Source organism: Nipponia nippon, unplaced genomic scaffold (assembly GCF_047370975.1).
Source record: "Nipponia nippon isolate SJK-2023a ecotype South Korea unplaced genomic scaffold, ASM4737097v1 scaffold_1, whole genome shotgun sequence".
NCBI lineage: Eukaryota > Metazoa > Chordata > Aves > Pelecaniformes > Threskiornithidae > Nipponia > Nipponia nippon.
Genome location: NW_028262290.1, coordinates 109,529,741 through 110,019,759, shown reverse-complemented (window position 1 = coordinate 110,019,759; position 490,019 = coordinate 109,529,741). Strand labels below are relative to the sequence as shown.

Here is a 490,019-nt window from a genome sequence, read left to right as displayed (position 1 = left end):
CGTACCATAGTTCTTCCATCAATGAAATAGCCAGAAGTATGGGGAATGTTTGACAGGCCAGGCACCAACTGTTAGTCTTGTTCCTGCTGGAGGAGCTGCCAGCTATCATTTTCCATGGACTGCCTGGTGCTCTGCTTTCCTGGACTCCATCCATGAGGCAATTCTTGCTGCAATGCCTGAATATAGACATTTGCATTATAATTTGGCCACGGTGGACTTCCCTGTGCTGCTTACCCCACTGCCAAAATATGCATAGCTTTGGCATGTCTTGTGATTTCCCAACCTAATCACTTATTTTCCCCATTTGAATTTTAAGAAAACATTAACTGTTGGACACCTTTCTTAAAAGAAGATCTTATATTTTATACAGCCCAATTTTCTTAGTAGCCTCCTCCTATTTTCTGCGTATGGCCTTGGGGCTAATTTCACCTTTGGTAAACTATTGATCTAAGCAGTGTACATAGGGATAAGCATGGTTCCGTATTTCCAGCCAACCTACTGCTGGGCTCTGCATTAGCCCCTCCGGATTTTGCAGTAAATGAATTCATGCAGGGCCGAAGTTAAGCAGTATTCTCAGGTTTCCTCCATTTTAAGTTTGAAATCCTGGACTGGCACAATTCCTGCTCTCTTCCTCAGTCATTTTCCATTAAAGCAAAATACTGAGCCAAAGCTCAAGAACTGGTGAACAACTTGGTGCAAATTACTTTCAGCATACAGTCCCCAAGATAGTCAATAAACATGGAGGACTCTCTGTACCTTGTTGACTTCTTTCCAGTTTGTATTTTCCTTTAAAGAAAAGGACATTGTGCTTTTGTGAAATTCAGCTCCTACAAAAGAATGCTTTGTGTCTGCACAGCTCCAGCGGCAGCAATACATAACCCTAATAACAATGAAGAGCTTGTGCAGAGGAGGATCCTCCATTTGCTCACTCAGAGATACGTGTATCCAATTTTTTCTATTTCTGATCAGCTGGAAAGATAGTAGCAGTGTATAGAAGTAGAGGTCTGATGCATCACTCATTATGCTGAGACTAGTATGGCTTTATGTCTTATTTTAGCTACAGAGGAAGTCCTGAGGCGATGGGGGATTATCAGAAAAGCAGTAGTATGGAAATGTGTATGGAGGAGGAAAGGGAATGAACAGCTGGAGAGTACTCAGTGCTGGTACTCTATAGGGAAAGCAGAGATCTCATCATAAGTGCTGAGATCTCGTCTTGTAAGCACCTTGTTCTCATAGGGTCATGCAAAGCGAACACGGATTGTTAGTTGTGGACCACCACCAGTTGTGGATTTTATATCGCATAATAACCAGCATGGTTTTGATTCGCTTGCCACGTAGTGTATCTGGCTGCAATACCTTTCAATTAATTTATGCACTGGTTTTCTCAAAGCCAGCAGAAAGCCACATTTTGTATTTAATTAGTTTTTTAATATTATATCAGTGTATGAGAAGTGCTTTAATTAGCCCACCACTTTCCTTGAGGGGTAAGGTTTTTTCTACTACTTATTCACACATATTCCATATATTCTTCTAAGTAGGGGAAAATTGTCTTAAAATATTAAGTACTGTTATTCACTAAACAAGTTCTCTAACAGAGAAATTAATTACTTCATTGCCTTGTTCAGAAGTTCTTTTCAAGTGGATGACCTTGTCACAAGTTAATAACCAGAAATGTGGATCAATATGGGAAGCATATATACAAATTTAGGAGCTGAAAGAAAGCTTCAATAAGGATAGTTAATTATATCGTTAAAAAGTGCCATTTTACTTTCTTTCTGCCTTTTCATGTATAATCCCAAATCCGTTCTCCCTCTTGCTTTCCACATTCCTTTGTCTCTGTGAAGCTATCAGCTTTGTTTCACTATTCCCGCATCTCTGACCCATCTGTTAGATGTTGCTTCTTCCCATATTTTCTTCTAAAGATTTCTCTTTTTCATCTTTAGCTGTTGTATGAAACCCTTATCTTTACCCCCACTGAAGTTCGAGATACCTTATGTTCTTCCCTAGCTCTTGAAAACAAACCTTTCTTTGTTCTTCTGAGGTCTCGTCTTGAAGTGTGTTTGGGACCTGACATTTCCATTCAGCATATAAAAAGACACTTTACTGGGGAAGCCACAAAGACACCCAAAAGCTTTGTTTGGGAAAGGTGATGGGAAGTGTGGAGGATGAAGGAAAAACACAAAGGCAGAGAGGGAGGAAAGAAGGGAAATCCTGTGTGTTTGGAGATGTGAGATTAGGCTCGGATGGAGAATCGCTCCAGGACTCGCTCTCCCAGATGTTGCATGTGCCCAACCCTAGCTGCATTCCTAGAGCACGCCGTCTCACATGCTCAGTTGTGGGTTTTTCCACTCTTCTACTTAATAATTTAACTAGGAAGATTGAGCAACTACCGACTGAATTATTGAAGGTGTAATTAAACTGGCAAGAGTTGAGGGAAGCATGTGAGCATTTTCTTAGCAAAAAAAAAAATCTGTTTCAGGATGAAATGAAATGTCACAGCTAAATTCAGTTGCTACTTCGAACCTGCTCCCACTACGTCCGTCAAATAGCTGATGCACCAGCGCAGTAGTTGTGAATATGGGTAGTGAGTCTTCAGCAAAACCACCCAGCTGTTTGGAAGGTGACCGACTTCTGACACTACAGGGAAAAAAAAAGCTCTCATCTTCCACTTCTTTATCTTCTATAGCAGCAGTGGTGAGCTCCTGTTTCAAGGAAAGGTCATGCCCCTACATACAGCTCTGGGTAAATATTGAGCTATTGTATGCAAAAATTTAGCAGCCTCTGTACTGCAAAGATTAATTTAGACAATGAAACTGTTTCCTGGTTGCCTGGAGTTCCTCTAAGGTAGAGATAGGGAGCTCACAATTTTGTCCAACGTGTAGCAGAATTCTTCAGGGTTGTGGCTTTAGTTGCGACAAAGATATAATTCAGCTCAGTAAGATTAGGCCTGATAATGAAGCAAAGGTTATTTTAGGTGGACTTCCTTTTTGAAAGACTTTGGCTAATCTTGACTGTCTTGCTGTAGCCTAAGAAGGCATAATCCAGCTGTGGAAATCAGGTTTGACAGGATTTTATTTAGTCTAGTAAATGCTTGATTTAATTCTGGGATTTAATCATTCCACAGCTGAGAGCTATGTTGTGACGAAGTTGTGATGGGTGTCTCTTATCGTTCAAGTTATTCCAGCTCCTATGGGACAAAACTTTAAACTAAAAAATGCATCTTTTCCTGCTTTGCCTCCTCATATTTGAGTTTATGACTATAGTTAACAGGAGATGTCATTTCCCAGGGAATTACTTTTTTTTCCCCCCTGCATCATATTTTGTTGCTTATCTGGTTTTGGTTGGATCTTTTTGGTTTTGCCATCTTTTTTCCTCTAGAGAGGAAGAAAGATTGTATGAACAAGGTACTGTTGGTATAACCTTCCCTTCACAAACACTGGGTCAGAGAAGCAGAACAAGGACCATCCGTTCTGCCTCCACTTGCTCCAGTACAGAAGTAGGCTTCTCTCTGCCAGTGTGATTGAAGCAGAATTCAAGTAGCATTTGATCCAGTATCATAGTGTGGCTGATCCAAGTCACAGTCTAGCTCCTAGTTTTATTTAATAGCCAAAGAAACCCATGGGGAAACCTGTATTCATGGGAGGAAGGCAGAAGTGAAAAGATGCAGAGAAGTTGAGACAACTTAATGAAACAAAATACTTTGGAATTTAAAAAAAAGGCAGCCTAAGCACATTAAAATAAACAGGAATGTATCTTCATAGGCATAGGCTGCTTTGAAAATTTCACTTATACTCTCCAGTTGTCTATTTCGTTTTTTTGTTTGTTCTGACTTACCTTTTTTGAACAGTTTAGGACAGCTGAGCATCCAACAGATTATTTATGTCCAGTCCAGATCCTCTTGGGAAAGTGGTGAAGTTAATTTGTTGAACAATTATCCCATGGCCTGAGATATGCCAGTAATACAGTTTGACAATGAAAAAAACAAGTGTTGCCAGAGACAGTTAAAAGGCAGGTGAAATATGGTTTATCTTGTGATTGTGTGAGTTGGTAAGGAACAGGACAGGTGACATAAGGAGAAGCTGTGCTTCCCCCCCGCCCCACCCAAGGTATATAAAGACAAACCTCATATTGTCTATGCTAGCAAGGGTTCTGGGAACTTCTTTAAACAGAGAATAAAGTGGAAAAATTAAACTTATATGAGATTCCTTAGGTCATTTCTGACCAATTGGCAGAGCTAAAATTGCCTCTGCAGAGGAAATCTGACCCACAAAAGTCTGGAAAGCAAATATTCTCAGTGCTTCAGGCAATTATACAGGTTTCCCAAATAAATATATGATTTCCTCAACTCTCTGTCTTCCTAAAGTCTCCTTCCCTGCTTCTTTTGTGATGAGCTTATGGTCTTTACCTCTCCAGCTTGAGATAAAACAGAGGCAAGCTGCATTTACACAGGGCACTGTACTTTCTTATATTTCAGCTCATTACTGTACTACTGACCTTCCCCTCAAAACTGGACTAGACTAAACTTCTTCAGAAAAATCATGTATGAGTCCGTACTGAGCCAGCTGCCAAATATATTGCAGGCCACAAAGGCTGCCAGACTCGTGAGGAGAGCAAGCACTGGGAATAAGAAAACTCGTGTTGAATCATGAAGAATGGGTAAGCCAAAAAAGGATGCTGAACAAAACGGGGAGAATGAACACAGAGGAGCTGAAGGCAGATACCGATAGAGACCCAAGTCACTCTCCACTGAGCCGAACTCACATCCAGCAGCCTTACTGGTGTTTGATGGGAAGGTTCCCTTCTACTGTCATTGAGGCTGGGATGCAGGCACCTCAAGCATCGTTGCCGAACTGCGCACTGGCAGATGTTGCAGGAGACCTGCAGCATTTTGAGGGAGACATTTACAAGAAACAGCAGCTCCCACTGAGAGACAAACTTGGCAGAAGGGAGAGGTGCTGTTCTCCACACAGGTACCTCACACCAGGAGCATGTCTCCCACTGAGTTTTTATCAGCATGCTAATTTGCGAAAGAAAGATATGGTCTGGCACACCAGCTTTGCAAGTTGCTGAACCCTTGATGAAACTGTTCCCAGCTGTAATGAGAAAAGCTTCAGAACTTTTTCCTTTTATCCAGGTTGCAACAATCCCATAATCGCAGCTCCAGATCACATTGTGCCTCTTCTGATCTCTTGTGCTGTGCCTCTGAGATAGAGAAGTCTGTCTGTCGCAAAGTCTGTCAGCAGGCCTCCAGGTGCTTTCTCTTCATGCAGACACTTATGCAGACACTTGCTAGGTTTTCAGCTTTGCTTATCCTTAGTCTCTTAGCCCAGTTGTCCTTTGGGTAGAAAAAGCTAATAATAACCGTGTGTGATTTTTTAGGTTATACTGCTTGATGCCAGCTGTTGTCTCCATCTCTCCCAGTGTCTCCTCAGTGCTGCTTTTGCATTCTGCAGACCATGGAGTGAGTAAGATGTGGTGTGGATGACCACCTCAGATGCAAGAGAAGTCCCTTGACTAGCCCCTACAGGCTTGAGAGAGGTCTGTGCTAGTGACCTGTTAGAAAACAAACAAGAAAACATGTTTAGATAAGTGGGTACTTCTAACCTGAAGCTACAAACTAATGTCTGAGAGTTTGAGGATACTCTCTCCCTCCCCCAGGGGAAAAAAAGAAACAGAAACAGATCCCACAGCTAAAGTGGCTTTCACATCTACTAGAAACCAGTTGCTAAGGACAAAGATAATAACGTTCACTTTAAAATTATTCTCTCCTTGAATGAGGAAAGAAAGCAGACTCTTTTCATTTGACTTCACATACACAGGGTGGTCTTTCTGCTGTGTCCATTTTGTTGGAGCTTCCAAAAATATTCATTTAAACCCAAACTTTATTTTCCTAGAGGAAATAATCCAAAAGAAAACATATGACTCTTCTCCCTCTCCCTCTCCTCTCACTCTGCTCAATGAAGATGTATGATGAGTGAGAATATAGAACATATCCCTTCATCTCTGCTCCCCGCATTCTTGCAGTAATATTTTCGACTCTTAGGTCTCCACTGAGGTTTCGTTCTATGTTTTAAAAATGGAAAAAAGGAAAACCAAAATGTAGCTTCCAGCCAGCCCTCTTTCAATACAGCAAGGTAGATCTGTTCTCTCTTATCCAGATTCAGTGAACTTTTCCCACAGGTGCCAGCATCATGAAAACTCAGAAATGCAAAATCAAAACAACTGAACCAGTTACTTGTACAGCTTGCATGAAAAATTGACCTTCTTTTGAAGAAGGATGAAGGGCTTGTGAGGGAGAAGCTGGGGGACAAAAAAAGAAAAAGACATCTTTGCTCTTAGGAAATTTTGTTATCAGATTTTCAGATGTGCAAAGACATGGAAATAATGTGGTCGTCTGAATCTCTGGTTTAATAATTTATTGTGCTGTGTTTTGTGTTGGGAAAGCAAAAATTTTTCTAGGAGGAAAAACAGAATGATATGTGCATATCTGCTAATTATGAGATCCCTATGAGGTCTTCTGTACTGCTGTTTCCCATGTATCCCAGGGAAGTATACAGTGGTGGTGTAGGCTTGTCCCTCATGGTCTCGGTAAGAGTCCGCAACTTGGGTTTGAGGCAGTGCTTCGAGGGGTGAGAAGCAAGTTCATCTTCAAGGCCACGCAGGCAGTAGCCTCTGCGCTGAGGCAGCCAACAGAAGCACTAGTTAGTGTAATTTGGGTTATAACAGCAGATCTGCTTGGAAATAAATGGAGATCACTGCTTCTTTGCAGCTTACACCCCTTCAAGTGATTGACTTGTTGCTGAAGTGGCTGGATGCATTCATGGTAACTTCCAAGGGAGGCGAACAGATCGATGGCAGCATGTGTGCTACTGCAATGGAGGGAAATCCCGTTCTGAACTCGGGAAGCTGTGGGTGTCCATCAAGAGGAGTGCCTTGTGTTTGTTTATAGAACTGCCAAAGCATTAAGATTTATCCAAGAATTGACCTGCTTATCAAGAATGCTGCACAGGAAGGGGGCCAGGTTAAGCCAAAATGAAATCCCAGATTTGAGTTCCTACAGAATTTCTACAACTGCTCAAAAATTGGGTGTGGCAGTCTAGATGGGAAATCCACAGTGCTTAGCTTTTTTCCAAAGGGATTCTTATACTTAAAACACCCCAAATTAATTAACTATATGTACATCTATTAAAGTTTTGAAGATGAAGCGTTTCCTTGTGTTGAGGCTAAACAGAATGGGTTCCCAGGACATCTATAATTTCAGATTCCTGTAATAGCATTATTTGAAATAAAAGCGCAGATTCCAGAGACCCAGAAGCATTTGCTGTGGCCTGAAAACAGTGTTGTAAAAGGGTGTAAGCAGCAGGGCATTATTAAGTGTGGCTCTCCTAAAAAGGTCTGAATTGACACGTGTTACCTGCTTCTGGATTTGCACATTTTTGCAGTGTGCTCCTGATTTTTGTCTTGGTCCTGCATTTTTTTTAAAGGATTGGCCTAGAACGGCAGAGCAGTCAACCCAAGCAGTTAGTCTGTAGTCAGCTGGGAGAGACAGGGGGAGCTGTCGACATAGGGCTTCACATTTGGGGTTGTTCAGCCTGCAGAAGAGAGGGCTCTGGGGACACCTTATTAGGGCCTTTCAATACATAAAGGAGGCTTATAAGAAAGACGGAGAGAGACTTTTTACCAAGGCCTGTAGTGACAGGACGAGGGGCAATGATTTTAAACTGAAAGAGGGTAGATTTAGATTGGACATAAGGAAGAAATTTTTTACAGTGAGGGTGGTGAGACACTGTAACAGGTTGCCCAGACAAGTTGTGGATGCCCCATCACTGGAAGTGTTCAAGGCTAGGTTGGATGGGGCTTTCAGCAACCTGACCTAATGAAAGATGTCCCTGCCTACAGCAGGGGGTTTGGACTAGGTGGTCTTTAAAGGTGCCTTCCAACCCAAACCATTCTGTGGTTCTGAGATTTTGCTCCCTCTCCCGTGGGGACCTGGGGGTGTTTTCCTGTGCAGGTGAATAACAGAACTTGTGAAAATGTACGTGCTTACTGGAACTACTAGGAGTCATTTAGTCATCTTTGGAAGGCCCTGTTCTCTGATCCCCAGGCGTGATTTTGCACAAGCTCCCTGATGCTAAAGGAAATGTAAATTTCGTGGGTTGCAGCTGCCTAAGGACTCCTCCAGCTGAGGGGAATCCTCATGTAGTATATGTTACAGCAGCTGTAGCGACTCCTGTGCCAGCGTTGTGCCAGGTTGCTGGATGGCATATGTTCCAAATAGCCTGAAAAAACTCAGAAAAAAATGAGCAGTGAGATTGGGAGAGACACTGTTAAACTCTCTACACTTGGTGTGGGGATCTAGGGCTGTGCTGTGTACCTGAACAGTCCTGGCTTTCATGTGATGCTCCCTGGGAGTCCCCAGCCTTCAGCTCTCTAGCAGTGCAGGTGAGGGGACCACCGGCACAAAAGCTGGCTTTTCTGGAGGAGGTTACAACTCCTGCAGCACCCGACAGAGGACAAATGCTCCCAGCTCCTAGCTGGAGCTTGGGACCACCCTGCCGAGCAGCGGCCAGGCCCACGGGGACTGCGTCAGCATCAGGCACTCGTTTCCACAGTGCACAAAGCAAATAGAAATTATCGCTGTTTGGAAAACTGTCCTGCAGAAAACAATTTACCCAGTCATTCTTAACATCACAATCTCGGAAGCCAGTCTTTGCTGGAATGAAGAGAGAGGCATTCATTTAATAAATTATGAGGAGCAGCCTGACTCAATGCACAGCTTCTTAACAGTACTTGGCAGTGCTACTGCTTGTGATGATATCCTTAATGCATTTGCTACTGAATAAGTAATAGATTTTCCCGATGCGATTGCACATTCTGCTCAACTCATTTTTCTTGAATATTCAGGCGTTCGCTTTCAGATAGTAGCGTTATTTTCTTGAAATGACCAATCTTGTAGCCTATATTTCTTTTTGGTTTCTATTAATTACCATGGTGTTATTTGGTTGCAAAAGGAAATTTTAGTCCCTGATCTCAAGAAGCATTTGCGCAATGTTAAGCGCAAGCAAAGTCACATTGATCCTTACACATATTTGTATATGTTCAAGGGCTATGCTGGATCCTTGCACATTAGGCTCGCTAATTTAAGAGGGACCTTTTTTTATTCTTGGAATTGTTTTTTTATGTGGAGCCAGTTCTGCTTGACTGTGTATTATAGAGGAAATTTCAGTCCTTGCACAAATTAGGACTGCAGCATATGTTTTCTTTTGTTCGCTGTAAACAACTAGCTCCACTTGAGCATAAGTCAGGAGCTTGCTCTCTGAGTAAGGTTCACCCCAGTAGCTGGCCAGAGGAGGAATCAGCGTTGCATCTTCTCCTTGTAGCCAACAGGTTGTTAGCTAGTGCATTCACCTATATAGGAGACCTCAGTTCAAAACCTTCCTCTGTCTAAAAAACTTGACCTGTATCTCCCAAAGCCCAAGACACTGCACTAATTCCTGGAGCCTTCCAGGTGAACATCCTAAGTCACTGAGCAGAAGGAAGTGGTGGTGTCTTCTGCACGCTTCCTTGGCAGCGCAGGGGGATCAGTGCATGGAGAGCGCACCCCCTGGTTTGAGCCTGGCAGACGAAATCGGCAGATTCGTAGTATTTTGTGGCTCATGACGAGGCCTAGATATGCACTAGATACCTAGAGGCTCAGTGGGCTTTCGGACAGTGGTGCAAACACTTGAGCAGTAGTGTTACGTGAAGACATCTGAACCATTGCTGAATACATTAACTCGGTCTTGGAAGCAGCCTAGACATGTTACTGTGGCATTTCACTCTGTTTCTTTTTGGTCTTCTGGAGAAGCATCATATATTGGCCTGGGAGTCCTCACACTTTGCTGTGCATCTTCCATTTCCAAGCTTACCTTACTTACAGATAGCTATTATAAATAGCATATGGCATTACTATAGCATACCATTACGTGCCTACAGGGTGTCACTTGAGGGGTGACTTTGTGAATGTCAGTGACATCTCAGCAGTGCATCTAAGCATCCAAAGCCCCTTGGAAAGCCAGTTTTCCTGCTTCTGAACACCTTTCATTCATTCTTTCAATATGCAGGAGAGCTCTTCAAATGAGAAATACAGTTATTTGCACTGTACAAGCAAGAAGTTTAGTGATTGCCAAAGCAGCTTTAAGAATCAGGGAAGTTTTGGTCCCTTGTGTAAAACCGCAGACAAAACAACTCCCTTTGATTCTGTGCTCTTGTATTGCTCTTTTATGTTGGAGCTGACTGATGCCTACAAGGAAATGCATTCAGCTAACTTGGGCTCTAAGAGCTAGCAAGGGAGATGCTCACATTCTGTATAAATGTGCATCCCGTTTGCCTGCTGATGAATTATTTAAATCTCTGCTATTTATGGAAGCTGTCAGCATACTTTGTTCTGCTGCTTTGTCAGGAGAAGCAAAGGAATCTGAGTGAAGTGAGCCACTAAGAGTTAAAATTCATTATTAATAGTCGCACTACGCTCAGTTGCATTTTGCTCAGTATTTGGCAGTCCTCAGAGATGTTACCTGTTACTATAAATAAAACACATGCTGTCAGGATAACTGTTCTTCTTCATTTGTCTGGCAAAATGAGCCATTTTTTATTTTACTTTTAAAATCTGTATTATTAAGGCTTGTGTGTGTATTTGGGCTCTCAGCACAGACAGCTTTTACACTAGTCTCATGTTGCCCTTCCTCCATGTGGTATTTGTACTCAGAGATGGATTTCACATAGTAATGCTGAAAGCTCCCACGCACCATAGAGAAATGCGGACTGGGCTGCTACTGAGCTGGCCGGCAGACCTGGTGCTGCTCAGAAGCTAGTGAGCAAAGGAGGGTTAGGAAATGGTTGGTGCGTTATTTTGGTGACTCCAGATCCCCTGTGCCCTGGGTCACAACCTCTGTCCGAGTCCTGAAGCCACCATCTGCAATACAGGTTGGCTCAGGGTCGACATGGAGCCTTACCGTTCAAGCACTCTTGCTGCCATGCAGTCACACAACCATGCAGAGGAACAGATCTGGCTAAAAAACATCCAGGGGAGGGGAAAAAAAAAAACCAAAAAGAGATTTCTAAGTGAGCAGGCATTACTGCCAGCACAAGAGTGTGTGCAGGAAAACATGGTAGGGGAGAGGATGAAACTACTTTTTTTGGTGGTGGCAGGCTGCATTAAGCCAGTTTAAAGTGGTTATGGAACTGACCCACTGAGAGACAATATAGTTGTCTTTTACGTTGTCCCCGTGTAGCTTAAATGTGGTCCTGTACATAAAAGTATGCTTAAATGTTTGCCTTTTTATTAATAAAAGCATATATGCCATTAAAAAACAGCATCAATAATTCATCTGGAAATACTTCACAGAGAGAACGACTATCTCTATATATAGATATCGATACCTGTATCCCCATATATATGAATTAATGTGTACAGTAATCATCAAGCAGTCTTGGCAAAGGATTAGAAAGTGTTTTGCAAAGACTAATCAATTAGTTTCTGGGAGTATTCAGTATCTCAGTTTTACAGAGAGGTCAACTGAGCATGCGTAGAGGATGTTTAAGAGTCTCACCCAAAGACAACTGAGTCAAAGAAAATTCTTCCACTAACTTCCCTGGGCTTGCCTGAGGCCGAATAATAAGTCAATAGCAGAGCAAAGGACTGACTGAATTGTCCAGATTTCCTATTTCTATTTTCTAGTCCCTAGGCACCTCCCTTCTGTGTGTGCCATTTGCAGAATGATGCTGTTACAGTGACTATTACTTCTGATGAAGGTCATCTTAGCTTCTTAAAATAAGCTCCTTTTTTTTTTTCAAAAGGCACATAGCAATAATAACTTTTCCCTGGGATGAAATTCAGTCTGAGGACAGTTACAACAACCTTAAATTAGCATAGCCATTTCTTCCTAAGTTAAAGAATGCCAAAAAAGCACTTTTGTGGTTTTGCATTATGTGCTTAGCACTTCTCTCAAATAACATAAAGTGGCTTTGAAAATGTAATTGATAGCATGAACTCAGCTTTTCTAGTATTGAAATAATATAGTCTGTAAGTGAATCAAGGAGGAATATTTCCTGCTGGGAAAACACCCCCCACACGCAGCGAAGGACCGCAGCGTAGCACTCCCCGGGCAGCATTAAGCAACTGCTGCAGCACATTGCAACAGCCTCTGTTAAAACTTTCAGTCCTAGTTGTGGTATTTGCCGGGTTGGGAAGGGTATTCGTGAGCAGCTCTCAGCCCACCAGTGTACAGAAGATACTGGCTTCCACGCTTGCATTTGAAGATGGTGAGCACAGGCGTTCGGATTGCAGTGTGTGACCACGGGACAGAGCTATCACAGCGGTGTTCAGGCTCATTGTGTGTAACACTTACATACCTTAGTATACCATGCTGTGCAATTGCATGTGAACTCACCTGAGCAACAGTGCGAGTATCTCTGCAGTTTGAGAAACATTTTTTACTGTCAGTTCTTACATAGACGGTATCTTACCTCTTTTATGGGACCTCCACTCTTAGCCTAGGAAAGAGAATTTGCATACAAATTAAATAAATAACTTAAAACCAAAGAGCAGAACAATGTAAATGGGAGGTTTCACTCACTCATGCACACCAAGCTATTGCTCTGCGATGGTGAGACAAGGAACTGGAAGACCAAACTGTTCAGCGTTTTTCCTGACTCTGCCAGTGACAATTTTTGTGACCTTTAGGGACCCCCTATTATTTCCAAACCTGTGTGTCTGAAGTTAGGTCCGACGGGAGCTGAGTCAGGGCTTACTGATATGAAAGAAACAGTTCCCATGTGTTTCAGCGGGTGCTGGAGCAGATCCTGGGTGAGTAGTCAGATTTTTTTATCATTATTTCTGAAGTGCAAGCTGAAGACAGAAAGCAGGACACTAATTTTCAGGCCTACCTGCAGATGCAGGCACTTAACTTCCATTAGCTAAATCCAAGAAAAAAATCTTTGAGGTTTTATATACCTTTTAGTAAAATAGAGAGAAAAATTATCAAAAGTACTGGGGGAGATGTGGAATTTAATCATGTGAATCCAGAATGCCACTTGCTCATATGTTTGATCTCATGGAAACTGGTATTGTCTCGTATCTTCAGGGGACTTGCTTCTGATTTATTCTGTCAGAATATAAAGAGCAGAATCATCAGAGTATATGAAAGGTCCTAATTTGGGGGTTTGGCTTACTCAGTGTGAATAAGGGGGCAGAATGTGACATCCGGTAATTGATAACTTAATTTGCACTATACCATTTCTCAGTGCTATGGCAGTTTTAAAATGCGTATACCTTATATTCATAGCTACCCTCAACTGCAGGTTTTAATGTAACAAGAATGACCCTCACAGCTGCTTTTGTAAAGCAGTTGAGAGTCTCTGAAATGGAAATATTGGGCAAGTTTTTTGTAACAGTGACAGGAAATAATTGGTGCCAAAGAGATGCTTCTGGGTTTCTTACTGTTGTTTTGCATATCCAGTGCAGAGTGGTCACCTCACATTTGGGCCAGATTTGCAAGCAAGCTGAATATATGGAGAAATTAAATAAAGATGTAGGCTTCATCCTCCCACCTGTCAGGAAAGCCTGGGGATGCAGTTACAGTAATGAATGAGAATGATGAAACTTGTAATAATAAAGCGATGGCAGTGGGGGAAAAAACAGAACGGAGCACGTGACAGACCCGTAACAAAATAAGCTCATCGTTTAGGAGAAGCGAACGAATGTATTTGGAATGGAGGATGGTGTGGTAAGTGGAAAGAGGGAGCGGGGCAGGGAGGGTGAAGGGGGACCCATACTCTGGTCTCCCATAGTGGTATCCTCCCGCTTCTCCTTCCCTCCTTGTCACTGAGTCGCCTGGATAGAGAGAAGTGAAAATGAAGCTGTCCAGCCCTTTTCACACACAGAATCCACTTTTTTTGTGCAGCGCTCAGGATAATAGGTGTTGAAGAGTCTGTTAACCGCAGAGATTTGTGCACCCAATTACTTCGGCACTGCACTAAGTGTTTGCCCACAGTGTCAGTGCCCCCCGACCTGCTTTCTAATTAAAACTCACACTCTTTGTCGGCGCACGCTTTTGTGAGCCTCTTCCCCCTTCTCCTCCCCAAATTCTCTTTCATTCGTGTAAAACGAGCTCAGGAAGCACAGTGACACCAAGCACATTAAGTACTGACATGCTGTAGCTCTCCAGGGAGCACAGATGGGGGCTTCAGCTGCAGCAGGTGCCGAGAAGACAGATCCCAACTCAGCCAGAGAATTATTGTGCATCATCTGTATGGGCCTATTGTTTAGATGCATCCAGCTCGGTCACACGCTACGCGGGGCAGCGGTGATGCCGAGGGGGGCTAATTCAATCACTGCTTTTAATTTAGGAAATGAAAAGGATGCTCTCCCATCACTCCCTTCCCAGAATGCAGCACATGCAGATTTCACGACAGACTTCACAATCAGGCTGTGTTTGCAAGAGTGGGGGCAGAAGAGGGGGACGAGCTGATTATTATGCCTACAAATATATTTTCTGTCCTCTTTCTAAGAGAGCTCTGTTCATTTTGTTGTGGCTAAAGAAAAGGGTCAGGCACTAAGGTTAAAATTACTGCTCCACAAGCTGTAATCCAAGCTGCGGTTTTGGCTGTGTTAATGAAACGCTGCATTGCATGCAGTGCTGGCCAGCCATCGTGCACTAGGCACAGCGAACAGCAGAGATGGGATTTTTCAGCTGTAACTGACAGAGTTCCTTGGACAAATTGTGAAAACAGTCTGCAGCATGTGTGTCCTGCTGTCCTCAGGGCATCTAGGGATGTCACAGTTATGCTCCTGGCCCTAAGCAAATGGGCCTGGTTTAAACCAGGGGGTCTCCAATCTCCTCTTGTACAAATTGGCAAATTTATAAGTAAAATAAGAACAGAAGAATCAACTCATCCGTCTGCATCTCTGGAGATGCATGTGAACTCTGTGCTTTTGAAAATCCTCACAACAGCAGTGTTTTCAGTCCGCTCAGTGGCCAAACGCTGAGCGGACAATAGAAAACATGCCTTCTAGACCAAGATTCAGGTTCCAGGACTCTTACTGGTACAGACTGGAAAAGAAAGCCGAATAGATTATATTGCCTCATTGTGACCCTTTTCGTGTGAGACGAGGGAAAGAGGGTTAAAAAATTTGAAGCTTGAGAGAGAAGGTGGTGCTGCCAGCATGGGGGGAAAAAAGAGGGGTATCAGGGCAGATGAGTGGCATTCCTGCTAGGACAGGGAATCATAGGGTGTCCAGGAGGAAACAACAGAAGGGGGCAAAAATCAGGTGAAAATGAAGATAGAAGAAGTCAGTATAGAGGTTCAGTTTCAGAGACAGTAATATTAACATTGGTATGCGTTCAGCGCATACTAATTATATACTTTATTATATACTTTATATTCTTTACTTATATTTTATACTATGTACTTTATTAGTTACTTTAAGTAGTTACATTTATTAAAAGCTGCAGGAGAAAATAATATCATTAAAGAACATTATATTTTTTTTCCATAAACTACATTACTGTGAACCTGCTGTTCGTGAATGTCTGCCTTCACTTTTCATTCAGGAACCTTAATGATCAAAGTGATAATTAAAAAAGATGCAACACAAATCTTGCTGCATGAGGGGTGAACGCTGGAAGAGCAGAGACACTAGTAAACCAGTGCTTCTGAAAAAATGCCTTTAACTCAGCTGGCCCATACTCTAATAGGACATGGGGATATACTTAGCTTGTATGGCAGGGCTGTCCCAGAGAAGAGAGAAGTGTAAACTCCCTGAGCATTAGGCTATTCTATATAGTTTTTAGAATAGTGTTTTAGAGAGTTTACTTAATCTCGTGACTCTTTTTTAACCATGGGCTGCTATTCTTTTATGGGTTCATGGCATCGAAGTAATAGCACTTGGCCCATGTTAAGATGATGTTAAGATGTTAAGCCTTCCACTTCCCACTGGCACTGCCCTAATTATAGCTGTTAAAGCATTTGGGGAAGAAAGGGGAGAGGAAGGAAAGGGGAAGAAATTAAGTGATTTAGCTGAATTTATGCCATGAGCACTTGTGGCCCTGTAGTTCTCTCCTCAGCACTGGAGGAAGGAGGTGTGTTAGCCTGGGGTAGGGAGGAGGTCCCCTGCTTCTCTGCTGCCCAGCCCATCCCTTCTTCTGCCAGGACACAGACCTCCTTGGTTGCATGACCTGTTTGAACAGCAGGAGCCAAAAGAAGCTGTCCTAATGTTGTGTTCATTTTCAGGATCACACTAACACTAGCCAAGAGCCACGGTCCTGGCCTGTGCCCAGCACAGCCAAAGCAATTACACAGTTCCCCTCCTTTCTGCAGCAGCAAAGCTAACGCAACTGTTCCCTTTCTGACACAGAAGTAATGCTCTTCCCCACCGACCCCTTTGGAATGGAGATGGGATTTGGACATTTCCTTGGATGCCAGAAATGGGCCATCTACACAAGCCAGCATAAAATTTGCACACACGTGGCTGCCAGCAGGGATATTTTGCATCTGTTGGGTGAGGTGTGGCTGCAGGGGTGCCGATGCTGTGTTTCTTCTGGTGACGTTCCCTTTATTTACAGACATTAATGCTGTGAAGGCCTGGCATCCGTGACTGAGCTCACATACTTGGGTACATCCTTCTCTACCACAGGATTCATGGTCTGTTCACAGAAAGTGTGCCTGCAGCTTGCTGGCTGCGAGAAGGACTTCTGCTCCTAGAAGGAGGAGACCTTGGTCCCACTGCTTTTTTAAGCAAAGTGATCTAGCGTATTACTTCCAGCACTACTACTTTCCTAATTGCCTCCTGCAGCTGCCTTGATCACAATACAGCGTGACTTATGTCTTTCCAGTTTAAATACAGTATTTAAATGTTCTCCCATTTAAACATGGTATCTCCCTAAATAGCCAAGTTATGGAAGTTTCAAAATCTTATTCTAATCCAGAAGTGTAATTCCCGATATGTGTTTGCACTGGTCACCTCTATAAATTTCCCTCTGCAGCTGAAGCATCACTGTCATTAATATTCTGTATCGTCATGTTACCTGATCCTGGCTGGAGCAGGTATAAATCAATGTTAATAAATCTGTGTCCCGTGGAATACTCTTAAAAGATTTGGCAGAAAGTAATTCACTGATTTTTAAGCCTGCTGTCTCAGTCTGCTTAAGTTCACTGCAGAGGGTCATTCTTTCCACTAGAAAATTTTTAGGAGGCATTGAATCAAAATAGTTGGTAACCAGTGTCCTTAATAACTGAGTGGATGGTACAAAACCTGGAGACTGTTTTACACTGATGTGTCCTAGAGTTGCTAACATTGTGGGTCTGCAATGTGAGTAGACAGAGAGTGGGTCAGAGATTTTTCAAAAAGTCATACCTGGATAAGATCTTCTAAAGAAGAATTGCAGGCATGGAAAACTGATTCACTCCCTTCCTTGCTGTACCACAACTCATGCACTAATTATAATGCAAGAAGAACTAAGCTATATGCGAAACATTTCAGGAATCGGGTGGTCTTTGCAGAGGATTTTTTCTACATCACTAACTGGAATTGGTCTCACCATAGTAGCAACCAGATTTGAGTAAGACTCTGTGAAATTCAAGGTCAGCCAAAAAAATTAAAAATTAAAAAAATCATTGGTGATTTAAGATAATTGGTTGATGAGCTTACTGGGCTACTGCCAATTGCAAAGTCATGGAGATTTTGTGGAAGGATCTGAAAATTATAAAAAAGGAGTAGCATTCTTTGATTTTTTCTAAAGTAGAGAAAATTTTCCTCTTAATGATTACCTCCTGTCTTTGGTCCCCTATGGACCAAAGGGCGAGGAGGATGTAACAACTATTACTGGACATATATATTTTTATTTTGAACAGACTAGGTATGTGGGTAAACTGTATGCACTTGTCTTGGAAGTCCTAAATATTTTCTCAAGGGTGGAATGGAACAATGTTATGTGCCGTGAAACTTAGTTTGTTTTACAGTTTTTATGTAGAAATAAATGACAACTACTCGGTGGAGGAAGGTGATCAGTGGGATTAAACCCCCGTACTTTTTCAGGAATAACTCATGCTCTGGTCAATCCCATATAGATAAAGGAATGAAGATGTTTTGACCATGATGAAAAGCAGAGAGCATTGAGAGTAAGAAAGAGAGACAAAAGCAAACATCTTCTGTGTTGTTACCCTTGCTGACATGTTATTCAGCAGCATGGAAGGTTGTAATGCAGAGGGGTTGGTTCAAGTAGCCCATTTAGCTATGCGTAACAAAAATACAGTATTTGTCCCTAAAATAAATGTACTATTGTATAACACTGCAGTACCGCAAAATATTTGGGGTTTGGGTAGCGGTTGTCAATAATATCCCTCTTGAAAACCTTATACCTGATGACTGTAGCACAGGAATAAAAGAGCTAATGCATGGTCTTGTTCATGGGTCTGGCAAACTGTCACTTTGACCTGCTTGTACATATTTATAACCAAAACCTCTGAACAGTTTAAGAAAATCCTAACAAAATATTTGTAATGAGAAGTGTATGTTTCACCGGAGACTATATATTGTTATGGTATGAATTACTCAGGCGCTTGTCCAGGAGGAGGTAAAGCTCAATTAAGAAATTTTTATGGGGTTGAGAGTGACTGTCTGGTAGACCTTTTCTTACAGAGTAAAACCGACGGAAGCAAAGCCTTGCGCCCAGCTGGGGAGCTTGTGTCATCTCTCCTAGCTGGTGACTGGAGTTCATCATGACCTGACTTTAGAAAGGACCTAAGAAGATCCAAGGTTGCGATCACGTTTGATGGGGCAGGGGAGGAGAGAGGGAGATACTTTTTTTTCTTTGCATTAACATGCTGAAGCGCTGCTTTTAAAAATAACTGAAAGGCAAAAATAAATTTGGAGACCGGTCAATAAATAATCCAGTGCTTTTATTGCTGAAAAATAGCTTGTCTACAAGGGAGACAATTCAGGTCAATACTAATGAAGCTATTGAAAGGCAAGAGTTCATAAAGGAGGCATCAGGATAATCTTATTAAATGACTTTGGCTATCTTGTACAGCATCCCTCCTCAGGACTTGAATTCCTGGTTATGAATGGCATCAGGAGGATTTGAAAGGATTGAATTTTCTTACTTCAGATTAGTTTGAGATATTTATGAAGGATTTAGGCAAACTCCTCGTTCTTTTAGCGCAATGTTGCTAATGAGAGGCAAGTACCAAAAACAGAGCTAGTGTTTTCTGATCGTCAGAGAGATTTCTAAGACATTGTGCCTCTGCAAGGCACGCATTCGTGTACAGCGCGCATCCTTCCAAGAATACCTCATTGCAGGCCAGGTATATTTTACACTTGCTTGGGAAGACACAGAGATCAGCTTCATTGGCCCGTATTGAAAAGCAAGCAATTCTGTCAGCCATGGAGCTCCTCATGCAGCCCAAATTCCTGTGGATTTCAGTCCTTTGCCTTCCTCTGCAAGTTCTCTCTTTCCTCTCCTCCCATTCCAGTAATGCCACCCCGTCCCCTGTGCCCCACCAGGAGCCAGGGGACATCTGCACGCTGTGTTGCCCCTGTGCCCCGCGCTCGCTTCCCTGTGAGTGAAGGACAGACACATTCTGCACTTTTTCTTCAGCAGGTCACTGATTTTGATTTTTCAGCTTTATCTTGATGCTGATCCTTTTTCATATTTTTTTTTTTTTAAGAATTTAATTACCCTGGAAATACATATTCCTCTGGGCCAACGGTTCAGAGGCTGTTAATGAGGGATGGATACTGACAGCACAACTTGGGCGCCTGCCGGCTGTTGACTGTCACCTAGAAGATAATCTTTGTCTGATGGGGATGTGGAAAGTGTTAAATTTGGCAGAGCATTGTAACACATGGTGCCGAGAATCACAGGGATGGACCTCTGAGCCCACCTGCTTCTTTGTGCGGATTGGAGCAGAATCGTATTTATTCTACGTGAGCCCTTGTAGACAAATAAATCAGTAGCCTCTTCTATTTTAGCTTCCTGGAAGTGTTTGGCTGGGGAGCAGCATCTTCTTCAAGTTGAGAAATTGCCCAAAGATATCTGGGAATTGTGCTATTGAGCTCTGTTTTCTGAAAACTTGAAATATTATTCCTTTTTCTATCTATGCTAGTCAGGGAGTGTGGGGTTTTGTTTTAATTTATTCTGTCCTTAAAACATTAGTACCCTCAAGCTTCTATCTGATGCATTTTGTTGAAGTATGTCTTTAATAAAACCTCAAATGCTCTGAAGGGAACAAACAGTGACAGGAAGGTCGTATTATGTAAAGTTGTTCAAAGAGAGTACAAAATAGCGTCAAAAATTCATACTATGAATGGACTTGGGACAAAATACGCTACTAGTTAGGTGGTCTCGGGGTTTATAATGTGATGATATAGTGTCTAAAGGTAACATAAGATTTTTGCTTTTTTTCCCATGAAAATATCAGAGCTTTTAGAGATGAAGAAATCAAAGGCACTTGAAACCAAGCTATAGTAAAATACACTGCACTCCTGGCAGAAATCATCATATGTCAACCATATGACTTCAGATTGTGTGCATGACCACACATTTTGTTTTTTAAAACTGAGTTGTCTGGCTCGCTCTTTCAGTAATCGCCATAACTTGAAGGGGAATTCTTTTGCACTGCAAAAATTATGGACTCGCTATATAGTGGATTAGCTGGGGTGAAACTATTGTATATAAATGTAACATTAAAGGGTCCTCATTCTCAGAGATGGAGGAACAATAGTTTTAATGGGCTGGGCTTGTCGTTGCAATAAATCGTTTGATCAGACTTCAGCAAAACTTTGCGCTGTGGCTCAAATGAAGGAGTTCGCAGAAACAGTTTCAAGAATAATCACATTTCTCCACCATCAGATCAAGAGCATTCAGCTGACCTCGTGCCATCACGTATGAATGAACCATTTGTCTGTTTAAGAAGTAACATTTAAAAAGGTTTTGTGGAGTGAGAAGTGTAGTTACAGAACAGTTAATATGGGGTGGGAAAAGTGATTCAGTGACTTCTTCAATGAAAGTTTTGTGGTTGGATGTGCTGTTGAAGTGCGGGGTGGAAAAACTTCTTAAAAAGGCAAAGCAAACAAATATAAGTGGCGTGTGGAATCTCTAAGCGGGCATATTGGGCATATCATGCCTGAAAGTGGTGCTGGAAGATGGAAAAAGTGAGCTACAATTCATGATGCAATAAATCTTTATGGTGATCAGTGCTTAGAAGGGGCTGGCACTGTGGCCCCATTGCCACTCCTTTACCTTAAAATGAGCAGTATGGCAAGAAAAATGGGTGCATTCCTAAAAGTTTTTATTACTGTAGCACCTAGAAATCAAGAGGTGGGATTTTTCATATTTAGCTCCCAACATATAATCTAAGACGGTCCTTGCCTCTAATAATTTACCATGTGAACATAAACCAGAAAATGGTTGGTAGACCTTGAAAATGGAGGAACATAGCTGCGGAGTCTTAATGTGCTTTCAAAGCATTATCTTTTAGGGTCACAATAAACCTGCTGATAATGTAGCAAAACAAAACCCAAACCATAATCTGTGAGGATGCTGCAGGCATTTTGGCCAGCTGCAGCGAACCTGACTTCTGGAGCAGGGAAGTGAGATTTGTCCGGAGGTGGCACATCCTTCACCATCCCTGAAAATCCATCCAAACTCAGTTAAATTATGAGCAACAGAAACCTAGTGACTTGTTTGAGTCCTAATCTCACATTCTTGTTACCATTAGCCCCAGTCTCAGTGCAGTTTCTGGTCCAACCTCCTTCCCCTCCCTCCACCAAGCAACTGCAGCCACATGGATCTGCTGCGCTTTGTAGCCTAAGCCTGTATAGCCCTATACAGTCTAGTTTTCCCTGCTGCTTTGAACCGTGGTTTGTCTTTCCTGGCCGTCACTTCACTCCTTATTTTAGTGCACTCCTCCACTTCCCACCTGAGCTGGTTTGTTAACCGCATTTGGACCAGATGGCTCCCTCCTCCCAGCTCCTGGGACGCCGGCCACCCGCTCCCGAGAGAGGCGGCGTGCCTGGGCTCTGCTCCACCGCTTGCCTCCGCACTGATGTGGGCTTACGGGAAAGACCAGTTCTGCCCTGGTAATCCTCCGGGAGGATGGCACGCAGGCAGCTTAGCTGTACGCTGGGGCACTGCATGCTCAGTCAGGAGTGTAATTTTTAGCAATCTGAATGTCTTAAATGTTATTTTCTTTATGTCTGAAACCTGGCCAGGTTCTCTTCTTTGCCTGACTCAGAAGCCATCTCTGCCAAACTTCAATTTTCTCTTTCAAAATAGCAAGTCACCTTAGCATTTCAAAGAAAAAAAAATCTCTAATGTCTAAACCAGTATTTTTTCTAGTATTTTATTTAGAAACAGTTGAACCATTTTGACTGATTTTTTTTTTTTTTATTAAAGATAATCAGCCTGAGGCAAACATTCAGCAGAGGCAGTATTACTGCAAATGGATAACATTTGGCAAAGCCAGAAGCAACTGTGTCCTATAATGCAAAGTGTCAGTCAACCTTACTTGGCAACGCTAGAAGCTTTTTTTATGAAAGAACAAGCCTGAAGAAACATAAATTTCCATGTCATACAGTTCAGGATTTTAGGGGATTGTACAAAGAAAAAGAGATGAACATTATGCCAGTTGAACTGAAAAAAAGAAATTAAAAGCTGCAAAACCATGATGCTTTATATCTGCTTTCTTCTTATTTTATAAGGGCAGCTTGAAATTTCAAAGCTATCCTGCCTGTGACTTTTTAAAAGCTTTTTATTTCCGGAGGCAATTTGGCTACTGAAACTGAGTACGAGGTGCTGTGAGTGCTCATGACTTTCAAGAAAAGAAAAAGTTGTCAAGTTTCAGGTTTTAATTAGATAAATTACTTTGTTCCCTCTGCTTAGACACTTGTATGACCGTCCACATGTTTGGTTAGCAGGTTAATAACACTTCCAGTGTTCGCAGCACGATCCTTAACGGTGCGTAGTGGGGTTTGTTATTTCATTCCTTCCTCCCTTCATTTTATATAAAGCCTTGCAAGAGGAGCAGGCAATTGGCACCTCATAAGTTTCAATTTATTAAAAATTTTTTCAAAACACAGCTGTGTTTAAGCCTACCTTCCTAGCCCCAACTGAGAGAATTCATCCTGCCCCTGCCTGAAATACTCTTCTCACCTGAATCATCCTCTGACTTGTGACCCTCAGTAATTAAAATGATGGAGGCTTTCATAGAATAGACAGGCGAGAGTCTGATAATCTAATTAAAGGGGATGCATTTTAGTAGATCGGTTTTATGCACAGCTGCTGAACTCATTGCAAAGTCATTGTTTGCTTCAATAGAGCCTCCCCCCGTCCCCCATTTGCTATTATAGAGGCCGTTGCCCTTCTACCTGAAGCAAAGGACTTCCACCAACTTGGGCTGTCTCCTTTATTTATAACTGCTTTTAGAGAAATGACTGGGTCCTTGGCATGCAAATCAACGCTCCTGACCAGCTCTCCTAAATTTTGTTGTTGTGGCCATAAAACTACAGTCTGTGTGTCACAGCCCTGACCTGCTGCATGATTTTCACAGCACTGGGGACTCTGACTTGTCTGATTTTTCGCTCCTCCCACAGCTGTACCAGTTGGGCTAATAAAACGTGTGATTTCCTTCTTCAAATCCCACCTCTTTTCTATCTTAGACCATCAGTTTTGCCATGATGGATGCCATGACAACATCTGTGTTACTACTGCTGCCTTCCCCTGTGCCACAGCTTGGTCACACAGCATCAAAACACAACTGATGTGTAGAACAAGGTCTACAGGCATCTTGGCTGATCATAGTCCCAGAGAATCATAAATGGCTTTTCATCTTCATATGCTCCTCCCAAATAGCAGTTCATTCTGGTTCAGCACTGGCAGTTGAAATCACAGATGGTGTTTTTAAACCACCTGTTTAAATACAGCTCTGGCAAGCTTCCCCCTTTTCCTGGAAGCCACGTCATTTATGTTCAGTGTGGTGGCAAGTTCCCTCTCCCCATCCCTAGTCACGTAAGCTCAGGCCTGCCAGCGCTGCTCTCCTGGCTCCATCTCCCTGGGACTTTAGGTCCAATGTGGGCAAAAATCCCTGTCCCCTTCCCCAAACAGTGAGACAGAGAAGTGGCATCCTTCTTGTACAGGTGTGGTTTGAGAGAGAGAGCGCATAGCTGGCTTCTCCAAGTACAAGCAGAAAATCCGTGGGCCAAGAATTGTATTAGCCCAAGTCCCAGGCCAGTGGCATATTTACAAAGTTGAACGTCCTACCTTTCTGTGAATCTGCAATGATTTCCCTTTAGATAAATGCAGCACCAGTACTGATATTTTACAACGTTAGGTCTGCCTTCACTCTAATCTGCATCTTTATTTTAAAGCCTGACACGATTGGCTTAAACTGGGCCTGATGCACATTTTCCTCCTCCTCTGCCAGCTGGTATTTCTGGGCACCTGGTTTCATGGTAATTCTCAGTTTAAACCATGACAAAGACGCTCTAAAATTAGCATCTTTTTTAGGACATAATCCAGCAATCATTTGCTACCAGGTGTACTGCTTAATACCTTGACAAGTCTCATTTCAGGAAAAAAACCACCACCTGCAAATGTCTCATAGTTCCATTTTTTTCTGTTGACTCAAAGTGGCACTCAACTTTGTGTGCACAGTCACTAATAAGAGACAATGTTTTCTTTATAAAACACCTGAAATATGGTATTGCTTTATTTCTGGTTGGAAGGTGGGCTGCTGAGGACTACCGTCAGCTCTCATTTGTTATATCGTAAAACTGGTGAAATGGAGCATAGTTTTGCAAATGCACTTGTAACAAAGATAACTTGTATGGTATATTCATAAGGGAAGAGTCAGAGCATCGCTGTATGTAGATATGTATTCATGCCCGGTCCATTCCTTCAAGCCCTTTACATCATGCAAAATGAAAGACTATGTTGCCAAAATAACCCACTGTAAATACAGAGTGTGTGATAGCAGCTAGTTTGGAGAAGCGCATCTGGCCTTTCTGTCTCTTTCTCACCAGTTTTACTGTACGTGGATTGCAAGTGGTCAGGAACTAGAGCCTCTCCTTGTACCTGCAATGCTTTTTATGTAAAATCTGCTCTTATCCATCATAGTCTGCACATCACTTTTCTGTTCGTAAATTCTGTATTGGCAGCTTCCCTGCTAGTGAGAATTCATGTTTATACACTAAAGTAGCGCCAGTGGTTAAACGCATGGATGTTGAAATATAATGTATACTGCGAAAATGAGCTGGATTTGGGTAGTGGGACTGAGCTGGCTGTAACTCAAGAGCATATATGGTACAACATGTGTCTGCTTAGTGTCAACCCCATCCAGGCGCAGTTAAGGAAACCACTTGGCCAGTGTATGCAATTCCAAAGCATAAAGCCAGACTCCTTCTCTCCTTTTGCCAGACAAAACCTGTGAGTCACTGTCTGGTAAAGACCAGCAGGGTTTACTAGCAGACGCTCAAGCCCCTAGGGCCTCAGACTGGCATCTGGAGCTGCCCCAGGGGAACAAACCAACTATCCCAACCTCCCTCAAAAGCTCCAGTGACCTGTGCCAGGGCAGACTGTATATTCAGGTCATAAGGATGCAGCTTGGTAACTCTGCAGCTCATGGTCTTAACAGCTTCTGTAGCTACCTACAGAAAAATGGTTTTATCTCAGAGCTTTTCTCTCAGAGGCAAATTTTTTTTCATCAGCTTCTGTTAGGCCTTTTTTTTTTCAGTTCCAGTTGTTCTTTGCACAGAAATTAAATAGTCAAAGCAGTTGTATATATTTAACAGTAATCCCAAGTGAAAGAAATTCTTTGCTTTTCATCACTGTGCAGAAAATGGATGTGGGGACTCTTCCACGTTCCTTATCTCAACCTTGTCCCCTCACCCATGCATTTTTCTTGCATTTTTCAAGAATCTGCTTTTCTGATTTCTCCATAAATTTGGCCCTTGACGCTGCATCAAAATCTGTGTGGGCAGACCCTGCCCATGCAAGAAGTCCCTTTAAAATCAACAAGGCTGGATGTGAAAACATGAGCACATCTGTGCAGACCAACAAGCAAGGTGGGGACCTTCCTTACTTTTATATCTAACAGCTGGTGGGCAAGATTTCCTGTAATCAGTTGCATCTGCTTGTGTTACATCTGCTCAAGACAATTTATTTTTATAAGAAACGGTACGGTAGTCTCCTTATCACGACAAGGCAGGTGGGCTTAGTCTGTTCGTGCCAAGGTATGTTTTGTATGGAGAAGTCAATGGAATGGTGAAGGATAAGGATACATGCTTTAAGTTTCTGCCAGGTTATTGGGTTTGCTGTTAGGTATTGTACAAGCTTGTGTGTTCCTAACTGAGTGTGGTGACACAGAGAGAAGAGACCTAGGCATTGCCACAGCACATAGCCAAGACAATTTAGCAGAGAAGGAAGAGACGTATTTAGAGAAATAGGGAAAGGACAGAGCAATGAAATGGCTTGCCTAGTATCATGCAGAAAGCTTTTGTAGCAGGAACTGAAAGCAAATCTCCTGTGACACAGTTTAAAACCTTTTGAAGACCAGCTCATTTCTAAGTAAAATGAAGGTAAATTATATTTTCTTTTAATAGTCTGTAATACCTTACATTTATGACTGTATTAAAACACTCACAAAATTACGAATCATGAAAGGAGAGGCAGAAGGGGATAAACATCTTCAAATTTCTCTCTTAAAAGTACCTGAATCTACAAAATTTAAATTTTGACTTAATGAACTTTAAACATGGTAATAGAATATAAAACTTGGTCTTTGAGGCTACCATTTTGAATGGAGCTCATGATGCCATGAGTTAAAAAATTTTAATGTCTGACCAGTCCAGGAGGAATTGAGGACCACCTTCTCATTTCCAGTGGTGAATTTCTCCTTCTCCAAAATGTGCACTGCAAGATCTTGTATGTAGCAGCCTTGTAGGACAGGAATTGGAGGGGAATGAAGACAATTATTATGGATAGCCTAGTAGATTCATGTTTGCGAGACATGATTGGTCATGCTGTACTTGATATGGGGAATAATTCCTGGTCTCCAGGAATGTCAATATATTGCTTTTTATGGGTATTCTGATCGTTCCCAGGAGACAGAGATGGAAAAGAACTTGGCATTTCGATTAAAAAATAATCTGCAATATGAAAATCCTTGGCATACCTATTGAGATAATGCCAGGCTTTCATGCTGCAGTGACCTGCCAATAATCCTCGTTCATCTGATCCTGCTCAAGCTGCAGCCTCACACCCTTCCTCAGTGCATGGGACCAACTGAGATGCTGAGGAGATGTTCACACCCTGTTCATCGCCATTGCTTGCTGTGATGTATGAGCTGCTTCACGCTGACGGAGGGAGTGCGAGGACACTGCTGAATGAGCTTGTCTTTACTTTTATCACTCAGGCCCTGTGGGGTCTATGTCTTTCTCAGAAGAGTGAAGGCTAAGAGCACAGGCCGTGAACTTGTAGGTGGCAGCTCAGAAACACACAGACGCTTTGTAGGTACGTGTGCCTCGGTGTTATTGCTGATGGCTGAAAACAAGCTCACTCCAGCTTAATGGGAGAGGAAGACAGAAGAAATCCCTCTCTGCTTTTGCATAGAAGAATGGCAATGTGCCCGCTGATGGTATTTATACAGAAACCACCTTCCAGATTCAGGAGATCAGGGCATGGAGCACAGACCCTTCCTTCACACCTCCCTTTCTGGCTATTTTCCTGATAACCGCTACCTCAGCATAAAGGCAAATACAAATACATAGCAAGTACATGTGAATTGATGGAAGTCCCCTTCAAAGTGTATCGGTCACAGAGTAAAATGCCGTGCTAGGAATTTTGTTCCTACCCTGGAAAACTGTTGTGTTGCTTAAGAGGGTGAAAGAGGGAATGTGAGACTGTTACAGGGTCTCTTATTGAAGGAAGTGGCTGATACCCTACACTTTGGAATTTATTGATTTTATATGTGCCTGTGTCATTTTGTACTATTTTTAATAACGAATGAGAACCTAGTTATCATATTACCATATACCATTACTGATGACATGAGCTCCAGTATTAAATACATATCTTCATATATGGGCACACTCATTCTTGTTTTACTGGTGAACACTGTTGTTCTCACAGTCAGTTGCCATGGCATTGCATGCCTATATTAATAATGTATGTTAATAGGTTGAGGAATGTAACTGCACATGCTCACAGTTGCAAATAGAACATTTATACATTGGTCTTTAATTACAAACAATAATTTACTGTTTCCTGGCCTTTTGTCAGAGAACTTAAAAACCTTTGTTCTTTTTAGGAAGCATTTTAGGTAGGGCCCAATAAGCACAAAAAAATACATTGAGGATTGCAGTGGCACCTTGGGATAGGAAGATGCGGGTGTGGTTATGGTTTAGTGGGGTAAGAGATGAAGGCAGGATCTAGGTGAAGTGATTTGCTTGGAATTGCATAGCAAATTTTATTTTTGGGGTTAAAATAGAAAACAAATGTCTTTCATCCAGGCTAAAAATTGCAAGTCCATCTTTTTTTCTGAATTGAGTATGCTACCAATTTATCCACAAGCTAGGATGTTTCTGTCTTTAGCTGAAACAGACAGCCCTATAGAAAATGGAAAATGAGTCTTCACTGTTTCACTTGAAGACTGAAGAGAAACAGGTTCACTTGATAAGCATAAATTCACTTCTGTGACTGATTCCTAAAGTCGTGTGCTACATATTTCTTTCATCTTGAAAAGCAAAGGGTAAACCGGCAAGTGTTTGTCCTGCAAATAATCTGACTGAATTCAAGATGAATTGTTTGGTCCAAAAGAACCTGCTGGACCACAAAGCATCCAGAAAAGTCTTATCAGTATATTTGATGTTTAAATCCCGAGGCTTGTTTATGTTTTAACACTTACAGGCGCAGTGTCAGTACAGCCTTGAAAAGTTCAAAGAAATGACATGAAATTTTTTAAGTGTTAGGCAAATATTTACTGGTCATCAGATATCTTTAGCCAGCTTGAGAAGTCAGATGCTTTTAGGACAATCTCATGCAAGCTATTTTAGGATTTCTGCATTGAAGTCCAGCTCTAGATCTAGTCATGTTTAATTTGAAAGCATTAAAAATACTAATTTTATTTTATTTTGCTATGAGGTATAAGCAGCAAGACTCAGTTTTGGATCCAAGGTTCTCCACAGCTTTATCCTAACACCCCTGATGGATAGTTTTTGTGACATTTTCCATCCCACAGGGAAAAACTTTGCCCTTTTCTAGCTTCCTTCACTCCCAAAAAACCTACCTGGGAGAAGTTCCGATAGGACAGTGGTGATAAAGAATGTGCTCAACATGTCTTGGAAGGTACTTTTCACCTTGCAGGATTGTGTTCATGATAAACAAACAGCAGTCTTGGTTTAAAGAAGCAGTAAAGTCAGCAGCTTGTACCGTCTCTGCTCCATTGATTTTCTCCCCTGATACTGGCCCACAGAACCACCCCTACCTCTACCCCTGTATCTATTAAACAGCTTTTTCTAACTGATTATAGCCTGAACTTAGCACATAATTTGATGGGTCCTGCAGCTGCTCTAGGTTGTAAGCTCACGAATTTGCCGGCCCATCGCTAATTTTTATGAAATATCAAGGAAATAAAAGTAGTTATCAAAAAAGAGAAGACCAGGAAAATTCTTCCTCCCCCTTTCCTATTAGAGCAGAAGACTGTTTTGTCTTGGCGTGGCTCACAGCATCAGAGGGTTATATTTCTGACAGCTTACTCAGCAAATGAACAGCAAATGAACATAAGCTGTCAGTGAAATAACCACCTGGTTTGTTGTTCAGAGGTAACGTGTTGAGAGTTAACGTCTACTGCTTGGGCATCTGTCACGGAGGACATGAAGCTCCGCAGGGATGGCACCGCCTTACTGTTTTGCAGTAAATAAAGAGGATGTTCCTGTGCTTCTCATTCTCTTCTCCTCTGCACCCATCCTGCAACTCAGCTTCCACACTGAAGGAAAAGTGACTGCAGTGAAGAGCAGAGAAGGAGAGTGGAGGTCTGGAAAGTGTCACTTTGCAGACTACTTTTTCTCTAGTCCCAGGAACTATTTCACAGTCCAGCTGAATTAGCTTTATGTGATATATAAATTTTTGCTTATGGAAGGAAAGATGTGCTTTTTTTGTGTCTTCTTCAAGCCTTTGTCATAAACATGATGATGCATGGATAGAAATTGTGTTCATAAGCCCTGTGTACAATCAGGTCTTCAAACATTACCCTCTCCATTCTTGTAGTGGCTCCTGCTAGTGCTGGCTGCCTACAAAATGTGCGTAAAGCCATTTCTCAGCTATTCAGGAATGCTGTCAGCAAATGATAACATTGCTTATGGGACAGCAAAAATAAAAGTTACAATGCCTGACCAAAAGCTGCCATCTCAGAGAGGAAAATTGCAGTGCAATTTCTCAAGCAGATGGATGATAATCTTGGGTGGTTTTGTGTTTAAAAAAAAGAGTTATTTAATTCATCAAAGACATTGTTCCTGATGACAGATGTAAGGATGACAGTGGACGTCATGTTTAAATTCTGTTCCCACTCCTTCTAATACTGCAATTTCTGAATAGAAAAGTGAAACCAAACCTGCAGCAGTAATAGTAGCTACTTTTTTCAACTGGGAAATGTTGCTTAAACTTCAGGCAGTTTATGAAAGAGAAAAACATAATTTTAAATACCTAAGACATTTCTGAGAGTAAATTCCTTTAAAATCTTTTCTATTGGAAGTGTCCAGTATGTATAGCATAGTGCTCTGGCAAGAGAGGTAAAGAGGTAATGTGAAGATTGTATCAGTTTAGATGGGACATACTCTATTTAATTGGAACGTGATGTAGAACTTGGAAGAATGAAAACAAATTAAGAAAAGATAATGGAGATTGAGATTCTGTAAGATTTCTTAATCCTGAAGTAGCTTTTGAAAGAGAGTAAAGAAACCCTGGTGTCGGAGCATATGCACTATTAAAAAACTCAGTATTGCCAGAATTGGGAAAGAGATGACCAGTTAAGAGAGACTTCTGTGATTATTTGTTAAGGAAATGAACTGTCAGATCGTCTTCATGGCAGGAGTACACTGCCTGAGAGCTAGGAGAGCAGGAGCATATTAACTTTCTCTCTTTTCAGTCTATGACTTCTTGACTGTTTTCATTCTATGTCTCTTCGTGTTATGAACATCAATTTCCACCGCTTGGGTAGGATCATCTGAGAAGCATGCTTATGGGTGATGTGGCAAAACAGCTTTGTGCTCTCCGTGTGTAAGATCTGCTTCCGGCACTTTTCTGCTTGGCTGCTCTCAACAGATGCAAAAGTGGCATTTTTTTTTGCCTTTGAACTTCTAATGCACTAGGCATGAGTAAAAGAAATACTCCAAATACCTAGCAGGTCTTTGTGTGCCTTGGCTTAGCTGCTGATAGCCACGCCAATGTGTGTATTTCTGAAGTGTTAGTAATAATTTTAGGTAGTGGCTTTGCCAGAGAAGACCCCAGTGACCAGGAGAGCAAACAAAGTCAGAAGCTTGGGTGGGACTTCTTGTAAGGAAGGAGTATTTCCTTCTCCGCAAGGGTAAGTGTTTGGGCTGGGGGGGGGGCAAGGGTAACATGATATTTTGTCTGTTGCTTGGTGGTGTGTTTGACCACAAATTGTAAATTACAGGGTTTGGGCTGTAGTCTGTAGTCTGCTTGGAGACTACATGTCCTCAACAGGGCAGGCATTTTGCAACCTGTGGTGAAAAGGAAGTATTCAGCAGTGTTTGCTGGGACTGAGAAGGAAAACAGGCTGACCCAGGCAAAAAGGATGAAAACTCCAAGAAGCCCAAGAGCAAATGAGAGCTGTGGGGGAATGGAAGGATTTGTTCTTTTTCTTGTGCCTACCTTCAAAGACATGGGAAACCCAGGGGGGGACGATAATCACTCCTAAAATAGCACTGAATAAGCCCAGAGCGCTGCAGGGACAACAGAAATGGCTGGGAGCTGGGGCTGTAGGTGTTTCATTGCTGTTGAAGGGTACTATCTGTGGATGAATCCTCAGCTGGAACAGGAGATGTGAAAGCTTAGAAGGGAGGCCTCGTGGGTTCACACTGATACCTGGAGGAGAGGGTGAGCTGCCTATGCAAGCCAAAACTTGTAAATGCCTGTTAGATAACACAGCAAAGAGACTGATCCACGGAAACAAGGACTGAAAGAAATAGGCAAAGGGAGAGAAAGGTTGATGGGTGAAAATGAGAGATGTGGAGCAGGCTTTCTCCAGGGTAAAGCCTAAAGCCAAACTTAAAGTTTTCAAGTAAGGAGGTATGATGTATGTGTGTATGTATTATATCCTGGGAACTGCATTGCCCCTGAGCTTCTCTCTTCCCCTGCTGCAGGAAAATTGCTGCTGGGATAGAGATTAATAGCAACAGTTCCTCAGACTTGTGCTATATATAGCAGAGCTCAAAAATGTCTCCTTCTTACACCTCTGCCGGCCAGCCAGACACCATTTCTACTGAAACAGTGACAATACAGAGGTGGATTAACACAGTAAGGGGCTAAGATACTATGGCCTTTTATGAGTACCCCAGTCTGTACCTGCTTTGTGTCACATCACTCCTCTCCCCACTGCATCCCTTGCTACCAGGCCCACAGCGTGCTGGGGTGCCCACAGAGCCCGATGCGGGGCTAGGAGTCAGGTCTGCTGCTGGTGGAGACTTCTTGCAACCATCTTGCCAAACATGTTTACCGTGAGGTCCCTCCCAGTCTGAATGGTCTGAAAGGCAGATATATCCTATGGTCAGAAAAGGGGAGTGGATAGCCAGGGAACCCATTTTGCCAAAGACCCTCAGTTAGTCAAGGTAGTAAAGATGAGGGCTAGCTAGGAAGACAGGCAGAAGGACCTCAAAATACTGTCCAGCTCAGCAACGAAAGGCAGAGGAAATTCAGAGAAAAGGAAAGTAAAGCAATCCTAACTGTGTGCATTAAAAAAGGGTTCTAGATTTTTATTATTCAGGATATTAGTGTGATTTCACTAGACAGGTGTATCAAAATGGCAGTTCAGTGTTCAGTAGTGACTAAACCAGCAAAATCCAAATGTTTTGGAGTTATTAAAAAGGCTTGGAGAACAAAACATCAGGTAATAATTATGCCTTGTATAAATTTGTAATATCTCTGTCTCCAGAATATCATGTGAAGTTCTGCTTGCTTTCCTTCCTCCACCTCAGGAGGATACAGAGTTGGAGAGGGCTCAGAGAACAGTGAGAAGGATAATCACACAGTTTCCATAGAAAGAATGATTAGGTAGACTAGGAGTCTTTAGGTATTAGAAGAGATGTCTGTGGGAGAGGACAACAAAGATCCATACTATAAAAAAAGCAAGAGAGACACAGAGAAAGCAAATTAGGACTGACTGTAGGCGAGGCCCTGAAAGCACTGAGAAGTGTTAATGGCCCAGATGAGCCCCACCTGAGCTTTCCACAAACCCTCTGCCCATTGGCCCAGGAGCCCTATTTAAGCTCAGGGGTGAGGCTTTGTTTGCCTCTGTTTTGAGGATGGTGTTTTGGGATGGGTTTTGGTCCTGTGCTGCAGGTAGCTTGTCTCCAGTTCTGCCTTTGGTCCTCTATGCTGGACAGACCTTGGACCTACGTGGTAGTCCTGTTTCCTGCTGCTCCTGGATGCTGGACCTGGCTCACCATTTTGGCTTGTCTTTGCTGTTGATGGACCCTGTCACCAGCCTGGCCTTGCTCACTGTGGTTGTCCTCAGCTCCAGGCTCATCTTCCTTTGTGGGTCAGCCTGGTTCTTGCTGCTCACTGTACTTGGGGAGTTGGGTGAGTAGTTTGGAGATGTGTTACTGCATACTTCTGCTGCTTGGGTTCATCCATGGCTGTGTACACCTGTGTACTGTTAGTCAAGATGCTGGCTGAGATGAATGTTTGGTGTAGGCATCTTGGCAACTATTTGTTCAAGTAGTCTTGCATTTTGGAGTTTTCTGAACTTTACTTCAAGTCTATATTTAAGGAAATAAATAGCATACATTTCAATTTCTGTGTTTTGGTGCAGTGCTTCTATCAGCTTCTTTGAGAATGTGGCTTATTCCTTGTTTATGTAAGAAGAGATCTTTTGAAGTCTTGCTTAACTTCTGACTTTGGTCTGTTTTTTCAAGCAGACAGTTTTTCAGGGTGTTCATCTCCTCTCCACTTAGTTTTTCCCTTAATATTTAAGAAACATCTGACCAATGTAACCAAACTTAGCAGACAAGTAATTTCAGAGACAAGTTCCTATGAGCTATTTGTGACTTACCAAACCTAGCCAAGTGGCAGACCAGATGAAATAGGATTTGAATGTGTACTAAGTGGGGTAGAACTGGACAAATCAACTGTTGGCTTCTGGTCCCCCTTTGGTCTGCTTCTAAGCATGTGGAAATGCTGGTTTGTGTAACTTCACTAGAGTTGCTTAGATGCTTGTTAATAGAAGTGTCTCTTCTGTTACTAGACTAGAGTAAACATAGGTGGAAGTACCTTAATAACAACAAGGTACCAAGCTCTAATGCTTAATGTGAAGCACTTAGCTAACAGTGGATATCTGCTAATTGGTTTTATGCATTTTAACTTCTTGCTGTTATGCTTCCTAGATGTCTCAGTCAAATTTTATCTTTGTGCCTTTTAATTGAAACTTTGTGCAGAAATAGATATTTTATATCCTCCTTGAGAAAGGAGGCGGGGAGGAAGGTGTTTATCAACTTAAGCACTCTCTTTCAATGTAACAAAATAGTACAAATGCTCCTTTTCTTTGTTCCAGATGTCAGACATCTCTTGTAAGAAGTAAAGACTTTATTGGCTGGGATAATGAAATGTAATGTCCCTTCATGTGAACAGTTGGTACACCAGGGTGGGTGTTGCATACTAGGAGGCCTGGATCCCCCAAGCTACTAGCTAGTACCAACAGGTAGGTAGAAGAGCTATGATAATGATAGCTTGCTTCAGGCTCATTAGGAGAAAAATGGCTTTGTTTTCAGAACTGTGATAATCTACACAAGCATCTCAGTTGGCTTTTATAATCTCTATATTTTGTGCTCTAAGCTGCTTTGGATATTGAGCATCTATTTAGGAGCTTTCTAATCTATTCTGAGTGATTGCTTTCCCTTCTTTGAACCTACAGAGTGCATTTTAAAGCAGAAGAGTGAAAATGTGATGTGTGGTTTTTTAACTCCCCAATTTAACCCAAATGAAGTAAAAAGTTTGCCTTATCAAAAGGATGCAGAGTTAGACATTCCCAGAAGAGTGTGTGTTTTCTTGTTCTTGGGGTTTTAGAACTTGAATCCTTGAGGGAGGGAGCACTACAGTCAAGTTTCTTTCCCAAGAGACCAAATGCTGCCTTATCTTCTGTATTTTTCTTAAGATTTTAAAGCACCAGCTGCTGTCTTCATTTTTTGCCACTTGAGCTAATGATAAGTAGTTTAAAGCAATGAATCATTCATGCTGTTTTTCAGAAAGCCTATAGTTATTTCATGAATTTCTGGATTTATTAATTTCATAGTTGCTTCTCCTGCTACAAGTACTAATTTAAAAGAACTACAATTAAATTGGGATGTAGGGCCAGCCTGCTTTCCTCAGAGTTCAGTTGAGAAACCTGTCATCCTTAAGAACAAACTTGGGTAATGACTATTGTAAAAGATAATTTAGTGCAAAGTTTTTTCAACAGGGTAATCCAGTGAAAGGAAATTTAAATAAAAATTAAATCACTCTAAAAGAATCAAGCTTGTGTACTTGCAAGAAATGACTGCCATTTCAAAACAGCTTCCACTTTAATATGTCGGAAGCAGGCAACAGTGCCTCCTGCATTGATGTCTGTTTCTGAAGAGAATACAAAACACTAAGTGTCTCTAGATCTTTTCTCAAAGATCAAGCACCACTCAGACTATAGTAAACTCCATAATTTGCTGAATACAGAAATGGACTGTGAAAGCTTTTAAGAATCTGGTCTGATGCCCCTGAGACATGTGGGAACTCTGCTAGAGACCTCACTACAGGCAGGCTTGGCCTACAAGAAGTGTTTTCCTGTCTTACATAACCTTATTTTGTAATCTTCTACAAGTGATTTAGCATCTATCCCTTTCCTGCAAGGAGGCAATTGAGCTCCTCGTTCACAAGTGTCTTGTAAAAGCTGAACTTTGTCCAGGAGTTACAAGTATTCCTGAAATCTCAGATGGAAGATATATGAAAAGTGCAGTGAAAGATGCTTATTAACTTGAAATGCTCTAAGGGGGCAGGCTCTGCTCATTGAGTTTAAGTAGGCATTTACTGGGTTTTGTCCAGAGCTGTTCACTGTTGCTCAGTACTTCCTATGGCTGTATGTTCCCATGTTTCTATGGGTGTACGTTAGGGAAGAGCGTGGATTTCAAATTGAATCTCATTTTACTCATGAGCACACTGAGGCACGGAGAGACATAAGTGAGTTGCCTGAGGTCATGCAGAAAGTCTGATGGCAATGAACAGTTCAGATCTCAGTCTTCTGTCCTAAGATGCATAGCTTGTTCTTTCTCCATGGAAACAGGGCACTTATCGCTGAGGAACAGGAGCAAGTCAGGCACTTTTCCCTGCCCCTATTTCCCTTTTTTCTTAAGAGTAGTAAAAGTGGATTGTGGGGTTGCATTTTATTTTTTCTTCTCTGTAACATAACATTTTTGTGGTCTAATCCTGCAAATGCTTACTGACATGAGCAGGCCACAATCAAATCACTTAACTGCTCTGTCTAGAAATAGGGAGGTTTGTCTTTGGCTGACTTCTCTAGCTGATTAGTCTGAAATTGTGACTGTAAGTGTAGGCTTCACTCTTCTCTTAGCATGCCAGGGACACTCTGGATCTGAAAACAAGAGGTGGTGACATCTAGGTTGCACAGCAGGGATGACTTGGACAAGTAACTGACTTCAGTGTAAGGGGTATGATCATACAGTGCAGATGATCATTAAGAGCATCTAGCCCTGGAGTGGAATTGAGGTCAGATTTTGTATTGGCTAGTGTCAGTACCATGGTGCTGCTGCTGCAGGACTTCCCTAGATCTCAGCGCAGCTTTCTGTAACCCCACTGCCCTCCCTGTTTCATTGAAGTGGTTCCTGCTTCTCTTCAGCAGGCTCTTGTACTGTCAAGTGGAAAAGAGCTCCAGGGAGTCTGGTGTGGTTACTGCATCCAGAGGGGCTGTGCAGGATGGGCCTCCAGCTTCTGAAACTGCTCCTATTGAACTAGACAAGACACTGCTAGCAACTAGGCAGTTGATGTGCCACTGGCTGTTTGGTGGTACAAGGTATGTTTCTCCCCCTCTATTTTCATTCAGGTCAAACAAGTTTTGTTACCAGTTGTGGGCTTCCTCAGCAGATGGGGTGCTGTATTGATTAGGCTTGGATAGATATGTGCTATTTCCATAACTTTAGTTTTTATTCTTGTGTTCATGTGCATTATCTGTGTCATTCTGTATTAGGGAAGTTCTTGGGTGAGAGTTATGTCTTTAGACACTAGTTTGCTGTGAAATGATCTTTGGTTTTGCTATGGGTTCTGTTGTCTATTTTGGTAATATCTGGGTTTTGTACACTTTATGGTGGATAAATACAAAAGTAGAGACTCTGGCTGTACTGTAGTGTTAAATTTCTTCACTGATGTTTTCTGTTACTCTGGATAGTTCAAATTATTTTGCTAGTTTCTAGGAAAGAACAGTTTTAACTTTCTTTGTAGCTCCAAGCCCTGTTCTTGCTGTTGTATTTCTGTTGCTAGGCCTTTGATGTATTCTGCTGGGTTTGCTGTGGCCATTAAATGTACTGTTGCTTTGCTTCTCTGCACTACCTTCTGCTGACAGCAGGGGCAGCAGAATGGATGTGTCTGTTTCATTCCTCCAGTTCTGTCTGGCATCCTAATGGGTGTGCTAGATCTGCCAACGCAGTCAGACCTATCAACCTATGGTTGAGAGGTATCCTACTGAACAGGGTATTTTTTCTGTTGATTTCTGTCATACCTACTGTGGAGAGAGTAGAGGATCAGTTTTCTGTTCTTTTGCACTCAGCATCTATCCCTTCCCCCTCAAACCACTTGAGGCTTTCCCAGCAAATGGTGCTACAATGTAGGTTTATGCATTATAGTATTGCTGCAGAATTACCTCATTAGTGTTTTTAATTAAAGAAACAAAGAACCTATTTGGATGTGTCTAATACTTAATGCTTGTTAAAAATACAACTGATCTAGGTAGAGATTGGTATATGAGATGGAGTACTGCTCTGTTTTTCCCTGACATGTATCTAGCCAACATGAATGGCTGTAGGCCCAAGTATTCTGATAACACCAAATCTCATAGACCAGGAGACAGTGGATCCTCTGAGTGCATCCCAGTGAAGCATTTCTCAATGCTACATATAAGCAATATATCTGACCCAGGTTATACAAGAAAAGAAGAACAAAAGTGTATCTTGTACTTAAAGTCAGTGTCCTGCAGCTCATGTTTAAAGGTTTTTCACATCAGGCATGCTTTCACCCCTGAACTGTTATGACTGCTACAATGTTAGTTCTCCATCCTAAAATAGGCTTTAAGTCTTAACACAACAAAAGCAGCTTATTACTTTCTGAATCATGTTAAAACCCACATTCCAAACAAAGATTTGTACTCCACTGCCACCAGTCTGGAGCTGGAGTATAATTTTCTATGGCTTTCTTTTTCCAGTCAAGTATCAAGTTAGGTGTTTCATTCACCTTCAGTAAATGGTTTGTTTACTGTCTGGCCAGATGATACCTATCCCAATGGATGTCTTTGTTTTATCTTTAAGTCAACAAGCTCTTGCACAAGCATTAAAAGTATCATCTAAATGAGTCATAGGAAGCCCTAGAGGGATGAGCAGGAGGGAAGGCTTTGTGTTCATAGAATCATAGAATACCAGGTTGGAAGGGACCTTGAGGATCATCTGGCCCAACCTTTTAAAGTGGGATCTGGGGGGGTCAACCATAGGGACAAGCCACTGCTTCTCTGCTCAGCTCAGGCTTGATTTCCAATAAGAGTAGCCTGAGGCGGGGTCTTGGAGCAAATACCACTTGGCAAATCTATGTAAGCACTCTGGCAGTAAAGTGACAGAATTTTCTGGCACAAAACTCCTGCATGGTACTGGTAGCTAATATAACATGGTTTATCATTTCTCTCTGGGTACCTGTCTCTAAATACAGTAACTAGTTTTTTTTAAGCTTTGCACTGCAGTAAAATGTCTTTATTTTCACTTCAGTGTCTTTGTGTTAAAGATGATTTCTGGGTGCCTGGCAAACTAGAGGGATTTCTTTCCACAGGACAATGATCCTAAACAGGGTCACTGTTCTGCCCCATGCTGGCCAGGACTTCAGTACAAGTTTAGAGCTCCCCAAAACTTTGAAGACTAACTTAGAAGGACCAAGGGGAGAGCTGATGAAGCAGAGTGTTAGCATGGGAGAGGTCTTCTAATCAAGAACATAATCAGCACATCTGTACCATACAACAGGGGAGGGGAGAGCCTGACTCAGGATCTCCTTGAGCTTGTAACTCTCAAGCAGTGTTAATTTGAGTTCTCTTAAAGGAGCATTGCATTTCTACCTGCAAGGCAGAGAATAGATGCATTTTATTTGAAGTTAGAGATCTTTTAGCCACAAAGATGACAATTTTAGAGTGACAGTACAATTGGAAAATTATATTGTAACTTAGATTACAATTTGTTGGCTCTTAAGATGCATTTAGAATATAATTATTGAGGGGGATTGCATGATTTCTTGGCTTTAACAGAATGACACTAAGCAGACAACCTCTACCTTATTGTGAAATCTAGGAAAGCGATGGTGAACAAGGGCAGGGAGAAGAGAACTTGATTATTTTAAAAATGTGCATGTTTCAAAATCCACACTTTGCCGCAACTCCTATGATTGCTAAGATGCCAGCTTCAGAGACATATGAACATGGTTAGCTTTATACCTGGGAGAGCTGATAATAGCAACAGTTTAAAAATTGAGTCAAAGAGGGCATTAGGAAAGCAGGCACAACAGGATAAAATAGGGTGGGGGAGATCCCTAGCATCAATCTTTTCAATACTTGGGTGGATAAAGGCTAAATATACTCAGGTTTTTGGAAACCTAAAACTGTCCTGTTAACTTGCAGCAACTTCTGTTTTGACTTAGTGAGAAAAACCTGCTAGTTCTTGGCTGTCACCCCACATAGGTCTGGCTTTCTTTATTTCTAATGACTGAATATTCTGAAGCAGCAGATTTGGTCTTCTGCTCCACTTATCAGCTAAGATGTACTTGGCCAAGATGAAAGAAAATTGGCAGAAGTATGTTTGTGGAGGAGGGACTTCAAAATTAATAAATGAAAAGATCTCAAAGAATAATTCAACATGTTTTAAGCTTTGGGAAGGGAAGAGGCTTCCCTCTTGAGTGGTATGATCAGAAATGTGCAGATACTTACGGATGCAATGTAATTTGAATGTAGTGTTATTTGGAAGTGCTGGCGGAGACCCTGTGACCCCAAAGGATCACCTGAAGAGGTCACCCCTCTATGGACATCATTGAGCCCTGTTGGATACCTTCTCTTCTGTTTTGACAGCTCCTTAAGACCTTCAAAAAAAAACTTATATTGTGATACCTGTGTATTATAGTAGTCTGGTAATTCCTATGAAAGCAATTGGATTACTTCAGTTTGAAACCATTCTCAGTTTTCTGATTTAAGAATATTAATTTACTTGGAAGAATAAAATACTGCTTCCCAGGAAGTGAGGTGCATGGATACTTATTTTATATAAGTGAAAGGCATGCAGATGCTTTAACACTGTATTACTCTTTCTCTAAATACTTACATAAATAAGAGGTGCGAGTCTCTGCCCAAGCAGAGCTCAATAGTAAAAACCAGCTCTGACTCAGATTCCTCTATCTCATTCCAGATTCAGGGCTTTTAAAATTTGTTTTCCTTAATGAAGCAATTGTATCAGCAGCCAGAGGTACCATTTCAGACCAGATGTGCTAAATCCTGTGCAGTAGCTTGTGGAGCAGTAATTTATCAGAGCTGAACTTATTGGGATAATTCATGTACAAAACTTGAAGTTGGGGCTTTATTTCTCAGCTGTATTAAGCAGTGTGTGGACTGGTTTCAGTGGAGCTGCTTCAGGCTAAGCTCATTTTTGTTTGTTATTCTTGCTTGCTTGGGCGGCCTCTGCAGCTGTAGTGAGGACTAATTCTGCCAGTGAAGTTGTTGCATCAATACCTCAAAGGCATGGGGATGGGAGAGAGCATCCAGTGTTGGTATAGAGGGGATCCCATGGTGTCCCCCTCAAAATCCAGGGACATCCATTGTGGGTAATATAAGGGCAGAAAATCTCAGTTGCTGCTTGCAGGGAAGCATCTGGAAGTGGACTGAGTGCTTTTAGAGTAGGCTGCAAAATGCTCCTGCTGCCCTTCTTTCCAGCAAGGGTCCAGATTAGGAAATCCCAGGAGTAGCCCTGGGGCTAGGTAGGAAAGGGAGATGGCAACTGGGTAGGAAAGAGCCTAGTGTTTGTTCTTTACTAAATGTTTCTGTGAGGAACTTGGTAATCTTTGGGGGAAGGAAAGCTGTGCTTTTTTTCTGATGAAACACAAGTGTAATGTCTAGAGTTGAGAAGGAAGGGGAACACTTCCAGGAAATCTAATTAAACACCAAAAAGGCTCACCAGCAGTAGTTTCTCTGTCTTCCTTTCAGATAGTACTTTGATAATCATGCTTCAATTTCACTGCTAAATTAAGCATTTGTGAAAACTGAGTCAGCCCCAGAAATCATGAGAGTTTAAAAATACACATACTTTCCCCCTTTTTGTTTGACTTTGGTTTTCAGACCATAAATCATGTTCATCTGGTTTGTCCTGCCTTCTCCCTTGCAAATAAGGGGAAAAAAAAAATTCCTCTAAATAAAACTAGAAAGCTGGTATTTTCAGAACAAGAGCTGCAGCTTTAAGAAAAACTGCAAATATTCAAGACTGTAAAATGCAAGAGCTGGGAACACAGATATCAACTGTCCACCTAAGCTCATCTACTGCTTCAAGTCTAGAATGGGAAAGCTGTCCAGGTGTGTCAGCATGGGTGCAAACTGGATGGTTGAGGGCAGGACTAGTCTTTCCTAGACTTCTGTGCCTGTGAAATTCCACGGAAATGTAAAAATCTCAGATCCGAGACAAAGTGTTGGGCTGAAAGAAGGCAGTATATTTTTTCAGCTACCTTTGAAATATGATATGTAGGAGTTGCACTTGGTAGGCTTTTTAAATAGATCTTAAATCTACTTAAAGGCAAGCTGCAAGGCGGTTTAGAAGCTATTTTTAAAACAAGCTTTTTTCTTAGCATCTCATGAGCTGTTTGCCATCTAGTCACATATGCTTCTGGGGCACGGGAGAGGCTTTCTGAGGCTGTGGGCGCTCTCCACGCATCTACCTCTGCTGGGCCATGGGAAACACTATGTTGTTTGGATGGAAAGTTAAGCTTTAAGAAGGGAGATCTCAAATGCCTTTGGGGCTTCATGTACCCGAACACCTCTGCTCCTTTTCTTTTAGTTGTTCATTCAGATACTTCTGAAGTTTATACTGTGTTCCAAGGGCCTGGCTTTTGTTCTTAAAGACTTCTGGCCATCATTTATGCCTGTTATACTTGCAGTTAAGAACTACTTTAAAATTCTTGTGCATAGGTAATTTAATTATCCAAATTTTCAGAATTAAATTAATAATCTCAAATGTTGACAGTATTTGTGAATATTTCAAAAAGAAACACTTTGATCTTTTATTTAAAGAGAAAAATAGTGGGGATTGTTGCCTGTGATCCCTTTTGATATCTGGCTAAACTTTCTGGACTTCTTTTGAATCGAAATGTGCACTTCTGATTTCTAAAATGCAGCAAGCTACACAAATGTATTCCTTTTTCTCCCACTTAAATTTTTCCTGCTGTCAACCTGGCCTCGTGCTGCTAAATACGGGTGCAGTCTGCACATTTGTTCTACATCCGCTGTTATGACAACTGGAAGGCTTTGGTCATTATTTTATAAGGTCTTTTTCAGTCTATTTGATGAAGCCTAATATGGTCTTTCACTGAAGAAATAAAACCCAGGGGATAGAACCTTGATCTTTAATTCATATCTTTTTAAAAGGGAAGAGGAACATCTTTCCTCCTCTTGAACACAAAAGCCTTTGCTAGTCTGGTAGGCTGGGTGGTGAGTTAAAGTGGCAGACTGAGGTTTACTGCCTGTGTGACGTGGGCAGATTGCCACCTCCTGTTTGCATGTTGGGCTCAAAGATGAACAGTAGGCGGTTGTGCATCTTTGACTTACAGCCTGATAATTATGCACAATATTGTTTTCCTCTGGCCAGGGATTAAGGGCTAGGCTCAAGAATGCTCCTGGCTGGAAAGGAACATGTGTTAGATGGGCAAAGAGGCGATTTTTCTGAAGCTTCTTATCAGCCTTGCTATTCTGATGGCAAAAACAAGTATATTCCATGTGTTAGCAGAATATGTACAGTGCGCAAAACTCAAGGAAGAAAGGCTTGAGAAGACTGCATAACAAGCAGGAGTAAGGTGGAACAGTTCCCTAGGGCTTCCAACAAGATCTTGTCACATTCTTTTTGTCCACCTTGGGCAAGCGGCATGCATTGTAAGAGGGGTAGTCCCAAAATACTGGAGTGTATTTTAAAGCCCTGCAATGGGACCTGGCCTGTCTGGCATGGGGAAGGTTGTGCTGCAAGGAGGAGCTCATGACTGCCACCATGGTGAGCTGGGAGCTACTGAAAATCAATATGTACTGGTCTGGAGGTACCCAATAGGAAGTGTTAAGTGTAGGGCTGAGCTCTGAATCCTGCAGCTTGGATGCCTTCTCACCCTAATTGGTTGGCATCCCCTGGGTGGATCACAGCTACAACTCTCCTTTCTCTAAAAGCTGTTTCCCCCCTGCCCCCCCCCCACACACATTTATGAAAGGTAGGGAGAGGTGCTTGTAGGAGGGAGATCCAAATGAGAAATCATGACTAATCTCTTGGATATGACACCCACCAGCAGGAAGCTTGGGTTCCTGTCCCTGCTCCTAGAGCTTTTTTTGCACTAAAATATTAATCAACTAAAGCACAATCCTGGCTGAGGCTATGACACAGGTCTTCCCCTCAAGCTCAGTGCTCTCACCGGCTCTTTGGCCCAGTGATTCTGTACTCTTCGCTGCACAGCAATGCAGCTCCCTTAGGAGAAACACGAAGCACCTCCTTGTCCCCTCCTGCCCAGTACTGCTAAGTTGAAGCTTGGGGCAAGGTGGCTGGAAGTGCTGTCAGCCAAAAATAAAAAGCCAAAAGGGCCCGGATCTCCTCTTTCCAGGGTGAATGCTGTAGCTATCTGGGTATTTTACAAACAGCAGCAGCCTCTCTGCTGCTGAAACGCATTTGATGCTTTCCTTATGAGTCCCCAGATCCTTTTGATGGATGCTAGGCACTTTTGGGGTGAATCTTTCGGGACTGATGATTTTTGGGTTTGGCTGCTAAACTTCTGTGGTGTGCCTTGTTTGCGTTGGGTCCTAAATGTTTTCTATTGCTAGGAAGCATCACAGTTCACATTACCTAAAATCCAATCCTATCACTGTAGAGTTTTTGTTGTTTCCTATTACCACAGGTAAAGCAGCATCAAAGCCAAGGCATATAAATATAACTCTGCACTGAACTGAGTAATGTGAGTCATAGCCAAGCAAGTTGTACTGAGGTCTGGCTTTAAAATAGATATCTATTGTGGGTGTGCATTTAAAAAAAAAACCTTTTTTGAGGTTTCACTAGACTTCTAGATCAGTTTTAACTGAAACATGTAAATAAGGCAGTAGTAAAAGAAAGTTCAAATCTGAGGTAGTCCTAGGAGGCACCAGAAGGAATTTGCTGATAAAGAAATTGTAGCAGTGCTGGGCCATCTTTTCCCCTTCTTGCTGAGCTGTGTTTGGGTTTACAGCCCCATGGTTTGCCTGAGTTGTCAAGACCTCTTGCTGACCTGTTGGCTTTATCTACCCTGACTTGAATTATTTAAATTATTGATGTATGAATTAAAAAGAAAATACCCTAATCTAAAAAATCTTGCCAAACTGGTTGATAATACTTGGTAATATCCTCTCTGGAGTGGTTACTGGTAATGTGTCTTGCCAGTGTTCATAAAGAGGTTGCATGCCACAAATTGCCCACATTTGAATGTTTAAAATCTTGTGTTATTTGGGTAAGATTAAATGAAAGTCAAGTGTTATAAAGGTACTGGTGGGACAGGGGGCTTACATCTCCTGGAGGACAAATCCCTGGGGCTTCTGGGTTGTATTTGCCATTATAAAGAAGAATATTTTGTGATAAGGAAGTAGTTAGATGACTTCCTAGGTTACTCCAATTTGGATAAAGGTATGAGAACTGCAATAAATAAGCTACAATCACTTTAAATGTGTAAATATTTATTTATTTCAGGAAAAAGTTTTAGCATATGTTTTTACTTTATGAAAGATAACAGTGCCAATACCAGTTTCTCAGGCCCTCAAAGTTATTTCCCATGTTAAGGGGAAGACTGGGTTTTACTTGCTTTGTAGTGCTTTGCATCTATAGGTTCCTGTTCAATAGCAAGAGTTCATGTTCTCTTTAAGTGAAAAAGAGGTTTCCTACTACCTCATGACTCCAAGAAGCAAACTTATGGAAGGGCTGAAACTCTTAAGTCTTGTGAGAAATGTAGGCACTGGGAATGGGGTAGTAACTATGTAAAAACAGCAAACCACCACCTTACCCTGAAACTTGTATTAAAATCTCTGGGACTTGGTAACAAAGCCTCTCCTCCCGCTGGGGTTTGCTGTTGCCTTGCAGGCATGAGCTCTTGCTGCAGCCTTTAATTCTAGGAGGTCATTAATACATGCCCTTCTGCCCCAGAGCTGCCTGCTCTCATGAAACCTGTGACAAATATAATGTCCTCAAGGGCATTATAGTACTATTCTCAAACTTGCTCAAAATTGGCCAAAACTACTTATTTTTCAGTTGCTGGTTTGTTTTGGGTTTACTTTTCTAATCGCTGATTCAAAACTAGAAAAGTAGATAAGGCTTTCTGACAAAAACTAGCATGCTCTTTTTAACTGGAGACAATCACATGGTTTTAAATCATTTATGTTAAGAGCTACACTTGGGAAATCTCTGTAGAGGGCTCTTGCAATAGCTGAGACTGTCTGCAAGAGAAATTAATGGTGCTCAGAACCAGCAGCCCTTGTATGTTCTAGTGTATTATGGCTGGACTCCTAATGCTCAGATGACCTCAATAAGTTTACTGTAAACTGAACTCCATTTTCTTTTCATGTATTTCAGTTATCCATGCTCTTAAATAAAGCAGATGGTATTTCTGAACATTTGATAAATGTACTGATTTCCAATAATAGAATCCTTACAATAATCCTGCTTTCAGGTTTAGGTCCAATAGAAAGCTTAGAGCTATTATAAGCTGGTATACTCTTTTCCCTGAACACTGAATGACCTTAGGACTTCACGTATGCCCAAGGCTAAAGGGAACTTCATGCTGAAACATCCTAAGCGTGTTCAAGTGCTTCAGTATAATTTACACAGTAAATCTAGTAAAATGTGAAGAATATATAGTTGTTCAAGTTTTGTTACGTTTTGAAGGAGTCTTGCTAAACTGTAAGACTTGGATTAAAACAAATTGACAACTTAATCATTTTCTTTAGTAGCACTCTTATGAAGATTGTTCTCCTGTGGTTAATCTGGTTGCTTTTTGAAGGCTGCAGAGTTGTCCTCAAGAGAACTGTAAAATGCAATTTAGTTCTTACACTGGAGTGATATAGTGAATATGTATTAATTTCTACCTATTGCTTAAAATGACACTTTTAAAAATGTGTAAATTTAGTCTTAAAATGAGGAAAATAAAGATCTTTTGCTTTCTACAGTAAAAAAGGTGAAGCTTGGCCATGTAGTTCAGCAAAGCTGACAGAAGCAGGCGCTGGCTTTGGCAGTCCCTAAACTGGAAGTTGGTGGAAATGGAGAGAGTATCCTGGGAAGGTATGCTTATGTGCCTGCCAGGGTCTCTTACTCCTTGCTAGAATCAGTTATGAGTCATCAGGGTGGTCATTGGATTAAATGACCCTGATCTAACCTGAGAGAGCAGGCACTGACCGGGGGACCTGGCTGAACAAACTGATGCAGCAGCCTGGGAAGTAATGAAGGCCTAAGAGCTGGTGGTGTGCAGGGTATGAGGAAAGTTCAATCAGCTGAATGCAAGCTCCAGATGCATTCCAGATGCTGTTAAAGAGCTTCTACAGCTCTGCTTGAAAAACAAGAGTAAAAGCAAGGACTCTTCTGTGAGGATAGAGTAGCTGTTATGCTGGCAAGGGTGGTTCTGCCATTTAAGTATGTCAAAATATAGGATGACCTTCCAAGAGATGCTGAGAAACTGGGAGATGAGATGAGCCATCAGAATGATGGAAGGGCTAGAAAGTAAGATTTATAGTGAGAGTCCTGGAGCTTAGTGCCTTTAGCTTAGCAAAGGTTAACAGGAACCAAAACTGGAATTAGAGGACTCGTAAGTCTAGCAAGCAAGACCATAGGAAATGTCAACAGCAACAGTAAAAGTTGCATGTATTCTGATTCTGAATACTGCTGATGTCAGCCTGTTGTGAATTCTCTGGGCATTTTTATGTAAAGAATGAAGGCTTGTCTGAAAGATTAAATTCTAATTTGAACATGAAGTAATTCAGTGAAGTCCCATGGCCTGTGTTATGCAGGAGGTCAGATGAGATAATTAAGAAAACTGATGCTACAGTATATGTAGAGGCACAGCTCTGCACATGTGGACTTTGACCATGTGAATATTCCTCACTTATTTCCCTGGCAGGTAGATTGAGGTTTTTTTGAAGCTACCTTCAGTACGACTGCATGAAAGATGGGCAAGGAACTGGTACTACTCGGAACAACTGAAAGCAGTCTGAGAGGCTATTAGTTTTTCTGCTTCTCTGGTGTTTGGCTTATCCATGCCGCACAGTGTCAGCAACTCAACTTGTAGTGGAGGCTGGACCTCCTACTGAACCCCTTTCTCTTAGGGCTCCTCCTATGCTCTGAGGGGACACCAAGGTAGAGTCAGTAGTTTGAAGATAAACAGGCTGGGGCTCATGGTCAGGCGTAAAAATACTGATGCTTGACAGTATTTGACTTATTAGGATAGGGAAGGCAATAGGAGAGGAGGAAGAAATCCCTATAGTGTAAGTATTGCAAGAAAAATAAGCTCCCAATAACTACTACTCAGGTATTACCCTGGAGACTTCTGTGGAAGTGTCAGAAGTGGTTAAAAATCAAATCAACTGTTGAGAATCGGTAGGAAAGGAGCTGTGAGCAAACCCAGCAAACATCATGCCATTAGATACTGTGGTATGCCTGCAGGCTGTGTGCAGATCTGCAGATCTCATCACTCCTCTGAGGAGCCAGTTGTTGGGAAAGGTATGGGCAAGGAACTTAAGGATTGCTATGGAATTGTTTCCATTAAAGGGAGGTACAAATTGAGATTCTTCAGTTTTCTCTCACAAGCTGAAGAAAGGATGTGGTACAAATTTAGTCATGGATGGGTTGGAGAGAGTCAGCAGTGAATGTCTACTCCTATCTACTCATCAGGCTCTTCTGATGGAGAGTGGCTTTAAAAAGAAGTACTTTTCTGAGGAAGGCATAGTGAAGTGGCAGAATTCATTGGTAGAGGATGCTGCAGAGGCCAGAAGTAGAGAAAGGCTAAAGAAAAGTGAGAACAAGATTAGCTGCAGATGTTGGGCATAATGGTGTCAACACATTTTTTTTAGCTCCAGAAGTCCTTGGACTCCTTACTGCATTGGTGGGGCACATTTGGAAAAAGGATTACTATGTATTTGACATGTTTCTTTTAATTTTTCCTGAAGTGAGAGTCTTAAGAGGCAAGTGATGGGGAGGAGCAGCTCTCTATACTGCTCTTGCTAAGTCCTAGTGAAAAGAAATCTGCTGTTGGGAGAAGCAGAAAGTGGGGGAAGGTAGCACAATGTAGTGAAGGGAAGGGAGCTGGGAGGCTGGGGAGGTAACAGGATTATCAGGGCACAGAGGGAACAGTGGAAGATAATACCTTCCTCTGAGGTCTAAAGGGAGGTATCTGTGGCCCTGCCTGAGCATCTGCCACTGCTGGAAAAACAGGATACAGGTGGAATTTGTTTGACCCAGTGTGGTTGTCCTCAGGATCTTAACAGCACAAATGTGCTCCCAGCATGCCTGGGTGATGTCAGTCATGTAGGCTAGCTTCTGCCAGTGGAAGAAGGTGCAGTGGACCACTCTTCTAGACAGGCAGTATGAACTATTTCAGGAAAAGGGTGAGATCCAAAACCCTCATGTTTAAATGGGATATATATTTCTTTTAAATACTACTTCTGCCAATAAAAAACATTTTCTAAACAACTGATTTTTCAGACAGACTTTTAAATGCAATTAATTGTTCTTTGAAAATGGATTTTGATCTGCATTCGCTGATACTGTATATGCTGATCACGTATCCACAGTCTGCATGCAAACTGAAATCGCCTTCTATTTAAATCTAAATCTATTTAAATCAAAAAGTAAAAGGACAGATCCTTGACTAATATTGATCATTAATTCCATTAATGAAGCAGTTGCAGAACTGGCCCAACATGCACAGAACATCATGGTAGTTTTCGAAGTGTGAATTGTCTGGATTTCTTGCCTTACTGAATTTCTCCTGCTTTTGAAATGTTTTATTCTCCTTTGGTATTGGCAGCTCCCTGTCTCTTGCCCACATGGCTGGGTCAGCCTAGTCACTCCCCATCTTTGCTATTCTCCAGACCAGTTCTTCTGTATATTGGCACTATTTTTCTGATGCTGAGAACAAAGGAAGTTTTTCTCATGAAAGGAAAATGCACCTGGGAGGGTAGAGAAATAAATCTGAAGGTTTTTTTTTCTAAGGAGCAGCTTAAATTCTGATTATACTCTGTTTATGTTGTGGAAAAAGCAGCTGTCTCTGTTCTCACTCAAAAAGGGGACTTCTTTTTCTAGTGGCAATGCTGCTTGGCCTGGTGACTAAGTCCCACTATATCCTCAGAAAGGACAAGATTTCCTGCACAACTGAGTTCTGAACCAGCCTACCCCATCAATTAGTTCCCCCTCATGACAGCAAATGTCAGACTAAATCTTTTCTGTTCACATGAAATGGTTTCTGGAGCTTTTATGCCAGAAGTTAATTGTGTAAGTGTCCATGTAAACCCTTGCTTTTTATTAATCAACCTCTTGTACCTAAAAGCTGAACTAGAGTTCTTGAGCTACAAAAAAAGAACGCACTTGGAAGCCCACAGCTACTATCATTGCTGTGAAAGCCACAAAAAGGTCACTGGTTTGCATAGCCATACTGCTCTTCCAGGAAGCAATGCTTTTGGGGCTGCATATTTTTAGACATGACCAAAAACAAAACCTTGTGCTACAGAAGAAAACAAGAGTGTAGTAATGGGTGACAAAATGGTAGTCAAACTAATGTGGTGCTTTAACCTTGCATTTGTGTGCTTATTAAACACAACACTTATCGGCTGCTCCATGTTTTTAATCAGTAGTGAGATCTAGGTGTATGAATCTGTCCCAGGTTAATTAAATGCTTTGTTAAAATTCACTGGGCTGGTCCTTAGCTGCTACAAACCTGCCACAGGTAATATAGGATACTGCTAGGCTAATGGAGGTAAGAATCTAATCTAATTGTCTAAACCTCACTTTTCCACCCAAGCTATGTATGTGATGCCAAGGAAGGAACTGTCTAATCCCACCTTTCTATGCAGCTAAATAAGTGGAATGATCTTTTTATTACCAGTAGTATGCTTGCAGGGAGATCTGCAAGACTTATTACAGACAATGAAGTAGTATTGCAAAGCTGTCAGTAATATATACAAGTAAAGCTGGATGATAAGAATGAAAGTTGTCTAAAGAAGGAAATCACATGATGTATCCATCAGCAAGTGATTACGATGGTTCCTTCAGATGACTTCTGTTTCCAGAAGTGTCTGGTTTAGTGCTTCTGTATTTTGTATTCAGTGTTGAATGTTTTCCTGTTTGGCTAAAAGGGATCATTCAAAGTGCCTCACATGGGGCATTCAAAATCACTAATGATAATTGAAAAGCTGGGTCCTGGTTTAATGTACAATGATCTGAGGATTAGGGGTTAAAAACCCAAACAAACAAACACCACAAAACTTTGTAAATTAAGTTACAATGGCAACACATTGCTATTCAGCTAGCTAGTGCCATTCAAAAAAAATGCAATGCCAATTCTATCGAATAAAATCAAGATGTGATGCCACATCCATCAAGAAGCTGGAGCAGGGTTTCTACAGGAATAGTCCAAAAGGTTAGAGCACCACACACCGCTTCCTAGTGCCAGTTCAAGAGGACACCTGCCTGGTGTGTAAATATAGACATATCCAGGGGAGGGGTAACATCTATGTTAGTGATTGCACTTCTTACTCATACAGTTGGAGGTCTTCAGAGACAGTTTCTAAAATAACTGTCTTTCCAAAGAGGGACAGGAACCATCCTTTATTTCTGACAGGTAGCTAGGACTGCAGAGGCACAGGTTGCATCTTACCGCTCTGAAAACAGTGTATCCTGGAGCTAATGGTGTGGCTCAAAGGTGTGATGAGAATTTGTGACTTGTTACAGCAGCTCTTGTCCAAATAGATTACTTGTGGCTCTTTTGTGTTGGTACACCTTCTGTAGGCAGTGAATAGGCAAAATTCACTTGAACTGCTGTAGGGAGCAATAGACCTTATAGTGTTAAGGCTGCATCCAGATTTATTCACGCATGAACTGGAGCAGAACTCCACCTCCAGAGCTTTGAAAGCTGTTACTCATTCAGGTCTCTATCAATTCTTCACATAAAGCAGTGGTATGGAGCCCCTAATCCCATCCCCATTTCCAAGAAGGTTGCATATGTTTTGTTTTATCATGATCCAGAGGGAGCCTTTCCAAGGTTTCGTTCCCACACTCCTCAGTCTGGAGGAGGGCTTGTGCAGAAGCCTGGTGTCTAATGTGTCACCGCTGGGGATGAGCTGTGGCATTTCATGAAAAGGTTCTGCAACTGTCAAAGACCTGAAGCTTTCAGGCTTTCTGCACTCTGTGGTGGTAGAAGCTCTCTGTGCTTCTAGATATCACTGATTGAAATAACCTAGGTCCCTTTTCACCCCAGGCTTTTGTTTGCACCAGTTCATTTTGAGATCATATGGGCAAATGGATTTAAGGTTGTCACATTCTCAAGTCACTTCTGATGATGGAATAAATAGATCAAATATGAAATGCTAGGACTGCAGAAATATTTGGCCTCTCAGGAATCCTTCCCTTATAAGACTTTGAGAAGAGAGTGTCTGGCTCACCAATAGCATTTTATTTTTAACTCAGTACCTATAGTAGCTGCTACATATAACCTAGCTACCTTGTGTCTACATGTGCTGTATCCTGGAATTGTTCATTACCTTCGTACGCATCCCGTGAGTTATGCTGACATGAATTATTTTTAACCAAAAATGTTTTTAGCCTTTTGAAACATACTTCAGGATTCCCAGAAGGATGGAGAGAGACTTAAGTACTGTTGCTGTAATACTTTCAGTGCATCCTGATACATGAGTGGGTTTTGTGGACTATGAAAGTATTTGAAGAAAGTACCATAAGCATACTAGACGCTATTGCCCAAATCTGTAATGGACTCAGCTTGAGGTATAGGCAAATTGTACCTGCTGCATTTATATCAGCCAGTGATGTGACTGAGTATCCTTAACAACCTTGTGCCCCAAATATTGGATTCTTATGTCTGAATGACATCTGTGCTTAAACTAGATTGCACTGTAGGACAATCCATTTGCTTAGCCCTCTGGAGGCAGGCTGGGATCTGCTCTACCTGTGGTCTGAACCATCCGAACATATCAAACTGATGCAAAGGCTCTTTGCAGTGCCTTGGCAGAGCCTGTGGTGTTCTGGCTTGGAGCTGCGGTGGAACAAGGACAGGTCTGGGCAGCCCTGCTCCTCTGCTGAGCACCCTGCCAGACCTGAGGAAGGGTCAGTCTGAGCAGGAGAGTCCAAATCTGTGTTCCCTTTTCCACACATACTCCACATGCTGTGGGCTTTCAAAGCAGCTGCTGACATCCTCAGCTGTTTAGCTTGCATATGGAGTACTGTATGTGGGGGCCTTCTCTATTACTGTCTCCAAATGCTCTAAAGCCGAACATGTGATAGAGTGTACTTCCAAGTATACTAGTCTGCCTTTTAAAGGGGAAGGACAAGAGAAAAGCAAATTCTGGGTTTGTTTCCTGAAGAGTTAAGATAAAAGCTGAGGAAGCTGAGATTAAGTCTTTAGAAATGTCAGGGAGGGAGATTGTGGAAAATAGCTTAAAAATACAGCTTGAAATTTTTTCTAGCTGATAATCGCAGAAGCTACTGGAGGTTTTAAAATTGGCTGTCTGTATAGTTTTCTGACAAATGAGTGGAGTGGTTGCAGTATAGGTCATGACAAATGTATCACAAAGTAGTCTTATGAGCCATTAATGTGACATGTCAGTATTATGACTGGTGGAAGAAAATTGCATTTTCATCAAATGAAGCAACAGAAGGGATGAAAATACCTTGTTATGCCTTGGATAATCTAGTGAGACAATAAACTAACAAATGTCAATGGGAGTCTGCGATACACATCCTTTTGCTGGCAGAGTTAAAGAATTGTAATTACAAACTGATTCCCATGAACAGTAGTTAGGACATCTTAAAAATTCCTAAAGAGGCTTCCCTATTAATTATAACCTGAAAAACAAATGCAAACCTGAAATAGTTTTTCCAATGTGTTATCCATTCCTATGGTGTTTTCAAGTCCCAGCTGCTGTAGCAGTGCTGTTCTTCAGTGCATCTATACTGGGCTAAATCTCACTCACCTTAGTCACATCTTCAGTACCACTGATGTCCATGAAGGATTTGCCTCTAAACTGGTATAGGATTTGGTTTGACTTCAACAATTTTATGATCTCTTGCAATACTACATTGTAAGCTAGAATTAAACAACAAATCTCCAAATTTTGAGAGACAGAAAGAACATGCTGAAGGAAAAAAAGGAAGAAATGTCTGGCTTTTGTATGTCTTGGAAAAATAGGCAATATTTTCAAAACTTCTCACCTGTCTGATTTAAAATGCTATGAGGAGAATGAAATACCTCTCAGGAGAATTAGAACTTCTAGGCTCTTGTTCCAACTTCTCTGCCAACTTTCTGCATGACCTTGGCTACAGTGTGTGCCTCAGCACAGTCACTTACCGGAAGGATACTTAAACTGTCTAAGATGCTAACCAAACTTCACATTACCATTGTTTGCACTCGCTTCACAGCTGTCCATTATCTTAAGGCTCTGTGGGCTGGCTAGCATGCTATTCTCAATTTCTGTTCCAGCATATCCAGCTGGAATGAACTTGTACAAACTGGTATCTGTGTATAAAAATGCTCACTTATTCTGCCCTGAATAGCTACTGAAATATTAAAATCCTGACATTACTTTTTTGGGGCATTTAGTTTATGATAGCGTGTATCAAAGCAACAATAGGGAAGTTTTGGACCTAGAGGACATCTGGGCCATGAATTTTGAGAGGAAAGGGCTAAAGACTTAGACCTTCCTGACACTCTCCTCCTAAGTGGCTAGAAAATCTACCTTTGCATCTGCACAGGGCAGGTAGTGTTGTGACAAAGTTTTACTTGGTTTGAAGGATGGCAGAAAGTGATGCTGGAGAGAGACTGCTTCCTGTAGTCAGACTTGTGTGGTATGCAGAGCTCAAGTCACCTGCCTACATGTTATTCTAATGCCATTCTGGCAGGAAAACACAGGTTCTTGGTGTGATTGACTGTTGTCTTAAAGTCCAGCCTAACCCCTAATTGATTAGCTGACAGGATGATAACAGCAGGTGTTCCTGAGCATCTTTATTCTTCCTTATCCCCAACCCTCATCCTGAAATGTCAGTCTAATGACCAAGAGATAGGAGTATTAAATTCTACAATTGTGTTAGTAGGTTGTTTCCCCATTTACTGGTTCCTATCAAGACCTACTTATCCATATTTATTGGAAGCTGACAAATTGTGACACAGATTTTTGCTTGAATCCCTCTAAGAGGGGTATCTCCTACTTAAGGGATATGTTCAAGAAAACTGTGTAAGGACATGATTTTTTTCTCTTTGTTTTTCCTTGTAATACTCCTGTTGCTCTTCCTTTTCTTTTTTCCTGAATCAGGGACACCTGCGGAGATAACATACTTCAAGTGATCTAACACCTTAAGGAGGGAAAGTTTGAAGCTTTCATTATTCCATGTTGACAAAGATGGAATTGTAGAACAGACCTCTGCAGAGAAGATGTTTTGAAGTAGTGAAGGAAAGAAAATGCAGTTGCAGAAGTGGACCAGAGGTGGTGCAAATGCAAAGCTAATGGGGAAAGGGATTGGAGGGCTTTTCCATGTGAGGGTGTTCACCTTGAGACATTGTAAAGAGGGGATTCTTGCAAAGTTTGCACTTTAAGAAAACCAATAACTTTAAGTATTTTCAGGCAAGCCCACTGCATTGCTTTTTGCTTGTAGAAATCCTTTGGAAGTTCTTAGATTCAAGGGTTTACTTCTGGCATATTTATACTTATCTGTGACACAAATGTAAGTATGAAGGAAATTGGGGCAGGTACATAATTTCAACTGCCTTAATGAGGAGCTGTTAATGGTGACACTCACAGCTCCACTGTTCTGCCACACACTTTAATCTTACCTGTGCACCTGAAATACTCTAATGGATTTTAAAGCATAACTAGCTTTCTGGGAATATACTGTTCCTGTCCCACTGGACATCAGATTGACCAGAGAGCTGGGTGTTGTGTATCTGGACATGCCTCTAAGTACCACAGGATCAGAAAATATAAGTAGAGTGTACTGCACCTGGGATTCACTGTGACCTGTAGTTATATGGGCTCTGCTTTCTGTTGCATATGTGCAGCTGAGTACGATTTGTTTGAAAGTTGCTCGTTACAGAATGCAAGGCCATTTAAAATGTGTTTACACCTGAGTATGGACTTCTCTGTATTGGGTTCCTGGACTGGTTTTAGCTTCTGCTAAAACAGAAGATCAAGATCTTAGCTTCTGCTTTTGGTTCTCCCTTTCACTTGCAGGCAGTATTTGAAAGGATGATACCTTTCAGTGCTAATAGACTATTTCCATTTTCCACCTGAGTTTCCAAACTTTTTTGGCATTCCAGATCTCTTCTAATCTCTTTTTCATGTGATATTTTTCTCTATGCTACAACTATGAAATGTCCACTTGGGACAATCAGAATGTGTATGCTGTTTACAGGGAATGGATCTGCAGAGGGAATGCTCAGGAGGGAAATAGAGTAGATGCAGGACTACATCAAAGCTGTTATTTTGCTCAAATTGAGTGTCAGCAGCATTCATTCAGTATTTCATGACAAACTCATTTAAACCACTAAGATACTAGAGGAAATTCTGAAGTGCATGCAGTGGTGTGTATCACTGCTGAGTCAGAAGGCTCAATGACTGTAACATCCGCTAGGTATTTCACAGTGTACTTTTATCTTTTGACAGATTGCTTCTTGACCCTACATAAGGTTGCTATAAAAGTGTGCTGGCTTTCCAGGCAGTGAATAGGGTCACTTGAACACTTTCTCATGCAGCCTGAGCAGTGGCTGTTGTTGCTCTGTAGCTATGACTTCCAAAGTCTTTTCCCAAGACTATGAACACTGTATTCCTTTCTAAATAACCTTTCCTTGCTGAGGTAAACTGATTGGTTCTTGAGTGAGTCAGTAATAACAAGGATTGCTTAAAATTATGTTCTTGTTTAGCAAAGGGTTGCTCTGAACTTTGGAGAATAATGTCGTATTCTCTTTATAACACATCTATTTCCTCAGCTATCCTACTGTCACTGACTTTGCACGATAGCCATATCTCAAGGACAGTTCTTTTTACAAAGGGCAACTGCTAACTTGGTTCAATTTGAGTTTTCTAGAACAGTTCAAGTGCAAGAATTGCATGTATATGAAAGTAGAAAATAGCAGTGGCATCCTCTACTGTGATCTGGAATTTGTCAGTAAACGAAATGTCAAGACAGAATTCAAGCCTATTGAAACAGACTGAAATGTGAGCTGTAGCCATGATGCTAGACAATTAAGGAAATAATATAGAGGATCAATAATCAGGAAAAGATCCATAATCAATAAAATGTCAGTGTTGTATCTTTTACTTTAACAGCATATATTTAGATGTAGTGCTTCTGGGCTGGCTATTTGCCTATACTTAAGTCTTTTTCAAATAACAATTAAGCCATTAAACAATAAGCTTATCCCAAACTTAGATATTTTCTTTAGGACCAAAGAAACTTTTCAAATTGTTTAAATACAAAGAAATACTTCCAACTTCCCTACTTTATTAGCACATCTCTTCATAATGGGTTAAGAGTTATGAAACAAGTGTGTTGAAGTAATCAGGTGGCATAATCCAAAATGCACATCATAACCCAAAACAAGACTATTGTTGAGTCATGAAAAAGTTAGCCTTGTAAAAGCTGGTCTTGAATCTGAAGCTTGTTCGCTTCCATATCTTTATTTTGTGATATACTTTAAGAAAACATTTTGAGAAAGGCTTAAAAAAAAAAGTACTTCAGAGAAAACACTTGCAAATATCTCCTGTGGATTAATCATAAAATAGGACACTTCCTGATTAGGAAAGTATTATGAGACATAGCAGATTGGGTAGTAATGACAACAATGGATTACACAGGATGGCTCTGTTTAGGAAGAACATGTACATAAAATAATTCCGGTATGGTAACCAGCACTGCAAGCATTTTAGATATCTGTAGATGTATTCCGTAATATCCTAGCCTAAGAAAAGATTTTAATCAACACAGGCAAACTGAAAAGTAAGTTGCTACGTGGACAAGTTAGGTTTCTGTTCAGAATGTGATGCATTGAAATGAGCAGGATTTTATTGACAGGGTTTTCTTCTTCTCTCACCCCTCGTTGTCTCCTAGAAATAGCTTGGCTACTGTGCCCTGTTCCGCTAATGTTTTGTGATGTGTCCCAGACATCGCCATAATCCAAATGATTCCTGGCAGTTGGGGGTCTATTGAATCTTTGCTGTAAAGCTTTCCATGTTAGAAATTCTATAGGATCCTGTCTCTGAGACAGGAATTTGGCAGTGGAAAGAAAGGCAAGAATCTGATGCATTTTTTTAGCAATGCTCTTTAGAAACACTTTCATCTATACAATTCTAGAATATCAGGAAAGCATCCTTGGGTGGGTCCTTGGATATCTTTGTATGTTCTCCATGAAACATTAGAATGTCCAAAGGAAGAAGGAAACTATGGCAACACCCATGTTCATGCAAGAGGGATGCACATACTTGCAGAGACTGGATTGAAGGGAATAAGCACACCTATGTATGGACTTCAGCATTTTTATATGAACATAAAGGATCTATGAAATTGCATCACTGGGTTATGAAGTGCAATGGTCTGCACTGTGTGTGGCGTTTACCCTGTTTGCTCTAGTTTTTGCCTGTCTGCTCCTGACAATAGTCAGAAAGCAATACCTGGCTAGCTGGCCTTTGGTCTGACCTCTCTGGTTGTGTTTTCCATATGGATGATAATCACAAATAGCCACTGAGCAGAAGTATCAACATCATCATGACTAACAAAAAAAACAAACCCACAAAAATCCCCAAAGTTCAAAGGGAATAAATGCTCTGCCACTGATATGTTGCTTTAGCAGTTGTGCTTCTGAAGGACTCCTATCTGGTCATCTGGTAATGTGGTAATCCAACAGAAGAAAGTAAAATTCCACTGTTTAACTTGCCTGGCTTAGTGAGGTTGTGTTAGTTGTTCACTCTGGAAACTTTCAGAATCAAGATCTCTACATCAGTGGTGCTCCTGCTCGTATCCAGGTTTGAGTTTTTTTGAGATTTGTAGGTCTGTATCAATTGAAAGAGCTCAAATACTACAATAAAAAAAATAGGGATTGGATAGCTCAGTCACTACCCTTCACTTCTCACTGAAGAGTTTATATGTACTCGTCCTCTAAAACAGCTGGGCGTATCTGGGATAACTCCAATAAATCAAAAGGGTTTAAGCTAGTGAAATCGGAACTACCCAGTTAATTGATAAGGGATCTGCCACTGGAGAACTGAGAAAGTCAGTAATGCTTATTTTCCAATTACAGTTCTGCAGTTTGTGCCTGTCATTTGTTTTCTTAGATACTTGGGGATATTATGAGAGGTCATGAAGCAATCTCTTTTCCTGTGGTATAAATTTTTACTTTAAGAATACCAGAAACTAAAAATCTTCAGTATGTAATAATCTGTTCATTTTCAGACCCTGAAAGGCAAGGTCTGCTCCCCCAAACTAATTACACTGTTTACCTTGTTAATACCCTTGGAAAATGTTAATTTTCTGTACTGTTGTGCAATTCAGTCTGTCCTGTCTGTCCAAGCACTTCCATGATCCTTGCTGTTCATAACACGCATCTGCCCTGACATTCTTGCAATCCTTTGTTTTATTGCTTAGTGACATTTCCGTGGGTAAAGCTATGTTTTTTTTTTATTTTTGCACATAAGGAATGGACACAGCAGGTAGATTGAAGTATTTACCCAAGGCTACATGGGAAGTCTGACGGAGCCAGTGTCTGGAGTTGCAGCATGGTCACCAGACATCTGTTGTCATCTGCTTGTGGTATTTTCTAATGTATTCCAATAATGGGTGAAACAATCATTTTTCCTATGGGACCAAAATACAGTGCTGTAGAAAGAGAATAATTCTATTACTGATGCTGGGTACTGGCTAAAATCATTATGGCCTTCTTTTGCAAGAATCCTTTCCCTTTATGTATTCCTGATTATATTTAGTTTGCTTGCTTTGACCTATATTGGGTGTCATAAGTCATATTATTTTGGGTAAAAGCTGAAAATTATCAGAAACACTTTGATCAAATGAGAAATTTGAGAGAAGAATAATTGGATGTGTGGTATATTTTGTATAAAGCATCAGATTTATACGGTTATTGACTGTGAAGTTTAACTCAATTTTCCTTCCACAGCATGGAACCTGGTACTGCAGAGGTTATTTTAAAAGAATACAATTTTAAACTGCATAAGAGTACAGTAAAACTAAAAATAACACCATACTATTTAAAGTAGCTATAGAAAAAAATAACTCCTGTCCTAAGGCTCTTGCACTCTTACCCAGAAGTGCCTGAACATCAGGCAGGGCATCTCAGCTAGCTTTAGGAGTAAAAGGGATGTTGCATTATGAATTTTATTTTTGGTAGTGTGTTATTTTTGGTAGGAGTCACTTTCCAAGAGAAACGTTGCAGCTTTCTGTAGGTCAGTCAGACTTAGGATTTGATCAGCTTGGCAAAAAAAAAAAAGCCTGCCAGTGGGATACAATTTGCCAGGAAAAGCTGTGTTCCTGTTAGCTGCCCCAGGCTTCCCGGGAGCAGCAACCTGCACTGGCAGCAAGGAATGCGAGTTCGTAAACTGAGGAAAACTTGTGTGGAAGAGTAGTGCTCTAGGCCAATGGATTGCAGCTGAAAAATTGCTGTAGGATTAAATTCTTGCCATACTAAACCACAGCTGAGAACACGTGTGCCATCCTGGAGAGTTTTGATATGGGCCAAAGATGAATGAGTCCTGAAGTCTACAAGGAACTCTCATCTACATAGATGTTGTCCAGACAGCTCTGGCTAACTGGTGGAAACTGTATTTGCTCTCTCTTCTTTAAATGCTTTGATTACATACACAACATTATCTATGCCCAGATGTGTACAAGCTCTATGGAAAATCATTGGATTACAGTGAAGCCAGACATCCTCCTTTCAGCTGCTTCCTTATCCCGGCTCTGAAGCATGAAGCCTGGGACATATTCATCACAAGGAAATTAATTTTTTTAGACTTTTAAAAAAGCATTAAAAAAACATTAAGAAATGTTAGTTACATTATAGCTTATCTCAAATATTAAAACTGAAACCAGCAATAGTTTTATTCTTGGCTGGGAAGCGCAAGAACACTAGAACGGGTGCTTGGGTAGGAATTAAGAGTCTATTCCTCTGTGTGTATCTCAAACAAGGTAATGTTGAACTTCTATTATGAAGAAGTATCAGTATCATTAGGGACAGATTCTGGTCTCGGTAATGAATTATTCTAGATATAAAGCAGTGTGATATATCTGAATTTGCCCCTACAGGGATAATGCTTATTTCAACTGCAGGTTAAAATACTTTTAAGACTGGGAGATAGCAAAGGCAGAAGAACACTTCAATGAATGTACTCAAGCTCTGGGTGTTTAGTGACTCCTACAACATTCTTCCTGCTCATGTGTCAGTTGTCCTCTAATATCACTTCTGGATCAAGTCTCCTTTTCCCACCAGATGCCATTTTTACCTTGGATTTAGACCCTGCTTCTGGCACTTACTCTTGTCCCTTCTGTAAAAAATCTCTTATGTTGGCAGGAAAATGCAAGTACTCTATCATTAGTCTTACAGAAAGAATCACTGCAATGCAATTTCCCTGTTGCACAAGAGTGAAGTGTGATGGGGGAGATGGGACTGCAGCGTAGACCATCCCTTCCCTTGATGCCACAAAAGGAAGAGGAAATCCAGGGACAGGAGAACCTGGGAACAGCCTCATTACAACTACACAGTTATAATGTCTGGTGACTCTTCACAGGTGTTTCGGTAGTTTGTAGAGACACTGGTACACCACTCATACTGACTTACAGGGCTCAGAAATCGATCCTAGATGCTTGCCCTGTACGCATGGCTTCCAGGGGACTTCAGCTGCTGCTGTCTGTATGTTTTGTCCATAATTCTGTCCCTGCTTCTGTTTCAAACTGTGTATAGTTTAGTTTTAGAATGTAACATGTGCAACTCCTACTTAATAGAACAGTGTGTAGTCAGTCACATCTGCTAACAGTGTCAAAACAGTCTTATTGCTTTTTACTCCTGTTAGCTTTGCAGAGACAATACAGCTGAATTGCAAGGCTGCTGCATTATTAACAGCTCATTTGCTGAGTTCCCCATAGAGAACAGTCTCTGCTAGTACTGTGCAAACCAGATGTGCAGCCTCGCTGACTCCCTGATGCTGGGCTCGATGTAGAGCTGCTAGGCAAGGAGCAGCTTCTCTTAAACTTTACCTTGGATGTGAACTGGAGTTGTGAATGCAGACTTCCTCAGTGCTGTGCTTCAGAGAACAGATAGGATTAAAGGTGCCCAGCATAAATACAGAAGGAAATCCCAGGTGTAACTCAACTGCACAGAACTGCTGAGGCCAAAATTTTGCTGCTACTTCACAGCAACAGTATTCGTGAGAAGGCAGGATTTGTACTGCATTTGTGTACATGCAGTAGACCTGATGTTTCTCTTGTATTGATGTATTTTTCAGTGGTACATAACACATGCGTGTTTGTTTATGTATGGATATAACTTTGCTATGTTTTTAGTCATTACCTTTTACTGAGACAGCTAATATCTAATGGTAATGTCTTAAAAAGACAAACTGCTGAAAGCAAAGGAATTAGTTGTACTTCTCACTGAGCATAAAAGCATTGCTTGTAATTTTTTAGGCTGACCTTTAAATTTAAAACTCCTGAAATGTTTGCTGGGCTAATGAACATCCCTGGTGTAATTCATACAACTTACAAGAAAAGGGAGCTATGCTCAAAAACCTTAGGGACTTCTCTGCAGCAAGAATTCCTTATATATGTATGTGTTGGTTGTAACTAGAGATCAGAAATTGTGTGAGCATTTAAAGGCAGGAAAAGGTGCTCTGTAAACCTAGTAGATGCCAAAGAACTGCAAGCTGGTATATCAAACTTTTGTAAACCTGGCCCTCAGTCTTCCTACCTGAGAGCTGTTATAGCCATTTCACTTGTTGTTCAAAGGCGGAGGTAGGCAAATTATGTATATGGAGTAGTAGTTTCTTAGCATCCAGCAGGTACAGTGATATGGTGGCATAATTTAAAGTTTGCCCACATGATTTCAGGTGTCAGTCTGGGGCTGGGGACTAAAAGGAATTGCTATGTCTGCAGAGACCTTGGAGCTGCAATGCTGATAGAAAAGAGCAGTAGCTACAACCAAAGCTTTCATGATTAGCTAGAAGAGCTGGCAGAGCAAGGGCAAGAGCAAGATGTGCGAGAGCAGAGCTGGAGGAGCAGGCAGGGCTCAAACAGGGATGCAGGGTTTAACCAGGAGGGCAGGTAGCACTTGTGGCCAGGAGGAGCAGCTAATGCTGCAGGGCCAGCAACAGCTTGGATAAAGCCTTGTTATCCTGCTGTTCAGGTGACAAAGTCCTGGGACCTGCTGACTGCAAACTGAAAAGGGAGTGATAGTGCAGAAAATGGAGAAACAGCCAGATGGCTACACTAGGGTGCTAGGGAGGAAGGTTGTAAACAATTATAATGCAACTTTGGGAGAGGTATTGTATCTCACTGCTTTTGTCTTCCTGTTGTCCTTCTCTCCCATTCAGTAAAGTAACAATTTATTAAGAAAACTGCTATGTTTTTAGGTGTGGAAAAATTAGGCATTTGAGCACCAGACAGCTTAGTTTAATCTTGCTAGCCTTGGGGTGGGGATTCAAGGTAGTGTTTTATTATTGGTCACTGAAGTTTAAACCTGGCATGGTTGATATCAGTCAAAGGCTGTCAGAAATGTTGCAGAGGTCTGTGTATAAACTCAAGATGTCTGTCCTGAGTGATTAAGACATTTCATGGCAGGTTCTTTTGGCTGCAATTGGAAGGGATATGCTATTTAAGTGGATATCCACTTCGTTTTTCTTTTATTAGTAGGATAGATTGACAGATGAGGGAAGACAGTGGCAACTGAACCCATGCCAGACTTATCTCCACAGTATTTGCATGGGGAGGTGGATGTGATGTTGCAGAACTACTGAGGGTGGCTGTGAATCTGTGCTTACTATAGCTGTATTCATATTATTGTGATTACATGTTTGTAAAAACAAAGGCATTCACCCCACACAAAATGGAGTGTGCATGGTGTTGCTTGTTTGGACTCTTGAGAAGCATTGCCTAAAAAAAAAAAACCCTAAAAATCTCGGAACAAAACAACAGATAGTTATGAAGCACTGTGACAATGAAACAACAAGAGCAGAAAAAAAATTTAGAAGAGACATATGGCTTAACATGCTGGCCCATTTTTGGTTGATCTTTTTCCAATCCTGCTCTCTCAACATAACCTCTCTCTCAGTCCCTCCCTATTCCATAAACCCATCTGCCTTCATCTGTTAATTCAGCCCTCTGTTACTATTGAATTGTTTATCAGCCAAATGAGTGTGGATGATGAGCTCCTCTATTCCCTCCAACCTAGTTAAAACAGGCCTGCTACTCAGTGGTGGGCCAGTGTTGAGGAAAATGTAAATTACTTATGATTTGTCTGGAAACCTTTGAGAGGGAGGCCAGAACAACTGAGCATTTGGCATCTTCAAAAAAAAAAAATTTCCAAGGCCTGGATACAGGCAGCAACAATCTCATCTCCACCACCCTACTGAGTATGCAGTGATTTTTGGCTTAGTATGCTTTCATAAGGTAAGAGGGATACCCCTGCTTGGCTTGGGCTTGATCATCTTCCAGTTCAGTCTGGGAGAGAACTTGTGAGAAGTCTGAACTGATCCAACATGCCTAATTGCCCCATAAAGTTGAGCCAGGGAGGTTTAAGTTGGGTATTAAGAAATGTTTCTTCATAAAAAGGGTAGTCAGGCACTGGAACAGGCTGCTCAGGGAAGTGGTTGAGTCCCCCATCCCTGGAGGTATTTAAAAGCTGGGTAGATGAGGTACTTAGGGACATGGTTTAGTGGTGGACTTGGCAGTGACAGGTTAATGGTTGGACTTGATGATCTTAAAGATCTTTTCCACTCTCAATGATTCTGTGATTTTATAAACGGGAAATCTCAATTTTTTTCCCCTCTTGCTGTCCAAGTGATTTTTATCTCTCTCCAATGTACCAGTGGGAGGTGTTGGTCTGACTCCAGCTAGTAGAAAATTAACCCAGCAAAATAGTGGGTACCAAAGGACCAGGTGAAAGCCTTGGCAGGAAGGGATGGGACCCACCAGATCAGGAATTGGGTGCAGAGTAAAATCAGAAGCATCCCCTTTCAGTAGGGATTCATTCATCCCTTTTGAATACCCACTCTCATCAAGAGAAGAAAAACCTCTCTGGCTCTGTTCTAGCAACATGTTAAAGCATGTGTCCAAGCATATGAATAGTTGTCTGGTCAGTCACATAGCAGTGCTGCCTGTGTGAAAGAAACTTGGTCAGTCTTTATCAGAATTATTCTTGTTGGGGGAGTACCTTCAAAACCTCCTCCTGTAACTAGAGATATTCTTACTTTGCCCCTTCAGAGGAGGTCTCCAGTTGAGATCAAAACTAAATGTATGTCAGTTAAGCCAAATTAGTCTGGTGCTGTGACTCTCCAGGGGTCTCCTGTTCTCTCCTGGCTTCATTGTTGCAGTTATGCTGTAGACCCCTGACTGTTTTCCATGGACAATGAGATAATTATCCTGCTATTTTAGCATGGATTCCTAAGAAAATAAGACTTGTGTAATTATTTAGGGTGACTGACTATATGCAATCTATGTAGTCTTTAAACTGGCTGAGACCTCTCATGCCTATTAGATGAGAGAGGCTCAAATATACCAAGTTCTTATGTTATAGCCAGGTAAAGAAGAGACCCTGATAATGTGTATTCCCACCCCCGCTTTCCTGGTGTGGGAGAAAAAGCTGTGACATGAACTCACTGTTCACTGGACATATCAAAGGAGCTCCAGGGACACTCATCTAAATCATTTCATTGCTGACAAAACAACTTGTTGGGATATGGGCTCAGGCTTTGCGTCATTGAACATGCTTTATGGATTGTTTTTTTTTCTTTAAGTGGAGCCTTGGTTGTAAAAACAGTTGGTCTCTTAGTAGGATTATCATAGGCTTTATGCAGGAAAAAATATGCAGTATGCTTGCCCATGTAGAATAATGTTTCATAATCACTGTGTATATCTCTTCTGCCAGGGATGCTGATATTTAACCTCCTTCTGTTTTGAAGCTGGTTAGCATTTGCTCCAGAAAGGGAATCAAGGTAAAGGAAAATGAACTTAACAGGGACAAATGTCAAACCAGTATATATCTGTGTAAAACAATTAGTGAAACTGTGAAAATTGGGCTATGCAAATGATTGCAGCTGAAGGGCTGGAATTCTTTTGATCAAGTTGGGTAAATGCTCCAGTAATTCAGTACCTGTGTGAAGAAACTCCTCAGTACACACACCCAGGATGAAATGGGGATGGAGTTTGGGTTGTTGCATAGCATGCTGCCTGATCCTGCAAGGAAGAGAGTTGGTAGCTGTAGCAGAGGAGTTGCAGCCCTGCTAGGGCAGAGATCGCTCTGGGACCTGTCCCATGTCATTCCCCAGCCATTATAATCCTTGGTCATCTCTTCCAGGAGGGTGTCTGTCATGGCCTCCCCAAATGCTCAGATCTGGGCTACCAGGAAGGAAGGATATAGTGCCTAAGAGCTGCTTAAAGAAAGCACTCTAAGAGCCTGAAGTCCTAGCACCTACATTAGACAACACCTACTGCTATGTATAAGCATAGCATTCAGCTGAGATATGAGCAATCCCATCTGTGTAAGGCAAAATATAGTAAAAGACATTAGACAGCATAAGCCAAGTGCCTTTTTAAAGACAGTCTGTGTGTGTCAAAGTCAGTAACGGAGTTGAGTCCCAACAAAGGGAACAATCCAAAATGAGAAGCTATGTGAGCCAGGTATCAGAATATCACTGGGATATAAATGAGTCTAGCATCTAGAAAGGCTGTCCTATATCATCTGAGTGGCAGTCTCTTTACTGGGCAAAAATTGTGTTATTGGTAAAATTTAGTGACTGTGTTGCAGGAAAGAGAAGTACTTATGTGACATCTAGCTCAGTGGGAGATGAATCGGCATAAAAACTTAGGATATGCCCAAATGTACATCTGAACTGTTAAATGGCCCTCACGATGCAGTGTCTTCTCCCAGTTCTGCCAAGGTGGTGGACTTTTATTTATCAGTCATCCAGTCTTTACTTACACAATGGCCACCCAGGGCCAGTGGCAGGATAATGGCTGTGCTCCTATGTTTGACAGATTAAAAGGGCAATATAAAGCTTAAGCAGCTTGAAGTTACCCACAGGTTTTATACAGCTTTAAGGCAGGAGCATGCTTAGTAAAGGATTTAGAGGCTGACCATTTCTTCTTTCAGAAAAGCTCTTTTGGGAGAAGTTTGGTTTGTTTGTACCTGGCCCCCTAAAAATGCAAGATATGAGTAAACCCTGTGAGAGCCTTACTCAGTCCTTCCATCATCACCCAGATCACTCAAGAGTCTTGCAGAGAAGGACATCAGTGGTGTGTTTTTTTTAATTGGCTGTAACACAATGACCACCATATTTGTCTGTTTTTCCAGATGAAGGTGTACCTGATGTCTGCTAAAAATAACTAAAATGCTCCGGTTTATCACTTATTTGATAAAAGCATTTTAAGTAACCACAAAGTGTTCAGACTATTATGCTATGCTAAGTAGAAGTTCCTCTGATACATATCAGTCATGAATGAGCCACCAGAATGGCAGATTTTGGAAATGCAAAGGAATCTGTCCTGTGCCAACTCAAGAGTGTAGGTCTATGTCCCTTAAATATTTGGTAGGGAAAGATATAGTTGCCTCATCTTGCTTTTTCCATCCTTTCCAAGCCGAATGTTTCTTGCTCCATTTCCCGATTTTGCAGGACTGTTCTCTGGCTGCCAAAATTCTGCAAAATTCCCTGCAAAACAGACATGCATCTTGGTCACTGGCTGCCCAAATCATCTTCACCTTATGCTGCCTGTAGACCTGTCCTGAGGCATGAGTATGCCTTAGCTTATTGCTGAAAAGATACCAGAAGCTGTTGACAGGCCTGTGGGACAGCAAAACTTGCTGTTTTGCCTAGTCTGTGGGAGGTTGGGGAGTGTATAATAGGTAGGCATATAAAATTCAGAGGTTTGTTTATAATACAGATAAGCATCTGAACTGCTAAAGTTTAGTCTAATTTTAAAGCTCCTTATGCATTATGCAACTCTCCTCCTTTTCAGTAAAATGCAAAGTTACAATGGAAACCACTTCATTTCCAATGTGTATGATTTCCTTCTTTTGAGGAACAGGAAGGCAAAATGTCCTCTTCAAAGCCTGGTTCATTTTCTGAATCACTTGCCACATTCATCTTCTGTTCAATATTTGAATGTATATCTACAGGAGGTGTGTATGTAGTTTGGCTCTTGATCTTAGTTTTGATCTCCTTGGTTTTACTCAAATTCCAAGAGGGGACAATTTTCAACTTCCTTATCCTGTAGGAGATTCAGGATGTTCTTTTCAATCTGAAAGAAAAGCAGGGGCGGCAGCTAGTGAAGAGGAAAGTACTTGCCCAGCCCTCCGTAAAAGGGGTGGTTCTTTCCAGGTCCACAGAGCATGGCAAGGCCTTGTGCTTCAAGTCTCATGGTGCTAAAATGTGCTGATGGTGGTTTTGGCTCCTCCTTGCACAGCCATGTTCTTAAGCTGTCTCTACAACTTGGAATCAAGCTTGGAGTTTGAGTTGCTGGATTTAGACTGGTTTTTAGAGCATAGGCATTTGTTTTTCCTGTTTTAGCTAGCTTTAATGTCTTTGATAGAATGAATATATGAATCCACCTTTGAAGATGAGATGCATGTCTGAGATTAAAACATGGTGTAGAATCACACCAGTAACCCATGTGAGCAGGAGGAGTTGGGGAAAAGCTCAGAGGGGGAAATGAATGAAGAGTGAGGAGGCTTGGGTCAGTCCTCTGCTCTCTTCCAGCAACTTGCTGTGTGACCTTTGGGCAAACTACTTCACCTTTCTGTGCCTCTGACTCCCTCCCTCATCTTTGTTTTATTCCTTGTTTAGACTTTCCAAGTGCAAGAGCAAAAGCACATGCCTACCATGGGCAGTTTCAGTGTAAGTATTGATACACAGCTTTAAAACAAGGAGGCAAATACCTGGCTGGAGGCCTTCTGTAGGTATTTGTTAGCATGAGCTACTGCAGTCCATGATCAGTGGATGGCTTCACTGGATGAGAAGAGATGGTGTGCTTGCCCAAACATCAACTGAATTTCCCAAACACCTACAGAGGAGTGTATTTGCACTCAGATGTGTCCTGAGATGCATACTCATTTTGCTTGTGTGGCCTTCATGACCTGGTGTGTCTTTTGGTCTGCTTTGCTCCTGGGGAAGAGCTGGTGTGGCTTTGCGATGGGCCCCACCTTTCTTCCCACTCTGACTGCATGGGGAACAAGCCCACTCACTGGTCTTGTGCCGGTAATTCTGATTGTAGATGTATTTCTTCTTTCACTAATGCAATAAAATACCAAGCCATTCTCCTTCCCAAATTCAATTTGATTTTTCTTCTGAGGTTTCTGCTGATACTAGGTTCTAATTTCTCCTGTTTCACTTTAAGAAAGGAAATGAGTTGGTCAAGTGGAAATTAGAGGCCACAATGTCTCCAAAAATATTTCGGAGTGTGTTGATTAGGAAATCAGAAGAAAAATATTTCTTGCACTGATACCAAGCACAGTAAATCTTTGGTTCCAAAGGAACTTGTATGGGTGGAGAATGCAAAGATGCTTTTAGAAACACACTTAGCTTCAATTGTGAATGTTGCTGGTTATATGTTTTGTTTTTTATCAACAGATCTTTGCTTCAGGATACAACTTAAAATCTAGAAGACTCTTGAAAAACTGATGTATTTAGGAGGGGAAAAAATCCACTCCAACAGGATGGTTTAAAAAAATTATTCTCTAAAAACACCTATCTAGATAAATGAGGTGAGTGGGCTAGCAGGCCTCTACAGGCTTGTTCTTTTTCCTCCTCCAGCTGATGTGAAGAGCTGGTCTTCAGCCCTTTTGACAGGCGGGTGCAGAGACAGCGTGTTCCTGGTGGAAGCTGCTGCTCCCTGGTCTATTTTTGGTGAGCAGATTTGCCTAGGGATAGGACAAATGCAAGATGTGTGGGAGAAGTGAGTGTATAGCACCTCTGCCCAGATCCTTAACTGCATTTTAAAGCTTGCTTTCTTCCCAGCTGTGGTACTGTGGCTATCTTTGTCCAGGGGTGCACTTCATAAAGCCCTCTCCAGGAGAAGAGATGGGGTGGAGAGGTGGGAGATAAGGGTGTTGAAGGGGTGTGTTCCCCGGGGGAGGAGGTACAGCTGCTAGAGCAGCAGTGCTCCCCAAGCTGTGGTCTCAGTGTGTGGGGAAAAGGCATTAACGATCCCCCCAGAGACTGGCACTGGTGGAGAGGGCTGCAGGCCGGAGTGAAGGGGCAAGAAGGGAAACAGGTTAATTTTTCTGCCTCCCTGCTCATGGGCAGCAGGGCAGCTCCCCCTGTGTGGGGTGCGCTGGGGCACCTGCCAGGAGCGGGGCTGTGTACGGCCGTGTCCCAGCGCCATCGGCTGAGGGGAGCCGGGGTGCTGGGGGGAGGGGGGTTGAGGGGAGGGGGCGGGCGACCCCCGCTCGGGCAGCGTCGCCCCTCGGCCCACGCCCGCCCGGCGGGAGCGCGGTGAGGGTGGCGCGGCGGCTGAGGGGCCGGGGGAAGCCGGTGGGGGCACGGCCTGCTCCGGGGGGGCTGCCGGGCCCACCGCGGCCGGCGGTCACCACCTCGTCCCCAGGCGGCCTGGGACGCCGCCGTGCCGTGCCGGGCGGGAGGCGGGGGCCGGGCGTGAGGCGGCGCGCTGAGGGGCGGGCCGGGCCGGGCGGCGCTGCCGGGCGCCCGCCGCGGCGTGTGGGTGGCTCTAGGCGGCCGGTACCCAGCGACAGGCGGCGGGGTGGGAGGAGGCTGGCGGGGCGGAGGAGGAGGGAGCGCGGCGGCGTTGCGGGCGTATCAGCCGGTGCTGGACTATGGTGCGGCTCGGCGGGGGCTGACGCGCCGGCACCCCGTCCGCTCGCCCTCCCTCCCTCCCTGTCGGCTGACAGGCGGTGAGCCCTCAGCCGCACGTGTGGGATGTGAGACCTGCTCTCGCCGGGGGAGCATGAGCTGTGCCCAGGCCGGCATTGTCCAGGTACGCGGGGCTGGGGCTGGTGCCGCCCGGCCCTGGGTGTGAGGGCGGGGGGGGACGGGGACACGCACCCACACACACACACACACGGTGTTGCCTCCCGGCGGAGAAGTGCGAGGCGGGATGGGGCTGTCAGCAGCCTCGCCGCCGGGAAAGGCCCTTCCCGGGGCCGGCAGCCCCCGCCCGCCCGCCCGCCCGGCCGGCGAGATGCGGTGGTGGTGGTGGCGGCGGGTCGTGGGTGTGCGCTGTCATCCGCGCCCGGCTGCGCGGGTGCCCGCCTTTGTGCTTCGGAGCCGGCCGCTCTCTGCGGGAGTGGGACCCCCCTCCCTGTCCGTGGGCGCTTCGGCGGGTGGGGGTGGCCGGCGGGGGGTTGGTCTCCGTGGAGCATATGGGCCCTGGTGGGATACGGGCTTAGCCGTCGGCCTGTCGGCTGAATTTTACTAGCAAACAAATAGCGTGGAATTATGATGAGCGACGTGCCGGCAGGGATTGACATCATTTGGGGATGTGGATGTGCGCAGGCGGTGATGAAGAGTCCCGCGCTGAATTTTTCAGTGGTTACATCCCTTCCCTGTAAAAGAAGCCCCCAGATTTGGTTCTTGGCTCCTTGACAATGCAGCAAAATCTAAAGCACAAACTGCCTTTTTTTCTCCCCGCTCTGTTGCTGTAAGCCAATTTTGTGATTTCGTATTTGGTTATTATCTCGTGTTATTATGTAACTACATTTTTTCGTTGGCAATTAAATAACTTACTGTAAGTACGTTAAGAACGTTGCCCCAGCCTGTAGCATTGTCAAATGCTGATTTTCTCATTTCGCAGCCTGCATAGATAATGGGTTTGTACTGACACCCAGGCACATACAATTCATTTTGCTGTCTCTTGCATCGTTTCCCCGTGTGTTTCTCCGTAGTTGCAGAAGAAATTACTTGGCCTGGGTTTAGATTTTTGCATCCTGCTGTTTGGAGCTGCAGTAGTGCTTTTTTTTTTTTATGCTGCACTCAGCAGAAGTGCGTAGTGAGACTGTACAACAGTCAGTCAGGCTGTGCTTCTGTCCGGATATTTACCAGCAGCACGGTCTCGTTTTGTGGGGCACCTAGCCCTGCCTGAACGCAGCAGCAGTTAGGGGCAGGGTGCTGCTGTGCCAGTGGTGCCACATAGCAGGTGGTCAGCTGCGCCTTTCTGATTAGCGCTCATATGAGGATTGCAGTTATTACAGTAATTCATTTCAGCTTGGGGATTCATTTTGAAAATTTGGATTTTCCACTAAGAAGGGATTATCATTTCTCTGTGTAATACGTGTGTTTTATGAAGAAGTGGAGTACGGTATGTATCCTGGCTGCTCTCTCTCCTTCTGTCTGTCTCTGAAACGCACACCCATTTGGACAAGACAGGTGCAATGTTGATTTTCATGCTGGAACCAGAATTAGATGTAAAAAGCAGCGCACGCTTAGTCAACACACAACACTCATCCTGCCGATGCGGTCTCACTCTAGTAAGGGGGCGGGGGGAAGAGTATCTGTCCTTACGGAGGAAACGCTGGGTCTGTTTAGTTGTTGGTTTTGGGAGGGTGAGCAGGGAGTTAGCTCAGAACAAAGAGTGGTTGGTCAGATGGCCAGTGCTTGTGAGGAGTGAGCGGTCTCCAAGTCGGTGACGCTAATGTGTTGCTGACTTAATGTGACCTGAGCTTTGGACTCCTAACCTTTTTTTGTATCAATTGGTTCTTTCTCATCAGCTTACTCATTTGAAACCAAAGCAGGCCAGCGTGCGAACTAATGCACTCAGTGACTTTATCGGGATCTATCAATATCTGAATGTGGTGGTGATTTATTTGAAAGCAAACTGCGTACACGTGCTCAGAACATCCCAAAGAACTGATTCAAAATTCACGTGCTTAGTATTTTAAATGCATTCTAATAAACAATGTGGTATTTATTGTATTCCAATAAATAACTGCCTAAGACTTGTTACTAAAGCGCATCTTTCTGTGGCTTTGTTTCACGTACCTGGCACGCGATCTAGCATTCTTTGTGATCGTGAGATAATCCCTGTGAAGCTTCGTGGAGTTTAGCACGTGCTATGTCTAACACTAAGTAACGTTCATTCAAGGTAGTTCTAAATCCTTCTCCTTGCCTCCTTTTGAATAGTCTTCTTGCAAACAATGCAATTACTTGAATAAATAGTGCGAGCTGAGTTTTGTTTATTAGCTGCTCTTCAAAACACTGCAAAAGATGTGGTTGTCGCATAGTGGGGGGGGGGGTTCAAGTGGGGAGAGTGATGGTGTTGAATAGTTGGTGTCGGGGCAAGAGCTGTGCTAACAAAGAGGTTGGGTTGCCTATTTTTTTTTTTTTTTGAAGCTGTTGGAAATCCATCTTGTGGGTGCAGGTATCCTGGCTGCCCCTGTGGTTTCAACTCTGAAAGCTACTTTTTAAAAAAAAATCCTGCAGGACAAACCTCCCCATTCTCCCACCAGTTAGGCACATTGCAAAGTTCAAACAGAAGCGTTTTTAGTAATTAAAAAAACCCCAATTATTCTGAAGTGTCTTAATTTGTGATGGTGGACTTTGCTGGACAACGTAACTTGTATTCACGATGACTTTCCTTTCGTTCTTAAGTGTCTCCCTGGTGCGAGGTCTCACCTACTGAGTTTCCTCCAGACTTAGGGGTACCTGCAAGGTTTGGCTCAGCATGCACAGATTTGTGGGCCCCTATAGACAGGGAGGAGAGCTCGAGCCTTATATAAGTGCTGTGGCTTGCTCTCCCTCCTGTTCTGTAGAGGGGATGCTTGCCAGCCTGAGCCAAAATATGGCTTTATGAATACCAGCCAAAACAGTTTCATTGGGTATCCAAATACACATGTAGCTTCCATGAGTGGATCATACTTGCAGCTGTCGCAGCTTTCCAGTGTGTATAACTAGGAACCATCGGTGCACTGGGAGCCACTGGCACCTCGAATGCTCCCCAGCCTCCAGTGGCACCTGCGCTGCCAGGAATGCTGCTGTAGTGTTGGCTGATTCCCTCGGATGGGCTTGTGGGAATAGCTGGAGGATGGTCCTGCTCCTGCCAGTTTGTGTGTCTGCCTATTAGCATGAAACGGAATTGCAATGCCCCCTTTTCTTCAGGATGTCTGTTGTTTGTTTACGCTCAGCGGCTTTCTTGGTTTTGGCAATAAGGAGATGAGTCAGTTTTGCTTCTGTTTAAGGCTTTTTTTACCCGTTCCTCTTGTAGGATTTCATGTGCTGTTGTGATTCTGCAATGGCTGAGTGGTGAACACTTGCAGGGGCTGGTTTAATTTCTTAGACATACGTTTCTATTGGCCTTAGGTATCATGACCATTAATTCTAATAAAGTCTATAACAGGCTAGATATTATATACTTATGCATTTGTCCTAAAACACAGTGATATTTTGGTTTATAATGATAATCTCAAGAGGGTGTGGGGCATGCAATACAGGAAAAATAAAAGCACAGCCAGTAGCAAAGGGCAGGCTGAGATGCCACCTATTCCAGTCGATGTTTTCCAGCTGAGATTTGAGGCCAGCAAGATCTTTAGAGTTAATTAAGAAGAAATGGTAAGGTTCTTTGATGTAGGGAGCCCAGGGTCATTTTCATTACAGTTAATGAATGGTGGCTAGGTAGCTGTATAATGGGCTTGTGAGTTAGTCTCGGAATTTTTGATCAGCTGTGCCATGGCTAGGGTATCCTGTCGTCAGTTCTGTAGTAGGAGGTTTCGGTTCTTCAGGCAGGGCTCCTCAGGAGGTGCTGGGACTGTCCCTTGACACGATGGTGTCCTCATCTTGGATGTTTGTGGGTTCACCAGAATATGGACTGGTAAGACTGGTCCAAGCTACAGGCAAAATAAGCTGTTGTCGTGGGCAGCAGACTGCTGGGGGCAAGAGGCTGGCTGCGGCCCCATAGCCTGCTTTTGCTTTGGAAAGGAGGAGGAGTTGGGTTGAAGCAGGGCAGCAGCTGAGCCTGAAGCAGGGTTCCCCTGCTGCAGTACCTGTTGCAGCTCCTGTTCGTCCTCTCCCTCCAGTGGCAACAGTGACAGAAACCAGCTCCTCAGGACTGAGCTCCAGCTCTCCACTTTGTCATCTCACTCTCCTTTTCCGTGAGTTAGGAGCAGCCTAAGCTTGATCCCAGCCTCTCATCCTTTTGTCCAGAACGTTGCCTACATTGCAGATAAACCTTGAGATGGCTGTGGGGGAGTGATGTGGCAAGCTGTTCCTTTTAGACCTTAAAAAAAGGGGAAACCCTGGTGCTCTTGTTTGAAATATGGAAGTAGATGACCAGCACCGTGCTCCCCAGGGAATCGCTGTGCTCCATTGTATTGTGAAGTTCTTTGAGGACGCAGCAGCAGCAGCGCAGGCAGCGTTCCCTTGCGGCAGAGCAGAAGGTCTGTGGGAGAGAGCGTGTGCACCGCAGTCGGGAAGGCTATTATGGAGACCTTCGCTGAGGTTTCATTTTATGCATTTAGCAAAACAGGCTTGCTCCTTCACACTTTCCAGATATTTTTATATTTCTCTGCAGATGCTTGTAGAACACCAACATTTGTTTGGTTTGAAGCCTGAATTAAAATTCCCAACCAATGTCTACAGGCAAAAGGGGAAAAAAAAAAAAAGCAAATGTTTGTCCCAGAATTAAAATCCATTTAAATTTGAGAGTTGTTAACCCATGAAATAGTGATGCAGTATAGAATGTCTCTTGGACTGAATCACTTGTGTTTAAAATGGAACATGCTCTAAAAATAAATGGGTAATTGCTTCAATGTAGTCAATATGGAATTTAAAGATGACTGACAGTGATTTGTCATCCATCTCCATAGCAGGAGTCATCTGGGAAGTCTGTGATGTTAAAGGCATTTGTTTCGATTAGCACCTTTTAAAGTAGTTTTGTTAATGAGCTCTTGAACACCAGGACTGAAATCTGTCATGTGGTGTAATTAATTTTTCCATACCATAGGAAAATGTGTGCCATGTGCACCTTCAATTACCAAATCAGGTTTCTCAGGTCCTGAAATGTGTGGTTCAGCAGGCCTATTGTTTCAGAGAAAGGAGGAGCATGTTGTTCTTCTGGTGCCAACAAAGTGCTTTCACATGTCTCCGTGTAAAATTTAGGATGGCATCCTGCGAGCTTGGGAAGATCTGGTGGTGTGCTGCCCACTGTATACTTTTTGCAGAGGGGAAGACTGATGGGTACCCCTCCCAAACATGTATAAGCAGAAGAGGTAGAGCAGGAAACTGTCTGCTTTTTCCAAGGGGGAGAGGAGAGTGAGAGAGGGGGGAATGCTTGATGAGATGGTTAAACAAGTTGTTCTTTGTGCTGGTGAAATGTCCGAGTGCTGGTTGTATGGAGCAGACAGGTCAAGGAGCTGTTCTCTGGATCTTAAGTGTTGCTGTGACTCCTTCCTCCCTGAAACAAACAACCCTGCCAAAGTCTGTCTCTTTGGCAGAATGTATGTTGTACAGACTTTGCTAAGCTAGGTAAGAAGCAATGAAGTTGGGGATAATCCAGCTTTGCTTGTGAGCTGGATGCCTGTTGTAAGGTGCTTCCTGAACCATCTGAACTGTGGTCCTTCCAGCTGGACACAGCAAATGTGTGTGGGGCTACCTGCCGGGGCATCTGTGGGTACGCTTGCAAGTGCTTGACAAACTAATGGGATGGATGGGATCATCTGATGTCCCAAGCTGGTCCTTGGGCAGCTAGATGCTTTCCTTTGAAATCTGGGCCCTGTCAAGACCGATACTGTTGTTAAAGTAGGAGATATTGTCTTGTGCCTACATCTTAATGCAGCCTCAGGAAAATTTAAACTTATTCACATTCTAATGCAGAACATCCATCAAGTGTTGGGTTTTGTCAAGTGTCTTTAATGACGTGTTTGCAAAAAAGCTATGGGAGAGGCCTTAGGATTTTTTAATATTAAAATATATACACTTTTTGTGTGCATCTGCATGGTTGCCTGAAGAAGACAAAGACAACGGATTTACTCTTTGAAGCAGCATCTTGATTTAAATAGCAAGGTTTAGTTGCTACACGCTTAATGTGAAAGGTGGGGAAAGTGGATGAAATGTTTAATCTTGGAGTCAGAACACACGTTTCCAAGATGATGCTGTTCAAGATTCATGGAAGGCCCATTAGCCATTAAGTTGTCTGCTGCCTTGGTTACAGGCTCATGGAAGCTATGTAGAGATTTGGAGTGAGATCTTTTCATGAACTTTTAAGTTGCTTAATTTGACTGCACCATGCTCTCAAATGGTAGTCAATGTGAGGTCAATACCATGATTCAGAAACACTACATACGTACCCTGAGTCATAGTAGAGACCTGATGCAGAGAGAAAGTATTATTAAGTCAAACTCTTTGATCTAAAAAATGAACAATGCTCCTCCTAAAGTTATTGGGAACTTTACTTGATTTTACTTGATGAAGGGCAGTGCTGTCTGGCCTTTTGTGATTTTTTTTTTTAAAATTTTTTTTAATAGAGCTGAGTATCATAGGGAAGCTGGCTGTTTGCCGTGCCGGCATGAAGCGCTGACATTTTTCTCATTGCTCTAGCAGCAGGCTAAAGCAGAAACAACCATAGGAGTTACTACCCAGACCAGGTATTAAAGGCTAATGAGCTGAACTATATTTTTCTCCTCCTCTTCTTCTTAGGCTAGAAAAGGATTCCAACATAGAAGCACCTGGTCCTGTGGTAGAACTCCTTTCCAAGACCCATTGCTCTGGTGGCTTACAAGATTTACCTTCTTTTTTGGTTTTCACTTAATGTTCCTTAAGGATTTTGCTTTATGTGTGAAAGGAAATTACCCATTTTTTTTATATCAGCATAGCTCCCATTAAAGAATAAGGTTTTCCACCTGACTAAAGGCAGAATTTCTTATGTTGGTCAAGAAACTGCATGCTGGTGTAGAACCATTTAAAATTTGACTTTGTGTATTATTCCTTCATGCTCCTCAGAACTGTCACACTCAAAGCATCCTCTTTACAGATTTTCAAAGGCTCTCCCTGTCTGCACATCAGTGTGCATTCACTTTGATAGTCTCCTTTTCCCCCTTCAACCTTCCCAGTCCCCAAGAACTGGGTGACTGCAAAGTACTGTTGTTCTTTCCAATGCACTTTGCTACACAGATAGCTGTTCCTAGGCCATGCAATCTTATGTTTCAGACAATTAAAACATGAGTTAATAACTCAGACTGGTTTTCTGTACCCAATAGCGTGATGTAGGCTAAAACATTAGTGTCTGTATTTGAGCAATTAGGGCATTTCTAATTAAAAACATATATCACCTAATTGTAAGTGTCTGACTTCTTAAATATCTGTGTCTTTTGCACTCAACTGTGTATAAAGCAGGAGCAGCTGCAGAGAGGGCACCTATCCTAAAGTGTTTAGGGCAGTTTACAAACCTGGTGTTAGAAAGATTTTACTGTTGCTGGGGAGAGAATAAAAAAGTTTGGGACATGGGAGAAAAATAAGTAATCATAGTGCAGGAAATTCAGCAGAATTGTGGCCAAGGTGTGATAAAATGTTCTGAGTACTTCTGTGCATTCAACTTGCCAACTGTGCTGCTGAGGTTTGGCTAGAGGTGGATCCTAGAGGAGGGTGGAAGCAGGCAGTGCCTTCTAGAAATCTGAACTAAAGATCAGCTGCTCGATTTGCTTGTTGGAGCCACATGGTAACTTCTCGGTGCCAGCTGTATTGTCTTGTCCAGCTTGGAAGATCATCACAAGCCCAGGGAAGTTACTGCAGAACTTCTAGGAAGGGGCAGACTGCCCTTGTGGCCCCCTCTCCTTTCTCTGTGTGTCTGCCTGGACCTGCCTGCAAAGGTGGCTTTTTGAAGCTTGGAATAGGGGTAGTGGCCCAGAAGTTGCTTGATTTACAGATAAAAGGATGGATGGAGGGCTGTGAGGAAGAGGTGGTATGTTTAAATCTCTACTTGGAGTGGGAACAGAAATGTTTCTGGCAGAGCCTCTGGTTTTGTAAAGCATCTTGATTGCCTAGTTCATATCAGAATGACTTTCTAATGGTTATCAAGTGTGGATTTTGTGCATGTGCATATGAATTATTTGTTGGTAAAATACGATTCTGAGGTTTGGAATCCAAGTTAATTATATGCCTGTTTTGACCCATTTTTTCCGAACCTAATTCTGCCAGCTCTGTGTGCACACATGATGTTACTTGTGTAGGGAGTCTCACTGGCTTTAGGAAGACGACGCACCTTAGGAAAGCTGGTACGTAAGTGGTGGTAGCAGGCTCGAGGTTTGCATGAGATGGGCTGTCAGGCTGCCTCAGCAAGGGGAAGACATGGAATGGGATGTCTGAGGAGGAATCTACTGATTTAACACTCTATCATCTAGTAGCTCAGGAAGGGTCATTGTGAAGAATGTGTTTGGCTGACTTGTGACCTCCTTGTAATAGCTCTGAGAGATGGACAGGAGATCAATGTACTTGATGGCCTTCTAATAACTCACTGGAAACCCCCGTTCGTCTCCTTTAGCTACCTGGACTAAAAGAGATACAAATGCAGTATTGCTAATCCAAATAATCCCTGTGGGACCATGAGAAGGGACACCCACATGCTGAAATGAAAAGTGATGAGGGCCTTAAGCAAATGAAGATCTAAGCTGCTAAGCCTACATGGCATGCTGTGAGCTTGCTAGCTTATATCCAGGATGCTATAGCCATGTTTTGTGCAGCACTGCACCAAAAAGAGAGGTGTAACAGATTAGCTTGTTGGCTGCATGCGACTGGTTTATGTGCAGGCAGCAATAGGGTTCCTGCTCTGTGCTCCCCAGGGCTTTTATTTCCAGTGTAACGCAGGCAAAAGCAGCTTGCTGCGTCTCTGCCCCCTCGGTGCGCTTGTGCCCTGGGTTAGGTGCAAAGCTGGTTAACAGTGCCTGAAGGGAGGCAGGTCCTCAGAAGCAGCTGCTCCAAAACTGGTGTATTGGGTAGGGCCTGTTGCTCAGGGAGGAGCTGCCCTCTCCAGGAAGGGGTGGTGTTTGTTCTCTTGCACCTGATTTAGATCAGACCTAGATCTGTGACTTTCCAGGAATGTGCCCTAACAGGCAGGGAGCTCTTCTAAGTGTGTGAGTATGGGACATAACTTTGGCCAGATTGGGTGTAAATCATATTCTGCATAGAAGACTTGAAGATTCATTGAGCTGGGGAGCAAGAGGGTGTATAACTCTGATTTAATGGGTAGAAGGGTTGTTTCTGGGTTCCTTTGCCAAGGGCTGGTTCACGTGTTTTATATGTGGAGTAGCAAGTGGGATGTCAAGACTGGTGTTTCTGGGATGCACAGGGGCAGGACGCTAGGACCTTGAGTCCTGTTACGTTGAAAGCAGGGCTCAGTGGCAGTGAGTACCGTTTTCAACTTTAATGCCTAAACTCTGCATAAGTCATATTCTTTTGATGTGGCCCAAAATACCCATGTTCAGTCTTAGTCTTCTGAACTGTTTTTATTCATGCCTCAGTGATGTGTCTAGTGGGAATCTGCATGTTCATTTGGCTTGTTTTATGCAGTAGTTTTCTGAGTTGAATCCTGGTAGCTAAGGGTGATTATGAAAGCTTTCAGATACAAATTCCCATGTAATAAGCTACAAATATAATTCAGTCAGAGCTTTGATAAGCAACAGATTGTGGTAACCAGTTCTTCAAGCCTCAGAGGACCTAGGATCACAGCTCAAAGTTGTTGAGCTCACCTCTAAGTTCATGAGTGAGAAGGTGTATGTGAGAGCTTACTGAAAAAAGCTTTCCAGCTGTACCACTCAGCCAAAACCATTGCTTTTCCATAACCACTTCCCTTGATCCTGTGTTCATGGTCTCTGATAGGTGGTAGCCATAGATGTCTCAGCTGGACTTCATGCAAATCGAGGATTCCTCATCTGAGGAACAGTTAACATCACAGTTCATGATAAATGACTCAAAGTTAGCTCTTCTCAGACTGTTTAGGGGTTCTCCCCCCCTCAGGTTTTTAAAGCAAGCAGGGGGTAAAAAACTTCCTGTGCTTAAGTCAGCAGACAAATTCTGCATCTGCTGGAGGTAGGTCTTCTGTCTAATGAAGAACCATTTTTAGATAATTGTTGGGGGCGGGGGGGAATCCCTTTTTAGGCCAGAGAGAGTTGGTGTTGAGCAGTCTTGTCTTAGAGACCACTAACCGAGTGTGGTGTTCCTCCTGTTGCTGTGGGCACTTCGTGTCCCTGCGGTGCTGTCCTGCTGGGCTTGGCTTCGCAGTCCAGCTTCAGGTGTGGTTCAGGAGCTTGGACCAGCCCTTGGCAGCCCTGCTGAACGCTGAGTCATAGGGAGGAGCTGGAGACACTAGTATTACTCAGATCTGTGCTGCACTGGTGGATTATTTGCTGAAAACTAGAGACCCCCCTGCAAATCACATGCACTACTTCAGTTGTTGATTGAGATTGTTTGGTGGTATAATTACAACGTTCGTTTTCAAATAGCTGGCTGCTTGAGTCAAGAGCTGAATTTGTTGCCATGTGAGCCACCCTGAGGCTACTGAGCCTCTTTAAAAAACAAACAAAAAAATCCATATATTTTTTCTCCTTGCATATAGTTTTGGGGAATGCATGTCGCTTATGTGCAGCCATTGAATCACCCTCGTTTTGATGGCTCTCTTCCTTGGAGTCTCTTACTCCCAGCGAAGACAGGTGACCTGGCAGGAGCAAATCCAATGCACTGCAAGCATGCAGCATAATTATCTTCTCGAAGTAGCTCTGGTGCATGCATGTGTGGGAGGAGGGGAGGCATATTAAGTAGAGGAGCTGCATGAAAGTTTGCCGGTGGAATGGTTTTCTGTCAAAAAAATGCTGTTTTAAACAGAATCAAAATGTTCCTCATGAGAATGTGTTTGTACTGTAGCTGGCAGCTGTTCAGAGGACCCGGAGCCCTGCAGCCTTGTTTAATGATCAGATCCAGTTGGGAGAGATCAGAGATGGAGGGGTGGCAAGGTGGTGGTTGTTGTTATGCTTCAGCTTTAAGGAAAACTTCAAAAAGCTTCAATTTCCCACAGTGTAGAAAATGAGACTTGATCTACTCTGCTTCATACAGCTGTTTCTAAAAAGTATCTACTGTCTCCAGCGCACGTCATTATCGTGTTGTACTATTGTATTTACTTCGTGGAAGCCTGGGGTCGATCTTACTGCTACGCTGAGTTCATTTAAATCACTGATCTTGCACTAGGGATGCATTTGGCCTGTGGGGTCTTAAAATAACTGTGGAAAGGTTCACCACATATTTATGTGGGACAGAGACCACACAGACTTCTCAGCTTGCAGTTTGGTAACACTCTTGCACTGGAAAACAAAAGTATGTCAGTGAGGCCCCCCCCCCCCCCCGCTTGCTATTTGACTTTAAAAGATCACCTTGAACGGGGTTCTGGCTCCCTTTTTTGATTTAATTTTTCCAGTTTACATATTAATGTTATTTTAGCAAGGTTCTTCCCCCCCACCCCCCCACCCCCAGCACTGCTGGAAGCAATTTTTTCCCCTCTTATCACTAACTCTACTTCCTTCCACCTCATAAACACCTTTTTTTTTTTTTTTTTTTTTTTATAGCTGTTGGAGGCTAAAATGCCTGTTCTCTCAGTAGCAAGCCTGTAAGGTGTTTGGGCTTCCAATCTAAGCTGGTGCAAACCAAGCGTAGTGCTACTGTTCAGGCCCTTTTGGTTTCGGTTGCGTTGGGACCTTATTTTTGGTTGCAAAAAGGCCTGTGCTTTGACACAGCTGGGCTCTCTTACTTAGGGTACAGCAAAGGCAAACTCTCCGCAGCAGAAAAATGTTACTGTTAAAAAGTGGCCTTCAAGGAAAGAAATGTCCCATTTTTGGCTTCGCTTTTCCTGTGGCAGTCAAACCAGGTGCCAGTGTAATGGACAGAAAAATGATGGCTTCAGTTAAAGTCTTACCATTTCATGAGCTTTTTTGTTCTCCCCTTTTGTGGTGATTTGTCTTGTTCCTGCAAAGACCTTTTTTTCACCCTTTGCCCTGTGGGTTGCTCTGGTGCATTGAAGACCATCCTCCAGTTGCTTAGTCTGTTGAAATGTGAATGTGGAAAATACATTTTTCTTCGCGTGAACACTCAACAGTGCATTTATTCAACGGAGTGGTTCCTTGTTCAGAGCATGCTGCACAGCAATAACATAGCAGCTTTGTCATCTCTTAAGTAAGATGAAGAAAGAGAAGGTTAATGGATTTTTTTTTTTTATTATACTATTTCTCATCCTGTTTAGTTCACCAATTTCTTGTGCTTATTTGCTAGCACTTGCCTTGCATCACGTGTGTACAGATACCCTTCGGTCTTTCCCTGGCCCTGCACCCCTTCTGCTGGATGATGGGCTGGAGGGGGTCCCTGCTGTGTCACTGGTTCCCTGGCTCTAGGTATCCACATAACCAGAGGCAGAACTAGTCTTGAAGTGCTCTGTCATCGGGGTAAAACTTGGAGGTGTCAAACTTCTTGTCTGCCCATGGACGAAGCGAAACAGGAATAGCGTGGAACTTTATCATTGTGCTTAATGTTTTTATAGGCTGAATGTAGATAGCCAAGTGTTATATATGAAAAACAATTATATTTTGAAAAGTTCTTTACCTTTTCCTTTAAGGTATGCTGCTGTCCATAGATGAAAATGGGAATCTTTCAGAGATCCTTGTCATGCTTTGCCAGGAATGCTTAGCCACTTTCATTTTGTGGGCCCTAAGTCTTAAGACCTTAAATGCTCTTCTAGCAGGGAAGTGAACCCCCTCATAGAAATGTCATGTGATATCTGCTGTTCAGTTATCTGTAACCTGCATTCTTCAGGCCTCACAGCTTAAAAGTGTTTTTTTTTTTTCTTATAGTTAAAGGGAATTTCCTGTATTTCAGACTGTGCCCATTGCTTCTGGTCCTGTCACTGGCCACTGCTGAGAAGAGCCTTGCTCAGTCTGCCTCACTCCATCGCACCAGCTATTTATGCACATTGATAAGATTCCCCCTGAGCCTTTTCTTCTCTAGGCTAAATAATCCCAGTTCATCCTTCTGCTTTTCTAGCCGCACTTTCCCATATGTTAGTCGTTTCCTTGGGTCAGGACGTGCATTTGTGTGGCTGCATGGAGGGCTGTGTCAGGGAAGTGACCGGAGTTAGAAGTAACCTGTTATTTTATGCCATCTGGTTTTAACCCAGATGAGGTCCACTTGACTATTCCCTGAAGGCTTATGGTAATGCAAGCAAGCACCCAGCAAAGGCTGGGAATGAGGAGTGGGAGGAAAGACAAGGTGTTTCTCCTTGTGGAAGTGTCAGTTCATGCTGGCTTAAAGTGTTTGTGACAGCAGTCACCTGTGTGGACTGTGAACAGATCTGAAGACCTAAGGGTAAAAATCTTTGGTCTAGGCTTACCAAGAAATCAAGGCAACAGAGATGGTGTTTTGGCAGGGATTCTTGTCTGCCATGAGAAAAATAATTTTTTCTATATTTCTTTACCTGTACCCCATCTACTTTCTGCTCAGGAACTTTCTTAACTGATTGCGTTTCTGTGGATTTAGTACTCTTCACTAGAGACCTGCTCCATGAAACCTTCCCTGCTTTCCTTGGAACCTATCTACACTTTTATTGTAATTTGAAAATGAATTTCACAGCTCAACTGTCCATCAATCTATTGTGTTAAGAACCACCTCCTTTAGTCTGTTGGAAGCCTGACTCCTAGTGCCTTTTCTCGATGTCCCTGCCTTGTAGTGGAAAAGAAAGTGAGCAGTCCTCTGTTTTCTCTTCCACTTGCAAGTCTGTGAACCTCTGCCATATCTTCCCTCAGTTGTCTTTTATCCTTCCCTGAATCTTCTCTTAATTTTCACCCCTGCCTTCATCTTTGGTACCTCCAATACCCTTCCTCTCCTAATTTGTTACCATTATACTATGCACTCCTGTTTTTCAGGTACTCCTCTTGAATTAACTCCTAAACTAATTCTTACTTCTAACTCCAACGCCTAATGTGCAATTTTGCATCTCTAGTTCTAGCTCTGCACATCCTGTGTGGTTCTGTTTCGCTGTTACCTTACCTGGATCCAGTGCAGTTTCTTGTATGTGAACTCTTTCGCCCTTTCCTCTTTTTTTTTTTCCTCCTGCCACCCATATTTAGGTCTTAGACTTAGTCTCGGTTTTAGTGTTTGACTTTACTGGATCAAATTCAGCTCTGTTCTCATGTTGGTAATTTTTTTATCCTTTTCTATTGTAGTCTTTACTTTGTCTTGCTTCTGCAAGTTCAAATTTTGCTGTGAATGCCTTTTTCTCCTCTGTTCTATTTTATTTGAATCCCAGGTCAATTTTTTGTCTATCTCATTTTTGTCTTCATGGATCTGCTGAATACTGCTGACTCTTAAATACATGTTCTTATGCATTCTGTCCCTTCTTTTGCTAGATAATTAACATGGCTGAAGTACTTTGTTTCTGCCATTGGTATAGGCAACTCTCTTCATGCTACTTTCTTTACTCATTGAGCCAGTGGTAAGAGACTGCCTGAGTAGTTTTACTTTCTTCCTTCAGATCCTTCCCAAATATTTACTACTACTAAATGGCTATTGCAATAATATCTGTGAACTGCTGTTATGTATTTATCTTGTCTGTATAAGGTTATCAGGTTTTTACTTACAGACACTGACTGGATGATTTGCAGCTCCGTGATATACCTTGCATTTCACAAAATTGTGTCTGATGTTAGACATTTGCGAGGCAATTGTTTCTGACATTTTTTACTTTGCCTTATTAGTAGGCGATATGATATTTAAGTCTTCCAAAATGCAGAAGACCTCAATGAATTTGGCTTGGGATTTGCATGTACAAGTTGCTTATTGGGATTGTTATGGCTGTTAGAGGCTGCTGAGGGGTCCTGTCCTTTTTGGTGGATGTTTGGAGGATATTTCTCCCCCTGTTGTATTATATATATATATCACCTTACTTTAGCTGTTTCGAATCGAGCTCTCTTGTGCCAGTGGAATAACTAGGCTCTCTGTAGCAGGGAGAGGGGCTTGGGGTGAACCAAATTCTGTATTTTAAGGTAAGCTGGCTCTCAAGAGAGCCCTGATGCTAACTTAAGCAAAACAACTAGAGCTGGATGATGTAAATCTCGCCTTATATCTACTACAGGGTTGTCTCTGGCAATAGAGGACTGGAATTACTGGTCAATATTCCTGTGGTGGTTCATATTAGCATTTTCTTGAAGTGTATGTTGCTAACATCATTGACATCTGTCTTCCTGTAGAGTTTAGTTTTGCTTTAACAGAGGGACTGTGTATCATTATGTTCAGTGGAAGGTGTCATAAGCAGTAATGGTTGATTCATAATCACCAGCACATAACTATGTAAAGCAATGCCCTTTTTGGAAAGTACAAAGGGTAATTGCATATCCAGCCAATATTTCTATCCATAAGTACTGAAAAATCAGGAGTTGGACTCCCTGCCAATGTAGGAATTTTCAAGGCTTCTGGTTCGGAGACTTTCTCTTATGGGACTGGGGTGCTTATGGGGTTCATGATTTGAAAACTTTCAGTACATGCTGCTTGGAGACTTATTTCTTGAAAGGATAGCTGAGACTTTCCTTGACCCTGTGACTGCAGGTACTACATTAGGAAAAGCATTGCTTTCATTAAACTTACAAAAGTGCTGCTCCCACTGGAAGGCAGTTAGATTTGTGGGTCTTTCTCCCCTTTTTGCAAACAAACTCTGCTCTGTAAAGTTTGAGATAGCAAGAAACAACTTTTTATTGATTTCTTTTTTAACTTGGCTGTGTTTCACTTTTTCCTTTAGTCTCCTAAGCCTTGTTATATGGCCTTTTATATGTTGTTTATTTAACAAACATGAATGTTATTCATGTAGAAAAATCCTCTCATCTTCTCTGAGGGTTAATCAAAGGAGAAACTTTCTAACCCATGAAAGCAGGGTGAGACTGTCCCTATTCTGAAATATTAAATGAAAGAATCAAAGGGAAATAGTTCCCTGTGATGACACCTCAGGGAAGATTTAATTAAGAAAATGAAATTGCATTAAGAGTGACCATTGTGGACTGCCAAAAAGCCAGTAGATGAGGGAGAAATTTGTTAGCAGCGTCTGCCCGTCAGTAAGAGCTTGTGCAGTGTACCAAGCCTGTGAGATACGATGCTCAACAGAGTGGCTTAAAGTGATGTTTAATTACCTGATTGATTAAGGTCATCTTTTTAAATTCAGTACTGTAGGGAGCACATCTAGTCTGTGAAATGGCTTGCAAGTTCTGGGGAATCAGGACTGGTCACTGCATGTGGCTGCCCGTGGGTCTCTGCTTGTGCCTTGCTTAGACTTCATACTGATAGTCGCCTGCAGTTCAGAGATACCAACTGTTTCCAACCTTCACTGGCTAAAAAGGAGCTGCTGTCTGGTGCATGGCATCACTTGAAGAGTACTATTCAACAGCCATGCAAACCTCATGTGAAGTTGTACCTGGGGCAGAGTGGGTAAGTTCACTAAGATTTCAGCAGGTTTGTGTTGCTTTAAATCGATGGGGTTAATTTTTTGTGCATGTTGGCCAGAAGCAGTTTTGCACTGACTGAACCCCGGAGGTGCAAGGGTACTTAACTGCTTGGCAGGAGATCAGCTGAGGAGTGGGGACCTGTGTGTGATGGCAGCTATTAAGAAAGAAGCAAAGGCCGTTTCTCTTAAACGGGCTCTTGTTGCCCCAGGTCTACTGGAGGCATGAAAGGAAGCAGCTCACCTTCCTTCAGTGTGACTGTGTGCAGAGCCGAGTGCTGTGCATCCAGGGTCTGCTCTTGCCTCAACAGGTGAGGATAGCTTCCTGATTTGCAACTGAAGGTTGAACTGGGAAACTCTGTGGAAAGAGCATATGAACTGAGGAGGAGGGGATGTAGGGAACCTAGCACTTGCCCTTTGCTCCCCTAGGCAATGCTTTTGAAATACGTTTGACTCATGGGGCCTTGAACAAACCATGGAATGACATTTAACAGCTAATGGCTGCAAGGATGGGTGCGATGTCTGTAATAACACTTAGGTCAGCAGTCGTCCCTGAGCTAGGCCGAGCAGTTTCTCTTGCGCCCCACGCACTGTCTGGATCCCCAGAGGTCTCTCTCAGCCTGCTCTCTGGCAATTACGCAGGCATTCCCTCCCTCTCGCCATTAGCGTAATGGCTAGCAAGAACATCACTTATCCCTTTGCTCTTGAGTGACTACTGCTTCCATAATCTCTTTTGCATTAAACTAATGGATGACTTGTGTATGCAATTTTTCTCCCCCCCTCCTCTCTTCACCATGTGAGGAGGGTACCTGTCATTGCTTTTGTCCCATTTGTCTTTTACTGCAGATGAAAACAGAAGGAGAATTTGACAAGAAATTAGAGCAACTGTCATATCTTGTTGTGTCCCACAATCTTCTGCAAATCTTACTAAAAGTTGCAAATAATAGAAAATGCCAGCTGACAAAAGAAAAACACCCCCACATTCAATTACTTTGTTGCCATGTGTAATTCCTCAATTGCAGGAAAGCAGATTCTCATCACAAGCAGTCATTTTACCTGGCTTTTTATTTATCTTTCAGTTAGAAGTGATATTTAAAGTAGCTACTTGATAAAATGGAGTAGTGACCGTTTCCAAGCTATCCCTTGTGAAAGAGGAAGAAAAATTTTGCTTACAGATACAGTACCTCTCCCACTCTCTTACTGCAAAGTAACAGTGATTTTACAGACCTTCTTCATCTTCTCTGGGTTTAAAACATCATTCCAAGAAATAAGCATTTCTTTATTCCCCCCCCCCCCCCCCCCCGCCCCGCCTTGGTCAATCCTATTGTGCCCTTCTGCATGCCATCTTTTCTTGAAATGTGCCTGTAGATGAGTCCTTACCAGTCCTGTTCTTGGGGAATAAGTTTTATAGAGTGCAAATGACTGCTTGCTATGTCTGTTCTGGGAGGGCATAGAAATACAGAGCTGGAAGTGACCTGTAGAGGTAGGAGCAATACCTGCAGTGCTTGCCAGGAGCTTGTGTGGCTGTTCAGGATGGAGAGTTCACAGACTCCTGTCAAAGCATGTGCTTGTGCTGCTCTCTTTATAGTTAGGAAGTCTTTTGTAATGTCTAAGCTGACTCTTGCTGCGGTGTAATCAGTCCCATCCACTGTGGACACATGAGAAAATATTCTTTCTTCTTTGCAGTAGCATCTTAAACTCTAAACAGTGTCACTTGCACTGTTCTTCTCGTTCCATCCCCCGTCTTTTTTGTCCACATTTTTGCTAACCAGTCCCAATTATATATATACCTCTGTGGGTTGTGCTTTCCTGAGTTTTGCTCTTTCCTGTGGCTCTTCGCTGGACTTACTCCAGTTGGCTCGTCTTTTTCTTCAAATGCAGCACCCGGGTGAGGATGTAGTACTGCAGCTGAAGCTTTGCTGGTGCTCGGCAGAGTAGAAGGATAACTCCGTGTGTTATGCGGGCCGCAGTCCTGTTCATCGGTTCCAGCCTGCTTGTTTGTCTGGTGCTCAATAGCTTCACTCTGTTGACTCATGTTCAGGTGGTTGTCCCTCCTTACCAATGGATCCTCTCTGAGGACTCTTACCTGGCTAGAAGTTCTCTTTACTGCATTTATTCAGTTATTTCTGCCTGTGTGGACAGCTTTGTGTTTCTTTCCTGTTTTTTCTGATTTCTCCAGTTTGTCACAGCAATATTGAATTTGAATCCTGTCCTTCACATTTCTGCTCTTCCTTGGTTCCATTTGGTGTACAGATTTAAGTCGACTCTTTCCTGTCATCCAGTTAAAGATGGAGCAGGACTAGCCCACAGAATTCATCCAGGTACATGCTGTATGCTTGTGTAGAACCAGTGTTAACTGCTGGATGCAGCTCTCCAAGTTTTCCATCCAGCCTGAATTAATTTCACCTAGATCATGTTTCCCAAACTTTAAGAGAATGTTGTATGAGACTAAATCAAGAACCTTATTTAAATTTAAGGTATAAAGGATTTGTGCTTTTTCCTGAGCCACAAAAACTGTTACTTAGCTGCAGAAGGAAATTAAATTCGTTTGAGGTGATTTGTTCTTGATGAATCTGTTTCTTGTTACTTCCCGTCCCCAATCTCTTGATGTTCTTTTTGGATTTGGCCCACTCAAAGAGCTCTTGGAATCTCTCATCAGAGAAAATGCCTGCCAGAGGGATTATAGTCAGGTTTATTCTTTGTCTAGACTTTGCAGTCTGGGGCAGGCTCTGGGTTTACCTCCGTGTTCTGGAGAAGTATTTGGTAAATCTTGAGCCCTCCTGAAGTCTAAATAGTAAGATTGTACAAATTCAATGTCAAGGAAATAAAAAAAATCGGTTGTTTTTTTTGTCTCCCTGTGGACTATTGCAAGATCTGGAAAGTTAATAAACTGGCCAGGTGCATAGCATGTCAGCTGGTCCTATGATCTGTGCAGCAGTTGCCAGCTAGAAAAAGAGTATTTGGAACTATTACCTGGAATAGTTTCTGTATTATTTAGATTGCACTGAAGTGTAATCACAAAGAAGAAACACTGCCACTGCAGATAAGCAGAATCTTTTTTCCCCCCTGATATGTCATGCATTTGTAGCTAAATAAATGAGATAGGAGGAAAGTGGGATCCAATATATAGCATAAACTTTATTTTATTCATGATATGGTTAAAATGAAACTATTGTAGTTTTATGATCTGCTTTTTCCCCTACTGTGTGTGTGGGAAAAAAATCCTTATGGATGAGAAGTCTCAAAGTGTTTTCTAGATACCTATTTATAGTGAAAAAGTAGATGTGTGAAAAAAGAAACAGAATTAAAGTTGTAGCATCTCAGTGAACCAGGTGGTCTTAGTATGGGTGTTTTGCCAGGGCTTCAGCCTGTCCCCATCAAGGTAGATGTTAGATCCCAGCTGTTTTCAGAGAGCAGGAGCACTGGAGGATATGAATCCATTTCTAAGGTGTTTTTTTTAAAGACTCTTTTTGTGAGCTGAATCTGTGAATCCTAAAATTTATTCTCATCTAAAAGATACTTTATTTACTAGATATTATTCCATCTAAAATACACTGGAAGTTAATTTATTCCTGTGTAGTTATGGAAACTATTGGTCCTCCTCACTTTGCACAGTGCAGCTTAGCTGCTTTATTCAGTTTGTTTCTTGCTGGAACTCTGAAAGTAGTGTTACATGCCTCCCGACTTATCAGATGTAAGGCAGGTTTTCTGCCTGCACGTTAACACTAAGTATAGAAGTGTTGATTATATATCTAGTTTTGTGAAAAGCACGTTGGAATACCCTCTGTATACAAGAAGACATGTAGACCTCTTAAGATTTCAGAGGAGGGTCTCTGCAGGCTATGTGGAGTTATAGCTGGATGGGTTTCAGGTGCTTGACTATCTGTACTGTTTTTCTCTGACAAAGCCTTTGGACTGATGGATCTGCAAAGTTTTCCCTGCTGTAAATTTTTTGTTAAGAGTTTAGCTCTTCATTTTTTTTTTTTCTGAAGTCTATCAACTTGAGGAAGATGACATGTTTCTTCATATTTTTAGTGTTTGTTTCCACTTCTTTCATGGAAAATTAACTGGTTGAATTTTAAATCTCTAGTCTTAGTTTTCACTCAAATGCATCTATAAAATACAAAAATCGTTGTGGTTGTGAGTTTTATAAAAGGCTGCAAATTGTCAGTGCTGGGTACAGAGCCATCAAGTGTGGAGAACTGATGTGATTAGGAGATGTAATGTATCTTGCATAAAACATAATAGATATTTTATTTGACAAGCTTTAGCATTAATTCAGGAAGGGATTGCTCTTCATGATGGGTCTTTAAACATTCATTTATATGTTTCCTCATTCAGAGGTTTTATTATCAGTGATTCAAGTTGTTTCATGAACCAACGAACTTTTGTCCCTGGTCTCACAAAGATTTAGACATATCTTTAATTTTGAAGCAAGAAGACTATACACACTGATTAGAGAGAGACTGCTTAAAATTAATTTGAATGGGTAAAGCAGAGTTTGTGTCTATCAGGTTTTGCTCAGGGAGCCTAAATGCTTAGGATTTGGCTACAGGGAGGATTTAAGGTACCTCATACGTCTTTTAATTTAGCGGTGGCTTTTAGTTATAGCTTCTTTAAAGAATGCAGGAAAAATAAATATTGGAGTTTTAAAGTGCAGGGAAATGAATGCAAGTTTTCTGTATCCATGATTCACTTCAAAAAGATGTCTACGTGATTTTTTTTTAGTTATTTCCTTTAGAATAAACTTCAGTTCCTTAGTCTCTTTAATCAAGGTCTTAATCTGACCATATATGTATGTCATGGGTCACTGTTTGATTCCTTTATCTTATTAAACCACATGCATTTTATGCAGCTTTTACAGTTAATAGTTTTTTCCTTCCTGCTGTGCTTTTTGAAATTATTTGACTTGGGAAAATGGTTGAGCAAGGCTTTTTGGTACCTAGATAAATCTAAGATTCATTTTTAGACTGTCACATGCGTTGTTCAACACTTTGAAGCCCTTAATTACACTGGTTCTGAGAACATTGTTAAAAGAAGTGACATCTCAGAAAGCATTGTGTGAATTGTTAGTAAATGCTGATGGCTTAAGAGTGACCTCAATTTTTGTCATGTCTCTTGTTAGATTTGCTAACATTTCAAAACATTTGGTTTTTCAAGGAAGAATTTCTCCCTGGCCTTCTCTTCTTTCTTGAGTCTGCGGTGAAGATGTGAGGCTGGATCTGACGTGATCTCCATGGCAGCATACATTAGTTTCCATGGCAACTTATTTCACAAACAACCCTACAACTTTACTACAGTGTCAAACAAAAGGAGAAGCCCGACTGTTGGAGCAGGCTCTGATCAAGGCTAAAATTAAAAAGAGGGGGAAGGGAGGAAACATGGAAAGAGGTTGGATGAGATAATGACTTCTTGCAATTTGTCCTTTTAAAGCTTTTGCTCCAGGGTAAGCACACCATTTAAGAGGAAAAAAAAAAAAAAAAACCACAACTAAATTGTCCAGCCCATAATTACTGTGCTACCTAGCTGCATTCCTGCACATGAGTAGGTAAGTGATGTGCTGTCACAGGTCTTTTGTCCCAAGATACTTCTTTAGCCTGATTTCAGAAGGAAATGAGGCTTACGGAGTAACAATCCTCTGTTCTGGTTGTCTCTTTGTCTCTCTCCTGTCGTACCTACCCCCCAGCTTTTGACCCCATTGAGCAGATTACTTGAATTTGACAGCAGGGCCAAAGTTGAGGAGGTAATTAAGTTCCTCTAGGTATTGTGAGAAGTTGGGTTCTGGCTCCCTGTTCAGTCCCTGGAAGGAAGCTGTGGGCACTGAGAATTGGAGAATTACAGGCATCTAAGCTAGATGGGTATAATAAGCAATGTATAAAGCCTAGTTCCTTTGGTCTGAATTCAGGAAAATGTTTAAGCACGTGCTTAGTGTCTCTTTCTCATGAGATCCTTTTCTAAACTGCAAAGTAAGGGGACTACAAGAGGTTGATGCTCTCGGAAACAATTAAGGTTACTTCTCTTTGAAGATAATGGTACTGGGAAGGCATGAGGGGAAAGGACTGCAAGGTATGAAGGGGCTTACAGTTATAGACTGGGTATAATCCATACTTCAGGTCTGTACAATGCAAAGACTGCAGGCAGTAGGCTTGTTGCATTGTGCTTGTGTTGCATGTTGGCTGGTCAGGAAGCTAAAATGCAGTTGTGTTCCTGTCTGTCTGCCTGCCCATGTAGTTGTATCTGGCAACCAAGTGTGAAAATACAAGGTGGAGTTGGGGGACAGAGGACTTGTAATGAGAGGGTTTTGGGAGCATGGGCAAGGATAAATTGGTGTATTCAATGGTCTCCTCTGTTATTTGGGCTGTGCACATCTCCCTTGTCTCTGAAAGATGCAGTTTCACGTGCATGGGAAAGATTGCGCGATTGCATTTATGTCACTGGAAAGGTGGTGGTGTTTTGGTAGAGTCTGTTTTTCAGCTGCATTGGAGATGGTTTTAAAAAAAAAAAAAGGAAAGAATGTGAAAGTAGCATAAAGATTTATAACGACTCTGCTTTAGAAGTGCAAGGCTACCATGTTACTCTTGTCACTTCAGAGTGATTCCCACCAAACTTAGTATGGCATACTATCTTGCATGTGAGCTTTTATGGGAAGATGGGAGGGTTTTTATCTTCTAGTTTTCTTTTTTATTTAAAAATATTAGGCTCTGGTATGGAGGTGACTGTACAGGGTTAAATGCAGGAGGGAACTCATAAGTGTCGAAGATATCTTTTGATTAAAAGAAATACAGATAACCCACACTAGTATTGCCGTAGGAGATGGTGTGGCAAATGGAAGGCAGTGTTAGGGTGGGGAGCTGCCAGGGGTAGAGGCAGGTTCTGGAGACATGGCTCGAGGCTGGGAGCATTGCCCTGCTCAGGGAATGAGATCCAGCTCCAGTGGGTCCCAGAGGGCTGAGTCTTTTCATACATTACTGTTCAGAGGTGACTTACCCCCTGCAGACCTCTGCTTAACATACAAAATATTAAAGTGGCAAGATACTCTTTCAGAAGGAAAGGAAAACCGTTGTCTTGCAGAATTGTTTTGTTCTTCTGACTCTTGGAAATGATCCCAGCGGAAATGGTCTGTTGAACAGAGTTAAATGAAATGGTCAGAGGTACATAGTCATGATTTATTGCCTACCTTTCCATTTTACCTGATTACTGTTGTTTTCAAAAGCGACTAGTGATTTTTTTTTAAGGATCTTGGTTTCCCTAAATCTCCTCAGAAGCTAATTCTTAGGGGGCCTCTATGTTCTGAAAATTAAGTCCTTTGAAGTTTCTGGTGAAACAAAGATGCATGCAAACACTACCCATATTAAAAGGCTTGCCTATAGCAGTGTTAACTGTATAACCAGCCTATGCTATGCTTCTGTTTTCAATTTAAAAAAAAAAGTAATACTGGTGATCTACTACAAAGCTTCCAAAATACCAACATTGAAATTTTCCTGTAGCTGAGGTGCCATCTCAAAACACTTAAGAGGGCTGATGTGGAAATTCAGGCATTCTTATTTAAGAAATTATTTAACACCCTTTGGTGGTTATGTTGTGCCCTGCCTAGGCATCACAGGGGGCTTAGTCTGACAACCTGTAGAACCCATCTTTGGTTGATTCCTGCCTAGCTTTCGGCCTCCTTCCTGCCCTTAAGACTTCCCAAACCCAGTCAGTGGCTCTCAAGCTTGAATTAGATGAGCAGTGGTGGGTCAAACTCATCAGTGGTTCTCCAGCTTGAATTAAGTGTGCAGTAGTGGGTTAAATCTATCCATCCTCCTAAAGAGTCTTAGTTGGTTTCCTGTCCCAATCAAGAGCAGCTTCTCCAGCTATAGTCTTCCATGTTTTTAAGCTTGTATTTAAAGACCTGTGATCCAGGCAGGCTTTAGCAATGCAGGGTAAACTAGACTCGCAGCTGTGTTTTTTTTATGTCTGACCAAGACAGGATTGATGTGGGTGGTTTTACCAGGACTGATTTCAATATGTATTCCCAATACCTTTCTGTGAACTGTGGTAATGTCTTGCTTTCTTCTTCTGCTTTGCCTCAGAGTGTTAAAATTGCAATGTGGGCTCACTGCTGAAGAGCTACCAACATATCCATCTGAATGAAAACTGTGAATCTGTTCCATGGGTTGTAAAAATAAACTTGTTTCATTGAGGTTTCATGTATCGAGAGATTTGCGAGTGTAAAAATGCAATATAAAGGAAATGGATTTTGAATAATTCCTTAATCTGGTTTTCAGTGGTCAGGATGTTCAGCTGCATTTTCTGTCGTCTCCCTAATCGCTTTCATATTAAAGATTAATTGCATATCATAGAGAATCCTTGATTAAGCCAATGAAAAGTGAAAACATAGATCTGTTCATTAGAAGCAGCATGAGGAATAATAATGAGCAACTGCCAGGCTTCCTTGTCTACCTTACAATAGACGCATAAAGGGCATGTATTTCTGTGATGCTCTGCTTACTGTTATTAAACAAAAAAATCATTTACAGTTACTCAGAAGCTTCCTTATTAACAGAACACAATAAATTACTCTGCTCCATACACCTCCTGTGGTGCAAGTTTAACAGGGAAAGGAGTTAACATTTTACAAGTGTGTTTTGCCTCTGACTCCAGTAGAATCCAACAAGGTGATTTATGAAGGTGTTTTTATTTTAGACTTTGTCATTTTGACTAGGACTTTCTCTTTTGCTACGTGCCTCTTTGCAGTGGTTTTTGCCTTGAGTTCTGGGGTACCGCATGTGACACATGTACCACATCTGTAAACCTGCAGAATTTGCTTCCCATTGCACAAGTAGACAAGTGTGTGTGTGTGTGTGTGTGATTTTTACCCCCAGAGTAGGCTGCTGCTCTTGAGCTGTCACTGCCGGCCTCTAGAAAAGGAATGTCAAAGGGATAGGATGTAGCAAGGGCAATGTCTGGAAATATGTTGACAGCATGGACTATAGATGCCAAAATTAAAATAGAGTCACTTTATAATACAAAGTGAAGCAGTTAAAGAATGAGATTTGTTTGTGAGGGGAAAATGGTTGTTAAAGGCACACCTTTGTTTCTAATATGTGCTAGTACTGCAGCTGCTAAATTCTTATTCAGCAGCAACATGTGACTGCTATTTGGAGAGAATGATTTCTTTGCACTAGTATACTGAATGAGTTTGTCCTGAACCTGTGAGCAAGGGTCATGAGGTTGTAATCATACTTAGTGTTGCTCATAGTCTGTAGCAGTGATTCTGAGACCTCTTGGAAATGGATCATTGTCAAGTCTCAATTTCTCATGGACTGTCTTCTAGTCCTCTCAAATTTTTAAGAGAAAACCCCATTCGACTGAGTGAATTAAAGGCAGTCTCATCCACCCCATGACAGTCATTGGAGAAATGTAGTTTGGGAATCACCAGCAGTGTCATCTTTGTCTTGAATGAACTACAAAATAAAAAGCCTCTGGGTTGGCTTTCCTGTTCCAATGGATTTTTTTTTTCCTGCCTAAGGCTTAGAGATTCAACAAGTGGAACAGAAATGTCTGATGCTGAAAAGGCAGCTGAATTACTCCTCCTTCAAAGACCTAGACAATCAAGTCACTGCAGAATGGGAGGTCGCTGTCCTGACACTCATCTGACCTTGTTCTGGGCACCTTCTCAAGTATGGGCCTTAGACTCCATTGTTTTGCATATGTTGTAGGGGTGATAACTAGATGTGTGTCAGAATATATGAAGGTGGTCAGGTACTAAGAAAACTTCCCAGAGTTGGAGTCCTTTACTTACCCAATAGGTAGGCAGCAAAGCTGAATTGTTGGTTGAGAAGATAAATTCTCCTCAGGGAGTAATTAGCAACTGACAAGGTGACTGGTTCCAGACCTCTTGAAACAGAAGGTGGTTTCATGATTAGAGAAAGATGTGGTCATTGGTGATGAGTCAATACAGCTTTTTCCATTGATTGTCAAATAGTGATTAGGAATAGCTGGTTATTGAGTAATCCATGTTTGCATACCTTCTTTTGCTATCATTGAACTTTATAGATCACTTTTTAACAGTCTTATTTTTCTGCTTCTCCTTCCTGCTTTTTTTTGAACTAACACGAGTAGTACACCGAAGGGAATAGCTAACCTATTTATCTTGCATTTCTCATGAAGTCTCTAGGCAGCATACTCTAATCGCTTTCATCTTCCAAAATGTCTGCACTATATATTCAAAAAGATTAAGGGAAGAAACTTCAGGCTTGGTAAAAACTTAAACACGGATGTTGGCAATAATAAACCTTCCAATTTAATTTCTCTCTACTGAAAAATTTGAACCAAATTGAATTGCGTGGATGGCTGGTCAAGTTGTCACAGGTCTAGTTCATGTGTGCGTATATAATTGAACTGTGTGGGTTTACATTTCAATTTTTTTGATGGAGACCAAAGGGGGTCCCTTGAATTTCAAAGGTTACTTCCTTTTTTATTCACAAACAGTGGTAGGTCCCAAAACACATTGGATTTACTTTATCTGCTTTCTAAAGTTTTCCAAAATAGATGCTGTGATTGTCACGTCACAATTTTTTTTTTGCCGATATACCCCTAAAGGCATTGTTGTTTTTAATGAATGATGAGATCTCTGAATAGTGATATTGTATAGAGAAGGTTTTTAAAGTATGGAAAAAAATCAGTGTCAAGAGTGAGATGAGAGAAGAATGTAGTTTAAGTGACAGCAAAGGAGTTCAGTTGGTGATGAAAGTTGCATACACTGTATAGTCACAGCAGGGACTGGTTTGTGAAGACAGAGTTAGGTTTTCTCTAGCTTCTCCAGGTACTGTTGTCGGTGTGATCATAGCGGTGTAGCTGGTGCTGCAAAAGTCACTGGTGAAACAGCATGTGCTCAGGTGGCGAACCTGTTCAAAGTCCTGTCTACCACAGCAGATACAGGACTGGAGAGGTAGAGTGGTGAAAAGTGTGTGCTTCACTCTTGTAGCTGGGGGTGGTGGTGTGTTTGGTTCCTGCCCCCTGTCCACCCTGTGGGTTTTTGAGTGGTTTTTTGCGCTAGCTTAACTAAAATGATGAAGAAAACCCTCAACTAGCTAAATCCCTGCAACATACTGTGAACTCTGGTACACCAGTCTAAAAAGTTAATGCTGCAGTAGCTTGCTTGGGTGTCGTAGGGATTTGAGTTGTTCAAACCCCATTTACATCAGTGTGAGAAGAACTGCCTAAGTATGGCTGCCGTGTGTATTCCATACTGGTTTCATCTGAGGAGCTCAAGGAATATGTTAAATTTATCTTCTCACTTTAGGAGTCTTTCCATTTTACTGCAGAAAAGAAAGGAGGCTTTAATGGGTGGAGAGGCAAATCTGGTTGTCTTCTGGTCCAGAAAATTTAGACCACTCTTTCACTGATAACACATAGTCCTGTGAAAGGTTGAATTTTGTACAGCTCTTCAGGTGAGAAGGGGTGAATAGGCTAGGCAAAGGGTGGGAAAGGACTGGATAGCCCTTCTTAATGTGGATTTTCTGCTATCTTAGGAAAGAGAACAAAAATCATCTGAATGGTAGAGACTGCTCCAGCAGCTTTACCTTGCTGTAGCTTTGTGCAAGAATCACACTGCTGCTCATGCTCTTAGACTACTGGGTTGGTTGCCACTCATGCACTTGTCTTTTCTCTGTTTCCCTGGGTAAGGCACTGGGCAGGTTCTGAGGCAGAGTTTTTGATCATGAGCTCAGATTAGCCACAGGAAAACTAGGAAGAGCGAAGTTGTATTCTGATTTCTTGTCCTGTGCAGGAAGCCTGGGGCCACTGCTCCTGTCCTCCTCAAATGAACTCTGGACTCTCCCCCCCCCCCCCCATTCTTCATGGAAAACATGTTTAAGATTAACCACTGAAACTGGATTTATTACTGTTTGTACAGCTCAAACCCATATTCTGTTGTCTTTGACTTGCTCCTGATGTTCTGCTAGAGCGAGGCATTTTTGGGACATCTACTGTGTTTTTACCTTTCTCCTTGACTGAGCTCCTTTCACTTGGACTAGCCCAGAACGTAGAGCTCGTTTTGTTCAGGCTATCCACATCATTGTGCCATGCAGGAGCAGGCAGAAAGGAAAATTTTTATTGATTCTACCTTTTAGTGTTTGACAGCAATTTTTATTTTTAGCCACAAGAATGAACAATGGGAGCTTTTCTTTGTGGCTAAAAACATCCTAAAGAGTTTTCACTGGCATGTATTGGGACGTGGCCAGAGCAAGAGGATAATCCTTTCTGCAGGGCACCAGACATGACTATCTTAGATAGCAATAGATATGTATAGATATATATATAGAGAGAGATAAAAATCTTGCAAGTGAAAAAAGAATGACATTAAGGTCAAGGGAAGACATCTGGGGAAAAAAGGTTTGTAATGGCTAAAAGACCTCATACAGATTCCTGTTCTATCCACTCACAAAACATGCAAGAGACCATTTAAAAATTAAATATAGATGAGAGAGAACAAAGGTAGGGAAGTAAAATAAGGGAAGACATTAGTAAGGCTGCATAGATTATCTGTATGCAACCATTAATTAAGAACAGAGATCTGGAATTTTCATTTGAGTTTATTTTTCAGAAAAATTAGTATCTATAACATTCCTTAAGAAGATTTCAGTATTGGGGGTAAATACTATGATTTCTGACCTGCACAATTAGAACAAAATAGTTTAGTTTACTTTATCTGGATCAAAACATTTTGACCTCAGTATTGAGCTGAGTCTGTTCTCTTGTGTATGTCTCCTAAGCATATTGCTTATGGGACAGAAAATAGAAACTTTTACATTTAAGGAAGTCAACAAATCCAGATATTTGCATTTGATAGTTTTAAAAGAGCTTATTAAGGTGGTCTGCAGGCCACTAATGTCAGTTTTAATATTTATCAGAACCCTGGAGAGGTTCAGGAGAACTAGAAAGAGGAACTGTTTTGTAAGTATTTAAGAAGGGTAAATGGTACAACCCAGCTACTAGTTTGTCTGTTACCTGTTATTTAAGCCAAGCAGAGATGATGGAATACCTGGGATGTCATTAATTCAACTGTAAGAAAGGGTAGCATAAGGAAAGCTAGCCCATGTGGGTGTTGACTTGTAGGGGAAAAAAAAAAGTCATGTAAAACCGGCCTTTTTTCTTTATGACATTTTAAGCCTGGTTAAGAAATGTTATACAACTGATTTAATACACCAAGACTACTATAAGGCATTTCTCCTGCTGCTGTACAGCATTTTGGTTGAGATACTAGGTTGATACAGAATCAATGTGATGTTAAATAGATAAAAAACATATAACTGAGGTCTCCAAATGTAATGGTAAATAGGAAAAACCATTGCTGACTTAGAGAAGGCTACCACTCCTTTCTGTGCTGCGTCCTCTTGTGCCCACAGGTCAGGAAGGTTTTTGAAAGTGAAATCTGGAGAAGAGCCACAAGCAGGAGCAATGAACTGGAGATACTGGGCCCCTTTAATCTGTTGATATGTTTATCTTATCAAAGAGAACTTAAGTGGTGGATTGATCGTAGTCTTAAATGCATACAGAGGAAGTAGAAATTTGAAATCTAAAGCAAAGGTATAAAACCTGAGGACTGAGATTGTAACAGGTATTTTTAATTTATGCTGTAATTAACAATTTAAATAATTCCTCAAGGTTTGCATGGATTTTGCCACATCTGAAATCTTAGTCCTTTTTGTATATTTTTCTAAAATGTACACTCAGGGAGGCATACAGAAATTAATTTAAAAAAAAAAAAAACCCGTCATCCCTTTTGGTGAGAGAAGCTAACCCTGTTCCCGTCAGCGAGCCCTGGGTTCTTGGCTGAACTGCCTCCCACTAGACCGGCCGTTCTCCCTGTACGTGGAGTGCAGTGAGATGTAACACGGCTGGGAAGATCAGCCCTTTGGGAGAATAAGGTCAGGAGATGCTACTGGGAGGCTCTGCAGCATTGTATGTGGCCTCGGGGCTAGTTTAGACCCAATTCAATTTAATGTCAAATGAGTTTAAATTAAGACTTCTCTATTTAGTCCAAGATGCTAACGCATTTAGCTGGGGAGTAGTGAAATATTTAATATCTGAAACTAGTGCTTTCTCAATGCTTTATTCTTTTGAAAATGCTGATATTTTGAATTTTTGCCCTAATTAGAGATGAAAGCAAATGTCAAAACTGGGATCTTCTGAGGAGTGGTAGTTCTGTGTTTTATTCATTTTTACAGAAAAGCTCACCTTAACAGCTAGAATCACTCCCTTATAACCCTCATCAAGACAGTTGAGCTTCTACCTGTCTTTAAACACTAGACTTCAGTTGGGCTACTTAAAATTAAGCATATACTTAAGCACAGTGCTGAATTGGACTTGATTTCAGAAAATGAGCTGCTGCCTTATTTGTGTGCATGCAAGTCTTCTGAGGGAGCGGCTGAGGGAAATGGGGTTATTTAACCTGGAGAAAAGGAGGTGCAGGAGAGACCTTATCGCTCTCTACAACTACCTGAAAGGAGGTTGTAGTGAGGTGGGTGTCAGTCTCTTTTCCCAAGTAACAAGTGATAGGATGAGAGGAAATGGCCTCAAGTTGTGCCAGGGGAGGTTGAGATTGGTTATTAGGAAAAATTTATTTGCTGAAAGGGTAGTCAGGCACTGGAACAGGCTGCCCAGGGAAGTGGTTGAGTCTCCATCCCTGGAGGTATTTAAAAGACGGATAGCCGTGGTGCTTGAGGACACGGTTTAGTGGTGGACTTGGCAGTGTTAGGTTTATGGTTGGACTCGATGATCTTAAGGGTCTTTTGCAACCTAAATGATTTTCCGATTCTATGTGCGAGAAGGCTGAGAGGACAGGTGAGGCAGCGGCATGTTGAGAAGAGCACAGCATATGTAGGACAGGAAAGTCCCAGTGAGTATGAGATAACACTGAAGGCATTGGAATTGTTCACCACTGAAGATAAAAGGGCACAAAGCAGGTGAGTAGCTCAGGAGGCTGGGACAGTCCTTCTGCATCTCTTTTGCTGTGTAAGGTTGAGAGAGTCCTGGCTGTTCCTGGGGGGAACAAGGGAGATGCTGTGTTTGTGCTGTCCAGGGCTGATGCTAGGGGCGCAGCCGAAGATGTCCGTGTCTCTGCGGGCTGGGCTGCATGGCTGAGGTCCCACTAGGGTGTTGTCCTAAACCTGTAGCATATGTGAGCTGGGCACCAAATGGGAGGTATAATGCATCAGGCTCAGTGGGTTAAAAAGGCACTGGTTAGTGCCAGTGAATTGGTGATAGCTTACATAATACTTCTTCATGGGAACTTTAATATTTAATGTTTGCTATAGCATAAATGGAGCTTGCAGGCAACTGTACATTTGCTGCATGAATTTTTAAGGGAGGGGGAAGTTTAGGAGGCAGGAATGTCACAGAAGCTTCCTAATTGGCACATACCCCAGTAGAAACCAAAATGTGAAAATTAAGTGACTGCCCTAATTATCAGAGGCTCCTAGGAATACATTGTGCTGGGAGATACTCTTTTTTTTTCATTTCATGCACTGCTTTAAAAATAAGCATTGTGCAGAGCGTAACAAGGCTTTTAATTAAAAGGCTGTGCCCACACACAACTTTTCATTGTGGCGCTAGCTGGTGAAGGGAGCTGTGAGGGGTGAAAACATTGCTTTGTGTCCACAAAAGATGGAGCTAATAATCCGCTGATAACCAGTGGCTCTTAAATGGCTTTGCAACAGTGATGTGAGGTCTGATTCTGCCCGGCAGCAGTGTGTGTGGTAGGTTTCTTCTAAGGATGAATACCTCTGTGTGCTTCTGGCCAGGGATCGCCTTTGTCCTCCTGCTCCCTTGCAGTTATGCAGCAAAAGACGCGCACCTTCCTTTGTCCTGAGTGCCAGCCTGCCCTGAACTCTGGCAACTCTATCCCCAGCCTGTACCAGAAGGTAAAAGTTGTAACTGCTTAAGCCAGCAAGGCTTGTAAGACGACTGAGAAGTTGTGGTGATGGACAAGCATGGCAGTATATTATGCAGATGGGCAGTGTCACAGCACAATGAATAGTATGCAGAAGGGTACACTGAGGAGTATATGAATTCTGCTTTTAGTAACCAAAGTTCCTCTTGACTTGCAAAATATATTTAGAGGCAAGGATGTACCATGTATTAAGGCAGAGTACATAACTTGAATAAATGGGCAACTGTTTTATTGGCACTGTCATATAAAAATCTGATTGCAATGCCCTGTTTTCTAACCTACCTGCTGTTCCTTCTATGTTTTTCTTTTACCCCCAACTTCTCTCTACCCACATGACCGACATCTGAAATATCTTTGCTTTCCTGTATCTTCTCTACAGCTCTCCAATGCAGCACTTGGCTGGTGGGGTCCACTACCTCAAATCTGATAGAAACAGAGCTTCATAGGCTGTATTTTTTTAGGTAACTTCTTAAAGATTTCTTAAACATCCCTTCCGCTTGTTCCCCAGTGATTGTCCCAATTAATGGAGCATGATATTAATATGCCAATGAATTGTATTTTCCTGAATGCAGTATTTTTATTTGGGCAAAAATAATAGATGTTCTCATGGTCCTGTCAGAATGCAGAACAGATGTCTGTCTATGTGTGCATGTGTTTGAGAGAGGAAAACTGCAGAAGTGGAGTTCTGCAGAGTTTGAGTCTCCAGTACAAAGAATGCTTTTCAGAGTAGGGTTTTTTGAATGACTGGCTTAACAGTACTGTCACCAAGGTCAGAAGTTTTATACATCGACTTCTCTGGGAGGAGATTTTGGTAAAATGTAGAGTGCTTTTTGAAAAACATTGTGTTTTAATGGCACAACAAATACATATTTGTATATGTATTCATATAATGTATGTATGCATGATAGCTGTATACTAGAGCTGTTGAAAAACAAGAATTTTGTGGTCCTATTTACAGGCAAAGAGATGCTTGGCTATGTAAGCAAAATTAATACGTTTTCAATTTATTTCTTAACTTGCCAAAAAAATGCTTCAAGGACTTAAAGTTGGGAAGAACTAGCAAGTTGGTCTTGCTTTCATGAGTCCCACCTACTTTAGTTCAAGGTTAGAGCAATCAAAACCCCTCTGTTATGGTAAGAGGTTTGAGCAGGTTTAGTAACAGCTATTGTGGTCAGCGTGGTGTGTAGTAATGAAGTTCCTTGTGAAAACGTGAGAGCAGCTGTATTGGATCAGAAAGAAAGGTCCCTCTTGTGCAGTTCCTGTCTCATGAGCCAGTAACATATGTTTAGTTAATGAAAGGTAGAAATGTCACAGGCTTTGTCGTGGTCCTTTGCCAGTACTCTCCCAACTTGCAGTACTCTGTGGCTCAGGAACTTCAAGTCTGTATTATCTAACGATTCTTAAAGGATTTTTATTAATTTATTAAAATATAGTTGCATTTTTCCACTTTATCCCTCTTAACTCTTTTTCCCCTTCTCACCACCAAATTTCTGATAAAAATGAAGTTTCCATCCTGAGGCATATCTACTCTGAAACTGCAGTTTCTGCCTGGAGAGATGTGATGGTGTGATATTGCTATTGCATGCTCTAATTAAAACAGCTATCACTTGCTGTTTTTGAAAAAAGGTGATTTCAATTAGTTTGGGATATTTCTTTGGAAGAAAGAAAACAGTAACAGAAAACTTAATATTTTCACCTGAGTCGCCCAAATCTTTATAGATGGTATGGACAAAACCATACTAAGTAATCAAGGATACAGCAATCTCCTTAATCTGCTTTCAGTATGCTCTAATTGAGTAAGTCATCAACCTGAAACACCTTGCCCTGAGCATGAGTCTCAGACTCTGAAAGTGTGAATGTCACGTAGAGAGTCTGGTAACTCATAACACTGTGGGCAATACCTCTATGTAATTTGTTCTTTCAGTTTTGCGGCAATCTGACACAGAGCTCTTTCCACCCAAATTTGTGCTTGTGCCTCGTGGTTTTGAATGTGATAACTCTCGGCGTGCCTAGATTACTTTTCCCTCTCCTCCCCAAGAGAATCTATTGAGCTGATATGAAGGTAGGAAAAAATGTATCTCGGGAAGAGGCTGGCAAAGATCCATGAGATAGCTGTGTAAATGTATGACTGCTACCTGGAGGCAAAGAAGAAAGCCGCATTCAGCCTCTAAGGCATAACAAATATAGCTATTAGACACTCATATACCTCTCCTGGTTATCACTAGAAAGTATCTGATTGTGTTGGGATTGAAATTTTATCCACTGACTTTTAGATTCAGGAAAGATTGTTCCATCAATGATATTTGTTAAACCATAATCTGGGTGTCCAATTACTTCTGAAGCCAAGCGCTTAGAGAAGTTTTGTTCTTCAGAGCAAAATAAACACTGTAAAATACTATTTGTAATAGTGCCTGGACTAAGCACCCAGGTTTTGTGCACCTGACATTAATATCATAATACTCTGTTCTTCTGTTGTCCCTATGCCACAAATTTCTCTTCCTTGAGGTCTTTTGTTAAATCTGAATTTCTGCCCTTCTCCCCCTGAAAACAATGTGACACCTATGGGGAGGTGAATCCTGCAGTCTGCAATTCAGGCAGCTATCTTCTATGAAGCAGGGAGGAAGATTTGCCTAATGCATGTGCAAGCTGTGTTGGGACCCATGCTGCTGGTTTGGTGTACCTTAAGCCCAGCTGTCAAACGGTAATAGCCAGAAATGTGGGCTGTCGTCATGTATTGTGACCTGGGATACACTCTCTTAATGAGCTGAAGGGCTGGAAATTGGGCATATGAGTTCATGTAGCAGCCTTGTCGTCATCTTGAGAGGTCTGCCTGGCTTTTCAGATGTGTTTTAAAGGATAGAGCAAAGCTTCCTCTATTAGAAGAATAACCTTTCCCCTTGCAGTGGGGAGTGAAGGATTTCATATGTTGGAAGTCGAAAGGACATTTGGGTTTCCTGCATTCCAACAGTAAAAGGGAGGCTGTGAAGCACTGTGGGACATGACCAAGTTTTTCCTGATAAAGAAACTCTACCTGAGATCCCTTGTTCACAAAGATCAGTGTTATTTGCACAGCATCAAAATTGAGTTAGTCCACTGCAGTGAGACAAGAGCAGACTGTAATATAAGGGTTTTTTCCTCTACAAGTCCTAGAAATAACACTGGCTGTGATAGAGACTGCCAATGTTTAGAAGTACTGTATTTCAGATCTGTGTTCACTGCATTGCCCAGGCTTTTAGTTTTCCCGTAATTATTACCCACACAACATTTGGCAACCAAACTGCTCATTTAAATGCTTATTCTGTGTATTTTAAAGGTTCTGTTTTCTTTTTAACAAATATTTTCTTTTAAAATACCAAATAAAAACATGCAGTGATGCTTAAAATAGATTTAAAGAAACAGCAGGCAAGAGAAGTCTGTCCTGGAGGTGGTTCAAGATATAAGTTGGAGATCTTTCCAGTCTTTTCTCTGCACTGGGAGACGTGAAGTTTGCAGATGTTGTCTGGCCTGATCTAGCTGCCTTTTTTTTTTCTGCTAATATGAAAGTCAGGCACCTGGGAGATGAGGGTTAAAAGAAGTGAAACAACGACCCAAAGCAAAAAGGGTAAAAAATTGCACTGTAAAGCTTTTAGAATGATCTAGAGATTGCAATGTGGTACTGGATGCCTTAAGAGGAAATTTGAGTCAGTACCACAAGACAAATGACAGATTCATTTTCTCAAGAATCAGGTATTATCAAATTAATTTAAGGTTGTGCAATCAAAGCCTTATACTTGCTTTTCTGACTGCTCACATGTATATGCCATGTGACAAAGGCACTGCATTCAGGTTCTGTTAGTGAATCTTGAATGTTAGTAAATGTTTGTTATTACTGAGATGACAAAAATAACGAGTCATACAATAGATACGAATACATCAAACATCTTGTAAACAATCAGGAAGAGCCAGTCATTGTAGTCCTAAGTGAGAAATCATGAGTAGCAGATGTTAGTATGTGAAGCCCGAGTCTCAGCTTGGGTACATAAATGTGCTCGGTATATGAAATTTCAGTGTCAAATGGAAGTGTGTTGTTAAGCTTCAAGAAAACTGTTGGCTGTTTGGGCTCACCTATCCACTGTATGTCTTTCAGTGCCACTTAGGCCTTACTGAGGCCTGTGTGGGATATTGCAAACCTAGTCAGAGTTGGGATCGTGACCTCACGTTTACCCAGTCCGGCTGGGTGTATAGCTATTGCAAAGATTTACCTGAAAAAGAGCTGCCTTATCCTGTTGCACTTATGTTTTGTGAATTAAATTCTCTTCTGGGTGAAAAAGAAAGTAATGTGGTTGTGTCAGTGGAGATGGGCATAATTCCTGGTATGAATCCATCAGAGAGCTTTTAACATGGGTTATTCTTTCATGTGCAGCCTTCCCTCTAACTGAGGAGCAACTATTTGTCTATAATCTGTTCAAGTATGGTTTCATGTATGTTTTCATTTGTGGTGTTCATGTTTATGGCAGATTTGAGGCATTCTGATGTGTCAGATGGGTTTATAACAATAAAGATTTGTGCCTTTTTGCAAAGACAGTGGTTCAGAGCTGCTTCAGGGCTCCACTCAAGATGAATATTTGCCTTTGATCTGCATGCATGACATCTGTTGACGTTAGTGCATGTCTGATGCAAAGACTGAGGGTAGACATATGAATGTGCCAAATGTTCGTAATTGGCCTGTCCAGACAATTGATTTTTTTAAAGCATGGCAAACGAACTGAATAATAAAATAGTAGAATTAAACAGGAAAGAAAAAAAAAACAGTTCCGATTATGCCAAAAGTAAAGTTTTTCCATTTTCTTTAAAACCCATTTTTTCACTCAGTCCAAAATAAAATATACAGCACCATTTTCATCAGCTGGTTGGAAAACAAAGGAAGGAAATTCCTGTATTCAGAAAATCACCAATGGTCATGCCCCCTTTTTTTCTTGGAGTTTATTGCTTTGTGTTGTCACCTAGGATGTGGAAAACTAGTATTCACTTCCCATATTTCCTGAGGAGGTCATTTAAACTTGCATGTCACACTAGTGACTTTAGCCACAAAGCTGGAAAGCTAGTCTAAAGTTGGGAAGCCTTCACAATCCCTTCTGTTTAAATTTTATATAAATAATTAAATTTTCATTGGAGCAGAAACCAAGAGTGAGCATCTTGCTTGACCTTACTGGTGATGTTGAGAGCCAGATTAATTATCTTGCTTTTTCTTTCTGTTGATATTTGTTTTACCTATAGTGGGACAGCTTCATCTAGAGTGGCTGAGAGGGACTCACTGTTAACTGACCTGTAGTATGAGGCGTAGATGTTGGTGGTTGAATATCCACTTGAGCAGAGGAGAGAGTTGAACTCAATCCTGATAACTGAGTGCCAGACCTAGAGAGCTATTGGGCAAACCGAAGACCCCTACCACCGGCAGTTTTGTGAGACAGGGTTTCCTCTTCCATTCCAGTAGAGTGCTGCTGGAATGACGTGGGTCAGATTCATGTAGTGCTGGGGGATGTACTTTTTGGACGTGTTCTTCAGAGAAGTCACTGTATGAGTCAAAGCCAACCATCCTTGCACTTCTAAGCAAACCTATCTGTTGCTTTAGTAATGTGCTAGTGTTTTTGCAGCAGAAAGGACGTTAATTGCTACTTGGATCTCCTACAGTGTTGCATTTAATGACAAGACAGGTTGAGCCAGCAGGCATAGGAGCTGTTAAGAGGACATACAAGTTACAGTAGAACTGTTTTGGTTGTTGGAAAGGAACTAAAGCAGAGGTCTTCCCAAAATGTAATATGTGAAGTTTTAAAACTAATAGGGGTGCTATGTGATCGTGCAGTTTGACCTTCTATTTAAGTTACAGCTTCTTCAGTGCTTACTCTAGGCTGTTCTTTATCAAGCCTGGTTATTTGTTGTGAACTGGGTTGGTTCATTTTCTAAACATGTTGATTGTTTCTGTCATAACTGCAATTTAAAAGTTGTAGTGTTTTGGAGGTTTGAGAGGAAAACTGAATGGTCAAACAAGAAAAATCAGTGAATGATTTCTTACCCAGCCAGCGTACTCTATCAAAGGCCTTCCTTTACTGGTAGAGATGTCATTTTATAATTGTTCTGCTATATTCTTCTGTCTTGGTGAGGTGTATTAAGGGAGAAATTAAATGAATTAAATATGTACTGAAGGCCTCTGTTTTTGTTCAAAGGGATGCTTTATCATGGGCTAATGTCTTTTTTTGAATGTTAGGAAGAGAAGTGTATGTGATTCCCCAGATCACACATCAGCATTTTTGTCACGGAGATCTCTAAGTGGTGGGTCTGCTTGTTATATCAGTTGGCCAAATCACCAGCAAGTGTAGTTTGGAATAACTGCATTCATTTCAGCAGTTCTTTATTAGTCTGTGCCACCTGAGGATTTGGCTTATTTTCTGAATATACCAGTCTTAAGAGCAGCTATTTATAGCATATCCTGTAACACAGCATATGAGATGAGACCTGCCTTAGGCCAGGTGAGTTGACAGGATTTTGACCAACTGGGAAGTGTCAGTTTTGCTACAAAAATAATCTGTGTTTGTAAAACGTGAGTGGTGTGAGAATTGCCAGAAACTACAGCCAAATTCCTGACTAGTCACAGTTAACGTAAAAGTAGTAATTTTTAAGAAATGTGAACCTACTGCTCTAACAGATCCCATTCAAATGCAGATTTTCCAGCTGTGCAGAACATCTACCTTTTTGTCAGGTTGAAGGTGTGGTACAGCTAAAGCAGAGCAGGGCTGCACACTTGTGTCCTTTTTCTGTCAGTCAGCAGCTGGGCTGCAGAATGCAGTGGTCTAGGGCACCAGAGACCCCATAATTTGCTATGGGGTGGGCTTGAGTAAAGAGAAAGGTTTAAGGATTTCTTATCGGGGAAGGGATGGATTTGGCAGTGGGGCTGTTCCATGTCCTCCCAGTGAGCTAGAGTGTTTTACACTATTAGGAAAGAGTCGTGGCTCTCTCACGCCTTGAAGTGGATTTCTTAAGGTATTCAAGGAGGGTCACTTAATGGGTAGGAGAGCTGGCTGGAAGGGAAGGAAAGGGTGCATGTCCAAGAAAAGTCTCCTGCAGTGCTACTGAGGCTGGTCACGCTCTGAGCCACAAGTGTCTTTGGCTGTGCTTCAGGAACCGAAGGGATTTATAGTCTAAACTTGCTCAGCTGAGGGCTGGGGTCTTTCTGCTGAAATATTAGGGTGATGAAGTGGCTGATCAACATCCTCATGCAGATAAGGATTAGGAGAGTACCACGTGAGAGCTGCTGCCACAGACGAAGGTGCCTTTGGAGAGGACAGCACTTCGTGGTGTTGTGAAGGGATAAAAACGTTCCCTCCCTTACTGCAGCAAGAGAAGAAAACAACCAGGTAATCAACACTTTTAGGCTAGTGGATGGTTTCTAACTTAGAGCTGGTGCATTGTACAGCTCCGTCAGTAATGAGGAGGTTATGTGGTACAAACAGCTGTCTCCACGCAGAACGCTATAGTTTTGTGGGTTTTTTAAACAAGCTGCTCCATGTCCCACCGGCAGACAATGAGACATTTAGGCAAATCGGTCCTGTGTGAAACAAGACAAAGCAGCCAAGGATATACTCCATAAGCGGTTACCAAAACGTCGCTGTTCTTAATTACATTGTCTTTCTACTTCTAATTATTATTTGCTCAGTGAAAACTTTCTCCTGTGGTTTTGTGTCCGTGCTGGTGTGCTACCCCAGTTTGATACGCCTTTGTGGTTAGGAGCGTACCTGTGTCTGGTGGCTGAATGTGATGTTTGAATATTGTAATCATCTTAGCTATTCAGGCTCAAAATGGAGTTAGATATCTGCGTTTGCTCGGGCTTATAGCATTTGTGCTTATGCGGTTTTGTTAAGATACGCTTTGTGTTTGACATGGGGCAATATGAAAATGTCTAGGCAATTCTTAGCCTGTTGCTTAATATCAGCTTCTCTCTGGTGGGCCAGCAGCCTGCGGAGTCTCACAATTTTAATATTGAATGAATAGTGAAGATAGAATCTAAACATTATCTTGTGAGGCTTCTCTGCTTTAGATACAGCATTCTCGTGGATGGCTCATAAGGGTGAGAGCTTGAATGTTCTCGGTGTTTGAGAGTTTTGAACTAGATCTGATTTGTTTAAGCTTGTATCTGTCTAAAGCTTGCTTTTTTCCTTTCTCTTGTCTATGTCCATATGTATATGTGCATGTATCTATGTATAGCACACATACATAAAAGAAAATTAGGTGTGGCTGAATGTACTGAAGACAGTTATTTGAGGGAATTCCTTCATAAAAGCGTTGTTCCCATATTTGCAAGCTGTAACTGGTACTCTACAATTCATGGTTTTATTATAAAGAAAATGCTGCTTTGGCAGCATTACCTATATGTTTTTCTTAAGGCAAGTTATTTAAAGGTACAAATATGAGCTGTCTAGGCTTACTCATTTTAAGCTGAAAGTCAAATCAATGATGAAAATGACCCCATAGATTCTTATCCATCTCAAAGCCAGACTAAGATGTTACCCTTGGCATATTTTATAGTGCTTTGTCCAGCTTGAAAGAGCTGAAGTGTTGGGTGTTCTGGTGTAGGGTTTATTTTCCATCTGAAGTACTAGCTCTCCCATGTGAATTTTATTGGAGGCCTGTCCAAAGACCATGGATCAAGTCTTCACTCCCATTGCTTTCAAGGGACTTTAGATCAGTCTCCCTAAGACTTTTGAGTTGAACACTGAAGCATGTTAGCCCGTAGCATCTGAGTCGCTCCACTGATATAAAGCTCTGATCTTCACGAGGGTGCAGGGATTTAGGATTTCTGAGAAACTCGCCATCGATGTGAGTGAGCCTGCCATCAAGGCTAGATTCGCATCAAGCATCAGCACCCCAAGACTCAGAGCACCTCTCCATTACAGACACCTGCAGAGTGGAGGAATGTACTTTACTGCCCCTCAGCTGGATTCGTAATAAGGATGTTAAATAAAACTGAATACCCCTCTTTTTGGTATCCCTGTGGACGCTTTCACAACTGTGTCCACATGGCAGTGGCTGCTTTAGAATCATCCTGAATGGTTTGTTCTTTTCTAATCAGCTTTGTAGAGTTCTTGGTTTTGTGTGTTTTGTTTTTTTTTTTTTTTTTTTTTTGTTCAGTCCCTGTGTTTTCTCCTTGCTACACTTCTTTTCTGTGGGAACTTTGTAATTCCTTGCAAAGTGGGGTCATGCTTGTGGCATCTTCCCTGCAATATGCAGGATGCACAGCTTCAATTAATGAAGGCAATTTGTCCTTTTCAAAAATATCCTAGCATGCAAAGTCGTGGGAAGGGCATAGGAGAACATCAGAAAAATTTTTTTTCTTACAGTGCACTATTAACATAGTGTAAGGTGATGATCAAAACATCTGTTGTGTGAGGTACAAGAGCAGAAAGCAGAGGTATTTTCCATTCATCTTACAAATTTTCTTTGTGTCATTTCTTGAAGACTGGCCTTGAGGATTACTTTGGGGGCATTTGGAGATGAATGAAGGCAGAATGGCAAAATGAGCCGTGATGGCCAACTCAGCCAGCCACAGTCACCTGGAAACTAGAATCTACTGAAACGATTTAGTCCAGTTGACTTGCTGCTGTCGTTATTTTCTTGGGGGATTGGTTAACCCTCCAGCAATCCTCAGTATTTCTGCAAAAGAAAGTTGGGGGGAAATCCGTTGTGATCTCTTATTGAGGGATCCTGCAGTCTCATTTGTGAAGCTCTGACTTTTGGGGTTTACTCCCAAGTAAATCTTTTTCACTGTGCAGAGCTCCAATGTGGTTTGGCTTGGCGGGGGTGTGTGTGTATGTGTATTTTTTAGAGAGGTAGTAAATCAAACTTTTACAAGGGCTTACCCAAATGTGATGAGGCTTGTTCCAGATCAGGATTGATTATTCCAGTCCCAACAGCTGAGATCTTACTTTACATATATTTTTAAATCTGGACTCGGGTTTTGTTTCCCAAACTTTTCAGGCAAAGTTGCAGTGTGTCTCCACAGAATCCCACCATTGATAAAGTAATGGGCTTTGGTTTTGTTTGTTTGTTTTTGGTTTTTTTTTTTAATTGTATGTCTCCCTTAAAACTTGTTTATTTTATTACCAATGATCTCGAGATTTCTTCTTCAAGGTATATGGTTCTTAGGATACTGACTGCTCCTGTAACTGTCAATATCCCACCCTTTCTCTCCCCTGAGTGGAAGGAAGAAGTAGAGAATGAAATCTGAATGGGAGAAGCTTTATATCGTTGTTTTCTTTGAGGATCCAAAAGGTGCTACGTGGCCTCAGATTTTTAGCAAAGACCTTTATTCTTTCTCATATTCTGCCCTTGTGCTGGGGAGAATGCCCCCTGCCAAAGCAAAAGCACCACAAAGCCACCTCTTATCCTCCTCCATGTTTCTCCTTGCCATGTAGCATACTCAAAAATAAGCAGCAATTAGTCTGTAGTAGCCATGGTTTGTCTCACTGTCAGTGTGTACTTTGTGGTCCCTCCGTTCTCCTTTGTTCGTTTCTATGGGTCTACTTTTTGTTTGTCAGAGGCTTGCTGGGACTGGAACCGGTCTCTTGTTCTGCATTTACACAGTGCGTTGGGACACATGTCCTGTTTTAAGGCTAGACTTGCACAAGGGTAGCCAGCTGGTGCTCCCCGAGATGTATGTGGCCAGGAACAGCCTGAGGCTGTGGCCTGGCTCAGACTGCTGAGTGTCCCCAGCTCTATTCTCTAATGAAGTTCTGGGACCTCTGCATAATTACTGCTTGCTCCCATCCCTGCCCTGCTCCAGAGCTGAGCCAGTCTCAGAGGTGCCTCTTGGCTCTTTCAGGTGTTAGGAGTTTTAGTTCTCAGTCATGTGAAGACCATGGTGGGTGGCTCATAAGATCAGTCTTGAATGGCAGCTGTACTAGCAATAAATGGTGCATGAGTAGTTGAAATAAATTGGCCTGTAGTATGTCTGAAGGTAAACCCGAGCTGCTATGCAGAACCAGGGCCTTAGAGCTAAGTTCAGCAAAGACTAATTAAACTTGCTGAGCTTGCAAACTAAAACAGTTAAACCTGGTTAATTGAAACAGACTATCTGGAATTGAGTTGCCCATATCCAAGCTCACAATAACAGACTGTTTGGCTGCTGCCCTAAGCATGGAGGCTTCTGTGCTCAGTAGTTTGGTGTGAGCTTGAAATGCCAATTTCTGCTTATGTCCCTGTTCAGAACTGCCTTGTGCAGAACGCTCAAGTGCCTGTATCTTAAAGATCAAGAAACCACATGTTTGTCTGCCAGGGTGCTTTGAAGGGGCCTGATTATGGGTGAGGTTAGGCCCTTTGCTTTCCTGCCTCTTGTGTTTTGGTGGTTTTTTTTGTGTGGCTTTTTTTTTTTTTTAAATCTAGTCTCCTATTTCCTCAGAGAAATTTCTAACCATAAGACTAGAAATAGGTTTGGGTAAGAAAACTCCCTTGGACAAGAGGAATCCCTCTCAGTGAATGGGAGCAACTGTGAAGCCCAAGATCATGGTACTGGAGGAGAGAGACCACGATGAGCCTGCTTCTTACTTGGGGTCAGAGGGAATAATCCAGGGGTTTCTTCCTGGGAGAAGAAACTGAACCTGTAAGGGATGGTTTGTAAGTGCTTGAGATCTAGATCTCAAACTTATTTGCCTGGTTTAAGCAAGGATCTAGTTAAAACCATTTCCACTGTTTCAGTGTAACAAGACACTTTTGATGTCTTTACCCTTTAACTTCTTTACCTCATCCTTTAATGCTGATTGTGCTCAAACCATGAGCTTTTGTAATTTTACTCCAGCTGTGTCAGTTCTTTGCAGCCTTCGCTGTTCTTCACGGAAAAAAATGTGTTCTTGGAGAGCTGCTAGTGTTTTGGGGTGTGTTGTTTTGGTTTTTTTTGACAGATCACAGTGAGATTTAATTTCCTTAGAAGCCAAGAAATAAATTTGAAAATAAAAATTATTTCATCTAAAGAGGTCAGCTAAACAGCTTAATCTAGTTTTACTGAAGTGATGTAGATAGCTTACTGCCTTGGACAGCTCATTTGAGAGCCATACATGTAATAGTTCAAGCCAGCTTCAGGTCAGGTTTTCTCCATTTCTGATGAGGCTTTGGAGGTCCAGACTGGATTGAATAGGGAAACTGGATAATGCATGTAGGTGCAAAACTATTTAAGTTACCTGTAAGTGGGTGAACTTGGTTTGGAAGCAGTTTGTCAATGTTGGTGCCAGTAGTGATTTTGTAGTTAGTGAATTTGATATCCACACTTGGTTGCTTAGACGTAAATATCTCTGTCTTGCTACACTGTGCTTTTTACAGAGGCAGTGGATGTTCTGAAACTTTAAAAAGCTTAAAAATCTCTTCCAATTTTTAGGTCCCTCTGTCATTTTTACTTGTCTGTGTAAGTGAAACTTCATTTTACTCTTCATAGGGTGCTTTGAATATCAGACTTAGAGTTGCTGAAGCTGCAGTCCACAGAGCAGAACTATGGAAAGCAGCTGGATGCAGAATGGTAGCAGGGGCAGGATCTTGCTGTTAAAAGAAACACTTGTGTGAACTACCTCAGTGTTCTGAAAACATGTATGGAGGTTGTGTGAATGGTATGGAAGGTGCTTCTGGAGACCCCGGCAGAGATCAGAATCACTCTGTATTTTGTGCACGTTGCGCAAAATAAAGCACAACCCTTGCTGTGACAGTTCACTGTCTAAACGTGTGAGATGCCAGACAAGTGGTGGGATCACAGAAACACTGTGATTATCCTAGTTTTGCAGCACAGACACTAAACTGACTGTGCGGGATGCTCTTCGGCAGAGCGAAAGCTGAACTGGCTGCTTTTGAGTCCCTGTCAGTACTATAATCTCCAGCCCTTCACCCTTCCTCTCTTTGCCATGAGAACAAACCAGCTAGCCCAAAAGCCAGTGGATTCTACTGGGAGCTGTAGGCAGAATTTGCAGTAGTGAACTTTGGCAATCGGGAGTCATCCGGGTTTCCTGGTGGAGCAAAAGATCTATTCAATGTCGAGAAAAGGTCCAATTGACTGGATACTGAGTGGTACTTGTTACCATGTGCAGCCAGGTCTTCTGCAGCAATTTGAATTCAAGTTTTACCTGCATGCATGCACAACAGTACAGAAGTCTGCCTCAAGGCCACTGTGCTAGTGGCTAAAATTTTCAGCTCTTGCAGAAGGGAATTAAACCTTAAAATCTCTTGAGAAACAACTACATATGGTAAATTATGCAAGCTAGCATGCTGCCACCTTGAACAGGTTTGAGGCTGAGAGAATGCTATGGAGATAATGCTTGTAGTTTTCTTATGGAAAAGATACCCAGTCAGATGACCTAAATGGGAAAACAAGAAAGATGAATTTTACATGACACTGGAGACACTGCACGATTGAAAAACAGCGATGTCTGCTTCTCTTAATGCTGAGGGAATACACTTTTCTGTGATTCCCCAGCGTGGTCTCTAAAATAGAAGGGGTACCAGTTTTCTTCAGGTTATTGTTCCAGTGTCATACAGCAAGCAGTACTTTCTTACTTTCATTTAAAGTGTGAGGCTAATGGCACTGTGGTACTATAGAATATTCCTCCTCTGTAATTTGTGATCCTGTAATAATTGTCTCCGTCTTTTTTTTTCCTTGGAGTGTTTTATTTTTTGTGAACTTCAGAACTTCCAGAAACCTCCACAGAAAGCAGTCATTCCCCCCCTGCCCCGCTGTGTAACAGTCCTCAAAGGAGGCGAAGTGATTGTACTGGCGGCTGTGGTGGCAGAGATGATAAGCACCTCCAGCTCAATAATTCTACAACTCTTACCTGTGAGGTAAGAGGAACTGATGTGCAGCATCTTTAGAAATAGTAATTTACAATTAAGAGATCATCACAGTTCAAATGGCTAGTCTTCACTGCTTTTCCTTGGAGGATCTTAACCAGTGCTCAATGTTGGCATGGGGCTTGGCGTAGACCTATCTACTTCCTTCTCAGCTCAGTGTAAGGTGTGAATTTTAGAGAAAAGACGGCAGAGGCAGTAAATCTTGCCACTCTGTCTCAGCAGTTTTCTGTCATGTCCAAGCTATACCTTCTGAGTGGAGGTCCAAGTTGGTGAGGAGGTAGGAGAAGGGGAGGTGTGACTGCTGTTATCGTGCCTGTTCCTTGGATCCCTTAAAGTTGCTTTCAAAATAACTTTTTCAATGAAGAAAGCGAGAAGGGGTATGTTTATAACAAGGGGCAGAGCATGTTTTATCTATTCTTCTGGAGGCTCCTTAGAGTTGAGAACGGGTGTGGGCAAATGCTGGTACAGTGTGAGGCTTAGGTTCTAGTCATCTTTTCTCACCAGCCAGCTGATCTGGCTGGCCATGGCAGGCAGAGCACGCGATCCTCTCTGGGATGGTGGGAGACGGCACAGGGGTTCCTGTTCCCCGTGTGCCAGGAGCTGCTGCGTTTCTTAGGCGTGTTTATCCAAGATCACGCTGGAGTTACGGTTCTCGCAGCACAGACGTAGCTTGGATGGTGACAAGCTGTGTGCGTGGGGGGGGAAGAAAAACAACAAGGATGGCTACAGGAGGAGAAAAAAAGCTCCATTCTCTCATATCACTTACAAAATAATTGCCTGGATCTCAACATGACTTGCTTTCAAATCCAGACTTAAAATAAAACCTGGGTTTGTCTTTTTCTATTGCTGTTTCTGCCGCCTCCATGATTTGTAGGAGGCACTTAAAAAAGGCTTGCATTAGTGTTCTCATATTACTTTTTTGCCCCCTGTTGTGACAATTCCTCAAAATAATGACTTGTCTGTGATGTTCAGAGTGACTTCTTTTGGTAAGGTTTGCACAAAAATGCTTTATTGTTGTGGAAGGTGAGTTCAGTGTCTAAAGTAATACGATCAGGGAAGTTCTCTCTAGTTCAGAGACTGAATTAAATTTTACCTAGCCTTAGGCTGTCTTCTTTCAGATCTGTCCTTTAGGGCTCAATTACCAATTAAATAATTCCTTTACTCCCAGTATCTGGACCAGGAGAGGAATTGTGCCAGGTACTACCATCTCTTCCAAGCAAAAAAAAAAAAAATAGTGTGGGCAAAATCATTGGTCAGGTTGGCAGGTGCTGTGAGGAGAAAAGAAAAAGAAAAGCTGAACCCAAGCCTCTGTGCTGCCTTTTGACGTGAAGCGCAATAGAAATTGGGCAGTGTCAAAAGGCATGCAGTGTCTTTCTAGGCCCTAACTTGTTGGTTTGCTTGTTTTATTTTTGAGGGCTTTAAATCAACCCTGAAGAAATGTAGCCCCTTGCCTTTGAGTGACCCCGTGAAGCTGAATCTTGGCTGTGTGCCTGGGGCCAGAGCAAAGCTAAAGGTGCTTGATGCTACACGCTGAAACTCTAGGCTTCAGTGAATTTGTAAGGATGCCAGATTAATAACTTTACTGGGGATGGTTTCTTAATCGGCACTTACTGATTTACTGTGAGATACTGAGGGCTGTTTCTTGGGCAGTTTCCTGGGGCTGCTTTTTAATCTAACCTGCATTGTTGGGTTGGAGTCGGCTTGCAAAGAGTCCGATTTCTGTTTTCCTCCAATGCTATTGTGGTAGCAACAAAGATGAGGGTGTAACAAAAGCAAATTGGAAGGTTTGATCACTTCTGGTTATTTATATCTTTTTAACTTGGGGGTCCTGTTGCTTCAGGGTTGCTTTGCGGATCTTTGAGAAATTTGTAAAATCACCAGCTTGTATTTTCACTTTTGGGCTGCTACTCCTTTCTGTGGAGACATGCAAATCACTGCCTTATGCTTTAAAGGAAAGGATAGCAATGAAACTAATCTAAGTGTTTTATATATGTGAGAAAGTAATTTTGTGGTGTCTGCAAGCTGTAATTTTAAGAAAAAGGAAAGCTCAGTGTTTGTAACCACTGACATTTAAATTGGTGGTAGCCTAATTTTTGTCATCAGCTTTAAATACATGGTGGACTTGGGCCAAATTCATTTATACAGCTTTATTAACCTCAGAGTAGTTACCAGGAGACACCCTGGCCTACTTCTTTTCTTTTTGATGATGATATCTTAATTTTTAACTTGTCTGTTTTGTTGTTTGTAAAGGAGATAAATATTCAATTTGTGTTATTCTGTGGAAAAAGGAAGTTTTCAGGAACCTCTGTAGCCTCTATCTCAGGAAACAGGTATTTGGAAATCCTGGTTTCATTTTACATGGGATGATTGGTTTCTTTCCCTTTGCAAACAGTGGCTCTTAGGCCACCACTCGTTTAGTCAAAGGCAATTTAAGAGACAAGCATTTGAGCCAGGAGCTTTGAGAAGGAGCTGCCAACCCCAAGTGCATTCTCCAGATCTGCTGGAGAAGCAAAAAAGATCTGGCACCCAAAACAGAGAAACAAAAACCCCTAGTGTGAGAATTCAGCATGCAATTAAATAAAACCAGCCCCAGATCAATACCGTGTGCAAGAAGGGGAGGCTTCATGTGAAAGTCAAGTGCCTTTGTGTTGGTGCACAGCAGCAGAGATGTTGGCCTGCCAGCTGCTGATGATCAGAAGGCTGCCTTCAGTCCTGAAGAGTCCCTACGAAAGCTGCGCCTTTTCCACGTGCTTTGTGCTCAATTCATACAAAAGCTGCTAGGTGGGCTACGTTATTTATATGGCTTCTCTGTATCCCTATGGCTCTTCATAAGTAGACAGAATGAAGACAGCTCATTGCAGGGCATGTTTGCTCTGGCTCATGTGGTGTTAGCCATTGCTACCTGAATTGTAGTAACTTGGAGGGTAGGCCACGGGCTGTGACACGTGATGTTTCTTGTAAGATCCGTTTAACCTCAAGAAGAAGCAACCATTGAGATTTTATCAAAAAAATACGGTATTTCCTCAATCCCAAGTGACCGATTAGTAGCTATCAAGGAACTTGTAGATGACTTTCCCAGGAGAGTGTGTTGACTTACTGGATTTCACTATGACAAAATCAGGATATTTCCATATCTGAGCTGGAGTCTACCTATAGTAAGTAATTTTTCAGAGTATTTTAATTAGCTGTAATTCATAATAGCTTGTAACATATAAGGATCTGTCATGGCTTCAGTTAGCCAGTTGTGAAATAGAGTTGATTCTCATGGGAAATATTGGGAGCTAGAATCCACTCTGTTTTTTGGCACAGCAAGAGCAAGCCGGGGGTGAGATGTGAAGTGGTAACTGTGTGATGGCATAATTAAAGCTATACATCAGTGGTGGTTGACTGCTAAGTGATCAGAAGAGATTTTGGAGTAAGCATGGGAAACAAAACCATTTTTTTATCATTATTGGTTTATAGCACTTAAGAGTAAATGACCTTTTCAAAATAAGATGAGTAAATGTCTTCAAAACACTTTGTGGTTTCTTTGATTCCAAATATAAAAATACTTAGGGGATAACAAGAATTTCCATGACTTGCATAACCAGATGATTTTTTTTTTCAAGGAGATTGTTTTTTGTCACACTTTATCACATTATCTTTTGAGTATGTGTTCGGTTTTGACAGGCTTTCTGCTACTATCTTCAGAGGTCAGAGCTCTTTTAATTCAGAGGGTAGAAATATTTCAAAAGATACAAAAGATGGCCTTAAAGCAAAGGCAGTGGATCGATGCTTAAGTGACAGGGGATCTATTTCTGAGTGCTTGCAGAATGTCAGATTAACATGGTGTGCAAAGGGACACGATGCTTCACCATTTACAAAGTAAGGATAATTCGTATTTCTGTTTTCTGTCTTTTTAAATTAAGCATTTTTGAGCAGTTATTTTCTCTTCACCTGTGTTTTTGTAACTGCTGCTGCAATGGGGTCCTTGATCCTATCCATTGCTTCTGGTACTGCTACAGTATCCTGCTTTTGAATTAAGGAGCCCAAGATCTTCACAGTCTGATTAAATCTGATGGGAAGCTTTTCCAGTTTTCTCCAGACACTTTTCATTCTTAAACCTGGTTCATATATGGACACACATTTCTTCTTAAAATACAACTACTGATGGGGAAAAGGCAAAAACTGCATAATGAGGAAATTTGGATACTTTTTGCCAAAAGGACTCTTTTTGATCTCTGTATGCCAAATGAGTCTCTTAAAATTTCACTGCTTATAGCTATTAATAATAAATTAATGAGTAATTGTAACTGTTACTAAGAAAAAACATGGAGTTTTAGCCTTTGGAAAATGTAGTGCTCATTTTACTTTCTGCTAGAGTGGAACATGTATAAATGTGAAGGGTCTGATATTCCCTACTTCATTGCATCACTGGTAACCCAATGTAATTGCTTTGATTGCAAATCTACAGGTAAAGTAAAAATAGTGTGACAAAGTGGATAAAATGGCCAGTAAATGTCAATGTATTTGTCGCTTCTGTAGCATGTTTACTGCAGAAGAAAGAATTGAAGGAACTGACTGTGTGAACTATAATTATTTTATTAAAACTTGCTACTGTAAGAATATTTTGAAACCTTTTCTGAGACACAGTGAAACCACTTTTTTTTTTCTGAAGGAGCTTTTTTAGTTTGGAAAGGAGAAGGCACTTGAGGTGGTAAAGTGTATGTTTTGTCGTATGTGAAATTCCACTAAGGTTTGCTTGAGTGATAAACTGTTAAAATTGTTTCTTCCCATATTTTTCATACCCATTGCCCCTTCCTACAAATATTTTAGGAAGTAAATGACTTTGCACTCAGGCATGCTCTAAGTTATTCACCTGTACAGATGTTTGCAGGACCCAGACTAATATTTATTTCCAGGCTGAGTGCATTTGAGAAGTCTCAGTGGGATGCAATCTTTTACAACTGAGTTGTCAATCTCTGAGAATCCAGAAAATCCAAGAGTGAAAGGGAGGAGAATTACCTTAGGCCCAGGTATATTAGAAATAACCATCACCTAAACCTGTATCCTTCAAGAGCATCTTCTTGGCTGCACTTTCTTCCAGTGTGGGTGCTGGCCTGTCTCTCCTGAAGAAAAGTCCTCAGCTGGGCTTCTCACAGGTTTTGTTACTCTTATACAGTGTGTTTTCAGTTGAAGTTGTGGTTGATGGTTAGATGAGAAATGCTATGCTGTCCTTTTTGCTGTTCGCAAGACAGGAATTGGTTAGGGAAAGGGCGTTTCTATGAAGGACAAACGTCCTAAGGCTCCCTGCCTGCCCTGTTCAGCCTCTTCTGGATGTGCTCGTGTTCTTCATCTGCCTGGCTTTCAGGTGCGCCTATGCTGTGAGCTGGAAGGGGGGCAGTCAAGGCCGCTCCGTGTGAGCTGGTGCGTGGTTCCACAGCGTGCGAGCCAATGCACAAATCTCTTCCTCTGCAAGCTCCCCGCTTGCATCTTGGTCTCTTTTAGCTCTGATTCTTTATTGCCTATCCCGAGTGCTTAAAAACATGAGTCAAGAACCAGAAGCGAAGAAATTGTCTTATGGAAAAAATGAGGTTTGTGGGAAGGAAAAACCTCTTATTTGTCTTGTGACTTTTAGGCTTTTAGGGTTGACCTTTTCCAGATTCTCAGAAAAATTAAAGCTAGAAACTCACAATATAGAAAGGAAAGGTTTTTAGTTGTTCATACAGCTCTGGGGTGTTTTTTTGAAGGATACCAAATATTGCAAAAGCTTTACAAATGAAATATTTCTAAAAGCTTTACAAAAATACTTACAAATTAAATCTTAGTAACTAACTCCGCTATTTACCCCCTCACCCCAAAACTCCTTGAACACTCCAAAATAGATAACTGAATTTTTTGGCCAAATATTTGCAATAGTCTTGCTCACAACTCAAAGGTTTTTTCCTTTGTTGCCTCTGTATAAGACCTAAAGAGCATATTTCCACTAGACTGAAAAACACCATGTTTGCTGGAGAAACTGCCGGACATAACGTATCAATCAATGCAACGTGAAACGCTCAGAAGTGTTCTGTGGTGGAAAAACGCATCCTTTCATTTGATGAACAGTACCTAATCTTTTAAGTTACCAGAAATACAATCTCATTTTAATAAGCTATTCTCATGGTATGCAGTGCTTTTTAATTTAAAAAAAATCTGTAGAGACATAATGTATAAATTATGCTGACAAATGAAGGTACATATATACATGCATATATATGTGTGTGTGTACATGTGTTTTATTTATATATAAAAATAAATCAAGTCATGCAATGTGATAATATATGTTCAAATTGCAAAATGAATTACTGCTGGATTCTGTTGCCTTAAAAAGGCTGAAATGCAGAATGAATCTTCCAGCACAGATTTGCCCAAATCCCCACAAGTAGAAAACTTGTAACAGGTAATATTGATTGTATTCTTAAATGTCAGCTTGATTACAAACACATGTATAATTGCTTTGACTAGCTTTGATAGTGTTATTCATACAGTTAAGAATATGCCATAATTTGCTGAATTGAAATTGCTGTATCTTTGATTTTGGTAAGGCAATTTCCACCTCTGTTAATTGAATATAAAGGGTGTGAGCGCATTTCTAAGTGTCTTCTGATCACAGTGAACAGTAACGAAGGACAGCAAAAGAGGCAGGGGAAATTCCAGATTATATTTTGCTGCTTGTATTCAGAATCAGTAGCTCTGGGAAGCCTATTTGTTTGAGAGGTTATTTTCAAAAACATTTCCCATACATGTCTATTGTCATGTACAAGGCCTGTTTCTACCTGAGTTTTAGTCCAGAACAAATTTACTTGACTTGAACGAATGGCAGTCTTTGGATTCTACTTTAACATCTGGAGTATGTGAGTTAGAAAATTAACTTTACAAGCACTTTTTAGGGAAGCAAGTGCTCAGACTAGTAAAAGTGAGTTATTAAAAAACAAACCTCACCTTCCGAAGTATAGAATTCTCTTAAAAATCTCTTGTAACTTAAAAAATACCCCCTGTTCCTTTTTAAATAAAGGTGACAAAAAGGGAAAATCAGTGTGGCAGCAGTGTATGGAAGAAAATCAGTCTGTCTCTTCTCATAGGTCCTGTTTCCAGGGTATTCCTGTGCCAATTGTGTGCCTGATGATGATTTTGCATGATTGCTATATGATCTTGTTACAAAATGCAATGTTCCAGGCAGCTGATCAATCAGTTTAATCGATGTTTATTAATTTATTTTGGAAAGGACACAAACAACTTTATAGTAAGAATTACCTAGAGAGAAGTAATTCTACTTTGCTTGTTCATAAGCACAATTTGCCTAACCTCCTTTTCTTGATTTCCTTAATACGAGCTAGATCTTTCTTAGATTATGATTCGTAGGCCACTTGTGATTCACTGGCTTCACTTGTTTGCTATTTCACTTCAAAACTGAGAAGCCAAGTATTGGTTCCTGAGAGGGGTTTTGGTTTTTGTGCATATAAGCATGAAACTCAGATACACCTGATAGAAAAGATGTTACTTAATAGTATTCACATCTTGATGATTATTTTCAATGGATGACTAGGCTTATATGCCAGAATCTAGAATGTGTATTAATAAAAATTAAATTGTATGGGGGGAAATTAACTGGGGGATTTGGGAGAGGAAAAAAAAACAGCATTCAGCTGAAGAATGATAGGGTTATACTGAAGGTGTTTTTTTAGTTATAGAAACAGCAATGAATTCCTCAGTTATTTCTTTTATGTGGCTAGAGAATATACTACTGTGATTTATGGCTTTTTTAACAGCAGTCTTCATGCTAAATCTGATCACTGGAATTCTGCTAGGGAATTACTTTGGTATCTAAATTAGCGTGTGTAAATTATGCATGCATGAGCACAAGAAATAATTGTGTTCATAACAGCCAATTGTACGCTCAGACAAATGTTTGCATGCATAGTCACCCATTTGGAATTGGGCCCAAACTAAATTAGAGTTAATACCATGGGCTAGTTCCAGGATTTAGCTCTCAAGTCTATTTATAATGATGTAATATACGTTAAAAATATCCACCTGCAGAATGCAGGCTGCATTCTGCAGAGGCCGTTGTAGCTGCGAACCTGTGTAGCCACAGCAATCGTGTACCATCAGGCAAACATGCACATTGGAGATAAGGGGCTGGTACATCAGGTAGAACTGTCATCGACGCAAATTTGGTGCAGGTGTAATGTGAAGAAACAGGCTAGGCTGTCTAAGAGGCAATCGACAGGACTGCCCCGAGCACCTCTTCTTTTTCAAGCTCCTCTATTCCATGCTGCTTGAGCAACGGCTGTGCAAATGAGGAGATGGACTATTTCCAGGAGACAGCCACTCCAACTCTAACCCCCTGAGATGATAGCATGCACTTCAAGAGTGATAATAGCTGCCAGACATTGTGGGCCCCAGGGGATGGGACCTTGACGTGCTGCCTGACATTCAACAAGCGTCCCTGATGTCTTGTGTTAAGTCGAATGGCCAGGCTTGAAGTACAGTGCTGGGGGGAGAGGGGGCAAAAAACTGTCTCCTGATTTAAAATGGATATTGCATTATTTTCATGCTTAGGGTCTTCTGCAGCTTGGTGCCTCAGACTGTCTGGTGGACAAGGATTTAAACAGTTTTTCATCTCTCCATGCTTTTTTCATCTCCCCATCCCTCTGTGCTCTCTCTCTGCACAGAGGCTGCTACAGGAGCTAGGCTCATGAGAGAACCCAGTGTAGTGCTGTCGGCCATCCCCTATTCCCACGAATGTTATCTATCCCTTAACGGATCCACATCGATTGGCTGTCGGATCCACATCGATTGGCTGTGCTCTTAGAGGGTTATGTACTGCGTCCTCATACGTGGTGAGGCCAGGCTGCGACTAATACAGCACCCAGTGTCGTCTCCTGTCACAGGCCGCAGGAACAATCTGCAGCATCCTCTGTCTTGCCCCGCTGTTTGTGGGCAGACAATGACGTGGTCTCTAGAGATGGACCTCGTCTAAGTTTTAACAAATCTGGTGATTAGGCTCAGACAAGCCTACATGAGACAGTGGTGTAAATTCATCTTCTGTTACTGGAAGACAGTTCCAACCGTGACTTCAGATCCAACCATATGCAATTTCGGAGTTTTTTTAATGTCAGAAGAGGAAAGAGCACTCTTACTGTACCAAATAATCTTTTCAGGACAGCTAAGGAGTATCAAAAGAATAGAAGAATACACCAAAACAAGGAAATGATTGTGTAATGAGTTGTATTAAGAAAGTGAGGACTGACTCCTTGTTTTTAATCAAAGAAATGAGAATTGTGAATCTGTTTTTTATTTTATCATGCACTAATTAATGTTTTTTTTAGGGTCAGATGACTCTGGTGTGAAATCTTGGCATCAGATGGAATACTGATGCTTTCATCTTAGCCACTAGTGTAACCCAAAAATGAGTATACTAGAGAGTTTTTTAATCAGATTGTTTAAATAAGGTGGTTGTTCATATATTGTCTTCAATTACGAATAAGCTAAACAAAGTATTGTATACCTATGGCATCCAGTAAAAATATTGTAATAGTAGTATGTTGTTTAAACTATAGATATAGTCAAATCTACGTGATGAGACCGATATCAGATGATGGCTTGTTTGTTGCCTGCCATTGCTGTTTTGTGTTTTGGTGGTGGTGGGTTTTTGGTTTGGTTGGGGTTTTTTGGGTTTTTGTTGGGTAGTGGAGGAATCTCATTTTCAAGGTAATAGAACAATACTATAAATGAGTAGGATGTTTAACAGGGCTATTAAACTTGTGTTTTTGAAATCATGTCCATACAACTGAGGTGAATGATTGGAAGCATAGTCTGAGACAAGCCGAGAGAGAAGGTACTGCACCAGAAAAATGAGTCTTTGGAGCCTTTGTAAGCACCAAGGGTAGAGAACAGGGGCGTGAGCAGGGAGAGAAGTTGTACACGTAAGTGCACGTGCCTTTTAGGATCAAACTAGGTAGAGAACCAATGACAGAAAATACCAATATAATGATACAAGGGAGAATTCTTTAGGACAGCAATCACTGGACACTGGAAACACGCATGCAAAACTACTTTCAAGTTCAACACTTAATCTTCCTTTGTTCTTAAGGGGAACTTTTTTATCTGGCCAGCATTGTTTAGGAGCTAGTAAGAATTTCTTCTCCTCCTTACTGGTTACAGAATTCTCCTCTCTGAAAAGATGCATATTTTTTTTTCCTGCTTTGCATGAGTTTTTTTAGATTGCTCCAAGACTGTCATCCATGAAGAAACAGAAACGGATACTCCTGAAATCCTCAGCTCAGCTGCAGTCAGTTCAGGGACCTTGGTGAACTCTGAGAACCTGTAGTCCACAGGAGTCATATGAAATATAAGTTTATAAGAAAATTTTACTGGCTTCCTCATGGCACTGCAGTTGTTTTATAGCTAGAAGTGATCTTAAGCAGGTCCAGGGAGAGCAGAAGAGGAAATCAGTCAGTTCCTCCGGGGGCGGGGGGGGGGGGGGGGAATAACTTAATTTCATTACATATTTGCTTACCTTTTTGGGTAAGACTATCCTTTAAATTCTCAAGGTTACAGAAATGATGAAATGCAGTCAAGTAAATAACTGTTGTTTTGGAAAAGATTATAGTCAGAAGTTATTTTGACTTAGCCCCTTGTTCTTAGTCCAGTATAGGAAATAACAGTATGGAAGGCAGGGATAGAAATGTTCTCTTATTTATATCTTTAGCTCTTTTTCTGAGAAAGTTTTAGTCACTTAATTTCAATTCTTAAAAGAAAAAAAAGTCAACTACTGTCACACTTATGGAAGTAAGACCTTGCCTTGGTTTTCTTTTTAAATTAATTTAATCTACTGACCCTTTTTATAGGGTAAAATTAATGGGGCAGCAAGGTGTAATTAATGGGGCCAATGATTCACCCTAGAAGTTAATAGCAAATTATAATCAACTTCAGCAGTACAGGAATTTCACCCTATTATTTCCTAGGTCTTATTAAAAATAAAAGGACATAATCAATTGCAAGGAACTGTTTTTCATCCAGGTCATGTATTGAAGATGGTCTGAGATACTTCAAGAGAAGATGGAACATTGCTGGTCTGACCCTGTTTGGATGGGAATTATCTGTAGCCCATTTTTAACAATGTGTTTCATCATCTTCTTTCCATTCAGGAGATGGTGTGTGGCAAATAGTGGGAAGTTAGCGGTCTAGGTATGACATACTGGGCTGTTGTCCCTGTGGGCAGGTTTCTATGAAGATAAGCTGTCTTTTTTCTTCTAGTGAATGTGTCCTGCTCTTCTCAACGTGTCCTTCTCAAGTCTGTCTGCTTCAGAAATAGCACTTGCCTTCTTCAGTGGCCTTTTATAAAGCCTAGTGTTGTCTTTTATCTGGCTGATTGATTATCCTATTTATCACTTCTACTGAGTATAAAAATCTCTTTTCCTTATAGCCAGCTTGAAATGCTGTAAAAGTGGACTGCTGGATAAATAATTAGTGATTACTAGTAACCAGTAATCACTGTGGCTTTACACTTTATCTGTGTAGAAAAATTTCAGCTTACCTAAGTATTTAGCTTGCTTGTAACTTCAGAGATGGCACTGGTTATCTACTTTTTGGGTTCCCAAGAGCATGCCTGTTGAGACTTGATGCTCTTCAAGAGGTTTTATTTAGAGCCAGTTGGAGCCAACCAGTTAGCAGAAATAATGCTTCTAGTTTGGAAATTTTTTTTTTTCAAGGAGGAAAAAAGATTTTCAATCTCTTCCTTTTTATATCTTCTATTAACAATTTGGTCTGTGAATATTGCTTTGAAGAAGTGAATAGTGCAATTCTAAATATGAGTCGCTGAGATGCTGTTGTGTTAACCTTTGCCTGTGGGTTTATGGGAAAGCAAGTAAGTCTAGCGTATCACAGCCTGGCCCAGAGTTTTCAAAATCCTTTTATATAGGGGATCCACCTCTCAAACATCTCTTTACTGTAACTTCCATGTTTAGTAAACTATCCAAACAAACCATTTAATACGGTAATAAATTCATGACTTTGGCATAGCCAGTGCCAGTTTGTTGTTTTATATTGTGTTGTTATTATCTGTAGTGAAAAGAGGATGAAAGTGGGGTGCAGGGTAATTCCATTGAAATAATAAGGATGCTGAGCTTCATCTGCTGCCTGCATAGCAGTTAGGAGGGTTAGTGTTGTAGCAGTGTAGCTTTAAGATTTCTGGTGGTGGTTTAGAAACAGGAGTAAAAAGGTCTGGTAGTTATCATGTACAGTAGAAGCTTGTTATCACTGGTCTTGCTGCTTGCTTTTTCCCCCCCCTCTTTTTTTTTTTGCCAATTAAATGTAAGCTGTAGTTTGTAGATACTGATCATTGCACTGAGCAATTGGGGGAAGATGCTGCTGGTGCTGTTAATAGATAGCTGGATGTTTCTGTGTCACAATTCATCAGATAAGTTGAGGAGATTGCCAGCTCCAGAGAGGTCCAGCAGCAATTTGTTATACCTGAAGCATGCTGCTTTGCAGACACAGGCTTTAGTGGTTTGTTGCAGTCAGAGGGGAGTAATGGCATTTAGGCAGTGCTAAATAAAGTTTTCTGTCTTGTACCTTTTCCCACTGTAGGTCTAATAGCTTTAACTTCCTGCTTGAATACAAAATACCATAATAGTTTACTGCATCACTGTTGTGTGCTATTTGTTCAAGTCTGCTCTATTCCCTCATCTCTTTCTGCTGTAGCAAAAGGATGCTTCTAGATAGACCCTGAAATTGCATTTGTGAGTACAGGGTTATAGAGGCAGGATAAGGGATGCAAATGCTGACTCTTCACTCGTGCCTGGTTCTTTGGGAGATGTCTGGCTTCCTTGTGCTTCATGTTTATAGCTCCTTCAGTGTTAAACTTCATTTGGTAAGATTAACTCATCTGCAGATGTTAGTATTCCACTGATCCTTTAGGACAGCAGTTCAGATCCAACTTCATTTCACAAGTGGCTGATGGACTGTGTTAAACTGTTTTTCTACTTAAGTGAGTGTACTGCCAAGTATCCGCATCACTAGGAAAATCATGATTGTCAGGGAGAGACTGAAGACTTGAAGCCAGTCCCTTCAACCAGTTGTTAATTATAGTATATTGGAGCCAGTGGAGCGATGAGAAATTACTCCATCTGAAGATGTGGTGTACACAGTTCCACCTTGTCAAGCAAAATGTTTTCTACTCGGGCCAGTGCTGAGTCCCAGTGGCAGAGCTCTAGGAGGAGTTTGGCAGCTGCTGTTCCTGCAACTGGCCCACAATGTGCAGAAGTCTTTTGTACCCAGTGGTTGATCTACTGATGCCTGTCACCAGCATGAAATTTGCTTCATAAGAAAAAGTGGAACAAGTAGTCAAAAATATCTATTGATCACTTGCTCTGGAAAATGTCACTGCTAACTAAAACATTAGGTAGAAACAGACATATGCATTGTTTCACCGCTTAAGGTGGTAACTAATGTTGATGATGCAGAAATAGAGACCTTTCCTATTGGTGCAGTAATACCAACTTGCTTTAGTTTTCATTGTGTACTGTCAGTAGCTGTAGTGTTATATAAACAGCCAAGGAGCTGGTGAACAGCCTGCCAAAATCCAGAGGAGGAAGGAGAGGTTGCTAAGAAGCCTAGTTTCCCAGAGGCTCGTCAAAGCCAGAAGAATTTTGTGCTCTTTCAGAACTTGATCCCTCCGTTGAGGATAAGAAATGATGCTGGAAATAAATTGATTGGTTGAGATGGGCTCTGCAGGAGAAGAGGCTTTCTGGAGCTCTCCAGCTTGTTGTTGTCCAGTGTTCATTCCCTGGGGCCTCAGTTATTGTAATATCCTTTGTAGGAATGGACGTGCTTCACTTTGTGTCTATCCACAGTGCTGCTGGAAGCATCTTCTACCTACAGAGTGTGTTCCTCCCTCTGACCATGTTTTCTCCCCCCCACCCGCCTTTGTTGGCTTATGTTTCTGCAGAATATGTCAAAGATCAGCTGTTCCTCTTCAGAGGAAGGCATGACCTGTGGACACCCTTCCTGCCACCTTTCCTTCCACACCAGGAGTTGAGCACCGCTGTCGGTCAGTCTTTGCTGCCAACATCCCTGAACGCTTGTTCCCCCTTTTCAGTTAATCTTCACTGGCTCTTCCTTGCTGTCCTTCCTGCTTGTCAGGCAAAGGAAACACTATATCATCCTGTTTCAGTCTCTCTTTTTAAAACTCCTCCTTTCTGCAGTGCCTATAGAAAATTTGATGAACAGTTGGGGTCTGTTGGTCCTGAGACCACAGCTTACTACAGTAGTGTGAATATTGTCTCCTTTTCTCTTCAGTCTGTGTTCATCTCAAGGTCTTAGCGGGAGTGTGCTTGAGTATCTCACCTTGTTGGAGGCAGAAATCACAGGTTTTGTTCCATGCTCATATATCTCCTTGCTTTATGGAGGGTCTTGGTTCAGGACCCAGGTTCTGAATGTCATCTTGATGTATCGGCATTTAATCACAGAATGGTTTGGGTTGGAAGGGACCTTTAAAGATCATCTAGTCCAACCCCCAGCTAATATAGTTTATAATACGATAGCACTTATAACATCAGCAGTTTGTTAATATTGCTACCTGATGCCTTCCAAGGCTGGGCTGCAAATTGAGAACAATGGGGTAGATTTGCAGATCAGCAAATGGAAGATCCCACCTGAAAATGGCATGAAGATGTTGCTATCTTCTTGATTTGCTTTTCATGTAAAACAATTAGAGGTTTTGTTTTATATTAATATGTACAGATTTTGTGCCTTTACTTGAAAAAGCTAGGGTGCTTTCCATAGCAGATGTAACACTCATTTTGAGGCAGATTTCAAAGCAACTGAGGCTTGTCTCTGTGCAACTAAAATCCTCAATTAACATATTAATTCCTTTTCCTAATGATATTACATTCTTATTCTTTTTCTTTTCGTCTACTGAAGGGAAAAGAAAATGCCTAATTTGTATACTGGTTTGTGAGATATTTAGCTAATTTACACATGAGAATTTGTTAAGACTTGTCTTGCAGTCACAAAACTGAGCATTTTTTTTTCTAAGGGATTTTATATATTTCCTACTATAGCTTGGTGTGTTAAAATAGTGGCTTTAGCTAGCAGGTGTAACTAGTAAAATTGGAAAACTTTTTATTGAAAATGAGTTTTTTACATGTTTTCATTTGTTGAGCTGGAAGGAACAAACATAGCATAAATGTGCTACCTTTCTTCCTCTGATCTTCATAAAAACTGAAAAACCTTTGAAACATCAATCTGCAGAGGTTAACGAAGTCATTCTGCCCTCTTCAATGTCATTCTGATCCCTTCAATGCAAAGGCAATGTTTAAACCATGCAGCAGGCAACATAATTTAACAGCATATCGGGGCTGATGCTTGCAGGGGAGAAGGAAGAAGGGAGCGACGGAGAAACAGGAAAGCATATCTGCTTTTCTGTTATTGTTAACAAATTGTTTATTGTTGGCAGAAAAGCATATCTTTTCTGTTAGCATGGCTGGGTGCGGTAGTCTGTCTTAGTCTGAAGTGCTGGCTCAATATTTGGGCAGTTGTCCATCCTCTGTGCTACAAGATCAGCCCCTACGCAAGCGGCATCAAGCCTTCAGGGAGCTGCGCGCGTATTCGCTGGCGGCTCTAGAAACAAACTGGTGACTGAGTGAAATAATTTTTCAGCCTTGGATGGATTTTCTCTTGCAAAGTCTGAGTTGTTATTAAACAGCACTGCACATCATGACTGGAAATCTGTTGGGCTAATTACTATACAAACTACCCCAAGGCACTGAACAGTTCATGGGCTAAGAGCAAGGAATACAGAAAGCGTGGGCGGCAGCAGGAGGCAAGGACACCGTAGAAATGTAATCATGTACAAGTAGATGTGTGCATGTGTACGTAGGTATGTGAAACAGGTATTGATTTAAGCTGTTTGCGTGCCAGCTTTACCATGATCAGGGTTTTATTACCTAAACATTTACTGCAAAAAGTGTTTTTGAATAGGGATATATGAAGCAAGATGGCAGGTACCAGCAGGATACGAGTCTTAGGATTGCTTCAGGCAGGACATGGCATGCATAAAGATGATGTTAATGTACTTGTATGATAAGCAGAAAAATCCAGAAGGTACTCAGATGCTACTTAAGAGGCAGGATGGGGAGTCAAGCATCGGCTGCAAAGACTAGCAACGGCTTCTGTACGGAGAGGGGCAAACCAGAAGGAATTGAAAAGTGGAGGAGGAGAAGGGGAGCTGGAATAATAGCAGAAATGAAGGAGATAAGAAACCTGAAGGGAGAAGTGTTGAGGCATAGTGGGGCTTGTCAGAGCTGGATAGCAAACAAGAAATCTTAATGTTAAATGATGGGTGATGAAAAAGAAGGTTTTAGAAGAGGTGAGAGCGCTAAAAACAGAAATCAGGAGAGAGAGGAAACATCAATCGAATCAACTTGAATTCCCCCATGTTTTCAGAAGGAGAAACAGGTTAGGAAAGCTCCACTGCTGAGGGGACTCTCCTTACTTTTTACTTTTCTCCTGACTCATGCTAATCTTGTTCAGAGAATTCAGAAGAAACTACTTATCGTCTGTGGATGTAGGGCTAATTTTTTTGAAAACATCTGTTGTTCTCAGCCAGAAAATGAATGGGTACTTGGGCTGTGAGTAGTCTTGACACAAAACAGCACAGCTCCTCTATTCTTTTAATCTATTCCTCTCACTACTTTATCGTATAGGCTTAAAACATGATACAACTAATTTTTCTGGCCCTTGAGATGATGTGTTTGTGTATGCGTTAACTGAAAATAAGTGCTTCTCAGACTTTTATTGCAATAGCAACTGGCAGACCCAGTCATGGACTGAGAAGAGGAGGGCAAATGCTGTACAAGTGCCACATGAAAACTAAACAAAAGTGCCGGGATATGTGCAATCTAAATGTAAAGACAGGAGTTCATAGGTGAGCAGAGACAGACAACAAAGAAATCCAGAAAAGTGTTCATCAGAGCGATGATAGTCTATCTGATCACAGGCTCTCCAATTTACCTGAAGTGCACTTCAACTGCAATTACATTTCTGAAGCGCTTCATTTAACATAAATGTACCCCTGAGTAAATCTAATCATATGTAAGATAGCGCTTTTCCCAGCTATTGCTATGAAAGTTTGAACACATACAGGTTCACGTGCCACTTGTCCTGGAGCCGGGGTGTAACTACACCGCAGGTGGCCAGAGCCCTGGCCACAGCGCGGCGTTGGAGCTGCCCTGCCCTGTGGGGTGTTTGTGGCCAGAGGGGGTGATGGCAGCTGGGGCTTCCGTCAGGCTTGCTGTAAACCCTGAGCAGCGTTCGTTCTGGATTAAATGTGCGAAGGCATCACGACACATGCTATCTCTGTGCAAAAAACCTCTTTCTGTGACTCAGTTTAGATTTTTGTATGATGTGTGAGCCAGGCAGTTTACATATATCAATTTACTCTTGCTTCCCATTCGCAGAGTGACTTGAGGTCTGTAATGCTGAGATGCTCTGAGGAAGGGGGGGGATGAATTTACTGCAACACATCAGGGTTGTGTTGTCTGCTGCAGCCAAGCTCAGCGCAGCAGAAGGCAGAGGAGTGCATGTCCAGGACCTCTTCCTCGCTCCAGAGCTTTGCTTTGGTCATGCAGTGTCCCTGGTCTGCATAACCTGGTGGTACGGTCTGGGTGGCTTTGAAGGTAGGAGTGGGGCTGCAGGTTTTTCACATTGCCTATGGAGAACGGAACTTTTGTTTTATTGAAAAGCGTCTTCGTGGGCCAGGTTGTGAACATCCTGGCAAGGATCAGGGAAGCACCGTGTGTACCTTGTGTGAGGTTGCCATACTGTTGCTTTTGGTACTGAAGCATGAGCAGCATCAGGTAACATTCTGTGGTTTTGTCTCCTCTTGTCAGGAAAACAGAACTCCTGGACTATGTCAAGGAAAATGCTACCATATATTAATTTTTGTCTTGAGCGAAGCTATTAGTTCTAAAACCAGCTTCTGTGTGGCTGGAGAAAATTCATGGTGACTGTGGTTGTGAAAAATGGTTTTACAGTCCTGGTTATTTGGAAGTATTTTTGTCGTGTGCTCTCTTAATGGACAGCTGAGAAAAGTGTGTGTGTGTATGGATTAACTTCTCTGAGATTTGTCTCCAAAGATTATGTGGCTTTTTGCCCAACTTTGGGATCACGCTGCTTTATTTCTAATGTAAATATGCTTTTTAAATAAAAGCAAAGGGCCACCAGACTGTGGAGAGTTGGTAGATTTGGGACTAAAATGGATTATGTCCATGAGATTTAGGGCCTTCTGAAAGGTAGAAGGAGATGAGAAAGCAATGTGTACTGTTATTTTTGTCTAATTTCATGGCTATTATGTGGTTTTGAAAGTCTTTTAATCTCAGAGGAGTATGATCAAATGGCATTGTTTTGTTTTGTAAATCTTAGCTGAACATTTCCAAACAGTAGAACTTCTTCCTAAATCCACTACCTTGCCCTTCGCTTTTGTTTCTCATATTTATTTTTGCGCTCTTGTTGAATTGGCAATTGTAGTAGTGGTTTCAATCGTGTTATAAGACTTTTGTTCTGCCTTCTCTGCTGTCTCTGAGTACACAGCAGAAACTGATGATGGGAAGGAATGGTAGGGTGGGATGGCAGTCTCCAGAGGCGCGCGATGTGAGGAGATGGAGGTATCGGACTGTCTTGTTGCTGAGCTGTTTTCCCTGCTAGGGCAGTGCAGAAGCTGTGAAGTGTTGGCGTGCCCAGGTCACAGAAGAGGAGGGAGAATGAGCTGAAATACAGATGTAAATGTTGCTGTTGCGGCTGAATTGTGGTGTAATTTTTTTTAAATTAAAGTTTTATTATTGCATGTTTGGAGAGCCTTCTGTCCTCGCTCATCAGTTCTCCCAGATTCAGATGGACATTTTTCTGTTTCATTGCTTCTCTCTGTATAGTTTTGTAATGTGTGGGTTTTTGACATACTGGTGGAGGCTGATTAGGTTTGTTCACTGCGTTTTGTGGTCTTATGTTGGATACCCAGTCAGTTCGAGTATGGTACGTTGAAATTAATTTCCTTTGCTTCTGGCCCCCTTGAGTATCCAAGTACCCAATAAATTGATGGGAAGCAGAAATGCTGATCGGCTGCGACCCCATCTAAGCTCACTCAATGTGAGGATTTTACAATGAAGCTGAAGATCCACTGATGGTGTCTCTTATATCCAGGCCTCTTGTTTTCTTCCCATTTCCGAGTTAAATGAATATGATGCTTAATCTTATACAGCCTGAAAAGTTTATTGTAGTTAACACCATTCTTATTTTTTTAACCAAATGTATTTCAGTGTTGAAGTATATGACAACATCCAGGTCTGCTGGAGCATAATGTAGTACATTGTTAACTTGGGTAAGATATATACTCAGTGCCAAACAGTGAAGCAACTCAAGTAAATGTTGGCAAAGACAAACAGGTTTTTGTGGAAAAAAACAATGTTTTAAAAATGTCACTTATGTTGGTTATGGGATACATGCTGAGTTAACCTCATTGAACTTTTCCCCAGGAATTGATGCGCTTACAATTGGCGGGTCATTATGCTGCTCCACCTGTGTAGTGTTAAGGTCAGTGTGTTTTTCTGATTATAAAAACCATCCATACCATTCCATTATAAATTCACTACCATTCATATAATGGAATGTGCCAAAGCTCGGAGCTCGTTGCAGCTGCCCCCGGTCCATGTTTAAGATCAAACAAAGCGGTTCAGGTAATTTGAGCACCTTTTTAACAACGTGTCCAACCAAGCTTCATTTGAAGTGATCTTTTGTTTCTGTCTTGTTTTCTTTTTTTGTAACCTGCTAAGCATCCATCTAATGTCAGTGTTGGTTTTGTTTTGTGTGGTCTGCCCAAGAATTCTTATTGAATCGAGACACGGTAATTATAAGATGATAGCAAGGAGGTCCTGGGAGCAGCAGGCAACTGTAACCTGGCAGTTGCACACATCCATGTGGAGGCAAAGCACAGAATGCATCAACCGCTCACCTTCACAAGGCATTTTCCGAAACCTGCAGCTTCTAATCGTGAACTAATTCTGAGCCATCGCGACACACAAATCAGCCATCACGGTAGACACTAATGTGTGAGATGCAGGAATGTCTGACTGGCACTAACCACTTACTAGGGGGTACCTGTGAGATGATGTGCATGCATAACACACTGCTGCTGTATGCATCTTCCCGCACAGCTTAGTCTTCTGAATTGTCATGCGTTATCAAAGAGAGCCAGAATGTGCATTAAAGCTTATCTAGTGTTATTTCTGTCACTGAAATGTTGTTATGGTTGGGGCTTTTGTTTGTGTGTTTGCTTCTACATTTTTCTTTGTTACTAATCATCCAAATAACTTTGATTCTGTGAAGAATAAAAATTCAGTGATCAGCCATGTATGTAATAGGTCATGTTCTTACAGTTTCATGAGGATGTATCCTTTCTGTGTTAAGTTTTGCACTTTGTAGTAGCCAGTGAGCGCCTCAGGCGCTGGCAGTTTTGCTGGGGGGTCTTTTGAGCCTCTGTGCAAATTAAGTAGTGCTGTAATTGCTGAGGAAATACATGCAGCCTCTTGATGATGACAACTGAGAATTTGTGTGACCGTGTCCAACAGCACTCCTCCTTTCACCTCTCTGTAGCTGCAACTCAGTGGTATTCTATACTAAATGCAGTGTGAAACTTTTCCAGATGTATGTGCCTATATATGGTGCATACACTCCCTCAAAATGTGGTGAAGAGTCACAGGAAGACTCTTTGGTGAAAAGTAATCCTTGAATGTTCTGGGTTATGGAAACTGTTCACCACCTGACATTTCACATGATAATAATTTGAATTTTGCAGCTATTGCATCAGGTAAGTGCACCCTCAGAGGTACTTGGCAGTTTCTTTTATTACTCTGGAAAAAAAAATATTTCAATTAGGCCACAGTCCAAAAACTAAATGAAATATCCCCCTGAAAAGATGATGCGGGTCATTGTAGGATTGCATGTTTTTCCTCAAGTGAAGAGTCTCAGAAGGAAGGGCATATGTAATAGCAGAAGAGATATCAAAAGGATTGAGAAGCGGGCTTTTCTAGTAAAGCAGAATGCATAATACATTTTGCAGCATTTTCAAGTTCATCTGTGGTGATGAATGTTCCCAAGTTTTAAAGAAGTGCATCTCTCACTGCTCCTTAAGTGTCTTAATGAATTTGGGCTCTTGCATAACAACACACAGGAGATCCTGGAGGTTGTATTAAGTACCTCCCACCAAGAATCCTGCTAGAAATAGGTAGTTGACACAACAGCAGGAAGAAAGTAAATTAACTACCTGCTGCAGCATATTCAACTGGCTGTGATGCTTTGTCTCCTCAGGGGAGTCCTCCCTTTAAGATAAGTTTGGTCCTTGGTCTACATGTATTCAGATGTACCAAAGTGATGCAAATCATAAGTACTTGTTGCAAAGTGCTGTCTATTAGATGTATCGCCTACTTTTTATTGACAAAATTCGTTAACTGAAAATGCAGTTTTGGCTCTGTTTCTACCATTCTCCTCTATATATGGAGGAAAAAAACCAAAACACTTTTTAAATTGAAGAAAGTAATTCCTCAGTCCCCTGCCCCACCTCGCCTCTCCTCATTGCCTATGGAAAACATATTGAACCAAGTTTATAACAATATTTCCAGCTGTTACTGGACACTTTTTTCTCCTTTATTGTCATTATTAGGGAAAAAAAAATTGTTTCCCCCTCAGTCTCAGCATGGACTATTTCAGGAAAAGCAAACCAGATGCATGATTTAGTCTGTCAGTGAACAGTATGTACCTGCAAGGGCATTTACTTGACCTTGCAGATAAGCCTTTTGAGTTGCATATAGGCATTTGAGATAAGTGTCAGTATTTGTTAGCAGTATGAAGACTTGCTGGGCACAGGGAGTGCAGGACCCTTCCAAATCCTTGGGTGGGCCTCAGCACTATTCACAGCCCTGTGTTTAAGTACCTAATTTAGTTTCTTAAATTAGTTTCCCTACATACACCCTGTATAGTCAGCAGAGTAAAGTCATGCTGCTAGTGGTATTTCAGGGCACCCTTTTCTCTCCTATAACTGTATAACCAATATAGAGAAATTAGCCTCATTCAAGTGCCCAAATCTCAATGTGGGCTGTAAAAGACTGGAATGAAAAGGTAGAAATGCAGGAAAAAAAAAGTTATGGCACAACTGAAATAAGGTCTCAGGAGGGAGTTAGTGCCCTAGTATGTGGTGGGTCCTGCAGACTTTGCTTTTAAAAGGTCTTCTCTAGATGTGACAACTTCGTGTTAACCTTTTGCTTTGTTATATGTGGTCTTTCTGTGGCCACTATAGCATATGTGCTTTTTGTAGTTGCTGTGTGTCTTAATGTAAACACACAGCATATGTTTTATTAAAAAAAAAAGCCTTTACTTAGAGTTTAGCACATGCAGAATTCATCATTTTAATCACACAAGTTACTTATGGAAAAAAGATTTATTGGTGTTTCTGTGCCAAACATTGTTAATGTAGAGTTGTCACCTGTGGTTTATTTAGGACTCAACATACAGAAACCTTTGAAACGTTCTCCTGCAGTGTAGTTCTTGAGCAAAAATAACCAACAAAAAACTCTGTTATAGGAATTATTTTTTATAAAACAGCACACATAGGTAGAACCTGTACTGAAAGCTATTTCCCAGCCAAAAGCCTTCCCACATATCCAAAATAAAGCATTTTGCAACCCCTTTATTTTATACTGTACCTTATGCGCTTGCATTGCCTTTCTTTTTGCTAATGATAACTGAAAAGATGTAAAGTGTGTTTTGAACTTTGCAATTCTTCTCATGTGTTCATCTGCTAGGCAGAAGAGCTAACAGATCCACCAAAATCCATTTGGGTGCAGAAGGGGTGGTAGCTAGCTAACCTGCAAGCATGAACACCCCCCCAACACACAGGCTTGTCCTGTAGACCCTCAGCTTAGGCGCTGGTATTCCCGGCAGAGGCAGCAGATGGGAGGCAGTGGTAGGAGGAGATGTGGTGCTGCAAACCAGAGCCCTTGCTCTCCTAATGTCTTTTTAATTAGAGTCATATAAATATTGGCTGGGATGATAGTTTTATCTTAACAGAGAAATTAAGAAATAGATTAATTTCTGGCACAATTCCCTCTTCCTGTTTACGTCAGTCCCTATTTCCAGCACCAGTTTAATTGAAGGAACAATTCTCATATTTACTTATTATCTGCCAGCCTTGTAAGGGAATAAACTATACATTTGGGAAAGCATGAGGGGGCTTGAGCGTACCAGCAGAAACAAAGACATGCATTAAAAACCACACAACTGAATAACGCTATCATTCAAGTTATTAGGAACAGAGCCCTTGCAAGGAAATTTGGTGATAAGTTTGCAATTCTTCCTATTATATCACAGAAGTGGAAGGCTGTGAAGATGATGCTTTCTATCTAACCTTGAGTATTTAAGAATTTAAAAGAACCCTAAATGACCCAGTGGGACAGGATCTGCTTCAAAGTCTGTTGAAGTCAATGGGAGTCTTTCCACTGCATCCAAGATGTGCGAGATCAGGTGTAGGCTGAATTCACTTCAGAGGAACTAAAAGTTTTACATGGATCCATACCCACATGCTCAAGCCGTTGTCCGTACTGGAGGATGATACATTGATGACATCAGAAACAACATAAGCACTGTATGCCTTTGGAGTTTTGATGCCACTTTGAAATCTCTTGTTGCTGCACTGGTTGTTGTCAGCTAGAAACTGATGGGCCTTTAAAAATTATGAGATAAAAGGCTTTATAATTTTTTTTGGTAAAACACAAATATGCTTTTAACTTTCAGAATTTCCAGACTGGGCACCTACGCTGCTTCCATAGCATTTTGCAGCTTTGCCCTTTCATGACATACAGAAATACTTTGAACATAAGCCAGCAGTGTGCCCGGGTGGCGAAGAGGGCCAATGGCATCCTGGCTTGCATCAGGAATAGTGTGGCCAGCAGGACTAGGGAGGTGATAGTGCCCTTGTACTGGGCACTGGTGAGGCTGCACCTCGAGTACTGTGTTCAGTTTTGGGCCCCTCACTACAAGAAGGACACTGAGGTGCTGGAGCGTGTCCAGAGAAGGGCAACGAAGTTGGTGAAGGGTCTAGAGCACAAGTCTTGGGAGGAGCGGCTGAGGGAGCTGGGGCTGTTTAGCCTGGAGAAGAGGAGGCTGAGGGGAGACCTTCTTGCTCTCTACAACTTCCTGAAAGGAGGCTGTAGTGAGGTAGGAGTTGGTCCCTTCTCCCAAGTAACAAGGGATAGGACAAGAGGAAGTGGCTTCAAGTTGTGCCAGGGGAGGTTGAGATTGGATATTAGGAAAAATTTCTTCACTGAGAGGTATTGGAACAGACTGCCCAGGGAAGTGGTGCAATCACAGTCCCTGCAAGCGTTCAAAAAACGTGTGGATGTGATGCTTAGGGACGTGGTTTAGAGGTGGACCAGACAGTTACGTTAACAGGTTGGACTTGATGATCTCAAAGGTCCCTTCCAACCTTAACAATTCTGTGATTCTATGGTTTGGTTTTGACATGTACAAATGTTTTGATTTTGCTGGGAAGTTTAAGTCTGTTCTCAAAATGTGGCCCATCTCTTTAAAGCCAACAGACACTGGCTGAAAAAAAAAAATTTGTGAAATTCTATATGATAAAAGACTAAAATCAATGAATGTTTAATTTCATTAATATTAAACTATTTACAGAGCTAGTTGCATAATGAAAAAAATTATTCTACATTATGCTGGGAAAACTCTGTCAAATAGGTTATCTCTGAGTCTTATGTGAATATATACTTTAATTGCATTGGGAATTTAAAAATGAAAAATGTAAATGAGATTTTTTTTTTTGTCCTTTGCAATTTAAATTAGTCCATTCTTCATCACACTAAGTTTTCACCTCCACGAATTTCTTTGCTTCTTGAAGAAAAATTATACACTTGATGCCTCCTTTAACATGGGAGAAAAAATTCATACCAGATTTACTAGTAAGCTGGAAACCTGTCACAAAATCTATACAGAAAATATAAATGTATTTTGTTTCATTTGTAACTAAAATTTTCCACCAGGATGAGAACACACTGGGCTCTGTATGACAAAATATTCATTAGGAAGAATGAAGCTGGAGAGGGAATAGTGGTGTGTTATATATTAGATCAGATCCTGTTCCCACTGAAGTTGCTTTGATTAGATTTCTGTTATGTTTTTGTAGCAGCTTTTGAAATTCCATAACACCTATTTCTGCAGACCTGTACACATGAGGAAATTCCCTTGTGTGAGTAATCAAGTAAATTGGTGAGGCTGTGTGTAATTTTTTTTATAGCTTATCTTCCAGGGCTGATCAGACTTCTTTGATTGCACTTTCTGTCTATCTGTCACTCCCTTCCCTAATTACTTTTGAAGCCGTTGGCTAATTTCAAGTGAAATGGAGAGATGTAGTTGTCTTTGAGATAATTAAGTTTCTACAGGCCTCGGGGGCTGGGGAGAGGAGGGAGACCCAAGTTGGGGCTGGGGGAAAGGCAGGTAGAGCCTGTCCGTCACCCGCTCCAGCAGCTGGGACAGTGCTGGGATTGTCTGTTCCTTTGCTTTGGGTGTTTTTTTTGTAGAGGAACAGAGGGGAAAAAACTCGGACTTTAGGAGAGGTTTGGTGGTGATGAAGGGTAGAGCTCTGCAGGAAAACAGCTTCATTAATTCCAGTGCTAACAGGGCTGTGTGATTTGTTTCCAGGAATGCTTTCTGAATCAGACCTGAATGTCTTCAATACAAACATTTGGCTTCTAGTTAAAGGTTAGGAAAACACAGTAATCAAGTTAATTTATCACTAATATTGAGAGAAAAATTACCAGAAGCATTAGTATGTGGCCATTAAGCTAATGTGTTACAAGGGATAAATTTGTCAAATTAGTGTCTTTTCTGTTTGCAGGTCTCACACACAAATGAATTCTTGTGGTGCTTCAGAACCCCTAATGGAAATACCTGTTCAAAAGTCAAGTTTTAACCTCATTGCCATTCTAGTTTTACTGCCTTAAGGTTAAGCTGAATAGCGTTTTATTCAGCTAATAATACCATCAATGTAGAAGTAGTATCCATGGACCAAAGTGTGCTTTGTTGATTTGTGCACCAAATTGGACAGTAGGTAGTTCTCATTGTCCGTAGTAGAACAGAACCGAGTCCTGTGCCAAGATGTCCAAGCGGGGTATGGCTGCTCGCGTGGCCACGGCCTTACTGCGTGATGATGTGTGTCTTAGTCTTTTTTCCAGAACTCAGGGTTAATGCCTGCAGAACCGAATAGTTTCCAAACTTGCCTACTTAAGTAGGCTTCTATAAATACTAATTAATTAAACTGTAGGCTTTCATTGCAATGCCCTAGAACCTAGTCCTTGATGGATTTAGGATACTTCCTTGACAGAGGTGTTGTTACCAGAAAAATAGGTTAAAACATTTCTCCTTTGGGCCTTACTTTAAGTGCAGTGTTAAAAACTGTAATTACTTCTTTTCTGTGAGGATTCAATGGCAGCAAAAAAGCATTGGGTTAAGTCTAACTAACAGCCCTCATTAAAATTAAATTAAACTATGGCTTGAACCTTCATTCAGAACTATCCTTGTGTTTTTGTCTGTGGGTGAGTGAAATAAGTTTTCCAGTCACCTTTACAGATGTTCTTCCTCTTTGAAAACTCTCATGAGACCTTTTGAACTGGAGTAAAAGAGAGAAAAGTAAATTGGAACCTCATGCAGTAATGTGAGCAGATGGACATGCCTGTACATATGATTGTGTGATACAACACAGTAATATCCAATTATTGTATTAGAGGTGTACTAGCAGTGAAATAAGTATGGGTGAAGTTCAGAAATCATACTGTCACAACAGGGCTTGCTCATCTCTATGTGCAGGTCCGGTTTCTCTGGGTAATGGTAGTCAGTGGGGCTTGTCTGTCTTCTATGTTTCTGTTTGGTTGGAGGAGCCTTGAACCAGTTTGCTCTTCATCTACTTGATCTAGTTCTCCTCCAGTTGTTCTGGGCAGTTTCTGCTTTGAAAATCTGCTTTATGCCCATACTTGTTTTCCAGGGGGGAAACTATTGGGCTACCTTTCATCTAACCTTGGCTAGCAGTTCCCCAGAAAACCTTTGACATGTAGCTCACAGTTGTCTCACAGTGATCCAGAGGAAAACAGTCCCTGAACACAGCTTCTGTTCTGTAGGTTTATTTTTGTGTCCTCAATAAAGCTACCACATGTTCTCCTATGTAAAATTGGAATCTTGTTCCTCAACTAGAGACTGTAATACCAGAATTACTCATTTCCTCTTGGGATAGCTTGCCCGGTTTCTTTGCTTTCTCATGAATACAATTATAGTAGCAATTTATTATGATTTATACAATCAAAACATAAACAACTCTTAATAAAGATGAAACAGTAAGTAGCAATCTGGTTTGGAGATACGTATCAGAGGCTAGTTTTACCTGCTCAGGAACAGAGAAATTGCACCCTTTAAGCTATGCCTTGTGGGTTCTGTCAGTGGTATTAAGTTTATAATGGCATCGGGATTATTTTCAAGAATAAGATATCGGATCTGAGGCATTACTAAGCGTAAATCAGTTTTCCTTTACTGTTTTTCAGTGCAAAAGAAGAACTCTTGATCCTCAAAACCTTTGTTACAATAGATTTTTCTTAAAAAAAAAAAAAACCAACAAACTTTAGATACTTATATTTAAAAAAATTTAATTAGAAAAAATATGGGGATGTTGTCATGATCTCCCCAAGAGTGTACAGACATAAGTAGTCAGTCTGTGGCGAACAAGCATGCTCAAATGTGGCAGTTGAACTCTTAATACTTGCAAGCAGTTTTCATCCTGCTCTCCAGTGACATCAGACAAAAAAGCGTGCAGTAGTGTGGTGCTCAGGGACATGGTTTAGTGGTGGACTTGGCAGTGCCAGGTTAACGGTTGGACTTGATGATCTTAAAGGTCTTTTCCAACCTAAATGATTCTATAAATATGCTTCAGTGTCTGATGTTCCAGTTTAAATCCATGAGGGGTTTCTTTCATTTTGGAAATGCGTAGGACTCTATTATAATTGCATAGTAAAAAAATTCAGATATTATGGTCTAAAAATATGACTATATTTTAAATTAATCCTAACCCATCAAATGACAGATTTGTTTCTAGGTTTTGAGATCTCATTCTAAGAGTAGTTGCTGTGATCTGTGTCCCAAAATGCAACTTGCTGCTTTACATGGCTGTCTAATGTGTTTTCCAACAGAACAGGTTGTAGCGTGGATGAAAACGTTTGAAGTGTTTTGGTTCAAATATGACCTCTTGATTTTCCAGGTCTGGATTAGTTTTTGTTAACTGCAGCTGTTGACATCTATATGGGTTTTCCCTTGCTTTGCAAAGTCACTTTGTTCCACATTGAAGTCGGGGAGAGTTTTGCCTTTGATTTTATTGGAAGTAGGATCAAGCACACTCAACTGGATGGCATTTCTGTATTTGTCTGGAGGTAATATGATTAATAACAGGAACTCGGTAGCCAATTAATTCTAAAATGTCAGGGAATATTCTAGGCCTTGTTGAAAGGTAGAAGATGGAGATGAGGGCATGCTCCAAAGCTGGTGCCTGGTTGAGAGACTGGTTTATTGCAATGGTTTGTTGTTTGTAGATCAGAGGAGTGGTTGATGTAGGCATTAATACTTGACAGCCTGCTAATAATGCTTATCTGCCTCAGCCCTGCTTCACTGCCTGAGGAGGTTAAGATACTGACACTTGAGATGGCTTTTCTCTTAAAGGAATATGGATGGGGGTAAGAAGCATGACAGAGCATAGGGGCAATGAATGGAATAGGAGATTTAAAATGTTCTCTTTGCTGTGGAGTGGGAGTCAGCCACCATGGGCAGCTGGAAGGAACCATGAGTGGAAAGAGCCTCCGTCCATCCCTCCTGGGTTTTGTGTGTTTATTGTCCCCACATGTTAATCCAGGGCCTGTCCTGTGGCTGGTACAGCAAGCGATGCCTTGTGTCTTATCCCTTCCTAACCTACGAGTGAGGGGAGGGTGGTAATATTGATGGGTGAGGAAGAGGAGGTATGCCCTGAGAATAAAAAGGGATGGGGAGGAGAGGAAGAAGCATGGTCACCTGGGAATATGGCATGTGGGCTGTGGTGTGAGGGACGTGGCAGAGAGGAACTGACAGCCTGGAATAGAGCGGGGCAAGAGGGAAACCGTACGTGGCTCTTGCAGGGAATGGCGCTCGTGATGTCAATAGAAATTGTACAAGTCATAGCAACGATGAATGTCTCGTGGTGTGTGTTTATAAATCCATTTGTACTGCACACAGGAGTGTCCAGGCAGAGGGAAGTGTGGGTGGTGGGAATACCGTATGGGTAGATCTGAGCTCTGCAGGATAAATGATTTGATAGATACGCACGTGAACCTTTCATTTGCAAAGACTCATACTCGTGTCTGAAGGGAGATTAATATTAAAAACTTCACTTTTGATATCTGTGCTTGGTTGCTTTCTGTTGCCTTTTTCTTGTGTGTGTGTTTTATACATAATAAGCTATGCCTGATACCCATATACATTAGACAGATCTTTTCTTCTATTTGGTAACAATATACACTTACAGACATCACACAAGCTTTGTTTTTTTAGCAAAACAGTTGGTGTGGTGGAAGGTATAATACATTCTTAATGGTAAAGAATGGTGGGATTTTTATAACTCTCACATATCATAAGAAATTAAGAGCTTTTTCTGCAAAAAGTTTTCAGAGGAGTCTTTGGACTCTGGGGAAGAGATATGGGAAATGTGGGACTGCTGCTGAGCAGAGAAATGCCTATACCTGACAGTTCTGGGAAACATATGTTACTGGATATCTTTCTGCAACTCATATTTACTCTACATCATTTTGTTAGTAGTCTCTTTAAATTTGCAAGATATCTTCACAGCTTTTCCTGTAAGCTGCTGCTATGTTTTATGCTTTTGAAAAGATCTGTACATAAAGTATATACAATATACTAAGCATTTTCTTTTATTTTCTCTGCTTTGACTTTCTCTAGATGTACCATCTAGTTTGCAATTTTATAGTTGCCTAGAAAATCAGCCTATTCTTAAATAATCAGGTAGTAGTTTAGTGGGGTTTTTTAATGTCTTATGTTTCTATTTCACATGGCTGAATGTACTTACAATACACATTTTCTGCCACCCTCAGGAGTGTTTTGTCCACTTATCTTTCTATAATATAAAACTTTATAGCTTGAGAAGTTCATACACAGGTCTGGCTCCTTCCTATCTAACCTAACATGCCTAACCTAGGATCTCAACAGTCATTGACTCCTGAAAAAGGTGATGAAGAGAGGTGGAGCTGAATCCTTTCTGGGAAAGCCTTACCTCGGTCTCAGTCTTTTTCAGGAGGAGCTTGTCTCTTCCCTCTGAGTACATGGGGAGTCTTGGGAACCTGCATTCCTAAATTAGGTGATTTAAGTCTTCAAAGCTTGAGTTGGATGAATCTGGGCCCCTGTTAGTGCTATTAAAGACATTGATGCTTTGCATGGATGAAGTACTTGAAGAACCGAAGTCACTGGTTATAAAAATCCATCAGGTGAGAGATGTCTATGTGCTGTGCAGAACCTGAAACAGAGCATCCAACACGGTCAGGGCTTCTCAGTAGAAGTACCAGTAGATCGCTTCACAGAAGAGCTGCTGTGTTTTTTAGCCTGCAGAGGGTGAAGAGCATCCCTGTTCTTCTCTCCAGCCTCTTAAAACCCCTTCGGAGTAAGTAGTGCTCCTGGGAGACCAGCAGAGTCCAGCTGTGCAGTGGACCTGATGAATGCAGCGATGGTTCTTAAATAGACAGGTGTGGGGCACACAGGCATTTTGGGACAACTCTCTGCTGAGTGTGATGCTTCTCTACTTTAAATACTGGATTAAATCAGTACCAGTGCCTGGTACAGAATGCTTGCTTTTCTTCTTGTAGTGATTGTTAATAAATGTTGTCCTTGGGTTTGAAAAGATGAGGAATGGAGATTTTTAGCCTTTGGCACCACAGTCACTAGGACTGTGTATCTGTGAAGCTGGTGTGGTCCACGCTGGCCTTTATGGCCATGAGGATGCTTGTTAAGAGAGGGTGTGTTGTCCTACCAGTGAATGCTTTGTCTTGCACCTGTTGAGAGGTAGGCACTGTCTTGCCTCTGTCTCGTACTGCAGCAGCGCTTCTCTGCCTGCTTCTGATGCTTAAAACCAACCAAGTCAAAAATATAGATTTCCTGTTATGTGCATCGTAAAGCACCAGCAAAGGCGAGTGTTGTGGACTTCGGAGTATTTGATAGTAGCATATGAGCAGATCCTAAGGTTATTTCTTTAATCTTGTAGTATGGAAAGAGCGGAGTGAAGCTGTGCAGTGTTATCTTGATATAAGATGTTACCATGTTGACCCTTTTATTATTTCCTTGTAGTTATCTTTTTGAGATTTTTATATTCAGGTCACATTGCATGTTTACCTGTTCTTGTGTACCTGAATACGTCCTTTAAAAATATGGGCAATGTGTTTAGTTCTTTTTTTTCTGTAATGGGCAAGTCTGATGGCTGTTTCTCATCCCTTGCTGTGCCAAACTGCTGAGACAAGACTGTTTTTCTGCTACTGTTTTAAGAGAAATTAAGAAATAAATTTTGTCCTTGGCTGCATTCTGTTGTAGAAACTTCCCAGAGCTTTATGTAGTGAACTGAGTGAATTATTGCTGTGTCAATACAAATGTGTTGACTGTAAGACTGTTAATTGCTCTTAGTTAGATATAGGTAGCCTACAGTATAGAAGCCTGGAGTGATCTCATCTAAAACTGGTAAAATGTAATTTTTTTCAGAAACTTGTTTGGTTTATATACTTACAGGAGTACAAATCATAATTCTTGGAATCGTTTAATTGGAAATGTGATGTATGTATCTTTCAGCATGCTCTCTTGGGTTTATTAGACAGCACTCTTTTTTTTTTACTTCTTCCAGAAAGAGAAGAAAAGCATTGTTAATTTTCTTCCTTTCTTTTTCTGAACTCCAAGAATTTCCCTCCAATCATTGCCCCTGTATTCTAGCTTCCATCTGCTTGTGCCTAGGAGATTAAGTGTTCTCAGGAAATGTGGACTGCTCTTAATCGTACTTTTTCTTTGTAGATGCGAAGAGTACCCCTGGTTACTGCACTGCCAGCTTTTGCTGCCTTATGACTGATAGGCCTGCATTGGGAATCAATCCCACCCACCGGCACCAAACCTTGCTGGGTTGACCTTGAGGCCAACTCTTTCATTTTGATTCTACTTTGTGCAATGATTTGCACAGCACCGAAGCGAAGTTAAATGTAAGAGGATACATTAACATAGCAGTACCACTAGACTGGAAGCGCACAAAGGTCGGGAAATGGAAAAATGAACTACCTAATAACATCCATTTGCCCTATTGCTGATGTATAATGGCTTTGATTTCCAATTAGTGTTTATTATGGGCATAAATATATATAGTGCGCCATAGATGTGCAATATTGAGACAAATGCACTTAAAGTTCTTTAATGTTGTTATAGCATGCATCCCGCTGAAACATTTACCAGCCTTCCTTTTAGTCTTCCCAAGAGCAGCAGTATAATCTATGTGCTCTTGCAGGGAAAAGGGTGTCAGTAGACCATGGCAGCCTGCGACTCCCTTGTGCTATTAAGTGATTCCTTCGGAGCTTGAGAAACCATTTCTGTGCCTTTCAAATAAAGGGCCCAGTCCTACAAAGTTCTCCGTGCTTTCCAAGTCCTTTGGCTTCATAGCATTCTCCAACCCTGGGCTTGATGACTTTCCTGTTGGGTTTTATGTTTTCAGCAAGTCAGATGCTGAACCATTTGGAGAAGATTTTGTACAGCTCCTTGTGGTATAAGGCCTTGTTTACTGGATTTGGCTGTACTATAAGCTATCTTTTAAAAATCCTTTTTGTGCTAAGAGTTATACTAACAATTCTTCCAAAATTCAAATGTCCAAAGGGATTTTTCTCACATGATAAATAGCTGTGATAGGTGGGAGAAGGTTGATGGGGGGCAGTTATGATAGCTGAAACTGTAACCTTGATTATAGCTTGCTTTTGAACTGTATTTCTTCTTACCTTTGTAATTGCCTTGCATTTTGTATAGTCAATGGTACTGTGCCCGCAGTGATGGAAAATGCAAATGTTCTCTTGGTTGACGATTTGCTGCAGAGGTACCGTGTGCTGGGTTAAGAGGGCTGTCCCTAGGCAAAAAGGAGGAAATCTCTGTACTTTATTTACCTTTTCCTGGCTCAGAGTTTGACAGAGGGAGAGTGTACCTTCCCTGAAAGCTGCTGAGTGGTGGTGGCAGCTAAGGGCCCCTCTGGGCTATGGGTGGGGGGAGCAGATGGGGAAAAGATCGAGAGCAGCAGGCCTGCAGTAGGAGTGGAGATGAGAAGGTCGCTGGGGAGAACAGGCAGCAGACCCTGCCACAAGTCTTGAGGGCTATGAAAAGCAGGAGAGTTTGCTCTGAGGGACTTCATGTTGCTGGGTTGAGAGCAAGGCTGGAGGGGAAAGTTCTGCTCTGTAAGGAGCAGCAGCGAGATTCATTCTCGTATCTTTTTGCTTTTGCCCAGCTTTTTTACTCTTCCACCACACAGAGCTGAATTTCCTGTCTTTCAGAACTTACCTGATTCTAATTTATGCTTTAATAAAACAGTTTTACATACTGAAAGCCCTTTTGGTAGGCTCACCTTCAAGTCAAAGGTCTGCCTCAAAGGTTTGGCTTGCAGAGTCCCACCACATCACCTTAGATGACTGTCGGCACTGTTGCTTTCCTGCTTGTCTTTCTGACTCAGCCTTGGGATTTTGCTCTGGATGTTCACACCTGGGCTGTGACTCAGTTTTAAAAATCTTTTTATGTTGTCTCTCATCCAGACAATTAAACGTTTCATATAGGCCATTACTACCTTATATTTCTGTTAGAACAGTATCCTTGTTCATACACATGTTCTTACCTTCCTGAAAGCTGGTCAGAAGACTTCTGCTGTCATAACTTACCATTTTTGCCAGGCTACCCTAATTTTGTTTTTAATCTGTCTTGGCTCCTCCTTGTCTTTTACAAAACACATCAGCCTTGCAAATGAAGGCTAAGAGCTTATCAGGAGAACCTTCATCTCTGGTGGAGCAACCAAGAGACAGACTCCACATCTGATTTGCCTATGATATCAGACTTGACTACTGGCTTATTAAATTTTCAGATGGATAAATGTGCTGTGTCCCAAGCTTCCTGTCCTACAAAACTATCTCACTGTCTTAGTACTTGCCTTTGAAATTCTGTTTATGATGATGCTTGCAGACATCTGAATGACTACATATGTCTTACTTTGAGCCCGCTGTTATGCTGGCTAATATTGTCATTTTGTTCCCTTTACTTTCTTCATCTGCCAATGCTCCAGTGGAGGGCTGTATTTCAATAATATAGTATTTTTGGTATGGGCAGTAAAAGTCTGTTGTACCACCATCCTGACCTGCACAAATACATCTTTTCTGACAAAGCAGCAATGGGAGGTAACTGGTGTTAGTCCAAATATCCAGCTCTTAATTGTCTGAACAGAGAATTGAGCAGGATCCTTGCAGATGCTTAGCTAAGATCTATCTCTGTATTGCTAAAGCATCATGTAGCTTTCTGGCATGATTTAAAATAATCCCAAATTAAAAAAATAAAAAAAAAATCCCCAATATTAAGCCCTACAGCTCTCCAGGGGAAGCTGCTGCATGGCAGCTCTGAATCCTTTTGTGAACTTCAGCTAGCAATAATGGTGTGAAGCTTTCCAGCCAGAGGATTCTTCTTCCCTCGGAGAGGGAGGTGGTACAGTTTTCTCAGGAGGTGAAAGAAAAAGCAGTAGTGACAACAGCTCTCTGCTGTCTCAGTGCCAAACAGCAATTGGGCAAAGAGAGAGAGATGAGTGTGAAAGGGAGAGAACATGGGAAGAAAATCTGTGAAATTTTTTTTTTCTTGGTGTTTACTGATTACAGGTTTTCTATGTGTACATTTTTGGGATCAGTTTTCTTTACAATCAGATCTCATCTGTCATTTTCTTTTGGCTGCTCCTTCCTACTTCCCTTTGTTTTAGGGACTGCAGTTGCATTTACATGGGGGAGGGGAAATGCCCTAAATTAATTTTTGACATTTATTTGCATTAGAATTAACTAAGTGACATAAATAAGGGGCAAGTTCTGCCCACAGATAATCCTCCAAAAATGTCATTTTGAGTAGGACTTTTACGTGGTAGGAAAGCAAAGCCTGGGGTGTCATTTAATTCAGAGAGTCCCTGGGTGAAAACACCCCTGGAAAGACTGACTGTAGAAGCAGCCATGGAGTGACTGTTTTGAGCCAGGAACGAAGAGGGATTTGTTTCTGTTGACAACCAAGCTTGACCTGTTGTGCTGTTGGGTCAACATTTGGCCATTCATTGTTCTTGTTACACTGTAATATTAGAAATGAGAGTATAGCTTAATGTGTATAATGTACACACCTCTGCAAGGGGATAGAGAGAATAAATATGAATTTCAAGTCACTAAAGATTTTTTTTTTTAATATACTAGGTGTCTATGATGTATCAGATTGCTTCCACAAGACATCAAGAGAAGGTCTTTGCAATTTTTTTCAGCTGTCTCACTATGGCTGGGACTTTGTCACCAGGGCTTGGGGGCTGGGTGCATGCTTTAGACAGTTGCATGGGAAACATGCAAAGCTGGTAATAAAATGTGGAGTAACTATTTTTCCTAACCTCTTTTTTACTTATTCATACAGCCATGCTTGTATTTTGATGTCATTATTTAATCCAGATAATTATGTGTGAGTATTGTCCTGTTTGTTTAAGATTTTTTTTCAGGTTGGGGATTTTCTTTTTTGCAGATTAATGTATTTGTGTAGAATCAATGCTGGACATACAAGAGACAGATTTCTGGAGAATGTGACCTTCTCGCTTGCTTTCAGGTTATGCCATTTGTTCCACTGGCATCAACATACAGGAAAATGGGAACTTACAGAACGTAGTCATGAATTTACCATTTTCATTAAAACTGCTTAAAGTCATGCTGAAGCTGAAAAAATTAAATGTTTACATCTAATTTAATTTGACAGTATGCAGTTAATTAATACTCTACATCCATTAACATTCAAAAAAGAAAGTATCTGTAGAACTACTACTCCCTGGAGTAATTTGTCACCAGAAATAAAATGTCTGCTTTTGAACTGAAGTAGCTTTTGAGTAGCATGCTGCGAGCGAAGGAGCCCACGTTAATGATACAGACTAATCCAGAAGAGTGGACTTGAAGTTCCTCACGTTGGTATCTCAGCATTATAAAACCAATAGTAGTTGTCTCGGGTACTGTTGTGACAGCAGATGACTTCTTTGCTAAAGTGACAGAAACTCGCGTCAATTCTCAGCTTAGAAAGTGTTCACAGCATGTGAGACCCTGTTTTTTATTTAAAAAAAAAAAGGCATTTTCTCTTTATAGGGAATATTGGTCTTTATACTATGAAGTGAACTCTCTTTTCAAACAGTGAATAAATGTAACTTGTTAGAGAAGAAGTAGCAAAGACATGATTAGATGCATAGCAAATGCAACACTATGTACTTCGTTCCCCCATGTGCTTCCTTCCTCCTTCTATTCCTGCATCTCTAGTGTAGCCTTTTGCGTTATTAGCTTCAATCTTGCCAGCACTTACTAGAAGGTGTGGCATTCCTGCTGGAGCTATTTTTGCTTATAAACCCTGTTTAATGCAGTAAGTGAGGATTTGGGTCAACGGATTATAAGCATTGTAGGGCAGCGTCTGCAAAGTGACAGTGTATTCTAGGGGTACAATAGGTGTACAAACATGCCAGTTGAATTTTTTGTTCTCTGTACAGTTTTTGTGCAACAGAATCCTAAGACACTATAATAGGTCTCTTAATTATGGCACAAAGATTGGTATTAATAAACAAAGTTTTTTTTCGGGACTTGCTGTTCTGTGCTACCCTAGCCTTAATAAAGCCAGGGTTAAATAACTGCTTGGCTGGACAAAGGAGCTATGATTTTTTTCTTCCGCTTAATTTGCTTGAGTTCAGAAGGATGATCTGACTTCTGATCATGTGAAAAGCATTTCGTAGCTTACTGGAAAGCTGTCTGGTTTTGTATCTAACGGACTTGACAGCATGGTTGGCAAGAGACTGATAATGGAAGGCTAATGAATAATGAAAAGCTGAGTGATTGAAATAGCAGAGCTGCAGGGAGAGAAGCGGGAAAGCTGGGAAGGAAAATGGAGGAAACAAACAGCACAGAAGTAAGGAATAACCAGTATTTTGATCAGTATCAAAGGATGTCTTCACATCAAAATTTAACCCAGTCATAACTTAAGCATTCTTCATCTGCCAACTCACAAGAGCTCTTAACTCATGCACTGTGACGCATTTTGTACAAGTCACTCAGCTTGCCTTGAGGAAGGAGGGTAGGTTGGAATTAAATATTTTTCTCAACTGCTAGGATGATGACTACTCTGCAGTAACCTCAATTCCCATTAATTGTCTGGTGCATTTGCAAATTCCTACCAGAGCGGGTGTGCATAGTATCTCAGTCTACTGCAAAAAAACAGGCAGAGCAATAGCATCGGGAGCTATCAGCTGTACTGAGAGACACTGCAACACTTAGTTTGTATTTACACTTCAGTAAAGACATCTCTATTTTGGTAACAGGGATAACTCCATCTTCATGGCTTTCACTCCTCAGATCTCCAGCAGGGAGGGAAGAGCTCTTACTGCTAACCAGTCTCTTCAGATGGGATGCGGTCTCTGGGGCGACTGCACTTTAAGAAAGATTCCTCTGCAAATGTAACAAGAATTACTGGGGAGAAGACTTAACTCTGGGTGTCAAAAGCAGGAAGACTCTCCTGATGTTAAAAGAGAATGGCTCTCTAGCAGTTTGATAGTCATGATGTTTGTGTCTGGATGCATGCATTAATGTGGAGGAAGCCGGCTACTATCCATTTTTTCACACATTGCCAGTTGTGGCTGAGCTTGGTGGCACAAGGCTTGCTCTTACACTTGTTTTCATGGTAAGAATTGTTGAATTAGCACTATGTTTCTTGCTACGCCTTTTCATGCCTCTTTTTTGCAATGCCAAATGGAAAAAGATCTGCTACTTTCTTATTCCGATGTACTACTTTTCCTTAGCTTTGACATCACTGAAAAATGAATAATACTGTAAATACTATGCTTTCTTTTTTTCTTCGCAGAATCTGTACCAAAACAGGTTCCTGGGCCTGGCAGCCATGGCGTCTCCATCTAGGAACTCACAAAATCGCCGCCGGTGCAAAGAGCCTCTCAGATACAGCTATAACCCTGACCAGTTCCATAACATGGACATCAGGAACAATTCCCATGAGACAGTGACCATTCCTAGGTCTACCAGTGACACGGACCTTGTCACTTCAGACAGCCGGTCTACCCTGATGGTCAGCAGCTCCTACTACTCCATCGGGCATTCACAGGACCTAGTGATATACTGGGATATAAAGGAGGAAGTGGATGCTGGGGACTGGATCGGCATGTATCTCATAGGTAAGTCCTCCTTACCCTTTCACAGGTTTCTTGCTGCTTTTTTTAGTTGTAAGCATTAGGGTAATATGGGCTAATGCTAATAATGAGCTGATACAGCTCCATTGAGTGTAGTCTTTTAAGTGGGTTTATGTATTATAAGATTTTTTTTTTTCTGCTCCTGAATTGCTGGTTGCAATCCTGGCGCTCACTTTTTCTTCAGCAGAGATATGAAAAGGCTTTCTGTTGATGGTTTCTTGAAATTTCAAGATATTTTCATTTGGATTTTGGAAAAATTTTCAGGGTTTCCTCTTGTGACTCTTTTGAGTAATCTGTCACAGATGAGAGGTTTTACAAGTCAAGAATATGAATCATTTAAAAATCTTGTGAAACAGAGTGCCTTTTCTGTATAGCCAAAGGATGTTTTGATAGGAGCAGTAATTATAGACTGAGGCAGTCAGGAGTTGTCCCAGAAAGTTTTTCCTTTTTTTTTTGTTGTTGTTGTTGTATTGGAAGCTGTATTCAGCTATGTACATTAGCACATTTATGGGATCTCAATCTAGTAAATCCAGCCCCACCTAAGAGTAAAAGAAATGGTTTCAATCCATTTTACCTGATTGTTTCACTTCAGTATAAAATTAGCATTTTTTTTAACCTGGCTTGGTTCCTGTGGAAATAGTCCTGCTGCCTAGACTGAAGTCTGTGTTAACTCTTTGCCCTCTGGTAAGTTTTGAACATGGTGGATCAGTTTCAGACACATTCATCTACGGTCTTAAAAATGTGACGTTCTTAAATATTTCCTGAAAACCAGTGATTTGGTAAAGACACGCAAATGGGTGCCTCCACAAAGGGAAATGTTGGTAAAACATGGCCCTTATCTGTTTGGATAAGTGTACTTAGTGATAAGTAGGTATTTCAGTTCCAATAGCACTGTTTTCATCTTGCCCAGATAGCCGGTCAAAACCAGGTAAAGCGTATGATGTTGTAAGCTGTGCTTTTGGACCAATCATAGGAGGCATCGTAGAGAGCTACGGTGCTACTTAAGTGCTTTAGTGGATAAAACCAGAAGGCTTGGCATCACGTGCTGAGTATGTTGGGAACGCAGATGTTGGCAACACAGGGGATATGAGAAGGTACCGGAGCATGTAGAGGAAACCTGGTGGCACAGCGATAGGCATTGGAAAATAAGTTCAGGGTATTGGAGAGACTGGGAGAAGGGGAACATGAGGGTGGCTATTTAGGACATGGAGGGAAAGGAGTGGGGTTACAGTAAGCCAGACTGCAGTACTTGTTCCTGTGAGTAACCTCATAAAATACCCTGCTTTGAAAATAAAAGTAGGCCTCTGAAATTTAAAATCTTCTAGGAAAAAACAGAGACTGGATTTAAAACAGATGCTCTGAAAGCAGTCTGGTTTGTTGGCCTTAACAGAATTACCTGTGTTTACAGTTAAGCTTGCAGTTGAGTGTTTTACTGGAACAGATGAGAAGACACAGCAGCCCCCAGTACTAGGCACTAAGAAATACTCTAAGCCTATTCTGCAGTAGCACAGGCAACTCATGAAGGACTGCATTGCTTCAGTAAAAAGAGGCAAAGTGTATTTTCTGGTGGTCAGGGGTCAACAGAAAGTGCATAGAGCTGTTTCACATTGAATGAACTTGTTCGTCTGGGTTTCATAGCTCAGATGGGGTATCAAGGACTGTGAAGACACATTCTAATTTTTTTTTTTGATAGGTAACCTGAATACATAGAGGTTTAACTGGGCAAAAGAAAAATCCACGTTGCTACGCCTGCTTAATTTACCCTATCAAACAGGATGCTGCTCCAGACACCCCAGTAAATTAGAAGTGCAAATTGTGAAGTGTATCCTTGCTGCTGCTGGCTGAATGCCTGGTGTTAATGGCAATAGTCAATGGCTCATTCCAAGGAACACCGCTGCCAAATGAAAAATGGAGAGTGTGTCCAGTCCCCAAGAAACTAACAGTTGACCCTTGGTGTCTTTGAAGGTGTCTTGTCTCCAGCCTCTCAGGTTCCCAATCTAAATAACTAAGGAAATAGCAGGCAGCAGCACCCCTCATTCCTTTTTTCTCTTCCCTTCCCTTCCCAAAACCTAACATAAGGTGAGCTTTGGTGGTTTGGTTCCCTTAGAGAAAGAACATGGCAGACCGTGAAGATCACTTGTGTTTTGGTGTTAGTTTGATATGGAAAACACTTCCAATCTAGGAAGGTAACTGGTACTATGGCTACATCCACGTGAACAAAGTAGGGGGGACCGGTAGCAATGGGTCTGTAGAAGCAAACATCTGCTGAATGCATTTCGGGGGCTTGGCTTTAGAACAGTCTCAGTCTGGCAGACTGAATGCCCTTGAGTTGCTGTAGTGCATCTTTCAGTTTAGCTTCATCAGGACAGAACTGAGTTTGTGTGCCCGAACATCACCACACAGTCCGGTGGTGACAAAGTGGGGACAATTGGAAGGGTCATTACAAAACATGCTTCTGACCTGAAATAAAATGCTGATGCATCCTGTATTCAATGTTTGTGATCAATCCGTAGGGGTGGGAAATCCAGACATCACTAATGGCTTAGATTTGTGTGTGTGTTTGCACAGATTTTATGAGCCTGCGCTCCTGTTTACAGAGGGAATGTTCCTGGCCTTGTGGGTATGACCTTCACAATGTAAACTGATATATGATTATGTTTTGAATTAGCAGCCAGACTGGAACAGGAGAACTAAAACTATGGGCTTTTCCCAGTCTGCTTAATAGAGGATTAGTGTTGAAGCCTATTATTACCGCTTGCATGGCAACGCTGTCAACTATTGCATTGCTGCTGGTCGTTCTAGTGTTTGTCTCAAAGCCAGCTTGTGGATACAGCTCAGTCCTTTTTGTGATGGTTTGGGTTGGTGAAATTTGAGCTGGAAAGTTTGAATGTAGCAGTATTTAATATTGTGGTGAGTCACGAGAACAATGAGAAATTATTTGTATCCTTGGGGTATCAGGCAGTGTGGTGTGGATTTTCTTTAAAACTCAGTGTTGGGAGCATTAGAGTTGGTATTTGTTATTTGTCTTGTGGGAGCTCCTGAGTATCCCAGGAAGGGACTATACAAAAGCAGAACAGAAGACAGTTCTCCCCTTAGAGGAGTTTAATCATTACCATTGTAGTATTCTAGGCAGTCTCTCCAAATAATTTTATACGAGAGTTGGTTTTGAAATGCATAAAACTTAGTCTGTTCTCACCACCACTGCTGTCACTAAAATTTTGATGATATCCAATAAACTGCAGGCTTCAGAACAAAGATGTTCCAAGTCTGGGGAAATATAGATGATATAAAAGACTTCCAAAAGAGCAAAAATCGTGTAGCTCATGTTTTCATACCATAGGGCATTTTGAGATGTTACTCAAAGGTTAAAGTAGCCTGAAAGAAGAGTTAAGGGAGTCCTCCCTGTATGGAAATCTTTTGGCTGCTTCCTCCTCATGTGAAGGAGCCGCAGCTCTTTTTATCACAAGCTATCTGGTTTTCTCCTCTTCAATCCATGTGCACAATCCTAAGGGTGGCCGACTGGGAAACAGTCTTTGTAGAAGAAAGTAAAAGTTGGATTTAGAATTGGTTATTAGAGTTAACTTTTTTGCTTGTGGTCTCAGGAAATGGACTAGGCAGCCAGTTAATCTCTTATAAAACAGTGTAAAAAATGGTGGTCATGTGTCTCACGGCAAGAAATACTATTGAGTATATTCACCCTGTAGCTGCATGGAAACATCCATACACACCTATGATTTTCATAAAGGGCCATAGAAAACCTCCTTAGTTGAAGGGAGAATAGTAAATGTTGACTCTGTTAAAATATAGACATTGTTATTTCAGTATATTTTAAGATTAGCCATGGTAAGATGACAAAAAATATGGGAATTGGAAGAACAAGCCTTTCTGGGTGTCTAAGACACATTGTGCCTTCAGGAGTAGGAATTACATTTCATTTCTGCTAAGCTTGAACTCTAGAGATGTTTTAACTTCCCCTTGTATATACTGTATATCAACTCTGAGCTATGTAGAGACCTCTAAATTCTGTACCAACTCACCTGAGATGTTGCATTTGCCTTCTTCCCTCGAGAGAGCTATAGTATTATGAACATCAGCAGTCTTTCAGAAACATATGCACAATCAAAAATACATGTAAACACTCATAAAAAGTTCTCCAAGAAATTAAAACGTTACACAGCTCTGTTGCTATTTAAAAATCTCTGGAATTTGAGTTTTCTTTGCAGAAAAGCTATGTGTAAAGAAAATGCATGGGGGGGTGGGGGGGGTGGGGATGACCAAAACAAAGTTATCAATAATGAAGATAGCATGTTTGTATATTTTTTTTCAAAACCTCTCATTTAGTGGCTACTGTGAGACAGATGGAATATTTGCAGTTATTTATCTCAAAGCTTTCTTTCTCTGTTATCTCATTTACTATTACTGTTTGCTACAGTATGAAGCCTCTTAGATAAATTAATATGGACTGCTGGCAGCTGCCTGTAGATAAAGAGCTATCTTATAATTACTGCAGTAGCTTAGCTACTACTAGATTTCACTTCTGTCATCATCTCCATATCTAGCATAGCTAATGAGAAATGTTTAAACAAGACTTTTGAAAGAATCATGTGCTCCAGTGTCTATGCACAGTCATGTTGGGAATTTATCAGGGCTGACTGATATATATTTATACTTTTCTTACCCATATGCAGTAGGCTTTTTTCTTTCAGTATTTCCTTATGACAAAGCAAAACATTATGAAAGGCTATTTATTACAAGTTTCTTCATACACAAATCTTGTAGGGTCCAATTTCTTGTTCATATTTGGCTTTTGACAGAGTAGTTCCTCTCAAATTTGTTTAAGTAGGAATGTCTTGACCTAATTAGTGACTGAAGTTTAGCTTTAAAACAGCATGTTTTCCTCCTCTGTTTTAGCCTTTGATGTTATTTCTTTCCCAAAAAGGCAATTCACCATAATCTGACAAATCTAATTTTTAAAGCTGTTGGTTAATAGACATTTAAACATTTGTTTAAACACCTTCCAGGTTGATTTTAGGCTTAGAGGGCCTTGTGTTGCTGTATTGCCCACCGAGGAAAGTGGAAAGATCTACATTTTTCCTGCCATCAGACTTGGATCAGAACTTGTTTGTACAGTTACTTAACCAAACATCTAATGCATACAAGCAGAAGGCATCAGACGTTACCAGCAGAGATGGAAAATGTTAGAAACAGTAATGTGCATATAAGGCTAGGAGTTGCAGGTCCCTGTGTTACAGGTCTAATCCCCAATTCAGGCTCTCTCTGCACGTTTGGATGGTTGCTCCACCTCTCTGCTTCAGATATAGCCATTTGTAAAACAAAACTCTTCACAATATGCCCACTTACAGTGAATTTTGTTGGCGTTTGGATTTGTTGTGTCCTGGGGTTACCCATCTTCCCAGTCCTTTTATGGCCTTTGAAATAGAACCTCGCTCTGGTCTTAGGGCTTCTCCTCAGTAGGTCATCTTGTAGTTGGGTCTCTTGCCAGGCTGGGGATGGTGGCTGTGGCTGGCTGTGATCACCTCAGCAAGTTAAGTTTTGTTCGACACCTGCAATTCTGCTCTCACCATAAAATGTCAATAGGGGTGCCCGGTGGCCAGACAGCTTTCACTAAGCACAGCGCTATTTATTTCAGGACCAAAAAGTGTCAGAGGAGCAAACCTGTCATAAAATAAAAACAATAGAAAGCCTGTACAAATGCTGAACAGAGTTGGTATTCGGTATTGTAGGCCTTGGCAGATAGATTAGTGCAGCGATATCAGTTCTTTGTTGCAACCTGGCTTGCCTTCACCTGGTTGCTCTTGGATCCAGTGAGAGTGACTTCTCTTTATCGGGCTGAGTCACTTTTGCCTTTCCCAATTCTGTATCTGGTAGACCACTTCAGCCAGACAAAACCAGGATTTGCCATTTCCAGACCCACAGAGTGTGACATGAACACAGTTATTTTTTGCCTCTGTTTCACCCCTTTACAAGTAGATGCAGTCATCACTTAAATGCAAGAGTCTCCAAATATTCCCAACACGTATGGCTTCTGACCCGTTCTCCCTTTCAGTGCTTCCAAGGTTCACCTCTCTGGTGTTAACGTTGTTAGTAGCAATGCACCAAAAAGCTTCTGTAGAGGGGTTAGTGCAGTGGTGGTGTGCTTTATGGTCTTTTAGGGAAGTCGTGATAAAGAAGCCTGTAGGTTGCCAGTTCTTGTCCTTCAATATTTTTAATATATGGTAGAGGTGTTTATTGTGTGCCAAAAGGTTCCCATTTTCATTTAGTATTTCTCCATAAAATAACAGCTATGGTATTATGAACCTCTTTCCAGGTGAACATGTGGAAAAGTTTTTTCCATTTCAACTGTCATCCTGAATATGAGGAGAGGGAAGTAATGCAGACAAGGGGGTACAGCAGCCTCATGCCTTCTCAGTGATTTCCAGGGTCCTTGTGCCTGTGGATGAACCTGCCTCTGTGCTGTGCGAGGAGGGCCCATATCGCTATAGAGCCCAGACTGATAACAAAGCCAGTAATGATCACCCACTAAAGCATTTCTGAAGAAATCAGTCAGTGGGGGATATTGGTGCACCAAAAGCCAAGTTTTGGCTTCAGTCCTGCAAAAGAAGCATAGTCCACGCAGCACGTTCAGGCCGTTGACTGGGTAGAATCAATCATGGCACAAACAGCGGACAGCACAAACACAAAATTCTTGGCAGGATAAGGCTTAAAGCAGAGAGATTTGTTCTGTAGAGGCTGTCAAGCTAGCCATGTGGATTTTGAAGGTTCAGCATATGTTTTTCTTCTCTTAGTTTTCTAAACCAACCTAAATCATTCCCACTCCTTGGTCTTTTTAACACTTAAACACTCTGTTCATAGCATTTGAATATTCCCATACTGCCCTTCAGAACTACTGTAATGACTGTGTATGCATTTAGCTTTTGTAATCTTTCTCATCCGTTGATCTCTCCAGCCCTAAAGACTTTTTTCTTCGCTGAAGATCTTCCACTTCGTAATAAGCTTATAATTGAATACAATTTTCCAGATAAAATCACTCCAGATTCTCAAGAGATTCTTTGCACCGTGGTGCTTCAGTGCACACATCTGAGTTGTGGTTGGGTTTTGTTTTTTGTTGCTGTATCAGATCACAAACACCTGTCTAATTTACTGACTGCTGTTACGTCTTTCAACATTGCTATAAGCCCATTTTTCAAATACCGCAAATTATTTCCCCCCATTTAATGAACATTATTAACCTGGACAAGTGTCGTCCTTCTTCACATTTCAGATCTTCCTATGTCCCTTTATATCTTGTCTTTTTACTGTCTTAGGCCTGCAGCATCTCTTATTTTAATATCTTCTAGCAAATTTCATGGGTGCACTGTTTTCTCCTAATCCTCATTTTCCAAATTGCACTGTGATCAATGGGGACGCTTCCACCGAGTGCGAGAACTTTGGTACAGTTGTTATATTAAAAAGAAGCGAACAAAACTCGTCCATGTTGTATGTTACCATACATTGCATATCTTCAGTTTTTCAGTATGTACTGAGGCAGTCATGATCATCTTTGGATTCCTCCCTCCCATCTTCAGTTCTGTGTGCAAGCTGGATATCGTTAATTGTGGAGAAGCTTCTGCAATGCATAGCTGAAGTATAGCTGTTGCTGTACTAAACCCCAGGTGTGGGCCATCTGCTGCAGTGGTGAGAATAAATCTGGAAGTGCAGGAGCTTTAAAGCAGAAGGCTGTAGCTGGGACAGGCATAGCTGAAGTAGCAATGAGAGCTGTGTGGATACGATCATGCTTTTAAGTGTATGCAGAACCAAGTGACACCAATATTACTAGATAGATGCCCATCCCACTGCAACCTATCATCTGGTGCGTGTGGTTTTTTAGCCCCCACAAGCTGTTACTGCTGAGCCGCAGCTTAGCTCTTCACTGTCCTCATTCTGTCCACTTTTTCAGCAAAAGATTTGTGGTTACTGGTGAGAAATAGATAAGTGATGGGTTGTGCTGCAGCACAGATCCCAAACACCTCAAGGATACCATAGAACAATAGGGCCCATTGCCATCAGCTCGGCTTTTAGCCAGAGGCTCCACTGTTGCAGGGAAGGAGAGGGAAGTCCCTCAAGTGACAGAGCTCAGACTCTCAGTGTGGTTAGCTCGAGTGCAATGAGGGCAGGACAGTGAGGAAGGACTGGATCCACAGTTCATCCAGAGCCTTCTGAAAACCCACAGGCATATCAGCCCCAAGATTTAATAGGGTCTCTGTAATTGGCAGTCTTGTTTTCTTTTTTTTTTTTAATTGATATTGATGTGATGAAGGATCAAGAATGATATCTCCCAGCAGTAATTTGGAGGCTGCTGAAGTGATAAAGGATAATGTCATATATGGCTCTGAAAGTAAGGTAGATGTTCAAAGGTAAAAGTGTTTTGCTGAAAGTTGGAGCTCCTTGATTTTGGGAGTGGATGACCAGTGTCCTTTGGGTTTTATGTGTATTTGTTTCTGCTTTCAGATTATGTGGTTCAGCTTTTGAACCTACCATGCCTGCCTCTCCGTGTGCCTGGAGCAGTTTTCCTTAGGACAGTGTCTTCTATCCTCAATGATCAAGAATTGTTGCAGCTTTGCTAACTCTATCCCTGTTTTATTACGGTTTATGTTTCTTTATTTTCCTACTTGCCTTCGGTCTTTCTCTTGCCATGTGTTCCTCTCACTGCTATTCTCCACTCGTTGTTCACATTTTTTCCTCCCGATTTACTTTTCTTTAACTGGGTAGGGGGTTAATTTTTGTGGGATTAAAATGGAACCATTCATGTACTTTAAACAAAGCACATGCATAGCTCAGATCAAGGACTGAGCTTTTAGCACCAATGAACGATTAGGCCCTTGTTTTCTAGAACTCTTTGCCCTAAGAAGCTATAGAAGGAGGGATGCTAACTGTAAATTGCAGTATATTCATTGTCTGCAGCAGAAATTGGTAAATGAATTAACAGTGAAGTTTCGATCCACGTTAGGGCTGGATCTGTAGCTGCTGAAGTCAGTGGAAATGTTCCTATCGACTCCTATAATGATAGCCATTATTTGTGATTTTTTTTTTTTTTACTGTGGTATCTTTGCAAATAAGAAATCAGTAGCTGCGTTTTCTGCATACATTTCTCATTAATAGTGCCTCTCCTGCAGAATGATGACCACTTGTATTGTACAAGTCTTTGGACGCACGGTTTCCCAGGGCTAGGTTTTGCAATGCTAAAGGGTTGCAAAAGGAAATGCTGGCATGGCCTGATACAACTCACTATGAGCTGCGCTTGTGAATTGTAGAGTCTCTTGTCGTCATTTTGTGTTCTTCTTCAGGTGATAAACTCGGTGGTAAGAGAAGAAACATCAGAAATAAGAAGTTTATCTGTGGCTTACACTTGTATTATCTTTGAAAAATAATTTTATTGATATTCTATGTTTCACAGTGTCCCTTTCCTGCAGCTTTCAGTGCAAATTGTAAAACAGATCAAACGGAGCTTGGCCTCTTCATACAGAAAAGTATTTTTAAAAGCATTTTCCTAACTATCTTCATAAGACATTATAGTGCAAACATACATATTGGCCAAAAGCACTTTTAAATTTCAAGCTAAAGAAAATTTGTTCAGGTAAAGACTGTAAGTCTTTCTGTAATTTCAGGAGTACAGCATTTCTTACTCATAAGGGATCAAGACGTGAAGTGTAGCTTCTATTTTTATGCTGTAATTGCATTAAGTTTGTAGAAAGCAAGTGTTGTGATATGTAGTGCTAAATTAAATTAGTGATAGATAAGAGATGGGAATAGTGTACCAAGTTCAGGCACCTGTCTGACACTGTGTTCCTGTCATGTTAATTATTTGCTGCTTTGAAGGTAGCCCAGGTTGTTCTAAATTTTGTGGTTGTTATTCTTGGAGAATGTGGAAAGATAGGCTGATCATATATATATATCAGTAAAATACTGTTTGAGAAAGGGGAGTAGGTTTTTATTTAAGGGTCACTCAGCTATTCGTAATTTGAACTCCATCAGTCCTTCAGAGGAAGATGTATTGACTATCAGGCAAGCTTTCAAATACTGGGGTCCTGTCTGTTTAGTGTAGGCTGCTGACAGCACTTGAAGCCCCCATTACGTTTTTTATAGATCTTTTCGAGGGGTGGCCTTTATCAACATTTTCCCTAATTCCTCTGAGGAACAGCATGCTTTTTGTCAATTGGTTACTGTCTTTCATCTGAAAGATAGCTTTCTTTGCTGGCCTTCGTTCTTTATCTCTCTCTATATATAGTGCTTGTGAAGTATATCGGGATCGCTCAGTGTGGAAGTGACAGTGCAGATTATTTTTAGCAGTAAAAGGCTGTGCTTGGAGGTCTCTGGTTCAGTGAGGACAAGCAGTCCGTCAGGGTTGCTGCTGGTTCTGAAAGCACTTGCTAACGCTTGCCTCTAGAGTGCCTTGGTCCCTCTGGCTGCTGCTCAGGCCCCGGCTGCCTGGCGCCTGGTCATGCATCACCTTCTCTGTTCCCTCTAGGGACCGTGCAAGATACGGGGGGGTCTGACTGCTGCTGCTTCTGTCCCAGCACAGCTTTGCAGGTCCACAGCTGCTTTCCCTCCCACCAGCAAGAGGCAGCCAGCACCTCTGCATGCCCCAGAGCAGGGTAGGCAGAGAGCAATGTCTGCTGTGGCTCCCTGTCTTGGATGCCCTTGCTGTCCCTGTCTCCAGCTCCAGGACCAGCTGATGATGTTCAAAGGGCAGCATATCCTGAATAATCCCTCATTTGACACTTTCCTTAATTAGTTAGCTGTTCACTATCTGGGGAAATGAAGCTGCAGATCTGAGAGGGATCACAGTGTTTGCTTTTTGGCCAAGCGGGGCCAAACCCAGGCTATGCAGTGGATTCCCAGCTAAGCAGAGAGCTAGTTTAAAGGTTAATCTCATTTCAAAAATGGAGGGAGGGAGATGCATTACAATGCTTCATTGGAAAAATGTTAAAAGCCATTAGCCACTGGCTGAAATATATGAAAGAGAAGAGCATTAACTCTGCTCTTCATTTTGTGTGGAGGTGAAACAAAGTATTTCACCATTTACCTTTGGGAATTAAGATGCAACATGCTTTTAAGGTCAGTTCCTTTGTTATAGGGATTCTCAGTAGAAGTATGAAATAAAATTTGTTTTCCTTTGCGCATACTGTCTAATGTACTATATAGTCTATTCATTTATATATGGCATGAATGTTAATAAATATACATACACACATATGCACATATATTATGCACTAAACAGCTGTGTATTTCACATGTGCAATTTTCTTTGTCAGTGTGCCAACATACATAATGTCCGTGTTCAGGGAATAGCATGCCTGGAATAGCATCACCTGCCAAATAAAACAGGTTGATCAGGCATATTTGTACATTCCAACCTCCTGACCAGTTTCAACTACTGCTATTTTTAAGTTGCTAGGGGATATTTCTTTCTTATCTTTCACCTTCCAAAAATACAAACCTTCAAAAACTGAAAGATTTCCCTTTTGGACCTGCATTTATTTTTCTAGAGCTAAAATTTGTCTGGCTTAAAAATCACAACTAATGTAAATTTCTACTGGACTAAAAATAAGTTTTATTTCTTTGGAAAGAAGGAAGTACATAGCTTTTCAAAAGAGACGGACAGGGCTTATATCTGGCTGTGAAAAGGATCTACATACTGGATTTCTAAATCGTGACATTTGTAAATGTTTCATTTACAAAAATGTTTTTATACTTTAAGGCTGTGTTGTTCCTACTTGGGGTGACCTGCATATTGCAGAGCTCCATAAACTCATATGAAAATACCCTTTCTACTGCCTGAGCCTGTATTTCATCAGCGGCTGCTGTCCATAAGCTCTGTGTGCATGACTAGCTCCGTGTGTGTGTATCCCTTCCCTGATGTGCTTTGCGACCTGACCTTTTGCTCTGGACACTTCTTCCCATGCACCCCTGTCTCTTGCCTCTGTGGCAGGAGGCAGTGTGCAGATGCTATGGGTGGGAGCAGCTTGTTCCAGCTTTCCCATGGCCTCACCTGTCAGCTGTAACTATAGACTGGCTTGCTTATCCCTTCCCTTCAGGGGTCTTCTACCTTGGATGTGCAGATGGAGAGTGGTCCTTCTTCTCAGCCTGGTGTTCCAGGCTTCCTGCCTGTTTCCAACAAAAAGCAGGAAAGGGCTTTCTGCAGTCATCCCCACTGGCTCAGGTCACAATAGGGATGTGATTTGGTTTGGGTATGGGCATATGCCGACATCTCTGTCAAATTAGAGAGATTGTGTGACGCAGAGTTCATGCTGCCTTTGTGCCAGCTGTGGGAAGCAGGCAACAGCTGACGCAGTGGAAGTGCCAGCTGGCCCCCACAGATATAACGTATGAACACAGCGTTTTAAATCTCATTCTGGGATCTCTTGTGCCACTAAACTCTGGCCTAAAATGTCTGCAATTTCTTAAGAAAGGTCATCCAGCCTAGCTCAGCTAAGCCTCCTTAAGCAAGGATGGTAATTTATAAACAATATATCTTGAGGAACAGTAATTACCCGTACATCTTAATAACATGGCAGGCGTTGGAACTTCTCCAGCAGCTTACAGAGACTAAATATGACAAATAAACATCATGAGTGATGAAGCCAGAGAGCAGCATGGCTGAGCTGAGGGGTGCTCTCTGTGCCCCATCAGGATGAGGGGCTGGGCAGGGTTCCCAGGCTCCATCTCAGTGCAATGTTTCAGTATATACTCACCTTTAAGTATAAAGTGTTTTCCCTGCCAGAACAAAAGGGACAGATCATAGGTTTAAATCTTCTTGCATGTATCTAAGTGTTCCTACTTCCACAGAATGATGTGCGGAATTCTCGATAATCTGTATCCAGGATGGTCCTTTACTGAAGGTAGTCATTAGTAAGCCAAAGCTCCGAGAGCAACGGTGTATACTTATCTGCTCTTTTTTCATATCTAATTTGTCATTTAAAAGAAGACACAACCAGCTATGAAGTACAGAGGAAGAACAGAAATCATATCAGAGGGTTTTAATGTTGAAGGGTTACTGCAGAGATGTACTATGTGAATGTGTCGAAAGATTTCCACTTTAATACAGAGCAGAAAACACAGCTAGTGAAATAATTACTGACAATTAGCAAGTGTCGTGGTTTAACCCCAGCCAGCAACTAAGCACCACACAGCCGCTTGCTCACTCCCCCCCGGTGGGATGGGGGAGAGAATCAGAAGAGTAAAGGTGAGAAAACTCATGGGTTGAGATAAAGACAGTTTAATGGGTAAATCAAAAGCCGCGCGCGCAAGCAAAGCAAATCAAGGAATTCATGCACTGCTTCCTATGGGCAGGCAGGTGTTCAGCCATCCTCAGGAAAGCAGGGCTTCATCATGCGTAACGGTTACTTGGGAAGACAAACGCCATCACGCCCAATGTCCCCCCCTTCCTCCTTCTTCCCCCAGCTTATATACTGAGCATGACGTCATATGGTATGGAATAGCCCTTTGGCTGGTCTGGGTCAGCTGTCCTAGCTATGCTCCCTCCCAGCTTCTTATGCACCTGGCAGAGCACAAGAAGCTGAAAAGCCCTTGACGAGTGTAAACTCTGCTCAGCAAAAACTAAAACATCAGTGTGTTATCAACATTATTCTCATCCTAAATCCAAAACACAGCGCTCTACCAGCTACTAAGAAGAAAACTAACTCTATCCCAGCTGAAACCAGGACAGCAAGTCAGCAAAGGGAAAATGTATTGTAGATAGCACTGCTGTTTATAATTATCCATTGCAATCATTAATGAGCTCTTTAAATGGATTTCTGTTGTAAATCCCTCAAGGGAGTGGCACCAAAGAGTTCAGTGTTGGTAGCCCACTTACCTTCCTCCTTTGAGAGCACAACTGTGTAAAACCAATGGAACAACATTGGCATCTGCTTGCTGCTTTATTCTTTCAGTGAAAGTGTAGTTTCCTTCGATTTAGAAGTCTACTTTGTTTAACGTTCGTGTGTATATATTTTAATAATATGTTAGTCTTTGAGTTTCTTGGCTTTGTCCATTGGGCTCTCTTCTGCTCTGCAGTTGGTCACACCATCAGTCCATCCTCAGGCATAGTGTCCCTTGTTGCATGGCGTCACCTTTGTTTTCTCGTTGACCTACGTGATAACGAAGTGAGTGTTTCAGTGTTTACAACTGATGTATTTTAATCTCGGATTGAGTGGTTCACGTTTTTCCTCAGCTTTTAGGGTGACTAATAATTAATGTAATTGTCTTCAGAACTGAGTCTCAGCACCCACTCAGGATTGTTTCCATAGCAAGGTTGAGTTGGTTAAAGTGCATTTGTACAAATCTCTATTAAAAAAATTGTTGTCATTGCTGGGAGAAAAAAATCTAAGAGGTTGCTGGCTGGTCTCCACAGGTAGAGATTGCGGCCTTTTGATTTGGCAGGCCACAAATGTGAAATCTATTTCATCCCCCTGAAGCCAGGGCAATGAGGCCATGACCAGGCCCATCCTGGGTCACTGCTTCAGCTGCTTGAGTTTGCAGCCATTTCGGGCTTCTGCAGGCCACTGCCTGTGAGCCCCGCTCCTCTCTGACAGGCTGTAAATGTCTACATGCGTCTATTTTAATTTTGCTGAGCTGTTTGTATTTAGTGATGAGCAAAACCGTAAGTGCTGGCCTGGTATGGTGGCAATAGGTGCATTTTTGTTTGCTTGAAAGCCAGGCGTAAGCTAGTATGTTGGCAAGCGTGGCCCTGAGGCTGCAGCACAGTCTTGCTGGCTGGTTTTTAAGCTGTTGGATAAAAGAGGGTCAAGAACCAGGCCCTTGCCTGGGGGCCGGGATGTATTTGCTCACATCTACACCTCACAGGGCTTGCAGATCGGTCTGGAAAAGAGCTTGCTGAAGCAGTCTGAAATGAAACTTGGAAGCAGGCTAAAAATTTGTGTGGACAACCAGAAGGCCACTCCTCAGGCTCACTACCCGCCTGCCTTTTATTTGCGCGTAGCCCTGTGCGTGCAAGGCGGTTGCTTCCTCAGCCTTGGCTTTCAGCAACTTTTTAGAGGTTATTTATTTTTATAGATTACTCCTTTACCTCTCTGGAGATCAGCTTGGTAGTCTGATAGCTGCTAGGTGTCTCAACGCTGTGAAGGGACAGTGGGTTTTTTTTTTGTCAGTCATTTAGTTTTGGAGGCTGAGAGCTGTGAAGGCACCTGCTGAGTGGGATTCTTCAAAAATAAATATCCTTTGCTGTACGCTGCAAGAAATAACCATATCCGTTGTGATATGAGTGAGTGTAGTATAGATGCCTACACATAACTATTTTCTGTGGGTTTTTTTAAGGGAAGAGTTCGTGCGAAGGGGGGGATTATTTTTTGCTACCATTCTCTCTGACAGATAGATAATTATGTTTAATTAGATAGGGGGTTCATCCATGCTAAGTTAGGTGTTTTCATGTTTGATGATTTTGTAGGGGTGTATTTTTTAAAATTACATTTCAGGAAAAGCTGTGATTTTTAAGAAGGGCTGCACTTTTAAAAAAAAATGAGTGAAAAAGCTAATTTCTCAACATGTGGTATTAAGCTGTCTAGCAGCTCTAGTATGTTCTGTAAAGCTGAAGGCATATTTTTAGCCTGACTCTGCCATGCATGTTGTTGTAACAGGTGCTTGATGAGACTGTTTTCTTTGTTTATAGATGAGGTCTTGTCTGAAAACTTTTTGGACTACAAGAACCGTGGTGTCAATGGCTCTCACCGTGGTCAGATTATCTGGAAGATTGATGCCAGCTCTTACTTTGTGGAGCGTAAGTATTTTTCTAATCCTGCTGTGGTATAGTTCAGTGACTGCAGAAAGATAATTGAACTGCTTAAGTTGTTCTTATGTTGGTTTTATGCCCAATATGTCCTTTAGGAAAGGCCAAAAATGTTACCAAAATATTTGACTGTATTGAGAGGAACTGAAACATTTTATGGAATAAAAAACAACAGTTTCTGCAAGCAAATAAATTCTGTTAACATTGGCTTTTTTACATATTTTTATACAGTTATAAATAGGTGATTTAATCCATTTTCTGTTATTTGGACTGTATCATTAGTAATGAGCTGCATTAACTTTAATGTGATATTAAGGAAAAGAGGAACTCGGGGGCATAATCTCACTCCAGGAAGATTCACACTGACTTTTAATTGGAAAACTTCATGGTGCATCTGGCTTCCACCAGATTCAAGTGGATTCAGAATTAAAAAGGGTTGAGTTCTGATCATTATCTAGACTGATAAAAGTGTAACAATATGTAGTTGCAGCAAGGTACACTTGTTCTTTGTTATATTTGTATATAACTCAGGGTATCTGATGCAATACAGCGTAACTCTTTTCCACCCTCTTAGCAATCAAAATACAGAAACACTGAATTTGCTTCTGCAAACTGCTGTGTACCTTGTACAGCAAGTTAACATTTCCAGGCTTGGCTATCCCACATCCCTGACCAAAGTGAACCTGACCATTCAAGTCCTTGGTCTTTTCAGAGTTACCGTGTGCTAGTGAGAATAGAATTCATGGTCGTCTTTGGAGAACAGAAACTGGACTGAGATCTATAGCAAAACATCTGTGGTGAAAGAGCTACATGTATCCTTAAGAAGAAGTTAAGTGTGAAGAAACCTAGCATGCAACAATTTCAGTTTTTCAATTGTACTGAATGTTTCCAATGATCTACCTTAGTCTGCTGGGCAAAATTCAGAAATGTCGTAAAATCATATATAAATTGCGTGACAGGTATATCTGTTTAAGACTGAGAGCAATCAAGAGAATCTTTGATATAACCTAAATTCTAAAGGATTTGGAAAGGATATGAGTTATACTTGATTAGGTTAATCTGTGACTCTGACCTTAAGTATCTGATATCAGCAAGGATCCTATATGCAGGCATTTTACAGATACTCAGTCCTAGGAACAGGTTATCTCTTTGCAGTATAAAGCATTGCTGATGGTCTGTAATTCCTAGTGCTAAGTTAAATTGAGAATGTTGTTCTAAAGAATTAAGGGAGCTGCTGAAATGTCTACAGGATGTACAGGATGCTTATATCCTACCTTTTGAAGAATACGTTTATGGGAAGTTGTTTAATATATAAGAACATTGGTTTTAGTTGTCCTGGTTTTGGGGCAGAAATACATGATGGGATCTAACCTTTAAAGCAGACTAATTTGCAGCTCCTTCTTTGAGCTGTTGTTACTAATCTGTGAGATGGATCACGCTTTGTTTTAGCTGTTAAAGTGTGGGGAGGAGGGATAAAATCCCAGAACTAGGTTTTGAAAAGGCCTTAGTACCTCGGTTTATTGAAGAAGGGTGGAAGTGGCACTGGGCTGCTGGTAGCTTTCTTGCCTAATCCACAACAGAAAAGAAAGAGGCAATGTGAGAAATGCTTAGGAGAAAGCCTCTTCAGGTGGGCCTCATCTCATTAAGGGCTCAACTGCACAATGAATTCTGTCAGCTTAATAAGTTGCTCCCATTAGCTGAGACACATAGCTGTTGTTAATTGATTGCATATACATTCTTCACTTGCAGTACTGTAAGAAAACGCAACTTAGCATAACCATCCTTCAGTGATGCTTAAAACTAAGTTATACCACACTGTAGTTGGGCAGCCCATGCTTGATGAGTTGCTGCTCTTGGTAATTTGTTATGCTGCCATCATTATGTTGTGAATCTCAGCCCTGAGATTATGTACCGGTGCACTCAGCGAGGACAAATCATTGCCCTGTCCAGAACTAAAATAGGAGAAAATGAAATAGGCAGTAGTAAATAACAGCACATGTGGATACTCTTAGAGCCACTTGACTATTGAAGTGGGAAGTTAAAGCAGTGAAAAATGTTGATGTATGTGAATTTTATATATCTAAAGGCATATTTGAGGGTTCCTGCTCATTGTTGAGACTTACATGTGAAAGTACACAGCTTTGCAGTTGATTAAATGTTACGTTAAAAACTGCAGTGTCTGAAAACCTCGTGTATTCTCTTTCCAAAGAGAACAGTGTAAACCACATGTCTTCAGACTTTTATTTTTTGGACAGAGATCGTATTTTCCTTTTATGTTGCATAGAACACAACATTTGCAGGAATCAGAAAGGTACTGGTCATCAAAATCAAACTCGCCTAAGAAATCTATTTTCTTTTTCTTGCCATTCACTACAGAACTGAGAGAACCTGGAGGACAGGGCAAGGGTATGTTCAGTGGTAACGTGGGATAAGAATTGCCATGTTGGTCCAAAGTTGACCTGAGCCGGTGTCCTGTCTCCAAAAATGGCCAATAGTGTAGACTTGAGGAGAGTATAAAGGTAAGCAAGTGTTAGTGAGTCTTCTAGCTGGAGTATTCTTAGCTTCTGTTAATCTGTAGCTCAGGCACTTCCTGAGATAGGTAGTCTTTTTATTTAGTGGTTGTCAAGGCATATAGTAGGTCGCTAAGATGTGGTAATTTATTTTTTTTATTTTGTTTTTCTATGCATTATGTTATACTTCCCTTAACTTACTATTGATTGGAGTCTTGCTGCTTATAGCATTAATTTTCCATAAAACAGAGTAGCTCACTTGCAAAGGCAGCCCTTAATTTCTGCTTTTGCTTTTCCTGTAAATTAACTGTACCTTGGTATCCATTCACCACATGACTCGATATTGGCAATTTATCAACCACACAGTGCTTCAGAAAACGTTATGGTATATACTGCAGTGTTTGGCCCATCATAGCTGGCAGGAGCCACGATAAAGGGGAAATCACAGTATGGCCAAATAAAGAATCAGCCTTACATAGCGAATTTAAAGTTCCCAAGAGCTTAAGGCACCCCATGCAGGCTGGTTTGGTTCCTGTTCTTGAAATGTATAGAGGTTTAACATGTTTGGTGGTGCTATTGTGTGATGTAAAATAGGCTTATTATTGGGGGACTGTGGGGATCATCCTGTCCAACCTCAGAAGTCAAAGTTCTTCTTTTGCCAACAGTTAAACTTTAGGATTCCTCACAGAGTGTTTTTGTACCATGTTTAAGGAAATTGCCCTTATGCTGTGACCAGCCAGCCACTTGGCATAAAGAGCTTAAAAAGACATTTTTGAACTTTTTTTTTTATTAGAGAGCTGCATGAGGGAGCTTGAAAAATCAAAGGTATTAAAGACTGGCTGATTTGCAACAGTAAAATTCCTATTAATATGAAAAAAGAAGTGTTAGGAATGAGGTCAAGTAAATAGTGTTATTACTCATTTTCTGTATTTTGAATCTGGAGGCATATATAATGTGTTTGGGAGTATTTTGTTCAAAAGCTTTAATGTTCCCCAAGTAGTTATCCTTTCTTTCCTGCATTTTTGAAAATTAACAAGCAAATGAAATATGACACTCTAATCTATGTAACCTGTAGTCACTACACATAAAACCACTATTTAGGTACTTAACAGAATACTGACATCTAATCACTGTAAATGGTAATTTGCATGCAATGGTCTGGGACCTGGAATAGAAGTGAGTTAGTTTCTTTGTGGTGGCAAATTATCGCAACAGAAATTTTCTGTCGGACACAGTTGTAATGATAATTACTGGCAAAACCCATCACCTTGGAGGACCACACCAGGCAGAAATTGTGCACATGCTGCCACTATGGGCAGAAGAAACTAGCAATATTGTGAGAGATTTGTAGAAGTGCATCAGGAGTGAAGAACACAAAGGAAAGCATAGTAAGAAATTGAAACAATTTTTTTGTGTTAATTGTACTTCTTGTACTTTTATAAAACTGAAATTCTGCAATTTCAGATGCTTCTCTATTGTTTAAGCTGTACTTTCTTAGTATTCTCAGTGAATTGCCCAGTCTGAGTCATTAAGGGTTACTTTTTCAGGTATGTTTACAATCTCACTAGGTTAAGAAAATGCTTTTTGTGTGGTAGGTCAATGACAATGCAAAATAGTTTTCTCTTTTTGGAACACGCTTCTATGTTTTGGGGGTATTTGGGCAAAATAACATGTTGCTTTTGAACTTGCCGATAGCCTGGTTTAAGACCATCTAGAGAGCTCTATCACTTTTCAAAACAAAGATAATTTCTTAACATGTACCCATACAGCATTTTCAGATACCACAGATGTTTAAAGTTTGTTTGCTTTAGTGATCTATTTTTTCACCTTGAAAAGGACTAATATCTTTCCTAGGGAGGCATATGCCTTTCTGCTTTGCATATCACAAACTTGCAACATAATGTTGCCAGACAGATATGTAATTGGTGTGAGCCGGGGAGGGAATTGCTTCCAAATTAGAGCGTGAATGCCTGCAGAACAGAACTCGTCTCCTATTAATACCCAGCAAACAAAAAGCCTTAACAGCTGCAGAGGCAGTGTTGCACTATGGCCAGTTTCCTGCATTTCTGCAGAAGTCTAGCAATTTGGGTTTTTATGACAGCCAGTGATAAACAGTAACCATCCACTGTAACCATGACACGATTGGGGTTTGGGGAGAGGAAGGAGGAGGGAAGAGATGCTACGTGCCACTAGGGATGTATACTTTGTTTTAAGGCTTGGAGGGCACTGCAGTGAAAGAATCAGCCTATAATGGGTTTTCCAGGAAAGTAAACATGCTCTGCTTCACTGCAATTTCTGGCGTGCTTTTTTGGCTTATACAGCAATGCAAAGAGAGAGTGTGCAAGAGAGAATTTCACTGAGGTGTGATGCAGTGTCGTCCTGTAAGCACAGTATCAAACTAGAATATCCTTAAAATTATAAGAAAAGTTTTGACACTCTGCAGAATTGCACTGAAGATAGCCAAATACTTGGGACCCCTGTTAATCTACTGGCCTTTCTGTAGATTGTTTTACTACCTGGCAACTAAGAAAACCATTTCCAAGTGTAACCAGTCATCTGTGTGGCACTTTTATGTGGAAGCTTATGCAGCTGTTGTTTGTTTAAATTTCTTGCTGTTGTTGCTGCATTTTTTTTTTAATAACAAAGATGGATGATAGGCCTTGTAGAAGGCAGAAATTAGTTACTTATTCCTACTGACTAGCAGGGAAATAACAGTAAAAAAGGCATGCAACTAAAGTGAAAGGTCCTGGAACATCTGCAGGTAGAAAGCATATGTTCTAGGTCATGGGCAATATGTGCCATATATGTGTGCATTTATGGGATATGTACAGAAATGTCCCCAAAACTGACAAACAATCAGTCTTTTCATCTGGGGCTCTCTCTAGAAAATATACTCTTTTGCATTGCTTTAGGAAGCTGGTATAAAAGCCACTTACAAAGTGTGAATAATTGAAGGATGTTGTAGCCTCAAATGTTTCCAAATAAATAAGATGCAGTCATATCAACAAAAGCTTTAATGAAGCTGGAGTATATGCAAAGTTTTCCTTTTTCTGGACAGGCTGTTGACAAGTCCAGGCCACTAAAATAATTTCCTGTCTCCATTTTCTCAAATCATATGCACTTCACTTTATGAAAGAGTGCATGAGGGGAGAAAATAGAGATAAGGCTCTTGAAGTCCATCCTGTTACACCTTTGAGCAAATTAGAATATGCTGCATGACTTTAACCTTCAGGAGTCCACGGGTGGTAAAAACTGGAGCAACATGGAAACATCTTCAACAGTGTGAAGACTATTTAGCAAAATGGTTAAAGGCGTCAGAGAAAAAACAAATATGAAGCAGTGAGAGAGACTTGTGCCCCAAAAGGTGCATCTATTGCTTGTCTCTCTCCCAAGGAAGACATACCATAGTTTTGAGGTTCTTTCTTTTCATCTCCTTGCACATGTGGTAGTCTTATTGATGCTTTTTGGTTATCTTCCACCCTACACACAATTTTTAAATTCCTCCTCCTTTTCCTCAGCCTGGTACCCTTACAGTAGTTTAATATTCATATTTGGGCCAGGCTTGGCTTTGGGAAGAGGAGCACAGTCGGAGCCTGGATGAAGGCATTTCCCAGTTCAGGGCTGTTGAGGTTCCTCAGGAACCCTTTGCTTTGAATCTATTGATCAGCCCTTTAATCTTTGCTGTTGTTGCATTTCCTGTTAATTTATCTCTTATAAAGTCTTTCTGTGCCAGGATTGTAGGCAGCAACCTATCATAAATGGAAGCATAGGTCAATCCACACAAGGCATTAGACAGCTATTTCTCAGCTTCCTGCATGGTTGTGTTGTGGTAGCTTAACTGACTTGTCTGTGAATCAAATTTTTTTCTGTCTTTCTCTCCCTTTCCACAACTTGTTTTGACACTTGGACATATTTTGTTTGTACTGTGGAGATCAGGGCTGTTTATTTGTTCCCACACAGGGAAGAAGATGCTTGTGTTGTAGCATGCGTGCTTGGTGACACCATGCTGGGACAGCCTGGCTGGTCCCCACACTACTTGCTCTCTGCTTTTCATGGCAGTGCTTAAAGAAATTGCAAAATCTCTGCACAAAGCCGAGATTGAAGGGAGAGCTCTGGTAGGTTGGTAATAAGTGTTTTAGAAAGCACTTTCAAGGTGAGCTGCAAAGCTTTAAATGAGAAATAATGCCTGATCTTGGGCATGCTGAAGTCAGAGCAAGTCTTTTTTCAGTAAGCTGTAGTTCTCAGTCACAGAGACCACAGCTTACATGGTCTCTTGTCTCAGCTACTTAACCCTAAACAAGCACAGACATTGTATCAATGCATCAGAGACTGGCCATCATCTAATTCCCAAGGCAATGGTCAAGAAGTTGTGGTAACATTTAACTGAAGGTTTAGTGCTAATTACACTGAGCCTTGGGGCATTTGGGACCTGGTTTGGACACCTGGTTTGGTTCTTGTTTGTTAACTTCCAAATTTTTATTAGTTGCTTTTTTTTATTACAGTAGTGTCTAGTATCTCCCGTGAAGAGTAGATCGTCTTTTGTGTGCACTAAGATAGCTTCTGTCCTAAAGAGCTACAGCCAGATTTTTGAAGGTATAAGTTCAATGTGAATGTTTGAAAGCTAGGCTTCAAAGCTGAGATAGGGAAGATAGATTGAAAGGTGGAAACAGCAGCACAGAGTGAAGAAGTGACTTGTCAATGCATGGGTACAACTGCAGATAAGACTTCTCTGCTTAGTGTCTCATCTTGTAATTTTAGGCCATCTCTAGTCTGTCTGCAGTCTGAACTGTTGGGAATTACTTAAAAGTTGTACTCTGAAAATAAATGTGCCCTGCTGCATGGTATGTTCCTCTTCCTTTTGTTCTTCAAGGAACAGAGTTTCTGAAAGCTCTTCTACCGGAAAGAGGGGAGGGGTTTGTGTAGGGCTGTTATGGCTTTATCAAAGCTAGAATGAGCCTCAGAAAGGGTGGTAGTGAAGGAACCAGAATTTTTCTTCTCTTTTCATGTTCCATTTTTGATTTTTAAGCCAGCTGTGGGCATGCTGGATCTGCTGTTGTTTTCTTTCCCAGATGTTGTCAGGTTGAGGGAAAGCAGTAACTTCCCTTGCAGTCCAGCAGCCCAACTCTTGCCTGGCCAATCTTCAACCTAGGAAAGACAAAGATTTGTGGAGGCATCTTACTAGCTGAACATACGACTGATGCAACTGGTTTCAGCCCTGTTATTCCCCTGCAGCTAGGCTTGTCTTGCGTATGGAGGCAGAAGGGCACTGTTCTGCCAGTGCTGCTGGGTGTCCCCATGTTCTGGACACACAGACTCATAGGGTCAACCCCCAGTGCTGCCTGGTGCCCTGTGTCCAAGAGTGGCAGAAGAGTGCAGCCTGGTGAGGATGGCTGGCCCCAAGGTCAGGTGCAAGCTAGTGCCAAGTGGTACCTGAGGCAACAGATGTGCCTCCCGTTGTGAGATGCCATGCCATGTGATTTTTGTCTTGGTAAGAAGATGCTTGACAACAAGGGGAAAAAAAAAAATCACAGCCCTTTCCTCTTCTCATCTCCTTCATTTATCGTATTGTTTTCTTCATCCCCATTATTTTTTCTTGCACACATCTGCTCAGTCCCTAATTTGACTAACTCTCCTAACTTGGAGATTTGGGAGGACACAGCAAATCATGACTTTTTTGGGGGACACTGATCTTCTTTCAGGCTTGTTTGATCTTAAGGTAAGGGGAAAGTTGACAAAGAGTTCACTCTTTCCAAGCAGAAGCTCATTGCTTAGCACCCTTTACAAGAAATGGGTAAGGACTGGCAAGCAGCTAGTAGTGCTGCCACTGCCAGGAGATTGAAGAGAGTCTATGTGGTCTTTACAGCAATTCCTGCTTGAATCTGTCAGGAGCTGGGAATGCATGGCTTTCCATGCTCCAGAATTAAAATTTGTGGGCAGGTATAATTTCTGATCTGGTCTGCACCACTTCCTCTACTCCAGATCCCACTGAAGATATCAGGTCTACATCCTTCAGCGCTTCTGGAGTCACTTGTTGATCATACAGTTGTTTCCTGGGATAGAGTAATTTAAGTAGAAGCCATCAGACTACTCTGTACCTGGCAACATGCCATGGGGAATGGTACATCTTCACTTTGGATCTGGAGAAGTCTAACTGTAGGTGCCAAAGTTTGAAAATATGGGTTCATGTACATGTTTATTTTGCTCTTCCAGTAATGTTGGCAGTATCCTCAGACACATTGTACTTGCTTTAGATTCAGAACTCTTGTGCATGTAATGTGTTTTCTGCTTTAGCTTTGGTATCACTCAGGATACCATAGTGCGTATCATGCGCTTGAGGAAATGACGAGAGATTCCTGAAATCTAGTAGGTGGCTAGTAGCTGTATTTTTCTCATGTAACCTAGCATTTGATAAATGCGTGAGCAGATGCCTATTGTTTTGCTGCTTTGAACTTTGGATGTTAGTATTCTGCACAAAGGGTGCTGAAGTCACATAATTTATTTTAATGGATCAGTATAACTTAGATAATGTTGTTTTGTGATTGATATTGACAGTAAGAGATTACAATGTCATCTTGACTCACAAATCAGTCTTTGCCACCGTTAAACGCTTCTGGAAAGTTTGTTTTGGATGATGCAGTCTAGGGATTTGGTGGAATTGCTCTAGAAGATAGATCCCCTCTCTTTGCTCCATTGCACAGGGGCCCCAGTGCTGTCCCCTTAGATATTTCCATGGGACGTATTTCTGAAGCTGCTGCAAGCCAAGTTAGTCGCCGCTGAATTCAGTAAGAATTGCTTGCATGCGGCTCCTGAGTGCCATCATGTCCAGCACTTTTCATGTACAACCATATACAGAGGGCCCAGGTGCAGACTTCGACCCAAGTGGTTTTATCTTTGTAGAAAAACAGAAGACAAATGTGGTGGAAATGGGAAGCAGCTGTGATTGGAAGGGTATCAGCACATGCATCAAAAGGTCATATTTACTCCAAAAAAGTGGTAAGGTACTGAGCCTTTTTTCAGTTATTTTCTTTTTAAATAAAAGAAAAAAAGTACTGTGTTCAGGTTTTTATAATTAAGGATTTAAGTTCAATTCATGGGTGCAAAATTATTCAGGAGATAAGGAGGCTGTCTTGGTGTCAGATCTCAGCACCATCAAACTTGAACATTTCTGATGATGGAGGGGATAGGTTCCCCAAGGACATGGGTCTCTGAGCAAAGGCTAAGTTGCATCAAGGGCTTGCCTTGAGAGAGCAAACTCAGCAGGCGGTTTATTGACCAAGCCTGTTACTAGTTTAAAGGTCCTAAAGAATAGATCCGTGTCAATAATTTACCATTTCTAATTTTGAAGAATTTTATGGATTTTTTTTTTTGTAATCCTGTTAAAGCATACTGTCAAAGTAATGAATCAAAATGGAACTTGGAGCGTATGTATTAATGTTTTTCTTAGTTTATGGAGGCAGTGAGTTTGCTTCACATCTAAAAGAAACGCTTTTGATACCTCTCTGCAGTAGTGAAGCAACTGAAGGGCTGCTCTTAGACGCCCAACGTGGCACAGGAAAATCTCAGTATAAAGGGGGATAAATCCCTTCACGTAATACAGACATTTGGTTGTAACCCTGCTATGTCATTGTGTGGTTTTGGCCAGCCACTCCATGTCTCGTGCCTTGTAGTGTTTATGGCAACGTTTATCTGACTCATACGATAGTATTTGGACAATTTTATTAGAAAAACTTATTTGACCTTCCAATGAGGAAGGCAGAATTATACCTGTGGTGTAGTGCTGTAGTAACTCATGCTGCTTCTGAAGAAGTGCACATATGATGCAGGAAGCCTTCTGATAGCTGGCTTTTCTTGCTAACTAGCTAGAAAATCTAGCCCTGTCATCTTACTCCTGGTCCAGGGTTTCCTGCCCTACAGGACTGCCAGATGTCAAGAATACCACTTATATCCAGAATAGACTTGTTCAGAGAGCAGGAGGTCAGCAGGGATGAATTACTGTCTCCCTGCAGGGTTCAAACACTTTTGCCCAGCAGAACCATCTTTCTGTAAGGTCTTTTGATATTGGTAGTAGGATCTTGAGAGCCTCAGATGAATAGCATTTTATACTTCCAAGCTATTCTCCAACCCTTTCAATACTTCGGATGTTCACTTTACCCCATTAATAGCAGGTATAATTTCCTCCCATGTCTCAGTGCTAATAGCTTTCTGTAAATAGTAAAACAAAAACACACCCTCCAAAAAAAAAAACCAACACCCCCCCCCCCCCCCCCAAAAAAAAAACCAAAAACAAACCCAACACCCAACCTGGAAATAGATATTTTTGCTGTAATTGTTTATTAATTACATTTCCATAATGATGCTTCTTTCTGTCCTTCCCCTTTCATTAAATTATCTATGCTAATTTTATTATGGATTCTCTCTTTAAAAGTTGTCCTTTCTATGGATTTTTTTTTTCCAAGACTCCTTTACCAAAAGCAGCTGCTACAGTGAGACCTCTAAGAGCGGACAGCAGTGTTTATTCCAGACCTTTCCTTTTCCTTGCTAGTAAGAGCGTGTGTGCCTGGCCAGGTACTTGTTCACTTCTGAAGTGGTAGGAAGCAGAGATGTGGGGAGGCGATGTGTTTGCTTACCTGGGGTGTGCTACAGATCTGATTGCTTCTCACTCTGGGGCTGTTTTAAGGCAGCTTTCCATGATTAGACTGTGTACTGATAATCTCACTTCCTCTTAGTGGCCCCTTCAGACTATAAGAAAGATATGAATACAGTCATTCAATAACCTTGGGTTGTCTGGTGAAACTGCTGGCTCAAGGCAGGTCCAAGTTAGAGCAGGTTGCTCTAGACCCTGTCTAGTCAAGTTCTGACTGTCTTCAAGGGGGGAGTTCCTTCTGGGCAACCTGTTCCAGTGTTTGACTACTCTCACTGTGATTTTTGTTTTCTTACACCTAATCAGAAAATAATAATGATGATGATGTAACCTAAATGTAAATGCATCTCAGGCCTCAAACATAAAAGGGGAACAAGTCTTATTTCATTTTCAAAGACGATCTTTCTCTACATTTTGATTATGAAGTGCGTTGCTGCGATGTTGCAAGCATGAGGAGGTGTAGCTGGGGTTAGAAATAAGATGGGCAATGCATGTGCATCAGAATTTAAACTGTGGTGGTTGTAACTTGCCAGCAGTGTTCCCCCAGACGGGCTTCTGAGTGGCAGAAGTACAAAACCAGCCAAGCAGAGAGTGCACACCCAAGGGGGAAAAAGCACTCGGAATAAATGTGTTATCTTTTTGCAGTAGAGGAGCACCAAGGAGCTTTCCCAAGCAGCTCATGGGTAAGGGCTCTTGGCTTCCAAGGGTCTCTCTGAGCTCAGCAGGCAGATCCTGCGAAGGGAAGAAGCTTTTGGTACAGGCCACATCTTGTGGACACCTCTCTCTTCTGCTTCTGGCTTCAAAAATCAGTCTATGCACAGAAAAGTTTAACGCTGCCATTGTCTAGCACAGGCATTACAGGCATACAGACTGCAGTTCTGCTTCTCCTTTTCTACTCCATTAAAATAAGCTTACAGTTGGAACACATCAAGGTCTATCAGGGACCTTGTAGGGGCTTCAGAGTCTCGGTTTGTCTTCCTACTAACTTGCTGTTTATCCAGGCTGCTGAACAGCACTTCCTGAGGGTAAAATTGCTTGATAACCTGGTACCTCAGGGTTACTCCAGAGATACCTAGGAACCTGTACAAACTGATGTGTGATTAACCTCCCTGGATTGTCAGTCAACACTTGAATAGAAGATTTACCACACCAAAAAGCGGTATGCCTACAGTGTATTAGATTAGTTTGTCTGCTTAATTGCTAGACAAGATTTAAGGATGAAAGAATATGTTCCTTTGAAACGGAATACAAATGCATTATTAAGATTTTGCTTTACAACAAGGAATTCTCCTTAGTTTCTCAGGTATTGTAGCTAACGTTTATTTCTGACTTCTGAACCTCTACAAGAGGTGCGTTTTTACTGTGCCTGTTGATCAAGGTGTTTGCCTGAGGTAGTACGAGCCAGCCCTACTCACTTACAAAACACTAATTACTTTTTTTTTGTTTGTCACTGTGGCATCTTGTGGTTGTGGGGAGAGATGGAACTATTTCCTTCCCTATGCTTGCCTAGGATTTCTTGATTTACATAAGCGATGTTCTGTAATTAGCATGCTTCTGGATTCAGGCTTTCAAATGTTTTCCTGTTTACAGGACGATATGGTAAGCTTTATGAGCTGCCTGTGAGGAATATTAAATCTACATAGCTAATAGATTCACCATTTTCCTTTCCCTTTGTGAACTGCACGAAGTCTATGCATGGCATGTCACAAAAATGAGAAATTAATTTTGGTACCAGTATACTTCGGTTTTATTCTTTCTTTTCTTTTTTTCCCTGACTCCTCCTTACATTTTGGAGAACTCATCACGTGCCTTTTTTGTACTAAGGTGAAAATGTAAAAGAAAAGGCATATAGTGACATTTTGGATTTTAGGGGCTCAGTTCAGAGACAGCCACAGCAAAGTCTTCTGTGGTGTTTAAGATGATGGGTATGAGCTAATTTGTGTTATGTTGCAACTGGAACAGGCTTAAGGCGGCCATAAATTAAATGGGAGAAGGCGCTTGCTCTTGCAGAGCAGCTCTGTGGACAGCAGAATCTGAACTTCTCCAGAACTCAGAGATTGAAATCCTGCCCCTGCTGCAGTCAAGAGAACTAGCTGTCAATTTAAGCAGGGTAAGGATTTCACCCAAGAGTGTCAGAATTTACTGTTTTAAAATTATTAACTCTCTCCCTGGTATATATTCATAGAAAAGCATGAAAATTTGATATAATTCCCTTTTTCTCTTTGCACTTTTACAAGAAGAAAAAAGTGTCTAAATAAATTGCTTGTGGGGTGCAATTTTCTATGGTGGTTTAAGGCCAGTACATGGGTGTTTTGTGACTGAGCTGTGAAACCGTGAAAACTGGGTTAATAATGAATCCCCCAACACAGCCTTAACAGTAGCACTGCTAGCAGGCACCTCTGTAATTACTGCTTCTCTGTGAAGTGTGCTGAGCTTCTATGATGAATTAAAAATCTCATATTGTGCTTTCTTCTGTTAGAAAATTACTCAGCGGAAACCTTTTAAATACCTATAATATGTGCAAAGATAAAGTTTCTGCCTCTGAACTAGCCCGTTTAGGTTTGTGGAGTTTGGAAAATAGAATCTGGTTTTGCTTTGGCAGATCTATTTCTTTTTCTAAATTTCATAAATTTGTTGCATTTGAGATGCAGTGAAGTACTAAGTAATACTTCTGTGACATGCATAAATGATTTAGCTGACCTATGCATGTAATGTGCTGTGGAATATAAATCCAGTTTGTAGTGTGTTTAGCAGATTTTTTTCTTTACCTGGCTATTTTCAAACAGAAAGATTGCAGGAGCTTTAGAAATATTTTTGAGAAAGGCAGCAGGACTCAGTGACATGTAGATGTGAAAGGAACAGGTTACAGCTGAGGAGACTATGTTTTTTTGGAAGGAAAATGAGAAGAGGTAAGTGTGGTCTCTGTCCACTGAAACCAGTGGGAGTTTTTCTGTTGGCTTTAATGAAATGAATCAGACTTTTGACAGCTAGTGTGGAAAAGGCACGTAGTCTAGATGTTGGAAAAATATTTAAAAGGATAAATTAAACACAAAATCTGTAAGCAGTTTGTTGTTCCATGGATTAAAAGTTACTTAGTCCTTCAAAACACTTTCATTTTAGAAGCCACAGCTTGTCAAGGCTGACATAAAGATTCCTGCATGCTGGCAGCTGACTCAAAGTATTATCTGCCAGCCCTCTCTGAGGTCATGACAGTCACTTAATGGTAGGTATATTCTCCAAGACAGCAGGGAGGTGGAAAAATGAACCATCAAAACTATAAAACAACAATACTGGAAATACATTTACCTCTGTTGGAGTCTTAGTGCGGCACTCAGCAGTTGGATGTCCGTGACAGCATTATACAGGTGGGCAATGTACGTGCACATATGCTTTTTTGACAGACCAAATTGACATGGTAAAAATGCACATCTTATGCTGGCCTTTTGCTAGGAGGTAAATTTGTGTATCGTCAGAGCCTATTTGAGACTTCAGATCTGGAATATACCTGTGCTAGTAAAGGATCTCTAGTTGAAAAACAAGACACTAGATATTTTGTGTGCATGAACTAAGATCCATTAGTTTGTGAGGCGATGTCAATTCACAGTGGGTGAGAGTGCAAGTATTTGGTTTTCAGACTAGAAATTCCCAGAGGTAGCAGAGGAAAAAAAAAAACTACAAACCAATCTATTGCAAACCCATCCTGGAATCATTCTCTCTCTTGTTAGAAATGAAAAACTCAAACCAGTAGAACAGCTTGTTCCTCTCCTCTTGGTCTCAGAACTTCACTTATGGCCTCTGTTTGATGCCCTTTTGTTTTCAGCTCCCAACACTGCCAAAAAAGACATGTTTACTGGTGATAGTTATAAGACAGATACTTGCAAAAAAACCCCCCCACATTTACAGTATTTTTTTATGGGTTCTTTTCTGACCTGGTGAATGAACTGAAACATGTTACCTGAAAATACTTTTGTATGACCTTCTTGGCATTGTGAGTTGTGTTTTAAAACATGTAAGCTACACAATTGTGAAGATTGGATGGGGGGTGGCCCAGATGTGTGTTTGAGAATTTCAATAAATGGGATTGGTTTCAGGAGGCTATTACAGCTTCTGTAAGAAGGAGACGATTCCCCTGATGTTGGTGAAACCCCACCAGAAGATGTAAAGGAACTGTTTGGTTAATGCATCTGCAGTACATTATGTAGAACGGGCAGACAGAGTTTGTGTAGCAGTGTGCCTGTTAGTGTTGTCATCGTGTTAGTTATATGTGACTGCATCCCAAAAGAGCTCTCCTTCCATAGTAGATGGCCCTTTCCCTCCGTGTGTTGGCTATAGGCTCCTGCAGCCAGCCAGTTAGACCAGTAGCTTTCAGTCTCACTTTCCATTCCGTCTGTCTTCCTTTGAGATTGCTGGGCAAGGTGCCAAATAACCAGTGCTTGTCTGAATGCCATGCTCTCTTGGTGGGAATGACAGTGTTACAGCCCAGGTTTTAAAGTACAAACCTGTCTGTGATTTAAGGGAAAACAGGTGTAGGGTAGATCTGAACAAAGAAATACTTTAAAAGAAATTTGGAATGTACTTTTCAATTTCAGTGTGACCTGACTGATTGCAGCTTAAGTAATAAGTAGAGCTAAATCCTGTGATGACCTGCTCAATCCAATCCCTTCAGGTCAGCAGAGAAGCTTGCATGTAGTGCCTTACCTCTACAGAGGGAGATTGAGCAGCTGCACTGTATACCTGCTGAGAATTTAACTGTGACTGAGCTGCTGTGCTCCCAGATGCTAATACACTTTGGGCCCCTACTGAATGTTGTCATGAGCATTGCTTTGCAAAAGAGAACATTTTTCTCCGGTGACTGAAGAACAGCCCGTTATTATGAAAACTGTCTTATGGAAGGTCTAGCAAACGTTCATATTCCTCTTTCCTTTGGGTTGGGTTGCCAAAAGTGTAATTTTCTTCATCTTATAGAGGAGGAATTTAAGTCAGGAAAGAGTGAAACTACTACAGTAAGTCAGTGGCAGAGGTTTGAACAGAACCCGGGTTTCCTGACATCGAAGAATTTCATCTGAATGCTCAGCGTGTTTCTGCCAGAGATGGCAAAGCGGCGGCCCATGTTCTGTGGGACGCTTGAAGTCTTCAGCCTTTACCCCAGGTGCAGGAAGCTGGCATCTGTGATCCAGACCGCAAGGAAGGGACACAGTGTTTTCCTTTTTCAATATTGCCACGTATAGGGTAGTTAGTAAGAGGTTGAGAATCTCTTGCTTGGGGCTATAGGAGGCATGAATGTGAGTGCCAAGATTAGGATTAAATGTTATATTTTTAGGTATATAACTGGCAAATTAGGGGAAAAAAAACATATATAATATACACTTAAGTATAAATTAGCAATAGTACATGTTACAAACGTCCAGGTGATTCAAAGGGAATTTACTCCAGAATCATCTTTTTCCACTACTACTCCCTTTTTTCAGATGCCCTTTGCCTCTGGTTTTGATTTTGTCTAGGTTCTTTGCAAGCTTATTTCTGAAAGTGTTTTAAACATACTCTAGGTTATCTGCTGTCTGGACTGTATAGTTATCCCACTGTATGTCACCACATAACAGCTGTTAGATCTTGCTCAGGCTATTGATGATTTCTATTAGGGTTTCCTTTTCACAGTGCAGCAAATCCTATGGGAGTTAAGCGTGCTGTAGTTGGAGACCTTAGCCTTTACTATAAAAAAAAAAAAATTAAAATAATAATGTTTCCTGTCTGTCACCTGTGTGTGTGACTGCAGTAATTTCAGCTTGGATGAGCTTGAGCAAGCCGGGAGTTACTGCTGTCGGGATGGCAGCTCTGAAGGCTTGCAAATGTCAGCCCCAGCCAACGAAGCGAACATCTGTAGCTTGCACCATGGGTCCCAGCAGTGAAATTCAAAGCCAGAGAGAATGCACCAGCCACCTGGCAGACACCTTCAGGTGGTGGGCACTCTGGCATCTGTATACGGTTTTATAATCAATAGGAACTAACAATGATTTGAAGACCATTTTTTACAATCTCCCAATGTACATCTTGATATATTTTGTGAGAGAATAAACCTTCCTTACTCTGCAGTATCTTGTCCAGGCTGCCTGTGATTCTTTGTCCTCTTACTTGTTTAAATGTAGTATTTCTGTTCCTTGTTATTCCAGGATATGTTACAAGATAGTAATTTTTCACCTGCACAAATGGCGATTCATAGTAGTTTTTTTCCCCACAGTCCTATATTTTTATTGCACTCAAAAACAAATACTTATCCTCTCACCATTAGATTCACTGGTCTTTTTACAGTCAGGACATTTTATCTTGCCTTACAACTTAATGTAACCCATTTGTAGCCCCTTCTTTTTAGTGGTATCAAGTAAGTTACCTTTGGAATTGCTGGGTTTTAAAATGTAATGTTTCATTTTGTGATTACAGCAATTTTCTTCCCTAATTATTAGATTGCAAATAAATGGTGAAGAGAAGTTGGTAAAAAAAAAGTCACAGAGGGAACTCTAAGGTGAGAAGTAATAACAGGTATAACACCTCTTTCTTAGCAGCTTTTTGATCTTTTCCTTCTTGATAGCTTGTGCTTTGTCCTATAAATTCCCAGGCACCGTAGCAATGGCACCTAATCAAAATGCCCTTGTGAACAGGAGTTTTCTGAATGGTTGAGCAGCCACCTATAGGCCATCTCAAGCCAAAATGTAAGAAATCCTTCACTGTAGAGTGGCTCAACCAAATGCTGCAGCAAAGTTACCTGCTTTCTACTTCTACAGTTGAAATTGTGAAGTGAATCACAAAAGTCCAATAGGATGCTTCCTGTAGAAGATGACTTTGTGGGCAAGCTTCAGAAGAGCAGCAGTGTTTGATGGGTTGTCCTCGTCTTTGTAAAAGAGAACAGAGAGGCTCAGTGCTGTGTTCCAACATCCCATACAGTTGTGAATCCAACTACAGTCAAAAGCAGAACTCCAGTTCATGGTTCCTGCTAAAAATGTGATTTTTCTAATGAGTAGGTTTTTCCTTCTTACTGATGTTCAGAAAGCATCGTACAGAGTTACAGATCTAAATCTGATTAACTCCAGCCTTAATTCTCATTCTGGTGTAAATCTTTCTCACTTGATTCTGATCCTGAGCCCTCCAGCAGCTTCTTTCTCTCCCTTTGTGATCTTGGACACAATTCGACATCATCTCTCTAGGCAGAACTGCCTGTGAATTGCTTTCCTGAAAAGGAGTTTCATATGCTGAGTCTTGTTAGGACTAAGCTTATTGCTTATATATAGCCTGCTACTGTGCACAGTCCATATACTATAAGCAGCAACAGACAAGTGTTGGTGTTATTAACACCATGGAAATATATGAAAACATACCTAAAGCACAGTCACAGTTCCTAAAAAAGGAGTTAGATGTGCTGCTTTCCCTTTACTGTCAGACAGAGACCTGAGCAGTTCTGAGGAAGGAAAGGTCCATGCCATGTGTGAAAGGAGGTGCAGAGGCACTGCTGTGGGAGTCTCTCTCCCTGGAGCCAGCTGCTGTTCCTCCTCCCTTTTTTTTGTCCCTCGAAGTGGAGTTGGTGGCAAATATGCACAGCACCATGTAAAGCAGTGGTGATTTTGAAACTTGCAGCGCATGGGCGCACACACTATGAGCTGGTATTGGAATAGAAACCATGATAATGAGGCTGATCAGAGTGCATGAAGCTGGGATGCCAAGGGCTTTTGTTTTTGCGATGCATCATATGTTGGTAATCACCATCTGAGATCCTCTGATCTGCAGAGATTGCATGGTTGCAGCAAAAGAGGAGACCTAAAAAAGGGGGAGTGTGTCCCTGTGCATCCCAGCTAACCTGGGCTTTGAGTTGATTTTCCTTTTACCAGTCCTCACTTGAAAAAGTAAACACACTCCCATCCCCGTTGAGCTTAGAAGTGGTACATGGGAGATGAACTCTGGCAGCATTGTTTTAAAAGAATAAGGTCAAGTTTTTGTCTATTATACCCAGATGCAGCACTGTGTTTGCAAAGGCATCACACTGACGGGGTTTCACCAACCAGCGGCGTGGCTCCCAAGTCTCTGCGAGAACCAAAGGACATGAGCGCGCTTTCTCTGCCTGTGGTTTTTCAGCAGATGGAAGGAAGACAGGTCCTGCTGTTGTAAAGTGAAGTATTTGTAAGACTAAAAGGAGGGGAGAGGAAAAAAAAAACATACCTCGTCAGCATAGCTGGCATGGAGGTTTTATTCAAGGCTTCTGGTTCTGACTGTGCGAACCCAATTAGTTATAAATGCTTTGGATGTGTAAACAAAAAACAGCTCTGTGTTGTGAAGACACAGAAGTCTCTTTTCCTCTTTAATTAATGCTTACAAGACCTACCCAGGTAAGTCTTTGGTGTGCTAAGACCTCAAAGAACGCTGTTTTTCAGAACAACTGAACTTTGGGGGATTTTGGTCATTGGGTAATTACAGTGCAAGGCTGTTCATCTCACACTTGTATTTAATAATGTAACAAGTATTTAGTGGTAGAATTACATATTGTTTGCTGCTGTTCATTTCCTTTCCACAAAGAAGGAAAAAAGTAATGTGGAAAGGACTAAAATGTTTGCAAGATGGTAATGAGAATCCAGGAACCGGTGTGCCAAAGATCTCGTTCTCTGCTGTGCCATTATCATGCTGGGACTGTCTCTTGCCTTCAGTAGAGTTACGGTGCCAAAACACAGGTGCAACTGTCCTCATTGTCTTCTCATGCTGTATAGACCTGTTAGGTGCCTTGCAAATAAGACTAAATAATCCTGAGGTGAAAGGAGAGATGGATGCCTTGCCTTGGGTTGCTCCCTTGTACATTTTCCTTGCCTTTAATGCCGCTGCCTGGAATACTGGCCTTCATTTTGGTCTTCTAGATTTTGCAAATGATTCTCTTGCAAAATTGTCTCCAAATAGTTCTGCACTGTGATAGAGTCAGGAAAGCAAAGAGTTTGAATTGTCATACTTGCCGTTGCGTTCTTGGTGTATGTAACCTATTACTAGTTGCTTAAAAGAGTACCACAACATCTCTTCTTACTCTTCTCTGTGAGCTCCTACTTCAATCTAAAGTAGCGTTTTGCTGTCGTCTTTTACTTGTATTAGGGTGTTCGTACTATGACAGCAATGAACAGTCTTTGTTGTATGATAACACGATGCGTAATTCTCTTAATCACTCAAAAGTAGGTTTTAAATTTCATGATTAGAAATAGCAGCAACAAACAATAATGTGCTTAGTGTAGTGGGTAACTGAAATAATTTGAGCACTAGGAAGCTGCTTCTACAAGCGTTTTGAATTTTTGTTCAGCCATCCTCTCAAATTGACCATTTCTTGCTTTGTTGTCATGGAAATATTAGGCTAAAAATATCTTTAGATATGCAGTAGAGACAAGGAATGTGTGCATACTGATTCTGAAGCGTGATAAATGTATTAAGAAAAGCAGCCCTTATGGTATTGTGAGTAATAGTGCTAAGCTCTTGGTCTCTCTTTTATATCCTAGTGCAAAGGATTTCTTCTTGGTAATATTCAAGTCTTGTTGCCCAAGGACTTAATTGCAAGACTCTTTTTGTATACTGCATGGCACATGCTTGACTGACTGTAATAGCTCCCAAACACAGTGAACACTGAGTTTTAATATTGCATGGTTTGGCTGCTAAACACAAAGAAACTGTTGTAAAGCATTCTTATAGTGACTGAAGAAAGCTTAGCACTTGAAAACGTGCATAGGCAGGGCTTCTGATTGGGAGAGTTTGCAGAGTAACAAGAGAAAGGATGTAACCTGTAAGAAGATCTGGGGGAATGGTGAGGTCTGTGATGGCTGGTTTTGGCACTAGCATCTTCAAAGGTAACTTTCCTGGAGTAAAAAATAAAAGACTGACTCAAGGGAATATTCTGTTTCTAATGTGAAATTCAGTTACACTTATCAGACATGTGATAAAAGATGGGCTCAAGAAGTGCTGTAGCAGGTGTCTTGAATTATAACCTGCTACTAATGTAAAAGAAAACGTGAATCCTCCCTTATTTCAGTACTAGGTTGGGTTTGGAGTTGCAAGGTGTCCCTTTTCATGCTGTCTTCTCCCTTCACAAAGCAGACACCAGGTAAAGTTATGGCTTACACCTTCCTGAATACTAATTATTCATAAGACTGATGATGTTTTCTGCTTCTGTAAATCTAAAGCAATGCTTGGTCCATCCACATTTTGAGATCAAAGGGAATAAAAACAGGTTGCGATGTAGAGGGATGTGTTTGAGGCACTTGGCTTCTGAAGTTCAAGCGTTATCTTTTGCTCAAGGCTGTGCCTGAAGGCATAATCCAATCATGTGTATTTAATTAAGACTTTAAACTACTCTTACCCTGATAAAAGCAAGGAGCTGATGGTTCACAAGCATCTGCTCTAGGAGACAATTAACTTGAGACAGACATAATACCTGGAAGCCTAAAGGATATATTGTGACAGAGGCAGTTGAGAAGAGCTTGCTTCATGTGGGACAACCCAGTGGCTGTACATCACAGTAAAGAGAGGAGAGGGGTCCCCAACTCTGCCCATCCCTCCTCTTTTGTGGAGCCATGAGCTATTGTGTAGTTTTGAGTTTATACCTTTCTGTGCCGTCTCTGAGTCACCTTCACAGTGCCTCTGCTGACACTCAACAAAGCTCGGGGATGTCAGTGTTTCTGTATATTTATTTTCTATATGTTGTGTTGTTTTAATATATATTGGTGTAACTGAGAACACAGGCACGATATCTCCAGTTCAAATTCTTTTCCTGAATACTGTCAGTGACTCCAGTGTAGCTAAGGGGACGCTAATACAGTGAAACAGCTGGCTTTCTGCATGTGAGGCAAGGCTCATTTCCCGTGTACTGGAAGCGTAGAGATTTTTTTGTCTACTATTCAATTTTGATAAAGAACTGCCGAGTCCATTGTAAGCAAGATGATGAGCAGTTTTAAAACAGAAGTGTTATTTTAAAACTTAGTCTGATATAATTGTTGCATTTCGGAAGTTATTTTAGATCATCTCCCTCATATATAGATGAAGCATGTGTTTGATTTTGCCTGCAATGTTGTTTTTCATGCAGTGTGCATGAGTGCTTAGGATCAGAGAGCAAACTTTAGGCATGGTTTCCAGTTATTATGGACTCAACTGTCACACAGTTAAAAATGCTTTGATGATTGCAAGTTTTTCTCAAATTGCTCACTTGCTAATGCTCATGGTGAAAAACTCATCGTTAAGCTGATTTACATAAAAACATTATATGCCTGTAGGCTCTGGAATTTCATTAAAGTCTCAATCTTAGTGCAGCCCTTATAATTTGCTGTTTGCAATGACTAAAATGTCTCTCTCGAACAGCTTTTCCTTTTCCTGATGAAAGACAGGTAAGTTGTTACAACCCTCCCCATTCTCAGCTCTCATTCACTCAGGTTGGTGCCTATCAGTCCTTTCTTTACAACAGTCCATAAAGGCAGAGCAGATAGATACCACTGTTGGGTTTGACTGTAAGTAAATAGATAAAATTCTTGCCTGTTCTGGGCTGGATCCCGCTGTCTTTATGAATATGGAGCAAATAGTTCTGTTGGTTTCAATAGGATGAGAGATGACTCAGTGTCAGGAATGGTAAGGCTGAGTCTTCCCCCCCCCCCCCATCTCACATTACTGAAGATAATTTTAGGAGGAAATGATTATTTTCAAGGATGTGAGCTGTCTTAAGCAAACCAAATTTCAGTTCCATTACTCATGTTATACAATAAAACTTAAGAACTGGGTAATAGTCCGAGAATATGCCTCAGTGCAAACTGTAGGTTCGGTTCCTAGCTACATAAAGGCTAAAACACATTTTTATTAAAGACATTTAGCATATTTAGCTACTGGCTGGGCAGTGGCATCCTTCCACTGACCTCTCCTGTGGTGGGTATCTGTGGAAGCTTTCCCTTGCTCTACTCTGCCTCGACTCTAGTTATTAATCTAAGATAGATTGATAGTAAGTGCCAGATGTACTGGCCACTTTGGTACGGGCCCTTGTCCGTGATGCACTGGACTTTCACAAGGGCCACTGGATGACTGTAGATTTTAATGCGTTCCAACCCCTCCCTGTCTGGACAGAATTTGAACCAGTAGACTGGCAATAAATCTCATCAACCTCCTTGTGGTTGTCGAATTGGGAGCTTAGAATCATACAATCATTAAGGTTGGAAAAGACCCCTGAGGTCGAGTTCAACCATTAACCTAACTGCCAGGACCACCTCTAAACCATGTCCCTAAGCACCACTTGCACATGTTTTGTGAACGCTTGCAGGGACTGTGATTGTACCACTTCCCTGGGCAGTCTGTTCCAATACCTAACCACTCAGTGAAGAAATTTTTCCTAATATCTAATCTAAATCTCCCCTGGTACAACTTGAGGCCATTGCCTCTCATCCTGTTGCTTGCTACCTGGGAGAAGAGACCAACCCCCACCTCGCTACAACCTCCTTTCAGGTAGTTGTAGAGAGCAATTAGGTCTCCCCTCAGCCTCCTCTTCTCCAGGCTAAACAACCCCAGCTCCCTCAGCCGCTCCTCCCAAGACTTGTGCTCCAGACCCTTCACCAGCTTTGTTGCCCTTCTTTGGACACCCTCCAGCACCTCGATGCCCTTCTTGTAGTGAGGGGCCCAAAACTGAACACAGTATTTGAGGTGCGGCCTCACCAGTGCCCAGTACAGGGGCACTATCACCTCCCTGGTCCTGCTGGCCACACTATTCCTGATACAAGCCAGGATGCCATTGGCCTTCTTGGCCACCTGGGCACACACTGGCTCATGTTCAGCTGGCTGTCAACCAGCACCCCCAGGTCCTTTTCTGCCAGGCAGCTCTCCAGCCACTCCTCTCCCAGCCTGTAGTGTTGCATGGGGTTGTTGTGACCCAAGTGCAGGACCTGGCACTTAACCTTGCTTGAATACAAGTCCCCCAGTATGTGCATTGCGTGCCCACTGTGAAGGCAGCTGGCAGTGCTCATCTGTCCTAGCAAGACTGAAACAGTGCTCTGCTACCTGCTCTCCCAGAATTCTTCTCTACTCAAGCCTATGACCACCACAAATCATAGGTTTTTCTTCATCTTACCTGGTTTTGTCCTGGCTTCTGTTTCCCTACCGTGTGCTCCTAATCCCCCCAGCTGCCTTCATCTCTTCCTTCAACAGGGGCAAATTGGCAGTGGATGCATATTCTCCTCTTCCATGCTACTTGGCACACCGGGTAGATACCCAGGGATGCAGTCGTCCTGCTCTCAGAAGAGGCACCCAGATGTGGCACAGCCAGGAAGAGCTTAGATCTGTGTTGCAGAAAAAGTCTTAGTGCCAGTCTGGAACATGCTCAGCACAGATAGGATTTCTTGGGTATTTAGGTGTTAAAATGAGAGATGTCTCAAATGAGCATATCAAACTGAAATTTTTGGGGAGACTTATAACTTAGCTGAATTTTAATGTACTTTTACAGGAACAGCAAAAGGTATATGCTTAGTATAGTGACTTCTGCTCCATATTAACACGGGGGGTAAAAGGAAGGGTCTTCAGAAATCTTTAATGGGTAAAACCCCATGGTTTTCCCTTACCCTCACAGCTACAAATTTCTGGATGAAATTTTCTTGCTGTGCATCTCTGTAGATCTGAGGCGGACATCCAGCATGCAAAATTTTATTCCAAATGTATGTATCTTTGAAAATGTACAAGCAACTGAAAACAAGGTTTATAATGAAAAATGACAAACAACTTCAGTAATCAGCAATGCTAGGTGTCCTGTCTGTATGGAGAAATATATACAAGTGCTGGAAATGAATGTATGTACAGATATGTTGTGTGGAAGCACATCCATTCCAACTGCTAGCATTGTTTAGTAATGAGTCTTGCCAATAGGACAGTTTTTATGAGGGTAGCACATAAGCAACAGCCTATTGAAATTAGATCTATGTTCTTTCTGAATAGCAGTTTACAGTGCCGCTTTGTTGTATCTCTCCTGTAATAGAAACTCCTGGATACCATTGTTTTCATAAGGCAAAAATGGTGTGATTTTTGTCTGTCTTTTGCTCAGGAGTCTACACCTGAAAAATTTCTGAATAATGATAATTAATCACAGTGCAATCATGGGTAAGCAGATGCATGTCACTTCATATGAACAGCATAGTAATAGAGGTGGATTATACAAAGCTAGACCCAAAATCAATGTAGTATGGAGCATGCAACACAGCTCAAAGAATTGAAGCTGGGACAGAGTAGACTGGCCCACTGACTATGAGGATTTGTTACTACCCATTAGTTATTAGTGTACTAATTTACTGTATTACTCTTCTGGTGGTTGGGGGCAGGTAGCTGCTGAATCAAATTATCAAGCAAAGGAAATACAAGTGATAGTCAATAGTAGAGAGTATCCGCAGATCACAAATAACAACAGAGCAAAGAATCAATGATATAATAAATGATAATAATCAGCTCTCCTGTTACAAGAGCTAGTTCCAGCCCTGAATGTGCAACCCTTGTGAAGCAATAGCAGTCTGTGACAACACCATCTGAAGATGAAATAAAACTGCTAAGATCCATTTAATCTGTTCTTCAAATACTAGAACTACAAATACTGAAATACATTAATTATTGTTGCAGAATTAAGGTTATTTGAATGTTCTAATTATGTATTTCTGCATCTTGACAAGTTTGGATTTTGGGCTTAAATTTAATCTTGATTAGAAGTTTTCTGGGTGTTGTAGTGCTCAGTTTTGAGCTATTACAGTTTCCTTGCAAAGGTTTGTTCCTGAAATTGTTGATATGTACTCGTCAGCCTTAATTCTGTCTCCAGGTACTTTTTTCTTTTTTGCCTGAAAGCATTATAATGAGATTTTAAAATCTCATATCTCATAGTTTCTCAAAAGAAGTCTTTTAACAGCCTGTTCACATGTGTTTGTGTCTGTTTTAGAGCAGGGCAGGGAAAAAGTCATCAGAAAACTGGAAGAAATTCTGCAACTGGGATTAAAGAAACACATCTGTTGAGGCCTCGTTTGGTTTTAAACTGTTAGTAGTCTAAAAACTGAGGTGCTTTACGGAAAACTGTGGGTGGTTGTGATACTAAACAAATACTGTGAGCAGATGCAGTTTACAGCTTATGGAAATACACAGCCCATAGGTGTCTGAGTAGCAGACCTGCTTGACAGCTGTAGTGTCACTGTTGCGTATTGGACAGGCAAGGCAGGTCCTGGAGCAGGCAGTTTTTCTGATACAGCACAAGAAATGAGCTGTTGTTTGCATGGAGCAGCAGCAGGCATACATGATGAAAATAAATGGTGCCATGTATCAATGCTGTAAGTAGAAATTAGATCTGTCAGACTTACCTTTTGTCTTTGTGTCTTAATTCTTTGCTGTCAGGGCAGGTATGGTATTGGGGAAACTACCTAAATTTGTCTAAAAACTGTTGATGCTTAGGGAAAGGCTCACCCAGGAGCACTGGGTTTCAACTCTTCAGGTTGCACGGTTTACCTGCTCCCTATGCCTTCCAGCAGTATTCAAAAGCAGGCGCTGGAGGCAGTGGCAGGTGGAGAAGCGTGGTCAGGCACGAGAGGTGGACAGGACATATGCTTGCACACCAGGTTTCACAGGTAGCTGCTGATACAGCTCATATATTGTGTTCCATGCTTCGTGAAGCCCTAAGTGAGAGGGCACTTTTTTCTCTTTCTTCTTCAGCTTTGACTTTCTTACTCTCTCCCTCTCTGTCCTTCCTTGCCTTGTTTCTGTTTCCCTGCTTAGTTCTCATTTAGACAGTCCTAGTCTTTCTCGTCTCTGCGCAGTGATTCTCTTCTAATCTCAGTCCTCTCCTTCCCTCAACTTCCACATTGGTGCCGTTGCTTACTCCATTCCAGTACTGCAACACCTCATATAAACTGCCTTTAATCTCGCTCTGTTTTGGTTTCCCATTGTAATTCCTTGTCCTATTTTTTTCATATGCTTCTCCCAGTTTCCCCGTTGTATTCAATCAGTTCTCCCCTCCATTGATGTCTTATCTCCACTTTGACACCTGTCTCTGCTTCCAGAGATCACTGTGGCTACTTTAATTCAAGATGGTCCTGTAGCGATCTGATTTTATAGCACAGTATCATATGTTTGTTCATCCCACTTTTGGGTCCTCTCTAGGGAAGACTTTAAGACTCGTAACTTAATTGCTTTGCTCTCTGATTTGGTTCACTTGGTTCCCACCCACTTACCAAAGACAGCTACCTTTTCATTACTGGTTTTTGACACTTCTCATTTTTTATGCACGTTTGCCCAAAAGAGCAACAACAACTCCTTTAGTAATAGATTGAACTGGTCACAAATGACTCTGTTTTTAAGACCGGCATTCCTGCCCTGAGAGGTTGTTTAGTGCTGAGAAATGCTTAGTTAATGCCTAGTCACCTCAGCTATTTAATTGAAACAAAATGTGTCATGGGAGTAAATCACAACCAGGTAGTGGAAGTGCCTCAGGTGTATCACACACTCCTATCAAACACCAACGGATGCTTTCTGCCTCCCCCAAAGAATATCATTTAGTCTTTCCTTGAAGTACCCATTAGGATGGCTGGGTTGGTTTTTTTCTTTTAGTTTAACAAGGGAAACTGCTTAATCCTGGCAGTGCTGCTTTTTATATTTGAGAGAATGGATCCACCTTTTAGTGAAAGCTAAGCCTCTGAGACCAGACTAGCCTTAGTAAGTGAGGAGCAGAGGATTATAAGAGCATGTGAACTTTTGAGAAGAGATTTAGGGCAATTTTGACAACTCTGAAGGAATGACGAAGATGAGTAGGAATGGAAGTATTTTAAAGGGAAAGGGTATCAAATAAACCAACAGGAGCAATAACACTGACAGGAAAAAGAATGGGTGGATGATGGAAACTAGGACACCTCTTAGAGGCTTTCAACCTTCAATACCTCCAGCTGCAATTCATCAGCAGACCCTACTAGATTTTATCTCCTCTCACTTCAGTTTAGTAAGGAGGTAGGGTGTTTTCAAGGTCTGGGTGATTGCGGAGGCAATATAGAATACTGCCAAGAAGAGTAATGTTCAGCTAGTAAATTCATTTTCCAGTTAATTTGCAAAACTGATGTGGTAACTGAGATAACTCAGGGCTTTGATAGAGAAGTAATTTTCTGTGGACTGAATTTTTTTTTCTTGTGAGAGGGCTGAAGCTCCGTGGCAGAGTTGTTCTCTGGCAAAACTCAAACTTCTCAGAGTTTTCCTCTGAATGAGGAGTGGTCTCTGTGGTGTCCGGGGATGGGCTACATCCCCCCTCCTCTGCCTTCCCTGTGAGCATCCCTCCTATGTGGCCCACAGAGGTACTTGTGGGCTGTGGTGCAAGGAGCAAAACAGAATTGCCTCTCCTGTTGCCTGGCTCCGATTACCCTGCCTTGGGGCAGGGCAGCTGTATTTTCTGCACCTGTGATGGTTCCAGCAGTGGGTCTGAGCATACAACTGGGAACTGTCTTATTTATCACAATGCAGTGGAAGGCTGTAACGCAGCCATGGTATAATGGAGAGACCAAGCCTGGTATAAAGGGAATACAGTGCTGTTTTGTTCTTGATCCGTGAAAATTGCTGAGTAGTTTGGTAATTGTCATGGGCCTGAGTATTTCTGAGCATCTTTAGATCTCTCATCTCTTGGAAGATTTACCAGTCTAACTGCCATTTATACTAATTGGAAGGAGAATTTAACCTCATTACTTCCTGACTTTAACATCATAACTTCATTACCTGATCCAGTGAGCTGCTACTCATAATTACTGAGATGAAAATAACAATGGCATGTATTTATAACTGGGGATTAACTGGACAACACCTGCTCCTGACCTGTGCACTGTGCCATGTAGCTAGGGCAGCAGGACAGAGTTAAATGGTGGTCTTTATTCCACAGCAAGCTAATCTACAAGACTACAATGCAAACAGGCCTTATAACTACATATTATGTACAAATGCCAGCTGGATAATATTCAGGTTAATTGATATAACTGCCTTGCCTATACTTACAGTGCTTTCTGTTCCTCTGCAGAGGCAGTGGTACCAAGCCAGAGAATGTCTGCATCTGTTTTGGAAATGTCTCAGAGGTGATTCAGGAATACAAGAACAATCTTCAGATGGATTAAATTGTTAGGACTCTGAAGTGAAAAACATGGCACCAACAATGTTATTTGGAAATAATGGCTCCCAGCCAAAAAAAAAGCCCAACTCTAGGGTCTAAGTCTACTTGTTAAAGTTCTATCTATCCATTGAAAATATTAAGAAAATGCCTATTGTCAATCTGAAGAAGATCTGGGAAAAGGGGGGAGTGGGGAATCAAGAAAAAAGAAAATGTTGTTCCCCTGATGTTTCTAGAGCAATTTCTCAAGTTGTGAAGGCCCCCATAAGACTTTCTGCTATCAGATCTGCTCTCTGAATGAAACCTTCGACATTCATTAGTCACTGCCTCAAATACTGCATGATCAATGGCTCCACCTCTGCCACTGTTTTGAATGGGGTGTGACACCTCCAGCGCTCTGGGTTGCCTTCTTGCCGGTTTGCATCTGTATGGGGGCAGTTGGATTGAAAATTAAATTAGAAATAGTAGTTGTGTGAAACTGAGAGGAATCTTCAATACCCGCATGGTTCTTTCCAAATACATATTAAATCTTAGTAATCCTTTGTCCTTGAAAGCAATACTAATATCCAGAATACCTATACAAGGATATATTCTTTTCTCCTTCTGTTCTCTCTGTCTAATGCTTTTAGTTTAATTAAATAAATTCTTTTAAACCATCGTTTCCCAATGTACGTGGTAACTGATTTCCTACTTGTCAACCTACAGCAAGATTTCCTGCTGTGAGGTCTGAATGTTGTCATATAGGCTAGTACCTGAAGTTATATTTTTATTAACTACATGAGTTAATAAAAATAATAAAAAAAAAATTCTCTTTATTCTAGCTCTCAATGTTCCATGCAAACTGCAGCTAAAAATCTCCAGGGGAGAGGAAAATTAAGATTTGAATAACTGGCGAGAACTGCATCTTTTAGCTATTGTGATATCCTCAGCTTTTGCTGTCTTCTCAGTGAGCAAATGAGTTGGCTGCTGAGCTGTTAAAAGTCCTGTAGAGAAAATTACAATGTGAAAATTCAATCTGGACTTGCGGTTTTTCAGTCCCACAGGCTCATCCAGCTTTTTTGCTGCCAAAAGAAAACAACTGCTGCTCCCAGGTGCAACAACAGGGTTGCTTGCTCAGCTGCACTGACACCTCAAGTAATTCTCTTGAATTTTCAGAAGTTTGTTTGGGGCGTAGTTGTGAATTAAACCCCAGAGTGGGCAACAAAGCCCCTCATGGAGGTGCTGAAGGACTCTGTAGCCTGCTCCACTTCTTGTGGAGTGTTGTGAAGTAAAAGGGACATATAGACGTGTCTGCGCATATAGTGGGAGAGGTGTGTATTTTCACTGTGTGAGCAGAAATGTACACCTGGTTGCTTGATGAAGAAAGAGCTATGGGGATGGAAAATACGGTGGCAGATTAACTGCGCTGGCACTGTGCTTCTCATTGATGGACTGCGTGTCCCTGGTGCCTCCTCAGGGAAGAGTGTAGAGAAGCCACCTGGAAATGAGAAACACTCAAACTACTTAGGAACATAAGTTCTTTGGTTTTCATTTGAAAGTTGGGAAGGCTTTACACAATGGAGAAGCTAGCAGGAAAGTATCTTTCCTTCTTGCAGCAGGCAAGAAGGTGGCTCGTAAGAGGATCATTGAACAAGAAGCTGACTTCATTTTTTCTATGCCTTGCTACAGTTATTGAAATGGGTTTCCCTCACTTAATGTATTTATCTAAATATCAATGCATGTGGCAAAAAGCAGCGCTGTGAATCTAAAATCATGGTCTTGCTTGTGTTCCTCACCTAATGCAAATCTTTGGAAGTCAGTTTGGAAATACACTAACAGGGGGTCTTGTGGTACTATGCTGTATCTGAAATGTGTTTTAATATAGTAACTGTCAGAGCAGTTAATCCGTATAGCTATGTCCTTGCCCTGACCAAGGCCAGAACAAATTGGTTCAGTGAAACCTATCAGTGAGCAACTATGCAATCTTGTTGTCCTAAGGAAGTTTCTCACTTTCTCTGCACACTAGTGTTTGGTAAGTCTGAACACAGAGGGTTTCTCTCTGTCCCTACTTTTTTTCTTCCTAATGTAGCTAAAGGATGCTGATCAGGTACTCTAAGGTCTGTCTGGCATAACTGCTGCTCGGAAGAAGTTGAGGTTTTAAGTTTTAAGTCGCAGGAACCGAACTCTAAATTTCACTCTGACAAAGGAGAAGATCGGAGGCAGGAGGTATCCTGTCGTGCCAACCAACCTGGGACAAACCACTTGCAATTTAACTGCTTGCCAGTCTTGTGCCTGCGAGCTGCAACTGATCGTGCAGCTTCTCCCTGGCTGTTCTTCTAATCTAAAATAATTGTTTTTTTTTTTTTTTAGCTGAAACAAAGATCTGCTTCAAGTACTACCATGGAGTGAGCGGGGCGTTACGAGCCACAACTCCAAGTGTCACAGTGAAAAACAACGCTGCTCCCGTAAGTTATGCTGGCCTTTTATTTTTTTAACATGTTTGTTCCCTGCTGTCACTGTGCTATGCTTTGCTTTACCTGCTGGCTTTATATACTTTTATATGAAAACTGAACACAATATTTGCTCTTCAGTGCACTGTGGTACGGAGAGAAATGGGTAGTCTTTCAGTTAGGATGTGGGTTTGTATGCCAAGGGAATGTAGATTCAGCTTTCCATCTGTAACAACTTCTCTGATCTGGGGCAAATCCCATGTCCTAGCTGTATGCCATTCTGTAAAGTTATCTTCTCTCTACTGGGTGTTGCAAGACTTCAGTGATACCTCTAGAGGGTTTGAGATTCTTGGGCTGTAAATACAATAAATGTCCAGAAAAGGAATAAGATTTTTCCTATTTTAAGGTGCTTTTTTCAAAATCAAGGCATGAGCTTTTTCATGGCAGTGTCTCTGGGTTCCAGGAACAGCTACACTGTGACATGCTCCTATCAGTGCTAAGAAGCGGGCATTCAGGTCCCAATCCATTAAAGTACTGAGGATTGTTTTTGACAGATTGAGGCTTCATTGACAGCAATTTTGATTTGTTAGAGCGTAGCAAGCTCTGTGGCTCAAATGGCTCTAAGAAGCTATATAGCTTGCGTGATTTTGGAAAATTTAGTCACCCTGAGAGTGAAATATTTTTTAGAAGACTGCGGGGAGACTTGCTGACCTCCAGAGCTTGTCTGGCCTTGCTGACAGTTTCATTGCCTGCCAGGCTCATCTTGGCAGAGGTCTGCATGAGCTGAGGAGCTTTAGTCCAACCAGCATTAGAAAAAGACTGGCTCAGATGGTGTTTAATCTTGGAAGATGGTTTCAGGAAAGGTCTGTCTTACCTGTGGGTGTATGTAAGCTTCAGTGTATATCACTGAAGCTTAAATTTTGAAAGTTTGGGGTTTGGTTTTTTGGTTTTGTTTTGGGTTTTTTTTGTTTGTTTGTTGGTTTGGTGGTGGTTTTTTGGTTTTGTTTTTTTCCCTGCCAGTCCCAGGTTGATACTTCTAAAAACACTCAAAAGTCTCACATGTTGTGTGTTGATTGTGTCTGGTTGCACCGAGGCCAGGAAAGATTCCCCCCCCCCCCCCAATGCATGTAGAGACTTCTGGTGATTTTTCTTTGCCTTGTTTTGATGCACCCAACAGCTGCAAACTGGATGCTGGGAAAGGGATTCATGTCTTGATAGGCCTTTCTCACATGCTGATGGTGAAGCAATTTGCCAGTTTGGAAGCCTTGGAGAGTTTCCTTCAGCTGTCTTCAGAGGAACATTATGATGTGGCCTTGGATATCTTCATTTTGTGGGATGCTGAAAAGTTCTTTTTAGCCTGTAGTGAGTGGTGTCTTGTTGACTTAGGGCTTGCTGTTCATTTCCTGATTGTCATCAACTTGGGGGGCAATCTGTGCTATTGATTTAGTCCCAGTCTGCTCTGAAAGGTAAGCCAGCCAACCAAGGCAATAAATACCAGCAGGCTGACATATTAGAAGAATTTTTTTTTCACAATTCACATCTATGTCTTAGACCTGAGTTTGAATCAATTAAGCAAATTTTTCAGGTCTGGTGTGGAAGGGTTACTTTATCAAGTATCAACATTGTTTTAAGTGCGTAGAAGAATGTATGAGAACCCGTGCGTTAGTAATATGCAAATATGTAATCTCTCCAAGTTCTTCAGTTGAGGCCTTTATAGATACACATGAGGAAATAAAGTGCCTTAAGCAGCCATTCACTTTCAGCTGAGCAGGACTCATGTTTAAAAGAAAGCCATCTTTGTGCAGTACTTGTGGTCTTCATAGAGATCAGATGAGAAAAAGGAAACGCCTATTATGACCTTCAGCCAAGTATACTGTATGTGGCTGAAAAATAAAATATGATAAAAAGTGGTATCAGATAACAGCTTTCAGTTTGAGGGCCAAGCTGGTGTCCTTGGAAATAGTATTCTCTTCACGTCATCTGATTTTTTTCCTGCCTTTTCTGGGTTACAGAATAGTCTGTGTTGTTTTGCCAGTCTCTTTTGCAGACCAGAGAGGCCAGCAGTGTTGTAGGTGCAGCATTGGTCTCTCTGTTGTCGTCTTTTCACTGTTTGCTGCATGACATAAGTATTTGGTGTATTGTAAGGCAAATATTAAGCAGTGAAGACAACAAAAGGAAAGGCGTAGCAACAAAGGTTATGCAATATAAACCTGGATGGACCCCCTTGTATGAGTGCAAGAGGAAAAATATGGAAAGGATTTGAAAACTCCTTTAGAGTTTAGAGAAAAATAACAGGCTGGTTTTTGCCTGTATAATCAGCTAAGTATGATCCTCCAAACCCCAGTCCCAGCTGAAACCATCAGATGGGTTTCTCCATCTGCCTCTCTGTGGTACATGTCCAATATTTAATACTAAAGTTGTTGAATGTTTCACAGTATCCTGCGCAGTTGCAAAGTGGTGCTACCCTCACTGCACAGATGGGGAAGAGGATAACAAGGGATTTTCCCAGCCCTAGCCTTTTCCTGGGTTCTTGTGTGCCTCTGCCCTGGCTGCTGCTAGGGCACAGGTAACACTATGCAAAGTGAAGACGTTATCCTTAAAACTTCAAACACTGTGATTTCACTAATGGTGAATTCCAGACTTGGGTTGTTTGTTTTTTGGTTTTTTGTTTTGGTTTGTTTTTTTTAAGTGGAAGGAAAGAGGGAGAAAGTCTTAAAGAAATCCCAAAATGAACTGGTGTATCTATTTTAAAAGACATTTTTTCTGAAGAATGGCTTGGAACAATGATCAGAAAATTCTTGTCCAAAAGAAGCAGCAGATATTCTGGTTTGTACTTTGCTATGCTCATCCATCATCAGCCAGAGAGTAAATGCACAGCTTTCCTTATCTGTGTTGCCAGGTCCCTCCCCATCCCGTTGCAGCGGCTCCACAGTGAAGTATACTGAGTGGGGCAGCCCCATCTTTTTCCTGTGTATTGAATCATAATCTGAGCACGGCTGAGCAGGGAAGCGATAAGTTGTTTTATTTTCCCCTATTCCTCTGTGTGATCAGTTAAGGGCCGTGACACTCTAGTGCCATGCCTATAGCTCATCTGAGGGCCCTGAGACTTCTTACCTTAGTGAGACTCGACACACGGGGCCCTCCGTGATCAAATTGGAGGCATTGAACTCCTCGGTTGTTTTCATTGCTCCAGTGATTCAGAGCACTGCCCCAGGGTCCCAGGCGTGCCATTTCTCACAGTATCAGCGAAAGCCATGGTCCTCCAACCACTGTGGCCTGGGTGCAGAGAAGGAGCTCTGCTCAGAGGGAACCTTTTTCAGGTCCTGAGGCAGGTTTTTGCATGTCCTTTTTTGTCGGGAGAGGGAATCCTGTGGTCTGTGCTTGGAAATTTACCCTCTTTTGCAATCAGTAGGAGTTTTAGCAGTGGCTGTGGGACCTTAGTTTGTTAGAAATAATAGCTTTGCAGGGAGAAAATCTCAACAGGGATCCTGCAGTGGGTATAGGGGCTGAAGGTTTTTGAAAAGCTGGTTGCCTTGAACCAAAGGGAATTTTGCCATTGTAGTGTCGGTGTCACAAATTCACCTTGAAGCTTAGGCTGTAAGGTAGGGGGACAGAGGGAATGAGGCTTTGTGTATTTGACACAAGCAAACCTTTTCATTTGGCACAGCTTGGGAAAAAGATCAGGAGCAGGTGTCCTTTGGGGACAGGTGACCTTCTGGGGCCAGTGTTTTTACTGCTAGCACAGACTTACCTGCAGCTGATGCCAGAGCCACCCAAGCGGATTCTGTCCGAGCCTCTGGGTGCATGGCACCTCCCGCGGCAGGGGCAGCAGCTGGCATATTGGCTGCTTGGTGCGTGTCCCATCCTGTCTGTCAACGAGACCTGCAAATGCCAATAACTAGCAGTATCCTAACACCACAATTTAAAAAAAAACAAAACCAAAAAACAAACAAACAAAAAAAACTCCTTTGTTGTCTGTCTGACTGTGGTTCACTGCAATTGAAAAGGGAAAAGAAGCTGTAAGTAGTCATGCTGGGGGCTGTAAGCCATTCGTGTTCACGTGCTGCTGAGACCGTCTTTAACTGGTAGTTAAAAGGAATCCTGCTTCCAAAGAGGGCAAAAAAGTTGCTGTGTTAGTTGGATGCTTTTGTATAGCACCGATGGTGCTTTGGGCTGAGTAGCATCTCGTGTTTCTTGTATTATGAATGTTCTGCTCCATTTGAGTTTATCTCCTTACACTGTAACCCAGTTATCAGAGCTGCCTCGCCTGCTGATCAGGATGCCCTGCAGTTCGTTTGTCGGTGAAAAGTCCTGTCACATTTTATCGCCTGTGAATCGTCAAGCTTGAATATCTGGGAATGAAGGGTTGTGCACTTTGGCCAATTCATATGTGGCAGGAGCATAAATGTGAATTTGGGGCAGCGGATAGGCCTGGGGGTAATGGCAGTAAAACAGAACGCCTGCAATTCTGGAAAAAAGGAGCATCCTGGCTGGCTTCACTTTTTCTGGACTAGTGGCATCCTGCAAGCAGTGTTGCTTATGCACAGTAGTTTATACTGCTAAAGCATAAGCATTACTATGGTATGGATGAGCAAACAGTTTTCTCAGTATAAAAAAACATTTTTACAACATCTGGAATGTTCCTCTATTTGTTACTTTTCATTTATTCATAATGTTGTCACCACTAATTCATCTTTACATCAGACATTGTTGTAGAAAAACAATACAAGTTACAGCAATTAATTCGAGCAATAGGAAAGTGTTATCTTGCTAGGGTGAAAATGATTTAACCTGAATGTGGCTCTTTTGCAGTAAAATAAAGCTGGCATGAGAACAGCATACAGAATGAAAAAGAACCTTTTCCCCTAAGATTTTATAGCCCAAAAAGATAAATTGGATACATCACAATTAAAAGACAGTAAATGGAGAATCAGTGTTTTAGCCTCAGGACAAATGTCTTCACTAAATTGGGAGCATTCACTGGCTGTGTATTAGATGCAAAGAACCACGGCTGATCGAACCTCTGGAGCTTTCGTGCCACAGTTCTTGTCTCATAGATCATGATGGTGCTCGTCAAATACACTTAGCATCGTGGGGAAAGCTATGTAAATTGGAGCTAATTATTGAAAGAGACCTTATCTGTGGTGTGTTTGTGTGGAAATGCTTCCTCAGCTGGGTTTCCCACAGCAGGAATTACTGCTTGATAAGCTGCTGCCATTTGGTGGTGACTGATCATTCCTGAGGACTTCCTGCTGTAAATATTTGCATTGCGTGCTGTCACGTCAGAGCGTGGGCTGCCGAGGAGCGTTTGACAATGAAACATTCTGCCTCATTTCCATGTATGTGCTGCAAGCCGGGATTTTAGAAGAGACTGCATGTACAAGCAGCTGTATCTTTCATTCTTTCCAAAGGCTGGATTTAAAAATCTCAGCTGTCTGTTCTTTTTCACTTCATGTCTTATTCTGTGATAGGTGAGTTTTAAAACTGTCTCTGTTTCTGGGGTATTGCTGTGTAATAAATCTAAGTCTGATTTTGAGACTGTAAGAATAATTATACTGCAAGAGACAGGATAAAAAGGGAGCAGAAACTTCTAGTGGCTTCTGCACTGTTCAGCAATTGAGGTTAAAAAAAAAAAGTTTATGGAAAACACGCCATCAGGCTGCTGCAATTAATCACGGCAAAGAATGCAAGCCAGGTACATCTTTAACAAGTGTAAGTGGTGTACCTTGGAAGGCTCAGCATTTCTAGGGAGGGAGGCAGCACTTCTCTGGAAGCTATGAGCGTGCTTAGGTGACTGGGTATTTGTCAGGAGTGAGCAAGAGAATCCCCTTTACTTATCTTGAGATGAGAAGTAGCCAGAGTTCCCCTGACTTGCAGCTGCCTTCGAATGCAAGGTAAGGAGTAGCATTGCTAGTACCACCTATGTTCTACCCATCCCTGTATACATCTCCTCCCATTACCTGTAAAGGAGATCATAGAATCATTCAGGTTGGAAAAGACCCTTAAGATCATCGAGTCCAACTGTTAAATGGATGTCATTCAGGAATGGAGTCATTCAGGAATGAAAAAGTCAAGGCAAAATGAGCAGGGGAAATGACTGGAAATACTCAGCAGGAAAGAAGTGTAGACTCCAGCAGTCAAATACAAAGTGCTCTCTGCTGGGTACAGTCCCTTTCCAATGTAAAAGGGCATCTAACAGAAAATAAATATGCTAAGAAACAATCACTGAATGACAGCGGATTCTACTGATTGATCATTCGAGGTGAGTAATTCTGAAAAAAGTAGCTGATGCATAAGCTGTGGGAGGAAGGTGATCTGTGTAGGCTTTTGATCTATTGGGCATACCTGCACATTTTTGGTTTTCTCCTGATGTGGTCTTTCTTTCACAATAGCAGCAATGCCATCCACATCCCACCTGCCTTACGTGCTCATACATTGCCACTGGTATGCGCTAATGTCATGAAGTGATATAACATGAGAACGTATGTCTTTGAATTTAAAGAAACTATGACGTTGGTTGGGGAGTTGCTTCAGCATTTGGACAGAAAGTTCCGTATGTCATTGATTTTTCTGTAAGCATGCAAGGAGCAATTTGATCACTTGTGTACCAGAGAGCATTATGGTCCCTGGAGTTAAGAAGGTGTAATGGCTCACAAGTAAGCTCATCAGAGGTAGAAGAAAGAAGCGTAGTAGGGAACTGGCAAAGATTTTACTATGTGCATAGGAAACGTTAGCACTTTCATGTTATGGAGTCTTGCGTGTGCTCATTGTACAGTTGTTTTGAAATGTTCTGGAGAGGTGAAGTTAGAGCAAGGGAAGGATTAGGAGTAGTACAGAAAGGTTTTCATTTATACTCTATTGTTTTCAACGCTTTATATTGTAGTATTACTTAAAACCTTCATCTAAGATTGGGCTCCAAGGCCGTATGCGCTGAATGGATACGCTAGCTGTTAAATGAGCTATAGCTAACATGCATTCGGAGGGAAGGGTGGGTTTCCTGGCAGAATTTGACCCTCCTAGCTACAAAATACAAGGGAATGATTTTTAGTGTGAGAACAACCCTCGGCATATTTGTTACAGCTGAAAAAAATGTCATTCATTTTTTCACTTCCATTTTGCTTCATTATAAAACTATGGTAGTGTTTTACAGCCTGATTTGGTGATACTCAGTTATGTTCAAGCATACTTACTCACATGAGCAGCCTCCTAATAGTTGCACAGTTGAGCCCTTAGTTCAGTGTAATTACATTTTTGGTTATGCTTTTCTAGATCCTAATTAGCAGTGATTCAAAGAATTTGAAGGTTAATGACATGTCCAAATTATTTTTTGTTGCAACCTCAGTAACATGGGCGCTTTTTCAGTATCCAGATACATAAAGACTATTGTATTTACACTGCAATTACCCGTCATAAAGCGAGCACTCCATTTATATGAGTTAATGGAGTCGGAAAGCGTAACCAGGATGTAATTGGGCTCTGACTGTAGCATAACTATAGTCACTGTGTTATAAATAATAACCTTTTCCTTCCTTTTATTTCCCCTACTCACATTTTAAGTCAGGATGGTTGGCAAGAGATTTTCTTTAAATATAAAGAAAACTGATTTGCACCAACGGCCTCTGAGTGCAGTCCAATAATACTGGCTTTTTTACAGTCCTGATTCGGTAAAAGTGCAGAGCACGTGCTGAAACCCCACTGACTTTACTGGAAATGTTTAATGATTTTCTTCCAAATTGGCAGAATCTTTCAAAATGGAATAGAACTAGCAAGTAGAGTCACTTCTAGCAGCATTTTCATTATGACAGGTTTCAGCTATGTCAATAGCTGAAGTGACAAATGATCCAGTTCTGTGCATCTGGTGGCTTTTTTCCCTATCTTGATATTGACTGACTTTTTCAGCTTGGTGTGGTTCAAACTCTTATCACCACCCGTTCATAGATTTACACCACTTACGAGAGGTAAGTGCTCAGAATTTATTGTCTAACAAGCACGAATTGAGCAGGGGAGGCACAAACAATTTTCTTTGTGAACATCGGCATTGATTTCCTGAGCAGCAGCCCATAACTCTCAACATACAGGTATGTTCTTTTTTATTGTTCCAATCCAGGAGGAATGTCTCTGCTTTCCAGCATACAGCTGTGTGCATATTTAAATGTTACTTAATTTTGCAGTCTTCATAATTTCCTGATCCATCCATATGAAAGATAGAGGTGTAGTGTATTTGATCATCATAATGGAATTTCAAATACAAGCACCTAAAATTAGGCTTAGTGCCAAAAATCAGAATGGATTGGAAAAGACTTTATGCAAGAAATGCACCCAAAATACTGTTCAGTGCTTTTTCTGCGCTAAATCTCCTGCATGTTTCACATGCATCTTCAAGGACTGCACATCTAAGAGAGAAGGGAAAAGAGCCACCTGCGTGGTGTGAGTGCGTTGCAGGGCAGCAGGTCAGCACGGCTCAGCACAGCGCTCCTCTCGAACGCAGTACTTGTCACCAAGGGGGACGTTCAGCACGCTGGCCATGCCGCTTTGAAACAAGCGACGCGGAGCGCTGTGCCAAGCAGCAACTCTGCACGTATTGCTGATGCATTAAAAGCCAGTGCCCTTTTGCATCCTGTGGTGAATCCAGGTAACATACTGGAGTGTGAAAGAACTAGTCCTATATATCAAATGTATCCCTGGCAGAGCACCAGACACTTGAAGCAGAGAAAGACTGTGTGCTTGTACAGGCAGAGTGGCTGGGGCGCGTCCCCTGTTCAGTGTGCTGAAGAGTGGAATGTGAGTGATCCGAAGTGGAAGTTGCGGAGGTCCTGACGTTGTCGTCTTTAGTCCTCTTTTACCACTGCGGGCCAGCTTAAGTGCCTGGTAGCTTCACACATAATGCGCTGCTGTAGGCACAGCTGCAATGGATTTAAACGGGGAAGAGATGACATACGAAAAAGCTGGCATCTGTTAAATTATTAAGCAAAATAATTCTTTTAAGTGTTCATCCATCAGACTTTTTCCTACTGTGCTAGTCAGAATGTGCAGTTGTGCAGTCAGAAAAGCAGAGTAGGGACAGAACAAAAAGCAGGGTTAAGGCCACCATTTGCACATAGCCCATTAAAATGTCAACTTCGTGCCCTCTCATGGACTCTAATTAAGCAGCACTAATTCTGGAGCTGCTGAGCCATCCCTAGGTATCACTGGCCACAGCCTACTCTTCACTTTGCAGATCAGTTGCACCAATTTTGGGCTTCACCCTGTTGCCCTAGTTTCTTTGCACACATTGTTTCAAATAAAACACTTGGGTCAAATTTAACCTTACTGGGCATCTGATCCCATATGAACTTCTAAATGTAGATTTAGAGTGGTTTAATTAGCAGACTTGCAGTGCAGCACAGAGTTGAAGAAATAAAAAGTATGACAGATGGGAACTGGAGTGATTTTATTTCAGCAACACCAAGATGATCATTACGCAAGCCATTTATTTGTTAATGTGTTCAATACATGTCTGGTACTTCCCTGCCACTTGCTTTCTGAATGTCTCGTTACGGTCGCATAATAGCCATACTAATAGTCTGCACATCATATTACTCCCTTCTGTAGTTTAGTAAATTATGGGAAGATCAGTGACTGTTCAGCACACTGCACTAGTATAATCATCTATGCTTTGGCCTTTTACATTCTTACGTACTGCATCTGGTGAGATTAATGAAAAACAGTGTAGTTACTGAAATTCCACAGTGGGTCTGAGGGCAGATATTTTAGTTTTGTTGAAGGAGGAAAGAAGGAAGGATTTAGACCTGTGGCGTGCACTTCAGAGGTGAAGGTGATAGACTTCTGAATGAAGGACCTCCTGCTTCCTCCCTTCTAGGAGTCACCTGCTGTGATAGGGCATGAACCTGATTGTGAGTGAACACCAGGTAAATGACTAGAGGTAGTTTAGGCTACATGACATACCTTTCCAGCATATATCAGTTTGGAAGTTGCCGAAAGATTTTGCTTTGATGTTGCTTTACAAAGTAGATTATGTCCACCCTTTCCCCCTGCATTTATCAGTTTGATTTGTTATTGCCAATTTTGTGCACATTGACCTAAATCTCACTGGGTGCTCTAGAGGCCTGCTAACGGATTAAAAAAGAGAATGTTGTGTTCTAGCCATTTTTTGTGTGTGTTTGACTATTATTTAGTGAAAGCACCGTTTATACTTGGCACAGTCTTGATTTTAAAAAATACACTTTTCAGTTGGAAAAAAAAGGAACAGGAATGCTGCCAGGATGAATCCTGTCCAGTATCCAGCTAGTCCAACACCCAGGACCATGGAAGCTACAAGAATCCTGTAATGCATGGGCATGAAATCCTCTAGGTCAAATTTGGGTATGTCTGTAGTACTGCCTGAGGAGGCATGAAGAGGAAAGGGCCAGGGTTTGGTTTTCTGTGCTCTGTTATGTTTCCAGGACTGCTTATCCACATCATGACTTTACTGCCTGTAACGTTTTCACCAGCTGCCCTTTCTCAGTGTGCACTGGGTAGGCACAGGGGACTAGCTGTTGGAGAAACTTGTGTCTCTGTTGCAAGTGGAGTGCTTGATGACTGCAAGTCATTGCAGCAGGGAAATAATTTTGGACTTATCAATTGTATGCTTTCTGTGTTCCCACAGTAACAATTTTTTTTCCTTTAATTAGGCCTTGTAAGGAAAACAAATCCCTGCTTTCCTCAATTTTCAATTTACTATTGTTTAATTTTGTTGTCTTCTCCCGTGTTCCAGGATTAGTGAAGATGGAGATGATAAGCTTTTGATCTCCCATCGGTGTACTAGTTAGCATTACTTATAGCTTCCCCATGTTTCCTTTTACTCAAGTTCTTCTAGGGCACTTTAAAAGCATATATATCAGGTGATGCATGATTCCGATCTGCATCTTCTCTCTCACAATTTTTAATACAAAATGAGATTCTTCTTGAAGGCATAAGCAAGCATTTTCAGGACCTCTGGTATCCTCAGGTACTCGTGAGTTGAGGAAGTTCTTTGTGTGTTTATGTAACGATATAGGAAGAGAGAGGAAATTTTGAGTGTGGATGACAACCACGTGGTTTTGTGTAGAATTGCAACTGAGGTGGTAGACTTTTGAAGCAGGAATGGTGTGAATTAGCTAAGAAATCTGAAGCAGTTGGGATGAGATGTACTGACTGCGGTATCGGTTGGACTCCATGACCCAGGAAGTAATTCAGCTTCAGGACAGTAATCCAGTCCAGTGTTTCTGGGAGAGGTCATTGTGTTTTCATCAAGATAAGAAGCCTGTGTTCTGGTGGTCATTAAAATCATACTGACACTTTTTCAAGGCTACCTGAGTTAATGTATGAATTCTAATTGTTCGGATTCTAATTTGGGTAATTATGATCCATCTTTAGTACCTGCAATTTCAAATTAGTTTAGCTTTTTCTCATGTCTTGTCCAGCTTTGTTGTAAGTACTGCTGTTGGACATCTTCATGTTTCGTCTCAGGCGTGGGTGGCAATGTGTTACCTCTCAGGTATATGCTAAGAATTAATGTTTTCTGAAAGGGCTAGAAATTCCAAATGAAAGTTGTTGTCATAATCTTTAATCTGCTATAAATTCCTGATGAGACAAAAGCGGAGGACTTATAAGCAAGTATTAGCCATGCTGAAGAGCACAGTGGCTTGGTTTGACTGACCTGTTAATCCAGGAAAATTAGCATACTAAGCCATGGTCATTAGATTAGAATGAAGAAGAAATGACTCATGTCGAGGAAGGAATGCAAATATTAGCTGAGAGACAACTGTTTGTGTGGATAAGCCTTCCAAAGAAGCTGAATAAATCTTAAAAGGTGTACAGGGAAAACCATGAACTCAGTGCTTGTTCAAAGCAATGAATAAAATCCCAAATGACTCTTTTAAGAGTTTACAATGAACAAGGCAAAATAAGCAGATGGAGCTGGGGCAGTGAAGGAACTTGTTTTGTAAAACTCTTGCAATAGCTATGTGATGATGTGAAAACAGGACATCATGAAAACCTGGCAAATACAGTGGAATTACCAGTTTACAGCTTTATTTTTAAAATGTCTGTGATGTTTGTAAGAGATCAGTAATTTCTGAAACAACATTAGGATGTCAGAGGCTCATCTTATTTCTTGAAGATGGTGTTTTGTGTAACAGTATTTACTGCTGGGTCTCAGACACACTGCCAAGTGAAAAGGGAAAAGGAAGCTTAATCTGCAGGGAGAGATGCTTAAACGAGTGTGGCTACAGTTTAAGTCTGTTGGTGTAGATCATGGTGATCTGAAAGCCAGATGGACTGAAGTAATAAAGATCTTCCTGCCTATTCAGTGGGTCTTTCTCTCAAAGCCTAGGTGAATTATTTCACAAATATAGGCTAGATACAATTTGCTTGTCATTTACATTGTGTTTCTTTGGCCATTTCAAATTATTTATTTAGCTATAAGGCATGATGCTTTGGAGCATAATGCAAATAACTTGAGAGCTGAGTAAAATTTGGGTTGGTTTGTTTGTCGGGTTTTGTTTTGGTTTTGGGTTTTTTTTTTTGTTTGTTTTTTTTTCTTTTCAGAAAAGAGCATGGAGACTCTGGTGTCTCTGTCTGGGGCCTCCTGATGCACTGACCAAGTTGCCCTGTGCTCTGTGTTGCAGTCAGAGCTGTAGCCTGCAGTTTACAGATGTGAGGGAAATGTTTAGGACACACAGATGAGAAATGAACTGACTCCATCAGAGGTGAATTTGCTGTGCAAATGCAAAGTATAATTTTACAAAGCTTTGATGCATAGTTCAGAACACTGAGAAAATCTTGGGTAGATGTACAGATTGTCAAGTCTCTGAACACCCAGAAATGAAATACAAGTTGTATTGGAATCGCATATTCCTGCGCTAAAGGGTACTGCATTCCCTGTGGCCAGCTGGAAAGCTGACACAGTGGGAGGAAAACGGGGAAATAGATACAAGTCCTCTTCTTGTGTCCACACATGCGTATCGCTTGTATCTAAATATAAGCTGAGGTATGAACTTAAGCTGAGGCAGGCGATTGCATGCCCAGTCTCTCACTGAGCATCTTTCAGCCAATTTCAGCATGTAGCATCCCCTAACGTGACCGGTTCAAGCACTGGGAGGATTTCTTTACCTCAGAGCAGCAGCCAAACAGCCAGACACGCAGAGGGAAAGAAAGAGGTTGTAAAACTTGCCAAAGCCAGACCTGAAGCCTGCACTGAACCTCTCTGTGCAGTCCTGCAATGAAGTTTCATCTCTACTGGAGCTGATAGGTGTTATCAACTTTAGTACTAATGGGATTTTCAGTAACCAAAGATTTTGCAGCAGCCAGTGTAAAGGAGAAAAATAACTTACTTTTCTTGAAATATCTTCCTTTTGTTTCATTGTCTGCTTTCCTTAGCCCTGGGAAGAAGGGGGGGGATGGTAGGAAGATTTGGGGAGAGAACAAAATTATTGTAATTTCACAATGTGTGACCCTTTATAAAAGTAACCAGTACTTAAAATGTGTCCTGAAATAACCCGTACCCTCAACCTATATAAAATCAGCAGACATGACTGCGGAGATGACTGAGGTGAACTTGCACACATTTATAACTTGTGGATTTGTAGGTCATTTTGAATGTTTGTGGCATAACTCACAGGTTATTTCAGTGGAAATACCCGCAGTAGGTGAAAGAGAAGAGCAGGTGGTGACTGAAAGCTGAAAAGCTTTTCAACAACCCAGCACGCATCAGTGCCTGCAGATACCTGCCCTTTGAGTGTAGTGTGCGTGTATCTGCTTGTGTGCGAATGTCTGTCTACACGTGTGCAAGCCCTGTTGGGATCTTGTCATCCTTTCCACCTAGCTGCTTTTTTTGCTTCACATGTGTTTTACTATTACTTTTCAGTTGTGTATTTCCTATTTTTTCTGCCGATGGTTCAGCTTGTAGGTTTATGTTTTATCTGAATCTCAGGTTGCCTGTACTTAGCTTCTCACAAAACCCAGGTGATCCAAAAATATATCTATAATGTTGTATTGGGAAAAGGTTATGATCAGAGACAGCTAAAAAAAGAAAGCAGTATTACGATTTATATTCATCAAGAGGCAGACTTAATGCTTTGCACTTACCTTTTAGGTTTATATTTCCTGGTTTCTAAGAGTTCAACAGGATAATCATGTTCCCTTAACTTAGTTTTGCTGATTGGAATACAGTTATATATTGCATAAATACACTGGAATACAGTTAAATATGCATAAATATTGCATACTTTTGTAAATCATTTTTTGGTATAATTATTACTTATATGAAAGATTAAGAATGAAAAATGTTCAAGTGGGGAAATCGATGTAGGTCAGTATGTTACATGTCAGCATATGTGCGTAAGAATATTTTTTAATAGAACTTTGAACCCTTTGTTCATTTTTAATCCTTGACTCTCTTGGGAAACATTTTCTGCTTCCATTAAATACCTGGGTTTTTTTCCTAGCTAGCTGAGTTCTCAGACAAGCACATTTCTGTCCATACTGAAAGCATGCAGCCCCTCCCCACTCAATATATCCAGTTTAAAAGCAGGCTTAAAATCTTATATCTGTAAAGTCTGATGGAAAGCAACTAAATTGTTCCTACACAGCTCCCTTTTTAACTCAAAGGGTCTGAATTTTGTTTACACTGAGGCCCTTTTTGCCCTGATGGCAATGCAGTAGGACCTTACGTTGAACCTAAGTATGAACCACATTACTTAGACCATACGTTAATATTTTTAGCAAAGGACCAGCATTGCTCATCCTACCTACCTAACTCTGGGCAATTGTTAAAATTGAGTTCACAAAATGTGTAACGGACTATATTATTTCAGGTACCAACACAGTTATGACCTTTTGTCTAGCAGAATAGGACTGTGATTCCAGAGGTGAAGTATTTGAGGGCAACCAATATCTGTTACCATAAAGCTGATTCAGCTCTATGGGGAATAGTTAAGCCTAACACTGGAAAAGTCTGGAGCTGCCACTAGTTGTCAGGAAACCCTGGTTTTAATAGCAGCCTATTTATTTCTCTTGTTGTTCCCAAAAGGATCTGACTTAGCCTCACCAGCAGGCAAGTTTGGAAGTTGCTGTTTTCAGGTTTGAGTTCTAACAAAGCTGTACTGATCATTGTTGAAGGTTTTGTTGTTGTTGGGTTTTGGTTTGGGTTTTTTGAGATGTGTCTGAAAGGGAGGAGGGGAATTTTTTTAGGATGTGAAAGATCTGTCATTTTAGAAATTAATTGCTTGCTTTCCTCATAGCATCCTCCATTACCCTTTTTGATGTTTTCCACTCTTCTTCTAAAGAGCCTTGCCTTTTCTCTTTTCTCCTTTTCTTTTTACGCTTTTTCTAGTTCATTCCTTTTACATTTTGTTGTTCCTTTCACAGTTTTGAAGAGCTGCTTGAGGGGGAGGTCCAGGCTGCCTGAAAAGCATGCTGGGCTCTGGCCCCGACCAGCCTTTAGGACCACTTGGCTGCCACAGGTGGCCGGTAGCAGTCACTGTGTGAGCCTCGAAGTGGGGTGGACAAAGCTGCCAGGCACAGCCAAGCATGTGAGACCTCCTGCCTTGCTGCAAGGGTGAGCCGTGGCTACCCCTGCGGCTCAGCTTACAGTCCTGCTGGTTTTGCAGCTGCTTCCCTATGCTGTGCAGCAGCATTCTGTTGAGTCTTCATGCTCTTTGGAGCTGCTACCACTGAGAGGATGCTCAGGGTTTTCACGTTTTTTCAGTTGTGCCTTTGAGGGTGAGGAACGGAGGGGGAAACTGCCAAATCTGTCTCGTGATGTCCTCACTTTCTACTGTGAGTGATGCATCATTGACAGGGGGTCAGCACAGGCTGCTTTCAGGGTCCTGCAGTTCGGGGATATATAATGCTGCTGCAGCAGAAGAGGATAAAATATTAATGCCATGAAGTCAGTGGCCAAACTCTTAACCACTTTCAGAGGGGTCAAAATTGGCTTCCAGATGCAGCATTCACCCTTTGTGTCTCACGGTAGACTGGCAGCACGGCCTGCCCCAAGATGGGAGAGGAAAAGTTGTGTCTTGTGTTCTTCTCTTTCCAACTGGTTAAGGGGGCATGGTCCAAGGAGGTGGCTTGGACCAGACCTGCTTCCATTCAGCCTAAAGGTTTGGACACTGACCAAGAAAGTTTTGTTCCTGCTCTTGCAGGAAAGAGAAGAACAACAGAGTGAGAGCTGTTGCTGGAAGGGCAGCCTCGTGGCAGAGCGCCAGCCTCTGCTCACCCTGGCTTCCAGCTCCAGCAATGGCAGCAGCAACAGCCCAGCTCTGCTCTCCTCTCCTTGCCCATCACCGCTCATACAGCTGCAGACAAGTGAGCATGGCGGCTGCCTGCGCAGGGGAGGTGCTGTTTGCCTGGCAGAGGGGAGAAATGTTCCTGGTGGGGATGAGGGGGAGATGTTTCGTGCAGAAGACACCTGCTTTCGCATGAGTGTGTTTGGCAAGGGGAAGGGTCTGGGGAGCAGGGGACGTGGAGTTTGCATGAGGATGGGAGCTACTTCTCTTTTGTATGTGGACAATGTGAGTGATGTGTGTAGTGTGGGGTATGAACCTCTGCATTGCCTTGCTCTGTTCCACAGAACGGTTTCCCAGGGTTGACTGAAGTGTTGGAGATTAATTCTGCACTGATTTCCATCAAAACTGACACATGCAACAGAAGACACCTCTGTTGCTGATAAGATGTGATTTATTTATGAAGATCTACGAGAATTATATCTTTATACACACTGTAGTTAATGATTTCTCTGCAGTGACAGCACTCCTGTATTTAGCTGACATTCTTTTCCCCTCCTGTCGTATTTAATGACTTTATGTTGAGAAATCTTCTGCATCCAATATGCAGCAGGCCAAATCCTTCACAGGGCTTTCTGTGATGACCAAATTGCTATAGTGAATTTGGCTGTTATTAGAGATTGGATTTTGTAAATGCTGCTTCCCCCCAAAAGTCTTTGCTGTACCTCAAGTTTGCTCTTAACACCCCACCACCGTCATTTTCAGGATTAATCTGGCCCCTGTTGTCTTCATCCTTCAGATTGGTCATTGACGTTACATATGAGGAGTAGCAGAGAGAGAGCTGGATCTGTTCAGTCTTAAGAGGAGTCTTAGGTAGGATGTTACCGATGCCTTTATCTAATGGGAGGTTGTAGGGAAGAAGGAGGCAGACTCTTCTCACAGTGCATGGTGAAATGACAGCAGGCCACAGACACAAGTTGCAACAAGGGACATTCTGATTAGACCTCAGGAATATTTTTTTTTTTTTTTTTTCCTCAGGACATTAGTCAAACATTAGAACAGGTTGCCCAGAGAGCTTGTGGGATCTTCATCCCTGGAGCTACTCAAAGCTCAACTGGACAGAACCCTCAGTAGCCTGCTCTGTGTTGGTCCTGCTTTGACTGAAGGGTCAGATGACTTCAGATCTCTTCCAGCGTTGGTTATTCTATGGCAGTTGGGTGACAATCGGTATTCCCACAAGCCCGCTTCACTGGAGGAGGCTGTTGACTTTTTTTAAAGCCCGCTGTTCTAGAAAGCAGCAAACTAAGAAAAACAAAACTTTGAATGCTGTAGCCAGCAGTAGCCAAATAGGAGGATGAAGGCAATTCTAAAAAAGAAAAAAATAAAAACAAACAAACCAACCATGGGTTTACTGGGATAGGATAAGCAGTTTCTGCTGGGTCTGATGGATCTCCCAAAAGATACACAGGAAAAAGAGTACGAATGAGGCTGCATTAACTAAGTGACTGTAGATACTGTAAAAGGCGTGACCCTTTCTGTGCCATCATAACTAGAAAAATGTTCTGTGGAGTGCAAATGTTTTATTAGTAATTCAGCAAGATTGAGGGACATTTGAAGTAGCAGAGATATTTCTCTCTTTTTTTAAATTGGACTATAAATCTCTGCAGTTGCCTCATTTCTGCCTAAAGTAGGATCCACGGCTGAAAGTAAAGGGTCTGTAACTCACTTCTGGAAATAATGGTATTCATAGTGAATTGATATTTGGGGCATTCATATAGAAGAATGGGCATTGTTCACTGCCTTGCTGCCGCTTTTATGGCGTAAAGGGTCATTGACTCGATTCCCTTGTCCAGATTCTTTGACAGCAAGACTAATGCATTGAGCCGTTCTTCAAATACAGCTTAGCTGAAGGATATGGTTGTGTCTCACACGTGTGAGCATTACTCATCTACGTACTTGTCCCAACCAAACTACATTAGAAGAGTGAGGAGTTCCTGAAGCTGTAATGAAGGCTGCCTGGAAACACAAACTGCTGTCTAACGCAGTTTCCTGCCTCCCAAAGACATCGTGGATGTGTCAAGAGTTTAGAGTATTTCCACTTCATATGGCCGACATTTCAATCACTCTCATCATTTCGTGCTGCAAAGAGGAAAGGTGTTAGCAGCAATTTTTTATTTCTCCATACAAACAAAAAGTTTTCTTGAAAAGTTTGAATTTGGAGTCTACAGGGATAAATTTTGTGCAAAATTACAGAATCCAAACAGTGCTCATTAGGCCTATCTCACCTGTCAATGGTGAACCCCCCAGTTATTTTAGTGGGTTGTAGGGTCTTGCTTAGCTGTTCCTGAGAGGATAATATCTACAAGCAGTTCTTACTGTCAGAGTGCTTAAGCACGTTAATAGTCTGTGTACAGACCTGTCAGGTTTACAGGGCTGATCTGTCCTGTGTTAAATCTGATCATAAACCCAGATTTTCTTAGAGACTTTTTTTCTGGATGATGGTAGCTCTGGGAAGCAGAAAGCTGTTCAGCAACTGCAAGGAGCCGCCTTCCCTGCTAACTCAACCAGAGATTGTTTTGCACGTTGGGGTTGTAAACTACTGTCATCCTTTGGACCACTTTAAACTTGCTGAGAGACGTGTTAGCGCTCAAAGGCTCACTGGCATCAAATAGCATCCAGTCTCAGAGCCAACATGTGAGCAGTTGGTGAGAGATGCTGCAGAAAGCAGTCCTCCCAGAAGTTTGCTACATATGAAGAAAAAAAGGGCTGCTGCTTAGATGTAGTCCAGCCATTGACCCAGAAAGCACAACCCAAAGCCTATCCGCATGAGAGCATGATTGTGTTTAAGTATCTGAAAATCTAAGAGTTTACTTAAATGAAGTTTCAAAGAGTGAAGGAAGATCAGAATCTCTAATCAAAGCTTTTCCTCTGCTGCCAAAGGATAGCTGAAGTTTATTAGGCAGAACTGTTGAAACAATGAAAAAGCTGAATCTAATACAATTTTGGAAGAAAAAGATATTGGACTCTGCGGGAGATACTGATTTGTTGCCTCAATCCTCAATTTTGTTTTAATTGAAAACGATTGCTCTTAACATAGCTATTCTAGCTGCTGGTTATGCTGAGACGGCATCCTGCCCACATAGGGTAGACTGGGGAATATGAAATATCTTCATGCCAATGTGGAGACTTCATACACTTGGTGTGTGCTGTCATTGGATGTCGTCTTGTCATAAGCCTGTTGATAGTTGCCTTCTAGAGGACTTTACTGATGATACTAAACAGTAATTTTTTTCTGGTAATTTAGTTTGGCTTCCAGGGTTCATTATCTAGAATCTGCTGAAAGAATTTGTAGTATTTTTAATGTGGAAAAAAAATGTTTACTTGCCTCCTTGCTACCTTTTTTCAAGAGTTTCTATGAGAGAAATTTTTGGAATGAAAAACTTCTGTCTCCTGGGGATAAATGAAGTAATAAACACTGCTGCAAGATGAGGCAAAAGGAGTTTTCTGCACACAGAGGGCAATAGCCATATGCCTGTAAAAGGCAAATTCTCCCCTTAATTAGGGAATGACATTGAGAAGGTGGTGTATTACAAGGCTAGAACGGCACTGACCGTGACCCACAGGGAAGACTGCGTGTGTGTGGTCACAGTCCTTCAGGGATGTGAGCCGGCTGCGGAGAGCCCAGCAGGGAGTTAGGCTGCTGCTGGAGAAACTGGCTGCTGTTTGGAAGTACCTGATGGAAAAATACTATGGTGCCAGCACAGTGGCTTAACTAGCTAACAGGATAAGTGGAATATGTTGCATTCAAGAGCTGGATCATTCTGTTAACAGAGTGAGGGTTGTAGCTGTGAAGCACCGCCACTAATTAGGGCTCGATTTTCAAAGTGGTGCCTAGGATTATAGCCCTAATTCTGTCGGTGACAGTCATGGAGCTCAGGTCTCCATTTGCTCCTTTCACAATTTGTGCCTTATGTCCCAGTGCGCCCTGTGTTCCCAAGATGTGTAAGAAGTCAAGTGATGGGGAGAAAGGAAGCACTTATTCAGTCTGTGTTTGTTTAGTCAATTTTTTCCCCAAAACTATTTCTTTTTAAATTCAGCACTTGGGAGGAAATGGGAGTATTCACCCCTTTGCAGATCTCCTGAGGACTACTCCCTCTCTAAAGAGGACGGTAGAATATGAAGCGTGAACTTGGGACAATGTCTTATATTCTTGTACTGTGGAAAGACCCTCCACTGCTGAGCTATGGAAAGCATAAACCATTTTTCACTTGCTTAGAGAGTTGTCTTAAGAGTTAAGTGAAATCAGGAGGGCAACAGTGAAAGCCAAAAGAACTAGGTTAGGGGAGAATAATTTTTTGAGGAACTCTTCTTGACACCTGTGCCATGTACACACAGGTCTGCTAAAACAATAGCTCCAAGCCAATTTAAACTGACATCAGCAAAGCTGTGCAGAGTGGAAACTGGTACTCAGCCCCTGCATCGGGCTGGGAGTTTTGGAGCCGTCTTACATCTCAGGTGAACTAAGGGATACAAACAGATGGAAGGGGACAGGAGGCAAAGCATCAACTTGTTTTGCTCCTGACTGTTGAATTCAGGCTATTAACCTTATTTATTTTGCTTTAAATCTGCAGGCAAGCTTAGTGCTCTGGAAAAGCAGAGAACAGAACTGGAGCTTGAAGCAAGCATAGTGCAGGCAGTTACTGGACAGCCTGTCTTTTCCCCCAGCTCTGCAACGCAGTGTCTTTAGCTCTGACACATCTAACATTTTTTCTGTTTGCTGATGCACAATTTGGCACTGAGTTGAGGCTATTTTTTACTTGTGATTTGAATCAAGCACAGGTTACAGCCTTCCCTTTTTGTAATGCTCTCACTACTGCTTTTCATCCTCAGAGCCAGTGTATACAAACAGAAAATATTTTGCTACTTTAGTTTTGTAGTTTCTAGTTTTCTTCCATTATAGACTTCCATCTTCCATACAGGTTTAGTACTGCTTGGAAGCGTTGAGCCCCTCTGAGTGCTTTGATAAGTTCTTAGAATGGCTTTTTTTAAAGAATAAAACATATTATCTGTCTTGCGAATAGATAATATGGTCCAGGCTAGAGCTTTGCTAGTTTACAGTACCTGACTATTAAATCTGCATTAAATTTTACTGTAGTTACAATCTGTGCTGTCAGTGTAAAATATTCTAGGTTTTAATTAGCACCTTTTAAAATTGGAACTTGATTGGATTGAATATTAGGTCATGTCCATAATGTTCACCATATAAACAGTCAACAAATACAGACAGCTAGTGCAGCATTGTTTCTAATGTCACTGCAGTTTCCTCTGTTTTAAATGTAGGAAATACTGGCCTATGTGAGATAATTTATATCAGTTATGATCACTAAATGTTATCATTCTTTTGCAGCAGATGCTACTGTTACAGAAGGGCTTTGGCTGTCAGTGAAGAGTAAGGTTTCTTAAACCAGATGCTGTTGTTCTTACGGGAAAAGAAAACTTGCTTAGCTTTGTTGAATCTCTTCGTGTGGTCTCAGGGGCCAAAAATGCCTTTCTGGAGAGAAGAGTATTTAACAGAATGATAAGTCCTAAGACCTAACTGTGTTTTTCTGTGCTGTGTGTGGGAAAAGGAGTATGTGCTTGTATATGTCAGCTGGGCATGTCTAACTGTGGCAGAAGCATGTAATAAAATCATATTAATCCTGTTTCATATCAGCAGGACTTTTAAAATAATTAAGTTGGGCTGCACAATATACAAACATGCTAAAAGTGACTTAGTGATGCAAAGCACACTTGTGGTGGGTTGACCCTGGCCGGATGCCAGGTGCCCACCAAAGCAGCTCTACCTCTCCCCTCCTCAGCTGGACAGGGGAGAGAAAATACAGTGAAAGGCTCGTGGGTTGAGATAAGGACAGGGAGACATCACTCACCAATTACTGACATGGGCAAAACAGACTCGACTTGGGGAAATTAGTTTAATTTATTACCAATGAAATCGAAGTAGGGTAATGAGAAATAAAACCAAATCTTAAAAATACCTTCCCCCACCCCTCCCTTCTTCCCAGGCTTAACTTTACTCCTGATTTCTCTACTTCCTCCCCACCAGTGGCACAGGGGGACAGGGAATGGGGGTTGTGGTCAGTTCATCACACGTTGTCTCTGCTGCTCCTTCCTTCTCAGGGGGACGACTCCTCTCACTCTTCCCCTGCTCCAGAGTGGGGTCCCTCCCACGGGAGACAGTCCTCCATGAACTTCTCCAATGTGAGTCCTTCCCACGGGCTACAGTTCTTTGTGAACTGCTCCAGTGGGGGTCCCTTCTATGGGGTGCAGTCCTTCAGGAACAGACTGCTCCAGCGTGGGTCCCCTGCGGGGTCACAAGTCCTGCCAGCAAACCTGCTCCAGCGTGGGCTCCTCTCTCCACCGGTCTACAGGTCCTGCCAGGAGCCTGCTCCAGCGCAGGCTCTCCACAGGATCACAGCCCCCGGTGGGCACATCTACCTGCTCTGGCATGGGGTCCTCCGTGGGCTGCAGGGTGGAGATCTGCTCCACTGTTAACCTCCATGGGCTACAGGGGGACAGCCGGCCTTCACCAGGGGCTTCAGGGGAATCTCTGCTCTGGTGCCTGGAGCACCTCTTCCCCCTCCTCCTTCACTGACCTTGGTGTCTGCAGGGTTGTTTCTCTTGCGTATTCTCACTCATCTCTCTGGCTGCAGTTGTGCAGGGTTTTTTTTCCTCCCTTCTTAGGTATATTATCACAGAGACGCTATCACTGTTGCTGATGGGCTTGGCCTTGGCCAGTGGCAGGTCTGTCTTGGAGCCGGCTGGCATTGGCTCTGTCGGGCATGGGGGAATCTAGTAGCGGCTCCTCATGGAAGCCACCCCTGTAGCCCCTCTGCTACTAAAACCTTGCCATGTAAACCCAATACGACACTTTACCAGCACACTCCACTAGTACTGGTTGTTATGGTGCCCAAAAGCAGATTTTCTAGTGCAGCACCAGGCAAACATGGTTACAGCTTCTTCCAGACCTGTGTTCACACTGTACATGTGTCCAAAAGTATTTGCCTCATCATAACCTAGAGGTACAGGGAGACTGAGGAGGGGCACCTGAGGTGTGCCCTGTGGGCCACTTTAGTTTAAGGAGCTAGAGTGTTGTCCTTGTTACTCTTCTATGTATCTAGGTAGACTGGTGAAGGGTAAGGTATTTTAGGAGATACTTTTAATTAGCTGTGAGACTCTCTGTTTCTTAGCTTCTGTTTAGACAAATTTTTAGTGATGCGCTTGGAATTTTGCCTCAGCAAGAGCTGATGGACTGTAGTACTCTGGGATTTCTCAAGACTTTTTTTCCATAACACGTACTATGGCTAGAGAGGGAGGGAGTCTCAAGGGCTCCATTTGCTCCTGTGAAGCCTGCCTCCTTTCTCATTCAGGGTCACATAACTTCCCGCCAGCATTTGCAGGAACTACTCACAAGGAAAAGCGATACTAGGACAAGACTGTATTATTTTTAGCTTTCAGTCATCTGCTTCTGTCGCCTTTTTTCTCTCTACTGAAAAAATGAAAAGCGCTACCAAATGTGGACCTTTTCTTGAGCTCAGCAAGTCCTGAGAGGCTTGGATCTGACCTCAAGTACCTCCCCATATTTTGCAGATAGCCATTACAGGCCCGGATGGTTGTCTTTTGCCATGTTTCAGAGGTTGGAAAACTGTAGCAGACCACAAGAACATCTTACTGTGTGTGTTTACTGGAGAATATTTTAAAGGAAGTACCAATACTTCTCTAACTGCTTGAGTGCATGCACTCCCATCCGTGGCAATGACACGGGCTCTCATTCCAAGCAGGGAAAGTGAAAGGAGGTTTGAATCTGCTTCAGGAAGCCTTTGGTTTTCTGAGAGATTCAGCTAGGCTTGAAGATGCAGCTCATGTTCCATCTCTTCACGTCAAGATATGACAGAAGCATGTAGTAAAAGCATATTCAGCTTGTTTTGTATCAGCAGGACTTGTAAAATAATTAGGTTAGGCTGCACAATGTGCTAAACGTGACATTAGAAACGGAAAATATTAAACTAATTCAGACGGAGCTCTCACTTCAAGGGCATAGAAGAGCACCAAAGTTATTGAGGGAAAATCACATTTGTTTCTTTTCCTACCAAGGACTTCAAGTCCATAGGATGTCAAGTGACGAGATGAATATTGTCTTTCTGCCAACTAACTATGTTTTAAGTGGCAGTTGAGAAGATAGAGGGTTTTTTACCTCCCGATGACTAAATTCAAGGTTTACTTACAGTGACAGAGCTCCCAATGTAATTATATTGTAGCCACTAAAATCCATCTGGATTTCTTTCATGAGAAGTGGCAAGCAGGAGGAGTGTGACCCATGCTCTTCCCCATCCCAGGCCTCAAGACCCAACGAGCCCCGGTCGGCACAGTGGCTGGAGAGCGTTGGTGGCCACGCGCCCTCCTTTGTCCTGCCCTGCGCCAAGTGCTCTTAGCCTTGTCCTCACTGCTGGGGACAGTCTGGTATTGCATTAGGAAACAGTGAATCCGAACTGCAGCAAATGGCTTTTTTCTTTTCAGAAAATCAAACTTAATGTCAGGAGACTTTTCTCATTTTTTTTAAGTCCCTGTTTTGTTCGGTTTGGTCCCAAAAGCTTCCCTTGAGTTCATTAGCAGGGCAAAGGTAATGACCTCCAGGTGGTCAGGGCACTGAGGGGAGAAGCGTTGTGTGCTCTGCTTGCATGGCACAGCAAGTTAAATTGCGCTGTGCTCCTGGTGTAGCTTCCCTTCCTCTCCTGCCATTCCTTCTGGCTTCTTGAAAAGCCAACATTAAAATAAAATCGGGAGAAGCTGTAGATGTATCCTCCTTAAAGCTCTAACTGAATCGGGATCAGGAAATCTGGGATTAGGAAAATTATGCCAAAATTTCTAAAGTACTAAATCACCGGAGAGCTGTTTTCAGTTGAAAGCCGGGGGAGCATTTATGAGCAATCAGGTTATTTAAAAGCTTGACCCTGATATAACACAGGAATGCTGCGTCTATGGAGTAAAAAAGCAGGAGCGCTTCCTGGCTCCTGGGTGCAGGTGTGCATTCCAACCTCCTCTCAGTTTATCGGCTGGGCTGAGATCTGGGATGTGCCCTGCTTTTTCATCCTGCTCCAGCCTCCCTCTGCCTTGATTTCCATGGGAAAGCATGGGGCAAGTAGAAGTTGGGGGAGGACTACCAGCAGCGCCATGATTATGTGGCTGAGGGGTGAGCACTTGACAGTATGGTGTGGGGTACGCCTGCTTCACAGAATAGATGGATCCTTTAGGAGCAAATAAATTTATTTTTTTATTGTTTTGCTTGTGGAGCTGAATGTGTTGTTATTCTCTTTGTATAATGCCAAGCTTTGCCAGTCCAGGTTTGGCCATGCTGGGGATGCCTTGCCAGTCTAATACTCTAGTATAACTCTCTCAATACAATTTCACTAATGTAGATATGGCCCCAAAAAGGTCGTTTAATAGCAACATATTTTTAAGTTTTGAACAGGCTGGTATTTGCAGGACCCCATCAGATCCACCCCCAGTCTGTTCAAAGCATAGACTGTTAAACTATTCATACGGACTCATGGCAGATCTAAAAACCCCAGAGAAACATTGAAGTACTGGAAAAAAGCACGTGTTTTGCAAATGTGCACGTATCTAGGTCAGTTGGCCCAGTTACTGTCCTGGACAAAATCATGAACAAGACCATAAGTAGTAAGTGTTAAAGGATAATGTATGATAAATACTAGGAAGTGAAATAGTATGAAAAACGCATTTTGACAAGGAAATTTTGTCATTTCTTGGTGGGTTCACAACTTTGGCTGGTAAAGGTTACCGAGTTCTTGTCACAAATTTCTCATAGTCACATACAATAATCTGATTTAAACATCTGTCTATCCAGAAATCAGTGGTGGCTTTAATAAATAGATTGAAACCTGCTTAGCTGAGAAGTCCAAAAATGCAATTGTAACTGCTTAGCTGTGATCCAACAGGGATGTTTCTACTGGAATTTGCTTGTAGTCCAGCTCTATTCAGTACCCTTTTTCCCATTTAAATAGTCTGTAAGAAACAAAATTATTATGACAAAAAGTCCAACAGAGCCCATATTTTTTATAATAGTGTCTAAAATCAACTGTATGTTTATGATCTAGGTCTTATCTGTGTCTTGACCTGCCAGCTGTGCTTGTTGTTTAATCCCTGCTAGCTGGGCTGCGGTGCCCCCTCGCCCAGGTTTTGAACTCTCTGGGGCCAAAGAGCAGCTTGTTTTCTAAGTTAAGCTTGAATACACAATATTTAATGTACTGAGCAATGAGTCACAGCTGAGTGGGACTTCAATTACTGTTTCCTGGCAAAAATTGGAACTTCACTGTATAAATGCTCTTTTTCTTTTTCCTTCTGAAAGCCGAATGGCAAGAGTGGCGAGGAGCTGCGGCTTCCCAGGAGCAGAGTAGCACTTGGTTTGACTCCAGAGTCAGTGGGAGGTAGTAATAGTAGCACCACCTCCCTGCTGAACTTGGAGCCTGACTCCCAATGGCATCTCCTCTGCTCTGTTCAGGGTAACAGCAATGAAAACTGCTGATGGCAGGCTCCTGCTGATGCCCCAGACGCTGGCTTGAAGGCATTCTTGCTTCCCAGCTCTGATCATGGCCAGAAGGTAGCCTGGGTCTTAATTTGCACAACAGCAGCCCACCGATAAACTTGCTCGACCAAAGACTGACATTAAAAACCTGAACTGTGGAGTACAAAGGGTCATCTATTGATATTTTTTTTTTTCCCTTCCAGATTGCCCTTAATGCTTATTGTTACCATAATTCACAGTTGTATTTTGTACAGGGTATTAGTAAGCTCTCGGAAGTCTTTCTTGCATGTATGCAGTAAACTTTCTGGAACAAGTTTCTAGACTAGTAATAAGATGCTCTAAAGTCAGAAGTTGTTTTTAGAGGTGAGACTACATCCCCATCCTTATGCGCTTCTTTTATCTCCTGTTTAATAAGCAGTTCCTTTGTATCATTCTGTTTTCTTAAGGAAAAGCCCCCAGGAAGGGATGACTTTGGCCACTAGTGGTTAAATTGTTACCTGGATAAAAATGTTGTTTTGATTAACGGTCATCTAACTGTAAAAAAGAAAGTTATTAAGCAATTTGTCTGTTCAAGAGTTATCAGAGACTATTCTCTCTCACCATTATTTTTCTTTTAGCAGATTTTCAAAAGCATCACCAATGAAGATTCAATCCAGGGGCAAGGAAGTCGGAGACTGATAAGCTTTTCGTTGTCAGGTAAGTCACTGCTGATGTGAAAGTTTTAAGCTCAGAGAGTGGGAAGCTGAAGTTACTAAAACCTTTCACGTGTATGTATATGTATGTATGTATTTATACGTGATCTTTTGCTTGTTGCTCTGGAAGTGATGCTGAGACAGAGAATTAGTATGTATGATTATTGCCACACTTTCTTCCTTTAACAAGAGTTATGTGCTAAAGTATCTTGTTCAAATAGAGTTTTGGGGCCATGTTAGGTTTTCCTGTTCGTGATTAAATGTGGTGCTATATACGTAGGTCAGGGAAAGCAAGATTAAAGGCATGCGCTTCACTTACAGAGCAAAATGTGATTTGTGATAGTCCTCTGTTTCTTGGAGAGCATATTGCACAGTCTTGGTCTGGACCTGAGGCAGATCCATCTGCCGTGGTGCACAAGCTTGTCTGTATTGCTCAACAGCAACTCTCAGACTTATTGAGCTAGAAGACTGCTCTCACTCCTCTAAATTTTCTGAAGGCTGTTCAGCCTCATTACTTGGCGTGTCACTGCAGGTTTTAAAGGCTTAATATGGTTCCATGAAGCAGCTATAGGCCATTTGATCTGGCTTCGGTGAAAACAATCTGTAAATCGTTTCTGTAGAAAAAATCAGTTTGTCAAAAGACAGTAGTTGTGAACAAAGTTCTCATTTGGAGTTTTATGCTTGCTACTTTGTTTCCATGTTTTTTGGCTCCTGGAAGACAAAGGTGCTGAACATGACTTGGAAAGTCTTTGAGGAAGCAGCACAGAGGAAAAGGACTTACCCTAGTTCAAAATTTTTACAAGCGTTTGGCTGTGTGATTTATTTAAAGCTTCCTTCTAAGTTGTGTTAAAGTCAACTAGGGCTTCCATATTTCTTTAATATTAAGCGTACAAGTCAGTGCTTTTCCAAACTAGGTGGCCCGTGTGGTTCTTGAGAGGTTATATATGCTATATGGCAGGTTAGACTGATATTAGATGGGTCTCTTTTAACGTATCACTTATTTTTGCCAGGTTGGACACTGGGCACCCACCCAGTCACATTAATTTGATAAAACCACAAGTTTAGCTCAACAGAAATAAAGAAGTAGAGTTAAGATTATTTAAGAACATTTAAAAATATTACACAGAAAATGTTGCCCAGAATTAGTAACATTTTTTCATTCTCTTAGATTCTTTGGCCTAGTAGACCAAGAGATGTCAAGAGTAATAATTCGTGAGACTGCTAAATACTGTTGTCTCTGTGGGCCCTTTTATAAACTAAACTGTCTAATTTACAGCTTGATTCAAAGTATACAAAGACCATACTATGCAATAGATTTGGGATATCTTATTCTAGTGGTTCATAAGCAATTCATTTACATTTATATCACATCCATGTTAACAGCATCATCACAGCCAGGCATCTGAAAGGCTTTGAGCTCACAACTATTTTGTCAAAAATCTTTGGTATCGAAATAGCTCAATTTCAGTCTTTCTGAAATCAACACGTTAACACATTACAAGGATTTATTTATTACCTTCTTACTTAATCAACAACAACAAAATGTTGTTGTCTCTGTCGAAGTAAAATTATTGCTATTCTTATATCTGTTATGCTAGCTAATAAAATGCAAATCAAACCAGGCCTTCCAGCGGCATCAGAAGGAACTGGGATTCCTTTCCCTTTGCACTACTGTTGCAACAATAATCTCTCTATTGTTACAAGCTCTTTCAGCTCATACAGACTTCTCCTTTTCGATATCTGTATTTTGGTATACTGTTGCCTTCAGCATCGTTACTTAAAAGTTAGGTTTCCAAATTATGGTTGATTTAGTTGCAATTAAAAAAAAAATATATGTAAGACTATTAGTCTGACTGGGGACTATTGCGTTAGGCGCTGCACCAACACAGAGCCGTCGTGCCCTAAGCAGTTTATCATCTAAAGAATGCAAGAAGAGCTATGCCTTCTACCATATCCATCCTTAAAAAGAAAAAGTTATTAGAATGGGAGAGAAAAATCTCGAAGTAGTCTAAATCCCTAGAAATGCTGAAGAACATCAGTCCATTTCAGCTGACTTGTATTGCTTGCTTTACTGCCTAGATACTCCAGTGAGACCCTATGTTAAAAAGAACTGTGCAGAAACAGTTTCTTTCTAAAACTTGGTGACAAAGTGCTTTATTTCCGTAGTTTTTCTGAGTATTTGCTTGGACAAAATCCATCTGGTTTCCCTGGAAGTTTTGCCTGAGAAAAGATTTCTGGATTGAATAAAAATGTCAAACAAAGAAAAAAAGTATAAACTGATGCTTCAGGGCAAAAGGAGATCGCTAGTTTCTTGAGAATAGAAATGGCTGAGAGTTTGCATTACGTCAGTAGGAGGTTTGTTTTCTTCGTATTTACTTCTTCAGAGACTGGAAGTTGGTCCTGTGCAAGGTTAGTTCAGATTAATAGGTTCATTAGCAACACTGATCTCAAAGAAGATAATTTCTCATGATTAAGCTTCTTAATCATTTCTGTGATGACTGTATTATTATAGCTTTCATTATTTAAAATACCAAGAGAAATGTTGTAAGCCTATTTTAGCTGGATTAAATACAGTCTTTAAGGAAAGCTGTGCAGCCACTTTGCATTTACTTCCGACATGGCTTTTCTGCTGTTACCAGCGAATGTCACACTTCTGATATGACGGCTGAAAGTGTCAGAGCACTCTCGCATGAAGTACAGAAAGAAGAAATGTGCTAAGCTTCCCAAGATGTACCAGCCACTTCACTGAAGGTTTATGGTTTAGCAGCAGTATAACGCATTCGCTGAAAGCCCTTGAAACCATTCTGTTGGCTGGTATATTTAGAACGTGTTATCATGAGGTTTGCATGATATGCCTCCTAGCTATATGTTGCATCAAATAACTTTTTTCAAGCTTTTAATATTTCACGTATCTCGTGGGTTTGCACACTCTTTATTTACAAGCGTTCTTATAGAACAAGTGACCAGAAGATCTAAATATTTCCCAAATGTTTAGGCATTTATCCTCATTGCACCTCTCTGAGAAATGCTGTTAGTTATTTTTGTGTGGCTTTCAGACCAGGCATTCAGGTAACATCAGTTGTCAGTTTATGGAAATCGCAAGATAAATCACAATTGAAAATAGTATTAGGTCCACTAAGGGTCATTTTGACAATAGTAGTTACCATGAAATGCTTCATTGGAACGCAGATATCTAACACACTTTATCTTCCAACCATTTTTTGAAATCCTAGTGACTGACTTTATAACAGGAGTTCTAGCCGCTAAATTTTGTTAGTTTAATCTTGCTATAAACCTGCCTCTTCTTCTGCCCTCCCCAACTCAAGCTGACTCGCCCAGATGTATTCTTTATAAATCTGAGTTACTAGTCGCTCGACTTTTTCCTACCTGTCAGAGCTTGTGCAAAGGCGAGGTGACTTTCTACCACCTCCAGTACACCTGTGCCTACAAAGTACTGCAGTGCTCTAGACTAACAGATTTAAAGGCCTCAAAAGGCTTTGAATTCAACTACTCTATTATCCTATATAACACAGGCCACTTTGCTCCATGGTGTGGAGCTTTGTGTGAGTTTGGCTCGGACGTATCTTACAGTCTGGATCTGAGGATACCAAGAGATGGTACTTTGCTCCAGTGTTTAATCACTTGCAGTGATAAAAACTCCCTCTCGCTGTGTCAAGCTGTTCACAGTAGCTGTTCAGACTTTTTTTGTGTTTTCCTTCTTGTTGACGACAGTTTAAAAAGTAGCCTGTCTTTCAGCCATTTTTGAATAATTAATTTCTCTACTCCTTTTCATTTATTAATAGATCTATTTGCTTCCTGATAGCTCTGCTGCCCCTTCCTTACTCAAATGACAATCCCTTTCATTTTCTCTTGTAGCATTTCCAGCTAGAAAAATCCTTTTCTCCTCTTTTCCACTGTCTTTAATATTTTGCCTGGGAGCATCATGTGACAGAAATGTTTTGTCTTATCTGCGCCACTTAGTAATTTTTTAAAAAAATCTCAGATCTTTAAACACCTCCTTGTGCAACTACACCAGCCAATTCTTTCTTTCTTACATTCTTTTTTAAAAGGAAAATGGAGTCTGTCTATAGATCTGTAGATTTCTGAGAGCAGAAGGAACCACTTTAATTATCTGATTTAACTTCTTGCATATCACCAGTTGCAGAACCTTGTTCAGTAGCCGATCAAGTCAGTAATCTGTTGTACATTATGTAGTCTTTTTCTCAATTCCCCTGCATTATTTTGCTTTGTTGGATTTTGAGACTTCCTATCACTGCACATTACTATTTGATTTCTAAAATTCCTTAATATTTGCTTCTTGAAATCTAATACCAGATGCAATACTTCTGTGAATCTGTGCTCACTTTCCTTACAATAAATTTTAGTGTCATGTACTGCTGCATGAATCACATTGGCATTTCCAAGCCAATGCAATCTTGCTATGCTCTTACTATTGAAAGGTTATTACACTACTAGTAGCTAAAATAATTTCTATTGCTTTAAAAGCACATAGCTGAGAGGCAGAACCTATGTGCCTCCTGATGAATCTTGAGCAAGCAGAGTTTTATTGTTCTTTCCTTTGAAGCCACCACTATGTCTTAGGTAGCTCAGCTCAGTATATGAACTGCTACTCTCTAAGGCGGTCCTGCTTATTCTGGTCAAGCTCTGCAAAGTGCACGCTACAAAAGAAACACTGATGTATTAGCACCTTACCTCATTGGTAGTCAATCCAGATACCAGTCCTGTTAAAGTACGTTTATTCAGTGTCAGAACCCAAGTTGACAGCTCTTTGGGAATCTACAAAGGAAGACTGAAGGAGAATGTTGGAGCTGTTCATTGACATCCTAATTAGCAACTCTTTTGTGGTGATGGATCATGAAGATAGCTTATTGTGCCTTGATACATGAACTATCAAGATCTCAGTAAGATGACAGTATTTTTACTTTCTGCTGTTAATGAGCAGATCATAGAGAGAATACATTCCATTTTGGTATTCATCAATCTAAATCACAATCTAAATTGACTGTGGTCTTTCCAGTGACCCTTTGGTCTTTCCAGTGTCCTTGTAACTTTGCAGTAGAATCATAGACCCACAGAATGGTTTGGGTTGGAAGGGACCTTAAAGATCATCTAGTTCCAACCCCTCTGCCATAGGCAGGGACACCTTCCACACGATCAGGTTGCTCAAAGCCTCATCCAGCCTGGCCTTGAACGTGTCCAGGGAGGGGGCATCCACAGCTTCTCTGGGCAACCTGTTCCAGTGTCTCACCGCACTCACAGTAAAGAATTTTTTCCTAGTATCTAATATAAATCTACCCTCTTTCAGTTTAAAACTGTTACCCCTCATTAGTTATGTTTTTGGATATGTTCTGGGCAAGTTTGGCCTAACTCAAGATGTCTTCATCTTCTCAGAGCATCAGATGACTCATAAGGAATATGTATCATTTCCTGGTTCTGAAAACATATGGCTAGTATGCTAAATAGGAAAAATGTGAATTCAGTGAGTTGACCATAGAATTGCTGGGGCTTAATGATCTCTCCCACCAGCGTCAATATAGCTAGCTGCAAGTCATCTATTGAAATCAGTTGGATGGTGCTTGGAAACGTAAAGGACATTAAGTACCTGTTGTCCTTTGTTGGAAGGAATTTTCCAATTGTATTAGAATATCAATATCAGTTTCTTAAAACTAGTAGCTCTGCTACTTAATGGTCTTTGACCCTTTTGCTGGTTTGTAGACTTTGTCTACTTCAGTGAAGTAAACTATGCACCATCCAGAGACTGTTCTTGGGACACATTTATAAACCGCACAGGATATCCTTGTGTAGTATTTCTAGGAAAGTTCTTCAAAAGCTGTTGGCGAAAGCTTCTCATCTCTTGGAGAGAACAGCTTCTAAATTCTTTAACTTAGAACTGATAGATTGATGACCAGGCTAGAAGTAATTAATTTAGAAACCAGACTGCTCCAGGCTCTGGTTCTTGCTCTGATTCTCCATCCTTTTCTGTCATGCTTCTACAAGCATGGTTCTGGACCAATACCTCGCTATGTCTGCAGGGAACTGAAACACCATCTTCACAATAATTTTGCTGATTATTACTGTCAGAAAATCTCCTTGCTGAGCATGACAAAATGTGACTTGCAAACCCAAATCATACCTCTCCCCTGACCTTTTGAAAGCTTAGTTACTTGTATTGAGGCAAAATCAAACATGATAAAACACAGATGTGTTTAAGCTGTGTCTGTTGGAATTGATATCCCCACCTGGTTCCACGTGTTGCCAAAAAATACATGCTAGTTTCCAGATTGCCGCAAAAAATAGTCTCCATCACTATCTGGTCATCAGTACCCCAAAATTTGTGATGCTGCATGGAAAATGGATTTGCAGAATGATCCTTTACAGGGCAGACAGGGAAGTCTATGGCCTACCTTAGGGACAGAGGCTACATGCATGCAAGTGACCTAGAGCAAAGCTTCCTTAGGTCTCATCCAGACACCCAGAGATCAGCATATATGGAAGGGAAACTCTGAAGTTGGAACAAATTCATAATTTGCAGGCAGCAGGTAGTATAAGCCATTTTTGTACAATGAAGCGAGCCTAGCTGGATTAGGATGCATGTGCTTCCAATTACCGAAGGTCTGCAGCAGTGAAAGAGTCTGTGGTTGCTGTGTCTCCACCTGGATTCCTTCTGTCATCTTTTCATGAGAGATAGCCTGATATTATTAAACTGATAGATGTATATAAGCTCTTTCGTGCTAAAGTGTGATTGATGAATAAATGAGAAATTGACATATGGTATATTAATGACATTTTTAAGACACTAGATGAAAATACACCTTTGCAAAGCATAGATGAGTTGTCTTGTTAGCATTTCCTTGTATGCCTCCAAGAAATACACTGTAAAACTACAGTGTACAGCAAGACAGATCCAAGCCTTCTGGAATTCATTGGTTTCACCAAAAATGTAAATTCAGTTGACCCTAAACCATCACTTGAATGTTTAGTATCTTCAGAACCTTTTTCTGAAGACCATACAGATAAGAGAGAAATACTTTCATTTGGGGAAGCAGAATAGCTGGGATTCTTCTGTTGGGATGTTACACGGCCGTGGTAAGAGAGTACCTGAGCCTTTGGTTACAAGAAGTTACAGCAGCCATAGCTTCCACTTCAAATTAAGTGGACTACTTCTGGATATCTGCAGATGCCCACGTAGCTTTATTCAGAGCTTTTGTATTTTTGATGCTCTGTTTCACGGCGCTGAGAATTTATGGTGAGATACGTAAGTATAACTGGGATATTTGTCCTTGAGAAATCTATTTCTGCTATCTGTATGCATGCTTTGGACATTAAAAATTGAAGTTTCTAACTGACATTTTTACAAAATTTGTTGTATTATGTAATTTAAGCAAGAAAATAGTACAAATAAAATTTCCTGTTGTGTGCTTAGCTAAATTATTTTTTCTCATCCAAATAAAAAAATTAGACTACTAACTAAGGTTAGGAGTACCTTCACCTTCGTGACTGCTTAATCGCCATAACTGGAAAGAGGCTGGTAGGTCATCATGATACGTATGTTCTTTTAGCAGGGCCACTAGTGATAACACAACGGGCATTGGTTTTAAACTAAAAGAGGGTAGATTCAGATCAGATATAAGGAAGAAATTTTTTACAACGAGGGTGGCGAAACACTGGAATGGGTTGCCCAGAGAGAGGTGGTAGATGCCCCATCCTTGGAAACATTCAAGGACAGGCTGGATGGGGCTCTGAGCAACCTGATCTAGTTATAGATGTCCCTGCTCATTGCAGGGCAGATGTACTAGATGACCTTTAAAGGTCCCTTCCATCCCAAAGCATTCTGTGATTCTTTATAATGCGTAAGTATATATAGTTGAGTGCTACGTATTTTCTTTTTTGTCTACCAACAGACCATTTCTTTGCACAGTGGTACCCAAAGATAGTGCAGTCTCTCTTTGAAGGAAAAAGAATCAGAAACATATACAGTAATAAATATTTGAGTTTCAGAATCTTTTAAGGAAACATCAGAGAGAAAGAAAATAAGATCCCAGAGGTCTTTCTCTCCTCTCATGTGTTAGCAGCCTGACACTATTACACTGCTGGGCCTTGTCATTCATAGTGCTTTTGCAAACTTGGTTTCTATTTCTGGAATGTATTTCTAACAGTCAACTTCCAAAGCAAAAGAGTTTGCCATGTAGGATTTCAGCAGAGCTGATAGATGAGGTACGTGCTGGTTACATAGAAGTTGTACACCCAGAAAAGTGCTATCACTTTGAACCAGATAATTTTCTTTGTGTAATAGTGTTGCTGGGACCATGGCAGTGCATACTGTCAGCAAAGTGCTTTCAGGTAAGCTATTAGCAGTGATATCCTCTATTTTTTGTTAATCGTTAGAGAACGTCACAAGAATGAGATTCTTAAAATACAGTCTTTTTCAAGACCATCTGTCCAACAGCTTTTGAATATCTGCAACATGAATTGTGTGCTGGAATAGATGATTAAAACCAACCTGAACGCAAACCTATTCTTTTTAACTTGCGCATTTTATTGTGTTGACTATTACCATACATTAAGGAAGCAAAATACAACTGGATGAATCTTATCCCTGTTCTTGATATATCCGTTTTCTGGAAGGAAACGCTGATGTTGGTGTGGAATGTGTATGATTTTCAGATTCATCCAAAATACCTGCCTGGAGGGTTTTACATGGTCTCCCGCAACCTGCCAGAATAATTGGGTTTTTAATCAGAAGAGAATTAAAAGGCTATGAAAATTAATGTTTTCAAAACCTGCCTAAAAGCAAAAACATGTGTTTGAGTGTTTAGGTATATAACTGGAAACTATCTTGATTAATCCTTTGTGTCTCTTCAATACAGCAAGAGAAAGTGGCCAGAATGCAGTTCAGTGCTTACAGCCCTATGTGAAATAAAGCTTTAAACAGAGGAGGAGAATCTCCATGCAAAGAGTAGTGGTGGAAAATAAATTAGCTACTGATCTCACTAATAGGAATAAGTGCTTATATTTTCCAAAGAAAGCTTAGATATGCATCTGGAAAAAGAGAAGGCCAGAGGCTTTAGTTTGTAGCTGTTGAGCCAAAATTAATGATATACCTGTAGATTGGTTTGCATTTCATTGGCTTCACAGGGACAAATGGACTTTGTGTCTTTCTTCAGAACATTATGAGTAAATTTTGAAATAAGTGTCTGCGGATTTTTTTGTCTGCGTGACTCATATTACGTTCCCTGGGAGTTCTGCAGCTAGAAAGCCCTGCTTAAAATTTGGATGTCATATACGAGAGTTTCCCTAAGTTACTACAGGTAAAGTTAACCCATGCAGGGAAGGAAACATTTTAAGGTGGAAAAAACGTAAAACAACTTCTTGTGTAGAAAAAAGTGGTCTAAAAGCTAAGATTCATAGAAAGATAAAATTGGTACCTAGGAGAAGTGACATACATTGGGTACCGACTGCCGTGTCTATGTGATTAAATGAATGGGTCTCTTTTTCAGAGTAGTCCTGCCACTGGAGTCAGGCTGAGCAAGTGCTTAGCTCCTTAGAAAAATCAGTAGATCACTTAAGTTGCACAAATATTGATTTAGAAACCAGATCACTCTGCACAATCGGGTTGTAAAATTTGCAATTTCATTATATAATCATTTGTGAATCCTAAATCACAAGTTCATTATGATTCAGCTTTACGTTACCTCACAAGAAACATAGTGAGTTTTTTCATATTCCTGCCGTATTATTTGCATTCCTTACCAGTTTCCTGTATGCTTCTCCTAACATCCCAGAGAGCTACCTGGAATGTGACAAATAATCCAGTTATTTACCTTCTTTCAGATTTCCAGGCTTTTGGTCTGAAGAAAGGAATGTTCTTCAATCCAGATCCTTATCTGAAGATTTCCATCCAGCCTGGAAAACATAGCATCTTCCCAGCGCTTCCTCATCATGGACAGGAGAAGAGATCTAAGATCATGTGTAACACCGTTAACCCAATCTGGCAAGGAGAGGTAAGCAGTTTGAGTGTTGAGCTGAGACACTTCATAAAACATGGAAATGACTCTAACAATATCCCTCCTTTTTTTTTTTAAATTCCTTTTTTGGCTAAGCAGTTGTTGACCTAAATGTGCTTGATGTATTTCATGACTTCTTGTCTTAATGCAAAAGGTTTAATTAGCTACAAAGATGAATGATACATTAAAACTTTCAGTATATGTTGTACTTTGTGGATGTAATTTATGACGTTGTTAATTGTTGAAGGCAGGCATAACCCAGAATTGAAAAATAAACTTGGACAGCATGAAAGGCCTGCTGCTAGATTGTCATAGTGTTCTTACACAGACAGGAGATATTGTATAAAGCAGAACAAGTATAGCATGCAAATAAAAAGAGTCTACGTGATTGAAAAGTGTCAGTGACAATATAAATTTAAGGCAACTTTGGCACGTTTGCCCATCACCTTGAAGAAATACTCTCTAGTCTGCTGCTTCTTGTTGGAAGGGCTTAGTAGGTATTAATGAGATCTGAGAGTTCAGTTGCTGCCTGCTGCTTTTAAAGTACACCAGAAATGGCAACAGACAGCAGGGAATAAGGAATCTCTTTGGAATTAAAGTAGCCTGACATAATGGGTGTGATTTACTGATGTGCCCTGTCAGATCAATATCTCCACTACAGGACAGAGTAAAAGTAAATAAATAGACTAAACAGATTTATTCAAATTAAAATGCAAATTGTAAAATGGTTTAGGGGTAATTAGGTCAAACTGTATAGATATGAAACTGTGAGTGGGAAAAAAAAGCAGAAATGTCACTGAATACTCCTACCTGGAGGAGGATAGTCAAGAAACTAGGTACCACATCAGGTTATGCGACAGGTGAGCCTACGTGGGGGAGGTTATATGGCAGGGGCAGAGGGGACTACCTTGAAATTAGTGTGAGAAAAATGCTTTCTAATAGGACTTAATTAAGTGGAAGGCCGTGTCAGGAGGCATCCAGCAAGCCGTAACTTCTCTGTGGCTCCAAGCATCAGACATATCTGGCTGAGGGGTCCCAGGTCAAGCTGAGGAGCTGGAACTGACATGGAGGATGAGGGTGTTGGCAGAGATCTTTCAGTAAAGTGCATAAGACACAGGCCTAGAGGCAGGCAGGCATGAAGGGGAAACTTGCTGTATGTGTATCACAGTACGTGTGATTGTGGGAGCTGGCAGCAAGTGTGGATGCCAGGAGCTGACACTCAGAGGAGGACACAGGGTATGAATGGTTCCACCGTTCCGTATCAGCCAGTTAACCGCTGAGGTGGCACGCAAGCTGTCCTTATCCTAAGAGGGATGTAGCAGCTCTGCCGATGGAGGCTGAAAATAGGCTTTTTAGAAGCCCTCAATGCTGGTCAGAAGTCTTCTCTCGACAAAGGCAACCGCCAGCCAATGTAATTTGTTCTCACTTCAAGGTCCTTTTGCACTGCTGGAGGATAAAATAACCAAAGAGTAAGAATGTGGCCCTGATAAAATGTCAAAGATGTCTTCTCTTCAGGCCGTGCGGGATGGCTGAGTTTGTGGGCTGACATTTCTTTTCCAGTGGAGTTTGGCAGCCAGAAAAGGAGAAACAATGAAATGACCTAGTTATGGACATCGGAAAGCAAGAGAGCACAGCTGGTTTCCAGCTTCTCTGTTCAGCCCCCTGGTTTTCTTGATTGCATGCAAGCACACTGCTTCTCCCTTTCTGTTGTTAGCCTGTTAGTGGCTAAGGAGTCTAAAACAGCAGAGCTGTCATTCAACGTGTTCTCCTTCTGCCTTCTCCTCAGCTGATACTGAGATGTTTAACTGCATGCATTTGTGTTGCAGTCTACGCACATCAGCTGGTCTGAAATCTTTGTTTTGGTACTGAAAACCCACGTTGGTTTCTATTGCACAGAAGACCCTAGGCCTGATTTTCTTCATCTTTGTCCCTTTATGGGACAAGGGGAGAAGGAAGACTGCAAACTACTGCTGAATCATGGTGGTAGCCATTCTTCTGTCCACCCTTTTTGCTGATGGATGTGAATATATGAAGTGAAAAATATTGAGGAATTGTAGCCATGTTTCATTAAATGGATCAGTCACTAGTTGTTTTCCCCAAAAAATATTTCAGACAATATATTATTTCAGAAGGATGATTCTTTCCTAAGGTTCTCTGTCACTACATGTAAATAGAAGCCAGATGTTCTTTTTTTTTTTTTTTTCGGTTGAATGACATATCTAATTTGTTTTGGCTGCTAAACTTGAAAAAATCTGGAATAGGTAAATAAAACTATAGAAATAGCTGTAGACTGGGATCTTTATATATGTTCTTGATTACCCTTGAGCAAATTCAGAAGTGAAAGAGTTGACTCAGTTTTGTAGGGCCTCAACAGTAAAATAAAGTCCTACAGACTGAGAGATGATTCATTTACTTACATTAATTCACTGTGGTATTCCCCATATACTTACCAGGTTGTTCTGTTTACGTAGTAACCACCTGCATTGTAGGAACACTCTGGGAGCACCATGATACCTCAGGCAATTTTTCACGTGTCATGTAATATTGATGATCACCTTCATTTCACGCACTGTTCAAATACTGTTCAGCACAAGTTATCCTGACTTAAAGCTATTCTTCCATTGCTCTGTTTTGCAGTACTTTGTACAAGAGGACATAAGGAAATGGAAATCTCTTACTAAGAGAGAAGAGTAGCATGTGACATCTTGACGCTTGCAGAAGGGCTCTGCGTGAGGTGAAAGAGCCCTCACACACTGAGAATTGTTCACTGAGACAGGTTAAAGCCCAGGTAGCATCTTCTGCTGGTAGAGAGGGGTCATTTTGTGATGTTTCTGTATGTTCTCACATGCTCACAGAAGCATACGATCAGGTTCTGCTAAGCCAAAGTACTGAATATTGCCATGTGTAATAATGACAAATGATAAGTACTTTGGGGGAGATTCAGATGAGCTACTGATGGTGCCTAGGCCTCTACAGGGTCAATGAGAAGTAGGCAGCTGCAGAAAATAATAACAAGTGTCTTCAGACCGGGAACTTGTTACTGAATCAGGGTTAATGGTCCTGCTTGTTTTCTTACCCCTGGCTCTACTTTCAAACTGGTACGTTCTTCAGCAACATCTGTACTGTTAAATGAAACAAGTGAGTTCTTGGAAACCGCATGCCACTGGACAGCTTGACTCTAAACTCCTAGGTTAAGCAGACATTGTGCTGGCAGTCTACACAGTCGCAAGAGCATAGTGTGCGAGTTGTCCTGTCATGCTGACTTGATGTAAAATGCAAAGGAAATCTCAGAAAGAAATGCCCGCTTTCCAAATGTTCTGTACATCCAGTAGAACTGAGGAGAGTAAACGTGGATTGTATCTCTTCTAATATTGATATTAGAAAAATAATTACACTATTCCCATAATGTTTCATATTGAGACAATGTGTCTGCTGTCACATTCTTTGGAAAAAGCTCCTTTAAGTAGATTGAATTTGTCAGCAAGCAGTAAAGTGATAGATAGTTCAGACAAGCAATAGAGATCATTGGGGATCATAAGCAACAAAGCAAAGTGGTTTAAAAAGTAGTTCACGTACCTCTAGCTGGTTAGCAAATTCTCTCGATGGTTTTGCAGATAAATTACTTCAGGCCTCTGGACCTTCCCTTAGACATATTTATGGTATTTCTTTCTAACTGTGGCAGTTTGAGCTAACTGCTTCTTCAGTTTTTGTTCATTTACTACTGAGTGGATGGAGAGCCTCAAGGAATGGGCAGTGAGATGACCATAAAAATTGGCTGTTGCAACCATCCAACATATTTAAAGTACTAGGAAGTTTCATCTGCTAAATGACGTGTTGAATTTGAACTCTGATAATTCTAGCTCTGGAAGAGCAGATTGCCTTAAAGTGGGAGCCCAGTACTAGGATAAAAGCTATCTCAAATCCCTGTAGCTTTGCTGTTTGTTTCTTTGCTTTAGCCTTTACAAATATTGTTAAATTATAGCTGAGGCACAGAACAGTGTTTTGGGTGGCTGCTTTATCACTCTGAAGACAGCTGCATTTCACTGGTGAATTAATTGATGTGTATAAGCAGAGGTGTTCAGTACTCTGTTGCAGGAGCACTTAATAAATAGTAGTTAATGTGTCAGATCTGATAAACAGAATTACAGTATTTTCACATGTGTAACTTGTACTCTCTGCACCTCAGATAACCCACAACCTTTCAAAAATACTGCACTTGAATAAATTCTCACGTAACCTGTCTCTTCAGATTACTAACACAAAATTGGAAGAAGGAAACAGTCAGGGACTCGAATGCCAGAGAGGTGGTTTGGGGAGAGAGGGCTTCTGTAGTGCAGGCCGTCATGAGTGACAGAAACATGGGGTTCGGATGCTGCCTGCAAGAATGCCCAGATGACACACATGCAACTGACTGAGTCCTGGTTTGTAACTGCTTTTCTTACGGTTCAGATTTCTAACTCAGGCACTGATTCTGTGATCATGGATACTGAACTGGCGTATGATGGACCACCCAGCAGTAGTGGGACTGAAAGATACTTTGTCAAAGTAGCCAGATCATGCAATATGGGGTTATATTAGCTCTCTGCTTCTCTTGAGGCTTCATGTTGGCTGATGTGATGGGTGCCACCTGATGTAGCACAAACCTGGAGTGATGCAAGCAGGGGATACTTGATCAAAGGTGAATCCTTCCAGAATGAAGTTAAACCATTAAAGATGCTTTAATATATTTGAATCAACAGTATGAATTTAAACTAAAGCAGGTTATATTTGGTCTGATTTTGATCTAATATTCAGAGCAGTGGATGCTGACAGTCCTACCATGGCCTCACAGAAACATTGCGTGATTTCACCAGAAGTCCAAAATGAAAAAAGCAATAGGAACATCACAGTGATTGTGAACTACTTATTTATTGTTTAACTTAGATAACCTTTTTCCCCTTTCTGCTGACAAACACAAAAGAATCTGCTGCAGAAACTTGGAGGCCTTTACACCTAAACATAAATCCAATGTAGGTGCAGTGAAATCCAGATCCTGAATTCAGTATGAGTTTTGCCAAAGATGTTATTTGGACCGAGTAAAGCCTTGTGGGTGGTAGCTTCACTGTATAACGTTTCTGCACACGTGGCCAGGTAAAGTGTAAAACATAGTTTGACTACACAGAAAAGCTGTGATTTTACAGCTACGTGTTTTTGAATATCTGGTGATGACTGAAGTGTGAAAGCCCAAGGCAACTTCAGTTTTTTCAGGAATGGGTTACGGTGTGAAAAAAATGTCTAGATTTTTTTTTTTAATATGTTATTCTTCTAGAAATGTATTTTAATTGCAACTTCTGCATCTAGAAGACTACCAGTCTTGCTAATCTTGTATACTAGTGCTCATGAGAGTCCTCAAATATTTTCAGTCTATGCTGTGCTCATAAATCTGTAGACAATTTGTGAGAGATGAAGAAAAACCCCGACTCTTTAAGCAGCATTTGCACTTGATTTATCCAAAGTTCTTTTAAATTTCTAATGTCTTAGGGCTGAAATTTGCCATTAATAAAGTAAGAGACATCTTGCACAACTATTCACGGTGAGCCTATTAACTAGTAACTCTGAATGTTGTGGAATACATGAAATAGATGGGAAGGACTTTTTTTATTTCTTGTTTCAAATACAGAGAGGTAGTGATTCTGAGGGTGAAATCTAAGAAGCCAGTTTGCTGAATGCCCCATCCAACTTTGAAGGAGTTCAGTAGAAAGGATTGAATCAGACCTTAGAACAGCAACGCATATTTATGTGCACTGCTTTTACGATAGGAAAAAAAACAAAACACATTGTGCCATACCAGAATAAGGTATGGCATTGGATCCGGCACTCTGTGGTCACTGCTGAATTCCAGGGCGCTCTCAGAGTACGTGTGGGCATGTCCCAGCCTTTGGCAGCAGTGGAGCCCTGTGCTTGACACTACTGACTCTGCGATATTTTATGTTGTCATTGAGGAGCACTGTAGTAAGTTTAAGAAACTGGAATTCCCCACGAGCTTATCCAGTTGTTTGTGTGGGTAATGTTGTATGTGATAGTAGTGATATGTAGAGGAAGTTTTTCAATGGGGAGCAGAATAATACAGATGGAGAGTGGTGAGTGCATTAATAGTGTAATTGTTTCACTGGAGTATTTGAAACGAAAAACCCACTAATGAAATATTCGGCTGAAAGACTAAATCTGTCTTCATCCATCAAATGTAATTTACAGCCTTTTAAGATTTACTTCTGCTTGTATCGTCCCTGTGGCATGATGGATATCGCAAATAAATTTTCTTTTTAATTATATTTCTTATTCAACTCCAGATCATGAGCCTAATTCTTCCTGTCACTGATGTATTAATTTACCTGCCTTTCACCAGTTAGTATACTGACTGTTTTTAAAGAACTTGACTTGCACTTAACTTGTCTAATTGGTGCTAATGGACGTATTCTGTTCATTTCAACAACTTCCTTGACAGCGTTACTGAGAGCTGATCACTGTGATCTATCCATATTCGGGGGTGTAAATAATACTGGTAAAAATAAAACATGGGAATTAATCATCATTAGTTGCCTTTCTATGAAAACTATTCTTAAGCTCTGGAAATGGTTCTGTTATCTTATAAATGGATACAGATGTATTCTGCCAGGTCAGCATTAGCATGTGGCTTCATTCTTTACTATATGTCATGCATTAAACTTCCACAAGATCTGTTCATGTTAAGAGAGTTAATCATCTATGTATGTAAAACTGTTGTTAGGTCTCGAAGCAAATAGGCACTGAAAAGTAGATCACTGTCTGAAACTCCTTCAATGGTGTTTGCTACAGTGTTTTCAGATCTTGCTTGAAGATGGCAGCAATAGTGTAAAATCAGATTTATATTTAGGTCATTGAGATGGTGTGAGAGTATGAATGTGTCAGCTGATCCTAGGTAGCTTTGATTCTGATTTGTGTCCCTCTGAGAGTGAATCTGCAGGAGGCAGCTGTGTAAAATCTGTGTAAAAGAGAGGAGAATCCTAATGACTGACTTGTGCTCAGACTTTCTGTGTATAGCTTCCTTATAGGAATATACCCGACAGATAACCATTTCTTGCAACAGTCCTAATACATTTCTAGAGGAAAACAAAAAGGTCTTCTCCCCCTCTGGAGCTCAGCACTCAGAGCTTCCCTGCACTCTCTTCCAAAGCCCCTAACTCTGGGGGTTTTCCAGGCTGGGATTCTACCAGACCAGACGCAGGGGCAGCTGGTTGACTCCCTCAACCTCCCAGTGGTGCTCCTCACTGTGAGGGTGTCCGTGATCTCCACTCATCTACATCTCACCTATAAACAGGAGCTCTCTCATGCCTAACCACAAAGGATCAGACAAGGTGACAGCCGATACGCTACATGGACAAGATGGGGTCTGAGAGTATTTCTAAGGGCCTGTAAGAAACAGGTTGTTCCTAATGGTAATTTCTTGGCAGTTTTCCTGGGGCAGTCTGCCATATCCTCTGTGGAGTGTGCTGTGTCATGTATCATCTCAAGCTCTAAGGGTCATTTTGTACGAAGCAATAGTTGACATGATATGCGGGGTAATGCACTGTGACTAATGCAACATTATAGGTAATTACTGGTTTGGACTAATCAGAGAATAGAGATTTAACTTCTTGTTTGTTATGCATTCATCCACTGTATAATTCATTTTACTTGAATTTTGGTTAGGGATCAAGTAAAAACATCAAGTTCTAGCCATCACTTACAATTTTTGTGGATTGTTCTTCCCAGTGTCCTGTTTTCTGCTATTATCCAAATAAATATATAATCTGTCATTAGACAAAGTCTTTTCCTTGGGTGGAGCTTTAGCCTTGAAACTGTAGCTGTTTTGGTAGATGAGTTTGCACCTGTGTTGAAATCTATTACTTCCTTTGAGAATTTTTGTATTAAAGTACAAAGAAAGCCTCAGACGAAGTCACAAACCACATCCATGCAGCCATTGTCAAGTTTGGTGGACCTCTGGACAGCTGGAGAGGCTAAACCTTTTGAAAAAGTTAAGTCAGGACATCATAATTTAAAAACTGCCAGAAATGATATTTTTCACTTTTGTTCTTTGACTGTGAAAAAAGCCCATTTATGTAAACTTCAGTACACCCGACTACAGTTAGTCTCAGTGTAAATTTTAGTTTAGTGTCTTTGGATTCCAGCAGGTTCCATGAAGTTCTTGACCAGTCTTGCAGAGTTTGCACTAACAGTTGTGATGCAAGGAACTTAAATTGTTGTGGAAAAAAACCCAACCAATGAACAAGCCCGCAAAATGAGTTGTGGCCCCAATGAAAACATACAGCTCAAAGATTGCTGTCTTAGATTGTGAAAGAAAATGCATGGTAGCCAATGCCAGCTGCAAAATATAAAAGAATCTGGCTTCAAGGAGTGACTGTCAGAAAAATCAGAGGTCTTTTGAAAATAATATATTTGCACTCATTGTACTAAAATTTTTGTATTCTTGTTTTTCTCTGCAACCATGACGTTATACTTCTTTTTAATGTGAAAGCTTAATTTCTGAGTTAATTCTGTAGTACTAAGAGTTGTGATAACAAGAAAAGTTCCAAATAATGGAAGAGTCACAGAAAAAAATGTGACAGTAACATCAAAAAATGGCAGCAGACTTATTCTTAAAATGCAGCACTTCTGGCTATCAGTGGTGTAGTTTCTGGGCACATGTAAGAAGCCCCGTCAGGCTTTCCTCATCCTGAAGAGAGTCGATTTTTATCTCTCTTGTGATCTTACAGCCTCCTTTTCTTGCCCCTCCTTGGGATGAATCATTAATTACAACATCACTGAGTGTGAACCCAAGGGTACTGCAGAATTTATAATTAGTGTCCTTTTTTTTTTTTTTAACTTGGATATGAAGCTTACGCTGTCATCTTCACAAACTGAGCATTGCTTTATGACAATTAGCAAATATTAGGCAAGGAAAGGATGTCATTTATTACAGCAGTAATATAATACTAATGTTTTATGTTAGTTACATTGGAGAAGACTACGAAATGCAGGATCCTTTCTCTTCCAGATAGCTAGGATAGTAAAGCCTAACGCTTGAACGGTGTGAATGCAGGCAGTGTTTTGTGGCTAAGGTACAGGGGCCGGTACTTGTCAGAAAAGAAGGTGAAGGAAGAGAGAGAAATTGGGATTTGATGGTGATTTGCTTCTGCATCCAAAAAAGACAGTCTCATCTTTAAAAATCACAAGAACCTGCATGTGTTCAAAAGTGATTGGTGACTTTTGAAAATGAGTTTACAAGTATTTGAGTTCTCAAACCTAGGTGTTTTTCTGGGATCCATTTTTCAAAGGGCCAGAGGCCAGTGTGTCCTGCAAACAAGGATTCCTTAGGGCTTTTCAGTGTGGTGGCCTGAGCCTGAGGCATCCATGGTCAGGGATTGCCTTAGAAAAATCTTGTCCATTAGGGATTAAACTAGATGAAAGCAACAGCAGGAGGAAGTGCTCAGATAATGGAAAACTGAAAGATGTAAAATTATCACTATTTTACAAGCTGTCTCCAAACCCATTTCACTGAGTTCACTTTTGATCTCAAACTGCAGTTGTTTCCAAACGGCAAAGCCTTTGAGCTCTGCCACAGGATGCTTCTGGTCTTAAAGGCCAAGAATGTGTTTCCAAAACGCTGCTGTTTTTATGCATCAGAACATTCTCCTAGAAGAAGCGTTTAGGAACTGTGATCGTGGACCAGGGGCTGGTCCCAGGGCAGTCTTGTGTATCCGCAAATGCAACGTGGTTGGCAGGTGATGAAATCAGAACACAATTTCATTTTACAAATTGTATGGAATATCCTGGCATTTGTATATCTGAGAGGCATGGCTGTTCAAGCAAAAAAGGACATTTCCTTTTGTTGGTTCCAACGCACCTTGCTCCGTGCATCCATACTCTCTGCTCAGGTGCTGATAATTACTCTGGGAAACATCAATGTGTTTCTTGTGCAAGAAAGGAACTGTCAGGCTTGGTTCCACCTGATATTGTGGAAACAAATGTCCATGCAGATTCTGATTTGCTTCAGAGTTGTACCACGAGACAAAATATTAGTAATGTATGAAGGTGCAGGTCATTAACCCATGTTTTACTTTCCACTTACGAACAGCTCAGTCTTCATCTGTGTGTGTACATGCTCTACCCCACAGAGACTTTTTTTACAATATAGGTGTCAACAGCTTAATAACGGAGAATTCATTAAATGGCAAATTGCTGTACGTTACAATAACCTCATTCAGTTAGAAGTTAATTCCCTTCTTCTGCTTTCCTTGTAAGTGTCATGAAGCAGCAGTTACCCAAGGTTTTTAGCAGGTGAAACAATGGTAATACAACTTTTTTTTTATAAGGCAACTTGCAATATATATGGGGAATTAATGTTCTCCCCTTTGGGTTTATTTTCTTTGGTAATCTGTTGCAAAGACGTAGAAGAAAAGAAGAAGAAAATAATACTTTAGCTATTATTTGAATCGTATCTCTCTGACTATTTGCATTTTTGCAGGGCCTGATTAACAGAATATCCCACTCACGTTGGTTTCACTTGAAGCTGTTCAAACTAAGCATTTCTGAAAATTAGATAATGATTCAATAGAGCAAGCAATTTATGGCTTAACTCCAGGCCTCGATAACCCAGAGCATGATTCTGTTGTGAAGATTGGTTTTGGCAGCAGGAAAGCTAGAAAATCCTTTCATCCGTCTCAGTATTCACTTACTACAGAAGTTGTCTTCCAGTTCAATACTGACCTTTCAGTTAGGTGAACAGCAGTCTTACAGTTTTCCTGCTGTTGCACACCACAGCAGAGATGTGCTTTTTTTGATTGATGATATTCTAGTAGTAGCAGATCTGTTTGGAAAAATGATTTGGTGACCTGTGTCACCAGCTCCAAGTCTGTACTGAATTTAGCTAATCTAGGAGCAAGCAAGGCCAAGTTATCTAATATATTTGCCTTTCACTATTGTTCCTAAATAGAGCTTTGCTTTCCCTATGGGGAGATCCCGACATCTCCAGGTGTCCTAATGCTCCTATGCTTGGAAGCTGTACACATGGACTTCCTTGCTCCTGCGACCTTAAATACCACCCTACCTCAGGTTTGCGTGCACACAGTCTCTAAGAGCTTATTGAAACATTACTTACAAATAAAAATAGATGTTCTTAAAACCAGATCGGCTGAGGTGGTGGTCACATGTTTCAAAGCACTTGGTGACAACAACAGTTCTAGGTGCTGCTGTTCCTATCTTCCCCAGTATCATTTGTTCCAGTAGCCTGTGCTGTAGCTTACCTTCTGGTTTAGCTCTCTATGGGATCGTGCTGTGAACCAGGTTAGGAGGTTGATCCAAATAAACAGTCTATTCAGACTTCTTTCTTTTTAAGGTGGGGCAGGGATAAGCAAGAGATGGAGAGATTTCAAGACGTGTCTGAAAACTCTGATCACGTATCGTTCACCTCACTAGATCCTCACTTCTCAATAGCTGAGGTGTGCCTCACAGCCGAAGTACCACAAATAGCCGGTCAAATGCAAAGAGGACTGATTTCACTTGGAGGGAAATGCTGACTAAACATCTCTCCAGGCTGCCAGTTGCACTTACATGCAGCTATTTTAAGCTTTTAGAACTTGGGAGGGGGGGGATGACCATAAGCTGTGCAATTACATTTAGATCAAAAATCGTTGCTAGGGCAGAGTTCATTAGATCTCTGCAAGTGTATTGTCCTTACCATCGGCAAGCCTTGTTTAGAGTGTTTGGATGCTACCATGGCATGAATAAATGAAATTCCTCTATTCTCCAAGCCTGATTCTACAGCATTACACAGTACCTGTAGGGTGCTTTCACCTGCCTGCTTTGAGGCCAAGCTCCTTTGATTTTGCAGGCCTGTGCCTTGGAGTCCAAGGACTGTTTCTGTCCTGTGAAAAAGCCAGAGACTTACAGAGGTCAATAAGCCTTTAGCAGCTGTGTGTTGTGGCCCAGCCACCAGCTTCATGTTCTGTGCTTTTCCTTTATTGCAGCAATTCAGCTTTGTCTCCCTGCCCACGGATGTCCTGGAAATAGAAGTTAAAGACAAATTTGCAAAGAGCCGACCAATCATCAAGCGTTTCCTGGGAAAACTCTCTATGCCGGTTCAACGCCTCTTGGAGAGACATGCCATAGGGTAAATTTCCTGCTTATGCTACTTTCTATTGTTTAACAAGTGTGTTGCTGTTTTTTAGTCCCTGGTGATATATCATTATGGTTGATATAATGATGTTGAGGGGAAGTTATTAAACTGACAGTTGTCTGATGAATTATGTTGGTCTTAATTTATAGGACTACGGGCCCGACAAAGAATTCCCTCTATAACCTTATCCATTGCATTTTGCAAAGTGAGAGCTGGCATTTAGGAAAGAAAATTGTTTTGTGTGTATCGTGGCTGCGAATCTGGAGAGTGCAATATTTTCAATTTGGATATTATTTTAATGTTATCAACAGGCTGTTTTCATGTTTCAGGGAATTACCTATGGGCTAAAATCATGCCAGATCTCTTCCTCCTCCCTTTGGTTTCTGGACAGTGGAAATGTTATAAAAAAATTATGTTTGGCATGTTGTAACTAAATCTTTCTGACCCTATCCTGCTGCCAAGGAATAACCAGTTCACTTGAGTTCACCAGCCCTGCCCTGCTTCCCCTTTGCATGAAAGTCCTGGGAAGGTGTATGCTGCCAAAGTAACACAAACCAAGTTTAGGAAGATGGATAGTACGCAGACAAGGCCAAAAAGTTGGCTCTAAACATTAAGGTTCAGACCTTGAGGAGCAGGGAGAGAAAGAGTCATCTACTGAGGAGAGCAGAGGCAACGTGGTTCCCAAGAAGGCGTTCTTGAAAATTGGATCTCAATTCAGCAGAACAGCGGGAAGCTGAGCTTGTTGGAAGTGTTTTTGAACAGCTGGTTCAGAAACTGGCTGTGATATTGACAGCTGAATCTACCAGAAGGGACTAAGCTATCTCCCTTCTCAAGTAGGGAAGATAGAGTAGCTTTTTAGAAACCAGATGGAAAAGAACAGCTTGGGGAAGGTGGAGCCCTATAACTGATATCACTGGCTTCCCTCTGTATGAGAAGATTTCTCATCATCTTCTGATTATATCTTCCTATTTTACTTCCTTATTGTAAACACTGTCTATCTAAGGATATACTTTGCCAAGCGCAGTGCCTCCGACCTGCACCTAGATCTGGCTTAGTTTTAATACCATAGTGGCTTTTAAATCTCAGGCAAGCTCAATGAGAAGTATACACACAAGTTCAAAAAGATCATACACAAATCTTGAGATCATCTCATTTATATGAGTTTCTGATGCATGTGAAATTATCCTAGCAAATATATTGGGCCCAACTGGCAGTGAGCTATGTTTCTTCAAAAGATGTATAAATATTACTATTTAGTGAACCCTTTACACTCAAAAAATGCTTTGCAAACATTGATTCAGCCTCATTTTGGGCAGCTGGGAAGTTAATCTCTTCTATAGTTTCATTCTGTTCTGAGGGGTGGATGAAGTGTGGCAAAGGGAGGGACCTGCACAAGGACAGAATGGAGTCATTGATCAACCTTGTCAGGAAGGTGTTCTCCTGATATTTCAGCTTCATAGAGGTAAGAGGGGTGGAAATAGATGAAGAGCAGTCATTCAGCCAGTTTGAAAAGAGAAGGTGGTAAGCGGGGACTGGCCTGTACAGGATTTTGAAAGAAAGGACAGGAAAGCTGAATTTTCTGCAGATGGTGAAGGGAAGAACATACAGAAATGCAAGGTTCTGCAGAAGGGTAGATATGGTCAGATCAGCAGGGAAGTGAAGTCTTGTTACGATAGCTGAAGTGGGAGTTGTTTGCTTCCCATGTCAGTATTTTCATACCCATACTGCAGAAGTTCCATTCCCACCGTTCTCTTTCTCTATATACATACGTGCTTGTGTTTCCCAGAAGCCTGTCTTATTCACTGACTCAGCTGTTCCATTGTAATTGAAGACATTGTCCTCTCCTTCTCTGCCATTCGTTCTCTCGTATGCAAGTCAACACGCCCTCATGGCTGGGTTGAATAGCCTTTGAAAACCATTATGTATTTTTGTAGGACGCAGCAGCTTTATCTATGCACTGCAGACATTGGGTAGGTTATAGTCTATTGTGACGATATTTGTTTTCTTTCAGGGACAGGGTTGTAAGCTACACTCTGGGTCGCAGGCTTCCTACAGATCATGTCAGTGGCCAGCTGCAGTTCCGATTCGAGATAACTTCTTCCATCCATCCAGGTAATTCTCAGTCTTAACCCATCATTTATCTAGATATTGGGTTTTTTTTGCTTTACATTCTTTCTCCTCAGAAATCTGAATTCATTCCTGGCTGCTCTGGGACTTTAGGTACAGTCATGAGCAAAGGAAAGTGCATAAAGTCCCCTGTCACAGGATGCATCGTGAGTCACAACTTCTTCCCTGTTTCCCCTTAGATTAGAGCTATTGGTGTCTCATATTCCCTGGTTCTTGGCTGCTTCAAATAGTCTGCCACATCACTGGGAAAGAAGAGGGTGGAAAACTAAAGTCTCATCTGCTTCTCTATCACCTGTCCTGGGGAAGTGCTAGATGAGCTGTTATTTGTAGTCATCTGTATTTGAGCACTTCATAAGTAAAAACAGAGAATGTAATAGTAGAGACCATTAGAAACTTTCTCGTTTTGATTACTTTTAATGGAAAAAGTAAACCAAAAAATAATTCAGTGTTCCCTTTCTTCCCTCCCTTTTGGTTTGGTTTTGGTTCACATTCTCTTGTAGTTATTAGGAAGTCACTGTCACAAAGGTGTAAGTTTGAACCTTGATTTTCATGTCAAAGTCTCAATAGCATTGCTCAGGGACTTTTTGCCTATCTGTGATAGTGCCCTCTCAGGTGTACTTTGTCAAACCAACACCGGCTGCATTAGTGGTTGGAAATTGTGACCTGTCCCTTGCTGGAAAACGCTGACTTCTGTCTTTTGACTGTTTGGGTGGCATGAAAGAGGTCAGGTCATTTGGCATCCGGGTGAGGTGCTACAGATGAGGGTCACATCAAAGGATGTTTTGGGGAAAGTTCCTGCCTTTCAGGGATGTGAAAAACAGTTTTTTAAGTTCTCCGTGGTGGAGTCCCGTCAGCTTCAGCAAGAAAACAACACAAAAAATGTCATCAAAACCTCAGGGAAGACTTCCTTGTCATTCCCATGATATTCCTCCAATGCCAGTTTGACTCAGAGGAGTTTCAAGAAGGTGTTACTTTCAGGTTATGTTGCAAGGAGTCAGGGGGCTGCATACAGATTACTACCATGAGTAAGCCACATCATTGTTATATCCACTTACAAAGACTGCCTAGCAAAAAAAGCAGCATTTCTTGATAGCTGCTCAGTTGCCCACTCATTTCACACTGTAATTTATGCTTTTAATTTTCTCAGATTGCTGTGGATGCCTGCGCCCCCACAGCCAAGCTTCTGGTTCAGTCAACACTTTTTGTTAAAGGAGTAAGTTAATTTCTTTTCCTGTCTCATACAGATGATGAAGAGGTCTCCATTAGTGCAGATCCTGAGCCAGCTGACCTCCAGGAAAGCCCTGTGAACAACCCCACAGAGGAAAGCCTCGGTGAGCCTCCATGCATCAACACAGTGACCTCAGAAAGTACAGCTCCAGAACAGCTAAATGGATACGGTGTGAACAGTGTCGATAGCCCAGGGGCTGTCAAACCACCTGGGGAAGTCAACCAGAACAGCTTAAATGAAGAGCTAGCAGGAGATGGGGAGGTTGATGCGGTGCCAGTTCCTGAGCCCTTGGAATCCATCCCAGGAGAAGCGCTGCCTTCTTTGAGTGCTACGGACCTCACGGAGCAGCTGGCTCTGCTGGCTTGCACGTCTCCTCCTGAGACTGAAGTTAGGGAAAATAACAAAGCCAATTCTGGTACTCAGGGAGATGGTGGAGTCTTGACCAGCATAGAAATGTTAGATGTTGATGAGGTGAGTGCAGATGTGCATGCTGGCAAGGACCTAGAGAAGAGTCAGGAAGAAGAAGGGGCTTCAGCCCAGGAGGAGGAAGACAACAAGCTACAACTGAGGACCACAGCAAAGAGGAAAAACAGGCCATGCTCCCTGCCTGTGTCTGAACTTGAGACAGTCATAGCTTCAGCTTGCGGTGAGCCAGAGACTCCTCGCACGCACTACATAAGGATCCACAACCTGCTTCACAGCCTGCCCTCGGCACAGATGAGCAGTGATGGGGAAGAAGAGCAAGACGGTGGCAACGGTGGGGAAAACGATGAGGAGTCTACAGTCAAGGAGGCATTGGAGAAGGAGGTGGTCAGTGAGAGTGAGACAGTGGCAGCAGAGCCTCCTCTGGAAAATGAGGCTGAAGAGAACTTCAGCCAGAGCACGGTGCCTCCTGGGACCTTGGATGAGCAACTGTCTGACTTAAATGATGGGCTGTTGGATGGGGAACACCTCAGGACAGGAAGTGAGAGCGAGTCAAGCTCCAGGCCCAATGGTGACAACGAATGCGAGGCGTGCGACACCTCTTGCTACAGCCCCTCTTGCTACAGCACTTCCTGCTACAGTACCTCCTGCTACAGCACTTCTTGCTACAGCACCTCCTGTTACGACAGTAACAATCGCTTCTCCAGCCATACCCGCTTCTCCTCCGTCGACAGTGCAAAGATTTCTGAGAGCACGGTCTTTTCCTCACAGGATGATGAGGAGGAGGAGAACAGTGCTTTTGAGTCAGTGCCAGATTCAGTACAGAGCCCTGAGCTGGACAGGGAGCAAGTGGATGGCTCCTCCCAGTGGCCAGATGAACTAGTAGCTCATGGTGGGAATCCACAAAGAGCCACAGAGAGTCTAGACACCCCAATAGCAGGTCCAAGCAGCAGAAGAGAAGGTTAGATCCTGAGAATCAATGCGCTGAGCAACCCTGATTATCTGGATGTCACAGAGGGCATCAGATAATTGAGGTTTCAGATAGCTCACCGTTAATTTCATACAAATTTGGGGTCTGTGAGCTGGACCAGATATCAGGGAGGGTTGGATAATTGAGCCTGTCCTTAAAAATCCCAGCAAAACCAAATAAATCAGATGGGGATCTGTATATATGGATTCCTGTAGATATACATGCATCATTATAAAATCAAGATTAGCTGATGTAGTTATGTGCCAGATCAGCATTATCACATCCACCAACTCATTCCTTATTTCCTGGGATTGTTCCATTTCACATATCTGATGTGCTGCCATGTCTCTGATAGTCAGCGAGAGGACCAGCTTGTGCTTGTCAAGGGGCAGATATGCTGATTTACGCCAGCTAAAGATCTGTGCCAGTGTCTGTATATGATTGGTAGCCACGCAGTCATAAGCGTGGAGAAATGCAAATATTTGTCTCTTACGAACCCAGTTTTCCAGCTCTGTTTGTTCCAATTCCCCAAGTATCAAACAAATCTACTTCAGATTTCACAGACCATAGGGTAACTCAACAGAGATATTTTTTTTCTTAGATGCTTTGAAAATTGAATTATATTGAACAAATTTCTCATCTCCTTGTCCTTCTCTAGAGATAAAACATACTTAAGGAAGTATTTTTTTTGTCTTTGTAATTTAGGTACTGTTTTTCCCAGTCCCTCCAAACCGTTACATTAAATTCCTCCCTTTGGTAACTCATTTTATGTCATATGGAGTTACATGAAGGGTGGGTTTGATCACTCATCTTTTCTTCAGCTAGTGCATCATTTTTCTCTAGCTAAAGAAGTAAAGGCCTCAGCAGCAGCTAAGGAGTGTGCAGCAAGGTCAAGAGGTAGTCTTGACGAGACAAATCCTGAGTCATCTGCTCCCACTATGTGACACCAAATTAAAATGGCACCAAGAGGATAACATATTTGGGGATCACTGGGAAACCCCAACCAAAGCATCCTTCTACCTTTTCTTTCTCTATTCCCAGTTTATTTACACCCACCTTCCCACTGCAACAGACCCTGCCCCAGCAGAAAGAAAGGCATAAAGATGGTCTTACATGCTGGACTGTGTCTAGACAGCTGGGCCTTGGCAATTATTCACTCTGCAGAGCAGAATCTAGCCCAAAGAATTGAATTCTGAGAAATACACAGAGGTATAGAAACCCACAGTTTCCTTCCTTGCAGGCGAGGGTCTTTGCGTGTGGACAGCATATATGTGCAAGTATACCTAAGGGGGCATGAGCGCGCGTGTGTGTGAGACCATGCTTACAGATTTGATGGTTATTTTGGAGTGTGTATACTTTTGAGAGGGGATGTGGGGGGAGAGGGTGTCTTCTGCATATGGATTCAGTACAGCTCCAAGATTGTGCCCCTTGAGCCTGTATGAAGGGCACTGCAGTGTTCACGGTGGCTTTGCTTTGGTTAGCTGAGAGAGAGCATGTCTGAAGGGCAGCCCAGCTCTTAGCACTCTCTTGATATCACTGGGTGTGCTTCAGTAAATGTGCACGTTGCTTCGTGACTTGGCAGCTGTTACAAATACAGTAGATGCGGTCACCTCCGTCCACTCCAGGTGACTGATACTACCATGCTTCCGCTGGCTTGGCGTAACTATCTTGACTAGGGGAGAGTCAATTATGGTGAGGTAAGTAAAGAAAACAAGATGGATGATCTCGTAGTTGATACTACAACATCTGTAGTAACAGCACGGTTTTTAAGGCTATGAGAGATGGAGTTTTAGCACTGAGTAATAACTTACATAATTCTGCTGTCTGTTCAAAACATGCAGCAGATGCAACTGTGAGATACGCCTATACACAAGTGGTTTAATGAAGACATTTAACAGGCCATACGGTATCATCAGAGCACCTAGAAGAGGGAGTATTTTTGTCTAAGTGATTTTTCTCACTTCTGGATGGTGTGAGATTTTTTTACAGTTTTATACAAAATTGGCTTCTGTCTTCTAGCTGTTGGTTGTTTAAAGAAAAAACATAGGTTTTGGTAATTTTCTTTTTTTAACATTTGGTAGCTATATGTTTGGTTTTCTTACAAAATGTTAATTCTTAGGCTGTTAATATTTTGACATTGAAGATAGCTAAACCAGCCAGCACACAGTGAGTTTGGCTTAGCTGAATGGTCTGTTTTTCCATTTTGAAGTATCTTTGTGTAATTTTCTGGTGATGTTGGAAACACTAAATATATTTTTTCCCTAAGCTGCATCTTTCTGATGCATGTAAATGTTATATTTATGCATTTCAGATTGTATCTGTATTAACAGGCCCACCTGGAGCTGGAGGTTATAGTGAAAAACTGTTAACACACAATATTAAAATGTGTCTGTTAACAGGATAAATGGTCCTGGTTTCTAAGGTTTTAAGGACAGACCAAGAAGGAATCTTAATTCTGGAACCTGTGAAGTTTTAATGTGCAGGTTCCTTATTCTCACAGTTAAGTCTAAGATAAGGAATGCTTTTTCATCCCTACTATAACTTCTTAGTTTCTCAAAGGATTCTATAAACATTGACTAGATCTTAAGTTACTTGTTCCTTTCAACAGAACATGAGTTTGGACATTTGCTTAGGTTTCATTTGTTTCATATTTGGATATACAGACATATATACAATGTTAGTGTTTAAATCTTCCTCTGCACTGTCTACTGCGTGTCTCTTTCTTCTTCTTTGCCTCTTCTGTATCTCAGGTCTTCCTTCTTTATCTCAGATCCTGACTATGTCTCACTATCTTTTGTCCTCCTCTTCTACCACCTGTCTCCTACCTGTTTCTGGTCTTTCTCTCATTCTCCCTCTTTCCACCCAAGATGGACTCTTTGAATTTTGAAAAATACCTATAGAAGGGGATGATCTTCTGCTTTGCAGGGACTGCAAAATCCTGTGATTCCAGTCCACTTATACAGCCATCGATCTTTCGGAAAAGCGGAGAAAGAGCCAAGGCAGCTTTTAGCTTCGTATTCCACTGATGAATTAAAAGTTGGAACCAGGATTTTGCATGTTCCTGCCAATTTCTGCAGAAGCTTGAGTTTGGTTGTACATGCACAGTATTTCTCAGAGATCAAGCCTGATTCTTCTCTCGCTTACACTTGTGTGTCTATGAGTCCCGAATCTGGCCCATAATAGTTTAACATTGACTCAAACCTGAGATCAGAGCTTGACTGCATTATTTTAATAATTCTTTGGCATATGAGTTGTTATTAAAGTAGTGCCTGAAAATAGGAATAACCAGAGCTGCTAGTACACCAGGCTAACCTATTTAAAAAATAATCACTTGTTTTACAGTAGCACATTTTTTGAACCACATTGTGAAAACAGTGAATGACTGTCAATGTCTTGAATATCTTGTCCATAGGTGATTGTCCTTTACTCCATAATTCTCAGCCAGTCAGCCAGCTTCCTTCTCTGAGGCCTGACCATCATCACTACCCAACTATCGATGAGCCTCTTCCACCAAGTAAGCTTTAGTTTTTTAATTTATTGCATTTTTCAGCTTTTCCTGTTAACTCAAACAGTATAGAGGTCAGTATGTCTTTCTAAATAACCCCATCTGTTCTGTATATACATTCTCCAGAACCCAAGCAATATATGCCCTTTTGTTTCCCTTATTTGATCCTGACTTCAAGTGTTGTCGTGTTATTTTGGACAAGCTCCATAACCTCCCTCTGCCTTGGTCTGTCTTCTTCCTTAGCTACCATGAAATGAAAATAATATTATTTCCATTTCCAGTCAGTGTGTTTAGACTGGAATGAGTGGGTATCTGTCAGGTGTTGCAGAAGCCTTACCACAAAGCTTTCTGGGTGGTGTATCAGCAAGGTAGTCTTATTTATCTAGAACATTTGTCTCCAGGTTTTCCATGACCAACTTCAAAGATGGTTTGGGATGGCAGTCCCTGTGGTCTATCAGCTCTGCTTACAAGTCCAGCAGGAACCCTTTCACAGTCAGGATGCTCCTGGGACAGACAGGTCCAAATCTGAACAAAACCAGAAGAAGCTGGGAAAAGACAGCTCATGTAGAGGGGTCTTGTTGTACTGTCTTTGGATTTGATAATCAGTGAATTTTATGTTCGTTATGGACTGTAACGGTGTCTGCAGTTGCGTTGGATAAAAATGAGAGGGTCTTAAATAGCGTGATCGATTAGCAGCCTGATAATACGGGATTTTTACCACCGAATCAACTGCTGGAGATGTTTTCAATTGTCTCTGTAGCCTTTCCCTTGTGTATTCCTGGAGGATTACCCCGCTTTTTGCATTGGCGTTAAGTGCCCAGCAGAGCGCACTCTATGCCCTGCAACGTGCTGCTGATCACCTTTCAACTTCAGCACATGATTTAACGACCTAAAATGTGCAGTGCCTCAGGAAAACAACCAGGTGTCTAAACAAAGCACTATTTTTTTCAAAGCCCAAGTAGGGAACACACTTATTTGGCCTATGGTGCCCTTGACAAATAATTCATCATTTACCAACCATGCTGTCAGTATTCCCTAAACCGAAAATAGCCCCGATGCTGGCGTCAGCTGCACAGTAGCATGAGTGATTCAAATGCCTTTAGCCCAGTGAAGTCTTATGAGAGTCCCACTGTGGCTTGCTAGCAAATGATGAAATGGGAACGGTTACCTCTGTAACAGGCAAATATTTCTCTTCCTCCCAGTCTTACCTCAACACTTTCTGAATAGAGCACATTCCCCATTAGAAGACTTAATGATAGGGCACTGACACCAGCTCAGGTAAACAAAACATACTGTGAATCTGTTGCATATTCTTCCATTATCAATTTAATACATTTTTCCTCTTTCTTACAATTATCCTCAAAACCCAATCATTTCTACCACTGGTTTTCACAAGTGCTTTCACAACAGGGTTTAAGGACATGAAATGCAATATGTGATGATACAGTACAGAAGTGATATCTCTTTGTAGAATTTTATTTTAGCATTTGCATATAACATCATTTTTATAATAAAGGCTGACACTGTGGGCTTAAATATATTGATCTTAATAGGAATAGACTGCACAAAGTTAATCTAGCAGGAAAAAAGTTGAATTGGTTAATATCACCTAGGAAGCCTGTTTCCAAAAACTCTCCATGAAATTTTAAGGTAATTTCAAAATGAAAGCTATAGCTTTAATCTAGAAATGTTTCTTCTTCTAGCATTCGGTATTACTGTCTCAGCGCCTTTAATACCTCTTAATCCTAGATAAATAGTTCTGCAATGTGAAAGGAAGGAACTTTATGTTTTAAAGCTGAGTTATATGATCAAACCTGGCTTACTTCTCACATGCAGCATTAGCTTCCATCCATAAGTAGAGCTGAAGATAATTTGATAGTGCTGCAAGTTCAGTGTTGAATGGTTTTACTTCGGTCATGGAGAATCTTCTCGACAGTCTTCTTTCTCTTTTGGATAGTTTTCTGAATAACTTTATTTCATCATAACCCCACAACAGTTGGTCTCAGGGAGGAAATTTAATTTTGACAGTTTTATTTAGGAAAGTAAGATAGAACAGAATCATTATTTATGTAGGAATGTCATAATGACCAGTCTGAATGTTAAGGCCTATATGAGATTGAGAGAAGATTTGCAGGGTTTGCACGGCCTCATGACGGCATTAATAGTCACCCCTTATTATGCATGTGTTTGCTGGTACTGCTGGAAACCCTACAGAACTGAAGCCAAGAAAAATACATGTGCCTAGTTCAGAGCTGCTCTTTGCCGAAGGTGTGACTGAACTTGGAAAGGAAAAGACAGCGTATTTACTTTGCCCCGCCAGGATTATGGTCCTGCCAGAAAAAGTTGCGTCTTCTGGTATAAATCAGAGCAGTTTCAGAGGCTGCTGTGAAATATGACTCGGCTGATGGAGGGGGATCACTGGAGAACAGAACCAGTACTGTCCTGTCCCCTGCCTGTGCTCCAGCATGCTCTTACTGTGAAGGTTAGATGGAGGTTAGTCTCTGTTGTAGTCATAGTCTTATTTTGCCTGAAAAACTAACAAAAGACCCTGAGGAGATTTGGCTGCTTCCTAGATCACCTATGCCCCTGAAGTAGCGTGAAGGGACTTTAGCACAGCTCAGAAGCGGAGTTCTGTCTGTCAGTTCACCTGTCAGCCTGTTCATCTCTCTGTGCAGGTATCTGTCCATCTGTCCCCAAATCTGGTATCATATGCAGCTTCAGTGACTTGTGTGACTTACAGGTTGTCTTGTGGGAAGGCAGAAAGTGCACCTGCCACTTGTGTACAACAAAAGTATTGGCACTTGCTGCCCTATGACAGCCTTCCTGGGTGACCAAAAGAAGAGTTATTCAGCTGGTTGCAAGGAGCAGTACTGCTACAGGTTTCTCAAAAGCCATGGGACACACAGTTCCAAATGTTTTAGCATGCCAGTGCAAGTGTCAGCCCATGGTTTCAGGTGTATACACCCATAAAGCAATGAATAAAGCAGTGCTCACAGATAGGTGTAGTTCATGTCTGTACATACTGCTGCTGGATGCTTGGTACATCCAACAGAGATAGGCTTCCTGAAGTTGTAATCCAGTCTGCATGATCCTGACCTGATGTTTTCACTGTGACCTCCAAGCTCCTGACAAGTTTCATTGCTCTTAGATTTCTCAGTATTATGCTCAGGAGCTTAGGAACTCTGTGTTGCATTTAATTAGAGAGACACTGCAACATAGCCTCTAGAGCTGGTAGCGCACAGGGCTGGATTTTGAGAAGCCCTTGTTTGACTGTGTAGTTGGGTAGTATTATTCTTACTAAGTGTCCATCAGCAGGCTTCGGACCAATATGACCAGCCGGTGTCTTCTGTAGGCTGTCTAGAGCGTGGATCTACAGCATTGCCTACAAGCTTCTAATTATCCGTTGACCTTTATTGTTCTCAAGTTGTTACATGTATACTACAGTAGCGTGGGGTGAGGGCTAGGATTTGTCCTTTGCCAGATAACAGCAAGGAAAACAAAGATCTTCATGATGTTAAGGTACATCATGTCACCTTTGATCTGGCCAAGATTATTTCCTTGAGGATATTGCTGATAATGCATAGCTCCAGAAGGACCATTCCCCACCCACGGTGGTACACCTGCCACCAGTGACAGTGTGCTCAGCAAGGCTCTGGCCTTCAGCCCGCCTTATGTGTCAGTCTGATTTCCTTCAACGTGCATCTGTTCTACTTGATGTGCTAGTTTTCACTGTCTTACGTTTTAGACAGTGTTTTCACAAAGCTGTGATCTTGAAACAGCTACAACATCCTTGGGAAACTTTACCTGGTGGGAGGAAGAGAGAGTCCTCTTCTTAAAATTATATAGTGATTTTCATGGTGAGAGACGCTATATGTGTACCTGTGGTATGACTATAGGTTTTGCATCTATAAGGACCGAGGTACTTTCAGTCAGCTTTGAAAGAAATAATGCATGTGCATATGGCTCTTGTTGTTTTGGAGTCTTACAGAAAATTCCTCCAAGGACTCCCAGTGCTCATCTTTTAAGGTTTGTGGGATTAATGTGTCAAGGGCAGCCAGCCATAGACTTAGGACAGCCTACACTTGGCTGGGACCAGCCCAGGTATGGGAACAGAGTTTAGCCAGGGCTAACATTCAGGGGATGGGAACTGGTCATGAAGTTTCCAGACACATCAGGAAGAGGAACAACTTCAGTCCTACTCTTAGAGAGTAGGAGATAAAATACATAAAGTATGAAATCCAGCTGATCCTGAATTTGATCATAGAAAACCACAGAAGAAGGAATGGACTCATCAGGGAGGAGGGTATCGTAGTAAGAGTATGGGAATAAGAGGAAGTGTTTGCCTCCAAAGGTAATCACCATATGTGGATTTGTGTGTGAATGTGAGTGAGGTTTGTATATATATGTGTAGAAAGTATGTGCATATATTTATATAGATATGTCATCAGCTGATGGATCATGTAGAAATATGAAGCTAGCAAGTCTAATTTATCACTACTCCATACATTCCAACCAATTTGATATGTGGCTTTGCTAGCTAACTCACTTCTGAATTTCTCCTGTTCCAAACACTTTTTTTTATCAACATTACCATTTTCCACAAGCCATCATATACCAAATAACTTTTAGTTTTCAGTCATGGGACAACTTAAACATTAGTAGGAAACAATAGTGATGGAAGGCTTGATATTATGCTGCAAACTTTCAATCTGGTTAGCATTCATGAGAGGAATAGATTTATGATACTCATCTGTTTACAGAGATTTCTAAGGATGTGTCCAACCAGGCTGTGATCAGTTTTCAGGGGAGCCTTTAATTGCTGTATGGTGTCCTTCGAAGCCACTTTATAAAAAAGAGAGAAATGAAACATGTTTGTTCTGAAACATAACAGAAAAGAAAACACGGGATTTGCCACATTATTTCAGATGTAATCCTTTTCTACTAAGGGTCGGTTATATGTGGCTACCCCGACCTGCAATGAATCCAGCCAATTAGTGTTACTAATTGTAAAATTATCCAGCCCTTTAAAAAATGTAGCCACTATGTCACTTGTTTTTCATAGTCTATGGTAGTGAATTCCATAGGCTACCTATGTGCTGTGTGTGAAATGTTTATGTATATGCATATACTGCATATACATATATATGGACAAGCACATAGTATATATACACATTTGAATGTATACTTCGAATATATACACATAATATATATTGCATGCATGTAGACTATATATATTAGTATCTCTTGTGTGTATATACCCTGTCTGTGTATATGTATGTGTGTGTATATCTCCCGCATTTAGGTTTTCTGGAAGGCATCACACTGACAGCGTCACCCCTTCCTTTTTTTTCCAACCCTAGATTGGGAAGCTCGGATAGACAGCCACGGGAGGGTATTCTACGTTGATCATGTCAACCGAACCACTACGTGGCAGCGCCCCACAGCTGCAGCAACGCCAGATGGGATCCACAGGTCGGGCTCCATCCAGCAAATGGAGCAGCTGAACCGGCGGTGAGCACTTGCACCTATATTCCCTTGAGATCTGCGCTCCCTTTTCTCCACGCTGCCCTAGCGGCTTCCTTCCTTCCCCAGTGCATCGCATTGGCTCCCTAAGGATTCATCTTTCCTCCTTGTCCAAGTCCAATGTACACGTTCCTGTCCCTGCTGCTGATGTCTTTCAGCTTGCTGGTGTGCCTGCTGTGGGCGTCCAGTACCCAGACTTGCCCATATGAGAAGCGCTGTTGAGTGAAAGATGTTGCAAAACATTTCAAACAGCAAGAGGAGGCTTTTGGAAAACTTCTCTGAAATGACTCCCAGAAGAGAAGGGAGTGTTCTTGCAAAAGATGGACTTACTTTTGCTGTTTAACTCTAAGAGTGGTATTGATGGGTCGGCATCTAGTGCTACGCTGCAGAGGCTTCTGAGCTGTTATTGAAATAGGGCTGCCATATCGGTGTGGCATGTCTACTCAAGCTAATTAGACCTGTTGAAAGGTCTGTCTCCTTTTCCAGGGCAGAGCACTGCTCTAATAGGACTGTACACATTTCTAGACGTAGACAGAGCTGCTTAGTGTTGCATTAGGTCCTGTAAATCTGTCAGTTCATTCTGAACTGGCTGAGATATCTCTTAACATGGTGCACATTTTCCCTTTGTTTGACTAGTCCACACGTAGATTTGTGTATCATTTCCTTCTTATGCTTGCTTTTCGAACTGAATTTAAGAGGAAAGAGAAAAAATAAACAGTTCATCACAAATCCTCCCTTTTTACTTCAGAAAAGGGTTGGTTTTTTTTATTCTCTGCTTACTGTAATGATATGGTTTCTAGAAAAAGACAAGCAAAACTGAAATTATATTCTAATCATAGCATGCAAAATGCCACAAAAGTTTTTTGGTCTTTTTTTTCTGTGCTAAGAGAAGGATGCAGAGTTTCTGCAGCTGAGAGAAGGATGCAGAGTTTTGAAGTACTCTTTTTCAGAGTGCAGAATAGTTTGGTAGTTACTGTGTGTAAAAAGAACTGGGCCCTGAATGACTATTAGAAAGTTAATGTAACTTGTGGAGAGCAAACCAGCCTTCTTAAAGTGGTTGTTTTGCAATGTAAGTTGACACCATCAACACACTCTTAAAGAATTTCTCCTTTTTTTCACCAAAATAAATTCTTTTGGGTGGCATTTCGTAACATGTCTTGCAGAGGTGAAAGAACCTGCTCAGTATTTGTTTTCATTATAACTTTCCTCAGAATGTGTCAAGCCACCATGTTAATACTATAAAAAAAACCTAAAGAAAGTGAATGTTTAATGTAGATTCTTTCAAGGGATTTACATGACTTCTCTGCCATTTAGTATTTGCCTTTTGGGCCATGTCAAAGCTCTGGCTATTTGGCTGCCACTTAAGCAAGTTATCTGCCACAGACAGCAGAAAGCTCTGTTGTGGACATACATCAGCGCTTTTTTGTTTGGTTGGTTTTTTTGAGGTTGAACTCATGTAAGTGCAGCACAACCAGGAAAGGAATAAGGGCTTGTGAGAGTCTGTGTAGGAATCTACCATTCTGTTAGTTAACACAGGTTAATCATTAAACCAGCTATCTCAGCAGAAGCTGAAGGGTAGGCATTGTCTTGACCTCCTTGCTTCATACTTTATTATTCCATGTTTTCATGGAGGCTGCCTGGCTTTCTTGGTTATGACTTGATTATCTCTGGTTTGGGTTGGGAATTGACAGATAATAAGACCGACATTCTTGGAATCTCTCTATTTTTAGTATTCACATAACCAGTTTCAAAGTGAGAAGTATAGAAGGTTTTCCGCAGCAGCACGTCTCTCCTTACCCAAGTCCCACTAGAAACTAAGCACTTTGCAACTCATTATACATGAACTGTCATGGCTTCTTGGGACACAGGAAAAAAGCTGGTGATTCTCTACTCTCTGCCAAAGTTCTCTACTGATTTGAGAAGTTGAATACAGAGGTCTCCTATTTTTCCCAAGTTTGGGAACATTTCCTAATGAGAAATGAGATCCATACTGAATCTCTGAGCATTTGTCCAGTGGCAAGTCATTTCTATATTTTCAACCTGGCCGTTATAATTTTTAAAATTATTGTTGTCCTAAAGCTAATTTCAATTATTTCTTGTCTCCAGATTTCAGGACTGTGAGGAAAACCACTTTTCATAACTGGTTATTATCAGCACTGTGGAGGATCGGGCTTTGTTTTAAGCTCTCGTTTTAGAAATACTGTTTTGTTGTATTTCAAACTTCATTATTTGAAATGTTCTTCAGCAAACACACCTGCGAATCATTTTAGGTGAGGCAAGAGCAAACATAGACCTTGCTGATAGAATTAGCAGCAGCCTGAACTTTTGCTCTAACCTCAAACAAAATTTGGACTCAAAATCACTTAGCAGTTTGAAAAAACTTGGCGACTTTTCGTTTTAAACCAATCTACTCACTTTTCGGCTTCCTGGTTTCATTTGTGGAAGGGAATGGAAAGACCAAAATATTACGAGGAAGCTTGGTATTTCCAGCCCAGCCAAAACCACAAAGCTTTGGAAATTCAGCTTGAAAAAAACCCCATAGCTGTGATTGAGCCTAGTCCTGTTTTCCTTCTGTGCTCCAAGCTTCCCATTAGCTGTACTAGCCACTTGAGGATACAGGGCATGCACAACTGGAATCCAGGTGTTGGGCAAACTCCAGAGAGACATCCATATTTGTTATTTTAGAGACTCTTCCTCATTTTCTGCAGCACTACCTGACTTGCTTACTTCTTAGCAAAGCAGATAACAGCCCTTGTTGTTCAAGCTCTGTTGGAAAGATGGTTTGCAGCATATGTATATCTAGACTTGTCTTTGCACTAATTTAAAAGGTAATAAGTAATATAAAAAAGTATAACCGTAATAGTTAAGACAGCCACAGAGTGGTATTTCTAAACCTCCATTTCTTTGACAAATCACTTTGAAAAGAGACTGAAATTTCCAGAGGCATTCCCATAACTTTTGCACTTTCAATGTCTTCTCCAATTACTTTGGCATTTTCTGGTATTTATTTAAGATGATTTTATAGTATTGAGACCCAGAAGAAAAGTGTAGCCTTTTGTTGGCATACAGCTAGTGTTACTCTTTAAGGTTTGCCAGTAGGGATTTTCTACCATCTAATTAAATTGAAGCTACAAGGGTTTTTTATATGCATGCTTATATCCCTTGATTATATGAACTACTTCCCCACCCCCACCCCACCCCACCCCCGTTGCACGTGGGTGTTGTAAAACTTCACTACTGGAAAGTGCATTCAATTGCCTGCAGTCAAGTGAATAAAAATGTAAAATGTGGGTCTAAAACAGAGGGTTTGAAACTGCAGTAAATTCATGCTGTTGCGAAACCTGCTATCAGAATTTCCTTGTGAAGATGAATGTTTACTTAAACACAGAATCTCAAACTTTTTAAAAAAGCTTCTAAAGATGCTGCTTATTGAGCTGTCAAAATATACACTAGATGTAGCTTGAAATGACTTTGAGTACTGGGAGACACGCATAGTACTGTGAAAGTTTAGCATAAATCTATTAAAACTTTAATTATTTTTCTTAATTATCTCCAGCTCTTCTACCCAAGATTGGGTTGCAGTGAGCTACTGGAGATGATGTCTGTTGAGAAATGTAAAAGCCAAATCCTAACTGCTTGTCTTTAATGATCCCGTGTCACTTTGAGGAACTAACTCCTGACTAACTTCTATTTTGGGATAAAGTGTGCATTAACAAATGAAGAGAGAGAAAGTAAGTAAAATTTGTAAGTCAGAACTTGAGCTGAGGAAAGAAAAAAAAGAGTGTAAGTCAGGAAAATGAGAGACAATGCTGGATCAGATTAAATACAGGCAGTAAAGCCATCCTGTTTTATATACATACAGAAATGCAATCCAGAAATGAGGTTTAAAAATATTGGGGTGGAGTAAAAGCTAATTAAAATAATTAAGCGAGCCTGTTTTCTTTCTTTTCTTTCTGCTTCTTTCTTTCTCCTTGTGCTTTCTTTTTCTTTTCTTTCTCTCTCTGTATATAAAATATATTTTCTTATTCAATATATAAGACAGATTCATAGCTTGCCAGTAGAACCAAAGACACCTTGATCTCTCATGTTATTCATCTGTCCAAGTGAGTGAACAAGTTAACTAGAATTCGTTTTGTGTAGTGGGAATTCAAAACACGCCAGGGTTATTCCCATAGCCAGGTATATACTTTGTTCCTGATCTGGTAAAGTATTTAGGATTGGGCTCATCCCCAAGACCATGATCAGTACCACTGACATCAACTGATGTGGCAATTAGTTCCATGATTAGTATGGAAATGACATTATAGGTTTTTTAAGGCTTTTGCAGGATTTTTATTCAGAATTTTCTTCTGTTGTCCTCCTCACTGTTGTTTGTTTATCTCTGTACTGTTTCTTCTTTGTTCTACAACTAGTCACCGCCCAAGCCAAATGCCCAATCCCACTGATTTCCAAGAACGGACATAACACTTGCATCCTCACGCTGTTCACTCAGCTCACGTATTGCATCCTACTCTACTTTTCTGTGGCTGTCATATCAATTAGATTGTAGCTCTTTGAGGCCCCACTACCTACTAGTTTACATTCCATATTGCCTAGCAAAACAGAAGTGTTCCCAAGTGCTGGTCATGCAGTATCGTAATAAACATTTTGTGAACACTCTTAATAGCCTTTACCTTCTTAGGGTTGAGCATGTGCATCCAATGTTGTAATACAAAAGGCCAAAGGGTACTCAGTGCATCACAGGATTGATCCTTACTTCACTGGTTATGCTACCGTAAGACAAAATGAGAGGGGGAACCATGATCCACCAGTAGTTTTAGGTTCTAGATGTCCAGATGCTTTAAAGGGAAGCCTAGTAGCAACCTGTAGCCTAAATGCCTGTCTAAATTTGACCTTTGAGTCTTCCTAGCTTTGCACCCTCTGTAGCTATTTGTTAGTCAGCGCAAAATGCCACATTTGCAGTAATGGTTGGCCCACGTGTGAGTAGCTGCATCAGTTGAAGGAGAAGAGTTGGGCATGCTCTCACTCTGTTGTATGCTGAAGATAGAAGTATTGGAATAATTCAAAACCAGTGCTGATTGTTAAGGTAGAAAGCACCAGAAAGCTCTTCTGCTAACTAAAGCATATTGTTCCTTTCTCTGAATGTATGTAGATACCAAAATATCCAGCGAACTATTGCAACAGAGCGGACTGAAGACGATGCTGTAGCAAACAACAGGGTGGAGAGAGTTCCCACCGGAGGAGGAAGTGACTCTGAGGCAGAGCCTTCCCAGCCAAGCTCAGGTATGGGGGAAAAAAGCTACTGAGTGGCATGAGGTGCTGGAGCGTGTCCAAAGAAGGGCAACGAAGCTGGTGAAGGGTCTGGAGCACAAGTCTTATGAGGAGTGGCTGAGGGAGCTGGGATTGTTTAATTTGGAGAAGAGGAGGCTGAGGGGAGACCTTATTGCTTTCTACAGCTACCTGAAACGAGGCTGTAGCGAGGTGGGGGTCAGTCTGAGTCCCCGTCCCTGGAGGTATTTAAAAGATGGGTAGACGTGGTGCTTAGGGACATGGTTTAGTGGTGGGCTTGGCAGTGTTAGGTTTGCGGTTGGACTTGATGATCTTAAGGGTCTTTTCCAACCTTAACGGTTCTATGATTCTAAGTTCAGTGCCACTCAGTGATGGCATTCAGTTCTGGGGAAATCTGCATATCCACGGGGGACTGGAACTTCATTATACCGGGGTGCAAAAGCTAATTAAAAGAAAAGAGGTTTAGACTTGAAGCTACAGGCTTTAGACCTGAAGCTACAGGTACAAAGCAAGATACAAAGGGCCTCAGTTCTTTTTTAACAACTACTAAGGCAGACAAAGCATTTTTAGTTTAGTAAAGGGCTATTTGAAATTAAAATAGAAAAGGCATCTGGTTTTTATTCAGCTTAGTAGTTGCAAAAACGACGCTGTCTTATTTTTGCTGCAGTGGGATTTTGATCTTGGGGCATTGCAGTTTATTCTCTCTGGGCATGGCTTCTGTGCTGCCACATTTGCCCATGTGGTCACACCTGCAGTGGCCCTGGCATCAACTATGAAATACTTGGGTTTTTAAAGCTGCAGTTTTGTGATAGCTATGAGCTGGTCTAAGTGTGGGCTGACACTGAAGGAGGCACAGCTGTCTTTTTGCTCATCACTAACTCATGTGACAACACCCCATACCAGAGCAGAGAACTGATCTGTCTGAAAAATAACCTTGTTTCTTGTACTTAATGTTGTTCACAGCCAGATGGGTTCTTTCATCTGGCTCATTAGATAACCAGACAAGAATGAGTGTCACTACAAAGGAGAAGAGGAGAATGTGTACCCAGGGCAGGATGGGAAGGGCAGGGAGCTGTTCTGCTCTTTTTGATGGTAGTCATACTCGTATTTTCTTAAAACATTTGTGAAACCATAGCCTAAGTATTTGTTTCAGGTGAGAAACACCAGCAATCAGACTAGTGCCCGCTATGCAACTTGTGGACACACAAAAATAACTGTCTGCTTTGTTTGAGAACTTGCACCACCAAAATGAATGGCCAGTTCTCTTCCTTTGGATCATTCTCACCTCCACCTCATGCTGTGTTCTGTCTTGTCTACTGGAAGTAAATCTGACTTCTTGCCATCCTTTTTCCATCCCTCTGTAAATAGCATTGGAAAAGGGGAAGAACCAACACAATGTCTGCTTGAATTTTCTTAATGTTCCATGTTGAATAGGAATAATTAAGCAGAGAAATAGTGAACTTAGTTTTTTTATTTTTTTTTAAATACATTTAGGAAAATACTCAATTTTGCCTATTTGTTTTCCTGATGCATTAGGTGGTTTTAACTTGAAAATCAATTTTGACTAAGAATGTTTAATGTTTGATATTCAAAGCTTCTTTGCAATCCTTTGTAATGCAATTTATGGGAGCCTTTTACCTACGCTGGATGTTATAGGGAGCACCCAGTCCTCTCTGTTAGCAGCTGAAATGGAAATGAGGGACACATTGTATTATTAGTATTTAAATTATAAGTAATGTAGTCATTACTTGTAATACTTATAATCATTTACTATCATAGCCTACGTAAAAAAATAGTAATTTAATAGGAACTGCTACCAGTATTTAGGTCAGTTTTATTATGTAACATTCACTTTTTTGTTTTAACCCCAAAGAACTAATGAGTATAATATATGTCATCTGAAGTGATTAGGAAATGGTTTCTGCTATAGATAATTGCTTTGCTTTTAGGAGAAAAAGTCAATATTGTATAAAATGCTAAGAATTAAAAGATCAAAGGTCATGTAAACCACACTAGAATAAGAGAAAGCTGCAGTATGATACATTTGCTGTTTGCCTTCTAATTTAAATGAAAAATGTCAGAAGGAGTACAATTTAGGCACATTTATCCAGATTCTAAGCCAGTATAAATCAATTTAGCCCCAGCAATGGATCCAGTCTGCAGTTTTAAGTGGATAGAATAATATGATGTGTCTAGCAGGAAGGAAAAAAAAAGTGATAGCTAATAAGAAAAAAATGGGAATCTATATTTATTCTGTTGATGACATCTGCATCCAGTTTCCTTGGACTGCAAATAAAAGTTGGCTTGTATTTGAAAATGCCAGAACTGCACACTCAAACTGTAATTCCATGGTAGGAAGCACTTTTCTGGTGGATGTAGAAGGTCAAGGAGTTCCCACCTCTTACAGAGTTTACATTCTCAAATGCTCAGTTCTGCTCCTGTGCTTCGTGAATTGATACAGATTAAAAATAATCCCTCTGTGTCTGTTTTTGTTTTCTTTACCATACAAGTCCCCAAAACCATGGACTTCCCAAAAATAATGCAATTACAAGTAAAGGGCAATGCTTTGCAGCACCAACATGGAAATGAGTGGCTGAGCAGGGGGCTTCCTTGACCCAGGCTTGCTACCAGATGCTTTCTGCTGGTGAACCCCTCAGGCTGGATTGGAAAATCAGATCCTCTAAAATCAGCAGTGGGGGGGAACCAGTCAGGACCTGTGTGACAGTATGGAACCAGCCCATCAGCTGGTAAAAACTGTTGTGGTCACATTGATATTTAGAGACAGCAGTAGATATGACATGGGAGTTTTATAACATACGATACAGAAAAGCATCCAGCTCCTGCCCTGCTGCTGTAAGCACTGCACCACTAACCATAAGGAGAACATCTACCAGTTTGCCAGCAGGCTTGTCCTGGAAACACAAAGAAGGTAGGTGCATTGGGCAGGATGGTGACTTTTTTATACCATTACTTTTGCAGCCATTTAGTTAAAGGTTAGATAATAGACTGTGCTTGCCACTGTGTTAATAAGATTTTGCTGCTGCTTTTTTTTGTCCAGAGATTAGAAGGGAAGGATCCCTTTCTCCTGTGAATTCTCAAAAAATCACCTTGTTGCTGCAGTCTCCAGCTGTGAAGTTCATCACCAATCCAGAGTTCTTCACTGTGCTGCATGCAAACTATGTGAGTAATTATGATTTGCTCTCTCACACTACTGTTTTCTGAATCCAAACGCTGTGCCCCAGGCCTTCGGGCTGAACACATAGTGAATTTGAATTGTGTGACTCAAGGCTCAGTTGTCCTTTCTGAGCACCAGACCAGGCTGGGGACAGTACAGGCAGGCTGCTCCAAGGTCACTCTTGCTGGGATTCTGCCTCACACAAGGAATTCCCTGGTACAGAGAAGCTCATTAACGTTATCCTTCTGGAATAAGCAGGAACCCTTGGTTTTGGCTTGGTTTATTCTGTTGTCTGTTGCTGCAGGGAGCGAGGTTGTTGCATTTCGAGCCATGTTCCTGAGAAATCTTATTCAGATACCACCAAGTCTCAGGGAAATAGAGGGGAAAAAATTAGTAATTTATGCAGCTTGCACACCCAAGAAGCAGGTGGGCATAATGCAGTGAAAGAAATACTGGCTTGAGTCAGTGTAGCTATTTTGGAAAAAAGAAGAATGAAAATGAATTTTCAAAATTAAAAGAACTTTTTTGTTTCCCATTAATGCAGTAAATTTGCATGTTTTCTTGCAAACCTGGTGTGGAGTGGAAAAAATTTAACGATAGGTCAGCTAGGAGGAAGCAGGTAGGGAAATCTCACAAGGGGATGCAGTCCTAGTTTTCTGTATCTTGAATATAGTTCAGCTAGGCATCTACATGTGACTTCTGAACATTTGGAAAGTCATCCATTTCTGGATAGGGATGACCTTTCTTTTTGAAAGGAAAAGAAATTAAAACACGTCAAGAGTTGCCTCAGCACAGGTCTTCAGCTAACTACAGACATCAAGTTTTGGCTGTGGTGCTTTGCGGGTTGAAGCCAGCTGTCCATCTCCAAGCATCTGCCAGAGATTGTTGCCCATGAAATCCTGCAGAGGAAGGGATATATTAACTCATCTGATATTACCTGAACCAGGTTATAGAGTGCACGTAATTTCTTCCATTGACAGGGTGATATATGATGATTTATAGCTGGGAGCAATATCATTTACATTTGGCACCGTTGTTTGCAAAATGAGCAACTGATTGCATAGTGGTCTAAGGAACAGCTCACGAGAGACTGAATCCCCATTTTATTTCTCACTGAAATAAAAAAAGCCAAGAGAGGCCTTCAGTTTGAGCTTATAAACTTGTCTCTAATATGAGAGCCAGAATAATCTATTGAAACATCTGTCAAATGGTCATACAGATTCCACTTGTACCGAAATAATGTCCCACATAGCTTCTGGTTTAACACGGTTGTAATATTTTAACCACAAGCCCCTAGTAAAATTTCAGGCTATTAATTATGCCAGTGAAGTTGGGATTGGAAAATATTATCCAGCAGTTAGAATTAAAAGGGAAAGGCTCTCATTTTTCAGATATTTTATTTCCATGGAGGGATAAAACTACATTACATTTTTTGTTTCCTTAGTGCAGCTAAGAGATACTCAGACAGTCATTGATCACACATTAGATCAAAATACAACTTCTGTTATGGAGTAGGCTGGGATCTTAGCAATTTGTGACCATGAAGCTTTCCTAGGTTATAACCAGGTCATATCTTCAGGGCAGAGATCATATCTCTATGGTTTCATAACATTTACCAACCCTTGCCATAATTAGGGACCCTGTGCTGCAGGAAGTATTCTCTTCTCAGTGCTACCACCACAATAAATCCTTACGAAATAAAGATAATACTCGCAAGTGTTTTACTGTATTGTAGTGGTTAAAATGCATTAAAAGTACACAGAAATTGAGAATTCAAAGCTGTTGGGTCAGATTCTCTGGACAGATTACAGGTGCGCACACCGGGGCTCACTTCACTGGAGACGCAAGGCCTCCAGCGATACTTCATTACTTTAGTGAGTAATTAAATCCTTTGGGCTGACCAGCAGAACCAATGCATTCAATTTCTCTCTAGTGAAATGCTCAGAAGGGTTGCAGATTTTTGTGAAGTTTCCTACCCTGTCTTGAGGAGCTTTTTCCCTGAAGTAAAAGATCCCAAGAGTAGCCTGTGGATGAGAAAAAGCGTTGTCACCACAAGTGTATTTTGTGGTGCTCTATCATTGAATACACCATGGCAACAAATACAGTTCATTTTGGCCCCTGTTCTGTAACCAGATCAGCACTAACTCACTCAGAACTGCATCAGGGCGCGTTCCTCTAAGAGGTGCATTTAATGCCCATTGTAAGATACAGCTAGCTGCCTGAGGGGTGGCGTTCATCTGACTCACGAAAACATCTCTATCTGACGTGCTCTGTAGTCATTGCAAAAACAAATATTCAGTTCCAGGAAACGATTCGTATCTTCCAAAAATAGACAATTGAAAGTACCTGCTTTTGTCCTGTGGCTATAAAGTGACCATAAATAAGGCTCAGATGTAGCCATCTGCACTGCGGTCCTCTTAAGTTCATGAATCCCATCCTGTGCATCTTGATTTAAATTATAGCATAAATACATGTTCACAGCTGTTTTTGCATCTCTCTGGCATCATCCAGTCACCCAAGCAGTGTTTCTGTTGACCAATGAAAGCAATGAAATAGGCACAACTACACACATCTTGAGTGTGTGATGTTTTAGCTAACCATCTTTTTGGAGTGCATTAGAAGGCAGTTTATGCACAAGCTAACTGTGCATAATGCGTGGGATGTTTCACTTCCCAGATTGTGTTTCTTAATTCCGGGTGTTCATGTAAAGTAGTTATTCAGATCAAAACAATGAGATGGAAATGATTCTTGACTCTAACAGGATTTGTTTCAGTTCTTTGGGCATATGTCCCATGAAATAACCAAATATGTTGTTTTGACATCAGAACTGGTTTTCCTTACTTCTGTTTTCCATCTCATAGAGTGCCTATCGAGTCTTCACTAACAGTACCTGCTTGAAGCATATGATTCTGAAGATCCGTAGAGATGCTCGTAATTTCGAGCGCTATCAGCACAACAGAGACCTGGTGAATTTTATCAACATGTTTGCTGATACCCGACTGGAGCTTCCTCGTGGCTGGGAGATAAAAACTGACCAGCAGGGCAAGGTAAGAGTGCCAACAAAACTAATCACTTGTTTAACACAGCACATCAGGCTATGTGATTATTAAACGTTCCTTCCTTCTTGACTCAAAATTGGTGAAGGTTTGGTTTAAACAACACAAGCAGCAAGTAGAGTTATTTTAGAAGCAGAAAAAGCTTCAAGAACAAATGTGTTGAAGCATAGTGGTGACCCTGTAACTTTCTGTGGAATATCACACCATAGCCAAGGCAGCATCAGACTAACAAAAAAGTTGAAGCCAGAGTTTAGATCTGTCATGACTGCAAAATTTGGCTTAGGGTCTCTGCCTCCAATGAAGCTTTGCTGAGTGACTTCTGGAACCACCAAACAGGCTAAAGCAGTGTTCCTCAGTAATTTTATTCTCTTCTGTCTTGTTTACTTCATGGCCGTTACACATGATTTTGACCTACATAGCTTCAGGTATTTTCCAAGAGCTATTCTAGCTTCAACTAAGAAAGTCCTGTCGTTGGCAGATATCTTCCATGGACTGTACCTGAACAGGGTATTTCTGACACACATTGCCAGTGGTTTTCACTTTATGATCCCACAATACCATCACAGTGTTGGCAGTCTTCTTACAAAAAGACATTGTTCCTGTGTGTTTCAGTCGTTCTTCGTTGACCACAATAGCCGTGCTACCACTTTCATAGATCCCAGGATCCCGCTGCAGAATGGTCGTCTCCCTAATCACCTGACTCACAGGCAACATCTTCAGCGACTTCGTAGCTACAGTGCTGGAGAGGTAACTGCGCTAATATCAATACAGTTACTTTTGACAGCAATTTCCTGTAGAATTAAAAGCACTTATCTTTGAAATGCATTTAAGCAGACTGTCTTGTGGATTCTTATCTTCCAAAGGAAATAAGGGACTTTTCTTTCTGAAGGGTTTATCTCAGAGCTTGCTGGTAATGAAGGTTTATATTTTGACCATTTTCAGAATAAAATAATAACCAAGTAAAACTAAATAACCGAAGTGAAATGGCGACAAAATAGATTTTAAAAGAAGAATCCATATTTGACATCCTAGTCTTGCTTTAGTAAAGTCAAGTCATTCATTATTTTTATGGCGTGATACTTCAGCAGCCTCATAGGTTTCTTCATTCCCCACTGTGACACTGTGCTCTGAAAAGATACACTCCCTAGCAGTGTAGTAATGTATGTCGAGGTTTGCTTCCCTAGCTTTCAATCACATTAAACATCTTTCCTATGTTTCATGGGGATGATTTTTATCACGGAGGGCCATGGGCAGGATTGATAGAATCATAAATCCTGGGTTTGTATTGTGGATTTAAAGAGGAAAAAGTACCAGCAATCAGATTGTTCATATAGCAAATCCAGTTGAAAATTTGTAAAGACTGAAGCTGAATAGGAGTAGAGATGAATTATGGCCAAAGGATCTTCCTCTTCCAGAAAAACATCCGGAGAAATGCATGTGAAATTAACATTAACATTTATGTTAATGTTATGTTAATGCAGGACCAGTCTGAACACCTCCCACTGCCAAATGGGGTTGGGATCAGGAGCTGACTAGGGTGTGAGGTCAGTACTTCATGACCAAAGGCAGACAAGGCACGAGTAGCGTGGGTAGGTTTTCCCCATCTTGGGTGAATGTGGCAACTTATTTTCTGAAGATAGAAGTGTATCAATGGATCTGTTTAAGTCATATCTTTCCACCAACTTCGCAGCTTCCCTCTGCCAACAGCCCACTGTTTAGTGTTGCTATTATGACTAAATTGATGTGAATGTGAAAGTCACCTGTGCGATGATTCATTTTTAGGCCGATGCTTGCCTGGGGCTTGCTTACGGATTCGCCATGTCGGGGACAGAAGCACCACTGAACAACTCAGATGACCTAGCCCAAAAAAGACACTTGGTTTTGCAAGTGTTGGCAAGGCTGGCAAAGAACAATTTGCAATAAATCCAAAATACCAAGTACAGGGAAGGGAGTGAAAAGCATTGAATACTTTTGACTAATGATTCTCTGGGGATATTGGAAACTGCTCATTGAGGCCACTGATTTGACATGATCAGACAATGAAACGGGGCCTTCTGTCTCGGGAGCCATCAATGCTAGCATCTTCATCTTACAGTCTCGGTGGCCCAGGTCCCACAGTGCTTCTGCACCCTTGTCATAGTCAGTAGCGTCACTTCTGGAAGTATCTGCTGCTCCAGTGGAAGGACTCCCATTGATTTCCAAGGACTTTGGCTTGGTGCCTGAAAGCCACCATTTAAAAGGAAAAGATTCAACCCTTTGCAACTCAGCCCATTTATTAAGAGCCGCATGTTCCATGCCATTTCTTCCAAGTATATTTGGATGTGCTTTTGTCCTATAAATCATGTTGGTAGGGACACACTTGGGGCTTTGTCCTGGCCATGTGTCAGCTGTCTGCAGTCCAGCTGGTTCCTTTGCTGAGCAGGTGGTGTGGCCTCTGGAATCTGTCACCAGGACAGTATGAAGGACCAAGAAAGACAACCACTAGTTTTGAACATTGTGTACAGATGTCAAACAGCCTGAAGAAGAGCAGAATAGTGCAGCTTCAGTCGTGATTGGTTGTGGGTGCCAGAGAAGGTATAGAAAAGAGCCAGGGTAATGAGATGAAAACTCTGCCCCCTGCCTTGGCACACACACCTGACATCCTGAGTGTGCCAGAATGAGCTGCCAGAATGTCGTGCGGACTTCCCAGGGACTTTGTGACGCTGAGTGATCAGTTGAGGAAAGAGCAGACAAAAATCATACGCAGATGAGCCCAAAGTGGGAAAAAAGAAATACCCCAGCTTCACACACTCAGCAATGCCTCTTAGCTGAGTCACCATAAAGAAATTATTACAGTTCTAAGAAATTGCGATCTCGGTACTCAACAGCAGACGAAAAAGCAAATGTAATGTCTGGAATTATTAGAAAATTAATAGAAAGATCTGTTTAACCTAGGAGAGGACAGACATTACCAGAACTAAGTTTTGGTAGTAAAAGACAGACTAATTCAATCAAAATAAGGCAGGGTTGAAATTCAATGAGAGTAGTTAACCATAGGAACAAATTATTACGTGGGCATCGAGTCTCAATTTCTTCATATTTTCAGGCCAAAACATAGTGCAAAAGCCAGTTTGTCTTAGTCACCAACAAGTTTCCAAGCTCCCTGGCCAGGGGCAGTGCAGTGAATAGGCTGCGGTGTTGAAGTAAAAATGGCGATCTCCTGCCCTGCCTTCCATGACACCCATGAATCTTCTAAATCCTTTTGGCTCATCAAAATGTGGCCTTGATTCCTGCCTAATAATCTGTGGTGTTGAACAGAATACCTTGCAATGCTAATAAAGAATTGATTTTTGGTATTTCAAATGTACTTTTAGAACTCCCTCATGAAATTGGAACATAAAAATATGCTTTCTCAAATATGGCAGTTTTCTTTGCTTTATGACATTTAAAATTCATTCTCGGTAGAGAATAGAAATAGCAATTGCACAGTTTTTATAGAAGGTTGGCTGTTGCTTCCAAGTACTTTTATTCAAGGCCTACCCCAACTATTAACAGGCCATGCAGAGATTAAAACTGCCCTTTTTCCCTTAATCTCTATATGGTGGGCTGTGTTTTTTAAAATATTATCTGTGCCTATCTGTACTCCATTTCCCTCTTCCAAGAAAGAAAGCATCCATTCCATAAATTAATCTGTAATATTTATGCTTTTCTTCATGTTGAAGTATTCTCCTAAATGAAGGACCTCTGTGAAAACGTTTGATGTCTACTTGAGTAGATTCTTGATATTAAATGGTATTATATATAAATTTGATAAAAATGCTACAGATTCTTTAGTAAGCACTTCTTTAAGGGTATCAGTCTTTTACAGGAAAAAGGTGGTTGATGCTACGCTTGGTTACCTGATTTTTGAAAGGAAAGTTCAGGTAGCTGTACTGGCCATCCGTAACTAAAAGAACATAGGTTGCTAAGTGCTTCATTTCCTTCTGCCACCGCTATAAACCGAACAGGTCAGAAGCGCTTTCCATTCCCTCTGAGGGACTTTCCGTCTGCAATGGAAATCAACATGTATGATTACAGGGTAGAGATTTTAAAAACAAAAAGAAGAAAGAAGCGGGCATCCATAATGGAGAAGCAAGAGTTTATGGTTAGCAAGAAAAGCAGAGGAGGTACTGGAATATAGCAGTATATAAATCTCCTTACTGACCCAAACCGCAACAAGCAAGTAGCAGGATTCAAACAACAGGCGGGAGCCTCTCAAATCCAGCGGTGATATAAAACCCAGGAAAGGGTATTATATCATTGAAAGGCTTCTGTGATAGTTTGGACTCTCCACTCTGGCTGCAACATCCCAGTATCAATTGCAAAGCTGTTAAACCCTGCCATAAATCTGTCAGATTACCCTGCACTAGATGAACCAGGTCACTAAATCATTAGAGGGGTCACTTTTTTTTTTTAATTAGAGAATAATGTGCTAATCTAAATTAAATGATTCAATTAGAAAGTCAAAGTAGACAAGGCGATTGTGATTAAACACTGAATTGGAGCAATCAGTTGTACTATATTAGCTAAAAGATTGGAAAGAGGAGTGTTAGCAAAATGGAAGTTAATTAGACGGCTGGGAATTTTCCTGTTGTGTTGCCTGAGAAAAATTGTTTAGAGGTGTAAATGTGTAAAGACCATGATCCAAACACAGCATTAGCGATGCCTAATGATGGTGATGAAGAGAAGTACAGCACCACGGAGTGTGCAATTTATCATGTTAAGGTGTGTACAGAACTGGATTCTTGCAATCTAGATGACTTTAGCTGTTAAACCAGAACTGGGAAGAAGGGAAGGGGGGAGTAAAGGTTTCTCTTCACAGGCTCTAGACACATTTTTTTTCAGAATTCTTGCTTCAGGAGAAATATGTTCAGGCACACAACTTCGCAGCACTGGAAAGCTAGCCAAAAGAAAAAAAATTAAAAATCAGGTGACATGAGCAAGGGGAGGATCCAGCTCCGGGCTGGGCAGAAGTACTATGCAGTTCCCAAGTGATGAGCAAATACCAACTGGTGCTAATTTTTGTGGGAGGCAGGTGTTTAATTCCTCTGTTACTCCTCCCTTTCCCCCTTCCTGTCAGTAAATCTATGTGCAGCAACAGGGGCGTAGGATTTGTCTTTGTCAAGGATGAGTCAGAGACCACCCTTAAACCAGGCTCACCCACCATCCGCACTCCCATGCAAGTCCGTTCTACAAGGAGCTGGGGAAGAGGCATCCTCGCCTGATCTCCAGAGCTCCGTGGAAGTGGAGAAGCTGAGCGCAACACAGTGCCTTAGCACCGTCCCACGCGTCCTCGCTACTACAACTGATCGCAGGCCGATGTATGGTCTTGACTATGCTGCCCACAGACAGCCCAAGAAAGGGCTGTTCCCAGAAGGGCTTCGTGGCCACTGTGGCAATGCATTATAGGGCACCTCTTGCACCTAAGCCTCCTCCTTCTTCCATAGCATAGAGTGAATGCCATAAAGGCCACGGGGTGCCTGTCAGCATGGATGCCTGGGTCATGGGGTAAAAGCTGCCTAAGCCTGAGCTCAGCTTTTGTTTTGTTTTGTGTTGGTTGGCCCGTGGGGGTGGGAGAAGGAGACAAAGGCAGAAGATGTTAGCACAGCGCAGAGGGACTTAGTGAATTGTGTGTGACCTGCTTGAAAGTTCTTCCTGTTTTTAAAGGTGAGAAGGGTTGGACCAAGGTTAACATATCAGTCTGCTAAATACTGTGGGCTTGACTGTTCTCCCTGACGCTGGGACGACTCTCTTGTAGTCAGCAGATGCATTCCAATATAAAATCATAATTGAATGATGGAGCAAAACATCCACCATGCACTTTCACAGCAGTTTTGTGTTTTCAATTACAGTATGTTTAATTAGAATAATTAAGATTTTTTCATTGTTTAACCTGTGTATTGACTGGTATCTTGTTACATATAAACATTTTATGCTTTATGTGCTGGAAAGGCAACTTGCCAGTCACATTTAGCTTCTCGGTTTTCATTTATATCCAGTTGGAAGACCTGGCATTTGGCCGTACCACTGAAAATGGGTTGGCACCATTTGCTTGGATGCAGAGCTAAGCATTTAAAATATTGGAGTAGGGGCAATTTCTTCCTGAAGCGGTTGCCAAGTACTGCAATTTGTGCCGTGAGAAAGGAGCAGCTATTAGCCCAGTAGAATGGCAGTTGGAATTCCTAACGCATCTTGTCCTGATACAGGGTTTGTAGCAGTGCTCCTCTGTTGGCTTCACCGTGGCCATATTCTGGAGGAATACATATGAGAGAGAGGTGGGTTCCCCTCAGCTTACACAAGTCCCCAGAGAGTTACCCAGCAAGTAATGACTTACTGAAGACAGATTGCCAGACCTCACTGTATGGCTTTTAATATTCTCACACCTAAGTGTTTTCCCACTTTTTAATGTATCTGCCTTCCTGACATGATTCCCTTCACTAGATACATTCTTTAAGTGTCTCAGTTAAGTAGTAGTGATAAATTTCCTTCTTACTACTCTTTTTATCAGCTGTTTGGATTGTGTTCTTTTTTCAGTGTATACAATTCAACTTCTGTTTCTGGTTATGCAAGTTAGGCAACCCCCTTTTGTGTTGATATAGCTCTTTTCTGTCCTGTGATCTACATAGATATACCTCCTCATGTTATTTCCAATATTAAATTTCCCTTTAACAATGCTGAGTGAACATGTTACAGTGTTGCGAGGTTTTTTCTTCTTTCAAATTCACATTGCTGTAAAAACTTTGAGGTAAATGCAGTTATGCTAGAACAAGAGACTTTATGATATTACAGTGATTTTATTTTCATTGAACCCGAGAACTCCATCACTGCAATACCTTTATTAACTTGCATTTACTTCTGGATTCTGGTGCCTTCACTGCAGCATCAAAGAGGTGTGATAGCTGTGGATAATGGTGTCCCTCCATTTGGAAGCACAGAATTACCTACCTTTTTTAAGTTGGCTGGAGTATAAAGCTATAATTTTCATGCAGGCTTTCTGTCCTTCAGTCAGTCAGCATCATGCACCATTCTGAAGGTCACAGAGGTAAAGATGAGAAACCTTTCTACTGACTGGTGTGCTACGGATGGTCAGTTTTGATCATTCTTTCCCTTTTCTCTCTGATGTTGTAGGCCTCCGAAGTCTCTCGAAACAGAGGAGTTACTCTGTTGGCCAGACCAGGCAATAGTCTCGTAACAGCTATTCGAAACCAGCACCATCACGAGGCATTACCTCTGGGTAAGCCAAGTTTCTCTCTTCTTTTCAAAGCAATGCTCACAAAGGTGCTTTTTAGAACTTCTCATCAACCACATGCGCTGCTTCATGTTGCCCTGTGCCTCACTAGCAGTGCAGTCAGCGTGCCCCTGCACAGTCACGGTGACGTGACCAGGCCCCCTCAGTGGTAAATAAAGCCTCTGTATTTTTTTTTCCTTCTCCAGCTTACAATGACAAGATTGTTGCATTTCTACGCCAACCCAACATTTTTGAGATGCTGCAGGAGCGTCAGCCCAGTTTGGCCAGAAACCACGCACTCAGGTACCGCTTTTTTCCAGACTGCTGAAACCAAGTTCCAGGAAGGACTTCTTGTAGTGGGGAAAAACAAATTCTAGTAAATGTAGTACAAAAGATGAACTTGGGCCCCATATGGCACTGTCACCATTAAAGAGTAGGTGTGGACCACCAGAATCTATGTACTTACTATAGTTATTTTCCACAGACACCAAAGAGGTAAGAAGAACCAAAATAACTATGGGCAAATAGTGACATACCTAATTTCCATTCCAAGTATTACTGAATAGCAGAAACTCTGTCTTCACCTACAGTTATCACTTTGCTTTTCAGAAGACAGGGTTAAAATTGTGTTTGGATGGAAGTCAGCAGCAAAACCCCAGTAACTTCAGCAGAACCAGGATTTTACCTCATGGTTGGATTTACACCTGTGCCAGGGACATAGTCACACTAGATTTTATAAAGAAATGGGAACATTATGAAGTAGATTATACTCCTGTCTTTAATCTTTCTCACTTATGACTTAATGGTAGTCCTTTCCAAAGTAATTAATTGTATCTTTCATTTTCTTATGCCCATTCCTTTCCCGTTAGGTTTAAAAAAAAAAAAGAAAAAACAGCACCAAAAGCCAGTACAATTTAAATTCATTTTAATTCCAAAGGTTAAATTAATTGTTTTGGCCAAGAACCTAAGCTGGCAGTAGTCAGTCTCAGCAATGCCAGTGTGCACCAGCGAAGAGTTTGACCAAGAATTTAGTTTGTGCTGTGCAGTAAAAAGTGTGGCTGTGGGACTGGCGAAGGAGGGAAGGAAGAGCAAGGGAAGGATCTTCAAGTTCCTGCAGTGCAGTTTCTGCTGATAGCCTTACTGACTCGTTGTTTACCTGTGAGGGCCAGACAAAGAGTTCTTTGGCTGTAAGGATTAGACTTCCTTCCTGGAGGAATTAATACATTCAAATAAAATGAGGGAGACAGAATGGAAAATGCTCCCAGTATTCAAGATGTGCATTTCTGTAACTGAGGATTTTTTTATCTTCACCATCAAATTATTCCAGACTATTTTTTTTTCTCAGCTGTAATTTGAATTCTCATTTCTCAGAGAACAGATGATGCTTTTATCTCCTTTTGAGCAGAGAACAAAATTGACTAGTGATAGGGACTAGGCAGCTTAGCCAGTGCGTAATGAGATTTGTAACAGGATATTGAGCCCTTCGCCTCCAGGTCATTGCTTTGATTATACCTTAGGTCAGGAGTGATCCCAAACTACTGTCTAATGCTCATACAGCAGGTATTGAGCAAAATCCTAGGAGGAAATTGTCCGTCTTTTACAGGGCTTGATTCTGCAATACATTGCAGCCCCACCCAGCAAGGTACTAAAGCACGTCCTTGACTTGAGGTAGAATCCTTTAACTTGACACTAAAATAAATATCCTTGGACACTGCAATGCTTTAGAAACACACTGACAGACTGGGGTGTAGATCTCTATCTTCCACCGTCCTAATCTGCTGATAGGATCCTATCCTATGTTTCCCACTCTTTATTCTTTAAACAACAAAATATATGGTTTTACACATGTACTGTATAACCTCTGTGTGATCAATTAATATCAAGTATATGTTAGTGTTATCTGCCAGATAGAACTGACAGAGGTAAAGGAAGTGGTAGTATGTGAAATTCTGTTAAGGAAAGGTGGTATATTAGTTGTAGCCTTAAAAAAAAAAAAAAAAAGTCTGTCAGTGACTTTAGCTATAGTGCTACACATGAGCTTGGAGGACTAAGAATCATTCTGTTTTCTTAAAATATGGTATAAAATCTCTTGCTTTTGGATCAGGAAACTGAGTGATAGAAATAGATTCTTTTTTGCAAGTTTGTTAGTGAGATTAGAAAATGAATCAGGCGGTTAAGATGTTTGCCGTTCTTGTAAGGAGAGGAACAGGAACTGGCAAAATACCAAGGAATGATAACTCTAAACGTAGTTCATGCCTTGAAAATGGCATGTTTTCTTTTTTTTTCTTTTTTCTCTTCTCAATAATATCATTTATGTTTCAGGGAGAAGATCCATTACATTCGGACAGAGGGTACACATGGGCTTGAAAAATTGTCCTGTGATGCAGATTTAGTAATTCTGCTGAGGTAATCAATTTGATCAAAAGCATAATGTCATTACTTATGGTACCAGAGAAGCCGGCTGGCTCTTTCTCAGCATAATTGAAAAGATTTTGTTAAATCTTCCAGGTAATTTATAATTAGACTAGGATTCATTGTTACTGATAGTCACCCAAAATAATTCAGACAGAGTATATCTGTCAATTTTTACTTCCTGGAAGGCAGCCTCCATCAGTGCAGTAAACTCCATCCCCAGCCAGCTCAGTCAATATAGCTGTTACCATCAAGTAGCAGATAAAAAAGAATCAGGTCAAAATGTTTCCTTTTAATGGAAAAATTCTTGTTTCCCTCCCCCCCCCCTTTTTTTTTTAAAAAGAGGAAAAAACTTGTCTTTCTCAGTACAAATAAATAATGTAACTACTCATTAAATTGCTAGTTTTACTGCAGTGGTGCTCCCCGCACACGCAGGGCCGTGTCACGCTAATGAAACCTCGATGTACGGTGCAGTGAGCATTGTTTAGGTAATGTAGATAAGGCTTTAGTTTTTACTGGGACCAGGGAGCTGGGTCTTTAGGTCCTAGCTACTTCTGTTTAGCACAGATAAGGACTTATTTTATTGTCTTGGTCTTACATGGAAAACGTTGCATTACCTGGGTGATTTTGGTATGCTATATAGCACCGCATAATGCAAGAAGTTTACAACTTATTCCCATCAACTTAATCCAAATGGTCAAAGAGCTGAGCTATATGAAAATGTATGACCCAAGAAAAACAACCTGAGACACACATGTGTCTAACTTTGCTTCTCACTTCTAACGTGTTGAAGTTGTTCCTGTTTACTACATAGCCTCATATCTTTACTCTGTATCAGTAGATTGAGGCACTGTGTTAGCATGAAATGTCTAATAAAATTAATTTTATTCTTCTTTGTCACTGGTGACTATGTCTGATTTGGGAAGCTTGTGGATTTGATGAATCCACGAGTTCAGAGATGTACCCAAGCTTATGACCACAGCAGACTTGCACCATATTTACATTCCCTCATGTGATGAACATGAACCAAACCTCTCCCTATTACTTTTTCCATGCAGCCTTTTTGAAGAGGATATTATGTCCTACATACCACTGCAGGCTGCCTTCCATCCTGGTTACAGTTTCTCTCCTCGCTGCTCACCCTGTTCATCACCCCAAAATTCTCCAGGTAAGGAGATGGGGAAAATACTACAAAATCTTGTATTTGTGGTGTTTCTCTTAATAAATACAAAGGGGCAGGTTCAGAGCCAGCATCGGTTGTCAGCTTGCTAATTCCAGTGGCCACTCCGAATCTGACCCCAGCTGCTTTTTTGCAGTAGATGAAGCACAGAGATCAGAAATTGCCCATATGGAAGAAGGTATTTTCCTGCTTTTTGTATAGTTGGAAAGGATTAGAATAAGAGAATGGTGCACTCCAAACATAACTCACTGACATGGAAGCACATTCATGTTATGTGACAGGAGCAAAGAGCAGCTTCCAAATCAAAGGTGTGTTGCAATACTTCCAGTACTCCTCTAAAGTTCAGTCTCCTCCACTCGGTGTTCCAAAGATTTCCCTTCTTCCCAAGACTCATCTATTTTAAGACCTGAGGGGATCATCTTGATCATCTAGTCTGACCTCCTGTGTTGAGCCCATTAACTTAGGTTTGACGGGAAACATATTTTCCAGAAAGACATGCTGTCTGAGAAGGTTATTTCCAGCTGTGGTATGTCTCTGTAGTTATTGTTTATGCTATAGAAATTTGAGGAGCTAATGTCTCCCTTTTGCCAAGATATACAACCCCCACCGCAGTCTCCCTGCATGGCTGTGTCCAGTGGCCATTTTGAGAGAATCGACAGAAACGTGATCTGAAGAAATCCATTTTTGGCTGAGCTTTTTAAACATTCATTTAAATTATCTGGTTTCAAAGAAAATTAATGGACAAGAGACATTCAACTCTCGGAGGTGGCTGTGGAAAATTGGAAGGTTTTTTGATGTGAAGAAGTTAAATGCTGAACCCTTGTCTATAGGAGTACAGTGTTTTGTCAGAATGTCTGACTTTCATTAACAAGTTTTAACACCATTTTTAATACAGTTCCTCTCCTTTACATCAGGACAGGTCATAAACAAGTCTCCTGCAAGACAAAGAAATCTAAGTATTTGGCAAGAAGATGACTTAGGAGAATGTTAAAAGAACTGCACTGGTCTTTACCTGTTCTTGTGAAAACACAAGAAGGGCAAATATTCATTTCCAGCAGCATACTGTCTGCTTGCTTATTTCTGCCACTGGTTACATAGCCCGTGAGAGCACTCATTCTCTTATGTCTTGGGGGGGGGGAAACTCTGACAGAAGAAAAGAAGTGTCACAAGGGATTCTCTTTTCACTGCATGTAAATATGCCTTTCTGTTTTACCAGCAGAGACGATTACTAATGTCCTTCCCTCCTGTCAATCACAATACTTTGTGCTCCCACTAAATATAATTTAAAAAAAAAAAAAAAAAATTTTTTTGCCTTCCTCTGGAGGATTTTCTGCCAGATTTCTCATAAAAGGGATTATTTTTATTGTCTTCTGTAATGAAGATGGGGAAATGGGATTTCATGGATCCGTTCTTTGACCCTTTATGGCATGGCACTTGTTTATACAAAAGGACTAATCAGCTACTTTGAGAATGCAGACTTCAAAACAAAGCAGGTCCCAAATTGCTAAAAGTCTGCTGTATGTGTGAACCATAATAGGAAAATGTAGCATTTCTTGCTGACAGAAATCCTTCTTGATGCCACAAAGGGGTTTTGTGTTGATAGCTGGAAGTGTTTAATATACAGCCAGATTAACGCAGGGAAACCCAAGTCCCAGCTTGGCTAGGGTGCTAGGCTCCAGTGAGAAGCGTTGCTTTGAGCTCCGGAGATTTAATCCTGCCAAGTAAGGAGATCTCCTATACAATACAGGGGAGAGAGATCTCTTAAAAGTACAAAAGGGAAAGAAAGCCTAAATACCAATGGCAGTGAGTGGGAGTTAGGCATGTCAGTCTTTTTCATGCCTTTCTGATCCTTGAATTTCCGTTCAGATCAATCACAGTTAAAGGCTGAGGCAACGCAAAGGCACACACAAGGCGAGCTTTTAACAGTTCTTTTAGTGAAGAAGACCTAGCCCCTGGAAGTCGTTGCAACCACTGAATTATAGGAGCTTACAACTCCATTAATGCCAGGTAGAACTACTGACTGCACAGTATACCTGTAAAAAGTTCCTAATGCATTTGTTAGCCAGTTCTGTCTGGAAACATCAGCTTGCATGATTTGGAAAAATTTAAAGCCCCTTACACTTTAGGATGCTGTTCATTTTCCTGCCAGGACTGCAGCGAGCAAGTGCAAGAGCACCTTCTCCATACAGGAGGGACTTCGAAGCCAAGCTGCGCAATTTCTATCGAAAACTTGAAGCCAAAGGGTATGGGCAAGGTCCGGGTAAAATTAAGTGAGTATTATGACAAGTCACTCAAATAGTCTAACATGGTGTAGCTTTGTCTTTTATCATTATCGATGAATGAAGACACTGATAGGGAGTATGAAACACACCAGAGATTGCATTTTGTACATGAACCATCAGGGTGAAATAAGATCTTAATATATCCCGCAAAAGAGTGACCTTCAAGAGCCTTTTGTGCGGAAGTTTTATTTCTTTTAGATTCATATTCTCTTACACTCCCATTCCCTACCTATTTAACAGGCATGTTGGTATTCCTACCTATAATTTGCTAGTAAAAATCCTCCATTCTGGCAAACACCCACCAGAGATTATTAACAGCTACATCATTGTAATGATGGAGTGACTCCAAATCCTTTGGACCTACATATCGGTATAACTCAGGACCAGAGTATGACCCTACATAAGTTAGCCTGTACATGCAGGTTTAACTTTCAGTAGTTCTTTGTGTTGGTAGCCCTCCTGGATCTGAACTAGAGAGATTTCTGCCTCTCTTCATGTATTTTGGGCATCTCTGTCACTAGGTTGTGGAGTTTGCTTTCCAGACATCTTGTTGGCTTTTGAGTCTTTACCTACTTGTGCTCGATCTGGTTATCCAACTTGGCCAAAGGACTATATGTTTCTGAGGTGTTTCCTGGGCATCTGGTTGAATTTATACATCAGGTTGGCTTCCAACCAAATCACATCTGTTGTGGAAAAAAAAAAGCATGAAGCTAAGCAATTTATTCCAGGCGAACGTCATCATCAAAATATTCTCACAGAGCTGGGGAGTCCTAGCCGTCGGTTATCCCTTTTGGTGTCCTGCTAAGTGCAAGGCAGACACAAAATACATTTTAGAAGATCCATCTGAAAATGTCCATGAACAAGAAGGATTTCTTGCATAGCTGGTGTTTACATGTACTATTCATTAAGTTGTTTTAGAGGTTGGCAGGGGAGTGAGAGGTGTGTTGTATAAACAGAGGCTGATACTCCCTTTGCTTACCCTGCTACAGAAGCAGTAATTCCATGGACATTCACTGGATTAAATCCAGGAAGAGTTTGGGGCCAATCCCAGAAAGCTGTGACCTCATGTACACAGGAAACTCACAGCCCTCTCTACCATGCAGATTTGTACATAGAGGGTGTTACAGAGAGTCTTAAGTAGAGCAATGCTTTGAACCTAATCAGAGCATTGTGAAGAAATTCACCTTTGAGGCATATAGAAAAGCCTAATGAAACAACTCCCTCAAAACCCGTAACGGTCAAGTAGCATGTGCACCAGTGGATGCAACTTTATTAACTCCTCTGAGAATGAATGTCTCTCTTTACCAGCTCTTGTTTACCTTCAGCCTCACAGGCTCACACAAGGCTGAATCATTAGATCTCTGTTTCTGCCTCCCTTTGCAGGCTAATTATACGACGTGACCACTTGCTGGAAGGCACCTTCAACCAGGTAATGGCATATTCACGCAAGGAGCTCCAGCGGAACAAACTCTACGTCACGTTTGTTGGCGAGGAAGGGTAGGGAACCACTAAATGCTATCAGTTTTGAAGTAGCTGTTATGTTGCAAAACACTTACAGAGTTGACTAAGGCTGAGCCTCTCTTGTTATGTAATGTATCTTTGGTTTTGTCTTACCTCTGAGTACGTGACTCATCTTAATCAGCTCAAACACTTGTTAAAAATAACAATAGCAATAATGCTTCGTTGTCCTGTAGCACCTTCCATCTAGATGTCTCAAAGTGACAATTTAAGTGGTTAAATCTAATGTCATCTTGGTGCCATAGGTATTTTGACTGGCTGGAAGGCAAAACTGAACTACAGGCCCATGTTCACGCACTGAATCAGTTTCAGGGCTATAATTAGAAACCAGACCTTTATCCCTTTTGTTACTCTGACTCTTCAAAACGAATCTGGTTTTGCTTCAAAAATTTTTGCTTTGCATGCCATCTAATGATCGTTTGTTATCCATATGTGGACTTCTTGTTTCTGGCCAAAGTGAGAAACAAGAATGCTGTTCAGTCCTTACAGTTTCATTCACCCAGTTGGAAGCTAAAAGTAATAGATGTCTCTTGAGAAGGCCTTTTCTCGGGGGACCTTCTGTCAGCATTACAAATCCATGAGCCATTCCTGTATGATTAAAGCCAGCCCCTGACCTTTTGATTCCAAACAGAACCTTTCAAAGCCACCCCGGCTCACCTCAAGAGCTACGTTGCAATTGAGGCTTAATCCAGATGTTTTTATAATGGAAGGGCCATCGTGCATATTTCCAGTGTTCCATAAAACAAAGGCTTGAAATCATATTTCAATAGCTTTGTATATAAAGTTTCTTTTTAAAAAAAAAAAACCCACATGGATAGGATTTCAGTTCGAAAGGTACCAGGACAGTAAGGCTCTGGGGCAGCTCTCAGCATGTCCAGCAACTGCTGACGCTGTCAGCTCTGAGGTGGCATATGGCAAGTGAAGAGCTTCTGCCAAGCTGAGCTTGTCTGGGACATGTTAGGTCCAGTGAAAAACAGAAGTGACCAGTCTCGGAGAGAGTCACTCAGTGGCCTCAGTATCAGGGGTTTTCTTAACTCTTACTTTTTATACTCCATGGATTTGGTGTTATTTAACAGAGGTCGTCTTTCACAGCTGGTTTTGCCTCCGGCTTGCAAGTAAAGCATAAACATGTAGCATACCTCAGTTTGCGTTTTTGGAATAGCGCTCTAGTATGCTAACACCGGCCAAAGTCATGTTGTTTTCTCCACACCTCTAATAACTTTTACTGTGTGTGGCACAGTATTCTCAGGAGAAATTACAAACCAATTTGATTTGCATATTCATTCATTCTTCACCGATTCATTTACATCTGAAGATATATTTCCCCAGGGTTTCTGCTGTTTAATGCTAATACAGGTCCTGCTCGAGAGACTCCAAGATACCAGTTCCCTACTGAAGAGCTGATGCTGTATGGCCACGTGATGCTGTACAGGCACAGCTTCCCACATGTTTCAAAGCTAAAATGACATTGAAAATGAACTATGAAGGCTTTATGATGAGTTAATGTGTTGCCCAGAAATGCAATACCTGGTCTCTCCTTGGAGCTTTTTGAATATAGACAGGTGTTGTTTGTAGGTCTTTACTCCAGCCATCATCAGGCTTAGCCCAGTATTTTAATGTTAATTGAACCAGATCTGTTACATGGTTAGCAGTAGTGGTTCGTGTGGGCTGATTACCATCCCCTTTTGCTGTTGTGGCTTTAGTCTCACCACACGATCCTAGAGCTGAAGCTGCTCAAAGAGAGAAGTACTGAATCTCCAGATGTAAAACAGAAGAGGATGGGCCAGCCTGCCCTTTATCATCTTTCTAGTTGCACTAGAAATCAATCATTCAACCCCTTGTTGGTTATGCTTCCATAACTTCAAACATAATAGAGAGCATTCTGATCCAGCTGCAGAGTTTTCCACTTACTTTACGTTTGCTAAGTAGGAGGAATAGTGCCCACCTCAGAAAATCTTCTGGCACACATGATATATGGCTACAAATCATTTGTTGATATTGCTACGGGTAGATTTATTTTAGATTGAAAAACCTACCTACCATTATTAGAGGACGATATGTTATTAATAAATCCATCACAGTTGGGTTTAATGCATTCATGCAGCTTTTTTGGTTTGGTGTGGTTTTTTTTTTTTCAAGTTCAGATAATTGGAAACAGCTTGATTTAAAAGTTGAGTTTAAAGAAAAAAAAAGCAACAAGGAAAAAAGGTGACTCTCTACAGAGCAAAATCATGCAACAGCAAAGCACAGCTTAAGGTGTACCACGTGTATTTGAAACTATGAGAAAAGCAGAAGAGCTTGGATGGAACAACTGAGGAATCACCATTCTATCTTAGAGAGACACAGTTCTGTTGGGACTTGGTTTTGCTCAGCATTGACCTTTAGGTTATACCTATAGCTAAGAAAGCATCCTTGGGGCTAGATTGTGTCTTTGGTTGCATCTCAGTGTAGGAGAGTAAGAGCAATTTCTACTTCAGTCTGGGCTGTGCACCCAGGTGTTCCTAAGCAATTCAAACCCACTCACTAAAAAGCTAGCCCTCTGCTAGCCAGCCAGCTAAGGCAAGGCTGAGCTTTGTACCTCCAGTTTTCTAAGCCTTTGGAACAAAAGAAAAGAAACTACTTAAGGGATGTGTCAGAGTTATGATTCCTCCCAGATCAGCCTGAATGCTGGTGAAGTTCAGCATCGTGACTTGTTTAGAGCTCAGAATCAAGTTTTGAGAGGGGAGATACACCATGCTAGAAACACTTGACTCCACAGGGGTACGTGTTAGACAGCAGCCAATGTAGGCAAAACCCAGGACATTTACTCAAAGGTGAGTAAGCCTCATTTTGTCTTTTTTACCTTTACCTTTTCCTTTCCAGGTTGGACTACAGTGGCCCCTCCCGAGAATTCTTCTTTCTTCTGTCTCAGGAGCTCTTCAATCCCTATTACGGGCTGTTTGAGTATTCAGCCAATGACACTTACACTGTACAGATCAGCCCCATGTCTGCCTTTGTTGAAAATCACCTGGAATGGTAAGGACATTTTATGCAGAATTGAACAATCCTTTTAGAGCAATACAGAAATGGAAATGCAAAACAAAAGCTGCCAGTTTAGATTAGACTACACACAAATGTCACTGCTTCTGGGAAGCAGTGGGAAGTAGGCTGGGAGAAGGAAGAGAGGGAGTAAGCATAAATACAACAGCGGGCTCTGAAAAAGGAGTTGTGATGAGGTACTACTACTAAAACGTACTGTTCGCATTACTTGGGACTTCATGTTTGTGTACTTCTGTGTGAATGTGAAAAGGACAGGGAGGAGAGCTCTGCTTAATCCAGGCGTCCTCTCCTTGGTCCCTTTCTAAGAATAGCAAGTGTGGTCTTTCCGTACATCAAGCAGCATTGTGCCTGGAAGCTATACAGTGTTCTCTAAGAGCCACATTGCTGCTCTGTACCTACTGCAGGCCTTAAAAAAGTCCCAGTGAAAGCAGTTTGCGTTTTCTCCCCTGACAGTGTGTCCCTGCTTGTGTGTGGCAAGGCCCGCAGAGCAAGCAGGTACTTCACCTTAACAAGTATGTGTGCAGGCAAATGGCTGATCTTGTTTCCTTATCAAAAATTCTGAATGCATGTTGTGATCTCCTCGTTTTTCTATCTGCCTCTAGATCTGTCCATCTTTGGGAGTTGTTTTCCCTTTGATAGTTTAAGATGTGGTTCAGTGAAGCATGGGCTGTCAGCCCTGGGCATCGTTTGACTCCTTGTGGGATTTCATTGTGTCAAAGAAATATCGCCACATGGGTTTGTTCCTATGATGTTTTTCTTTGTCTAACCAATCTCCCTGGCTCCTCTCAGAGATCCTTTTCTAAAATGGAAGGCAGTTCAGGCCCCTTTTAAATTGTAAATAGCACATGCCCTTCTATTCTTGTAAAGAGGTCCTCCTTTGCTTTGGCTTACAGTGAACAGGAGATGAAGAACAACTAAATGGTTGTACTGTCACCTCTATTAAGGTTGCAGAGGAAAAAAAGGGATGTTGCTGGGACCTAGGATGGTCTCTGAAATTTTTTTTTTTTTTTTTTTTTTTGCATTATCACTTCCAGCAGTGGAGCATTATGCTAGCAATGATCCTTGCATTAGACTGTTTCTCTGCTGACATTCTCTTCGCTCTGGAAGAGAGCAGCTTAGTTCTTGCAGCTTGCCCATCTCCACTGCAATCCTTAGACATTATGTAGTGGCTTCCTACTTTTCAAGAAGAAATAAAGCCTGTCCTTTGTTCAGTTTAGCAGGCAGCATGGATAAAGTTTTGATTCAGAAGGCTGTATTTGTGAAGATGCGTTTTGATTTCAGGGCACAGGACTACTTAGGCAGGTGCAAACCCAAGATCATTTTGCCCATACTGTGAGCAAACTGGACCCAGGCCTCTTTCTCCAGAAATGGCGTTGCCACGTTATCTCAGTAGTATCTGAAATAGGCCCTGACTCTTATCTGTTATAAATACTGTCATTGCAAAGAGTTCAGCTGCAGTTTTCTTAAGTGATACATTCTGCTGCAAAAAGTGTATACTTTGTTTGATCCCCTCATTTTCTTCTGTTCATTGAGAGATTTCAGCATGGAAGAGGCAGATTTTGAAAGGTATCCTGGGCATAAAGAACAGCAGAGAGATACCTGATATGATTTTCTGTAGCAGTTAGCATTTAACTCAGAAATCGGCAGCAGTTAGACACTTAGAATAATATTTCTCCAACTACACATATCTATACAGGCTTCTTGTATACAGAATGTTATTTGGGCTTTGGGTATTTTTGGTTTTCTTTTTTTAGGAAAGAGAAATGAAGTCCCTTGGCCTGCAGAAGGAAATAAATGCTATGAACAAAGAGGTTTGTACGTAAAGTAGTGTAAATAGGGCGAGATTGCAAAACCCAAGGGAAAAAGAAGCAGTCCAGTAAGTGCTCGGAAATACTTCTTGAACCTGTTATGGAAATAACTGGCTGAGGCCAGCAGTTTATAATTAGCCTGATAGGTTTCATGATTGGCTTGTAGATATCTAGACATTCTAAATGTCTTTATGCTGTCTATGTTGACTGATCTCAGCTATTCATATGTAACCCTGGAGTACTGTATTCAGAAGTCTGAGCAGCCAGCCAAGATAGGACTTGGACCAAGCTTTTTAAAACTCAGAGAGTACAGTTCTCCCATAAAGGCTCTGTAGGCTAACTTCTCTGAGGGAACTGTACTAACTTTCTTGTCATGATTTGTTCACGAGGAATGGGGTTTTCTGAAGTTCTCAGTCTTTCTCCAACTTTGTTCTCATCAAAGTGCTAAAACTTCTGTTTCTCAGATTTACTTGTTGATAGGATTCCAACAGAGCCTCCTCCCTCTAACATGCAAGAAATAAAGATTATTTTCCTGTTCCCAAATCTGTTATGAGACATCAGTTAACACAGATGGATGAATCAGTTTTGAGAGTCCTAGGGTCACAGATAATTAATATTCATAGTCTTTTCAAGGCTTGAAGTTTTATGTCAGTCATGAAAACCACACAACCACAGTTGGTTTAGATTTGCAGATTTCTTCAACTGTATGCCTTTTGGTGCTATGGGGCTTATCATTTATGTGGAATCTACCCTTGACATGTTTTTCTGTGTAGTAATTCTGCAAGACCTATCCAGACAGGGCTATATTAAGAAACAGGGCTAGCAAAAAATTCTCTCAAAATTATTTTACATTTTCTCTTCCTTAAGCGAACAGCGGTGAGTTTGAGATAAATACAACAAAATGCAAAGATGTGAAGTTTTATTCATATTGGCAGAATTGAGAAATACACTGCTTTTTCCCCTGGCCTAAAAGTTACAGTTCTGCCCCTGTTAATGGCTTATTTCATGCCTTGCTCTTTGTACAAACAGCATTCTGAGTCCAAAATGAGCAGATCAAAGCACGGAGTAGTTGTATGTGTGCCAAGTTTAAAAAGAGACATAATGACTGGAAAATATTTCTCATTTATGGAGAAACTGAGATTTAACACTTTTCCTGCAAGCTTCCATTGAATAAGACTTTTTCCTTCAGTTAACATATGTGCATGCTGAACACACAAAATATAAGATATCACACATTTTCAAAGTTAAAAAAAATTATTTTAAATCCCCCTGTATCTGAAAGGACACAGTTATATCTCTCTAGACCTAAGAAGTTTGACAATACACGTTTTTATCTGCATGCTGCAGGATGTACCTGAAGCTCATAGCCAGAAGAGCTGCTTTTAATCCATGCCAGTAACGAGCCTTTCTATCTGATCTAGGTAATGTGTCTAGCTCTTTGCCTGGATGTTTGAAAACATCTTCTTAAATACGGTTTCCACCCCCACTTAAGTTAGTTTGTCCTTCTCCAAATAAGTGGGCAAAACGTGGTGGCAGCTGCTATGTATTATTTCAGTGGAAAGAATATGGTTTAGCCCAGAAATAATATTCTTGTCTTTGCTCTTGGTCAGGTGTTTTGGGCAGCTGAAATAGGGTGAGTCACTGAAGAATCCTTCTCCAGTTTTGCTCAATATGCTGGGAGAGAGAGTAGTGGGGGATATTAAATGTTTCTATCACAACTCCGTGTAAAGTTAGATGTGTAATATTGAGTACGGCTCCATAATGCTGAGTTCTTCCAAACCAATAAATGACTCCCAATAGCTTGCCACATTATCTTCTCGCTTTTCTCCCTGCCAACAGTCCTTTGAAAGATTTTAGACTGACTTTCAGTTCCCTGCAGCGTTGAAGCACTGGGGTCCAGGATGCCCAATGTTAGAGGGTATGCAAAGGTACTTTTTCACTGGGGTGAAAAAGGTTTCTGTCTGATTTGAATGACTAAGGTTCAATTGAATATTGCAGTTCTCCTTTTGACTAAAAAGAAGTAAATAATAAAAAGTGGGATGGGTAAATCAACCCTGAGAGGAAAAAAAAAAAAAATCCTGATACATAATAGAAGGAGAAAATGAGTTTCTAAATTCTGGGAACAAAATATCTAGTTCCCGAGTTTGCAGAGTCTCGAGTCTTCCTGTGGGTCACTGGTTACTCCCCCTGTCGTCTTCATGGTGTGTTTTAAAGAGGTCTAGGAAGTTGCTGGAATCATTTCACTGCATCTCATTCACTCTGTATTGCAACAGAATGATTTGTCTATTCATGCTGTGATACACTGTGGTTTTCCTCAGGTCTTTATTTTGTCTGTCATTTTCCATAGTATTTCCCTACTCAGCTCTAGCTAAGCAAAATGCTAAACTTGGATGTTTGCTTCTGTGATGATTTCTGTATCATTTTCACCAGCCCTGAAGAGTATTATCTCTCTGCTGTTTCATTGTTCATGTGGCTACCAGTTTCAGATGTTTATGATTTGGCTGTCATCGTAATATCACGTAAGAAGTTCTACTTCTCAGAATAAAGCAATTCTCTGTTTTCTCGTGAACTTTCCCTCCCTGCTGTGAGTACTTAATCTGACAGTGACAACAAAAGCACCGTTGCCTTTTCAGTTCACAAAACACTGTGTTCGCAAACTGCTGTCAGGTGGAAATCCAGCCTCTCTTTTTCACATCTTCTGAGTGGGCCAGAGTTTTCCTTCCCAGCGGTCCTGGCCCCAGGAGTAATCCTGTAAGCTGATGTAATGCAGCCTTCTTCGAGAGACGGCACTGTACTCACGGCACAGTCATCTACACCAGACTTCTTGTCCCCAGATCACTTGCCTGGTCTTTCATACGACTCGCCCCAGCAATCCTTTTCACATCATCTACTTTTAAATTTTTAGTTCATTGCATGTTTGTAAATGTAGAACCACAGCCAGAAATGTGAAAAGCCCAGTCTCTGTGTAGAAGACCAGATGGCCTAGACAGATAAAATCATTCACAGACATTCATTTGGAGATCTGAGGGATGCTAACTTGAAACATCTTTTTCTGTGTTTTCATAGCAAATTAATGACAGCATGGTTTTTTTAACAATTAGGCATTTGCGGACCTTGCTGTGACATTTATGCAGCCAGAGAGCAGTACCCCAGCGTCACAGTTATCTGAGAGGTATTTACAGCTTGCTAATCATACTTAGCATTCTGTAGCCATCTCAGAAAAGTCCTGTCGTGTTTTGCTTGCTTGTTTTTCTTTAAATGAAATTTAATACATTTATTTAGCAGAACCTTATTAGAAAGTTGAAGACTTGTGAGTAAAATGTTTTTGTGCGGAACCCTACTGAAGACCACAAAGATGATGATGCAGTCAGACCCAGTGGCCCAGGTCCCCAGAAGCTGTAGACTGATTCTTGGCTGCAATGTCCTAATGAACTCCATTAACTTAATGTTCATTTAGAACTGCTTTGGGGCAGGAGTTTCTTCATTCAGTTCCCATAGTTAACCTTTCTTTCTGCCCTCCAATACCCCTTGTATTCTAGGCCGTGCTGCTGAACAGAGTCAGACAGAAAACTTCCATGTATTTCTACATCGTATTCTGCAGGCAGATGCAAGCCTGTTGCGCCCACTCTCCATGCAGACACGAACTTGCTTTCCCTGTGCTCCAAGCCAACTGACGTGGTTACTGCAACACTGAGCTGAGAAAATGTATGCTGCCTCCCATCAGAGCTGATTATTTCAGGCTTGGCACTGCCTTGATTGCTTTTACGTGCTCTGGCAAGCTTGGCCCATGGGTAAAGCAAGCTCCTTTGCCTGCACAGTGCTCTGTGGGTATACCCCCAGCCAAACTCTGACCTTCCCTTTTATTTATTTCATGTAAACGAGAAACCACATAGCCATCGCTATCCATCTCAGGCATGCCAAAGAATGCAGGGTGTTGTTTTTCCCATTTTTTGTTTTAATAAACCCAAGAAGAACCAAGAATGTTGCAACCTCAGCTGTCCTTTCTCCTTAGAGAGCTTGGTTGGTTTTCTTAATCCAGTTTCCTTAGGAGCTGTGCCTTGTGCAATTGCCCTGCCGATCCGTCAGACAGTTTCCTAATCAGTTTGAGACCTATTTGACAGGAAGGTAAACGTCTCAAAGATACTAATTTCCTAAAAGCTTTGCGAAACTTGTGGCTGAGTAAAGGATAGATATGCAGAAGAGTTCCTCAGTGAGGGCAGGCTGGTGAGGTCAACAGTTACCTGTTCTGCTCGGCCTCTCGGCTGGCCAGTTAGCACGAGCGAGCTGACGGGTCCGTCGCAGGCACAGGCTGCGAACCAGCTCCGTCATCTCGCTCGGTAGCTTGGGGATGTGAGGGACAGCTGCGAAAGCTCTGGGGAGGCGGAAGGGAGGAACTGGAGATACCCCAAAGCGTGGGAAGTGCTAGCAGAGATGTGTAGGAGGAGCTGAAGCTATGGCAGTCTGGTAATACAGGGCCACCAGAGACAGATCTATAGGAAACAAAGCTCCATTAATCCTGCTATGCTGAGAATGACTTATTTCAATTAAAGTCTTTTTAAAGAAAGTGACAAATTGCCTCATGACCTAATGGGTTGTATTCCAGTGCTGACCAGCTCATAGGATGGATTTAGGCACATTCCGTGGCTCTTTATAGAGACAGTGGAGAAATGTAGTCACAGCGTCTAAGCAGGAGGTCTGCAAACAGCCATTACTCCTCTCCACTGACCGAAAGCAGCTCTGGGGAATATGTGGCCCAAATTGCTCATTTGTCTCTTTAACTTTACTGTTTCAGCCATTGTGGCAGGTAGCCTACATATGGCCCGATACCTGTTTTGTTAAGGGAGCCAGAAACACTGAGGTTGGTTTTGGGCTCACATGGGCCTGTTGTGTGGGTCTGTGTTTGGGGGAGGCATGAATTTAGAAGATCAATTTTGCAACCATCTTGAAGGGGCCTGTTTATGCTAAAAAATTATCCTCTTGAAAATCAGATCAGCTATAGCACCCCAGAGTGGGCATCCAGCAGCATCCAGTTGTTTTTGGAACTAGATGATTACCTCTTTGCCTCAGTTTCCATCTGAAGAGATTTCCTAGTATGTAATCAACTTGAAATCCATTTGATGTACACTAATGCTCTGAACTGCTTTGAAATTCTCAGATGAAAGGCACCATAGAAACCCAAAGCATTTAATGTTACATTACACTATAAATTTTAATTACTAGCAATATCTTATTTTCAATAAATTATGTTTGCATGAGAAATTTTCAAGCACTATTGTAAATCTTCTGGACAAGAATGATATTAAAATAAATATGCAGCTGAAATCATTTTATAAGACTATGTGAAAAGGGTATGTTACTGAAATGCCTTCTTGCTGCTGCACTGTGATCTCTCTCAGTGCCTTCTATACTTAAGTAAACTTTGATTTTCCTATTAAGTTTGATGTATGACTGTATCACATAGAGCCTGCTTCAACAGCTGGTTAATTATTTATTAAGGGTCAGGAGGAACTGAAAGATTAAAGCAAACCAAAGTGAAGGAGGAAAAAAACCATTCTTCCTAACTGAGCTTCTACAGCAACCATTTAAAAAAAAAAAAAAAGTTTCTGCTTTATATTTACCTTATCCTTGACTTTGTCTCTTACAGAGATTTTTTTCAAGTTCTTCTGAGGATGTGAATGGTGATATAACACAGGTTGAAAGAAGAGGTGTCTCTTAGTCTCTCCTCTTTTTCTCTGAATCTCATGTTGTCTAGCGCTGCTTCCATAATTAGAGTTTGGGTTGAGGGAAAGGCAGGCATTCTGTTTTGTTGTGTTTTTACAAAAGTCATCTTTATGGTTTTTTTGCCTTGCTTAAGGCCATTTAGTCTTTTGCAACATTGCGGATTAAATTTGCCCAGAGATGGGAGGCTTTGCATGAAAATCTCTATAGTGTCTCCACCTTGCATGTGGTAGAGGAGAAAAGGGTAAAATCCACACTGTCTCAAAGCATGTGGGCTTGCAGGGAAGCATCAGGGTGGGCAGTGATTGCGTGTTTATTTGTAGTGGTGAAAAACTCCCAGGGAGTGATGGATGTCCTCCTGTCTCTTGTTCCAGCCGCACTGGAATGGCAAGGCTGCGCTGTCACTGTGAAGTATTGCTCAGTTGCCTTTGCCCCTCCTTACTTCTCACTACATTTTATTCAGACTTTGGTAAGGTAAAGAAAAGTCAATTAGAGCAGGTGCAGAAATTCCCAAGCTAACCTTTTTTATTAGTAAACACAATTCATACATCAAAAGAAAGACTGCTTGCAGAGCAGAATTGTTTTCAGTAAATCACCCGAACTCATTTTGGGTATTTTTGAGTAGAAGAGGCATTTCTCTTTGTGTAGGTCTCTCTCTGGGATATTTTGAAAGTTAGAAGTTTCATTTGTCCATTGAAAATTATTCTTCATTTCAATATGTTACCTTAGTGTTACATTAAAATGCAGAAAAAGGGGAGATTAAAGATTTAAATTGATCTGATTTTAAAGTATTTAAAGGGAGAAGGGTAATGTCAAGTCTGTCAGTTCGCCCCAACTTGGGACAGGAATATTTTTCTAAATCTCAGTAAAATTATGGAGGATGAGAAAAATCCTGACCTGTCCATCCTCTATGAAAAAAAATGTATTTAATAACAAGAATACAGAACCGTAAATTCAGTATCTTGTGTTTGATTGAAGGAAGCATTGTGACTTATGACTTGCATTCTGGAAAAGACAGACAGACTAGAAACTGGAATTATTTAATTGTATTGGAAAGATTCATAAAGGAAAAGTCAAAAATTTTCTTGGACTTCAGAACAGCAACGCAAAGGTCCAGGTCTGCTGCATTCTGCATGCTCCCAGGGGAGGATCAGAGCTGTCAGTTTTCAGTGGTATTAATAAAAGTTGCAGGTTTGCAAAACAAGACCTAAAATAGACTGTCAAACAATTAATAGCATGTCTGAATTTTAGCACACAGATTTCTGAGTTTACTCGATTGAGGCACCTCATCCCGAGAGGCAGGGATCGTTAGCTGAATTGCAGCACTGGGCACACCCGAGCTGTGCGGCCTCTGGCCCGGGGCTGGTGGGTCCACGCAGCTCTGCACTGCAGATGGCCTGTTTGCAGTTAGCTCAAGGATATCTGCATCATGCTTCGTCACATGGTGTAAACATTCCTGGGTGCTTACCAGTGAGTTTATGATGAGCAGTCTCTCTTGTGCTTAAATACCCCAGACGGGCTGGAAAGGATGTGCCTGCTTTGACCGAGAGTCAGTCAGTTATTGTGGCTTCAGTGGTCGTAGTTCGCCATTGAAGGAAAATGTGTAGTCATTTGGCTTGTGCTTTTATGGCCCTCTTGTCTGGAAGATGACTAAATCTATGGATTTTCCCCTGTAGCTTGACTAGTTTGTTTCAACACATGGCAAAGCTATGGAAAGCAAACATAATTCATGCAAGGTATAAAACTTCACCAATCCATAGGTTTACAAAGTGCCCCGCCACCACCAGCTTTTTCAAAAGGTTTGACTGAGAAATCAAAGTCTCTAGATAGAAATGCTCTTTTGCTGGCTTAAAAAAACAACCCGTATGCATCAGACTGAGTTGATCCATAAGGAGCTGATCGTAAGCTAGAGCTGATTCACAAAATTACATACTGTTTTATAGAAGGTAAGAAAATAAAAAACGTCAAGTAGACTAAACAACCAAAATGGAGCTGGGTCTCAGAGGCCTGTGATTCCATTGCTGTCTCTACCACTTGTTTTCTGGATAACATTAGGTAAGTCATTTTACTTCTGGACTTGAGTTTTCTCATTTGTCAAATGAAATATTGGCACTGATCTCCTCTGTAAGCTGCTTTGAGATCTGCCAGTCAAAAATACAGTCTAGGATCTGGGAATTGCAAAATGTAGATGGTTGTAATCTTCTAGCCAGTAGTTTATCCCTCAGCCTGCACCTCCTCTGTAGTTACTGGGCAGAACTGGAGGAGACTTTGCCAACAGTCTCACAGGCCCGTGTGTTTTATCCATTGTACCAGCAAGAGAAGCTAAACCCTGCAAGCAGCCTGGTTTCTGATGAAGGTTAGTCATGTTTGTGCTGCCATACTTTGCCAGGGGTTCTCCCAGAAGAGGGTGATTGATTGTACGTTATGGTCCGTGAAGCTGATGGCTCTGCAAGCAGAGACGGCCACTCCAGCGCTCAGCCACACTCCTCCTCTCCTCCTCCAAAACACTGCATTCATGGAACATCTTTGTTATTGGTAAAACGACACATAGCACAGATTTCCTGTTTTAGAGAGACCGTCTACTTTATTGATCTCCTTATTAGTTTAATGGCAGAACTGGAAATCAATTCTCCATTTCCTGTGCCTGGAGCCTCTGGTGCTCAGAGAGCTGACGACACCGAGGCTGGCCTGCACGCAGTGGAAGTCCCAGAGCCAGATTTTCTCAGTTCTGCCTCTGCAGTAATACCCTCTGGCACAGTTCAGCTGATGTGCAGGGAGCCAATGCAGCCACCTCGGCGTGGGCCTCGTTAACTCGGGTGGAGTGCTGTGCAAATGCAGCTGTAACTGTCCCTCGGTGCGAGCGTTTACCTGGAGCCACTGTGTGCTTAAACTAAGGAGTCCTCCTGAGTGGACCTGTTTCATAGACTGTGTTTAGAGAAACCTGAGGGGATGCTGTGAATTTCCCTTACCTGTGTTATCTTTGCCCCTCATTTTTCTGGATAAAGCAGAGCAGCCTTCAGCTTTCCTGATAAAAGTCTTTAAACCTTTCCTGACAGTTCTTTTGCGCTGGGTATAGCCAGGATATAAGGAAGGTGAAAAGACATTTTGAGTGAAAATGCAACGTAGCTTGGTTAGAGACAAGGAAAACACTTGAAGGATTTGATTAAGCTAAATAAAGAAACAATAAGGTTTGCATTATGTCATTGTTTTTCAGTCACTGGTAAATTAAGCTTCAGGAATGGTTTGAGGTTTAGTTGCTAATTCAGGGTACATGAGCTCCAGAGATTTAGAAGGATGTGGATAGTTCACGTTTACATCATGTGTAAGCAATAGCTCTTTTTCATGTGGTTACTCTTTAGTACTGAGAAACAGAAATGTTGTGTTCCGTTTGCAAACAGATCCAGAAAATAAAAGTAGAGCAAGCACTTATTGGAGTATCAGTATTGCGCTGGCCTTCTGCAGCAGCAAATTTATGCACAATGTAGCAATAAACTGAGAGGTTGACTCGCATGACTATGTTCATCTTATGAAACTCAGGTGCCCAGCAAAAGTAAAAATATCTAAAGGAAGGCTGGCAAGAGAAGGCTCGCTCCTGTAGACCTTCACCTGAAGAGAAATACCAGTTCAGGATTTGAAGCCTAATGGAAGTTTATTTGTACCAGGTTGCTTTTCTCTCTGAAACTCAGTTTTCATCGTTTTTTTTTTTTTTCCTTATTTAATTTCAGTTCTTGGGTGATGCGCATATATTTCACACATCTCTGAACACCCTCCTTGTATTTTATGACAACCTGCAAGCAGGCCTGCTGGGCTGTTCCACTTCCCATACACTTTACAATCGGGGCTACTTAAGAAAGGCCAGTGCTTCCTTAAATGAGTGTTACAAATTTCCTTTAACATATAATTAAATCTCATAAGTTTTACAGGAATAGTAAGGAGACAGAGTATTATCAAAGAGGGACTCGTGGAATATGCTCCTTCATCTTTTGATGCCTGAACGAAATGCCTTGGCTCTGAGTAGAAGGTACCCTCTATTAAGTCCTAATAACATTGGCAGGGGCTGCAGCGCTAAATCCTGTAGTCTATAACTGTTGCCTTTGTAAGAGCCATTCCTTTCATATTAATGACACATGAGCTCATCAGATTTCCTGGACTGAAGAGGCATCGTGCTGGAATGCCGCGGCGTCCACCTCTGAGCCTGCAGATATGCAGGGCAAATTTGCCTCAACGCCAAATGACGCGGCGGCAAAGAGGCGGTCTGCAAAGTTTGCAGATGCAAGCTGGATAAACAGAACAATGTTAGCTATCCCAACCTGCATGGCTAACCTTTCTGACAATAGATCGCTTCACGTCATCACGTTAGTCCATTCAAATGTTCTGTCATTTATGTGAGTAGGGGTTAAATATGCACACCAAACTAAAGAAAGGCATTTGTTAATGAAGGCTGATAGAGGCGCGGATTTGATCCACTGCCAAGGTTTTGTAAAGATGATCCGATCTACTGCTAGGTTATTGCTCTGCAAATGTAGTTCATTACAGGACACATTGGTCGTGTCCTGCGCTGGGCCACCACAAGTGCTACTAGCCTACAGACACGCACCTCTGGTGCGTATGCCTGACACACTGCCAGTTTTGCCTAAAATTCATAGTGTGTGAGGCCAGGCAGAGTTGCTGTAAGCATTCGGTCAGCTTTTTTGCAGAATACATGTTCTTAGAACTTTCTTGCATTAAAAAAAAAAAAAAATTGTTCTTTGTTTAAAAAGTGCTAGTGCTGGTGATTCCGCCAAAATTCAGAAATTGTGAATCTGTACGTTGTCCTCTGCACACTGTTCCCCCTTCCAAATCACAAGATTGCAAATCACAATATTTTAGGCTATAAGAATGGATTTTTAGTTCCTTTAATCAGTAGTTTCTGGCCTTCAGGATGCTCACGACTCTCTTCGTAACAAGGGAGGTTTTAACTGTCCTTTAAAACAAGCTGTACCACAACTTCTGGAACCCATGATGCCTGGGTTTTTTCTTACAAATTTGGGGTTTGTGACTGAATCCTCTGTCGTCTAATAAGGTGCATGTTCAGAGTGAAGCCTTTCCTATGACTGGGCCCTTCTAAATACCTTCCCCTTTTTAGATTCTCTGGTATCTAGTAGTGGTTGAGATTAGGTCCAATCTCTCCCACTGTGGAAGGACTAATAGGCTCTCCAGATGCATCCACCTGCCAAATATCATTCTCCCTTAGAAGAGCTGCCAAGGGCAGAGATCCTGTATGGCAGCGCAGCCTCATTTGTTCCACTTGTTTTTCAGGTGACCAAAAGTTCATCTGCACAATTAAACAGCCAACAGCTTTAAAACTGGTGCAACAGAATGTGTAAATTTGTCTTACAGATGAAAGCAAGTTTTCAGTTGTCTTGTCAAAGGAAAAGGACATTTTCAAATTTAATGTGAACCATATTATATTCTTCTCTCTCGAGCCCTTCTTTAATATTTTTTCACAAGCTACTGCATCAAGAAAGGCACACTTAAACCTAGCTGATGTGTTTGAGTGAGATAAGGTTCGCAAGATTTTCAGTCTTTTTAATCCCATCAGGTGCTTCCTCTATTTAGGATTTAAAGATTCTCATACCATAGCCGATTTAGCCCACAAGGCATGGTTACCAAAGCACCCCCTATAGAATGATAATTCTTTTCCTGTACGGCTAGATTACAGTTTTGTCGAGGTACATCATTCTCCATCTGAATGCAAGGAAGGACTGTCATATAAAGTAGAGCTGTGTTAGTTCAACCAGTTAAGAGAGAGCCCTGTAACAAAGGGTCATTATGGGTCCTGCCCTGCTGCTATATGATAAGGACCAGAGTATATTAAATTTCCTGTGACTCACCTGCAGCTGGAGGAAAATTTAGTGCTCAGTTGCTGCTACAGCATATATGGATTTGTCTCTCCCTGTGTACACAGACATGCAGCAAGTATGCAGAGAGTCCCGCTGAGGAGAATGAGCCTGTTATTTTGCAACAGGCTGTTGTGAAAACAGGCAGTTTCAGGGGCACCTGCAGCCTCCAGAAGGAAAGGGAGTTAGCTGGGTAGTGTGGAAACTTCTGCAAATCCGTCAAAGAGCAGTGTTGTTAAAAGCCAGAAGGCAGGTGCGCACAATGTCCTGTTTGAGTGGACGGTGTCAATAGGCAGGCAAACCAGAGCAGCTCTCCTGCTCGTTAATTCTGTCTCTCGCTCCACCGTTTCCTGTTCATTAACTCCCTCCTGCGTTTCCCCTCTCTGCCCGAGCATGTTACTCAGACTCAATCATTGTCTCTGAAAGGGAAGGGTGTTGAAAGAAAGAGCCAGAGCAAGACCTCGCATTCCCCACCTCTCCCAAGCTATCTATCCTGCTAGAAAGAAATCGAATAAGCATTTTATACTTCCTTGGAAAGATAAATGTAAGTCAGGTTTAAGGAAGGTATGTGCCCTCCAGCCAGGATTTACCTTTGTGCTGCTTATTCTGTCAAGAAAACTTGTTTTTTCTGAGGGGACTGTCTCATCCACCTCTGAATCTCATCTATGCTCTAAATCCTTCAGGAAGAAACAAACGCAGAAGTCTGGTTTTGTTTTAACTGGTTTTTGTAAGGGGGGCAATTTGTTTCTTGTTGCTTTTTGTAAGTTTTGATATATTTTAAGTGGGACTGTTATGCTCGGCTGACGGTGGTGGCAGCTTGATGGACTGCATGGACACACACGCAGATAGACTGTATAGTTGTCCTCCGAGGACAGCAGCAAACGCCTCCCTTTCAATAGGTATCCGTTGCCTTACCATAGTCTGTGTTCCTCAGTGTACTGCTGGCTGGGCTGTAGCGGTGCCACCTATGGTCCCAGGCCCTGTCCAGAATGGACAAGGGGCCAGAGGACCTTCTCTTACACCACTCTTCAGATCAGGGAGCCAGGTATAGTGAGTCTCTGCAGAGATAACCAAAACTGTGTGCAGGGGAGAAAGGGTTTGTGGGCTAGGGAGCTCGCACGCTGTGGTTACAAAGCACTGCGTCTGCTGGGATGATACAGAGCTGCCAAGAAATGCAGTCTGCAACATAGCTTTTTTTTTATCCATTGTATTGACAGGCACCAGGAGTGGCAATGTCTTGTTAATTATTTCATTTCCTTTATCCAGACCAGTTAGTACTGGACTTGTTTTCCTCCACAGTACTATTGCAAGGGCTGGGATTGTGGAACCACAGTCAGGCCCCCAGCTTGGGCGAGCCCTGGTGTGTCCCAGAGGGCTGCAAGTGCAAGGCCAGACTGGTGGACCACACAACCTAGAGTCACTCTGCCCACGTTTGCTTAGGCTGACCCACAGGACTTAGTCCTCTCACACAGAAACGCTGTCCATGGCCTTGGGATGGTTTGATAGAGTTCTGCTATAAGGCACTGATTCAAATTAAATTCACCATTAATGGCTACCATAACGCATGCTCGTGATTGTAAACACCTTGATCTAGGTGGACCACCGTTTCACATCAGCTTTGCATTAATGCTCTCAAAGCCATGTAGAGGTACCAAAGTGATGCAAGCACCAAGGAGAAAACCGTTGCTGTTCCACACATTCAAGCAATTTCTTAGCAGAAACAGCATTCCCAAATCTGTGACTTTTCTTGATGATTTACTTTCAGCCTTAGTTTATTCCAGCTGGCTCCTGCCTGCCCAGCCCTGCACAGTCGAGTAGCCATGGGGTGAGGAACACCCAGTGCTTGTAGTATTTTCATTCAGAGTTAGCTTTCAAAACGTATAGAGATGGATGGGGGAGCGGGATGGTGAAGAACTAAACCAAAAAAGCCGACATGCATTATTTAGGACAAATGGACTTGATTATAGATCCTGAAGGTGCTATAAAACTGATGGATTACAGGCTCAGCATTTCTGGGATTTGAGCTGTCTGGCTTCTACTGTGCTTTCATTGTGTCAGCTCCCTCTCTTTTCATTGCTTTTTGCTGGAAACACTGCACCGGAGCACAAGTGAAGTGAAGCAGGTCCTAACTAGGCCCAACAGCTGCCTTTTGTTGCTGCTGCGGAAACAGCTGCGAGGGGGTAATATAATCACTCTTCTGTTACCAGTTAGCTGCATATCATAAGCACCTTTCTGGGATGCAGGGGACCTGGAGGCAGCTCCTGTGGTGATGTAAATGCTAATTGGGCCCATAGCATGCTATTTGGTGCCCCATTTGACATAGTAAGCACTTGTTGCTCTGTCCCGTGAGGATAAAGTTGACTGAAGAGAGATTCTGCGCTGCTTTTATTACAATGAGACTCATGTTTCATTCATGTACAGGAGGGGGAGACTCATGTTTCATTCATATACAGGAGGGGTCTTTGCACTGGTTCCTGTAGTGGAAGGAATGGTTTCTTGGCTTTTTGATCTGTTTGTCATCTTTTGTGCAATAAAACTTCACTCTGATGTCAGTCAGCTCAGGCTTGGAGCGCTCACACTTGGGCTGTTGGGGTTTTTTTCTTTTCCTTTTTTTACAAATAAGCAAGTTTTGCATGGGTGATGGGGGTCGTTTTTACAAAAAACAAACTCACCTGGACTCACACCAGTTCTATATTTTTCTGTCTGAGATTACTGATTTAAAACCACATTTGATGGAAGAATATCTAATAAGCTACGGAAGAAGTCATAGAAAGAAAAATTTAAGAGCTTATCATCACAGGTCACAGACTGTAATGGGCAGGGCACTATGTGAGCGTACTTGGAGTGGGACTAGGGGTTGTTGTTCTTAGAAAACAGAAACAAACACAGGGGTATGTAAGTACCGAAGACAGCTAAGCATCACCATTAAGAAGGTGGTCTGGGGACAGCTTGCCTGAGCTTTAGATATTGATTTTAATATGTGTCCTTGGTCACAACAGTTAACTTATTTAAGCTTCAGTTTCCCCCCATGAAGTCAACTCATTAACCTTTTTAAGTACTTTAAAGCCCCACCTTTGAAAGAGTTGTAACCAGTCAGACACTGGATATGCTGATTCACCAAATATCCTTTGCAGCTATTTTGATAGTATGTTTTCTGCTGAAGTGAGGTGGAGTATTACAGTATTTCGCTAGCTAAATGTTGTGTTTGATGGAGTCAGTCTGTATCAGAACATTCAACTGAAGATCACAGAAGGTGAGTCTTCAGAGCGTTCATTGGTTTGGCACAGGAGAGCATATAACGTGCCAGCTGCAGGTATGGGTGCTGTAGGAGCTGGATCAAGAAGAGATCTATTATTGATCAGAGATGCAAGGGGTGGTGTTAGGTATCTGCTTGGAAATAAATAAATAAATGTAAGAAACTAAGTCAGAAACAAAGAACAGCTGCTACCTGTGTAAGTTTCTATGCTGAATGTCTTGAGTTACACTTTCTTCACTCTGCATTTTTATATCCCAGGTTCAGGTTCAGCGGTCGTATTCTTGGCCTTGCTCTCATTCATCAGTACCTTCTTGATGCTTTCTTCACAAGGCCGTTCTACAAAGCGCTACTAAGGCTGTAAGTATAAGCATGCGACTACGTAGAAACCATGCAGAAACAGTGATCCCGCAGTGAGTCCTGCAGAGACACAGACCCTTGTGGAGTTGCTTTGAGCGCTCTGACCTTCAAGTCCTTTCTGCTGTCAGTTGGTTGGTCTGTGATAAAAAACAAACGCGTTTTAATTTTTCTTTACTTTCTCCAAGAACTTGCCCTTCATAAACATCGACTATGTTGATAAAAGCGCATAATAAGTATGACATTTAGGAACATACGTTTGAGAGCACTGACCAATAATTCCAGAGTTTACTACTGATGAAAAGTTATCAAACTTCAACTACGTGGAAGACTAAAAAGCATCTTTGATGGAACAGAACAAAACAAAAACAAAAAAAGGAGGGACGGTCATATTCAGAGAAATACATAGTTTCTCATGCCTCTCTGGTGGAGTAGGTTTTCATTCCGAATACAGCTTGGGTTAATTAGGAATGCTAATGTAGATATAAACAGTGAATGTTTCTTGTTGGTCTTCTACTGTCTTTTACACTAGTAAGCAGAAGCTACCAGTAATATATTATTTTTGATGTCAAGTTTATAAGGTTAGTTTTAATTGATAGCCTGTCCCTTTTTAATTAATAGACTGCAATAGGACAAGGTATATAAAATTTGCAGCAATAAGAAAAACTATCAGTAGTAAGTCAAGACTGCAATTAAATGACAAAGAGCAGAATAAAGCTTAGCTGAAATAGTTTATCATTTAGGATGATTCCAAATCAGCAAAGGTATTTGTCTAAACAGTCTTTCGAGTTCTTTAACTGTATTTAATTTAAATTTTTTAACAATGAGTATTGCTGGGGTCCAAACACTCATATCTATATTGTATCTGAACTAGTCTGGAAATAGCCTGAAACCTAGAGTGCTCCCTGCATCCGTATTGCCCCTTTAGGGGATTTGAAACTGGACTGCTTGTAACATCCACCTGCCCTTTCAGCAAACAAGGCCAGCTCCTTATTAGCAGAAATTTAGGCTGCCTGGTCTGCCTTCTGTGAGTCTTGTGTGCTCACCTCGAGGATGATAGATGCGTGGAAGTAGCCAGGCACAACATGGTGGGGCCCATCCGGACTGAAGGTAAGCGTGTGCTCTGAAGTGCACGGCATCCTGAAGATTCACATAAAATGGAGCCCCAGGGGTGCCTTCCGACAGCAAATAGCACAGGCAGCCAACAGATTTGGCCTCAAGCCCAGCCATGTAAAGCAGACAGAACAGCTTTAAGAGGGTCTGTGTAACAGGCTTTGATGTTAACAAAACCAAACGAAGACCAGCTTTATGTTGGATTTTCGGCATGCATTTGTTCACATTCTTAGTAGTAAGTCACCCTGCCAGTAGTCATGGGGTCATATATTCAGCTACGTCTTTTTTCTTGCATCGCAATCAGGCCCTGTGACTTAAGCGACTTAGAGTACCTGGATGAAGAGTTCCATCAGAGCTTGCAGTGGATGAAGGATAATAACATCACAGATATCCTGGATCTCACCTTCACAGTGAATGAGGAGGTGTTTGGACAGGTGAGCACAGCTATGCAAAACATCTGAAAAGCAAATTTGAAGCTGATGAAGTTGAGCATGATGAACATCTTTCTGTCAGAACAGATCCTTTAGCCTTTCAATAACATTTTCTTCTCCTACCTTCTGTTTCTTTCAAGCCACCTGTTTCAATGCCGATGTTTATTCTTAGGGTGTATAATATAAAATGCCAGCCCCCCTACAGGCCTCTTGAGCCACACACTGATGAGCATGAGGAATTCTCTGGAGCGGAGTGCAGCTCTTCTCTCCAGGGTGTAGTTCACACAGATGTGGCATTCGGTGAATGCAAGCAATGTAACTTAAAGCTGATGTGACTGAAAGGATGGGGGGTTAGGAGGGAAGAAAAACATTTGGCAGGTGGTGTAAGACCCGGCAACTCTCACCATTATTTTGTCTGATATCTCCCTGTTAGATTCTGTCTCTTACTTACCTTGCACCTACTTAACAACTTGGTGTGTGCACCCATTTATTATGCTTTCTACCGCTCAACTCTACCTTAGTCAGACAATTCTCTTTAACCTAGCTGGTCTGGATAACTGTAGCCTTAAATAGGGCGCAACCCTGGCTTAAGTGCAGACTAGCAACCAGAACAAGTGTCTCCTGTAGGATTCTTTGGCTTCCACTGAAGCCCTGGTGCTTGTTGCCCTTGTAACCCATGCTAGATTATAACTGTCTCTGGAAAGCCTTGAAGCAAATATTCAGACCCAAAGCAATATTCAGACCAAGATTAAGGACCTCCAAGGAGATACTGAAAACTAGAGAGACTGGAGGACCGAGCTCACCGAGTACTGCAGGAGCTCAAGGGATGGAAGTTAACTTGTGTAAGGAGCAGATGCACAGTGTCAAAGGCAGCAGAAGGATCAGGTGGAACATACAGAGAGTGGCTCTTAGCCCTTGAAAATAAAGTTGACAGGAGGAGTTCGCACGGAGCTAGGGTAGCTCTGTGAGCTAGGAGAGAGTTAGACTAGTTTCTGAGGGGAGGAATTCTGGCCCTGAGAGTAAAAGGGCTGCTCCGCTATGAGCTTGAAAGTAACAGAAAGCAAGCAAGACTTCAGGCGATATCTTCAAAACTGAATTTAGTCTGCTTATAGTATAAGGTCATGACAGATAAGCTGAGTCAAGAGTGGATGAAATGAAAAGGATGGGGCAGAAGAATTGAAGTAAGAAGCCTCTGTAGCAAAGGTAACACTGTTTTTCCAAGACTTAAATGCAGGGTTTTTTCACAGGCTTTGAGCTGAGAGCTTGCATGACATTCAATTGACAGTACAGTGGTTTCCCTGGAAGGTATGGCTATATAAGACTAATACACAAAGACAGACAGAAACATACAGATATATTTGCAAAGACAGATGAGACAAGTTTGTATTTATATTGGAAGACTACAGAGATGAGTAAGAATCTCGGCCTGAATTGCCCTGATGCATCTGAAGGTAACGTTTGGCACACTAATTACCCATTATGCTCTCCCCAAAGATAAGAGCTAGACAATTACACAGGAGTCTGTTGTGGAAGAGAAGAGATGGCTCCAAGGAGAATAGAAAAAAATCACAATGTTTTGTAGGTACTGTGATATGAAAGCGAAAGAACATTAAAAGACAGATTTTTATGCCAGTTCACGTGTTGTCTAGTACTTTATTTCATATGGACTAGATACTAACCTTGCTAGATCTAGTGATGGGGAAAAAAATGTGAATCATGACTGTCAGAATCCAAGAATCCTAAGTGAAAGTGAGATTTTCCCCCTTCTGAAATTTGCTAAGTGCTGACAGCAAAATAACGAAGAAATTGCAATCACATTGTGCGCTCACAGATGGATCCCAGTTGGAAATTCTTGCATGCCAAGAGTATCTGACCGCTTAAATGCCATCTGAACGTTGCTTTGCTGGATACATGTGCAAGCGTAGATCACAGTGGGAGCTCTGCTAATATTTGGGAAGCTGGATTTCAAGGGTTGGGTAAGGGAAACACGAAATAGTGTCTCTTTGAGAAGCTGTGAGGTAGATGGGTTACAGCCCTTTTGTCCTGCTTCCACAATGACTTTATTATGGACCAGTGACTGCTACTTTAATTTTTTCTTTCTTGTCTCATCTCTGACTTCTAAACCTTTTGGGCCAAATCCTCTTTCTTGGTACCTTTTTTCTTAGAATTTACTACGGAGGAGCTTTAGCCTTCTTGCATACTGGAGCCAGGGGCACTACTGTAATAGCAAAGATACCACATCAAACCAAGCTTCACACATTTTTACTGGAGGGGACTGGATGCCAATTTGAGAATTTCGCTTATAAGACTGAGAGAGGTGTCAGTTGCTTGTGACCCTAAGTACTTTTTTATGCTTTTACCTAGTAGAAAGTGTTTTTCCAGGCCTCTGAGCTCTATGTCTCTATATGTGGATAGGGCCTGTCTTCTGAGCCCTGGCAATTGCTCTAGTCAGGTAAAAAGAATGGGCTAGATTGGTTGAAATGTCTCCTTGCTACTCTGAAACGTGATTCTGAATTCTAGCTGTGGTTAATGCCTCTATGAACAAGAAAGAAAAAATAGGGACGTGTTCTTATTGATTGCTTGCCTCCAATTCTAGATAACTAATTCTAATTGAAATTATATGGATATTGAGAAGTTGAAGAAATCACCAGCATGTCTAGGTTTTTGTGGGAAGTCTTGCAGGAGATTTAGAACATCCGGACTTATGGTCGTGCTTAAAGCCAGGAAACATTCAGTCGTTGGTTTTGACAGGTGTATCTTAATGCCGCACAGTCTTGGAGAATACAGCATGGCAGCTGGGCCAGAGTCTTGCCCTCTGGACAATGCAGTGTTGGCTTGTATAATGGTGATGCAGTGATTTACGTTTGGGAATTTAATTCCCTGAACCAGCTAAGAATTCCTAACTCATTACATCCAACCTTACTTGTTCTTGCTGTTTCTCAACAAAGCTACAGATTAGATGACTCATTGAGTGTTTCCATAGTTCATAATGTTACAACAGGTCCCTCAAGCAAAGTGACCTAAATACTATATACGCTGTGTGCTGTCTGTTGGGCTAATAAGTAGATAATGATATAAATAATATGTAAATAATACAAATAATGAATATGTATTCATGCAGCTCATTTACTGTCTGTGCCAGACATCATTGTTATAGCAGCAGAAAACTGAAGAGGAGAGCAAAACATTCTTCCTTTTAAATCCACTAGATTGCATGTGGAAATAATGGCAAGATAAACATTATCTTCTGTCACATGTGAGGAGTATGTGCTTGCTGGGTAGAATCTAGATTGATTCCTTAAATCCCTTCTCAATCTTAAGCCTTAGTAACCCAAGCCAACTAAATTGACCATTAAAATGCAATGAAATGCTGTGGTTCTTGGTTTAAAAAAAAGTTATTTACAGTACAAACACTTCTCAGGTGTGGATGGCTAATACAAAACTGTGAATGCTTAGGGTAGTGTATTGGGAGTATTCATTTTGTGATAATTTCTTTCGCTTTTGGCATTTCTGAGTTAACACTTTAATTAGCACTTGGGGAAGGGTAACACTTGTTGCCTAAGAGACAAGTAGATATTTCTTCCAGTTGGTGAAACAGTCTGCCTATTCCAATACTGCAATTGCCTCTCCATCCTGTTGTTTCCCGTACCGTTGCTTGGATAATCTACAGCAAGTAGCAAGCTGGAATGGTTGTCACCCTCTCTGCAGCTCCTGGAGGGGGAAGGGAGAGGAGAAGCATGAAAAGATGGGCCAGAGTGGCACATTGTACATGGCTTATGGATGGTGCTCTCCAAGTCAGTTTGGAGTAACCTAAAGGTCAGTCCAGCTTCAGCTGGGGATAAGGCTAGGGCTGAGGGGGTGTCCCTCATTATCCTTGTTTCTACCACAAATGGACAAGAGTCCAGGAGTCCAGAACTAGACATATGGCTGTTATATTTTTCACTTACATTTTCAAAGTACAGTTTAAATTTGAAACACAACATGATCCATACGTCGCTACACCACTATTTATCTTTGTTCTGTAGGTGACAGAGAGAGAGTTGAAATCTGGAGGGGCAAATACAGCAGTGACAGAAAAGAACAAAAAAGAGTACATCGAGAGAATGGTTAAGTGGCGAGTGGAACGAGGAGTGGTTCAGCAAACAGAGGCCCTGGTCCGTGGCTTCTACGAAGTAAGTAACAAAATGATGCTCCCACAGCCTTCCATTCCTCATCTGAATGAGATGTCCCCACGGCTAAACTATGCTTCATCAGTACCTTAGGAAATGGGTAAACAGAGACAGGTGGCAAGGAATTGGAGTGCCTGGATCTGTAGAGACAGGGAGGACCTTGGATATGGCATGTTTAGCATTAAGGGAGAAAGGAAAGAAATATGTATTCTGGGTATGATAAAGCATAAAGATCGAGAGTTAAGAAAGATACTGCTTTCCATTCACATAGTAAGAGACGTAGGCGTTTGCAAATTTTGTTTTACCCTGCTACGATACAAAAGAAGATTGTGAAGAATTGTGCACTTCAGTGAGGAGCTGGTGTGACACACTGTATCTTTAGGGTCGCATTCCAATAAAGTTGGTCCTAGGATGCAGTCAGCTATCATCTTACTGGTATTCATGGATGCTGCTCCATTGTTGTCCCTGGATTTTGCTAATTTATCTTTGCTGAAGACCTGGATCTGAGAACATCCTTCTGGCAGAGCTGCTACAAGGACTGCCAAAGACTGGGTGAAAACCTGTGGCTTTGCTGACCAACCCGTGTAGTCAGCTATTCTTGCCCCCCTTACTAATCATATTCAAGCATGTATCTTGCCCTGGCAGCTGTGTAATATAAGTACAAGTTGAGGGCTATCTCGCAGAGGGAAATAAACTGAAAGAATGGCAATCCTGGAAAATGAAACAGCAGATAATGGACATGCAGAATAGTACTGGTAACTGATGGCTCCAAGCAGTCATGCACTGACATTTACTGGGGGTGGAAGCCAGTGAGAGTGACTTTGTAGCTGAAAGGACTTGATCAGCCCTTTCTTGTAGAAAGGGGTTGGCTAAGTGACTCCATACAGTTTACTAAAGTGTGCATATGGTTTGCTAGCTTTTTCTCCCTGTGAATACTGCAGGCTGTTAAAAGATTTTGGTTTCACATAATGAAGAAAGTGAACCTCAGCTGCATCTTCAGTGGATGAAGACCTGAGGGCAATCCTACGCAATTGTAATCAAATTCCAGTGCGAAACAAATATAAAATAAATTGTCCATATCACAAATTCAGTCTTCGACTATCAAAATCACTTGTCAGAATGAATGTAACAATGAAGAATGTTCTGCACAGATTATGTCCTGCCACTTGTATTGTTTCATTCTGGTCAAATCTCATGTGTCATCGTTGTTTGCAGCTCACAACATCAGCAGACACCCTGAAGAAGAGCACAGATTTATCAGCAGAGGAGTGGGAGTTAGCTGTCAGCGTGCAGACTTCATCAGAACAAAGAGCTGGCCATCAGAGCCATAGGTTTATGAGACATTGCATCTGCTTTATTTCCAGTCTGAAACTGTTTTTTGTTCCAGGTTGTAGACTCCAGGCTTGTCTCTGTTTTTGATGCCAGAGAACTGGAGCTGGTTATAGCTGGCACTGCAGAAATAGATCTCAATGACTGGCGTAACAACACAGAATACCGTGGAGGTAAACTGCCTGCTGATGCTTACTAATACCTTGGCTGTTTTCAGTCTAAAACATGAAAGACTTGGTCCATCTTTTCCTTCTGTCTTTCCTGAGGGAAATGCCCTATTTTGTTCAGGAAGTTTTTGTGAAGAGTAACTCATGAAATAAAATCAGATCTCAGGTTTGGATCAACAGATGTAATAATACTGAAATTGCTTCTGTTACTTCTATCCAGATTTTACCCACTCAATTCGTACCACCCTAACAGGAGTTTTGACTACTAAGAACTGAAAAGGATTTGCAGTATTAGATTTAAAAGTTACTTACTCAGATGACTGTGAATGAACTCCTGGCCTCACTGAAAGTAATATCACAAGTCCTCTTGGCTTCAGCAGGGAGCTGAATTCAAGAGCTGAATTTCACGGTTCCCACTTACACTTCAACAAAATACAGATCTTGCTTACCCGTCCCCTCAGCCTAAACTATGTCAAGTTGGATTTTTTCCCTTCTCGTCTAATGCTTGGCCTGGTTTTGCTTTAAATACTAAGCATGATTTATCCAGGCTGTCTTGGATGATGGATAAATGTGAAATCCACCAGTTCTGCACTACAAAAGGAAAGTCCCTGAGGTTCACATATCCTCCCCTGAAATACAAGGTTTAAGTCTTTGCTGCTCACTGCCCAGCCTTTGTGTTACCTTGAAATACGCAGCTTACCACAAGCACAGCTGGTCGCCCAAGTTATTCTCCTCCTCCTTTTTTCTGTTTAGCTATTGAAACAGAGTCAGCCTGGGTTTAGGCTGGCTTTCACTAGCACAAACCAAGGCACAGAGCCCCTCACGTGGGAAGTTTGCTGGGGAAGGGCTTGCAGCAGCAAACTCCTCTCCGTATGTTGAACACTATTGCAATCCAAAAGAGAATTTATTTAGGAACCAAAAACTGTTAAGTCGTTAGGACTTTCACGGTGTGGCATATCGCAATTGATCTTTTATATCTCATGCAGGTAACCCCAGTTCTTGCCAAGAGATTTGTGAGAGGCCAGTGTACCTCAAATATACATATTTGAGTTTCAGGGTTTCAATTAATATTATAGTATCCACAGTCAGCACGAGATGGGAGCTGGGACCTACTGCTCATCATGAACAAGATATATTGTTAGGTCAGGATCTTTTTAGGACGAGATCTACTGCCCCATGCTAGTGGGGACATATTTTGATGTTACACTTCCCACTTAGAAAGGATGATTTTAATTTCTCTCTCTTGCTTCTTGGTTTAGGTTACCATGATGGACACATAGTAATACGGTGGTTCTGGGCAGCAGTGGAGAGATTTAACAACGAGCAGAGACTCCGGTTGTTGCAATTCGTCACTGGAACATCAAGTGTGCCATACGAGGGCTTTGCAGCTCTCCGAGGGAGCAATGGGCTACGGCGCTTCTGTATAGAGAAATGGGGGAAAATAACCTCCCTCCCAAGGTATGTCCCAACTAGGATACAAAACCAGAAGTGCTGTGAGAAAAGTGAGCCTGTTACTTTTTTGCAGCTCTCTGCCAGTGGAAGATAATGAATACAGTACGGACATCTTAAAACAGCAAAGAAAGAATTGTCAGTTTGTTCTGTAATTACATTCAGAGAAAAGTGTTTTCTTTTGCTGGCTTTTTGATTTGGAGGCTCAATTTAAGCTACTTTGAATCCTGGGAAATAGTTAAGATAAAGATTTCCGTAGATCCAAACCTAGTCCTCTTATTTTGATTCTGGAACAGATCCAGACCAGCAGGAGCCTGTCAGCTGATTCTGTTCCCTTTACTTCCAAAATACTAGTAAAAATACTTGTGAGTTGAGAGCCATGAAAGCCAGAATCTGTCTCTGAGTTTTGGCCAGAGACCTGAGTGTAATCCCTTCATTTGCTCTGATGGTTCCACTTTTTCATCACGAGGAAGCTTAGTGAAGGGACTTTGGACCATGTGGTGATAATAGCCAATTTGTTACATCTAGTTCAGTCAGCCAACTAGGAGCAAATGAGCCATAATGTCATACAGACTCAACGGACTTCACAGTGCTCCTCAAAGAAGGGGTCATCTTCCTTTTCAGGACAAAGGGACTGGGGCACAGAGTGGGGTCTGACTTGCCTAAGGCCACCCAAGAGAGCCATGGCACAGCCAGCTTTGAGTTCTGCTCCATACACTCGGCTTTGGGTTCTGCTCCAGCCCTTTATCCGAGACCAGCACTCCTCCTTCTTCACTGAAGTGAGTCACCTTTTCCTGAATGGCATTACAGTTGCCTGAGGCTCTGCCGTATTGAGATAACAGAGCATTTTTCATGGGGCCACATCTCAGCACCTCTGAGATAATTTTGCTAGGTGACCCTTTTACATAATGTTTGCCCTCCAAAGGATGCTTTCTTCCTGCTGTTATCATTTGCTTTCAGCTGTGGTCCAAAGGAGGCTACTTTCATGGCACAGAGAAAAAATCTCTTCTCGCAGACCTTGCAGATACATTCAGACAATCAATTAACCATGGGTCTGGTCCAGTTTTCTAGTTACTTGCCATCCATGTTGTTTACCCAGAAGCATACTATAAGACATGGACTTGAGCAGACTTCCAGAGTCCTCTGGAGAGGGAAAGTCCAAATACGGTCACCCTATTAGTACAAGCCTGCTCAAGTCCCTGCTTATGCAGTGGGGAGACACAGGAGCTGGACCATGGCACTGTACCGGCAAGCACTCTGAGCTGACATCTTACGCTGACTCCCTCTAAAGACAGGAAAAAGGAATTAAGTGTTTTTAAGGCACAATTCATCTCACCTGCACACAGACTTTTAAAATAGCTCAGTTGAATTGTACCTGGTACATTCTGATTTATGTCCATTAGCCATAAAGACTCTACAGAGACTATATGGAGAACTAGAGCCTACATGAAAGCTAGATGTAGGCACTGAGATTTAAAAACAGATGACAAAATATAAGGTCAATGAGATGACTCATGCCCTCTGAGCTTCAGCCAGCAATGTGGGAAGAAAGCCTGAGAGCTACAGTTTGCTGTGCGTAGGTCTGATCCTCCTTTTGCAGCATGTATATAGTCTGGTTCTACGCAAGGGTTTCAGAGCTGACCAAGGGCATTCCTGCCTGTAGACAGGCAGCAAATGGAAGTCACAGGCTCGTGCAGCATTTCTGCAGAGCTCTCTTCGCACTCCTTCTGGGATGGAAAGGGGCGAGCGGGGAGGGTGGACCTTGGCACATGCACAGAAAATGCCCTGGGCTGACCCATCAAGTTCTGAAAAGGTAATTGGCCTCTTTCTGCTCTGCTTAATTTTCTTTGTGAACCTAGGCATTACTTATGACCTAGATTCAGTTAGCCCCGAGATATTCACATTAACGGCTTTATGTTTGTCTGCTGATCACCGAACTTGTTGCTCTCCCTGAAAGAGGCCTCTTTTCCAGGTGAAAGTTGTTAGCACCTTTTAGAAGTCTTGGAGCTCTGCATTCATTTTAGCCAGAGGAAAGAGAAACAACACTTGCTCATGGGGAATAAACACAGCTTGATCACCGTGAATTATTACCTGCATTTTTATAAAATTATGGGGTGCTGCCAAGTATACACAGTGTTAAGAAATACATAAAACACACAGGCTAAACCTGGAGGCTCCCTAAATCCTTAGTTAAGCAACTAAATAAATGTTATTTTAAACTTTTTTTAAATGCCTGATTATGGATTGCTCATGTTTATTTAGATTTACTTACGTATTTACTTAGACTTAGAGGCTAAAAAAAAGTCATATGTCATATCCTGTAGGCCTTTTGGCCCCTGTGATATAATATGAGTGTAACTAACTTTAGCCGTTTAAAATAAACCACAACAAATTCCCTTGTCCTTCTAACAATTCCTACAGTTTCACAGTGAGAGTTACCCTTGCTCCACATTTTCAAAGTCCTAAGAAAAAAAAAAAAACAGCTTTCTCATGTCTTAGCAATCATCAGATTTAGTTGTTTATGTGCTTAGGCGTGGATTGCACCTCTTAATTACTGGCCTTGGTTTTTAGGCCCTGACCCAATAGACGTGATGCTGTGAGAGGTGTTACGGAAGCTTGTATAAGGCTGATGCATTTGGCTTTCCTGACATCCAGGTAGATGGTGGGTCACTGGGGATAGGTTAGTCTGGCCTTTGGGTTTTCAGCTGCTTTACAAAGTATCGAGAGAACTTTTAGCTCTATCAGGAGAGTCTAGGACTCTTTCTGTGTCCTCTCACTCCTGCTCCAGATGGCTGAAGTAGTTAGGCAACTCACCCTTCCATCTTGTCCTTGTACTTTGGCAATGGAGCACGCAAGTGCCATTTGCTTATAGTGAGCAAAGATGTGATAATACCTAAATAAATACTTGCGACAGCAATGTGGCACTCCCAGAAAAGAGGCATGGTGTAAATTTCTAAAACGCAACACTTTTCGAAGAATAAACGCTAATACGTAATGCCTAGAGTGCTTCTTGAAAGCACTGAGGATAAGCAAGGCTTTTTCAGGAAGGCTGAGAATCTGGCAACTTCATTCTAAATTGGTGCACTTGTTCATCAGTACCAGTTCCCCTGCGTGAGCAGGGTAATGGTGGTGTAATATGTTCATGTAAGACAAATAAGAGTTAGATTACACCAGTGGTTTATTTCTGGAGTGTGTGTGTGTACCAGACACATTATTCCTATCTATATTTACTTCGAGTCCACATGCATTAGAGAGTCAAAGTACTATACAGGTCAGAGATGCTGCTCTAATCCCAGATCTCTAGACGATGACCCTAAAGCAGGTTCCAAAGAGACTGCCAGATTTACAGCTCTGTCGGTGTAAATCTGCACCATGGTTTCTTCCAAACTGATGTAGCTTGTCAGATGAAATAACACTGAATAGGTAACAGGTTCAACCACTTGTTCACCAAGGTTGAGTTTTACTCTCCCTATGTAATATGCAAAACTTTCTCCCAAAATAAAGGAGTTACGTATTTTACTTTTTAACTGGTTGCCTGAGTAGGGATGGATGGAGAATTCTTTCAGCTGTAGCCTCTTCTTCACCTTTCCTAGGTCATGCAGATATTTAACATGGAACCAGTTTTAGCAGTAGTTTTGCAAGAACTTATTCTTTGTTCCCCACCAAACATTAATGAACAGACACTGGCTTTCTAGCTGGAATAACATAGCTTCATCTGATATCGTGGGAGCAGAACTCCTGGCCCAAAGCAAACCTGTACTCGTGGTGTTTTCTGCTATAGCTATAGGAGACAACAGTTCCCTCTTCTTAAAACCTCGGCCTGCAAAAGTGTTCAGTGCCTACAAGTGCCACTGCCCCATCTTCTGGTTGCACTCCACTCCTGTCAGCTCCAAGGTTATTTCTGTTTGAGTATCAGTTAAGTAAGGACCTCAGCATGTATCCCAGTGATTCAAATAATCACATTTGATGCAACGAGGTCACTTTCCCCATCAGTGCTGAGCTGCAACTACCCTTTCACCAAAAGAGATTTTGATTCAGCAGAGTAATATTAGTGATTACCACCATACTGTCTGTGGTTTATGTATGATAACAATTACCAGTGCTAATAAATATCTGATCTTTTGTAAGAGAATTCTCCCTCTCTATTAGATGATCAAGTATTTAATCACCCCAGAATCCCATAGAGCAATTAAAAAAAGGTTGTGTATGACTACGAACAACTTTGTTCTCATCATTTCCTTCTTTCCCAGTGGACTGAGTGTGTGTGCTTTGCTGTCTTCTATCATTCCTTATCTCCTAGCCCTCTTTCCTCTTTTCTTAGATACAACAGAAATGCCATCTACAAATCTACATTCATCTGTTAAGCAGTGGTTCCCAGACAGCATATAAGTGTTCCTTCTTACAGACAAAAGGAATAAAAGTTGATACCTGTGGGTCCTGAGGTTGATCAAAGAGGGGTTTGTGGGTTCATCTACAGAAAGCAAGGTGAAAAGGAGAAATGCCCAGTTTCTGCCTGACGGGCATGGTTATGTTAGAATGCAAGTCTTATTTTAGTTGTTAGGTTCAAGCTATACGTAAGATAGGAGGGGGTTCTGTGCACGCTTACTGCCTTTGGACTCTCATCGTTACAGGGATTAAAGGAAGTGACAAAGAAAAGAAGAATGCAGAAATCTTAAAAGCTTATACTCATAATTTTTAGAGAGAATTCTTAAAAGAAAAGAAATAGCACAGCACTGTGAACAGTGAGCAAGATTAAAGGTTCAGACCCGTCAAAAACTACTTTGAGCAGTAAAGACAGACTGCCGGGAAGAATGAAATTTTAAGTGGTCCATTTACTGCTTTACTTACTGGAGGATGAGGGCACATGAGGGTCAGAGTTGGTTTACATTACTGTATCTTGCATTTTCTTCTAGAGAAGCCAGAATCCTTTCCATAAAAGCTCTTACCAATCTAATTCTTATTCCAGACCTCTCACTCCCTGAACGCCGTCTCAAATGTCAGCAGGCTTATGTGGTAGGAGGCTTAATCAAGGGAAGAAAGACTTCTCATTGCAATGACTGTTTCTTCCACTGCTGATGTAATGTTTTCACCCCAATATGTGCAGCAAGCCCAGTACTACAAAATAGCAAGTGTCCCCTGGATTATGCTTCCTGTAGTCACTCTCACTGGGATCAGTAGTAGGAGGTCAACACCATTCGGGAGGAACTTACTTACCTCTTTGGAGGGCAAGGCACAGAGTTAGGCAACAGTGGATGTTATGGAAAATATCCTTGCCTCTTAATTGCCCCGTGTACTGCAGTATCACACAGCAATATGATATAACAGACTAGAGGCTGAGCAATTTGTCTTTAGTCCTGTTTGGAAAATAAAGGTTTCGGCTTTCAGTTGCAAGAGGGAAAGGCGCTATGCACAGCAGTACTGAGGAGAGACGGAACACTGAATGAGGAGTCCAAACCAACCCTCTCTCTTATTTCAGGTGAGGCAGAATGTTGTTCAGTTACACAAGTAGACACCATGTCTGACCTTTGCAGCAAAGAACCAATTAGACCCATTGCTGAATGTATACCAATTTTGCACGTAATTATCTTGTTCTAAGATTGAGTGGACTTCACTGGCATCATCAGAGTTGCAGTAGATCCACATTAGTTTCACAGACCAGAATTTGAACTCGGGTTTTGCCCTTAGCAATATACTGTGTTTTGCACCTTAAGTAGGTAGAAGTGTAAACCTAACCAGCATAGGACTAATGAAAATTAATTTTCATTTTTTATTTGGTGGCATTTTTTGGAGTGAAAGGATTTTTTTTCTATAAAGTTGTTGAACTGGAGAACATGAGAGTGTTGCTTGGCAAAATGCTTTGGTGTTTCTAGACGTATTAACTTTTTCTTCCTTTCTTTATAACGGTTTCTCCCCTCATGTAAACCTCATAATAGGAAAAGGAATGGATCTTTTTTCTGAGTTTGGCTAGGTCAAGAATGACTAAAAGTCAACAGCGTTGCCAGGTTGTTTCATAACCAGTATGAAATGAGATGGATGATGATCAGTCAAGATGAACGTCTGCAAGAAAGTAAACACCAGAGTCAGTGGCTGTGGATACATCTGCACTGCACGATAGGATGCATGACAACGATGTCTGAGATGCTATGGTCTCATACAGTTAAATGTGCCACGGTTAAGTGCCATATAGAGATATTACTGTAGGTTCAGCAAAGTTGTATTAGCAGAATCCACACCTGAGCCACCGTGACTATGCTGTCCTATTGACTGGGGCTGCTTCCCGTTCTGGAGCCAGGCAGCTGAGCTCCTCAAGACCGGCTGTCTCTGAATGGTGCTCTCTTGCCTATGATAAACACTTTCTGAATGGACTACAAGAATCCTTCAGTTAATTAACTCCCAGTGGTTGATACGTATTGGCAACGGATTGTAGAAACAACTTAGGCTGCCAAAGATTGCTGAGATAACAATAAACAGTGCAGGGCTACTCACGGGTAATACACATGAGCTGCCATGTTTAATTTCAAGAGATGTATTAATTAATGGCTTTATTAATGTTCCTTTTTAACCAACTCACACATGTTCCCAGCTCATTTCCGCAAATTCTGTGTTTATTGTACGCTCTCTCCGAGACTGACCAGCTAACAAGTCTTCATTCAGAAGGGGAAAAAGGATGGTAAAACCTCTCCTAATTGAAATTGTGTGATGCAGTGAAGATTACGTGCCCCTGGCTATTTCGGTTGCCTGATTGCTTTTAATGATTCACCATTGGTGCTTGATAAAACTCTCCCTCTGAATCTGCAAGTCTTAGGCCAGCTCATCTACCAGTATCATCTTTTTCTCACTTTGTGGGTGGCCTAAGAGATGACTAGCACGGTTTCAAATAGTTTCTCCAAGATAGCTCTTCGGCTTCAGTTTTGAAGAAACAACATTGAATTAAAGCATGAGATAAAAAAGCTAAAACAACTTCATGGCTTCTAAAAATACTACGGGCCAGGAGCTTAGACATTGTCAGCCATTGAGGCTACATTTCCGTCTATAGCATTTTGTTAATTTACATTTATCAGAGGGAGCAAGAGGAAACAGAAGTATTTCTAGCATCATGTAAAACTCCAGGCTGACTGAAAAAAATGAGACAATTTTAATGAAAATGTGCCCCTCCTGTTTGTTGAATGAGCTCTACAGCTTTTCAGTCAGTTGAAATGAACTGTTGGGGCAGAGGCTGTTTCTTTGCTCCACATTTGTATAGCACCTCACACAATGAAGTGCAGTCCGCATCTGGGTCTAATTGCTGCTACCAGAAAACCTGCAACAAGGAGGAGGCATGCGTGGAACCCGTTCCACGGCTTCTTTTGAAGGTGCTGCCAACTGGGGGTAAATATAATGATAGAACTGGGGGAGGAGAGGGTCATCAAGTTGGCAGCTTGCTCTGCACAAAATATTTTGCTTTTGCCTTGGCTACTACAAATAAATAACATTTAAAGGCCAGACTTGCAGCAGATGGCCAACAGCTGACTTACAGGAACATTTTCAGCAACCTTCCTTCTTCAGTTAGCAGATCCCTGAATGGTCGTTCACCAGTCAGCCCTGCCTCACTATAAACACATGCTGAGCCCATTCTGTCAGTATAGTTCATCTCATTATGCTTGTCCACTGGTGCAAAACTTACTAGCTGCTCATGTTGGATGTACAGCTGAGCTGCATTTTTTTGGAAAACCTCAAAGCAACCAAAATTATAGTAGTGGAGTTTTCTCTCCATTGGGGCCTAGACCCCAGCTCCTCAGTGACCTCCAGTGTTCTTCTCCATGAAGATCCCTGCAGGATCCCTGCAACATCTAATGCAGGGATAGCAGAGAATGATGTTATGTAGATACTTAGCTTGTGTCTTCTATTCGAAATATCCATGTGTGTATATATATAATATATATTCATGTATATATATATAATATTCATAATCATACCTCAGATTTTGGCAGAATTTGAGCGTTTTACTTTAATAGTTAGAATTTCTTTTTATCCCTCTTGAGTGAACTTGAATGTCTTGAGTCTCAGTAGGAACTTGTTTTCTCAATTCTTATTTTCTCAAGTTATTTAGATTAAACGTAACACGTAGCATATTTTCCTTTTGCAGGGCACACACATGTTTCAACCGTTTGGATCTTCCACCTTACCCCTCATATTCTATGCTGTATGAAAAGCTGCTGACAGCTGTTGAAGAAACTAGCACCTTTGGACTTGAATGAGGGGGTTCAGGCACTTCTGGTGTTTTTCTGGCTGATGATGTCACCTTTCCTGTCCACCATCATTTGATCTTGGTTTCCCATGTTTTTATTTTTGAAAACCAAACAAACAGACAAAATAATCAAGATTGACAAAAGCTGTGCATGAAGAACTGCCACCCTCTAAGATCTAACCTTCATGCTTTCATCCTCTGTTTCCAATGGACTGCTACTCTGTATGCAATAGAAAAACAACTGTCTCAAGGTTTCTGTATATCTCTACATACCTCCATTAATAACAATGAAAATACAAATGCAAGTTACACTACACTTGACCAAATGTTAATGTTTACTTCCACCTACGTTGATTAAAAAATAAAAAAACCTCATCAAGCATTCCAAGCTTTTATATGCCCACATCTTCTAAATCAATTCACAGCCCATCTTCCTTCTTAACCATTGAATCCAGTACTAAGAGCTGGTCAAATATGTCTTCATCCATCCTTGTTTTCCCTGTATGTGTTGTCCATCTGAGGGACACCTATGAGCAAAACTGAAATTTTTATATACGAACTCATGATCCACATCAGTTGCATCAGCTGGAACTGGCCCAGAAACATGGTGCAGATAAGACCTTCAAAAAACTAAAAAACCAACCTGTAATGCAATGCAAAGCATAACAGTAATTGTTATGATTGTTACTTGCCAGTACTGGAGAGAACTTGCACTTCAGAGATATTGGGAGGGGCATCTCCATTATAATGTTTACCACACAAGAAGCACAAGGTTGTGCACATTCAAGAAGGATGTCTTATGTAGCATAAAGGACAAGGCTCCCTTACCTTAGTATCGTATATGACAAGGAAAAGGGGAAATAAGAAGAATGTTCTACTCTTATGAATACCCCTGGGTTCTGTTTACCACATCTTTGTTTTCTGATGTTTAAAATGCTCCTTTCCAAATGAGACGTCTAGACAATCCCATCCCCTGTGTCAGAAGCCATTTCTTTTCTGTCAGGCTGGGTTAATCTGTAGTTGCTGGGGGCGGTTTTCAGTTCTGTCGTTTTTCTTTTCTTGTTCAGTGCAAATCTCCATAACCTCAAGAGTGGTCGTAGACAGAAGGGTTTAGTCTAGGGTCTATTAAATGAGAAGCTGCAGTGAATGAGGGTGCTTGTCAGGGATGAAGAGGATGGTAACTCTCTTTGGGTTAAGAATTTGTTGTACTTCCTCTTGGAGTAAGCCCAAAGGCCCTCCAGTCGTGTTAGATACCACTAAACTAAAGCTCTAGCTCTTGTTACTGCAGACATAACCCTCTTCAGTCTGGTGTACTTTGTATTCCAACTCTGAAGCCAGGGAATGAAAGGAAAACAGCAGTAGGCTTGTCTTCGGATGGATTTTGCTGAGGCTGTTACAATCAGCCATGCTGCTCTGTTTCCTACTTATTAATCTTTGCTGCCCTTGTTTTCCAAGACTAATATCGGATTGAAAGTGTTTGTCTTAACTGGGAAAAGGAAATACGAAGTATCTTTACTTCTGACACTAAATTTGTGAAAGCATGCATGAAATATGAAGTGAGAGACTTGTGAAGGGTGAGTGAAGGTAAGTGAGAAGGTAACATCGGTAATGTCTAGCAGCTCACATGAAATACCACACCCCCTTGGGGGCTCGTTACTGGTAGTTTTGTGTTAGCTATGCTTCAGAAAACTGGAAAATCAGGAGATCAGTTCAATGTCTGACACATCTAATTCTGTATAAGTTTTCTCTCCAGAGAAAAGAATTGGAGTCTGCTTTCCCATGTGTTTTCATGGTGGCTATACAGAAACTCATCACATCTGAAAAACTGCATTCTGAGAGATTTAGATCATTCTCCTGCTTTGATTCTTAAGTTAATAGGTATTTGACAGGTGATGGACCCAAAAACATGTTTCTAAGCAGAAATAGTAGCTTTTGCTAATGATATATAAAATATTTGGGATATTTAAATTGCCCCATTCATTCAATTTCTCTGACATTTCAACCACTTTTATAGTCATTTACTGTATGGCTTTTACTGAGAATCTATTTTATAGTACATGTTATTATTCTTATTAAGTACTCGTATTACAGTTGCATATGGAGGCTGCAGCTACAGGCCAGCTTCGTTGTACCAGACACCGAAAATGATGCTTATTATTTCCAGAAACGAGTTCTCAGGCATCTATTCCACATGACCAGCCCCACTGCACAGTAGAGATGGAAATTTTAACTTTTTTTCTGAGTGCGTCTGTCACGTGCACGTGAACTACATCAGAGCAAGTCACACCAGGAGAGACTGAACAACGAAATCTTCCAATATACGTAATTTCTTCCTCTTCACCACTGGGCCCCAAAATCCAGCGATTCCTGTATGGTTCCTGTTTTATTCCTGGTGATGTTACAAAGTTACCTGCACTATGTCAAATGTTGGATGTCTTCTAACAAAAGAAGAAAGAGAAGTATCCAACTGGTTGGTCCATGTTTGGCCAAGGAAAATAGTGCATCAAGAGCTGTCTCATTAACATAGTAAAAAAGTAAAAAAAAAAAAAAAAAAAAAATTCCAATCTTTACAATACTGTATAGTTAAATTTTTTTAAGTATTTAAAAACTATATTTTGTTAAGAAAAAGTGAAACTATTTTTTGTAGTATAATAAAAGATGTTTGTATTTCAGAGACAGCATCAGACCCCACTGATTGAAACAAGGAAGGCTTTCTCCTGAAATTCTTCTTCACAACATGTTCTGGCACTCGCCACACACTAAGCTAGGTTAGATGTTACGCATCTCCGTCTTTGGCAGATGCCATCTCAAGCACCCTGTGTGTTCCTGCTCCAGGAAACATACAGCATAGCCGGCTGCTTCCCATCAAAATCCTTAGTCCAAGCTGTCTTTCAAGTGCACAGCCTAGTATTTTTAAAAGGTTGCTTTCTTAGGTGACTGCGATGACATCAAAGTAACGAGGTCATGCAGATTTCCTTGCAAGTTTTTTTGGATTTAAAGCCAGGAATAGAGAAAGACAGGTGACTATTTTCATACAACAAAGAGAAAGAAACTGCCGTGGTCTGCTTTTCTTGCATTCTATCATTCCAGTCCTGTCCCTCTCTCTTCCCCAATGCCCTACCCCAACAGGTTTTCAAACACTGACATCATCGCTAGGATATTCGGATCGACACTTCACAGTGCATTTCTCCATTCATTGCATCACACTGTGGGCTGAATCTGGGCCCAGTCTGGAGTGAAGGGGAAGCCGTGCATCTAAGTGGCACCGTAATGTTAGAGTAAGTGAGGCAGTGAATGGTGCTAACAGGGGAGAGGGAGGAACCCATCTCCCTTGCCCTGTTATTTAACCTGCCCATTATGCAATTAATTGACGTCATTGTAGTTATGCACATGCAAGGCTATACCCTTCCTTGTTCGCCTTTTGATTCAAATGCTGTTACTCACTCATATAATCATCTGTGCTCTCCCCAGGTCTGCATTTTCATTTGTAAAACACTGACTGTTAATTACAGAATTTTTGGTTTCATTGTTTTCCCAAAGGAAAGACTAGAAGATATTCCATAGGGCAGATTTACAGTGAAATAATCTGTTCAGCTCTTTCACCTCAGTTCCCTTTAAACATGGTGGTGGCTAGATTAAGATATGACATCAACATCAATAGATTTTAAAATGCAAGTGAAAAAATGCAATAGGCAATCTGACAGCTTTTGTGAATTGCAGTTTTCGATAGGAGCGATGAATATTGGTAATTTGTACGTTTGGTTTCAGAGGGTCCATATCTTTCTCAAAGTAACTGTTGTGATGGTATTAATGGTAGAGGGAGGGAAAGGGGTATTTCTGTTTATGAAATCCTCTTGCCATACTAGCATTAAGCTGAAGTTATGAGAATGAAAATTGGTATTTTAAATCATCAGTAGGTCTTCCGCCTTGAAGTAGTCTCACTGACTGTTCAACCACATAAGCTATGCAGGATTTGATCCAGCACAAACAACCGTACCTTACTGTTAATTGCATCAGGTGTAAACCTTACAAATGCTGTCACTTCAGTCTGCAGTACGTTACATGAGCGTTCAGTTTCAATCATGTGGCCGTGCCTATTCAGAACTTGACTTTTATGTTCTAGGGAGATCCATGGCTATCACAAGGCAAGGAGTGAGTGATCCAAACTACATCTAACGGAGAAATCATAAGTTTTGTACAGGTCTGACACAGAGGACTGTTTTCACCCAGTTTGCTGAAGTGTCCGTGAACTTTTCAATGAACTGTAGCTAAGGTTTGAGTTTGTAGTCTAGTCTGAGAGACAGCCTGTGGGGAGGGGGGTGTTTGTTGGCTTTGTGTTTTGTTGTTCTAGTTTCACTGTAACAAGTAGTTGACATACCTCTAGTTGAAAACAGTAGGATACTGAATTTGGACATGGAAGTCAAATAAGAAATAAGCTAAAATATACACGCACAGAGGATGAGTTAAACTCATCCTTCACTATTAATTCTGTGACAGTCTATGGAATTCCAGAAGGACAAATTTGACTGGAGATTTGTTTAATTTCTGTTGAAATAATAATAATTTGCCCTGTCTCCATAGTAATATTAATAGGGCTTCCCAGTCAAGATTAAACACTTTCAGTCAAATGCAGACCAACAGATCTTTCTACAACAAACGCGGTGCTTTTTTATTATAATTCTTGCTGTACCTCAGTGTTCGTTATTAAAAGAAAAAAAATGACTGCAATATCCTAAATCTGGGATAGGTTTTCCAGTTATCACAAGGTCCAAAAGATTGGATTGTTACTTTCTCTCTAGTGAGTCATGTAGTTTCTTTGTTCTAGTAGAAAAACAGATGCCTGTAGATAGTAGATACTAGGTATAGTAAGTATTGTACCATTAGCCAAATTCCCTGCAGCTTCCAATTAATCTAACAGAAATGTCTGTTATGGTTTTTGTTAAAGACTATATAAAGTCAATGGCAGGAAAGGTCCTCATTGTTGGACTGATTTTGCTTATATTGACAGAAAATTGTCACATGATACTCAGGCTGTGCTTTCTCTTCAACCATATCACTATAGAGGAATGTCAATAAAATCACTTTGTTATGGCATTGTGTGGACTGTCTATTACAAATAACTTATTTTGTAGAGGATGTATTTTACTAGAGTGGGTGGAAACTGGCACTAGTGAAAGTCCACTGATTTAAGGAATTGCTCTTCCAGGATCTTATCCTTTCTGACCATTGCATTCAGGCCCTTCCACTGCTTTTGTTCAATTTCTCAGGGTACATGTCTAAAACTTGAGGTTCTCCACATAAATGTGCATAACCAAAGCCCCCATGCTCTCCTAGACTACCCTAAGACCAGCCCTGCCCTGAAATCATGTGAGCTTATTCCTTGCTACAGAAAATGTCTGGACAAACAGAGGGACAAGAGAGATGTATATACTACTTACGCATACCTCGCTTCTACGTGTAATTACTGCATTATAGGTATGAAATGCAAGTGCAAAGATGATTTCTTAATAGCATATGCTGGGTCTGAATTAAGTGCTGACAGCAAATAAATAGCAAGATGCTCTGGCATTCTCAGTATGTCACACCCATTTCTCTACTGCTCGTCACTGTAATATCTCAGGCATGTTTCGTGAGCACATTCCAGGACAGATTAACACGCCTCAGATACGCAGTCAGTAGACACCTTGCTGACCATACCTGTTTTCTTACATAAATGGCATCTCATGAGGGATCACGGTATAATATGAAGGATGGGAAAGCGTAAATATGAGGAGCAGTTTTTATAAGGAAAAATATAGACCCCTGGAAGACACTCTAACAGAAGTGGTAAGCATATCTTGCACAAGACAGATCAGTAGCAAATGTAAAACTATGTGACCGCGACATCTCTTAAGAGACCTTCTGCAGTCGGCGCTGCATTTCATCATGTGTGGAGGAGCACAGGCCTACAAGCCCAAGGCCGGCACTGGCTCTCCTGTGACAGGGACGTTGGCGGTGGCAAGAGTGGCACCCACCCATGCACATGCTCAAGAAATCCGGGTCTCATAGCACAGCCTTTATTCAAAACTTGTTTGTGTGATTGTGCGATTGTGCATGTGTGTGAGGAGGAAGTGGGGGGAGAGGTTATTTGTGATACTAAGCTACATTTCTCTGAATTTTTCACATATAAAGGAAGGAAAAATTATTTACTAAAAAGCAGAGAGATGAGCTGCTGATCATTAGGGTATATCAGAGGTGTCAGTTTCTGCAGCAGTGATCTGTTTATGTGGCTGGAACTATGCCTTTTACCAGAACCCATTCTATGATGTATGTTACTGAATTTCTCTTAAAATATAGCAGCAGTCCACCTGAAGCCTCCATACATACATCAGATGTCTGTCTTGGCATGCTAACAAAACTCCATAATCCTATAGGATATTACAAATCAATAATAATCCCTTCCTACCCTGTGGTAGCGAAGTCATAGTGTTTTGCTACACTGGACAATAAATCTACTTATGGCTGGATGTTCATTCTTGTATAAGAGGCCAGACCGGACAATAGCTGTCATTTCTGGAGAACAATGGAGAACAACACCACAAAGGATCTGCTGTGTCTCCTCTAATCGTAAATCCTCCTTGAGCTGCAAAGCCACAGTCTTTTATTATTTTTTTAATTTAATTCTGGTAACCTTCAAAATCAATTTTGCCTGAAAATACCTTTCACGGATACATCAAAACGAAGAGTGTGTGGCTTTGTTTGTTCAGTTTCTACGCTCTTGGAATTAAGTTTTGAAGAAAATAAATGATACTTTATTATGTCTGAAACACAAGCCCTGATTCTTATTTATATTAGGCTTTGGTGTAAAGCACATTTATATTGTTTTAACTCTGATGTAAATGAAGCTCATCCCCACAGTGTGGGGATGTTACAGCTCCTTGAGGTTGAATAGAACAGAAGTCACTGGAGAACACAAAGACTGCAACTCATGATGTTTTTTTCCTGAATTGCTGGCATGTAGGATTTCATATAATTAATTAACTCCTATGGTATAAGAAGATAGTGGAGCTGCATGGGGAAGTTTTCTGGGTCAGTGATAAACAATAGTAATACTAAGGTCACTTGCCTTTCCTTCTGTGAGGAGTAACACACTTCAGGGACATACCTTCACCTTTTGAATTTTTCAGTATGAAAATGAAAGACTGGTTTGGGTTATTTTGTTTCCCAGTTACAAAATTAATCAGTTGTAGGAAAAAAATGCTGTAAATACTCTGCGGCGTGACACTAAAAATCTGTTCGGTCAGTTTCAAAACAGACCACAGACAGCAGTCGAAGAACTATTGTTGGGTGTGATTTCCTAATGCTGGTTTTCCAGAATCAAAACAGCGTACAAAAATAAATTGCACATGCTCCTATTTTTCTGGTTTCAGCACTTAATATGCTTCAGTCTGTAGACAAAGCAGTATAGGTACCTAACCAGCTTGCCACACGGAGTCATTGTATCTAGATAACAGCTTTTCAGGAATGCAGCTGGGGCAGCACAGGAATCTGCTTAAGAACGTTGTTACAAGCTGTGATTTGACTTCAGTACCTCTTAGGTATGTCTTAGATTAAATCCGGTTAGTGACTTTTTAAGAATGACTGAAATTAGTAATACAGATTACTATGTAAGATTATATTTACAACGTGTGAGGATACGTTTACTGACAACTTTGGCATCTTTGGCAATTGAATATAAACTTGGCTGCTTTTGGCATGTAAGTTAACAGCTTTAGTTATTCGCACATTGATTAATAGAACCGGGACCTTAGAGTTTATCCTCTACTACTATGGTATGTAAAGCACACAACACGGCTTTTGAACATTGTAATTGTGCTTCAACGACATATTTTAGTCCTCTTAATGTACAAACTGAAACAGGTTATCTTTATGCTCTGGACACAGACATAAAATAAGTAGTGATGCACCCTGGATTTTGTAAAATGTAGCCCACCTAATTTGTAAAAGATGAATCAGCCTTTGGGACCGCCTTGGCACTGCAGAGAACCTGGGAACGTGATCTGAGGAGCACCCAAATGAATGCATGGGGACCCATATGATGTGTTTTCCAACTCGTAAATTAATGTTATTATAACATATGTAAAACTCACATTCAAATTGAAATTCCTGCAAAATATGAACCTGTGAAAGTATTTGGAAAGGTTACTCTTAGATTCTCCGAGCACAAGTTTATTCATCTGTCCTGGACATGATGAAGTCAAACACTATGAGCAAAAAAGAGGCATACATATTATTAGCACATGAGCAGCAGTTTATATTAAATCCCTCACAAATATAAAAATAATTCAGCAAAGCTGGCATTAATGATGCCTAGTGCTGCCACTTAGTGGAGCTGTGCTTTCCTTCCTTAAATTAGAAAAGTGAAGGGTTTTTTTGTTGTAGCTAGTAAGAAACCTTAGTTTCTACAAAAGTGTAGCATGGGACTGTTTTTCAGTGGTGCTGGGTACTTGGAGCTCTTGTGTAAGTGCCTTTACGTGATGACAAGAAGCATTTGAGGAATCCAGGAGTGAAGCACCTCAGGTAAGGAATGTGTACTCTTCTTTTCCTGCTGCCTCATATATAAAACAATCACATCAAGAAATGAGTAGCTCATCAATGCAAAAAAGATAGCTTCATATGGAACTTAAGCAGCCTGCAGAAATTCCAGCCACAGAAGATCATGTTTTTCTGTCATTATGGAAGTTGAAAGGATGAATTTAGCACCTGAAAAACAACCTTAAGTTATGTGTGCTGAGCTACGGATGGTTAGATTTCATATTTCTGTTATAAATGGACCATGATGATGATGATTATTTAGGGTAACTCTTCCATCATGTACAAGTTGCCTGAATACTTTCGTATTGGGAAGAGGAATGTCTTGTGAAGACCAAGCTAGAGTCAGACTGATAAAACGGAGCAAAGCTTATGTCCCTACGCAACAAGTTTGATCCACCTCTTCAGGGAAGAATGGAAATCACTCTTTCACTCCAGTGCATGCAGACATAAATTGAAAAGGACTTTCTTTTAAACAAGAGTACCTGTGGTAGTGTCTTCCACCTCACCTCCTGCTCCTTAGCTTGCAGGCCAAACACAGCTCACGAGAATGAATTCCTCGGATGCTACTGGCAGAAGAGAAAAAAAATGTATTTAAGTGTAAAACAGTTAATGTTATCTGTCCCAGCAGAAATCAATGTTATGCCATCTGAGTGCAACTGAGCATACCACAGCTAATATTTCAGTGATTGAGGCCAAATAACCAAACAACAGAAAAAAGCATATATATTTTTTCAGTACATAATGTATGAGAGCAGCCAGCCTAGATATGCCTGTTAGCTTATCTCTAAATCAATCAAGCATTGTTCATATCTGCATATGTTTCTCCCTGTGTGGATAGCACATACAAGCTTACGCTGCAGTATTTAAGACTAAGATCAGCGCTGGTTTAATAGACGGGGGAGTCATAAAACTTTTTGTTTATTCTTTCTACAGGGAAAATTTAAATTAACACAGCATATATCAGCTCCATAATAGTCTGGTACAACAGAGCAAATCATAGTCTGTGCTATGGCTAGTGCATAGTAAAGTGGGAAAAGATTTTATTTTGGTCAGGTTTCAAGACAGTAATGCACAATTTTAATCATTGTCTTCCTATCCTGTGAATAATTCTTTTTAAGAATGCAACAAATCCATCTTCCTGTTATATTAAGATACTGAACTTCTGATGTCTTTGGTGGTATTTTCTACCCTATAGAAGAAAAACAGATAAACTTACATACTACATGGAGTAAAAGTCCTTCCGGATAGTAAGAAGCGATATACTCAAAAGTATCCATAAGTTAGATAAAAATATATCTTAAATGTATCCGAATAAAATAACCATATGTGGAAAAAATGTAAGCCCATTTGTTTTGTTTTATACAGAACCAACTGCTAGGTTTTTAAAGGCATTTAAGAATCTAAAACTTATACTTTAAAATATGGCCAGAGAACCTTAAATATCCCAAAGTATTTTGAGGAAGGTCTGTTCATATTCCAGAATCAGTAATTGCACTCCTTTCCATAAATTTTTTGCCAGTTCTCCCTCCTCCCCCCAGGAAAATGTGATTGTGAAAGTAAGTAAAGTAGTAGAACATATCACAAGAAGTAAGTATCTGAAACCTTCATTTAGGATTAACATACTTTTAAGATACGACCTATTTTTCAGGCAACAACCTTTTCTCTGTAGTAAATGCCTCTGATATGTACTTTCAGACGTAACAATTTCTTAACCCTTGTTTAATCCATATTTCATTGTTCAGCAGTAACAGCCTGGCCCTGCTACAGCATAAAAACGCTCTGAGTGGAAAGCACGTTGATACTGTAAGTCTTGAACTCTCCATTACTCTATATACTGGTTCTGGAATTTATTCCTAAACTATTCATTTCCACAAATTGGATTTGGTGTTGAGTGAATGAGGGAATTTCAGAAAAATCCCTTGTCAGCAATGGTACTCCCATCCTTGATCAATGACCAGGGTTTGGGCTGAATCCTTTCCTGTATGCTGGCCTGTTTCCTCATTAGCCTCTTCTCCCTCGTGCTCTGGATATTGGCAGGCAATGGCAGAGAGATTCTGTGCCCTTAATGGAGACGAATGCCGCAGCACCGCCTCGATAAATGACTGCCACGCAGAACAGGTCCCTTAAACATGTACATTAAGTAAGCCGGACGGTGAAGAGCTTGTGAAGTGAGAGGATCACAGCCATTTCTCAATCCATGAGACAATTTCCACCGGCCGGGACAAACGGATGTCTGGGAGGCAGTTCCTACACACCTCATAAAAGCATTTGGAGCTCAGGCATGCATGGCGGAGAGGAGCCAAGTCCACCCCAGCTGTGGGAAAGGCTTAATTGGAGCTTGTGCCTTCGGCACCATGGAGGCCGAGGTCTCATTAGGTGGGCTCAGGTGTGCTTGTCCCCTTCAGGGCTGCCGCTGCCCGCTTTGTCCTTGCCTTCCTTCAGCGCCCCAGCCTCCCCACTACGGGCCTGAGCCCACAAGGGCATGCCCTTCAGCAACAGCTCCTGCCGCTTCACCTCAGGCTTCGCCCTTCCGCCCTATCGCTCCCGCGGGGCACAAAGAGAGCGCCCGGGCCGGCAAATACGAAGACAAGTCCGAACGGCGGTGCCTCGCCAGCCAACAGCCCGTCGCTCAGGTACTCAGCTTCATCGGTATTTAAACCCCGTCACTTCGCGGGAGGCTGCGCCCGCCACCCGCCTTCTGTCGCCACCCGCCCCCCCCCGCTCCCCCCCCCCCGGGCCGCCAGCAGGTGGCGCTGCCCAACCGTCCCTCCCGGCGCCGCGCGGCGCCCCGCCCCTCGCCCCCCCGCCCCGCCCTCCCTTCACCAAGGTGAGGCGTTAAAGGGCGGGGCGCAGCGGCGGGGCCCCGCCCCCCGGCGTGGCGCGTGCTGCCTGCCCACCGCCCTCCTCGAGCAGCGGCAGGCGGCTGAGTCCCGCAGCCTGCGGGGAGCGCGGCCCGGCGCAGACCCGGACGGGAAGGAGAAGGCGACCCCCGGCTGAGGGAGAAGCCCCGCGCCATGAGCCCCGAGGAGAAGCCGCCACCCGGCCGCTCCCGCGGTGACCGGCCGCCGCCACCGCCGCCACCTCAGTCCGCTCCCGGCCGAGGCCGGCGGCGCGGCGGCTTCCTGACGGAGATCCGCACGCCCATCCGCACCGAGCCCTTCCAGGAGCGCTACAGCCTCAGCCCCGGCAGGGAGCTCGGCAGGTGAGCGCAGCGCGGGGGGCGGCTGGCGCTGCCGCCCCGTCCGCGGGCCGCGAGTGCTCCCGGTGGCGGAGGTGTCCCGTGTGTCCCCGCCGGCTCGACCGGCCCGAGGCGCCGAGCGCAGGGCATGTGTCCGCGGGGGAGCCTGCCGCTCGGCTGCCGGGGGCGCTGGGGGGCGAAGTCGGTGCCTTCCCCCTGCTGTTCGCCCTCTCCCTCGCTGCCCGCCGCCGTGGGTTGCCGGCGGGCAGCCACCCGCCCACCGGGCGTTTTCACCCGCTGCCCCGGCCCCTACTGCCCGGTTTGAGCAGAACCAGGTGATAGCGGGAGCGAGGGGGATCGCTGCCCTCCCAGCGCCGGGGCCGCCTTCGCGGGCAGCCTCTGCTGGCCTCGCCCTGCTGCGGGTGGGCTCCGAGGCCGTGCCCGTCGCGCTGGCCGGGCGGCGTCTGGCGTGGCTGGAAGGGGTGCTGGGAGGCAGCTGTCAGCGCAGCTGTACCCCAGCTGCCGGCCGCCGCTGGTCGTCCCTCCTTCTAGCGAACAAGTCGTCCCCAGCCTTGTGAGGCTGGCGGGGAAGACACTGCGCTCTTCCCTGGGAGCCGGCGTGGAGCAGAGAGTCTTGCTCTAGATTTCCATTGGAGATGGCAACCTGCCCCCTTTTTTATTTTTTTTTTTTTCCTTGAGCTTTTTATGCTGTGACATGGAGAAAAACACGTCTAATGGAGACTCGCTTGTGGTAGCGTAAGCTTGAGAATAATCTAATGGTGGAACTTTTCAAAGAATTAAAAAGCTGGTTAAAAAACTGGGTTTTGAAAGTGACTCCACATGTAAGGTTTAATCAATGCGTAAGTTCAACACCTGACTGATAGCAAGCCAGGTTTGAGGCAGAAAGTCTCGTTAAAAGGTTTTTGCATCTCAGGAGCTATATATATGGAATTTCACCACCACTAGACCAAGATTTTTGCCTGAAATTGTCACTTATGAAAAGAATGACAGTATTCTTACTCACAATCACATGTGCTTTATTTAAAGAGTATTTAGATTAAAAAAGATTAGATGAAATACCACAGGATATATGGCAAGATACACTCCTTAATGTATGTTCTTTTGCAAGTTGCGCTAGCTGTGTAGCTCAGCAGCAAAAACAACCTCTTTGGAGCTAAAGAGGAGTTTCAGAGCAAATGTAGCTGCTCTAAGTACCTCTAACAAATTTTTAGATTGCCTAGGTGTCAGCTTAATGTTCACTTAGTAACTCTGATGTACTAATACAATAATACCTGTTTAAATATAGTGGCCTAAAGCATTCCCATGGGAAGCAGGTGAGAGAAACATCCCATGAAGTGAGAAAGCTTTTTTAGCATGATGTGACCACAAGGTCCAGGGCCTGGAAACTGAAGCTAACTAAATGCAGGTTACAAAACAGCCTGAATCCTAAGCAACAGTCAAGAAGGCATAGAAGCAGTGTAGCACAGGATGTCCTGGTATCACTGCTGCTCGTGGTTTTTCTTTTTTTATTTGAAGATCAGATGACTTTTCAGAAAATATTTTGCAGTTCTGCCATGGAGCGAGAGCTTCTCTTACAGCGGGGTGATATTCATTGGCCTAATTGGAAAATAGACTAGATGAAGCTTGCTTCTGGCACGCAAAAGTACAACTGAAATGATTAGCAGAATTAAAGTACTGCAGCAAATCTTAGTCTGCAGTTTAAACAAGTAAATCTCAGCATGGCTTGTTGTGTGGAGTCATTTTTGACCAGAACTACACTTAAAGATGACCTTGACGTGAAGGTTGTGATTTTGCACCTCTAGTTATGTTAAAATAAGTGACTGTTCTAAGCATTTGTTGAATTATATGCAACAGTTGCACATAATTTGGTTCAGACTACCTTTTTCTCTCTTCAAGTTCACAAATGTTTTCACTGCCTTCTCTCTTAGAATAAAGAAATCTATACGTTTAAATGTATGTGCTTGGGTTTTTATTCAACAATTTTGAATGCTTACTTTTTTACTACATTTTGATTATACTACATTTTGAAAGGAATACTTCAGCTCAAGTACTCCCATTAAAAACAATTCTTTGGTAACTCATTGTGATAAAGCATAGGTGGTAAATGGAAAGTCTCTCTGCCACTTGTAACTGTCTGTCATTTTATTAATAATGTATGCTTAGTAGAAATTGTTTTACTTTTATCTGTTCATAAAGTGTGTAAGTCTCTACTTATGGGTAGAGTTTATCTTTACAAAGGACTTGGATGAATTAGCACCCAGGTACGACAGGTTTTTGTGTCAGATGAAAAGCAGTCCTTCGGCATGCAACGTAGTCTATTTTAATTCTAATTTGGTAGCTGAATTTGCTAATGAAAAAATGTTTATACGCTCTGTATTCGTCCATCCCACTTCCCAGAATTAGGGAAACAGTTTAAAAGCTGAACTTCAGATAGAGCTTTTGAGAATAACAACATTTGTATAACTTGAGTTTAAAACTGACAGCAGGGAGAGAAAAGAAAGCAGATTTAGCACCGTTGCCGAGAGTAAGGCTGCTGCATGAAGTCAGCAGGTTTGTGTGCTCTTTGGCCTCCGATCCAGTCAGTCAACAGATGTATGTTGAACTCAGCATGGCACCTGGGGCCTCTGTTCCCTTGTCACCTATGTGTGGAGGAGGTGGTCTAGCAATGCAGGGAAGGGAGGGACCGGGGCTGCTGGCCTCTGGTGGCATGTTAGAGGTGGAAGTCCTGGGGAAGTATTGCTGACAGTGGTGGATGAGCCTGGGAGGAACCTGGCCACAATGTCACCAGAGGGACTTGGGTGCAAAGCCATAGGAAATCAGTCTTCGTTACTTCTGCTCACGGGGGGGGGGGGGGGGGGAAACTGCTTTGAGAATGCAAAGCTTATGTGCTTCAAAAGGCTGCTGCCTTCAGTAGCTGAACAGGCATTTGCAAGTCTATTGAAATTCAGCTGCTAGGAAAACCAGGTTAATTTAGGAAAAATACCGAAAACTTGGTTATAATGGCCACTCTGGAAAGAAAATTATTTTAAGTTGCTTAAGATGACATGGAAATGGCAGGTTTTTTAATGAAATGTCTTAATAAGTGAAACTTTGGGCTAGTCTTCACAGGCTTGTTAACTTTACTGTCCCAAAACCAGAATGTTCTCACACAAATCTTCATCTGCATGATGTTTGAAATCAAACTTATCTCTGATGGATGCTTTAAGGGTGCCACTTCTCATCAACTCACTCAGACTTAAGTGTTTTCAAATGGTGCTAGCTTGAGTTATGTTAGTGTGAAGTAGTGTAACCTTTGCAGAGGACAAGACACCAATTGCTTAATTCTTCTTCCCCTAACCATCTGTGCTTAAGCCATAATTGTACTGTAAAATGAGGAACAACATATTTTGTATTACCTAGAGCTTCTTTAAAGAGTCTAGTATAATTGTATTTAGTTGCTTTGCTCTTTTTCCTCAACAAAAAACTCCTAACTAATTGCACACAAAATATTACTAGACTATTAGTTAATTCTTCAGCTCACCGATGGAGTGTTGTACTCTTCTCTTTTTTTTTTCTTTATGTAAAGCAAGCTACGTACCTATCGTAAAACATCATTTGTGTACAGAAAATAATAGTCCTGATGCTAGAGCTGGCTTGGAGGAAGGCATGAGTGACTGGCCTTGCTTTCTTCTTACTGGAAGATAACAATCACCTTAAACGATTTCTCTAAAAGAAGCAATCTTCTGCTAGAGAAACGTATGCAGCGCATACATGTAAATGTGTATCAAGTGCAATTCAGTTGATTCTCCTCATTCCCAGTTTTTTGTTAAAGCAGACATGCTCATTCTCCACCCAGAGCTAAGAATAACAAGTGTTTTAATCAGCTAAGGAGACTGAACAGAATAAGGAAATACTCTTTGTTTCTAAGTAGTGACCTGGCTGTAGTTTCATGTGCAGATAACCCATGTCTTGATGTTTGGGGTTTTTTGGATTGTTGTTGTCGTGCGTCCGTCATCTGTCCCCTCCCCCCTCCCCCAACTCTGGCATGAACTTGCTTACTTCTCAGGTAGCTTTCAGTAACGTGCATCTTAGTGGTACATGACACTTGTACAATTATGACACTTGTACAATTTTGTACATCAGTAAGAACGTATATAGTATCACACTTCTGTCCTCAGAAGTGTGAGGACACCCTCTCTGCAGTAGCACAGCTAGGGTGAAACAGTTGTGGAACTAAGTGAAAGTGGAAAAGAGGTGAAAATGAAGAGTTGTGAGTAATTGGTTCCACCATTTGAGAATAAATTTATGCAGGTAAATTATTCATGAACATCAGAAATGGAATACCCCATGCCTTGCTGTTTGGAAATCAAAAATTGTAGGGAAAAACCCCACGCTTTAGAAAAAAATGTTTGATATGAGTTATGTAACAAATTGCATATAGTTTTGTGGATCTCAGAGAAGTTTTATTTACTTTTTATAAAGTTCAGATCTTCACAGGAATTGCTGTTATTCCTGCATTTGTTACAGTGACAGGGTTTTATAGGTCACTATAAAAATAGTTATTAAAGTAAGGTTAGTTCTCTGTTCTTCTGAGCCTATGACAACCAAAATTAACTGGTGTGACATAGATGTTCCTGCTTACCTGATTTGTGATTTGAGGCTTTTGCTTTAAGCCTTAATGTATGCCAGGTGAAACAATGCTAATTCTGTTGGCAATCTGAAAAGACGACATTGAGCTTCTTCGTAATCAGATATGATTGATCTTAAATCATAATTCTTGAATGAGACTCCTGTGAGGACTGAGAACTACTTCTAGTTTCCTATTCATGTCTCCCTTCAAAGCATTTTTGTTTGTGGTTTGATGACTGGTAGTCAGTTTTTAACTTTGGAAATGCACTTTATTTCCTCTCAAAATTGTTCTTCCTTCAATGCAATGTTCTGGCTGCTAGCTCTTCTCCATACAGCTAAACTAGCAATGCTCTGATCTAGTACGATTTAATAGGCTTTTTATAAGGAGTTCTGAAAAGCAGGATTTTAAGAAAAGCAAAGAGGAAGAGTATGCAACGTGTACTTTATGGGAAAGCTTGTTTATATCTCTCTTATCTACTACTCTGTCTCTATCAAAAAGGAAATCTTTACAAATTTATCTTTTGGCTTAACCATACAGTGGATGGTATGTTTGGATCTTAGCTCTGAAATTGTCTCAGGCATGCATCTAGATTGCTGCACAGTAATTAGTTCTATTAGCTATAAACATCAGGTTTGTCAAGTTTGATCTTTTTTGGGGACTGTGTTCAGAAAAGATGAGTTCTACAGACTGTAGTTATAATAGCTCTAATTATAGGTATAACCATGAAGAATCTGGGCAGGATTCTTGGTCTTCAACAACTAAGAGCCAGTATTTGTCAGCCGCCCGTGTAACCTGTCCTTTTAATTACGTCACCTATCAGGCTTCTGGCCAGCTCAGCTGAACAGGACATGCATGGCCACACACAGTGGTGGCTCTCGCTGTTTCTTGCAGCCCCATGAATGCTGTTTTATTTCCATAGTGACTAATGTACGATGAATTGGCAACACTGGTATTCATTAGGCTAATTAACTTGCTTCCAGATAGATTTTGTATGTAATGCAAAACACCACCGTGCTTCTTGAAAGCTGTATTATAGAGATTTCAGACTTTTTCTAAACTACTTTCTCTAGGTCCTTCAGCGGTGCTAGAATTAAAAGCTTTTCACTCTGTACTAAGGCGACTTTCAACCGAAAGGAAGCTGTGCATTCAGAGACTATTTAAGAAAAATAGAGAAGGCTGAACCCAGGGGTCTAGGTTTGTGGTAGAAAGGTTTAGTATCTACCAGGTATTAAAATAACTTGCTGTTAAAGGGCTTATCGGTTAGTCTCTCAATTTATTTTTATCTGTTGGGCTTTTTCTTATCAGCATAGTTGCTAGGTTTTTTTTTCCCTGTGCTGTTTTTGGTTTTGGTGCTAAAAACTTCAGCAAGGATTTTAACACTTTCGATAAATGCATAGCTTTATATTGTACGCTAATCATACAGATGCAGCCTTCATTTGGAGTAGCTTAAAATCCTTTTCACTGGCTACGTAAGGAAGGTTACTCTCGGTTGTGGTTAGGATTGCAATACTAGAGGGATGTTTATACTTGTAGCTGCAACGCTAATGCCACAAACTTCCTAGAAACTGACCTAAAAGAAACACTGTCCTTGCAATATTTTGGAGGTCAGGAGCATCGTTAGCGCATTCCTTTGTTTCCTGATGAGCTGTCTCTACTATACGCATTTGTTTCTTCCAACATGGGTTTTGATAGATGTATACCAGGGACCTAGCAGGTTGTTAGGCTTTATTTGAGGCTTTAGGTGTCTGTTCCTCCTGTGGTGTTCTGTGGTAACTCTTTAGTGATTAACGCATTTTGTAATGATCTTTTGACCACACCTTTCTAGTGCTACAAAATCCCATAATACTATTTTCACGCATTTTCAAAGCAAAATTTGTCTTAATGTATATATTAGTAATTAAGAACTTTCTCCCAAAAAATTGGATTCAAGATGGTGAAAGCATATTTTTACTGTTTGTCTACCTTCACAGCCATCTGGGCTGTGCTCTGATCTAGTGTTAGTGTGCTGTAGATAGTGTGTGCTTATGCAAAGTATTATTCCTACAGGAATAACTGTGGCTATATCAGCGGTTAGAAGTCAGATTATTTTAGTGAGATTGCTTAGCAAATACCCACTTTGTGGGTGCTTATTTGACTTAATTCATTTAGACTGGGTAATTTTGAAACAAATGCCTATTAAAAGCAAGCTGACCACAACTTGTTCTAGCAGTTACAGTTCATGGAAATATAAGTCTGCCAGTAGGTTAGGAGCTGTGAAAGTGAAAACTTCAACGTGAGCTAAATTAGTTAATTCTGTGAACTTCAGCTTGGAGGTAGGAGAGGCGAAACCCATGTAACTGTATTCCAAACCACATGAGGACTCTTATTTTGGTTTCAGCAACGCTACAATAAGTTAAGAACCAAAATAAAGATCTCCAAGCTATTCCTGCAGCTTCAGAGGAAAATTTTTACATATAAATAACAAAGATAGTTCTGATGAATATTATACCCGTATGGTAAGAACTAAAAAAAGGTTGCTATACTTCAAAGTATGAGAATTCATCATTGCATTAGATGACAGATATTAATTAATAGACCTTTTCAGTCTAAAAATCCATACTGTATGAATGGAACAGTGGAGCAGGTGGCGTGGGACTCTATTGCAAGGAAGTTTAGAGCAGACACTTCAGTCCAAAATGCTGCAGGGGAAGTCTTCTGACGTAAGTGCTGCAGTGTGGTTTTAGCTAGCCTGCTGGCTTGGTGTTAACTCATCGGTTGTGTGTTTTGTCAGAAGTGACGCTCATTAATGTGGGTTAAGCACTATGCTCAGTTCTGCTCAGTGTGTGTTTGTATTCATATTATCACTGTTGCAAAAATTTTGTTGGAAAGTTTTATGTTGGCCAAGCTGCTTAATTTTTTTTGAAATTATCCATGTTCCTTACTTATACAGTGAGACTAAGAATAAGGGATTTTGAGAACTGTTAATCAAAAAACTCTGGCTGTTATCATTTGAGACATATTATAGTGAAAATACAAAGTGCCATCTTTGAAAATGCAGAGCAGAGTCTGGGTATTGCATGGCAAATGGAACATGATTTTGAGCAGTTATTCAGTAAGAGTGCTGGTTGCTGCTGCCTTGAATACGGTGGGATACTTTAGAAAACAATGGCTGGGCAATTACTTAGGTTATTGTAACATAGTCACAGAAAGCATAAATTGCCTGTTTGTGCACTTTGGTTTCTGCCAGCTTTTTTTAATGAAAGGTGTGAGGATACCTTGATCTTGCAAACTAGCACAGCTTGTTTATTCTGTATTTTTGTAATCCACGTTCCTTGAATTGATAGGTTTAAGTCCTTATTTTTAATGGAGGTTAAATTACATTCTGCCTTGTGATGTTCCTAACTTAAGTGTAGGGATTATCACTCAGCAAGGCATCTTTCTAAATTTCGAACATTTTAAATGTATTCATCAATAGTGATTTAGTTCAAGTTTTCTGTAACGTTCATTTATAAGGGCTATACTAATGTTGTCACTAAGGGACTTGATTTTAACTTAAAATTATTCTTTCGTTTCAGAGGAAAATTTGCAGTGGTGAAGAAGTGTATCCAGAAAGACACTGAAAGAGAGTTTGCAGCAAAATTTATGAGAAAAAGAAGAAAGGGCCAAGACTGTCGGATGGAAATAATCCACGAAATTGCAGTCCTTGAGCTGGCACAATGCAACCTTTGGGTCATTAACTTGCATGAAGTTTATGAAACTGCAACAGAGATGATTTTAGTCCTGGAATAGTAAGTACTGGTAATAATTCCTGAATAACCTTCTGCAGTCTTTGCATAAAACTAGTAATGTAAAAATACTGTGTGTCAATACAAATAATGTGAAAAGATTTTATTGCTTATCTGTTACGCTTGCTTGAGTTCAAAAAGAATTGCTAAGAAAATCAGTATTACAAGAAGTCATGTGCAGTCTTGTAACTACTGCAGATTACAATAAATTTTTCCAATTATGTAGTATCTTTCAAAGCTGAACTATAATTTATGTAGTTAAAAAAATCTTTAGTGAAATATGAACTGTGTACACTCCCTACTTGTAAAAGAGGAAGAGGAAAGATGCAATGAGTATCTGTTCAAAAACTGAAGTTTATTTCCTTGACAGTGACAGAGACGGGATGAAATCTGGGGTTTTTTCACCAGTTATGAAAAAGGTATTGAAAGCAATGTCATCTTAACAAGAAGCTATCAAAAGCCCCTATGATCTATGGTGAAAAGCTGTCTAAATAATCTTTTGGGGGAAGAGAGAGTATGAGGATTCAGACCTAGAACAGTTCCTTTCAAATGACTTTTAACTTGTGACTCCACATTTGATTGTGTGTTTTCCCCCTTCAGTTTGTCCAGATGGGAGTTTTTGCAGCTGTTGTGGACTGTTCATCTAATATTCCAGATGCTTAGACGTTTGAAGTCTAGGTTCTAAGAAGCAGCCAAATGTTTGTTGCTGTTGAACTCTGTTAAGATCCTGTTCAAGCTCTATGGATTTTAAATAATTAGGAGAGGAACAGTGAGGCTTGATAGTTCAGAAGTGACTTAACCTGCTAAGATAAATCTAGTTTGTACAGTTCTTTTCTTCCTTGATAACAAAAATGAATGGTGAGAAATCTTGTGTCTCAATGTACTCTTGTTTAGAAGTCAAAAGAAACTATCTTTAAAGTTCAGTGAAATGGAATGAGACCGGGTCTGCTAAGGCAAACTTCCTTCTAGAATACGTTTTTTTTCGACTTCATTGTGCCCTTATGGAATTCATGATTTACAAAATATTCAAGTATCTGTTATAATGCAAAGGTGTGACAGAGCTGCTAGAGTTTTAACTGCTGTTATTGAAGATTCATAAATACATGCTTTAAACACTAGCAGCACAGGTCTAACTAGAATACAGTTTAAATTTCTGGGCTTGTAGGGATATAATACAAGTGATAGAATCCAAAGCTTGATAAGAGCAAGGGGTTTTATGATAATTTTAATGCAAAATTGCTTGGTTTTTGTAGAGCTCAATTCTCTTACAATTGCAAAACATTTTTAATCCAAAGTATTAACTAGGTTGTTCAGTAGTCACCAGGTTGTTCAGTAATTAGCAACATTATTGTTTTTTATATGCATCAGTCATACCTTGTTTCAGATAAATAGCTGTGTGTTAGAGTTGTAAATTACAAAAACAGTCTTTCCCTGACTTCAGCAAATATGTCTGGATGCTTCTTCAATGTCAGCATGTTCCAGAGACCTGTTGCAACAAAACAGGTATGAATGTTAGTAAATTTCTGACATTCTGTATGCAGAGGATTAAAGAACATATCTAGATGGCAAGCTTCTCTAGGGCATTTCAGTTTCTATTAAGCTTGATGGTCTGAGTGGCAGATCTTTATCTTGGGAAGGAGAAAACCAAATACTTAATTGTTGGCCACTAGCCTTATCTGCTAACGTTTTAAAGTTTCTTGTCTTGATGTTGAATCTGTCGTAAGCCGAGGGGCGGGGGTGGACAACTAGTGCTTTGCCTTCATGAAGAGAAATACTAATGTTACGTGGAGGGTTGTCTTTCAAGCAGTATCAATTTTTGACAGAAAACAAAATTGGCCACTAACTGTTAATATTAAGTTCTGAGCAGTGGGAAGCAATGACGCATTACAGCGTTGGCTTCAGCTGTAGGATAGCGAAGTGGTGGCTGTCTGCATCCACCCTGACAACAGCCTCTGACTTCTGTTTGTTGGCACAAGACCTCAAACAGAGGATTCAAGTAGGCGTTGAAGAGGTAAGCAAGTCTGAAGGGGTAGTATCTAAAGCCTGGAATTAATCAGTGGGTCAGTTGTGTTTCTATATATCAGTGAAAATTGAATGAATGAAAAAGAAAACTGTACTTTTACTGAAAAAGATAGAGATACAGTCTGGAAAACCTGACACATCTGATATTAAATTTGCTTTTTTCCTTTTATAACTTTTGGGCTCAATATTTGTATGCAGCCTACCTGGCATTTTCCAATTTCTTTTGAAAGAGTGAACAACAGAGCATCTGATGCTTAAGAACTGGTGTTTTTCTAAGTGTTCGTCACCATATGTTTACACATCTGTGGAAGGGACAGATAATGTTAGTGGGTCAGATATTAAAGAAACCTGTATGTCTAACTTCAAAATTTAAGCTGTTAAGTATTCTTCTGTGAAGAGCTTCTGAACTGAGTGATTACCTGCCGGGGTCTTGTGTAGATACAGTAGACTTTTGTTATGCTTACTTTAAAAAAGAAAAAAGTTGTCTTTATCATCTTGAAGACATGGTCAGGGTTTATTTGATATGCTGGATGAAGTGCTTTTTTCACCTATAGTTATTTGGACCTGGGTAGTGTTACTACTTGTATTATCTTGGACATTACTCATTGTCCTACTTACTGGAGGTGTGACTGGTTAAAGGAGGAGTCTGCTGGCAGGAAATGATTTGTTTGGCGTGGGATTCAACAGATGATAGAACCTGAAGCAAACCCACTGTAATCAGAAATAACTGTGCCGCTCCAATGTTTGCATCTTGTCTATTAGAGCTATTAACAAAGTTGTTCTAGATGGTAGTCTTAAATCAAGACTGGAGCCCTTCAAAAAGTTTTAGGGGAGAACTTCTCAAACGGTGTGAGTTAGCTTTTGTTTGCATTTCATTCGGTTCTTGGACTGCCTGATCGGAAAGGTTAAGGTAAAAAAAAAAAAAAAGATGCATTTGTCTGAGAACCAAGCAGTATCTACAACTTAATGCATTTGGATGCTTCTCTTCCCATATGTTCTGTCATCAGATACAGATTTACAGTTTTCTCAGTCTTTGGGGACATTGGTATGTTATGGTAGCCTTACACTGGAAAAGTTCTCAGTAAATTCACTTGCTTACTATCTAATGCTATGCCTAGCCAAGGAAAGGGGGTTATGACTGTCAGCAGTAGTGAACTTTGTTGATAGCATTACAGCCACCTTGGTGTGATCTTCTTGTAATATAAGCTCTGTGTACAGAAAGCAGATGAGTTTCCATTTATCTTCCAAAGATAACCGTTTCAAGAAAGGCTTTTGACATAGCATAAGATTCAGGAAGTAAATTTTTGGCCCTTGCAGACTGTATAGGGTCTCACTCAGCATTTGAAATTAAGTGTATTCCAGGAACTTATCTACATATCTGTACTCTGAGCATGTGTACTTCTGAGTCTTTCAGAAGACTTAATGTCTTAATGTCTGATCCATTAAAGCTGGGGGAATGTTTAATTTTTTCAGGTGCACTGAACTAGATTTGTTCAATCTTTTCCTAATGATATGCTAAATGACTGTGGTAGTGTATTGTAAGCGCACTTGAAAGAAGTAGGATGCTGAATTCCATACAGTGCATTGTTAAGATATGTTTGAAGGAAGATAAGCAGTCTCCACTGAATTTAAAGTCAACATAATTGTAACCAAGATTAATGCTCCAGACTTCCAACTGACTTTTAGGTCATTTATGCTGATAAGCAGTAATAAAACGTTAGCATGCTTTTCACTGATGAAGAGCAGTTGGATTTCACTTGAAACTATAGAGAAGATAATAGCACAACAGTACTTTCATAAACAAATTAAAATAGCTGAAGAATTCTGGTTGCTGTAGCTTTTAAGTTTGGAAAGAATTTGTCTCGCGATTTTTCCGTACACCTAGCTTAAGGGAGTATGTACTAGAGAAATAATGCATTCTAAGTAACACTGGATTTCAGAACGTTGTACTCCTAAATATTTCCTTATCCCTTTTTTTTTTTTCAGATTAAGATGTCTTGTTTTCCTAAAGACTTTTTTGTCCTAAGGACAATTTCTTGCTTTTATGCCTTAGGAACATTTTCTGTGGAGGTGGATGGGGGTACCTGGTGGTTTGCAAAGTCGTTATTTCATAATGACCGTTAGAAAAGCTACAGCTTAATGGAAGATGTGTTCTTAAGAGGGAAAATGGGTAAATGTTATAAACACCAGAGAACCCCTGGTATGCATGTATACAGAAATCCTAGCAGTGACATGCCCATAATACATTCCTATCAGGTATTTTAATTCCTTCTGTGTTTTGATTATTTTTTTTCCCCTGAATTCTAGCTAGGGAATGCAAAATAACTGAGTTGAAAGTATTGTTAAAAAGCTTGGCAAAATTTGGCATAGATGTGCGGAAGACTGGTTTTGGAGTTCATTTTGACGTCGTACTTCCAACCACTTGTGACTGGGTTGGCTTACAGCTAGCTGACTGTTTTGCTTAAGGGAATCAGTTAAGCTCACTCCCCAGCAACAATACATGAAACAGTCTTGCAGTAACAAACTTCCCCATGTTCTTGTAAAGGGTCACTACTTACTTGTTTGAATGTGGTAATTTTTGGATAGAATGAATTATCTGGAAGAAGTTGTTCTATCTGCATCCTAAATAGGAAAGTTGATTGAAAAATGAAACATTGCATGTGAACCACCTTTCCACGCGAAACTTTTTTGTAAAGCTAAGTATATTTGTCTACAGTAGCTGAGAATGGCTGTGTTTCATAAGTCACGGAGTGGGTGTTTATGTCTAAGGGTTGTATTTGCTTGTCTCGCTCTTAAAAATGCTGATGAACCTAGGCATCTTCAGAAGTACTGGGAGGGTACTTAAATATCTTTTTTTTTTTAAAAAAAAGCTTTCTGGATAGAGGGTTTTCTCCTCTTGTGGTAGTGCTGTCTCTTGATTTCAGAGATGGGACATTGTGTGCTTCCACTCATTGCCTTGACTTTAAACACATTTAATTCAAAGTTCTTTAACTGTAGAATTAAAATTCTAGGTAGCTTACATTTTAGCTTGGTGCCTACTTCAATGTTAATATGTTTATTAGTGTGACTTAATTGTAACAGATGTCTACCAAATAGACATATAGCAAACAGGGCTTTATAAGGCCCCCCCCCCCTTGCTGATTTTTCAGCTGTGTCTATTAAGAATGAAGTGTGACCCCTGGTTGACAACAGCAGTTTTAGCGTATAAATCCTATTTCACATAGAATTAAGTAGCAGAAGTATGGTTTTGCTTATTTTAAGTGGCAGAGCTATACCAGCAAAATTCCAGGGTTGTTGCTGTAAAATACATCATGTTAGTAATTTTGGTAGTAGATCTTATCACTGTATGTGCATTATAATTTACTGCTACAAGGAATTAAATCATTCTTCCAAGCAACATGTTATGGCATTCTTAAAGTAGAAAGTTTAATTTATTGATTACAGTAGATGTTTTTCTGTCCCTATCTTGAAGATCCAATTGATGTTGCTTTTTAAAAAAACTTGCTTTAAAATATTAAACACACTATCCAGTGTCAATTTTAAAAATGTCATTAATACCTGCATCCTGTTCAAAGCTGGAATATTACTAACTTTTTCCTTTAATTAAATAAAAATGTGCTGAAGAAAGATGTGATAAAGTGTCAGGCATATGCAATTTTTGTATAGAGGAATTAAAATATTCATACTCCTATGATGAAAACTCATTTTATTCTTGAGTTCTATCATCTTTGATACAGGATGAAGAAAAATAATTGTTTAATGGACTTTTCTTTTTTAAAAGAAAATCTTAGTTTAATAAATCAAATTGTACTTCTGTACCAGTATGCCAGCATATAGAACAGAAATACAAAACTCTTTAGAAAAAGTTAAGATGTAACCTTCTTTTAATTTTTTTTTGCTTGTAAGACAATCCATAGGGAGAATTTTAAATAACAGTAATGAGAATATCTGGGAAGGCAATAAGTTCTTATAAACCATGAGGCATTTTAAGGTACTAGGACTGTAGCAGCAAATTTAGTATGGACAAAATGAAAAATTGAGTATGTTTGTTCTTTTTCTGGGGGTACCTAATCCAAATGCACCATTTTTGGAGAACTCACTTGCTGTTACATCCTTGTTGAATATGCCTCTCTGTGTTCTGGATTGCCTAGGTAATATAATTCATTAGAAAAGAGCAAGCGAAGGCAGAATAGGTGGCTATGCATCAGTAAAGATTAACGCTTGTGCAAAGTCAGGTTTGGCATGTCACCGTTTGGGGTAACTGGAGAAGATGCTGTCCTCAGGGCTTTCGCAATCTTTCACTAAGGGTTGATTATAGAATTTCATGCAGAACAAAGTGTGTATGTGTTGATTTCATTTATACGTTACTAAGTAGTAATTCAACAACCCATATGCAAAATGGACCCATTCTAATGTTCTTATGCCCATTCTTGTTTTAAGATGGAGCTCTGCTCTGCTTATTTTACCTTGGATGTTGTAAAACAATTTTAGTTCTCTAGGGTTGCTGCTATACAGAGGTGGTACTGCATGTGGTTTCAGAGTACTTTAAAAACATTCATTCATCGGTAGTTATTATTTTTGGTTACTTATTTATTTAAGCATATATAAACAGAAGATAAGGAAGCAAGCTAAGAGCTAAAATTTTCAAAAGTATTTTTAGATGAAAGTCATTTAGAAACTTAATGCATCCCTGTATACCAAAGACTTCACAAACAATTCAATTATAAACTTTACATTTAGTCATTTGAGTAAGTGCAAAGTGTTTAGAGGAGGATTGGGGGTGGGGCTGGTTTGCTTTGTGTTTACAAAGGCTTACCTTGGCCAAATTTCCATGTAGGTTCATAGGAACGGCAAAAGGCACATCTTTTATGTAAACACTGCCCTTAAACAGATGTGGCCTTTATCTTAAAGTGTAGTCAGCAGTGTTTCCAAAATAGTCCCCAAAATTTCTGTAGTATTCATGTTCTCTAACCTAAATGGCTAAGATCTTTGCTTCTCTCCAAAGATGCCATACTGCAGAGAAGTCTTCCTAGGCTGTAAAAGCTTGCCAAATGTTTAATAACTGAAAATATCACTATTGTATACTACTGCCTGCTGATCTTGTTTATGCTAAATAAAATAGTGGGAGTAGAACAAAATGGGTGCTATAACTTAGTCTTTGAAATAATAAAATTCGTATTGTTCCATAGTGCTGCTGGAGGTGAAATCTTTGACCAGTGTGTGGCTGAAAGAGAGGAAGCCTTCAAAGAAAAAGATGTTAAACGACTTATGAAGCAGATCTTAGAAGGAGTTTCATTCTTGCACAGAAACAATGTGGTTCATCTTGACTTAAAGGTAAGATTGTTGCTGTACTTTTTCTCATTAATTTCTTAGCTGCTGACTTCCTTACTGGTCATATGTCATACTAATACTAATTTATAATTAACACAATTTTATCTAGTTATTCCTAGAAAGATAAAATTCAACCTTTGGGATGCAGTAGGCACCAGGGTTGTAAGCCTTTTGGGGAGTTTCTATGACTATCTCAAATATAAACTTCATTTGATTAAGTGAAATGGAATGAATTCAAAAGTGGATTTATGTTGTACCTTAAATTGCAAATGAGTACTTTGGGTAAGACCTGACTCATTTTTTGAAGTGCAGTAAAACTGTCTGGGTATTATATGGCCATTGAAAAATAAGTTTGTTTTGTATTGACTTGAGTTTTAATGAAGCAGAAGGATGGCAGAGACACTGGTAGTATAAAGTGTGATGTTTCAGAATGAAGTGTTCATACAGGACTGTTAAACAGTGTATTAATGTGTTAAATATATTTATAACACTTCTGTATTTTTTAAATTACCGTAAAACTTAATTTAAATGCTTGTCATTTACTGCCAAACAGTTGGCCAACACCCTGTTGGTATATCAATTATCATCATTTACTGGAGTTAATTTTTTTTTCTTACTGAAAAATAGTCTTGACCCAAATCAAGTGAAAAGTACAGTTGCCATCATATGAGATCCAGAGTATTGCTTATGTTTAAGAAGGGAGTTGTAACAGGGATCCAGAAAACTATCATCTCCTGTTGGCAGCAAGCTGCAATTAATTTTCTTTAGCTTCTATCCATACGCTTCTATGGAAGATGCAATTTTATCTCATTTTGAGGTTGAACCACTTTATTATGAATAAGCAAGGCAGTATAAAAAGTATCTTGCATTAAAATTTTCAAATTTTTTTACATGTCCAATTCCCATATTTAATAAGTATGTAGTAAGCCGCTACATGTTTCTTCTGTTCTGTTGCTGAGATCATTGCTTATACTCGGTTGCATTTTGGCAGTAGTACAAAGCAACCAGTAGATTCCAGTATCAAGCGGTATATTCTTGATCTATACCCTAGCACATCATGCACCATTCATCAGCTAAAGCAGATGATGAGTAATATTTGCACACAAATATCTCACCTGCCTGGTTTTCCAACCGTTTATTCAAATTATCTCTGGAATCCTTTAAAACTTTCTGTAGCCCATTGATTTAGTCATACACTTAGAATATTAATAATTGTACTAAAACAATTAATGGAAAATTTTTAGCAGATGATGTGAGAGTAAGTGTTCAGAAGGACTAAAAATGAGCAGTTAGAATTCCTTAAAGTTCCACTGTGCTTACACAAGATACTCAAAATAGCCAAGAATATTTCCATTGAATTTCCTTGAAGCAAAGTTTGTAAAATTAAAACATGTCCTTTGTGGACAGTATGTATTCTACATACATGTATGTATGTATACATACAAGTATGTATACTACATACTTGTAGTTAAAGCTGTGGTGTTCCTGAGCACTATCAGCTGGGTATCTGGAATCAGAAATGTGTTGTGCTTCACTTGACTACAGTACTTAATGCCAAAAGTAGACTGGACTGTTGGTTACAGCTTGCAGATGGGTAGCTTTTCAGAGTTCAGAAAAAGCTTACTTAAAAACTCTTTCCAACTGATCAGAAAACTTATGTTATAAAATTGAGCCTCTCCAGTTCTCAATGAAAGATCCAGCATTGCTTTGCTGCCTTATAAAACTTCATTAGCAGAGCAAATCGTCTAGAGTTTAATATGTTTATACATTACTGCAGTGTGCAATGTGTTTTTTGAAAAGTGGATCTTAATAGGAGTCCTAATTGCAGTGTGATTACTTTCATGATATATGAGACTGTTGGTCTTTTGCAAAGTAAGGTTTAGGGAAGTGTTCAGAATATTGGCAAATAAGGATGATGGAAACTGTAGGATTAAAAACCATGACTTGCAAAGATTGATTGACCCACATGCCTTGCAAGACTTTTAAAAAAGGCCCATTTTTCAAGGAACTCAAAAATTGAAGTTGGGTGCTGGGTTTAGCCACATGTTTATTAACCCACTGGCCTCAAACCATCACCTGTTGTACAGTATGGCTCATGCTGGTTTACCTAGTGCTTACAGCACTATGGAATTTACTAAATACTTAGTTTAGTGGGGTGACATTTGGAAGACTTGTGTAAAGTGTACTGCTGGTAAGCAAGGTGTTTGCCAATATCAAAAAGTTTACAAATACTTGCTAAAATGTTTTTCTTGTGCTATTAGTTTCACATTTGGGTCTCTAAAAGCTTCCCTTTCATTTGTCTGGTACAAATACCTTTGGAAAGGTCCATCCAATTTTCCTATGTTGCACCTTCAAAAAATTCAGGCTCTATGCCCAGAAGAATTTAAGTCAAAATGATTGTCAGTATGTGACTGTCAGCTTGTTGTTGTAGTTTTGTATTATAAATTTAATCAACCATATCTATGACACTGACAGCTAGCTTGCTTTAGCTTCTGTCTGCCTCCTTAATAGATGGAAGATTTTTCGTATGAGACTAAACACTGCAGAAAAAATGGGATATTTTGATGTGGCTTAGCAGGGTTGCCACCTGATCACTTCTTTCCAAAAGCATGGCTCTCCTGAAAGATGGTTGAAAAATGGCTTGTTTTGAATAGAAAAATCCGATCATGTAATCCAGTTTTGACTTGGAGAAAGAGCAAATATAGCTCTACTGAATGCAAATTAAGTATCACTCGACAGTATTGTTGATGCTATTTAATTTGCAGGGTGTGCATAGATTGTAGTCAGGAGTCTTTCATCTCCTCTTAATGGCGCATAAAAGCTGCAGAGTAAGGGAAGACTCCTTTCTCTGTGTTTTCATTTGCTGTTTGACTTGATCTTGACTTGGTGATTGGTAAAAGCTTAAAGTAGTTGGGAATGGAAGAGAGTTTTAAAAGGTGTGGAGGTTGAGGAAGGACTAGCTGCCTCTGGTAGACAGTGGAGATGGGTAAAGAGCCTTACACAGCCCTGGGGTCTGGGAGAATGACTGCGCCCACCAGCACTCTCCTACAGTATATATTACTCTGGTTATCCAACAGACAACTTCTCCCTTCCTTCGGTATTGTTTTCAAGATGTTGTGTACAGTGAGGACAACTAGCAAAATCATTGTTTGAAATTGTTTTGGGTGTCATTTTATACCAATATTCAGAAAGCAAACTAATGCAGTTACAAAAGAAGTGGCCTGTTACAAGAACATTACAGATTAATTTTCTCAACTGAGTTTTCCAGGTGGATTAAGGTGGAATATTTATTACACAGAAGCATAATATTAATAGAAGTGTAGTATTCCTTGTCTAAAAGAACACCCAGGAAACTAAGAAAAGAGTTAAAAATTAAAATATTAATTTTTCAAGGCAAAAGAACAGTTTAATCTGGAGTTCAGACCTTTATAGCAGTTAGATCAAAGCTGTTTATTAATAGGCAGGTACAGAGTATCCAGGTTCTACAGAACCTATTTTGATTATAGCCTTATTTCTTAATTTGAGACTTGCATTGCTTATTTTGGGCAATGAAGTGTGATGCCAGTCTCCTATGTGTACTCTTTTAGTGACTGTTGCATTGTTTCCACTTGTACACATGGACCAAAACAACCCAACCCCCAGGCAAATTCTGCTCTTGCATTTCAATTGCTTAAAGATACCGGTGTCCTTTAACTCTTGCTAGGGCAAACTGATCAGCCTGCTTTAGTATCTTTACGCACAATGTAGCTGGGGTATCGCAGCTAGTCTGTTTTTCCTGTTTCTGCTCATTATTCCTTGGGTGATTCCTGTCTTGTCTTCTAGAGATCTGATTTTTCCTTTTTTTACAGTATCATAAAATTAGATACCTAACTTAATTAATGTTGCAGGTTCAGGTGAGGCATTGATTAGTTTAAAAACATGATCTTTATTACGCGTCCTTAGTCATACTCTTCTTGAAACCAACTAAAGTTACAAGAAATATTAGGGCCAAAGGTTCATAGAAACTTCTGGAATAATGGCAAATTTGTAATATACGGATTTTACTGGTTTATAAGATTCCAAAACCTGCTGGCAATGTAGGGTTGAAGGGTACCCATTTCGCTAAGTACACTTATTACAAACTATTTGTGTGTTTTGCAGAGTAAGTTTCTAGATGAGAACAGATCATTGTATATATTGCCTTACTTTGGCCTTTGCACTGAAGTTCATTGTGTGAAGAAAGCTATGCTCTTTTTTTGTGACAGTAGTTTTAATCCAATTTAAGTGAAAAATGGAAGGCTGGTTAATATTTGCATTGACAAATGAAGCTTTTCACTGCAGTTACTCAACATGATGATACAGGTATAAGCAACATCTCAAATTCCTAAAGCCCAAGTTTCTGATTGCTGACAATATGCCTGGAAAAAATACAACTTTTTTCTTGTGTTTATAATCTGTCTAAAGGTACCTGTTTCTGACCATGCTAACGTGACATTGGGCTAGACTCGTGTGGCCATATCATGTGGTTTCTGTGCACGTACCAATCTTGTAGTAAAGTACATCCATTCAGATCGTCCATTTAGGCAGGAATTTTTTTCTTTTTATGTTTTTCTTCAGTGCACAACATAAGAGGATCTAAATTGGAACCTTTAAGCCTTACTGGAGGTTTTTAAATGTTGCCAGTTGACAGTTTTCATTAGCCATTTCATCACTTGATGGTAAGAGTGAAAGGCCCTTTTTAGAATGGCTGCCAGGAGAGCCTCTGGCCTGCATCTCTCTTGCCGTTGTGGGCTAATCAGTATTAGGCAAACCTATATGTGTTATAGCAGTAGAAAAAGAAAAAAGAGAAACAGCTTTACAGATGCGGAAAAATGATCTTCCTTTTCTTAAAGCGTTAGAGTAAATGTGTTGAGCTGAAAACTATGGTAAGTTCAAAGCTATGGGTTCTTTAAGGTTTCATGCTTGTGTTTAGACTGTTTCTTCACTTCAATCCCATAATGATTCCTTAAAAGAAGAGAATGACTGATATTTCATTATGAATTGATTTAGGTTTATGACTCAATTCGTACTGTAGACGGGGTTTTTTCTGCATAGGTGTGTTTTGAGTATTAAGATTGTCTTTTTTTAAAAAAAGACAAAGACTTCTGGCAACTACATTATCTACTAAAATATTATAATACAGGGTTTAAGGGTTTCACGAAATGTTTCCATTAAAAACTTTTCCTCATTTAAATATAGAGAACAAATGCTTTTCTCGTGCTTTCTATTTGCCTCTTCACAAAGTAACTAAATTTCCCACTGGGAAGAACATCTGAGAGGCTGATTAGGGAGGCATGGTCAGCATTTTTTGATGTTTGCTTTTCTCATACAAATACAGAATAACAAATGTGAACTATAAAGCATATGGTAATGCACAGCTCCAAAAGCCTTTGTACGGCCACCAGATCCCAGTTTGTAAGCAAAAAAAAAAAAAAAGCTGTTCTTAATACATAGTTTTACAAACAGAAAAAAGATTGACAACACCATGGAGTTAGCTTGAAATACCATGGTTTAACTTTGCAGGAATGAAAGAACTTGACTATATTTAGATACTCGCAGCAAGGAGAACTGGCCCAAGGTTTTTAAAGTGTTCTTGCACAGTTTTATTTCTGTGTTGAAAAGCGAGGCTGTTCATGTGAAAGTATGCCTTCGTGATTGACTAGGGGATGAGGAGAGAACAGCTCGGTGATGAGGGAAAAAGTATAAATGTTGGTGTTAATCCAGTTGGATTATCAGTCAGTGGTTGCTTCGATGTTCTAACTCTTTTGCCCTAATCCTTTTTCAACCACCCCGATGCAAAATGATCCAGGTTCTCAATAAATAAAGGCTTCTTCACTTTCATGGAACTTGTGTTCACCAGAGGCATGAATGTAGTGTCAGCTGTCAGTGTTACCATTTGGAGAAGTTAGTGTTAGAACCCAGTGTGATCATTGTCCTGGGGGCAAGGAAGGTCACACCTTTTTGGCAAGGATATGCTTCAGTTAAAAAAAAAATCTCTAAGAAATCTCCAAGACCTGTTGTCTAAAGTTAGTTTTCAGTTTGTTTGTTTGTTTTTTTTTTTAAACTGAGCTAGCATTCAAAGTAGATGGTAAGGAACTTCTTAATGACCACAAAGTTGCTTTGAAGGATGACAGCCAAGATCTAGTGACGTCAGGGCAAACAAGTTTATCCAAAGGTGATGCTCTTAAAAACCTGTTTTTCAGGCTGCTGTATTTTTTTAAACTGTTCTTCAGTTAGTATTCTGTAATACAATTGTTAGTGCTTTGAACACGATTGAGGTCGGTTGCAACAGACTTTCTTTAAACAGGTGTAGTCAAAATAGTTTTGTGTGTTCAGGTTTTTTAAAATGATTGGGTGTTTCTGGACACCCTTAAACAGGAGGTATTTTATACCATCTCTTGGAAGGAAGCAAGGAGGAAAGGGGAGTTAAAAAGGTGATGTGAAGGACTAAAGGTACAAATGCGGAGGTATTTATATGCTATTCTTAAATGATAGCTACTGGCATGTCTTTTGTATGTGTTCCAAGCTAATCAAGGTAGAAGTTTGATTCTCAGTTATAAACAGAAAATTCTGCCACTCCTTTTAGCCTACGTGTCTCTTCAAGTTCACCTTGGGCGGGGAAAAAAAAGGCACAAATAAATAGATGATCTTGGGTATTGTGCTTGTTATGGAATGCATTATTGCTACTCATGATCTAGAACAATTATGCAATATGGTGCCATAGACATTAGATCTGGGTGATCCTGAAAGTCTCCTTCTTTTGTTTTTCAGCCCCAAAATATTCTGCTAACCAGTAAGTCTCCTCTGGGAGACATTAAGATAGTAGATTTTGGCCTTTCCAGAATAATGAAGAGCAGTGAGGAACTAAGAGAAATTATGGGAACTCCAGAATACGTAGGTAAGTGATGTAGCCCTGAGGAGGGGACTATCCAGGCTTTGGGGGAGTAAAAAGAGAAACTACCTCAATTTGGTGAATGCCAGGCTGGCTGCGTAGTTACTGTGTTGAAAGGTCAGGTTATTACATGGATGTGGTACTGCTGTACAAGGTCGAACTGGTAAGCTTTGCCAGTCTAATGAGTGATAATCGTGTGCTCGTGTTGAAGACGAGTACACACTTTAGATGATTCTTACCAGCAGTGATAACAAGTATTACTTGGATTTAAAGTTCAGAATTACATATTCCGTCTCTGAATATAATATTGTAGCTTGTGGAGCTTTGTATCCATTTCATTTTTTTAAAAGCAAATCATTCCAGGCCTTGAAACTGTACTTGAAAATATCTTGTAAGTTGTATAGTATATCTTTATGGGTATGGGTTTCAGTGCCGGAATATGGAATGTTGGATACTTGTCATTTTTCCATAAGAAATCTGTATATAGCTTCCTTAATTGGGAGGGAGACTGGCCTGGCTTCTGAAGATGACAAAAAAAGGAAAACAATTTGTTTTACTTAAAACCAATGAATGATAGTAATCACTTAAATAACTTGAATAGAAATATCTCTATTTCAAAAGACTGTCATGCTTTAAATGGCTTATATTAAGTTTTACCACATGCCCATTATTGCACTATATAACTACAATATAATGTCTGCATATGACAAAAAAATAAACTTGTTTTTCTTTTCCCTGAATAGCTCCTGAAATTCTGAGTTATGACCCAATCAGTACAGCAACCGACATGTGGTAAGTTGAACAAATTAATGGTTATCATAACTTACTTTACTGAAAAGTTTTTTTAAAAAAAAAAAAAAACAAACAACAACAAACTACTGAACTGCTTTTCTGTTTTTTACTTTTAATTTAGGAGCATTGGAGTACTGGCATATGTTATGCTAACAGGGATATCGCCTTTCTTAGGGGATGATAAACAAGAAACGTTCTTAAATATATCTCAAATGAACGTAAGTTACTCTGGAGAAGACTTTGACCTCATATCAGAGTCTGCTGTGGATTTCATCAAAACTCTGCTGGTTAAGAAACCCGAGTAAGTAAAATACACAATTGTATATGCTAATGTCTGACTGGATTTGTTTTAAATGTAGCATGGCATTTTCATTTTTAAAGTATAAGGGAACTTTGATTATTCATATTCCATTGTGCTATTACTTTTCATGTATATGAAAAGAGAAGTCCTCCATTTCCATCCAAACTTCCATATTCTGAATGTGTCCAAGTGTTAGTAATTAAAACTCAAATTCATTTCAGAAAACTGTGTATGAATTGTAGGATGTGGTACAGTATACTGACTTCCTTTACAGGTACCTTGCTGATGTCTTTTAAATGAACTGTGCTTTGAGCCTTTTATTCTTGATGAGTTGGTAGAGTACCTTGCTCTTTTCTGCTTCATTAGTATGCTGTTCTCAATGGGTAGCAAACTGGAAATTCAAGGTCTCGAAATAGAAAAGGTGTTTTCTGTGGAACTTCACCAGTTCTTCATGGGGCATGTCAGCTACTGAAATTGCTTACTGCTTGTCTATGGGAATACTTTAAGAATGTAAGGATTGGATAATTTTCCTGTATAAGAAAAAAAACCCAAAACAACCCTGTATAAACTTTGAAAGTCAGTTGGCAACATGGGAGCATAAACTGTGATATTTAAGAACCAATGAACTCCTTTATTTTAAATGTTAGCAGTTCATCTCCTTGGGCTGCTGTTGGTCTTATTTGGTAAAAGGTAGCTGCTATTGGCACTTTTTTTAAGTTCTGTCAGTCTGTCTTTAATACAGTCATATCCGTGGAATAATTTGTATGGATCTCTTCTGCAAGGTACTGAATTTCAAATTTATTTGGGCATTTATTTTAGCACTTTCCTTCCTCTGCAGGGACCGGGCAACCGCTGAAGAGTGTCTGCAACATCCATGGTTAGAACAAAGCGATAATCCTGCTTGCAGGGCCTGGAATAAGAGTACAGGAGGGGAGACCAGTGATGTCACCCAGAAAGACGCAGATTCTGCCTCTGAAAAATCGGTAGATGCCGAGAAGACTGAAGAAGAAGAATCAATAGTGACAGAAGAACTAATTGTAGTGGCTTCATATACACTGGGACAATGTAGGCAGTCAGAAAAAGAAAAAGTAACTGAGCAGAAAGCCATTTCCAAACGATTTAAGTTTGAGGAACCATTACTGCAAGAAATACCAGGAGAATTCATTTACTGAACTGTGTGGAGCTTCATAGCTATAACTGGAAGGCAGTGTTTTCTACTAAACAAAAATATCCTAGCCAAGTGCGTTTCTGATATGCAATAAATGTTCTAGATAAAAAAATGTTGATAAATGGCATCCAAGGAAAATGTGCCAAGTTTTTAATTTCATGGAACAGATAAACAAGATTTCAAGTGGCTGACAGGAATTTAACAAAGATAAAAAGCTTATTTTTGTTTGTAATTTTTATTTCTGGTTTTTTGTTGCTTGATAGCAGAGTGTTTGTTAATTGTTCCAGTGTTCTGGAGAAGTTGACATTGGAAGTGTTTCAGTGACAGATGTCAAGACAAATGTTTTTAGGATATGTTTTGGCACTTAATGCAAATATATAATGCTGGGTTTTCTTCAAACACCTTTTAGCACTCCTGACTTCAGTGGAACTATCTACTGATCTAAAAATTGTATGAGAGGAGAATTTGATCAACTGATTTGACATACAGATTTCAAAGTCATACTGTGTATATATGTCTTTGTTTACACCAAGTCAAAGACGCAGACTCATCTGATGTGTAGCCAAACAGTGAGCTGCGCTTCTCTAGGAAGAGATGCACATGTCCCACAGGTAAAGAAATCTGTATCGGGGAACGATTCCAGCTCACAGTGGTGATACGTCCTTTATTTGGGAGCACAGTAAAATCCTTCTCCAGAAGGTGATGAATTTAAGCCAGTCACTCTTAGAGCCAGCAGAGATTGCTCCCGTCCCCTCCTGTGTTGGGTGAGATGTGCTAATAGTATCCAGCTCAGTGTGACTGCACAGTGTTGGTGAGTGGAAAAAAGAATGAGAGAGGGTCTGATGTAGCTCTGCTGAAGTTATTGAAGTTCTTTCCACTGACTTCACCATGTTAGATCAGACAGTTTGTCCAGCTAATGATGCATCAGCCCTCGACTCCACCTCCCCCAGAACCCAGCTGGGGTTTTACTGGGAGCATGAGGTCATTGCTGCCTTCTTTCTGTTCCTCTAACTGCTGCTTTAAGGAAGAAAGAAGCATCCTTAGGCTAAATTGCATAATAACCTTGTTCAATATAGCTATCAGATGGGGAAGAAGATACTGCTTCCTCTGAAACAATGAAGCACAACTCATACCTCGTGCTTCCCAATCGCTCTCCCTTAAACGCTTTGAAAAACAGCATGTGTATGATGGGGCAGAGAGGGATTAGGGAGCTGTACGGGTGGGTCATAGTTCTCAGTGGACATGGTCCCTCAGAGGACAAAGCTGGGACCAACTGGGCATCAGAATTGACTGTTTTTTGCAATGTACAGGGCTGAGGATCTTGGACTGAATCTTAGTTTTCTAAGAACTCTTTCATATTGATGCTGTTCCAAAGTTTAATTTTTATGTAATTGAAGTTTAGTACTATTATATTGCATACTGTTAACTATTCAACTATTTATTTGGTTTCCTTATGCTGTTCCTTTATAATAAACCCTGACAAAAGTTTTCTTGCTATAAAACAATGAATAGAAACTCTTAAGCTAGTTTTTCCTTTTTTCCATGTTGCTACAGACTTCCCTAATTTTAAATGTATAAAGAATGTTCTGCTCACTAAAAAGAGTAAGGAGTTCAGTGCTCCGTGCCAATATTACAGTTCCCCCTTCACATAAAAGGTAAATGGCTTATTAATAGCACAAGCAGTACTGGGGTGATCTGATGAGCATTGCTGTAAGGGTGGGAGAAAAAGCACTGGAGAAGAAGAAAACTGAACAAAAAGCAGTGTGACACCGAGTGGGGCAACGAGCATTTTTCCATAAGGCTTCATTGCCAGTGGTCTGGTTGCCTTCACTTGAAGCCACATCCGAAAAATTGCACCTAAATTAAACTGTTCTATCAGGCTTCTTCCCCTATGGAATTGCACGTTGAATATTGATGTAGGTAGGGCAACTTCTCACTCCTTGCAGACCTTCATATAAGAGAACATCCAATAGTACTTGAATAATTGAGTTTGGGTGTGTTTTCTATTGTAATGCAGAGATGCCTTTCGTACTCTGGAGCAATGAGTCACTTGCTGGTTTTTCCCTCCTTTAGACAGTAACCTACAGACTCCTACTGAGAAGCCACTGTGCAAGAGTTTCTTGGGGAGCTCTGGCTGGCCATTAGTAGAAGTTAAACAAGAATCTTTGAGCCAACAGAGGAGTTGTGCTGCCTGGGCATTTCTGGAGGTGGCCGGTAGCTGCATTGCTGCATGGCTGCTGAGCCTACCTACAATGCTCATCTGTTTCAGAGTGTTTAATTAAGCACAACAGTACTCTTCATGGGCACCTTTCTTTTGCTGTTCAGTCATTTGCCCAAGACAATTTGCTTGGGGGAGGAACATTAACTTAGGAAATTCATTTCTGCAAGATTAAAATTTCTCCCAGCTTCTGTCACTGCCATTTTGACTTTTTTTCCACATCCATAGTTCCTTGCTTTTACAAAGTTGAGCAAAGCACTGAGGTTGAAGCACGTTCACATCCCACCCTTACACAAGAAATTTATGTTGCCATATCTGCATACCTAAATGTGTAACGGCTCATGGTTGCTCAAAGCAAATCATTTAAGGGACCTAGAAGCTGTTTCAATTCCTGTTTGTCACCATGGATCATGTCTCAGATGGGGGTTGGTACTAAAGAAAGAGTAGATGCTGAGCAGCATATGGTTTGTCCTTATTTGCTGTTTGTAATGTGCGATAATGAAGCTTAGCATGTATAAATGAACTATATACTTATTACAAGTACGTTCTCTTGAATTGGCTGCTTTGAGACTTCACGTGGGCTGCGTTTCTGTTTAACTTTTTGTGCCTTAAGCTGGTTTTGTACAGTGTTTTTTAACCTCATTTAAGAATTTGTATAAAGTTGTGAAAGTTTAATAGTATAAGTTATAAACAAGGCATCTTAGATTGGCCCTGTAATAGGAAAAAAATTTCTATCACGTTGAACTGCAGGACTATCAGCCAGTCCCACGCACTGGAAGCTATTTCTGTTCCGCTGGAAGTGTGGGTAAAGCTGTAAATTCTTACCCTACGCTGTAGAAAGGGGCTAGCGTGGTTAATGTTTTTGAGAGGCGTAGTTACTAGTGAAGTAACACATTAAGACTGGGAACAAGTCACTAGCTTGTGAAGAAGAGCTGGTTTTCTGCAGCTCCACGAATACGGAGGACTGCACGTACGTACGCAGTTCACCTGAAAAAAGCTGCTTATGCCTTAAAGTGTTTGTGGGGAAGGGGGTGGTTGTGGAGAAGGAATCAACTCCTTGGAGCCTGTGGGCAATGCTATCGCAGTCCCCGCTCTCCAGGCTGCCTTCGTGACGCCGGGAGCGTGGCTGCTGTTTGCTTGAATGCAGGATGCTGAAAGGAATGGAAGTGCAGATGTTCTTAGAGCTTGCTGGAGAGCTGTTATTTCTGTGGTTCCCATGCAAGAGACACGACTATGTCCGTAGGCAGGGTAGGTCCAGGCCTGTGCCTCCGTTGCAGTTGTTGGAATAAACAGCAAACATCTAGTTGAAAGCAAAGCCTTGTCTCCTCCTGTCTTGTTGCTATGTTCACCTCTTTAAGCAAGAGGCTATAGATTTTTATAGTCATTAAACTAAAAGTTCTATAAAATAATCCTTTTTTTTTTTTCTTTCCAAAGCTGAATTTGCATTGTGCTTTGTCTCGTTCCTTACACCTTTCATTTGAGGGTCCCTAAATACAAAAGGGTGAATTCCAGCTTGCGATCTACCAGGTGAATCTTGCGAACTGTTAGGTAGGAAATGCAAATAAAAGTTACCTGCCCCTTCTCTGCTGGTGGTGCTGGCGGGGGGCAGGGAGGAAGGCGGGCCTTGCACCGAGTTATTCCATGGCTTAAGATCTCTCTTGGATGTTCCAGGTGCTGTTCCTGGGAGACAGTTCAATGTTTTAAAGAAATAGTGCCAGTTCATTGTACTTCTGATAAAGTGTTTACTGTTCCAGGAACTTTACAATAAATGCAATTTTGTTTTCTGAACAGCTGATGGGTCTTTTGTTCTTCACGCATTGGGAAGCACTTTAAAACATAATTTTTTAGAAAAAGGAACCATAATCTTGCTTCAAGACAGCATTACTGATCTGAAACAGAACTGCAAAAGTTAGGCTAGTTTGTCCGGTGCAGGATGACTGCATGGTGACTGGAATCGGTAGTAAAGCTACAGTACAGTGCTGCATTGCAAACTACTGCAGCTTAAACTCTTCTGTGGCTGGTGGCTGTACGCCTCCACGCTTGGCTTGGAATACTAGCTGGAAAGATATTGCTGGAACCAGGCTGTGATACGTTAGGTGGTGTCTCTTGTTCGAATGCCTTTGCTTTTCTCCAGGGACTTTACTGTAAAGTTATTTTTCTCAACATCCGTGTAGCAGGATTACTGATGTTTTAGTTTTCTGAATTACACATTTGTGCAGCAAATATGAAATGCACCAATAATCTCTTCCACTCTAAAGCAATATGCTTGCACTGTAGAGATCTTCACAATACAGCATTTACAGATGTTGAATTAAGCTGTCATTGGGATTAATAAATGTAGTTACATTACCCATGCGCATCTTCCTGGGTTTTTTCTTGGTGTCTACCACACCTAGAAATATGTTGCCATTAAACTTGGGGCTGTTGTTTCGGATGTCTGACAGGTGGGAAATGACCTGCCTGAGGATGTGGGGTTGGAAAGGTGGTATTTAAATGCCCGTGAATGGTGTGCCAAGCGGGACAGCCGTGTATCCAGGACAGGGTGGAGCAGATGCAAATCGGCAGCATTAATCCAGGTTTAACCAATGGTGCTGAAACGTGTGCTCCGAAGCAGTGAAACTCTGGTATCCCCTCCAAGGTGCGCTGTGTCCAGAGCTGTGTTATTTGCCTGATGTGACTTGCTGTGGGGAAAGTCAGAGCATCGACTGGATGCTGGGTGAGACAAGTATTGCCTCTTCTATGGAAAGGGATTGCCTCTTCTAGCACTGCTTAATTTCATTAATTGTTCCTGTTACAAGACAGCTGACGACTGTATAGCTCTGTAGAAGTAAAATATTTTGGTTCCATAAAAATACAACCTGGAAGCTTTATAAAATAGAAAAAAAAAAAGTCCATATGGGTGTGATAAAAATCTCTCTTAATTAAGAAAAGGCGATTTATCAAAGTGAAGCAGAGCGTTAGGACCACAACAGTTACTGCAAAATTAGGAGAGGAAAGGGAACTTAACTACTTGAAGGGATTATCTTTGTTCCTGTAAACACAGAGAACTTAATTGCATTGAGCCTTTGCTTGCTCATGCAATCAGCGTGACAGCTAAGCTGGTGATGCGTTGAAATCAGTGTACCCCATCTCTTCAATTAATTTGTAATCCCAGTGTACAGAGTGAATTACACAGGTGCCTTTTAACTAATCCTTGCAGGAAAATCTCCGGAGCTGTTGGGGTGTCACCTCACCGCCTGACACCTTCCAGGAGCACCCTGTGAGATCCCGCTGCCCTGGTTGTGGGGTGGAAGTTCTTGTCATGGGCCTTACCACGCAAAGAGAGGCAAAGGCCGTCTCTCAGAAGTTACTGAATAAAGCTGCTTGCTTCTAAATCTTCTAGGAAAGCCAATTAACAGAAACTGCATTAGATCGGTCAAGAAATGACATCATTCTAATATTTTTATATACTTGGTGCTACATAAAATGAACGAAAGGTGTTTAGCCAGGTGTCACGCGTCTTCCAAAGGAACACCAAGAACGGGAGAGGTCTCCGTCGCTGCTGGTGTTACGGGACTGCCTGGGCCATGCCGCAGGGAACTTTGTCGCAAAACTTTGTTTGCAGAAAACGTGCAGGAAAACGGTTTTGCTTTGACCAGTGGACACAAGATGCAGGCAAATGGCAGGAAAGAACCAGATGCATCCTCATTTCTAAATGGGAGGTGAATCCAAATGACCAATGTTCCCTGTGCAATGCAAGACATCTGCCCAAGCTAGGAAGCGAGCCGACAGGCCCGTAAGCTGGACAAACCCTGTCATTACCTGGAGAAACACACTCAAAAGGGAACGTGCCAGCACGCTTAGCCTTTATGAAGCTAGTGCTTTTAAAACATCTGGTTTTGATATAGGCCCTTGTGTGCTAGTCAGGTCCAACTCAAATAGGCACAAGCATTGTAACAGTCTGCTAAACAAGATTTGTTGTGCCTCAGTTGTAAATTAAGTTCTTGCCCTGAGCAGCCTGCCGCCTTGATAGTTTCCTTGAGGGTGATGACTGCCTGGCAGAAGCCATTAAAATCAAAGTAGAGAGTAAGAAACAAACATGCAATCCAGCTAAGGTCATGAAGATGATGGTTGTTTTGACGACACCAACAACTGGAAAAGGAACTATGCAAATTTTCAAGCCAATTTAAAAGAAATTATTTAACACACTGAAAATGATTAAGATGATTACAGGATTGCAGCACCTGCCAACAAGGCTGAGACCTGGGACTGTCAGCCTGGAGAAGAGAAGGCTTGGGAGGGATCTTACCAGTCTGTATAAATACCTGTGGGGGAAAAAATAAAGAGGATGGAGCCAGGTTCTTCTCAGTGGTGCCCAGTGGCAGGACAAGAGGCAATGGGCACACACTGAAACACAGGAAATTCTGTTTAAACATACGAAAAAGCTTTTTTTTTTTTACCGTGAGAATGGTTGAATACTGGTACAGCTTGCCCGGAGGTTGTGGAGTCTCCACCCTTGGTGATCTTCAACACCTGACTGGATGCAGTCCCAGGCAATCCGCTCTAGCTGACCCTGTTGTGAGTGGGGCAGTTGGACTAGACGATCTCCAGAGGTTCCTCCTGACCTTAACTGTTCTGTGATTAGAAACAAACGGCTTTCTAAAGGAGGTTAACAGGTTTTGGGGGATCTTTTATCAAAAGATGAATCTTTTTCTCAATAAAAATGAAATGATTGTTCAGACTGGTATTCAGTGACATGCAACACAATATAATTACAATTAATTAGTGCTTCAATGACCTAATACGGTTAAATGCAACCTAATCTGCTCCAGCATACCTTAGTGGAAAAGACTGCAAGGGGAAAAGGGGTGCCCAGGTGCTCTCTTGAAGATATTTGGGCTCTCAGCAGCTGCTGGTGGTTTTGAGACCTCTGCATTCCCCCTTTTCCTGGCACGCTCCAGCTCTCTTGGCTGCACCTGTGTCCTCTCGGAAAGCAGGCGCTGTGGGCTGTGGTGTATTTAATGGGAGCCACATGGCAAAAGCAGCTCGGTACTGAATGTACCAGCTTGCTGCTTTTTTCTCCCTTTGAATATGTGCATCTTGTAAGAGCTCAAACAAAGAGAAGGGGCTTCTGAGGCTCTTCAAGGTCAAGAGGTAAGAAATTCTGTGTTGACTATTAAGTAGTAAAACAAAAGCAGGGATTTGAATGTAACTTTTCTGTTGTCCCACTCCAGTGATCTGCTGGCTTTCACCTCCATCCATTGCTTTCTTCCTTCTCCAGGTTTAAAGATTTGACTTGGAGAAGCATTGGTACGATATGGTGCTGCTGCTCATTCTCACATCTTTGATGGTTGGTTAGGGTGATCAGGAGCGCCTAAAGTTAAAGGGGTGCTCTGCTAGGTCCCTAGGGGGAAAGTGAGAGACAGAATCTCTTCACGAGCTCTGCTTCCACCAAGCAAGGTAATAAAATCTCTGGCGTTACTGGTAAGGTTTGTTGTGTGGGGATGTCTCCCTCAGGCTTCGGATAACCAGGGTTAGAGCCAGGCCAGGCGGTGGTATTGTGGTGCAGCAATTTGTGAAGGCAGACCAGGGATATTGTGCCTGCCGGCTCAAGAGACAGGAGGGTGGTGAGCAAGCGTTGTGTTGCAGGCTGGGCTGGCTGTGGCCAGCTTTCCTGGACACTTGTACACCTTGCAGCCGCTGCAGGTCCTAGGCTTACTAAGCGCACAGCGGTGACAAAAGGCAGGTGTATGGCGGCGTGTGCTAGGTACTCCTAGCACAGGCATAGGGAGGGACTGAATGGGCTGTGGTTGCTCTCCACAGCTTCTTTGGAGGTTGGTAACGAGTCAAAGCTGCAGGCAGGGAAGTGATCATTGATGGATGTGAAGTGGTTGATTTGGCTTTTCCTTGTCAACTGTTTGATTCCCCGCCAAACTTCTTCAGTGACCAAAAGCCAGAGTTGACCAAGCTCTGAGCCACCGGATGGCCAGGAGATCTCCACATCTCCCAGGTGGTTTTCTTGCTAGTGGGCTGCAGTAGTGTAAGGCTAATGTTTTTAAATCACACGGTTTGTATGCTGTTTTGTGAAAACAGATAGTAGTGATCCCAATTGTACAGCTGGGACACAATGTCTCTCCTTGATTCATCTTAATCCTTCCCCTGGCATGGTGGGCATTCATATGGGTTGGATGAGGTCTCACAGGTGCTGTTCATCCTGGCAGCTCTCAGTGAATCCCAAACTAAAGCTCGTGTGTGTTGTTTTCTTCTAAAATAGTTTGTCACAGGTGCTTTTGCTGTGGTCCTTTAGTATCTCCTTCCGCTTGCTTTGGCATTTGCTCTTCAGACTTGTTCAAAAGCCACCTCACTCAGTTTGCTGGGTCATTGTTGAGCAGGAAAATGCTCGCTGGTCTTTAACGATTCTTTGTGCTAGCTCTCCCTTCTGTCCAATACTTATTACCCTTGAAAAGCTTTGCATTGCCTTTGCCTTTGGTGGGTTTCTAGGACTCAGATTTGGATGTTGGGGGGGCGGGGACAGAATTGAGTGGCGTAAGCTCTGGGCTTTCACTACCTGCATCATGATTAACCTGCTCTGTTACAATAAACCCAAGATACTCTTTCTTCTGGATGTTCTTAGTGGCTTGCATATTACTTCAAGGCAGGACAGTTCCTTGTGTCTCTTCACCATCTCAGACTGTGCCTTAGGCTTTGCAATTTGTTTGAATGTGCGGTTTTGGTGGGTGGGGGGGAGTTGGGTTTTTTGTTCATTCCTCAACTTGCTCCTAGTGATGGGCAATTCTCTACCTCTGTTGGTTGAGCTGTTTCATTGACAGAATCAAGGCACAATCAAAATCTCTTGTTGTAGCCTGACTGAACTGTGGCAGTATTTTACCTGTTGTGCACCTCCCGAGTGTTTTCCTCCCTAAGCAGAAGTGGGAGAGTGGAGGTGCTCTCCCAAACTTGTGTCAGGCAGTGCTCGTGTGAAACAGTGGCTTCTTCTGTTATATTGACCTTCAGTGCGAGCAGTGCAAGTAGCAAGGCTCTTCCTGGAATTCGTAAGTTAGGATGAGTGGCCTCTGCTATCTCATGAGGTTTTTAATGATAACTGTGAGGGGGCAAATCTACCCGATACGTGACTCGTTCATTAGCAGTGGAGGAGCTTCACCTTCACTGCTTCGTCCCTTGTTGAGAAACGGAGGAAAACTGAAGCAGCGAGGGAATCGCTGTGAGAAGCTGACTTAGTCTTTCAGCCATGACGGAGCAGCCCAACTGTCCTGACTTGGGTCTGCAATTGTAGAAAAGCTCAGTTTCCTGGCAGTTTATTTATTTCAAATTCATAATACCAGCACACACAGGGCATAACACATGACTTCTCTGGAACAGCAAGTCTTTTGCAAGGTATTTATTTTAAGCTTCTGCTGAACACATGAATAAACCAGCAAAAGAAAGAAATTACAATTATGACAATGATGAGGTCAATCTTAGAGAGAAAATTGTCTCGAGAGGACCCACTTAAGTGAAATTGTCACTTGTGACAACCGTGTACATTCACAGACACAGCGGGATGCAATCGATTAATGGCTCCTTTGGCTCAATGGGAGGCGGAGAAGCAGCTGCCTTTGATTTTCAGCCGCCTTGCACACCGATGCTTTCCACCGGGGAGTGGTAAACTGGAATATTCTGACCATCCCGCAGTTTCAAGGTGACATCCTGAAGGCACCAGCTGACACAAACCAAAAGAGATTTTTAACTTGTTTCCATCACTTTTAATATAGTAGTAAAGTCGGTGTAGAAACAGCTGTCATGAAGAAACAAATCATTCCACACATTCATTGCTCTTAAAAATTCTCTCAAGTGTTTTAAAACTTGGTTTGCGAGTGCCAGCTTCTGAAAGCTGTTTTGTTTTCCCTAATTGCGTAGTGCAGCCCAGATTTAAAGGTCTGGGATGCGTGTTCCTATTTGTTGCAACCCGAATAAAATCCTGCTAGCTATTTTCAGACAGGACATTCCTCCCCCCTGACCCAGTGCCTTTCTTCCTCTCCAACCTGTGGGTGCATTCCTTGCTCTGCTCCTCTCCAGCCTTGGAGCCAGACTGTGTTGCTAAGGAATTATCCTGGCTTGGAGGATTTTGAACACTGTGTGATCACTCAATGTGACTGCTGAAACCCTGACGGGGTACGAAGGTGGTTACTCAAAGGAGAGAGGAAACTGCATTTGTTGGAGGCTGAGGGGGAGCGTTTTCCTTCCTCTAAGCTCTGCTCCAAACCCATTTCTGTGAGATTGTTTGTGCTGCTTTTCCAGCTGGGAAGGACTATTATTTCGGGGTACTAAGACAGGGTTTTTTTCAAAAGCTCCTGGCACTCACCCAGCTCTGCTTTTGCTGGAGTTGGTGCCGAGTACATACAATTAGGTAATTAGCCTGCCGCACCTCTGTGCGATGGGCCTGCAGCAGGGCTCTTCCCTCACCAGCCCTCTGCCTCCATCCGACCCAGGACAAGCAACTGCCTCATTTAAAACAGGGCTTGAAGGAGCAACTGGTTGCTCCCCTCAGCATGGCCTGGGGTCTTGGCCCTTCCCTCTGCTCACTTCGGGGCAGGCAAGGGTCACTTTGCAGGACTGGTGCCTTGGCCGCCCTCGCTGCCGGGCACTCTCCCCATCCCTGCGCCGCCTGCACCTGAGCGAACGCTCCCTCCCAGGTCTAAACCAGCTCACGCACTCCCAATTTCCCTGCTTTTCAGTTGCCCTCTTTTTAGTAACTACATAAATAAATAACCCCTGATGGACAGGCTGGTCACTCAGAGTCTGAAGCATTTCAGTGGCTTGGGAGCCTCAACTACTTTTGCAGAGAGAGCTCACCTCCTGATGCTGTTTCACTGTGTCTGTATCGGTCCGGTTGCCTCATGGGTCTCCGCTGCAAGCACCCACATGCATGCTCTGCAGGGCCCCACCAGGATGGCCCACTTACACATTTGTTATTTCTCTCGGGGATTGCAGGAGCTCCTCGTTGCAGAGCAGATGGGAACAAGCCATTTTACTCTTAGTTCCTCAGCTAGGTGCAAGGACACTAAGCCCTGTCTAGCCCCAAGTGGAGCTGTGCACAGGACCCCACATATAAGCCAAGATGGCTGAGTATGACAGATCTGTCTGCCACAAACCCTTTTACAGAAGATGCATTTTTTTTCCCTTCTTAAGCTTGCAGATGGAAATGTATGGAGAGCTCATTTTAAAACAAAACTCTGAGAGAGAGAGGTATGCACTGCAATTACTGCTATAGTTAACATCTTGCAACCTTCAGTTATCCTCTCAGTAACTCAGTGAAACAGTAGAGAACTGTTATTTCCCTCCATCTGTGAGGAGGGGATGAGGAGGAGTGAGGAGCTCAGAGCCCAGGTGCCCAGGGAAGTGTAGGTGTGCAAGGAAGGTGGCTGGGGGCCTCTGGGGGGTATCTCTGGTCACTAGGGAGGAGGCCAGGTCTGGCCCTGAGCCTCTCAAGTCCCAGCCAAGTGCCTTCCTCCCATCATTTTACACCTTACTTCCCATACAGTAAGTTGTGCTCATCTAATTATGAAAATAAAACATTACCATATGGCTGGTGGCAGCTGAGCAAAAATGTTGTAGAGGGTTTCTAAACAGAGCTAACAGAAGTGCCTAACAAACTCTGAGAACTAGTACATGTGAGGAGGTTTGCATCTAATGAAATTTCCTCTTTTGCAATGGAATGGACTTTGAATTCATGCAGTAATTCTTTGCTCAGTTCTAGGAATCAGTTTACCCTTGACAAGAGAGGCTTTCAGGCTTCAGTATTACAAAAATGTAAAGTTGCTACTATAGGATGTGGAGTCAGAACATCCTTCTACTGTAATATATCTGTTCTAGCACTTTTTTAACGATAAAGACTGTGTTTATTGGATAGCTTGAAAAAAATCCTGCATGATTTCTAGCTCACCTTGATAGGCTCTGATGTAATACGTAAGATAATTCCCTTACATTTCACACAAATGAATGGCTCATGTTCTGTTTGTATTCATAGGGATGAACTCAATCTATTTCTCAACTAATTTACATTTTTTGTTGTAATGATGGTAATAACCTTTCACAAGACCTTCAGACATGAATTTTCGCTTCCTTTGTGTGCGTGATCTCAGCAATACGGATGACTAAAGCGAACATCCTGCTCCACTCTTTCCTCCTACCACTTCTCTCCCTGCGTCTATACGTTTCTCCCAGTACGCACCATTGTCGGGAGTGGTCCATCTCCGAGTTAATATAGAGGTACCCTGCTGATTTTGTTCCGGATACCGGTAACTTTATCTGCAGATGTAAAAATACATTAAAGATTCAGTGAAACATGTTACTGAAATGGACATTTACTCCTTCTACAGTCAAAGACGCAACACCTCCCTTTTAACTTAAACCCTAATTTTGTTTTTTTTTAATGTACTTCAGAGCTTCACTAAGCTTTTCAAATGGCTAATGTGTGCATGGCTATACAAGTATGCCTGTTCTGCCATACGTTAATCTCTCTACTGAAAGAACGTACTGTGTTACAGCTGCAACCCCCAGGGAAAACCACTCACTCTCTGAAATATTTATGAGCAAACACCTTTCCTTACCAGAATGCATGGTGATCCAGAGGTGACTCGCACTGTGCTAGAGCTTCCCATAACAAGCCTGTAGGTTGAGATCCTCTACAGATCAGTCCATTAACATGCATCGAGGCAATGAGATGTTCAATGATTTTTCTCAGTGTCACAAATTCTAGCACTCAGTTGTTTAACAAACAAAGCTGCAGCACTGACCACAGCTAATTGCACTTGGTCTAATGTTTGAATAAAAGAAATGTCTCAAGTGTAGTGTTTGCTGGTGGTACTGCAATCACAAAGGGAAAATGCCAGGGGTTCTCTAACTGGCTCAGCAGGCAGGAGCTGGGGATGTTGTGGAGTCAGTAAATTGATCTATGATATAATCATTAATGATGATTAACTAGTTTATTTCATGAGAACATGAATGGTCTGGAGCATGAAAAAGCTTAGAAGAAAGTTGGCGGCTTGTGTTCTGGGTGAGGTCGGCAGAAGGCAGGGTTTGACTTCACCCTGAGTCACCCGAGCAACCAGCATTCTCAAAAGGTGACACAGAAAAACATCAGGGGGACAGGTTCTCTTCTTTTCAATCAGCATAAGAGATTGTGCTTTTTTTCCCCCACGTTTTTGGCCTTAAATATGTTCCCTTGTAGAATCTCTAAAACCCGGGAAACGTTTTGGCCTAGGGTATCATGTGGGTGAAGCCTGGCTGCAGCGAGATGGAAAGTGGAATTTTATGAGAGTTGGTTAAAGGTTAATTTTTCTTGCCCTGACAGCCCCCCTCCTTCACTGCACCAGCTGCCCCATTCCTTACCACCCTTCCTTGGTCCCCAGGGCTCAAAACCAGTCACCAGGAGGAACAAAATGATTCAAATGTGACAAGATCCCTCAGTGAGTTGCCGGAAGAGATCACTAAGGACATTTTGCATCACCACCAAAACCAGGGAAGAGCTGCCTGGATTAAGGGGTAGAAACACTGATGGGAAGTCCTCTTCAGGCAGCAACCCAGAGCGCAAGTGGACTTGTGTTTGCGAGGTTTGCCTCGCCCCAACCCTGGGCTGATGCAAGGCAGCCTTGTGCAATACTTCAGCACCCAGCGCAGCATTCTCCAGTCACTATGTAACGCCAGCTCTAAGCCCTGTGCCAGGCAGCTGTCCTCTGTGGCACAGACTTGCAGGTGCTTTTAAAAACCACACCATTTGTGCTGTCCCACAAGGTAGCTGGTGAGCAGCTATAAATCTCTGTTCTGAATAAAGCTTTAAAAACTAGTATGGGACGTATCTGGGGAGAAGAGGGAGGCAGCTGCTATTTTAAAGATGGATCTTAATACGTTTCTGGAAACGATTTTTGTGGCTTACAGTAGCAGGAGGGGGATCAGCTGACTTGGGAGGTCCCTTGGCATTCTGTGATGCGCCCATATAGCACAACATGAAGATGCCGCTCTTGCTGTTTCTAGTCTCTTGCATTAGAGCATGGATTTATGCTCTGGAAATCCATCTTCTTCCAAATCAACTGGCATCCCACCCTACTGCCTTCCAGTGCCCTCAAGTCACTTGTGACCTGCTGAAAATCCCCTAGCTAATCTCTTGGCACCCGATGCCTTGGGAAGCCACCCCGCGACACCACCTCCCCAGCGTTACCTGTGCTCTTTCTGTGTCCACACGGTTACTCCCATCCGTCAGTCGGATGTTGTGAACCTTAAGAGGGGGGGCACCCAGGGCTTCCAGGGCATCGGGATTGCTGTTCAATTGCTCCAAAGCCTGCTGATAATACTGGGTCCTGGCAAAACTCTCTAGGTGAGAGAAACAGGGTAGTGAGGAGAATGTTCACTAAAATCAAAACATAAGTTTAAAAAAAAAAAAAAAAAAGACATTTCCTCCAGGCTACCACACCCTCCCTGAAAAACACAGTAAAACTATTAATTAGGAGAAATCTGGCTAAAGGAGGAAACACCCTTACATCGGAGAAGCAGTGCTGAGCTGTAACGTTATTCAGCTCACTTAAGTGAAGAGGGCTCTGAATATAGCCTGTTCCATACTGATACACAGTTCAGCTTATAGCTGTGTCTCCCTGCTTTTCATATGTTTGTACGTCATTTAAAAGGAACAAAAAAAAAGGGGGGGGAGCATAAGGATGAATATCTGAAAATGTTCTGAATGTAATTCAATTTTTTTTTTTTTTTAATGAGGTACAGGAAATACTTTAAGAATGGAGAGTATTTTGCAGGCATTGGTGTAAGACAGGAACAGCAGCAGCTGCTGCTGCTGTGAAACTCTTGCTGTGGTCTTGATATGGCTTTTCAAGTGGCAGCCATGAAGCTGCAACTCTACTGATGAGTACATTAAAAAGGAGGCACAAAGAAGCGCCATTAGAGTTAATGGTCAAGTAGCAACAATAGCACAGTAGACGGGATGCTGCAGTGTTGGCATATGGAGGACAATTGTAGTAAATTGCTACTTATCGATGTCTGGTTACAACGTTGTCCACTGGTGACCACTGTGCAATGCAGAGCTGTGAGGCTGGAAATGTGCCGACTCTCCTTATTGCGGCAGATACTCGCTTATAAACAGTTTTAAGGCTTGCCTGCTGAGATTTCTATATGTGCTTCACTCCAGCCTAACTCCACTCTCTTGAGATCAAGAAGGGCAGAGTTAAGCTAAGAGTGTGCATGTGTGAAAATCCTACTCTGGCAACTTTGCTCTCACCTTCCAAAGAGTTTAAAACAAGGTGTACGGTTTGTTTCCTGGTCTCTTGCCTGTCGGTATTATTCTTGGAGCGTAAGGCAGAAGGATGCTGCTCCCTCTCCCTTAATTAGAGCATCCCCTGTGAGCAGGCAGCATCCAGTTGGCATAGAAACAGCTTTGCTAGGCTGCAGCCTGCTCTGGTTCTCCCCGGCCCCCTGGGCCATCCTAAGGAACTCCAGCAAAAGGGGTTGCAGCACGCCAGCCCTTTATTGCTTACAGATCATGGCAAGCAGTCACCCAGACCACATTAAAAGTATGTTGTGCCCATCCTGCAGGTTGGAGGGGAAACGGGTTCGAGTTTCCTGGTGCTCCTTCTCAGCTGTTCCTTGTTAGCATCTTGTGTATCGGACATAAAATGCCTGACTAATCCGTTTGTCCATGCGTTTTCAGTAGGAGAGCTGAAAGGATGCTGAGGTTGGCTGGGGAGACTGCTCCCGTGAGGAGGGTGTGGAGGTGAAGAGAGTGAGTAGAAATAGGATTACCTGAGCGTTTGTACAAGCTTTCACAGAGACCACATGCATGCAAATTTCCCTTCAGCCTGAAGGAAAGGGAGGGAAGCATCCTTCTCCCTCTGTTCCTACCACTATGGAAGCCACTTGCTCCTCACAGGTCCCGGTATAAGCCAGTTCTGTGCACTGGGATAGCTGAAGGAACTGGGATAACCCTGGACATGGGAGAAGGCAGGAAGGGTCCCAGTGTGGCTCCCCCGTCTGTTGGAGGCTACAGAAGGACACACTCTGCAGCAGAAAGTGTCCTTTCAGCAGCCCAGTTGGCTTGTCTCCAAGTTATCAGACAGCTACTCGGTGGCCACCAATACTGCCACAGAGCAAGGAGCAGCCATTGAGCTGCGCCACTTGATTGTATAGCTAAGTGATGGGGGGAGCGAGCCCTTTGATTTTCGGTATAGCACAGGGGATGACTCTTTCTCTCCCCCAGAGATTTCTAGATAACAATGCTGAAGCTGAAAATTAAAAAATGCTAATGTCCTTGTTAAAGCCAGATTCAATATTTTGAAGTGTAAGAGGATCATATATCTGTCATGTACTCCAGAGCTTGAGGGCATGAGCTGCCTAAAATTAAAGCCTGCTTTCCAGCCTTGTCTGATTTGTTATTAATACGTGTAAAATGAAGGGGAGGTTTCGGAGCTTATGTGAGGGCTTGACGAACAGGCTTGGCTACACTTTTCTGGCAGCATCCTCTGATATAAGGGTAGGTGAAAAGCAATATCATTTGATAGTACCAGCAAGGGAGGGGCATAAGGCCAAGAGGCCTGTAGCACCTGCCGAGAGAGAGGCAAAGCCTATTTCTAGTCTGATGCTAAATATCTAGAAACAATTTTAGAAAAAATAAACATCTATCATTTGGACTAATAATTTCCATTCTTGGACAAAGACACGTAGCAACTAAAGCTGTCTATAAACAGCAATGGCACCTGTCTAGCTTTTCTTTCCTTGTCCCAGTCTTCTCAATGCTGAATGCTCTTATCTGCCCTTCATTCAGGAGAAACTAATGATGTCTTAGCACTTCACAGGCGTGTTGTGTTTAAGGGCCAGCACCGCAGAGAGATTTACAGATAAAACCGCTAGACTCTAATACCTTCTCACAGATGGTCCTCTTTTCCTGCCCAGTTGTAAAATCTCAGTAAGACACGAAACCTGCATTACTGCCTAAGCTTTCACTTTGCCCTCACCCTCAGGAAACCCCTCAGAAACCAGACTTTCTCCTGACCACAGCAGCCTGCTTCCTATGCAATACTCACCTCTGGAAATGCATGCAGCAGCACTTGGGAGAGCAGCAGCCCTGGGGCTGAACCCAGAGGCTCAGCCACACTTCCCTTAACTTCATCTGCTTTTCACATCTTCCATGCTGCTATTTTCCCCACTACACAAAAGCAAATGAAAGGGGCAGAGGAGAAATAAGGTTGCTAACAGCACCAAGACTTACTTTGCATAAGATTATACATCACGATGCATCCCCCGCCGCTGAACAGTCCCATGAAAACAGCCATTTGCTGCAGTTTTCTTAGAGAAGCTGGCATTTTTCCTCCCTGAAAAGAAAAAGGGAAGACATTTGTTGTAAAAGAAGAAAGCTAAAGGGTTATTTCCCCCCCGCCCCCCGTCCTCTTTCCTAAAAGCCCTTTCCAACTAGGCCTGAATGAAAGCGCAGTGCACAGGCATCGGGCTCTCACTTGCTGGGGCCCCACCGCGCACCCAGAAGGAAGGGTGGTGTGAGAACAGAGCAAACCGGGGACCCAGCCGGGTTGAATGTGTTTATTCAACTTCTTTTAGCGATGCCACCACTTCACTAATTGCCGAGAAGAAAATGACCTCCCCAGTGTGGCGGGGGGCCAGCGCTGCGGCGCATTGTCGCGGGGGCTCCCGGTGCCTGTGTGCTCGCTCGCACACTGCGAGCATTCAGGCTCCGGGGGCCGGATTTCTCTCTCGAGTAAACTCCTCTAAAGTAAACACGCTCGCGGCAGGGCTGGATTTGGCCTGGAGTGGTAAGGGACAGAGCCAAGCCAGCGCTGTGCCAGCAAAGATAATGGAGCCAGGGTGCGTGTGTTCTGTTGTGCTGTTTTCTCCCAAGCCATGGATAAACAGGAAGGCTCTTGCAAGCTATTTTTCTTCCTTCCTGCACCCCCCGAGCCCAAGCTTGCCCTTTTAATGAGCCACAATTTTGGCATTTGGATGAATGACCCAGCAGAATAAGAAACACCTCTGAGAAAGTCAATCTACTAAGCGCTTCCACGGTTTGGGTAAGAGGGGGATGGTGTGGCCTGAAGAGCCTGAGCTAATGCTCCTGCCCACAGCAGGTTAGTAGGAGTCGAGCTGAGTTGTCAGTGAGGGAGAGTAGCATGTTGCTTCAGGCTGTGGCGGGATGGGACTTGACCAAGCATCCGAGTATCGGCTTATGCTCCTGCTTCTCTTGCAGCTGGGATGGTAGGGAGGAATGTTCTTGACGGCAATTAAAAAAATTAGCAGAAGTCTGCTTTTTGATGTAGGCACACAGACATCTGAATGCTTGGGGAAGCTGTATGGGATTTCTAATCCCAAAGGCTTCACACCTCAATCCTTGTGCCACGATGGTGTGACTTAAGTGTTACACTCGGTGAGAACTGATTAATAAGCCAAGGCCCAAGCCAGTTACAGAAATGTGACCTGGGCAAGGCTGTTTGAGTCCTGTTGTGCAAACCACCTCTAGCATCCCTCAGGTATGCATTAGTCAGGTATTGCTCAGCTGACAACCACAGTTTAGAGAGGGTGGAGAGGCAAATGTCAGGACTCCTTCCTGTCATGGCCAGGCCAGGGTGACATGGGCAGCATCCCTCTGCTCACCACTCTGCTGACGTGCCCGTACACCATCTCTTGCGTCCTCTAGCCCATGGGAAACCATGAACGCAACCCAGGTACAACTTTCCTCTACTGCCCTGTTGGCACTAGCATTCAGTCCCAACATGTGCTATCCCTTAGTTGAAGGCTTTCCTTGTTAACTAGTTCCCTTGATTTTAAGAGCTCTTAATATTTAAGTTTACTGTTTAATTTACTTCAGATTTATGGATGGCTAGTAATGGTAGCAGCCCAGAGAAGCATGTGGGTATTATGTCTACTTTATGCCCCAAAATCCCCAAATTGTGCTATTGGTACAGTTAGTCATCATGTTTCTCACTCCTGATCTGTTTCTCTGATGAGTTTTCTTCTTCACTTCCCCTGGGGAACTTGAGTGGTGTGAGAAGTTGTAGCAGAGGAAGTACGAGTGTGTTTTTACAGAGAAACGGTGGCAGTCATTTCACAAGGACAGCGAGAGCTTTCTGCTTGCCCACTTGTGTGTGCAGCTTTCCTTAAATTGCAATTTATAACACTATTCCCCACCCCGCAAACTGCAAAATCTGATTAATAACTGGGTTTCCCATAAGATCTGTCCAGCCAGGAGGAGGATCTGACACCAACACCACATAACAGGGAGGGGGGCAAAAAAAAGGTGGCAAATCTGCAGAGCAGATCAGCTATAACAGGCTGTGACCCGCAGCATTTGTTTTTGCCCCTTTCAAAGTTGCAGCCAAAGTTTCTGTGATGAAATTCAGGGTAATTGAACGCAAATGTCTGGGGGTGAGGGGTGCTGCTGGCAGTTTGCTGAGTAAAAGTGGGAAGACGCGGAGCTCTTGCACCAGTGAGGAGGTTTTCACCGAGGCTCAGGGGACCTGCCTAGCAAAGGGCGGAAACTAGAGGCTCTGCAACTCGCTGTCAGCGGGTTTGAGGTTTGCTAGGTCTCACGGTCTGCTCGCACCCAAACAAGGCGGATGGAAAGTAAGAGGAGCTTTGTGCTGATCAGTCACATGCTTGTGCACACTCTCATCACCACCTCCGCTTGCAGCAGGTTCAGTGACCACGAGCAGCACCCCGATGGTGCCATGCTGAGATGGTGCCATCTGGCACAGGAGCTTGGCAGCTGAGAAATGGTGATCCCAGCAAGCACTGCTGCCCCATGCAGCACTCCCAGCTGCTCCTGATGTGCTGCCCCTGCCTGCGGCTGTTGCCCCTTGCTGGTCCTGGTGAGGCAGGGATTTGAGGCTGAGGAGCACCCAAGTTGTGTAGCCCACACTGGGCCTGCAAAGGTCCTCGTTGCCGTAACAGCGAGAATATCTCCACTGCTTGCTTTCGGTCGCAGTGGGAAGGCTGCAGGCTGGACCACCCCATCCCCAGGCTAGCCCTTGACGCTCTCCTCCCGCTTGTTTCTCAGCTGTTTTCCCAAGTCAGTCCTATGTCAGTATGTTGCAGGAAAAGGTTCAGAGCTACGAGTCTTAACAAGCCTCTCAAGACCTTGCAAACCTTCTCTTTGATCCCACAATTCCCTGTTAGCTTCCAAAAGCAAGGACAGAGGTGTCCTTGGAGCCCAGTGCATCCCTTACAGGGGGGCTGCTGCTCCCCTTCTCTGCCATCACGGTCCCTTGTGGCATGGATGTCCAGATATCGCATCCAAATCCTTGAGCATCCCTTGGCATGCAGCTGCTGCTGGCTTCTGAACAATGACACTGGAGATACTAATGGTGTCAGCTCATGGAAGACCAAAACATAGTAAGGAGCTGTTGTCTGCGAGGACTCATTGCTAGGATTTCTGCCCTCTGGCCAACCGTGTTTGCTGCTCCCATCTGCTGCTCTGAAGTGCCATGGAGGTGGCTCGCTAGGGAAGAAAAGCAGAGACATGTCCAGAGGCGTGCCTCCTGTCCTGAGCCTTTCTGAAAATTACTTACAGCCTGCAAAGTGTAGAGGCTATTAAAGGGAAGGACCAAACCCCCTCGACTTCATTTGCCACAAAGGGAGTAACTGTAAGACAATGCATTTAGGAGAATTTTATAGATACAATGTGCAATTGCCTCCTAAGGAGGGAAGTTCATGTTGCTATCTGTGGTGGAGATCTCCCCCCAGAACCTGTTATACCACTAAAAAGTATGCAAGTCAACTGGTGGAAAAACAGATTTCTTCACAGCTGGTAATTAAAAAAAGCACAATTTCCAAGCTACGCTGTTCTGCAAAAACATCTTTTCCCCTGTGCTATTTGCAGCCGTAAGAAAGATTAAGCAGAGATTAGCACACACAAAAACAACGAGCTCACAGGTACCAAAAGAAGAGATCCTAAATCATTATAAGTAGCATTCTCTAAAAATAAATATTAAACAGCAGAGCTTCCTAATAATGGCGATGTTCCTTTTGTGCCTTGAAAACAGTAAGATACGGTGGAGAAGGTAGTATTCAGGCTTGACTTTGAAACTAAGCAGGACTCAAGCAGTTAACAACAAGATTTAACAAACCCAGAGAGGTGGAAGACTCCCAGGGTCACATGTGAAATGCTGGGTTACTGCAACAATAGTCTGTTTCTAATTAGACTTTGTTTTCTCTACAGAGGATCTTCTAAAAATAGGCTGAGCTTAAGAGATTCTTCCTTATTTCAGCAAATTCAGATTTTCTATTTTGGTGACTGAAATTCATGTGGCAGAGATTGGTCGCAGGCACCTCTACCAAAGGCAGGTAGCAGTGAAGCAAGGGCATTTTCACCAAGCCACAAACATTCATTTTATTTGCCTCAGACCTGAGCGAGGGAGCTGGGGCTGCAGGTTCTTTGGGGAAAGCATTTCTTCTTCCTTCTCCTCCTCCTGGCACTACCAACCTCCACCAGCACCTTGAGCTTCCAGGTGCTATCACAGACCAAACAGTAAACAATAATATTGTCCTGAAATCAGAAAGAAGCAACTTGATCCGTGCACACTCTGCGATCACTGCTGTCTATCTCAATTTGGGCTACTGCCCACCCACCTTGCCAAGACAATATACTGCCAGGCTACCAATGCAAGCAGCTGGGAGCCTTTAAACCACTTTGGACAGCTGTAGTCCTGAGGTGTCAGCATGACATGCTAAATATGTGTGGCAAAAGACTACTATTAAATTAAATTAAAACTTATCAATAGGCCTGAACACTGACCTGAGCATCTAACTTCAAGGCTGGCACTGTTGCCTAACCCTTCTGCAACGAAAACTCTCCCTTGGGCTGCTGGGATTTGAGTCAGCCCCAGGTCCAGCTTTTCTGCAAGCCACCCAGGTAGTCATGGAAGTCACAGGAGATGAGGCAAACCATGCACAAGCACCCATTTGTATTTCACATTCTTGCTCTCTCGCCCATCCGTTGATCTTGTAAGATCCATAAGGCACCTGGGTGTGAGCCAATTTCTATACTAATTACGTGCCAGGACAACATTTTAGAGGCAGCTTCTTGACACTTGCTGTCTACAAAATACCTTCATCATTGTTGCTGTCACCAAAGAGAGGACAGTACAGCAAAAGTGTTTCGACAGGATCATCATTTCAGCATATTATTTTCCCCTTTTTCATGGAAATAGTCTCAACATACTATTTACCTCATTTCTGAGAAGTAGCAGCACAAATTGTGCCCCCTGCCAGCATGTTCAGAAATACCAAAGACTGCATGTATGATCTGCCTTCACCAAAACCTCAGCAACTTGTAGGAAAGAAGTTTGCTTTTCACAGTCAAACCAAAAGTAGGAGTAATACTTTTTTTTTTTTTTCCCCCTCTCAGTGGTTCTTCTCTAGATGCACTGAAAAGGCATACTTTGGCATTTAGGGAGCTTTGGCTTTTCAGCCAGCTTTGAAATTGTCCCTTTCAGGGTCTCCTTGTGGATCAGTTCCTAGAATTGTGTAACTTACCCTGGTTAAAATGCTTTGAAGGGACAACTCTACGTATGAAGATTACTAGCAAGCTAGGAAAATGCATTAAGTTTATTTTCTGCCTTTGCTGCTAGCTAATTAACAAGCAAAGTGAAAGTAGTCAATAGAGTGATTAAGGACTCTAAACAGCCACCTCATTCTTATAGTTGTATCACATCTCCTGGGGCACACGCTACAACACAGGTGGCTTGCTCAGTTAGTACAAAGCCTGACATAGTGCCTACAGATACTTTAGTTTCATTTCCTTTCTCTCCTCTCTTAGGCACTCTCATTTGCACATTTCTATATATTTATGTATCTTCATACATTTTCTGTACTCCACTGTCACAGACTACTTACTTCCCCATGCGCTCTTGAGCTATACAGTCTCATCCAGCAGGCTGGCCTGTACTGCATTTCTTTTCCTCCTGCCTGTCCACCTTCACCCCTCTACATGCCCTCTTCCTCTGCAGACTATTGCACCACCCCAGGGCCGGGCAGACAGAAACAGTGGGGCCACCATTCCCATTGTCCAAGGAGGCTTCTCCTGCCATCCCTCGGTTTACCGTTCTGTGAAATGCAGTCTGTCTTCCTAACTGCAGGTAACGAAGGCAGGCGCCGAAATCCTTTTTTGGTTTTCTCCTAAGTTGCAAAGATGCTACAACCTAGTTCGTTCAGTCTTTTTGAAGGCCGGGCTCACGTGCCGGCCAGTTCAACAGCCCACTCCAGATCATCCTCCAAGACAACTCTCTAGTTGCCTATGCTTTAAACTGGAATACGAGGGATATGGCAGAAAAGAAGCACAACTAGGGCGTGTTATTGGAGAAGGAGGATAATTACACCTACAGTCTGACCCATTTTTGCTCTTACTGGAGCACAGCGTTATAGGTCAATGCCTAATAATCTGTCATTAACATCCCTAATTGTATGTTTCTGTAATTGGACACCATGGAGGGGGGAGGAAGGTGTGAATGTTCACCTTTTGTGCTTTAGAGGTCAATTGCAAAGGACTTAAGAGTAAGAATTCATAAGTAGGGTAAATGAAAAAGTTGCATCCAAGGTGCTGGAAGAAAAGATCAGTGGTGTTTATGGTTTTAACAGTGAGTGGTTTACCTGAGAAAACTATAGGACAGCTTCTTGGCTTCCCTGCTGCTGGGAGTGAGGTCACGAGCACTGCAATCCAAGGTTCAAAAGAATTGCTCTACGCTGTACCTGTGCCTCCCCGCAGCATGCGTCACAGCCCAGCTTCCAAATGGGTACGTTAAAACAAAAGAATCACAGAAAGAAACAGCAAATATAGTCCTTTGACTGTCTCGTGCTGTCAGGATGAGAGGGAATAGCACTCTGTGCTTAGCAGGAGCTTAGCAGAAGTGGACTGTCAAGCCAGGGAGGTTTGCATAGTGTGATGTGTATTTTCTGTATATAGTCTCCTAGAATAGGTTCACTGAACCTGCAAGTTAAGTGATCAGTGACGAGTACCAAACCATTTCTCATGGAAAGATCAAAAAGCTCACAATGCTTTCTATGCAGTGGTAACTACTTCACTCTCTTGCCAGTCTCTGGGCATTTATCTGTGTCCAATACATTAATTATGCCAAAGACACTGACAAGTTCTCAAAGCTAAAAACAATCACCTATCTAGCTTTAAGTCAACTTACTAAATCCTGAGATGGGGAATAAGCATCAAGAAACACAAGGAGTCGGTAATAACCTTCTTGGCTAACAGGTCACATTTTACCTTGTAAAGAGAAAATAAAATGGTCACAAAAGGTCATAGAAGTACTGCAGACATCATTGGGCTAGGAACTGTATGTGGCTATGTTAAAAGTTAGTACCTGCCTGGAAGTTTACAGTCTCCAATCCTGATAAGGCTTATGCCTGTCTGTCATCTTACTAACTTCAATAATAGGATCCACATGCATTAAATAGGCACGCAGTAGACAGTGACCTAAAGGAACTGAATGCCAGGGGAGGCAGTCACAGGGAAAAAAATGTTTAAGGCAGGAACATAGTGTAAATCATATGATGCTTGTTCCCTTGTAATGTGTCTGCTTCTGGAAATGAGGGGGTAAAAGATGTGATCTACTCTGCTGTGATCAGCACGGAGCCTGATTTACAAAGCCGTTAAAAATATTAGCAGAGACGGAGAGGTTTGCAGCCCTAAGGCCAAACATCTTGCTGATATAATGCCTTTTATTATACAGTATTATAGCAGTACATACTTTTGGCAATTCACAAACACCTTGCTCTTATTCATACTTCCTACTGAAAACCAAAAACAAATAAAATGCTACCCTAAATCCCCCCAGATTCTCAGATGTGGTGCGTTTATTTCAAGTGCCCATCTTTACACCCTCCCCAGAAGGGACCCCACTCCAGAAAATGCTGACCCGACCCTTCTTCTGAAAGTCAAGTCCCTTTGAAATACATCAGATCGACACTTAAAGCCTAAGGCTTTGAGGAAAACTAATTACTTTTGAACCTCTTGGATACCTGGATCATTTCCAGAAGTTGGTCCTTGCCCATATGAGCAGAACTGGTTCAGTATCAGCCAGATCTGTTAACACAAATTAAGATCTGGGGAAAAAATAACCTCAAAGACTCATGACTTTTTAATAAGCATTGAACACCAAAACCAGCACAAGACCAACAGGGATTCTGACCTAGAAACATACTATTCTCAGAAAGACAAAAAAAAGGAAAAAAAGTTACGATGGGAACCATTTAAAAAGAAAAAAGAAAGAAAAGAAACTCCCATAATACTTGAAGGTTTCTGTTCAGACAGATCCAGCTTGTTAACTGGGCTGTGCGTGATGGAGATGGAGAGAGCAAAAGGGTGAAGGAAGTGGTGGAACCTGCCACACCATTTGCGCGTGCAGCATCTGGAGTCAGACCTTTAACTTGATCTGAGGAGTAGCTACCGATTTATCCATCCACCCTTGGAAAAAGGAAAAGATATGCTGGATGCTCACAAGACAGTTGGACATGAATCAGCTTCTCTTCCAAAAATGAGTCAGGGCACAATGAATTTCAGAGAACAGCTGACTGCAATCCGTATTTTCCTCCTCAGAACATGTGTGGGAAAGATTTTGAGGGGAAAAAATCTCTCTCTCTTTAATGCTTTAAATGATGTCTCTATTTCATTCACTAAATCTTAGGTCCTTCTACAGCTCCCGTTAGGGAGGGTAGGGATTTTTTCTTTTTTTTTTTTTCATTTTGCAGAGCTGTGGCAGAAAAACACAGAACAACTTCACAGGAAGCCTGTGCCAGGTCGGGCACTTGGCCTCCAGAGACCTGCGCTGTGTCCCTGCCCATGCACCATCCCCTCTCTTAGGCTAAAACATACCAGCCTAGACAGGTTCAGCACAACTCCAGGGCTGACCTACCTTTAGGGATACCGGGACAAGTTTTCCTACAAAGCTACAGCATATGGCTTTGTCCAACAAGGACGTGTGACAGTCCAAGAGCCAAAATCACAAACCACACTTGTACATACTGTTGATGGGTGAGATTTTTCAAAACATCAGGTGTTTTCTGTATGCTCAACAGGTGATACCTTTGCAGGATCACTGGTTCCTAAAAGTGCTGGGATCTTTGAAAATTAGGCTGCTTTATGGCATTTTCAAGACACACCCTCACTAGTAGCTTTCAAACAGGGCTTCTAACAACATACATTATTTCCTCCTAAACTTACTGCTACCATAATCTTCAAATACTTGTTTGTGGGGTTTGCTGATCATATGCCAGATTACCAAGGGCTAAATACAATGAAATTTGATAAATGTGGCATAGGTGAGACACATAGGTGTGCTGTGATCCATTAGAAAAGGAAACAGGACCAGTTAGCGGGGAATCACAGCTGCTAATGACACTGGCAGGGATCCATGCCCACAGACTTCTTAAATTGAAGGCTGCAGAGGAAAGACTTTGCCTTTGACCACAACACACATATTTTTCCGTTTGTTTTTGTTTTCTTTACTCACTGCATGCTACTCAGCTCTCTCTTTGTGGGAATTAGGAAGAGTGACAAAGAGATACTGTCCCTTTTACACAATGTTACTCCCAGGGACCTCTGCTTAGGTAGAAAAAGACCCTACTCGGTGTCACTTCCAATTTATCTGTGGCTTTTGCAGTTCATAGACACCAGCGCAGGCGAAGCAGAAGACGGTGCTCCCAGGTTTCACAAGCAGCTCAGGGACTGACTCACTGTATCACTGTGGCTAAAACCATAAACTTAGGGTGTCTCAATTCACACATGTAAAAATAAGTGACTAAACACTTCCTTGTTCCTACTTTGCTGGAAGATAGCGACATTTAATGGCTGCAAAATGCTCCGACTGCCTAAGATGTAATTTTACTTAGGTATGAAATTGCCCGTGTGCAGTACACGCATGTTAAGAGGCACGACAATGTGTTCCAGAAAAAAAAAAAAAGTATTTTGCAGCCTGGCACAGGGCGTGTTGTAGGACCAGCAGAATAATTACAGCAGCCGCAGTTGGCACTTATTAGAAAATTAAAGAAGCTGTTAACAGGTCATTAATAATCCATGACTACCTGCCTTAATAGTATTCTTCAGTCGACAGGCATGAAGGTGAGGGGGAGGAGGAAATGGTCACACCTTCTCGTAAGTCACTGTAGAAGGCTGATACCCTTATTTTTCATCACTTTGTAATCTGCTTGTTTACTTTCCTCCTGGTGTCTCTTCCGACTGGCTCTTCCCTCGCTGCTGCTCTCACACCAAAGGACTGCAAGGCTCTTGGCTAGGGAAGCCAGCAGCTGCACCTGCAACAGCCTGGCCCAGGGGAAAGCCAGCCCTCTCTGTGGTGTCCCAGCCTGGTAGCTGTCTGCCTGCTGTTCAGAGTTGCCTCTGAACACCTCTCCCGAGCGTGTGCTCCTACTTTTGAAGGTTCTTTTGTCTGCCAGGCACCCCTGTCCATTTACAACACGCTATGATTTGTTCTCTCACGTCTTGCTCCTTGCCTTCCGTGTGTAGGCAGATGGTTGGAGGAGGAGAGAAAAGCAACTTGTTTCTCTGCTTCTTCAGACAAACACACGCTCTCCAGAGCAGACAGATGCCTTAAAGTCAGATCCAGGGCATCAATTCATCTTTTGGGTTCAGCTGTAGCGTATCAAGCATTTGCTGGCTTTGGTCTAATGCTTTTTGACATTGTCAGGCCCCCTTCAGTGAACTACTGCCTTGTAACCAACTTGACAGCAAGTATTGTTCTACATTTATTAATACCGTACGTGCTATCTTCAAACTGACATGTTCCAAGGCTAGGCATCAGCTGTGCTCAGCTCTGGCTTCAAAAAAAATATTCAGACAACAGCACGGACCTCCTGCTGCTAATAAGTAAATAAATAAATAAAAACATGCCTTTACGATGCTGCTGCCACACCTCTTTACCCTTTCAATCTCAATTTTGCAATAATTTTTTGTCTTCCTCAGGGTCTTAAAATTTGAAGTATGCACTTCCTTGCACCCTCCCCTTTTTGGGTTCTTTAGGAAAGAGCTTTTTTTTTCCCCAGTCTTTTTTCAATTTATTCCTTTCTCTCTCTTTTGGATGCAAACCTAAATTCCAGAAACTTGAATCTACATAAAAGTTAATTAACTTCAGGAACTGTTCTTCCTCTCCTTGTTATTTTTATTTTTTTGGAATGCAGATTTTTTTTTTTTTTTACTACAGCCACTGTAATTTTCTATTATTTTTAAAACGTTCAGCTTAATGCGTTATGTTTACTTAGTCAATAAGCTGATGATGCCCATGACAGGACCAGAAGTGTTTGGTTAGCAGCAGGGAGGAAAAAAAAAAAAATCAATAACTCCAAGCATTTGGCAGCTTTGTGGGCAGGAAATCATTTGTATTCTCTGGTTTAAATCAATGACCTTCTTTTCTTTGCTGTTCCAACAGGAAATTATAAACTCTGTGAACACTATTTGCATACTGCCTTCTGCAATACACTTGCATATGCCTGGGCAAAACAACATGTTAACCCCAGCAGTGCTTCTCTGAGGTCTCTGTTAAGAGAAACCTGGGCACTTTAGCACAGAGCTTTTCAGCTGCAGGCACTTGTATTTATTAGAAGCGGAGGCAGAATAGAGCAAGATGTGAAAAGAGCTCCTTCTCCACTTCCAATGGCACCATCAAAAGATGAAGGCATTATTATTTTATAAGAGGGTTGTCTACTGCAGAATATGAAAAAATGCCTTCTTTGTAACTTGGCAAGATGTTGTATTTTCAGTATGACAGACAGAAATTTGCTACTTCTACGTTAAAGCTGCAATTGCACTTTTGTATCTTGCTTGTCAGGGTTGCCCTAATGTGCCAGGTATGGTTTGAAAGTGCTGCACCTTTGCTTGAACTCAGCTTAGCATTACAGAGTTCATGTTTGTGACAGTTTCGGCCTCCTCTATCCTGCCCTTTTGCTAAATGCACTTAAGGAAGAAAAAGAAATTGCCACCTTGTCTTGCCATGCTGATAGGAAGCCACTCCAGGAAGGGCACGTTCTGAGAAAATGCAGTGTTGAGCCTGGCACTGAACTTGCCTTCTAATTTTTTCTGCTGCCCACCACTGCATTAAGTCCAGCTCAGCTATTTCTTAGCATGTAGGAGAGCTGGCATCAAAGAAGACAAGCTAGTCAGAGGAGACAGAGGAGGCGTATGACCCTTTTTTCTGTGTTTCCCCCAGTGTGATCACAGTGCAGCCCCAAAGTCTGGGATTCTTGTCTACATGTCTTAAAATTCAGGTATCCAGATTTCTCTGCTTTGCTTTTGCACGTGACAAGTCCTTTCACAGTAGTTCCCAGCATCCCTCCTGTGCTCTCAATGCCACTGGCACAAAGCTGTAGTCATAAGTGATGCTTGAAGTATATTTATTAGTTATGTCACAGCCCTCCTTCCCTGACACAAAAAGGATAGGAATGTCACTCGGAGTGACCGAAGTGGAAGTGATATGTAATTCTTGCACTCTTGCTTTGTTTCTATTAATTTGCCAGATGTAAGGTTGCCCATCCTGACCCCACAAGCATTTCACTCCTTCCCACTGCAAACTCTACATGCTTGTTGGGGTGCCTTCCAGAGCTCCTGGCTGCTGGAGCACCCTTTGCATTTCTAAAATTTGCTGTTCCTGATTGAAGGGAGCCACCAAGAAAATGAGGTGCCTCACTTTCTCACTGACAAAAGACCAAAGCAGCATCACAGTATCACGGAAGGGTTGAGGTCAGAAGGGATCTCCGGAGGTCACTTTGTCCAGTCTCCCTGCTCAAACGGGGTCACCTACAGCCCGTTGACCAGGACAATGTCTAGATGGCTTTTGAATACCTCCAAGGATGGAGTCTCCACAACCTCCCTGGGCAACCTGTGTCAGCACTTAGTCACCCTCACAGTGAAGAAGTGTTTCCTGATGGTCAGACTGTACCTCCTGTGTTTCAGTTTGTGCCCATTGCCTCTGGTCCGGTCACTGGGCAGCACTGGAAAGAGCCTGACTCCCTCTTCTTTACACTCTCCCTTCAGGTATTTACACACACTGATGAGATCCCCCTCGAGCCTTCTCTACTCTGAGCAAGTTCCAGAAAGCAGAGTGCTAAATCAAAGGATGAATTGTTGGGTAGCTATTGCTCAGTTGACTTTCTTCTACTGAGTGGATCAAAAGCAAATGTGCCTTTCTCTCCCTGTTGCTTCTCCTTCCTTCCCCACGCATACCTCTCCTAAATGTCACGCTGTCACCTTTTCCCGTTGAACACCACGTACCTGGAATCTTTCCGTATCACAACAAGAAATGTTTTAATCTGGAAAGATGTTCAAATAGAATAGCTCATGCCAGAAATATGAACTGGTTTGGTTAGTTTTAGGCTTTGGACTGATTTGTGAGTGATTTATGATTACATATGAATAAAACATAATCAGAAACTGTGGAGTGATAGTGGTGTATGCACAAAGAGGAGAGCTGCTCCTGTTACACATGGGAACGTATGGGCCATAATCTAATTCTTTTGAGGTTGTGAAAGGTGTGCTATGTGACTAATTCATTTCACTAATATATGACAAGCCACTTTCATAATGGAAAAAATTACTTTCCTAGATAATTTGCTTTTTAACGACTGATCATAGTTGTTATCCTCCTAAGGGTGTATATTTTCCACTATGCAGAAAACTGGTATGGAATAAAAAATGCTGATAGACTCAAAAACTGCATTTAGCTTCAAAACAGAAGTTTGTGGGTTGTTGGTTTTTTAATATATATAAGCTACGGTCTTTGAGGTTTTTGCTCAGAAGACAACCATGTGTTTCATGTGGCCTCTGTTTACAAAAAGGAAAATATAATTCTTTCTGGGGAAAAGAAACTAGACTACACTGCAGGAAAAGGAGATTTAGTGCTGCAGTGTTCAAGAGTACTCAGATGGAAATTCAACTCAAGAACTCTGTACTGAATTTAGGGCACAGATTTACCGATAGGCTCTGTTCTTGCATTGCACTTAAATGTACTGCTCTATTTGTACTGAATTGAATGGGATTTGCTGTAGAGGTAAAAAGCAAGACTCACTCTCTTTTGAGTTTAATACAGGGTAATGACTTTCCTGACTTCAGTAGAGTAATTCTTGATTTATACCACTATAAGCAAGAGCAAAGGCAGATCAGGAATGTACCTCAAAGTGACAGTGTTTAGATGTGTATTTAATCTCTATTAAATTAAACATTTGGAATAAAACATACTATTCACTGCTCTTATCTTCTCTCTGTAAATGCACTGTGCAATGGCTTGTGGTATTTTTTTTTTAACCTTTATAACATTAGTAATGAGGACGCATAATCTCCAAACGTTACTCTCCTCATGTGATGCTTCTTCAGTGTAAATCCAGTCACTTTAAATGAGGTACAACTTGGTACCAGAGAAGATAGAATTTGCTAGTTTACTGTGTGTATGTACAAACAATAAGATAGCAGAATTGGCTGACAGACATACAGAGCTAAAATTTACCAGATCTGCTCCTCTGACCAAGGCTGGCGCAGAAGAGGAGCAAAATTTCCTCCTTTCCCCACCTCGATACTCTATTAATCTATTAGACACACCCTCAAGTGTCTTATTTGTCCTTCTCCATTTGTGTTGGCCATTCCTTTCTAACAAGCCATTCTCCTCCACCCAAGACAAGCAGCTAGGCAAGCAAATGGTGCTATACCCTGGCTTGGAAGTTCCTATAAGCATGGGATCTTCCCCTGGGGATGTTTTGTCTGGGCCGTTTTATGATGCAAAGGTCTTACTGGAAGAAAGAACTGGCCCTACAAGGTCTGGATGCCTTGCCGACAGATGAATACTAGTTAGCATATGTAATACCCAGTACTGGTGGGGAAAGTAAGAAGAAAGCAAACAATCATTTTTAACTTATGCAACAAGCTGCACTCCTCTGTATTTTTCCCCAAATCCTCTTGTTAACTATGATTCAGTATGTGCCATTTTTGCTTCATGGGACTGAGTCTAAGCCAGTTTATTGGTGAAAGTAACAACTTTCTCAGTAAACGTTAATGGCAATGTTTTAATTAATCCCAGGGTTCTGGTAGAAAGCTAAGTCCTTCCTTCAATAATCAGCAGTTACAGATGCAGTAAGTGTTAATAACCTAATAGGAAGCAAACCAGGCAAGCGTACATTCCATCACCTAGAAAATGGATTTCATGTAGCTTTTTGATGGACTGTTCACGCTTTAAACCAAAAAAGTGGTTGATTTTTAACATGGAGAGTGGGGCTGTTTGCAGCACCTAAAGCTGCAGCCCCATCACGTTGTCAGCAACAGTTCTCAGACTTTTAGCAACTGTGCTCAGACACCAAAAGAACAAACATAAGAAATCACAAGAGATTTAGATAGCTTTGTTTCTGATACGAGCTTTTCAAGACACAAATGGACTTTTATAAAGAAGCAAGAGTATGCATGGGGGTTATGTGGGAATGAGAAAGGGCTGCATATGTGAGTGTGACACCAGAAAAGATTTAGTGGGAACAGCAACGGAACAAAGTTTTACCAAATGCTGGCCTAAAGGCCAACTGGAGCAACCAGCTGGTTTTCATCTCTATGCAAAAGGAGAGCAGCCAGTTACACTGCCCTTCCTCCCTCATCTCTCTAGCCACCGAGGTTTTAGTTGGGGGAAACTTTCTCTTAAACGGAGCCCAGCAAATTGCAAGGAAAACCCAAGATGAGGTTTTTGAAAGGTTGCTGTATCTTTAGGGATACAGTAACCTTAAGGGATACTGTAGGGATACTGTATCCTGGATAGAAAGGGTTTTTTTGAAAGGTTACTGTCTTTTTAGGGATACAGTAACTTTTAGGGATACTGAATCTTTAGGGATAGAGAGTTGTCACTTTGATCGGTAACATAGTTTTCTGATCCTTGTTTTTCTACCCTAGTAAAAAAGGTAGACTGCCACTTTATTTGGTTAAGTAACTGGCCAGCTTAGGAGATGTCTTCTGCACTTTCCAGTTTAGGAAGTAAACTGAAGTTGCACAAAGAAATCTTGAGCTTTTGTCATGGCCAAGAAGCAAGACTGTTGTTGGCAGTGGGCAGAGCTTTTCCAGTGATCCACTGCAGTTTTCTGGCCTCAGCACTGCTTTAGGTGAGAGAGGTCTTGAAATACAACCCAACACCAGCACAGCGCTAGGGTGTACTAACAAGATCCCATTTACTGTAGTTCTAGTACAACGGGGAGAGATCTGGAAATATGAGTGTCAGCTATACAGCATTGTGCTCTAGTGATTTTTCCCCAGCTTGGTTTAAAACAGTTTTATGATAGGCTGATAACTGTAATTATTTTAAATTCAATCATGCAATGGACGCAGGCTTCTGAGGCCTGACTTACTGTATTCAGATTGAAGCTCAATATCTATGGCTTGATTTTTAGGCAGCTGAGGAAGCAGGGAGTGTTATTTGTCCTGTAAAGCCCTCGGCATAACAGCAGGCTTTTTGGTGCCACTCCTCTAAAACGGTTGTTCAAGATCACTATCACTTGGTAGCCTCAATCCAGCTAAAAAGCTCTCCTGACAGCTCTTATCCAGACTCCACCTAGAACAAAAGAGAAAATGCAAAGGAGTGGGTATGTAGCAGAGGCAGAGGAAGAATATTCACACATTCCTAAGGATTCAACAGGGTCCTTTGACCTCCCACTCCAAGACAACATCTAGTACTGTCAGTCTTACTGCCTGTGTTTTCCTTATAATCAGTTTACAGTAAAGCAAGAAGTTAGCACATGACATTTTGACATGACAGTAGTCCCATCAAAAACATTAGGGATCTCCTGCAGCTTTGTCTGGCCTTATTCACAAAAACCTTATGAAAATAACCACACATTCTTTTGCAGGAAACCATGCCTGCTGGCTGTGTGAACAGTGCTAGCAGTATTTGTAAAAAGGAGGTAACAGACCATGTGTTTCTGTCCCACAACTAAATATAATTTTCATAATGGACATTCCTTCTGTACAGCTCCTCCTCTGTTGGTAATAATGAATACATCCACAATAGTCCATGTGCTGGGACTTTTGTTTACCAGTTTATCCAATTTTTATGAACTAGCCTACCTGAAAATGGATACATTCATTCTTCTAATGGCACTTTGTATTTACCAGTCTCTGCACATGCAGCATTTTACTCTGTACATGTACCAGGAGGAACAAAGTAGAGGAGCTAGTGTTTTTAAAGATGAAACATTTCAGGCTGCAGCCAAGGTCTTTAAACTAGTAAGCTCTGTGAGAAGTGGAATAAGAAAACCTGGGATTGTCCAGGTTTGGGCCTCCTGGAGTCTCCAAGGCCGACTGAGAGCACAGTTCCCTGCAGAGAAGATCCTAGACCCTCTTCAGTATCCCGCCACCTGCTTCCACAAAATTCTAGTATCTTGAATATCTCAAAGACCCTGTGCCTCTCTGTCAGGTCTGTTATAACAGGAAGGGAAGTTCCCAAACTGTATACACACGGATGCGGACACATGCACAACACATGCTGAGAACAGTCATTTCTGTAGGAAACCAGGCTGAAATACGTGCAAGTCAGTCAATACAATTTTCAAGACAGGTGTTAAAAAGCTTGTTAAACATTTGCTAAACTCTAGGAATGGGACAGCGTGCTTGTAACAGAACTGCATACGATGGCATCCCAACAGCAGCCTCTTGAGTACTCCCAGCATGCAGGAGTTAATGTTACAGTATCACCATGAACAGCCCCAACCGAAATGAGACTTTCATTCATTGGTCGCTCAGCCTTAATTAACAGGATACTTTTCAATTAAACTTCAATGACATCTTTTGAAAACAAGTTTTACACCTACTATATTTCTTTTGGACAAAACAGTCTGCTCAGCTGTATTCCCAGCTGTACGTTTTGTTTCTCCCAGCCTGCTGGCAGCCACAGCTACTTAGAAAGAGAGTAAGTTATGTCAACTGCTAGGATTTTCTACAGTACATATTACATCACCTTTCCTGAGAAACTTGTCTGAGCAGATCCCTCTTCTTGCTTTCTTCTTTCATAATGTCCTTCACATTCCTCTTTCAATATTTGTTGTTCTCTCTGTGTAAGCTCGGTTGCTGGCATTTTAAGGAAAGGTTACATAGCAAAAGGGTCACTAATGGAGCTTTTTTTCTCCCTATCCCATGCTCCTAGAGAGAAAACTGTAGCGTGTGGCATCTTTAGAGAAAGGTTTTCCTTTAGAAAAACCTACAGCATTCATTGCTGGTTGCAGAACAAGAAAAGGAATTTGGAGCATAAATTACCTTGGCCATTTTAATTCTAACGGTGAAGAAGTAAGGAGGAGAAAGAGCAAAAGACAAAGCAAAACAAAGACAGCAAATTATGCTCTGGGGCAAGTAGAAAGCCAGATCCCTACATTTTACCCTCATCCCTGATACTTAGGTGACTGTGCCCCTGATCAAATTGCTCTGTGCCTCTGCTTGCTTCTTTACGAGTCCCGGTCCTTATGAAATGGCCTTGGAAGTCAACAGTCATATGTCTTTCAGAATGTCCTCTAGATAAAATGTACCAATTGAAGTCTGGTCCAGAGACAAATGAAGGTGCTGGGAGCCTGACTAATTCAGGTCCTTAGACTTCAAAGTAGGCAATGTAAGAACAAAGTATGTTAAGTCTGGGGACAGGATTTGGAATGAGCTGGGAATGGAGCTTAGGAAAAAAAAAAGATAAACATTTCCAACCTCAGGTGTATAAACTTGGATGGCTTAATATACATGCTCACCAGTGCAAATGCACACATGTGTGTGAGCTGGCACATGGGATGGCTTCTTTCTGTTTGTTTATGGGGGCTCTTTTACAGTCCCTCATTGCAGCAAGGCAGCGTGTGCAGTAGACCGGTGCGGTCTGTTGTAGGGCATCAGCTCAAAAGCACGGTAAGGATGCTTATTTTGACTAAAGCTAAATAGCTGAACATGAAGTTGGGAGGTATCTTCTATTCAAATGCATCTCCTTCTTCTGACCAGTGGCTCCCACATGATCTTCTTGAGTAGTTTGAGTCTTTCTATACAAACAATGGAGAAGGAAATCTAATTCCCAGTCTAGGAAAGGAAACACAGCTAAATGAACGCTGTTAGCAAGGGCAAGCATATCATCTCCGCCTGTTTGGGAGCCCACTGAGGTTGAACAAAATCTTTTCATTACTGTAGTAGAGTTTTTATTACACTCCATTTGAATGATCTGTTTAGGATTAAGCATTTCTTGAAAAACACAATGCTTTTACTCCCAAAACATTTTCCATTCCATGGGACATGGTAATGCTTCAATTTAGCAAAATGCTGAATGATCTGTGTCATGTTTAACATGAAGTATAACTGAAGGACCCTGTACCCTGCAGTATTGCTCTCTGAACCTCTGTTTTTTAAGGGATCTGTGAAAAATCAACAGAAAAAACACAAGCAAGCTATTTTGAGCAGGCTTGAATTTAGAACAAATAGGTCCTCATCTTTACTGGAAAACTTTTAAAGGAGCCAAAAAAATTCAAACCCACTGTGCTTCAACACAAAAATGATCTAAAAATTAGCTTAATCCTTTTAGGATCAGCAATCTGGGCAGATAACTAAAGCAATGGATAATAAAATAGCCAAGCACTGGGTACCCAGTTAATGTATCAGCATGCTGTTGATGGTATATAAACAATGCTAAGAGAACAGGAAACTATTAAAGCAGAAGGCAATACTTCATTTACTATTCAGCTGGGATTACTGCTTAGGAAGTCACTAATACACATTCATAATGAACACTAGAAGTGAGCACAGGCAGAAACCTGCCTGTTACCAAATGAGCATGACTAGTGCTGAATGTTTCTCTTACTAATCTTTCTTAGAGCCTGAACTTCACTTCCAGAAAGGCAAGATTATTTGGGAGGTTCCATTTTCACACTTAATTGCAGAATCAGACACATGGAGCTCTTCGGGTTTTGGTTTCTTCTGAGCAGAAAGAACATCAAAGAGTAACAAAGCCCAAAGCACTTCTCCAAACTTGGTTTGCCGACCTGCCAGTTGTGTGTTGGATTGGAAATTTCCTTCTCTTTTTCTGGAAGGCAGAAAAGAAGAGGGGAAAAAAACCCCAAACAAACAAACAAAAAAGGAAAACTAGCTCAAAGTAGTATTCTGTTCTTGTTCCAGTTGATCTGTTTAGGATTTTGTCACTGGCCTCTGCCAGACCAGGAAAGGCTTCAGTGTATGAGAAACAGCACTAAGAGATCAGATGAGAAGGGGACGTACCAAACAAGTGGATGCAGTATGGGGTCCTTGGCATGGCCAGACCGCTGCCATGGTACAGTGTGACTCCCCTGCCCCTTTTGACAGAAACCACTCACCAGACCACGTGAGTACTTTCCTACTCTTCCTGTTTTAGGAGTCTCAGGTGAAGAGGCAGCTGCCTTGTGCCAACCAACTGGGAAATGTTAGGCATGAGGTGTGTCTTCCAAAAGGTCTGAATCAGGATTGCAATGCCCAAGTCAGATGCCTAAAGTAAGGAGGCAGTTTCAATCCAGACTGCCCTTTCCCCTTCCTGAAATGCCAAAGTTGCTGATTTTCCCACTTGCTTTTTCAGTTGTTACAGATTTCTGTGAGAAAGGGATGATACAGTAACTTAATTTCTAAAGCACCAAAAAATGCTGCAATGAGAGATTCAGATAATGCTACTGAGGAGCACTTGGTGATCCACATACAGAAGCCCCGCATAGGATGGGCTGCTATCCCAGGTAAAACCAGCCGGGTTAGTAACAGACTGGACGCTGTGGCTTCTACAGAGAAAAGGCAGACTCCGGACAAACAAAGGGACACGAAATAGAAAAGAAACTTCTGACCAGACTTTGCCCCTCCATCTTCCATTTTTACCCCTTCCTCTCCTCCCACTCCATCCCTTGTCCTCCTGCCCTTTTGCAAAAATCCAAAATGGCACTGGTCATGTTACAACTACAGATCATTTGTCAAAGATTTGTCTCCTCCCTCTCTGTATGAGCTCATCATTCCCAGCAAGCGTTCTGGGGTGACGAGTCAGTGGCACAAAGAACTGACGGGTTTGATGTGATATTTATTTTCTTCTGGTTTTTTTAAGCATGGCAGTCTCCCTCATCCACGTGCACAGGGAAAGGGGTAATCAAATGTACTGCAGCTGGGAGTTCTAAGGATAAAGTCCACAAAAGCTGTAGCTTCCAGTAAAAGCCTTGTATTTTTTGTATTCTTTTTTGGTACCAGGCATTGCTGGATGTTTACTCAACGACACACTGTGTTAAAAGTTGCAACATTCATCTTTAAACATTAATTATCAAGGCGTGATTGCTTCAAAAATCCACTGCCTGAGGCCAGGGCCTAGGAAGTGGAAAATGTAGTTTCAGAAAGAGATGAGAACAAATGCTGAGCCTTTCTTTTAACTGCAGGTTAGGACAAATGACTAACAATAAAGCAAAAATCGTTTGGATGTATTTGTTGTTCTGAGTGTCTAATTCAAAACTTAGCAGTGAGTTGCCTGGGGTTTGTTTTTTTCCCCCCGCTCTTCTTTTTGTAAAAGTCAGAGAAGCTGCTGAATTTTGGAGAGATGCACGAAGTACATTTCTAAAAATTTAGTTAAAATCATTTGTTAGATTGGAAGAAAGAAATGAAGTAAGAAAAGGCTAAATGATGCACACAAAGTCACACAATAGTTGCAATAGTTGTTGGACAGTCACTGTGCTCATTTTGGGACGAAGGCTGCAGTGATTCTCAGCATCTATCTCCATCTCCCTCAGTTCTACTGAAATCTACCTGGAATTACCGACAGTATAACGACGGACCGGGCCTGTTTCATCACGTGTGGCAACACAAAATTAAATGCTGCTGTGACTCAACATTGCCGTATTGGGTGTCCCAGCCTGAAGCCAACAGAACGATTGCAATAGCAATGGCACCTTCATCTCCGCCCTTCTGGCCTTGCTGCTGGCAGACTGGGGACAGCCCTGCACGAGCACCTTTGCAGGGCATCAGAGGGTCTTCTTTTCTCACAAGGGTAGAGAACTTGTTCATTCTAGCCCCCCATCGCCCCTCAGTGTTGGGCCATGCCTGGGAGCACACAACTGATGGGAGATGTAACTCACGGTCTGGTGGGCCTGAGGCTGGTTTCTTGTGTGACCATAGGGAGAAACCGTAAAGGCAGAGTCTGTGATGGTCCTAAAGTTGCAGTTATGCACCAAAGCCCGAAGGCCAAAGAGACTCCAAATGGTGACACTCATCTTTTCTAATGCTGACGTTCACCAGGAACCTCCAGTTCTGCTTCTGGGTGTGCTCAGAAGCACTTCTGACCTCATAGCACTGAACAGCTTGGTGTCTGCCTCCCTAGGATTGAGAAATGGCATGCCACTTCACTACCAGAAGGGCCTGATCCACTAGGTGTATCGAAAACCTGCCTAACTCATCGTGTTTCATCCAGAGGAGCGGAGAGAAGACAAGAAGATGGTGGTGATGATAGTGCTTGTGTCCCATCTCCTCTCCCCACTTGCTTCTATCTAACAGTTCTGTACTGAAAGCTTTTTCCCCATGGCCTGCGAGATCTGGTTTCAACACTCCAAGTATGTTCTCTTGCTTAGTCAGTCTGCACCCTTCTGTTAAATGGGGAATTAAAGACCTTCTTTACCTCATGGCCATTCTCACCAGGCCAGTAGTGCAGACCCTTGCCCACAGGCCAGTTTTTGCAGATGGCTCATGACCACACTGTTAAGGGTTTGCTGCCTGCTGAGTGGGCTGGCTGCAGCCATGCTGCATAGGGCTCAGCTCACGTCTCCTCTCGTGACCCTGTAGCTAACAGTCGTTATTTTCTGTGCGTGGGCTTGGTGGGGTTTTTTTCAGTTCAAAGTATGGAGAATACTATCAGGTGTTCGCTGCAGGCCAGCAGAGCAGTGCTGCATCAAAAACATTACGATGCCAGAAAAAATTGTCGCGTGCTCTAGGAAAAGGATGGGTGAGGGCACAAATTACGGTATTGCCTAACCTGGAATAATGCTGAAGCACTGTCCTTGTTGAAGGAAATACATTTGGTGTCTTCCACATCTATCCTGTCTGTCTGGAGCAAACCCTGGAGTGAACCACACGGTTGACGACACTCATGTTTCCCCTTGGGGATACCAACGGATTTGTTCCAGAAGAGAGCTCAGACACTGACAGGTGTCTGACATACTGACCACAGGTAGTATGAATGACTGGGAAACCCATCCCTGGAGCAAAACAGGAGTGCACCAAGCTACTAGTACAGACAGAGCGTTTTTGAGCAATAACTGTTCTACTTTGATGGAGCCCATGAAATTCAGGAGAGAGATCTCTGCCGAGCTCACTCTATGCAGACAAAGCACCAAGCAGAACATCAAAACCAAGTGAAACACAGCGCTGTACAGCAACCCTCAGCCGGTGTGGTCAAATAAGCAATGACGACATTAATCTTCTCACTATTCCCCCCTCTCACACTTTGAAATAACCCAGGTGAGTGCTGCGCTTGTAGGGTGATGCCTGGAAGTGTGCAGGAGAAGACTGGGGCTTGCACTGTCTCCCACCCTCCCGTCCTTTGCCAGTGATCCAGTGACCAGTTTCAGTTCTCTTTTATCACAGGTACGACCGTGAGACTGAGAGGAGTCTCCTGTGCATCCGTCCTCTTGAATGTCACTGCTGCTCTAGGGAAACCCAGCTGCCACTATGTTTTCCTGACCGCCTCTAAGATGATTGTCAAGGACAGAAAATATTAATTAAATTGTAATTAATAAATTGAATACTGTGGGGTTAATTATAGCTATTTACGGGGAGAGTAGGGGATTTGGAGGGCCTGCCTTCTGGTGTTTTTGCACAAAGTGTTGCTTCTTCCTCTAAGCTCTAATTAGCTGGCTTTTTTTTTTTTTTAATAGCCAGTCTCCAAATGATTGCTCAGTAGCTCCCATTTTGTTCCTCATCAGCAGTTCTCCAGCACAGCTGCTACAGAAGGGAAGCAGCCCTACAGTTTGCCTTGCAGGGAGCAGGTGATAAAGAATCTGTCAGAAGTGGTGTAAACCAGTAACATAAAAAAAAAGAAAAAACCTGAGAGGCCCAGCCCCCTAACATTGTCTAGCAAGGGGACTATATAAGAAACCAAGGACACGGGCAGAAATAAGAAGGAACAGGAACATCTGAAGCTGCTGCAAGGTCAAAAATCTTCTCTCCATATGCAGCCAGCCCTCTTGTCCAGCTGCATGCTCTGCCTTCCTGCATACGCGTAACGCCAAGAGTCATCAACAGCAGACAAGCACCAGGGAAAAAGCAGGCTGTTCCAGCACAAAGTCAACTGCGCAACTTGGAATAATTTCTCCTCTACTCCTTATTTTCAACCTACATGTTTCCTCCTTAGTGGTAAAACCTTTATAAAATTTAAATGGACTTAATTATCTGTATTTTAAAACCAGTTACTTTTAGCTGCTCAGTGTATACCTATAAAGACCAAAGGGTCCTTTCAGGACACTGTTAAACTAAAGGCACGCAGCATGCACACTGTGCCCAGATATCAGGAGTTTATTTCATGCCACTAGATGCAAACTAATAGTGCCTAAGAACCAGCACAGAAGAGAGCTTTGGGAGTTTGGGGGTTATTTTGGATGTTGTTTTGTTAGGTTTTTTTGCAAAAGTGATCAGCAGGATCAGCAGACAGCCCACTGCTTTCCCTCAAGTATCTTGTCCTGCCTGCTAGTGTTCACAACTGAACGGCTGCCACGGAGGGAGCGGAGGGCAACGGCTGGAGGATGAGGACTGGCAGTGGTGCCGCAGCCGGCAGCTGGCCTGGTGCCTGCCTTCCCCTTCCCACCGCAGCAGCTGGTTCTGCGTGGCAGGCACAGGAGCCTGTTTTTGGCTCCTGCTGAGGTGAGATGGGGTGAAGAAAAGAGAGAAAAAATTTTTTTTGTAACCAAGAGCAATAATGCTAGTAAGGGAAAATGGGGATAGACTGGCCAACACGGAGAGCAGGATATCCTCAAAACACAGCATGGATCCCTGTGGTTTCTGAGGTTGGAAAACCATTGCCTAAATTAAGAAAGCTATCTTCCATCTCAAGAAAGGAAACGTAAAAACCAGAATCACTCTTGCATAAAAGCCTAACTCGTCTGGCTCCTTGAGCGTGCCTGAAAATTTTATCCACTCTCCTGTGCAGCAAAACGGTTTCACTGCCCAGGGGCGCTGAGCTGAGGGCTCTCCAGCACCAAGGTGTCTCCTCACCCCACACTTTGGCTGAAAGCCTTGGATTACACTGCCAAAAACCTGCTGCAGGTCAACCTTTCACAGCTACAGAGATTCCCCCAAAATGGAGAAGATAAAGCACCGTCTCCTCTTTTAGTATTCAGAATTGTGTCACCCGAGAAATGCTTGCCAGCGTGTGTGATAACCGAGCTGCTCGCACCAATGTACGCACGTCTGCTAACAGAGCAGCAGCGCCCACGCAGCACTAGCAGCTGCTGCAAGACATCCTTTAAAAAAAAAAACCCTGAATGGTGTCTTCAGACAGGCTTTTCCCCGCTTCAACAAAAAGACTAATTTTGTAACAAGGAGGTAAAGATCCCGCTGCTTAAAGCTTTTGCTCCTCCCGAGGCTCAGTTGCTTCTTCAAGTCGCAAGATCCCAGACACACCTATGTTACTGGTCACCCCCATGCCGGTCACCCGTGGGCTCAGAGCCCTGGAGCCAGGCAAGGAGAGCGCAGGCTTGGTTGCAGGCTTAAAGAGCTGAGAGCCTTTAAGGAGTCTGAGCCCCCGGATTAGCGAGGCTGCGTCCAGGCGGGGCGGCGGTGCCCGCCTGGCTGGGGCCGGGCCGGGCCGGGCGAGCTGCCGGCAGGCTCGGGCTGCCGGTGCCACCTTCTGGACACAGCCGCAAGCGTTATTCACCTTCCCCTTGGGATGGAGGAACACTAAGGAGAGTGTCCTCATTTCACTCCCCAGTCCTGCTTTTTTGGTTTTTTTCCCCCCTTTCTAGTCCATCATCACGTAGCCCGTAACTCAGGGGGGAGCGGCCCGCCTCCTGTGGAAAAGTACCTACTGCAAGCTCGGAGAAACGCTCCCTGCCTTTAGCATTTCCTCTTCTCCGAGCATCTCTGAGAAACAGCCAAGCACGGGAGAAGCAGAAACAAGACAGTGGCACTCGTCTTAAGAGACATCTGTGCATTTTCGGCCAGGAGGAGCAGGGCCGTGCAAGGGCACCCTGGTTAACACTAGTGGCACCGTCTCAGGGGCTCACAGAGTATTAATTTCAGCCTGCGGAGAGGGGTCTGACTGGTCCTGCTGTCTGATTAGCTTTAACGGCCATATGTGAATGCAGACCTCGCGAAGTCTTGCCGTTTATGTCAACGGCAGTCATGTTCTCAAAGAGAATTGTCCTCTTTAACATCCAAACCACAAACTGTTGAGCGTGGTTACACCACAGGCATTACTGAGAGCAAGGCTAAGGTTAGAGAGGCCACCTCATTCTGAAAGAATCCAAAATTATATCTCCTGCGGACCGCAGCTGCAGTTCTAGCTATTTCTTAGAGCTGCGGAGGGGGACCCAACCAGTGGCAAACAGGATGCACACACACAACACAGCCTCACATCTGCCTCGCAGAATAAGCTTGGGAACAACTTAGCGCAGAGAAGATGTCTCCAAGGAATGGTTTAAAGAGCACAATTAGGAGCAGCAGACCAGGAAAAGCTGTGAGAAAAAATGTCTGAATTGGTAGAAAGGAGCCAAAAGGGAGAGCTACGGGGATGATGCAGAAGGCAGGCAGCAATGAGAAGCTGCAGGCTGCAGAGCGCAGCACTGCAGGGCTCCTCGCCCAAGACTCGTTCTTCTGCCCCAAATTAAGATGGAGCTTAAGAAATGTGGAGTTTGAAGCTGTCAAATGCCTACAGCTGCAAGCATGCAGCATCTAAAACGAAGGGCCTCAATTTAGTGCCAGCTTTTTTAGGGATTACCCTAACATGAGACGGCGGCAACAGAGGCAATGAGTCATATGAAGTGCACAGGTAATGAAATGTGGTCCACGATGGGAACTTAAATGATCTAAATGTTGTACAGATGCTGCTGCACTTCGATACTGCAAATGATACTTGTTTCCATTTAAGAGACTGGGGCTCAGCAGTGACGTGGAGTCGGGCTGAAGGACCCATAAGGCAAACGTACAGCAATGGTAGGGCAATATATTTATTTCAGAAACATAACATACTTGAAATATTTTTTCATTACGTTTATTTTAAATCTGTCAAGCCTTTGTTTAACACACACATAGCTTAATGATAAATACCAACCGTGTGGTGATTAAAGCTTGCACCACAGCTTTGATATTGCCATGTTGCTATTATGCAACCCAGTTTCAGATGCTGACCCATCTAGGTTGTCAGTTTTTACAGTTGGACTCCGCTTGAGTTTAGTTGCTGCATAGCTGGCCCAAATATATGTACTGTTACTGCTTGTTTGTGCAATGGCTTCACTGGATTTCTTTTAATGTAGCTGTCTTAAAAATAGCAATAAGCTATCTTCCACAACGGTGTAATCAGAGTAACTGATGATAACGGCAGTATACTCACGTCAGACTGTCTAATTCCTACTGCTGTTAAGTCTCAGTTCCCATAGCTCTCCGGGAAGGACACGGACAACTCCTGCCTGAAGGAAGTTTCAGCAGGATCTGGGATTCTGAGCTCTGCAGAAAGGTATGTACAGACACGCTTCTCTCTAGCACTGGTACTTGACAGTGTTGTATGCTTTGTAATGAAGGGGGTCAGTGAAGTACTTTTACTCTCTTTGGCTACTACACTGAGGAAATAGCAAGATCCCTATTTATAAACTTTATAATTTCCGGTCTGTATTGATTTTAAAAGCATCTTTAGCATGCAAGCAGCTGTTTAATGCATTTTGACCCAAAAGCTGGACGTTTGCATTAGTATTCCCACTAGAACATTTGTCCTTTCGTGTCCATGCATTAAGGCCCTGTTTAAAATCTGTCCATGTCCCTAATCTCTCTGGGGAGCTTTCCCTGAATACTCAATGCTAGTCCACAGTCTGTAACAAAAGAGGGAGGAAAAAAAAAAAAGAAACAGAGAAGAGTGTTTATGCATAAAGTTCAACAGCCTTTTCACGTAAAAAACATACGCACACACAAAAGCACCTCAACTACAGAGCCTGGCATTTCCACAGCAAAGATCTGACAGCGTGTGCAGTTTTTCAAGTTAACTCATTTACAATAAGGGCATAAGGCATCTGAGCTCCAGATGCACTCATTCAGGCAGCCAGGGCCATAAATAAAATAGGAAAGAATGCTCTGACTCTAACATGGATTTTACAGAGATGTGTTGAAGGTCTAGCAGATGGGTTTTGCTGTCTCAGCTTTTACCTGTGTAACAAAGTAAATGCATAAAGCTGCTTACTGGCTCCTTCAATGCAAAACCTTTGCGTTTGCTCCCATATGCTCCCGTGAAGATATGGCTAATTTAAACAATGAGCAAAATCCTACCCCTCAGGGAACCTGATGGCAAAACGCCCACTGGCTCCAGCAGGCTCTGAGTGTTGCTCAACATAAATGCAATTGGCTGAACTTGACTAACAGCATAACCAATATTGTAATCAAATTTGTATTCTTTCATCTACAAATTTGCCACCCAAACGCTGCCCCTGGTGCTGCTGTTGCCCCGTGGTTCTTGCGGAAGAGCAAACCCAGCGACACAGCTGCTGCCACTGAAACTGGGCTCGCTGCAGTCTCAGCCCATGCTGACAAGCAGCTCTCTTCCACGGAGGGGTGAGAAATCCTCTCTTGAATTAGGACAATACATCAAAATATTTTGTCATACCATTAACTTTGCTTTGCTCAATCTACGTGCCCTTCTAACACAGTTCTTACAAAGCAGAAAACTGGAATCCTGCACTTGAAAGACAGCGTATTAGATAGATAGCAGAAATTTCTCATTTTCAAAGAAATTTGCCAGTTGAGAAATGATTTTTTCCCCTCACACACAGACTTCATCATCCTCATCATCCAGTCTAGCTTTCATAAACATCTGAGTATTCTTTCTGAAGCCAGTCTGGTGTTTGGGCAGATGGCATGGAAATTTTACAGTCCATTTCATCCCTGATGCCTACAGTTAATGCTAACTGTTAATAATGGGATACACATACATGGATACATATACAAACACACATGCTAAGAGAAGAAAACATTTTTGACATGCTGATAAGGGAATTAAACTGTCAAAGGCAGATTCCTGAGCTCAACATCTACTAGAAGTACATCCCCAAAACTGTGTATTTGGCTGACTTCAGGAAAAATTGTGCACTGTAAACAACTAAGCAATGCTTCCTAGTTTAGTATTTCTGGAAAATCAGTTCCTCTGTGCCTCTATTACCAAAATGCATCTGCTCACCTGTACTACTTAGTTCTAAAACATAACCCTTTGGGTGGCCATATTTGGTTTGGTTTCTGCGGATGGTCACTATTTGCCACACTTGGCTCTGATCTGCAGGTCTCAGATCCTCTTGCCAGAAATACATGCAGCAATTTAAAGGCACGTTTGACTCATTCCATTTCATAACCAGGGAATACTTTTTTCCTCTCATGAGTCTGCATTTAAAACTGAAATTCCCAGCATTGAGGACAGGGAGATGACAGGGAGAAGAACACTCAGCCTGGGACTCCCTAAGACCAAAGCCTGCATCAGGAGGAAGCAACAGGGGCAACTCCAGGGATGGGAGGTGGAACCGGCAGTACAGGGAACAGGCACCAAGGGAGCTGCCAAACTAACACATGGCTTACCCACGGTTGGGTAGGTCCTTCCAGAGCCTGCCTTAAGAAGCAACACTTGACTCAAAGCAGCTCTGGCAACCTGGGATCTGGTGGTCTTTCTCAGTACCTTGGCTCAGTCCCTCCCCACAGTCTCCATCCCTGCCTGCTCTCAGGAGCACCCCTGTAATGCACCCCAGCTTCCAGTCAAAGCACTGCTTTGTAATACAGCTTAGGGAAAGACAGAGGAGGAAGAAGAAAATAAATATATTTGAGGACTGATGACTCAGACTAAATACAGAAGGCGCTCAAATCAAGTTTGTTTCAATAATGGCAGTGCTCTGCTGTTTGCTTTACCCCTTTTAGACTGGGTCATCCCAATTCTTTTTCTCCATTTAATGGTGACATAACTAAGTGGCCAGGAGGAAGCTGTCTCACCTATCATAAAAGCACAGTATGCAGTAATCATAGGAGGCTACTGTTCAAGACAAAGCCATGAACTCCACTTCCAAGAATGTGCTGGGCTGTAATTCTGAAGAATGCATTTATTAGCAAAATCCTGTTTTTATAAGCCACAAATCGAGACACAGCTCCCTTCAGCACTCAACCGGCTTTATGAATCATAAGCCATTCAGTGCATTGCCATGAGACTTTGCTTTAGAAATAAAATTGTTCGTTCAACAGCAGAACACCCCGGTTCAGCCTTCTCTTTCCACAACTGCTGCTTAGTCTCAAACCAGAATGAAACAGCTCTGGAATTACACATGCACTTAATGTCCTCTTAGTATCTACCAGATTCAGTATAAAAGCATCATGGTGAGTTTCTAAGTCTAACAACTGCTTAATTAAGCAACATATTCAGTATCTGGCTACTTTGCAAAACTAGGCAGCTAAGTAAAACAGGTCTAGTGCAGTCAGTCATGATTTCTTTTTTTTTTTCTGGAGGGGTTGCTAGAGGTTTCCCAGATATCCCTTATTTCAAAGCAGGAAAAAAAACAATGGCCAGCTCTGTACCAAACCACAGGTCAAAAGACTTCAATGGTCCAAGGTTAAAACTGGCCTCCAGCTAGCTGCACAGACTTATCCCACAGGTATTAAACAGGAAACTTTTAAAGCTTAAAAATAGTTACAGTTATGTGACTTATTCTTGTAAAAGGATTTTAATCTTGTACATGAAGACTAGAAGCTTTCCTCCTTTGAAATGTTTGTGTTTGACACTTCCTCTGTAGCACAGCAAGTCTGTGATTTCCTTTCTTGCACGGGCTGCGCGTTGAGTTTTCTTTTGCTATTTTGTCCTTTTTTCTTTCACAAATCAAGCTGTCAGCAGCATGGGAAGTAAATCTGTAACTGGGACACTGTGGCGGATGCACTCAACCCCTTGACCAAAGTGGCGGTAGTTTGGTGCAGGCTGCGGAAGAGGTAAAGGCCTGAGCCGTAGCCAGCCCGTCAACTCCTCTAGTTTCAATCTGTTCTCTGAAAACCCACAAAGGAGCAGAGTGACACAGTGAGCATCAATGCATATGAGCTTGGAACACCGATCATGCAATTAACACCTGAAAACCGAGTGGCTTTTCCAAGACTCATTTATGAAGGAACAAAGAAAGTTGTGGGTATGAGGAGCCTCCTGCATACCTTTTCTATCACATGTAATTTGACTACAAGGCAACCACTTTATCCTATAAGTATGACAGCCTAAGTGAGCCTTCTTTGACCTCTCCCTGCTAGGCAGCGTGGCTGCATGGCAGTGATCTCCCCTTGAGCTGGGACGCCCGTCAAGGTTGCTCCTTGAGGCAGAGAGACCTTTACCAACAACAGATCTTTGGTAAGCAACTGATATTGTGCATAACTTTGTAGCATGGTAGCTTTGATTTTGTCTTGGTAACTTTGATTGCATGCTGAATTGATGCTAATGAAACATTAAAGGAATTTTGCATGAACAATCCCTTAGACATAAACCATTGACCAAGTCTGAGACTAGGATTGGATCCAGCCACACCTAGACTCCTCTCTGAGGAAGGAGTTTAGAAAGCAACGGGGTCCTTTCTGAACCTCGTGACTCAATGGGAGGGTCATCCTCACTCCATTAGATATACGCCATTGACCAAGTCTGAGACTAAGAGTGGACCTAGCCGCACCTAAGCTCCTGTTAGGAGTTTAGAAAGCAAGGGGGTCTACTCTAAACTTCATGACTCAATGGGAGGGTCTCCCTTATTCTTTGCATCTTTGGTCTCTCTATGTATCATTCTAACTTTATGTAACTCAATTTTCCTTTATATGATTCTTCCATGGAGTAATTAATAGAATGAACCTTGCCATCGAACTATTTAAGTTGCACGTTTTATTAAAACCACTTTTGCTGATACCTTTGTTGGTGATTCCTTAAGTGTTCTAAATCACCCATTCACAACAAATTGGCGTAGTCGTCAGGATCTTAAATCAGGATTCAACACAGACACGTAAGAACTCTGTTCTGAGACTGCATCACTGCCTCCCGTAATGTCACCCTTGGAAACAAGAGCACTTGAGAATATCTTAGCACACAGTGAAAGACTTTTTGCTATGGTTTATTTAGCTGAAAAGGAAAAACAATTCAAGTAAAAAACCCCAGAGATTAAGAGATGCTAAAAGTATGTGGTCTCTGCTGAGCTTCCTGCTACTGCAGGCCACAACCTCTAAAGAGCACTGTGTTTGAATATCTGCTTTGGTGGGGACAACACTTCTGGGCTGGGAGATAAACCCAGTTTTCTTGGACTGATATGAAAGCTAAACAATAATATATGCTCCTCTCCTACTACCACAACCACTCCCAAAGCTAAGGGAGGACAGCCGAATACCAAAGGGCCGTGGTGAGCACAGCTGGTTGCTACATGAATTGCTTTAGCCTGCTATTAACTTCTTCCTCTGCTCCTCACTCGCTGCCCTGTATCACGGCTAGTAGCTGTACTCTCCACATGTCCAGCCTCCATCCCCAGCAGATCCATCCCATCTGTCCCCAGATGCCACATCTAGCCACCACTTCCCAGGTGGCCCAGCTTACCTAACCTCCATCTCCTGCTGGGACCCGGAGCCTATGTCTACGCACCGCACTCAACCAGCCCAGCTATGTAATTAGCCGTGCAGCTGCGCAGCCACTAACCTGCCAGTACGCATGTGGCAGACCACTTCTTGGCAACTATTAATCATATATTGCATAAGAAACAGTCCCTTAACACCGGCTAGTCTTTCCACTCCCGAACCATGTAAAGGACATAAAAGCTTTTGGCCGTGGAGAAAAGTGAACAAAATGAGCGGTAATTAACTCTCATGACTACAAAGGCTAACAACTTCGGCACTTGCAAAGGGGATCAGAGGCAGCTGAGCTGAGAAAGAACTGTAGCAGAACAAGTATTTGCCTGGGAGCAAACACTGCCAGAGTGCTTATTTTAGAATGAATAGTCATGTTAGTTAACTAGAGCTAACTACTGAACAAATAGCTCACGTTACAGCATACCGAGGTACACTAGATGCATCCTTTGATCTACTGACTGACAGACCCACTGCAGTGTTCTTTTCTTCAGAAACTGAAAAAAAAAAATCATCCTTCATAGCTGGTTCTGTTTTTTGGTACAGAGGCTTTTCACAGATGAATAGGAACGAAACTTGTATGAAAAAGGAACCTAAAATGGACTTACACATAGCAGCATGAGATATTTACATTCAGCATGAGCATGCGGTTTGCAAAGAAAAAAGAGCAACCAAATTAAAAGTTCTTCTGTAAATCGACACGTGACTGTTAACCCCTTACTCGTATCTCCGTCAGGACAGGCAAGCTTTGGTGCACATGCCCTTGTTGTTTCTGACCTTTTAACACAACTGTGGCCTCTCAGCATCAGGATTTGGCCCGCTGTTCAGTGGCATACTATGTAGCCTGCCACACCCTACGTGCCACTTCCTTAAAATACCAGTGTGGACAATGAATATGACTCACATGGTTTTCAAGCAGTAGGGGAAGAGAGCTGGTTTTTTTGGGGAGATTTTTTTTAAGGCAGCCAGAATTCATCCTGAAAATTACAAGTAAAATGTGTTCTGATTATCACCATGTAAGTAATCACATCTCATCTGGAAACACACATGAATTGATGAGTGAAAGTTTCTTTTTCACATGAACTGCTTTACACTGATCATAAACTTAAGGGATTTGACAGGGATTAAAGATTCACTTTTCAGCTGCTATGTCCTTTAATAAGCTTCTTAACATCTATTCTGACAGAAGCAGCGTGTCCCCAGTTTAGCAAACCAGGCTATCTCTGTCCAGGTTTCACTGCAGCTCTGGAGGCCTGGAAAAAGTATTAAATGCAGTGAGTCTTCTGACCCCTTTAGCGAAATAATCTACTAAATAGATTTTCTTCAGACCAGCTTTTGTGGAAGAGACAGTAAAAGTATTATTAACTTAATTTCTGGGAGCCACACAAAGTCTGTGAGGCTCTTCATGCTCTATTGAGGAGAAAGTCACGTACCAAAAAAACCCCACGTTGTGCTCTGCTATGTTCTGTTCTCGTACCTCCTGCCTTCGTTCAGGTCCACAGCAAGCTTCTTCCTCAAGGCTTATTCAGCTCGGTAAGGATGGCTTGCTTGTAAAGCACTTGACAGCAGTTAGGGGTTCTCTGCCACAGCCAACGCAGCCGCTGACTGTTTAACCCAGCCAAGCCATCTTAATCCCTGTTTTGCACTCTCACCTGTAACATGGAGATGAAAAAATTATTTCACCTTTCCAGCTAAATATTGTTCTATTTTTTAAATGGTACGCTCCTTAGGACAGAGGGTCAACCACATACTTACCCAGAACCAAGCACGAATCACCCTTTGCTTTAATTTTTTGGGATCTCTGGATAAGAATCACCCCCTAAGATGTTAAACAGCTTTTGTTTAACAGCATTTTTAAAGTTGAAACCAACTGTAAAGCAGACCAGGCAGATTCTCACTTTGGGCCCTTAGGTTTATCTGGTTTCCATCCTCCTGTCTTTCTATGCTCTGTGCAATTCCAGGCAAGCTTCTTGCTGGTCTCTTACACTTGTTTTGTGCCCTCTTACGCTGCTGGAGCCATGCAAGTAAGGAACTGCAAAAACAATACTAACGGCTCGGCTTTGACAGGACATAGCTATTTTTACTGGATTACTTTTCTGGCACAGCACTTAAAGCACCAAATGATTTGACACCTGTAATTTTATACTTGGAATAACACAAGGTATTCATACTTCTTTTGTAATCTAAGATAAAAGCAAACACTACATATGTTCTCATTCCAGTGCTGCTGTGTGGCAGCTATTTGCCCAAGGAAAAAAAGTACTGTTACATTACAGAATATGTGGAAAAGTAAAAGCTATGGAAAAGAAATCATTAAAATAGCTAACTTATTCCCCTGCTAGCACTAGCCTGCTCCCTGCAGCATGTTTCAGAGTGTTTTGTCCAGTCTGGTTTTACAAGTTTCACATTACTTTCATTTATATCTTTAATACAGCGCTGAGTCCAATGCGGTTTGGTGCTGCTTATTTTCCTTGTCTTTCAACTAGAAGACTCGGTGCTAGACCAGCTGTTCATATAGAGTCAGCTCCAAAACTACTGAAAAAAATCTGGACTCTTTCCACTGACTTCAACAGGCTTTGGATCAGGCTCACGAAAAGACGGCGAATACATTTCATGTAAGACTAAGCAGGTTACAGTCAGCAAAGTATAAAGAGGATTAGCTGCATACAATCCAAAGGCATATTACTCTGCATGCTTCTGAAACAACTGGCTAACACCCTTTCACTTTCACAGAGAGAAAGGGACAGATTCGTTTCTGGTGCACTGTTCTCTGCCCAGTTAGCCTCAGTACAACTGGGATTTTCCTAAACTGGAGGTGAGGAAATTTATTTTCTAAAAATGCAAAAACAATAAGCAAATGCTTTCTGCTTTCCAGTTGAAGTTTAGGTCTTTAGAGAGACCCCCTATGGAATGAGTATCAGGACAAAGACAATGGGTTTTGTCTCTTTCCTCTGCCAGGAAAGGATGGACCCTCTTTCTTCTTCAGAACCTGAAATGGGTCATATTTGGTTTAAAATACATATACTCAGACCTTCACTTTCTGTCACCAAAACAGATGGGCAGCCCCAAATCGCTTATTTGTGCATCTTTTACAGAGCACTGATACTTCAACACACACCCACTGTCTATGCGTTGACTGCACAACTTCTGAAAGCTAGAACATCTTTTATCAGGAATTATTTTACCAGCAGGGGATTCATTCTGAACAATACAATCAAATGAAGACGGTGGTGCGCGGTTATTCTTCCCACCCTTTCAAAGTTCACAGCAAACCGTGTCAGAGTTAGTGATGTTCTCAGCCGCTGGGAATGCTTTAATCAACTAGACTTTTTTTTCTGCTCCCTCTGTTCCCTGCGGACAGGGGACTTCATGGCACTGCTTTGTTGTACGATGTGTACAGTTATAACCTACGCTAAAAGTATGCCATTAATGAATGAACACTGTGTGTGTGTGTCAAGCAGATGAGAATGTTCTTTTCATCTTCTGCGCTCCACCACTGTGGCAGACGGATGTCTACATTGCTTTATTAATGCGCTGAAGTCTTCCATCATTTCTCAAACAATACTGAAGGAACAATCAGAATTTCATCGTGTTTTGATTTTCTGCTCTTCCAACTCAAATCTAGCTGCATGTTATGCAGTAGGGAAAGAACTGATGGTTTGGGGTTTTTTTATTTATTAATTTTCCAGGGGGTTGGGAGGAATATATCATGTGCTTGACACCTTCTGAGGCAGCCAACAGAAGCTTCTCAAATTTCGGTTTAATTTCAAAGCAGTTTCCACACAATATGGGAGCTGTATTTAGCTTTAGGTACAATTGTGAAACTAGTTCACGGGATTCAAAGCTTTTTTTGAGGATACCTTAGAATCAGAATAAGCATGTTTAAAAAGCATAGAGGTTTCTGAACATCATCATAGCCATGCTTTTAGCCTCCAACATATGAATAGCTGGGGAAAAACAAATAACCCAACTGGTCTGAGGCCACAGAAGCATATTAAAGAAAGTTTATATGCTATTGCCTGTAAGACCATGATGTAGAAAATCCTTGATAACCCTTCCAAAAATGTGATTCTTATGTCATGGTGTGACAAAAACTGTGAATCCACCCAAATTTCCCCTTGAATGACATAGCTATAAATGACAAGGGGGAGAGAAAAAGAGGCAAAGTAGGGCCTCCGTTCTGTAAAAGAAAGAAATCAAACTACTGCTTCACAGGCAGCTAAGCTGATCTAAGAAGTCACTTGCAAAAGTGTGAGGTCAAGTCTCTCAATCTCCCAGCCTCCTAGCTGCACTTGCTGCAGCTTGGGTACTCCTCTGATCTTAGATCTGTCATTTAGTCAGCTAATTTACCTCACTATTCCAGAGAAAGCTATCCACCTTTCTGCTATTTTTCTTCCAGGCCAATAGGTCGAAGTGGCTAATGGAGGGACCCAACACATGCCAGAATCAGCACAAGGTAAGCAGCAGGATGACCAAAAGCAAGGACTGCTGGAAGGGCAAAGGACTGGGGACCGCCACCTCTCTTCTGGCGGTAGCAAACTGTGAAATTGTCTCAGGGTGTCTCATGGAAGCACTGTCTTAGTGCAAGGACTTGTCATTAGAAAGGAAGGGGGAATTAGAAGGGAAGTGGAACACGTATGGGTCCTGATCATTGTTGCTTTGGAGGAGCGTGGATATAAGGATGCAAACTAGAGGGGTAGGAATCCCATATGTCTGCAAAGGATTTAATGGGTAGAAAAAAGTATGTGCATATGCAGCAGCTGCAGCACACCCAGGAGCCAGGGGATGTATAATCTATATGCAAATAACTGCGTAGTTCCCCCATGAAAGCATGGGGCTGACTGCACAGAGTCTTAGTAGCTGCACAATATGTCTACATCAAGTTTGCTCTTTCTGAAGTTTTGCACTTACTATGCATGGCTGGACAGCACACACACACACAGAGGTGCTCCTGCTAGGCTGCTTCATGTTCGGTAACTGCAGTGCATGCTCACGGTGCTAATGTCCAGAGGCATGCAGCAACTAGTTCAGAAGTGTCTGCTCCCTACAGCTACCAGACATCCGGAAAGCCCAGACAAATTTATGAAGTCCTCAAAATCTGCCTAAATGTGATTTCCAGGCGGAAAGAGGAAATGTGTCTGGGAAAAGGAAGCCTGCAACATCCAGAAAGTCCTTTGCTACCTGTAGAAAAGCAAACATAGGACAACAGAAGTTTAGGAACGACTGTTCTGATGAACTGAAGGCAGCACTGGAGCTCAAACCTTAACTTCTTCACTGGCTTTCTCTATTGACTTGATTTACCATAATTCCATTTTACAACGAATTTGAAAGGACGTGCTTTCACGTAATGGAAATATGAGAGGTGTCTCGCAGTTCAGCTTCGGAAATGTTCCTGTTACTGTGGCCACTGCAAAAGCTGCATAAGGAACTTACTTCAGGTCTAGACACCCGTGAAGAAAATAACTGTAAACGAATAAGAGGCTATGCACTAATGTGAGAATCCACCCTTCTCTCTCCTTTATATGGCATTGGCTTACAAAATTAATTACTTACATACCTCACAGAGACGCAATACTTAATTAATATTTGTTAAGTGCTTTGAAACTCTGATGGAAGACATCATACTAGTGTGCACTATGACTAATACAGTGTAAAAATGATGCTAATGCTGTTGCTCAAGCAGAATGCTGGAAGGATATCTATTCAGTTTCTCATTTAAAAAGGGGAATGGAGATGAAGAAGGTTTAGGAAAGTGTTTTAAAACTCAGTTATCCTAAAGGAAAAGGGAGAACTGACGAGGAGAGGAGCTAAAACAGTTTTCAGAGGAATTTACCGCGCAGTGTGCATTAACTCCTGCAAAGTCAGAGAGTAAGTGCCTAGAGCAAAATCCTGGCTCCAGTCAAGTACACAGAAAATGTTTCACCAACTTCAGTGAGGTGAAGATTGTTAGCTTTTGTCATAATTTCCAAGAGATGCATCCAGCATCCCATAGGCAGGTTTGCAACTTTCCACGGTTGCTTGTTTACAGTTTAGGTTCAGGAAATAACCTCATCAAGCTAGGGCATGCTCACCATGTAAAAGCAACTGCTCAGCTTCTAATCATCTTTCTACAACATCCCACATTTGGAGTAAATCTTTCCATCCTGTTAATGAATTTGGACCTGAGCTACCTATTCAAGTCGGTGGCAAAACTCCAATTAAATGGAAGCAGTGTGGAGATCACTGCAGATTTTGTAGTAAAGACGGGAAGAAAACACCCTGTTTTTAACAGTGGTTGTAACTCATATACGCCCCTGGAGTTCAAGTCATTTACTCAGAAGCCTGTGGAATTTGTAATTTATTCCTGACTGGAAAAAAAGGAAGTAACAGGAACTCAGACAACTTCTTTTTTTTTTTTTTTTTTTTTTTTTTTTTCAGAATTAGTCCTCCATATCTAGCAGGATAAAGATTGAGAGAAACATGCTCCTCACCACTTCTGGGTAAGGCAGAGTTAAAGAGCACATTTTTCAACTGGAAGCTTTGCACCTGGGAGGCTCGAAGGAGAAAGGTTATAAAGAGTAGCAGGTGATAGGCATCAAAATTTGAGAGAAGATACCTGGGAGCTTCTAGTATTAAGAGTCGCCATTTTACAGCAGCAGTCTACAGCTACTTTAGGTAGGAAACTAAGTGAAAATATGCTAGGGTGCAAGTTTTGATTTATTTTTATTTTTTTAAAAGGATTGAAGCTGTTATTTGGTGTATATTTGGCTCTCGGTAAGCTATTACTTGCCTTTTTCCCTAGTGGTGTGTGATGGCTTCTACTGAGTATTTCTTAGTGTGCTCCCATACAGCACAGGGAATCTTAGAGGTACTATTAATTGTAAACCATCTCTTAAAGTAGGCTTTCCAACTATGCCACATGTAGAAACGTTGTACTATGGCAAACCAGCACTTCTAAAGCAGCTTTGTGTCTATGCAATTGCCTAGACCAAATGTAATGATAAAGTTGCACATAGCAACTTCTCTTCTTCACTTGTGCTCGTATGCTGTATCTTTCTAACTGTACTACAGGCTCTGAAGCGTGTAGGCTTTTAGTTTTCTCTCTCAGTGCTTGTACAGCTGTGTCCACAAATGTACATATCCAGTAAAACCCAAGGAAATGTTCCTGGATGCCAGGATTAAGCTTAGATAGCTGCAGCTCTGATAACTCACATGCAGTTCCCTGCTTTCTATTTAACAGAGGATTTTCCTAAACTTCTTGCAGCAGCTCATGCTGTAGCTCTATGTGCTGACAGTTGCTTTCCAGTCCTAATGGAATAAGCAACATCATTCTTCCATCTAAACTCAGTAGTCAAAATGGGTTGGTGTATGACCTACATCATGTTGCAGCTCTCTGCATCCCAAGGAGAGACAATGGTAAGGGGCCAAGGCAAAAATTCAAGCCTAAAGCTTTTATTGACTAAAAGTTAAACGCCCGATACTTGAAGTCATGTGAAAACAGTGCCATGTCACTTGTTTAGACAGATAGGCTGTGTTTCCTCTCTCTGAATACTCATTAATAACATACTTACTGGACAACCAGTCCTGTCAAACATGGCAAATGTTTCTTTAGAGTCTGCCTTTATTATAGCTGGAGATAATGGTGGGCAGGCAGCAGGGAGGAAAAATTATTCTGTCTGCTGCTTGGCAAGGCTGCTTTCAGGGAAGGCCTCTGAAAAGACGCTTACTATGTGTTTTCGAGATGTCCAATTTTGTGGAAGGGCCAGGAGAAAATGATACAGGAGATCAGAGTATACAAAGCTGTATGTAAGTCAGACCTTTACTTAGTGATGTCTGCATTGAGCCGACAAGACCTGAAGGACTTTTTAAGACAATGCTGTTGCTCATTTTAAGACTTCGAAAAACCACAATGCTGCTAAACAAGGTATTTCACAGCTTGTTCTCCTCGCTGTGTGTCCATCTACATTATCCTTGACTTTTCACCTGGCTAGCTCTGGCTTTCTCCTACTGGCTTGTACTTTTTTCTCCACTAGGCTGAAAAGCAGCTCAGCAGCAATCTCTAAAAAAAAAATCACACCTATATGGAAAGCATCTGAATTGCCTCTAAACACATCTATTCAAGCCTAATCACTCTTACCTAGCTTGCTTTCCAGAGTAGGTTCTTGCAGTTCTCTAATCTTCTAACTCAATGTTTCTGTGCCCGGTTTTAATGTTATCACTTACTTTCATGGTTCTCTTATGCCATGAACAGGACACAAATCCCTGCTTTACTGTTAATTTGTATCTCTAGCAAGGCTTGTATTCCTTCTACCTACCACCTGCTGAAGTGAACTCTCGTTAGGCAGTCTAGTCACCCTCTATCTACAAATGTCTCCGCATTCTGAGTATCTTCTTATTTTCTCCTACCTATTAAGTACCCTACACATGTTTCCCAGCCTCGGACGAATGATTTTTTGTGTTACATTAAAATGAATGTTCAGATGAGCATGTTTTTTCAAGCAGTCCAGATCTTGGTGTACCACCCTGTGTTTACACCTTCAATTTGTGGTGTTCATCAACACCATACAACCAGTTGTAGAGACTCCTGCAGCCTGCTAAAAGACTGGAAAGCACTGGTCTGAGGTCTTTGGGACTGTGTTAGACTTCTGTTGGATCAAACTTCCCTATGGCTATGCCCATTCCTTATGGGTCTTCCTTCTGGGGGAGTTCAAGTCATCAATTTCTAATTATTTTAATGCTAGACTGATCTCTCTTATAATTACTGCTGGCTGTATCTATATAAGGAATAAGTACAGGTCTATAAATCAAAATACCTGATGCTGAGGGCTGTGTTCCCACTATATGGGTTTCGTGTGTGTGGTTTGTCTAGACCAGCTCTTGCCCGCTCTCCTGGACTTTCCCACCCATGAGTTTTGGAGAGCCTTTGGCGTTCTCCGTGGTGCAGCCTCTGGTGGTCCATCTGAAAACTTCAAGTTCAAGTCAAAGTGCAGCACGCGGAGACAATCTGCTTCAAAAGCACACTCTCGGCTCTAACTCATTTAACATCACCAAAGTGAGAACCTACGCTAGTGTTGGAGCATAGATCAACACCTGCCAGACAGACTGGGAGATTACTGCTGCCATTAATGAAGTTAATCCGCATCTGAAGAAGGCACACAGGGATGTGGAAGATTTCTACCTCTTTGTTAGTTAATGGGAGAAACTTACAAAGCCATTCTTCAAAGCAGATACAGCTACAGATATGAAAAAGGAAAACATTCCCTTGTGCACGTGCCTCCAGTTTGATCTATGAGAGGTCTACTATGTTTAGCGTAATGATCAAATTAATAGTAGGAACGACTTTTTATTTGGTGTAAGGAGGGGTGAGAAAGGCAGGGAAAAACCCTCCAAATTATCGGCTGTGTACTGAGGATATGCAGAGTACTCCAAGACAGCTCCAGAAACAGGGACTATGTATTTTAGCTGGTGGTATGCTGTGCAATCACTTAATGAAAATATGTAAATACCAAGAAAAGCAAATTACTCTGCCCTGGAGAAAGAGGTGGGGTTTACATACAACTGTTATTACTGCCGTGTAGTTGTTAAGCAAGAAAACGCCACCGCCACCCCACCAGAAGAAAGTATTCTATCACTTAACTGAAGACACTCTTAATATCGGAAAGCATCCCTGAAACACGCTTATAAGCAAATGTCAGTATAAGTAGCTGGTGATGCTTTTCAGGTTGCTCACATCAGGGAAAAGACCAAGAAGCAATGCTGAATGGACAACTGGAGCCATGTTAGTAAAACTTCAAATTTTCTTGTGTATAAGGTAACTTTTCAGAAGTATGCTCTCAAATAGTTTCTATTCCTTATGATATGCTGAGTAGAAAAAAGTAAGACTGCATCTTCAAGAGGTTAGCTCCCACACTAGCTTTATGGTCATGTAACGGCTGCTTACTTCCAGAAACTGAGAAACAATACAGCCTTTTTCTGCAACCTCCTCAGTTATGCAAAATCACAGCTCAAAACTGTAGACTGAGTCACTAACAGCATTATAGACAAATAGAAAAATCCAGCTAAAAGTCCCTTTTTTCCCTTTTCCCTCCCCCTCACTTGAATATGCAAGCATTTCAAGATATAGTGTTCACGCACATCAGCTGTTGACTTCTGTTTCTGTGGCACTTGTACAGTTGGGAGCTGGACAAGCGGTGAAGTGTCTGCACAAAAGTAGGCTTGAGTTGATGCGGCCTTCAGATATGTATCTAGAGCTCCCTCCTAATTCTCAGAACAACCACAAGTTGGGCTGCCACCAAATCGTCCTCGGAGCTGCTCTGAGGGCTGCGCTGCAGACTAGGTAAGGTAGTACAGGCAAATAAGAGAAATTGCTGTGCAATAACAATGCTCGCATGGAGCTCTGTGGTTTAACCGATAAGTTGCATTCACCTGTGCTGGCTAAACTGTGGCAGGTATAGAAGAAAGGTCAAGTGCCCTAACAGCCACGTTGTTAGGGAGGGCCTGTCTCTTTGTGTGAGCTTCAACACTTAAGGTGCCTTAAGTGTAGTGGAAACAAACCCCAGCATCAGCTCTTCCTCCTGCTCGATTTTATGTTGTGGTCACAGCTGCAAAGGTAAGGATGTTATTTTGCTCCTTTTGCTCCTCTGGCATTGAGTCAAAACATAGAAGTTTGTATTTGAAAAGTGGCCTGGAAAGTACTATATTAACAGACATGCAAAGCCTCTGACTTCTGGGGAATAAACAGCTTTGAAGTAAAATACATGCAGCAATAATCCATGCACACTTCATTAATTTCAGAACTGCATCAGCAAAGTACTACTTATAAAAAGCTGTAAGACAGTAATGAAGGGTTTGGGATTTATTTTTTTCTTTTAATCCCCAAAGCTCCTTATCTCCATTCTCCATGTTTTTTCATTCAATTTACACTAGTCTAAATTAAAGCTCATCTAACAAAAAAATTACACGTTAAGTTTGACTAACCTCTTCACCCCCCTCTTGATGAGAATCCTTTCCTCCCCAGGAGAATAAACGCAACAACTTTAAAATTGCTACGTTGCTTGTTTAAGATAACTTTTCTTTGCACTTTGTGCTTAATGGGATTTGGCTGATTTTAGACATTTCAGCACCTTAAATTACTATGTTGAGATACTGAGGGCAGCAATTCTTGTCAAGTCTTAACTAAGACAAAATGATCTCTAGGCACTGAGCTGCCAGAAAGCCAGTATTTTGTTATCTGTCAACATGCACGCATCTTTCTCTACCACACCCACAGTCAAGTTTGAGAAGCCGTAACATGGGCTACTGCATGATATGAAACATCAGTTTACTGCTCAAATTTGAGTCAAAGCTGAGACTCAAAACAAAGAATAGGTGCAGTTTAACACTGCATTTAAGTGCAGCTGTGAGTTGCTGCTGGAAGGGGTGCTCATGCCCCTTTTCCCTCCCTTCTGCTGGACTCTGCAGCTGCAGTATATGCCATGTCCAGAAAGCTGTGATGCACTGGAAAACCAACTTTCAAAAAAACAGCTGATCCCTAAACCTGATACAAGAGGTACAGCACGATGTACAGCTGGGCAGTGGAATAGGGCCATCTTGCTGTCACAGCCTGCTATTACTCCAGCCTGTGAGGCTGGGCTAAGGGAGGAGGCTTTTTTTTTTGTTGTTTGAACACTTCAGTTTATCAAAAACTGGCTCTAAAAGAAGCAGTCCAGCCCACTCTTATACCTCCTGCTACATGCTCCCTTCTTGCACCTTATGAGTTCATGTGGATCAGCAGAAAGTAATTGATTTGAGTCAAAGCCAACTAGGCTGGGAAGCAGGATGAACTAGCCTCACCAATAAGAAGGGATAGGGGAAACCTTGTCTGGTTTAGTGATGAGAGTAGTCCCGAACTGGAGAGCTTCAATTTTCAAAGAAAGAAACATAGCAATTCCTTTTCTTTGCGGTGTCAGAATATTACATGTGCTCAAGACAACTGATCACAGATGAAGCAAATCTGACTGTAGGTTTCTTACCACGCGGGTGAGGTACTGCAACTGATGTGCTTTACGCTTGCCCTATTTCTTCAAATTTCCGCTAGCTGTGCTTCTGCCACCGGGTTTTCCACAGCGCGGAGTACTGCGGGCCTGGGCCTGTTTTAAACTGCACCTCAGCCCAAGGGATGGTACCTGCCATGGCCCTCTGTGCCGGCTGGCCGTGGGGCAGAAGCGACGGCACCCCATGCCTCCTCCACCTCAAACCCACCCGCGTGGGAGCTGGCAGGCCTCCCTTGGGCAGCACAGCCTCTGGAAATGATATTGAAGTGGGTGAAACCAGCATTAGAGGAGCAGGTCTTTACAGCAGCTTGAATATTTTCTCCGTATCGGGTTTTGTTCATAGCTTGCTAGATAAATTTGCCTCGTGTCCCACTTCTAAAAGTGGGTGGGGTGTACTTAAAGCGTAATTACTGTTAACGTGGTCCTGGTAATCACACTGTGAGATGATGTGTGTATAATTACTGCACTCGCTCATCCTCTTACAGGTCTAAGACTCCTCGCTCAGCAGGCCTGCGGCCACCTCACCGCACAGCCTCCCTCACCGCCATGCCACCCGGTTAGTGCCTCCGTTTTCACCCCGACCGCCTTCCGAAGCGCCTCCTGTTCCCCTCGCAGGGCCGCCGCAGCCCTGCCCCGTCTCCCCCGGTGCAAACCCACCACCGCGCCCCCTTCCCGCCCCCCGCGGGGCCCCGGCTGCCCCACAGCCCCCTCCCGCGCCGCGGCCGCCATTTTGTGCAGCGCCGAGCCCGCCGGCGGACGAGAGTGAGCTAGGGCTCACTCGTGTGCCGCGCCGCCGGCGGGGAGGGGGCGGCGGCGGCGGGGGGGCTCCGCCCTAACGGCCGTAACCGCGCCCCGGGCTCGGCTGCCCCTCCCCACTCACGGCAGCGGCGGTCGGCGGGAGGGCTCACGCGTGGGCCGTGGGGGCCGCCATTGCCGCGGCCGGCGGGGTGCGGCAGGGGGCGCTGCCGGGCGGCGGTGCGAGCGGCGGAGGGAAGGGAAGCGTAGCGTACCGTAGCGTCACGGCGGCGCTGGGCCCGGCCGTGTTTAAACCGGGGGCGGGGGGCTTTTCTGAGGGTCCGTCTCTTCTCGCCTCAGGGGCAAGGTTGGGGGTTTCCGCGGTCTGTGCCTCACCCTTTCCGCCGGAGGTGGCGGGTGTCCCGCCACCCTGGCCGCGGCTGCGGGGATGGAATGGGGGGGGGGGGGGCGGGGGGGAAACCTGTGAAGAGGCAGCTGCCAGTGCCGTGCCGAAACGCAGGGCTCCCCGTCGCCCCCATCCCGGCATCTCTGCCCTGATAATCCGAGGCACACCTGAACTTGCTGCCCTGAGCTGAGATCTGCTCTCTTTTGCGGTGTTTTATTATTTTTCCAGTCCAAGGGACACCATAAAAACACCCTTATGCATTAAAATAAAACTGAAAAACCCAACAGAATTTCTGTAAGCGTCTTTCCAGCAATCCCCAAAGAAAACCTCTCTGGGTCTAATCCGATGATCTGATTCCGTACACCGATATGCACATTTAACTTAATTACTGCTGTCTTTAGCTGATCTTTCTTCATTCCAAATTTATCCCTCATCATTGTACCACATAAGCTGATGTCCCTGTCCGAGTTTGTTTAAGCGGGCCGCCCCGCGCCGTCACTGAGCTCGGCGCTGAGGCTGCAGCACGCGTCGAGCGTGTGTGAGCGCTGCTAGATGACAGGATCCTGAGCCCTGGCTCGGGGTTTTGATTCATCTGAACTGAAACCATGAGCGTACCGATAATTTCGGAGCGCGTTCTGCTGCTGTTCCATCGTGCATCATCCCTGCTTTGGTATTTGCTGTACGCGCTTCCTGGCTGAAGGGGCTGGATCAGGCGTTCTTCTCAGGGCTGTTGCCAAGTCAGTTCGTTCTCTTATCCGAGTAGTTTCCAGCTTCCTATTTACACTTTTTGGCTTGCCGTTGTGATTTAGTGGGATATTATCTGCTCTTGAATTCTCCCAAAGAAAAATGTTTCTTCCCATGGAGGGCTTCTAGCGGTTGCCAGTCAACTCCTGTCGTCAGAATGATGATTATGTTATTTTGTACCGCCTAGTTGTTCCTGAGAAAATAATTGACGAGTGAGAGGTTGCTAGGTTGTAGCTGAAGTTAATTAATACATCTGCTTGCTGGGGCTTGTAACACTCATGGGGCTGTGGAAGGTGAGAGCTGGGAGAAACATGGAATGGAAAGACGATCAGCAGAGCAAAACAATATGCAGATGTGACAAAAAAAATGGGCAACGAGAAATACAGGACAAGAAAGGGAGCGGGTGGCCCAGCCTAGTGGGAGCTCTTCCTATGCTCCTAAGAAGCCCTGTTAAGAGGCTGGTTTGTATGCAAAGCTGCAGGGTTTTTAACCTCTCTTTAGAGCTTTCTGCTAACATCCCTTCTTTGTGGGAATCTGTTGCCTTTACCTTCAAGGGTGGTCTGACTCCTGCATGTCTAATTACTCTCTGAAAAATCCATTTCATATGTTTCAGACCTGAAGAAAGATTTTGTGCCAAAAGCTTGTCTGCAGTTCCCAGCTATGCCTGTGTTGGCCTAACTACCCCTGCAGGCCTTCTCCTTGTAATTTTGCAATGATGAAAGCTACACAATATCCATCCAACTTTGGTGAAGTTTTATTGGTATTGAAAGGTACTCATTATTTATAGATACTCTGCTATTTCCATATGGAAGAAGAAACAGACTGTGTAAGACATCAATACACCAGAAGAGCTACATCCATGCTGGGGGCTATTTGCTGCTGCTTCTTCCAAGGCTGGCGTTTCCCCCTGCCCACTGCCACCACCCTGGGGACCCTAGCTTCTCTTGCCATCCTGGTCGCTCATCTCAGGGCCGCAAACAGCTCCTCCAGAGCCCATGTCTTGTTCTACTTCTGGAGCAACCGCTACCCTCACCTTCCTAATCTTGACCAGGTCTGGAGTTCAGTTAAATGTTGGGTTTGTTATCTAGCCACCTGAATAGATAAGCAAACCTATGGCAGAGGAAGTTCTAGGCTGTACACAGGGATCAAACAGCAAGTAGTTACCTGACTGGTTTAAGCTAACCTAACTCCACAGTGTGGTGGATAGAGGCAGTTTTGCCCTCCTGTTTGGCTGCATGCTGCCGCTCCCACCTGGTTTTGGGAGCTGGTCCATCTGGAAAGTAGGGGGTTTTTTAATTTTTTTACAAGGTTACTTATGAGATCGGACAGGTCCTGCATCCTGTAGAACACGTGGCTGTACAAATGCGAGCACTGTTACTGAATCCAAAGGCTCTGAGTTACATCTGCCTCTAATCACTCCCATATGCATTCTTTCATATGTTCTGCTATTCATTATCGTTTCCTATCATATGCTAATTGATTCATTACTTTATGCTAAGCGTACAGTCACGTGCTAGTCATTAGCGGTCCCATATGTTGAACTCATGATATGTATCTTTAAATGCCGTACCTCCTGGTCTGCCAATCCTCCTTTATGTAATACCACACATAAGTTGCAGACCTTCATTCATGCTTTGATGGACTCTAAACTTCCTCCTCGTTAGCCTTGTATGTAATTCTTCAGTTACTCTCTGGAGCTCCTCCTTATTGAAGTTGTGTAACGCCTGTAATTAGAGCTGCTGATATGTGGATCTGTGCTTTAGCCTGTGGTAATACAACGTGTTTGAAAGGGGAAGGAAAGAATTTTGAAACATCCCGTGACATATTTAAAACATCCAGCATAGTAATGTCAGTATAAACCCCATGTTCAGGGGAAGTTAGGTTAGACCACAGAAGTTTTGCATGAGTTAAAACTCCGTAACTGGCTCAGAAAACGTGACTCTGGAAAAGACAACGTATCTGGGAGGAGGCCAAGTGAGTTCCTGAAGTCTTGCTGGTGAGGAAGTTAACTGGTCAGAAGACACAAGTGGGAAAGTATGGAAAGAAGAGTGTATCATTCTTGCAATCCCAACCTGCAGAATTTCAGAATGAAGAATTTAAGGACTCTAGAGCTGCATTGAATTTTTACGTTTTATAGGAAGACGACAGACTACTTACAATATTACTACTTACACATAGCATGCCCCAAGATTTGCCAGAAACAGGTTGAATTGAACACACTCGAGTGCGAAAAAAATTAGTTACTGATTTCTGCAGAGTTATTTCTACTTTACGACTGAGGTGAATGAGTATAGAATTTGATCCTTTGTACCCGTGGTCCCGCTGTGACACAGTTTTAGGTTCTGTCATGGTCTGTGAATGCCCAACATCAGCATGAGGATCTGTAGAATTCAGACCATCCTCATTTCGTACACACTTCATTGCAGGAACTACTGGCCTGGGGGAAAATAGCTGCATCATCCCAGACTTTTATCTTCCAAGCCCTGAATGAAGCAGCTGAAAGTCCTGCTGCATGTAGATAAGAAACGGCAAGTAAAGAGGCTGGGAAATAAGATCTGGGTAAAAAGGGACTCTCCAAGGAAAAGCTAGTACTTAAGCACAGTGTGTGTTGTGGGCGAGGAAGCAATCCCTGTGGGAAGGGAGACAAATAGTCTTGAGTAAGAGCTTGTGTAACACCTGGCCTGGGCTGTCCTAGTGGCTGCTTTCTGCATACCGCCTGCCCGGGGGAAGCCAGGCAGAGAGTGATTTTTTCCGCTTGCAACTGCCGAAAGCTCCCAATTTCCTGAGCACGGACTGAGCCTGCGGCATAAACCCTAGGGATGCAGCTGGGCGGACAGGGGCACCGCTGATGTCCCAGCGCCTGCGAGCCATTGCCCGACTGGGCTGTGGGTAGCGCCCGGCTGGGGTGACCGCTGCGTGGGCTTAACCGGGGTCTTGCACGGGGCCCCAGGGAGGTGTCAGCCCCTCGGGAGCCATGTGCAGCTTTCTGGCTCTTCCCTAGGCGAAAGCTCCCAGCCCCAGTGCCTGCACCAGCCTTTCCCCGGCTGCAGCTGCTTCTGGCTACAGCCCGCCCCTATAGTGTCCTTATTGGATTCCTGGCCAAGGGGGTGTTGCTGCAATGATAGCAGCGGGGCGAGCGGCGCATTGATATGCTGGAGCTGCAGAGCGTTGTATAAGAAGGAGCTGCAGGGAGCGAAGGAGAATTAAACAGGATCACGTTTCTCCTCTGTGAGCTGAAGAGGTTAGTGACTATTACTTAATCCCTGCTAACTGTAATTAGGATTTGGAAGCACCGCTTTCGTCTTCTGACCCCCCCTCCACCCTTCCCAAGATTGCTCGCCACCAGCGTTTCCCCCTCGGTTGTGGAGGAGTGGGGAAGCCCTGCAAGTCACGTTGCCCCAGCAGCTCCAAAGACACCCACCACACTGGAGGGGACAGGCCAGCGCTCCGGCAGCGGGGCAACAGAGAGGAAGAAAAAAAGAGAAAAGCCCTTTCTTTGGGAGAATGTCCAAGGTGCAGCGGAGCAGAGCGTTAGCTTGTAAGCCATGTGGAGTAGCCAAGTAGCATCATTGGGTGCCCAGAGCGCTGCATGGGGAGAGTGTGAGAGGTCATTTAAAACCTTCCCTACAAAGCGTCTTCTGGGCTTGTTTTTTAGAAAGGCTGAGCTTCCTCCAGATCCTGTTAAAATCCAGGTTTACTGCAGGTGTTTGACACTCCCTTCTGAAACAGAAGACCATTAACCTTGCCGTACCTCAGTTTACCTGTGTGTAAAGTGGAGATGAGAATATTTTCCTTTTGTAAAGGAACCTGGTGGGGCCGTATTGCAGACAGCCTTTGGCGGGAGAAAGGTGATTCTGATGTTCTCAGATACAGTACAGAATCCGTGTGTAAAACATATTGACATTTTATTTATAATTACTTTGTGCTCTAGTCGCAGCTACCACCAATCTCTAACTGTCTTTAAAAAAAAAAAAACAACCATATATCAAAGATCAGTCTACACACAAAGACAGGCTCAGCCTTTATATAACTCTCCTGGCATCGTGTTGAACTTCTGTGTTGGAGCTTGTTCAAAAAAACCAAGCTAGTGTTAATTAGGGCAACAGTTTATTGAACTGGTTTTGTGTGAAATCATTTTTATCAAACTCCTTGCACTGGCTTGCCAAATTATTTTTTCCGGAATGAGGATAGTCGTTCAGCTGTTGGTTCTCTGGTTACAGATGCAAACATAGAATGACACCGTGCCAGTAATTGATAACATAGTGTTTGAGCATCTTTCTGTCACTTGTGTTGATAAATGGGAAAATAAAGACAAATCTGTTTCATTAATATAAATCCAACTTGAAGTTTAATCTTCACAAAATAAAGAGTAATAGGTAAATATTTTAAATTATTTTCAGCATGTATAAGAAAGCCTTAGTTAAAGTCTTACTAAAAACTGCTGTCACAAGCAGTGCATGCAACTTAGTTATTCAATAACTGATAGTAAAATATTAATGACTGATATGATTCTTACCATTGGATCAGGGAACTTCCCTTACACTGGAAGGCTTATGATTCTGGACTTGTCCTCCTGAGTTTACATGCATGTGGTCAACAAACTTTTTTTCTAATACCAACCTCACAGTTTCTTTAGACAGTGAATTGTTTGTGAGCAATTAGAGTTAAAGTCAATGAAGTATGGTTTGTATTATCCTTAAAGGAATGGCAATGCTTATTTTGTATGGCTAAAAAGGAGAATCCATCTTTGTAGTTTTCAACTTCTTCTTTTTAGTGTCCTCATTATTTTCCAAATTGTAGTTCTAACTGGATGTTTCAACACCCACCCCCCACCCCCAAAAAAAACCCCAACTACCCCAGAAGACCACCACATTCAGCTCTGAGAGACTTCATTTTAAATGTCAAAGCACCAGACTACTTTCCCCCCTCCCCCCCAAATGAAGGGTGTCTGCTGTATCCACAGGCTTTAGAAACTGAGCTTAGCGGATGAGAATAGGATAAGAAAAGGGCCACTTTGATCTCTGCATTAAAAATGAACTGTCCTTGTCAAAACAAGTGAAGATGAATTGATAAATTTATTGACCGGTTTTGGAATTAAAACTGGAATCCCTTCTCATCTTGCACTTGGGTGTCAGGACTTCAGTGAGATGCAGGAGTGGAATGCACATTGACATTTTTGCTTTGTAATGATGACTCTGAAGTCACCGCAGTTTCATATGGCTTGTGGAGAGGATATTGCGCTGTATGTTGTGCAGATTTGTTGTAGGAAGCTTCAGTGGGTGTTTTCCATTACCACTGGTGTCTGTCTGCGCTGCCATCCTTGGCTAGGTAAGCACCAGTCAGGCAACAGGAGATAAAAACAAGCCAAAACTGGAAAGAAGTGGAGAAGCTAACAGAAAGAGCTTGGATAGCTGTGATAAAGCAGTGTTTGCAATGGGAGAATAACTCCCCAGGTAAGGAGTTCCTGTGTTTGACACAGTGGTACAGCAGCATCAACATATGTGGGACTGGGGATAACTCCTTCCTCTAATTTTCAGGCAACCGTAGACCTTTCTGAGGCTTGCGGGTAGTGCTCAGTGTAGTAAAAGAACTTACATTATGCTTGTACTGCACTTTATTAAGTGAGGTGTCAAAAAGGTTACTTCACTGAGAGGGGAGGGAAAGGGGTTTAGGGAAGAAAAACCATCTGAAAGCCAAGGCACTTAGCAGCTTAATCCTGTAGTTTAAAAAACAAACAAACAAACAAAAACAAAACAAAAAAACCCAAACCAAAACAAACCAAAAAACCCAAAACCAAAACAAACCTGGAATGTATACATGCCCTTGTAACTTAGTAGACAAAGGTTGCTGAGGGCCTGCCCCTCTCCTCTGGAGTTAGCCTTGAACTGTGGAAAGTGTCCTTACGCATGTAAGGCCAAACTGTTGGGCTTACATCTTGAAACACTTGTAAAATAAGTGCAATTGTAATAAAAATATAAATCTACATTTGACCTGTTTCTTCTCTACTAAACAAAAAGAGCTTTGACGTTTTGTTTAACTGTACTTAAGCGTTCCCTAGCCTAATGTTTGCAACCCAGACAGAGCTCTACTGTGCTAATTAGAAAGCATTGCAGAAAACACACCTGACTGGGAAAGATAATGAAATACATTTGCTAATCCTGTTATTCCAGATGAGTGCAATCTACCACTTCAACAAGTTCAACAGTTAGCATAAAAGAAGTTTCTCTTTTTTTTTTTTTTCCTTCCTTCTTCTTAGTACAGCATTATAAACCAGTTAGACCCTGTTTGGGGCAAGTAGCGTTCATGTTATATTACAGTGACTATCCTAAATGATAAATTAAAGGCTGCACTACACTGGCTAACAAAAGCAAGCCATTCTCATGGCTCAAGTAATGTTACTGTGTTTGTTAGCTTTCCCTCTTAGTGAAATGTGTGGGCAGAAAGGGATCTTTATTGTCTTGTTGTTACCTTTGTTCCATGAATGAGAGGAGAGGAAAGCTGCCAGAAAGAATATGGAATTATTAAATAATCCCATAAGCCCTAAATAAGAGAAAAAAGTAGTACGGGATGTGAGAGGAAAAGTTGAGACCACAATCATTCTAGCTGAAATGCCATGGATGTTTTTTAGCTACACTAGAAGCTATAAAGCTTTGTGAACCTTTCTGTTGCTAGGGAGAACAGCCCTTATTCAGTATTTACTGTCTCTTGCAGGCTCTCACACAGATTAGCAACAGAAGACTGGTTAGTCTGTTGTTTGGTGATGAATTTAGAGACCGCGGTGGCTTGCTTGTACTTGTCTTTGGAGTAATTTGCTATTTTTTCTCAGGCATAGCACAATTGCGTGCAGCTGGAAGTGGGATCAGCGTGTTTCTATAGATCTCTCTAGCTTTAGTCTTGGGGACAGATACAAATATATAAAGGACTGAGATTTTTTTTTTTTTGTCCCCATTAAATCAGATTCATAAAATTTGGATGGAGAAGGCAAATTAACTCCTGACTTCTGTCTTCTTCTAAAGCTATGATTCACTAGTGGCAAAAATCTGTGAGGAACTTGCAGGAAAGGATAAAGATAGATTCTGTACTGGTGACAATTCACTGTTAAGTGATGAGGCTATAAACTGGAATGGTGCACTTTTGCATTGGAGGTGACCATGGGCTTTGTCCGCTTTCATTCTTGGTGTCCAATGTAGGACAGAATAGGCCTGGTTTTTACATTATTACGGAGTACTTGAATTTGCAGTCTAAGTAACCTGGCGTGCAGTCTGTTAGAAGCAGCCCCGAGATGTCTTAGCTTCGTCATCCAGGAGTCAGGATAACCAGTACTGGTGGCTGCTGGAAATGTTTGCTCTGGGAAACGTGTTTTCTGTTTGGACCTTGTAATCTTCTCAAATGGCAACAGCTGAGCAAAACTTTGTTTGTGAAATCTATTTTACGTTTACTTACTTGCATAGTAAAGTGGAATAGCTGTCCTTGCACTTAGCCCAGTATTTAGAAAGATAAGACATACCGTCTCTTCTTACATGCCTGGCATCTGTGATGAGGCCTTAAGACTAAGGGCTGTTGAATAAATCTTTTCAAAAGAAACAGGTCATTTGCCTGACTCTGCTTACTGCTTAAAAATAACAGTATTCTGACAGGTGTTTCCAACCCAGTCCTTCCTGGATAGGTCCTGGTGACAACCAGCCTAATCTAGTAATATTTGCAATATAGACACAATGAAAACACAGCAAAAGAACCAAAAAAGTATCTGTATTCTATGTTAATATGAACAGGGCTTAAAGTGGATTGACGGCAGTTGGTCCCCTGTTTTAGGGGAGAGAAGAGCTTCACACCCTTTCTCCTCTTGCCCTCTGAGCAGGGAATGCGGCAACATAATTCTTTGACTGCCCTGAGCCCAATTTTTCTGTCAGGACTCCACCAGAAAGGATGCTGCTTTCTCAAGAGGGCAGAGATGGAGAACACAGTCTTTATTCCCTGCTGTCTCTGAAGAAGGCCTAATTTTGCACCAGGGAAATGCATGATGCACTACTTTTTTTCAAATGCAAGGTCAGCAGTTTTCTTATGTTGATATACTCGGGTTGAAAGAGCACCTTTCAGAAAAACTGCTGGTCCACTGCAGCTTACCACCATCCCTGTCAATGGGCTGGTACCTTCCCAGCATCAAATGTCCTGTAATATCAGAAACACAATGTTACTGTGTTTAAAACATGGGAGGGGAAGTCCTCCTATCCTAGATGCTGCTAAGTTATCAGCTCCTAAGGAAGCATGAAAGTGCCGATAACCCTGGAGATTAAGTTTCTTTTGGTTAAACAACTACTAAATGAGGCTTCAACTCTTCATCTTTTGCCTTCGGGATCTCATACTGCCATGCTGACAGGGATGGCCTTTTTCATCAAGAGAATCATCACGAGCAGGGAGAACTGATGCAGTTGCCAAGTCACTCTCCATCATATTTGAAAAGTCATGGCAATCAGGCAAAGACCCTAGTGACTGGAAAAAGGGAAACATCACACCCATGCCAGGGGGGCTGGACTAGATAATCTTTAAGGTCCCTTCCAACCCAAACCATTCTGTCATTCCAACAAAAAGAAGTTCAAAGTACTGTGATTATTATTATTTTTAATTTCCAGCTCCTACATCACCTTATTCTTGCTTACATGCCTATCTGGAATAAACTTTACTCTTCCAGACTGCAGAACTAAAATCCGTGTGGTCAAGAGGAAAAACCATCCAGCCTGAAAGCAAGTGTCGTCAAATGGCTTATGACCTGGAAGTCTGGCTCACAAGCCATTGTTTGGCCACACTGTTACACTCTTTCTCCAACTCAATTTATTCCTAACCAAAGCCAATGGATCCAAGTGGGCTCAGAGGACAGATCATTGCAGACAGTTGTCAGTTCTGTATTCTGAACTGCTCAGGCTCCATTGCTGTCTTTATCTACACAAGTCTGACCATGGGAGGGAAGAGCAGAGATGTATTGTCCCATAGCTAAGGCAGGCATCTATAAAACAGTGACAACTTACAAATATCCATGTGTAGGATTTGTGTTTATGTTACTAATGTAGGATGCCTTGTGTTTTCCGTTTCTAATGATAAAAAAAAGAGATGACTTGTCTGAAACCCAGTTTGTGGAGAGGCCACAGTCATGCTGAGATGTAAATGACTTAAATAATATATATATTAGTCTTATACAGTGAGTTTATTTACCAGAACCTCAAAATGCTTTGTTGAGTTATGCTAGCAGAAGGTAAGGAGGAAAGAATGGATTTAGGCTGAGATTTTAAAAAGCTGCAAGGCTGAATAAAGTACTGAGCAGGATTGCTGTTACATTTTAAAATATCTTTAATGTTACCCTTGGTAACATCGGATGGTGGTGGTTCAGTACAGCCAGTCTCTTCTTTTCAGAACTCAGTGACCTCTTTGGTCACTTAAAGGGGTGGTGCAGTTAAGGGCATGAACTTAAGGAGGGGACAGAGCTCTTTTCTTGTAAGAGTAACTGTTAAACCGCTTCACCAAAGTATTGCAGAAAAAATCCAGTGGACTGAGTATTGTCTGCTCCTGAACCTTTGCAGTAGCTGTTTTAGTTGTTGCAAAGTTAGGCAGTTGTGCCGATCCTGCCTTTGATGGGATATTATCCATTTGTTCAGCTGCAGTTGTTGTAAATAAAATACTGGTCCACGTTAAGTAGATCCATTTGGCAGAGGAAATCAAAAGAGCGGTACTTCGTTGTTTTGTCCCACTTACCTGGCCCTGCGGGTTCTGAATAGGTTGTGTATTTAAAGTACTCCTCTGAGCAGGCATTCAGCTTCATTAAAACCTTCAAGCTCCACATCTTTGAAGGCAGATTATGAGGAGTAAAGGCTTTTTTAAAGCCTGTTTGCCAATTATAGTTATTTTTACAGAGATTTTGGTGAGGGTCATGAGTTTTGTAGGCACTGCCAGCAGCTTCACCAGGTCCCAAACCAACGAGATTTAACAAAGCATGTAGAACCTACAGTGCCCCTAACACACTGGCACAATCCATCCTGTGTCCTTCTCCAGCTAATGTTACTGCATGGACCGAACCATCAAGTCAGATTATCATTTTTAACGAGTTTTGTATTCATTACACATCCATGTGCAAGATGGGAGTACCTGATCTGGGAGTTGCAATATGTATTCGTTTCTCTCTGGACATGTTTTTAATATTAGTAGTAGTTGGAATAGCTTGAGCCAAGTAGGATCTTCTGCTTTGCTTGCAGTTGGACCCAACTCAATGGCTGCTTTTTAGGTCCTTTTGGAGACTTTTTGGAACACTAAATCTGGTGCTGGCGGATCAGTAAAGAGGCAGACAGTTGTAAATAGGAACCATTCTGTAGGTCATTCTTTTGCTTATTTGTGAAGCCTGAGTGTGAGCCTGAACGTGTCAGGCTCTAGGTTGGCACACTTGAAGGTTCAGGTTTAGGCATGCTCAGAGCTGTCTGACTTTATAGGCAAATGAAAACTAGTGGGTAGTTTAGCCATCTTCTTAGCAGATAAAACTACCTCTCTGTTTGTAGAAATCGTAGGGTTTGATGGGGGTAGACCTAGGAATTGGAAGGGAGGATGTGGAGTTTGCTTTTGCAATGTGTCTGGTTATACACAAAGAAAGCATTGTTCTTCCTGAAACTTTGCATGGGACCTAATGCACAGTTGAAGTACTGTGGGAAGTATGCTTTTACAGCATTCCTGTAGCCTTTTTAATTTTTTTTCATTAACTTTCTTATCGGTATGATTTAAGTAGGATACCAAACGCCCCCTCTAGTGGCTGATATTTTGGTAAAGGTGTTTTCAGTTTCTTGAGACAATTTTAACAGATGACTATCATGTCGGGACTACTTGACTGCTAAATCACATTGATTTGTAGACTTATCTCTTCATGAGAGAGCAGGCTAGTGGCTGCCCTGTATGATTCCTGAGTGTTGTGATGCCCAGTAACATGAAAAATCCTGAGCTCTAAAGTTAGGAAGGATTTGAGTAACCTCAACTGTTAGCCTTCATTCAAGAGCTATTTTTTTTCTTACTCTCAAGCAATTGCTGCCATTGGTAGATTTCCAAAATTTAATGAGAATGGAGAGGATCCATTGCATTTTTCAGGCCCTACTGAGGAGTGGTACACTGATAAAATGACAGAGGTGTTAGCCATTGCACACATGGTTTTTAAGATTACAACGTTATGCAAAACTTTATCTACTTCCCAAGTTATCTTAATCTAGTTATTAAAAAAACTTTCTATCACTCTCAATTTATTTTAGAAGGGTGAAAACATTTTTGCTGGGGAAGGGGAAGAGAAAGTCAGCTAAAAAATACACTTGTCTGACCAGCTACAATTTATGTGATTATTGTTTGCTCTGAAGAGAGTATGGGGCAGGCCCCAGTGTTACGATTTGCCATCATGCTAGCGATGGGAGGCAGAGAGTTTCATCAGCCAAGGTAAGCAGCATCTTTATGGTGACTGCAGCATGTAGCAGGAGTACTTTTTTGTTTTGGGAATTCTCAAAATAGGTCAGCCTGTCACGGAGTGACCTTTAGTGGACCGGAAGATAGGTATCATCTATTGGGTTGAGTCCATAAGGATATTAAAAGACCATACTTGTGGCTGGATATGTGTTTTGTTCTTGTGCCTACTAATATTACAGTAAACAGCAAAAGCTCTTATTTCTTAATGTACTTGTAGGAGTCTTTTTATTGATGTCAGTGGGATTACTTGTGATTAAAGCTCAGCATGCATATAATTCCTTGTAGGGTTCAGGTCTTAGATGAATTTAACAGCCAGAGGAAGGAAAGAAAGAAGATATTTTTGTGTCATGCATTATGTGGTATTGTTTTATATAGATATTTCAATACACACCTTAGCCACCTTTTCTAGATGTCTGATCTGTGTGGGATTTCTTACAGCGAAGAACAGAGGTTGTAATAATACCTACTTCTTACATTGCACTTATCATCAGTAGGTCTAAGAGTGTTTTGCAGAAGAGAGAGATTTCCCCTGCTCTGGAATTGGGAGGCCTGACAGGGAAAGGGGATGTGATTTGCTTGCTGTAAGTCACCCAGTAAATTTCTGGGAGAAAGTAGGAATACAGCCTGGAAACACAGCTTCCCTGCTTCTGCCCAGCCCAGTTCTGCATTCGTGACAGCCTCTGAAGAAGAAAATTCTTGTCGAAAGGACTGCAGTAATTGGCAGGCAAATTCAGGGGCAGATGTAATAATTGAGAAGATATTTCAGAACATTTTTCTATAATTGTCCATCATCACTTTAATTTGTATTACAGCAAATGCTTCGAAGTCACTCCTGGCATTGGAGTTTACCTGCAAAGCACTCGTGAATCTATCAAGTGAGGCGGAGAAGCCCCTTCTCTGGGTAGGTGACACAGCGAAAACAAAATGAGCAGCATAGGGAGGGAAGGGAATGTGCTGAGATTATTTGGCATGTCTCAGCTTCCTGCCCTGTCAGCTACACCTCTTGTGATTAGCTCCGAGTAAAGCTTCCCCAAAAATACAGGTATGGATGAGTAGTCCTCCTATTTTTTTTTTTTAATGGAACATGAAAAGCTCTCAATTTTAAAAACTGTAAGAGTCAGCACAAAACAGCAATGTCTTTGTATGAAATAGGTGTTTAAGCAGAGCCTCAGTAGTTAGTGTTCAGCTGATTAGCCACGCGGAGACTTCACTCTGGTGGCTTTATTGTTCTGCGGGGAAGCCAGGGGACGCAGTTTGTGGTCCACAGGGACCAGGCAGAGTTCAACTCTGTGATAGCTTTAGTGTTTACATGGGCGTTAAGTTAAAAAAGTGATGGAGGATGTGTTTCATGCCATTTTTTTCTTGGACTTAGTACCATTTTTAGCTTTACTTCGGGTTATTTTCTCCAGCCTGTGTTAAGGCACAGACTGGTATTGTAGCCATAATATTGCTCGATCCCATGGAAAATCAGGATCTGTGAATTGCTGATAGCTCCATACCATAGCTCATTCTCCTGAGTGCTCATCTAAAATTGGACTTTACTCCAAAGTAACTGACAGTCGCTTGTTAAAACACTCTTCTTCTACCACCATGGACAAATTCACTTTCAAAAATGGTTATAGCACGTTAAAGCCTGAAAGAAATTTTTGGGACTGTTTGTGGCTCTCTTTGCTTTGGTCATATACTAATTAGCCACATACAAGCAGCCTTTTTTTGTTAAAGAATAGCTGTGATGAGGCTGCAGTTATGTGGGATTGTTTATTTACCCACCAGAAGTTTCACAAGGCTCTCTGTAGTTCACTCCAGAGTAGTTCCTGGAAACTTAACATTAGAAGTAAGGATTTTGTGTTTGTTGTTGGTTTTTTTTGTTTGTTTTTCTGTTTGTTTTTTTTAAGGGGATATTTTTATAAAATAAAAAGTGGAGCCCTTCATGTCTTCCTTTTCATTTTTTTTCTGGTGCCCCAAAGCAGGCTCAGTTCTTTCCTGGATAGTTTCAGCCATAGCAGTGTAGGTATATCCAAATGTAATTTGGTTCTCAGAGTTTCAAACAAAATGAGCCTAACTGAGGACTTAGCTTCTCTACAGATCTCTGGGACTCCACCTCAAAAGTGTTATTTGCCTTTGTTTTTCCTCTTCAGGCTAGCAACCAAATCTGAACCACAAAGGGTGACTACAGACAGAGCAGGACAAAATGGTCATTTATACCCATGCACGTACATCAAAGCACTTCTGATTCAGTCCTCCACAGGGTGGAATATGTCATGTATTAAAAACAGATCTTCAGATTCTTCCAGTACCTCTCACAGTTTTTTATTAGTTTTGTGAAATGTTTTTGCTGCAAGTATGGAGTTGCAGGCTGTGGAGAGCAACCACACTGTGACAGGAGTCTGGACTGTTGTGGACTCTGGAGTTAGTAGAGTTAAGTTGCAGAAGTATGTTTTAATAAAAGTTTTCCTTTCTACTTAAGTATTAATGCTGGAGACAGTATATCTGTTAAAAGTGCAGTCAGTTATTATTAACCATCACTGTATATAGTAAAGGTGCTTGTTTGGCAGCTGTAACACAGCATCTGGCCATATCTCAGTATAACTATGTCAACTTCAGCTTTGGCAGCCAGCTGGAAAACCAGAATTTAATCAGAAAGCCTAGGCGAATAAGCTTGCATATAAATGTAAACCAATGCAGGTGTATTGTTCAAATGGCATTTCAAAGCCAGGAAGAAAAGCCTGCTCTGGCTGTTCCCAAGGTACAGTGGTGCCAGTCAGGATGAGAGACTGTTTTCTGCTGGCAAACCTCTGGTAGAGCTGGTGCCTCAAAGGTATAACTTGCCTACCAGAGCCTGCATGCCTGCCAAGAAACTGTGGCCTGGGCTGCGATAGCCGGAGAGATGGGTGTGAGAGATGGAGAGATGCTGCGGAGGGTTGGTACTTAAGACTGTAACAAACAACTGTCAAGGAAAATGTATGTGGTTGCTCTACAGCTTCTAGGTGCTGTTGTCTTCCTCTGAAACGTGGAGACTGTAAATGGTCGTGGCAGGTTTTTGAGAAAATTTCTGACTCTCACTTTATGTTCAATTAATGTTTTAAAGAGAAGTAACAAAGAGAGTGTTGGGGGTTGCCTTCCTGACTGTCCCTTTCTTGCAGAAGGACTTTACTTTTATCTCTAGGTTGCAGCAAAGGCAGAGCAAAAACACAAACCCCGGCTCCAGCATGTTAGCATTCAAACAATTATTTTTTTTTGCCTCCATTTTTGTTTTTCCTTTTTATTCAAGTTCTGCCTTTAGTTAGGATTAGTGAGGCCTGTGTTGGGTCTGCTTCCCAAAGGTACTTCAGCACATACAGAGGTTAAAGTGCATAAGTGGTTTCCTGCAGAACAAAGGATATTTATGCCTTTGACTAGGCTGCTAAATTGGAGCATTTGTGCAGTTCTTCCCTTTTACAAAACAACACTAACAAAAGCCACACTGTTCAGCTTCTGCTTTCTCTGCTCCAGGCAGATGCGTCTTGCTACGAGGTGGTGGCACAAGCTATAACATGTACCAACGCCCTGAGTACAGCATCTGCCAGGGCTCTGGGTGTTTGCAATCAGAGATGTAAGGCTGGAGGGAACCTCAAGGTTTCAACTTGTTGATTTTACAGTGGCTGCTGCTGTCTGTCCAGTGTTCCCCTAAAAACTTCTGTTGAGGAAGATGCTGCAACCCCCATCTCAGGGCTTTGCTGCCAAAACAGAGAAAACATTTTCTATGATGTCTAACCCACAAGTCTGCTGCAAAGGGAGATCTGGAGAACTTCCTCGGTCCAGCCTGGTTTATGTTAGGGGAAAATATCGGGTTGAATCCGACAGCCTGAGAGGAGCGAGGCTGTGCAGCTCCGTGGCCCCTGGTCCAACCAGTGAAAATGTATTCCCAGTCACAGAGCACACATATACACCAGGTATATATACTTGTACGTGGCCGGCCACACAGATCACAGACAGAGCACTCACACGAACACAGACAGCACCAGCAGCCACATCCTCTTCCCCTCTCTGGCTGAGCAGGATAGAGGTCCGCTAGTGAGAATATATATATATATATATGTACATATGTACAAGGTGGATCCAGCAGACAGGCTCAGGCACTCTCTCTGCCCAGTAGCTGCCCCTGAATCCCAGTCTCCCTGGTCGCTGGCCCCTGACCATCTGAGTCCCCCTTTACTCTTCGGAGCAGCGGGAGGGGGCTGCCAGGTCAGTAGGGATTGTATTGTGTATTTTTAAGTGGCAGGAAGGAAGTGACAACATATGTCAGCACTCAGGTTTGGTGGAGTTGTAGATTTAATGTAGGCAAAGATCTGACAGGTAGAGGAGGGGGTGCTGGAGAGCATGAAAATTGCCAAAGAATTACTGTGGGAATGAAATGGTTCAACTGTTGAGTATGCAAAAGTGAACTAAGCTTGACAGCAGTGTTTTCAGATTAAGTACTCATCTGCGAGGTTTCTGCTACTCTTAAGATATGTGTGGCAGTAAAGTGGTAGTCATTTGAAGTAGCACACTTAAAAAGACCAGGCTGGGAGCGCTTCAGGAAAGATTTGCACATCACTGTTATGCTATTGCAGGTGACATTAATTGCAAAATATTTTGATTTCAGATGTGAGTCACTCGTTCATACCTGTGGGAACAAGGGTTTGAAAACTGCAGGGAGAATGCATGAGGCTTACTGAAATTCTCTATATATAATCATGAGAGAAGGTACCCGTTCTCATCCTGTAATGTCTAGATATGCCATGAAGTATTTTCTTGAAGGGCAGATAATTCTTAAGTTCTGCCTTTTATCTTGCCTCTGCACTGGCTTTGCACGGCCTTAGCGATGTTGCACAAAACAGAGGTAAGCCTCGCCTCCCTAAAGCTTGCCTCTGTGAGCGTTAGCAGTTTTGAGATGTAGGGACTGAAGTTCCACTGTAATTGCACCGGGGAGGAACGCATGTGCTGGGTGACCGATCCCTTTGGGCATTGCCTGTTTTGCTGCTGAATATTCCTGTTTTGCTGCTAATTTTTGCAAGAACACTTGGGTATAGAACACTTTTATTTGTAACGGAGTAGTCTATTCAGTGGAGGAAATAAGCAGCGCAAGCACAGAAATCTCAACAGAGAGCAGAAGGGTGACAGGACGATGATATATTGGTGTAGGATAAATGATCTTCTTCAGCTAGATGCCGTTCTCGGGTCTGCTTCTCAGTGTGATGCAGGGCTCATCTCCCTCAGTAAGAGGAGCCACTTGTTCTGGCTGTCAGTGGGAAGAGCTCCCGCACCAGTCGGCAGCTGCTGTGCTCCCCGTCCCAGTTCAGAGGGGACCCTTGGTGGGGCTGGCAGGGCTGCCTGCGACCAGACCAGGGCAGTTGCTGCTGGGCGGTGGGAGGCACGCTTCAATCACCAGCTGTGAGCATGAAGGACACCCCTTTCTAATCTTCTCACCAGCCCCTTTGGTTTCATACAGCCAGTTAGGAAAGGGTGGAGAAAAATGCTTTTGGATGCTGGCTGATGTACTGGTATATCACTTACTGTACAATTTTTCAGTATGACAGGCGCCAAAGTTCAGCAGCCTTGAAAATGCCTCTGAAATCTTTTTGTCAAAGCTTTGACTGAGGTCACCTATCTTAAGAAAAAGGCATGGAAGGCAGGCATAGCAGTTTATGGTTTGGGCTTCCTCTTTCATCATTTTTGTACTTGAAAGACAACTGTAGCTGTTATCCTAGTGTAAAGGTTTGAACTAAGGAGTAAATATTCATATATTCATCTGGACTCTCAGATGAGTATTCTCTATTCTGCTCTTACGTGGTTCATGACAGTTCCAAAAAACATCTAATTTGCTTTTCTCCCTGAGCAGCTCCAGGATTTGTTTTGTGAGCAAAATGAGGGTAATAAAAAGCAGCAGCAGGGATGCAGACGTAGTGATTTTTCCCTTAGCTACGTGCATAAGCGGAGGTTGTATAATGTACATTTAGGAGCTGTCTCTTTCTTTGTGGATATCGTATTAGCCTGCAAACCCTTGACCTGGACCGAATGGCTGGTTGCTATGGCAACAGGTTGCATAGTAACAGGTTTTGTTCCTAGGTTGAAATCATCTTGCTTCTCTTAAATGTGACTTTTGGGGAGGTCAGAAGTTGTTCATCAGATGAAACTAGTAAAGTTTTTCAAAGGAGAGGCAAAAATGTTGATGTTCAGCAACCTGAGCATCTGCTGAGAGATGTTCTTTGTTCATAGCAGTGGAAGAAGGTAGTCGGCTCCCCCACCTTCTTCACTTCATTGAGGCAGAGGTCAGCAGCTCACCAGAAAAAAAAAAAGCAGTTCTTGGAAACAAGATGACTGTAGGAGCTTCGGGGGAATTTGTCTGCTGTGCGACTCCCACTCCCAGTCCTGCTAAAGGCAGTAGGCAAATATTAACAGCTTAACACTCCAGTAACCTTGGAAATTTCTGAACTTAAAGTAAGCCCCTGATCAGCTGCTTTCTAGCTGGACTGCTTCTAAACCTCTGCTGACCTGGTCCTCGTTCACACTGGAGCCCTTTATGAATCTAAATTTTAAAGAATTACAACCATACACTTCAGAAGAGCAGGTTTTTTGCTTTTTGATGGCTCTGCTTGGCAAGGTCCTATGGGAGACTGCGCTGGGGGGCAGAGGGCCTGAGGCTGATCTACAGGGACGACCTCCCCAGAGCACAGGCTCTGGGTACGTTGGCAATAAAAAGCAGGCTGAGAAAATATGAGTCTGCTGCTCAGTGGGGCCAGGGTGAAGGAAATTAAAGGTACTTGATGCCTTTTTTTTACGTGGCTTTCACTTGTAGGGTTTGTCTTCAGACCTCCCAGGTTTCTGAGTCTGCTAACAGAGTCTGTGGCAATGTAGTGTTACCCACAGTAGAGGAAGACAGTGACATAGCTCTTGAGCTAATTGGATGTACAGCAGCCCCTGGCACCAGGCAAGGTGCATCCAAGGGTGCTGAGGGACTTGGTTGATGTCATGGCAAAGCCACTTGCTGATCAGGGGAGGTTCCTGGTGACTGGAAGAGGGCAAGTATTGCACTCATTTTAAATACCGTTAAATGTCTTTATTAATGACCTGGACAATAGGATGGAGAGCAGCTTCACCAAATCTGTGGATTAAATCAAACTGGGGGGAGTGGTCAATACACCAGAGGGGCCCGGGCAGGCTGGAGAAACAGCAGACAGGAACATCATGAAGTTCAGGAAAGGCAAACGTGGAGTCCCTTGTCCAGGGTGGAATAACCCTGTGCACCAGTGGAGGTTGGGGACTGCCTGGCTGGAAAGTCAGAAAGTGCCCTGCAGATGCTGGTGGACAAGTTGAACCTCAGGCCGCAGCATGTTCTTCTGGCAAAGAAGGCCAACTGTGTCCTGGACTGCATTAGTAAGAGTGTAGCCAACAGGACCTGGCTACACCTGCAGTGCTACGTCCAGTTTTGTGTACCCTGGTCCGAGAAATAAGTTAAGTACAGGAGTGAGTCCAGTGGAGAGCCACCAAGATGGGCAGGGGGCTGGAGCAGATGATGAACAAAGAGTGGCTTAGGGGACTGGGTTTGTCCAGCCTCCAGAAAAGAAGGGTAAAGGGGGATATTATTGCTGCCTACAGCTTTCCGATGGGAGGATGTAGAGGAGCTGGAGCCACACTTTTCTGGGAGATCTGCAGTGAAATGGCAAAAGGCAATGCAGGAAACGGAGTAGATAGTAAGAAGTTCTTGCTGTGAGGGTGGTCAAACACTGCAGCAGGGGCCCTGAGAGGTTGCCAGATTCCCATCCATGGGGACAGTCAGAAATCAGCATGGCCCTGGTGTGGCTGAGTGGGGTTTGGATCGGGTGATCTCCAGGGGCTCCTTCCAGCCAAGATCATTCTGCAAGTCTCAGTCTCTTTTCTCTTTGGCCATAGAGAAAAGCGAGTGTAACTGAGAGCCCAGACCAGGACTCTGCCTGTGGGTGGAACTGAAAATGGGTTGTGTGGTTATGTTACCCTCCTTTCCCCCCCTCTCTCAGCCCTATACAACTCTCTTCCCTGGTAAGCAGTGTCATCGCGTTATACCTCAAATATTTGGTAATGACATGTCACTGTAATCCCCCTAGAGAACTCTTCCAATATCACTTATTTCTTCTTTTATGTTAAACATGCTGCTGTGTGTTTTACCCTTGTACCCTCTTGGCATGTATAAAGTAAGCAGAGTTCAGCACTGACAGGAATATATACGTAGGCAGGAGCTTATACAAAAACAAAATCCAGACATGACATGTGATTGGAGAGGGGCTTGCTTTTTTTTTTTTTTCTTTCCTCCTTTGTGCCAGTTGATGTAATTTCTTAGCAGCTGTCAACCTCTGGCACTGTCAGAACAGTCACTTGCGGCTGTGCTGCTGCACTGTGATCCTGTCAGACAAGAGGCACAGGAGGAGTGAAGTGGGGTTGTCCATTTATCCATTTAAGTCTCGGAAGGATTTGAAGGGCTGCAACCAGGTACTGGAAGTGATCAAAAAGAGTTCAGTAGTGTGAAGGGATCAGCAGCGGCAAGGTGGAGAACACTGAAACAGAAGAAACAGAGTTTGAAGGGATGCTGTTGTAGGATGGAAGGAGCAAAAAATGCAGAGGGGCTGACTTGGCTTGGTTTTAGACCATTTTTCCTGTAAATCTTAAAATTACTTTATGAAGTGGTGCTAGTCCTCAGAGTGGTGGAACAGCGCAGGTTTGAAAGGTTACACCGGTTGCCCAGTGCTTCCGCAAATCAATGGTGAATCATAAAACCAACAGAAGAATTTATTACCAGTGGCCCAGCAGCCCAGCCAGCGAGCGCAATACCTGGCTCGTCCTCCGCATGATGCAATTGTGGCAGGAATGTGCTTTTGGGAGATGTAAATCTTGAGGACATGCCTGCTTGTCATTAAAGGGATGACAGAGCTTTCTTCATGTATGGAAATGTTAAGCAAGCATCTCGACCAAATTATCAGATGGTTGGCTGTATCTTGACATTGTAGGACGTGCCAGTGGTTATGTGGGGGAAGAAAAGATGCTCTTTGCTTCCTGTCCCAAAGTATTCGGGCTATGCTGCTGTGCACTGTGAATGTCTGTGCGGCAGCCCAGAGCATGCTGTGCTGCAGACGCTCAGGAAGTCATCAGGGTTTATATAAAGCTCTGCTGGGTTTGCAGAACCTTTTGGCACCTTTCCAGCATGGAAGAGATGATATAAATAGAAGAATGTCTCCCTTTTGAAGTCTGCCTTCTATTCATGGAAAGGAAGAACTTTGTGCCGGAGCTGTGATATAATAGCTGTTAAATACAAGTCTCATGACCACTCCTGTGACGGGCTGAACTGCTTGACCACATTTCAATGGGATGCGAGTGAGCTCAGTAGCCTGTAGCATCACATCTCTGTTAGCTGGTTGCTGACATCTGAATAAGGTTTGGCTGTATGAAAGCAGGGCTCAAGAGTAATTCATCCTCCCACCGCCCCTCCCAGCTGCTCCTCTCCCTGCTAAAAGAAAAAAAAATGTTGCTTCTTTTTTTTTTCCCTTTGGTCAGATTAACAAAATGTTTGGGACCGTGGTGGTTGGAGTTGGAATTGCTGGCTTAGCACGGATCCGAGACTTGATGAATCCGATGCCTTCCAGCCCTTCTGAGCACCTGAAACTCCTTGGATTTGTATCCAGGTTAGAAATTTCATCTTAGCATGTTTAATATGGATACTGTAATGTTCCTTTCTTCTGGTGCGCATGCCTTTCCATGTGGAGGACTATTACTTGAGGGGGGCAGGAGATGAATATCCAAAGTTTTATATTTCTCTTATAATTATGGCTGTCTGAAAAGGGAAAGTTTATGCAAATATGCCTGTCATTCTGAGTGGCAGCTAGGAACTGAGCACAGAAAGCTTTGCGAGAAGGAACAAATAGGTTACCTTAGTGAGGTACCTTGCAGAAGTGACTAAAAAGCTGAGAGACATTCTCGGTGCAGCATCTGTGTGATAAAAAGAAATGCAATTCTATCTGACTGAAATTTCCTGTAGGTTTAGGATGGTACAGACAATAATAACACCAATGAGCTAATGTCTGCATGAAATTTCTAGATATGTTTAAAAAACATAGCATGTTTTTAAAAACTTTTTTTACAAAAACACATGTTGTAAAGCTCCTAACGCTGCAACTTCATCCTAAAATTCTATCTTATTTTTTTTCAAACCAAATACTGAACCTGTAGATGTTTTTAAAGAAAATCTCATAATTTAGTACATACTGTAAGGTTGCCTCTTAGAGAGCAACTTTATGGTTTTTCTTGCTAGCTTGGAGCCATGGAAATTTAGCAGGACCATGTTACGCATACACCTCCCTCTGAGCATTCCTGCTAGACCATCTGCCCCATAACAGCAGAGCATAAAGGTTTTAAATAGTTAGGCGGTACACGTATGGATCTCAGACTGTGAATGTATTTTTCCAGCTATATTTAAATCATGCAGTCAGGGTTGTTTGAGACTGAAAGGACCCATTAGGTCATCCATTTTATCTCCCTGCCAAATGCACTCTTGGTTCCCTGATGCCTTTGCTAGTGCTGTGGCTAGCCTTGAGCAACACTGAAGACAGGGTTTCCACTACTTCTGTTGAGACACGGTGCTGTCGAAAGGCACAGTTCACAGCCAGCTTGCTTGGATATGTTGCCTTGCTCTTTGCGTTCCAATCACATACAAACATTACCTGTCTTTGCTTTCAGGTCCTGCTTGTAGCCTACCCTCATGCCGTCTGTCGCCTATCCTAACACCGTCAAGGTGTCTGCTCCAGTCTTCACTAATGCAAAGGGCTTTTGGGGCGAGTGTCTGTGTTTCATTTTCAGGTGGAGATGTGCTCAGGGTGGTGGCCAAGAGAGCCTTCCCTTTAGCACTGACATGGTGTGTGTGTTGCAAGGTATGAGCCGTCATAGCCAAGCATCTGGTTTGTCCCTCTCCTGCTTGTCCATACTTGTAGTTGCATGTGGCCCTGCCGACTCAAGTGTTTTTGCTCATGTTGTCCAGCATGGTGGGGAGAAGTTCTCTCATAGGAGCACTGTTCTCTTTCAAGTTACTCTTAAAATGGCTCTTTCATAATGATGCTTATTAAAAACCAAACCACCAAAACCAAAAAAAGAAAACCAAAAAGCACTTTACACTTCAGTAGCAGGATGGTTTCTGTACTGATACCACCACCTACACACTGACCCACCTGTTTTTGTCTTTTGTGCACTCCACTTCTGTCTGTAAGTGCTCATGCCCTTCCTGGATTATAAGCTGCCTTTGTTGCACCCCGGTTGAACTCAGTGAGACAGTGGTCCATGGGAACAATTTCTAAGTGCTGCTGCACAACATGCAGTTGGGAAGAATGGACTGTGATGGTTATGCTCTGGTTGTATTTATGCTAAATACACAGGAGAAGTTTTGGCAATATTAATGAGGCCAAGCAGATTAGCCTGGAAGATGCTCTAAGAAACAAAGAGATCCATGCAGCCTTCATCAGCACAGAGAACAGAAGCCATGAAGAAACCATCAGGTATTTTGAGGTGTTTGGTTTTTTCCTTTTCCCACCCTCTCCCCTGTAATTTAGAAGCATAGATGAGCTGTGTAAAGCTGTTGCAGGAGAGGATGTGGACACTGGAGGAGAGACTGCCAGACTAGAAGGCTGAAGTGAACGATAGTGAGTTCCCTAGAGCACCCAATAAGCCCTGGAAGAGACTAGGATTTAAGATGCATTCATTTTCCAAGTAATTTCAATTGCATACCTCTAGGCCTGTGTTTGATGGACAGGCAGCTTGAAACAGGATTCAAAGCCTTTCCTCACAGATTATATAGAGGAAGGGCACTCCAGTGCCCCACTCCAGCCACTCAAGTGTCTGGAAGTTAGAAATTGCAGTGCTCAACACCGCCGCATTTTAGTGACTTGCTGTAGATGAGTGAGGGAATTCTGTGGAAAAAGGAGAATTAAAACCCAGTTCTCCTGGTATTCAAATGTGTGATGTAGCCACCACACCATCCTTGCTAGGAAACTTGCCATTTATTTCTGTTACTCCATGTTGTGCATTTCTCCGTATGGGGCTGACTGTGGGAATGAGAAGCAGCTTGCACAGTGGAGAGAGATGATTACGATGATATACATTTTGAAGAGTGATCTTGTATCCCTTTCAGAATGTTTTTAGAAGCTGGGAAACACGTCCTCGTTGAATACCCCATGGCTTTGTCTGCTAAGGCGGCCCATGAGCTCTGGGAGATGGCTGAACAGAAAGGTAATGGCATTTGTTCTCAAGGGTGTAAACAGTATTACCTGTTTGGTAGCACCAAAGGCATCAAACTCAAAGGCAGGGCTCCAGTCTACTATTAATCATGACATACAAGGGAGTATGCGTGTCTCAGAGATGTGTCAATCTAGGATTTAAGACATGTGCCAATGGGGAAATAAACACACAAATGTCAAGGCTAAGAGTAAGGTACATTTGCCCTCACAAAAGCACTGGCATCTGCTTCTTCCACTAAGAATGCGGTTAGAGAAGGAAACCAGTCGCAGTGATAGTAAAGCACTTAATGAGTGCAGCCATTGGACTTGTGCACTCCCCTGTCCTCTCTCTCCCTGAAAATAAGACTGGAAACAGCTCTCCCAGCTTCTAGCATTTGTGATGTGCTGGTCACGCACAGCTGCTCATGCTATTGTAGGCCAGCAAGGCATCCCTGCCTGAGAGAGAGCTTGTCTCTAAGCAAAATCTCTTTATTTCTGGAAGGTGTGTGGTCCCACCCCTGCGGTGCCAAGGGTCAGAAGCTGGCAGTTCAGCTGAGGCCAGTGGGGATGTGTGGGGCTGCAAGGAACAGAACAGTGCTGGGCAGGAGCGGAGTGCAAACCATTTGGACAAGCTGCACTATTTATACCACTGCTTCTTAAAAATTTCCTTTGTGACTTTTGTCCTAAAACACCGGAGGTATAGGATTTCTGCTTTGCTGTTTCCCTGTACCAACACCACTTACTGCCTTGTCGCTCACCAAATGGCTTCCCATTGAGCAGAATTTATGCCTCGCCTCTTGAAGCAGCAGCAGTTACTGTCAGCAGCCTAAATTGACTCTCCTGGAAACCTTCCAGAAAAACACATATTGAATGAGGGCCACATTCAACATGTATTGGATAGCCTCTATTCCAAAGCAGCCCAATTAATTGCAATGGAGGGAGGTGGTCCTTAACATATTGTTACAATCTGGGTCTGAGTATTATGCTATTTTTTTCCCCTCCTTTTTCTTTCCTACTACCCTGGGAGGAAAAACGCAGAACAAGGAAATGTGAGGAGAAAGAGGCCAAGAAGTAATCCATCTTTTACTTTGAAGACTCATGTTTCAGCCTTAGTTGGGTATTGGGTTTCATTACAGAGTTTCTGTTAAACATAGTGGCTACTGTTCCTATAGTCTCTATATTCGTTGTCTCCTGAAAATCCTTAACCGAGATTGATGCCTCAGCACAGGGCCTGCGTTTAGTTTTCTTTCTGACATCTTTTTTGCCAGCCATGCATGAGAACATTTCTAAGTGAGCTCCCAGTGGTGGCTGGTGAAGCCTTTACTGCTTAGACGTGCCTTTGATTCACACAGAAAGCTTTTATTTACTCTGTCCTGATTTTTGGTGTGTGGTTTTTTTTTTTGTTGTTTTTTTTTTTTAATGGCAGGTAAAGTACTCCATGTGGAACACATTGAGCTTCTGACTGAAGAGTACAAACAGCTGAAAAAAGAGGTGGCTGGGAAAGACCTGGTGAAGGGAACATTGCATTTCACAGGTCAGTGGCTGTGAGGAAATCAAAGTCCATCTGGATTTGTCTGCCTGCTCCATAGGGACACCAGTCCTTCCAAGGCTTCATTCAGTCCTTTTAGACGGGAGTCTGTCTATAAACTGGACTAGAGACACAGGTATCAGTTCTGGATATTTCCATGAAATTACAGAACTGTCTGGAAAGCACCTTTGCCTTAACAGTTGTCTTCTACGGGCTGTTGCTTTGCTAATCTCTTTCTGCTATTCGGTGAAGAATGCAAGCCCATGCCTTGTTGTATGGAGGAGAGAGCACTTCTTCATCCCTTCTGTACTTTGGTCATAGTGATGAATTTCTCATTCATATTGGTCTCAGAGAGGATGATGAGCTGTGATGAAGTGTCCCAATTTCTAGTGGGGACCTTTAGTCTTCCGTACTGGTGTTTGGCCCCAGAAGAGCTGGGAGAGGTTTTGAAGTCTGTTTTCTCCTTACTTCATTCCCTTGTTGAATCCACATACACCCTCATGTCCTCAACACATCCTGGAGGGTTTGTTGTATATGTACTTTGTGCAGCCTTCTCTATCATAGCTCACCAACTGATCCATTTCAAGGTTGACCATATTGACTTTCCTACTCGGTCCCTCCATCTGCTCATGTCCTTTCTACACTCTGGTCTCTAAGCCTGCAACACTGCAATTTCTTCAGCCTTTCCTCTGCGGAGGGCATTATTCTCCTTTCCATTTCTCAAGACTTTCTATTGCCAGGTAGCGTCCTCGATGAAAACAAAACAGGATTCCCAGCTTTCAGTGGAATTGCCCGACTGACTTGGCTGATTGACCTCTTTGGAGACCTCACTGTTACCTCTGCCACCAGAGAAAAGCAGAAGGATAAGAATTATTCCAGAATGACTGTTCACTTTCAGACGGCAAACAAGAAGTGAGTAATGGCCATGGCAGCAGGTGAGCCAGGCTCCTCAGGTATCATCTGCAGGAGTTCTGCATCCTCTCTTCCTCTTGCGGAAACAGAATGGGTGGATGCTGGCATGAAAGTGTACAAGAGAACCGGCCCTGAAAATGCTTCCTATAGTAATAATGGTAAAAAGAGCCACCACCAAACAATGTCTGCTGAAGAGCACAAGGAGGTTTAAAAGCTCTTCTCTTAGGTCAGAATGTAGGAATGGGCCCATAATGCATTTTAGTATGCCTGAGATTGAAAGACCCTTCTCTTGCACTCTGAAAAATTGTTCAGACGCAGGGTATTTTTTGTTTAGCATCAGACATTCTAGCTGTACATTGAAAGCTAACCTTTCTTTAAAGGTTGAAAATATATGACTGTTTGAAAAGGTAATGCACTAGTTATAATACTTAGCTTATAGTAGTATAATGTTTGTGCTAATATGTAGCACTAGCTGGAGGTTAAGAAAAAATTACACATTTCGAGCAGAAGTATAATAAACTACTGAAAGGCTAACATGCAAAGTTTGCTCTTGACTAATGCCTAATCTGCAGTCCTGAAGTTTTCTCGATTTTTCCTGATACGACAACAGTCTGTTTCCCATTTCTTCTCTTTTTGCTTTTGTTGCATAAGTGTGTTGGGCTGAGTGAGAATCCAGCAACCAGGATTACTTGTCATTTTTCCCAGTCATTGCATTATGACTTTTTTGCAGAAAACTCTTTTGATGATGCATTTTATAATAATGAGTTTGTTCTCCCTTTTATTATATGATAACAAATAGCCTTGCTGTCAAATAGTATATTTTTAATGGCCTTGCTATAAAATAGTATATTTTTAAATATTATATGACCATGAAGTAAGTCATCAGTGTTTCATACTGTGAATTGAGAACTCAACTTGGTCCGAAGTCTGGTGGTGTATTTTGCTGGAAACTCTCCGGTTTGGTCGTTCTGGGCCATCCGCATGGAGGTCATGTCCTTTCAGATAGGTTGAAGTTACTTATGACTACAGTTTACTGCATGCTATAGATGTAACTTGAGAATTGTCTGACATGAAAAGGTACAGAGAAGTTGCCCAAGCTCTATATGTTTCCTAGGAGGTAGGAATGGTGATGGAACAATTTGTTCCTTTCCCTTTACTCCTGTTTTCCTGTTTTTCCACATAGCACGCTCTGCCTTTGAGGCAGATGACCCCCTCATAGGCATATGACAAGAGGCAGATGAGAAGACTAGGGAGAGCAGGGGAAAATAAGACCCCATGGGAAAATATTCTGGCCTGTCTTCGTTTGTAATAAATTACCCTTTTTTGTTGCACTTATACTGCTACAACACTTACAACAACATAAAAAACCCCAACAACCCCAAAAAAGAAAAAAACACCAAACATGAATGCTTACTTCTTTAAGAATTTTAGATAAATGTTTAGTTAAAAGTAATGACCTGAAGGACTAGCTATTTGGGGAGTGAATAATCAGGGGTCATTTAAACTGTTAGTTTCACCGCGGGTCTAGTTAAGCATTTAGTCAGCCAGTCTTACAAAGCCCACCGCAGTTTATCGTGGGATTAGCATCTTGTCTTAGCAATCTTCCTCTCTCTTTAAATAAAACATCATTTCCAATTCCTTTTAAAATGCAGTTGTGAGAGGAGAGAACTCTGTATACAAGCTCTGTTTACCCTCTTAGCAATTTGCCAGTAACACAAGTAGCTGTAAAGGTCTATATAGAGTGAGATTTTGAACTAATTCCAGCAGGTGGAACTAGCGGGTGGCTTAAACATTTCCCTGGCTGGCCTGTCTCCTAGGTAGTCCTTAGCTGCTATGCATGATATTTGCTAGATACAGAACCACTTCTGGATTTCTGTTTTTTTTCCTGCTCTACACCGCTAACAGGTACCTGCTTTTCTTAGCCCACTGCTAATTATTTGTATGGGTCAGTAAGTGTTTTGTCACCCTGAGCTTTTTAATGACCTCGGGGGACAGTCAGCTTTATGGCTCTGGGATAATTTACGCCAGCTGGAAAGTTACATAGCGTCCCTGTATTCCGTTCGGTGGCAGGGCCATATTTCCTGCTGACCTTCCCCCATTGACGTCAGTGGAGTTACAGCAGTAGAGAATTTGGCCCACTCTCCGTCAAGCGAAGTTATGGCCCAGCAGTAATGGTGGTGGTGTTACGGCTCTAATTTGCCCAACCTTTATTTTGCTGAAGGATGGGAAAGGTCTGCACCTTTCCTGAGAGCTATCCCATCCTTTTTCAAAAGACACGAATACACTAACCTTGAGAAATCAGGTTAATTCAGCCTATTTTCTGCCTTGGAAAATACAGCAGGTGCAGAACGCAGGAGCCTGTGTTCTGCTTGTTAAGCAGGGATTTGTGCAAAGGCTATAGTCTGTCTCCGCTGCACAGCCCGCACTGGCTGCTCATCTGTCTCTGGCTGGATTTTGGAGGTGTGTGTTAATGCCTGACGCCCAGCTATCTGAGAGATGACCTCTGCCTTTGTTGTGTTTCCAAGACAATAGAGCTGACAGCCTCTCTGTGATAATACATTGAGCGGGCCAGGAAAAGCCAAACCTCTAGTGACACCCCGGCTGGTTTGGGACTGCAGTTCCTGTCCCAGGATTACAGAGCTGGGATTCAGTAAATGTCAGAAATGGATTTTTAGTGTGGGCTGGAGAGAGAATGATTTGGGCAAGTACTCTTTTGATGTTAACTAGGGGTAGGGTCTAATTGTTTAATTCCCATCCAAGGTAAGGTAGCCCCTGCTTGATTACACAGTAAATAAAAAATATTGGCATTTTCAAAGTGTGAAAAGGAAGATGTTTAAAAGAAATTGAAGTCATTTTCTGAACACATATTCTGACAATAAACATTTGAAATGATGTTTTCATTGAGATCTAAGCTTACAAAGTCTAATAAAATAGCTTCAAATTGAACATCCATAAAAAATCATGTAATACATGCTTTCTGCAGAAGTTGCTGCATAAAATATTAAGCTGAGTGCACCCAGAATTCTTTCAAGCGTGAAACCAGCTTAATTATTCTGCAGGTACAAAGACTGTTTGCTTCATTTTGGTTTATTGAGCTAGCACAATCCAGCTAGGGCCACTCATTATTTGGGGAAACAGGGAATCAGAAAAGCAGAAAGTCTCTTCCAATCTCTGAATAAAACGTAGCTAGGAGAGCTCTACCAGTCTGAAGTCTGGAAAGACAGAATGACCGTAAAAAGTCAGGGTGGTTTCTTCACTGCAGATAGTGCTTGCTTTGTAAAAAGTCAGTATAAAAGTGGTTTGTTAGTGTTTGGTTAAACTTTCTTTTTCTTCTTTAACTGTCTAACATGTTTAATGTGGCTTTATTCAGCTACCAAAAATGCTGCATTTGTTGCTTCTAAGTAACACTGCTAACACTTCTAAATAACTAACTACATCCATAGCCAGATAATACTTTGATACAGATTTTTAATGAAAATGGGTAAATAATCTTAAAAAAACAGCAGCCCTTCACAATTTCTGACATGAAATAAAAACCTGTTTCTTAAGCTACAAAATTGCTTAAATAATTTGCAGACTTGCAGCATACATATCTTTATAGCAAAAAAGGGACTAATTTTAGTGTAGAAGTTGTTGTTAATTAAAAATTAATACGTTTTGGTTACCAATCGAGTAGAATCAACCTCTCTTGGGGAAAATAACCAAAAATCCAATTGCAGAAGAAGATAAATCTATTAGTAAACCCAGCATTTTCCTGCTCACTGATCTAAATCAGTCATTTTAATCACTTTGATTAAATTCTGCCCGCTCTGCATGATTGTGCTTCTGGTTCAGCGGCTTCCCCAAGCTAGAGCAGAAGAAGGCATACGCTTGAGTCTGATCATTGGTGTGCATCTGCTCTAGATCACCCCAGGGAGGTGACCCTGCGTTGACACCCCTGTGGATCGTATCGTGGACTCCCTGCTGTTACATGGTGGAGATCTTTGCCTATGTCTGCCCGCTGATTTCTTCATACCTGCCTACCTGAGATAAAGCAGCTTTAAATTACAGTGGCCTGAACCCTCTGTGGCTCTTTGTTATCATAAGAACATAAAACCGGCTCTGTTGAGTCAGAGGAAAACCCAGCTTGCTCAGCGGCCTGCCTCTGACTGAGGTCAATAGCCGGCACCTTGGGGAAGGATGAGAACACAGAAAATACCGAGTGCTATGGCCCTCAAGCACCCTTCTGGCCTGCAGTGACACGTAGCCTTGGGACTTCCTGAAACGCATGGTGTCTTTGCATTCATTAGTCCTCTGAGGACTTTTTTCGGTGCATTCTTGCAGGCTGTGATTTGGGTCTTTTTTTTTCCCTCCAGTTGTTTTATTCTGTTCAGTCAGGTTCATCTGGCCATGCGTAATTTGTAGGGTGTGCGTGTGGCAGTACAGGTGAGCAAAGAATAATTGATACAGTGATGTGAATATAGAAACTGGATCCTAAAGCATAAAAGATGAGAGGTGTGGAATTAAGCTGAGTGCTCTGCAGAATGTGTTCAGGGTAGACTGACAAGGACTTTCTTTCCAGATCTAATGATATTGAAGATTTAATGGGCAGTACTTGGAGACAGAATTTATTCTTCCATGCTATTGATGCCCTCATAATTTGTGAGTGGCAGACTAAAGTGGGCCATAAAGGACTGTGGAAAGGCCATCAATAATGAAGTAAGAAAAATAATGTGCATCCTCTAAACACAGGCAGTAGTGAGTGCTGATGAATGAGCTGCAGAAAGGTAATGGCATGGTTTAGGCAGTTGACAAAAGAGCAGGAAGGGAGGATCGTGGCTGTGACTGGTGTTGAGGACCATTCCTCAAAGCCTCTGCAGGCATTTGCAGTATTGGGCCAGGGAGTCTGTTGACCCCTGAAGTGATGCAGCATATCCCATGGCTCCTCTTTCCTCAGCCAGACTGGGAAGTTGGGAAGGAAAGTGCAAGGACCTGTGAGCTATGCCGGTCAATAGCCAACGTCGCCAGTGCTTGGCCTGGAGGCTGTGGCTATCATGTTGGCATAAGACAAGACTTTGCTCTGATTAAGAAAGACCTGCCTGAGACTCTATGTAGCTGAAACAGGCAAAATTGACATCTTCTGATATAATCTCTAGGATCAACTCAGTGCTCCCAGTGAAGAGACAGAAACGTATTTGAAACATTCAGAGAGCGTGGATGCTGGTGTCTGCATGAGTGAACTTGCCATCTGTCCAGCTCATCCTAAAAGGGGTGGTGTTCAGCTTGCACAGTAGGACCTGGGTCATCATTATGTACCTGAGTGATGTAAATTTATTCTTGCTGGAAGAGTGACAAGACATTGCGGGCCTTGTGAGTTTAGCTGTGATTGAATCACGTACAAAATATTTTGATGTTTAACTGTACTTTTCATCCACCAACAAACAGATAAAACTTCCCTCTTCCCTGTGAGATGGCTAGACATTGCTGGCTTCACTTTGTGTGTAGGAAGAAGCAAGCTGGAGAGAGCTTAAATGGTGTGCTGAAAGTCATGCCATGAAGCAGTGGCAGAGTTAAGACTATTACCTTGTGTTCAACTCCGTAACCACAAGGCGTGCTGGTCAGAACATGTTACCTGAATATGCAATGAGTGAAATTTAAAAATGGTGCATCTGTTGGGGCATTTTCTGTAAATGCTGAGAAAAAAAAAGCATAAACTAGAACTGTTGATTCCATTTCTTCATAAATAGTCTTCTTTTTCTCCACTCCTTCACACTAGACCTCTGACTTGGATTGAAGAAAGGGGACCAGGGATGAGACGTGAAAAGAAAATCAACTTCTGTTTCACAAGTGGTTGCCTGGAGAACTTCCCTCAAGCCCCAAGGTCTGCTGTGGGCCTTTTCATGCAGGATCAGAACCTCTTTGCCAAAAAACTGCTGGGCCAGGTATCCAAGGAGGAGCTGGCTGCTGAGAAATGGCGAATTTTGCGGTGTCTCGACCTTGCCGAGGTGATCCAACAGCACTGTGAACAGCCAGAGAAAATCTGTTCCTGAGACTTCTCTTAGGGAAGGAGCAACATGGCAGACGGGAAGGCTGTAGGTCTAGAGCTGACTGTTGCCATCAAGCAGTTGCTATTTCTGTTTCATTACCTTCTTTTTGACTAGTTGTCATTCCTAGGCTCTGCGGGTGTGCTGGAGAGCCTGGGCTATACCCCGTGCCTTCTGGTTTGTGCCAGAACAAAGCAACATTACCCTGCTCCGATGCATTGCTGTCCTTCCAGGCAGATAGGAACCTAGCAGCAACAAGCTTCCCTGTGATTCAGTTGGAAATGTCCCTGAGAGTAGATCCTAAAGGACTGCAAATACTAGATATGATTCTCCCTCATGAGTTTTTTTTCCCCCTCTAGACACATCTGAAAACAAGATGTGTCTCATTTAGTAGTATTATCTAGAAAGAAATATTAGCTAGAAGGAAGTTCTAGGTGAGTTTTCCACCTCTTTACTTGATCTGCAGAACTTGTGCCACCACAGTTCTGTCCTTTTCCTCCAGATGCCCTGAAGTGGTCTGTGTGTTTGCTCTAATTAGTTGTTGTGCCTGTTTGGGGTTTTTTGGGTTTTTTTTGGTGTTTGGGTTTTTTCACATTGGAAATCATCTACCTTCAAATAGAATCTGTATTGGTATCAAACCAGAACAGAAGAAATATCCTGTCTCTTGATAGATGCCATGTTGAGTTCACTCACTTTATTTCTCTGTTGCCCCATGCCAACACAGAAATCTTTTTCCAGCAGAGATTAGAATAGTACATTAAACTAAAGCATTGCCTGCCTGCTTTCTACTGAATCTAAACATTTTTCTTTTTATGTACTGGAAGCAGCATATTATTGTCCTTCATTTGTGTTCTGTATCTAATTCAGCATGTGAATGTATCACTGCTAAAAATAATATACATCCTGCCTTTAAGAAAAAAATAACTAATGTACTCCTGGAAACAGTGAAATTCGTTAGAAATAGTGATAAAATCAGAATAGAACTGTAGAAAATAGAGCAGTTTGCAAATACAGCCATGTGGTTATGGCATATGACACCTGTGGGGATGGGTCTTTAGTATTTTACAGTAGTCCCAGGGTCACGTATGAAGACATTTTCACTTCCCTAAAGAAGCATTTTAGTTTTAGGAGAAGCCTAAACAGAGCACAAAACTATTAACAGTTCCTCTGTTTACCTTTTACTTTCTAATTACAGCATCTGTCGGTGTTATGTTAATATAGCAGCAAACTTCAGTCTGTGCAGTTGTTCTTTCAAACACAGAACCATCATTTTTTTTCCATGTTTTCACTTGGGCAATTTTTTAATAAAGGAGCATATATGTTGTGAATGTATACATAACTACAGCCAGTCAATATTGATGGAAAAAGTCTTCCTTTGGGTAAATCATGTTCATTCAGAAGTTGGATACAGTTCAGTCAGTTGGAAACAGGGAAGGAAAGACTGTGTGTTTTTTCCCAAATCCATCAGATTTTAGGAGCAACTGGAGCTTGATATGTGAGTGAACTCTGCATGTGAAATTTGTTTAAATCTACTCTATCTGTTAAAATCAGTGAAAAGCCTCCTATTGACTTCAATGGATTGAAATCCACGTAGGTTGGCAGCAGATTTGTGCAGGCAAGATCATGCACTTGTCCACCCAAATGGACACCTTACTGAGCAGTCACAGGGACTTCTTTACCAATGTGATGGACATTGCCTGGGCACATCTGATGCTGTATGAGGGGAAAAAGTGAGTTCAGAATGAAATTAGAATCTCCTGTGTATATCTATCTGCTATGTATGACAGCACATGAAAGGTCCTGTTTCTTGACAAACTCCTCAGCTGTGAATATGGGGTGAATACCACTTGTTTACACGCTAATTCACAACGGGTGGCTGGGGGAGTGGAGGGCAAAGGGAAGGGAGATTCATGCTCCCCATCTATAGGCATCCAAATTAGCCACCACGTCTCCCTGGGCGTGCTCTGCAGTTGCTGGCGAGAGCAGTATTCCTCTAAGAAATGAGGAATAAATTCATGGGAGCTCTGTAGAGCAGCAGTATAACATTGTGCAGTGAATCACCCTCTGGAGAAGCTTGTTTCTGTAGAGAGCACCTGGGGAAATTAGCTGGTTAATTTGAGCTAGGGAAGGCAGATGCCTAGAGCTGGCTATCCTGCGCTCTCCTCCATCCCCCTCCCATTCCTCCCAGCTAACCTCTTTGCCTACTGCTGTCTGCCCTGCTCCTGGGAGCCTGCAGCATTCAAATGGCTTTTCCTTCGGCCCTGTGAATTTGCTGAGGTACCGCGATGGTTTGTATATGAGAGCTACTGGATGTCAAGCTTCAAACGTGTATTGTTTAACCAGATGTCGAAATCACCAATAAAATATTGGAGCTTTTAATCATTCCTTTTAGTTCCCGTTGTCCTTCATTAGCAGTTCCCATTGCCTGTGCTGGAAGTGGCTCTGTCCGGACTGGTTCTTTTCCCCCCTTTCACTCCTCGAGCCCTGTGAAATCCTCCCAGCGACCACAGGCTGTGATCCTATCCTAAAGCCCTCAGCTGTCTCCCTCTCCTGTTTCAAAGTTTCGAATACAAGTGTGGTGGGGTTTGTGACCTTATCTCAACTCGTGAGCCCTCCCACAAAATTCCTGCCCTTCCGGTCCCTTCTGACTCCTGGAGTACTGGCAAGTCGAAATCTCCGCTGTACCCTTCCACTTTCCCATTCAACAACTGCTGTATTTGAGCAAATTTTTGAATCTGCTAAGTAGAATCTGAAACAGGTATTGAATTGGGTTTTCTTGTGGTTTTAATAAACTGCTTTATCATAGCAGAAATACTGTCAGAAGAGTTTTTCAGATAGTATTTGGCATAGCCTGAACCCAGCCGGTTTTAGAGATGCAGAGGTATGAAAAGGGAAGTATAAGGTGTGACATGGGCAGGTTGGTATATCACGTTCTTTGGAAGTAGCTGTTTTTCTACTCTTTCTGCTGGAAATCACCCTGCTCCTGTGGGACGGTGTAGGAAGTCCATTGCAGTACACTTGATTAACTCTGCCTGATGCTATGGAGTTGTTATGGAAAGTGCTGTAATGCAAAATGCTCCTACGCGAAGGAGGGATGCTCAGTTTGCTGACACAGGCTGAAGCTTGTCTCTGGCGGATGAGAGGCATGGAGTCACTAACTGTAACACGCTAGCCGAAACCTGGAAGAGATGGTTTGATCCAAAGGCCTTTTCAGAGGGCTAGAGATCAGAGGAATGGAAAATTTCCAAAGAGTGAAGAAACTAGCTATTGGTATGAGGACTTACAGAGCTGTGTGGGAAGCTCTGGCCAGGAGGGAAAGAAGGTGGATGTAATTTCGGGATCAAGTGTTCACCTGAGACCCTGTTCTGTTCTGTGGGGGCTGGGAACAGAGTCTAATTTAACTGTGTGATTACTGAGGACTGTCAGGAACAGTATGGGAACACGGGAGGTGGGATGAGGGGAAAGGCGAAGAGGACTGGGGGACATCGCAGGAGCTGCTTGAGCTGGCATTATTTATGAGGAGGATGTCATTGGAGCCCCCAGAGCAGATCAAGCAGACAAGGAAGGGGGAAGGCAAGGGCTGGCAGCTGTGTAGACCAGGGCTGTTTTTGAAATGGTCCTCATATGTCAAAACTGTCTGTTTTAAAACGAATAGTATGTATGGCATCTGAATAAAACTGTGGGGCTGAGTTACAGAAAGCACTTCGGGGATTGCAGGTCCTCCAGCAGTCTGTAGAGGGGTCGAGGTTGTTAAGACTGAACTGTACACATATTTTCAGCTGTCACTTGAGGTGTTTGGTTCCTTCAGGTTGGTAGTATGATCTGGGGCCTTGGGCACCCTCACAGTTTGCTGGCAGGTGACCCACCAAAGGTGATCCTGGCTGGATGTCTGGCTCTGTGATGGTGTCTCCTGTGAGACTCGCAGAACCATGTGCTGATGTGCCTCACGAAGTAGCATTTACTGCTCCCCAAGGTATGCCGTATGCTCTGTGCAATAGTAATAAAACATAATACCAGGAAGCAAGGATCTCCAGTAAAATAAATAACTCCAGGCTTTTGACAAAGATAGCAAGGTACTCGGTAAGCTTTAAGTGCTGCAAGCTGGTATTTGTAGAGGCTCAATTAAATGAGGTTTACAGGACTCTGTTGAGAGACCTGTTAGAATTTTTGTTTAAAGACGGGATATAGCACAGGTATTATCAGCAAACTTCAGCCCTAACCCAGAAGAACCAAGCCTTGCAATGGGAAGGCAGGAGATGTCCATGCAGTACAATATGGTGCTGTACGAAACACCAGAGCCAGCTCCAGCTGAGCTACCTCCGGTACCACGAGGGCCAGCTTGTGGTGTAATTTCATCTGGCCAGATGTGCCCTGCTTCTCAGCAGAGCCAGCTGCCCTGTGTGGAGCACTGGGCTAACTCATTAGGCCACGTAGGCATAACCGCAGCTCGGCCCAAAGTGCCTGTTTGGCTCCTGGCCTGCCAGCGTCGATAGTATCTTTCTCCTGTTTGCACTTATCTTTTGGGCAGCAAAGGGAACTCAAACACAGCTTCCAACCTGTAGCTTCTGCTTTCTTGCTGACCCAAACTGATTAAAGCAGGCAGTTTTTTTCTCACCCTTGAACAAAACATAAGGCTCAGGAGGTACAGGGCTGCTGTGTGGTGATGGCCACAAAGCTGCAGGAATCATCTCGGTGTTACAGCTAGCAGAGCTCCAGGCTTAGCGCTTGTCTTCTATGTCTTGGCAATAAACGCATCTTACTGGGGCCCAGCTGCATGCAGATAAATAAGGAGGGAAACTTCAAAACAATAATTTAAGTAAAAAAATACCATCATCAGAAGCTCTGAATAATAGCCTGCAGATACGCATGCTAGCTCTTACAACAATAAATGCATCCTGGTCTAATAAAAATCACTTACTTAGTCCAGGTTACTACTTCAAAAAACTTCTCTAAAACTTCATACTCAGGGCATCTTAGATCACATTTAGTGTGAGCTGACTTTCTGATTTTGCTGCTGCTGTAAATGTCACAACCTGCCTACTAATGTTCCTATCTACCACACCTAGTGTATGGTGCCATCCTGCCTGATCTCCAGTGAGTCATCCCTTTTCCCTGATAAAGGTTAACTTCTAAAGAACCCAGTAACGTGTCTCTAAAACAGCTAGATTGCCTCAATGTAGCGAATTACTAATTCACTGAATTAGGGCTTTCTGATGTTTTGTGCATGGGTGTTATTCAGGTAACAGACAAGTAAAAAGAATTTTTAAATGCTAGGTTAAATATTAGCAAAAAGTCAAGGAAGAAGCTCAACAGAGGAATAACAATAATAATAATGTCAGGAATAATGTCCCTTTGTGAATAATCTGTCACTCTGGATTTCTAAAACAGTCCAGAAACAAATAGATAGGATGGGGATAGCTCTGTCTTAGTAGGAAGCAGTGGGTGAACTATTAGCTCTTCTTTTTCTCTTACGTAATTCAAATATAGTCTGTAATTCAAATATAGCTCTAATTCAAATAGTCTCTTCCCATGATTTGGGAAGCGGCACACTGGCAGCGTTTGGTTTTTGTATTTGATGTAAGGATTTATAGCTGGTGTCCTAGGCTGGGTAGGCAGTAGTATCCTTGTTCTGCAAGGTTCTTAAGGAGCTGTTTATACCTGTGTCTCTCTCTTTCTCTCTCTTTCACCTACAGCAATGACTCCTCTGCCTTTTTGAAAACATACAATTCCCTCATAAGCTGACATCTCTCCTTTATTCTGCTCCTTATTATTAGCAGTACTTGTAGATAACATGGCTTTGCAAAGTGTCGGTAAGATTTTAAATGAATCAGGACACCTTTTCGCAGTTTCCTCTGATGTGAGATTTCATTTTATGAATTCCACTGCCAGTGGATCTGTTATCGAGTTCAACAGTTTTCAGACTTTTCTTTCTAGTACTGATGAAAAATACACATTTATTATAGAAAAGGCCTGGATGCTGACATTTTCCTATCATTGACTGTACCTGCATTTTAATATAGCATTTTTGCATATGGGGACTGTTTAAATTCCTAGTCTTGTTCACATAGATGAGTGTTCATGTTTAGACTTTTTTTTTTACTGCGCTGAAATCTGTTTGTGTCTAGATTTTGAATGTTACGGAAATTTCTTCAAGACCTGTTAAGATGGGGACTTACAAATGCCTTATCACCGTCTTTATCTTATTTTGCCCTATGGTAAAAACCAACCAGACCCAAACTATCTATGTCACTGTTTCTACCCTTTACGCCTTGATCTTGTCTGCTAGTCTAGCTGCAGCAAACTCAGGCAGAATGGGTTTATATGTAGTTTTTCATGTACATCTCGCCTCTCGCTGGGCATGCTTTTTGCTTTGCACAGTGCAATCCACCTCTGCTGCAAACCTGCTGTGTTCTAACATTTGCTTCTCTAGTAATACCATGTCCTGCTGTGGTACCTTCATCTCTGTGAGCTCATGAGACTGTTGCTCATTGCTGTTTTATTACAGATACCTGTTTTATTACATGATCGTGCAGGTCATGACTGCACACCAGAGCACTCCCGTGTGCTGTCATATCTTAAGTTTTTGTGTTAACTTATCAGCCATTAGAGCTTTCTCCACTTTTGCTTTTGAGCTTGATTTCATTAGGAGCTCATCTTTCAGCCTGTCATCCCAGCCTGTCAAGGCACAGTCATCTTACTGTCAGCTGCAGCCAGGTTACACACTCATGAATCATTTGGCAATGTCCTTGATTTCACTCATCAGAGAAGCTCTTTGCATGGAGGTGTTTTTCACTGGAAAATAATGAGGTTTTGTGTAGATCAAGCAGTGCACCTACTTTTTTTTTTTTTTTTTCCTATTCTGCTTCAGTGAACTTCTCACTGGAGATGGGGGGCTCTGCAGATATCCCTACCTTTTTCCCTGCTGCATAGCATCATGTGGGCTACATCTGCCGACGACCCTGAGATGATTAGGTCTGCTAAGTGCTTGTATGCAGTCTGTTTCTCTGCAGTCCTTCCAGTTTGAAAAACCATGGCAGGCAGCACGTTTCTTCCAATGCTTCACATGAAAAGCCCTCTTTTAGTGTCTTCTAACATCATGGATTTTGAAGGGAAGAACAGGGTAAAGCAAAAAGCGTTCCTTATTTTGTTGTTTGCAAATCCCCTCGCAGGTACTATGCTCTCAGAAATTCAGCCCTGTGCATAGCAGAGCTTAGCCATGGTGTTTTAGGGTGCAATTTGGCAGGTATTTCTTCACGCAGGACCACCAAGTGCCCATGGCTTGTCCCTGCCCAGCTGCCTCTGTGCGACTGTGGTGCCTCCATCTTCTACTCCTCCTGCCCTACCTGCTGACGTTCCTCCAGATGTGCTGCGCTGCTCCCGTTGCTGCAGCCTCTTTTCTCATACCTCAAGGTGTGTCCCTGAGGTGATTCCTGGGGGGACCGCCACAGGGCTGGGGAGGGCTGGGAGGGGAGGAACAGGCAGCAGCAATTCCTCACTCAAAATCTGGGCAGCAGCCGGAGGGATGGAGTCTAGAGTGGAGAGAGGAGGGAGGAGGCTGAGCTGTCACTCTCAGTCGGCGCTTCACCAGCATTCCCACATCAAGGAAGAAAGTTAAGAGAAAAAGAAAAAATCCAGTAAGGGGCATTAAATTTTTTGGTGGAAAATAACTCGGAAAACACAGATAACCTTTCTTATTACAACACAGGTATACGGGAAAAAGCTAAAAGGGGGGAAACTAAATAATTCCAGTAAAGAAAGGGTAGGGAAATTTTTACCTCTACTTTTAGTCATATCAGTAAAATACACTACAAGGTTGATGTATCCTCTGCACATGTAGCTGAAAGGATTTTTTTGAGCAATGATATTCATTTTGCAATAGCTTATAATAAGACATCACTGGCAATGCTCTGGTCACTGAGTACGTTAAGGCTTGTTTATTAGGCAGAAAACTGCAGTAAATCATAGTCAGGTAGTTATTACTGGCAGTGTAATGTCTTGCTATCAATGCAGCTCTGATCTTTTGGAAATTCAGGACACAACCTAAGATATATCAACAACTCAGACTATCCCGTGAACGTATCCCACTGATTCTTAATGCATTAAATAATCACAGTTCAATCTGCCTGTCTGCTTTTAGCCATTCATGTCAGGGAACAGATTTGTTTTAAATGATGTCTTGCAGCTATTTTCTTTTTGACTGTTCTGTTCATTCAGACTAAAGCAAACAGTCTTCATACCTTAAGCCTCACGTAGTAATTCCTATCCATGCAAAAGAGTACAAAGGGCAACCACATCAAAATGTACCACTTCTCACCCACTTTCGTCAAAGTGCAAAACAACAGAGAGCCTCTTGAGTTGGTACTTGTCTATTCAAATTCCATTTAAGACCCTCTCAGAGAAGCCGTACTGCTAACCCATCACAGCAAAAGGGTAAAGCAAAGCTGGAGGGATGCCTGTTGATTGAAGATGCAACAAAATTGCTCCCAGGAGCATCAAGGAGTGGGACCTGTTCAAGGGAGGCGTTCAGTGGAAGTGTGCAGATGCAGAAATAGAACCACATCGTTCGTCTGGCTGTCGCAGAACAAATGCCCAGCGAATGAAGGCCAACCTGAGCACGTCTGGGGCAGAGCTGGCAGGAGGGTAATTCCATTTTGTGGTGCCAGAATTGATTTTTATCCAGACTGGAAGAAAGCAGAATTTCTGACCAATTTTTGTGGACAGAGACAGTGAGTTTGAATAGTGATCGAGGTCTGTAAAACCCAAAGTAACGCTTTACCTCATTCAGAACAGACCTGTTTTTTTCTTCTTTTTCTCAGATTACTCCAGGTCAAGCAGAGCGAACATTTCACAGGCCAGTGTTTTTTTTGGTGTAGACTCTATGACTCTGTGAGAAAATATTCTTCTTGAATGAAACAGAAAATAGGAAACGGCTCCATTTGGAAAATGAAGGATGCTTTTCCAGGATTGAGCAACACCATGTGAGATTTCATTTTTCCAAGCCAGCTCAATGTTTGTATTTCAGGGATGGTAGACAAAAATTAGTTAAATGAATTAAATCAGATTTTAATTAAAAAAAAAAACCAAACTAAAAACATAATAAAAACGTAAAACATAAATCTAGTTAAATGACATTTGAAATTAAAATGCAATGCCTGTAGTTATTATATAAATAAAATAATATGATAAAACCAGCAAAAAAAAGCAATGCATATTTTCCACCTAAGTTTGAGATGAAGTTACTGAAACTGTGGGAAGCTCTTAGCAGAATGACTGGAGCCAGAGTTTTCTGAATTGATAAAATAGCATTCTATAGCCCTAACTTCTCATAGAATGCCTTTTCCATTTTACTGTATTTATTTCAGTATAGTTACCTCCGAAGGATAACTAAGCAATAACAAAAAAAAATGGCTGGAAGTTTAAAAAGCAGAAATACTTGCTTGGTTCTTTGGGCCTGTGCTTACAAGCTAGGCATGAAGGTTTATCTAACAGTTGTAAAATCTTCAGGCTCAAACCCCAGATTATACTTTCTTTGTAATAAACCAGTTTTAAATACAGCACATTTTAAGGGTAAATTTACTATTTTTCATCTCTATTCAGTACATTCAACATAGTTTTAGATTACTGCCCTTATAAAATAGAATAGTCCATCTGCCATCCAAAGCAAATCACTAGTGAAATATTAATACCTCAGTAAATAAGAAAGCCATTTTTTATAAGATAACAAAATGTTATCAATGGGAATCTGAGTGCATACACTGTAGGTTATATGAGCATTTGCATCCTTATATTATATCTTCCTGAGTATCAGAAGATAAGTGAAAGTGAAATGTAAGTTTTGCACAGAAGTTGTTAGTGTTGTTATCAGTGGTTATTCACTGATACAGTTCAACTGTGGTTTCAAAAATAAGCACAAAGTACATATTCAACAGGATTAAAGCCTGCTATTTAAATTGAGCTGATTTGCCTTGCTGACTTAATTCCAAATTTTCAGAGTTTTAAATCAATTTGATATCACTATATGATTACTTTGGTACTTGATCAAGATATATAAAAATATGATCATTTTGGTACTTGAACGCATCCCAAGGAGGGCACCAAAGCTGGTGAAGGGGCTGGAAGGTGTGTCCTCTGAGGAGTGGCTGAGGACACAGGGTTTGTCTAGTCTGGAGAGAAGGAAGCTGAGGGGCAACCTCATGGCTCTCTGCAGCTTCCTGAGGAGGGGACGTGGAGAGGGAGGTGCTGAGCTCTTCTCCCTGGTACCCAGTGCCAGGGTGTGTGGCAATGGCTTAAAGCTGCGTCCGTCAGGGAAGGTTCGGACTTGACATGAGGAAGCATTTCTCTACCAAGAGCGTCGTCAAACCCTGGAACAGGCTTCCTGGAGAGGTGGTCAATGCCCCATGCCTGTCAGTGTTTAAGAGGCATTTATTTGGACAATGCCCTTAATGCCATGCTTTAACTTTTGGTTAGCGCTGAAGCGGTCAGGCAATTGGACTAGATGATTGTTGTAGGTCCCTTCCAACTCAACTAGTTTAGTCTAGTGTATTCTTCTTCCTACCTCCTCCTTTCCCTACCAGTACGCACTGAGGAAATCTCTGATGACATTTCTTCCCAGCCCTGGACCAGCAGAAGGCACTGAATACCCATAACCATGTCCCAGCCTAGGCACTGCCTCTGTCATGTTGTGGGAAGGAGGCACGTACCTTTGATGGGGGTGAGAGCTGTGGATCATCTCGAGAGAACTGGACCATCTGCACAAATTTGCAAACAGCAAGTGTGAAGTGCAGTTTTGGAAAGTTTTCTGTGTTCATCTGGTTTTGCTGGGTTTCCACAGGATGGCAAAACCCCACATCTCTGACCCTGGTGAGGCTCAAAGATCAAGCCCTCAGTCTGAAGCAGGACGTGCTCCTCAACTAAATGGCTGCAAATCTTTTTGAGGTGAGCAATACCTGTTCATTTCCTGGTGATTTTGTTTTGCTGCTTGTACTCATTTTTAGAAATGTCTGAGCTGTTTCCCATGGAAAAACATGCCAAACCAAAAGAGCCTGAGAACAGCAGGACTCCCTCAGAGAGAAGGTCCATCTGGCCCAACACTCAGTCTCCAAAGTGGCCAACCATCAATGTCCCCAGGAGAGCCTATGAGCAGTGCAAGCCTACTTCTGCCAGGGCCCTGGACCCGCTCATAGGCCTCAGTGGCTGGGACCGGCCTCCCCTGGGACCCCAGCCCCACCGTCTCCTGCCACGGGCCCAGGGGACGTGTCTCAGGTGGGCCTGGGGTCGACTGAAGTCCCTGCCTGAGCCATGTTGTAGGGGTGCCCGTCTCTGCCCCTGTCTCCTGGCTGGACCTGGGCCCTGCACTGCAGAGCTGCTTTCCTGGATGGAGCCCTGAGGCCTTGGTCATGGCTTGGCATCCATAACTCTAGGCATAACATAGCATAACTGTTCTGTTCTGTTCTATTCCCTACACTCACCATGAGTCAAATAACGATGAGACTTATTTGCTTGAAATGCCAGCAGTTTTTCAGCTCCAAGAACACTTTCAAGGACACAAATCACAAAGGTTACAAGTGGAAACAGGATTTTATTTGTATTTTTCTGACTCTGTTTCAGAGCCATGCTCACAAGCATTAACACAATGCACATGTGTAGCCAGGAGCAGGCTGATGCATTCTTCAGTTGAGCTTGAAAAAACCTCCCTTGCAGCCTGGCAAAGGCAAGGCACAGAGCTGCAGAAAGCAGCAGCAGGACCACAGGCCAAGCAGTCCCTCTTTTCTGAAGAAGGAAAAATTGAAGAATGAGGATCAGGACCGACCACACACAAAAGAAGAAGATGACGACGACGAAGAAGAGGTGTGTGGTACCGTGGGGTATTTTCCAAAGTATGACGCGTATCGATGACGAGCATACATCTGCCTTCCAAAACTTGCTCCGCCGCTGTGCTTCTTGGGCAGTGATGCATGAAAAGCGCTCTCGTGCCTGCCCTGCGCTTGGGTTGCAGGCAGGGAGAGCTGCAAAGTGGCAGCTGCGGATGGTGCAGTGAGCCTGGAGCCCTTCCAAGCCCCGGCTGTTTTGCACAAGCAAGAAGCCCTGGGGAAATGGAGCCAAGGGAAGAGCAGAGCTCGCGCCTTTGCAAACCTGCCATGGGCAAGAGAGGCAGAGAGAGGCAGGGCACGAGCGGCGCCTCGGAGGCGCAGGAGCAGCAGTCAGGGACCGAGCGGAAAGGGCTCAGAGGAGCCCTTGACAAGGGGCTGTGCTCAATGCTACAGAGGACAAGAAGCAACCCCCGGGGGCCACCCTGGGCCCGCCCTGGGAGTCTGGAAAGCTTCCTCCCCCCGGATGCGGGGCACGAGGGCCACCTTCGTGGAGCAGGAGCAGCAGGCACTTAGCCAAAATGGCCCAAAGCAGCCCTGGCAAGTGCCCGTGCTCAACGCTGCAGAGGAAGGCAAAAACCCCTGGAGACACTTGCTAGCCTGCCGTGGGGAAAAAAAAGCCTTCCTCCCCCCAGCTGCAGGGCACGAGAGGCCATCTTCGTGGTGCATGAGCAGCAGGCAGGAACCCAGCCAAAAGGGACGAGAGGAGCCCTGACAAGTGGTCATGCTCAGTGCTGCAGAGGAAGGCAAAAAACCCCCGGGGAGCAGTGCCAATGTGCCCCGGGGGAAAATTCCTTCCTGACCCCAGCGCTGGCGATCGGCTATTCCCTGAGCACGTGAGCAAGACCTGCCTCCTCGTCCCACAGCCTGGTCACGCCTCCCAGCAGATGCCCAAGCCCTCTTCTCCCTCACCCTGGAGCCACCTCAGGAGCTTCCCAGAGTGGCCCAATGTCCCCGGCCTGAGCGACCTCGGGGGCAAGAATCCTCCCTGCGCCTGGTGGGACGCCAGTGGCTGCTCCAAAGCACTGGGACCCCTTGCTTGTTATCTACCATCTCTGCATCCCATTTCTTACGGCTGCTGCCCCTGGCTCCGTGGCGGATGAGGACGGTGAGCTCTGCAGTGCTCCTCCAGAAGGCATTCCCTTGCTCTTGCCACTGCTATCCAGCTGATAGCCTCGGGCACCTCCAGGGCTTGGTGGTTCTCCTCATCTCCTGAGGGGCTTGCGTCTGTTCCCCGAAGGCTGAAGCAGGATTTCCATCTGTCAGGTGGGCTTTGAAGGTGGCCCTGCCGGGAGCTGGCTTTGCAGTGGAGAACCTCCAGCAGACTTGTCCAGCCTCCGGTCTTCTTCCCTCAGCCCTCGCCAAGTAATTCCACCGGCTCCTCAAGGACCTCCTCTGGGATGTCTTCGGGCTGCGCCCAGGCCAGCTATGGCAGCGGGACACGGGACGATGCTGCCTTTTATCCTGCCCGGGGCATTGTGACTGCTGCGTTGCCGGGTGGTGGCCCTGTGACATGGGGGTGATGGGGCCCCCCCTGCGCAGCCCCGCCCGCCGCCCCTCCGCCCAGCATCCTTGGGAGGAAGGCCTTTGGGGTGCTGGCCCCGAGGCAGTCCCTGTGCCCAGGAGGCCCAGGGGCCTGTCCCTGCCCTTGGTGGCCTTGCACTGGGCACAGCTGCTGGGCGTCCCTGATGAGTCCTCTGCCACTTGGCTCCCAGGGACAAACGTCATGCTGTTGCTCTTCTCTCAGGCCATGGCAGAAATCAAGCCCTGCAACTAATCCTTCCTCAGATGTTGAAAAGGGGCTAGGAGTGCGTATTTAGGCAATCTCCCGCTTCTCCATTTACCCATACTGAGAAGCAGCCAATGCATAAAAGCACTGAGAGAGTTGGGCATGCAACCCAACAAGATGGGCAGGAAATGATGCAGCCTCTGGAGAAAAATTGGGTTTGGGCGAGCCTGTTACAGAAACCAGGCTCAGCCACACGTATTTACAAAGTCCAGATTTACTCATTGTGATGTTTGATCCAGGGTGCGACATGCATTCATAAATGTAATGAAGGCTTCACCAGTATTGGAAAAATTAAGATTATAGATATTATCCTCTTACTAGCAGGCGTTGTGGGCAAGAGATGGAAAGGATTGCAGAGGAAGTACTGTCAGGAGGGTATGTTTCACTGTTCAGTGGAAAGACAGTGGCTGTGGTAGGCAATATTAGTACCTGATTTCCCATGAGCTTAAATGGACTTATGGTCTACCCCATTATGTGCAACATGGAGCCTATCTGAACCATCAGCAACAGAGTTTAAAAAAAAAATAAAGTTTTTTATAGAAATTGTAGATGGATTTCTGCTCTGCTCTATTGTTTGGGGATGTTTTGTTTGGTTTTTTGTTTGTTTATTTTGTTTTTGTTTTTGTGTGTGTGTGTATTCCCCTGTCCCTGTAAATGTCCTCAAATTCATCCTGCCAGGACCTCAAGAGCTTTTCCTTCAATATTTGTGGCTCCTGGGGTCACTGTTTGCTTCACATAGTTTTGTCAAATAGTTTAAAAGTCTGACTTCTATTTTTAATACTTGCATTTCACTGAGCTCTGTTTTTTCTCGTGTTTTAAATAAATACCCCCCAGTATTTTCAAACCACCCTATTTGGAAATGTGATTTGTAGTTCTGCTATAATAAATATAGCCAGAAAACTGTTTTCTGGTACTTTAGCACTTGGTCTGTCATAGTTTTGGGAAGTTGGAACAACTTTTAAACAGCAAAATAGTATTTTTATGCATGTTTTGGATGGTACAAATGGTGCAGGGAATAAAGCAGTGAGGAATTGGTTTGTTATAGTAGCCAGTGATGTGTCTACTATCTATTTGAAATGTGTTGGTTTCCAGCTATGCAAAAAGATGGAAAACTCTTCAGAAGAGTCTGTTCAGGAATAGCCTGAACTCTGATTTTTGACCCCATCGTGTTGTTCCCTGTGTCCCTGAACTCCACAGTGAGGTACTGGGGTCCAGTGTATTTGGGCTATTTCCATTGCCTCCAGAGGAAAAGGCGTAGAGCTTGGAAGGTTCTGTGTGAGGCGTCCGGACATGCTGACAACCAACACATGGAAATACTTGTCTGGAAAAATTGAATGCATCCCTGCAGCATGGCACACAAGAAGAGCACCATCACAGGTGAAACGTAACTTTCTTCTGTCCCCTCCTAACCACCACTGACACTTACTCCAAGATCTCTTCAGCACCATAAAGAGGTCATCTTGATGCAAAACAGAATTGGGACATGACTGTTAATTTGGTCCTGGTAAGGACCTGAGGGGGGAGCTGAACAGCGAGGTGTTTATGTAGCTGGCTTTGACTACAGTCGTGGTCCAGGTTTATGCAGTGGGAAAGCTTAGAGAATAAGTGAGGGGTTTAATTTTGTAGCCTGGGAACCACAGTTAGCCTGCTTTTTTGTAGGAGTTGCAGTTCTTGAAGTATGACAACCTTCTTGTTGTTCACCTGAGGGAGGAGAGGAGGAGTCAAGCAGTCAGTATGGGCAGGATGTGAGGAAGGCACGGGCTCTTAGGAGGCATGACAACCTCTTTCTGACTCTGATGGTAATCAAGAGAAATGGAAGCTAGAATTTGGCAGAGGGAAGGGACGTAAAAATGTTTCCTGCCTGTGTCACCCAGGCCAAGCAAAAGCAAAAAGTGTGGGGACCATTTGTCTTGTTTTGGAAATTGGCATTACAGGCTTTTAAATATATATGTGACCTATGTATTTATTAGTGACTAAAGATATATTCCCTCTTAACAACGCATTTTCACTCCGTAAAATGACTGTGGCATCAAGGATTTCTAAGTTTCCTGACCTTCTGCTTCTCCGAGATCAAGTCTACTCCCTTCATTCAGGTTTCTGCCTCTTTTCACACCATCAGCCAGGTGCTTCCCTCCTGGCCTGTCACTACGAGACATCACCCTGGGGATTGAGTCTGGCTCTGCCCTCCACCCGTGGCTAACCTGGGCCAGCTGTGCCAGAGATCCCTTTTCCTCCAAAGGCTCAACAGTCGGGAGAGTGCTTGGGGGATGAAGGAAAGGTTTAGTGCCTCTTCAGTCAGTCAAGCCCAGCCCAAGTAACTCTTGGGTACTTTTCTCTGAACCCTTGTTTGGTGAAGGAGCATTTCTTGTGCTGAAGCTGCACTGATGGGAAAGGCAATAAGTCACCAAGCCACCTCCGTGCTCTCATTTACCAACACCAAGACCCTTTCCTCCAACCCTGAGAAAGCCAATGCATGAGGTGAGGCGAGGACATGAGGTGAAGACATGATGAGAGAGGTGGGATTTTTTTTTGTTAGTTTTGGTTTTCTTTTCTCTCTCTCTTATTTTTTTTTCAGCTTGATTTGTAGACAAGGATTGTAACTGATGCACACTTAGCACAGAAAGCAAGTCCTCTGGGACCTGTGAGAAAAAAATTTCCTCTGTAGATTCAGGCTGGCTGGAGCTGTGCAATAACTTCCAGATGTTTTGTAAGGAGATGTGTTAGATGGAGGAGTGGTGCTGGCTTACCTGTAGTTCCTCATACTTGTGGTTTTGAGTTGTGTTAAAAAAAGAAGCCTCAGCTGTAATTATTTTGTGTGGGAGGAGTCCCTAGTTTCGAAGCAAGACTCAGTGCAGAGGCTCACATTAGGATCTTTGGGATGCTCATTTATGAGCATAGTTTTCCTGAGAAGGTGGGGTGGAAGAACAGGGAAAGCTGGAGAATCACCTAAATGGAAAAATTAAAAAAAAAAAAAAAAGACAGCTATAAACTCCCTGTGCAATAGCAACTTGGATATAATTTTTCTCCAAAGAGATATTGCTGATTTCAAACACTGTTCTAATTGTTAGCTCTGGCACTTATGTTGGTTTCTGTGGAAAAGCTGTTTTTGAAAACAGAAGTCCAAAAAGATGCTATGTTTCTTCCTGAATCTCAAGGTTGTTTTGTTTCTTATAACAAAAAAACCCCAAAACCCTCAACACACAAAAAATCCCACAGGAGAATTAGCATTTACAGTATTACTTGAAACACAAGTCTGCCACTGATTTCACGCCCTGAAAGGCAGCAGTTTGCTGTATTTTGCAAGAAGGTTCAGCTAGGACAAGGATTAATTTGATTATTTATTGATGCTTATTTTCTGACTCAGGGAAAAAAAAAAATTGTATTCTCGGAGGGAGGAGGAAGGGGCAGAATGGATGCCCCTTCCTCATGTGGGAAAAAGAAGGACACCTGAAAATTAGCTCTGTTTCCAAACTGGGAGCTGGCTCTTCTCTCCGGGGAGATATTCCTCCATTTGCATTGGTACTCTGAATCAGCAGAATTTCAGAGAAACTGGAAAAGCTCATGGCTGGGGAGAGATTAGAAGAGCAAGGAGCAACATGATGGGGGACTCAGGGAAGATGCAGCCTCCAGCAGCAGAGACCAGAAGAGAATTAATTTCCCCTTGAAACATAGTCCTTGTGTTGGATATCACTGGCATGTCGCCAGAAATCATTAGCAAAAGAGCACTATCCAAAGCTAGGTAAACCTAGATGGTGCTAAGTTACTTTTCTTGGGAAAAGAGATGTGTCCAGTATTACTAAATCCTCCTTGCCTCCTGAGCTGTACTATTTTGGCCTTAGGCAATGTCAGAATTGAGGTATGGTAGCCCTGTTTCCTACCCACTGCCTTAATTTGAGTTTACTATATTGACCTTATTGGGAATGCAGCCCACAGACTGATCTTCCATTCTCAGAGACACAGTTATGGTTCATCTTGACCCTGACTGGCTGTAAAAACATCATCCCAAAACTCCATGCAAAACAAGGCCCTCATGGATTGGCAAATTCAATTTGTTGCACTTGTCACATGAAAAGAAAATTTTTCTTGAAGTCCAACAAGCTTCCCCTGTAGTATGTAAGTCTGAAATTACTGATCTTATTTCAACTCGTATGCAAATCCAGTAGTCATCCTGGGTTTTGGCTATTAATTGCTAGTGTTAAGTGCTGTGGGCACCAGATTCTGCTCCATCGCTTCAAACAGGTAATACCTGTATTTTTACACGCACCGAGCGCAACTGGATTAAACCCCTTTGTTGAATGGAAACAACGTATGAATGCTATTAGATCAGTATAAAGAAGTAGTCTGTTTTAATCCACTGAATTAGGATTATTTTTACCAGATTTTTTTCTTTTTTGAGTTGTGAATCCAGTTTCTTTTGAATATAGACAGCAAGTCCTCCACACATCCTTCATAGCTTATATTGGCATACTGCTTTCTCTTGCTGGTGTCTTCTTGCTTATTATCTTTGTCCTAGCATAAACTTCAGAGTCTGTTGACTCAATTTGTACAAGATCCTTTGTAGTTGCTGTAGCAATATGCAAGTTTAAGTAGAATCGACTCTTAGTAACCCACTTAGTGTGGTTTGTTGAAGCACAAAGTTTACAGTTTGGCTGGAGGGCCTTAGAGATTAATCAAGTCAAACAAAACACATGAAACATTCAATGCTATTAGAACATATAGGGTTTCTAAACCAAAAGGAAAAGAGCTGCAAAATGCTGTATTGAGCTGATATTACCGTCATAATACCTTCTTTTTCTGTTGGCTGTGCCTTACTGCTTGCTGTTGGTGTCAGTAGAGCAAATCCCCTGGTATGGTTGCTTGTTTGTTAAATGAGCTGTCCTAGAGTAGGTAGGGATAAAATAGTGGTAGAGAAACAGTGACTCATTTATCCTTTGAGAAGCCTTTGTCAACATCCTTTTGAGATTGATGAAGTGGATGCTTCTCAATATGAGCTACTAAACGTCCTGGCTGGCCTTGCACCAGCAAAAGGCTTGAAGAAAGCTGAGCGTCAGTGAGGAAGGGCTCAGGGAGCTAAAGCAAGATGAGATTTCCAGGTGGAATTAGGGTTTTGGCAGTGAGAAAAACAGCTGGGAGAAAAGCTGGTGAGAGCAGGCCTTGGAGGAGATCTCAGAGAGGAGAAAGGGAGCGGTAGGAAGGAGACTCTGGGGCTGTGTTTGGAAGGAGAGAAGAAGACTGAGGGAGGGGAATTACGAGTGAGATGGTTGGGTAGGAGTGAAGTATTCAGGAAATGGAAGAAGACAGCAAGTAATTTTAAGACAGAAGAACTGAAGCTGGAGTGGTTTGCATAAAAGTAGCAATCAGGCAAAAATGGGAAAGAGTAAAAGTCTTGGTGAAGAGAAGGGGTTGGCAAGAAGCATATTTGTGGTCCTCAAAAGAAGAGCTTTTTATATACAGAGAAAGAGAGAGACTTGTGGAAAGAATGGGAAGTGTAATGGGCTTGGAAGTGCTGACGAAAGACAGGGAATTTTAGGGAATTACAATAATACAGGGAAAGGAGGAAGGGGCTTACAGCTCAGAGGCAAGATGGGCTTGCAGAATAGCAGGACAGAATGAGTGTTGCAGCAGAGACAGGATCATCCAGGGAGCAGAATGGGAGGAGCAAAGCCTGAGGGGGTAATAAACGAGGCAGAAAAGGAAGAGCAAAGTAGCAGAGTCTGGAAGAAGATGAGTTTTTAGGGGAGAGGACAGGATACACTCCTTCTCACTAGCACTTTATTCTCTTCCACCATCCTACTGATACCTGTTTTTCCTGTTATCTTCCATATCTGTTTCTACTTTTGCCATTTTCTCCCATCCATCCATCCATCCATCCATCCGTCCGTCCGTCCGTCCATCCATCCATCCATCCATCCTCACTCATCAAGAAGTTGTTCAGAAGGCAGCTTCCCTGTGTCATGTTGACCTCAGGTTGAATTCAGCAGATATTTTAGGCAGAGGGTTAGTTGCAGGATTGACTTCTGGTACATTATAGATGGAGTGCTCTGCTTTCCTATTGACCATATCGTATGGTTTACTTCCTGGGAAACATCTCTATTTGCCTCTTCACTTGAGATAGGTGTTTCTTTTCCAAACAATGCTGGATTCTTGAATTCTTTTTGTTAGAGGCTTTTTACAACATTTGCAAACAGCTGGAAATCCTTCTGTGTTGGGGGAATCCTCACAGGTCACTGGGAAATGCAATAAAAAGAGACCATTTATGTACAAGGATCAATAAATCTGAATGCAATTGTAGCAAGTGAGAGGAAACAGTCTGTCATGAAAGAAGGGGAAAAGGCTGAAGTGGACCATGGAGTGAGAATGCTACTTACACTGGAAAACTCTACTGTATCTTTTGCTAGAAAAGCCTGTGCAAGGCAAAGTAATCATAACTGACCAAAATTAATGGGACCTATCGTGACATTGAAAGAGTTAAAAAGAAAATTAGAAGTTAGTACTGTAAATGTAGGAAGGGATTTTGAGAGAGTTTATAAAGTTAGCAAGATTCAAGGAGGTCAAGAATCTGATGATCCCAGAGGGACAAACAGTGCTATTTGCAGCCAGTTTGCAGATTGGGCTCTTGCTGATCTTGAACATATGAATTAGAGTTATTGGGAGCAGTAGGTAGGTAAGAGATACAGAATACTAGCTGTTCTGGGAAGATGCATCAGTAAGTATTTGGCAGCACCTGGCATTGACTCCCTCAAAAAGGTTGTTATACAAATCACAGAACCAAAGAATCGTTAAGGTTGGAAAAGACCCTTAAGATCATCGAGACCAACCATTAACCTATCACTGCTAAGTCCACCACTAAACCATGTCCTCAAGCACCACGTCTACCCGTCTTTTAAATACTTCCAGGGATGGAGACTCAACCGCTTCCCTGGGTAGCCTGTTCCAGTGCCTGACAACCCTTTTGGTGAAGAAGTTTTTCCTAATATCCAACCTAAACTTCCCCTGGCGCAGCTTGAGGCCGTTTCCTCTCATCCTGTCTCTTGTTACTTGGGAGAAGAGACCGACCCCCACCTCGCTACAGCCTCCTTTCAGGTAGTTGTAGAGAGCAAGAAGGTCTCCCCTCAGCCTCCTCTTCTCCAGGCTAAACAACCCCAGCTCCCTCAGCCGCTCCTCATAAGACTTGTGCTCCAGACCCTTCACCAACTTCCTTGCCCTTCTCTGGACACGCTCCAGCACCTCAGTGTCCTTCTTGCAGTGAGGGGCCCAAAACTGAACACAGTACTTGAGGTGCGGCCTCACCAGTGCCGAGTACAGGGGCACTATCACCTCCCTGGTCCTGCTGGCCCCACTATTCCTGATACAAGCCAGGATGCCATTGGCCCTCTTGGCCACCTGAGCACACTGCTGGCTCATGTTCAGGCGGCTGTCAACCAACACCCCCAGGTCCTTTTCTGCCAGGCAGCTCTCCAGCCACTCCTCCCCCAGCCTGTAGCGTTCCATGGGGTTGTTGTGACCCAAGTGCAGGACCCGGCACTGAGCCTTGTTGAATCTCATGCAGTTGGCCTCGGCCCAACGATCCAGCCTGTCCAGGTCCCTCTGTAGGGCTTTCCTGCCCTCCAGCAGATCGACACTTCCACCCAACTTGGTGTCATCTGCAAACTTAGTGAGGGTGCACTCGATCCCCTCATCCAGATCATCAATGAGTCAGAACGTATTTGAAACAGGTGCTGGAAATCCCTAAATCTTTGTGTGTGTGTGTTTTGGGTGGTTTTTGGTTTTGGTTTTTTTTTTGTTTTGTTTCTGTTTTTTTTTTTTTTTAACAACAGAATATTGACAAGAATAGAGCACAGCTGCAGTTGTTCAGGGTTTGACAAATGCCAACTATGGCTATAGCAGAGCCAAAAGAGGCTTTGAAAGAGGATGTGAAAAGTTCAACGTACAGATAAAGAAAGAGATGAAGGTGAAAATCAGAAACTTGAGCAGAAGATCACAGAACTGAAAGCTGACGCATCCTACAGCTTCTGACGCCCTGGCAGAAAAAGCTGAGAAATGCTGTGACATATCAAAGAAGCAGGCGGGTAATTTGGTAGTTACTGGGGAGTATGTGGAGGATGGAAAGTTCATAGAGGCTGCTACAAGATAGAAATGCTAGAAGGTAAAGGCATTCCTTTATGTAGCAAGCCAGAACTCACACTATTATTCTCCTGCTCGCTTGGTAAAATCAGAGAGGGAGAAAAGGGACTATATAGAGGAGTAACAGGTATTTTCGCTGGGATGAGGCCACGAAGTCTGTCCTGGAGTGTTTCAACATACTGCAGAGAACAAACTGAATTTCTGACTTCATTAGAGGGGTAGGTTTCAAGTCAGATAATCCTGACTTGAAAATAATTTATCAGTAGCCAGTCTTGCATTCAGAATTCAATAACATGGGAATGAATTTCTAGCACATCACAGTGGCCATCCTGCAGATACTCCAGAATAGCAGCAGCTCCTGAGAAATGATGGAGAAAACTGTAATAGTGTCCTCCTCAGTAATGCCAAACAAGAACCTCAGGATGCTGCTGAGGTTGGTGGAGAATGAATGTCTGTGGAAAAGCAATGTATGTGATTCTGCCTGCTCTCACTCCAGAAACAGGGACAAATTCACAGTTTTTAAACCTTCTCATGAGCTTTTCATCCCAGGATGTCCCAGTGGGATCAAATACAAAATATAATGTCTGAAGCTGTTCAGAGAAGGTGGAGAAAACTTGTTATCAAAGAAAGGAATAAACCAGAAGTCACTCTGCATGTAGAGGGGCACGTTGATGTATTACTTTATTAAATTATTTATTAAGCAATTTGTTATTTTAATTCTTGATAACTGATCCATTAATTATTAATTTGTTAATATAGGCTTTGCAGAGTAAAAAAAGTTTCTTGGGAGTTAAAAAATTGGGAATTTAAAAATTAGAAATCAGTCAATGAATCTTACCTCATTAAACCTTTTAGATTTTCACAGGGAAAAGCCTTAGCAGTGTTTTTATCCTTTCTTAGAGCAAGAATTTTTTCTGTCATGAAGCAGTTGCAGTAATGTCTGAAGCCTATGAAGAAGAAAATCAGGTAACAGATGGAAAAATACTTGCATATAATTACACTTAAAGTTAAGATCAGAAAGGAAATAAAATGGTCTTCCCACACCTAAGCCTCATTGCCTAATAAAAAATAAGGAGAATCCATCTGCCACCAACCAGAGGCTGAGCCAGACTCAGAATAGGTGTTTGTAAGTCAACTGAAATGGGAAATGAAATTAGTGAACAAAATGTCTTTACAGCAGCACAGATGTGTATGAAATGTCTGGCTCTGCCAGTCTCACGTAGCACTTCTGTGGGCTCCAAGCAGGGGAGCGCAGGACTGTTAGTACCTACTGGAGTTTCAGCGTAATGTTATGGATTATCTAACTTATGTCTAGATCTGTCAGCATACATTTATTTGACACTAGTTGACCAACATGTGAGTGTTAACACAGAATGTGCTCGAAAAGGGATGGCAACAGCTGTTGCATCACGTTTTTAAGGCTCAGTAGATGCGTGCAGAAGTAACTGTGTTCCTTAGCAGCCCATCCTACTGCAGCTCTTAAGTCCATCCACCAGCTGAGCCAGAAAAGTATTAAGAGACTTTGATCTCCTCTAAGTCTGCTCCAGGCATGACAGAAGAGCACCCTCCCTCCTCAATGCCCTGAAGCAACGGCAACTTAATCTGGAAGTTTTCTTCAGGATGACAAATGTTGACTGAATATAGCAGTGGGATCTGGCAATGGAATAATTTGTAAGTAACTGAGAGCATCAGAACATGTTTAATAATGTGCAGTTTTGCAGATTATGTATAATGTGAAAACCTGACAAACTTCAAGTTGCCATGACAGCTTTGTCACAAAAACTGTGTACGCTTTTATGTGGAAATGGTGACAGAAGTGATGCGTGAGTTTTAAGTAATCAGTAGATGAGATGGTATTGGGGGCAGGGAGGGAATTTGGCATCCCAAAAGGGAAAATGTTACAAAACAGAGGGAAAGAGAGATTTGGGATGCTGGGGAGGATGCAGCCTGGAGCCTCTGTGGGCTGGAGGGACTGCTGGGAGGAGAAGCAGTGAACGAGGGCCCAGGAGCAGAGGTTATTGGTGAGCATTAATAGTTCTCAGTGGGAGGACATAGAAAAAGACTTAAAAGCTGTTCAGAATGTGAGTGGCAAGACATCCAGTTAAGAAGCATAAAAACAGCTGTTAAGAGCATTGTGTGCCAGGCCAATACATGAAAAACAAGTTCCTGCATATTATACAGCACCGTACTTACTACCAAGGTTACAAGCAAGATGTAGAGAAGGCCAGCATGGGCAGGGGAGGGAGGAAAGCATTTGGGTTCATAAACCACAAGATGCTGGAACAAGGCAAAATAGTAAATGTGAACTGATGGAGGACAAAGGAGTCTTCGGGGGACCACTCTGCTCAGGAGGAGGGTGCGCTCAAGAGGGCAACACTCATCACCATGCCTGTGGCAGTGCCGGATAGTCTGCATATTTGCAGACGCTGTGGAGGTGTTTTCCAGGCTGTGTCATACAGGTCTATGTCACCCGAAAATATGGGCAGGAATGCAGGATGGAGTTTGGGAAGCCCTGGATGCCTTGTGTTCACAGAGAGGTGGTGCCTGGAGATGCTGCTTTAAGGCACTGGAGGGTGCATTTCTGGCAAGTGATTTTCCTTGGCTGAAGAGTCCCCGGACTGTGCATTGCAGCCAAGGCAGCTGGTGGAGGCAGAGTGATGCCTGGGCTGCGAAGGTTGAAGAAGGCAAGAACAGGTAACATGTGGTATAGAGCGTGTCCAGTGTGTGGCACAAGCCCACTGACATGACTGGCGGGGATTTTATTTAGCGATCGAACAAGTAACACAAGCAGGAGACGCTGAGTCCTTGGTCACAAGTCCCACAACATTCAGCTGTTGACCTTTTGCTATTGCCTCTCTGGAAGCTGTGGGTCAGCAGAATGGAGTCCTCCTTCCTCTCCGGTCAGATGTGATGAGTTAATGAGCAGATAGCTAAAGGAGTCGATAGCCTAGGGAGTCCATGTCTCCACAGAGATGTAGATTTGCAAGGAAATTCTGCTTGGTTAGAGCTACCCCATATGTGATCAGACTAGATGCTGTGCACAGGAATTTAGTGAGCTTTTTCTAATAAAATGACATTATAATATAGCTGGTCATTCTCATGCACAAAGCTGGAGGTTTAGAAAGAAACTTGAAGAAATGTATGGAAAGCACAGATCTTGAATCCCTGGAAAGGATTTGGAAGTTCTAAAATCCTGAGAATTATTATGAGAGCTTGTTGGACAGTTGCGAAGAAACATGAACGAATGTTAGCAAAGTTTCAGAAGGCTGATGTATAGAAAGTGGACCATAGAGGTTAGGATGCACAAAAGTTAGAAAACTTGTGAGGAAAAGGGACACTTGGAAAGTTAGCTGAAACTAACATGAACTAGCAAGGATTTTTACTAACAAGAGAGAGTAGAAAAAAATATTAAAACTAAGGATTTAAAGAAAGCAGGTATCGTTAATATAACGAAGGGCTGGGATGTCAAGGAGGTATTAATCTCAGAGGGAGTCCCTGGCATTAATTCCAGGGGGCAGTGCTCCTGCTGTCAGCTTGTACTTGTGGGTTACTTTACATAATCAATTAAAACGTTACCCATAACTCATTGATGTGGTGAACTTTATTCCAAAAACTGTCCCTTCCTGCTCTTGAAATAGCAACCTACAGCCTTGCCAAGGCATAGTTTACTCTCTAAGGCCAAGTTCACCCAAGTTTATCCTGCAGTTGCAGCTGACCCTTTCACCTCCAAAGAAGTCCAGTGTACTGGTATCTGCTTGTTATCCCTCATCACCCTCCTGTCCTGCAACTGCAACGTCTACACCTAACTATGCAAACCCTTAGTGCATCAGGGCAGTGCTGCAGAAAACAGAGCTGGGAGAGTGTTCAGAGAGAAATTTCCCTAGAGAAGCTTTGTCAGCCTTGGTTCTCTTCCATGCTGTCTGTCCTGCAAGTTGTTAACCCTGTTCCAGGGGGACAGCGTGCTTCAAGATAACCTCTTTGCTCCTCTGGGACAAGCAGTAACTGCCTGGCATTTCCTTGGTGGTTCATTCATTAATGGAAAAAACATGACTTGATCAGTAAAAAAAATCTGACCAATGCTCAGTAAGGTCCTTTTGTACACTAGCAGCTACCAACGAAGGAACCTAGGCCAATGGAACCATTCAGGGTACATCTTTTACCCTGGCAGCATGGACTTAGCTGTTCTTCCTGATTTCATCGTTCTGAGAAAGAAATGAAGAGCAGCCTGAAATTTATATTTAGTGTTACTTGTGTGAAGGCTCTCTCTGGAGTCTTGTAGTGGCTTAACAGATGGAGCCAGGGCAGAGATTCATATTGTGATGCTTATTTATTAATGCAGCTTTTTCTGAGACAGGGAAAAAAAATATGTTTTTGTAGGAAACCTTTTCCCCTTCCCCGGAATGGAAAAAGAATGACATCTGGACATCTCCTATTCAGCTGCACTTGGGATGCATATTTTCCCCAGACATGCATTTCTGAATCTCATGACACTCTGGTTGCTTAGAAGTAGTTCCAGTAGCCAGTTTCTTTTTTCCACAAAAAGGAGTTTGAATAAAACAGCAGTTTTGTTGTATGTTGGTGCCCTGTTTCTTTCTTGACCTCAAGAAACTTCTGCTCTTATTTATCTACCCAGAAAATATAGAAAAACAGAGAAGAGTAAAAATTTACCAGGGGCAGTTCTTGTTCGATGGGTGCAATAATAGGCTGTTGTTGACTCTGTTGTCTGTAAGACAGGGTTCTGAAGTATTAGGAAGAAGATTTAGATAGGCAAGGAATCCAAATTATGATGTTTATTTCTTAATGCCTGTTTTACTGAGAGGCAGAAAAAAGGACCATTGCTGGAGGATCTGCTGTGAACTCTCTCTTCCACTCATCAGTCCCTGTGAAAAAGATGGAAATGTCCTCTTTGGCCCTTTTCCCCAGGCAAACATCCCTCCTTCTGACTGATATTCTGCATCAGTGACGTTTAAAATAAGCCAGAGGGGCAAAGGCCCAGAGTCAGAGGAGACTAAAAGAGTAGGGAATAGGGAATTAAGGACTCAACAGAGAGGCTGCATTTATGGGAAAGATCAGATGAAAGACAAACCTGGAAAATTTTGATATTTTGCTCCCCTTGGGGCCTAATTTACCAGCTTGGTACTCCTGTAGAAAGAAAATGATTAATTGGGAGCATGGTATCTAGCAGTTCCCACAGAGCACAAATCCTGGACTAATGACAGTGCCAGTGGCTTGACTTGTCTTTGCGAAGATAAGCAACAACCAGT

At 42.0% G+C, this 490,019-nt stretch overlaps 4 protein-coding genes across 39 annotated transcripts; 3 read left to right on the top strand and 1 right to left on the bottom strand.

The window, feature by feature from the left end:
• The first annotated feature begins 33,585 nt into the window (after positions 1–33,585).
• HECW1 (HECT, C2 and WW domain containing E3 ubiquitin protein ligase 1) lies at positions 33,586–335,281 on the top strand. 9 transcript variants are annotated; one of them, XM_087766773.1, is made up of 29 exons: positions 33,586–33,851; positions 34,822–34,968; positions 155,754–156,078; positions 171,779–171,886; positions 203,520–203,614; positions 231,067–231,142; positions 240,991–241,160; positions 253,187–253,329; positions 255,347–255,447; positions 256,707–258,074; positions 261,496–261,597; positions 266,949–267,099; positions 272,264–272,394; positions 275,459–275,580; positions 278,437–278,622; positions 279,244–279,378; positions 285,778–285,883; positions 286,084–286,180; positions 288,200–288,283; positions 289,348–289,457; positions 291,619–291,739; positions 293,135–293,248; positions 296,132–296,284; positions 313,228–313,326; positions 314,741–314,870; positions 318,893–319,039; positions 320,424–320,538; positions 321,792–321,990; positions 330,107–335,281. In XM_087766773.1, the coding sequence occupies exons 3-29, from the start codon at positions 155,790–155,792 to the stop codon at positions 330,216–330,218; spliced, it is 4,764 nt and encodes a 1,587-aa protein (XP_087622899.1). In that variant the 5' UTR covers positions 33,586–33,851; positions 34,822–34,968; positions 155,754–155,789; the 3' UTR covers positions 330,219–335,281. The 9 variants fall into 9 exon arrangements, 8 of the variants coding, with proteins under 8 accessions (XP_087622899.1, XP_087622909.1, XP_087622920.1 ...); XM_087766759.1 differs by lacking the exons at positions 33,586–33,851; positions 34,822–34,968 and adding exons at positions 70,917–71,197; positions 137,003–137,060; XM_087766783.1 differs by lacking the exon at positions 34,822–34,968.
• A 6,362-nt stretch (positions 335,282–341,643) lies between these two features.
• On the top strand, positions 341,644–368,400 carry STK17A (serine/threonine kinase 17a). 2 transcript variants are annotated; one of them, XM_087766734.1, is made up of 9 exons: positions 341,644–341,984; positions 350,145–350,357; positions 350,725–350,773; positions 351,796–351,857; positions 357,566–357,710; positions 364,497–364,623; positions 365,361–365,409; positions 365,531–365,710; positions 366,549–368,400. In XM_087766734.1, exons 1-9 carry the CDS (start codon positions 341,797–341,799, stop codon positions 366,880–366,882), a joined length of 1,347 nt encoding a protein of 448 aa, XP_087622860.1. In that variant the 5' UTR covers positions 341,644–341,796; the 3' UTR covers positions 366,883–368,400. The 2 variants fall into 2 exon arrangements, with proteins under 2 accessions (XP_087622860.1, XP_087622865.1); XM_087766739.1 differs by lacking the exons at positions 350,725–350,773; positions 351,796–351,857.
• An 8,064-nt stretch (positions 368,401–376,464) lies between these two features.
• On the bottom strand, positions 376,465–433,254 carry COA1 (cytochrome c oxidase assembly factor 1). 17 transcript variants are annotated; one of them, XM_087766674.1, is made up of 9 exons: positions 432,959–433,254; positions 432,357–432,858; positions 430,658–431,086; positions 418,324–418,542; positions 400,456–400,658; positions 384,341–384,443; positions 381,293–381,444; positions 379,307–379,383; positions 376,465–376,795 (listed from the first exon to the last, which is right to left on the bottom strand). In XM_087766674.1, the coding sequence occupies exons 6-9, from the start codon at positions 384,432–384,434 to the stop codon at positions 376,699–376,701; spliced, it is 420 nt and encodes a 139-aa protein (XP_087622800.1). In that variant the 5' UTR covers positions 384,435–384,443; positions 400,456–400,658; positions 418,324–418,542; positions 430,658–431,086; positions 432,357–432,858; positions 432,959–433,254; the 3' UTR covers positions 376,465–376,698. The 17 variants fall into 17 exon arrangements, with proteins under 17 accessions (XP_087622800.1, XP_087622795.1, XP_087622816.1 ...); XM_087766669.1 differs by lacking the exon at positions 400,456–400,658; XM_087766690.1 differs by lacking the exon at positions 400,456–400,658 and having other exon boundaries at positions 418,368–418,542.
• On the top strand, positions 423,346–477,518 carry BLVRA (biliverdin reductase A). Of its 11 annotated transcripts, none has more exons than XM_087766586.1 (8): positions 427,462–427,478; positions 429,387–429,457; positions 451,808–451,935; positions 453,676–453,795; positions 454,428–454,525; positions 455,939–456,046; positions 456,766–456,952; positions 462,708–465,360. In XM_087766586.1, exons 3-8 carry the CDS (start codon positions 451,817–451,819, stop codon positions 462,979–462,981), a joined length of 906 nt encoding a protein of 301 aa, XP_087622712.1. In that variant the 5' UTR covers positions 427,462–427,478; positions 429,387–429,457; positions 451,808–451,816; the 3' UTR covers positions 462,982–465,360. The 11 variants fall into 11 exon arrangements, with proteins under 11 accessions (XP_087622718.1, XP_087622712.1, XP_087622669.1 ...); XM_087766543.1 differs by lacking the exons at positions 427,462–427,478; positions 462,708–465,360 and adding exons at positions 473,807–473,910; positions 474,583–477,518; XM_087766559.1 differs by lacking the exons at positions 427,462–427,478; positions 429,387–429,457 and adding exons at positions 433,900–434,027; positions 443,077–443,165.
• The last annotated feature ends 12,501 nt before the right edge of the window (positions 477,519–490,019 follow it).

Excerpts from the sequence above, each read along its gene's own strand:
- HECW1 (XM_087766748.1), top strand. The coding sequence starts at position 71,168 with ATGAGCTGTGCCCAGGCCGGCATTGTCCAG. Across the intron at positions 231,143-240,990 it reads GATAAGCTTTTCGTTGTCAG|ATTTCCAGGCTTTTGGTCTG; the intron begins GTAAGTCACTGC and ends ACCTTCTTTCAG. Across the intron at positions 319,040-320,423 it reads TGGTCCGTGGCTTCTACGAA|GTTGTAGACTCCAGGCTTGT; the intron begins GTAAGTAACAAA and ends TTTTTGTTCCAG.
- STK17A (XM_087766734.1), top strand. The coding sequence starts at position 341,797 with ATGAGCCCCGAGGAGAAGCCGCCACCCGGCCGCTCCCGCGGTGACCGG. Across the intron at positions 341,985-350,144 it reads CCCGGCAGGGAGCTCGGCAG|AGGAAAATTTGCAGTGGTGA; the intron begins GTGAGCGCAGCG and ends CTTTCGTTTCAG. Across the intron at positions 350,358-350,724 it reads ATGATTTTAGTCCTGGAATA|TGACAGAGACGGGATGAAAT; the intron begins GTAAGTACTGGT and ends TTTCCTTGACAG.
- COA1 (XM_087766612.1), bottom strand. The coding sequence starts at position 384,810 with ATGCTCGCAGTGTGCGAGCGAGCACACAGGCACCGGGAGCCCCCGCGA. Across the intron at positions 384,444-384,723 it reads CCCCCCGCCACACTGGGGAG|GGAGGAAAAATGCCAGCTTC; the intron begins GTCATTTTCTTC and ends TTTTCTTTTCAG. Across the intron at positions 379,384-381,292 it reads TGGACACAGAAAGAGCACAG|ATAAAGTTACCGGTATCCGG; the intron begins GTAACGCTGGGG and ends TTACATCTGCAG.
- BLVRA (XM_087766592.1), top strand. The coding sequence starts at position 451,817 with ATGTTTGGGACCGTGGTGGTTGGAGTTGGAATTGCTGGCTTAGCACGG. Across the intron at positions 451,936-453,675 it reads CTCCTTGGATTTGTATCCAG|GAGAAGTTTTGGCAATATTA; the intron begins GTTAGAAATTTC and ends CTAAATACACAG. Across the intron at positions 453,796-454,427 it reads AGCCATGAAGAAACCATCAG|AATGTTTTTAGAAGCTGGGA; the intron begins GTATTTTGAGGT and ends TATCCCTTTCAG.